This window comes from Lissotriton helveticus, chromosome 9 (genome assembly GCF_964261635.1).
Source record: "Lissotriton helveticus chromosome 9, aLisHel1.1, whole genome shotgun sequence".
Classification (NCBI taxonomy): Eukaryota; Metazoa; Chordata; class Amphibia; order Caudata; family Salamandridae; genus Lissotriton; species Lissotriton helveticus.
Genome location: NC_136070.1, coordinates 960,787,621 through 961,364,336, shown reverse-complemented (window position 1 = coordinate 961,364,336; position 576,716 = coordinate 960,787,621). Strand labels below are relative to the sequence as shown.

The window sequence follows — 576,716 nt, the reverse complement described above, 5'->3', positions numbered from 1 at the left end:
TCAACAAACTGCTTCTGGTTATTATGTAGGTTCAGATGACACTTTTGATACTTCCTGCATTTTAGACATTCCTCCTACACAGGCTAATGTTTTCCTTTCATGCCTGGAGCACACTTATCTAGTCTCTTAATGGATATATGTTTGGATATCACTATCCTTGGTTTTTCTATTCCTTTGGATTGGATTTGTGACTCTTTTGTTCTTGCTGATAAATGGCTATTACCTTCCAAAACGTTCTACCACAGAAATGGTTCACGAGGTGATAACGCCTAATTCATCTTCACATACGCTAAAAATAGACTTGTCCCTTCCATTTCAGCTGTCCCACTAGCTGGTGGAATTGTCTGCGATAAAGTGCCATATGATATATTTGGACAGACAGAAATATTGCAGATTCCTTATGTGTTTAGAGTTTCATTGGGTGATATATTTGTACCTGGGTTACATTCTGATGATTGGGATGTCGAGACTGTAAACTCCACGCTCTCAGAGCTGGAATACTACACTGTTTTTGAATCAGAGGATCGGTACTTGACTACTGCTAATTATGGTGACATTTCCTGTTACCATCATTATGGACATTACTATTTAGATCAAGCTAGTGTTCAAGGCACACCTTTTCATTATACACATTGGGAACATTGTCCTACTCCCCAGAAGGGAGCTCCAAAAAATACAGGGATAAATTCACATATTTTTCTAGGCATGATGCATCACACCCGACACCCTTCTATTTTAAACTTGTCCCTACACCACCAATGAAATATATGCTTACACAAACTAAGCTAATATATACAGACAGAGGCATAGAATACACCAAATTTCTGGGGGGGGGGGGACAGGGACAACCTTGTGCGTGTGTGTGCGCATGCGTGTGTGTGCATGTGTGTGTGTGTGCATGCAAGCGTGTGTGTGTGCGTGCATTATGAGGATGCTTGCTGCAAGAGTGGGGAAGCACCTAGGCAAATACTGTATTTTCCCAAATCTCCTTACTTTACGTCTTCAAATCTTACTGCTGCCTTCAGGCATGGGTCCTCACGGCGTCAGGTATGGTAGGGCTGAGGAGGGCCTGTATCAGACAGCAATCAACAAATGACCTCTCCCTTTGTTCTCAGAAGCTCAACCTACGGGCAGCTGTGGCTGAGATTATAACAATTCCTGGAGAGTTGCAGTGAAACAAAAGTGTAGGGAGCGGGTGGTCTCTGTGACTATCACATTGGTCACAGGTAACTTGACGCAGGTCACAGGTCATGTGCAGTTAGGGCTGGCCATTAGCTTGGGAGAGCTGGGCCCAGGCCCTGGGCACCAATTTATGAGGGGTGCATGGAGCTGTGTGCATTATGGTTATGCCGACAGCAATGCCCTTCTCCTCTTGCTCCAGCCTTATCCTTGTCTCTGGCTGTTCGTTTCTGTATAATTTGCCAATGAAAGTGGTTTTAGTCCTTCATTATCACAGGGCTGGTGATATTTTTAACACCCCTTTTGCGCCTTTCTTACCTTCCCTCCACCCTCTGACCCCTGCTGGCAAACATCATCAAACACATAATTTGCATGGGCAGCTAAGCTAAATGTGATATGGGTGAGCTGGGGGAGGTCTGAGATGTTTGTGTTCAGGGGCCAGTCGCTGCTCATCCAGGTACTTAACAGTGAACACAAAGGAACCCCATGTTGCCTCATTCAATTCACTACCAGCAAGAGCGCCAGATTTCTCTCCGCCCACGCCATGGGCGCTCTGTTAGCAAAGGCTGGCTCTGCCTTCAGGGCCATTGAAGGTAGTGCTTTCGTGCACTAAAGACCCTGTGAATCAAAGAAGGGAGACGAGAAATTCTTTTGTCTTCTTGTTCCCCCTACCCTGCGTCCCCCCACTTCAAAATCTGGGGAGGGGATATGTCCCCTGCGTCCCCCACTGTTGGACTTGGCCCTTTTCCCTGAAATGTTTCGCTTTTCACCCCCCATTAGGTGACATCTCCCCCATTGTAGGAAATGTATGTGCCATGTGTGGTGTGAGAGGAAAATAATAAATGCTTTGTAATGGTGTACGCACCTTTATTTTCACCATTGCATAAATGTCACTTTTAAAATTGACGCCATTTCTGTCTGCTTGTAAATGTAATGTAAATGTGCTGGACTTGTAAAGCGCACAGCTGCCCGTGAGCGTCCCGGCGCTTGCTTAGGGAACCCGTCCTGGTATTCCCCTGTGAGAAACCCCGGCAGGGTGTCCACAAGGTGAAAGCCAGGCATCCCGCCGCGAGGGGCCGTAGTGGAGATTAAGCAAGCTATTGCCCAGAGTCGCAGAGTGTGACCCCGTGAGTTGAGTAGGCACCAGAGTGAGAATTGTCGAGTCCGTGGAATTTTTGAGCCCGAGACCCGCCGAGGGAATCGAACCCTGGTCCACGGTCGATCTCAGCTTCTGGGTCTGCCGCCTCAAACCACTGAGCCACGCTTCTCCACTTGTGCCACCTGCCTGAGGTAGGTTGGCGGTCTAGTGTTTGAAGTGACAAGGTGCTCTACACTTCCCCCAGTGACAGTGAGGCTGGAACTGCCAAGGACCTTCTAAAAGCTTCCAGCTCTTTCTGGTAGGTGGGAAGAGGGGTGTATATGTAGAGCAGTAGAGATGCCATGTGCTCAGACTGAGAGTGGACTGGAATGAGAGGGGACACTCCGCCAGGAGGTATCACCGCATGGGCCTATGTGCTGGCCCCAGAGCTCATCTGTACCCCTCTGCTGTCCACAGGGCCACTGAGAGCCTTTGCTGGAGTGAAGACTGCTGTGACAGGAGGAGTGCCACTTTATGGGAGGTGACTGCTTCTAGGAGTTACTGTCCTGTACTGATGGGTGCCCACTGTCTGCTGATCTTGCCCAGCCTGGCCTGCCTGCTCTGCTGCCCTAGCGCCTCGTGAGTGCTACACTTTGACTGCCTGCACTCCAAGGAGGTGAGGAGCGTGGGCGCTACTCCCACGGGTGGGACTCCGGGAACTGTGAGTCACCTAGCGCCTGGTGAGCGCCATATTTGAAGTGACTGTGCTGCTCTGCCTGCACTCCAGCGCCTGGTGGGCACTGTTTTCCTGATTACCAGAAGAGGTACACTATCTTCTGGCCCTGACGCTTCTAGTGGAACCTGGTACCTCGCACGCGCTATATTCAAGGTGCCAGGGGAAGAGGAGTTGACGCCTGCAGCGCTGTGCTGTCAAAGCACTATATTTCAATTCCCCTGTATGTGTGCTGCATTGGGGTGCTGCAAGAGTGCCATATTTGCAATGATTGTGCTCTGCTTGCTGCCAAGGCGCTACAACTGTGCCCAGGAGAAGAGGAGCGGACGTCTGCAGCACCAGGATTCTAAAGCGCTAGAAGGGGATCCCGGTGTGTGGGATTCCCCCCTGCCTGTTTGGTTGACAGTGGGCAGCTGCAACTTATTGGGGGGCATTGTACTCCTCAGGACAAGAGAGAGAGGAGTGAGAGACACTCCTGCACTGCCCCAGTGCTTTGCGCACTTTGCTTTTGCTGTTTTTACAGCCAGCCCTGACTTTGCGGGACATAGGGCATTTGAGCCCCGGAGAGAGGCCAGTTGGTCTGGGGCCAGTTTCAGAGTGTTGTGCCCCCGATTGGGGCGAACTGTGTGTATGCTAGTGCGAGGCCTATTAGGATGTTTTAGGTTAGGCCTGATGCTCTTGTGCCTAAATATGATTCTTGTTTGATGCATCTATGCCTTTTGGGATGCCACATGCGTAAGGAAAGGCTTACTGAGAGCACGTACTATGATTATGCCCCATGTGCCTTCTGCTAATGTTATGCCTCACACGTATGTTCATCCTAATGTTTTCGCCTTACAGATTTCCTACCTCAGGGGCTATTCACGTGGTTTATGCATATTGAGAGGCCTAACAGGATACTTTGGATTACATCTGCTCACAGAGGTTACTGCTTTTACACTGATGGAGATGCCCTGATGTTTTTATTGCAGGATTGAGACTGATGGACTTACCTTTTTTTCCCTTTGTCCTTTGCAATGGTTCTGGCAGCGGCTCGATTGGCCCTGCCATGTATATAATCCCCTTGTAAATATTGCCTTGGCGCCAGTTGGCGCAGTATAGAAATTATTGTGATTAATATCATATGTTTGACGCAATACAAACGTTATTCTTACCTAACCTGGTGTGGTCTCATTTTGTGGTGTGCCTTGTGTGTCGCCTGTGTGTACTGCGTGGATGCTTTGCACATGTCCTCTGGAGTTTGGCCCACCCGCTCTGCACCATGCTACCCCATTTCTAAAGCCCACACTTCCTACGCCCATGTATACAGAAATGTTTGTTACACAATTAGCTGTGTAAGGCTATGATTATTGGCAGATACCATTGATATGAAATTGATTTGTGGTACTAAACTGTGGCAAGTTCAGGGGCAGACACCTTGTTCTGAGCCTGTTTAATTCCAACACAAATTACTTTTTTGAATGACACAGTTCAACAGACTGCATGTCTAGGACTGGCAAAAATTAAAGACATGAATGCCCCTAACATTCCTTATTTTGCCTGATTTGCATAGTGGCAACATCTCACAAATTACACTGAGCAACCGATCAATAGTATGCAACAGAATGGCACAATTAATTCTACACTTTCAGGTCCAAACGGGTGGGTATTGTGGCCAGTGGACACAAATGGTTGTTATGCTTGTTTTTTTAATTCCACACCGGGGTTGAAGGCAAGCAGACCCGACAGCCATTATTCCCACTCTCAACAATCAGGTACTGTCACCATCTACTTTATATGTATATAAATTAAGTTTACACTTACCTGTTACATTTTATCACACATACGCCTTAACCATACATGCCTTTGCAATGACAATTCATTGTAAAGGCATGTGTGGTACAGGCATATGTGTGGCAAAGACTTGTGTAGTAATGGCATTGGTGGTAGAGTTGCAGTCATTGTAATGACCACGTTGTAAAGCCATGTGTGGTAATGACTTGTGTGGTTCCTTCATACAACTGCTCCAGGAACTAAATATTAGCTGGTTGTTCGCATTCTGACCTGCCTGGTTCACCTGTTTCATTGCCCTTTAGTGCCACTTCTAATGGGCACTGGATATCTGCTTGGCTTTACAATTCCCTGTCCCTATAGTCATGAACCTGTTGATGAGTCCAATAACTACCCTTTTTCAGAGTTGTCCCATGAACTCGTGGCTACTTCAAGATGCATGGTACCAGCCTCTCTTCATGGGGAAGATGAGTGCTTCAGCATGCAGTATAGCGAACTCTGGCGCTAATAACAAGGATGCAGGTTGCCCAGCTACTTCCTCAGTATTGGATGATAACGAGGATCATATTTTGTGCGGAGCCATCCTGTGCGCCCTGTGAACAGAGGACATGCTAAAGGAGGTATTGCTTTATTGCTTAGAACAAGTTTTAGATGGATATATAAAGTAATCTCCCATGCCTCTAACTTAATTCAAGGGATTAAGCTAGACCTTAAGGAAGACAAAGATCATTGGGATTCCCTGCTGATTGTAAATGCATATTTACCTTGTGATGCATCTAACTCTCATTTATTAAAATACCTATTTGCTTTCATCTCCACTATTATGGAAAGTGAAGATTGTAGGCATCTAATGCTGGTCAGTAATTTGAATGCCAAAGTTTCTTCCCAGAGCAAAATGTTATTTGCTAATGCCTCAAAAAATGAAGCATTAAACATTGCCCCAGCTCAGTTCCCGAATATTAGTCGGACTGATAAAAGAGGAGCATTATTACTTGAAGGTTTGAGAAGTTTAGATTTTTTAATTGCCAATGGGAGGTTAGGAAATGATATACCAGCAAATGATACCCATAAGGCACCTACTGGGAGAACCATTATTGATTACTTAATTGTCTCAGTAGATTATTTTTGTAAGCTCTCAAGTATGGAAGTTATGGAAAATGCTCTCAGCGATCACATGGTGATCTGCTGTAAATTTGAGGTGACCTGTGCTAAGGTAGGCTCTTGTAATTTTAAGGATAGTTCAGTAGGTTTTAATATAACAAATGGTAGAATCCATTGGAATACCATAGCTACCTCTAAACCTAAAGAGAACTTAACAGTTTTGATAGGAGATCAGCAGCACTTAGTGATGGCTGATTGCCACTCTCCTCAAACTGATTTATTCAAAGCCTTTTGTCGCAACACAAGTACCTTGGCTTCGCTATGTAAATCCTTGCATGTTCCAGCTAAACCGAAAGTGCATTTTAACCCATTGTTTCGTAAAAATATTGAAATAAATAAATTACTGAGGCCCCAGTCCCTGAACATTTCTCTCGAACAAAGTGAATTAGTAAATCTTTTAAAGAGGGAAAGACAGAGGAAAAAACGTTCCCTAAAGCAAATAAAGGAAGATCATGAATGGGCACAGTTTAAAGAGGCGGCTTTAAAAAAGAACTCTATAAGGTATTGGGAAATATTGGTTGATTGTTGTGGTACAAGAGTAAAACCTCTCCCCATTCCTATTAAAGAAGAAGAATGGAAATTACATCTAGTAGAACTTTATTCTGCAAATCCTAATTCTTCTGGTTCTCCCTCCACTCTACCCTATTCTTTTAAAATCCCTGATTCCAGCTATGTGCCCTTAATGGGTGAAGTGGTAGGACTTATTAAAAAAATTAGAGCCTCAGGAGCAATGTTATGTTATGTTATTTTTATTTATACCGCGCACAGCTGCCCCAGCGAAGGGGCGTCCTGGCGCTTTGACAAGGTAAACACAACACAACACTAAAAAACTCAGAAGGGCGAAAAGAACATCAGGAAAACTAAACAAATAAAAGAGTCTTGACGGCCCGTCTAAACAGGAAAAGGTCGTCAATTGCCCGGATATGTGGAGGGAGAGAATTCCACCACTTAGCCGCTAGCACCCGGAAAGAGCGACCACCCGCTCTGGCCAGTCTGAAACGCGGAACCACTACCAGATTCTGACCCAAAGATCTGAGGGTGCGCGGGGGACATACGGTGTCAGCAAATTCTCCAAAATTTGGGGAGACATCCCTTTGAGGATTTTAAACGCAAGACAAAGAACCTTGGGGCAGATTTATGTCGGACTTGCGCCACGTTTACGCCGCTGTTGCGTCACGCAACGGCGCAGAAACGTGGCGCATCCCTGCGACCTATTTATAACGTGACGCATCTAGGCAGATGCGTCACGTTGTAAAGCCCTGCGCCACATGAAACCTGCGTCAGGTTTCATGTGGGCGTTCTGTCGCAGGGTGGGCGTTCCCTCGTAGGAAAGCCCCGTAAAACTGACGCAGGGAAATGTACAAGATTTCACTGAGTCAGTTTTACGACGCTGCTGGGTCAAATCCTTACGCCCGCTTGAAGCAGGCGTAAGGAGTGACGCACCACGTTATGTATGGGTGGCCTCTGTACATTGCAGGAGTTGCATCGCACTTGCGACGCTACTCCAGCAATGCGCCGTCCGTACACCACAAGATGCGTCACCCATCTGCCCTTCCTTGCACCATGGTGCGCCGCATTGTAAATGCGGCGCATCTGTGGTGCCGCAAGGAGGGAATTGCGTGACGCATCAGTTCTGGCGCATCCCTGCTGATTTGCAGAGATGCGCCAGAACTCATAAATCTGCCCCCTAGAATTTAATCCTTTGGGGTATGGGGAGCCAATGAAGCGAGTGCAGGGATTTGGAAACCGAACACCTCCTTGGCAGACCAATCACCACTCTGGCTGCAGCATTTTGAACTCGCTGCAGCCGGGTGAGTTCTGCCTGATTAATCCCGGCTAACAGTGAGCTGGCATAGTCCAGCCGGGACAACACTGATGCTTGAACCACCAGTTGCCTGGTTGATGCATCAAAAAATTTAAGAATAGGTCTGAGCCCTCTAATGATGCCATAGCAAGAAGCTGCCACCTTCTTGGTATGACAGATGAAACCGAGGGTCGGGTCCAGCCACACCCCCAGATCTTTTATCACCGATGCTGGGAGGGGGGTCACACCTAGTTCAGAGGGCCACCACTTGTCACCCCACAACACCACCTGCTTACCGACCACCATAACCTCAGTCTTCTTGGTATTTAACTGGAGACAGTTGGAATTCATCCAGTTAGCCACTGCCCGTAGCCCGTCACAGAACCTGGGAGCCTCCATGTCTGAGTCCCCACTCAGCGTGACCGCCAGCTGCGTGTCATCAGCATATGAGACCATCGTCAAGCCCCATTGCTTGACGACCGCAGACAGTAATTACAAAGGAACCTCTGTTGTGGGCTACGTACCTGACTCCGTTGTTTGATTTTTGATATTTAAAGGTAAAAAATCTTCCATCTTGGTCTAGTAGTATTCTAATCCCTCTATATAAAAAGGGCCTTAGACATCATTGGGGTAACTGCCACCAAATAGCTTTACTTGACGCGTTGGGGAAAATATTTGCTTGTTGTATTCTTGACCATTTTACTGAATCGGTGGTGAAGGAGAAGGTTCTTCCTATAGAACAAGCAGGTTTTAGGAAAAATAACTCCACCCTGGATATCATCTCTCTGATGGAGGAAATCAAATCTTATCAATTGTAATATCCACAGAAAATGGCCTAAAACAAGGCTATCTATTAGCCCCACTACTCTTTTCCTTGTATGTGGAAGATCTACCTGAATGCTTTTCTCATTTAGAGGGAGATGCACCAAAGATAGGCGGCCGTCCGTTTGCATGCCTTATGTATGCAGATGATATTGCAGTGATGGATCTAACCTTCAATGGGTTGAATAAAAAGCTGATATCATTACAGAAATAATACAATGGCACAATTTTTGAAGATCAATGTTTCTAAAAGTAAAGTTTTGATTATGAAATGTAATAAAACCAGAAAATTACGTAATTTTAATTGGAAAATTAGTCCTAAAAAGCTGGCGCTGGTAGATTCTTTCCTCTATTTAGGGAAAGTAATAACAGGCAATACAAAGAATAAGCCTCATATCGAACAAAGCTCCTGTAAAGCGGTATCACATGCAAATGGCCTGCATATAAGTGCATTTGGTCTAAAACACTTTTTACACCTGCTTACTGTTTTAAAAGCAAAAATCCCTCCTACTTTGCTATATGCTATTGAATCTATACCAGTAATGGACTGGAGTTATCTAGATAAGGTTAAAGACCATATTTTATGCAAATTATGAAATTTTAACAAACTGGTCCCAATATCTACTATCAGATTGGAATTTGGCTTGATAAGCTCTTTTACTCAAGGTTTAGCCAGGATATTACATTGATGTAGAACCCTAGGATTGCCCTGAGGTGGCTGAATGTATGACGTTACAACACATACATTTGCAACACATGCTTTTACAATGCAGTTTTTACATCACAACATCCTTTACAACGCATTCCATTACATCACATTATACCATTACAACGCATACCATTACATCGCATTTAAGGTAAGTGTTGGATAGTGTAGGGGTAAAAGGTACTATTCTAACTCCAGCGAGTGCAACAGTAGGGTAAGTGTCGGATAGTATAAGGGTACTATGCATTGTAATGGTATGCATTGTAATGACTTGTGATGTAATGCATGCATTGTAATGACATGCGTTGTAATAACATGGTTGTATTGACATGCGGTGTAATGGCTGCGTTGTAATGACATGCAATGTAAAAGGATGTTGCGATGTAATGACTGCGTTGTAAAGGTAGTGTGATGTAATGACTGCGTTGTAAAGGTTGTTTCCCGGGGTGGATGGCTTCAAGAACCTCCCCCCCCCCTTTTAAAAAGTCTTGCACATGGGAGAGAAAAGACTGTTGTTGCTGTTTGTGGCTTTTGCTGCTGGAACCCTACAGCCATGGACAACTGGAAAGAGAAAGCCCCTGATGCCAAAAGTACCAAGGATTCTGCCCCAGTTTACCCCAGGACCAGTGGGTCTCTACAAGGGCCAGTGAGACTTGCCCTCTTGCACTCCATGAGGACTAGTTGTGGTAAAGCCCTAGCCTTCTGCACTCAGAGACAAAGACCAGGAGGAAAGCTGGTGAAGGGAGCCAGTGGAACCAGCTCCCTGTCTTTGCCAGGTACACCACTTTGTAGGCCAGAGGGCCTGTGGAAACTGCTCCTGGTGGCTAGAGCTCATCGCCAGAAGTAAAACAAGGCCAGGAACATATGAATTGCCCAACAGGGCCCCAGTTATGGCTTTATTAAGGTTGGTAACTTTTGAGCTCCTGGAGAAGCTGGGCACATGGCACTCTGCTGATTTTTCTAGAATTACCCCTGTGGTGGGCCTGGGCCCGGTGGTCAGAGCTAGATTGACAAACTAATTGTTTTCAGGGGAGTGGGGGTGCATGGATCACATACCCCAAGCCATAAACACCGTAAAGAGGACCTCATCCCTGACCCCCAAAGCCAAGAAGAAAGCAGGAGCATCAGTGCATCTCTACCAGTGATGGTGTGCCTGCCCCCACTCCCAATGCCTCTAGGAATCAACACCCTGCCCTCACAGAGCGGGTAGGGAGAACACAGCTGCTGGCTCCTGCACCGGCAACAAAGGCTGCTGGCCACGTGGGGAGCTGCTGGAGTAGTCAGGAATGGTCACACGGGCTGCCCCCAACATCTGAAGCAACCTGAAGTCCAGTGAACATGGACACCCATGATTAACAAGCATTTGCAATGCAATAGGTCTCGCATTTGTGAGACTTAGAGCTATTGGCATTGTAAATAGTAGTGGATGTTTTTAGACATGGACGTACATTAGGCACATTGTTAAAACTTTGTATCAAGCATAGCGGTAAACCACTGCACTGCACTACCCTTCTGACCATGAGCAACACTACTTCTCCCAAGCAAGCTGCAGAAAAAAAGATGGCTGGGGCTTCTTTGGAACGAATAATGAGGATGCATTAAAATTGTGCATTCCAAAGGAGTCTTAGCCATCTTATAAGCTTAATACTAGAGCGGGGGGACCTTGAGGCCAGCAAACAGGGTTCTAGTCTCCGAGGCTCAACATCCTGTGTGTCTGCGTAAATCACTTAATGTAATTGCTTCAATACCTGTAAAATTGCAAAAGAAAAAAAAAAACAGTGACGTGCGGAAAAGCAACAATTTCAAACAAGCAGTTCTTCAAAACAATAACATAAAGGGGCTTGCCAAAGACGGCATAGGGAATGGGAGGAGAGAGCAAGAAATAGTACATGCATTAGAGAGGATGGCCACTAATTTAAGAGAATAAATGTGTAATTCAGCTGGGCTCCTCAGCGGCCAATGGAAAGGATGTTTCGGGAGCGCGAACCAATGAGGAGCCACCAAATAAGAGTGATGCTGGAGTCAACGTATGGTAAACAACAGCCGGGATTTCGATGACAGGGAATCCTGGTTGATGCTTGGGTGGAAACAATATCTTGCAAGCAGCCACCATCTTTAGCAATTGTCTGGCCTTTTTGTTTTTCAAAACTGTGAGCCATATTCTTGTTTTTCTAAATGCCTTGCTTTGTCCAGAATTTCATTTTTTCACACCATTAATATTTATTATCGGTGGGATGAAAAATCGTGGATTTTAAAAGTATGTGCAAAAAGGTCGTCCAGTAATGGCCGGCCAAGAAGCATTTGCATGTCACCGAGCTTGATACATTGTAGAAGTTTTTCTATAATTGGACTGCAGTCAAAATCCAGTATTTTCCATGATCCATCCTTTATCACACACCCACCTTGCCACCATTTTCCAAGCAAGTTCACCGTGGGAACTTTAGCCCAAGCACTGGGGTAAAGGGTATGCTGATGTTCAGTGACAAATTATATTGCCATAGCTGTATGCCCATATTCCACTGTTATGCTTCAAAGTGTATAAGACTTGTCTTATACACGGAACATTGCGGAACATCTGTGAGGTACATCATATTTTGGCGGAAAAGAGCTGATATCTTTAAACAAGCGTCATTTTCCTACTTCCACCCGAAGCCAGGAGCGGGAGACGAGGCATGCGGATAAATGAAATTCATATTGGCGGTTGTTGTTATGTTGCCGCGGACTAAGAAGTGCCTTGAGGTGGGGGGGCGTGGGTGCGGTTTCAGGCCGGGTGCTCAACGGAAGCATACCTGTCCGTACACTGATCTGCATATTCCACGGGCTTCCCTTCACCAGGAGTCCCATGACTTGACATAAAATACATGGCAGAGTAATATCAATGGGTGTTCGCACCTCAAGGAGAGCGAGTCTTGGCCCCCCCGACCAGGGATTATGGGGCGGGCCATTTCCAGGGCTCCCGTTGCCTCGGTCCCTGCTCAGGAGAGAGGGGTGGGTGTTCTATACCTCGGCAGATCACTCAAAGCGCTGTATGTCGCAAGTACGGGGGAGCGAGTCTGGCTGCATAACAAACGTTTGGCAAAGTACTTCAAATTTCTCCCAGTAAAAGGGTGGGGGGGCTCGCGCTTTAGAAAGGAAAGTCTGCAATGCATTCAAGAGGCCGGGAGGGCTCTATGTATTGAATGTGCGAAAAGGGATTAAAAAAGAAAAAAATATCACTTGAAATGTGATCGGAAGAGACATTATAGAACGGGACAATATTGGGGCAGAGAGTGCTTTGAATTTATATAGAAAAGGGGGTTGGCTTATTTAAGCATCGTTTCTTTAAGAGCAAAAAAAAAAAGATTTTGTCACAACCCTGGTGTGAGTGCGAGGCGATGGGCCAGTTCTGGCATGTAGTACGGCTTCAGGGTTCAAAGGCTCCTCGAGACACAGCACAGGAGCTACATTTTTAATAAGGAATGCGCTTGTAAAAACATGTTAAAAGTTAAAAAAAAAGTAAAGCCCTCGAGTGGTGCGCGCGCGCCCCAGAGTGAGCAATCTGTTTTCAATTGTCGTGCACGCGTCTGTGCACGATAATTGAAAACAGATGTGGCCTGTGCGGGTAACCGCAAGCAATAGGCCATGGGCGGAGCAAAGGCGGGACATGCGCCCGCCTTTGCCCAATTGCATGCTGTCTTTCTTAGAAAGACGCACGCAAAGCCCAATAGCCTATGACGAAAACAAAATCACACGCACAAGTGTGTAGTAAGCTTTTCAAAGCCCTGTACTGATGACAATAAGCCTCGCAGAGCAAGGAGCGCATGCACGCTCCAGTGCTAGTCCTGCGAGACCTAAAAACCAGTGGAAAGGAAAAAGGAAAACAAAGGAACAAGCACTGACGGACAATCATTTATTGAGTGTTATTATTGTGTGCCAGCGAATGGTGATTGCTCGCCTGCACCTCCTTGGACTGCTCTGCATCCCTTCCCTGAGAGAATCAAGGGCTACAATGGGGTGCTTGGTCCCCAGTAAGATGAAATTGTGGACATATTGCTTGTGCAGGCCACACATTCTTCACAACTAATAACCCAATTTCCTACAGTCATTAGTTGGTCTGTGAGCATTTCATCAACAGAAACCCCATAGTTACAAATGCTAACTAAACACCTCAAAGGCATAAGGAACTCATCTTTTAAATGTTTTATTGGGCTTTGGAGCAAGGGTGTAGAAGTGACACCTTTTCAAAGTAACACTGATATGAAGTTTGAAATCCTTTCTAATTCACTTGTGGCCTCACCAGAACCATTTTGGAATGGTCACCATCTCGTGCCATAGTCCTACGGATCTATTGCCCATAAGAGCATAAGCAATGGAATAATATCATATTTTGCTTTCAACTGGCCTTTTGTCTAAATCCTTAGGATCATAAGGCCTGATTTTGAGTTTGGTGGATGGAATATGTACCGTAGTCATGTAGAAGTACTTTACGCCGGCTATAGGGAGGGTATTACGCTCACCAAATTTAGAGACGTGTGCTTGTCCAGCGCACATCTCTTGCATTTCCAGGAACCGCCATCAGGGGGGTTCTTGTAAACGCATTGCAAGTTTTGCAGGCTCTATCAATAAGGCAGAGCCATACGTCAAACTTTCAATATTTTTTCTATTTTCAAAAACAAAAATCACAAGCGATATTTTGGTTTAAAAAAAAATAAAAACACAATGGCCCCCATGGCAAGGGCGCAATTGAAAGGATTTTACTTTCACAGTTCGCCCATTCTGTATGGCGATATGTGAAAGCGAAAACTGGCCATGCGTTTTCCCACTCTAAATAGGACGGACAGATACGTGGTCAAACGTCCAAAGACTTCATCGGGCTGTCAGAGGTGTATGTAAGAGGTAGAGAATGAGTAGTCTCTTCTGTCTACACACTAAAGTTCTGCCCGCATCAAAATGAGGAGGCTGGAAGTTTGTTTTGGCAGAGAGTGTACTCCATCAAATTTGTGCCAGAGAACCTCTGTCAGCCAACGTCTAAATCAGGTCCAGAGGATGCTAAAAATTCCTCCTCCCATCTTTCCAGGGTATAGGAGGATGGTGCTTGCACTACAAGACCTTCTACTGTGCCTCAAAAAGAAAATGTACAAATGTACACTACCAATAGTGAGGTTTGAACCACCAGGTGCTGGCTATCGTGGTATTGCAAACCATAGGCAAAAACTAATGATTAGATGCTACATTTGAGAAGACATCAATGGTTGGTCTCAACAGTGTCTGTGCACTGGGAAAAGTGCATGAATCCAGTCAAAGAGGCAAATGACCACTAGAAGCGGTGTCACCACAATCGGAATGCTAGGGTAAAGTACTGGTATCAACTGCTCTGACTTTGTTTTCCTTGGTGGAAATGAGCATTGGCTGACGATAAAGAAAAAGTAGTGTGCTCACGGCAGAGCTACAAATCAAAAACAGTCCCTCGGCCGTCCACAGGTAGGACAGCAGCAAATGAAAGCCTCCAGGCGAGCAGGGTGGAGAAAATGCCAGTGGACATAACACTAGAAAGTCAGTCAGAATGTACTGCAATAGGAAGGTGTAATGATAATGCGATAGTCGGGGAGTTAACAAGTTACTTTATTCACAGCCCCAGAAAGTACAGCTCTCCAACTCTCTGCTCTGGCTTCTACCGACTTCGTGAACATACCTTCTATAACATTGAACCGGTTGACGCCTGAGCAGCTTGTGCAGAAACACTGCACACATTTACACCCTCGTGACAAAAGCTTAACTTCTCAAATGGGTAAAAGGAGGAAATGAATAATATACAGTAACCCTCCATAAAACATTATACACCGAAGTTCAATTATAATAAATAACATTATAATAAGATATAAACTTCAATCACAAATATTATCAGACAAATTCTTAGGTCTGATAATCATTCTTCCAAGCTTGTTTTTCTTTCCAATCTGTGCCTAATACCGCTTTCTGAGGCGGTAGCTTTATTATTGACATAATAATCATTTATAGTTTCTTCCACACATTTCTCTCTAATGCTATCCTCCCTGCAGCTATTCACACACCCAGCATTTTGTCTACTAAAAGGCCGGGGTGGCTCTTCCGCAAAGCCAGATTATCATCACTTTATTTTTCATCTGCTGGCTGAGCCAGCATGCATAGTGAGAGGCGGGCCCTGGGCCCTGGGAGGAGGAGGACTGGTTTGTGCACTTCTAAGTGAGCATGTGTGTTTGGCCAGCCGTCTTAGGCAGGTTAGAGAAACAGCACAGACTCCCTCCCCTGAGCGGAGCTTCAAAGCAGCCCACTCAGGCCAATCCCCACGCTGCTTTTATAGCATGAGAACAGCGCGGGGATTGGACAGGGAGTCTGTGATGCTGGGACCAGGAAGAACACTGAGGAACGATCCTGGACACAGCCGGCAGCTTGAGCAAAGTTTCTTTTTTTTAATTATTATTATCACCCTGCATCCCCTCCTGTGCTTCCCCTGCGCCCCCATCATCTTCTAACCATTTTTTGTTTGTGGCGGCCGCCACTGCTAAAATGATTGTTCTTGCATCTTCATAATCTGCTCAAATGGCACATTTTGACATACTCATGCAATCTGATCCAGTATCAATCTCTAGCTTCTCCCATGGCACACTTGGACACTTTAATGGACACAACAGGAGTCTAACCCTTACCTGAGTCTTATCTGAGTTTTCACATAATGCACAGTTTCTTAATTGCCTCTCTACTTCATTATCAACTCCAGGCCACCAATACCATATACAATTACTATTTTTGGCTGTGATACCACAATCTCAAAACACACAGTTTGAGTTTTTGTTCCATGGGTTCATGATCACTGTCTAATTTAGTAAATAGAGTCATAACTCTGTCTTCAAAAATGTGTAGTTACTTTCGCTGAACTATCATTACACAACAAACATACCTTTGTCTGTGGAATCCTTCTACAGCAAGCAAATGACCGACCTTGACCCGCAGGCCACAGTGATGATCAAACGATGCCATCTACATGTTTTCTTTTAGAAATTAAAGATATTGAAGTTGCGGATAATACATTTCCACATTATCAGACTCTTGATAAGGATGGCAGTGCTGGAGCGTCTGCTTCCTAAGGTATCGTCACGAACAGTCAGTCATTTTCATACTCGGGCTCTGTTAGTATTAGGAATAGTAACTGAACGAGTGCAATGCCTCCAGGACCTTTCAAAAATAAACACTGATGAGGATTATCACGATGATTAATTGCTTCGATTTTCGCAGAAAGCAATGGGGAAAATCGAATAATTAAATCCCAAACTCTCAACCATGCAGCTGCTCAGCCATGTTTAGATCTATGTGCAGAGATTTCAGTTCCTGAAGAGCAGCCAAGGCAAGGGGTCTTGAAAAAAGTGCAGTTTGTGGAAAAATAGCGCCCCCCTCACACCCCCGTCTCGTGTCCTGAATTAACCTTGACCTGACCCCCTTCTTAATACGCCAACAGCTCTGATTTCAGGAACAAAGGGGAGGGGAGTCAGTGCTCAGTTTATAAAGATAAGTGCAGTGCTTGAAATGGAAAAATAGAAGTGCAGGTACTCTGTCACAGAGTACATGCTTGTTTCTGAGAAGTGCCGGTACTCTCCAATTAAGTATCATGTCACGCTTGAGAAGTGCAGGTACTCTCCCTCTCAAAATGAAAAAGTGCCGGTACTCCGCACAGGCCCATTTAAAGCACTGGGTGGAATAAAATACATTTCGGGTGACGTCTGGATATTGTAGCCTGGTGACTGGGGGTAAACTGGGTCCTAGCGCAGGCAGTGCTAATAACATTCACACCATTCCGCCAGTAAAGTGCGGCGGGAAGACCCTGAACGGTCTCCCGTCCTTTATTTAACACCTCGTGCAATAAACAGACCACGCAGATGTTGAAGCGTAAAAGGCCATTTATTAGACCAGGCTGCACAATTAAACAATAAACCAATAACATCAACATTAAATAACATCAACCCCCATATCAACTCTTCTTGCCTCACTCTCTTCACCCACTCTGCCTCATGTCTCCAACCACTCCATGCCCATTCCATACCTCATCCATATGCACAAATCCTCTAGCATCCTACCCCGATATCCTCTGGCATGCCAGTCGTGCCTCCAGCTCCCCACATCATTCAAACTCCCCCCCCCCCGAGGGATGGGTGCGCCTGCTTTTGACCCCCCCTACCCCTCCAAAGTATCGCCAACCAGGGAACCCCCTGTAGGACGGTTACCTGCCCCACCCCCCTTGTAGGACCCTCCAGTACATCTTTCAACCCCCACTTGCTCACACAGACCTACAACACCAAATCGCCTATTCCACAGCCTACTGACCACATCCCTCATCTCCATCATATAATAAGCATTCCCTAAACGTGAAAGATGCACTCCGTCGTCCCTGAACAGTAAAGGTTCCTCAAGTCACAGCCCAGTGTGAGAGATCACTTGAATGTCCTTGTCCCCACAAAACAGTCTCATTGCTCTGTTGAGCTTACTCCGGGCCTTTTCAATAGCCCATGTTTCATTGCACCCTTCTAGACCTTTCGGGGGACAAACTCAGTCCAGGCAATGCAAGTCCCTGCAAGCCTAACTTTTAGCACCTCCAAGTCCCTCTGCATCAGCTGCAGAGAGCCAAAACCGACAGCTTCACCAAATCATTCTCCCCCAAGTGTATAATTAGTAAATCCGGGCATCCCTTCAGGGGAACCATCTTTGCGAGCCAAGGCAATAGTGCCCCCCATCGCATCCCTCCTTTACCCCACCAGTGCACCTCATGCTGTTGTCCTTTGAGTCCCAGGTTACGTCCGAACACCTGTTGCTCCGCATACTTGGATACCCAGTGAACGAAGGAATGCTCCACGATCCAAGTGACCGTCCTGGCCCCTGGTCTGCCCACTCAACCTACGAAAGAAAAAGATGTTAACAAAGGCCAAACGGAACAGTAAGTGCTGGATAGTGAAATACGAATTAATTGTATAAAACTTCAATAAAAAATGAATTCAACCATATGAGTGGAATCCTTTATTCAAGGAGACAAGGGAGTGCCTCAAAGGGATGCTGATAATGTTCCATTAAAAGCACTTACTGTTCCATTGTCTAGAGACGTCACCCGGCGTTAGATGTTACCTTGGGAGCACCCACAAACAGAAAATATTCAGGTCAAATTCAAACAAACAGAATTCAAAAGAAACTAAAAAAAAAACGCAGTGCACCTAGAGCGCAAATATCAAGTCATTCAAACAAAGGCCAAACAACACACAACGCCAAACCCAATCAGCTGAACCCAACTACACCTCACTTCCGCACATACCTCTCACAACACCTAGACTTCCACCTCCCAATCTGCCGAATCCTATCCCAGGACCACCCCAAATGGTATGCCGCCGGCGCTGCCCCAATGCGAAAAGAGTGGGTCTCAAAATCAGCCGTCTCCAGCCCCAGACACCGCAAAGCCATGCGCAACACTGCCAACAACTGCCCCGACTTCCCCCTTGACCCAGAACTGTGACAGAATATCACGCCAGAAACACCCTGCGATGCCGCCAAAAACCTCCTCCACTCAGAAACCGGACACACACTACCCCCTCCCATCTCACACAACCAAACCCATTTGCCCCGGCCCAACTGATCCGGCTTCGAATGCCCCAACCAAATCCCAAGACGCACACCGTCCAATCTGACCTCATACCTCCTGCCACACAGCGACCTCATGCCCAACAGTTCAGACACCCGAAAAACCCCAAAAAACATCCAAACCATGCACAGCCGAAAAATTCGCACTTCAAACGAGTCATAACAGCACTCCGGCAACACCCCAACCTGCGTAACAACAAATCAAACGTAACTGCCTCTCGCAACACCCCGCCTCCCCCCTGTCTTTCCCTGCCCCAACCCCTGAGCATCCTACTCAAAATCACATCTTTCGTGGGATCAAACCCCAAAAACAGGGGGGGGCGTGGCTACGGGCCGTGCATGGCGGACGTGGATTGAGATCGCGCTGTCCAACACCCTGCACATACGCTAATTATCCTGTAATCCCTGATTCTGCCGGACCCCCACCTCCGATGTAATGACACAGGAAGAGCCTGAGTGAAGTGTGGCTGAGTTGGGTGGCTGTCGAGGCTCCGGAACACAGCGTACGGACGATGTAGCGGTAAGGCCTTGCTGCGGGAGAGACGCCGCAGCCCACAGTGGGAGGAGGAGCCGAACGTGAACTGCAAAGTAGAGCGACGCCAGGGCTGTGCCCGGCTGTGTACAGCCCGACAACAGCAGTGCACACCGGAGCTGCAGAGCGGATCCCCCTACACCCTCACACAAGTCAGCACGGCCCAATGAATAAGCAGCGAGGGAATACTTCAGACAGGAAAGTCGGAGCCCCGAATACGTGAGGTGGGCGAAACCCTAGAACGAGGTAGAGGCAAGAATGGCGCTGAGTAAGTGAACTGTCCGGGGCGAGAACCGACACGGACGACGCAACATATCGCGGACCAGAAGCTGTTGGCCACCGAGAGGGTGCCCTGATTGAGTATTGGATGCCGCGACCTCAGTGAGTACATACGGGCGCCATTTTGTACGCTGCTGACAGGCGTAGACTGGAGCCATGGGATGCAGAGGGTGAACTGACCCCCTGGACGAGTGCTGCTGACCTGGGGTGCCGCCAGACTGCGCATTGAGGGTTCTCAGGGATTCACTGGGGAAGCGCCCTCCCCCCACCCGCAAACACGTACCTTAATTGCGGTAGCCGGAACGGAGGTCACAAACGGCTGCGGTGGGAGCAGAGGAGCCAAACTCGGCCTCAGGGCGGCGAATGGAACCATCTAGAGCGACTAGGGGGACACTCGCCTGGCACAGAACGCGGAGGGGCTACACACTGAACAGATAAGGGAAACCTAAAACGGTACCCATGTACTGCAGTGCTAAGAACAATAGTGGCGACACGTTTGTTGGAGACACTTGGAGATACACACTGGTTTTTCCCCTCCCTCCTCCTACAGAGAGGCACCTTCAGTAGGTGCGGCATACAAGCGGTATCTGGGCACTACTCGTGCGACGAGGAGCGCGCCGAGGCATACACAGGGGAGCACTTCAACAAATCGCCGACGGCAGCCGACCGGGGCTCTCGCCTTGGGATAGCGACATACGCCCTTGGACTCCTGGAGACGGCGGGCATAGAGCATTGGCGAAAATGAGGGGGCAAGCACGCGCCATTGGAGGATGACCGGACCACAAGAACGGGGTTGAGGCATGGGGCGTAGACTCAAACAGCCAGATCCAGTGGCGAATACCACGATGCAATCTACTGGCTCTGAGGACCCTCTGGCTTCCTCAAATAGCGAAATGGTACCGCCGACAGGCATGAACTCCCAGGAGGCCAAATTGGACTTAATCTTGACAGAAATCAGGGCCTCTAGAGAAGCACTGGAAACACGTATGGATGCGATGTCAACGGGGTTGTCCATTCTGAAGGCTGACCACAACAATGTGGTGGAGAAAGTCACTGAACACAAGCTCGCACTGGATGACCTGATACCCCAACAGATGGAACACTCCACGCGACTGGAGGAACTGGAGCGTAAACTCAGAGGTTTGAGAGACAGAGTGGACGACGTGGAATGACGCTTGCGACGCAATAATGTCCGCATCCTCCGCGTTCCGTAACGCAGCGAGGGATTGAACCCCACACAGTTTGTGGAAGATTGGCTCAAGACAGTAGTGGCACCAACGGCACTAACCCCGCTCTACAGTGTGGAATACACACACAGAGTGCCCCCAAGACCACCTAGACCGGGTGCACCCCCACGCCCCCTGATTGCACGTCTACTACATTATAAGGACAGAGACTCAATCCTAAAAGCAGCTAGAGAGAATGCTCCTCTGAAATACGAAAATAAGACGATATCGATATACCCGGATTTCACCCCAGTGGTACAGAAAGCCAGATCGACCTTTCTAGGAGTGAAACGAACGCTGCGGGAGCATAACCTGAAATACGCACTCCTTTTTCCGGCACGCCTAAAAATTATACACGGAAACAAAACCTATTTTTTCGATACCCCTGAGGAAGCATCGGAATGGATGGAAGTGACACTCACGCCAAACCCCTCACAGGAACCCACGATGGGCGAACTGGGGGACCACCCCCTCCACCGAACGGAACTGTTGCCGGACCCGAAGGGCCCTGCAGGTGAGATGTCTGGCACGAGCGGGGAGAAGGCGCCGACCAAGGCCGGGACGATCACGGAAACAGTGCTGTTGACAACAACCGCACTGGCGGCCCATGATGCTCGAGACAAGCCAGACACAGACAGTCAATCTGAATCACATACAGAAGTATCAGACTCGGACGCTAGCTTGAAATTGTTTCCACGAATAACGGCACAAATGGCGAATGAATTTTGATCGCTTATGTTGATGATGTCGATTGGTAATGTATATGGATGTATGATTTAAATGAGGAGGTGGACACGGGTGAGACAGGGTTCATGTTGTTAACAGGGTGAAATGTATAGACCTTCAGCGAACAGCTCTTGAGTGTGAGTAACCAGGCTCACCCCCCCCACCCCCAGTCGAAGGCACGATTAAGTTTAGTTGTTACCCACGTTGGGTACTGATGTTTGGTCTTCAACTGTTTTTAGGTGGGGACCTTAAGGTTGGGAAGTTTAGCACAAATGGGGCACTTGAAACACGTATAGAAATTAATAGCATACTGGTTGTACTGAGTTCGCCACACACTACAGTTCCTCATCTCCATGACGACTCCTAACACATACAAGATCTGAACTTGGAATGTGAGGGGTATGGGATCAGTGCATACGCGACACAGAATTTTAGCGCAATTGAACAGAAGGCAGGTGACCATAGCATACTTACAGGAGACCCATCTAAATGGGGCAGAGGGCTCTAAACTGCTTAGGAAGTGGAAGGGCCAATTGTTCGCCACCACATATTCGGTGTTTTCCCGGGGAGCAGCTATCTGGATCAAAAATTCTGTCCCCTTCAAAATGATAGAACAACGCATAGATAAAGAGGGGAGATATGTGTTTGTACAAGGAATTTTGGATGGTTTCATTATAGTACTAGGCTGTATATATGCACCTAACACAGAACAGTTGAAGTTCCTCTTAGCGGAGTGTTATCCGGCTGATCGGAACACGACTGGATAATAGGAGGGGACTACAACGCGGTACTTGTTCTCTCTCTTGACAGATCCCATCCTCCCCTGCACGCAACAGATAGCAGAAAACAAGCGGAAGTGCTAGCACACTGGGCGGACAGCTGGGACATGTCGGATGTTTGGAGAATAAAGCATACACACCACAGAGAATACACATTTTACTCCCCACAAATTACACACCAGGATAGATCGCATCTTCTGCACCAGCACTCTGTTGGGGTCAATTGAATCTGCCACTCACATGGGGAAGACGTTATCTGATCATAACCCGGTAGAACTAACAATGCAATGGGGAAGGATTCCAACTCCGATACCGACATGGCATCTACCGCCGGGATTGCTGGAGGACCCAGTTTTTAGGTCCACACTGTCGGACGCCATCACAAAGTTCTTTACTGATAACGCAAACACGGCTAGCTCCAGGCAGATAGAGTGGGACGCTTTTAAGGTGACCATACGCAGAGTGGCGATGGGTACGAAGGTGGGTCTCAAAAATTCAGTGGTGCAGGAGCTTAAGGACGTAGAGGGTAGACCGGCGATGCTGGAAAGTGAGGCAGCAGGTACGAATGACCACCTTACACAACTTCAAGAGGCCCATATCCAACACGCAGAACTGCTAGAGGAACTGAGGGTAATCGACTATAGAGAATATACGAGCAGGCAACACACTCAGGCTGATAGGTCGGGACCTTTACTGGCACGTTTAGTGTGCAACGCCCCTGTGGGCACCCCTATAGTAGAGGTGAATGATCGGCATGGGACGATGGTTCGGACACAACTAGACATAAACACCACATTCAAAGATTATTACACAGAACTATACGGACCACACACACCGCTGTCGGACACGAACTTTGAGTCCTTCATGACTGACCTACCAATCCCACAGCTAACGACAGTGAAACAAGAAGACCTAGCTCGACCCATCACGACCGCTGAAATTAGGCAGGCCATTAGAGCACTGCCGCGAAACAAAACTCCCGGGACTGACAGCCTACCAGCCGAGTTCTATGTGGCATATATCGATATTCTTGCCCCGCAATTACAAGTTCTATACCTGGAATCGATGGAGTCCAGTACTCTGCCACCGATGACACTACAGGCACTGATAGTTTCCCTTTTGAAACCCGGTAGGGACGGACTACAACTGGCGAATTACAGAACGTTGACACTGCTGAACACGGACTACAAAATCCTTAGTAAGATATTAGCGACACGACTGGCCCAATATATACCAACCCTTATACACTCGGACCAATGTGGCTTCGTACCCGGACGGAGTACGGCGCTGAGCCTGAGGAGGTTAAGTCAGATAATGCTATATGAGGAAGTGAAGAGCAGTGCAGAGGGATGTATATCTCTAGATCTAAAACAGGCTTTTGACTCACTGCGGTGGGATTATATGTTCGCAGCCTTGACTAAATTTGGAATACCGCCTGAATATATAGCTTGGGTAAGCCTACTATATCTATATCCTACGGCATGTGTTCGCACTAACAAATGTGTCTCCTGACACATTAGGATAGCTAAGGGCACACGTCAGGGCTGTCCACTATCGCCACTGCTGTTCATATTGGCTTTAGAACCTCTACTACATAAGCTCCGGACTCTCGCAGTACTGAGAGGGATACGGAGGAACTCGGTGACGCACATAGTGTCGGCCTATGCAGACAACATAATACTATACATAAAGGATATGTCGGCCTGTCTTGACCCCCTGCCGGAGATATTCAACGACTTCCGAGTAATATCGAGCCTTACGATCAATGAAACTAAATCGTACGGCTACTGTTTTAACACCACTTCGAGGGACACTCAACTACAGTTCCCTCCGTATGGGTTTCAGATGTCACCCACAACATTTAAATATCTAGGGATACAAAGTTACCGGGATGCCCAGGACCTCCTGGATGGTAATTTGGGGAAGGCGCTCACTACCCTTTGGACCCAAGTGCAATTCTGGAATACACTACCACTGTCTGTAGCAGGGAGGGTGGCAATCTCAAAGATGGTGGTACTGCCCCGGATGATATATTACTTTACAAATCTACCACTCCTAGTCCCGATGCGTATTTTCAAATCACTGAACACATTATTGACGGACCTGATATGGGGATCGGGAAGGCGGCGTATCAGCCTCGCCAAGTTGCAGTTGCAGACCGCCCAGGGCGGTATGTGGGTCCCAGATATGGCTGCGTATGGGTACGCTTGCCAACTCCAGTGGCTGGCCTACTGGATGGCGGGTCGTAACCTCCACGAGCTGGATATGTCCGCGACAGATAGGCATAGTGGTCTTATACACAGACTATTGTTACCAAAGGTTAAGGTTCCCAGCTCGGCGCCACACCTACTTCAACTTGCAATCAGATACTGGAAGAAAGCTGTCAAATACACGACTGCGGCGACCTCTTATGCACCCACTATATCTTTATTGGGGCTCCCACTTGGGACGGGTACACTATCAGAACGCGAACTCAGAAAATGGCATGACGCAGGCGTACTGCAAATAGGAGACTTTTTTGCAGATGGAACCCTCATGGCGCATGCGGACTTTGCACGTACACATCAGACCCCCGGAACGTTATTCTTATTACATGCACAAGTCGCACACTATATCACCACAACTTGGGCACCAGCCGGCACAGAGCCGCCCACAAACTCACTGCTTACAATGCAATATTTAATGGGGACAGGCAGTCACTTGACGAAATGGCTAACGAGTGGCATTAGAACTGGCAGGGCAATATCACTACAACCCACCCGCGACCGCTGGGAGAGAGACATAGGCCGGGCACTTAGAGACAAGGAATGGGAGAAGGCCCTGAAGTTCCCTAAAAAGGTGTCACGGAATCCCAAATTTAAATGTATCCAATTAATGATTGTACACAGAGCATACCTAACCCCCCACCGGCTACATGCCAAGTTCCCCGAAATGGCAGACTCATGTCCCCCGATGCTGGGCTGAAGACGCTGGTCTCCTACACATGTTGTGGGACTGCCCCAAACTGGGTTATTACTGGGGAGCGGTACACAAGATTCTGACAACGGTTGCACCCACAAGGCCCTACTCCTCTCCGGCATATAGCATATTAGGACTGGGCCCTACCGAAAAGAAGAAAAGCTCAGCCACTCGCTTCATAGATCTGGCCCTCCTCTTGGCAAAAAGGACCCTTACGATGAGGTGGAAATCAGCTAGGCTACCGTACCCCGACGAATGGCACAGGGAGGTGCTGCGATGGGGGAGGGCGGAGGGAACAGAACTGCAGAGGGAGGAGCGTAGGGGTCTCCGCAAAACCCACATCTCGTTGGAATGGAATGCCATACTCTTAGAATTTGAAATGGGCACTGAAGCTGGACTGGGTTAGATGACTGCTGATGAGACTACGGCCCTAATGTATCACCCTCTCTCCCCCTTTTCCTCCCACCCTACTCCTCCTGTACCTTCTTCCACCATTTCCCCCCCCTAATGGTTTTCCCTAAAACTAACCCCCCCGCACGTATCTCTACCGGACGCACATGGAAGGGTGCAGAAGTCGATACCATTGAGAAAGTCAATACTGGGATGGGAGTAACGTTAGCAGAAGGTATAGCAAATGTTAACGAATTGGGTACTGCGAACAAGGTACAACGCAACACGTATGGACGACCTTAAAAGTGCTAGGGAAGTTGAGGGAGGGGGGATTTTGAGTTATAAGGGAACTATGAAAATTAAAAGCCGCAAAGAAATGTATACAGTACAAATATACATGCGAATGGCCTATAATGTTATATGGATACTATGTAACAAATATAGTAAATGTTGGTGTAATATTGCAGCACTAATAAAAATATTTTCATCCAAAAACAGGCTACAATAAAAAGCCACTCCAGCCAAGTTTCCAGAAATAGTCGCAGCCGTCTGTCCCCTGTCAATACAATGCAACACAAATCGCCGGACACCCTGCTCAACTGCCACACGATCACCCAGAACGGAATCCTCACGCCAACCCATAAAAGAGCCAAAATCCACCCAGGCCAGCCGTTACGTCCTTCTCATGGAGTCAGCAATCGAATGTTCAACCAGACCCATCACTCTCACTCCCCCAAGGCCCAGATGCCATCCGGCAGCCCGGTCTTGCACTGATCCGCTCCTGGTGAAAAACACCGGAACCGCTGCCACTGCAAACGAGACAAAGCATCCGCAATGTCATTATTCGCTCCAGGGACATGCTTGGCTCTAAAAACCACATTCAGACGCAAGCATTTCAACATAAAACTCCTCAGCAATCTCAACACTCTCAGATCCCTGACCCTCTGGCGATTAACCAGCACAGTCATGTTATCCACATGGAAAAGCACTGTCCTGTTCTGGAACGCAGAACCCCACACCTCCAGCGCCACCAACAGAGGAAAGAATTCCAGGAAGGCAATGCTCCTCCCTTGTTTCAGCAAATGAGCCGACCAGCTCTCCGCGCAATCCTCTTCTCATCGATCGCCCACAAAAGGCACGTCTGAATTTACACCACCTTTGTCGCAGGCAGCCGAGCCAGCCAGTGTATGGAGTCCAGCTCAATCCCAAGGAGCGTCAGACTGCAACTGGGGCCAGCTGTCTTCTCCGGGGGCCAGGTGAAGTACCGGGTTTTTAAGAACCCAGCGGTGCCAGGGAAAACACCCTAAGACTTCGAGTCCTTCCTGTCCTAGACTACAGAAACACAGAGTCTTCTTGGTGAAGTCAAAGATCGAATTTATTGGCTGCAGCCAGTAACAGGTATCCTAGAAGTACAACACGGTGTATATTCTCAGGAGACTGCTCAAACTTACAAAGCTAGCCATCACTTTTATACAAAATATTATGCTTTAGGCAAACATTCCTTATTTTACAGTTGACCATTCACATATTTTCACTACAAAGAAAAAGCTGAATCATGATGACAAGCTTATTTTCAGTTTGTCCAACCCACAGTAAATCACCCGGCAAGGCCCAAGATTTTCATCAGATATCGACGGACCCCTAATAAATTCGGGCACCTCCTCCTCGTAAAGCAGGTCATAAAGTAAGGAACAGAGACAGGTGTGTGTAAGATTAGGCGTGGTTTGTGTGCGATGAAGGGTTTATGGTATGCCGTGCCTTGATCTAATCTTGCTCGGCCACTGGGAAAGGAACTGACCGAACAGGTTTGGCTTCAGGCAGTGGAGTCAGCTTGCCCAGGTCACAGAGAAGTCAGCAAAGGTGTACGTGCCCTTCAGACTCGTTTTGGCCTTAGTCATCGGCCTATGTGAGGGCAACCACAAAATGGCTGAAATGCACAAAATGGAACCCGAGGGTTCAGGATGAGATTCCTTATTTCAGGGTGATCTCGCCACTCGAAGGCGACGAAAATGCTCGTACATAGTGTACTCGTCATTCTCGGTCAGCTGATACCAAAATCGTCATGATTCGACGATGTTTATGACACGGGTCCAGAATTTTCAGTACCACAGATCCTCCTTTTGCCCTTACATAGGCAATCAACCTACACTCACCCTAATCTGAGTCCAGGTCTATATTCATAAAGTCATTGAGATGTTGCTGTAGCATCATCCTATTACTTAGCTCGTCCCTCGATACAGGTTTCCTTACACACGATGTAGCACAGAGGCCACATATAGCAGGAGCACACTGTACGCACAGACAGAACAGGAAAAGAATGGCTAGGATCATCCCAATGACCATCAGAATCTTCCATCCCCAGGCTTATAACAGTTCCCAGAACCACCCTATCAACGACGAAATCTCCTTTATCCACATGAATGGATTCAGAGATCTTATGTAGTTTGGAGATGGCCTGGTACACTGTTGGAGCATTATCTGGAATGAAAACACAGCAACTCGATTGGATCACTTTGCATACCCCACCTCGGTCTGCAAGTATGACGTCTAACGCGACCCTGTTTTGAAGGGTCATAAGACGATCCGACTGGAGCTCAGCAGTCAAGTTACTAAGGGCACCGGCAGTAACAACTACGGTGGATTCAACCACTCTCGTCAATTGCCTTATGTTCCTGCTGTTAACCATAGGTCCCCAAAACGGCAGGAAACCCTTAAAGAAGTCTCCAAATTCTTGTCCTGCAGTGTCTTCTTTACTGGAGACACCTCTAACTATCCTTGTCTTATGGTAATCTGCCGCAGCTGTGTAGGTGAGAGGCAACAGGAATGAAACAAAACATGTGCCCAAGAAGTCAGGGTGCAACCATGTGTAGGCTCTATCATGACAGATGAAATAGGTACCCTTAGCTGCTAGGAACGAAGGGGAAGTCTGAGATGCAAAGACATACGTTTCCGTGCAGATACTTTTTCCTAACTGAGCTCTGGGATTCTTGCCATTACCTTGCAGACATAGGTGGCCCTGATGGGGTACAATCCAATTCGGGGAGGATCTCTTAGCTCGCTGTTTTTCACTCAGAGTAACTCCATATCCGGTCACGTTCCATCCAATATATGCTAGTGTCTCATCTCTCGGGATAGTCTCATAGGAAGTATCTTCCCTAATCATATCTACTATACCCTTAACTAGAGCACTATTCTTTGGATTATCTTTGACAGAACGTAGGGGATAGACTTCATGTGAGTAGATGAACATTGTTCTGTATGCCCACACAGAACCATTGTGGCTGAAAGGCAGTACCAGATAAGGGATACCTTTATCCATTGTGTGAGGCATAAGACCACACACCCAACAGTTAGTCGTGTTCATTACTAATTGGTGTTGGTGCAAAAGCTGAACGAATGAGTTATTAATAAACTCTAATCTCCTAACGGACTCATGTTCAGGAAAAGGGTGAAAAGAATTTGAGGAAACATTAGAAGAAGGAGGTATGGGCTGTGTAGTGGATGCAAATGTCACTCGAAAAGAGAATAAAACATATCCTATTAAAAACATCATTACACTAAACAACCTGAAAATGCATAATATCAAAAAATGTTTCTTGATCATCATTCTACAAATTTTAGCTTTAAGGCTCATCTCTTTGGCAGGTCTCTCCATCTCGAAAAACTCCATCCTCTCTAATTGCTGCTCGCGATGGTAGGGTGTTCTATGCTAAGGAATGCTACTGTCAGTCCAGGGCAACTCCCTTAGACCAACCAGAACCGTTGACCTAACGTCTTCGGCTGCACTCCAAAGACTTCGGCAACTGCGACCCTACAGCTGAACCCGGATGGTGGTTCAAAAAACAAAAATAAAAAAAGTTTCTCAGATGAGAGAGCTGCACTTTCAAAAATAGGAAAAGGGAGGAAGAACATTTTATTAGTCCATAGTTCTCGGCCTCAGGTTATAGCGTCTTTTTCCAGGTAATGTCTGGTCTTGGAACAAGGGTTCAGGCTCAGTAGTGTCCAATCGGATTGACGGTGACACAGCCTCTTGCAAAATATTGTCACTTTCACTTTCAGAAATTGTTCCTTTTACACGTGCATCGCTGAAAGGCAGAAAACGGGCACAGTCTCAGTCTCGGAGTCAGCAACACCCTCCTGGACCCACGGTCATACGGTAGAGGCAAAGGGACCCTCTTGCAGTGTACGCCGTGGATCCAGTTTTTCTTTCCTTCCACTCGAACGGCTGATCTCGTTGATAGAAGAACTAGGTGGGGGCCGGTCCAACGGGGCTGGTCATTCTTTGTCTGCTGAAAATTCTTGACCAGCACCCAGGATCCAGGAGTAATAGGATGTCCTGGAGTATCAGAGACCTGAGGCAGAGTATCGTGAACCTGTTGGTGTAAAACACGCAATTTAGCCGTCAATTCATACAAATAATAAAGCAGTACAGGGTGTTCGATCTCACTGAATTTTGTCGGCCTTGGCACTCCCCATATGTTGGCCGGACGGCCGAACACAATTTCATAGGGACTAAGTCCCACTCGCGAATGCACAGTCATTCTGGTTGATAGGAGTGCTAAAGGCACAGCGTCAGGCCATTTAAGACCAGAGCTCGCTTGGATTTTGGCCAATTTTAGTTTTAGCGTGCCATTATAGCACTCTACTAGTCCAGCTGATTGGGGGTGATTTGCAGCATGGAATTTACTGGATACCTAGCCCTTCACATACTTTCTTCATCACTCGACCCACAATTTCACTTCCATTGTCACTCCAGACCATTCTCGGCATTCCAAACCTAGGGAAGAACTCTTTAACAAGGGCTTTAGCTGTGGACATGGCAGTGTTTTCCTTCAGGGGATATGCTTCTACCAATCTTGAAAAGGCACAAACAACAACGAGTACGTATTTCAAATTGTTGCACCTTTCCATGTGGATGAAATCTAGCTGCAAAGCCTCGAACGGATACGTTGGAGGCGCAAAAGGACCAGCTGGAGTTGGGGTTCCCCTACCAGGATTGTATTTCAGACACACCATGCAATTCTTGACCACATTTTCTGCACACTTAGGAATTCTAGCATTCTGCCATACTGGAGCCAACAACTTACAAATCCCTTTCACACTGATGTGAGCCATTCCATGGGCCATTGTAACCACTGCAAGTAAATACGCATCGGGCAGCAACCATCGCTGATGCTCTGACAATTCAACCCAACAACCATTTGCATCCATTTTACCCGTACTTTCTCTCCACACACTCAACTCTTTCTCTGTAGCTTCAGCTTGAATAGATTTCACACTCTCTATTGTATCTTCACACATTCCAACGTCACCAATCCATCTTGCAGGGCCTGCAACATACATTCGGCTCATCACATCCCTCGCTGTTTCTTTTGCGACTTCATCAGCAAATGCATTTTCACGACCAACATCATCAGTCACCTTCTTGTGTGCACTGCATTTTACAATCGCAACTTGCAAGGGCAACGTAAGTGACTCGAGAAGCTCATTCACCAACTGACCATGGTGAATCTTGGCTCCATGCGAAGTCAGGAACCCACGTTCTTTCCACAATCGTCCAAAACTATGGGCCACACCAAACGCATACTGGCTGTCGGTATATATAGTCACTTTCATTCCTTTTGATAACACACACGCTCTTGTAAGTACAATCAACTCTGCTGCTTGAGCTGAATTATGTGGGATATGTGCAGCTTCAACAATCGTATGCAAAGTCGTAACAGCATATGCCGCAGTCGTATCACCATTCAGAAGCTTGAAGCATGAACCATCCACCCATAAGGTACCATCACACTTCACAAGAGGAGTGTCCCTAAGGTCTACTCTCCCTTTCGTTTCTTCCTCTGTCTTAAGAAAACAATCATGCTGTTCAGAAACATCTGTTTCTGCTACAATCGGCAACAACGTAGCTGGATTCAACGTGTTGCATCTTTTTATGTGTACATGACTCACCAACAGTGTCAACTCGTAACCTGACAATCGAGCACTAGTTAAGTGCTGTGTCTTGGTCCTATTTAAGAAAGTGTCCACTGCATGTGGAACCATTACAGTCAACGTATTATTAATTACTAAACCAGCAGACTGCCGAATAGAAACAGCTGCTACTGCTGTGGCTCTTAAACAACTTGGCAATGCTTTAGCTACCGGATCCAAAGTCGACGAGAAATACGCGCATGGACGCTGCTTGTCTCCGAACAACTGTGTCAACACTGACAATGCGCAACCTTCTTTCTCATGGACATACAATGTAAAGGGCTTACTGTAGTCGGGGGTACCCAACACAGGAGCCGAACACAGTGCATCACGCAATTCGGAAAAACTTTTCTGACAATCTTCAGACCACGGAAGGGGATTCGGTGTATCTTTAGTTAATGCCACCAAAGGTTTGGCCAACAAAGAAAAATTTGGTATCCATTGTCTGCAGTATGATGTAATACCCAAGAAAGCACGCACTTCTCTCTGTGTCCTTGGCACACTCAATTTTGCAATTGCCTGAATTCTTTCTGGGGTCAGTTTTCCTTCCCTCCTTCGATAAGAGATGACCTAAGTAGGTCACTTCTTGTCGACAATATTGTAACTTTGAAAGGGACACTTTGTGATGTAAATCAGACAAATGATGCAACAATGACAACATTGCTTCTTTACAAATTTCCTCAGTATCTGCAGAGACTAGTAAATCGTCAACGTACTGAATAAGGGTAGCGCCATCAGGTAAAACAATTGTATCAAGCTGTGCTTTTAAAGCCTGACTATATATCGATGGACTCTCACAATAGCCCTGGGGAGCACGTTTGAACCGGAAGCTTCGTCCTCCTAAACAGAAGCCAAAGATATCCCTGCTCTCCTCGGCAATCGGGATGCTGAAGAAAGCATTCTTCAAGTCAATCACCGAGAACCAAGTCGCAGAAGCTGGAATCATAGTCAATAGGGCAGTGATATCAGGAACGACTGGGAATTGTGGCACAACGATTTTGTTAACTTCTCTAAGATCAATCACAAACCTGTAAACAGGTGGCTGAGAAGGGTCAGTACGCTTCAAAACAGTCAAAACCGGGCTATTGCAAACGTTGCCTCTTGTCTCCTCAATTACATTTTTTCAATCAAATCATAAATGATCGCTAGCAACGCTTTTTCACCTTCACTAGAGATCTTGTATTAGGGAATACGTGGCATTTTAACATTCGCTTTTAATGTCACAATAGATGGCGGTATTTCCAGAAGACCCACATCATTAGGACCAGTAGCCCAAAGAATATCAGGAAGAAGCGACAATTCTGTCGGAAGTTTATCCTTCGACAAATACATTGGGGAGACCACTTTCTTACCCAGGGTAAGTTGTACTCCTGAAGGAGAACAATACAAAGTTGCATACAATCTTTTCAACAGATCCAAACCTAACAAGTTCTCACCACAACCTGTCGTCAAAATGAGGGGTGCTTCTAATTCACAAGGTCCAACAGAAAGGGACATAGGACTAGAAATCGGGTTCCTAACCGGGGCGCCAGAAAAACCTACTGAAACATTCATTTCGCCAGACAAAGGTGCGCCAGGGAGTTTAGAGTGCATAATATAACTCTTTGTAGCACCAGTATCCAACAGAAAAGGCTCTGACACACCTGATGTAATCACCTCAACATAAGGTCCACTCTGATCTACTGGAACTGAAACAATTCCCTCTCTTTGTCTATGGCTGTCCTAGCAATCATTACTTTCCATATTCTCATCTTCCGCATAGTAGTCATCAGCATAGTACTGAGGCGTCCTACCAGACGCGTTATTCTGCTGATCGAAACTATTCATTGAATTCTGAGGCGGAAAGGACTGAGCGTTCTGGGGGAAATTTCCACGTCCTCTACCTCTAGGCGCTTGTAGAACACCTCGACCTCTTGCGCTAGAAACACCATTCATACGCTGTAACAAAGCAGGGCAACTACTTTTAAAATGACCTTCTTCTTTACAATATGCACACTGATTAGGGCCTACAGGAAAACGTGGTTGAGAAAACTCGAACCTTTGCGAGTTTCTCGGAAACTGCTGAGGTTGCTGAAAATCACGCTGGCCACCACGAGGCGGATAAGCTTGCTGTAAAAGAACTTTAGTTTTTAACTTTTTAGTTTTCTTTTCTACTCTATCTTTCTCGTCCTTATCTCTATTTTCATAATACTGTGCAGTAGCCAATATCTGTGCTGATGAAGAAACGGCCCAAGAACTCTCTGAGTTTTTCAATTTTTTACACAACTCAGGAAGCAAATTATGTACGAACTTGTCAACGAACAACCGTTGACCACCTTCTGTACTCATATCTTGACCACTGTGGTCGATAAATGTCTCCTCAAACCTGGTGAAGAAATCAGACTCGGTTTCCTCTTTCTTCTGCTTACATGCAGACAATTTGTCCCAATTCACTCGCATAGCAGGCATTAATGTCTTCATGTAGGTAACAATTTTATCAGGCAGGTCTGCGACTAAAGGCTCAGGTTTAGCACCACCAACTTGTCGGCCATCTGCAGTAGCAATATTAGCCCATGTATCACCTAGCTCCGGCGCATGGTCTGTATGACGAATCAATCCCCACAAAGGCTGTGGAACCACATTTCCAAACAACATGTCTATGTCAGCTAAATTCATAATACATGAGCCTGTGGTCTGTGATAGTTCCTTATAATACCCTGCAGGATTTTTACGGGGGTCAGGCAAAGCCTGCTTAAGGGCCAAAACTTCAGCTCGCTTCCAAGGAACATGTACCCAAACACGCTGAAAATGAGGCTGAATAGGTGGGTTAGCTGCTAGATCCCCTTCTTTCCAAACTGGGGGTACTTCTCTCATCGGATATTGTCGCGCTTTTCTCCTAGCAGAGGGATCATGCTGAAATAATGACCGAGAAACACCCTCACACTTAAACGACAACAATGTCGTAACTGCTTTTTCAACATCGGAACCCACAATTGTGCCTTTTGCAAACTCGTACCGTACACGACACAGCTCAGGCGGATTGCATTCTAAATCATTTTCCTCCAATTCCTCAAAAAGAAAAACATACATTTTCTCGAAAACGTATCTCTGCTTCGGTGCTTCCCACTGATGGAAGACATCCATAACAGAATCTAGCTCATATCTTGTGGGGTCTGTAACCCATTTGTGTGCCAAATAATTCAATGTTTCCTGCTCTCTAGAATCGGGCATTTGACTACGCAACTGTTTATGTGTTGAAACAGGGGTCATACTTGTTGCCCCAAAAAGAGGATACAGAAGACTAGCAACTGTATCAGTCATTATCTGCCGAACAGAAGGAAAAGTCGACGAAAGAACAGGAGGAAAAGCAGGGTGAGGCAAGGCAGATGCAGATGCAGACGCAGAGGCAGTAACAGTAGGAAAATCAGAAGAGGTAGTCGGTGCAGTAGGCAAAGTTGTGGGAAGTACAGAGGGAGCAGGTAGCAAAGTCAGAGGCCCTTGAGGAGGCTGCGCTGTAGCAGTAGGAGCCAACTGAAGAGGAGCTGGCGGTTGTGGAAGAATCTGAGGCACAATAATCGGTGGCTGCACAACTAGAGGTTGCGGAGGTGCAGTAGCACTCTGCGCATAGGGGGTGGCGAATTCAATAAATGCGACATTAAAGGGTCTTTCTCAAGTTCTTTTGCTACATCTTGCTGGAGAGGTGACAAAACTGGATAGCATTTATCGATTGCCATTTTACGTTGCCTGTGCAACTGTTCACTTGCTTGCTCTTCCTCATCATCTTTATACTGCATAGCAGCTTGCATTATCGAGATACCCTTTTCTCTTTTATTCCTTTTAGCTAATTTAATTTCTTTCTGTTTGGCTTCCTTTCGCCATAGGCGGAAAGAGTCAAACATCGCCGGCCGGGCTTTCTTCTTGAAAAGTCTAACCTCTAGATTATCCAATATCTCTGTGTCAAAACTACCATATTGGGGCCATTTTAAAACACCATCCTTCCTGGTGTATCGGATCCATACTTCATTATATGTGATGGGGCCTACGCCGTGTTCCACATAGAGTTCATAAGTTGGAGTTCCAATTGGAGGAACCGGACACGAGTCCTCCAATCGGGAATCCCTATTACAACCAAGACAAAACAAATTTCCAAGTCTGCTAAGACCAGGCATCTTCGCTCACTAGTCTAGCTTCAAACTTCAAAGGATTATCGAAATACGATAGTCTCGTGAATACACGAGTCCCTCGGCTTTGGTACTTGCAAGTTCCAAATCAAAGATCCCAAGGGGATACCCAAACTAAGAACCAAACTAAGGACTGGGAGACGCTCCACTTATACTTAACTGAGGTATCGATGACGTCACCAGAAGACTCGTCTATCGTTTCGCTCTACAAATCATCAAGGGTCCAAGACAGGGCAATAGTCAGGGCAGCAGTCCTTCGTAGCCGTCGGGAAGCGGGGAACCTCGCAGCAAAGACTTTCGGACCACGAACGACATACAAGGGTCGATGAAGTGGTTGGCCTTCCTCCAGAATTTTCACACGAAGCTCCTCACGAACCTCTGGCTTGGACCGGTACCGCTGAAATCGCCCCACATTGGGCGCCAACTGAAGTACCGGGTTTTTAAGAACCCAGCGGTGCCAGGGAAAACACCCTAAGACTTCGAGTCCTTCCTGTCCCAGACTACAGAAACACAGAGTCTTCTTGGTGAAGTCAAAGATCGAATTTATTGGCTGCAGCCAGTAACAGGTATCCTAGAAGTACAACACGGTGTATATTCTCAGGAGACTGCTCAAACTTACAAAGCTAGCCATCCCTTTTATACAAAATATTATGCTTTAGGCAAACATTCCTTATTTTACAGTTGACCATTCACATATTTTCCCTACAAATAAAAAGCTGAATCATGATGACAAGCTTATTTTCAGTTTGTCCAACCCACAGTAAATCACCCGGCAAGGCCCAACATTTTCATCAGATATCGACGGACCCCTAATAAATTCAGGCACCTCCTCCTCGTAAAGCAGGTCATAAAGTAAGGAACAGAGACAGGTGTGTGTAAGATTAGGCGTGGTTTGTGTGCGATGAAGGGTTTATGGTATGCCGTGCCTTGATCTAATCTTGCTCTGCCACTGGGAAAGGAACTGACCAAACAGGTTTGGCTTCAGGCAGTGGAGTCAGCTTGCCCAGGTCACAGAGAAGTCAGCAAAGGTGTACGTGTCCTTCAGACTCGTTTTTGCCTTAGTCATCGGCCTATGTGAGGGCAACCACAAAATGGTTGAAATGCACAAAATGGAACCCAAGGGTTCAGGATGAGATTCCTTATTTCAGGGTGATCTCGCCACTCGAAGGCGATGAAAATGCTCGTACATAGTGTACTCGTCATTCTCGGTCCGCTGATACCAAAATCGTCCTGATTCGTCGATGTTTATGAAATGGTTCCAGAATTTTCAGTACCACACAGGGGAACACCAAAGAGCCTTGCCAACTCCTGGAAATGCAACAGAGCCCTGCCACAGTCCCCAGAGTGCGCCTTCCCTAAGAAGAGGAAACCGTCTAGATAGTGCGTGACGTCCCCATGTCCACTGAAACGCGTGAAAGCCCACTGCAGGAAGGTGCTAAAGAGTTCGAAAAGCGAGCAGGAAATGGCACATCCCATGGACAAAACCGCGGGGAGTATAGGCATGAGGCGGAACGCTGACTTAACATCACATTTCGCCAGTTCAGCTCCCGGCCCACAGACCCGCACTAAGCGGATCGCATCATACACTGACGCATACAGCACCCTTGAGTCCTCTTCCGCGATAAAATCGTTCATAGATTGACCCTCAGGCCACGAGAGATGGTGAATCAAGCAAAACTCCCCCTCCTCCTTCTTGGGCACCAGCCCCAGCGGAGAGATGATTAGGTCGGTCATCGGTCAGTCGTGAAAAGGACCAGCTATTCTCCCTTCCTCTACCTCCTTCTTTAATTTGGCAGCCACCACTCCTGGCAATTCTTTAGCTGACTTCAAATTCTCTGCCCACCTCCTCTCCCTGGGACCTCGATAGCCCACCCTGAAGCCCTCCGTGAAACCCCAATGAATTTGCAACGCCTCCTCCTGATTCAGGTAACACGAGAGCCACGGGTCCATCGCCTCAACCTTAACCGGTGTAGGCACCCTTCTGTCCAGTCTGTCCTCTACCCTTTGCGTTTTGCCACTGCTCAGAGGGGGTGACCAGGGTAAGGCACTGTTTAAGAGCATGCTTCCCTCCGCACTTGGAGCACTCATGTTTAAATTTACAGGCGTAGCGCGAGCAATAGCCCCTTTTGTAGCTCCAACAGGCCCCAGTGTTGTAACTGCCTGGCTTGGAAACCTGACCTGCGGTAACTGCATCGGTGGCAGCTCCCCCCCCGCCCCACCTTTGGTGGGACGCGGCTGAAAAGACCGGTAAGCCACGGGCAAACCGCTGGCCGTATGGGTGGACGCTGATGAGTGCGTAGATACCATCCACTGCATCCACAATTCCGCATCCACTTCACCCCAATGCTTATCCGGGTTTGCACTAACCCTAGCCCTGAACTCCTCATCATAACTCAGCCATGCGAACCCACCAAACTGCATTTGCGCCTTCCTTATGATGTCCATGTACTTCATCAAGGCTATGGCCCTATCCAGGTGCTTCTCGCAGTAAATACTAGCGTAGATAAGAAAGGCCGAAGTCCAATTTTCCATCGTCACAGGATCCCTGGGCCGCCTAGTCAGCTCCCACTCCTCCTCCTTGGACCGTTCCTTCGCCCGCACCTCCCTGTGCAATAATTTAAACATGTCCACATACTCATGTTTCCATATACTACCCTTAATCTAGTCTGACAGGTGAGACTCCAGGGGCATAGCTATCCCCATGTAAGGGAGCATCTTCTGATGTTTGTCGTCGCCCTTGTCCTCCTTCGCCTCCACCTTATCAGTCTGCACCCTCGCCGTAACAACCGACTTACCATTCACCTGCCTGTCCTCCGGTGGCGGCCCACCCTTCAGCGCCCCCTCAGAGACCCGGACAGAACCATCCCCCACACCCACAGACCTGCAAGCCTTCTTGGTACTCCCTTTGAGCCCACCGTCCCACGCTGCCCACCAAGTCCCCTCACCTGAAAGCAATGTGTGCAGCTCTCCAAGCCGTCCTCTGGGGGTAGAAACTGTGGCCGCTGCCACCTTCTCCTTGCCCTTTGACATCTTAGGGACCTGTAAGACACCAATGCCACTGTTGTCCTTTACCCCCCCGTCCAGTCATCCACATCCCTCACTTCCCCGTCCCCAAGCTCCTCAGTCTCATCCTCATAATCCAACTCCCCCACCTGATCCACATCCACAGGCGAACAAAGCACCTCCTTCACAGCCCTCTTCACACCCTTGCTGTTCACAGCAGATGCTCCCCGACCCCCAGACACACACGCCGCCGTTGCCCGGTCCCATGCCGGAGGGATGGCCGCCGCAGACCGCCCTGCTGCTTCAAGCCAGCGTCCCGGGGCTGTCTTGCGCCCCGCCGGGCCACCCTGACCTCTGCCGACAGCCGCCGGCTTGGAACCCCACCCGCCGCCCAGGTCGCTCCAACCTGAGTGGGCCCCAGCACCATCGGGCCTCAAAGCCGTCCTGGCCATCCCTGCCTTCGCTTGCTGGCCCTTCGCACCCCCTGTGCTCACTTTCCTACCCTTCGCCAACCTGTCCGCCTCCTCCTGCTCTGCCCACCGCTCCTCCTCAGACGTAGGAGTGGGGGGCCCCTCAACCTCATCCCCCCATTCCGCGCCAACCCGGGCCGCAGTTTGTTCAGCCCAACGCGCCTCCTGAAGCTGCACAAGCAGCCGCTGTTCCTGGAGCCTGTCCTCCCACGCCAAGGCCCCCCAACTCGGGAGGGGAGGGGGCGGGAGGTATTCCTGAAACCCCACTCCAGGCGGCAATAACCAGTCGTGAAATCCCCCCCGCGCAGGCCCCCCCCACCACCGGGGCACCCTCGATAACAGCCTCCACCTGTGCCTCTGCCTGTACCTCAACACTTTCACCCCCTGCTGGGGCCGGGTATGCACCCTGGAACTGGTAGAGAGGTCAATGGGAGCGTCCTCCCATTGCCCCCAGTCTTCCTCCTGGTCTGCAGGCGCAGGAGCCTGCACCACTGCCTGTGAATCATAGCCACCTGCCACCCCTGGCCTCACCACCACCTGACCATTAACTGACTCAGTCTGCGCTCCCTCGCCCTGCAACTGTGGAGGTCCCGTCCTCTTTGGCCCGCCTTCGCCTACAGCTGCCTCTGTTAGCTGCTCCCCCATGGGGGCCTGCACACTCATCACCCGGCTTGTCCCAGGGGCCTGAAACTCCAGCTGGGGGAAGACATGCGGGGGCAAGCTCCTCCACTTGCCTCCGCGCGCGGCCTCTTTGCGCGCCCCACCCCGTCCCCTCTCCAGCGCCTGCACACTCGGCGGCGGCGGGATCTCCTGTGATGAGAGGACTGCCACCGCAACCCCAGCCGAGGCCGCAAGCGGGGCCCTGGCACAGCCCACCCACGCCTGTCCAAGAACGCCGGGCCGGAGGGGATCCTCCTGGCCCGCCCGCCTCAGCAACAACAGCTCCGCCATCACCTCCTCCGCGGAAATGCCCGCCATGCCACGACGCCACCGCTCCTCTCCCCGCAGTAATCCGAGTCACCGGCCAGCGACTCGCGAAACGCTGCCCTAGATCCTTCGCTGACAAACCACAACAAAAACGCCAGACACCATGGGTCACACCTAACCAAGACTACCCCCTTGCAATCCCTTTCACTCCCTTTTCTTGAAACCCCTCCCGATGGTGCTGAGCGCAGGAAAAGGAAGTTGCCTTCCTCCTCTGCGCTCTTATACCCACCCCCTAACTCCACCCCTTCCCCCTGCCTAGTTCTGGTCTCGCCCGAATGACCCCGGGGGAAGACTAGTCTGTGACTCTGCTTCCCCCGGAGCCCGGCATCATGACGAACCCGCCCCGAGGAGTGCATGCAATTGCAACATTGTATGAGAGAGCCGGATGGCTCTCTACAAATATTACTGCCGAACGTTGGACTGCCAAACACCAGCGTGGACTCATCTTGATTTCAAATGTGGCCTCTTTCTTTCACCACACTACACTTCCTCTCTCGTTATCTCACTCTAGCATGTTGTTTTCTAAAGCTACTCCCTCTGTCACAGTTGTCTAATCTATATCTTTCTCTTTTGTTTTTTTTTCTTCTCACTCCCGCTGGGCCGAAATTTGATGGTGAAAGACGAGTCCCACTCCTCAAAAAAGAGTGCCACGGGCACTAATTAAGCACTGGGGCCATCTGGATCTATTAATTTGCCTAATTTCTCAGTTCCTCTTGACAGTATAATATGCTAATTGAAGCAGTATTTATTTCATATTCCAAGTTTTAAAGTTCTGTGGTGAATGAGTGTTGAGGGTGTGTGGTGGCCATGGCATTGGCTGGTGAATCCTTTGCGGTTGCCCCTGCCCTCATCCCTTATGTCAATGTCTCAACATCAAATCCAAAAGCGTCTATGGCTGCTGAGGCCAGAGTCCCAGTAGTTATACTCACAATGGCCTTTGAAGATGCAATCAGTTCAAGAGGTCACCTTTGAAATGCACAGGCCCGCCCTTAATTCTGTCCTGTCTGCCATCCTATCCTGGGAGGCTAGATCACTATCGTTAGTGGGGCCATGACCCTGTCCATTGGAATGCAGGTGCCAATTCCGATATAATGAGAGACATGCAGAATCTTGGCACATAGCTTTTTAAATGGCAACTTGAGTAACAGTTGCCTGTGCACAAAGGTCCCACCAGGGCAAACCTGTGGGACAATCGATGAGTTACCTCCGAGGACGCACAACCAGTGCTACAGGCCGACAGAGAGGCATTCAAGATACATACCCTGGGTATATATCTTACACCTTGACAAAGGACTTACAGCTAACTCAAATCAGCCAATTGTGTACATGACTAGCACAGCGCTATAGCATTAAATGACAGTGTTAAACGTGCTTAAAGTCTAACCAAGTCCAAACAGGAGGTTGGCAGCCAAAAAGGTCAGGGGCGACCACACCAAAGGGTGCCAGGTCTAACAGGTGGCCTAATGGGTAGAGTAGAAATATAATGAAAAATCTTGAGCAATTGAGTAATATAATGTGTAGAAGTTTGTTTAAAAAAAGTAGGATGTTGCTTTGATGGCAAATGGATTGCATTAAGGGATACACTAGACTGGTGTTGTAACATACTACATTGTTTTATAATAAAATGTATAGTAATTTGTATCCCTGTCTTCTAGAATATTTGTTTGATATATTCATTTTGTAATTTGTACTTGTAAAGTGCACTAATAGCCCTACTGGGGTGTCCTGGTGCTGTAATGCATACCGCTGTGGAACCCTTCCTGGCATTTCACTGTGAAATGTCCACTCCTGGGCACCCCCAAGGTGAAGCTAGGCATCTCAGCGCTGTTGGGGCCATTGTGGAGATTAAGCAAGCTATTGCCCAGAGTTGCAGAGTAGGACCCATGATTAGAATAGGCACCGAGGCGAGAATTATCAGGTCCGAGGAAATTGAGCCGAAGACCCGCGGAGGCAGGAATTGAACCCTGGTCCCGGGCCAGACCTCTGCATCAGGGTCTGCCGCTCTAGCCATTGAGCCACACTTATCCATTTTGTCCTGAAGAAGGTGGTGTGAACCTTCTCGATTTCCACCGAAACACAACGTCAACAGATTATTTTTATTTTCATGTTTACTTTTAACTCATTTGTGTGGTTATGAATTTTAGGAATTATAAATGCATTAGAGAATGATGGGCCGTTGAAGTCTTTTTTAACCCATTGATGTGATTTTATATCTGCAGATTACATATGAATGTTTTTTATGAAAATAGTTTTTGAGGACATACAGTGTGACAGACTATTTATACATGTATATGGGTTTGTACATTGTATTAATTACCGTTTAGTGCACTTCCATTTGTTCTAGATAAGCAAAGGTTGGGTCCTATTGTTTGGGGGTGCACAAAAGGTAATTTTATGTGTGTCTTAGTTGTAAACTACCCTGTCCCTTTTGGCCATTGGGGTGACTCTCCTTTTCTTTAGAGACAGAGATCGCCTTTGCCGTGACGAATGTCCCTGACCTGTATTGGCACTGGAATGGAATGGAATGGAATAGAAAGAGAATTTGTAGAGCGTGATAGCTACCCTGAGGCGTCCTAGCGCTACAGAATTGTGAGAGCAGGGTGTAGGGGAGAAGCCTAATCAGGGTGTGAAAAGAGCAGAGTCTTTAAATGCTTACGGAAGGAAAGTAAGTTGGGTTGTGCATGCAAGTGAAGGGGAAGGGAGTTCCAGAGCCTTGATGCGTTGTATGAAAAGGCCCGGCCTCCGCATTTGACTTTCTTGATGCTATGGACTGTAACCAGGAAAGATGTTGATGATCTGAGATGTCTTGCGGGGATGTATGCAGTAATCAGGGAATGATTAATTGGCGGTCCCGTTTTCCAGTAAGCTCGATGGGTGATACAGAGAGTCTTAAACTCAAAGACTAGAGAGTGTAGAAACATATTGGCTCCACACGGATGAACATGTCATTGAACCAAATCATCATCCACCCTTTCTCTTACTTTAGATATCCCTGAGGTACTCACCAATAAAGGTACACCCTTGGGTTTACCTTAAGGGATTTTAACTCATCAGAATCCCTTCTTTATCCATTGCACCTTTTATTAGGAACTCGCTCCTATTGAACTTTAATCCACCTTGGTAGTAGCACCTTGCCAGGTAAGTTGAGGTTGCCTAGGATGAAGCATTCCACAAGTGGGATGAGACTTCCTCATCCAGTATGACTGATACATTTAGGTGTGTTATGATTTAAGTGGAAGCATAAGAAGGGCCCGATAGCCTTCACCAATGGTCAAGCTTGTGCATTAACAAGGCATAACAGTTATCACCATTGCATCTTTTTGCGGTACTTGGTTGGAGGAGGATATGCAAAGGTTTTACCTCTGACTCTCCCCTTACGATTGACATACTAATTCCGAAGCTCAAGAATATCAGATTGCCGGATGATGCTGCAGATGGCATAATTTATTGAAATGCTTCTGAACAGAAAGTGAAAAGAAATGTTGTGTTCTCCACTTAAGATAATGGCTTGGTAAAGGTTGAGTGACACCTGGCATTGTCAGTAGCATAGCAAGGATGCCCTGCACCCTGGTGCAAGCAAGGGGAATGGCCACTTTTACTGCTGTTGGGGAATAAAATAAAGATGCTGTCAGGGTTCAAAGCCTCTCCCCCAACCAGGTCTCGGTCCCGGTGCCACCACACCTGCTGACCCAATGGTAGCTATATCCCTGGGCATTGACCTTCAGCTACAACATTCCAGTTTGTAAGTGTCTGACCTTACTGTGTGGAATACTAGTAATAGCACTACAGTCCTTCTACTTGGGAGTGCAGATGCCCTCTCTCCAGAAAATTACAAATACCTGTCTCTTCAACTCTAGCCTCTGTCTCAGGGACAGATGTTTTATGATTAAGTTTCTCAATTTAGTTTTAACAGGAAACAGATCATTGATTAGACCCGAGGCAGTAGAAATATTCAATATCAAGAACATAAAAAAGGAGATAAACTATCTCCTTGGTCCAGATTATCACGCTTATCCACCCCACAACCATATCAAATACCTAATGTATTAATCTATTTTACACCTTTTTATCCACAACATACCAAGACAAAAGATCTATCCCAGATCCTGGTACCCAGTAGCGTAGCCAGTGTATCATGGGCCCTAGAGCAAGGAAGGACATGGGCCCCATGTCTGCTCTATGAACTGTGAAATACATCAATATTCTGGGTTCAGAGGGCCCCTCAGGACTCTTGGCCCCGGTGCTGCTGCACCTGCTGCACCAATGGAAGCTACACCCCTTCTGGTACCCTTGTCTGTGAGAGCAAGGGCCGGAATGGCCAATCAGCCACTCCAGGCATTTCCCCAGTAGGGTGCAGTCTAGCGGGGGTGCTATCGGAGCAGGAAGGGTTGCCATGGCCCAATCATCCCCCCAGAGCCCACATTTATTGCCTGCCTCCTGCAGCGTGTGGCTAGTAGGGCTGATTTGGGTTTCCAGTCCGGCCCTGGTAAGATTTCTGTTGGGATTGTCAATAGAACTCTTAAGTGCTCTAGACAAGAAGGGCCTCCGTGTAGTGAGGGGACTTTTAAAGACCTATATACCCCCGGGCAGAAGGCTATAATTTTGATAATGTATACACAAGCGCATCAACCCAAACCAAAGCATTTTGTCCACATGACACAAGTAGAAATCCAATGCAAATTTATTGTTAAGCTTAGCTGGAATCACTAATGAAATTTAGGAGAATATATAATAATCTTTTCTTGAAATATTTTCAAGTTAGATTTTGCCATTTTTATGTGCTTTATCCACAGTTTTTAATAGAAGAAAACAAGGTAATTCACTTGGATGATTGATGCCATCTTTGTGAATTCGGTGCTTTTAACAATTGCTAAAAATACATTAAATCTTTAACTTTGTCAAAAATAACATATTCCTGGAAAATAAGCAATATTGCGAAATCCATACACTGAAACGAGTTGCAGGATACACAAAAGTCATGCCACTGTAAGTTAAAAATAAATAATACCCGGCATATCGCATAACAACCTCTAAACGCGGTTAATTTTTTTCTCAAACTTCGAGACACAAATATAATCATCTCCTCAGCCGAATTTTGTATTCACACATGTGGCAGTTCTTCTATTCAAGCTGACTTTCATGTAATTACAATTGCAAATAAAAATGTTGCTGGAAAGAGCGTGCGTCCAAACAATGTGATAAATTGAGTAACTACACATTTACCTCGCAGAATTGATGTAATTACTGAGCTGGCTTCGGGAGGATTTACATGAAAAATGTCTTCCTACATCCCGCGGAGAGGCCTTCCTAAATGTAAATCTGAGCTCCTCTTTCTAGCTTTCTGAAAATGCTGTAAAGACATAGCTATGGATTCAGTCCACAAGAAGCTTCTTGAATGTAATAAAAACAGTGGCTCTCCCCACTGCCTTGAAGCAGTGAAAAAAGGAAAAAATAAAATGATAATAACGTAATGTTATTATCATTTTTATTTTTTTCTCCTGCTGTGGTAGCTTTGCATATGGGGGCGGGGCTGGAGAGCAGGGGAGGAGGGGTAGAACCCCTCCTAAGTGCCCAATGACTGTTTGGTCGTCCCTCCTCAGCCGCCCACACCAGTCATGCGTCCTTTCCCCATTCTCCATGCAGGCTGCATGGAGAACATGCCCAGGCTGCCAGTCCCTGGCTGAGCGCCGAACTATGTCGCTGATTGGTCAGGGGAGCCTGGATGCTTACCAGTCACAACGCTGCAATTGCAGCGTTGTGATTGGTCAGGGGAGCCTGGCTGTGTTTCCTGGAGTCCAGAGGAGAGCAGGAGCGGAGACATGGAACCAGGCGGCAAGGTAAGTGTATTTTTTATTTTATGTAACATTGTGCCCTGCGACCCCCCACTATACCCCATCGCCATGCTCCCCACATGTCTCACCACCCGCGAACCGTGCCTGCCGCCACTGTATAAAACTCTCCGCGAACCGTGCCTGCCGCCACTGTATAAAACTCTCCATGGAGCTAGAGGTAGGCATACAATGTGGACAGAAGATTATTCAGTTATCAACTATGTTGTTAGGGATCCACAATTGTGTGCATTGTATGTTATGGGCGCCCCTAAATCATCTGGACCGGCTTTCAACATCTATACAGGACACTGGAGTAATAAGGGAGGCGTGCAAAACATGGACCCCCCATTCAAAGATAAAAGAAAAATACCTGGCCTCTTGCCACCTACCCCACCACCTGCTTAATGTACCCCACCCACATTGGGGGGAAAATGATCTGGTATCCAGCCATCCACGACCTCATCTACTCTTCAAATCTCTCCCTCACACTTCCAAATATAAAACAAGCATCTGCAATGCAATAGGTTTCGCATTTACTAGAGTTTGAGCTATTGGCATTGTAAATGACAAAATGCCTTTTATTTATGTTTTGGTTTTTAAAACATAAATAAAAGGCATTGTCATTTACAATGCCAATAGCGAAAAACTCTCGTAAATGCGAGACCTATTGCATTGCAAATGCTTGAAGGCATAGCTGAGTTGCCCCCTTTTGTCTCCTATATGCCCCATTTGCTACGAGTTAAATAAACAAGCCGGGGGTTACAATTGCGCATGAGAGACCCTCCTGCAGTAAGAGAAACTCATTAAAGAAAATAGTGCGTACAGACTAAAGAAGACGTACCATGTGTGAAACAAAGTAAAAGGGCCAGTCCTCATGGGAGGTTACGAATGAAGACATGGCGGTACTAAGGAGGGGCTACTAAGCCTAATAATGAATCAGAAGCCAGCATTTACAAAGGACAATAACACAAGCTAATGACAAATACGGGCGGGAGTTGTGTGCGGGGCTTAAAGTACATACTCTGATATAGCTGGCTCGCCGAGCATGCGCTGTTCAGCTTCGACCTAAAAAGGAAAAAAACTGCCTCCTCCCATCCACCCTCTCCACCTTCTGTGCTATCTCTCCCCATCCCGGCCCAATGCCATGCTCTTCACTCTCACATTGAGAGAGTACAGCCGGTGCCAGGCTAAAAGTGGCTCTTTGAAAGTGCTGGTCAGCACTGTATTCTTTTCCCTGTGATCACAGGTTTGCAGAAACGATTTTAACATGGAAATGTCTCAGTCAGGCCGGACTGGCCATATCGGGCACTGGGTGTTTCCCTGGTGGCCCAGACGGGTGGGGGCCTGTCATACCCGTGGGGGCTGGTTTTGTACCTGTGGGGGTCGGTTTTGTTCTTGGGGGCTTGTTTTGCAGCAGTGCTGCAATATTGGTCCCTGTAACTAAAGTGGGAGAGGTGCCTGTTACTAGCACCCAACCTCCCCCTCTCCGGGGCCGGTTGAGCAGCAATCTACCAGTGCTGGTTGCTGTTTCCAGTCCGGCCGTGGTCTCAGTTGGCTCAGAAAGCATGCTTTCCGCATTCTGCTCCCTGCCTTGGTTCTCTGGAAACCTAAGATAGGTAGTAGAAAGAGGGTAAGGCTGCCGCGACAACTTTGTCACCTCACTTGGGTCTTTGGAGACCCAGCCAGGCAGTGGAACACACAAGAAGTAAGCACTTCCATTGGTTATGTACATCAAATGGTGAATATCCAGATTTTTTGGACCTGTTTATTCATGGCAATGGTTTCCAATGGAAGCTATCCATAACCTAAAGAATGACATATAGTTAGTTGAATCATTCCCAGATAGATTTGGGGACAGTTTAAACAAGAATCAATCAAGACTCTTTTGCCAAATATTCAGTCTCCCAAAACCCACAAGAGAACCCCCGATAAGACTAAAATGTGGCCTAAAACAAACTTTGATACAAAAGGCCGCCTTATTGAAATTCTGGTTTGAATTAACGAAGGTCGAAGCTGGGGGTTTTAAATTATATCTGGGTAAAGATCTGTTTAATCCGTCTGCACCTTCATGGCAGGTGGTGGTGCGGACATTTTCGGTCGAGCTTGAATTGAACCATCGATTGGATCTGAATATACCTTATGGGGCTTTTAAGATGATTTTAGGAAAGGCTGTAAAACAGCTGTCCATGAATAAATACCTCCTGCCCCTCCAGTTAAAAGCTCATATTTAATATCAATCAACAAAATACTCTTTATTTCGGTTTTTATAAAAGAGATACATCGGTTAAAAGGAATAACATTAACAATTACAATTTATCAAAACTTAAGACCAATCCTTCAAACCAACAGAGTAATAACATCTCATAAAAAAAGGTTTAAACTTACATTGCTTTCAAATCGGGGTATAATACTACAGATGTCATACAAATTAGCACTATATAATAGTCATTTTGTATTCTGTCTAGTGTGTTATCTGATGATGCAATCGATCAATTGATTTAGCTGCGTCATACTGAGGTAGTGCAACTTCTTAAGAACCATGAAACTATTAGAAATCTTGATACTGCAAAGACCAAAAGAGGGGCGGGGTTAGTTTAAAAAATCCTGAACACCTCCTCATGATTTCTGGTACCCAAACTCCTGCAAATAGGAACCCGCCATTTCGACTTAGGCGTGGCATAAGCAACGCATGAAAAAAATAAACGAGGCACCGTTTCTTTAGCGTGCCCACAACTAAGGCAGCTCTGATCCTTAGTGTCAACTGCTCCTACCCAGTCAGATGTAAATGCACAAAGAAGCAATGTGCCAAATCTGAATTGCACATTAAGGGCCCGATTCACAGAACTAACTTAAGACAACATCCTAAACTTACTACTTTTGGTATTCACAGAAGTTAGGATTTTGTCTTAAGACAAACTTAAGACAGACTTAAGACAGACTTAAGTTAGAATTTTGTCTTAAGTATGTCTTAAGACAAACTTAAGACAAAATCCTAACTTCTGAGAATACCAAAAGTAGTAAGTTTAGGATTTTGTCTTAAGTTAGTTCTGTGAATCGGCCCCATAGTTTTTAGCCACCATAGGTTCAATTTCGACCAGGAATGGTTCTATTAAAAAGGAGTCTTTAAACCGGAGGTCTTCAAACTTTTGGATGCCGAGACCCCCCTGTCAACATTTTCAGGTGTAAGGACCCCCTCCTGACAAAGATTTCTAAACCTGTAGGCAGGTATAATGGAATTATGAGGCAGGTGAGGACCAGAGTACATGACAGGCTTGACTAAATTGTGTGGGAAGAAAATGTAAATAATGTTATGTGATGCCACGTATATTTTGGGATAGCATTGCGTCATTATTTTGACATTGTTTACACACATAACACCGAGGAAAGCTTTCACCCTATCAGTACCAGTTTATAACCAAAATACTGCAATTAACATCAGAAAGATGTCTAGTCAACCTTTGTGAAGGGCCTGCCACTCAGCAGGAATACGTGCTGCCACATTAGAAGCTCACCTGGCCCTGGCCGGGAGAAGCAGGGGTCCCTTAAAACCCTGGCGGTTTTGTTTAGAGTTAAACAGTTTACCCATGCCGCTTTCCTCTCACCCTCTCCCTTCCATCCCTCTATCCTCTCCTCTCCCAACCCCGGATCCCTCTCTCACTTTGCAGGCCATTTTCTTTCACCCCTTTTTACAACTTCTGAACTCTCCCCATTCGACCTCTCACTTCACCTTTAATCACCTCTTGCCATTCTGCCTTTTCACTGCCCTCATCTCGAACAGTCCCTCACATTTATCTCATGGCCTCTCTGGCCCCATCACTTCCTGTGTCCCTCAGCACTTCTCATTCACATCAAGTCTCTCCATTCAAATATTTGTCTATTTGCATCTTACACCTCTTCAGTCCCCCCATTCATCTTTCACATCTCCGCTTTGTTCTTCCACACATTCTTGAACCAACGTCCCTCTCCCCTGTAACCTTAGCACCAGTGCCTAATTTGAGCAGGTGGTTTCCGGGGAGCTGCCCTGGCACATAATTGTGCGCACTGGCACTGTGACTGTCTTCCACATGGTGACTCTGTGTGATTTTGATATGAGCAGAACAGCTGTTTATTAATTCAATATACATTAAAAAACGATAAACTCCTGACACCCATGCCATTCTTATAGCTTTTGGGGCTTGAAATAGTCTGATTAGTCACACTTGTACAAGTGTTATGGTTGGTAGTTGCAAGGTATTTTCATTGGCCGCGCAGGCAAGGCAATGGGTGGGTGGTTAAAGTTGCAGTGGCCTAGCATATTGCTTTGCCTTTTTGAAATAAAAAACAAATTTTGAAAAGCTCCAACATTACCATTATAATCAAAATGTCGTTTTTTGTATATGTTTAGTTTGTAAACTAAAGAAATTATTTCATAATGTGTGTATTTGTTTGATGTATACTTATTTCTGTCGTATTGTATAGTTTTATGTGGTAATTGTGAGACAATTGAATGAAATTACAAATTCACGTTTTGTTAATCACTTACGTGAAATTGCATTTGTGAATGTGGATATTTGTGGACCCATTTAAATCTCTCATGCGTAAATACTATTGGGAATCAGGTCTCCAATTTTCAGGGAATGTTTCTAACAGAGAAAGATAAAAAGCTGATCATCCGTTATTTTTGTTTAACTGGCAGCTGTTCTTCTCGTTGGAGTTTGTTACAAAGATGAAAGATGCGTAGACCAGGTGATGTAGATAGGTTCCCAGCTTTATTCACAAGATCACTTCTTGGTTACAGGTATAAGATGTAATAAGTAAGATCCATTAAAGTGCCCCACCAGGAGCAGGCTCTTCACTGCTCAGCCCATCCACACCAACTGATTCACTCTTCCAATCCAAACACAATCAACATTCTATCTGACCTCATCATAGGCTGAGCAGCAAAGGAGAAAACCTCTGTAGGGAGAGTGCATTAAGTAAAAGGTACATTACAACAGAGTTGTTTTTCATACTTCATGCTGGCTGTCACCATGAGCATTGTAACGTCCAAGACTGAGCTGTAATCCATTTTTACAGTAGAAAGGTGATGTTATAGTCTTACTGCAGGTGAGTGCTGAGTTTGCAACAAGACTAGAATAAAGTAATTTTCAGGAGTGTTGCTTCCACTGGTGTAGCAGGTGCAGTACCAACAGAGTCCAGAGCCCTGAGGGGCCCATTGAACCCTGACAGATGGTGCAGTTTACTATCTAACAGAAGTCCGACGGGTCATTTTCCTTACGTGTACCGGGGTTCGTAGCATCCTTGCTACGATACCAGTTTTTTGGTACAGGTTTCATAAAGATGTAGCAGATGCTGCCCTCTGATAGGTTACCAATGCTTAATAAAAATAAAAGAGGCTTCAATTACAATCAACAGATCCGCGGTTTCATAGAGGACACACTTGTTAAATGCCTCGGGTTTGCAGTTTGCCATTTAAAGCTCTGAAGTACAGAACCTTAACAGGCTCTTATTAATGCACTGTGACCTACGATGTAAAGGAGAAATAAAGTGTGAAATTACAAATGTGAATGACTACCTTCATAAGTTTTCTCTGCTTTCGCCTACGCGTGTTTGTACTGCTGCAGTCGCTGTGAAAGTCGTTTATATGGCTGGAGGTTGAAATGACATCATGTAACACGGCACTTTAGGTCTTAAAAGTGTTGGTTACTCGGATGCTGCACCAAAAAGCCTGCGATCTATTTCTTCGAATCCAGATTCCCACGATTTCCAAATAAGAAATAGACGGTGTTCCCTGGGGACTTACCCGTCACAAATGGTTGCACTGGCCGCACTTGTCATATGGGCTTTTTAAAAATGGTATTGATGTGGAGAAAATCCCAGCTGACTTTATTTTAACTCTGATGAATATAACGTTTTTTTTTGGACAGCAGAATTCCTCTTCCATTTTCGAGATGTCTAATGCCGCCGCAAAAAGATTCTGAAGGAACCATCTCTGACTGGTGGGAACAATGGAATCTTCTCAGGTTCAGCGGAAGCTTCACGCGGTTCACTGGTCCTTGCAAGTTCATGCAAATGGTCTTTAAAGACCTGTGAAAAACTAGGGCGTGCCGGAGATAAGACTCTAGACACTGCCCAGCCGAGCCCACAGGAGTGCGAGCTGTACTGCAGCAGCCCAGGCTGAGACACAGGACGGGGGAGGAGGGAAGCTGAAGCCCTGTAGGCCAGAGCAGAAGTGTGACTGTGAATGCGCGACCCCCTTCACATCACTCCACGGCCCCCCTGGGGGTCGCGCCCCACAGTTTGAAGACCCCTGCTTTAAACTGTAAAAGAAATAGCTAGTTAAAGTGCCATGTGCATGTGAGGTTAAATGATTAGACAGCTTAAATGACCTATACTTATTTTTTAGGTCCTTCACACTTATGCAAGGACAGGAAATCCCAGGGTCAATCCACATATCCACAAGTTATTTTCCCTCAAAGCAATCTAATATATTCTTAATCCATGGGAAACGCACAGAACAAGGATGGCTGAGTATTTCCTCTAGCCCTCTGTGGTATGAAGAAAGCTCAGGGTTGACCAGGAGCCTTCTCCAGAACATTAGTGGTCGTGCTTCTTTTAGGTCTGAAATTGATCTAATACCAGTATCTAGTCTCAGAGTAATCAAGTTTGACAGACAGGTTCCTGGGAGCAAAATAAAAGCGGGTCGACCAAGCCCAGCCTCTTCGGGGCGACAGTCGGCAAAGATGGCCCTGTCTTAGCCCGGTCATCACCCGGGCATGTGCCCGGGCACGTCACATATGAGTCCAGCGCTGCAGGAGTGTGCCGCCACCTCTGAGTGCCTCCTGGCACGCAAGACTCATGGGTGGCCTCACTGCCACAATGGAAGCCGGGATTTGTGGTCTCTGGCCCCCGGGTCCGGAAACAGCGTCATGTTTAATATTAGGGGTGGGTGGAATTAGCAAAATTGATTTTCGCAAATGATCGCAAAATTGCTCAAAATCTCCACGCGCATGTGGAACTTTCGCGAAGATTGCTTTTCCCGCCCGTTTGGGATGTGTTTATGCGCTAATGGGCGCGGCCATCTTGCTCGCGATGCTTGTTTCCTGTTCCGGGTCGCGACCGGCTACCAACAATCCAACATCTCGTGGCGCACGCGAATGGATAGGAAAACTCGTCGGCAAACGCAGGGACCCGGTAAGTCTCTACCGCGTGCACGAGAACGCATTTTTAAAGCGTGAACAAGAAAATACTTCAGTTTCACAGCAGATTGCGAATGTTTCGACATTTTCGCGCTCCCCGCGGAATGCGAAAATGTCAAAATATCGCAAATTCCACGAGCCGAACGAAATTTACGCCCAGGCCTATTTAATATGCATCTGTAACTTGTGCCAAGCTGAAAACCCAACCCTTATCATGAAATTACAAACTAAGGGTTTCAAAGTTGGAAGTACCCACAAGTTGACAGCTTTTGTCGCTTCTGCTCCTGTCCGATGGCCCATGTATTGTGCACATGCCCCAGCTTTTACTGGGAAAGACATTACTGGCTAAAGCCCATATTCAGAGAATTGAACATCCAAGTCTACCAGGAGACAATTAAACCCTGCTTCAATGCAGGACAACATATGTATCGCTCTCTTTGTGAAGTTTATGGACACCGTAGCTGTGAGATTAGACCGACAGAGAGCCCTGAAAGAAATTACTGTGTACTATAAGTATTAATCTGCATTTATGCACCATGCACCTTATATCTGGATCCCTATGTGACAATCTTCTTTGAGGTTAACTGGTGTGGTTACCCACCTGGAACACTTCTACAAAAATAAGGGTCTTACCTCAGTGATTTTCAGTTTTATAAAACTGTCTATTGTAACCAGTGAAACAAGCATTAGGCACTTTGATTCTGCATCTTTATGCACTACTTTTTTGATACATCATGGCAAAATGCTGTAATTCAAGGACTTTGCGCCCCAGAGGGTTTTAGGATGCATGAGATTTTAAATGAATGTTGTTCAAGGTGTACTAAATGCTACCCTGGTACAGATAAAAGTATGTGTGTCTAATTATTCATGTGTCTTATTTGAAGAATGTGTGCTATAAATTATCTGAATGATTTTAATTAACTATCATATAAAGACTTTACAAAAAATAGTTAGCTGGTAATAAAAGTTTCTTTCACATTGAGGCACTCCACTGGCTATGAGATGGACAATGGGCAAAAAACTCAAGGTTTCTGTGATCTAATTTCAAAACCTTACATGAAAAACTCCACCTTATTCACAACTTCTGTGCTATATATAGCATCCCAAATTCTCTGACTGTTCTGTAGAGCCGACTACAAAATAGCTTCACTACCTTTAGATTCATTTGCCTACTTGTACCTTAGCAATAAGATCTGCCAGGGGTCTTGCCCCTCTCCCACAACATCCTCAACCCACTTTTCTTCCCCCCACCTTAAATGTGTTAGTAAAAACTGGTGCCCTGCCATCCTCCCCTACATTGCTCTACCATGCCCCTAGAAGTGCGTCTAATATATTATTCTGTCCATCTCCCGCACCACCCTTATTCTCAAAACAGCATTCCACCCTCGCATTATTTAAAGATAGAATTTCATAGCATCCTGCACCCTTCAACATCACCCTCAGCAACACTCCCTATTCCAAGATTGAAATAAATCAAGACCTAGCATGCTGCCACACTACCGTAGCCTCCGATACTACTCTCTGTGCATTTCCTCCCTCCCCCAAACCTAGGGTGACTAGACATCACGGATTTTTCCAGACAGTCCTGGCTTTCAGAGGACTGTCCCTATGTCCCGACTTTAGTTAATTTCAAGTACATTTTTCAGCTGTTGGAACAAAGGTCGAATCTTCCTGCAAAGGAGAATTGAAAGGTATACTCTCGTTAACTAATTTATCTACTTATGCCAGGCAGAATAAGAGGAGGCTGGCTGCATCCATCCCGCCATAGAAAGGAGACAGACAGTAGAGCTCAGGGTAAAGGTCCTGCAACAGCTAATGTTATGGAAGCATACCTTGTAAATGTGCGTGTGTATATATTTACAGCAAAAACAAAAGGTTACAGGGATGTTATAGTTAGGCTCAGATTTCACTCATATACAACTACAGAAATTCAGCCGTTATAGTTACCTGAGCTAACTATAACTTATGCCCCCAATGCACTGCGGATGACTACACATATTACGTCACTCATGACATGTATTAACTTGGAGGGGAACCCCACGAACCCCCTCCCAGGCCGTTCTCGGCCCAGGGACTGTTTCTGCCCCAGGACAGGCCCTACAAATTTGAAAGGATTGGGGCTGCGTGGCCCCCCTTCCTGGAGACATAGATGGCCCTGGGGACCGCCATCCCACAGGGCCGGCTTCTGCTGTGTCCCAGGGTGCCCAACCCGGGAAATAGCTGTTTTCTATGGCTTGGTGGGAGCTTTACTGCTCAAGCCAAACCATAGCAAACACTCCACTTCCAAAAAGCGAGAGAATTAAATATGCTCTTGCTTGCTGGAAGCAGAGCAGAATTTCTTTCACAGAGCGGGAGCTGCATGTTCAGCAGCTCCCTTCCTGTGGGGGCCTTCAGGCTCCCCCAATGGTCCCTAACAGTTGGAAGTGGGTGCCCTGGGTGGGCCCAGGGCACTCACAATAGAGGCTGGGCAAGGGGTATCTGGGGCTGAAACTGGTCCAAGGGCAGCCCCCTCCCTTTATTTTATTTAAAAGTGAATAAAACAAAAGGTTCAGGCCTGGGAGGGGTGCTCAGACCCCCACCTCCTTAAAAAACAAAAAAGGCAGGGCCCCGGGGGATGGGGTCTCCTGTGCCAAAATTGGCCCAGGGAAGGGTAAGCATGGCCCCCCTCCCCATTAAAAAAAGGCCTGGTCCTGGGGAATGGGGTACCTGTGTCCAAAATTGGCCCTGGGAAGGGTCGCATGCCCCCCCCCATTAATAAATAAAAAGGTTTTAAAAAACACAAAGCAGGACCGGCAAGCCATCACAGGCTCTGCCCCCTTTCACCTCTATTCTACAAACATGCCTCCTAGTGCATTACAAGTTAGAGGATTAAGTTCCCTTGACTCCTGAGGGCCCTTGAGGGCCACTACCCCTCCTGTTACCTCTAGTGAATCCCACACAGTGGGTTTGCGGAGATGTCATCGGAGGCACACCCCCATATCACTGGAAACACCAATCTTGTGCTAGTAAGCATTATCAGGATGGGAGGTAGCCTATGGCACGTGGGCAGTATTTTGCAGCAAGTTGGAACATGGATTGCGCCTTGACCCACTTGGGATGTTACAGATGATTTTAAACACTCTGTTCAGACCGGACTCACTGAAGTTGTTATAAGGTGTGACTACAAAAACCAGGATGCTTCACCATAGACCACGCCCATAGGGAGGTCATGTGTATTTAATAGCTGCACTTTCCGGTTTGAACTCTGTGATTCTTTGCTGCCACTGATGAAAAATCGAAACAGATTTGAAACGCGTCTGGCAAACAGCAAAAAGATTAATAAAGACCGTCTTTGTTCTACTTGACGTGCAGCCTACGTGAATTACTGAAGGACAATTACCTACCTGCAGTGGCTCTTTCCAAATGAGGCGACTCTGTTTGAATTATGTTTAGCGGCCTGTCTCGGTCGCAGAGAGAGCCCCACCACAAGATTGGTGTTTCCAGTGATATGCTAGTAAGCGTTATCAGGATGGGAGGTAGCCTGTGGCACGTGGGCAGTATTTTGCAGCAAGTTGGAACACGGATTGCGCCTTGACCCACTTGGGATGTTACAGATGATTTCAAACACTCTGGTCAGACCGGACTCACTGAAGTTGTTATAAGGTGTGACTACGAAGACCAGGATGCTTCATCATAGACCATGCCCATAGGGAGGTCATGTGTATTTAATAGCTGCACTTTCCGGTTTGAACTCTGTGATTCTTTGCTGCCACTGATAAAAAATCAAAACAGATTTGAAACGCGTCTGGCAAACAGCAAAAAGATTAATAAAGACCGTCTTTGTTCTACTTGACGTGCAGCCTACGTGAATTATTGAAGGACAATTACCTACCTGCAGTGGCTCTTTCCAAATGAGGCGACTCTGTTTGAATTATGTTTAGCGGCCTGTCTCGGTCGCGGAGAGAGCCCGCCACAAGATTGGTGTTTCCAGTGATATGCTAGTAAGCGTTATCAGGATGGAAGGTAGGCTATGGCACGTGGGCAGTATTTTGCAGCAAGTTGGAACACGGATTGCGCCTTGACCCACTTGGGATGTTACAGATGATTTCAAACACTCTGTTCAGACCGGACTCACTGAAGTTGTTATAAGGTGTGACTACGAAGACCAGGATGCTTCACCATAGACAACGCCCATAGGGAAATCATGTGTATTTAATAGCTGCACTTTCCAATTTGAACTCTGTGATTCTTTGCTGCCACTGATGAAAAATCGAAACAGATTTGAAACGCGTCTGGCAAACAGCAAAAAGATTAATAAAGACCTTCTTTGTTCTACTTGACGTGCAGCCTACGTGAATTATTGAAGGACAATTACCTACCTGCAGTGGCTCTTTCCAAATGAGGCGACTGTTTGAATTATGTTTAGCGGCCTGTCTCGGTCGCGGAGAGAGCCCCGCCACAAGATTGGTGTTTCTAGTGATATGCTAGTAAGCGTTATCAGGATAGGAGGTAGCCTATGGCACATGGGCAGTATTTTGCAGCAAGTTGGAACACGGATTGCGCCTTGACCCACTTGGGATGTTACAGATGATTACAAACACTCTGTTCAGACCGGACTCACTGAAGTTGTTATAAGGTGTGACTACGAAGACCAGGATGCTTCACCATAGACCACGCCCATAGGGAGGTCATGTGTATTTAATAGCTGCACTTTTCGGTTTGAACTCTGTGATTCTTTGCTGCCACTTATGAAAAATCGAAACAGATTTGAAATGCGTCTGGCAAACAGCAAAAAGATTAATAAAGACCTTCTTTGTTCTACTTGACGTGCAGCCTACGTGAATTATTGAAGGACAATTACCTACCTGCAGTGGCTCTTTCCAAATGAGGCGACTCTGTTTGAATTATGTTTAGCGGCCTGTCTCGGTCGCAGAGAGAGCCCCACCACAAGATTGGTGTTTCCAGTGATATGCTAGTAAGCGTTATCAGGATGGGAGGTAGCCTGTGGCACGTGGGCAGTATTTTGCAGCAAGTTGGAACACGGATTGCGCCTTGACCCACTTGGGATGTTACAGATGATTACAAACACTCTGTTCAGACCGGACTCACTGAAGTTGTTATAAGGTGTGACTACGAAGACCAGGATGCTTCACCATAGACCACGCCCATAGGGAGGTCATGTGTATTTAATAGCTGCACTTTTCGGTTTGAACTCTGTGATTCTTTGCTGCCACTTATGAAAAATCGAAACAGATTTGAAATGCGTCTGGCAAACAGCAAAAAGATTAATAAAGACCTTCTTTGTTCTACTTGACGTGCAGCCTACGTGAATTATTGAAGGACAATTACCTACCTGCAGTGGCTCTTTCCAAATGAGGCGACTCTGTTTGAATTATGTTTAGCGGCCTGTCTCGGACGCGGAGAGAGCCCCGCCACAAGATTGGTGTTTCCAGTGATATGCTAGTAAGCGTTATCAGGATGGGAGGTAGCCTATGGCACGTGGGCAGTATTTTGCAGCAAGTTGGAACACGGATTGCGCCTTGACCCACTTGGGATGTTACAGATGATTTCAAACACTCTGTTCAGACCGGACTCACTGAAGTTGTTATAAGGTGTGACTACGAAGACCAGGATGCTTCTCCATAGACCACGCCCATAGGGAGGTCATGTGTATTTAATAGCTGCACTTTCCGGTTTGCACTCTGTGATTCTTTCCTGCCACTGATGAAAAATCGAAACAGATTTGAAACGCGTCTGGCAAACAGCAAAAAGATTAATAAAGACCATCTTTGTTCTACTTGACGTGCAGCCTACGTGAATTATTAAAGGACAATTACCTACCTGCAGTGCCTCTTTCCAAATGAGGCGACTCTGTTTGAATTATGTTTAGCGGCCTGTCTCGGTCGCAGAGAGAGCCCCGCCACAATATTGGTGTTTCCAGTGATATGCTAGTAAGCGTTATCAGGATGGGAGGTAGCCTGTGGCACGTGGGCAGTATTTTGCAGCAAGTTGGAACACGGATTGCGTCTGGACCCACTTGGAATGTTACAGATGATTTCAAACACTCTGTTCAGACCGGACTCACTGAAGTTGTTATAAGGTGTGACTACGAAGACCAGGATGCTTCATCATAGACAATGCCCATAGGGAGGTCATGTGTATTTAATAGCTGCACTTTCCGGTTTGAACTCTGTGATTCTTTGCTGCCACTGATAAAAAATCGAAACAGATTTGAAACGCGTCTGGCAAACAGCAAAAAGATTAATAAAGACCGTCTTTGTTCTACTTGACGTGCAGCCTACGTGAATTATTGAAGGACAATTACCACCTGCAGTGGCTCTTTCCAAATGAGGCGACTCTGTTTGAATTATGTTTAGCGGCCTGTCTCAGTCGCGGAGAGAGCCCGCCACAAGATTGGTGTTTCCAGTGATATGCTAGTAAGCGTTATCAGGATGGAAGGTAGGCTATGGCACGTGGGCAGTATTTTGCAGCAAGTTGGAACACGGATTGCGCCTTGACCCACTTGGGATGTTACAGATGATTTCAAACACTCTGTTCAGACCGGACTCACTGAAGTTGTTATAAGGTGTGACTACGAAGACCAGGATGCTTCACCATAGACCACGCCCATAGGGAAATCATGTGTATTTAATAGCTGCACTTTCCAATTTGAACTCTGTGATTCTTTGCTGCCACTGATGAAAAATCGAAACAGATTTGAAACGCGTCTGGCAAACAGCAAAAAGATTAATAAAGACCTTCTTTGTTCTACTTGACGTGCAGCCTACGTGAATTATTGAAGGACAATTACCTACCTGCAGTGGCTCTTTCCAAATGAGGCGACTGTTTGAATTATGTTTAGCGGCCTGTCTCGGTCGCGGAGAGAGCCCCGCCACAAGATTGGTGTTTCCAGTGATATGCTAGTAAGCGTTATCAGGATGGGAGGTAGCCTGTGGCACGTGGGCAGTATTTTGCAGCAAGTTGGAACACGGATTGCGCCTTGACCCACTTGGGATGTTACAGATGATTTCAAACACTCTGTTCAGACCGGACTCACTGAAGTTGTTATAAGGTGTGACTACGAAGACCAGGATGCTTCACCATAGACCACGCCCATAGGGAAATCATGTGTATTTAATAGCTGCACTTTCCAATTTGAACTCTGTGATTCTTTGCTGCCACTGATGAAAAATCGAAACAGATTTGAAACGCGTCTGGCAAACAGCAAAAAGATTAATAAAGACCGTCTTTGTTCTACTTGACGTGCAGCCTACGTGAATTACTGAAGGACAATTACCTACCTGCAGTGGCTCTTTCCAAATGAGGCGACTCTGTTTGAATTATGTTTAGCGGCCTGTCTCGGTCGCAGAGAGAGCCCCACCACAAGATTGGTGTTTCCAGTGATATGCTAGTAAGCGTTATCAAGATGGGAGGTAGCCTGTGGCACGTGGGCAGTATTTTGCAGCAAGTTGGAACACGGATTGCGCCTTAACCCACTTGGGATGTTACAGATGATTTCAAAAACTCTGGTCAGACCGGACTCACTGAAGTTGTTATAAGGTGTGACTACGAAGACCAGGATGCTTCATCATAGACCATGCCCATAGGGAGGTCATGTGTATTTAATAGCTGCACTTTCCGGTTTGAACTCTGTGATTCTTTGCTGCCACTGATAAAAAATCGAAACAGATTTGAAACGCGTCTGGCAAACAGCAAAAAGATTAATAAAGACCGTCTTTGTTCTACTTGAAGTGCAGCCTACGTGAATTATTGAAGGACAATTACCACCTGCAGTGGCTCTTTCCAAATGAGGCGACTCTGTTTGAATTATGTTTAGCGGCCTGTCTCGGTCGCGGAGAGAGCCCGCCACAAGATCGGTGTTTCCAGTGATATGCTAGTAAGCGTTATCAGGATGGAAGGTAGGCTATGGCACGTGGGCAGTATTTTGCAGCAAGTTGGAACACGGATTGCGCCTTGACCCACTTGGGATGTTACAGATGATTTCAAACACTCTGTTCAGACCGGACTCACTGAAGTTGTTATAAGGTGTGACTACGAAGACCAGGATGCTTCACCATAGACCACGCCCATAGGGAAATCATGTGTATTTAATAGCTGCACTTTCCAATTTGAACTCTGTGATTCTTTGCTGCCACTGATGAAAAATCGAAACAGATTTGAAACGCGTCTGGCAAACAGCAAAAAGATTAATAAAGACCTTCTTTGTTCTACTTGACGTGCAGCCTACGTGAATTATTGAAGGACAATTACCTACCTGCAGTGGCTCTTTCCAAATGAGGCGACTGTTTGAATTATGTTTAGCGGCCTGTCTCGGTCGCGGAGAGAGCCCCGCCACAAGATTGGTGTTTCTAGTGATATGCTAGTAAGCGTTATCAGGATAGGAGGTAGCCTATGGCACATGGGCAGTATTTTGCAGCAAGTTGGAACACGGATTGCGCCTTGACCCACTTGGGATGTTACAGATGATTACAAACACTCTGTTCAGACCGGACTCACTGAAGTTGTTATAAGGTGTGACTACGAAGACCAGGATGCTTCACCATAGACCACGCCCATAGGGAGGTCATGTGTATTTAATAGCTGCACTTTTCGGTTTGAACTCTGTGATTCTTTGCTGCCACTTATGAAAAATCGAAACAGATTTGAAATGCGTCTGGCAAACAGCAAAAAGATTAATAAAGACCTTCTTTGTTCTACTTGACGTGCAGCCTACGTGAATTATTGAAGGACAATTACCTACCTGCAGTGGCTCTTTCCAAATGAGGCGACTCTGTTTGAATTATGTTTAGCGGCCTGTCTCGGACGCGGAGAGAGCCCCGCCACAAGATTGGTGTTTCCAGTGATATGCTAGTAAGCGTTATCAGGATGGGAGGTAGCCTATGGCACGTGGGCAGTATTTTGCAGCAAGTTGGAACACGGATTGCGCCTTGACCCACTTGGGATGTTACAGATGATTTCAAACACTCTGTTCAGACCGGACTCACTGAAGTTGTTATAAGGTGTGACTACGAAGACCAGGATGCTTCACCATAGACCACGCCCATAGGGAGGTCATGTGTATTTAATAGCTGCACTTTCCGGTTTGAACTCTGTGATTCTTTGCTGCCACTGATGAAAAATCGAAACAGATTTGAAACGCGTCTGGCAAACAGCAAAAAGATTAATAAAGACCATCTTTGTTCTACTTGACGTGCAGCCTACGTGAATTATTAAAGGACAATTACCTACCTGCAGTGCCTCTTTCCAAATGAGGCGACTCTGTTTGAATTATGTTTAGCGGCCTGTCTCGGTCGCAGAGAGAGCCCCGCCACAATATTGGTGTTTCCAGTGATATGCTAGTAAGCGTTATCAGGATGGGAGGTAGCCTGTGGCACGTGGGCAGTATTTTGCAGCAAGTTGGAACACGGATTGCGCCTTGACCCACTTGGAATGTTACAGATGATTTCAAACACTCTGTTCAGACCGGACTCACTGAAGTTGTTATAAGGTGTGACTACGAAGACCAGGATGCTTCACCATAGACCACGCCCATAGGGAAATCATGTGTATTTAATAGCTGCACTTTCCAATTTGAACTCTGTGATTCTTTGCTGCCACTGGTGAAAAATCGAAACAGATTTGAAACGCGTCTGGCAAACAGCAAAAAGATTAATAAAGACCTTCTTTGTTCTACTTGACGTGCAGCCTACGTGAATTATTGAAGGACAATTACCTACCTGCAGTGGCTCTTTCCAAATGAGGCGACTGTTTGAATTATGTTTAGCGGCCTGTCTCGGTCGCGGAGAGAGCCCCGCCACAAGATTGGTGTTTCTAGTGATATGCTAGTAAGCGTTATCAGGATGGGAGGTAGCCTATGGCACATGGGCAGTATTTTGCAGCAAGTTGGAACACGGATTGCGCCTTGACCCACTTGGGATGTTACAGATGATTACAAACACTCTGTTCAGACCGGACTCACTGAAGTTGTTATAAGGTGTGACTACGAAGACCAGGATGCTTCACCATAGACCACGCCCATAGGGAGGTCATGTGTATTTAATAGCTGCACTTTTCGGTTTGAACTCTGTGATTCTTTGCTGCCACTTATGAAAAATCGAAACAGATTTGAAATGCGTCTGGCAAACAGCAAAAAGATTAATAAAGACCTTCTTTGTTCTACTTGACGTGCAGCCTAAGTGAATTATTGAAGGAAAATTACCTACCTGCAGTGGCTCTTTCCAAATGAGGCGACTCTGTTTGAATTATGTTTAGCAGCCTGTCTCGGTCGCGGAGAGAGCCCTGCCACAAGATTGGTGTTTCCAGTGATATGCTAGTAAGCGTTATCAGGATGGGAGGTAGCCTATGGCACGTGGGCAGTATTTTGCAGCAAGTTGGAACACGCATTGCGCCTTGACCCACTTGGGATGTTACAGATGATTTCAAACACTCTGTTCAGACCGGACTCACTGAAGTTGTTATAAGGTGTGACTACGAAGACCAGGATGCTTCACCATAGACCACGCCCATAGGGAGGTCATGTGTATTTAATAGCTGCACTTTTCGGTTTGAACTCTGTGATTCTTTGCTGCCACTTATGAATAATCGAAACAGATTTGAAATGCGTCTGGCAAACAGCAAAAAGATTAATAAAGACCTTCTTTGTTCTACTTGACGTGCAGCCTACGTGAATTATTGAAGGACAATTACCTACCTGCAGTGGCTCTTTCCAAATGAGGCGACTCTGTTTGAATTATGTTTAGCGGCCTGTCTCGGTCGCAGAGAGAGCCCCGCCACAAGATTGGTGTTTCCAGTGATATGCTAGTAAGCGTTATCAGGATGGGAGGTAGCCTGTGGCACGTGGTCAGTATTTTGCAGCAAGTTGGAACACGGATTGCGCCTTGACCCACTTGGGATGTTACAGATGATTTCAAACACTCTGTTCAGACCGGACTCACAGAAGTTGTTATAAGGTGTGACTACGAAGACCAGGATGCTTCACTATAGACCACGCCCATAGGGAGGTCATGTGTATTTAATAGCTGCACTTTCCGGTTTGAACTCTGTGATTCTTTGCTGCCACTGATGAAAAATCAAAACAGATTTGAAACGCGTCTGGCAAACAGCAAAAAGATTAATAAAGACCATCTTTGTTCTACTTGACGTGCAGCCTACGTGAATTAATAAAGGACAATTACCTACCTGCAGTGCCTCTTTCCAAATGAGGCGACTCTGTTTGAATTATGTTTAGCGGCCTGTCTCGGTCGCAGAGAGAGCCCCGCCACAAGATTGGTGTTTCCAGTGATATGCTAGTAAGCGTTATCAGGATGGGAGGTAGCCTGTGGCACGTGGGCAGTATTTTGCAGCAAGTTGGAACACGGATTGCGCCTTGACCCACTTGGGATGTTACAGATGATTTCAAACACTCTGTTCAGACCGGACTCACTGAAGTTGTTATAAGGTGTGACTACGAAGACCAGGATGCTTCATCATAGACCATGCCCATAGGGAGGTCATGTGTATTTAATAGCTGCACTATCCGGTTTGAACTCTGTGATTCTTTGCTGCCACTGATAAAAAATCGAAACAGATTTGAAACGCGTCTGGCAAACAGCAAAAAGATTAATAAAGACCGTCTTTGTTCTACTTGACGTGCAGCCTACGTGAATTATTGAAGGACAATTACCACCTGCAGTGGCTCTTTCCAAATGAGGCGACTCTGTTTGAATTATGTTTAGCGGCCTGTCTCAGTCGCGGAGAGAGCCCGCCACAAAATTGGTGTTTCCAGTGATATGCTAGTAAGCGTTATCAGGATGGAAGGTAGCCTATGGCACGTGGGCAGTATTTTGCAGCAAGTTGGAACACGGATTGCGCCTTGACCCACTTGGGATGTTACAGATGATTTCAAACACTCTGTTCAGACCGGACTCACTGAAGTTGTTATAAGGTGTGACTACGAAGACCAGGATGCTTCACCATAGACCACGCCCATAGGGAAATCATGTGTATTTAATAGCTGCACTTTCCAATTTGAACTCTGTGATTCTTTGCTGCCACTTATGAAAAATCGAAACAGATTTGAAATGCGTCTGGCAAACAGCAAAAAGATTAATAAAGACCTTCTTTGTTCTACTTGACGTGCAGCCTACGTGAATTATTGAAGGACAATTACCTACCTGCAGTGGCTCTTTCCAAATGAGGCGACTGTTTGAATTATGTTTAGCGGCCTGTCTCGGTCGCAGAGAGAGCCCCGCCACAAGATTGGTGTTTCTAGTGATATGCTAGTAAGCGTTATCAGGATGGGAGGTAGCCTATGGCACATGGGCAGTATTTTGCAGCAAGTTGGAACACGGATTGCGCCTTGACCCACTTGGGATGTTACAGATGATTACAAACACTCTGTTCAGACCGGACTCACTGAAGTTGTTATAAGGTGTGACTACAAAGACCAGGATGCTTCACCATAGACCACGCCCATAGGGAGGTCATGTGTATTTAATAGCTGCACTTTTCGGTTTGTACTCTGTGATTCTTTGCTGCCACTTATGAAAAATCGAAACAGATTTGAAATGCGTCTGGCAAACAGCAAAAAGATTAATAAAGACCTTCTTTGTTCTACTTGACGTGCAGCCTACGTGAATTATTGAAGGACAATTACCTACCTGCAGTGGCTCTTTCCAAATGAGGCGACTCTGTTTGAATTATGTTTAGCGGCCTGTCTCGGTCGCAGAGAGAGCCCCGCCACAAGATTGGTGTTTCCAGTGATATGCTAGTAAGCGTTATCAGGATGGGAGGTAGCCTGTGGCACGTGGGCAGTATTTTGCAGCAAGTTGGAACACGGATTGCGCCTTGACCCACTTGGGATGTTACAGATGATTTCAAACACTCTGTTCAGACCGGACTCACTGAAGTTGTTATAAGGTGTGACTACGAAGACCAGGATGCTTCACTATAGACCACGCCCATAGGGAGGTCATGTGTATTTAATAGCTGCACTTTCCGGTTTGAACTCTGTGATTCTTTGCTGCCACTGATGAAAAATCGAAACAGATTTGAAACGCGTCTGGCAAACAGCAAAAAGATTAATAAAGACCATCTTTGTTCTACTTGACGTGCAGCCTACGTGAATTATTAAAGGACAATTACCTACCTGCAGTGCCTCTTTCCAAATGAGGCGACTCTGTTTGAATTATGTTTAGCGGCCTGTCTCGGTCGCAGAGAGAGCCCCGCCACAAGATTGGTGTTTCCAGTGATATGCTAGTAAGCGTTATCAGGATGGGAGGTAGCCTGTGGCACGTGGGCAGTATTTTGCAGCAAGTTGGAACACGGATTGCGCCTTGACCCACTTGGGATGTTACAGATGATTTCAAACACTCTGTTCAGACCGGACTCACTGAAGTTGTTATAAGGTGTGACTACAAAGACCAGGATGCTTCATCATAGACCATGCCCATAAGGAGGTCATGTGTATTTAATAGCTGCACTTTCCAATTTGAACTCTGTGATTCTTTGCTGCCACTGATGAAAAATCGAAACAGATTTGAAACGCGTCTGGCAAACAGCAAAAAGATTAATAAAGACCTTCTTTGTTCTACTTGACGTGCAGCCTACGTGAATTATTGAAGGACAATTACCTACCTGCAGTGGCTCTTTCCAAATGAGGCGACTGTTTGAATTATGTTTAGCGGGCTATCTCGGTCGCGGAGAGAGCCCCGCCACAAGATTGGTGTTTCTAGTGATATGCTAGTAAGCGTTATCAGGATAGGAGGTAGCCTATGGCACATGGGCAGTATTTTGCAGCAAGTTGGAACACGGATTGCGCCTTGACCCACTTGGGATGTTACAGATGATTACAAACACTCTGTTCAGACCGGACTCACTGAAGTTGTTATAAGGTGTGACTACGAAGACCAGGATGCTTCACCATAGACCACGCCCATAGGGAGGTCATGTGTATTTAATAGCTGCACTTTTCGGTTTGAACTCTGTGATTCTTTGCTGCCACTTATGAAAAATCGAAACAGATTTGAAATGCGTCTGGCAAACAGCAAAAAGATTAATAAAGACCTTCTTTGTTCTACTTGACGTGCAGCCTACGTGAATTATTGAAGGACAATTACCTACCTGCAGTGGCTCTTTCCAAATGAGGCGACTCTGTTTGAATTATGTTTAGCGGCCTGTCTCGGACGCGGAGAGAGCCCCGCCACAAGATTGGTGTTTCCAGTGATATGCTAGTAAGCGTTATCAGGATGGGAGGTAGCCTATGGCACGTGGGCAGTATTTTGCAGCAAGTTGGAACACGGATTGCGCCTTGACCCACTTGGGATGTTACAGATGATTTCAAACACTCTGTTCAGACCGGACTCACTGAAGTTGTTATAAGGTGTGACTACGAAGACCAGGATGCTTCACCATAGACCACTCCCATAGGGAGGTCATGTGTATTTAATAGCTGCACTTTCCGGTTTGAACTCTGTGATTCTTTGCTGCCACTGATGAAAAATCGAAACAGATTTGAAACGCGTCTGGCAAACAGCAAAAAGATTAATAAAGACCATCTTTGTTCTACTTGACGTGCAGCCTACGTGAATTATTAAAGGACAATTACCTACCTGCAGTGCCTCTTTCCAAATGAGGCGACTCTGTTTGAATTATGTTTAGCGGCCTGTCTCGGTCGCAGAGAGAGCCCCGCCACAAGATTGGTGTTTCCAGTGATATGCTAGTAAGCGTTATCAGGATGGGAGGTAGCCTGTGGGCAGTATTTTGCAGCAAGTTGGAACACGGATTGCGCCTTGACCCACTTGGGATGTTACAGATGATTTCAAACACTCTGTTCAGACCGGACTCACTGAAGTTGTTATACGGTGTGACTACGAAGACCAGGATGCTTCATCATAGACCATGCCCATAGGGAGGTCATATGTATTTAATAGCTGCACTTTCCGGTTTGAACTCTGTGATTCTTTGCTGCCACTGATAAAAAATCGAAACAGATTTGAAACGCGTCTGGCAAACAGCAAAAAGATTAATAAAGACCGTCTTTGTTCTACTTGACGTGCAGCCTACGTGAATTATTGAAGGACAATTACCACCTGCAGTGGCTCTTTCCAAATGAGGCGACTCTGTTTGAATTATGTTTAGCGGCCTGTCTCAGTCGCGGAGAGAGCCCGCCACAAGATTGGTGTTTCCAGTGATATGCTAGTAAGCGTTATCAGGATGGAAGGTAGCCTATGGCACGTGGGCAGTATTTTGCAGCAAGTTGGAACACGGATTGCGCCTTGACCCACTTGGGATGTTACAGATGATTTCAAACACTCTGTTCAGACCGGACTCACTGAAGTTGTTATAAGGTGTGACTACGAAGACCAGGATGCTTCACCATAGACCACGCCCATAGGGAAATCATGTGTATTTAATAGCTGCACTTTCCAATTTGAACTCTGTGATTCTTTGCTGCCACTGATGAAAAATCGAAACTGATTTGAAACGCGTCTGGCAAACAGCAAAAAGATTAATAAAGACCTTCTTTGTTCTACTTGACGTGCAGCCTACGTGAATTATTGAAGGACAATTACCTACCTGCAGTGGCTCTTTCCAAATGAGGCGACTGTTTGAATTATGTTTAGCGGCCTGTCTCGGTCGCGGAGAGAGCCCCGCCACAAGATTGGTGTTTCTAGTGATATGCTAGTGAGCGTTATCAGGATGGGAGGTAGCCTATGGCACATGGGCAGTATTTTGCAGCAAGTTGGAACACGGATTGCGCCTTGACCCACTTGGGATGTTACAGATGATTACAAACACTCTGTTCAGACCGGACTCACTGAAGTTGTTATAAGGTGTGACTACGAAGACCAGGATGCTTCACCATAGACCACGCCCATAGGGAGGTCATGTGTATTTAATAGCTGCACTTTTTGGTTTGAACTCTGTGATTCTTTGCTGCCACTTATGAAAAATCGAAACAGATTTGAAATGCGTCTGGCAAACAGCAAAAAGATTAATAAAGACCGTCTTTGTTCTACTTGACGTGCAGCCTACGTGAATTATTGAAGGAAAATTACCTACCTGCAGTGGCTCTTTCCAAATGAGGCGACTCTGTTTGAATTATGTTTAGCGGCCTGTCTCGGTCGCGGAGAGAGCCCTGCCACAAGATTGGTGTTTCCAGTGATATGCTAGTAAGCGTTATCAGGATGGGAGGTAGCCTATGGCACGTGGGCAGTATTTTGCAGCAAGTTGGAACACGCATTGCGCCTTGACCCACTTGGGATGTTACAGATGATTACAAACACTCTGTTCAGACCGGACTCACTGAAGTTGTTATAAGGTGTGACTACGAAGACCAGGATGCTTCACCATAGACCACGCCCATAGGGAGGTCATGTGTATTTAATAGCTGCACTTTTCGGTTTGAACTCTGTGATTCTTTGCTGCCACTTATGAAAAATCGAAACAGATTTGAAATGCGTCTGGCAAACAGCAAAAAGATTAATAAAGACCTTCTTTGTTCTACTTGACGTGCAGCCTACGTGAATTATTGAAGGAAAATTACCTACCTGCAGTGGCTCTTTCCAAATGAGGCGACTCTGTTTGAATTATGTTTAGCGGCCTGTCTCGGTCGCGGAGAGAGCCCTGCCACAAGATTGGTGTTTCCAGTGATATGCTAGTAAGCGTTATCAGGATGGAAGGTAGCCTATGACACGTGGGCAGTATTTTGCAGCAAGTTGGAACACGGATTGCGCCTTGACCCACTTGGGATGTTACAGATGATTTCAAACACTCTGTTCAGACCGGACTCACTGAAGTTGTTATAAGGTGTGACTACGAAGACCAGGATGCTTCACTATAGACCACGCCCATAGGGAGGTCATGTGTATTTAATAGCTGCACTTTCCGGTTTGAACTCTGTGATTCTTTGCTGCCACTGATGAAAAATCGAAACAGATTTGAAACGCGTCTGGCAAACAGCAAAAAGATTAATAAAGACCATCTTTGTTCTACTTGACGTGCAGCCTACGTGAATTATTAAAGGACAATTACCTACCTGCAGTGCCTCTTTCCAAATGAGGCGACTCTGTTTGAATTATGTTTAGCGGCCTGTCTCGGTCGCAGAGAGAGCCCCGCCACAAGATTGGTGTTTCCAGTGATATGCTAGTAAGCGTTATCAGGATGGGAGGTAGCCTGTGGCACGTGGGCAGTATTTTGCAGCAAGTTGGAACACGGATTGCGCCTTGACCCACTTGGGATGTTACAGATGATTTCAAACACTCTGTTCAGACCGGACTCACTGAAGTTGTTATAAGGTGTGACTACAAAGACCAGGATGCTTCATCATAGACCATGCCCATAAGGAGGTCATGTGTATTTAATAGCTGCACTTTCCAATTTGAACTCTGTGATTCTTTGCTGCCACTGATGAAAAATCGAAACAGATTTGAAACGCGTCTGGCAAACAGCAAAAATATTAATAAAGACCTTCTTTGTTCTACTTGACGTGCAGCCTACGTGAATTATTGAAGGACAATTACCTACCTGCAGTGGCTCTTTCCAAATGAGGCGACTGTTTGAATTATGTTTAGCGGCCTATCTCGGTCGCGGAGAGAGCCCCGCCACAAGATTGGTGTTTCTAGTGATATGCTAGTAAGCTTTATCAGGATAGGAGGTAGCCTATGGCACATGGGCAGTATTTTGCAGCAAGTTGGAACACGGATTGCGCCTTGACCCACTTGGGATGTTACAGATGATTACAAACACTCTGTTCAGACCGGACTCACTGAAGTTGTTATAAGGTGTGACTACGAAGACCAGGATGCTTCACCATAGACCACGCCCATAGGGAGGTCATGTGTATTTAATAGCTGCACTTTTCGGTTTGAACTCTGTGATTCTTTGCTGCCACTTATGAAAAATCGAAACAGATTTGAAATGCGTCTGGCAAACAGCAAAAAGATTAATAAAGACCTTCTTTGTTCTACTTGACGTGCAGCCTACGTGAATTATTGAAGGACAATTACCTACCTGCAGTGGCTCTTTCCAAATGAGGCGACTCTGTTTGAATTATGTTTAGCGGCCTGTCTCGGACGCGGAGAGAGCCCCGCCACAAGATTGGTGTTTCCAGTGATATGCTAGTAAGCGTTATCAGGATGGGAGGTAGCCTATGGCACGTGGGCAGTATTTTGCAGCAAGTTGGAACACGGATTGCGCCTTGACCCACTTGGGATGTTACAGATGATTTCAAACACTCTGTTCAGACCGGACTCACTGAAGTTGTTATAAGGTGTGACTACGAAGACCAGGATGCTTCACCATAGACCACTCCCATAGGGAGGTCATGTGTATTTAATAGCTGCACTTTCCGGTTTGAACTCTGTGATTCTTTGCTGCCACTGATGAAAAATCGAAACAGATTTGAAACGCGTCTGGCAAACAGCAAAAAGATTAATAAAGACCTTCTTTGTTCTACTTGACGTGCAGCCTACGTGAATTATTAAAGGACAATTACCTACCTGCAGTGCCTCTTTCCAAATGAGGCGACTCTGTTTGAATTATGTTTAGCGGCCTGTCTCGGTCGCAGAGAGAGCCCCGCCACAAGATTGGTGTTTCCAGTGATATGCTAGTAAGCGTTATCAGGATTGGAGGTAGCCTGTGGGCAGTATTTTGCAGCAAGTTGGAACACGGATTGCGCCTTGACCCACTTGGGATGTTACAGATGATTTCAAACACTCTGTTCAGACCGGACTCACTGAAGTTGTTATACGGTGTGACTACGAAGACCAGGATGCTTCATCATAGACCATGCCCATAGGGAGGTCATATGTATTTAATAGCTGCACTTTCCGGTTTGAACTCTGTGATTCTTTGCTGCCACTGATAAAAAATCGAAACAGATTTGAAACGCGTCTGGCAAACAGCAAAAAGATTAATAAAGACCGTCTTTGTTCTACTTGACGTGCAGCCTACGTGAATTATTGAAGGACAATTACCATCTGCAGTGGCTCTTTCCAAATGAGGCGACTCTGTTTGAATTATGTTTAGCGGCCTGTCTCAGTCGCGGAGAGAGCCCGCCACAAGATTGGTGTTTCCAGTGATATGCTAGTAAGCGTTATCAGGATGGAAGGTAGACTATGGCACGTGGGCAGTATTTTGCAGCAAGTTGGAACACGGATTGCGCTTTGACCCACTTGGGATGTTACAGATGATTTCAAACACTCTGTTCAGACCGGACTCACTGAAGTTGTTATAAGGTGTGACTACGAAGACCAGGATGCTTCACCATAGATCACGCCCATAGGGAAATCATGTGTATTTAATAGCTGCACTTTCCAATTTGAACTCTGTGATTCTTTGCTGCCACTGATGAAAAATCGAAACAGATTTGAAACGCGTCTGGCAAACAGCAAAAAGATTAATAAAGACCTTCTTTGTTCTACTTGACGTGCAGCCTACGTGAAATATTGAAGGACAATTACCTACCTGCAGAGGCTCTTTCCAAATGAGGCGACTGTTTGAATTATGTTTAGCGGCCTGTCTCGGTCGCGGAGAGTGTCCCGCCACAAGATTGGTGTTGCTAGTGATATGCTAGTAAGCGTTATCAGGATAGAAGGTAGCCTATGGCACATGGGCAGTATTTTGCAGCAAGTTGGAACACGGATTGCGCCTTGACCCACTTGGGATGTTACATATGATTACAAACACTCTGTTCAGACCGGACTCACTGAAGTTGTTATAAGGTGTGACTACGAAGACCAGGATGCTTCACCATAGACCACGCCCATAGGGAGGTCATGTGTATTTAATAGCTGCACTTTTCGGTTTGAACTCTGTGATTCTTTGCTGCCACTTATGAAAAATCAAAACAGATTTGAAATGCGTCTGGCAAACAGCAAAAAGATTAATAAAGACCTTCTTTGTTCTACTTGACGTGCAGCCTACGTGAATTATTGAAGGAAAATTACCTACCTGCAGTGGCTCTTTCCAAATGAGGCGACTCTGTTTGAATTATGTTTAGCGGCCTGTCTCGGTCGCGGAGAGAGCCCCGCCACAAGATTGGTGTTTCCAGTGATATGCTAGTAAGCGTTATCAGGATGGGAGGTAGCCTATGGCACGTGGGCAGTATTTTGCAGCAAGTTGGAACACGGATTGCGCCTTGACCCACTTGGGATGTTACAGATGATTTCAAACACTCTGTTCAGACCGGACTCACTGAAGTTGTTATAAGGTGTGACTACGAAGACCAGGATGCTTCACCATAGACCACGCCCATAGGGAGGTCATGTGTATTTAATAGCTGCACTTTCCGGTTTTAACTCTGTGATTCTTTGCTGCCACTGATGAAAAATCGAAACAGATTTGAAACGCGTCTGGCAAACAGCAAAAAGATTAATAAAGACCATCTTTGTTCTACTTGACGTACAGCCTACGTGAATTATTAAAGACAATTACCTACCTGCAGTGCCTCTTTCCAAATGAGGCGACTCTGTTTGAATTATGTTTAGCGGCGTGTCTCGGTCGCGGATAGAGCCCCGCCACAAGATTGGTGTTTCCAGTGATATGCTAGTAAGCGTTATCAGGATGGGAGGTAGCCTATGGCACGTGGGCAGTATTTTGCAGCAAGTTGGAACACGGATTGCGCCTTGACCCACTTGGGATGTTACAGATGATTTCAAACACTCTGTTCAGACCGGACTCACTGAAGTTGTTATAAGGTGTGACTACGAAGACCAGGATGCTTCACCATAGACCACACCCATAGGGAGGTCATGTGTATTTAATAGCTGCACTTTCCGGTTTGAACTCTCTGATTCTTTGCTGCCACTGATGAAAAATCAAAACAGATTTGAAACGCGTCTGGCAAACAGCAAAAAGATTAATAAAGACCGTCTTTGTTCTACTTGACGTGCAGCCTACGTGAATTATTGAAGGACAATTACCTACCTGCAGTGGCTCTTTCCAAATGAGGCGACTCTGTTTGAATTATGTTTAGCGGCCTGTCTCGGTCACGGAGAGAGCCCCACCACAAGATTGGTGTTTCCAGTGATATGCTAGTAAGCGTTATCAGGATGGGAGGTAGCCTATGGCACGTGGCCAGTATTTTGCAGCATGTTGGAACACGGATTGCGCCTTGACCCACTTGGGATGTTACAGATGATTTCAAACACTCTGTTCAGACCGGACTCACTGAAGTTGTTATAAGGTGTGACTACGAAGACCAGGATGCTTCACCATAGACCACGCCCATAGGGAGGTCATGTGTATTTAATAGCTGCACTTTTCGGTTTGAACTCTGTGATTCTTTGCTGCCACTTATGAAAAATCGAAACAGATTTGAAATGCGTCTGGCAAACAGCAAAAAGATTAATAAAGACCTTCTTTGTTCTACTTGACGTGCAGCCTACGTGAATTATTGAAGGACAATTACCTACCTGCAGTGGCTCTTTCCAAATGAGGCGACTCTGTTTGAATTATGTTTAGCGGCCTGTCTCGGACGCGGAGAGAGCCCCGCCACAAGATTGGTGTTTCCAGTGATATGCTAGTAAGCGTTATCAGGATGGGAGGTAGCCTATGGCACGTGGGCAGTATTTTGCAGCAAGTTGGAACACGGATTGCGCCTTGACCCACTTGGGATGTTACAGATGATTTCAAACACTCTGTTCAGACCGGACTCACTGAAGTTGTTATAAGGTGTGACTACGAAGACCAGGATGCTTCACCATAGACCACTCCCATAGGGAGGTCATGTGTATTTAATAGCTGCACTTTCCGGTTTGAACTCTGTGATTCTTTGCTGCCACTGATGAAAAATCGAAACAGATTTGAAACGCGTCTGGCAAACAGCAAAAAGATTAATAAAGACCATCTTTGTTCTACTTGACGTGCAGCCTACGTGAATTATTAAAGGACAATTACCTACCTGCAGTGCCTCTTTCCAAATGAGGCGACTCTGTTTGAATTATGTTTAGCGGCCTGTCTCGGTCGCAGAGAGAGCCCCGCCACAAGATTGGTGTTTCCAGTGATATGCTAGTAAGCGTTATCAGGATGGGAGGTAGCCTGTGGGCAGTATTTTGCAGCAAGTTGGAACACGGATTGCGCCTTGACCCACTTGGGATGTTACAGATGATTTCAAACACTCTGTTCAGACCGGACTCACTGAAGTTGTTATACGGTGTGACTACGAAGACCAGGATGCTTCATCATAGACCATGCCCATAGGGAGGTCATATGTATTTAATAGCTGCACTTTCCGGTTTGAACTCTGTGATTCTTTGCTGCCACTGATAAAAAATCGAAACAGATTTGAAACGCGTCTGGCAAACAGCAAAAAGATTAATAAAGACCGTCTTTGTTCTACTTGACGTGCAGCCTACGTGAATTATTGAAGGACAATTACCATCTGCAGTGGCTCTTTCCAAATGAGGCGACTCTGTTTGAATTATGTTTAGCGGCCTGTCTCAGTCGCGGAGAGAGCCCGCCACAAGATTGGTGTTTCCAGTGATATGCTAGTAAGCGTTATCAGGATGGAAGGTAGACTATGGCACGTGGGCAGTATTTTGCAGCAAGTTGGAACACGGATTGCGCTTTGACCCACTTGGGATGTTACAGATGATTTCAAACACTCTGTTCAGACCGGACTCACTGTAGTTGTTATAAGGTGTGACTACGAAGACCAGGATGCTTCACCATAGATCACGCCCATAGGGAAATCATGTGTATTTAATAGCTGCACTTTCCAATTTGAACTCTGTGATTCTTTGCTGCCACTGATGAAAAATCGAAACAGATTTGAAACGCGTCTGGCAAACAGCAAAAAGATTAATAAAGACCTTCTTTGTTCTACTTGACGTGCAGCCTACGTGAAATATTGAAGGACAATTACCTACCTGCAGTGGCTCTTTCCAAATGAGGCGACTGTTTGAATTATGTTTAGCGGCCTGTCTCGGTCGCGGAGAGTGTCCCGCCACAAGATTGGTGTTGCTAGTGATATGCTAGTAAGCGTTATCAGGATAGAAGGTAGCCTATGGCACATGGGCAGTATTTTGCAGCAAGTTGGAACACGGATTGCGCCTTGACCCACTTGGGATGTTACATATGATTACAAACACTCTGTTCAGACCGGACTCACTGAAGTTGTTATAAGGTGTGACTACGAAGACCAGGATGCTTCACCATAGACCACGCCCATAGGGAGGTCATGTGTATTTAATAGCTGCACTTTTCGGTTTGAACTCTGTGATTCTTTGCTGCCACTTATGAAAAATCAAAACAGATTTGAAATGCGTCTGGCAAACAGCAAAAAGATTAATAAAGACCTTCTTTGTTCTACTTGACGTGCAGCCTACGTGAATTATTGAAGGAAAATTACCTACCTGCAGTGGCTCTTTCCAAATGAGGCGACTCTGTTTGAATTATGTTTAGCGGCCTGTCTCGGTCGCGGAGAGAGCCCCGCCACAAGATTGGTGTTTCCAGTGATATGCTAGTAAGCGTTATCAGGATGGGAGGTAGCCTATGGCACGTGGGCAGTATTTTGCAGCAAGTTGGAACACGGATTGCGCCTTGACCCACTTGGGATGTTACAGATGATTTCAAACACTCTGTTCAGACCGGACTCACTGAAGTTGTTATAAGGTGTGACTACGAAGACCAGGATGCTTCACCATAGACCACGCCCATAGGGAGGTCATGTGTATTTAATAGCTGCACTTTCCGGTTTTAACTCTGTGATTCTTTGCTGCCACTGATGAAAAATCGAAACAGATTTGAAACGCGTCTGGCAAACAGCAAAAAGATTAATAAAGACCATCTTTGTTCTACTTGACGTACAGCCTACGTGAATTATTAAAGACAATTACCTACCTGCAGTGCCTCTTTCCAAATGAGGCGACTCTGTTTGAATTATGTTTAGCGGCGTGTCTCGGTCGCGGATAGAGCCCCGCCACAAGATTGGTGTTTCCAGTGATATGCTAGTAAGCGTTATCAGGATGGGAGGTAGCCTATGGCACGTGGGCAGTATTTTGCAGCAAGTTGGAACACGGATTGCGCCTTGACCCACTTGGGATGTTACAGATGATTTCAAACACTCTGTTCAGACCGGACTCACTGAAGTTGTTATAAGGTGTGACTACGAAGACCAGGATGCTTCACCATAGACCACACCCATAGGGAGGTCATGTGTATTTAATAGCTGCACTTTCCGGTTTGAACTCTCTGATTCTTTGCTGCCACTGATGAAAAATCAAAACAGATTTGAAACGCGTCTGGCAAACAGCAAAAAGATTAATAAAGACCGTCTTTGTTCTACTTGACGTGCAGCCTACGTGAATTATTGAAGGACAATTACCTACCTGCAGTGGCTCTTTCCAAATGAGGCGACTCTGTTTGAATTATGTTTAGCGGCCTGTCTCGGTCACGGAGAGAGCCCCACCACAAGATTGGTGTTTCCAGTGATATGCTAGTAAGCGTTATCAGGATGGGAGGTAGCCTATGGCACGTGGCCAGTATTTTGCAGCATGTTGGAACACGGATTGCGCCTTGACCCACTTGGGATGTTACAGATGATTTCAAACACTCTGTTCAGACCGGACTCACTGAAGTTGTTATAAGGTGTGACTACGAAGACCAGGATGCTTCACCATAGACCACGCCCATAGGGAGGTCATGTGTATTTAATAGCTGCACTTTCCGGTTTGAACTCTGTGATTCTTTGCTGCCACTGATGAAAAATCGAAACAGATTTGAAACACGTCTGGCAAACAGCAAAAAGATTAATAAAGACCTTCTTTGTTCTACTTGACGTGCAGCCTACGTGAATTATTGAAGGACAATTACCTACCTGCAGTGGCTCTTTCCAAATGAGGCGACTGTTTGAATTATGTTTAGCGGCCTGTCTCGGTCGCGGAGAGTGTCCCGCCACAAGATTGGTGTTGCTAGTGATATGCTAGTAAGCGTTATCAGGATAGAAGGTAGCCTATGGCACATGGGCAGTATTTTGCAGCAAGTTGGAACACGGATTGCGCCTTGACCCACTTGGGATGTTACATATGATTACAAACACTCTGTTCAGACCGGACTCACTGAAGTTGTTATAAGGTGTGACTACGAAGACCAGGATGCTTCACCATAGACCACGCCCATAGGGAGGTCATGTGTATTTAATAGCTGCACTTTTCGGTTTGAACTCTGTGATTCTTTGCTGCCACTTATGAAAAATCAAAACAGATTTGAAATGCGTCTGGCAAACAGCAAAAAGATTAATAAAGACCTTCTTTGTTCTACTTGACGTGCAGCCTACGTGAATTATTGAAGGAAAATTACCTACCTGCAGTGGCTCTTTCCAAATGAGGCGACTCTGTTTGAATTATGTTTAGCGGCCTGTCTCGGTCGCGGAGAGAGCCCCGCCACAAGATTGGTGTTTCCAGTGATATGCTAGTAAGCGTTATCAGGATGGGAGGTAGCCTATGGCACGTGGGCAGTATTTTGCAGCAAGTTGGAACACGGATTGCGCCTTGACCCACTTGGGATGTTACAGATGATTTCAAACACTCTGTTCAGACCGGACTCACTGAAGTTGTTATAAGGTGTGACTACGAAGACCAGGATGCTTCACCATAGACCACGCCCATAGGGAGGTCATGTGTATTTAATAGCTGCACTTTCCGGTTTTAACTCTGTGATTCTTTGCTGCCACTGATGAAAAATCGAAACAGATTTGAAACGCGTCTGGCAAACAGCAAAAAGATTAATAAAGACCATCTTTGTTCTACTTGACGTACAGCCTACGTGAATTATTAAAGACAATTACCTACCTGCAGTGCCTCTTTCCAAATGAGGCGACTCTGTTTGAATTATGTTTAGCGGCGTGTCTCGGTCGCGGATAGAGCCCCGCCACAAGATTGGTGTTTCCAGTGATATGCTAGTAAGCGTTATCAGGATGGGAGGTAGCCTATGGCACGTGGGCAGTATTTTGCAGCAAGTTGGAACACGGATTGCGCCTTGACCCACTTGGGATGTTACAGATGATTTCAAACACTCTGTTCAGACCGGACTCACTGAAGTTGTTATAAGGTGTGACTACGAAGACCAGGATGCTTCACCATAGACCACACCCATAGGGAGGTCATGTGTATTTAATAGCTGCACTTTCCGGTTTGAACTCTCTGATTCTTTGCTGCCACTGATGAAAAATCAAAACAGATTTGAAACGCGTCTGGCAAACAGCAAAAAGATTAATAAAGACCGTCTTTGTTCTACTTGACGTGCAGCCTACGTGAATTATTGAAGGACAATTACCTACCTGCAGTGGCTCTTTCCAAATGAGGCGACTCTGTTTGAATTATGTTTAGCGGCCTGTCTCGGTCACGGAGAGAGCCCCACCACAAGATTGGTGTTTCCAGTGATATGCTAGTAAGCGTTATCAGGATGGGAGGTAGCCTATGGCACGTGGCCAGTATTTTGCAGCATGTTGGAACACGGATTGCGCCTTGACCCACTTGGGATGTTACAGATGATTTCAAACACTCTGTTCAGACCGGACTCACTGAAGTTGTTATAAGGTGTGACTACGAAGACCAGGATGCTTCACCATAGACCACGCCCATAGGGAGGTCATGTGTATTTAATAGCTGCACTTTCCGGTTTGAACTCTGTGATTCTTTGCTGCCACTGATGAAAAATCGAAACAGATTTGAAACACGTCTGGCAAACAGCAAAAAGATTAATAAAGACCGTCTTTGTTCTACTTGACGTGCAGCCTACGTGAATTATTGAAGGACAATTACCTACCTGCAGTGGCTCTTTCCAAATGAGGCGACTCTGTTTGAATTATGTTTAGCGACCTGTCTCGGTCGCGGAGAGAGCCCCGCCACAAGATTGGTGTTTCCAGTGATATGCTAGTAAGCGTTATCAGGATGGGAGGTAGCCTATGGCATGTGGGCAGTATTTTGCAGCAAGTTGGAACACGGATTGCGGCTTGACCCACTTGGGATGTTACAGATGATTTCAAACACTCTGTTCAGACCGGACTCACTGAAGTTGTTATAAGGTGTGACTACGAAGACCAGTATGCTTCACCATAGACCACGCCCATAGGGAGGTCATGTGTATTTAATAGCTGCACTTTCCGGTTTGAACTCTGTGATTCTTCGCTGCCACTGATGAAAAATCCAAACAGATTTGAAACGCGTCTGGCAAACAGCAAAAAGATTAATAAAGACCTTCTTTTTCTACTTGACGTGCAGCCTACGTGAATTATTGAAGGACAATTACCTACCTGCAGTGGCTCTTTCCAAATAAGGCGACTCTGTTTGAATTATGTTTAGCGGCCTGTCTCGGTCGCGGAGTGAGCCCCGCCACAAGTTGGTGTTTCCAGTGATATGCTAGTAAGCGTTATCAGGATGGGAGGTAGCCTATGGCACGTGGGCAGTATTTTGCAGCAAGTTGGAACACGGATTGCGCCTTGACCCACTTGGGATGTTACAGATGATTTCAAACACTCTGTTCAGACCGGACTCACTGAAGTTGTTATAAGGTGTGACTACGAAGACCAGGATGCTTCACCATAGACCACGCCCATAGGGAGGTCATGTGTATTTAATAATTGCACTTTCCGGTTTGAACTCTGTGATTCTTTGCTGCCACTGATGAAAAATCGAAACAGATTTGAAACGCGTCTGGCAAACAGCAAAAAGATTAATAAAGACCTTCTTTGTTCTACTTGACGTGCAGCCTACGTGAATTATTGAAGGACAATTACCTACCTGCAGTGGCTCTTTCCAAATGAGGCGACTCTGTTTGAATTATATTTAGCGGCCTGTCTCGGTTGCGGAGAGAGCCCCGCCACAAGATTGGTGTTTCCAGTGATATGCTAGTAAGCGTTATCAGGATGGGAGGTAGCCTGTGGCACGTGGGCAGTATTTTGCAGCAAGTTGGAACACGGATTACGCCTTGACCCACTTGGGATGTTACAGATGATTTCAAACACTCTGTTCAGACCGGACTCACTGAAGTTGTTATAAGGTGTGACTACGAAGACCAGGATGCTTCACCATAGACCACGCCCATAGGGAGGTCATGTGTATTTAATAGCTGCACTTTCCGGTTTGAACTCTGGAAATCTTTTCTGCCACTGATGAAAAATCGAAACAGATTTGAAATGCGTCAGGCAAACAACAAAAAGATTAATAAAGACCGTCTTTGTTCTATTTGACGTGCAGCCTACGTGAATTATTGTAGGACAATTACCTACCTGCGGTGGCTCTTTCCTCAAAACTTTGCTTCCCCAAGTCTACCGCACAACAATGTTACACCACAAAAGCAACACAGCACTCCAACTCATTCTCAAACACCATCTCCAACACATACACATGCAGACCCATCAAAATGTCCTCTTAGCATGCTGGATGAGGAACACGATAAAGAACAGCTACACGATTGCTATCCTAATATAGCTAATACCAGCACTAAAAACACACCTGTTACACACCCACACAATGCTGATCACTCTTCTACAAAACAAAGTCCCACTATCACCAAAGGCCACTCTCTACACTGTCTACTAATAAATGCTCGATCCCTCTCTAAAAACAAGCATCACATCTACGACCTTCTCACTGATGCAAAACCAGACATACTATTCATAACCGAATCATGGTTGGGAGAGGATATGGCTCCAGTCATAAGCCATTCCTCTAGGCTATCAAATAATCTCCCAAAATCGTATAGCCAAATAAGGAGGTGGTCTAGCTGTTGTATTCAGGCAAACAATACATATCACTAAAGTTGACAACATCTCCATAAAGAATTGTGAGGCTCTTCTAACAAGATGCAATCCTACACCGTCTTCCACTTAACTTCCTGCTCCTTTACAGACCTCCACCTAACAAGGCAACATTCCCAGACGCACTTCTAGACACAGTTTCAAACCTGATAACAATACACTCCAACCTATGCGTTCTGGGAGATCTTAACATTTGGTTTGATAAAACCAATATGACCCATCCAAAAACAATAATCACCGGCCTAGACGCATTGAACATGCATCAGATTGTCCCCAATCCGACACACATCGCTGGACATATCCTAGATGTCATTTTTGCTAATACTGAACTAGTCATCTTTCAAACTATAACTCCAGTCACATGGTCAGACCACCACTTGCTTGCTTTCCAACATAAAACAACACTAAGCGACTCACCTAAAACTACCTTACATCCATCCACCTATCGGCCGTGTAACAAACTCAATTTGGAACACTTGGAAACACAACTAACATCCAGTATAAATCTGGAAACCATAAATTCTGTTCAGAATCTATATGAGTGGCTACGGGAAGCTTTTGACATCCTGATACCACTCAAAACCACACAACAGAACAAAAGGAAAAAAAGCGCCTTGGATAAACATAGAAATAAAAGACATAAAACAACAAATTAGAAAGCTGCAACTTACCTGGCTCAAAACAAACGCCAAACAAGACAAACTTCACCTACAAAAAATTAACAGATTATATAAGTCGGCTATCAAAAAAGCTAAAAAAAGGTACTATTCAGACAGAATTCAAAACGCTAAATGTGCAAATAAAGAATTCTATAAAATACTCAATGAATTTCGAAAACCAAATTGCCTAGAAGGAACTCATACTGTTACTCAAGATTTCACAGACAAACTGGCAAATCATTACACGGACAAAGCAGACACGTTGGACTCGTACTTACAACGGAAACAAAGCACCAGCACTAACCCTTGTACAAAACAACTATCGAAGAATGCTCTAATCAAGCCTCTCCGTTCCTTCCAACACATCTCACACGATGAATTTATGGACCTGGTCAAAGCAAGCAGGTGTGCCGGCAGCCCTTCTGACCCCTGTCCGCCACAAACTTTCAAGACAATTCTTTTAACAACCTCTGCTGCCATTCCAGTAAGAAGATTCATCAACGATTCCTTAACTACTGGAATATTTCCAGAAGGACTCAAAAAGTCATACATACGCCCTTTACTGAAGAAAACAAACTTGGACCCGCTGAACCCGCTGAACCCCGACAACTACAGACCCATTACAAATGGACCTTTCCTGGGCAAACTGATAGAAAGAGCAGCGTTCGCCCAGATGTCACAATTCATGGAAGAGAATGACATACTTGCAGATTTCCAAACAGGATTCCATCCGGGAAGAGGCACTAAATCTACCCTCCTTGCCATCTGGGATGACCTAAAGAATACAGTTGACCGCAACGGGGTTGCTGCGCTACTCCTCTTGGACCTCTCAGCTGCCTTTGACACGGTTGACCATGACACTCTGAAACAAAGTCTTTATGAAGCCGGCATAGAAGGAACTGCTCTAGACTGGATTGCGTCCTACCTTCGAAACAGAACTAATGTCATCCACACCCCACCTTACTCGTCCAAACCGTACTCCACAAAAGCAGGGGTCCCTCAAGGTTCTATCATCTCGCCCATGCTTTTCAACATCTACATGAAGTCTCAGAGCCGTGGATCAGTGGATGACTTGGAGCCATCTCAAATTGAATGCTTCAAAAACTGAAATACTCACGTGTGGCGATTGGAAAAATTACAACCCGCTTGCCGCATGGCCTGATGAACAGGGATCACTGCCTAAAGTATTGAAGGAAGTAAGAAACCTCAGAATGCCCATGGACTCAAAGCTGTCGATGAATGTCCAAGTGAATAAACTAGCAAGATCAAGTGTTGCTACTATTAAAACACTGCGACTAATTTTTCCTCATTTGGGATTTCCACACAAGGTCCAAGCTACCATCTCCCTTGTTCTATCCAAACTCGATTACGCCAATAGCCTCTACCACGGACCACCTTTAACGACCATGAAAAGACTACAATGGATTCATAACTCGGCTGCCAGACTACTCTTGCATATCCAACTACGAGACCACATCTCCCCTGCCTTGAAAGCCCTGCATTGGTTACCGGTTGCCAGAAGATCCACGTTCAAGCTGCTTTGTATTACCCACAAAGCAATACATGGAATAGGACCACTCTTCATCAGAAATAAAATCACCAAACACATTCAACAAAGGAACCTAGGCTCTAAAGGAGCATCTCGCCTCAAAATCCCACCATACAAGAAAAAAACCATGGGTGGCACATCCTTCTCTGTTCAAGCAGCCAAAATATGGAACTCTTTACCCCCCAACATAAGATCCACCGACAACTACCTTATCTTCGGAAAACTACTCAAGATCTGGCTCTTCCCCACATAAGCACCATACGGAAATAGAAATTTACAGCATATCCCTCTGTATATAAGCATTTGTTTTCACTATAGATATGTACCTATCTTTGTGTATTACTTTATAAAACATGTAAAACAATTATGTTGTAAGAGAAAGAAATAATAATAATAATAATAATAATATTCATCAATAAATAAAAATCATCTTTGGTCTACATGTACATACTTCCATTGTACTTTATGTACCTTCCATGTACTTGGATCTGTGTGTCTGTTACTTTTCTCCTGAAAAGGCATATCCAATGCACTACCCTATTTCTCATCCTGTGCCTCTATCAATATATTTAATATAAATATACTTACTTCCGTTATGTATCTATATACTTTCAATGTACTTGTGGATCTATATATTTATCACTTTCTTCTAATTTAGCATTTCCAATGCACTAGCCTATTTCTCAGCCTATACTTCGCTCAATATATCTTCTAGCCCAACCTTCTGACTCATCTCAAACTTCTTTCTACTACTCCTTCTAATGCACTACCCTATCTCTCATCCTATAGATCTATCAATATATCCTCTACATCCACTCTCTCATTTATCCCAAACCCCATACCACTACTATGATCGCCAAAATAACCTTTTCTAGACTCTCTCCTGCTCTACCCCTCCTTGCATCATCTGACACCTCTTTTTACTACACCGATCCCCTAAAACAAACATTTCTAAACTCTCCCCTCTGACTCCTTCCCTCCAAAACTCCTTTTTACTCACCCAAAAGCCTCTTCCTACTGCTAAAACTTAAAAAAAATCCTTCACTCTTTTATCCCTCCACTATCCTTTTTCAATCAAATTTAACAGACTAACATGTTCACTACTCAAATTCCATATTCCATATTCCATATTCAACTATACTAATATACTGCCCAAATAACTGAATAACATATCTACTACTCAAATTACTTCACATTTATACCATACTCATTTTCAACACTAATCCTTTATGGGTTCTGGAGCGGCGTGCTACTCGCCAGAAAAGCGCTTCAACACCCATCAGAGGTAACAAGTGCTATATGAATGCAAATCTTTCTTCCCCTTTTATCCATCCGCTATCCTTCTCACTCCAAGTAACAGACTAATCTCCACCACTGAAATTACCTCATATTTCACCATATTAATTCACCACTAATCCTGTATAGGCTCCCTGAATAGCATGCGTCAACAAGCGAGCGATAAATAAATACAAACCTTTGTCCTACTCTATCCTTCTGCTATCATTCCAAATCCAAATAACTGACTAACCTATCCACCACTTAAAATGTACTTGCATGTTTCACTATACTAATTCAACACTAATCCTCTATGGGTCCCGGAGTAGCGTGCTACCCTCAGAAAAAGCGCTTTGACGCCTCGTCAGGGGTAGTAAGCGCTATATAAATGCAATTACAATACAATACAATACAATATGGGCAGTAGGCAGTCGCCAAGGACTGTGCTTTGGTTTGGTCCCCAGCAACTTGAAAGTGGCATGCCAGGCTGTAGGCTCCCGGCTCCTTCAGCCTGCTACCGCCGCACCGTGATCCTGGCATAAATCCTGATACAACTTGCTATTCGATGAAGTGCGGCGCGGCGCTGATTCCAGCGGTGTGTTTCTGGTCCCTCGACCTGGCCGGCGGCCGGAGATAGTCGCGGTACTGCTTGCAGCCCTGGAGCCCGCCTGCACGATCGCTCTCTGCCGTTCCCCGGAGACCTGATGGCGGCCGGGTTGCCTGGTCAGCGTTGACGACCCGAGCACCGGTGGGGACCTCGCGATGCACTGTCTGTGCTGCGACGCTTACGGTGACTTGCAGAAGGCGGCCAGGAGCGAGCGCTTGCTGAGCTGAGGCACCCTATCGCAACGGATCCTTTGTTTGGGGCAGATACAAACGGAGAGTGTTGCACGGCCATGTTTGTTAGCCTGTGCTTGCCTGGCCCCGCGCCTCACTACCCTCCTCCGTTACGAGGCGCCTCTCCGCGATGTGTGCATCACTGGTACTGTGCTTTGTGATATCGTAGCCCTGCAGGGACGCTCGCCTGTGCCACACTCATCCTGCCGATTTCCCCAGAACTTCGCCATGATGGCTTTGTTTGATGCTCCGAGGTGTGAGGGAGAGCGCCCGCCCCTGCCGGTGGCCTGTGTTGCCCCACCTGTGTTGGAGTCCGATTTTCAAACACCTTTCTTGGGAAGTGTGAGACGGGGGATTCGGCCTACGCTTTCTTTCGCAACTATCCTGACTGCCCTGCACGACCTCCGTGCTGATATGTGCCAAGGCTACCAAGTACTTCGAAGGAAGCTAGACGACGTGGCGTCGTCGCTGCGGCGGGAGTGTAACGTTCTGACCCCGCAAAGTCTACACTCCTCTCCGCCTGCGTTCCATGGTGATACAGCGCATCCTTCTGCCAGCTGGACGGTGGTGCCCGCTTCCAAATCTACTGCTGCCCGAGAACGTCCGCCTGCTACCTCTATCTGGGATATTTTGTTTCTCCTTTCACCGGAGATTGCAACATTGTTGGTATTCTCACCGCGAGTTCCCTGGGACATATCTAAGACATTGTCGACCTTATCGCCGGCCCCTGGGTTGTGCCCTCCGATTCTGTATTCAGAGGACTCGTGCGCTCTGCAGGTTTCTGGGGAACTCGCTACTACAGTCGGTGGAGTTACTGATGGCTTTCGACGGCCATTTTGTGTTCCTGAGACGCTCTCACTCTGTCGGTGGCCATATTGTTTCACTGCCTCGCTGTGGCTATACCTAGTGGGATTACGACGTTCGGGACAGGGCTGATGACTTTTCCCTTGCTGGCACTGACTTTCTGCCTGGTTGTGACCCCGGACTGCGACACTTGTTGATGCATTGCTTATGCATTAAGTGAGACTTCCACCCATTTCATATTGTATTTCCTGTTCTGCGCACCGGCCGCTCCCTTCCTTTCAAGTCGCAAGTATTGTGTTTTATCATTTTTGGTTCCTCTTTATGGGGCGACTGTTGTTTTGCGGGCGGGGGGCTCAGAGACAGATGTTGTGGTTGATGGCTGCGGACTTTGTATTTGCTTAGCCGGGGGGGACCCGGACCGAAACACTAAAATGATGTAGGGGTTGCGGATGGCTGGAAGTCCGGGAGTACTGTTATTGTGAGGGCTCCTCCCCGCTTCCTTCTTTTTGGGAGTGGCGGATCAGCTTGATCCTTCTTCCTCCCTATATTCATGTGTTGAAATTCTCCGTTTCTTATTATTTTCTTTCTTCCTTTTCTACATTTTTCTTCCTTATCTTCTTTTTCTCTTCCCTTCTTCTCTTGCTATATTTCGGGTTTATGGGGCGACAGACACTCTGCTAGGGGGGGGGTAGGCCATAGCCTCTGCATGTGTGTAGGGTGGGGGGTTATGTTTTGTTTTTGGTTAGTTTCTATGGGACCGGTTTTTGCTTCTTTTCTGTTTTTTCCTTTTCCCTTTTCCTCTTTCTCCCTTTCTTATTTCCCTCTTTTCTCGTTATTATTCCCTTCTTCTTTCTATATTTCGGGTGCATCGGGGCGACAGGCACGCTGTTTAGTGGGGTAGACCGTAGCCATTACAGTGATGTAGGGTGGGGGGGGTGTTTGTTGTTTTAGTTTGTTTTCTTCTATGGTCCCTTTTCGCTTTCTTCAGGAGGTGGGCTGTGTCCCTTGGTGTTTACTCCTTTGTTTCATAAGCGTCTGCACTTTCTCCTTTTTCGGGGTGGGTGGGCTGTACGTATGGCGTCCACTTTCTTTGTTTGTTGGTATTTTTGTCTATTTTGCACCTGATATGGGCGTGTGAGGTCTTGGGCTCTGCCCTACTGTGGTCATCTGCTTGCGTGGGGGGTTGTTCCCTCCCGCCCCCCCCCCCCTTTTTTTCTCTTTTCGGTATGTGTTGCATGACGCACTGGTAGATATGGTTGCTGCCTCCTTTATACAATTTAAAATGAAACCTCTTTCTCCTGGCGCTGGCGATGTCATGATTTTTGCATTTATCCTGTATCCATCCGTTCGTATACATTGCTATGTTTTTTGACTCTCCTGATTTTGCGGCCGGCCCCTGTGGTTGTAGGCCAGCGCTTGTACTTATACCTGTTTTTCAATAAAGGTTTAAAAAAAAAAAAAAAAAGAAAGTGGCATGCCAGGGAGTTGCGGTGAACTTTAAAAACAGCAAAACATTCGGCATCACCGACTGAAGGGAAATAATTACGGGTTTGAAAGCGCACCACAAGTACCAACATGCGTGAGAAGTCAACCCCTCAGGGCGCCCACCAGGGGGCAAAAACTCTTGAAATAGTGCAATTGTTTGTTGGTGTGTGTTCTAACCTCCAGATGCCATGGCACCCCTTTGAGAAAGGTCTATGAGACCGAAATGCATAAGGATTGCCTGCAGTTTAGTGCTGCAGAATAAAGCAAATTGTAAGCACCGTAAGTGTGCGGCTCACTCCTTTCCGAACAGAGAGGTCTTTTGGTATATATATATTTTTTGCTCTTTGATTAATTCTTGGCGTTTAAGTTGTCAGCAGGCATACAGTGCATACAGTGCACGAAAGCGCAGCGCCCGCCTCCCTTTCTGAACACACAATGTAGCACAAAACCAGTGATTTAATTTGCGCTTTTCACCCATTGCCACACGTGAATTATTTTCATCACTGTCACTCTGCATAGGTTTGATTCAACTGTCATTTTCATGATTTTTTTTTATTGTTTACACATTTTTTACAAATGAATTGATAAAGTTTTCCAAGTCTGTCTTCTAAACTTACAAGGCAGGCGATCATCATATGCAATGTGTTCTATGTCTAATGTTAAACAGGAAATGCTCAAACAGACACTGCGCCACTTCCTGGTCTTTGTATGACTTTTTGACAAAGACCGTGCGAAACACGTCAAGTCATTAAATACAACTCCAAAAATTTAAATCCTGAGTGCGACTCTTCTTGCGTTCTGGCAGCGCGAGATATTCAGAAATATATATATATATATTAACCAGTTATATTTATCCCAACAAACTATAACTCGTGCTCTAAAGTAACCGTTTAACTTGCGGCCCGCCTTGCACAGTTTTCTGCTCAATAATTTCATTGCAAATGATGCAGTGATATTATCAATGATGTCATGGAAGATGTAATGAGTAATGTAATATGTGGGGTAATTAGCAGTCTCATAGCAGGTGCAGCGGGAGCCAGCATTGCTCCACTCTCACAATGAGCAAAGAGTACCTGGACTGCACTGACTGCAGCCCTGACATAGCCACACGTCAGCTCAGCCTGTATTTCCCTCTCTGTGTGGGTTGCAGAGCCAGAGACCTGCATCAGGCAAAGGAGACTGCGGTTCATGGTACAGAAGCACCCCCCCATTGATCAACTTCCCATGGGTATTTCGATACCCAGGAGAACCAATGAAGCACTACCAGACAAAGCAGTGAATAACTGGTTTTCGAAACGTGCTCTTGAACATGGCATCCTATGGAAGCCATACATACCAATAAATTTACAACATTCCACCCCTTAGCACAGAATGTTCTAGAATGTTCTAAATGAAAAGGACATGATGAAACGTATGAAACTGTGATTCGTAACCTGTGGTCCACAGACCCCTGCGTTCCAATAAGACTACTCAGACAGTATACAACTACTTAAAAATGTAACATTATTAATTGATTAGGAAAGTACATATACATAAAAAAGTAAAAGTAAAAATTATAAAATGCTCTGTAATGTGAAGGAATTTGAAATTGGAAGCTACAAATTAAGTTGGTTTCTTTATCTTAATTCTTGGGAGCAGTGCAAGAACAGCAAACAGAATCTGATCTAAACAACTGATGGTACAATTGAAGCAGAACTGGTATGTGCGGACAAAAAGAAACCATGCATTTGGAGCAAAAATTACAAAGTGAAATGGTAGAATTTAGCATATTGCATCATATTTGTTGTATTTCAGAAATAAAACTAAGAGCCTGATATCGATGTTGGGTGGAATTCCTTCTACCCGACACCAACTTGGTCCTGGGACCGGCCAACACTCGATCGGCAGTCCTGACCACATCATTAGAATGAGACAGCCATAAAAAGGCCGTAATGCATACTCACATAGTGAAATGGGAGGTGCGGTTCATCCCTGCACCCTGTGGCAAGCACCTCAAGGTGCCTACCACAAGGTACAGGGATCAACAGGTTTGGCCTCAAACCGAAGGCCTAATACCAATGGGGGCCCTGCTAGGTGCCCCTAAACACGCTTTCCGACATGGCTTCCATGTCGGACAGGCCGGCATGGAAGCCATGTCGGAAACGTGCATTTTAATCTCAAGAGCAGAAATGCTGGCCCTTGAGATTACTAGCCGGCTTCCGACTGGCCTCAAGTTGCAGGTACCCCCTCGGCCTCCAACCGGAGGCTGTGCACCAAAGGGAGCTCTGCTGGGGGCCCCCAAACACGCTTTCCGACATGGTTTCCATGTTGACCTGTCCGGCATGGAAACCATTTCAGAAACAAGCATTGTAATCTCAAGGGCGGAAAGGCCTTGAGATTACTAGCCGGCTTCAGACCGGTGGACTGGCTCTCTGAGCACATCGGAAGCCAGCCGGAATGACCCTCTGGTTTCCTTTCCGACCATCTCCATCATAATGAGGCGGTCGGAAAGGAACACAATCTGCCCATTAAGATGCGGCCCTAAAGGCTCCAACCGCAGGTCGAAGCTTTCATGGGCTGCATCGTAATCGGCCCCTTAGTTTTGGAAAACTCCAATCTTCCCATTAAGATTTCAATTTCCACAGATTTTTAATTTATGTATTAAATACATTATTTCATAATTTGGGTATTAGTTTGATATGTAGTTGTTTTTATATTTTTGTCTACTTTTTTAAGGATCAAATAGTAAGAATTTTTTTGGGTGGAGTGCCCGGATTCTAATACTGATTTATTGAGGGGGTACATAGAAGTCAAAAGGTTAAGAAACGCTGGTATATACAAACAATGGAATGCTGAAACAAAAGGCCTTTACTATAGCCTTATACCCCGCCGTAGAGGGCTATACCGGCTATTAAAGGCCCTCTCCAGCGTTAAAGGCCCCGAGCCGAAGGCGAGGGCCTTTAACAAGGGAGAGGGACTTTAATAGCGGTATAGCCCATCTACGAAGGGCTATAAGGCTATTAGAACATTCTGTCACTAGAGGACAGAATGTTCTAACAAAAAAAAACAAAGCCTTTTGGGAGCGGGAGGGAATTGGAATCCCCTCAGGCTCCCTGAACCCTTTGTTCACAGCCAGAGCTGTGAACAAAGAAACATTGGAATGTTGGAGCTCCAGGCTTATACCAGCCATTATAAGCCCAGAGCACTCCATTGTTTTCAATGGAGATCCCAACATGCCAATGTTCTAATATAGCCTTATAGCCCGCCGTAGAGGGCTATACCGGCTATTAAAGGCCCTCTCCAGCGTTAAAGGCCCCGAGCCGAAGGCGAGGGCCTTTAACAAGGGAGAGCGACTTTAATAGCCGGTATAGCCCAGCTACAAAGGGCTATGAGGCTATTAGAACATTCTGCCACTAGAGGGCAGAATGTTCTAACAAAAAAGAACAAAGCCTTATGGGAGCGTGAGAGGATTGGAATCCTCTCAGGGTCCTTGAAGCCTTTGTTCACAGCCAGAGCTGTGAACAAAGAATCATTGGAATGTTGGAGCTCCAGGCTTATACCAGCCATTATAAGCCTGGAGCACTCCATTGTTTTCAATGGAGCTCCCAACATTCCAATGTTCTAATAGCTATTATGAGATTGTGAGTCTCCTGCCACTCCATTGTCTCCAGCGGAGTTGTCGGCATTAAAATATTCTCTTATAAACACTTTTCTTTAAATTGAGCCGTCGCTAAACAGTTGAATCCTAATAATTATCCGCCAAACAGATGAATTTTAATAATTATCTGCTACAAATGTTTCTTTGGAAATTCGGGATGCCAGAGGAAAGCAGTTAGTCTGTGACTGCCACTGAGGAAATAGACATATCCTTAGTGCTCATGTATTTTTTTGTCTACTTACACAGATCTTAGTCTGGAATTGATATGCAAAACATGCAGGATGCGAGTGAAAATATTTGCAATAACAGCTGCATCACGACAGTGCAGCAAATGTGTACCAATTTAATTTGATTAGTCTCAGTGTGTGATTTTATTTTTGTATTTCCCAGAGTGGAAATGGTTGGATATTTAATTTATTCCTGTTAAAAAATACAATTAAATCTCCTTCCAGGTTGGGAAGGAGAAGGGTTCACCACCCCTCCCAAAATTAATGTTATTTAGGGCAAGATGTTTCTCCACATGGAAAAGTGCTGCATAGCGGAGAGCAAGTTATGATTTGGTCAGCCAACCATATCAGGGCTTTTCTTTTTTCCTTTTGATTGCGTAATATAATTTTGTGCCCACCCTCTGTTGAACCGATTTGACCACTTTCAGAATGAAAAAACACTGTGATGAATGCCACAGAAGAACAACACGGTACAAAAGGGGGTGGTGATGGACGGGGCATCTGAACCAATCAAACACTCACACCCAGTCAAAAGATCTGGGTTTAATCCATCACCGTTCTTTAGCCCACTCTGCCACCACAGTTCAGACATGGCCATATGCAAATCAGTCTGACCCTGTGCCGCACGGGAACAGTCCAGCCCAAACTGCCAAGCCATTCCTTCCCTGGACCGGAAACAAGCTTCCTAGGACCGGTTTCTGGCATTTCAGCAGTCTTCAGCCAGGCTTGCTTGAATCCAGTGGCAAAGTGAGCAAGGGACTCACGTCTGAGCATACCCTGCCAACTTATGGCGAACAAAGCGGTTCAAAAACGGAGGTATGCACCATCTCCGATTTATCAACCCGTTGACGTGCTGTTGATGTAATATTTTGGGTTGTAAACTTTTAGGGGGTCCCAACAGCCACAAGTGAATTGTGTCAACAGGTTATCGTTGCGAGATAAGAGCACCTCCCTCTGCTTTAGGAATTTGTTTGTGCCATATCTTTAGTTCACTGATTTTTCCAAAGTGCATTGTCTTGGTGGCTTACTTGCAAAGCTCCTGACTTGCAGGGCTGTCCCTGAGCAAAGAGTATTGTAAGTATAAATAGGTTGGGTTGATTCTTGAGATTGAGTGTGTTCTGGCTTACTATTGAAGAATTGTGTATTGCGTCGAGTGGTGGACTGTTATGCTGCATCTGAGGATTTTGGTTATGTGATTTTAATTCTTGGTTCCAATGGTGATTTAATTGTCTCGACACAGAGCATCCCTCCCAGCGAGCGTAGCAGGCATTGTCAGAGCAGTACGGTACCGCCAGGGCACAGAGCCCCGAACTGCTGTATTTTACTAGGCAAATGGGCCATTTTCGTTGCTTACACACAGTGCTTTATTTGAGTAGGTGTTTTCCTCTGCTCGGCACCAGCACTTAATTGTCATCACCACACTTATGACACTCTGCCACATGGTGGCACTGCTCATCTAATTTAGAGGAGCAGAACAACAGATATGTATGTATACAATACATATTACAAATGACTAATCCCTGCCTCCCCAGCCATTCTTCTAGCTTTAGGGGCCTGGAATAATCTGATCTGTCGCACTTGCAGCTGAGATACATGGTTAGTAGTTGCTTTGGTACCATCATTGGCAGTGATCACAGGGCAATGGGTGATGCAAGCTGCAGTGGCCTCCTGGTCAGGGCCCTGACATTTATTATTTTACAAAAATCGCATCCTTGCTACGCTACTGAGCCCTTCCTCGCACATGTCTCAAGAATAGCAAACGTGTTCCCAGTGCTCATTTAGGTTAAAGGAAGCTCTGCCTGTCTGAAGCGCTCTGACACCTTCGGTTAAAGTCCACGCTATATAAAAACGCATTACATAAAATCAAATAAATTCAAGAGCCTCAACCCTGCCAAAGATAGCCCAGCCATTGCCTTATAGAGACCGTTTCCCATTCTCTCGCATCATCAGTGTGATCTTGGGCAAGTGCCTTGTGCTTCCTGAAGGGCAAACCGTGAGCGACCAGAAGTGCTGGGCCCTCATATGAAGCGATGCATTTCATTTTAATATTCAGCTCAGCGAGGCACGCCGAGTCTTGGCACCGCGGCACCGCGGCACCTCTAGCCCTACTGTCAGACATGTGAGTCTTCATCCTCTGCTTTATCTGAGCTGAACCCCCCTTTTCTTTTAATCCTGTCTTGCTTATCCAGTTACTTTTCCTTAATAGGGACTGGATGTTCCGAAAATAGCAATCGCAGTTTCTGTCATCTGCCAGAGCGCGCCATTTTTCTTGATCAATATCGCCATCTACTGGTGGCTAAAGATAGCCATCTGCCGCAACCCTGATTTCATGCTTTCCGCCGGCCGCGCCATCCTATCTTAATCGTGAGCGCCATCTGCGGGTCGCTAAAGGTAACCAGCCTTAAACACCCCTGTTTAAAAACTCCATAGAATAGACACCGCAAGAAGCTACATGTACAATAAATGAAAGAGAAAGGCAAGATGTGACGAGTACAAACATATAGAGGACACAGACTGATGCCTGTGCAAAGCAACAAAAACTACAACTGGGTTAGTTCATCCAGTCAAAATTAGACGTGTTGTTAACCATTAGCAAATTGGTAAGAGTGGAATTTCGAAAACTCCCCACTTTCATTAGCATATGGGCCTGCTTCAAGGTAGAGACTTTCCTGAAAAAAGTTATTCTTAGAATAGCTGAGGTTTTGAAAAGGCCAAGAGGAGTCTACTGGGAGGACTGGAAGAATGAGGAAGCCCGAGGTGTGATAAAATATCTGTGGGACTGGACACCTTGCTCACAAAAAGAGACATTGCCAAGAACTGGAGACTGGATTTTGAAGTGTCTCGTTAAGGGCATGGTTTGGTGTTCAAAACTTGAACGTGTCTGTTCTAAGTGCGGTTGTCCTAGTGGTCAATTTGTGGGAAAAATAAGTGCCTGTGCTCTCATCAGAAGGCCACTGGAGCTTGCTCCTGTCAGCGCCACCTATAACAGAACCAACACAACTACTAACCATGAAACATTACAAATGTGACAATTCTGACTATTTCAATCCCTCGAATCTGTAGGTATGGCTAGGAAGGCAGATAATTGCAATTTTAAGTTATATTGAATTCATAACCAACTGTGTTGTGCTCGTCTTTACAGAAGTCAAACAGCGTCATCATGTCGTAGACTGTCATAAGCGCGGTGTTGACAATTAAGTGCCGGTGCAGAGTGCCGGAAACCACTGACTCAAATAATGCACTGGGTTGTCCCAATAACCACTTGGTATTCTAGGGGCTGTGGTGGGACCACTTCCAATTGATATAAATGAAAAACACTAAAGAAAGAATAAAATCAATCTTGCTTATTCACTTCCATAAAGTCCAGTAATTCAAGAAAGACTTCTGTTGCTTTGGTCCATTGTAGAAAAATATCTTTCTTTTATATGTATTTATGATGAAATACTGTCTGCTATAACCCATCAAGGACATCCATGATCACAGAGAGGAGCGAGGCTAAAGATCATGTTCCTTTACAAAGTTATGGACTTCCAAAGTGACTTGCAATATCCTTATTGTGTACGCAGTGGGTACTTTATTCCTTATAATACAACGGCATATCATCACCTTTCCCACAAACCACTACAAATCTTAGTGTGTAGCTCTTTCATATGAAAGAGACAGCATGGTTGCAAACATGAAGAATACAAATGGGATATCTAATGCAAAATGAAACACATCAAAAAAGCTGTTAGATATTTGTATCAAAAAGATATTTGAATTAGTTTAGCACAAGTCAGTTTTTTCAATAAAAACAAAAAGCGCAGTAGCTCAGAATGGGTTGAAACATGGAGAAAGATTTGAACTTTTCTATAATCACCTAAGGAGTGCAAAAAGAATGTTGCCACAAATATCTTTTGGTTTGTCATGGTACAGCTAGAAAAACAGAGCAGAAAGCAAAGTTTCATTTTCGTTCTTTAATCAGTTGCTTTAATTATGCTCTGTGACCTACCCTGCCCTACCCCAAGCTTTGACAGAAGGCATTGTGACATCAGAGCCCAATTGTAATATGTTACTATAGTTGAGTGGCTACATCATTTCTTTATAATAGGTGACTAGATATATCACAAGTCACTGATAATAAAGAAATTATAGACAGGTTTTTAGTAAAAGGATTGCCGAATCCCATTTATATCTGTATACATATATTTACTGAAAAAACAAAGGTTATAGTGACGTTATAGTTAACAATTGCAATATTATGGACAGTGTTGTCTTCAATGATGTCATTTCAGATGTTACAATGATTTTATCAATGGTGTCATAGAACATGTCATGAGTGATGTAATATGGGAATTAATTAGCTGTGCATGGCGAGGAACGAATGTATGACAATGTCGACCACAAAAATATCGCAATACAAAAATATCGCAACAAAAATATCGAGGACAATAATATCGGGATCCTATCTTCATAAAGGTAAGTACAAAAATATCGAAAAAATAATATCGTAGTACAAAAATATCGAAATTAAAAATATCGTTTTTTTAAATGTATTAATAATAATGTAAAAATAATGTTAAAATACATATAATTTAACAAATATTAATAAAAACATTAAAACATAAGAAAAAAATTAAAAGTAATACATATACATTTAAAATAAATTAAAAATTTAATAATTTAATGTAATTGTATTTTTTTTAATTTCATTTAATTGATTTAAATTAAATTTAAATTTATTTTATTTTTACCCTTTACGCCTGTACCCCAAAAACCCAAAACTGACCCTGAACCCTAAAAATACCCCTGTACCCCAAAAACCCAAAACTGACCCTGAACCCTAAAAATACCCCTTTACCCAAAAACTGAAAACTGACCCTGAACCCTAAAAATACCCCTTTACCCAAGAACTGAAAACTGACCCTGAACCCTAAAAATACCCCTTTACCCAAAAACTGAAAACTGACCCTGAACCCTTAAAATACCCCAGTACCCAAAAACTGAAAACTGACCCTGAACCCTAAAAATACCCCTTTACCCAAAAACTGAAAACTGACCCTGAACCCTAAAAATACCCCTTTACCCAAAAACTGAAAACTGACCCTGAACCCCAAAATACCCCTTTACCCAAGAACTGAAAACTGACCCTAAACCCTAAAAATACCCCTTTACCCAAAAACTGAAAACTGACCCTGAACCCTAAAAATACCCCTTTACCCAAGAACTGAAAACTGACCCTGAACCCCAAAAATACCCCTTTACCCAAGAACTGAAAACTGACCCTGAACCCTAAAAATACTCCTTTACCCAAAATTAATTAACATTATTTAATTACCAATTAATTATTAATTAACAATAACAATAAAGTAAATATATTAGCACATTAGCTATAATTAATTTAATTTACTAATTAATATTAATTTTTCCCAAATAATTAATTAACAATAAAAAAAATTATATATATTAAAAAATTAATCTAATTAATGTAATTAACTAATTAATAATAATTAATTAGCAATTAATTATTAATTAAAAATATGTACAAATTTATATTAATTAATTACCTAATTAATATTAATTAATTACCAATTAATTATTAAATAAAATATGTACAAATTTATATAAATTAATTAACTAATTAATATTAATTAATTACTAATTAATTATTATTTAAAAATATTTACAAACATATATTAATTAATTAACTAATTAATATTAATTAATTACCAATTAATTATTAATTAAAAATATTTACAAACATATATTAATTAATTAATTATTATTAAATTACTTCCCACCCTATTCCCCTATAAACCCACAACCCGCTCTAATACTAAAACGCAAAATGTTAACAAAATTACTAATTTTCAAACATACATTTCTAAACATATTTAGCAAACATATAAACAACAAAATAAAATACATAACACTAAACAACAAAATTTCGATATTACTAACATAAATGTAAATGTAGTATACTTGTAAAGCGCACAGCTGCCCCAGCAACGGGGCGTCCCGGCGCTGTATAACTCTGGGGAACCCGTCCTGGCTTTCCCTGTGGGATGGTCCCTTGCTGGGAGTCCCCAAGGTGGAGCCAGGCATCCCCGGAATTGGTGGGCCGTTGTGGAGATTAGGCAAGCTAATGCCCAGAGTTGCCGAGTGGAACCCCTGGTTAGAGTAAGCACCGAAGCGAGAATTATCGAGTCCGCTGACCAAGGTCCAAGACCCTGCCGCGTCGGGAATTGAACCCTGGTCCCGGGCTGACTTCTGCTCTCAGGCCTGCCGCCTCTAACCAGTGAGCCACACTACTCCACATACATACCTTAATCTCGATATTCTGTCTGTCGATATTATGGCACATCGATATTCTATACCATCGATATTAAAACATCGACATTATTGTATATCGATATTTTAATTTCGATATTTTGTCTGACTGCCGCGAGGAACAGGAGTTATAGTTACTTGAGACAACTGAGTTCAGTGGTTTTGTTAGTTTAAAACAGTATGGTTTAACTGGTATTTTCACCTAACTATAACATCTATTTAACCTTTGTTTCTTTCTGTAAATTTCTATCATTTGTTAAAGGTGAAGTAAGATATATTTACAATTCCTAACTAGATCACTTTAACCTTCATTTTTTTCCATCAAATGTATGGAGTTTTTTTAACATAAAGTAAGATGTCCACCACCTTACGTGCTGCGAGGTGGGATGCAGGGCCTGCGACTAGGCGGTGTTCCCAATTTCCTGCAGGTGCCTATCCTCCCACCATGCATGGCATTTGGCCATGCACATCATGGGGTTGGCGCAAACGCCCAACCCCCTTATTTTTTTTGTGCCATGCTCTTTTGATCTGGGGATCCATCTCAATTCTGCAAGGGGCCACAATGAGCACTGTCACGGATCCACAGATCAGCAAATACATTTAGAAAAAATAATAATTTGGGACACCTAGGGGTCTAGGTGGCCAGGGTACACATACACTGCCCCTTATACATTTAAAAACTATATTTTCTATGACTCCCCAAAGCCCTTAGATGACTAGTCCAACATTCTTTTCAGGTTTGTAGACAGCCAATAGGATCCGGTGTTCGGCTTTGTGGAACCATGGATACACCACAAACAGTCATTGTCAACCAATCAGAGCGTGGCAGGATCCGTGAATCCACCACAAAGGATACGCGGTGTGAAATTTCTATACTGTTTTAACCTTAATTTATCTAAAATTACTGAACAGAGTTACACAAAATCACAAAAGCATGCTTTGTTGAACAAGATCGAGCTTTCTGACAAATTTGGAGTAATTCCCGTCAGCAGCTTTTGGGGTATCGGTGTTCAATTTTCCAATAAACAATTGAATATGGAAAAGGTAATTTAGGACCCGCCTTTTTCTTGGCCCCTGCTTGATAGAATACCCTGAAAGAACGAGCTGAGGTGGATGAGGCTGTTTTTGGGGGGATATTTTTGTGAAGATTTGTCAAACAGTGCCAAAGTTATTAGAAACACAAAAATGATTTTCCTATGGAAACATGGTCCTAACTATAACTACCTAGTGGAGAATATATATATATATCATGTACTACTGAGATATTACCTACTGGCGGTCGCCAGTAGGTATATATAGTTAGGATTTTTTCCCTATGGGATTTTTGAAAATTCTATGTCTAATAACTTTGGCGTTTGTGGACGGAATTGGCTGAAATTTTCAGGAAAATGGCACATTTTGTTTCTGAGCAGCCCCTGAAAATTTTGGGGGGGTTCGTCAAGGGGGGGCCGAGAAAAAAGGGGGGTCCCAAAACGCGTTTTTCCCATGTTAATTTCCATAGGGCGGTTGGCCTCACTTTTAGCCCGAACGGCTGAATGGATTTGCACGAAACTTGGCAAAATTGTAGGGACTGGTAGCCCGATGTGCCTTTTGTAGGTCTCAATATATGTGCTCCAGTGGATTTTGAGAAATTAACGTTTAAAAAAAGATATATATCTGTAACAGCGGACCGGGCAGCGGCCCAGGACGCGTACTTGTCGCGCAACGGAGCTTTGTGAAGCGAAGCTGATTGGTTCTCCGGCGTCTGTCAACATTCCAAACAGTCCGTAGCGGCCGCCATCTTGTCTCTCGGTAGGATCGAGAGACAAGAGGAGGTCAAAACAAAGGGGGAAATAACTATAAGGGGGCATAGTAGATCCTCGCGGACCCCCTAGGTTTGATGTGGAGGTTTTAAAAGGGCCCCGCGGGGCAAAAAAAAATAATAATAATAATAATCGAACGGCTGAATGGATTTGCACGAAACTTGGCAAAATATTAGGGACTGGTAGCCCGATGTGCCTTTGCTAGGTCTCAATATATGTGCTCCAGTGGATTTTAAGAAATTAACGTTCAAAAAAAGATATATATCTGTAACAGCGCTCCGCTTCGCGTAACGGAGGTTTGCGAAGCTGATTGGTCATTCTGTCACTGGGCTATAGTTGGGCTACATCTGGCTGATATTTGGGCTACATTTGTTTTTTTGTGTGTCTGGCGGCCATCTTTGGGCTACATTGGGCTACATTGGGCTACATTTGGGCTCCAACATATATATAGGCCAATGTAGCCCAATATATATTTTTCAAAGTTAATTTTCGTAAAAACCACTGGAGCATATATCTTGAGACATAGCAAAGGCACATCGGGCTACCAGTCCCTACAATTTTGCCAAGTTTCGTGGAAATCCATTCAGCCGTTCGAGCTAAAAGTGAGTCCAACCGCCCTATGGAAATGAAGGAAATGAATGGGTAATTTGTAATTAGCAAATAGCTCATCGCAAACTAGGAATGGTAAAGAATCGCTATTTATTCCTTAAAGTTCGCTATTTAGGAAATGCAAAAAACTTTGATGATACATATGGCGGTTCATCTCTAACAAGATAAGAAGCATAGGGATACATTTATGATGACTGGCGCATCACCAGGGATGTGTTAGTCATTCTGTGCCGCTGTTCCGTCACCTATGGTGTGCTGCATTTACAATGCGGCGCATCATGGGGCAAAAACAGCACAGATGCGTGATGTATCTGTGCCGTAAAGGTGGCGCATTGCTGGAGTTGTATCGCAAGTGTGATGAAGCTCCAGCAAGGGTCGGGGGTGCCCCTGTCGCAGGGTTTCTGTTCTCACACAGAACTGTGGACAGAGGATTGGAACCTCGGCGAATTAGGGTGTCCCAAAACTCACGTTAGTAATCAAAAACTCCTTAGCAAGCTAGGTACAGTGTCACATTGGATATAACAAACTCTCAATGTTTAGACAATCCAGAATATGAACTTATAGTACCTCAGGATACGTGGAACTCATGAACAGTCGGTCGTTATATATTTCTTAGAAACCAGAACATGGAGTTAAGAAGAACACATGTGTATTTGAAATGTTTATTTACTAATGCCGTCTTCACAGGCGTAGTATCTTAGATAATACAAGTACACATATTATCAGTAGCAAAATTACCAGCATAGTTACTAGTACATAAAAAGCAAATGGTGATAGTATGTTAACATGCTGTAAATGAATAAGAGTTAGCAACACTTATAAGCAGCCGCGGGCCGTGGAGGGAGTTACGGTGGGGCAGGGAGGCGGGGAGGGGGAGGGGCAAGGTAGAGAGGGCTCCACCCTGCTTCTCCCCCTCCCCGCCTCCCTGCCTCACCGTAACTCCCTCCACGGCCCGCGGCTGCTTATATCTCACCCTCCCTAATACACATATTATATTATTTGCTAAGAAGGTCTCTTTGTGTTGGTTTAGGGCGTGCCCATACTTTAGTGTCTTAGATTTGAAGGAATCACATCAGCATACACCAGCTCTCTCTTCATGTGAGCCGCATCAACTGTTGTGTATGTGTGTTCGGCAAAGCAATATAAAACCCGCCTCATGCCCAGAATTGGCAGAAGTTGCACTTATGTTATGAGTATGAAGTCGTGGAGATCAGACCTCATAACAATTCTGTATCGTGTTGTTCTTGAAACTTTAGCACTCGCTGTACAGATATAGTTTAACAAGCAAAGCAGATAGTAGAGCAATAACATATTATTCTCATGTAAACCACGATGAACTACTAGGTGGAAAGCTAAAGCAACAACTAAGTGTCGTGTGCAGAAGTTGCAAAAAAGGAAAAATGGCGTTTAAACCGGTAATGAGCCCATGCTAACTTAACACGGTGTAAAGATATCCAGGACCTAGATGACACCTCCCCATGATCCGGAAACGAACTGAATAAGATAATAGAAGTGCCATCTCATGAGAGCAGATTGCAAGTTTATATGTGGACGGTCCGCAAGGTAAAGCATTAAAAACTAGGAAAATTTAATGCTAAAGAAAAATAAAACAGCCAAGTACTTTATCGAGTCTTAAGCCAATAGGCAAGGTAAATAATAAAAACTTGACAAATAAGTCAATGAATTGTCAATGAAATGCTAGTACTCAGCATATCAAACATGAAAAAGGTCTATGACATAACTGTGTATGCAAAATAAGCTGCAACAGCCTCCAATAGGAAGTCACCGTCTTCATCCGAAAACAGTTCAGCCATCCAATTTAAAAGCGGAAAAGAACATACGTGCTCTCCCAGCACCGGATCCTCTATCACCATCAGAGGACAGCTTGGTGGGTTTTCAAGAAAGCTCTGTTCCAAGAAAGACTGTGCTGCCGCCAGTAAATTCCAGGGACCAAGTAGTCCATGCATCAATGCCACAGCCATAATCCTTTCGCCAGGACAAACCAACTCGTGAGTAATGATAGGAGTCATCAGCTGATTAAAGTCGACGTCAGGAGAAACCGGTCCGCAGAGACACAAATCAATGGCCCAATCGAAATCACAGGTCAGGCAGTGAAATACAGGCTGGACACAGGTGAAGTAGGAGAATCGAAAAGATAATCCATATGCCGTGCTTAATATCGCCAACGGCATTGTGCCATAATATTCTAGCATGCGATTGCGGAACAGTGTCAGCAGCTGCAGGGTGGGAGGTTGCATAGGAGGGACATCCATATTTAAAAATGTAAAAAAGCACAAGAGCGTCCGCTGGTAATGCAAGTAAAAATGCCAATCCACGAACCAGAGTGGAGAAAATAGAATGAAAGGAAGCAGGGATGAGTCCAAAGATTTTCTCAAATGAAGTCACGAGACCACTGGTAACAACTTTAAAAAAGTGCGCCAGGGACTTTGCGGAGGATGCGTTAAAGATAGTCGGAACCATCTTGCTGAATTTGAAAGGCAAATCTGAATTGAAAAGTGTGTGCACCTCTGTACGGGTGTTCGCTATGTGAAGCACGAAAGTTTCACGGGCCGAACTCAAGGCCACCTCTCTCTGAGACAAAAGAGCTCTTATTCTTGCCATGCCGTTGAAATCTGTCCCAAGGTTGGTATTTGTGGCCAGATTGAAAACTCCCTATGTTCATGTGTGGGAGGAAATAGAACATTTCTGCAGCAAATAACCCGTTCACTTACTGTTACGATAAAAGGAATACTTTTAATTAACTCAGAACAATCTTCATTATTGAGCATCAAATAACTACCATTTTCCAACAACTTGAACGTGGGGATGATAGCAGGAACTGGCGTGCCTTGCAACACGCAAGCCATATTTGGTCGGTGTTTGTTGCATGAACCGTGTAACTGTATGTGCCTACACATTAGTGAATGATCTGGCGTCTCAGTGCATTCCTCTCCATTCAGATAAACTTCTTGATCATCTTTGAAACATCTGTATGTGTATGGAAGCGACCAGACCTCATGAAGAAAAGCACTACCTAAAGGTTCATAACGACCTATTGGTATATATTTCATACAATTTGAAAACTTATATAAAGCAAAAGGCAGCGTTATTAAACCGTGGATAAGGCACGTTGCCAAAAAACCCGCAATCCTCTGCTGATGATGTCACTGAGCATGTCATGAATGATGTAATATGTGACATCATCAGCAGTGGATTACGGGTAATAGTATCTCTAGTTTACTCCCCTATAGCTGTCTTTCTTTTAACATAAGTGTCTGTTTCCTTCCCTTATACTTACTGTTTTTGGTTCGCTTCCGGTTCGCGTACCGGGGAGCGAACTGGGAAGCGAACTAAGAGAAATAGAGGTTGGCACAGTTCCAAATATTGTACCAATTTTTTAATAACGGGGAGGTAGTTCTGAAAAGAACTTTTTTTTTTATTTTTCAGAACATTTTTTTACTTTTTTTGAATTTTTCTGAACAGTTTTATATTTTTTTGGGTTTTTCTTGGAGGGGGCAATGAAAACGATTCATTGTAAAGGGCTCAACAGGAGCAACAAAACAAAAAAAAGAAGTATTTATTATTTTGGGCGTTTCGTACAAACTTGCATATGATAGTCAATAGCTCTGTTGATCAGAGTGATGCTTTTTTCTCCGTAGGAAATGAATCCATCGCAAAATACGCAGATGTGTTTTACATCACCAAATCTCATTTGTATATTTGGCACCATCTCCCTGCCCTCTGGTCCCGTTACTTCCGGTACAACAGATCTTCTGGCCATAATAGGGAGATTATCTAGGTCGTTCCGAAACTGTGCAGCACTGTAGTTGTTAGGATGCCACCTAGTCATATGGCGATGCATTGTGTAGTTTCCGAAACTGTATTTTTTGTCGGTCCCTCTGGACAGTCTATCTTGACATATAAGGCAAGTTACGTATCTTGCATTTACTTTTTTCTGACCTTTGGGAATTTTAAAAAATTGCCAAATGAAGTTTTCTTTCCGGTGAGACGTCCTGGGCTGCTCAGGCAAAAACTGCCTCTCTTCGTGCTCGTCCTCCTGTTCCTCTTCTTCCTCTCCTTGTTGAATTATAACTTGAGCAGGTGGTCCACTCTTCCTTGGATGTGGTGGAGGTGGTGGGGAAGCACCAGCTGAGGCTACTAAAGAAGCCATTGCTCAGTGATCACAAAGGGTCTTTCTCTCACAATGATGAAAGTCAGAGTGAGGAAAGAAGGAGGGATTTTCATCATTTGGGAAAAACAAGAGTTCTCAACCAATCAAAAGTGTTCATTTTAGATTATATGACCTAGTCCTACATCATTAGGAAACCAAAAGTGAAATGAACCAATGAAAAGTGTTATTACCAAGTCACATGACTTGCTGGGTTTACGTTAAGCGCTTTGCAGGGCCTCCCGGTTTGCTTCCAGAAACCTGCGCTTTGCGACTCGCTTCGCGTACCAGTTCGCTAACGTTGTACGTCATATGACGTATCACGCGACAACGTGAAACGTCATGCGGACGGGAGGCGTCACGATGTTGTTTTCTAACGCGGCACTTGCGGTAAAGAAACGTTTACCGGCTCGCGGTCTATTTCGCGGCATCAAGGTCAGCTAACGGGAAGCTTCCCGATTCGCGAAGCGGGAATGAAGAAAAAAAAATATTTAAAAAAAAAATTATTCATAAACATATAAAATATATTTTTGAATTTAAAGAAGAATACATTTTACAGCTACAGATATTAGCTGTTAAAAAACCAATGAAATTCACAGAAAAAACCATAGGTTATAGACCATATATAGTTAGGAATTAGCATTTACAAAACCTTGAAAATTCACAGAAAAAACCATAGGTTATAGACCATATATAGTTAGGAATTAGCATTTAGAAAACCTTATTTTACTCACACAAAACCATTGAAATTCCATATATAGTTAGTTGCACTAACTATATATCGCGCACCCGCAATCCACTGCTGATGATGTCACATATTACATCATTCATGACATGGTCAGTGACATCACTGATGACATCACTGATGACATCTCAAATGACATCACTGATGACATCACTGATGACATCTCAAATGACATCACTGATGACATCATGACACACCAATACCAGTTACTACATAAGCACTCACTGATTCCTACGTCTACACACACATTCACTCATTCACCCATACAATCACTCATACATACAGTCACTTATTATTACAACACTATCATATGCACTCATACACCTATGCAGACAGTCACACACTGCCACTCATCCATGGAGTTACTCACACACCAAGCCAGTCCTGTAAAGAATCAATCACACTTCCATTTCTTCATCTATACAGTTAAACACAGAACACCATACTTCAGTGACATCACTGATGACATCACTAATGACATCTGAAATGACATCACTGATGACATCTCAAATGACATCACTGATGACATCATGACACACCAATACCAGTTACTACATACACACTCACTGATTCGTACGTCTACACACACATTCACTCATTCACCCATACAATTACTCATACATACAGTCACTTATTATTAGAACACTATCATATGCACTCATACACCTAGTCAGTCCTGTGAAGAATCAATCACACTTCGATTTCCTCATCTATAGTTAAACACAGAACACCATACTTTTCACACATATACTAACACATACTTACTCTCTTATACAATCACTGATACAAGTACACATTGATATGCACAGAGTCACACACCTCCCAGCCAGCCACACACACACTCAGTCTTCCATACATCCAGTCATTCTTCAATATGTAAAACGTATTTAAACTTTACAAAAACACACAGACACTAGATGATGTCATCAGTGATGTCATTTGAGATGTCATCAGTGATGTCATCAGTGATGTCACTGACCATGTCATGAATGATGTAATATGTGACATCATCAGCAGTGGATTGCGGGTGCGCGATATATAGTTAGTGCAACTAACTATATATGGAATTTCAATGGTTTTGTGTGAGTAAAATAAGGTTTTCTAAATGCTAATTCCTAACTATATATGGTCTATAACCTATGGTTTTTTCAGTGAATATATATATACATATACATCATTACTGCCAGTGCAGCTACCCCGGCAAAATAACTCTTGTTATTAATTGCATTGATCTCTGCATTTATTCGCTGCCCTACACCTCTAAACACAATTAGTGTTGAAAATTGGGCTCTCTTATGTTCAAAGCTTATGCAATCTTAATTATCATTTGGAGGAAGTGAAATGCATTGGCTGTCATCTTTTTTTTTTTTACAGGTAAGTTCATAACTGAAGTAAAGATTTTTTTTCTATAATGAACCAACGATTCTGAAGTCCACCCTTTAGTTTAGTTATAATTAACCAAACGCATCCCATTCTTTGCAGTTCCAATCCCCGCATAATCAGGAGTGTGATATCATGGGGCAGATTTACCAAGATTTTTGCACCAGCACAAAGTCACATAAAGCAGGGCAGAGTCTTGAAAGGGTATCTACTTCACAGTTTATAGAGAGCTTTTTGCCACTTTGGGCCATGGAGGTGTTACATGGGGGCAAATTAGGGCAATCACCAGCCAGGATCAAGACTCAGTAAAAAATCTTCTCAGGTTTACGGTTAACTGGATGGCAAATAACCCCTTGAAGGTTAACCCGGATAAAACCGAGGTGCTTATCATCGCAACACAAAACAGCCCCTGGTGTGAGCTTTTCTGGCCCCCCGAATTGGGGCAGGTACCAACCCCAGGGAGAGTAGTAAAAAGCCTAGGACTGAAAATTGATTCAGACCTGTCCATGGCCCCCCAAGTCTCCGCAGTAGTAGGCACCTGTATAGGCCTACTTAGGCAACTGCGGAAACTTGTTCCCATTCTCTCTGTTCCGGCATTACAATCCATTGTGTCCGCCACAGTTATTTCTCGGCTGGACTATGGCAATGCTCTTTATCTAGGCCTCCCCCGGAACTCCTCAGGAAATTGCAGGTAGTTCAAAATGATGCAGCCAGGCTCATCTTCTCCCTACCGAGGAGAACACGAGCTACCTCCCTTCTACATAAACTGCACTGGTTGCCCATTGAACACCGAGTGCAATTTAAGTGCCTTTGTATAGCCCACAAAGCTATTTATGGAGAGGCTCCTAAATACATTAAAGATGGACTGGTAAAGTACACCCCAGGCAGAGACTTGCGCTCCTCCAAGGCCTGTAAGCTTGCCCCATCCAGATTTAAACTCAAATCCAAGGGTGGTAGAGCTCTGTCGGTCCTCCTTCCTCAAATCTGGAATGAGCTACCAGAAATCTTACAAGGGGAATCGGTGCTATTATCCTTCAGGAAGTCTCTGAAGACCCACTTGTTTAAAAAGACAACAGCCTCAATTTAAAATGCCAGCTTGGTTGCTGGCGGATCACCGGTGGCTATCTGTTTTGTACCTTTCTTTAAAAGAGCTTAGAGACCAGTGGTGATTTGCGCAATACAAAAATAAAGTAACATAACATAACAATCACTGCCATCACCATGGTTTTGTCAAGCAATGATGCCTCCTAGAAGGAAACAATGATGCCTCCTAGAAGGAGATGGCAACTAAGAGAAATGTTTTAATTTCTCCAAACGTATCATCTGCGCTGGCTGTACAGCATGCATACCATATGTGGAATATTTTATAATTTTTCTAGGCAAAGGATTTTATGCTGAAAGGGAGGCTTTCATTAAATATCCTTTGCTGCACATCATGTACACAGCTCTGCACCATGGTGCAAATGTTGTGGGTGGTGTTACAGCACCTGTTAGTATACCAGCTCAAGGGTTGAAAGCAGTAGTAGGCCATTTTTATAATTAATAAATATGGCTCTATGTTGCAATCTCCCCTCGTGGAACACAGTGCAGCAACTTTGCTTGTTGCATAACTCAAAAAATAATAAATCTGCCCTATGTATCTAATCCCCTCATGTTTAGTAGCTTAGTTTCAGGCCTTGACATTAGCGCTGTGAAATGTCTGCCATTTCAAATAGCACACAACACTTTGAATTCTGGGACTTATGTTTTTGATTTCACTATTGTAAAAATCCCAGAATACATAATGGTGTGAGCTAAATAGCCAGGTTTGGAAGAAAGAGCCACACCCGACATGGAACCACTTGCCACCTTTGATTGGACTCCTCTTGGATTTCCCTTTTAGACATCCTCTGCAGCAACATGGTAACAAAGGGAAGACATGGATGGACTTCCTATTTGGGGATCCACTGCACAACTGTGAGTTGGCACCATGCCACCAGAGAGGTGTTCAGGGAACCCTCGTAATAAGGCAACTTGGTGTGAGTTGTAGTTAAGCATATGACATTATAAGGACCTAAATTGTCCAGTACATTTGTTTCTAATGAATGAGAAATAGGACAAGATGAACGTAACACTCAAGGCGTGGAGTCCAAGTGACACCTTCAGCTAGCCAACCCTATTTTACTTTCAGGGGCTTGAAGGTTAGTCTATAACAATATAGCATGCTGCTGATTGGCAACTATGCTATGACATACTGCCCCCCCCCCCACTCTACGATGCGGCTAAGGGTTCGGTTAACCATGCTGCTGTGCAGGGAAGCCTAAAGCAGATCAGAATTGATAACCCAATCTGCGAGAAACCAAAAACCCTGTGTATGACAGAAAGGGATATTTGCCTCTGAGATCACAGTGTTGGGCCTGGATTTCCAGGACTCCTTGAACTGTTGTGAATATGCCAGCTGATCAATTTAATTTTTATTTTTACTCAATTCAACTTGCAGCACATGTAATTTTGACTAAACGTCAAACTCGCTAAACTAGGGAAGTTTTACTGCTATACTGCCTGCTATATCTAAATCCGTATCATAGCATAAAACACCAATAACCAATTCTGAGATGCTACAGAAAATCCCTGTAAGTAGTTTAGTACATGTTCTTTGGCACTGATAAATATAAAGCATGTTTTTAACTTAAAGAAGTAGTACGGGTATGTAGTGTCTTCCCATTGTCAGTGTGACCAATATACTCATGTTAGTTTTAAGCATAGAATGTCCATATGTGTACTCTAACTCACATCTCATTACCTCTCACACTCACTCTATCAGGACTGTGTCTAGTTTACAGGACTGTTAATGGATTAAAAAGGTCTGAGTGGTATATTAAAAAAAAATAACAAACAAATTCCTAGACACAGTTGGGGTCATTCGCCTAGTCCGTGCTGAATATTAGGACATTTTAGAAGTGGCCAACCCTGCCAACAGCATAGTACTATATGATAACTGTAAAAGTTTTAATCACACCAGATTAATTTGTAGCCGTGCACTCTAAGGTATCTAAAACTTGGTGCTTTACTCAAGCCTCACACTGCTTTTCTGCACTCTTTCCCTAACTGCTACTGATTATTTGAATAGTAATCAACAACCAACTAATCAAGATTGGCCAAGTGAACGCAGTCTTTCTTACTTCCACACTCCCAAGAAGCTCAAGAAAATATTCAAATGGCTCTCCACCAATACTTGCTGAACCGTCACCAAAGCCCTCATCACCAGCAAGTTGGACTACTACAATGCACTCTATGCTGTAATCAATGCTCAACTGACCAGAAGGACCATGTAAAACCCAGCAATAAGGCTCACCCTAAACCTCCCACCCAGCATTCACATCAATTTGCACCTCAAAGAGCGCCACCAGATTCCAATTCACATATAAGCACTCTTAAAACTCCTCAGACTCACATACAAAGCCTTGCACAACCACATAAACTTCCACAAACCTGTCAGATACCTCCACTGAGCTGGACTCCTACTCGCGCACCCCCCCCCCCCCACATACGTAGCTGATCCATTGGTCGTGTCTTCTCCTGCCTCACTCCTAAAGCCTGCAACAACCTACCCCCGCACATCAGAGCTCTCTCCACAGTTCTTGAGTTCCAGAGGAAACTGAAGACATGGCTCTTCACCTAGTCATGGCTATGCACAAAGTTCCTGCTTCAGAGCCAGGATAGCCTACCGGGTGAGTTGTGTGCTATACAAATACACATAACATACCATTACTACTTTAAGGTGTTGCTGCTGTTCTGTGGACATTCACAGCTGCCAATAGTCCCAGTGGCAAATCTCTCACTTTAAGTCAGTTCTGACCTTTTAACACACATCACATTGTATTCTGGGACTAGAAATGTTGCTGTTAACATTGTAACTATGGGCTCAAAAACACCACCAGTAAACAGCAGGATTAGCTGAAGCTATCAATTGAATGAATGTTATTGGTATGTGAAAGCCTTGTGTCGTGTTTTCATTACTAACCCACTTGCATGGTGGCAGCATTCTTTTCACAGGTACCGGTCACTATACCTTGTATTGACTATTTGAAACATAGGGTGTTTGGCAGTGATACTGACGTGTTAAAAAAGAGGGTGGATGAACTATGAGGTTTTACCCATTCTGTGTCTGTAGGTAAATGTGATAGTACATATTGGACAAGATCCTTATGAGCCAGCTATTTCACAAACCCAGAAAGCATTAAACACGGCTAAAAGGACAAAAAGGATTTTAATAATTCTCTACAGTGTATAAAATAATTATATGAGACGTAAAACGTCCTTCCAAACCCTCAGTCATTAATCCAAGCACACAAAACTGGAGGAAGCAAAAGAAAGAATAAACCATATTATAGTGACAACCCTACACAACAAAACTGAAGCAGAATTATTCTTAGACCAGTCTTTCTTGCTGCTACCTTGTGTACCAAACTTACATTTTGTACAACGCTTCAGAAAGAAAGAAATAATTACTCATTCTTTTTCTTTTCTTTCTTTGAACGGCATTTTTTAATTTGTGATAGTGAAGGTGGTTATTAGGGTCTATGTGTTGTGGGAGCTTTTAGTCACAGCCTGCTTTCTACCCTGCACTCGCCCAATTCTGCGCTAGCTCGCGCTTTTAAATACATTTGTTTGCTCACCTGGCTTCAGGGACCTTGCCCCCGACCCTGCCTTCCGCGCAGCTGAGCTTGACGCTGCCGCGGCCTCACAATCACCCGCCTGCCGCCTTCAGCGGACGCTCCCCCGGCCACGCCCACTTTTGGCCACGCCTCCTAGTTGCACTATAAATCATGTGCCTCCACCGTTCGCGCAGCGGACGGGCGCAGCGGGCGCGCCGTTTGCGCGCCGAAGGCGCGCCTAAGGCAAGCCCGTCTGCGCCCGTCCGCGACGGGCCGGGACCAGGGGCCTTAGACTCTGCCCTTTCTGTGGTGTATTCCTCTGCCCAACTATCTTCCTTCTCTGCTTCGGTCCCCCTCTACCCCTCCGTAGTCCAACACCTATCCTCGCACGGTATCTATGTCCCCCCCCGCTCCTGTTCTGTCTCTCCTACCCCCCTTCCCTCAATTTCTCTCATGCCCTCTGTTACCCGCCTTACTCCCGGCTTTCCTGCTGCCTCTGCTATTCTCCTCAACACTCGCTCTGCTGTAAAAAATCAAACTGCCCTTTTCAACCTTTTGGACACTGATTCCCCTGACTTCCTTTTCCTCACCGAAACCTGGCTTTCCTCTGACTCACTTCCGGACCTTCTTGCCATTCTCCCTGGCACCCACTATGCCCTTCGCGCTGACCGCCCCGATGGAAAAACTGGAGGAGGTGTGGCTATGATAGTTCGCCGCTCTTTGCAATTCCAGCTTCTTCCGCATCCTCGCATCTCCAGTGTTGATTTTCTGGTGGCCCGTTCTCTTAATCTTCCGGTACCCCTTACGGTGATACTCATGTACCGCCCCCCTCAAAATATGCCATCTTTTGTGTCTACCTTGCAGGACCTCTTGGCCACCTTGGCTGTAAACAACTCCTCGCTACTCCTGCTAGGCGACTTCAATTTCTGGCCGGGTGATCCGAGGGAGGACTCTTTCTCTAAAGACTTTTCTGCCACCCTTCGCTGTCTTAATTTCTTACCCCACGTTTTGGCCCCTACCCATACCCACGGTCATATCTTGGACCAGATCTGGTCCTTACGCTGTAATCTCTCGACTACTTCTATTTTTCCCTGTGTGTGGTCAGATCATTCCTTGATCTCCTTCTCCATCCACCTAGGTCAAACCGAGAAAGCCTCCCTGCCCAAAAACATCTTGGCTCGGAGTTGGAACAAGACTGATCTTAATGATCTTTCTTCCTCTTTGTCTTCATCGGCGCCTTCTCTGACCGGCCTGTCTCTGGAAAATCAGGCGGATGCCATTAACATCTGGCTTTCTTCGGCTTGTGACCGGGCCGCCCCACTCAAAAAGATCAGATCAGCCCGCCTTCATGATGCCCACAAGTGGTTCTCCAACGACCTCAAATCCCTGAAATTAGAGCTTAGGCGTTCTGAGCATCGCTGGCGCCGCAACTACTGCCACACACTCCACCTCAATTACAAAGCCCTCCTCAATAATTACAAAAAGGCCATCTTAGCGGCCAAATCCAAATATTTTACTGAGCGCGTAACCCTCTCGGCCAACAAATCTCGCGAGATCTTTTCACTGGTCCACAGCCTTGCCACCTCTGACTGAGCATGTCTTTCCCCTGCCCCCTCTCAATCTCTCTGTCACTCTCTGAATGATTATTTCATCAACAAAATCACTACCATCAAGGCCAACATTCCGATCGTGCCTCAACCTGATTCGCCGGCTCACTCTTACTCTTCTCCCTTTACTTTGGATCACTTCGAGCCTATCTCACTTGAGACCTTCCTTGACCTTCTTGTTAAGGTCAAGTCCGGCTCCCCCGCGGACTGTGCACCTGCACGGATCCTTAGAACTCTCTACACCAGTTGTCCCATCCCTCCCCTAACTCTTCTCAATTCCTCCCTAGCCCTGGGTGCTGTCCCTTCTTCCTTTAAATCTCCCATTGTTCTTCCTATCCTGAAGAAAGCTGGCCTGGACCCCTCCCTTCCATCAAACTTCAGGCCGATCTCCCTTCTCCCTTATCTAGGGAAGATCCTTGAGAGCTACGTGACATCCTGCCTCTCCATCTACATTGAGGAGAACAACATTCTGGCTTCTCACCAGGCTGGTTTTCGACCCGGCCACTCTACTGAGGGAGTGGTCCTTGCGGTCCTGGATGAACTTAAAGGGAAGGCTGACAGCAACCTCCCCCAGGCCTTAGTCCTCCTGGACTTGTCCGCTGCGTTTGATACGGTCGATCATGCCATTCTTCTCGACGGGGTCAGCGCAGCGGGCATCCAAGGCACCGCTCTCTCCTGGATCGCGTCCTTTCTTCAGGGCAGATCACAGGCAGTTCACCTCTCTAATTTTTCCGCACCCCCCCTCCCGGTCACTTGTGGGGTTCCCCAAGGCTCTTCCCTTTCCCCCCTTCTTTTCAATCTTTATATCCGCCCTCTTATTCTTTCCCTTCTCGAGCTGGGGGTCTCAGTGTATAAAAACGCTGACGACCTCCAGCTCGTCTTCGATCTCTCTTCCCCCACGGATTCTCTCCCCAAGTTCTGCTCCACTCTTGTCTTCATCTCCCAGTGGATGAGCTTCAATCAATTGAAGCTCAACCCTGACAAGACAGAGCTCGTTCTCACTGGTGGCCCTTCCAATCCTTGGTCTTTAGCTCACTGGCCCCTTTCCTTTGGCCCTCCCCCTTCCCCAGTCCCCTCTGTCCGGACCTTGGGCATCAAGATCAGTAATGATCTATCCATGCATGCCCAAATTAGTTCCGTTGTCTCCTCCTGTTTCCTTTCCCTCCGCCTCATTCGCAAAATCTCCCGGTTTTTTTCTGTTGATGCCCTCAAAGTCATTATTACTGCCCTCATTACATCCCGCCTGGATTATGGAAACGGCTTGTACGTAGGCATTCCCGCCTACGAAACTCGCTGTCTCCAGGCCATCCAGAACCAGGCGGCCCGTCTTGTCCTCCGTCTTCCCAAGTTTTCCCACATCACCCCTGCTCTCAAAACCCTTCACTGGCTCCCCGTCCATTTCAGATCCCAGTTTAAACTTGCCTGTCTGGCTTTTCGGGCGCATGCCCGCACTGCCCCTCTTTTCATCAACTCTTTAATTTCTTCTCATGTCCCCAATCGCTCTCTTCACTCTTCCTCCCTCTCTCTTCTTCACGTCCCCCGCTTCCGTAAGTCCCGCACCGGGGGCACCCGCTTCTCGGTGCGGGCCCCCCAGATCTGGAACAATCTCCCCATCTCCATTCGTTCTATCCCTATTTTTTCTCACTTTCGTAAAGCCCTCAAAACTTTTCTCTTTCTTCAGGCTTTCCCTGGCTAATCCCTCTGGGCCCCTTGGCAGTTACTGATGTGTTCCTTAGCGCCAGGAAGCCGCTTGGCCACAGTGCGCTCTAGAAATTTCTTTTTCATTTCATTTCATTTTCATTTCACTAATGAGGGCTCTCTCGCTCTCTCAGTGGGTTTTTCAGTTATTATAGGTTTAAATCAAAACCAGGATAGCCAAGGTATTTGAAGTAATCTACACCCATGCCTAAACAATGCTGATGCCTACATTATACTAAATAGGGACTGTAGTTACAAGACACCCCCTACTTCAGGGAGAAAGAGTAACAAAAGAGTGGTGTAGTGCTTTACTGACATTCGTATCAAAAAATAACCATGTACTTTCATTCACGTTGAATGGTGTAGTATTTAGTTTTGAAATGAGAAAGTACTTTCTCCTAACTTGAAGATAAGTACTGGGCTGAACAATACATTATTCTGTCTGTAAGTAGACCGTTAAGGTCTGAGGTTTTGTTTCTCAAGCTCCCTCCTTCAGAAGCCAAGGAATGCTCACCATCACTACTCAGAGTCTTAAGTGCATAAAGGCTTCTACTTAGCTTAATTTGTAGAACCACAGCAGGGCAGACCCAGAACACCAGTGGCAAACAACCTCGACCACCCCTTTTGGGGCCCAGTAGCCGCTGTCTGCTCTGTGGCCTCCCAAACAGCGTCTAACACTGTTTTAAACCTAGCCGATAGGTATTTTGTACATGGAAGCATGCAGGTTATCATAGCAGACAAGAGTTTTGCTTGATTACCCCCTCTGGCAAACCATGTAGGTAGAAGATTTACACTCTTCTAATACCAGTTAGAATCTCTTTAGAGGAGTTGTTTATAGTTTAGATGACTGTAAATTGTGTGCATGTTTGTGATTTAATGATTGTATGCCTGATGGTTGGCTTGTGGGAAAGACTAGGCTCAATACAACAGCCCTGATTTGTTGATGGTGACAAGTCATAGATAAATACTTTAGGCCCGATGGGTGTATTGGGAACAATTATGTATTCTAAACCATTACAACAAAGGCAATATGGGTGACATTTGTATTAAAGCTGTATTTTAAAGATAACTAGCCTTCAATGGTGGACGGTTGTTAAACTTTGCACAAACTCTACCCTTTATACCACACAGAATGCAATTCCAAGATGGACACCCACTGGCATATTTAATGTTTTACTCATTACTGCAAGTTTATGTTGCCACATTTAGGTGATTGCATTTGTTTTTAATTTCATTCTTTTAATTTATCTGTCCTATGCTTGTTGAGTTTAGGTGTCTGTTTTGTTTTGGATGGGTGAGTGAATGAATGCAATAATGAGTTACTGGTTAGACGAATAGATGTGCGTGTGCAAGGATGGGTGACAGTGTATGCACAATGAATTATTGGGGGCCTAACTAGCAAGTGACTAAAAAGGCACTTTCAGTTATAAGCCAAACCAATTGTCATTGACAAAGCTTATTTTTCTTGAAAACTTATTTCGTACAGTTCTCCAGGACGATTTCTAGGCTAGGCTACGTAGATGGCAGCCACCTTTATTCCTAAATCTGCATGAAGGAATTCAGTGGGTGCTGGACCATCTTTCTAAATAGCCTAACATGTGAGTGACTACTGTTTACTTACAATTAGTTAATGGAATGGATTAAATTTGATATTAGCTCTAACACTGTGATTTATGCACACATAAATGATTTGTGGATGTGCAGCTCAATATTCCGGCACGGTTGATTCAGCATATATATGATCACATAGATAGGTTTGCATGTGCTGATCTCTTCATATGTATATCTAGTCCTACTCCTATGTGTAAATCTCCTCATGGGTGGATTTCACCAGTTAAATAAGTAGATTTACAACTAGATGTAGACTTACAAGTTTCCACCTGCTCAAATTATGACTGAATTTATGATCGAAAGGTTACAACGAGGACCCTTTCACCTGTAAGTGGTGATCTCCATCACCAGGGCAGAGATCTTGCTACAGAAAGTAATTTGGAATATAAAATAAAAAAACTCAAGTTAGTTTTAAATAAAAAGCATTAAAATACATTTCCATAATTCCTTTTCACATTAAACGACCACATTAAGAAGACAGAACATACTTGGCTCAAAAACTAACATTTCATTTTAACGCAATATTTTTTTATTAAATGGTAATATTCCCTCCCCCTCGCAGTATCATTAGTGTTGAGTTTGTATCAATATATAACACTAGTTATTAACTGTGTGATTTACTTTTTTAGCGTTATGATGTAGAATATATTTCATATAAATCTTATTATATTAATATCATTTACGTTTTACCTTAAAAAAGATTAAAATACAAATATAATTTAACTAAAGTTTGATTTAAATTGTTATTTTATATATATATAAAGCGGAGCAACAACTTCTTGCTTTAGGCTTAAACTACTGTCCTGCCCAAAACTTTAAGTACGCTTCTACTAGAGTGGATGTTTATTGTTACATCCGCAAATTAAAGCTACGCAAATTCTTCGCCTTGCAACGCCTTAAAGTCACCGCCGGCACCAACAATTCTGCTAATTTGGATAATACTGACATAGAACAATCTTTGTCAGTTTCAGATGCGTCAGTGCTTTTGGCTGTCCATGATCTAGCGGATGAAGACAATACCGGGACAATCAATGAAAGTGGAGCGGTTAGCACACAAAGCCGACTCGAAAGAATCAATATATCTAAATCAGGAGCGGGCATAACCCCTTTTAAGAGAAAATCTGAATTTGTACCTATCATGAATCGTGATGCAGTTGATGTGTTTCAGGATTGTGTCATTACAGAAATGAAAAAACTGCACATAACAAGTAACATCAACAATAAAAAAAGAAGAAACAAATATGATGTGAAACAGGCGCAATACTTTTCACTAATGAAGAAATTAAAGAACAATCCAGACATTGTAATTAAAACGGCCGATAAGGGTGGAAACATCGTTATCTGGCCAAAAGCAGCGTACATTCTGGAAGCCCAAAGACAACTATCGGATGTAGCTTGTTATAAAAAATCAACAAACAAGGAATATACCAAGGCCAATGAAAACTTAAGCAAACTCCTACAAAAACATCGTAGAGAAGGCCTAATCTCGGAGGAGGAATATAAATTTATGCTAATGAACATCCTACTTTGCCAGTTCTTTATCTAATTCCGAAAGTACATAAAGGACAATCACCGGTGCCAGGTAGGCCAATTATCTCCGCGATAAACAGCTGTGGAGAAAAGGTAGGCCAGTATGTGGACTTTTTTCTAAAAAAATGGGTAACCAGTTTACCGAGTTTTGTACGTGATACTGGAGATTTTCTAGCCAAAATAGATGATCTAGAATGGCAAAATGATATGCTGCTTATTACTTTGGATGTAGAACAGTTATACACCAGTATTTCACACACTGACGGAATGAATGCAGTTTGCCATTTTCTGGGCCATCGGCCGATTGACTTTTATGAACATAACAAAGTGATACTGGGCCTGATCGAATGGTGTTTATATAACAACTATTTTTTATTTGGCAAAGAAATTTGGAAGCAACTGAGGGGCGTGGCAATGGGGGCCTCCTTCTCCCCCAGCTATGCGTGCTTGCACGTTGGCTGGTGGGAGGAGCGGGTCCTCAACGTCACGCATCAAGTATGGATGCGAGAAAAAGTTGTCCGATACCTTCGCTATATTGATGATATTTTCATGGTTTGGCAAGGTGATGAAACAGAAGCCTGTGCTTTCATTGATGCGATCAATGACAATCCTTACAATCTCAAATTCACGTCTAAAATAAGTACTAAACAAGCTGAATTTTTGGATGTCACTGTTTATATTGATGATCATGACAGGGTTCAGACAACACTCCATCGTAAAAGTACTGCGGGTAACACTACTCTTCATGCCTCTAGTTTACATCCTAGGCACACGATCCAAAGTATTCCGTATGGAGAAATTCTCAGGTTAAAAAGAATATGCAGTGTGGCTACTGACTTTGAGACTTGTGTTAATGACCTGCGTAGCCGCATGAAAGCCCGTGGGTTTACAGAAATTTTTTTTAATCTAGCGCTAGTAAAATCCCAGGGCAGAACACGTGCTAGTCTTTTAAGTCTAACTTCTGAGAACACTGAATTGCCTGATGAGACATCAGATATGGATTGTCCCAGATTTATCACTGACTACAGTAGCCAACAAAATAAGATAAGGCAAATTATCAATCACCACTGGCCCACTGTACTAACTGACAATGTACTAGGCAGTATGCTTCCTGACAAACCTCTGGTCACCTTTCGTTGAGCACTTAGTATGGGTGCTGTGCTCGACCAGAGTAGTCCTGAGCTCAAACTCAAACCTAATTGGCTAATCAAGGAAGGATTCCGGAAATGCTCTACTTGTAGAGCATGTAATTTCGGAATTAATAAGACACACTATAAAACCCCCTTCAATGATATTGAGATCCCAATTAAAGGTCAGCATACGTGCAAAACGGAATATGCAGTATATGTACTGACATGTACCTGTGGCCTCAATTATGTAGGCAGCACTAAACAACCGGTACATGTCAGAATCTTGCAGCACATCCGGGCTATTTTGCATTCTGATCCTGCATATCCGGTGGCACGCCATTTTTTGAGCTCACACAACAAAGATATCAATTGCCTAACATATTATGTGGTGGCCGCAGTCCCCAAACCAAGGCGAGGGGGCAATCGTGAGCTCAAACTTCGTCAACTAGAATCACGTATGATTCTCGAATATGACTGCAAATGGCCAAATGGTCTTAACATCACAGAGGACCTTCGCCATTTTTTGTGATATGCTATGCTGTGTTGAACACTGAGTCTCTAACGCTCTTATTTAATCTAGGAGTTAATCCCTCTAGGTAGTCAGGTTCCCTGTTATCTAGTAGGTCAAATACATGATCCTAGGTGAACAGAGGCAGCTTTTGTCCAGACAGGTAGTTGCGTGGTCAGTCAAGTTCCTTGTTGGCCACTTGGCCATTAATAGACTTAGCTCCTTACCTTCTCCTATTTTGTAAATATACACTGATTGTTATTTAAAATCCAGAAAACACTTTTTATCTAATTTTTATATAACATTTTAGCACTTTTTTACACTGGGTGTTTTTAGCTATAAGGAATTTTACATATTGTAGTTTTATATCAGTATCAAATGTTTGTACAGTTTATTTAAAGAGATATGTAGAAGGACAGAGTCCTATCTCTAACTGTTAAAATTGCATTCATGCATTGAATACACAGGGTACTTTGCAATATGTTGGTTTAGCACTTTATTCCCCCCTTTTCCCCTTATTCCCTCATGCACTTTAAATATACTCCACTTGACGCAGGCTTGGAACCAGTCTAATCTGTATATATTTGCACTTATGGATCAGCCTAGGATCCCAGTCACTTTTGTGTGTATAATTGTACGGTTTATGTAACGGATTTATCCCGGAATTAGGTTTAAAGTATTTTACTAAATAATAATTGTTGATTTATACAAACAATAATTGTGGTTTGCGAATTTTACAAAATACCGTATTTTACACTAGACTCCGACAGATAGAAGCAGTATGTCTTTTATTTTTATAACACTGTGACATCATGTGACTGGGCGGGCTGATTGGGTGTGCACTGCATTATAAAAGTAAAAAATACAAACTGGCTCACTTGCATGTGAACAAGGGCTTTTTAAGCCCGAAACGCGTAGTGCCCTCCTGCCTACCGACAATCTTGCAATAAAGAACCTGTGAAGCGCATCTGGTGGTCCGTCTCCTCTGTTACCCCGCCGACCGGACTTCGGTCTGACCCGGAAGTGGTGTTGTTTGGAGTTTTTGCATATATATATATATATATATATATATATATATATATATATATCTGTGGCGCGTGACTTTTTCTAAGGGGCTGGTGTACATTTGGTCTTGTTTTGTCGGTAGTAGTATTGTATCAAATTTAATTTAAATGTGCATTTTGTGAACTGCAATTGTCTTATGCTTTTACGGGTCTGCCATATGTATTAGCATGCCCTTTCCTATATTCATCCTTCAATTTCCCTTAACCCGTCCACTTTGTAGCATTTTTTCACATTTTTTCGGCCACTTTCACATTTATTAATAAATTCTACGCCTACACATGCCAAGATCTCTCCAGCCAGGGAGGATATCTCTGTACCAGAAAAGATGATGAGCTGGAGGGAGAGATCTCAGACAAAGGCTTGCATTTTGGGGTAAAAAAAAAGCTATACTAAGTTATCTGCCGCAAAATAGCTTTTGTGAATAAAGCTCTGAGTACTTACTGTTTTTGCTCTCTGTAGGTTCTGAAACTCACAGTTCTCAAATCCAGGGGGCTACTCAACATTTTTTGCTTTTGCTGGTCATAATGGGTGTTAATGGTGCATGAGATAAGATAGATACACAAAACGTTCTATGTAACGTCCAGCTCTAAGTTCCTCATACATAAACGTGCCATTTGTGTTCCCTTCTTACTTGCAGATGAAGGCTTTAAGATTCCATGATGAGTGCCTTTGCATAACAAATAGTTTCAGTACACTTAACAATTCATGTTGTAATACATTCCTGGTCTAAACCCTGAACGTGGCTTAGAGAAAAATAAACAACTTCTCAGCTTTTTACTTAATTGCGGTCTGTGCTTGATGCCATAAATTGTTCTTTAATTAAATAGGTAATTTAATTGACTCATGGATGTGCAAAGGTGGAATGCCTTTTAGAGGATACTTTGGGCGGACTTCCTGAACTTGCAAATACGATTCCTCAATAGGCAAAGCTTGAATTTCACTAACTATACTTTATGACGTTATTGTAACTAGCAATAAAACCTCCAAAGTGAGGAACTGCAGAGAATAGTAATGTACTGGCTCTAATGGTGAGCGAATTTATCTACTTACAAAAATGTCTAATTCCCACAAGTATCCTGAAATTGTTGTTAGTGGGATAATTCCCTTTAGTCCTGCAGAAAAGCCCTTATGCCTAGGATTTTTTTTTCATAAAAAGCTGAAATTGCCTATTTTGCATTGATTCTGCTACAGCAACCAAGTATACCCATAACTAAGTATGTGCTAAACAGCTCTTTGAGGTTGGGGTCATCGTGGTTCCCCATTGCTGCATAGAAAGCACTAGTAGCACAGCATGCCTCCTTGAGACCTTCTGTATATTTCTCTGGGACCATCAGGTAACCAAACTCTAAAATCCCAGCTTTCAAATAGTTAAGCTGAGTTACTTTGGATTTGGATATATAAGCTGTTACTCCCTCTGACTATGTGGTGTTGTGATCAGTTCTGATGTGGATGAATCGATATTTCTTGCAGAAGTGGGAAGTATGGCTACCTGGCTTGAGCAAGAGCAACAGAGATCTTTGTCGCTGCACCATGTCTAATCTTGTGTACTATACATAATATATTGGAATTGGGGAAAAACATATGCAAAAATTATGACCCACAGGCCACTCAGGGGTAAGTGCTGGAGGTGAAGTTTGTGCATTTTTTGTTCTAGTGTATTGTAAAATGACCCATATCTTGTTTCCCCCATATACTCATTGCTGACAACTGAGCGTAATGAGTGCTCGCTGTTTATGAACATTATACATGGTGGTCATGTTGTCTCTTTCAATTATCACTGCTGTGTTGTACAGCTGTTTCTGGAACACAGTCACTGCCAACTGAACAGTTAGCAATTCTAAGACTTTGATGTGGCATTAAATCTACTGCTGCAATCACTGTGCTTGCAATGGCATTCCTGATATAGGTCCTACTGAATACGTGAGGGATGCAGCTCTATTGGTCTTTATAGGCAGCACTCCCAGAGTGGGAAGGGGATAAGGGGGGTTGATGAAAGATCTGCCCACTACAAGTTTTTTCTTGATCCACCATTGCAATTTGTGCTGTATTAGGGCTCTACTAACAATAGATCCGGACAACATACATTCGCTTAGGACCATTTTGTAGAGAGTTACTCTAGTAATGAGCACATGTGAAGTCTTGCATTGGGTACTAAAACTTTGCCTGAAAGCATAATTCCTAAAAGCTTCATTACATTTGTCAGTTAGTTTCGGATTATGTGACATGTGGTTTTAGAGCACATATATAGTCTCCCATTTATAGGGGTGCATTTTAACCATGGGTAGTTTGCACTCACATATAATCCTTTCATTTGGTCATTAGAACGTGTACTGTAATAACGTGAAGGGTGATGTGTTAGGGATAAATTTAAATGTGAACGTGAAGAAATTAACATTGCAACTACATGTGGTTAGACGAAACATTAAAGTGCGGACTTCGTACATGTCGCTGACCAGCATTCATGTATTTGATGTGCTTATGTAACGTGTTAATTTAGATGTGCTCAGTAATAATGTTAATTTTATACATGTACTTTTATGAAGCTATGTGCCATTTCTTATGTTGACCAAGTTCTTTAGGCCTGAATTGTATTTTTCCCCTGGAGGCTCTCGCATTAGATTTATTAGAGGATTTCATATGCATTTTGGATTTCTTCTTTCTCATGTTTCTGTTGCATGTGAAGAATTAATCTTTGTTAGCTAGTATAAGGTCTTTGTTTTAGGAGTTAGGCTTAGGGAGGCAAGGATACACTGAACAGTGATACTGATAATAAAAGAATATTGTACTTTGTCATCGGAGTAAGCCTGGGAATCAAGGTTATCTAGCCAAGGCCAGGGGGCATCGTTGCCACGTGGAAAGTGACTTACAAGGAGTTGGCTTGACTGGATGGTGTGATGTCGCAATGCATCGTGGGATACTACTTGCAAGCTTATGTATTGAAGTTAGGGACAGTGCCCGGGGAACTTCTGCCTTGCCTTGAGGGAGAGAGCGAGAGCATCTCCGGACGAGCTCTGTAGCTTTATGCTCCTTGACCCATCCAAAAGTAAAAAGACTTCTTAGGAAAACTTCACACGCTGACACCTTTATGGATCTTGCCTTGGGAAATGCTAAGTAGAGATATCACGTAAGTGCTAGAGTAGGGACTGATTAATGCTTTATATCTACGAACCACCAATAAAGGGGAATCTCGAAGTGGGTGCCATTATGTTCTGTATCCAGATTCTGGAACTAGTTATTCTGTGTATGTTGTACCGCCTTAATTTCACCCGTAGGTTTGGCTTTGTATTAATTCCAATGTATTTCTACACCCTCGTTCTGAGGTGATTGTATGTCCAATTGTTCTTGGCCGTGTAATAAACTAATTAAACTTAATTGGGAGTCTGTGATTCTTCTGAGACATAGTCAATTGAAACAGGAACTATTGGTTGGCTAACATGTTTTCCTCTCCTCCAAGCTTCCATGCGGTCAGAAAGAGACATCGGCCTGGGGTTCCAGAGTACATCTAGAACGTGGATCCTTCAGTGGTAAGCAGAAAAACATTTGTAATGTCAATACTCTTCTGTATTGGGTAAGCTGTTGTGGCCACTGTATTTATGTGGCTCTCAGGAATGTCTGAATGTGCCTTTTTTTCCTTAGTTGAATACTATGTTCCTTAGTGGACCTTTTTCGCATTGATGGTAAAGACCAAATTGTGAAGTCGGTGAATTTTTGGCTTGGGTTGTTATAACATCTTTTTTGTTGTTCTCTTTACTAGGCAGCCATGTAAGTATGGGTAAACATGATTCTAGATGACATAAATGCAATAGGCATTTTGTGATCGCTCATGGCACTGATTTAACATCACTGTAAATTGGCAAAGCTGTCCACTCGCCACAAAAATTAAACACTTGTGGCCAGCTGTGTGCATGGCTAATTGGAAGTAACCGCCCATGAGATCCAAGGTGGTTATATGATTTACTGCTGCAGAGATGGCATTTTGAAAATGACGAAGTCACATACTCACTGAGTACTCACAAGTCAAGTATCAGTCGCAACGTCCATATTCTTTTTGAGTACATGGAAATAAAAGTAGAATCCTTGTCCCGCTTCCACATCCGGTACAGTTCAATTGCCCCATTTGCGATAGAGCAGTTCTGTGCTTCAGCAACAATGAAAGATGATCTTTGTTTGTCTTGGCAGCATTTTGGAAGAAAATGTAATTATATTGTGTGGAATTCCACATAGTAGCTGCATATAATATGGTCTAGAACTCTAAGCCGTGGCTATTTGATACTAAAGATTGTGGAACTACCTCAAATTTTCCTTATTGGGTATAGTATGATTGGGGACTCCAATGATGTTCACAGAGGCTCTTCTGGTTTGAGATGCTATTTAGCTTTTGAACATGAGTTGCCATGAAAACTACCTCTGGTATTTTACTGTGGAGGTTTGAACTGCAGCTGTTTTTAAGGGTGTTTTGCTGAAATAATTGCTTTGGGCCAAAACTGGGCCTACAAGCATGCCCTCTGCAGTTAAAGGGGTCTTGGTTTGGTAGAGGCACCATGGATTTTACAGCATGTGTTATTTTTGTATTTTAATTCACCTGGTCACAAAGATGTGCTTCAAATGAGATGTTGCTGGAATTCAGGATGGAGGATTGGAATGCATAACCAAGCATGACTGCATAATAACATGCTGGTATTAACCTACCTATAGTCTGTACCCGCTGCATCTAATGTGTTTCCTATGCTGGCATTAGAAATAGTGTCCCCATTTTGCCACATTTTTGTGCTCTTTTTCACTGCAGGTACCGATGATGTTCCGGAGACTGTTCCATTGCCTCCCACGAATATCTCTCAAAGCGAATGAAAGTTAGCAATCCACTGTTCATCAGTCTCTTCAACAGCAACCCCCTTGCCTATTGCCTTTTCGCTTTCTTTTTTTCTTGTATATTTGTGTCTTTTTTATTTTCCTGTGCACTGTGTAAATGTTATTTTCCTAATGACATGAGCCACTAACGAATCAGGGCTGCATGGTCCCTGGTGAGCAAGGGATTTAGGAGAAGTGGGCTAAACTTTCTCCTTACCCTGGGTGTAGCCACCCCAGTCTAGGCAGGGGCATTCAAATTTTCAAGCGTGCTTTTGGACATTATCTTTGTCATTAATAGAAATGCATCCTTTATATCACAACATAATAGGATCTTGCCATATCTGGTGGGTAGGCCTCGAAAAAATGAACATCCAATTGTTCCACTATTGCAGAGAACTTTCAGTATCTATCCCAGCATCACCAAGCTCCTCCCCTTCTACTGCCTTGTCATGCATCTGATCAGGACCTACACCACCTCAGATTCTGAGTGTGTGCCTCTGTGAGCTGAATGCATTGGTGTATGTGCTGGAGGTTGGGTACTTCCTCTTGGTTACGCGAAAGGCACTCAATTCTGGCGATATGGTTTCCTCAGAAGTCAACATTTTGCGTTCATTCCCGGATTGTTTAAGGGTAGTCTTTCAAGGAACTTCCCCACAATGTGTACTCTGTCAAGATCAATGCATAGCTTGAATTGCTTGCTGTCTGGTGGTTGGTGTGGAGTATGTGTCTCCCTTCCGTTCAGTGGCAACTGTTTTGGCATTAAAGACGCGCTTGAGTCAAAAGTGTTCGCCACCCTAGAGGCAACTTTTCTGGGCCAGAGCTCTTTGATTACCAGACGGACTTTCAAAGTGGAGATTTTTCAAAGTGTATTTATGGGATTGACGTGTTTCTCTAACTTGATCCCTTTTTCATGGGTGATCTTCCATTCTCTAGTAGGAGGCTATCTCTTGTCCTGGAGACGAGACTCCTGTCGAGTTAAATTCTCTCATGTTCAGTCTCCAATAATTTGTCCATTACAGTTGCACATTTGACAGTTTCCTTCATTCTGGCAGTGTGGGTTTATGTGGGGTTTCTAAAGAATATTGATCTCCGGAGCTAGAGCCCCAATCACATCTAGTTAATAGACACTCTCCTCCACATCAATATCTATAGATCCTGACGATTGATACTCGCCATGTCTCCTGTGAATTTGGGGTGTTGAGATACCTTATCAAATCCACCTTTGAGACTCCGTAGAGGTCTTACAGCAAACGAATCACAGACATTTAGATTAATAACTAGGGCTCAATTAAAAGGAGTATTTTCCATGCTGTCCCTCCAAGGTGTAAGATAGTCATTCTCATATGGTCCGAACTTGGTTTTTCTGTGATACATTGTCACTAAGAACTGCAAGCATATCTGCATTCTTCTTTTGGGAAGCTCTCCCATCCAGGTGCCAATATCTTTTTTGTGTTGTATCCTAGAGGACTCTGAAACACGTGTAAACCTGATGGTGAAAAAATACATTCAAAGGTAGGTTCTGTGGCCTGGTGGTGTCAAGAATGTGATCACAAGTAATTTTTTCGCACATACTAAACCTTAACTCCAGCTTCTCACACGGCAGTGAGAGGTAGACTTGAACTAATCTTTCAGAATTCATGCTGGTGCCTACTTGTAAGATATGCAGATCAAGCCAGAGTTCCATTTAATCAGACTACCCATTTTTGGCTCAGAGGCAGTGTCACATACTCATTTATATGTTTGAGTATTCATTTTTATCTGAGTGCAAGTGATGGAGCAAGGTTTCATACGTACAGAAACTTGCTTGTACTCTCAAAATAACCTGTAACTAATTAATCAACATGTTTTTTTTACTAATACTTGCATTACACAACATTTTTTGTAAGAAGGGGAAACTTTCCTATGTGCTTTCATTAACAGTAACTCGAGTGTCTTAAAATGGCCGCCAAAAACGCGGGAACATTTCTGCGCATGCGTCTGCCACATCTACTTGGTGTGTGACGCATCTTTCGCTTTTGGTGGGGCCCTCTCGCGGATGTATGACATTACAACGCATGATTTTACCACGCATGCTGTTACAACGCAGTTTTTACAACGCATGCTGTTACAACGCATAGCGCTTTGGGGTGCTGGATAGTGAATAGTTTAATTTACTATTCCAACTCCAGTCCCCGTGGATAGTAGGGAAGGTGTTGGATAGTAAATTAAATCTACTCCCTATCCTAGAGCGCCTCCCAGTGCAATGCGTTGTAATGGTTTTTGTTGTAAAACCTGCGTTGTAAAAGCACTGCGTTGTAAAAGTTTTGTTGTAAAGGATGTTTACCCTCTCTCGCAGCTGCGCACTAGTGCCAGGATGGCTGCTTCATGCTTTACATACTAATGCACATGCTCCTGCTCAAACTAAAACTTGAGTGTTCTGCTTAACTATTAATGCTTTAGTTAAAATAAAGTAATGAGGTTAGAGTAGAAATAAGTGGTATACAGTGCATTCATTTATTTTTGTATTCTAATGTGTCTCTCTTTGACTTCTTTAATAGCTCGTAATTTGGGCCAGAAGGGTGACTTGAATCGCCATATTGAATTCGCTCTGCGCATGTGCAAAAGAACTTTAAAAGACCTCGAGCAGTGGCATTGAACTGCTGCCAGTGACTGTCTTTTCTGCGACGCGCCTGAAAACACAACCCATAACCTGGGAAAGGAAGACAATTTGCAACTTTATTAAACGTAGTATATTAAATTGAAATAATATTGTGAGTGGAATAAAAGGGCATGGGAAAGTAAATTATGGGCGGAAACATTGATCCATTACATTGAATGAAAATGACCTCATCCTAGTATGGTGTGATGACCCATCCTTGTCTTTCTGACCAATCAAATGAAGGGAACACATAGAATCTGCAACCTTTAGGGGGTGGTACACACTCTGAAATGGTATAACTAAGGTAGGCTTAGTTAGTTAGATTGTCCGACTTATCACAGACCTGTCACTGACCCAACATATGCTGAAGGAGAATCGAGAGTGGAGTGCTGGCCGAGCACTCTGGCAGAAGAATCAGGAGTTTTACTGGAGAAGAATCAGGGTCTGAAAGTAGCCGTAGAGAGGGGTGCGACCCTGGCATTGCACTAACGGAGGCTACCTGTCCTGATCTGCACCTGTCCTGTCCTGTTGGCACCTGATTAGTCCAGAGCCCTTTCTTTGCCCCAGCCCGTGGCCAGGGTTGGTCTTCGCACCATCTAGGTAATATATCGCACCATCTAGGTAAATAAAATCCATGTGGTATGTCCTTGTGCTATTTCCCTTTCTCACCCTTCCCAGGTACCTATGTCTAAAGGTGTCACTTTAAATTCTTGCAAACTTTGTTTTATTAATTATTTTCTCACTTGTAAAATTTCTGGTCACACTATTGTGGCCTCTGACTCATCAAAATTTGCATAGATAAAGTGTTTAAAACTTCTCCCGAGTCTGTGGTTATTTTCCAGAAAGGCAAATTGTCAAATTGCTACCTATTATGCTAACTCCCTAAGATCCTTAGGACTTAGAGCACAGGTGACAGGGAATTGGTAAGTCATGGTGTATGGGTAGAAGTCCTAAAGCAAATAAAATTATGATAGGCAGTAAGTGGAAGCAAGATTACTGATTCAATGTGTGAATGTTTATGGGCCCAGGAGAGTGTAACTAACTGAGCTGGTAATCCACCACCATTACAAGTAAGTGCCTGCGGTAAACATACATTTCATGGCCCCATTGCCTGCCTAACTTTAATAGCATCAGTCTTTCAGGATGGAACCGAGTACAATTGTGCCTTCTCCTAATAGATTTGGATTACACAATTTCTTCTCAGTTGGAAAAAATCTCGAATAACATCTTATTTAAAAACGGCTGACAAGTCAAAGGTGAAGTGTGCTATGATCCCTTGATTGTTTCAAGGGCACTTAGATTAAGGGGGTGAGATGTTGGTGTGGAAAGACTCTTCATTAAATTTCACAACCCATTCTTCGGGTAGTTGAAATGAAACCCTGTGCTAAATTATAGTGCACAAAGTCTTTTCACTACAGCTGGGCCCTTGAACTGTAGGTTTAGTTGCTGCCCCCCAAGCCATGAGAACCACTCTGGTGTACAGAGAGTCCACATTTGTACCCAGCAATAAGACGCGATGATGAGAGCACATGACAGGTTCCCAAATGACAAAGAGCTGGGCCCTCCTTGTTAAGCCACGAAGAAACCTATGATAAACACTTTATTGTCCCCTCTCAAGCATGTGAACATATAACGTTAATGAGTTGTGGGGATTTAGGCCCAGATCCTTGTACTGGGGTGAATGTATGACATTGTTCTACATTCTGTCCATCAACTGTGTTTTTTGCAATTTTCACCCTGAGTGGGCTGGGTATGCTCAGACGTGAGTCCCAGGCTCTCCACACCACTGGAGTCAAGCTATCCAGGCTGATGAAGGCTGATAGCCAGAAACCGGTCCTTGGATGCTTGATTCCGGTCTGGGAAAGACATGGCTTGGTAGTTCGGACTGGACTGTTCCCATGAGGCACAGGGTCAGAGCTGATTTGCATATAGCCAGTGTCTAACCCAGGGTGGTGTGGAGTGCAAAATAACGATGGATTTAGGCCCAGATCCTTGTACTGGGGTGAATGTCTGACATTGTTCTACATTCTGTCCATCAACTGTGTTTTTTGCAATTTTCACCTTGAGTGGGCTGGGTATGCTCAGACGTGAGTCCCAGGCTCTCCACACCGCTGGAGTCAAGCTATCCAGGCTGATGAAGGCTGATAGCCAGAAACCGGTCCTTGGATGCTTGATTCCGGTCTGGGAAAGACATGGCTTGGTAGTTCGGACTGGACTGTTCCCATGAGGCACAGGGTCAGAGCTGATTTGCATATAGCCAGTGTCTAACCCAGGGTAGTGTGGAGTGCAAAAAAACGATGGATTTAGGCCCAGATCCTTGTACTGGGGTGAATGTATGACATTGTTCTACATTCTGTCCATCAACTGTGTTTTTTGCAATTTTCACCCTGAGTGGGCTGGATATGCTCAGACGTGAGTCCCAGGCTCTCCACAGCACTGGAGTCAAGCTATCCAGGCTGATGAAGGCTGATAGCCAGAAACCGGTCCTTGGATGCTTGATTCCGGTCTGGGAAAGACATGGCTTGGTAGTTCGGACTGGACTGTTCCCATGAGGCACAGGGTCAGAGCTGATTTGCATATAGCCAGTGTCTAACCCAGGGTGGTGTGGAGTGCAAAGAAACGATGGATTTAGGCCCAGATCCTTGTACTGGGGTGAATGTATGACATTGTTCTACATTCTGTCCATCAACTGTGTTTTTTGCAATTTTCACCCTGAGTGGGCTGGGTATGCTCAGACGTGAGTCCCAGGCTCTCCACACCACTGGAGTCAAGCTATCCAGTCTGATGAAGGCTGATAGCCAGAAACCGGTCCTTGGATGCTTGATACCGGTCTGGGAAAGACATGGCTTGGTAGTTCGGACTGGACTGTTCCCATGAGGCACAGGGTCAGAGCTGATTTGCATATAGCCAGTGTCTAACCCAGGGTGGTGTGGAGTGCAAAAAAACGATGGATTTAGGCCCAGATCCTTGTACTGGGGTGAATGTATGACATTGTTCTACATTCTGTCCATCAACTGTGTTTTTTGCGAACTCCACGCACCAAGCGGAGCGCTGTGGGGATAAACTCTGCAAACTCTGTTGGCGGAGCAGAGTTTACCGCCCACACCTAGTATCCATGCCCAATTTGCATCTTTTTTCCCCACATCCTGGTATTCTAAAGGTGCCCAGGGTATGTAGATTCCCCAGGAGGGTACCAAGAAACTAGACAACATATTGCAAAATTTAAATAAAATTGAGAAAAATATGTGCTCCAGATAAAAGTGCTTGTTTTTTTCCCAAAATTTGCATCAAAGAACGGCTTGCTATATTAAAGTCGCCATCTTTCCAGCTTTCAAGAACATGCAAATCTGAAACAAAAAACACTAATTTTGTACCACTGTTTTAGAATTTTTCAAAGAGGTAGCCAGTTTTTACTATTTTTTGTACTCTCAACTCTTTGTGGTGGACCAGTGTGAAACCCATGGGTGATCCAGGAAAGCTGTAGATTTCTGAAAAGTAGACAAAAGTCTGAATTCAGCAAGGGGTCAAATGTGTAGATCCCTAGAGATTTTCCAGCTAGGATAATAACTGTTAAAATAAAGAAATATTGAAAACGAGTAGGAAAAAATGGTCATTTGTGACATTTTCATCTGTAACTTTTTGTCACACTGGCCAATTTACAAAAGCAATATACCATTACATCCGGTAAATCCTTCTGGTTGAGGGGATATATAGGGTTTGTAGGGGCAAAACCTAGAGGTACATAAAGCCAACAACTGAACTGCACCATACTCTAGAACTCCCTCCCTAAACACATTTTGAGCATTGATAATTACTTGGCTTTTTGTAAGGCTATCAAGACTCACCTCTTCCCTTCACTATAGGCCTCCTTCTGCTGTTCACTTTCCTCCTGTTTGCCATTTGCGCTTTGTAAGGCTATTAGACTCCCCTCTTTCCTTTACTACAGGTCCCCTTCTGCTGTTTGTTGCCCTTCTGTTGGTATTAGCGCTGGGATGCCCCTTTGATGGGGCAGGCGTGCGCTCTATAAAACTACTTAACTTTAGTGGCTGTGCACGGCATTGCGGACAGGAGGGCACCTTCATCCATACACTTCATGGTGGCCAAGCGGAATATCGCACGATTGTGGAAGGCTCCGATCTCACCGAGTATTGCGGACTGGGCCAGAGACATGGATTGGTGTATGGTGACAGAGATACCTATCTATGTTTCCAGGGGATGCCCGAAGAAGTGGTTGCAAATATGGGGGCCTTGGAATACTTTCCGGGAGGAGATATGTGTAGCGCCGGGGGGGGGGGGAGAGGATGCAGTTGATAATGTTGGATAATGTGACATTCCCGAAGACAATCATGCTGCACCGTGGTGAAGAGGTTCTTGATGTTTTATTGCACTGTGTGCCACTGATTACATGTGAAATGCTGTGTCCTTGCTGTTTACATGCCAATTTTTCAATAAAGAGTTTAAAAACCAAAAACGACTTAACTTAACCATACAATGATTTTTCATTGAGTATAGACATATTCATATAGTAAAATAACTTGAGTGGTAAATGGGTATCAAGGAAACCTATCATTTTCTGAAATGGGCACAAGATATGGAGTTTAGGAGCAGTGGTTATTTGTACATCTCTGAATGTTTGGGTACCCGTACTAGCATATGATTTGGAGGGGAATTTTTTAAATGTCTTTCTTTCTTATACACTAGTTTACATTTGAAAGGCACAAATGCAGCACAATCCAATTGGTAATCTTAAATGTTCTACTATTCTATGCTCCCACTAGTCTTCCGATAACAATGGCACTTCACCTGTGTGGGTAGGCTTGGTGCCCGAGATAGGAAATGGGCCAAAACACAACATAAACGTATCACATTTTTCCACCAAAAACATACTTTTTCCAAAGTGGGCAGCTCCAGATTGTGGACCCTAGCGCAGCCAGCACCAAGGGAAACCTAGCAAACCTGCACATTTTTTAAAACTAGACACCTAGGAGCATCCAGGGTGTGGGGGAATTGCTTGCCTCTCACCATGGTATTTTTTTACCCAGAATCCCTTTCAAGCCTCAAACTTTGACTAGAAAAAAACTTTTTTCTCACATTTCTGTGATGGAAAGTTCTGGAATCTGCAGGGAGCCACAAATGTCCTTCGAACCGGCATTTCCCCCAAGTCTCCCAATAAAAACGGTACCTTACCTGTATTGCCTGCGACAGTAAACGGCCCAAACCGCAATATGGACGCATCACATTTTTCCACTGAAAATTAACCCTTTTTTCCAAAGTGGGTAGCTGTAGATTTTGGACCCTAGGTCAGCCAGCACGGAAGTAATCCAAGCCAACCTGTACATTTTTTTTAAACTAGACACCTAGGGGTGTCCAAGGTAGAGTGACTTGAGAGGCTCTCAGCAGGTGTTTTGACACAGAATCCCTTGCAAATCTCAAACTTTGTCTAAAAAAACACATTTTCCACACATTTCTGTGATGGAAAATGTCTGGAATTTGCCGGGACACACACTTCTGTCTAGCCAGCATTTCCTCAAGTCTCCCGATAAAAATGGTACCTCACTGTGGATAGACCTAGTGCCCATCACAGGAAACTGCTCAAAACTCAACATGGACACATCACATTTTTCTACTGAAAACTGACCCTTTTCTCCAATGTGGGTAGGTGTAGAGTTTGGACCCAAGCTCAATGGTCACCTAGGGAAATCTAGCCAAACTGTACATTTTTGAAAAATTCAAAACCTAGGGGTATCCGGGCAGGGTGGGCTGACTTGCATGGCTCTCATCAGTTTTATTGACCCAGAATCCCAACAAACCTCGAACTTTGACTAAAATTAACCCATTTGCCTCACATTTCTGTGATGAAAAGTTCTGGAATCTGAAGGAAGCCACTAACTTCCATCCCTCAGGCATTCCTCCAAGTCTCCTGATAAAAATGGTACCTCACTTCTGTAGGTAGGTTTAGTGCTCACAACAGGAAATAGCCCAAAATGCAACATGGATGCATCACATTTTTCCACTGAAAACTGACCCCTTTTTTTTCCAATGTGGGTAGCCGTAGATTTTGGACCCTAGCTTAGCAGGCACCTAGGAAAACCTAGTGTTGGGTTCGAAATCCTAAATATATGTGATATATCTTTAATGAAAGTTTATTTTTAAATATGAGCGCACGCTAATCTAATTGTTGTTCTATTGAGAATGTAGACTGTGGAACGCTAGAGTGTCAGTTGTATTTAACTTATGCTCAAGCCGGTCGTGTATACTTTTACTTCTTCTTCGTGAAATAAAGAAAGTGAACATACCTTCGTGGGATCTTCCTTTTAGTGGCGACGATCGTATTCGGACCCTGGACTGGCGGAGAGCATTTGGCTGGTGTTTCTTGGTGGCATTAATTTACCCGTTTTCTAAATACACGAACTTCATCGTGAATTGGAATTGCCTTTTTCTTTCTGTGTTGCTAAGTGGCAGGGAGAACTGCTGCAGAGTTTAATCTCTTGTGAATCTTGGGATTTCTGTTCTTCTTCCATATTACGGCTGTTCCTGTGGGTGACGTCATGGCTGTTTCTTCTAGTGCGTGCACCTTCTTGCGTATGTTGTAATTTACGCACTGATGTTCTGCACGCACCAATGCATCACAGTTTCCACGTTGCTAGGTAACAGCTTCACAAAGGAATAAACAAGGATACGTGCCTACGAGTACTTTTACGGTTTTGGTTCACTGGATACCGGTTCACTGGATTACTGTACACTGACGGCATCGTCATTCAAATAACATTTAAGTACTACAGCAACACATATCTTCACTTAATTGTGGTTGCATCTGCAGTTTGAACACATTTGTTAAGCAACCATTAGCCATTTGCTGTGTTTTATCGGGAACAGCCAGCTAATTGACTGCATTTATATCTGGACCACTTCTGGATTAACAATTCGGCAAATGCAACGCTGGATGTATCTTTAATCCCCATTTATGGTTATTCGTGTATTGGCGATCCACGCTGATACACACAGCTATTATTTTCAGGTGCATCATCATTATTAACAGTGCATCATCTTATGAACGCTGATGCACACAGTTGTAACTACATATAGACTACGTTTGCTAAATTTTCTTTTATGGTGATATTAGGGTATTGGTGATCCACGCTGACACACACAGCTATTATTTTCATGTCGACAAATTAACAGTGCATCATCATGTCAACAAATTAACAGTGCATCATTTTATGAACGCTGATGCACACAGCTGTATTTGCAAATAGCAATACATTTGCATTTTGAGTGTTGTTATACACAAATTAACTAAATTCTATTCACTTTTACTGTTCTGCAAAGGTATATTTACTTTTGAATATCCAACTATATTTTTACAGTGGAAGTGCTTATTTGCATATATATGTTAACATCCATTTTGTTTTGCACACATATTATATAACAATATGCAACAATCTGTTATTCCACCTTCTCCTTTTCTATCAACTCCTGGAGATCCTCCCTTAGAATGGGAATTATGGTTGGAAGGTTTTGAGGCTTTTTTAGAAGCCATTGAAGCAGAAGTTTTTACACACAAAGAAAGTATGCGTCATTCTTTGGGTACAGAAGGATAAAAAGTTTTAAAACATTTACCTTCTGTGCAAATTATGGGTGAAGGTGATGCCAGTGATACAATTGATCAGTATGCATCGGCTATAAAAATGTTAGAAACTAGATTTAAAAAGAAACGTAATGTTATTATGGAACGGCACAAGTTTTATAGGAGGAAACAATTGCCTAATGAGACAGTAGAGGTTTTTGTAACAGATTTAAGAGCTTTAGCTTCTTCTTGTGAATATAAAACTTTTCATGATTTAATGTTGAGAGATCAACTGGTAGAAAAAACTAATAACAAAAAGATTCAAGAAAAGTTATTAACTACTCTTGATTTAACTTTAGATAAAGCTATAGATATAGCCAAGGAAATTGAAGCAACCGCATCCTATATGGATCAGATGACTTTAAACACCAAAGTACAAGCATTAACTGTTGATAAAGGCACTTATAAGAAAGAAACAAAGTATGATAAGCGTAAACCATTAGAGTGTTATAAGTGTGGTAGTAGAAATCATTTAGGTAATGCTCCTTTTTGCCCGGCCATTGACAAAGTTTGTACTAAGTGCAAAAAGAGAGGACATTTCTCAAAAGTGTGCAAATCCAAACCCTATGCATCTAATTTTAAATCTAATTCTAAAAAGATCTGTGAAATCTAAATCTGAAGATCCTGATTCTGATAGTGATGAAGGAAATGAAATTATGATGTTATATTGTGAGGATGAACTAGATAGCAGAAAATCCCAAAATAATGTAATTTGTGGTAATTTATCTGAAAATATGGACCAAGTTATGGAACTCCACATTTCCAATATCAAACGTCCATATTGTCAAGTAGAGATTAATAACACACAAATATCTATGATGGCTGATTCAGGGTCATTTTTCACATTGATGGGACCTGAAGAATGGAGCAAATTAACACAAGCTCCGTTGAGAAAGTCTTTGATCAAACCAGTAGCTTATGGAGGCAAACCCATTAAAGTCTTAGGCAAACTTGATTGCATATTAGGATTTAAAGGTCGTTCTACTCCAGCCACTGTTTATGTGGCTGAAGATAAATCATGTCTATTGCGTTGGCTTGAACAAAATAATTTATGAATTATGCTAGACCCCAATAGTCCAGAGCAAGTTTTACTCAGGGATAACGTTACAGTTTCTGCTATCAATGTTACTGCTAATGATTGGAAGGCTTCATTTCCTACTGTGTTTAGTGAAACTCTTGGTTGTATCAAGGGGTTTTCTCATCAAATTGTACTTAAACATTGTGCATAACCAGTGGTGCACAAACCTAGACAAGTTCCTTTGGCCATGAGGAAAGAACTATCACAAGAACTGGAGTCACTTTGTAAACAAGGAATCACTGAGCCTATTGAGAGTTCAGAGTGGCTTACTCCAGTGGTTTTGGCAAGAAACCCCAATGGAACTCTTAGGATGTGTTGTGATTTGAGAGATTTGAATGAAAAGATATGGGTTGATAGGCATCCGCTGCCTAATATTCCTGAAATGTTGAGTTCTCTTAAAGATGCCAAAGTATTTACAACTTTAGATATGTATTCAGCATATCATCAGATTATGTTAAAGAAGGAATGTTGTCGTCTTACATCCTTTGTTACCCCTGCTGGCGCATATATATTTAGAAGATTGCCTTTCGGGCTAGCGTCAGCATCAGCTGTTTTTCGACGAGTTATGGAATCCATGTTTTCTGGAGTGTCCAATGTTAAATGTTTCCAAGATGACATACTTGTCTATGGTAAAGATACTGAATCTCATGACAAACATTTAGCAATTGTATTATCTATTTTATCAGAGCGTGGTGCAACCTTGAAGGCTGAAAAATGCAAATTCGCTGTTGAAGAAGTCAATTATTTAGGATATAAGTTATCAGCCAAAGGTATAGTACCTAAAGAAGATTTGGTTTTAGCCATAAAATCGTTTTTTGGGATGCTAGAATTTTATGCAAGATTCATTCTTAACTGCAGCGCTAAAACTCACAATTTAAGGTTATTAATTAAAAAGAATCAACATTTTATTTGGTCATCTGAAGTAGAAAAAGAGTTTAAATCCATAAAATCGGATTTGTGTGAAGCTATTCCGTTACAACCATTCGGCACACATGACAAATCTATTGTGGTTACCGATGCCAGTTTATATGGTTTAGGTGCTGTTCTGTTGCAGGTTAGAGAAGAAAAGGAAGTAGTTGTAGCTTTTGCTTCTCGCACTTTGAGAAGGGCAGAATCCACATATTCTGTTGTGGAACGTAAGGCTTTAGCATGTTGGTGGGGTGTGAATCATTTCAGTCAATATTTATGGGGTTCTGAGTTTACAATACGGATGGATCACAAACCCTTGCTTAATTTATTTACAACAAAGGGAGCTGGAAATGCTACTCCTCCAATATCCAAGTGGTATTATAGGTTGATGGAGTTTCAGTTTCATTTGGAGTATATTCCTGGGGTGAAGAATATTTTTGCTGACGTTTATCCAGACTTCCTTTGGTCAATATGCAAACCGATGAACAAGGAGAGGAAGATTGTAGTATTATTGCTGCATTTATGGATTCAAATTTTTCCTGTATTCTGAGGATGATTGGAAACTTTCGGTTCAACAAGACGTAGTTTTACAAGAAGTAATTTCTATCCTGGGGATTGGTTTATTACCAAAGCAAGATAGTGTGGCTTCGTTCAAGCATGTTTTCACTAAATTAAATGTACACAAAGGTATACTTAGGAGAGTTGATTTGTTGGTGGTGCCAGTGACTCTTCAAAGTAAAAATTTGATTTTGGCACATGAAGGTCTTAATGGTATGAGGGCCATGAAGAGAAGACTTAGAGAAGTATTTTGGTGGCCTGGGATGGATCGTTCTGTTGAACATTTTGTTAGGGATTGTGTTTCGTGTGCTATGAGTGATAAGTCACAAGTTACTTTTCCAAGTCCAGTAGAAGCCATTCCTGTTCCTGACAAACCGTGGGACAATTTAGCTTTAGATGTTATTGGTCCCATGTTTGTTTTGGATGAAAGGAGCCGATATGGTTTGGTGTTAGTGGATTATGGCTCCATATGGCCTGAAGTAAAGTTTGTAAAGTCGGAAACTACAGATGAGATTGTCAAATTTCATTTGAATTTATTTTTAAAAGAAGGTTCTCCATCTGAAATGGTTACAGATAATGGAGTACAATTTCTGTCAAAAGAATGTCAAGAATTTTTAATCACATTGGGGGTTAAACACATCACTACTTTTTTATAGCTTCCTCGTAGCAATGGCCTAGAGGAACGCTGCAATAGATTGATAAAGGAGAACATTCAGTTGTCTGTAGTTAATGGATTAGACTGGAGAAAAGAATTGTCCAAGTTATTATGGGCTTTGAGAACCACACATAATGCTGTTACCAAAGTTTCTCCTTTTACTCTATTAAAAGGTAGAATGGCATCTTCTAAATTGGTTAGACCGTGGATGTGTGATCTTAATACTCCTAAAGTGGATCTTGATCAAATAAAAGCTGAACGTATTAAGGTCCAAAATAAATACGTCCCGTATGAACCAATTAAAGGAAGGAAACAGTTTCCTTTTAAAGTAGGTGATTGGGTCAGAGTGAAACTACCTGGTTTTACACCTAAGGGACATTCTAAGTTCTCAAATGCTTTGCAAATCACATGCATTAGAAATAGATCTGCAAGACTGAGCAATGGGAAATGGTGGAACATGGAAACGTTATCCAAGCAAGCTTTACCAGGTAATCTTAATGTTGAATCTGGTTGCAAAAATGCTTCTGGGACCATATATGGAGAATCTGGTTCCAGAAGTTCTGTAAGAGAACAAAAACCTTCCATTTGGTTGAAAGATTATGTGCAATAGTGATTTGTAGAAGTTATTGTTTTAGGGGAAAGATGTGTTGGGTTCTAAATACTAAATATATGTGATATATCTTTAATGAAAGTTTATTTTTTAATATGAGCGCATGCTAATCTAACTGTTGTTCTATTGAGAATGTAAACTGTGGAACGCTAGAGTGTCAGTTGTATTTAAATTATGGTCAAGCCGGTCGTGTATACTTTTACTTCTTCTTCATGAAATAAAGAAAGTGAACATACCTTCGTGGGATCTTCCTTTTACCTAGCCAACCTTTATACTTTTGAAAACTAGACACCTTGGGGTATCCAGGTTAATGTTGACTTGTGTGGCTCTCACCAGGTTTTTTGACCCAGAATCCCTTGCAAAACTCAAATTTTTATTTTAAGAAACACATTTTTCTAGCATTTCTATGATGGAAAGTTCAGACATTTTCAGGGAGCCACAAACTTCCATCCAATCAGCATTTCCCCTAAGTCTCCTAATAATAATGTTACCTCACTTGTGTGGGGTGACCTAATGCCTGCGACAGGAAACGGGCCAAAACACAATATGGACGCATCCCATTTTTTTACTGAAAATGGACTCTTTTTTTCCAACGTAGGTAGCTGTAGATTTTGGACCCTAGCTCAGCCGGCATCTAGGTCATCCAAGCCAACCTGTACACTTTTTTAATTAGACACCTAGGGGTATCCAGGGGGGCTGACTTGCATGGCACTCGCCAGGTCTTTTGATCCAGAATCACTTGCAAACCTCAAACTTAGACCAAAAAACACATATTTTCTTCACATATCTGTGATGAAAAGTACTGGAATCTGTGCGGAGCCACAAACTTCCTCCCACCAAGAATTTCCCCAAGTCTACAAATAAAAATAATACCTATATATATGGTCCCCCAAAGGAAGTGAGACCATTTGCTGGGGCTTGACCCCCTACCTATATTACTTTACTTTTCATTTAAATGTGTGGTTCCCTTGAGGGCCGACTGCAGCCCCCAGGGGTACCACACATTTCCCCAAATAAAATTAGAGGCCCATGTCCAAGACCCCCTGACATGTTAATGTTGTTTTTCTTTATATTATTTTTTACTTTCAAATTTCCCTGGGGTGTGTTATTGCCCCCAGGGAAAAAAACACTTAAAAAACAATGATGCCCCTGGGCTGGGGGCCGGCAGAAATCACGAGGGCTGACACCCACTGAAATTCCCTGGTGCCTAGCTGGGTTTCCTGGCTGTGGATCGCTGTGCAATCGCGATCCACAGCCAGTAAACTGTTTCAGGGAGGCCTAGTTTGAAAGGGGAGACTTTTCAGCAATTTTTCCATACCAAAGAGGGAGAGGAAGCTTACCTGCTCCTCCAGTCTGCTCCGGTGGGGAAACTGTGGTGACACATCACAGATGTGTGAAGGGAACGAGGGCTGACACAGAAGCGATTCTGCATATCCCCCGCTCTTTTTTTAAAGAAAGGGAATGCTCTGGTGCTTGCACCGGAGGATTCTTTTTAGCCCTTCCTGGTGTCATCCAATGGCCGACAGATGCACCAGGGAGGGTGTGCAGTTGTCGAGCATTGCCCGCCACCTGGACACAACAATTTATTAATAACCTCTACAAACAAATAGATGTTCATGGCTTTAGTGGAACTGAATGGATCTGGTGAGCATATATATCATAGGATTTGTTAGATTCTGTATCCTTAGATAGTTCATTCGAGCTGGACCAGCTGTCCATAAGTTCTTCCTCTTTAGGAGTCCAGCAATCTCATGTAGCAAAGCAAATTCTGGTAGGACCGAATGCTTTTGTATTGCAAAGAATGAGATTGTTGAAGTTTTTCATATTTTGAATTATCAAGGAAGATAATGCCTCAACCCTTATTCTCAGACTTAGCTGTGAGTGTGCTTTGTGAGATCAGATATTTTAAAAGAAGAAATGCCTCGTTGGTGAGGTTATATCCAATAAAGAGGTTAGTGATTCTCAAGGTTTGAGGCTGTCCATTTTTAACTTATAAAGGGTCAGTGTGTTACACTCCATGTCTTGTATTGATTGTGATAATCTGAAACTCTTTGTAGCTGTTTATGTATATTCATCAGCAAAGTATTTCAGCCATATTAACCTGAAAAACCTCAGCAATTCAACCTGCTACTGGGACAAACAGGAGTCCTTGTTTTTGGCAGCTTTACCAATCTATACTGAAGTAGTATCTTCAGTGAAACTGATCTCAGTTATTCTTTTTAATTATAAGCATTGTGAAGGATATCATTTTGTCCCTGTTCTATTCTTAGCCCAGTTCTCTTTTTGTGCGGTTACAATAAATATAATGGCATACATAGAACCTTTTCCCTGAACTGATCAATCAGGTGTTAGTGCCAGGAACGGAACGTGAAGTATCTGCCTATCTCAAGACGCAGGTGGGATGATTTGGGGACTGTGGTGGGTCTTTTGCAAATGGAAGGCATAGAACCCAAAAGGCATACTAGGAAATAGGCGGGAGAAGTTGATGGTCAGGGTATTATATACAGCTCACCTCCAGGGTGTTGAATGTAATCTGGGTTGGGATGACTCTTTCTCCAAATCTACACTAGCACCGTTCAAGGTCTGGTAACATACTGGGCGCTCTTGATGCGAGAAACTACATCAAGTCATGTTAATTTACATGTTTAATGTGTGGCCAGGTAATAACATCTAGTCAAATTGCTGTGGTGATAGTCAAGACAGAATCTGAATTCTTGTGTTGTCTATGAATCTACAACAGACCCATTCTGCAAAAATATAGAATTTATTTCCATCTTCGTTTGCTCTCTTTTCTTGTTCTGATTAAACATACTTACATAACGGAACAATTAAATTAAAACAAGCAGCAGTTAAAATAAAACGCTTTATATACATGGTTGAAATGAGTGAAAAAGTTCATAAATATATATACATATATTTATTTCAGTTCTCTTTTCCCCCTGACATTCTTTTGAGCTGAGACAAAACCACAATAAGCGAGTGAATGTCCATTTGCCACCAGGTAAAGGCTCCTTGTTCCCCTTTGAGATACATTCCGGGATGTGCTGCCGTTAGGCAATTCTTAGTATACGTTTGCTCATCGGTTCCCTTGACTTGATTTTTAGAGCAAATTAATTTTGTTGGTAAGAAACCTAAATCTTGCACCACTTATACCATGAAGATCCACTGTAGTCCTCTGTTAGTGCGTCATGTGAGATTTATAATCTTCTTTAAAGTTACAGCGTCTGACAGGTTCATACATGCGAGAAGGTAGGTGCCAGCAACGTTTGAGCTTACAGACTATATATACAGACAAAACTTCATTGCAGCAGACAACCTTCTAGTCCTATTTTAGTTTTGAGTGTTTAAATTGCCCTGTATGGGTTTTCACCTGAAGGTAAAGCCTCAGCAGAACATGCAAGGATCAATAACGATATCCAAGCTTCAATAACTGGAACAACGAAGGTGGGGAAGGTCACAAAGCGAAAAGAAAGACAAGATGAGAGTTGATAGAGAAAAAGAAGATTGAAACAGGTAGGACAGGGGAATGGGTAGAGAGAACATGCAAAGTAGGAAGATGGAGTAGTCGGGAGGAAAAGGTCCAAGGCAGCAAAGGGACTAATTAAAAGATCAACATTCAAATAGCAAGAGATAAAACACATTAAAGAAAAAGAAGGAAAACAAACCACCAAAAAAGACAGAGACTGCTCATGAAGATGGCCAAGAAAGAACAGGCCCCAAAAAGTAAATATGAAAAATAAACCCTCATATAAAAATAAATCCCAAGAGACTATCGCAATAGATTTTCTGTACAATTTCAAGTATTTCTTTTCAGTTTGTGTTTCCGGTGCGCAGACCACCTTATTTCTTAGTCAGAACCTGTGCCAGTGGCTCCGCCTTTGAAATCAGTGCTCCCTGCCATGTCCACCTTCTCATGCAAAGAATGTCTCCCCACTTTCTTACTGACCACCTCCTCATCCTCCTCAGATTCGCTGCTTTCCAGCTCATCTTCTGAGCTAGCTGCCGGAGGCGGGAAGGGCTGGTCATTGTCCAGGTTCACATACGTCACATTGAGGTTAATGTAGTGTTCTCCTTTGAGGGAGCCCAGGATGCTCTCCAGGTCAGAGATCAGCTGGGTGAACGTAGGGCGCTCCTCGGGTCTTGGGCACCAGCAGCTCAACATGATCCTGTATCTGTGAAAGGTACAAACATGAATACTTTACATGTGATAGAGGATGGAGATTCTCATACAATGGTGACTTGGGTGGGGAGCTTTTTAAAAGAGTTTGTGACATTTTGGTTTTAATAATTTTCACAAACATAGGTGTAATTAATGAATAGATTTTGTTTGCATTTCAAATAACTCTATTTCACAGGGTATATCGTGCACAAATAATTCAAACACGATACAGCATGGAAACGTGTTTAAGGAGGATATTTCTTGTTTGGGAAGAAAGTGCATTCTTGCAAAACATTTCCTATGTAAACCTGTCAAACAGAGGCCAAACAATTAAGCAAAATTTCACATGGTTACCAAAAGGTTGACATTTATCCACATTTAAACGAGAGTATGGCAGTATACCAAATGTTTTTACGTGGAGATGCTCATGAGACTCATGAGACTAGCATAGGGATAAAAAGCTTTTAACTGATTGATGGATAGGCAAACCGGTAAATAGTAGACACAGTCAAATTCATTGGTAAAAACACATTGAAACTATAGCCATCTACGATGCTTAAATAGCTTAATTACTCTGGAATTTGATAGCATAATGTAAAGCCTTAGATCTTTAGTACTGGGTGTCTCCAGAGATTGGTGCTGGAATACAGAACCCTATACCCTTTGATTACATAACTAAGTGGTGTTGAAATAGAAGAAAGGTCGTTTCTTCTTTGTTAAATGCTTGCCACAGAAAACGCCTCTCTGGGGTCATATTGCGTGTCTCAATAACATAGAAGTATGAAGGGACAATGTAAGCCAACCTATGGTAAACGGCTATTATAATTTCAAAGCCAGCTCGTTCTTGTGTCCTATATGTTGCACCCTTATTACAAAATCTATCATAACTAAGGCTCCCTGATTTCTGTTTTTACTGATTTTTACAGATAAATACAGAATGTTTTCTGTTTGCATTTATTTTTAAAAGTGGATTAATACAGAAAAGTGTGCTTCTTTTAAGTGACTCTCCGTGCTGTCTTTCATGAACTATAGCCCAACAGCTCAGCATATGGACCTCATGGGAAAATAAAAAACAGGGTGAAATTTGTTTAAATAACAGCATGTGTCAATATACATTTGTGGTATAATGCTAGTATTTACCAGTAGATGATTTATTGTTATGTAATATTTGGCTGCTTAAATAGCTAAAACACGACAGACATCAAAGTATGAGTGCGCATCTATCAGTTAAATAAATATGGAAATGTACAGTTTTACAACTTCATTTATACGCAAAACATGGTAAACTACAGATAAAATGGCCAAAATATAAATATAGATAAATACAGACGGAAATGTTAAAAAAATAAATACCATAAAACCGGGAGCCCTAATCATAACTAATAACTCGACAGAACTATTCAAACTTGCAGCTGTACTTACAGCGGATCTGGACAGTACTCCGGCTGAGGTAAACGCCTGCCTCTGAACAAATAGCGGGTGATGTCATAGGGATCAACCTCCGGGTACGGAGAGGCACCCCTTGTTAGCAGCTCCCAAACCAGGACACCGAACGACCACTAAAAATGTAGAGAAAGCGATACGGTGAGGTGCTGAAGAAAGGAGGTATAATGAGAATTCATTCCATACTGCACAAAATAAGAAAAAGGTCGCACAGTCGTTTCATATGAACCTGCTCCTGCAAAGCCTCGACATAATAAGCACACTTAAAGTGAGAGGATATGACAAAGACGGATGCACTGTTAGCTAGCTATAGAATGAGGTCTGAGACCATTATAGGATAGGGTGCTTTAGAGCATTAGCGGTGTGCAAAATAGTGTAATTGTTTTTGGAAGGTATTTTGGAAAATATCAGACAATTTGTATGAAATATGCTTTGCTGTTACTCGGGAGAAAATGTCAAGAGAGGAAATGCTTTATGTAAAATAAGTATTTAGATTCCAGCAAGCACTATGGTGCCGAGATTTTCCCTAGCGTGGGATATTTTTTGTGTGAACTAGGCGCCAGCCACTGAAGATGATGTGAAAGTGCATAAAGCGAAATTTCAGGTTTTTCCCATTACGTGATTTTTACTAATTTAAAAAATGTCACCTGCATAATTACATTTTGCCTAGGCTTTCCTTCGCTTGAGTTTCATCTGCAGGTGCGACAATAACACTAGAAGCCCCACACTGGAGTATTTTACTGCAGGGTCTTTTTTGCAAGTGGAGCATGAGGAGTCTAGAATTGAATTTTCAGTACATGTTGCTATCAGTAGCGGTTGCTACTGGGCAGTAGTGGTGGGGGGAGGGGTTCAGAAAAAAAAGAAAATTGCATTTAGCCGCTGGCCGCCGCTTCTCCTTCGTTCTCTTTGGACGACGCAGGAAGCAGACTCCCCTAAGCCAATTACGACTTTGCGGTCACCAGCATGACAGCAGCATTATGACTGGTCTGAGCACTGTTGTTCAGCGCTCAGACAGGCATGTGGGAGCCTGTGCAGGTTCTACACCGGTAATACAGCTGGGTAGAGAACATGCTAAGTGTGCATGTGTGTTTAGCCGGTCCAAGACAGCCAGACAAAAATTAATGCGCACTTAGAAAGTGCTAACCACTCCTCTCCCCCTGCTGTATGGGCAACCCCTTCCCGCACCTTCCTCCCCCGCTGTATGGGCAACCCCTTCCCGCACCTTCATAGTCAATACTGTAAAATAAAATTATATTAACATGGTGCTATTATCATTTTATTTTTCCTGTGCAGTGACATTCCTCCGCCTAAGCAGAAGAGCAGCCACTGGTTGCTATAAGAAAGGGAGAAGCTACTTGGATAAATACCTAATCTTTTATATTTAGAACACAATTAGGTTTGCATGACCATTACAACCCTAAAATCACAGGAATTCAGTAAATGAATAAAAAAAACAGAGAGAGACTTTTTGGACCAGATAAAAGGAGACTACAATTGGGAGATTTTTAGTCGAATAGTGTGATGGTCCCAGGCCTGGGAAGTCAAGATAAGACAGTGGTCATGAACAAGGATGATTAGCAGAACACAGATGGGTGCACAGCAGCCCAAAGCTAAGTGGAGTTCAGGCTTTCCATATCTGAGACACCAACTCCTTCACGCAGTAGGACTGGGTTAGCACTGAGATGTACAGAAGCAAAATCATATCTTGATCCAGTGTGACGAAGTACTGGACAGACCCCGATTCTTAAACACTGTCATAATATATCACTTTGTGTCTTCACCTGGTTATTAGGGACCAGGAACCCTATCAGAAGTACTCTACACAGTTCCAATAACGCCTCACACATAATGAACTTAGAATCCTGCTAAGAGGTGTATTTGTAGAGTAACAGTTGTCCCTGAGGCAGCATCGAAAATGCAGTTCCATCTACATACACTGCTCCACTAATCTGAAAAAGCTGCGTAAACATAAATACGCTGCACTCGTTCACGGACACAAACACAAATACATCATCATTCTGGTCCTCGCCACTTACAAAGTTATGAAGTAACTCATCAGGTCTTCCACACTAGTTCTTGAAGTATGTCATCCGTACCTAAAGCTTGGTCGCGCTTAGAGTCTCATGCTGAGAAACTAATATGTACCCAACTGAGTGTAAATTCTTGCGTAGATTCCTCCTCCCAATCTTGGGGTGCTGAAGTCCTACTTTGCTAGTCTCACCCACTGGGGTTGGAATCTTTATCATTGTTGTCCCCAGGCACTTCACAAATTTACTGCCCGCAAACAAAATGTGTTTCTTCCAGGTTCCTCCAGCTCATCTGCTATAAGCTTCTTGAAGACATATTGCAGACCAGAGCCCGTATTATGCATAGTTCCCCCAAGGGTGCAACAGGCATGTGCGCCCAGTCTGTGCTCATCTGGGGCACTGTGCTATTACAAGCGGAGGCCACTGGGGTCCTTGGACCCTTGAGACACCCCCACACAAGGGATCTCTGTGGCCTCCTTTAAAGAGCTGGTGGCACCACCTGTACTGTGAAACACAGAGCAGCCTGTAAGCAACTGCTCCATATTTCACTGAATGTACTGCCCCCATGGCAGTCACAACTTTGCACCTGAAACGGGAGCAGCACATTCATGATAATAGGGCGCACAGTCCCAGTCTCAGTCAGACACACCTTTTGAAAGGTGCTCCTTTTGCAGAATGGAACAGTGCTCCCATTCTGTAATCGGGACCCAGGATGGACCACAGAAATGTGCCCACTGGTGGCTGAGACCTGGTCCTTGTGCCAGGCCATTAAGTACAGAGGTACCACCAGTCCAGGAGAGGACCCTCATTCGGGATTAGGGGACGTCTTGAAGGGTGTTAATCTTTACCCTAAACTTCATGCCAGATTTTCAATGTTAAGGCAACACAGGACCGCAGACAGGCAGCTCATCTACAAATTCTCCACTGGGTTTCAATCTCTTTGCAGATTGACTTGGAAATCTTCCACAGAATCTTGGTTTATCACTTTAGCCACTTACCTGCATGCACAATCAATCACTCATATCCTGGTTCCTTTTGGACATGTACATTGCTTAGGTTTCTTACTGTGCTCAGTGCATGCCCAGAAGCACGCACACACACTAAACATACTGCTACCTGAGCAAGCATACTTTTCCCACACAGTAAGGAAGACATTGCTACAAAAGGGAGGTCTATAGTTAGGCATCAAGGCACCTTCAAACATGCTGTGACTGTGGTCAGCATCTGATAAGGCTAAGTAAATGCTACACAATAGAAAATGCTCACCAGTCAAACAAGAAAGGGGAGCATGAGCTAGCCCCATGAGGTGCTGAACAAGAGCCTAAAATCCACACCCTCTCTAGACCCTATGATCCATCATGTCAGACTATCTGTGATACATCATCCAGATAATCATCTCACTCATCTCGTGTACCAAATAAACTTACTACATCAGACTTGGTTGTGAACTTCTGTGTCTGCAGGCTCTCAAGTGCCATCCACTTCACAGGAAGCCTGGCCTTCTTGTGCCGTCGAATGCTGTAATACTCTTTATCAAAGACGTCCCTGGCAAGTCCAAAGTCTGCCACCTTGACTGTAAATGTTTCGTCCATCCTAGAATAAAGATATAATGTTAGATGGCAAATAGCAAACTCTTTAGATGGGTATGGGTTTGGTGGAAGGTGGATAGCATATAAAGCTCTTTATAGGGTACTACACATACTGTTAACAGGACCTAAACTCCCAATACTTAAGCAGAAAAGGAAGCACTGAGTGCTCCTGCCACAGCTATTGACTGTGTAGTACCAAGGAAGTTTGAAGCACAATTTTGGAGCTGGATAACAACAATCAGCAATGGATCATGTTATCTGTGTGTGTTACTGGACATCAGGTGCAAATTTCAGAGACCGCCTGGGTTAGGAGCTGGAAGGAGGCTGGTATTTCTGGACAGATGTAGTCTGTATGAGGCATGAGTTTTAAAGAATGTGTGTGCTTCCCAGGCCCTCCGCAGACATACCTTAGTCGAGGTCACAAGTATCAAGATATATGTACACACACACACACATATATATATTACTTAGTGGCGATCGCCACTAGGTAGTTATAGTTAGGTTTGCTTTTCCTTAGACGGAGTGGTTTTTAGTTTGCTAATAACTTTGACTCCGTTTGGCGAATCTCCACAAAAAATTCGAAACAAAAAGGTTCATTCAGCTTAGCTCCTTCAAAGAGACAAAGAAAAAGGGGGGGGGTTCCACAACAACAAAAAAATCACCATTCATTTTCTATAGACTTCTTTAGGCAAGGCTACAGCAAATACTGCTGAACGGAATTGCCCCAAATTTGGTAGGAGGTTAGATTTAGATCCATATATTGTGATTTGGTGTAAATCCATTCAGTAGTTTTTGAGATATTATGGATAAAAAATGATTGCATAGTTTGGCAGTTGGGCTCATGAAAGTCTCAGGGGTGTCCTGCGATAGTCCAAAATCAAAAATAGAGCCATGTGATTACTCAACGGCGTTTCTGCCGTCTGCATTACAATGTCATTTTTCAACAGGCTTTCCATGTCAGGTTTTTGAACATGAAAAGCTTGTCGGAAAAGCGGCTTTGGTGGCACTTAGCAGGGCCCCTATTCCTCCACGGGCTCCAGTTGGTGGCCCAGGGGGCACCTACAGTGCCCCCACCTGTTAATCCCATCACCCGTCATCTGAGAAAGAGTTCTGGAAGGGGAGGGTTGTCACTTCCCACACCTTACTACACACATCTGTCATCTGAGAGAGAGATATGAAAGGAAAGGGCAGTATCGCTCTACAACTTACTAAGCACACCAGTCATCTGAGAGAGAAGTCTCAAAGAAGAGGCTAGGCCATCCCCGCTCACTACTATGCACACCCTTCATCTGAGAGAGAGAGAGGTGTGAAAGGAGAGACCAGTCTCTCCCCCCCGCCCCACCGTAATGGGTGGGGGTCGGATTTACTCATGGTAAATAAATATTACTTTAGATTTTTTTTAAACCGAGAAATTCACTGAAAAAAACAAAGGCTATAGTAACGTTATAGCTAGGTGAACTTCTAAGTGACAACATTAAGGTTTCCAAGTTAAAAAACACAGGAATTCAGCAGCTATAGTTAGCAGCACTAACTCTACCTTGCACCCTAGCCATACACTGAATATGACCTCACATATGACCTCACCCATAACATGTTCTATGCATATTTCTCTATAAATTACTATGGTATTGGAGGCCTGACAGTAACTACAAAACATTACTTTAACCTTTATTTGCTTCAGCATATAGATATATATATATATATATATATATGCAAAAGAAATCCTTCCCCAAAAGAAAAAGGCGGAGGCCTGCACAGGAACGGTAAATGAAGCCTTTATTGCAACAAATCCATTAAGGCGAATGCATTTCGGCGTTGGAGCCTTCGTCAGCGCCATGGAGAAATGTTGAGCCAGGAAGCAGTCCACACTTAAAATGTCTTGCCGCTCTAGGGATTGGTAGCGGCTGTTCCTCCCCCAGGTGGGGCTCCGCCTAGTGTAGTTAGTACTGTGGGTACTCTAACTACAGGACCCAGAATGCAGCAGTCCGAATCCGGGTTCCCAAGGCGGTGATGATCAAAGGAAGGTTGCTGTATTCAGCACAGTGTGCGATGCAAGTCCCGTGTGCCCTTCATTGGTTGCATGTCAAAGCCTCCTTCCGTTCCCACGGCATAAGCCACATTGCCAAGTGTAATGTTGACGGGGGTATGCCGCAAAGCAGCTAACCCGACGCGAGGCATAGTATCCTCGTCACCGTGTCTCTTTCACCCGGGTTCTGTGGCGGGCCTGACTGAGTCACTACCGTGACGGAGAGAGAGTGCCGAAGCGTTGCCATCTACAGATCAGGCCTCTTGTACTGCGGGGACCTCCTTACACGTTACTGGCTAACGTGTATAGCGATGCAAAAGAAATCCTTCCCCAAAAGAAAAAGGCGGAGGCCTGCACATGAACGGTAAAGGAAGCCTTTATTGCAACAAATGCATTAAGGCGAATGCATTTCGGCGTTGGAGCCTTCGTCAGCGCCATGGAGAAATGTTGAGCCAGAAAGCAGTCCACACTTAAAATGTCTTGCCGCTCTAGGGATTGGTAGCGGCTGTTCCTCCCCCATATATAGTGTGTTATTCTGTCTGGGGTTGTCAGTACATATATTAATGTGTGACTGAATGTATATATATATATATATATATATATTTTTTTTTTTTGGCAATGTTCACGACTGCCCCAATGCTACACTAGGGGGTTTCTGAGCATTATGATGGGTCTTTGACTCGCCGGTTTTCGACATTTTAAAACTCATAAGGGGTACCTCTAATCTTGATCCTTTCTATTCTATTTAGCCTCAATACCCATTTCCTGTGACACGATCCCGGTTTAGAAAATGGCAGTTGCAACTTTCTTCACAGGTTGCAGTCAGCCAATACCAGCACTTCTCCTGGGACGGGGGGTCGCGAAGCTCAGCGTAGGGGTCACGCAGGGTTCGCTCCTCAGATTTCCAAATTTGGGATTCCTTTAGAATCCCTGAAACTGCTGAATGGATTTACACTAATTTACAAAAAGGTCACTTTCTGGACCAACAGCTACCTTTCTGCCAAATTTGGTGTAATTAAGTTCAGCGGTTCGAGCTGCAGGCATGTCTAAAAGTACTGTGTGAATTAAAATGGAAAACACACTTATTTTTACTCCGCCCCCCTTTTTCTTGGCCCCCACTTGATGGATAAACCCAAAATTTTCCATGCACAAGAGGAATCACCAGCACACTTTCTCTGGAAAATGTTGTGAAGATTCATCAAATGGCACCAAAGATATAGGCAAGTTAAAAATCGCTTTGCCAATGGAAACTAGGTCCTAACTATAAGTATACACCCACAAAGTTACTCCCACAGTATTTTCATCGAATTTCAAAAGTTTTTTTTTTTTACCTTTGTTTATTGATTTAAATAACAGTCATACATTAATACATTACATGATTGGATGACATAGTACATGTTCTTCAGCCATACGATCCTGCAAAAACATTACTACAAGTCTCTCTTGCCAACGCATCTCCATTTCAACTGTAGGCGACACACAGAGATCTCCCCTGTATTTATTCAACTGTGACCACTTCCTATCCCATTTCTTGAGGCATCCCCGAGCCTTGTAGACCTCTGTCTCTGCTAGCATACATCTATCCACTTCTGTGACCCACAGGGTGACACGAGGTGGGTTTACACTCCCCCATCCCTTAGCCAATTCTCTCTCTGCTAGCGTGTACCCCAGTGTTGTGAATTGTTGCTCGACTTCAGTCAGGTCCGAAGCCTCCCAGATGTTTAATATTCCCAACTGTGGGGTCAGTACTATAGCTTTCCCCAGGGCTCTGCACATGCGAGTCGTGGCTCCCTCCCACAAGGTACGTACCATGGAGCAGGACCACAAAGTATGATAGAATGTGGCTTTCTGATCACAACCCCTTATACAGCGGTCATCGGGCCTCGACCCTATCCTAGCCAGAACTGTCCCTGCCATGTACGATCGGTGGAGTATTCTAAGCTGAATCAGTGTAAATCTCTGGGTGATTGCCGCAGCACGCAGGGACATTAGAGCCGACTGCCAGTCTTCATCCTCTATAGGTCCTATGTTGCTTTGCCACCGCTCCCAGAGCTTCGGGAAAACGTCTGGTAGATTGTTACTCAGCTTCTTATAGGTCAAAGATATTGCCTTCGAGTCCAGCGGCCGATCAAGCAGGCAATCCTCCAGAGGAGACGCCTCCGGTATGTCTTGGGGAGATGGAAACGCTGCCTGTAGCACATGCCTGATTTGCAGGTACCTGTACATTTCTCACTGTGCCAGCTGATACTGCTTCTGGAGCTCACTAAAGGCCAGCATTTCCCCCCTTTTAACCAAATCCCTCACTGCTGACACCCCAATCAGGTCCCATTTATCAAATCCGGGCTGGTAGCCCAGCATTCCCAGTTTTTGAGTAAACCACAGTGGTGTGGCTAGCGAGAGAGTGCATGTCCAACTTAACCGAGAGGTGACTATACGCCAGTTTCCAGTGTGTGTTTGGTGGTCCGAAGAACTTCCCCTTATTTTTCCTATCGGATGTATACAAGGCCCCCAGATAGCCAGAACAGTCAGTTTGGTACCTATCGAGAGTATACGCTGGGACATCTCGGGGATGATATATCCAGTGATTGACGGTCACCAGTTGGGCCACCAAGTAGTATCGCTGTATATCATGGAGAGCAATGCCCTCGTCGTACCAGCTTTTTTTCAGTTTCTGCCTCGCTATCCTAGGGGCCCTTCCATCCCACAGCAGCGTGCAGACCTCTCCATTAACAGCTCTAAAGTACGAGTCCGGGACTCTGTGAGGACAGTTATGTAGCACATAGAGAAAACGAGGAAGAGCCAGCATCTTGAAGAGTGCCGCCCTCCCCACCAGTGTCAGGGGCAAGGTCCACCAATGCTTCACATCAGCTCGCAATCTAGCCGAAGGTGGGGGCCAGGTTAGAACTATAGAAACAGGCTGGGTCTGAAGTGATAAAAATCCCCAAGTAGCGAAAACCTTCCGTAGCGACCGTTATCGCACAGTCTGTCAGGAGGCGAGGCACATCTCCTCTCAGCATAAACAACACTGACTTGTGCCAGTTTATTGCTTACCACGAGTATTTGCCAAAATTCGTAAATATATCCAACACCACCCTGAATGATCTGTATGGGGATGTTAGTTAGAGAAGAATGTCGTCTGCATAAAGCGATATACAGTCCTCGACTCCGATTGCCCAGCGCATTCCACGCACCATCATGTCTCTACGCACTCAGGCCGCGAGTGGCTCCAGTACGAGGGCGAAGATTAGCGGGGATGGCGAGCATCCCTGCCTCGTCCCCCTGCGCAGCTCGAATGTTCTGGATGTAAACCCATTTGCTCTCAGCTGTCCCAGCACACCTGTATATAGATGGCCCACCCAGGCTACATATTTAGGCCCTGAAGGTTTTTTAAAACTATATTTCCTAACTATAACGTCTCTGTAACCTTTGTTTTTTTTGTAAATTTCGAAGATTTATTTATTTATTTCCTAACAGTAACCTCTAACCTTTCGGAGTTGGTGTCTGAGTGGCGGTCAGGGAGGGTAAGTGAGAGTGGTTGTATGGGTCTGAGAATAGGTGTGTGAGTGGTTATGTGGGTGTGAGTAGCTATGTGGGTGTGAGTAGCTTTGTGGGTGTGTAGGGGGTTTGTGAGTGGCTGTGGGGGTTTGTGAGTGACTGTATGGGTTTGTGAGTGTGTATGTAAGTGGCTGTATGGGTGTGTGAGTAGATGTGTGGGTGTGTTAGTGGGTTTGTGAGTGGTTTTATGGGTCTGTGAGTGGATGTTTAAGTGGCTTTTTGGGTCTGTACAGTGGGTGGATAAAGCGTCAGGGCCGCCAAGGAGCTTATATCAATACTGCTGTTTTAGACTTACTGGTACTAACAATAGGGATTCTTGTCCTCATGATCCTCAGCATCCATGGGGAGATCATTCTCCAACTAGTAGAGCGTTAGGAGGCATGTTTGCAGAGTACCGGACGGAGGGGGTGGGACCTCCGGCGACCTGTCAGCAATCCCACTGTTTGGGACTTACTGGTGGTAACAGGAGAGGTTCTTGGCCCCCAAAGACCCTCAGCATCCAAGGGGACTTCATCCCCAACCAGTGGCACACCAGGAGGCACGTTTTCAGAGTGGTGGAGAAAGGGGGCGTGCCCTTTGACCAGCTCTAAACAATCCCGCTGTGTGGGACATACTGGTGGTAACAGGAGGGGTTCTTGGCTCCCAACGATCTTCAGCATCCAAGGGAACTTCATCTTCCAAGCAGTAGTGCACCAGGAGTTGTGTTAGTGGAGTGCTGGAAACGTGGAGTGGCACGCCGACAACATCTCAGCGAACCCAATGTGTGGGACATACTGATGGTAACAGGAAGGGTTCTTGTCCACAACGGACCCTCAGCATCCAAGGAAACTTCATTCCCCAACCAGTAGTGAGCCAGGAAGTGCATTTACAGAGTGGTGAACAAAGAGGGCAAGCCTCTGATCAGCTGCATCATGATTCATAGTTCCACAGGGGAGGGATCGAACTGAGCATGGCGAGGGATCCACAGATTCCCATGTGTTGAGACAAATCGTTATAAGGCAATTTATTGGCCTTTATGGGTCCCTCTGGGACCCCTCTAACACCTGTGGGGTTAGAGTACCGCTAACCTAACCCCTTTATTCACTTTGTAAAAATATTTTCAGCCCCAGGACCGTTTCTCAATACATAAAATGGCAGCCGCAACTTTTCTGTCAGGTTGCAGCCAGCCACTCATCACCCTGTTGTGGAGTGTGAAGACCTGCAGATACTTATGAACTGCAGAACAACTAGTACTCACATGCAGTTGCGTGCGGCAAGGTCCCGGTGTACAAACTTCCTCTCAGCCAGATAGTCCATACCGCGTGCTACCTGCAGTCCAAAGCCAATAAGATCCTTGACAGTTGGGTTCTGCAAGAAAGAAAAAGAGGACATCCTCAAAGGAACAGAAATAAAAGGATTGCTTGTTGTTGGCAGGTAATCATATACTAGTTTACTCATCACAATATGGAGTGTGCATCTTCGAGCACTATCAGTGTCTATCCGCAAATCTCCATTCAGGTACTATTAGGGCATCCTCATCACCCTGTATAATAATCAGACTAGACATGCAACAGCAGTTGTGGTGACGTTTTCTGATCGAGAGGTATAGAGATATTTAGATATTACATCAACCCCTTCCAGAACTTCTCAGGGCCCTCTAATACACATGATGACCAAAACTCCCATTATTCACTGCTAGTCAGCAAGAAGGTACATTTTATTCCATTGCAGGTTTCCATATCTGCCCTTACTCCTACCAAAATAATGTTATTGCAAAGAAAAACTGAATTATTTGATCTCTGAAAAAGTGGTTCCATATAGTGCAGAACCAACAAGCCAGAGTGTTCTAACATTTAAACAATTAGGAAATTTGATTCCCAGACTCCACATTAGTGCAACAACTGAGGGATCTATGTCTCACAAATTCATAAAGCCCTTACTGGCTTACAAAAAAAAGAATTGCAGGGAGCTGGTTAGTGCACAGCTACCCCACTTTCCAGGCACAAGGGCAATTCCTTGATGTCTTCTGCATCAGTAGGTGCCTTCATCTGACCCACTTGATATTCCCTATTGTTTGCCCTTGTCCTGGCGAGTTTTTTTCATCATGAGGGCCTAACATGATGCGCCCTTCTAGGACCTGTAGGACAAGCTTTTCTCCACTTGTACCCAAGGTTATATTCCTGCCTTGCAATGTTCTGTATAAATGAGTGAAAATATTTATGATGATTAAACAGGCCTTTGTAGGGGTCTTAGCATACAACCAGAGATCAAAATTCACAAAGATGCGCTTGATATAGCTAATAGTGCTTTACATAGAATGTTTATTAGCCAGCCATGGGGTGCTACAGGCAGAACAATTTAATATGAAATAGTTTGTGATGTAGGCCACATTGTAATGTTTGCTAACCTTAGGTTTGAGCCAGCTATAGATAAATACCTTTGAAAGACATCAGGCAGGGTTTGCTGATAGTCTTGTGGGCAACAGTCGTGTATAAAGGGGTTCAATACCCTAGGCCACAGCCAGCGTTAGAGACGTTAGTTAAATTAATTTGTGGAGAGTTAGGGCAGCTTGGAATCCTCATCTCATATCTGCAGACCTCATCTCGTATCTGCAGAAAGGACCCTTCTGTCTGAGATTGCCCATCTGCAAAATCATATCTTTCGTTCAAAAAGTTTAACATAACAATTTGGTCTTGAAGACTGCCGGCTTTAGCTTTAATACTTACTCGTTCTTCGGAGCGGATGAAGTGCCGGAGATCACCATGCATCATGAATGGCAGGACTACCAGGGGCAAACCCTCCCGGGGAATTAAGATCCCAATTAGCGAGAGCACATGGTGGTGATGGAAGCTCTTCATGATAATGCCCTCTCTCAGGAACTCTTCGACTTCCTCCACATCTGTGATCCCTGCAAGAAAAGGAAAATGTAGTCTAGGGTGGCAAATGTAAGCAGGAAATGAAATTAAATGAAATTAAATGAAAGAGGCTTTTATATAGCGCATGGCTACCCGGAGGCATCCCAGAGCTGCAGCGGGTGCTAGAGGGGGAGAGGCTTTATGGGAATAGACAAATTTTCAGTTGTCTGCGGAATGTCAGATGGTTTGATTCCTGGATAGGGAGAGGTAGGGACTTCCAGAGCTTAGCAGCATTGTAAGAGAAAAGGCGGCCGCCTGTTCTGGCATTCAGGAGGCAAAATTGAGCAAACATAGGCCCCTAGAAGCCAAGTGGCTAGGACGATATGAGGGCACTAAAAAGCTTTCATCACCCCTTTGTGGCCTTCTTATGAAGATTATAGACAGGTGGCTCAAAAAAGAAGGTTAAGGAGCAAGACTACAAGAGAAGCAAGGATTCAAGAGGCTTACAGTTCAAATACACAGAGAAGTTAGCACAAAAGTTCACTACCATGACCTTTTATTTTTGCTGTGGAAATCACAAAGAATAATTCATAAATGGGCAGATTCCTACATCATACGAGGCTTCTATCAAATGTCACTATCTAAATGTTCGTTTAATTGTTGATGTAAAGAGTATTTGGGGGAAAGGCACCCCGGTGGTCGCAATAAAGTGCACAAATAGAGGTGCAGTGGTTTTACCAATCAAAATAAAAGTATCGCTGGTGATAACCATAATTGTAAAAAAAAAATGTTTTAAATGTAGCAATGGTATCTTCGTAATTGGGCAAAGGTGATAGGGCTCTTGGCAACAGGCTTCTCAATTTTCCACATACATCCTCACCGATTCCTATTACTCCCCTCATCTGTGTCTGGGTGTATGTGTAATGCTACACATGAACAACTGCAGTCCTATATAATTGTATGGTTCCGTGGTTGATGCTCCACGTATCTACCACACACACAATTTGTCATGTAACCCACTTACCTACCTACACATGCTTCTGGTAAAATAACCAATAATAACTCTCACATATGCTCACTGTCATTAGTAAACTCATGGGACGTCACAGGCAGCTGAGCCAGTCTTCTTCCTCTGAACATACCGAGTTACAAGAAGGTGCAAACTCGATATGGTAACTAAGTAAATATATGCAGATTTGAATGCACCCCCCCCCCCACACACACAATATTTTCCTGCTTGAAGTCCTGCTTCAGCACCGAACCAAGTGCACAAAGACAAGCTCAAAGCACATCTGCGAGCCACACACCACACCAGCATTCTTCCCAACCACACCACCCTTTAACAATACTCACCCAAACATGCATAACAAACTCGACTATCTGGAGTGCAACTTACACTTGCCAGGGGATGCAACAAAATAAAGCAATACAATAATTCAAACTACTACAGTTCCAATACCATACTTATATTTTATGTAAATAAAATGCTTGCATTTCTTCCCAAAAATGTAAGAACCTAACGTTTTTCATAGAAAAATATTCCTGAATAAACCCTAAATGTTTGCTTTACCACTATTCACACTGCATCTGAAACAGAATGTTCAGTCAGGGTAAAGTGGAGTATAGAAACGGACTTAACATACATATGTCTTCCACAACCACTACGCTTCACGGTAATAAATCAAGTGCTGACTGTGTGTGATTCAGTCCTGGAATCACGAGTCCAATCTGAAAATGAAATGCTTTGTGGAAAGCTCCTTAGCTGTTTGGAGAGAAATGGAATTGGTTTCCAGAAGGCGCCGTTCTATTAATACACTTTCTGCATTTCAGTTCGTCTGTTCAATTTGCCACAAGCAAACATTTCTATAAATCAACGCCGCAACGGTTTCAATAATGCACCGAGGACGCGTCTGTAAACAGGCTCACATGCGTGTCAGGGGAAATTGAGAAGCAGGCGTGAAGCGACGCCGAGTGGATGAATGCGTGGATGACGGACAGGGTCCTCGTCAGAAACAAATTCCAAGACACGCCAAGGCCAGTGGCTTAACAAAGGCCCCCGCAGTGCGGGGGAGACCTCAGCGCAGTGCACTGCTGGTCTGAGAGCTCCCGAGTGAGACCTGAAGGGGGGTGGCTCCATGTGCTTTGGAGAGGGGGGGGGTGCTCAATTTTCGTTACGTCACTAGCCAAGGCCATGGAAGTAGGACTATTAGTAAGCAACCAGTGCAAGCAGAGAAGGTCGAGCGCATTTGGACATCAAAGGCACACGGTCGGTAACACAAAGATATTGGGTTTTCTCCTCTTCGCTTACTATTCTTTTCACCAGTTTTATAAAGCGCGTGGCTACCTGAAATTAGGCTGCCCAGCGCTATCAAAGAAGTTAGAGAGAGCATGGAAACTAAGAGAAAAGACACATCTTTAATTTTGTTCCTGAAAATCATGATATTGTCCTCCATCCTAAGATTAATGGGCAGAGCATTTCAAAGCTTGGGGGCAAGGTAAGTTGTAAAGTGTGAGATGGCCATTTCAATAGCACATTGTATATGTGTATTTTGTGGTAATCGCACTGTGAAACTAAAGTATGGGTTCCATTTTAAATTTGCCGATGACTGTCTGGGTTAAAACATGGTTAGGCTCGTGAAGCTGGGCCATGTGCATCTCCCGAACCAGAGATACCCTCATAACAGATCTCTCGTGTACAGGCTCCCTCCAGTCCATTATTTTATCAATTTCTCACATGGTCTGTATAGCACAGAACAGTGCATTTTGGCAACAATTGCATACATCTGCATAAGATACAGTATTCATGTACTACGACATGCTCCCTCAGAACGACATTGAGAAACAAGCATCAGCAAAGTCAATATAGCTCACCTATGCTTTGTGGAATCTAAAGTGCCAGCATTCGATCAGCATATGAAGTGGATTTTCCTTTTTAGTTCTAGTACAGTCTCCATTCTCCTATTGTAAATTAATCTTCTCTCTACACTGATTTGGAAATGTGATTGTTCGCTAACATCCATTTATCTCATTGTGAACTTATATTTTATACTCAACTTAAATCTCCTATTGTAGGCCTAATGTCATGAGCAAAATGTACCGACCCCCGAATATCGGATGGGGCATGTACTATTACAAAAATCCAAAAATGTCAATAAGCGAGTTTCTGAATGAGTTGGATGGCTCAATTTTGCTTAGATGGGTCCTGGGCTACAGTTAAGCGAAGTGAAGGTTAGCTTGATGTAGCCATCAGAAACACAGTGTCGTTATGAACCATTCTGTCACTAATATATGGTCTTGCAGAACTCCTAGTCTACAGCATCACTAATCTAGGACGAGGAAAGGGAAAATACATGAAGTGATTTACTATGCTGCAAGATAGTTATAATTACTTGCCTAGAAGAATGGTGCCCTCCAATACTCTATCATAAGAAACTCTATGTAAAGAATGGCAATGCCCCTCTGGACACTGGACTTTATTCTTAAAACTTTTTGAGAATCTAAGATTAACTGGTGTGCTTCAACAAAAAAATGTGTACTAAAGTCCTATTTCCAAGTCCCAGAAATGGCAGACTTAGCCTTTGCAAATGGAATTTGCTAATATAGATACCATAGTACTGATTCCAGTCTGCGGAATTTCCACATTCAAAAATCTACATTAAGAGGCAGGTTTTTTAGCGTTTCTGGATCACAGGCGCTGGAAGTAGGGCTGTGGGAAGTACTACAGACCACCAAAATAACCATGCTGAAGGTCAGAAGGTGCCTGAGCTATAAAGATCCCTGCCAAATTTTGTTTTTATTTTGTCACTTTTGCTGTGATTTCAAAGACAAGGGTTAAATGTCAGGATATGTCTTCTGACAAATTGCTGCTTATACTTTTAACCGGAAGTTGGTGATTTACTTTTCTTTCTCTGACTGCAAAGTGAGAATATATTGCTGGGGTATAGGAGCTGAGAAAGGAAAGGCTGCAGGATGTCTATTTTTTCTAACACACAACAACATTTAAATAGCTATAAATTAACAGTAGAAATATTTCAAAATTTATCAGCAGTTAGAAAAGCACAAATGCAGCACATTTTTGTTTTTTTGCAATTCTGAAGTGCGATGGAAACAAAGATTTTAATAATATCAAACCAAGACACTTTACTTCGTAATGCACAAATGACAAACGCATGCAGACATCCCACACATTATTTATGGTGTGTGCCCTACATAGTTGTATCTGTAAAACTGTGCCTCTGTGCACATTTCTTGGCAATTTAAACGGGAACAATTATTGTCTAACTGACAGTGAACTATTGCACCATGCTTTAGAAATATATTTTCGACAGTGTGCCCCAAAGTGCACCACAGACTACACATCACACGTTTACTCCCCCGCCCCCTCTGCTGAATGGGTGTGGCTCACTTGTTCTTTGTGTGCCTCTTGTATTTTTCAAAATCCCTATTACTTCAGTGAAGTAACATTTCTAGCAGCATCCCTACTCTAAAATGTGTTCCTGCACCACTATTGTGAGTAAGTCAACCTGCAATTGTAGGTGCACAGGACAAAACCTTATGTTAATGGGCATCGACCAACAATCCAAAAGAGAACGCCTCAGATTTTTTTTTTGTATTATTGTAAATTGTGCATACTGTGTGATCTTTAAGTTTGACATTCATAAAACACAAGATAGACCACACAAGTTACTTCTTGATACTGACTCTATTAGGAAAGCAAAGGTAAGGTTCTAGGGGTTACCCAGGATTTTAAGTGAGAAGAGTTGCGTCTTCAGAGATGTTTGGTACTTAAGGTAATCTTTTATGGCTTTTAGTTTGAGGTCTTTCCGCATTTGATGGTATGATCTAATCCCATTGCACATGAACTCCATATGGGTTAGTACACCATGAGAATCATCTTGCACCTAAAGTAGTGTGCATCAAAAATAATGTGGTCAACAGATGAATAATACCATCTTTAAAGGATTTTCTGAAAGCGAAATTCATTTAACTGGGAAAGCAGGAACAACTGCGACCTGGTCATGGTGAGGGTAGAGGGAGGATAAGAAAGGCTATTATGGGTCTTGCACGAGACCAAATAGAAAAGAGAGGTCCCTGCCCTAGGGTAGGAGGCTTAGCATCCACATTTGAAGACAGAGTGTAACCCATGTGTCTGGCTGACAGTACAAAACTAGAAAGCATAACATGGAGTAATGTCAGAAAGGGATGCAACGGCACTACTGGGATTTTAAGGGCTTAGAGAGTGGGAAGGACCTACGTGGGATGGGAAATCTACAATATAGCCTCAAAGGGTGTGAAGGGAGAAGAGTCACGGATGGAAAGCAAAGGGGAGAAGGAAAAAGCATCTAGATCTGATCTGAAAAAGGGGGAACTACTTGCTTAGTGAGGAACTGGAGGGTGAGATATTTTAATATGGGGTAAAACAAAACCTCTGTGGAAAGGGAATAAATAATATCAGAATTATTCAACTATAGGAGGTGTAATCAAAATGTAGAACGGTCATAAACTTAGGAAAACATTGAATGACTTGTTAAAAGACAACACAAATTTGGATCAGTCTAAAATGGCAACACTACAGAATAAGGCACATTTCGAATGTTCAGAATTTCAGCTTTATTTTGCTGAACAGTGAATAAGAAGGGTGGATATCAGGGTGTACAAGCAGCTGTTTATCGAGAGGGTATTCATTAGATACTGCTGCTCAGGAACTCCATTTTATATATATTTCTTATTTTGCAGTTTCCGATACTGCAAAAATGTTGTGGCCAAAGCCGGGAGTAAAAAAAGTTGTCTTTGATTTCAACGATTAATTTAGGTTTTGAGCCTTTCTACGGAGAGTACATGCCAAAACGTCAGTAGTGTACAGATGAAATAATTTGGTTTTTAGATTTGCAGCTTGTTGGACAATGGGTGATCTGGATTGAGAAGCAGGAAAGGTCTAACAAGTGGATGCCACTGCAGATGGTGGGGAAAAGTTAAAATTATCAAAATTAGGCAACTACATTTGAATTAAACAGCACATCTCTAAAGAGGCTTAAATAGTCTCAGGCATATAACTGGCTTGCTGCAAGGAAATATTTCTCCTGTGAGTGTGGAGTTTGTTTCTAAAATTGCTTCAACCGGATGAGGTTTAGGATTACACTGCACGGCGTCACTGTATTGAATCTCGGAAAACATGTTAAATGGAGTCTCCATTTGTCCAGGAGTTTCAGTTTGCGTCCACTTGGGGATGATTGACTGAAAAGAATGGCAGATTGAGGTCAACTCTGTTGGATTCAATCCCAAATTGGTTGTATAAAACGTTGACACAAATGCCTTAATTGTTGGTAGTAATAAAAGGATTTTCATACAAGTCACAAAGCATGTAGATTTATTCCCAAGAGAAATTGATATATAGCAGAGCTCAAAACTCAGGACTCAGGACTCAGGCCATTGTGACTCTAAAGTCACTTTCTTAGAAGGCTGAAAGTGTATCCCGAGACTGGGAATGATATTTAGAAGTTGTGGAATTAGGTTCAAGTGGAAATAGTCTCAACTGATTAAGACAAACAGTAAATGCACCAACAAGCTTTTGGTGGACAGGTGAGTGAGTGTGTGCATTAGTGATCATTTGCACAGAGTAAGCCTAACTTTCTATAGCTAGGCAATCCGGAAACCATTCTGTAAGACTGTTGAGAACTTGGCAGAGTTTACACTACTATTCTTCAATAACTGACATATGAACGTGGCTAAAAGTATGGCATTTGAAAGGTCAAGTGTTAATTATTTTCTGATCAAAAAATATCAGTTTTAAAAAGAGATCAAAATAAGAGGATACAAGTATAATCATTAACTACCAATCCGTTGAAGCAAAAAGAATAGAGCACATCTTAAATTGTATAAACTCAAGAAGTGTCCTGGTGTCCAGTAATCCATCTGTGATCGCAGAACATGGATCGCTGCTGAGGAGGGAATTTGGAAATTAGCTTTGAAGCAGGTGTTGGAATTTTATAAGCCTATTAATGGTAGCAGACATGCACCATGACCATCCTTCTACGTCACATTATCTTATCATGGTTCTTCAAATTTCAGCCTCAACATTTCAGGATAGTTACAGAAAGTGACTATACACATTAACTCTGTATTGTGAAAGCAACCTTCCCTTTCTTTTGGTGCCATTCAACTGCTCTCAGCATTGAGAGTCTCATGATACAAACCTTAATAGTAATGTCAGGGCCAAAGTGAAAACAATATTAACCATTAAAATTTAGGTGAATTTTATATGCATTAAGTTATGGTTCCTAAACCCATCACATAACTTATTTATAGGCCATTAAAATGTGGCTTACAGTATATAGCATTAAATGATTACTACAAGCAGACTGTTCTGCAATGGCGAACAACCTCTGTCCCAGTGTTCACTCACAGAACAAATACAATAAAGAAACTCCAAGCCCTGGCAAACTTACTGTTTAACGATTTGACAGCACAGTGGACTTCTTTCTGGGATGCATCGATGTAGGTACCATGATAAACACTCCCAAAATGACCTACAAAAATGAACAGTGATTAGTCAATGAACATATTTTGTTTGGTTTCAGTTACAATTGATATTAAGGCAATCGCTCTTGCAAATAAATGCACAAAACTATTTTCTGCAAGCTCCTTCTGGAATTATAATATCCTGAAGATCAGTAAGCCATAACAACTACACACTCCCGCAATCGCCAGAGATACTTTAAATGACACTCTTTTTTTTTTAATCTACTTTTATTAATATGTAGAGGAATGTGAAAGAATAAGTATGCTCTTAAGACACACTGGCACCTTGCCCATACGCTTCTTAAATGCAATATCTACAAATGCACTTAAAGGCACCTAACAATTCACTGCCGGGTGAACGGGGATGGATAAGATTGCCCTCTAATTTCTTTTTCACTTTTTGTCCCAACTGAATTTCTATGGGGATGTTGCTGCCTCAACACAGTACACCCTCCCTAAACCGATGTTGTGCTTGTACAGAAGGTGACCGTATTTGGTGCTCAGATGATTATTAAAACTGTGTGGAGTTGGAATCCAATGCATGCTATTGAGAAGGCAATATCGGGTTGTTCTTCAAAAGTGCCAGATTTAAAAGGGTCAGCCTAAGACACAGATTAAGGGTGAATATTTCAAGTGACACTTATCGCTCCATGCGTCTTTTGTGAAGACCGGGGGAGTAATCAACCAAAAACTGGTCCAATATATCCCATTGTGCATGTGAGATGTCCTTAACATACATTAATAAATGTAGATATCCCTAAAACAATCTAGATAGAGCCATACTGTTTCACACCATGTTTACTTTTATTCTTCCTTTCATGGGTATACTTCCTTCCTGGTCTACATCCAAAACTTGACGAACCAGCCATGGTTAGGTTTTACAAGTGAGAAATGATCCATCCAGTTCTAGGGGTTGAATTGAGCATTCACTTTAGTGTTGAAGGTAAGTGTAGCATAATCCTTTCCCTCATACCCTTTTGTTGCCTTAAGTATAGAATGGAACGTTTCTGGACCAGATTCGCTTGCCATGTCTGCAAGGTGCAAAGCTGCCCCATAAACACCCTGCTGATGGGGATCTCTCTTTTCAATGACAAAGACACTAAGTTCAGCGATAGGAGCAGATGGACAGCACGCAGCACAAATTGCTCAGCCTGAGGTAGAGGATTCATCTCCACAATAAAAAGGATCTTGATAGCATGAGTCAACTGCACAAAGTTCTAACACAAATTGTCCATTGCATGAAGCAATATGAACGCACAGAATTGATTCAACAGAAAATAAAATGTGTCCAAGTACTGCATGCAAAATAATATAAAGAGTTAGAATACACTGCTGAGTGTCTAAAATGTGTCCAAGTACTGCATGCAAAATAATATAAAGAGTTAGAATACACTGCTGAGTGTCTATTTGTCAACCCTATTTTCTCCATTCTCATATGCACTGCTGGAAAAGACTGATTTAAAAAAATTCCCTTCATACAGTTTTTAAAAAATGCAATCAAGTTGTTTTGTATCAATATGTTAAATCAATGTAACTGGTCAGAATTCATGAGGATCAGCTGTAATGAACATGGTGAGAAACATCAGGGGAGCACAATCAAGCCTAAATTGCTCAAACACTCAAAAGATGTTAAAAACTAATTTCAACAAAATACTTTTGTTCCTTCTGAGGTTTTGGAATAAAGTAAAAAGGAGTTATACAACTCTTTGTGATGAGTGGAAGAAACTCCAATCACGCCCATAATATGATCTCACAAGTACAATTGGATCCATAAATGTATATGAAAAGTGTTGTAGGTAATAGAGCACAAATATGAAATAAATAAAGTTATGAGCCACTGAAATAGGGACTAAAATGGGTCCTTTATATAGACATTATCAGTGTAAGACACAGTTAACCCTTGGAAAATAAGTTCTAGGCTATATGAATTCTTTGCTGTGCCACCTATTGCAATTTTAAATCTCTCCAGGATGCTACCATCTTCCCTTCCCCCCCATTCTGGAACCTACCCTTGCCGATTATCTGCTCTCTGTGCATGATCAGCCGCTCCTCAGGAATCAGCACGTCCTTCACCTCCTCCAGCAGGTCTGGACCTAGGTTGTCAAGAAGGCTGGTTGGCAACACCAGCAGCTGCATAGTGGAGCCACCACTGCTACCTGTGTAATCCACACCCCTGAAAACCATTGCCCCAGAGCCATTATTTGGGGCATCTGTTGTGGGGAGAAACATTCAAAAATTGCATTAGGCAACTAATTATTCAGTTAAGATGTTAAATAATATACACATAAAGGCAAGCTTTTTCCGATGTTTAAGAGGTTGACTGAGAAGATTCTCCACAACAGAGTACAACGTTCATATTGAATCCTTTAGTGCAGACGGCAACCAGAATACGTTTAAGAAAACGAGTCATATGGTGGAAATGTCCACATTCAGAAATCAAACCTAAAACATTGTTAAAAAATGATTTCAAAGAAGGTCACCCACCAAGGTAATGTGAGGCAATCCACAAGCAACTGCTCACTCTGCCAAAGAGAGAGAACTACTGTTTCTATAATAAATTACACAGATAGATTCTGGACAGTGTTTACTTACAGGATTCTCTATAGTTGCTGGTCACTGGGCTTAAAAGAACTCCATCGACTGTCCTACTGCTTGCAAGCCGTTCTAAGTGTAGTGTAGCTGCAACTCACACAATGGAAACAGCTAAGTTAGGCAATATTCATTCAGCAATACAAAAGGAAAGAGCAAAAGATGTCAGTGTGAGAAGAGACAATATGAGCAAGAAAGAAGTACGGGGACTAGAAGAGGAATTCAGAGAAGAAAAGGTCAAAGGAGAGATATTGACAAATGATGATGATTAAAGAGGCTGCTCATTCAAGCATGGCAGCCATCTTGGAGTTGTGTTTTGTGACAGTAAAAAAAATCATTTAAAGATGGCCACCAGGCATACACAGCATGTGCACACACACACACCAGTGGCCATCTTTCACTGATGTTTGCCATAATCTATGGCAAAAAGGAACAAGCATAGACAAAGCCAATATCTATACATCCCTTTGTCACAGGTGAGACCAACTGATTCTGCCAATGCTTGTTATACTGCGATCGTTATACTAGTGTTTGAGATTTCAGTCTACCAGTGGGATAGCTCAAGTATTAGCTCTGTCAAACGTCAACTCCAATTCATTGGTCTGTGTGAGAAATTGAGTTGTTGGTAGGGGAGGGTGGTGAAACCCTACTCAAGTAGCAGCCACAGTCCTGGTCAGGGTGAACCACAGAAATTGTAAATACAATGCACCCTGCCAAAAGGGCAGTTTAGAGCCTACCCTAATGGGTGACTGATATGTATTAAAAACGAAGGTTTATGCCTTGCAAAAAATTTATTTTGCCAGGTCAAAATGGAAGTTTTAAAAGTGCACACACAGTCTACAATGGCATGTCTGAGACATGTTTATAAAGGGTGCTTGCGCGGGTGGCAAAATAAGTGCTGCAGGCCCACTAGCAGCATTTAATTTACAGGCCCTGGGTACATGTAGTACTACTTTACTCAGGATTTACAAGTAAATTAAATGTACCAGTTGGGTGTACGTCAATTTTACCCCATTTAAAGGAGAGTGCACAAGCACTTTAGAACTGCTGGGAAGTGGTAAAGTTCTAAAAGCCAACAAAAATGGGTTCAGAAAACAAGAGGGGTGAAGGCAAAACGTTTGAGGGTGACACTGCAGAGAGGGCCAGGTTCAACCCTCGGTGGCTGACCCTCTTAACGACAGTGACTGAAAGATCGTTGGCTTAGTTTGCTGATGCCAGATTATTATTACATTTGACCACAATTTTTGTTCTTTTCAACAAATTTCTCTTTATGATTATTTTAAGGAATCCAATAGTATTGGCAGCCTATTTTGCTTAGCACCTAATATATCACTAGTTATTCCCATTTATGTATAGTTCATAAATACTTCCTGTTGGACCTGGCCCTTTTTACAGGGTTATTCCCAAACATTGTGCCTTCTTCCTCCAATTTTTTCTGACCTGTTTTTGTGGGCTTTAGGATTAAGGGCACTTTACCACTGCTAACCAGTGCTAAAGTGCATATGCTCGCTGTATAAATTGTATTGACAATTGTTTTCTCCATGATTGCCATATATGATTTACTAGTAAATCCCTAGTGCAATGCACCATGTGTGCCCAGGGCCTGTAAATCAAATGCTACTCGTTGGCGTGCAGCACTGATTGTACCACCCACATGAGTAGCCTTACAAACATGTCTCAGACCTGCCACTGAAGTGTCTGTGCAGTTTTAACATGCCATTTTGACCTGGCAAGTGCACCCACTTTCCTGTCCCAAACTTTATCATTTATTACATGTAAAGCACCCTACCCCTAAGGTATGCCAAAGGCAGCCCATTGGGCAGTGTGCCCTGTATTTAAAAGGTAGGACATGTACTGGTGTGTTTTACATGTTCCGACCGTGAAATACTACTTTTGTTTTTCACTATTGCAAAACTATTTCTCCCATAGGGTAGCATGGGGATTGCCTTGGAATATTCTGAGGGTAATGCCCCATTGATAGAGATAACAATGTGGAGTTTGGGGTCTCTGGACTCACAATTTAAAAGAACATATTTTGGCGAAGTTGGTTTTTAAATTGCATGTTTGAAAATGCCACTGTTAGAAAGTGGGCATTTTCGTGCTTAACCATTCTGTGGCTCTGCCTGTCTGTAGAATCCATGTCTGGATAAGGATGACACTTGGGCTATTGTGAATTCACTCAAGACAGTCACACAAAGTGAGCTAGGGTGTGCCTGGCATAACCTGATGGGCCATCACCAGGCTTATGTGCCTTCCTGAGCTAGTGTGGTCGGAGGAATTGTCACTGACACCAGAATAGGGATGTGCCTGTCCTTTCACAAAGCTGTCTCCAACTCCCTGAAGTGTGTCTGGTGCCAGGTCAGGGAAAGGCAGGGCCATGTGCACTACAAAGACTTTCCTTTAAAATCGCCTACTTCTAAGGCAGAAAGGGGTATAAGTATTGGACCTCTGATGCTCTCAAATAAGAACACTCTGGACTAAGGACATTCTGCCAGGAAGAACAGTTGGATGCCATAGAAGGGACTGCCATGCAGCCTAATGCTTTGTTGTGCTGGCATGCTGCTTCTGTCCTGGGAGTGAAAGGACTTGACTTTGCTTTCTAGATCCTGCTTCCAAGGTTCTCCAAGGGCTTGTGCATGCTTGCCTCCTGTTAAGCAGTCTTAGGGTCTTCGAGGACTTTACCTGCATCTTGCTAACAGCAACTGGTCTTCTCTGCTGGGAGCCCTTTTGCCATGTGGTGCCAAATCCAGTTACTGGGCCCTTGGAATAATGTGGCTGGCACTGCAACTCTAGAAAAGCAACATCAATGCCGTCAGCAATGCCGCTGCATGCACCAGAGCCAAGATCACTGCTCATGAAGAGCACGATGCATCGCCACAACTTAAACTGTATCCCTGGTGTTGCCAACGACAGCAACTTATCGACACCGACTTATCGAGGGCACCGCTCGTGAAGTGTACGATGCACCGCCCTGACTTGCACCGCATCCTCAACCTCCCCGGCGACAGCGCTTGGCACTGATGCCATGCTGCTGCCTGCACAGAAGCAGAGGACAACGCTCATGAAGAGCTCAAACCATTGCCCTGACTTACACCGCAGCCCTGATGCCAGTCCACGCCAGCACCTAACTGTCTCTTTGAAGGAGTCGATAACCAATGTGGGTTACCTCCCAAACTTATCGACACAGCACCATCCCAAGGAACCGATGCCTCGCCGCCAATGCCATATCACCTCCCCTGCGTAGCATTGAGAAACCAACAGCGCTCAGGCACCAGCAAAGCTTCACCTCCCTGATGCCGTGCAGCATCTTTAGTTTCATCGTTTTCAAGGTACTGTTGTTGAGGGTCAGTGTGACTCCGTATCCGGCCAACACTCTTGTGGTCGGAGCCAAACGGTTAGATTAGTACCTGTCGCAATGTCAAGATAGCCTCAGGTGGAGCTATTGTTTTCTTGGAGCTATATGGTTACAGTAATCTTTCTAGAAGTGATATTTTGACTTGTGTATGGTGGATTTGTGTTGTTTTGGCTATTTTTCTAACCTGGTGTGGACCCAAGGGGGTAAGCAGGGGTTATCTTACTGGTATGGCTCCCTAACCCGGACTAGAGTGAGGGTCCCTGCTTGGACAGGGTAAACACTACTGCCAACTAAAGAACTCATTTCTAACACTTCCAGGGAACAGCTTTATTATGCTTTTAAGTGCTTTACTCGAAATTCCTTTATTCCATTATCTGTAATAATGTGATAAAGGTTACAGAAGCCTGTCCATGTGGTTTTTAATTTCAACATTTGGTTAGAACTCTATGTTCTTGACAGGTCATATGCAAAGCTAAGGTGTTCTTCAAAGCTTACCATTAAGGGTTGTCACAAATTGGTGACCCTGAATGCCATTAAAGTATATAGATATACCTGCAGTATATTGCTGACACTTGGCAAATTTATTCAGTAGTTAATGTACTGAAGTACAAACACTGATGAATGTAACACTTCTAATGTCTAACTAAATGTCAGAGTAGCTTTATTAAACAATGTATAACCATACTTACTGTATCAAAATATACTATGCAATCACACAACTTGGTGTATTAAGCTAAACAATTAATTACAAGGTACTAGGCCACGAGCTGGCCACATTATCGTTTGCCACATACCAAATGCTGCTCAAAGGAACACTTTCAGGAGACTGGTTAAGTCCAGTTTTTGGAAAGTTATTCATTATGACAAATAAACTCAGATTATGAGTGCCTCATATGAAGCTGCAATAGTTATTACACCCAATAAAGTCAAACAATGCATGGATCAGGATTTATTTACAGGGTGGGATAAATAGCATCAATTAGTTTTGCACTAAAAATGAGTGCTGATTTTGGAATTTTCTAAACCAAAATCCACATGTCTGAGAATTTACCAGGCTTCTTTCCCCACAGTAAATGTTAACAGAGGTGACTTACCGAAATGTACCTAGGGAAACTGTGGCGGTGCAGTGTATGCCACTAAACTCATAATTATGAATGATATGCACGGTAACAGGTGTTTAAAATGTCCAGGACACTTGTTATCGAGGCTAAGGGTTATGTTGTAGGATATGTAACTGGGTTCTGGTGGCAGAAGGGTACTGTTACTGCATTGTGGTGTAGTATTATTTTAAAAGGTGCAGCTTTTCCTACACTGGAGCAGTGCTGGGGCATTTCTAATGTATATGGGGTTGTTGTTCCAGTCACTCGCTGACTGTATGCTTGCCTTTTGAACTGTAAAGAACTCCAATGCAATTCATTAGGCAAGGTCCGCACTATACAAACGCCACATACACAAAAAAGTTTATCATACCGCGATAGTGTTAAGGAACTATAAAAATGAATCGCTGCTTTATTCTTGATGGATGAAGAATTTGTAGAGTTGGGGATTGTTAGCAATGGGGGTCTCTAGTTGGCAAAATAGGTACCTTTGTCCAAATAGGGACCTTGCTTATAGTCAGGGAAAGGTGGATACACTCCTAAAATAACCCCTGCTCACCCCCTTGGTAGCTTGGCAAGAACAGACAGGCTTATCTCAGAGGCAGTGTGTAAAGCATTTGTGAACACATACAGTAACACAGTGAAAAAACTACAAATGGACACCACACCAGTTTAGAAAAATAAGTATCTTTATCTAAACAAGACCAACCGGCAAAAATCCACAAGACAGTATCAAAAATAGGCTCTTCAATGGTAGGAATAGTTTAGTTCAATGCTAGTTGTAAATGCGGCACTTTTCCAACAAAGTACCTTAGATGCGTCAAAACAAACAAAAGGGCCGCAGGAAAGGTGAAGCATCAGTTCCTTGCGTTAGGGGAGGCATCGCACCGGTTTCTTACTACGGCGCAGGGGAGGCCATGTGTCAGTGCCTTACCGGAGGGGAGGGGATGCGTCAGTTTCTTACTGCGTTCCGGGTACGATGAGACAAGATGGCGCCGCGATGCGACGATCTGGTGCGATGCCACAAAAAGGCGGCTTGATGCGATACGACGATCCGGTCCGATGCGTGAACTTTTGCAGTCACAAGGCAGGCGCTGCGACGATGTTCTCGGTGATGCCTCGGGACTCGGTGTAGATGCAGCACACTTCTTTCCCGTGGCTCAGCGATGCATCGGGTCTTGGTGCAGATACAACACGCTTCTTCGTTGTTGCGTCGCGCTTCCAGCTCCCAGCGACAAACAGTCTCTAGAGAGGTCCTGAACAGCAGCAGGCCACTCTCTGTAGGTTAGAATTCCCAGCAAGGAAATTCAGGGGAGCTGGTGGTGAAGTATTTGTGTCCCTGAGACTTCAGACAGGAGGCAAGCTCAATTTCAAGCTCAATTTCAAGCCCTTGGATATCTTCTTCAAGATGACAAAGCAAACAGCAAAGTCCTTTTTAGGTCTCGGCTATGCAGCGTGCATTCGCTGCATAGGAAGGAGGAGACCTTTAGCCAGCGATTCGCCTTTTCAGCCACAAACGTGCACGCTTTGCATTGCCTTCAATGGCAACGCGTGCACGTTTGGCGATTCCCTTGCGGGAGCAAGCTTTGACAGATGGTTCCTGCTCGCTGCCGCAAGGGAAACAGGCGCAGGCCCCTTCCTCTCTCCCCTCCCCCTGCTGCCTTCTCCTCTCCTCGTCAGCGCGAGGAAGGCACGCTTGTTTCTTCATGTTTCTTCTATTCTATTTCACCACTCCCTGCTACATCTATCCTTTCTCTTCTCCTCTATCATCTATCGTGACTTCCCTTTCTTATTACCTCCTTCTCTCTATCGCCTCCTTTTTTTCTCGACGCGCCCTCCCACCTTCCACCCTCCTCTTCCCTTTCTCCTTTTCCCCTCCTTCTCTCTGCCTCAGAATTCAAATGGCTTTATCTGCGTGACAAATCCCAAAATTGCAGTCAAGGTTCCTATATCAGAGACGGGGGCATAAAACTTGTCATCCCGGCTCTGATTAACACAGCAGAAGCCACATCCCGGCAGCGGCCGTGAGAGCAGCAACATCCCCGTGCTCGCGCTCCTCACAGAAATTTGACTGCGCAGCCGCTCCCTAGCACGCTTTGAAGTGCGCCTTAATTAGGATGAGCTGGAGCACAGAGACCGGGCCCTGCAAGCACCGGATTCTGGGACTCTGTCACTGGAACTTTCAACAAACGACTGCACAAAGCAGAGTTTGATTCAGAGAGGTCTGCGAAGTGGTGAAAAGTGGGGCGCTTTGCAGAAATTCATGTTATGGACTCTTTGATGAGAACCGGCCTCTAAGAAACTCCAGACAGGCGAGTGCGTTTGAAATGTCAGTGGGTCTGGTGCAGAGACAGTCGCGGTCACATGAAAGGCAGCAGCACCAGGGAAGAATCAATTACAAGTCAAGTAATGTTTGTGAAAAGCCTGCAGGGCTAAGGCCAGTCATATTTCAGTAAGCTGCGTTGGAAAGAATGGTCAATAGTACGAGGGAACAGCCAGCTCACACTCACCCGTCAATTAGGTACCTTAGAAAGAGGCCTATAGCTGTAGGGATGAGTCAACCACAAGTCATGCAGTTGCTGCTGTAAGACCCGAAGGGGTGGGGGGATATCTTTCATGTGGCAGGCTAGTGTCTCAGAAGAGCCGTATGCCTGGAAAAGACAGGTTGGGCTGCGATATAGTGAGTCGCATATCAGATCAGTGCCTATAAAAGCCTGTAGGCCCTTAGGAGTCACATGTAATTCAGGTGAACCTGATGCCTGAAAAAATAGCGAGCTACACACTAGTCACACATTGGTTTGCATCCACTAAATAGTGTTTTGTTGATGTACAAAGAATTGCGAATGGTGTATTTCCTATGATTGCTCACCATACTGCTTCATTTGCGATTTCTTATTTTTGCAATCGAACATACTGAACCTCAAACTACGATTACAAAGTGGTGAATCACTATCTACATGAACTGCTCATTCGCAGATATGAAATTCGTCAAAACACAGCAAATTGCACGTGGAAAATGCCATTAATTCAAAGCAAGTGGGTAACCAGGAGCAAAGTAAATAAGCATTGGCATAGACAATAGGTCTCGTCTTTGGGACCTTATAAGTGTTTAACCATGCAACAGTTAATGTTGTTGCACCAAGGATATTGTGCTGCATAACTAAATACTTATAAGGTCCCAAAAGCGAGACCTATTGGCTATGCCAATGCTTGTTCTCCTTTCCTTGGCAACAAGTAACCACTGCAGGCCAACCCCAAACAGCAAACAGCACAGGGGCAGTAATCCTCCTTCAGCTTCTCGGTTTTTTTCTCCTTGGCAAAGGTGCCTCTTGATTTCCCAGAAGTGATCTAAACTTCTGGGGTCTGGGTCCTCCTTTTTATACACACAAATGCTTTGTCTCTGAAGGCAGAGTGTGTCTGTACCCAGCCAAAACCAGTTCTGTCCTCTCTGGTGCAGTTCCTGGCAGGAGGTGAAGACAGCATTGTTGAAAGCAGACCTCGCACAGGCAGGTGAAAGGAAATCTCCTCCCCCTACTCCAAATTGAACCCTGGTCCCATTCAGCCCAGCCCTGACTCATCAGACTGCTGGAGCCACAGCCCTCTCCCATCTCCTGTCACTCACAAGACAGACATGCAATACACAAACCTAGCAGAGGCCTACTGGATGGTTAGGCAAGAAAATACCTACTTTCTAAAAGTGGTATTTTCAAACACAGAATGTTAAAATCACCCACACTAAAAGATTCACGTTAACATTCTGAGTTCAGGCATACTAAACTTTATTTTCCTATCTTGTTCCCTAGGTCAGTTATGTTTATAAGATGGTATAATCAAACTGCCCATTCTGGCCTATGGGAACAGATAGCCTTGCAATAGTGAAAAAACGAAATTGGCTGTAATTCACTATCAGGACATGTCACACACATCATCAGGGCATGTCCTACCTTTCACATACAATGCACCCTGCTCATAGGGGTACCTTGGGCCAACCTTAGGGGTGACTAACATGCAGAAAAGGGAAAGTTTAGGGACTGGCAAGTGTGTGCACTTGCCAAGTCGACATGGCAGTGCCAGACTGCACACAGGCTCTGCAATGGCAGGCCTAAGCCACATTTTACAAGCTGCTTCTGTGGGTGGCACAATCAGTGCTGTAAGCCGACCAGCAGCATTTGATATACAGGCCCTGGGCATACATACTAGGGACTGACAAGTAAATCAAATAACCAATCATGGAATCACTAATCCATACAACAATTTACAAAAGAGAGCATATGCACTTTAGCACTGATCAGCAGTGGTAAAGTGCCCAGAGTCATAAAACCACCAACAACAGGTTAGAAACAATACAGGAGGAAGGCAAAAAAGTTCTGGGATGACCCTGCAAAAAGGGCCAAGTCCAACAGGGATGAGGATATTAGCAACTGTTTTCGCAATCTTTGTCGGGTTCTTGTTTCTCCATACTATTGTCAAAACCTGTATGTGATCCAGTTTGGATCTTACTGCAAATACAGTATCATCTACCCCTTTCCCCCTCAAGGTAATAGAGACTGATGAGAATTAAAATTATAAACAGATTATTTATCACTTGAGTATGCTGGTGATTATCCATTCCAGAAGTGCTGACAATAACTGGTTTGCCATAGGGTTGCAAAAGGAAATTGGGCAAAAGGGAGGGATTGCAAGAGTCATCATTTTGCCCTAAAGTAACCATAACTGATGCAGATAGCTTTCTGCTCATGATTACTATGCCTTAAAGTCCTGCAAGTCTATTATCTATAAAGGCTCGTTTTGATGCTTGGTGCTTCAAAAGATACACGTTCACCAATGTAAATCCTTAGTTTCAGTCTGATCACATGATCTCCACTGCAGTCCTGTATAAAACATATACATTTAGGTCTTGCCTCTGCCTGTGCAGCTTATGCTCATTTGAAGTGCTGCGGGATCCCCTTATCGCCCATTTCAGTGACTCACAGATAGATTTTTGTTTTGTTAATTAACATTTTCGGATACCTAATTGGCGAGTGAGTAGATTCTATTTAACAGTAGGAATAGAACCTGCTATTCCAAAATACAATAGATGATACACAACATGTACTACAGGGCCTAGAAATAGGTGGCAGGTGATATTTTATTGCTCAGTCATATCAAACGGATGTATGACGTTACAACGCATACTTTTACAACACCTACCTTTACATCGCAAGTTTTACAACGCATACCATTACAACGCATAATGCTTTTGGGCGCTGAATAGTGAATAGTTTAATTTACTATTCCAACTCCAGTCCCCGTGGACACTAGGGAAGGTTATTGGATAGTAAATTAACCTATTCCCTATCCTAGAGTGCCCCCAAGCGCTATGCGTTGTAATAGTTTGCGTTGTAAAAGTTGCGTCGTAATGGTAGTGCGTTGTAAAAGTTTCGTTGTAAAGGATGTTTCCCATATCAAACCAACGAAGGACTCAGGCTGCACTTAATTTGTCAGCAACTAGTGCCAAACTAGATTAGGATGAACAGCATAAACTGAACATCCTAATACATGTTAAATTAGTACATAAATATAACCAACTTTCCATATTTCATTCAGAAAACATTACCTTACTGTTGGGAGGAAACCAGGGCCTGATAGGCCTTTTATCCCACTGGGCATTTCCCAACCGGGCTGGAGCCCTTGGGGTCGGCTTAAAGGCCCAGGGCCACTCCTGGTGCGCCTGCCACTTTCCACAACTCTATGAGGATAACTGCAGCAGGCACGGGGAGGGTGGGGGATAGTAGAGAAAAAGTGAACAGAGAGGGAGGACAGAAGATGAGAGCGACGATGGATGGATGGAGAGAGCTTGTGGAAAGAGACGAAGGGGCAGGGCTGGGTTGAAAATTTTTATGCCAGGCCTGCTTTTGTTTCTCAAGTCCAGCCCTGAAAGTAACACAATTACAATAACAAATCTGCTCAAGGCAGCGCTGAGAGCATCGTGGAGGTCGATGTGTCACCTATAATTATTTCACATGCAAAATAAGAACTGATTCTGTACAGTTTATGGTGGATGGACCGAAAATCGATTATAGAGCATGAACAGGTGGTACATTGATGTAACACTGAGCATCGGGGCTTTGGGCTACTATTTAGCAAGTCGGTTTTCGATTTTTATTACCAACTGGTATTGGTATACCATTTTTGGAGATTCTAAAAAATGTCTGTGTATGACCAACTGATATTTCTGTGCCTGCAACTGGCAGCATGTGATTGCTTTAGATTTTAACCATATAGTTTTGATTCGTTTTTCTTAAATTTGAAGAATACAATAAAAATCAAATGATGCTCAACACTAATAAATAATTAGCATTTTCTTTTCAAGCTTATTTTGCTTCTTTTGTAACGGGGACAGGCACAGATGGTAACAAAGTTCAAACTAAGTTAGTGGGGCAAAGGAGAACAAATAATCAATAAAAAGGAATGACTCTCCCTTTTATGGAAGTCAAGAGCAGTGTCATGACAAGTTGATGAATTAGCAATCCGGTATTCCAAGAACTAAATTGCCCCAGAGTCTCATGCTCCAATAATTTGATATCAATTGAAAAGCACATAAACGAATCTTGGTGTAAACAAAAATAATGTTACATTACAATCTCATTTAAAAACAAAATAAGCTAAAAAATCAGGCACTGATGATATGATATAAAGTAACATAGGCACCTAAAAGATAATAAAAAGGGGACAGAGTAAATATGTTCACCTCTCAAAAATGGAACCATCAAATGCAGACCTATTGAGGCAGGTTTACACCCTCGTGGGGATGTTATGTGGTACTTCAAAGGTCCAAAAGTTTAATATAGACAATGAATAAATCACCTAACGTTGAATTACCTACCATTTTGAAGATACAGCAATATTCTAAATTTTACATGAGACCATTAGAGTTCCCTCAAAATGTATATGCGTACGGAGAAAGTATGTCAGAAATGTAAACCGACCAAATAATTTACTTGTTAATGGGTCGCCAGTTTGGGAAATCCTAATACAATTGCAGGAAATTAGCCTTGTATACATATTTCAGCAAGAGCTACAGCATCCTGTGCATTCATTGGTTAAATGTCACATTTCAATTTATGAGAAGACTCATTTTTTTCTGAAAATGTTTTCTTCATTCAGTTTAATTATTCAAGATTCCTTTTTCCTGTCTCTGTCCCCTCTACTGCTGAGGCAGAATCTTGATATTGATTTTCCGGTCAAAACAAACACATTTTTTGTGTGAGTAATTTGTCACTCTCCATCACCCATAGCCTTTGTGGTCTCAAAGCAATAGACCAGGACATGATTTTGTATTTTGACAAAGACCTACTAACTCTCTATTTTACAATTTTTCTGCTTTGCCTTCCATCACTTGCCGGCAAGTTTTTCCCACACTGAGTCTGGACAAGGTTGCATCTCTGACGGGGCTGCTCTGAGTCAAGTTTCTCTCATTCTCACACCTTACTCCAAAACGCTTGAGTGGTGCAGAGCTGGAACACAACCAGAGAGCCAGCCTTGCTCTGGTCTCTTCCTGCACCACACAAGCCTGCATACCCATATCGCTAAAAAGAACAAGCGATAACCTGAAACACAGCCTTCCTTTCTGACGAGGCTCCCAGAGCCGATGGATGATCTTACCTGGTTTCTTCTTTTTTCTGTACTGCCGCAGTAAAAACACCAACAATCCAGCAATGAGCAGTGCCATGACAGTGCCCAACACGATGCCAATCACTGGGCCCAGTACGCTTACAATGACAACGCTGCCCAGTTGAGTGCAGTTTCCATTCACGCACACCTAAACTCAAGGCAGAAATATATAAAAATATTTGTCATATCAATGAAAGTTATCTTTATAGGTCATGCATAGGCAGTGAATAAGTCAATATACCCAAGTCTCTCTTGCCCCAACCCGCACATTATTTCTTTTATTCCATTTGTGCATCCTTCTCCCCTCCATCAAAATCCATGAGGTTGGGCAAGGAGGGTGGGCTTGAGATCCTCTGCTATCAGTATTGTTGATGCCAACACAACACATAACTGGCTCTCTTCTACTTTATGTAGAATTGTGAAGGGCATGTCAGGCCATTACTGAGGTTAGAGAGACAACTCTTTGACCCCTTCGCGCACAGTGCCCCTGTGCTCATGACGAGCTGAGCTCGTCATGAGGCACGGTGCTCGTGTGCTCATGACGAGCTCCCATTTCCGTGGAACGTTCAGCACTGCAGAGGAATTATCCCCGCGTGTGAGCGTTCCACGGCTCATGACGAGCTCAGCTCGTCAAGCGCACCTGAGCACCGTGCTTCATGACAAGTTGAGCTCGTTATGAGCACTTAAGGTATTAATAATTAGCACCAAAAATATAAATAGATGTACATTCTGGAAAGAGTTCATCTTGACAATCCTACATGCCAAATGGTGAAGAAACGTTTAGTTATAACCAGAGAATCATCCACATGATCAATCAGTCAAGCACGCACTATGAGTTGCTGCAAGAGCCTCATCACGCTGATGATTACTGCATCTTTGTTCCCTAGAAACTATGACAGGTTCAAATGAGGCAAAGTACATGAAACAGTTTTCCTCTAACTGCTATTCTCCTGTATCAAAATGGCATTTCACAAAAGAATGACTCTGGGTTTCATCTAATGCTACTCTTCACAAACACTGCTTCCTTCACAACAGGCACATCATTAGCAATCCCGTATGGAAAAAGAGATCACATTTCCCAGTGAGGATAGGGAAGATATCAAACTCAATCCATTGCAATTTCCCATGGAGAGGCCCAGCGATCAAATCCAACCAAATTGTGTTTAAGAAGCTAGGAACCACAAACAAGTTTAATTTAACGTTAACATAACCAACAGATTTACCCACAGACCAATAGGACAACCTTTTTTATGACTTTCAAAATTCAAGTTAAGCAGTTCATTTTCCGCTAAATTGTAGAAAACATTTATATTATTGTCGTGAGATTCTTGCCTATACTTTTGTACTTTCATAGCAATGGTGGTCCACTCGATACTCCTACACAAACATCCCTCTATTCCAGTTATCTATACACAGTTGCATCAAATTCTCGCAGATCGCCCATATTGTAAAAGATTGCAAATTATGCTAGTGATATAACTGTTTTATTTCACATGTGTATAGAGTGGTAAGCGGGTTATCTTTTCTGCAGACCGTCTGGCCCACAATACGAGATCTCTGTGGAGAACGGTTTGTTTTAGCTATCAGTAACCATTTTACAATACTGCTCTTCATTCGACCTCAAACAGTGATATATTAAATTATGTAGCAGTATATCCAAATATTTTGGCAATTGTTGACATGTATTTCTGCCAAACATATCTTCTCGTAGAGAAAATAAATTCTATTGTGCGGTCTCGATAATTGTGAGACTTGCATTCCTACTTTTTTGCTTTAAGGAAAACACTCAAGTTGTGAGTTCTGCTTTTAATGTATGAGGAAAAAACTTGCTCTAAACTAAAACTAGATGTCAATGAATAGAGTAAAAGTCATTTTAGATATTGTTGCGTTAATTGTGTCTTTCATGATTTATAGGACATTACTCAATCATTGTTGTGCTGTCATTGTTATCATAAACATCTATCTCTATCGGTCATGTTTCAGAGCGTTTTAGTTCTGATTCAAATAGATATTTGTGAGGCAGGCTCTCTAGTGTTGGTTTACGATTATTACATCTTGTTTACTTGAATTCAGTTTAGGGTTTGGGTATTCAACATGACTGTCTAAACACAAAATGCTTCAGCACACAAACTCCGCCCTAGAATTTTGAGTGAAGTATATAGTACTTTCTAAAGCTGATGAAATAGATTTGCTACGGTACAGCTCAACATCCACTGGAGAGGTAGGTGGCACGTGAATCTACAACAAAAGGTGCAAACCGTTGGCTACAGCTGAGTAACATTTTTCATATGCTGCAAGTATTGCTGTGGATCACATGATTTTCATAAAATATAAATGAGTGCCTACCTTTTTAGGTTGAGTCGGACGGAAAGCAGAGGAAGCTGTAGTAAATAATATTTAGAACAAGTGTATCCAATTGGGCTTCCATTTTGTAATTTAAATCAATGTATTAATGCTTATATATGTGTATATGGATGTCCAGGTTGCAGCTATACATATATCCCAGAATGGAATATTACCAAGAAAGGCCATATTACTGCTCTTTGTACGGGCAGAGTGAGCTGCAGCTGTGATTTGCTTATGTGCACACCTAAAGCATTTGAATGGTTGTAGGGGTGGGAGATACATTTAGTTCCGCTGGCAGAATTCACGGAGTTTCGCCAACTCCACGTCACACTTGTAACACTGAGTTCCAGCAAAACTCAACCAACAGCCACGTGGCGCAGTATTTTTTTTATGTACTACTCGCCAATGTTAAGTTGGTGAGCGCATGAACTGGCGTCCCCTGGAACAATTTTCGGGCACTAGGATGGCACCAAGAGAGATTTTTTCAACGTTGGCGGTCGCGGACAGTCACAACCATTTTCACTGAGAAAGCTGCCGCTCGGGTAGAAAATGTACTCTAGTAGCAGCAAAGTAGCAGCGCCATCTGATACGCCGCATGGTGCCACTCGTGCTGATTTTACAGCACAGAACAAACTACAGGGTGCTAAAAATCAGCACAATGTGCAGATTCCGCCCATTCACATAACTCCACGGAATCTCACTGAGTTTTCATGTAATTTCGCAGAATTCCACAGAAAGCGGTTTTGTTGTGCAGAAAGGATTAGATTTGTCAGTGTAGAACTGGAACGCCTTAGTGCCCACACTTTTGCTCCCGCCCGCTTGTACAATGCATAATTACAATTCCCACCCAAAGGAAACTCAGGAGATATATTTGTGGGAAAGAACTGCTGCAGGTTTATTTCATACAACACAGGTATGACGTTAAGGTGGGTCATCTTACGGGCGATCCAAAGCAGGCAGCCCCTCGCTGTCCCGCCTGCCTAAGGAGCCATCTTGCACGGCGAGTCGATGCTCTGACGGTGCAGCACATTACCATCTTCGTTATACTCCCGCCCCCCCTGTCAGGGCGGAGCGGTGTGGCACCCCCCCGATCGGTTCAGGCCCCCCGACCGCCCGAAGGACTAACGGGGTGCCGTCGCGGTTTCCCGGAACCTCCTTCGGCTCCTGGTCCTTGGCTCAGGCACCCTTACTGTGCCTGGCAGAGGTACCCTTACTATACCCTTCTGCCGCAGAGGTACCCTTACTGTACCCGTCTGCTTCCAGATCGCCCTGTACTCCGCCACAGCTCTGGAGGAGGCCCGCATCGATGACAGAGCCCCCCCACCCACTTAGCTACTTACATCCTGCCGCTGTTATTGCCTCTTGTACGTCCAGGAGGAACATATCCATCCCCGATCTAGGCAAGTGTACCCCGTCTTTGTTGTAGTACCCTTTGTTTTTTTCCTGTATGGGTGCATGCCTAATGAACCCCAGCCCTCTCCTTTGACACCTTACCCTGACTTTGTGAAGGGGTTCGGGGCCCAGCTCCCACCAGCCTATGTTACCAACCTTTATCTCCCTTACCGGCTCCAGCTGATGTGGGTGGCTGTCTCTACTCTGGCTCCAGCTGGTGTGGGTGGCTGTCTCTACCCTGGCGAGGCACAACAATGGCCATATCCCACCTTGGGGACAAACCTACCATGGGGTAAGTGACTTAGGAATGGGGTGTCCTTGTGCCCTGTCATATAAAAGGGGGGAAGCACCTGGACGTAAAACCTCGACCCCCATTGGGCAGTCGGAACACCAAACAACCTTCTTCAATCCGTAGCCAAGTTATGTTGACCCCACGTTCTTCACAGGTTATTGCACAAAAGCCCACAAATAACTGGCCGCTACCACCACTGCCTAGCTCCTGTCTCTAGCGCAGGTGTTATTGACTGTCTTGGAAGGGCTTGAACTCGATCTCTTGATGCGAGCTTGCAACCTTGATGCATCACCTTGGTAGTACCGGCCCCTGTCGGTCACAAGCATAGCAAAGCCCTTGCAGGAATCACCTGCCTAGATGAAAAATTCGAGTTGGGCAACTCGGGACACTATTCCTTTCTCACTATGCACTTTCGGGCATGGTAATACTGCCTCAGCACCTGAATACTCACTAATAAATCCGACTCAGGCTGCGCGCTTACTAGTGCACCCAGCCCAGGGCCCTCCACTGCGTGTCAACCCTGCAGTTTGGGTTAAGACTGTTGTTGTCACCTGCCCACATCACCAACCGGGCTAGCTGTTGGCTTAGTCCATGCTCCCTGGTTGCATAAGCTACCATAACGCTTCCTTGCCTAGCCAACTGAGAGCTTCCCCCTCTATGTCTGCCCGGTTCGCTACTGCCCTGTGTGGCATTTCCATCCTTTCGATGCACCACGAGTGACACTAACTAAGAATGACACTTTATTGCTGGCGCTAAACAATGGGGATGAGGGAGACCCATTCCAGTGATTGCTCCCGTTTGGCCATCAATGACTCTAGGAGACCATGATTTGGGGCAGCCCTTGTGAAATAATCCCGATCCTGAAGTGTGTATGCGTGGCGTAGACATATATCCAACATTTTGGGAAACAATCTACCCTTGTGGTTCCTCCCCTGTCACCTAAGAGCAGATGTCAGCAGCTGCCTACAGTACTTGGGCACACGTTATACCTACCAATTGGTAGTGAAATTAAATCTGGGCTGGTTCCACGTTATTTAGGGCAGCTATACTAATAGACCCCTCTTTCTACACCTTTTGTCCAGTACAGAGATCAAGTTCCATGAGATTTATCAGCAACACTTATATGGGGAAACTATACTACCTCACATATCTCATGTTACGATGACTATACACCGTGTGGAAACTGCTCTCCTCATAATCAAAAGGCCTCTGTAATGTGAATGTACCTTGGTGCATAAATGTTATCCTTGCATCTGGGTTGTGATTAAATACCCTATTTAGGTTTAGTGTTTTTAGTTAAAACTATCCACCTGATGAAACCAACCAAGGGATCTTGGCATTCCAACAGGAATCTGTAAATACCGGACTTTGTTACACTTTTACTGATTCGGCACAGTCCAGTGCCAACGCAATATAATTGCAAACCCCTACCTCCAAGCACTTTTCGGTGAAGGATGCCCCTGCTACGAGCCACTCAGGCTATGGTAAACCACCTGCTATGCCTTTATGACTTTATACCAGTTCCATGGTTCCCCGGGACCCAACCCTATTCGTGTTTTAGGAGCATGGCCTACATACAACCTTGCTTCATTTCACTGTGTGGTACTGTGTAGTGGCCAGCAGGTCCATGGCTGGCAGCTCCGGTGACGGGATTGTATCACACAATGATGACTGTGCATGAAAACACCGGCAGAATCCGTGTTTTCGAGAGCATATGTCCCCCCACACTACTGTTCTCAATTACACACTGTGATGCTCTGAAAAGTATGCCTTAAGGGGGGGGGTACTTCCCTAGGATGAGCAACCCGATCCTGAGGGTCTTCGACAACCATGCAGGCTGAGATGGCGGGGTTATGTACTTGTCTTGCTGAAACTGCTATGCATACTGCATTAGCAAGAAACCGATGAGGGAGTGCGAATGAAGGATGGCAATATCATGGACTTACCATGTAACTCGCTATTAAATAACATTAAATATTTTGGAGTAAGGAGACATATGTCTTTGATTGTACTCGCTTTAGGTGCAATGGCGTTGTAATCTTATTACAATATGCCTAATTAATTAAAACTTGGCAACATTTACAATAACATGAGCACCCGGAATTAAAAAGAAATAAAATAAACAGTAAAAGTAGAACAGCTCATTTAGTTGATGCACTTGTTCCCCAAAATTTGTCCATCTTGGCGGGTCACGGAATCCAGCCCTCTAATGCTTGTAAATTGGTCATGTATAATCATTTTTAAGTTGTGTCACCTCACGTTCGATTTTGCAACGTGCCCCCTTGTAATTTATTCAGTCGTATTGCCTTAGCCAATGAATGCTCCCTTTCTGTTACATTGTCCGCGATTGTGCAGAGAGTGTACTGGCACTGGAATCGCCCAGTGGAGTTTACAAAGCCAATTAATTCTAAAGTGGTTCCAAGGCCTGTGTAAGTGTGTGATGACGCGTTATGGGGGGCGGGGGGGGGGCACTAGGGATTTCCGTGTCTAAAATATGCACAATAGCTCTCTTTTACTCCGAGAGGAGGGAAGAACAATGGGGGAGAAAAGAGTGTGTGTTTGGGGATTGAGAACCCACTATATCACTTACCCTTCTAGAACACTTCTTCCCATTTGTAATGCATCCGCACAAGCGCAGAACCTTTTAGCTAATCAAAACCAAATAAGATAACCCACAACTTTATGACCAAGCCGATTGGCTGACACGAGCCCGGCAATCGTTAACTGACATGCGACATCGTGCAATGGTTCGCCCGCACATCTCTGCCCGAGAACGGAAACCCGCCGATTGGCTGACACGAGCCTGGCAATCGTTAAATGACATGCAACATCGTGCAATGGTTCGCCCGTACCTCTCTGCCAGAGGACGGAAATAACAAAAGTGAAGGAATGCCCCGTCACATGTTTGCAGAACAGGACGTTCGCCTACGCTTTTTTAATTACATATCTGTCCCAACAGGAATGTCGTAGACACCAAGCGATGTTTTAGTCCTCTCTCGGATCCTTTCACAGTTGCTGCCACCAGCTTCCAGTGCTGTGGCCCAAATGCGGCCTGAAAACACAACTTCTGTGGTTCCGATTGATCTGTTTGCTCCCCTTTGACGGAGCCATCTCACCAATGACCAATGTACAGGTTAGATCAAATTATTACGGGACAGCGGACCACTGAGGCGTGAGGTGTCACGGTTGGAGGTCGAACAGGGGCGCCAATCAAGACGTAAGTGAAGACAACCTGTCTCTGCACACTGATCCCACAAACAGTGCTGACACGTACTGGAGAGCTGATACCGAGCTCATGTCTCACTGTTTACCGCTGGGGAAGTTCATTTCCTTGCACTTGGTGATACTTGCAAAGCGTTCTCAGTTATACGCCTTGTGAATAGAATTTGAGGGCATAGTGAGATCATTTTCCAGTCTAATCGAAACCAGACAGGTCAGCTTAAGATTTTTTATCTGTGCGAGACTGTCTCGAGCCGAGCTATTCCCTGCGCAGGAGAAGAGCGGGACGTGTTCTCAGCGAAGCATAGGCACGACAAAGCCATTTCAGTGTCAAATTCATAATTTGTACACGGCTGAAGCAAAGCGAAAACGCTTGCATACTTAGCAATTTTGTATCATAGAATAAATAATCCACAAACCACACGCCCCGATTCCCACTACCCTATAAGCGGGCACAAAGCATTTGCCCCTTCCGTGGCGAGCTGAAAATGAGATGGATGGAAAGCCCCTTCAACACGCCCCCTTCTTTGCGACTCCTAAGAGTTCGAAGGCTATCTATTGCGATCCTAATGACAAATACATGTCCGGGTCACTTCTACGCACTGCGGCTTAACGTGAAGGTCACACATCGAACCCTTGTATAGATAGGTCAGTGGGGCACAGATATCTTAGGGCCATTACCCAGACTCGAACACCATATCCCCGGTACGGAATCGAGCGCCCTAGCCGTTAGGCTAACTCCTCTCCGGTTGTGGAGACGCGCGAGCGACTTGAGTGGTTAGTCTATTCTGCCCACCGTGTTTAAGGAGGGTACTAAACTGAGGTGGCGTCCGTGCCTCGTATTAGTACTAAAGTGGGTGAGGTCCGTGCCTCGTAAGCACTGAAAATTACCCAATTCAATTGAAACCATTCCAACGACCAAAGCCGGTTAATTATGAATTTACCCACCCGATTTAAGCTCCTGGCCTTCTGGGTTTGAAACCGTAGCGTAGTATACGTCCCTGAGCTACCTTAATGGCTAATGGAGAGCGGGGGCTGGAAGGAGGGGCCGCCTCATTCACTTCATGCGCCTGCGCACAATGCCCCAGGATCGGGCCTTAATGGCCGAGAGGAGCCCGCAGAGGCGGCCACAGGCACACCCGAAGCCACTCCTGGAAACTGACATGTGCATGCAGAAAATTGTGTCATAATGGTGGGCATTTTCATATCAGGAAATTGCTTTTCGATTGCAGAGTCACAATCAGCAACCACTACAGAGCATTGACCTTGCAACTGGAGAGACATTTGCACACAAAGTGTCACGTAGAAAGCCGGGAATGAAAAGTGTGTAAAGAAAAGAGCGAATGCTCTGCTTACAGTTGCCAATCTCCCATGAGGGCAGGGGTCAGAGTCCAGGTGATGTGTAAGGAAGACGATTTGAAAGAGAAACTTTTAATCCAGGGGCTTCAAATGTCTGGAACAAAATGAGACACGCACCTTTTCCCGCGGAAAGCATGGAGGTATTGGACTCGATTGCTCACAGTCACACATTCCCCCCCCAACCGCCTTAACAAAATTGCGGCATGCACCTTTCCCGCGGAAAGCCTGGAGGGATTGGACTCGGTCACTCCCTGGCACACACTCCAGGCAACGGCATTAACAAATTGGGACACGCACTTTCTCCCGCGGAAACTTCCCGCACCCCAAACACACCCGCGCCAAGAAAAGAATCTCCATGGCCCACGCGGCACTGCAGGCTCGCTCTCCCCACCCCCCTTAGGCTATGCGCCCGCGCTCATAGCGCAGCCACCACTGACCCCCCCGTGGCCATCACCACTGGGGCCCGTGCAACCTGGTCATGCCCAGGGACGAGGCCGGGGGTAGGCGAGACGGTAGCACATACCTCGCTAACAACAACGAAGGACGACGCACGACGACACCGGAACAGCGCAGAGCCGCGGGTGACACAGGAAGGAGAGAGGCCGAGCTACGGCCGCCGAGGTATAAGTAGTGGGGTCGCCCCTCCCATAGGTAAGCCCTCCCCTTGGCCGGCGAGAGGTGGATGCAGGGAGGGGCGCCCCATAGGTTGGCTCGAGCTAGCCGGGTGGGACTAAAGCGCTGCCCCGCCCATGTTCCCCTGCGGGTCACGCGGTCAGCGGCATTTTGACAACTCGTTAATGCAGTGCCCATTCTGCCCTACATGCAGAGTTAGGAAAGAAAGTGTGAAGTTCAACGATTGGATAGAGATGATGGGGGACACTATCAGTAATAGAAATGGTTTATCTGTATATAAGACTGCCTCGCACTCATGAACTTGAAAGAAAGGCTCTTCTGCAGTCAGTGTTTTTAGTTCACTTACAGTACGCAGAGATGTTTTTTGCATATTAAAAAGGCAACTTTCCACGTTAATGCTAGTAATAAGAATTAATGTAATGGTTTATTTAAATTATCGAATAACAAGTCTGGTTAAGACAATATGCAGTGGCGGCTGCTGCATAGGGGAGCTAGAGCACCGCCCCACTTTCACCAGCCTGGACAGAAAGAGAAGCTGGTTTGAGCAACTTTGAGGGGAGCAGAAGAAAATGTAAACAGATGAACTGACTTATCTGTCAGTTCGAGTGTTTACTTCTGAGGATTGTATTGGTGACAGCACAAAGTGACCATGTCAGCAGCACAGGTGAGGGGGATACAAATGGGCACATCATGGATTGCACAAATGACTGAGGGGTGCTTTTAATTTCCGTTATCCTCAGGCATTCACAATTCATAGATGTGCTGTGCACACGCTCTGCAGAACTGCAATGCACAGGATAGATGCTTGCTAGGGCGCTGACGCATTTTAGTAACGTCGCCCAAGGCCCTTTGAGAATGCACAATAGAGCATGGGTGAACAAAAACACCAGTCTCCTACTTATGCTTTCTGATAGACTGCTTGCAGGTTCCATGTGCAGCGGTGTACATCTCGCACCTGCTACATGCCATCCGACAGGAAAAAGAAATGTAGAACTCCAGAAAAGCATATTCACTTCAGTAAGTAAAGGCGCGAGAGTGGCTGGGAACGAGGGAGAAGGATGAATTGGCTTACGTGGATTGAGGGGAAAAAAAGAGTGCTGTATTGTTTTAATTTGAAGGCCTCACGTTGCTCTTTCCTCTGAAGCAGGAATAGTTTCCTCTGAAGCAGGAATAGCACAATCACCCCAACCACAGGATTTAAACACCCACATAAACCATTCTCAACAGCAGGTGTTCGACCTACATGTTTCACTAGGCCATTTGAGACTGTTCTCTGCTGTATGTTTGCATGCAGCCTAAATTGATTTCACATGATAGGCATTTTACTGGCGTTGCCAGTAACTTAAGTTTGAGGTCATTATCTGTAACAAAAACTGGGGACCTCTATTTAGAATTTTGCTTCGGTGACAAAATTAACCTGTTGCGTGCTGCCATCGGCCAACGGCAGCACTACCTCGCTAGTGCTGCCATCGGCCAACGGCCGACGCGGCCCCGCCCGCCTTTTAGAACGCCCGCACTGCGCCGAAATAACGGCCGCAGTTAAGGCGTTAAACAAGCTTGAGGTTCACTTCAGATTGGAGCTTTATTAGAGTGTTTGGTATATTTTTTTGTAGCACTCGAAAAAGTGATGCAGTTTCCCACATGCGGGACAACAATTAACTTTTGGTAACATTGCATTAATTCAGGCTTGTGCAAGACTCCTTTGCAAACTTAAAGTGGTGCAAAATAAACAGTTCATCTAGCGCATGGTTTGAAAATAAGGGACCAATTCCTGCAGTCACAGGCTGCACTACGGATGAAAAACTAAATTACTGTGTTTAAATTTACTTGCTTGATATTTTATTGAAAGACCTAGCAGACACTGGCCCTTAGCTTGTATCAGTACCCAAAATACAGTGTTTCCCTCTTTGTACCTTCAAAAGTGATACGTGTCTTCATTCAACTTAAGCTTTTACATACACTTCAATTGGAAATAGTTTTTTTCCAAGTTTCAATCATCTGGAATAACCAGTGGCGCTTCTCCGCTATGGCGGAGGGGCATCTCCCCACTGTTTTAAGCAGTGCACATAAAGGAAACATAAAATAATACTAACTTTTAGTTATTATCATTTTATGTTTCCGTGCTGCTTTGCTTGCAGCAGGGTTGCTCTGCTCTTAGGGCAGGGGAGGAGTGGTTTGCCAACTCCTAAGTGCACATGACAGTTTGACCGGCCTCTGGGGCCGGCCAAACAGTCTTACAAACTTTCCCGGTTATCCACGCAGGCTGCATTACAGCCTGCATTGGAAAACATGCCCAGGCCCCCATTCCTTGGTTGAGGATCCAAACACGATGCTTAGACCAATCACAAAGCTGCATTGCAACATTGTGATTGGTCAAGAGAGCCTAGCTGTGCTTCCTGTTCCTGGAGTCAGACAGAGTCCTGGAGTCCAACAGAGGAGAGCAGGGACGCGTGTATTGCGGCGGCAAGGTAAGTGGTAAAAATTACATTGTGCCTCCGCAGTTCATGCATCTAACTGCACAGCACAAAGTCACAACAAAAGTTTTGCTTTTTATGGAATTTAACTTCTGTAGTAGGGGATCTCTGTGATAGTCATAATCTGTGAATAGTCCCAACCATGTGCGTGGACCCCGGAGCAATCAAAATAGTCTCTTAAGTTGTCCTCTTCTGCAGTCCTGCTTAGACACTTAAGAGAAAATGAAAGACAAATAATGCAGCCTGACATTAACAAAGCTACATTGGTCAGCACTTCATCCTGAAGTGAAAAAGGATAGCCAAATAATATAGAAATTTACACATTTTACAGAGTTTCACACATAGAGAAACTCCCCTTCACAAAAATCCTTTGTGATGATAGAGAGGAAGGGTTGGACAGACAAGCCCCATAGGCTGCCATTATGTGTCTGAAAAAGGGATACCGTGCCTTCAAGGAACCCTCCAGAGACCCTCGTTATCCCATGATGCACAGCGAAAGGCAAGTTACTTTCAGTTCTTTTTTCCGGCTCCTGCTAGCAGGACCATGGAGCATTGAGCTCTACCTTTATTGGTATAACTTCAATTTTTGGAGCTTTTTTGTGATATTTAGTGTTTCACTCGACGTCTGCCAGCCTTATTTGACAAGTGCCCTGAATGTGGTAGGAAGAAGGCCAAGTCAGACCCTCACAGAGTATGCATACTCTGTCTTCCATCTACACATGTGCCTGACTCCTGTGATATTTGCCATTCTTTCTCCAGGAGGACCCTGCGTGACAGGGAGAAGATTCGTCTTCAAGGCCTGGAGCAGAGAAGACCTCAGGGTGCAGGTGGGACCTCTGGGCATTGAGGAACTCTTTCTTCTTCCTCTGCTCGTGCATCAGCCTCTGGGGGGCTCCCCAGTCAAGAGAAGGCCCAGAAACGGCACCGATCCCGGTCGACGTCGATGGCTATGACGTCGGCATCGAGAGGTATGACGACGATATGCTCCATGTCAACCCAGGGCTCTGGGTCGAAGCGACGTCGACGTCGAGGGGAAGGACGTCGAGACCTCGGACTAGGTCGACGTCGAGGACTTCACAGACGATGCTGACACACCATTGTCGTCGACCTGAGCCCGGAAGACACCGGCGCTCGCCGTCGAGGCGACACCGCCATTCGCCGTCGGCATCGAGAAGAAGGTTGACACGATCGACGTCATAGAGAAGGTCGAAGTCAAGGAAGGAGTCGCGTCGCGGCGAAAGTCGACGTCGAGGAGAAAGTCGACGTCGAGGACAGCGTCAAGTGGACGTTCGTCCTCTGTGAGTAGCGTTTCCACATCGGAGAGTCCCCGGTCGCGGCAGCACCGCCACTCTTCATTGGGGGATTCAACCTCCAGAGCACCCCCTTCGAGGCCTGCTCTTAAGAAGAGGAGAATAATTTGGTCTCCGGATTCGAAATACCCCAGGACCTACTCACCATCTAGGTCTCCGGGATTAACTGGGGTTTCCCGCCGGTCGCCTTCATGGCCTAGAGCACCAACTCCTCCTCCTCCTCCTCCTCCGCCTTCACCACATCCATCAAGGCCTCTGATTCCAGTTCAGCCGCCGCCACATCCGCAACCGCCTATGCCGGTGGTTCCGGCTGTGTCCAGAAAGAGGTCGCGGTCCAGGTACACAAGGGGCACAGATTCTTCTAGTGGCAAGAGGTACTCACCTACATAGTCGGACTCTCCACCTACGAGGATTTCGCCAGTTGATGACATCGCTACGTTTCAGGACGTGCTGTTGAGGGGAGCATCGAAACTGGGGATCGCACTGACTGTACCTACCCCATCCACCTCTGTCATCTTCAAAACACTACAGCAGAAGCACCTCTCTTGTCCGTTGCTTCCTTTAGTGCCAGGTTTGGAGGAACGGTTCTTAACTCCTGCCTCGGTGAAGTCTGCTCCATCCAGGCTTCAGAAGAAGTACAGGCATCAAGATTCGGTCATCGTGGTAGCGGCTAAGAAGCAACATTCTACGGCCCGTCCTCCACGGTCCTTCCGGACAAGGAGAGCCGCAAGATGGATTTGGCGGGAAGGAAGGTCTGCAGTACAGCAGCCACTTTCATGAAAGCAGCAAGTTCAACGGCGCTTCTGGGCCGATATGACCGTTCGTTATGGGAGTCTCTCCAGCAGTTCCTTGAACTCCTCCCAAAGGACAGACGGAAAGTTTTCCAAGAGGTCCTAAATGAAGGCATGATGGTTTCCAATGAAATCATCGGTGCGGCTGCGGACACCTCTCTCCTGGCAGCTCATAGGTACTGTCACGGGGTGAATTTGAGACGTCATCCCTGGTTGCGGCTTACCTCCCTGAAATCGCAGGCACAACAGCGGATTGCCAACCTGCCCTTTTCGGGTTCCAAGATCTTCGAGACCCATGCGGACGAGGAAATGGCCCGCATGAAGGCGGAAGTTGAGACACTCAAGGCGTGGGCTTGGAGAAGCCCATTAACAGTGGAAGACTTTCCGTCACTACCAATGGCGCTACTCCTCCCAGCGGTTCCAGCACGGGCAGGGTCACCAAGCTGAGCAACAGCAAGATCAGAGGCAGCCCTTCCAAAAGCGCCAGAGGGGCAGAGGCAACCAGCAGTCCACATCGGGGAATAAGGGCCCGGCTGGGTCTAAGCCCTGAGGGATTACTTCCCCCTCTTCTGTTACCCACTCCGGTGATGGGAAGCATTCAGAACTACCTGGCAGAGTGGAGAACAATTACTCAGGACAAGTGGGTGCTGAACATTGTTTGCAATGGATACAGTCTATGTTTTCCGAGCCCTCCTCCAGCTATTCCACCGGTTCGCTCACAACACCTGCTGCGCGAACTCTAAGCGGAGGCCAATACCCTGTTAAGAAAAAGGGCGATAGAAGACGTCCCTCCATCTAAAAGGGAAAAGGGTCTATACTCAAGGTTCTTTCCTGTGCGCAAAAAGGACAAAAATGAGTTCAGGCCCTTTCTTGATTTGCGACAAGCAAACAAATGGATTTGCAGAGAAAGATTTCGCATACTGTCCTTGCACCAGATTTATCCTCAGCTGCATCGAGGAGACTGGCTTTGCGCAATAGATCTGCAGGACGCGTACTTCCACGTGCCCATTGCACAGAAACATCGGAAGTTCCTGCGTTTACTAGTCAGCACCAATCACTATCAGGACACCGTACTTCCGTTTGATCTTAAGTCTGCACCCAGGACGTTTTCAAAATGCATGGTAGTGGTGGCAGCGCACTTGAGGAAGAACAAGGTGTTTGTCTACCAGTACATGGACGACTGGTTTATCCAAGCATCCACCTTCCAGGAAGAGCAACTGCATTTCAACTGGACGGCTGTTCTGTTGAACCAACTGGGTCTGCACATCAATATGTCCAAGTCTGTCCCGACTCCTGTTCAGTGTCTGCAGTACTTGGGAGCCTCCATCGATACTCTCAGAGCAAGCATGTGTCCTTTGGAGGAGCAATGCTTATCGATCCTTCGGAAGGCTCAGACTCATGTCCGTTCAATCAACGACAGTGAGGACGGTGTCTTCTCTCCTGGGGTCGATGGCTTCTTGCATCTTTCTCACACCACATGCACGCCTCCACATGAGGCCGCTGCAGGAATGTCTGGAGGATCAATGGGACCAGAAACGAGGTAGCTGGGAGGACAGGATCCGACTGTCTCAACACGCTCAGCAGTCCCTGAAGTGGTGGTGTTCAGCAGAGAATCTCCTCAAGGGGGTTCCATTTCACAAGGACATTCCCATACAGACCATTGTGATGGATGCTTCTCTCCAGGGCTGGGGAGCGCATTCGGACCATCTACAGATCCAAGGCACGTGGTCCCAGGTGGAATCCACGTATCACATCAATTTTCTGGAACTCAGAGCGGATCATTTGGCGCTGAAAGCCTGTCATCCGTCCTTCCGGACCAGCTCCCTGCTTGTACAGACAGACAACACGACAACGATGTATTACCTCAACAAGCAGGGGGCTCGAGATCGTGCACGCTGTCTCAGGAAGCGCTAGGGATCTGGCACTGGCTGTTAGCCAGGGGACTGCCGATAACGGCTACCCATCTACCAGGTGTGCAGAATGCTCAGGCAGATGCACTCAGCAGGCTCGTTCAGGAAAACCATGAGTGGGTCTTAAACAACGAGGTGTTAGAAAACATCTTCGCAAGAAGGGGCACTCCAGAAATAGATCTGTTCACCACCACCAACAACAGCAAATGCAGAGACTTCGCTTCCAGGCTTTACCAACCGGGTACTCTAGGGAATGCACTATGGATCAGCTGGTCCAACAACTTTCTGTACGCTTTTCTGCCCATTCCCCTGATTCCAGCAGTGCTGATCAAGCTGTCCCAATCCAGGGCCCGGATGATCCTCATTGCTCCGGTGTGGCCTCGGCAGTGGTGGTTCACCGACCTGCTACACCGGTCTCTCCAGCCCCATCTGCGGCTTCCATGTCGGCCCGACCTTCTCACGAAGTTCGGGGGGCAGATGGTGCACCCCAACCTCTCATCGTTGAGTTTGGCAGCATGGCTCCTGAGATAGTGCAGTATGGACACTTAAACCTGCCTGACAACTGCATGGAAATACTCAAGAAGGCTAAGAGACCGTCTACAAGGACCTCCTACGCCTACAAGTGTTAGAGGTTCTGCATTTGGTGCACGTCCAAGAATGCAAGGAAGATGTCATCCTTCCATACCTACTGCATTTAGCTCTATCTGGCCTTAATTTCCTTTCTATTAAGGTTCACCTCGCAGCATTAACTGCGTATAGGAAATGCCCTTCACAAACATCCTTTTTCCACAAACCTGTTATTAAAGATTTTTTGGAGGGTTTGAAGAAGGTATTTTCCCCCGTCAGGTATCCTTCACCTTTGTGGGAGCTGAATGTGGTGCTTTCTAGGCTGATGAAGGAGCCTTTTGAGCCTATTCAAAAGGCTTCTTTACAGCATTTATCCTGGAAGGCAGCTTTCCTTGTGGCTATAACATCTGCTCGCAGGGTGAGTGAGATTCAGGCTCTGTGTTGTCAGGAGCCCTATACTGTATTTCATGCTTCCAAGGTTGTCATGAGGACTCACCCGAAGTTTCTCCCTAAAGTGATATCAGATTTCCATGTCAACCAGACTATCACTTTACCAACGTTTTTCCAACATCCTTCCTCTCCGGCGGAGAGGTCCCTTCATTCACTTGATGTGAGACGGGTGTTGAAATTCTACTTAGATAAGACCAAAGACATTCGTAGGTCAGATCAGTTGTTTGTTAATTATGGTTCAGTCAGGACTGGTTTTACCACCTCCAAACAGTCCATATCTAGGTGGATTGTGTCCTGTATACAACTATGTTACCATAAGGCTAACAAGACTCTAGGGGGTAAGCCTAAGGCTCATTCAGCTAGGGGCAAAGCGGCTACAGCGGCTTTGCTTCGTAACATTCCCATTGCAGATATCTGTAGGGAGGCTACGTGGAAATCTGTCCATACCTTTGCTAAGCATTACTGCCTGGATTCTGATGCCAGGACAGATGCGCAAGTTGTGCAGGCTTCGCTGAGGAATTTATTTGCTCAGTGAGGATTTTTCTTCTAGGTTTCTTCCACCGCTGGGTTGGTTGTTTGGGATGGGCATGCCATTCTATTCACAGATTATGACTGCACACAGAGATCCCCTACTACAGAAGGAGTAGTTTCTTACCTGTAACTCCAGTTCTGTAGTAGGGGTATCTCTGTGATAGTCATAAGCGACCTACCCTCCTCCCTGGTGGGAGAAACAGTGTTTTTCCTGTATGCTACAGGCCTGGCTTCATGAACCTTCAATAAGAACTAAAAGTAACTTGCCTTTGGCTGTGCATCTAGGATACCGAGGGTCTCTGGAGGGTTCCTTAAAGGCACGCTATCTCTTTTCCAGACACATAATGGCAGCCTATGGGTCTTGTCTGTCCAACCCTTCCTCTCTACCATGAAAAAGGATTTTTGTGAAAGGGAGTTTCTCTATGTGTGAAACTCTGTAAAATGTGTACATTTCTATCCTATTTGGCTATCCTTTTCACTTCAGGATGAAGTGCTGGCCAATGTAGCCTGGTTAATGTCAGGCTGCATTATTTGTCTTTCATTTCCTCTTAAGTGTCTATGCAGGACTGCAGAAGAAGACACCTTAGGAGACTATTTTGATTGCTCCGGGGTCCACGCACATGGGTGGGACTATTCACAGATTATGACTATCACAGAGATACCCATACTACAGAACTGGAGTTACAGGTAAGAAACTAGTCCATGTTGTTAGATACCTGCGAAGGGGGAAACAGAGAATTGCAACTGAGAAGGAGGGAAGCGTTGTGGATTATGCATCTGAGAACAGTTGAAGAGGGTTTGAACATTGATCATGAACTACAATATTATTTAAATAACTGAACACATACAGCATACATTTTAATTCAGTGCCCCAGGTTTTCTGGAACCTGAATGCTAAACTGATATGTATTTCTCCTCAGATTATTCTTAATACCAAAAACTTGCTAATATTCTGGTTGGGATTGATTGTTGTTTTATTCAGTCACAAATCAGATACTGGGATAACTCAGTAAAGGCAGACCATTTCGTTACCATTACTATAATCTATATGATTTCTAATTCACTGTATGAAGTGAAAATGTTTTGACCAAGGGGTAGTAGACATTTAATATAAATGACACTTATTCGAACATACAACAGTCTCAATAGAAGGCAATACTGATGATGATTAACGTACTCATCAATGATTGGAATACACGCCAATATGGTGCCGACATTTCAAGGACAGATACGGAGACTAAGGTCAGGTTAGTCTTTCATCGTTTACATTCTCCGTTTACACAAAAGACATTATGGGACCGAGCCGGCAGCTTGTCTGAAGCGGACTCGCTCGAACGCCAGCACATACACTTTCTGTCGGTAAGTGGGGTGCGGTATTAAGATTAAGGGTATTCTTTGACACATTCTTTGGGTGACATTACTGCATAACCATGAGGTTTATGGTATTGATTTACAGGGATTACTCTCCCAGGCAGCTTTTGGAAAACATTGAAGTGCTGTTGCATTATTAAATACATGCAAGCGACACACGTGTTTCTTTCTACTATCTGTTGCGACCACTTCTCGGTAAGTGTATGTATGTCAAACTCAGTAGAAGTTATAGTGACCACAGGTGTTAACTTTTGTCGTCACAAGATACTTGTAGCTCCTTGCTTGTACCGTTCACAGAGAGGATGCCCAGAGGTGAAATAACACTAAACAGTGGTGCCGATTGGTAAACACAATTTCCAGGCAAAACTGGCCCTTAGTGGGCACTGAGAGGATAACCTTTCGGTATGGAGGACCGCACCAGATCCAAGGTAGGCATGCTTACATTCACGTCTATGATTGTGATTTCATGACTTGTAGATGAGAACTGCAAACAGTCCCCCCTTGTTTATTTTAGGACTGACTGCAGAGAACTACTAAATCTGATAGATACTTTCTGACTATTTTACCCAAACACAGAATAGCTATGCATGGGCTGCTTGCGCACATGATATGATATGCCATGTCACAACCTATTATCGGGCTATAAGGAACACCCATACACAATAGTTGATCGAATGCTCCAATATGTAGTGTTTTTTTAAAGTGCATGATATTGATGGTTTGTGGGCTCTTCTAACAATATGCATGTACAGTGGCACAAGTGAGGCACCTCCATTATGATAAACGAAATGTATATACATGAAGACTTTGGTAACATCTCAAAATATAATGTATGTTCTGTGCATGGGTTTCCAGGTCGATGACTTCACTCCTCACCACACTTTAAGGACAGACATGGCTCATTGCTTGTATCAGTATATATATAAAAAAATGTGATCATCTCTGTGTACACGGAATATGTACAATGTAGAAAACTGTGGTTGTTTATGGTTTTTAGCCTTGATGAAGTTGTTGGGATATTTCCCCCAAACGACAAAACACGTGTTGGATAAAGCTCTGAAGAGATCACACAAGCACGGAAAAACCCATGAAATCAACAAAATAAGTCTTCTTTTGCTATTTATACTGTATATTGCCCTGATTCTGTCTAAATACTGTTTGCTTGTGTCTCATGATTCTAATTAGTGTTGCTTAGTCTTTGGATAGAAATATTTGGTGGGGTTTGGGTGTATCTCCCCATCATTTGAGAGCACCGTGGGTGAGAATCCTTAGAGGGAGACTTGGATGTGATGGCTATATGAGTGCCCCAAACCTATTAAACACCCAATAAATGAATCCTTGCTAGTTCTCAGATGCCTGGGCCTGTAGTGACACTAGGCACTTCTGTAACTAACACATCAAGGGTAGCGCATTGAGGACTAACTTAATGCATGAAGTCACTGACCTTAATAAATTCATCACAATTCTCACTATTAGAAATTGTGGCTTCTGGAAATCTGGAATCAGTTTCTGAAATGCTGGACCCCCTCTGTATTTGGAGCTGGTTGGCCCAAATGGGTATTTAATTTTGCCCCAAATAGTTCAGTATCTGCTGGGGTTGTAGATGTGATTTCTTGACAATGATAGTGAACTCTAGTGGGTAAACTAGGACTACTGTTGCTTGTGTGTGAGAAACAGAATGCTGAGCCTACATCCCCATTATCACCAATTGCCTAGATAAGAATTCCCTGGCAGTGAAGGTGAGCTGCCACAACCTCAAAGCATTTGGTTAACACTCTTGGTGCCGATTGTATGTTGACAAACTGTGAATAGATAATGTTTTCCACGTACCTGGTATGGCAGGTACTATTGGTCACTTAGCTATTGGCTGTGAAAGTAGGCATTATTCAAGTTGTGTGCATTCCGAAATTTGCCTTGGCGTAGGAGTGAAATTACTACCTGCAATGGTGTTATTTTGAAGTGGATGGTCTGATGATGGGTGTGTAGTATTTTCAGATTTAAATTTGGATGTGGACTCTGCCCTTCTTTGGTATGAAGAGTTACACCCCTTGACCATACTGACGAAGGAGGAACCTCATCTATTGCACCTTTGCTTAAGAATGACTGAATTTCTTCCAACAAAAGGAACATGTTCCTTGACGAGCTTGTGATTTGGTGAAGGAATATAAGTTGTCAAGCAAATGAGCATGATAGGATATCCATGATAAACTGTGGACAACACGCACCTGTCTGTTCGTACTGCATTCTAGTGTTCAAGGTAATCCCTTAGTCTTCCCCCGACAGGTGTTGTGTTTGAGGGAAATCTGTACTGAATCACTGTTTAGAGACTCAAGTGCACTTGAGCCCCTGTTGTTGCCACTAAAGGGCCCCTATTTTAGGGATCAAATTGCGTAGCTTATTACAAGCAGCTTTGAGGGTGAAAAGATTGCAGATACGACTATCTGTTTATGGGGAGACCATATTATGTGTGTTGTCTGTGTTGGAAGGGCCTGGATTGATGTATCGCGAAACTTATCAGTGTCTTACTTTATTTCCTCTATAGTCTCATCTACACGGGGACCAAACAGATGTGACCCATCAAATTGTAAGTCTAATAGAGATACACCTGTACTAATGGGCATAGCCTGTAAATTGCAACTATGCGTGGTGATGTGAAATCACTTTTGGGTTTAATTGCCAACTCGTCTTATCAGCTGTTTCTGGCGGCTAACTGATTTGCTCAGTGGAGATTACTTTACCCTCTGTGACTATCTCCTCCCCTCGGTTTTTGTACTTTTGGGAGATTTGTTTAACAGTGATGGAGCAGGGTTTCGCAAAAATGAAATCTGCTTGAATTGATACCCCCATAATACGTACTAATAGTCAGTAATAGTGGTAAAAGTAACGTACACCCAACATAAACACAAGGGACCTGCTTTGCACCTGCCTGAACACGTAAATATTTAATATTGTAATAACTTTTGTGCTGCGAAAGAAATGAAGAAGTTGCATGAATAGGCCGCATATGCATCAGTATTTATGCATGTTGCATCCTGCTTTAAGGTAGTAATTAATGCCGCTTTTTGCACTAAGCTTATGCGAGGTAACATTAATCGGGAATAGTACAAGGTGGGTGGTAAACAGTGTAGGTTTCATTATCATATAATTAATAAATGTTCATTTTCATTTACTTTAGTGTGCTGTATGAAGCAGCCATCTTTGAAAAATTGGGTAATGTGGGAGGGAGAGCTTCAAGGAGCGAGTCCGTTCTGTTGTGAGGCAAGACAAGACGAGCTATGCACTGCAGATGACATGAAAGGGGTGAAGACCAGAGTGTCAGACGACTGCCAAATGCATGCGACCGGAGATGCACATTGCGGATAATGTAAATTTGTGAAAGGAAAATGTTAAATTTTTTATCTGTTGTGGGGTACAAACTAATTCTCAGACCCTGGGAACTAATATAACACAATAAAGTTGTTAAATGAAAGGTGAAACCATGGTGGTGTGACAACGCCACCTCCCAAGCCCACCAATACTTGTTCGAGTTTGATGATAGTTTGCAACAATTGTTGGATGGACATGTCAATTTTAGAGTATAATTGGTGTGCCCTTAGGGGTATGGTTTGAGCTTAGGCTGACAGGTGAGAAGAGGGGGAGATGTGTCGCTGTCCATCGGTTTGCCTAGCTGTTCCTGGCCTGTCCTGTCCTTATACTCTTTGGTCCCTGATTCTATTTCGGGGAACCCTCACCATTCCGTAAATCGTTCACAGAATCTAAATCTTTTTTTTGTCTCTGAAACTTTTGTCTCTCTACCTATCCACTCTGTCAATGATATATTGATATGTATTATTTAGATGAAACTATTGTCTCTTCATCTATCCCCTCAGTTAGGTATATCATGTTTGGCATAAATATTTGCTGAAACTTTTGTCTCTTACTCTATCCACTCCTTCATTGCATAAAGTAATTGCTTAACTTGGGTGAGTTTGTAATTTAAAATATAATTTCTCTTTTGTGAGATTCAGTGTTTGTAATCCCACTCTTTTCACTGCTGTGTCTAATTGCTTGATTTAGTTTTCTCAAAGTGACATCCTGGAGACAGATGAGAGAGAGAGAGAGAAGAGGGAGAGAGAGAGAGAGAGAGAGAGAGAGAGAGAGAGATTGAGAGTGAGAGAGAGTGGGAGAGTGTGAGAGAGTGAGAGTGCGAGACAGAGTGAGTGTGAGAGAGATAGAGAGTGAGAGAGACAGAGTGAGAGGGAGAGAGAGAGTGAGATGGAGAGGGAGGAAGAGAGAGATTGGAGAGGGAGAGAGAGGGAGGGAGAGAGAGACGGGGGAGAGAGGGAGAGAGAGAGACTGTGTGTGTGTATATATATATATATATATATATATATATATAGTCACTAAAATCCATAGGTTTCAGGGACGTTATAGTTAGTTGAAAATTTCACTCATACAAAACCAGTGAAATTCCCCAGTTATAGTTAGTTCAGCTAACTAGAACTCGCGCCCCGAATGCACTGCTGATGACGTCACATATTACATCATTCATGACATGATCAGTGACATCACTGATTACATCACTGATGACATCATCCAGTGAATGTGTTTTTCTTTAAAATTTAAATATGTATTATATATATACCAAGCTGTATTGAAGAATGAGTGGATGTATAAGTGTCTGGATGGAGGATTTAGTATGCGCGTGACTGGCTGCTTAAGGAGGGATTACATGTGTCTCACTGAATACATGGGTTTAGTGACTAAACTGTGTGAATGTCTGTATCAGTCTGTCTGTTGTTGTGTAAGCTGCTGCATCGGTTGGTCAGTAGCTACATGAGCGTCTATATGGGTTATTGATTAGTTTCTTGAGTATTTGTATGGGAGACTGAGTGTGTGTGTGGTTGGGTGGGGGATGTGTGACTCTGCATAGATGTGTGAGTGATTGATTGACTGGGTGTATGAGTTTATGAGTGCATGTGGAAACAGTTGTATTGGTGGGTGAGTGTGTATAATGGGCTTTTGGTGAGTGAATGGATGTCTCAGTGGTACATGTCCAAGTACATATGTAAAAGGCAGTGTATGTGAGAGTTGGTGTATAAAAATGACTATATGTGAGAGTCAGTGATTGTGAGAGTGGCTGTATGGATGAGTGTGTACTTGTATTGGTGGTTGTATAATAGAGTAAGTATGAGTTAGTATATGTTTGAATAAGTGAGGTGGTGTGTGTATAACTGTATAGGTCAGTAAATGGAAGTGTGATTGATTCTTTGCCTGACTGACTAGGTGTGTGAGTAACTGTGGATGAGTGCTGGTGTATGAGTGTCTGTGTAGGTATACGAGTGCATGTGATAGTGTTGTATTGATGAGTGACTGCATGTATGAGTGATTGTATGGGTGAATGAGTGTATGTATGTATGTGTAGACCTAAAAATCAGTGACTACATATGTAGTAACTGGTATTGGTGTGTCTATTGTTTCGAAAATGGCATTCTGTATTTTGGAGACAGTGTGTCAAAGGTTATATTAGGTGTGAGAAGGTGCATAAGATTTTCACATGTATGATGCCATCAGTGGTGTCATCAGTGATGTCATTTGAGATGTCATCAGTGATGTCACTGACCATGTCATGAATGATGTAATATGTGATATGTTCACCAGTGCATTGCGGGGGAGTGAGTTATAGTTAGCTGAACTAACTATAAGGGGGAAATTTCACTGGTTTTGTATGAGTGAAATGTCCAACTAACTATAACGTCCCTGAAACCTATGGTTTTTTCAGTGAATTTCTAAGGTTTTTTAAATGCTAATTTCTAACTATTACATGCCTGAAACCTATGGTTTTTTCAGTGAATTTCAAAGGTTTTTTAAATGCTAATTTCTAACTATAACCTGCCTGAAACCTATGGTGTTTTAATTTTTTTTTTGTAAATATGTTTTTATTGCAGCAAATTAGGTGGTACAAACAAAACATTAGCATCTATCCCCTCGGTGCCCGGTAAATCCAGTAGCTTTCCGTATTTGTACCACACAGCCGTTTAGCTCACACCCCGGAGGTCGAGCGGCGCAACGGAAATGAGAACTCGTGCAAGGATATATAGTATGGCTCCGTAGCATCCGGGTGACCTTGATATGGCAATGCTACTTTCCAGCTCATCTTGCCTTGACCCCACGCACAGTTCCTAGTGGGATCAGTAAATATTCTTCTGCATTGCTGTCCAACAACCTTCACCCGTTCAAACTGCTAAACCTCGCCTTACCCTCTCCTCCCCCCCTGAACCTACCCCTCCCACCCTTAACTCTGCCCCCCACCCCCCCAAACGTGCCAGCGGAACATCAGTGTGTCTCCACACCCATCTCAATCAATCCAGACCCGAAACAGACTATCAGGAGCAATCAACCAATAACAGTCAGTCAACACCTAGGAAATAGGGGAATTAGGAAGGGGGACTAGGACCCCATCTCATCGGGCGGCCGGTGCACCGAAACCTATGGTGTTTTAAGTGAATTTCTAAGTTTTTTTAAATGAGAGTTTCTAACTATGCCTACAGAGGTAGGACATGTGAAGAAAGAAGTCCACAAAGTCCCTGTTTTCTTGTGAATCAGTTCTACTGAGTCACCACATGGCTGCCAACACTTCCTGGTTTGGAGTGTTGATTAGACTAAAGCTCATGGTCGGGAGGGTCCGCTTTTATTTTTTGATTTTCTCAGCAACTACTAAACAGATTTTGACCATTTAAAAAAAAAAAAAAGGGGTGCTCTCTGAACCACCATTTAGTGTAATTCCGTTCAGCAGTTCGAGCTGTAGCCATGTCTAACTTTTCCTATGGGAAATTAATTTTCCAACCTCTTTTTTTTTTAATTTCTCAGGAACTACTGAACGGATTTACACCATTTAACAAAAAGAGTTATTTCTGAAACAAGGGCTACCTTTTTGCCAAATTTGGTGTAATTCCGTTCCTCAGTTCGGGCTGCAGCTGTGTCTAAAGTTTCCTATGGAAAATAACACGGATAAAACATGTTTTGGCATCCCCCTTTTTACTCAGCCCCCGCTTGGCAAATCACCCCCAAACTTTCAGGATAGAAGCTGACTGGAGCGTCCCATGAGTTTTGAAAATTTCGCAAGGATTCGTCAACCGGCGCCTAAGTTATTGGGAAAAGAAAAAACGCTTTTCCTATTGAAACTAGGTCCTAACTATAACTATCTACTGGCGACCGGCAGTAGATAATGAATAATCATAGTCCTTGGCCACCGTTCTCTCGATGAGACCTTCCAGGTACGGACCTCAGATGCGAAAAAGTTGCAAAATCAAAAAGTGCTTTATTAATTTATTGGCACACTGTCTATTTCAGGCTAGTGCCTGCCATGACCCGTTTCGACCACCAAAGCGCGGTTTTGATTATATACATATATATATATATACACACATACATATATATATATATATATATATATATATATATATATATATATATATATATATATATATATATTTCTTCTTTTTTTCCCTGCAACATTTATTAACATGGTCTTGACCACGAGAAACTACTGTGCTGAACAATTTGTCTTGGACAATGTTCTTAGAGAAAACCGCTTTCTTCTTGTTTCACAGTCATGGTAACCTCATGTTGTAAAGCTTCCTTTGGATTATGGCATGGTATGCTTACATTTCTTCACATGAGGTGATGAGATCATAATACGTATTGCAGTCAGGGCTCCTCATTGGGAGTTTCAATTAAGTGTTTGCACCACACACCTGCAGAGCTCATGGCATCAGCCTCAAGAGGCTTGTCTGAACTATGACAATCAGTGGAAAGAGTGCTGAAGGAGAGAATGGGATAGTATCCCGAGGCTGCTGAAGTTTTGAAACAGTAGGTTTTCTATCTTAGTCTGTTGTTTGTGTGTGTTTGGGCATGGGATATTAGAACAACTCTGGAGAAATAGCCTATTCAAATGTGCTTTTCTCTTAGTAGCAATTTTTACTGAAGGTAGTAGACTCAATGACCAAGAGGTCTACCTACTCTGTGACCTTTATTCGGGTATATATAGATTATTTTCTATTGAAAATCTGTTTACTCTGATTTATCTGAATAAAAGTGCACTGCTGAATCACCTGAATAGGACTGGACTGCTTTTTGAAGCTGGAGCTGTTTTGCATGTCATGGTTCAATCGACTCTCAATCCAACCCTGATAGTGGACCTTCATGTATGAATTTTCACGTCCCATCCTCCTTCAATGTGAAGGGGTCTTTCTGGGTAAAACCTCCTCTTGTTTCAAGTTAGCCCTTCAGTGTTAATGGCGGCTTGTGTTACAAATCGCCTTCCTTTGATGGTGTTCCTTTAGAAACCACAGATAGAGTCTCAATACCTGTGTGTGTTTGCTTTGGTTCAAGCACCGGCTCTTAGTCAGACCACATTATCCAGAAAATGTGCCTTTTCATCCTGATTCACTAGCCAAAATGAGTGTGTGTATCGTCATCTGCATCAAAATCCAAAATATGCAAAAATCACCATTTCTTTTCTAATCCATGGCTTTCTTCATCATGTTCTCAAGGGAGACGCAAATCACTGACCAGATTTTTTTTTCACCTTTGCGTGATCTTGAGGATAAACTCAAATTAGAATATTTTCCATTGCACAGCTCTCAAGGAGTCTTTGACCTGGAAGGAGAGTAATCAAGACCCCACAATTGTCAAGATCTTTTATGGTTCTTTGAATCTAAATAAAGACAATGGAATTGACAAGATGTGGGGGTCATCAAAACAAAGTTTCATACAGGCCAATAGACCCGATTCAGGTGGGAGCATCCAATTTTTGAAGCAAGATTTGTTTTTACTTTGGGTGCCTCCCACCTGAAATTGCCTCTCCTTAATAGAAGCCAAAGGAGGAAATGCACAGGAGTGGTTTCTTCATGAGGGCGAGGGGGTGTCATCCCCTGCCTGCTGCAGCGTTGCTAAGCTTGAATAATAAAATGGCAATTGAATTATTTATTTGCCATTTTTCACGTTTAGGGTGCAGCAGCCTCCAGCCAGGATAAATGGGGGACTGCCCTCCTCTGCTGCCGATTGGCAGCATAAAGGACTGGAGGAGCTAGATGGATCCTCCAAAGTATGGAGGTCAGTTTAGCCAGCTCACTTGAGCCAGCCAAGGTGACATGCACACTTTGAAGCTCTCCACTCATCTGTCTTAGACAGATGGGTGGAGACCAAGCACAGGCCTAAAGGGCCTGAAGGAGCGTCCAGCCAGGATGCTCCATCCAATCCTGGTGCTGCTCTTATGTTGGTGACGGTACAAAAGGGGGTGGTGATGGACGGAGCATCAGAACCAATCAAACACTCACACCCAGTCAAAAGATCTGGGTTTGATCCATCACCGTTCTTTAGCTCACTCCGCCACCCCAGTTCAGACATGGCTATATGCAAATCAGTCTGACCCTGTGCCTCATGGGAACAGTCCAGCCCGAACTGCCAAGCCGTGCCTTACCTGGACCGGAAACAAGCTTCCGAGGACCGGTTATAGCCATGTCTGAACTAGGGTGGCAGAGTGGGCTAAAGAACGGTGATGGAGCAAACCCAGATCTTTTGACTGGGTGTGAGTGTTTGATTGGTTCTGATGCTCCGTCCATCACCACCCTCTTTTGTACCGTCACCAACATAAGAGCAGCACCAGGATTGGATGGAGCATCCTGGCTGGACGCTCCTTCAGGCCCTTTAGGCCTGTGCTTGGTCTCCACCCATCTGTCTAAGACAGATGAGTGGAGAGCTTCAAAGTGTGAATGTCACCTTGGCTGGCTTTTGGCCGCCATAAGTGTGGCAGGGTATGCTCAGACGTGAGTCCCTTGCTCACTTTGCCACTGGACTCAAGCAAGCCGGGCTGAAGACGGCTGGAATGCCAGAAACCGGTCCTCGGAAGCTTGTTTCCGGTCCAGGGAAGGCATGGCTTGGCAGTTCGGGCTGGACTGTTCCCATGAGGCACAGGGTCAGACTGATTTGCATATAGCCATGTCTGAACTGGGGTGGCAGAGTGGGCTAAAAAACGGTGAGGGAGCAAACCCAGATCTTTTGACTGGGTGTGAGTGTTTGATTGGTTCTGATGCTCCGTCCATCACCACCCTCTTTTGTACCGCTTATGTTGGTGACAGTAGCGCCATGATTGGTTAGTGGAATTTCCTGGAGCCTGCAGAGCAGATTGAGGAGGGACCAAGGAGGACATCGGACTTGCAGCAGGCAAGGTAAGTGGCCTTATTTTTACATTTTTGCCACTTGCCTGGACTGCATGCACACACCTACCCATCTGCCCACCACTTAGTTGTCTGCTCACCTGCTGTGTATACATTCCCGCTGCCCCTGGAAATACATTCTTCCAATTCTTTTTTTAAATCTCCCACTTTGCTCTTCTAAAAGGTTGGCATGTATGAAGATTCGCTGTATGTTTCATGCTGTTAAAGACACTGAAGTTCTTCAGTACATCCTCGTTTAGCTGTGCCTCATAAAATTCAACATTTTGGTTGTGACACTGCGGTGAAGACTGGGCACAAAAGTTTTGCTCTGAACATGAGAGTGGAGAAAACTAATCTAAACTCGAATCTACATCCTGATGCATTGTGGTTTTCCACCACATGGATATGGGACATTCTTGAAACCAAAACTTACCTCAAGTAAACAAGGTGCAATATTGTGAAAGCAATAATAGATGGTAGGATAGTGCAAAACACTAGATGGCACAACAGAACTTGTTAAGTTTTGTATCCATGCAAAATTCTCTGCTGTTATTCACAAGAATCCATCAGTTCACTAAATGTAAGAGGCCATGGTAATGTTGGCACTGTATGTCAAATCAGGCCACACAATCAAAATGGCTTAAAGGGATATTTCACAACAGCAAGAACAGAGTATGCAGTCTGTGTACTGCTAGGTTGGTACCTCTACAATTGCTCCTGCTTTGGGAATTGCCACATCCTTTGGAACCCTGCAGGTGATCTCATTCCTCAGTACGGTGGGGTAGCAGTTCTTCCCATTCACTGTCATAGCGATGTTCATGCATTTATGCAACAAGTCCAAATTGCGATGCTAGAAAAGGGAGATGAACTGTAGGTCAATCATGAGACAAACAGAGAACCTATGTCATTGTTAATTTGCTACATGAATCTATGACATCCCTCTTCTGGCTCCCAAGTATTCCAAAGCGGTTCTAAAGGACCAACTCGCCATCACTTTCCCATGAGTGTACTGGTTATACGGAACACATGCTGCTGAGTATTTTTCAGTTGCATCTTGTATTTCCCAACCAAACAAAAATACTGTAGTCTCCTGTAAATGTACTGGAGGTAGACTCCATAGAAGTACTGGTGATAAACACCGCCAGATAAGTTGAGTGATCAGTAACAACAACAAAACAGTGACAAATTCCCCATCTTATTTACCTCCAGTATTATCCCATGGTAATCCTATCCCTACCCTGTTCTTAGGTCAAGAGGGCTATAGTCATCTGAACGACAGTATAGTCCTCCACACCAACGATGTGACTGCAGTCTTTGACAATATACTTCGCCATCTTTCTTCCTGCTAGAAATAGGCAGATGCATTGCATCATCCAGGTATAAAAAGACCTGTAGTGACAAATTATAGATTTTTAAAAATATGTTGCACCTTACCACCTAGGTACCTATGCCTGATTGTTTCAACCCAGATGAATTGAATCGTAAACAAATCATATCACAGAGTTATAATTCAACAAGTACAGACTGGAAGACCTCACTGCCTTGGTATACATCAAATGAATTGGAAAAAGGTTTAAGAAAATTATAAGAAAGCAAGTGGGGGAGAGATATGATGTGGTAAAGGGAGGAAGAAAAGGGATGATGGAAAGGCATTGACTGTATTTGTATGGAAGAAGGTGTGGGATCAAAGGAAGAGATGCTAAACAAAAGGTGAGGGAGACATCAAGTAGCCGAGACAGATGAAAAATGGGTATGGCTATTGACGCGTGCAAGGACAGAAAGTGAGATCCCGTACATAGAAAAAAAACGGGATAATGCAGCGGGTGAGGTAGCTAAGTCAAGAAGTTGGATAGAAGCAGACAGATACATGTGGAGAATGTTTGAGATGGATTGATAGAGAGGGTGTTATAGATGGACTATGGATGGGATGGAAGAAGATAGGTTGGACAGTGTTCTAAGGTCTAAAGTGATGGCGGAGGGTTGGTAAAGACAGAAACCATGGTATTAACAGGAGATGTGGGAATGTATGGAGAAGTGGAATAGATGGAAGGATAAATGGGAAGCAGGATAATTAGGTGACTGAATGAAGGATCGGTGTTCCAATGGGTGTAGGGTTGTTTTTTCTGGTAGAGTGGCTGAAAGGAGAAAGGGAGATGCTGAGAGGAGTGGAATGGTTGACAAGAGGCTAAGAGAGTGAAGGGAATAGCAGAAAGGTTTAGCAGAGCATGGAAAAGTGAGATGGAGGAATGATTTGTTGGAATGCTTAGCATACTGGATGGTAGGAGGATTGGAGAGGTGGAAAGTGGGTAAACAGGAGGCTCTAGATGGCTAAAAAGAGAAATAAGGTGGGTAAGTGGAAGAGTGGGGGAGGATGTTAGATAGAAGGAGCCGCTGTGTAGCCAAAAGGAAAAATAAGATGAGGAAGATGTGGTGAATGAAGGAGATGCAACAGAAATGTATTCAACCAAAACAAAAGGTATCTTACATGAGCCTTAATCTCATCCCCCTCCTCCTTCAAATGGTACTTATTTCCTTCCTGCTCAAACTTTATAACGTCATAACTGCGCACGTAGTTCATGCGGTACGTTTGAAGGTTGGGAGTGCCATCCATGATTACAGTGAGGTTTCCTGGAATGGATATCCTGCCTGTGAAGGTGTGAGCTGGGCTGTGGCACGTGATCCTCTCTCCGGAAAAAGGGCCATCACAAACCTAACAGTGACAGAAATTCAAAGGAAGGTTATGTACGTTGTCAGTTTCACTTACATTACACTTTTTCTCTTTCCTACCTTTGACAGATGAGAACTTTATGACGTTTATGTGGGTTTGAAAAATCTTCTGCTTGCATTAATCCCACACTAGGCAATGCATATCCTTACCATATTTCGAGCCATGAATTATTGAAAACGCATTGTATTAAATATATGAAACAAACTCTCTGGCATGTGCATCGGAAGATGGGTAAATAAATAAAAGGAAGAATAACCAGACCAAAATAGTCACTTACAGATGGGTATGCCCAGACGTAGGTGCCATGCACACTGTCTCACTGGAACCAAGCTGTACCCGGCTAATGAGCCCAGAACTAGGGTGAAACTGGTCCTTGTGGTCCAGTTCAGGGAGGATGTGGCTTGGCAGTTCCGGCTGCACTGTTCCTATTTGAGCAGGGCCAAGAGTGATTTGCAATTAGCTGGGTTCAAACTGAGGTGGCATGGTGTGCATAATACAGATGGATTGGGATGCACCTCAAGTGATTGCAATTGGCTGATATTAATTCAAGCATTCTATCCATCACTGTTTTGTAAACTTCAGACTGGGAACAGATAGAGAAATTTAGTTTACATTCAAATGAATTGTAATTTAAAATCCTCTTAAATGGTGAAGTAGAAATTTAAGTTATGATTTTAGAAATGCAACTTTAAGTTGGCTTTTTTCGGCCCAAACCAACTGTCTCTTTCTGCTAGTGACCTAGGTCACGTGACTGTGAATGGCACTGCTGTTGCGGGTTGCACATTGCTTCCAGACAGTGAGACAAAGGAAGCCTGGGTCGGAGGGGAGACGGTCTCCTAAAAGGAGGGCAGAAGAAGGAGCAGACCCCTGCCCTAAATACATTTCCAAAGTCCCTGGCCGCAGCGCACACAAAGGAACCTAATACCAGGCCTACCCTTGCTTTTGCACCCTAGACCAGCGTTTCCCAAAGTGTGGGTTACGATCGACTGGTGGGTCCCCAGTTGATTTCTGATGTGGCACAAAAGAGCAATAAATAAGTTGTTTTTACATTTTATATTTATCTTGTCACATTAGCTGTGCTTCAAAAACAGAAGTCAAATGTCAGACTGTCTTCTGACAAATTGTTGTTTATTTTTTTAACATGGTGAATGTTGTTTACTATTTTTTCTCAGAATAACAAGTGATAGGAGCTTTTAAAGTGAACTATATGAGATTTCTGCTGGGTTATATGGAATGTGAAAAGAAAGGATGTAGGTTGGATGCCATTTTTTGTAACAAACAATATTTAAATACCTGTAAATGACCTGTACATATAGCTCAGAATATATCAGCAGTTAGAAAAGCAAAAAACAAGCATTTTTTTTATAAGTCTGAAGTGTAATGGAAACAATAATTTTAATGGGAGATGTGCAAATGATAAATGTTCACTGAAACCTGATTTCCACACCTTATCAGTATGCTATATAGTTTTAACAGTCCACCTGTATGTGTATTGAAATGTATTGGCCATTTCAATTGGAAATGTGCTGCCTGCAAATGACAATGCACTACAGCACGATGGTTTAGTAATATATGTGCAACATTGTGCTCCAAAATGCACCATCTACAACGTCTACAGCCTTACCACTCACCTGGTAAATAAGTTGCGGCTGGTTGAAGAAATTAAAGTAATAGAGAGGGAGGAGAGCAACTATAATCCCCAGGTTCTAACTGTGAAGGACCTGCTCCTTCCTGTTCCTCTATTCTCTCCAAGTCTTGTGGCCAACTATTGGAGGTTGCAAACAAGCACAGGAGTGTGAAGTAGGAAGTTGTGTGTTCTTCGTCTTAGGTGGTTTTAGACATGCACGCAGACATTGCTTCTCACAAGGCAGCAACGTCCGATAATTGGGGTAATAATGAAATGATTGTAGCTGAGCAGGTCAGATTATTTGCTGGGCTTAAAAATACTTCTTAAGAGCTTTAGGAGGGTCCCTTAGATGGCCAAACAGAATGGGTGGTTTTCCCAACATTGTAGAGAGGCAGAGGGAAACCTTAAAGCAATCAAAATAATAAGTAAGACATGAGATTAGGGAATGTAGAATCCAATATCTGTTTGAAATAAGGCGATCGTTTTGAAACAAGCCAAGGTTAGTCGGGAGAATAACAAATGGGACGATCTATTAGATGCCTCCACTAAAAATGACTTGAAAACATTTTGGGTGCTTGTAAGTCAAAGTAGTGGGAATCAAGGGAAACCAGTGGAGAAATGCATTTTGGAAACCTTTACTCTAATCCACAAGAATCTGATTTCAGCCCTACTCGCAGTGAGGGAGGGTGTACCGCCGGTCTACTCGAGCTGCCCTCTTCACTCATTTTTGCCTTAGCTGTGGTATCCTCCCTTAGGCATGGAAAGGCACCAGGACTAGATAAAATTCCAGCTAACTAGATCCCTTATATTAACAATGTTTCAAAAGCAGTTTCAGCTAGCGCAGCGATACCATTCACTTGGAAAGGGGCAGAGATCATACCTGTTTTTAACAAAGGAAGCCAAAATATCCCATGTAATTACCAACCAATTAGTCTTCTCGATAATTTGCAAAGGGTATTTTGCAAGCAAGTCCTGGTGAGATTATTAGGATAGATTGACGAAAAACATATTCCCTCCCACCTCCAGACAGAATTTAGTTCCAAAATCAGTTCCATCTACAAGGTCTTCCGCTTTCTGATGGTTAAGTGGAAGACCGTGGATGTTGGTCGGGGAGTTCATTTAGTCGCATTCGTTGAGCTCCATGGCACTTTTGATCTGGTCCCCAGGAAGAAACTTTGGGAAGTACTACTTGGGATGGGAATTCTCCATAATTTGTATCGTAATTTCCTAATTTGTTAAACTTCATTGTGCATCTTCATGAGGGGAGTTTTGCTAGGGTCCAGCTGATGCGTGAATGGTGAACCAACTGCTAACTTGCTATAGATAAGGATGTTCACTAGGGTTGTATTTTGTCACCCACTTTTTTTCTTCTATAAAGAACTGTGCTATGTTTTTGACTAATTGTGTTAATGATTCCTCCAACTAGCGGGCCAGAAAGTCCTGGTCCTTTTCTTTGGCGAAGATACTCTCCTGCTTGCCAAAACCATGGCTGACTTACAAAACCTTGTGGACAGATTTAATTTGTAAGGGGTAACATAAGCTTGGGAAGGGAAGCATTAGAAACGGGTAAAGAACTCAAATATTGTGGGATTCGTCTGGCTGACTCAGGTTCATGGGCCCATCAGATTCTTAAAAGCTCACATTTGTTAATCCATAGTGCTGGGGCCATTCTTAGATTTCCTAAAGAGGCACCCTGGTACCCAATTCTTCCTGCAATGGAGATTTATAAGGAACAACCAAGGGGTGTTGCATTATATGGTGCAGAAATATGTGGCCACCGCCACACGGGTTCACTGGGAACAAGTGAGAACAACGTTAAAAGAACCCTAATTGGAATGGGGGAGATGTACCCCCAGCTCTCCTCAGTTCGGACCTTGATCTTAAGCCTGTATCCGCACAGGCCGCTACTTTATTGGGTTTGCATATGGGCCAATGAGGAATTGCAACCCTTTAGAGAGGTTGTTGATATTCTCAATTTACATAGCCCTTAGGTCGTCTTCTAGGAATGACCAATCGTATAATTTGTAAAAGCGATTCCACAAGTGTGATAGTGTTTGCCGTATCTGAATTTCTCTTTGCGGCTTGGTTTATTACACAGATATTGTTTGCTCAGTTGCCAAAGACTGGCTCTACTCTGGGATTGCTTATGCACTCGTCTTGATGAAAATTCCCCACCGGTCAGTTAATATACGTTGATTAGCATTGTTCCTTCTAATTTGAGTGATTTTTTAATTCATTTTTTCCTGCACTGATTTTCTTTTAATAGTACGTTTTATATGCCCAAACAACACTCTGGGTGAACCTTCCAATATTTTTGACTGGTTTTTTTTTTTTACTTAAAGTCATTTCAACAGAGAATATGGTCACTATACGTACTCCAACACAATGATTCTACTGTGAACTATGGGTACCAGGTTCGAGTCCTGGTGTTGACAAATCCCTTAATCTCTAATATAATGGGATCTGGTGCTCATGGAAGGCGCTCCTTGGGCTGTGTTCGCACTGTATAAAGATTATATATATATATATATATATATATATATATATATATATATATATATATATATATATATATATATATATATATATCCCAAAATGTGCCATTGGCCGTCGTTTTAACACAAAAAATAATATTAGGCCTCAACCCATACTGTGCTGCAGAAGGAGTTTTTAAAATCTGTTAAAATTACTGGTATGAACACCAAGATTTCTTCAGAAGCCTTGTGATTTTAGAGAAGAGATGCCACAGGCCAGCATTCCCCTCGGAAATGTGTTCCAGCTCTAGTGCAGTTCGTCATCTGACACTTTTAAGGGCAGATCAATATCTTGGCCATAGTCTGATAAAGACATATCAAAGGGTGTGCTCAAGGTTGTGACATTTACAGACAATTGGTGTTAGGGAGGTATGCAACAAATTGTAATAAGTATATCATTTTGATAATTCTTAACATTTTGAAAGCATGTCCACTATTACATAAAAAATTGCCCTTGTATTAATGTTAATGTTAGTGGGATTTATAAAAGTGCACGAATACCCGGGGGTGTCTTGGCGCTGAGAACACAGTATGCCCGACCCGGCGTCTAACTCTGGAATAACCAGGTTTTTAGCCCTTTCCTGAAGATGGTGAGGGAGCTGGCACTCCTGAGCTCACCGGGGAGCGTATTCCAGAGTTTAGCGGTGCCGGGAAAAAACTACGGAAGCCCCAGTGAGAAGATCGAATTGTAGGTACTGCCAGAAGTCTGGCCCCTGTAGAGCGAAGTTGTCTGCCTGGTTCATACCAGACGAAGCGTTTTGGAGAACAAATGGTTCTGTGCGGCCCAGTGTCTGGTATGCCAGACATAGGGCCTTGAATGTGATACGTTGTGTTACCGGGGGCCAGTGCAGGCCACGAATATCTTTGGAAACAGATTTGTGCCTGGAAATGTCAACCAGCAGCCGAGCTGCTGTGTTTTGCACAGTCTGAAGCTTTTTTAGACATTTAGACATTATATCCATTAAAGCTAGGCGGGTCACAAACGTTTGTCGTTCCAAAAGTGAGTTGTGGTCTAAAATGTTCTGGAAGTACTACGCTAAACAGGTTGGAGCCAAGACCATGTAAGAATGGACTAGATACAGTTTTGTGGATAGCTCAGGGAATTCGCCTACACAAAGGCGGGCAGCGGGTATAAAAACAGGACCTTCTGATCCCTTCATCCTAACACTTCTGGACCCGTAGAAGAGTTTGAAGGACTGCACTACTGTCTGAAGAAGAAAGACTGGACCTGCTTGCTTCAAATGCACGATTCCCAGAAGAGACTTCAAGGGTCCGTTGGCAGACCTCCTGTTTGATCGACAGAGACACAACAAGCTTCTGTAGGCCTCTTCTGTTTCCCAGCTGACCAGACCCAAATTGACCAGACTTGGTCTCTCCTGTTGGTTTCTGTGGGAGTGAGTCCTGACACCTTCCAAGTGCTGCCCTCAAGCACTGGATCCTCAAAGTGTACTCCTCCCAGTGCAAATGAAAGCGTCACTGGAACCAATGCAATACAGCGAAGCCTGGAGCAGGACCTCACATCGTAGCACCTCAAAGCTCCTGATCGCTGCCTTAACCAGAACTGACGCAGCGCAGACTTGCGCAAGACCTTGCATCGCCACACCAAGGACACAGTCGCGGCACATGACTCGTGGGTGGGGAGGTTGCGGGGGGGGGGTTTAAAAATAAAAAACCTAGCTTACCGGGTCACGCATTTTCTGTTTTCCTGCTGCTTTCCTGCTCTCCGGCAGAAACAGGAAGAGGGCAGCCTCCCACCCCTACCCTAAGCCAATCACAATGCTGCAATGGCAGCGTTGTTATTGGTGAGGACGGCGCCAAGCAGGGTGCCATTGGGGAGGCCATTTTCTCTCTTTGTAGGCTACATGCAGCCTACATAGAGAAAATCCAGAGTGCGCATGACTGGTTTGGTCGGTGCCAGGGGGCCGACCAAAGAGTCAGCGACCACAGAATTGGGCAAGACACACGTCCCCGACTCACCCACCCCCAACCCGGCATACACTTCTGCTTTCTCATAGTGCGAGAAGCAGACACATAAAATGGTATTTAAAATACTATTTTATGTTTCGGCTTCTTGGACTGCGGGAAAGCAGTGGGGCGACGCTCCTCCGCCCTAATGGAGGAGCGTCCTGCAAGGGTAAATCCCAGCAGGACGAGCTCATTCATGTATCGTCCTATTCTCCATCTCAATCGGCCTGAACTCGTGGCCTTGCCTGGTCCAGCCTGAGCAGATAACCGTAGTTGCTTTTTTTGCGCTATATTGTCACTAGAAATTAATATCTCGGATTCTACTGATTGGAGTTTGATTTTTTTAGTTTTATATAATTTATTACATTGTCTTTTTTCCTTGTGCCTATCACTTTATTACTGTTTGAGTGCTGCCTAAATATTTAGACATTGCTTCTAACCTAAGACTGACTGGTATATGCCAAGCTACCCGAAGGTTAAGCACCAGTCCTGCCAAGTATCACGCATCAGGTGTGACGCTAACGCATTTCAGTGCGGTGCTTCGCAACACCGCACTGAAATGCATTGTCACGCATAATGCATAGTCTTAGCCTTGTCACAGAGGCACTGCAAACTGAGTGTGTTTGTGGCAGCAGTGAGCGCGCGCCTTTGGCCTGTGCAGTTCCCGCAGGCTTGGGGCACTCTCAGCAGTTGAGCAGGCTCACAGTGTGCAGCTGCAATGTATTTTACACAATCCAATCCCACAGTGCTGCGCGGCTCTAAGTTCAGGCAGGCTGACGTCATGGCCCTGCCGCCGCTGAGAGCCCACTACTCTAGAGACAGCTTGGGCCAGCCTACGCAATCAGGATGTGACACACTTTATGGCGCCGCAAGAGGGATGTGACGTCCTGCTGCTGCCAGAGCAGGCCGCAGGGTCCGGAGTTTCAACTTTGTAAGGTCGTCCGCGGGTCACTGCAAATAATTAATCAAGGTGCTGGGACTGGTTCTTAGAGCACTGCTGCTCGCACCGGCCGGCGCCCGTGTTGCTGGGCTAAAGGTACACTATGCCCGCGCTGCTCACCTGCCATCAAATTAAATATTTCGGAACCCGGCCGCCGAGGATGAGTGCGGCAGCCAGTGACGGATGACAGCCACTGACCGGGTTGCAGCGTCTGCCAGGACTCGGTGGACAGCTCAACCCGTCGGTGTCAGGCCACTGTGACAGCCTGGACGCTTGCAGCTGATTAATTGACCCAGGGGCCAGTCGAGCGATCTTGCACAGCGAGTCGCGGACGCACCAGTTAAGTTGCCCGGGGTTCAGGCTGGGAGATTCAGAAAAACAGATCCGTGAGTATAACAACCAGCCACTTCAAATGTTGTCAAAGTGTTTAATTATAACGCAATCACATTAAATTGAATGGGAGCGCGTGATGTTTCTGAATGCTTTGAAACTTCCACGGACGCCTATTAGGGAACTTAAGGTGCCAGCCATACCACAGACACTTGGTCTTAATTGTAGCCCTATTTACCCATAGGGCCTGTCTCGTTCCTACCACTAGTATGGCATTTGATCAGAAGTTTGTCCCATTGAAACAGGCGTTAGGCAGCAGTTGTATGAGTTGTGAAACTTTCTTGATTTCATGCGATGGGGTTCTTGACTTAGGAGGATGGTACTTGGAAGAGGCGCTCTCAATAAATGGGTGTAATTTCTGAAATGTATATGCTTCCCTTGTTGCCATTGTTTGATTTTGCTCGCGAGAAAGTGTCACTCATAGTCGTTGAATGTCACTCATAATTGCACTGAAATTTCGAAAATGTCACACATAAGCAGTTTGAAACCTTGGCAGCTATGAACCACAGGTTAATTTAGTGACTGTTTGTGGTTCACCCTGACAAGAACTGTGTTTATTAACCTTCTCCCTTTCCACTAAAAACCCAGTTTCTTACATGTATATTAGCAAAGCTCAGAAAGGGATTGCCACAAGATGAAAGACTTTGGCTGATATATATTGTAGCAACAAAAGCTCAGCAAACTTGGCTTTTTTGAATTTCTCCACCACAAGAAAACAATCAAAGAATGAAAATCTTCTGCTTCAGATGGAAATATCGTGGCATTTTGGTAAGACAGTGCACTCCTAGTGGTAATATTGATAATGAAAACAAATTGCCTTAGACACCGGGAGTTGTGCTGGCTGTGAACTGTTATTTGTGACCTCTTTGGTGGGCTTATTCAAAACGTTTTCAAAGGATTAACGCCATAGCCTGGGAGTTATCTTTTTAAGTAACAAGCAATTTTTTTATTCAACATAGGTTTTGCTGTGTTGCTGCTCTCAGACTGGCTATTTCCTTTGCTCTCGCACAGTACTATGCTATATTCCTAGCTGTATGTGACCAAGGACAAAACACTGTCCTAAAATGAATAAAAGGACAAAACTGAAGGGTTGGAAAAATATAAGGATTTGTCAATGCCAAACGGAACTTAAAAGTAAAATGGAACTAAAAAATGTCAGGGTTTTTGGAAGATTTCAGCATGTGCAGATAAAAGAAAATTAAGACGCCAGGGGGAAGAAAACAAGGGTGATCTACTAGAAGGATTAAGAATGCAAAAAGCACAAATGTGGATGCTCCTGTTGGCCATTACGAGCTGGCAACACTGGCATAACAAGCACAACAAAAGCCAAGAGGTCTCGCCTTTTGAACCTATGTTCTTTGCCAATGTAGTCTGCTGATGCTGTGTAGCAGTGGCAAAAAGAAAAAAAAAACGAACAAGAACAGGCACCATGAAGCTTCCACTGTTGCCAGTTGTGTCACTGTGTAGGTATGTGCAGGTGTCAATGCTTACCGAAAGATGCGGGATGCGATTTTCATTTTTAGTTTTTTTTATTATTGATCAAAGATGGTGGCTACCACTTGGATTCACAAGGGAGAGAGATGAAAAACACATGCACTGTCATGGAGTGCACGACCAAAAAGAAAATAGTCATTACCTAAAAGTGAGCATTGGAAGGGTACAAGTCAGCCAATTAAAAGGATGGTAAGGGGACTACGCTGCACGGGAGGGACAAAAACATGAAGAGCAAAGCAAGCAATTGAATAGGAAACAAGCAACTGAGAATGACAGTAAAGCCAACCAATGGTAAGCTATATACAGACTGTAAACCCACAACAGGTCTTTACAACCAGACAGCTTGCTCTGTCTGGAAGGTGAGACCTAAAAAAGGAAGGTGGCAGTTCGATAGCAGAAGGTGCTTAAAGTTTCTGGACTTGGTAATAATGATGGATCTATGTCTCAGATACATTAAGACATGTTTGAATGATTTACATAGTTATCGTACTGATACATGAGATGTCAGTGGAAATAATAAATGATTTGGAAAATCTGAAAACTATGGCTCCCGTGTGTTGGAAAGGCTTGACTAGGTGACTGTGACTAGTAGATTGAGTATGGTAATCTGGACACGCAATATATCTTTAGGACCTCATTATTTCTTTGGGTAATGGTGAGGAAGACAGATGATAGACTATGGCGTAAATGTTCTAGGACTTCTAGTAACATGACAAGCACACTGTCAGCACAAGGGTGCATTGTGGTTAGAACCCTTTTGAGCACAACCCAGTAAAAGAGACGATTGTCATCGATGTTATAAGGTCAGATTACTAGAGGCCTAAGCTATGCAGTAAGAACAATCATTGGTAATGCCAATAGGTCTGGCTTTAAAGAAATATGTATGGTAATATGAAACATTACAAGGAAATAGTACGAAAATGGATATGTAGTTGCATGGAAACAAAGACCTAAATAATAATATTGGTGTTGGTTAAAAGGTCAGGTGACAGTTGCACTGCCAAGTACTGCCACACTGGACCTAAAAATCCATGTTGGTTAATGGTTATCCTCCTCCATCTGCACAGCTCCCAGAAAAGTACACCATAAATGTTCTACTTATAGAAGACACTTTAATAGCATTACAATGTCATGTGTGTGCCCCTGAAAATGTAAGCTCAGACAGAAGAAAAAATAAGCAAAATGATCACAGGTGTGTGGAGAACAATCACATTTTTGTGGAAGCACGCAACTTCTACCCAATCAAAACATGTACTCTGTGCTCCCAACATGTGAGTGGAACCAAAGCACCTCACCTGGTGGTTCTTACATAATTGTCTGGCAAAAGCTGCGCTGCCAAGCCAGACCATAAGAATGAGGGAAGATACACATTACTTTGTGTGCTTATGAAGCACATGACTACTGAGACTTTAATCTGGTTGCTGGTGTGTGTCGTTTTCCTGAGAATGGCATGAACTTTATTTTTAATAAAGAGTACTGTTCCTTGAGACACTTTGGTGGTAAAGCTGCTCTGCACAGACTAATACTACAGATTTTCCATACTACACTGACAGGCACCCCACTTCATACGCTTTTTATTCATTTAGTGTCTCATCATCTCAAGATAACAGTCTGGCCACACTTACCCTCGAGACAGTCTGTCCTCGTTCATCACTGAACTGAACAGTGGCCTTGGAGACTGAATCCAGGTCAGTGCCCTCTATGGTAAGCAAAGAGCCCCTGTGTAAAGAAAGAAAAAAATGAACTTTTACAAAGACAATTATACCCTCCTCATCACAATGCACTGCAGTCAAAGTCCCCCAAAAGAATGAGTGACTTCCAATTCTAGGACGTACAGGGACGACGCCCTACCACATCACACCTTGGTGACTTAGTAGAATTAAACATCTGTGCACTCATAGAAAAGGGAAACCTATCAATAGCAGATCACAGTCTTCAGGAACCTACCCTGTAGTGTGAATAGGGCAAAGGGGAGGGCTTAGTGTTTATCATAAGGATCACTTCATCATATGTCTTGAACGGTAATACCAGCTGTGTGTTCCTAAATACAGTAGATCCTAGGATCACGTCTGGGGGAAGCTAAAAAGCTGCATCCATAGATCTGTAGCCAGCGAGAGCAAATGAAAACAGCTGCAAAGTCGTGGCATGTGGTTCGCCCCCCACAGGTTTAGGGTGAAGAAGTAGCAATGATCGTCTTTTGGAAGCTAGGAAAGGTGAAGCTGGTCATTTTTGGTAGACAGGTGTGGAGAAGGGAACTGTGGTGATGTTCGGGAGTAAAGGTAGTGCGAACCGGTTTGTAAAAACAGAAAGGAGAAATTACATATTATATTGGAGATGAGAAAAGTTGAGTGGAGCTCAGATCCAGGGATGTAAGTAGGCTGGTCGAAATGATAGTGTTCCTAGTTATAAGGGGCGAGGACGAAGCCGGGCACTGTTCTTTTTGTGTGAGCGACTACGAAAGGCGCATCAACAGAGGACAGGTAATTTGAACTTAGAAGGGACATAGGAGGGAAGCATGAATATTGCTAACAGGTCAATACACCAAAGACTGCAAATTCGCGCGAAATTGGCAAGGGGGGGGGTTGCTTCTGTGGGGCCTGGAAGCATTAAATAAGAGATACATTTGATCTATAAAACGTCATTATATGAAAATGGATTGTGTCATTGAACCGTAGTTCAATGTTCTCTGAGCACAGAACCTACAAAAATATCATGAATTGTATATACTATAAATCTTACACCACATGTGCAGACACTACATGATTTACTCTAGGTGGCTCGAAGTATACAGCAGGCATGGCAAGTGTGTCCCAGAGGGTGGTTAAGATGGAAGCAAAATCCCACACCCCACCCCGAAAGACTCATTTCAAATGCTATAAATGTTGACTGTGACAAAGAAGGTATCACTCTTGAAATCCAACAAAAACACACGGCACAGTGAAAGAGACTTGATTGGACTATTAAATACTCGGTCCACAGAAAACGGAAAAATATCCCTTTGGCCACACTTACACACATGTACAAATTTAAACACAGAGTCATGAATATGATCTAAATTAGGGTAGAATTTTAACTTCATTTTGTTAAGCTGTTATATATAGTGACACTTATTAAACTCATCGCCTTATAGCATCTTTAACGCATTTCTTCATCAAATGAACACTGAGGTAGTGCATTAATACAAGTGATGTAGCTGGAATTGTGCATTGCAGTCTTCTGCCAAGAGCGATACAGACTCTAGACGAGTCATAAGGGCTAGTATCTTATCAACTTACTTTGACTGGCAAACGCTTGAAGAAATATTTCAGCAAAGTAATAAGTGCTATAGGATACCCCCAGATGAACGATCTTCTTAACGGTGCGAAGTCCACTGGACATGAAAACAAGTTATTTGAAATACAATCTCTGAGAGGATACTTGAAACTCAATGTACCGACATGATAAACTCTGATTATTTTCACGGAACTTCGTATATTAATTAAATACATATAAAGGAAATTTGATTGAATTGTGCTGATCGAATGGCGTTACATCTTTACAGTACTCTTATGAAGAAGAGTCCTACAGGGTGGTGCACAGAAGGCCCTTCTTACAGTAAAAACTTGAATGTACAATTGGCTTCATGTATTTGAGGCCAGGGGACACTCTCTGGTTGTACATCATAAACTGAGTACCATCACAAAATGTTGATGACATTCCAAGGTGAGTGCAGTCAAGGGGAAGAACAATTCATTTAATCTATCATCAAATTCTCATTGGGAACATGTCCTGTATAGGTGAGATCAACTAAAAATGTTGATGTTACATTACTATGCATTAATAACTTACTCAGACAGGCTGCATTTCGGGGAGACACTGATGAGGGTGGGGTTGGGCCGGTATTGGAAGGTCTGTGGGGAGGCACATTCAGCTTCATCAATCCATACGACTAGTGGAGCACTTGCAGAAAGCGTGCCACCAACTGGGGAGATGCAGCGGATCACTTCCTCCTGGTTATCACTATGGAGAAGAAAAACAACCACAAGGTCGAACTCATTATTGGGCCATGGAAAAGTGTATCAAATGGGGACTAAATGTGGAATGAAACATTATAAGAGCATGAGGCTAGTAGGGAAGTGAGGTGTGCATGTGTTGGGAATCGGACATCCATCTTCCGATCAAAGCTCTGCATGAAACTACTAAAGTGCAAGGTTCTACTGATGTAGGAAGCTTTAAGAAGAAATCATACAAGGAAGTAGAACTTTCTGAAACAGTCTGGATGGAGCTAGTAAACATGTTGGAGCTGCACTTAAAGAGGTGGGCAGCGACAAGAGCGACCCTGTAATAACGAACATTCATTGGCAGCAGAAGCTATCAAAGGAGGGAGCAGCTGCCGAGACCTCATGTTGGGAGGGGATTGAGACTTCCCCCAGAGGGCTTTTATTTAGATTAGATCACACTACGATTAGGTGATTGTTGTAATGTTCCTAAAGTCAGCCCCAGCATGGGCAATAAGACTGCATTGTCCAAATAAAGCTGGAGCAAGCCTTGTGTGAATGGGAGAACCCACTTTAGGGTTTATAAACCTATAAAGAATTCCCACCACTTCCCCACCTCACTTAATAAAATGTGCTATGAAGGATCTGTGGATCTACGCATATATCATATGTATGTGGAATATGTATAATAATAAAATAATAATAAAGGGATTTATAAAGCGCATGGTTACGCCATCCCGGCGTGTCCCTGCGCTGGGGTGAGAGAAGTGGTATTGGCCCAAACCGCGGTCCAAGGCGCCCGCCTGGCTAACCTGAGAACAAATATGTTTTGAGCGCTTTCCTGAACTTCGCTTCAGAGATCTCCATCCAGAGTTTTAAAGGGAGTTTGTTCCAGTTCTGAGCTGCCAAGAACCGGAAGGATATGCCTCCCATTCTGGCCTTTTTTACCTTCTGCACTTTCAGCAGGCCATTCCCACTAGATCTAAGGGACCTTCCAGGCAAATAGCTGGTGACAAGGTCCCTCAGAGATGAAGGACCAGCATTCTGGGTGATGCAGTGGCAAGTGCATAATACCTTAAACATCACTCTTTTCCTTACTGGAAGCCAGTGCAGCGTATCCAGGGCTCTTTTAGAGGCAGCCCTCCGAAGCTGCGTAAGTACCAGCCGTGCGGCGGCATTCTGCACAACCTAAAATCTCCCAAGACATTTAGCAGTGGCGCCAAGATAGAGTATGTTGCCATAGTCTAGGCGAGATGTAATAAGGGCGTGCACCAGCGTCTTCCTAGCCTCTATCGGAAGGAGATCTAACCTTTTACGTAATTTTTTGGGGACTCCAAAATATTTCCCCACTACACGTCTGATGTGCACTTCGTAAGAAAGAGTGGAGTCCAGCCAAACCCCAAGATTTTTCGCCTGGGTGCATGGTATGGGGATAGGGCCCAGACTCGGAGGCCACCAAGCGGACGTCGAGCCAGACGAATCACCCCCTACCACAAGCACCTCTGTCTTGTTGCCATAAAGTTTCAGGCAGTTCTTAGCCATCCAGGAGGCAAGCTCCTGCATGCATGCCCTGAAATTAGAGGCTGCCACGTCCTTTGCCTGGGATAGGGAGATCACCAGCTGGGTATCGTCGGCATAGGAGACGACCCCAATTCCAAAGCCCTGTGCTATCTCCGCCATAGGAGTAATGTACAGTTTGAACAGGGTAGGGCTCAGGGCAGAGCCCTGAGGCACACCCTGCTCCAATTTGATGTCCTTGGAGTAGTGTGCTCCCTGTCTAACCTGAAAACTACGGTCTACCAGGAAGGATTTCAGCCATTTCAGGGCCGGGCCTGAGACACCGCCCTTATTCAGACACTGCAGCAAGGTTTAATGGGCTACAGTGTCGAAGGCGGCACTCAGGTCCAGCATAATCAGGGCTATAGTATGCCCAGCGTCAGCCCCCTGTCTGATGGATTCCGTGGCAAGCAGTAGTGCGGACTCCGTGGAATGACCAGCCCGGAATCCCGATTGAGACGGATGTAGGAGGATAGATTCCTCAATATGTGTCATGAGCTGCCGATTCACCACCTTCTCTGCTACCTTTGCCAGATATGGCAGGAGCGAGATAGGTCGCAAGTTTTCTAGTATGTCTTGATTCATATTCGGCTTCTTCTGGACTGGTAGAACAATAGGTCTTTTCCAACTCCCTGGCACCGTGTGCGAACTAAACGAGACCTCCAAGACATGCCTAATATACGGCTCAAGAATCTCCAAACTCTCGCCCAGCAATTTAGGTGAGGCAGGGCCTTTGGGTGAGCCAGACTTAATGCTGAGACAGATTTTACTGAAAGGCTCCGGGGAGGGAATAATGAAATTGTTCAGTCTCCGACCTGCCTCAGCTTCTCCAGCCATTTCCTCAAATTCCATGCCCCTCCTTACAGTCCCTGAAAAGGATGAGTAGATTTTCTCCACCTTCTCTGAAAAATAATTTGCAACCCTGTTGCATGACTCAGCCGAGCCCACTATTGGCGCGGCAGTAGCTGCAAGGGAAGAAATCTCCTTGTATATTTTAAAGAGTTCTTTTGTAGAGTTTTCCGCCGTCCCAATTCTGGCCTGATAGTAGGTGGCTTTAGCCTGCCTAATAAGACCATAGTATTTTCTTAGTTCCTCACTATTTTTCAATCTATCCTGGCACAAAAATCCCTTTCTCCACTGCCTCTCCAGGCGTTTACATTCAGCTTTTGCGAGATGCAGAGCTGTGGTGAACCAAGGCGCAGATTTATGTGCCCTGCCCATCGGTTTATTAGAGAGCAGCGGGCCACCGTATTAGAGCGTCATCTATACGCCTCTCCAGATTCATACCGCCCAAGGTCAACGCTCGGTTAAAATCATCCCGCACAAAGTTTTTCCATTTCCTAGGTGGATGCTTGCAAGTATATTTTTCCTGGCCTCCGATCTCTGGCACCCTCACCACAAAGGGGACCAGAAAATGATCCGACAATGGAACAGGGAGGGGGGTGGTTACTCCTACATTCTCCCAGCTAGCGAACACAGGATCAAGTAAGTGTCCGTGCTGATGTGTAGGGGCACAGGATTTAAGGCTCAGGTGGAGTGACAGAAGATCCTGGCGTAGGTCAGCTGCCCCCTTAATCAAAGGATCCTCCAAATGAAGATTCAGATCACCCAGTACTAAAAACGTATCAGGTCTTAAAGCCAGATGGGCGATACCCTCGACCAAACTGGGCAAAAAACGTGTAGGGGGGCCAGGAGGTCTATAGACCAAGAGCCCTTTCACCGTAAGGTTGGGGCTAATGTTGAGCATAAAGGAGCCCGCCTCACACTCACATATCGTGAATGGTTAAAGAAAGCATTCAAGGGGAGGTTTAAAGATAACCGCTATCCCTCCTCCTCTGCCTGTCGCCCTATCTATTCTGGCTATTGTATAGCCTGGGGGGGGGGGGAGAGTGCCTCTAGGATATCTGGCTCAGAATCGGCGTCTAGCCAGGTCTCCGTGAGAAACAGGAGATCAAGCTTTCTGTCCGAGAGCAAGTCAGAGATTTCAATTTTATGTTTACTAAGGGATCTACAACTCAGTTGCCCACAGCAGAGTCCATCTCTCCCTAACTGCCTTATGTGATCAATGTTCCACCTGAATGAGCAGTGGCTGCAGGCATCATCTTGAGTGACCATCTTGAGTGACCATCAATGCTGTGCCTGTAATCGCTAGCTCCGCCACGTTATATTGTATTCTTACCGCTATCCGGCCAGGGGTTCTGGCCCCGGTCCCCATATGGCCGCGGACGGGCGCAGACGGGCTTGCCTTTGGCACGCCTTCAGCGCGCCCGCTGCACGCAGTCGCTTGAGCATGAGCCTTTTATCCCTGAAAGACTCAGCAGGGAATGACAACTAGACCGCTAACCGCCCCCCAGCCAACCGGAAGTGCCTGTCTCTACCCTTCCTCGCCCTCCGCTCAACGGTGCTAATTACCACGTCGGACCGGGCGGGAAGGAGGAAATCGAGCACAAGCCTTGGGTTGGAATAAGCAAACCCCCAGAACAGGTAGGATTATATTTTAAAAAGTGCAGCTAACACACTGAAGTCGCGCTATACATTCATTTAAAAAGCCACTGTGCAGTTTAAAATCAGGCGCAATATGCAATGGTATATGGTGACCTTTGCCAAAACACAACGATTCTGCTTAAAAGAATGATTTTAACTATTTGTACTCATTCTAAACATCCCAGAAATTATCTCAGTGTAAAAACTGAAGACGAGCACACCACCTAGTTGTCTGAGCAACTGGGAATAGCGATAAAGCATAAGTGTCCTCCAAGAAGACTAGAGGAGGATGCAGTTTTGCAATAGTGGAGCAACACCACCTTTAACTATTAGGATTATTCATTTGATATGGGCACTTATATATGGGGGATCTCTAACCCATTGCTAGTTCGTAAAAAGCATTTGCACTTGCCAATAAAATGGCAAAGCGATTTAAACAAATGGAACAGTCAGCAAATAACTGTTAGTAGAATCCACAAAGTGTAGGTAAAAAAGAGTGGACCACGGCACCCCCGCCTTTCCAGTTTTATTTTTGCACTACAGATCTAGTATATTGACGGCTGCTGTAGCCTGCCAAATAGGCTTTACACAAGGGATTGGTGTCAATGTTCCCAAATTACCATGAATGTCGATACGATATGACAACTATCTGAGTGCTAGTCTCCTGAACTGTTACACATAATACAGAAATCTGAAGCAGGAACGCAGCGCACAATATATACTTGTATCACCTGTTTTCAAAATATAACAAGGAACTCTAGATTGCATATTTTCCTAGCAGACTCTGCACCAGGACACTTATTCCTGCTCTATTAAACAAGCCATGGCATTTCATTCATAACTTTGGATTTGAAAAAGTTAACACAACTTGATTTGCATCACATGGATAGATTAACCAGAATGACCGGTAGTTGAGTTACAGTTCAGTTATCTAAAATCCTTTTAGTAGTTATGGGGTATGGAATAAGATTACACCATGGAGGCCAGCTTTTGTTAGGAGGAGTGGTGATGTGAGGCCGCTTTGTCTAATGTGAAGAATCCAGGGCATCAGATTGTATGAGAGATAATGTCCATTTTAGATTGATATAGATCAAACAAAGCGAGAGGCTAGAAACCCAAACCATAGTGGTGGAGTAAACTCCAGGCATTGATTAAAGTTTGGTTGATCATACCCATAATATAGCTAACAGAAAGAACCAACTGGAGTCTGCAAATTTTTTAATATGAGTGGGAGCCACTGCAGAAAAAGAAATGGATGATGTTAGAAGGAGCAAAGAGATAGCTTTATACCAAGACAACGCTGGCTAGTTTCCCGAAGAGTGGTGCTACTTTCCTGCTGTCAGAATATTTTAGCTCTAAAAATAATAAAGAATGCTTAGGACAGACTAAGTGCTAGTCCATTATTAGGAGATCAGGTAAGGGTCAAAATGCTCCAAAGAGAATGCACTGGTGTGCAAAACTCCTTTCCAAATGGGAAATAGGAAGCAGATTGGTCATTGTGGCAGTGGGAGACCCTTTGTATCTGTGAAGGATGCCTAGAGATATTAAACATCCTTTTTGCCTTGGCAAGGTCATGATAAAAGCTGCAGTTCAAAGTAGATTCTTATTTTCGGCTAGAGCAGACCGGATTCACACTACTCTGTGACAAGAAAAGAAATACTGCAAGCATATTTTAATTAATTAGAGAATTGCTTTTAAATATGCAGTGTAACCAATAACACATGGCAAATCATGTTCTAGTTGTCTATAGATGTGACTGGCTCATAAACAGTGCATCACAGATGACTACGGTTTACTAAGATTTCTGATCGCACTTCAAGAGGGGTAAATGCACTGGAATTTGTGCGTCACCATACCTTGAATGGTGTTTACTTCTCAAAACTGTCTTTGCATTACGAAGTAAACAGCCTGGGTCGTGCAGCACTGGAAGAATTGCTCTTGTTCTTTTAAAGGAGGAAAAAGCTTAGAAAGATGGTTGAAAAGAATGTGTCTCGCTGATTCCTTTACTACCAGCTGCCGTAGCTGCTTCTTGGCACTTTTTTTGGGATGAACCAAAAATACAGCAAAAACAACAATTAATGGACAGAATGCAGAATAGTTTTTTTGCTCACCATGCCATTCCAGTTTGGATCCAGCCATATGCAAATCAGTCATGACCCTGCTCCCAATGGGAACAGTCCAGCCCGAACTGCCAGACCAGGTCCTCCTTGGACTGGAAACAAGCATCCTAGGACCGGTTTTGGGTTTTCAGTCCTCATCAGCCAGGATAGCTTGACTCCAGTGGAATGGAGAGCACGGGACCCACGTCTGGGCATACCCGTCACACTCGGGGTGACAAAAGTAAAAAGAACAATTGATGGACAGAATGCAGAACAATGTCATACATTCACCCCAGTACAGAGAACTGGACCTAAATCCATAATTTTTTTGCTCACCATGCCATTCCAGTTTGGACCCAGCCAAATGCAAATCAGTCATGACCCTGCTCCCAATGGGAACAGTCCAGCCCGAACTGCCAGACCAGGTCCTCCTTGGACTGGAAACAAGCATCCTAGGACCAGTTTTGGGTTTTCAGCCCTCATCAGCCAGGATAGCTTGACTCCAGTGGAATGGAGAGCACGGGACCCACGTCTGGGCATACCCGTCACACTCGGGGTGACAAAAGCAAAAAGAACAATTGATGGACAGAATGCAGAACAATGTCATACATTCACCCCAGTACAGAGATCTGGACCTAAATCCATAATTGTTTTGCTCACCATGTCATTCCAGTTTGGACCCAGCAATATGCAAATCAGGCTTGACCCTGCGCTCAATGGGAACAGTCCAGCCCGAACTGCCAGGCCAGGTCCTTCCTGGACTGGAAACAAGCATCCTAGGACCGACTTCTGGCTTTCAGCCCTCATCAAACAGGATAGCTTGACTCCAGTGGCATGGAGAGCACTGGACCCACGTCTGGGCATACAAAAACTGCTCATTAATCCAGTCAACTACAATCAAACATCAAAATGAAAATATTGACCCGAAATCAAACATCACAACTGAGAAAAGATTGCCAAATTCTATCGAATTCTGCACAAGAGTAATATCAGTAGAGCATTCAACCGTGCTCAAAACCAAAGTCTAATCTTTGGCAACGAACTGAGATTTCTAATTATAAATCAAAATCAAGAGAAAAATCAGAGTTAAGATTAATAGATCAGTAGTTCTTGTTGCTAGTTGCTTGTTCCACTTTGGGGAGGAGTCTATGACTAGTAAAATATGAAAATGCCCAAGGACGGCCATCTAGAAACACTAACCATCTATCGTAAACAAGCCAACTTACCTGGCACCTCCTAAAAGACACTCTACTCCATTTATGAAAACTTTTCTTTTGTTTCCAACCATCAGATTCTTCCCTCTTATAGCAACCTCAGTGCCTCCAGCCAGAGGCCCAAATGATGGAATAACAGATGTTATGACGGGCTCCTAGTTAAACAAAAACACATGCAATCAAGATTTGAGTACAGAGAAAAATGTAGATGTCAAAGTAACATTGCTCTAGAACAGTTCCTAACACTGGATCAACAAGAGCAGGAGCCATGCAAGAATTTCTGTCTAACATTTGACTTAGTTAAATATGCATGTATTCACTCCTTGTACATTTATCTTAAGTGGATGTCATCCAAATTGTGGCATATACCCAGCCGGGGCCGCAGCAGGTAAGAGTGGTGGGGTCAGGTGAGGGGGGATTTCGAGAGGTGACCACAAGCGAATTTTTTTTATTTATTTAACTTTCCCTCATGGTTGTCTCTCGAAATCCCCCCTCACCTGGCCCAACCGCTCTTGCCTGCAGCGGCTGCGGCTGCATATACCCAGCCTTTGAGGGTCAACACTGCACACCTCCTTTCTTGACCACACAGTTTGAATGATTACATACATCATGACAGGGCAATCTGCAGGTGATGCTCTTAACAGGTGTAGCTTTGCACTGTATGTGGTAGGCAAAAATTCCAGCACTGAGGATGCTCCAATATAGCCTCATAGCCCGCCCTAGCGGACTATACCTGCCATTAAAGACCCGCTCCAGAGTTGAAAGCCTGAGCCGAGGCATGTGTCTTTAACAAGGCTTCAGGCCTTTAATGGCCGGTATAGCCTGCAACGGTGGGCTATAAGGCTATTAGAACATTCTGCCCTTAGAGTGCAGAATGTTTTCATTAGTAAAATAAAGGCCTCACGTAGTCTGAGGGGTTGAAATCCCATCGAGGTCAGTGAGGCCCACATTCACAGCTGCTGCTGTGAAAGAAAAACATTGGAATGTTGATTCTCCGGGCTTCTACCAACCACTAGAAGCCAGGAGCAATCTGTTGTCTTCAATGGAGCGCCCAACATTCCTATGTTCCAATTATTCTTGGTTTGTACAAGGATGTGTTTTAATCAATGACAGAGTAGCATTTGGTGCAATTCCATAACAATGTGGTCATGTCCGATTCAGATTCAAAAGTCTGATTATTCAGTACCTGGCAATTCCTGTCATGGGCCGATATACTAAAAGATGGTCGCAAACTGCACACCGACCTTTTGTGACTGGTCTTTCATTCTGTAATGCGACCTATGAAATAAGAGGTTGCGTCGCAAGCTCCACAGCTGCAATGCGTTGCAGAATGAACTGCCTAATGAAAAATAAATGGGCAGGTCGCTATTCCCAAGTCACTGCGATTGGCTACAAAGATAGGGAGGATAGCCTACAAGGAACAGCAGCACACTGTCCCAGTGTTTGCATTCCCAAACATGAAACAGTTTTTTCTAAGCATCCAGTGTTGGAAGTGGTTTACTTTCTCAGGCATATGCAGTAATATCCTGACATGAAGATGTGATACAATGCTTAATCTTGTGAGAACAGGAAAGAATGTCACAAGTGTTGCACCCCATTCCTATTCAACTACACAGCCCTGTGCGCTAAACACTCACCTTAGAATCAAGGTTTAAATGAATACGCCAGGAGCCACAACATTTGACACTCATTGTCCACAGTGACAATGAGCCACCCATGATACTTTTTCCATATATTCATTGATGTTCAGGATTCAGCACCACAAGTATGCTTCCGCACTAGCAATCCATTTGGTCATGTTTGCGATGTCAAAGTTTCAATAGCACACTCAGTGATGGACCAATGACTAGGCAGACATCTACCATGGCACCCTTGTGACTCAGTCGAAAGAGGACAGTGGTTCTAGAAACGTACCACAAATGAGAAGCCTGGAATTGCTGCTGTGCCAAGGATCCGGTATGGAGAATTCCCTTTCTTCTCCTCGATGGTCACTACGATATCGGTGGACTGAGTCGCTGCCTGTGATCCCACTTTTTGAAGGACACAAACCAAGCTGTGTAAGCAAGCAGGGCTTAGGATCAGTAAATTAGCAGTCATGTCAAGTAGAAAGCCCCGAGAAACATCATTTTTGTTAAACAACACAAAGCAGTAACAACCCTTACACACAAATGTGCACACTCAGAGATCAAGCATGGAAGACTTCTATTTAAAAAATCTCGCAACAGGTGGTTCTATGTTCCCTGTACACAATACAAAGGTTACAGGAAAATTCCCAAACAAAAGTTGTACAAAGGACAGCAAACACATTTTAGGGCTTCAGGTTAGAAGTGAACTTGCTAAAATTGCGTTGGGGAACTATTTTATATGTAATAAGTCAGGTTATAGAATGTATTACAAGATATTTATCCATCGACCGACTTTGGTGTCATTTCAGCATACTCTTTACCAACTGAGAAGTCTCAGTTTGGTGTAGGCTATATCATGGGAGACTCTTACCCCAAACACCCAATGCTGCCAATCTTGTCATCTGTATATCTGAAAATATTTACAATCATGTGGTTTTCGGTGTTCTCAATGAAAGGAGATGGAAGTCCCTTCCTTGCTGTGGAATAAATGATCCAGCACATCTCCTCTTCACATACCTTTTTGGGAAGAGTTAATGGCCAGCATTATAAACCCTGCATGCTGCAGCCCTAGATTAGGGATGCAGAGCATACAAATTTGCTAGTGCATGCCTGTTCAGCGCTGGTACACGAGTGTCGGCCCCATGCCGATTTTCAGGTTATCGACTGGAGACAAATACAGACTCCTGAATCTAACAAGGAATTACTTAGATAGTGGTTAATCTAGCCTAGATCCAGCCCTCAGGGATCAGCACTTCACCCCTCATGTTAAAGTATCTGGTGCAATATAGAGTGCAGGGGCGTTGTAAGCCCCCCACATTAGAAGCTACAGTGGGGGTGGAGTTATTTAAGGGGTTCTTGCGTCTGCAACTTGGAAGGCAAATGTGCATAATTACCGCTAAAGAAAGATGCGTTGACAGAAAAGTAAAAGACTGGTGGAAAGTTAAAAGGAAGGATGGGTGTGTAATGTGGCCGGGGCCTACATGTACCGGCCACCATCCCGAGGGTCGACAAAGCGGACACTAGACACACTTGGATCTCTGTCTGGATCTGGCCAGAAGCGGCCCACTGACAGTTTTATCTATACCTGGGGGTTGCACCCAGCCTCCAAGGTCCATGCTACATTTTGCTTGGGTAGAGGGCGGGTGGCACTTTACAGGGTGAAAGAGTAGCTAGGTGAAAAGATGGATGAAGAGATGGATGAAAGAATGGATGAAAGGATGGATGAAAGAACGAATGAATGGCAGAATATAATGGTGAAATGGTGGACAGCAGCGGGTGGATGAAAGTGTTGAAGGCTGAATGGATAGATGCTTGAATGCTTCTAGGGAGGGTCGGGCTTACTTGCTTCCCTTGCCTGGTGCCATTAGTGCTTTGGTTCAAAGTGGGCGGTATTTTAATTTTCTGGCTACTCTCTTGACGAGTGGTACCTCTGAGAGAGGAGAGGCATGCATATTAGAATTACTGAGTAGCATCAGATCTCTATAATGATCTCAATGGTAAAATGCAACCTTTCTCTGTAATGTTTTAAACGTACAAATCTTGAAGCATTTTGTATGCATTGATGTTTGGATTGTTTATATGTTGAGTTGTGATGTAGCTGTAGCAAAAGTATTTTCAGGACAAAAAGACCTTCAACTTCTTGCTTTTCTACTTGCACAGCTCAGGTGTCCAAAATTCAGTAAAATCATCTTCACTTTCAACATCCATTTGGAATAGTAACAGTTACTGAGCATGGACCTTGCTTTCACTTTCACAATCACATGACCTCTTCATAAGGAATGGAGGCGTTGAATCGAAAGGAAACTGAAATTGTGGGGTGGTAGAGTTCACATCCAAGCAACCACCGTTTTACTCCACTTAACAGAATGATCCAGAGAGATACCAGGAGCTGCCATTACAGACAGTGCCTAGAGGCTGCAATGGGCATGTGCACCCATTTTCTGCGCCACCAGGGCACTGCTGTATTACAGAAGGAGCTGCAGACACTTGTGTGGCACCTTCTGTTATCCTGATGGCACCGCCACAATCTTAAGGGCGTGTTTCCACATTTGCATGGGACATGGCCCCTACAAATGAGGGAAATGCTTTGCCACTGGGTCTGCACCGTATTATGGAAACAGGTGCAGAGACAAAAAAAGATGTCAGGGGGCACAGTTACTATGTGACACAAAAAGCTGGCACAATCAGGGCAGCCCTTTGGAAGGGGAATGAGGGTCCCATGAGCCTTCCACACAACCCCCACAGGCAGGTTCACTCATTCACTGCAACCAACTACAATTGCTATCCTCACCCACCCACTGAAGTGGTGGCGGGCGCTGTTTTAACAGTGAAAGAGGGAGCAGGTGCTTCAAGCCTTTAGAATTAATGATGAAAGAATTCCCATTATCCCAGCAGAGAAGCTTCCTCTCGTGAAGGACACAAAGGACAACCTGTACTTTAATTTACAATGCAAGGACATTTTTAGAGAGTAATCCCTTCAAAAAGAGTAACGATTACATGGCCAGAGAGACCTCTTTCAACTGCAGAGGTGGTTCCACAAGAGGCTTCCACGACAAAGGAGAAAACTATGGTCTTCCGGAGTTGGTGATGCCACACACAAATGACACAGTGACAAAGGAAACCAAACGTCTCCTTTTAGCTGCAGACTGGTGTCGATCCTTCCACAGCAAAATTGAGACATTTCAAGGGCCATTAACATTCCCCTTCTTTTTCCATCTCCGGCTCAGCAGGCGATACTCTGCATTCTGAACTGGCCAATAGGACTTAAAAAAACTGGCATTCCCACTGATACACTGTCCATAAGGCTTGCCCTCTATTAGTCAATGCAGCCCATGTCTACTTTCCCAGCGCTGCTCGCTCACCTCTTGATGTGGCTTTTTTCAGGATTAACGTTGCAAGGCGTCTCTCCCACCATGATTTTGTGTGTATCGCGTGAAATTGCAAATTCAGGCTCGGAGGAGTACACAACCCTAGACTGGAAATCCCTGCCGCACAGCGTTATCTCCGTGGTGGCAGACACAGGAGCACTTTTTGGGTAAAACTGAAAGGTAAATTGTACAGAGTTAAAATACTTTTAAATAAAAAAAAAAATTAAAAATAATAATCAGAGAAAGCAGAAAGTGGAAACTAATAAAGGAGTAGAAATGAAGTAAAAAAGATAAAAGGCATTAGAAACTGTCAAAAGATCAGTGTCTCGCTCATTCATGGGTAAAAAGCATATCATGATCGCAAATAACCATACAAAGGTTGTCGACATGTCCACTGCGTACTTACGTCAGTGATGATGGGGGAGCACGTTTCCTGATTCCACGTGGTCGAGCACTTGGGTGAGCGCGTGCAGGTGTTCTCGCACCAGCCACATTTCATGAACGGTGGAGCCCGCAAGCAGCGGCTGCAGGTGAGGAAGTATTCGCAGCCAGGACCCGTCACATTCACCATCGACAACTTCCGGTTCGGCAGAAAAAAAAAACAGAATTAGGGACGAGGGATGGAAAAGAAAAGAAAAAGGGAACAGCTAAGTCACACAAATGAAATGTAGAAGTAAGAAATAGCAGCATACGCTGTCAAACATTTACAGAATGCAAGCACTGCATAACCACTCCAGGGCGCATGTTGGGCCAGTTAATTTATAAGTTACCTGTTCAGGATTCCAACCTCTCAGCAAGTCTTAAGTTTCTAGGGAACATTAATAAAGGTTTGTTTGTAGCGCTTATAGCCACAGGCCTGCTAATAACCACTGTTAGTATTTATTATTTTTAGTAGTCTCTTTAATGACTTCGGAATGTTGGAAGACTGAATCAGAGTTGATGGAATTCAAACTAGTGTCCTACATCGCAGCATTTATCAACAGCTAGCTGTAGTGTTTTATCTAGGAACCTGAATCGATATTCCTATTTTATGCCCTTGTCCGGTTATAATCAATAATGTCCATACAACGGCAGAATAATCATAGCCATAATTCAGTTGTAGCACATGCTGTCACATTAAGCAAGGCTACTTCTCCGGCCCCCTAGTAAGCACACCGAGTTCTCTAAACAAAACCAAGCCTCCAGCAACCTGGGAAATCCCCCTTGCTTTTGTTTTGATTTCGTCCTAGAACTCCTGTAAAGCACTGTAAGAACGGCCAGTTCTTAGTGACATCTTTATTGACGTCTTATGTCCAACCTTACGTCAAACCCAGGCACCTTTCAAGTATAAATATACCAACGTTGCCTTAAGCAAACACACGGTGGTGATTCTGGAGCAGAGCAGCTATCTACTTGCCCGAGAGCCCAGCTGATGCGAGAGCCCACGGACGCTGCCCCTCCTCTTTGACGCACTGAGAGAGACGCTGTCTTTTCTCCTGCCGAGAAATCCAGCTCCGGTGTTTCCAGATACCTTCGCGGGCTACTGGGATATCGAGTCCTGAGAAAGAGATACAAGACCTCCTGCTTTCTATTACCCAGGTACGGAACTGACTAAACCCTTACAGAGAATTCTTGAGTCAGATTCTTGACAAAACAAACTTAACTTAAACTGCTATTTACTTACTCCTTCCCACGTATTAGGCGTAGGTCAGGTACACCGGGGTAGGCGTATTTAGAAGCACCAGTTGAGTACGATTAGTCAATGTATATATGTATGTATATATTTTATCTATTTTAAAGTATCATATGGCTAAGAAACCATATCAATGCTTTTACAGTATTATTTTATAATCCTCCTTTTACTGTACGCACTTTACTTTACCATGAGTATTACAATCGTGGCAATTCATTTCTCTTGTATGAGGAAGAAGACTGCTCAATAAATAACACCTTTTATTGAAAACGCCCGTCTCTCTTTTCTCTGCATTCTGGTGAAACTAAGTACGCACATTTGACTGAGTGAAATAGATGTCTATTGTTTTCACACGACTCTAGAGATACACTCTTATTCAGGGAGAGCAAAGTTGTCATGTTTTATGGTTGTCAGAAGCTAATCCCTTCTTGTCTATCCAGGGAGGTTAAACTCCTCCTCGTTTATTCAAGAAAGTTTCTAGTGACCTCTGAGCTAGCAGGCAAACCTTAAGTCTAATATAGTCAGTAGAGACCTAGATAACATCAGTCCTACGTCTACACTGCTGAATATATTATTCCAATGTGCAGAGCCTATTGGGAATATAGGAACTACACTACATGGCGCCCAACGTTTGGTAAGGCGATAAATCTAACGCAAGACGTTAGAGTAACTCAGTCGTGCTTTTTCAACAGACCCTTTTTTCCCGTAAATACTCCAAAAGACGTCTGGAGTGGGTAAAAGGTTAAAATCCGCCGGAACTTAGTAGGAAGAGATTTCTATGTATAGTTTTTGGTTTAGTCAACGTTGAAGGATACAGTGTTCCAAAAATATTGTGCACCTAATCTTTGTTTCCTTGAAACTTGATCTGCAACAAAAACCTTTCTGTCAGTAAAAATGTCAGACAATGAAGACGAAAGGGAGGCAGCTAGAATAGCAGCTCAACTCCTAGAGGATGACACAAGTCTCCTACAGAATGACCCAAATGCAATACTCATTCCGGTCAACATAAGAAAAACTATAACTCTTAAACTTATAGAAAATGGACTAACATCGAGAGGTGGTACAGTCATATTCGTAATTGAGGCACATGAATATCGGCAGACAGAGGTATTCTATTCATGGATACACTTTCCAGCAGCAAACGCTGTCACATACGAATTCCACTATTACAAAATAGAGGAACCTCCGGATGAATACACTCCTTTCGAGGAAGTGGAAATCCCATTAAAATACCAAGAGCACCTGCTCTGGTTTAAAGGTGCCCTAAAACATAATGATCAAATCACCAGGCTCGGTCCACTAGGTAGACCAGGAGCAACGTGGCCGGTTCTAGCCAGCTACACACCACATCCCGACATTGAAAAAATGTCAAGTGAAGAACTCTTAGTTAAAATAAAAGAATTAACAAAGGCATATAGAGAGTTAGTTCAATTGGCAACGGAGGATATAACATTCCGCCAGAAATTGAAAGAGACAGATATAACAGAACAACCTTTTGAACTTGCCAGAATCATAGAAAAATCCTATGAAGAACTAGGAAGAGATAGTTTGAGTGGGAAACCAGTAAAACCCCAACTAACTGAAAATCCTGAAAACATATTAATTAAAAATAATCTAAACACTCCAAAAAAGAGCTGGGATGGAAATAAACAATCCACTCCCAAAGAAAAAGGATTCCAGTCCAGAGGAAGGTCTCCTCGGCGGAGAGAAAGATCTCCGGACCAAGGACACAAGTCTCCCCAGAGGGAGCCCTCTGAGAAAAGATACAACCTTAGAAATAGAGATAATCTAAAGAAACCTGATAGATATCAAGATATTGATACACGTCCCTCTCGATCTTTTCAGACTTCCTCGCAGAAATCGGAAAGAAGAGGACGGTCAGAACAAAGGGAAGAGCCCGTCAAGTCCAAAGACAAAGAACCTGCTCATCAAAGTAAAAAATTACAATTTCCAAGAAAGAAGGTAGCCAGCATTAAAATAATCAAACATGCCGAGGATACTGAGGACACAGCTGAAAAACTGAGAGTGGGCCCAGACAGTGCTAGACAGTGCAGCAGAAGTGACCACAGCTCGCAAGATCCTGATGAATCATCTGGAGACAGTGGACACGAATGAATACATTCAAGTGGAAACTGCAGACCGCAGAGTTAGCAAACCTCATAAAATATATACGAGATAACATTACGTATAGAGGGAGATAAGACTAGGAAAGTAAGGGGTCTATTTTGGGATAACCTTTCCAAAGGCTATGACATCCTTTTAGCTGAAAAGGACTGGCCACCAGAGTTTGTCAGGGAGTGCCCTCGTGGCGAAGAAATGATTATGCCTGCCTTCTCAAATCACATTCCAATTCACAAAAAATATACACTTGCAAGAAAGTGGGCAGTAGCCCAAGCTCCTGCATTATATAAAAATCGTGTAGGATGGGATGAGGACTCTCCTCCTCACAAAATCCAATTAAAATGTCAACCAACTGCACAAAGGCAGTACCCAATTAAGCAAGAAGCTAAAAAACAGGTCAGGGAGATCTTAGATCAACTTGAATACCGGGGGGGATTGAAACATGCACCTCACAAATGAACAATCCTTTGTTTCCTGTCTCCAAGCCAGACGATTCATATCGCCTAGTTTTGGACTACAGACACCTTAACTCATGTTGCAAGACATTTGCAGTACAAAACTCACACAGTGCAGCACTAATGAATAACATCGTGCGCAAAAAATACAAAACAACATTAGACATCTCTAATGGATTCTTTTGTCAAAACATTGCACCTGAAAGCAGGTATTTGACCGCTTTCTCAATAATGGGCTCGCAGAAATTTCTGTCGACTCCCACAGGGGTTCAAGAACAGCCCAGGATTATTCTCAGCAAGAGTAACAGAGTTACTACAAATGTATGATGATGAGGCATTATCTTATGTCGATGACATCTATCTGACAGATGATGACTTGGATACTCACTTGAAAAGAGTGAACACCATAATACTTGGGTTCGCAGCAGAGGGTTACAAATTCAACTTTAAAAAGTCACGAATTGCCCATCTGACTGTCCTGTTTTTAGGATATTAATTATCAAGTGAAGGCAAAAGCCTAGCAGACAATTTCTTAGAGAAGTGTGCTGTACTCCAAGCACCAAAAACGCTGAGGAACTTACAATCAATACTAGGTTTCCTGAATTTCGGAAGAACATATATTCTAAATTATGCAGAGAGGGTTAAACCTCTCTATGAATTAATAAAACCTGATTTTAAACCAATCAATTGGACTCAAAAACACACAGAAATTTTGAGATCATTGCAAACAGACATGTTAGCAAAAACAAAATTGCAAACTCGCGATAACACACGCAACCTTGTAATCCGAGTCATCCCAGGAAGATGCGGATTCACGTACCTGACCTCTAATGAGGGAGAAAAGGTACCAATAGCATACAAATCACACTTGTACTCACAATCTGAAAAAACATTCAATCTTGCGGAAAATGTTGTAAATGCGGTTCAAACAGCTGTAGCAAAAGAAAGACCCAAGGCAGACAGATTACTGTTTTAACAGCAGAATCAGCCTTCGAGGCATTAACAAGCCCACGCAATTTAACTACCGTGGCATTAGATCCAAAATGGATACAATGGGAAAATTATCTTGCAACAGAAAAAGTGAAATACTATTTTGACCCGGAAATGAAAAAATTAAAATATCTAACGTATGAAAGAGAACATCCTCTGCCAATCGAAATTCTGCCCATACAACTTTACACCTGTGTAATATACACAGATGGATATGCACAACCCTCAGTTTGGGGAAAACAAGCTTATAACGCTACGTGCGGGGTTGTCAAAAGCCGGTGGCGCGGAGGTAAATTGAGACCACTGGTAACAATGTCACAATCTGTAAAAGACAATTCATCTCACCAAACTGAATTAATAGCTTTAAAAATGGCGCTCGGCATTGCCGATCGCGAATTCCCGACACTAATAGTGTGCGAATCGCATTCCTGCATTAAATCATACAATAATGACTTGCAGAAATGGGTTAAAAACGGTTACAAAGATTACACAGGTGCCACAATAAAGCATAAAAAGCTTTGGGAACAGATAGTTCTTTTGCAGAAAGAACTACAAAAGACTCACGTGATACATACACTGAGTCATCAGCGTGATGGCGTTCGCGCTGCAGGGAATTCATTGGCTGAAACAGCCACAGCGGAAGCAACTAAACCGCTTCCGTAGCCACAAAAAAGCGTTCAGAAAAATACATAGACGGGGAAACCATCCTGGCGGTAAAAACGTCTTCAAAAGGCGACTGTGCAGCATTACCCGTGAACTATCCACTCAATTATACATACATAATCGATGCAAACTCCGTTCCTTTTGCTCGAATCCCTGGAGTGGGGGATAGAGTAATTCCAAACACGAACAGGAGAATCTTCTTAATACAAGAAGCACATATGGGATTAGGTCTAAGGCATCAGATGATCAAAGAATCTCTGACAGAATTATAATCAGAATACTGGTGGCCAGGAATGAGCTTGGATAATCACAAATTTGCAAAAAATTGTGAAAACTGCAACAGAGATCGCAGTGGCGAACCGGCCGAAGTAGTGCCAGAACACCTAATAGAAAGCATAAGGCGATCTATACGCATGATTAAACAGGAAGCATGCGTCCCAATGTATATTATTTAAGACTAGATTCACTTAAAATGTAGACACCAGCGCTCGGCTGACGCCAGAACTGTTATAAAAGATTTGCGAGTCTACATCGGCACATACGCAATTGGCATGCTACATTCTGACCAGGGTCCTGCTTTTAGCTCTCAAGCTTATAAGGAGGCCATGACCAGCATGGGCATTGCATTGCGGTACTCTTGTCCCTTCCATCCTGAGGGAAACGGGATTGTGGAAAGAAAAAACCGAGACATAAAGCAATCTATAACGGCAAGGGTATTAGGTACGGGTGATGGGTGGGTCCAACATTTAACAAGTGTCCAACTTAGTCTTAACAATCTGCCAAGAAATTCGCTAAAAGGTTTCAGTCCGTATGAACTATTGTTCGGGACTAGAATGCACATTCAGGACCTCGATAGTCAGACTTCAGTGGTAGAAGAAAAATGCTTTGCTATCAAAGATCGTTTGGCTATCTTACAGGACTTAAATGAAACAAGAAAAGACCTGAGCAACGTAAAGCTAAAACGGCAGCCAACAGCCACTGAAGAGAAACCACCTGTCCCAGCAAGGCCTGTCTGGATTCCAAAGATTGGGGATCTGGTCAGAGAGAAGATCGCGGTGAAGAAGGAATTTGGGCCTTCTTAGAGGAAAGCAGTACCTGTCTTAGCTGTCAGCGGAACAAGATCAGTTGTACTACCGCCCCTTGCTGGTAAAAAGGAGAACCGAGTTGTATCCATCGACCTGGTAAAACCACAATCATGTGGCGGATAATAAGTAGTAGGCCCAGTGGACTCCCAAAAAATAGCAGAACACCAAAGTTTGCTACAATACAAGAGGTTCAAACTGAGAGACTAATCGCATTTGATAAACCTGCAGTGATTAAAAAAGGACTATGCAATAATGCCATGGAACTTGTGCCTCTTGAAACCCAAATTGCAACAGTTCATCAAGAAACACCTGTCTACAATGATGTAGCCACAGACTATGCTAATGAAACAAAGAAAATTGCAAAAGCAAATAAAAATCCGGAAGCGATTCCAACAATTGACAGAACTGCATCTGGCTACTTCATCAATTTCGATGACTTTTCTGAGGATCCAAGCGAGACTGAGGTACAGCCAACAACTAAATCTTTTAAAAACAAAGTAACAGAACTCTTTCATCAACTCAAAGAAACCTATCTGATTTCTCCATGGATTGAATTTTGGATTGTGTTAGGTGTACTTTTTCTCCTGCTTTGGCTCATCATGGTTCTTTGTTTGGGAAAATTCATTGAGGGAAAATATAGTACAATGGACACAGCAAGTCAGAACATCAACTTGGTCCTAAAGCCACACAAGTCATCTCACATCGAGAAAAGAGAACTATCATCCGTGAATGTCACAGCCAATCCAATACCCGGTGGGGTAGCTTGGGACAAAACAGATTACGAAATCTATGGCCCGGTCAAGCTCTTGAAGTATCCACACCAGTTTAAGATTTCATTGAGTGACTTTGTAAAACCGAGCACATTCTCTGATGATTGGGACTTTGAAAGTATTAATGATATGATGTCAGATTTAGTAATGTCAGCAAAATTTACAGAACATGATTACTTGCAGGGTTCATCTAATTATGAAGAATTGTACTGCTACAACCACTTTGCACATCACTATTTGCATAAATCTGCTCAACCTAGAAATGTTTTAAATTATAATCAATGGGAACATTGTGCAACTCCACCAAAAGGCAGTTCTAAAACATTTTATGAGAAATTCCCATACTTCTCAGGGTTTAACACAAGTGAAGCAGAAGCCTTTTATTTCAAAATGTTAAATAAGACAGGAATGAAAACAATGCTGACAAACACTAAATTAATCTATTCAGAAGCATTTTATGAACAAATTACTACATTTGGTTTTGATTTTTGGAAAAACAATATTGAAACAAAAACCATCTGGGGTACCAAAGATTGGCAGGTCCAAGGTATAGAATCATTATTTAGAGCCTGCATGATCCCAGAACAAATTATATTCTTGAATGATACCATTCAACAGACAACCTGTCTTGGCCTAGCCAAAATTAAAGACTTGAACAAACCGTCTATTCCAAAGCCAACACCAGACAGTAATGGCACTACAGATGTTGAGATAGACGTATCCCATATTTTTAACCAAAACAGAACACATCCTGATTGGAAAAAATGGTTGATCTGGCCCACAGACACAAATAACTGTCAAGATAGATTCCTGATGAACAAAATACAGGGGTTCAAATTGACCAGGCCAGACCCTAGATACTCCCAGAGACAACATACAGGGATAGTTACAACATCCAGTGTAGGAAAACTCTGCCTCGAATGGCTACAGAAATCCACACTGGCAGAAATTAAGCAACACTTGACTTTACTTAACCCCTTCCATGCTCATGACAAGGTCAGCTCGTCATGCAGTGCACTGGAACTGTGCTAATGACGAGCTGACCTTGTCATGAACAATGAGATTTTTAATAATCAGCACCCAGCGGGAATTGCCTTAGCACCAATGTGGTTAAAGACGGTGCTGACTTGCGTGATTTCATAATGGGACCACGCAAACAGCGTCAAAAACGTTTCATAGCGGCCGGTATATATGCAGCTTACAACGAAGCTTGGAAAGAAACGTAAATTGAAACAGCAGAAAAAATACGGGAAATTGACCGTATTAATTTGGAAAAATCTCTTTCTGTTGTAGACAATGGGTTAATGACTCTGTCTTCCAGAATATATTCACTGGACAGTATTGTATCATCTACTATAGATATAATAGAGCAGGACTTACTTATGTTACAACACGGTCAGTGCCAATTACGTTCTATTGTACAGCTTGGCTGGACGTTACAAAATCTGCGTTCAGGCAACGTGCCTTGGCGTTTAATCAACACAACGTCATTATTCTCTATCTTTAACCTTACTGATACACAAATCAGCTTGGCACAGAAAGGAGCAGAATATACAATTCTGAGCATTGAAAAACTTGAGAGATTACCATTGACAATGTCAGAACGACCTGTCATTGAATGGATAATACACGGAATAATAACTATTCCGATAACAACTTTCCAATTTAAATTCTGTCAAGAGTATATACCAGCAGGCCAGTATGAAAGGTTGGGTAAAGGGTAAATTAAGTCATCATGGAAATTACCTTACACACACACATGTTATAGTGAAAAGGAACAGAATGTATTTCTTAGTGGTAATAATTGTAAAAGGTCACTAAGTGGTATACTTCTGTGTCAAGGTATTAACCTGCATGGGGCCTGTGAGGGGACTTCAAATAACCTTTCATGTCACCAGCATGGCACACCTGCAACTCGGATAGAGCCATTCTTTAGACGGCTTTCTAACGGGAGCTATATTCTAATAGTGGACCACAGATGTTGTGGCATGGTGCCAGGAAAAGCTTATCTCGTGAGTATTAGTTCCATGGTCACTTGCTGTATGCAAGTATTGTTTCCAAACAGCACTCCAGACAGGGAGGCAAAAATTTGGCCATTTTTGAATATCTCTTCTATTCGAATTGATACTTTAAGCAGAATGAAGTCTGTTCTTTTACAGACAACTGTGTCCTTGACGTCATCAAAAGAAACGTATGATCTGCAAGTCGCAAGGACAACGGCAGAGATACATAGCCTTTTATCAACAAATTGCCCCCTACATTTCGCAGAAATATTAAGCCAAATCCTAAATATGTCTGATACCAGCGATATCCCACATGTATTTAAGACAATTTTTTCAGGACTGTTAACACCCTTCACAACAGTTCTGGGCATTTTTCCTAATTTTGTCCCATCTGTCTTTGGCGGCCTACCACTCCTGTTGGGACTCGTAGCAGGCATTTTATTTTTGATACTTCTGCTTCGTTATGGCAAGCCAAAACGCAGACAAGACCCCAGCAACAATGGAAGAAACGATCCTAGCCATACGCTATCGGGACCGCATAACTAAAGTCCTTGGATTAGCCCGGCTAAGAGATCTGAACATGACTTGGTTTCTTTCATTCAGACCATCTGGCAGAATTGTATCTTACCTGTGCTTCGATGTATGCTATGCGGAGAAGAATGCGTGTTGGACGTCTGTCTTACACTACAATCAGCAGTACCATTGGATACAGATACTTTGCTAAGTCCTGTAACGGCTCATGCATCGTGTTGTCCCCAGCGGTTACCAATCCTGATGACGGCATTCGTTGAGACTTCACCATTGCGATTAAAGGGTAGTGAAGTACGAAATGAGAGCAACATCACCCAGGTACGACCTTCTGTGAGCATTGCTGATCCTGACATCGATGATAGCAATCATTCTCACGACTGCACAGTTGCGGCATTTTCCAACTTGGTCGAACTTTCACCTGAAGCCGTAGACAACTTTTTTGCGAGTCTGTCTGAAATGATGTTTTCCCCCGAACAAAAAGAATAACTTTTAAGCAAACTAGTACACCGCGTTCCCTGAACTCTGAATTCGGCCTTCGGCTTTGATAAACAAAAGCTACTGAACATATTTGGAACTATATTTTTTCTCTCTACTCTGAAAGCTAAATTCTTTTTTTTCCCGATTCCAAAATATTTACCTTTTTTCTGGCACATGTACTCTGCTTGAAGTAGAACTATTCTAAGAGAACAGAGCTTCAATTTTAGGAACTCTAAAGACAATATATCACGTCAGCCTCTAGCACATTTACAGCAACTGTATTTATATGTGATGGAATGGTCTCGACCCTTTTTTTCTGTATTAAGAGCCATTTCATGTGTAAATTTCGCAAATCATTCATGCCGATATATATATGCATCCTTTTTAATGAATGATTGCACTGCTTGAAAAGCGTACAGTACCTATAATCATTTTTCATGTATTTCGCATACACCATTTCAAATGCAAAAATGTATTTTGGGGTGGGTTGGCATACACATGCACCTTTTATGTTTACTATTGCTTAAGTTTTAGTAATGATGGACATTAATTCGTGGAGTGGGTGTAGTGTTTTATCTAGGAACCTGAATCGATATTCCTATTTTATGCCCTTGTCCGATTATAATCAATAATGTCCATACAACGGCATAATAATCATATCCATAATTCAGTCGTAGCACATGCTGTCACATTAAGCAAGGCTACTTCTCTGGCCCCCTAGTAAGCACACCGAGTTCTCTAAACAAAACCATGCCTCCAGCAACCTGGGAAATCCGCCTTGCTTTTGTTTTGATTTCGTCCTAGAACTCCTGTAAAGCACTGTAAGAACGGCCAGTTCTTAGTGACATCTTTATTGACGTCTTATGTCCAACCTTACGTCAAACCCAGGCACCTTTCAAGTATAAATATACCAACATTGCCTTAAGCAAACACACGGTGGTGATTCTGGAGCAGAGCAGCTATCTACTTGCCCGAGAGCCCAGCTGATGCGAGAGCCCACGGACGCTGCCCCTCCTCTTTGACGCACTGAGAGAGACGCTGTCTTTTCTCCTGCCGAGAAATCCAGCTCCGGTGTTTCCAGATACCTTCGCGGGTTACTGGGATATCGAGTCCTGAGAAAGAGATACAAGACCTCCTGCTTTCTATTACCCAGGTACGGAACTGACTAAACCCTTACAGAGAATTCTTGAGTCCGATTCTTGGCAAAACAAACTTAACTTAAACTGCTACTTACTTACTCCTTCCCACGTATTAGGCTTAGGTCAGGTACACCGGGGTAGGCGTATTTAGAAGCACCGGTTGAGTACGATTAGTCAATGTATATATGTATGTATATATTTTATCTATTTTAAAGTATCATATGGCTAAGAAACCATATCAATGCTTTTACAGTATTATTTTATAATCCTCCTTTTACTGTACGCACTTAACTTTACCATGAGTATTACAATCGTGGCAATTCATTTCTCTTGTATGAGGAAGAAGACTGCTCAATAAATAACACCTTTTATTGAAAACGCCCGTCTCTCTTTACTCTGCATTCTGGTGAAACTAAGTATGCACATTTGACTGAGTGAAATAGCTGTCTATTGTTTTCACACAACTCTAGAGATACACTCTTATTCAGGGAGAGCAAAGTCGTCATGTTTTATGGTTGTCAGAAGCTAATCCCTTCTTGTCTATCCAGGGAGGTTAAACTCCTCCTTGTTTATTCAAGAAAGTTTCTAGTGACCTCTGAGCTAGCTGGCAAACCTTAAGTCTAATATAGTCAGTAGAGACCTAGATAACCTCAGTCCTACATCTACACTGCTGAATATATTATTCCAATGCGCAGAGCCTATTGGGAATATAGGAACTACACTACATAGCATTGAACACAACTGAAGCAGACTCATTAGACTCCTATTTAAAACAAAGAAAAAGCACCAGCACTGACCCTTTTCCAAAAAAAACGCCCAAGAGCAGGCTAACTCAGCCTCTGCATTCCTTTCAACTCATATCACACAGTGAATGTATGGATCTGGTAAAACCACGCAGGCCTGCCGGCAGCCCTTATGACTCATGTCCACCATAAACCTTCAAAAAAATTCTTCTAACTATCTCTGTTGCCACACCAGTAAGAAGAATCATCAACATTGCCTTAACTACAGGAATATTTCCAGAAGACTTAAAAATGTCATACATATGACTATTACTAAAGAAAACAAACCTGGACTCACTTAACCCCAACAGCTACAGACAAATTACAAATGGTCTTTCCTGGGCAATCTGTTAGAAAGAGCAGCATTCACTCAGATGTCATAATTCATTGAAGTTAGTTCCATACTTTGAGACTTCCAAACAGGATTCTGTCAAGGAAGAGGCACAAAATCTGCCCTCATTGACATCTAGGATGACATTAAGAACACAGTTGATTGGAACGGGGTTACTGCACTACTTCTCTTAGACCTCTCAGATACCTTTGACACAGCTGACCATGACACGCTAATAAAAAGACTCTACGAAGCCGGCATGGAGAGAACTGACCAACTGGATTACATCCAATCTTCAAAACAGAGCAAATATCATCCATAACACACACACCCCCTTTGTCATCCAAACCATACTTAACAAAAGCAGGAGTCCCCCAAGGCTCTAATATCTCATCCATGCTTTTCAACATCTACTTGAAGTCATTACCAGAGGTAATCAATCAATTTCACCTCAAATGCAATAACTATGCAGATGACACACAAATAGTCCTGAAACTGGAAAGCCCCAAAGACATTGGAAACTCACAAATGTTCTGTTGCCTTAGAGCCGCTGATCAGAAGATGACATGGAGCCATCTCAAATTGACTGCTTCCAGTACAGAAATATTCAAATGTGGCAATTGAAAAATTATGACCCCACTGCCACCAGGCTTGACAATCTGGGAACACCGCCTAAAGTGTCTAAGGAAGTAAGAAACTTCGGAATTACCATGGACTCCAAGCGATCAATGAATACCCAATTGTACAAACTAGCAAGATCAAGCTTTGTTACTAATCTGTGTGATGCATCCTCCCCCACCTGGGATTTCAACACAAGGCCCAGGCTACTATCTCTCTTGTTCTGTCTAAACTCGATAATCCAATAGCCTCTACCATGGACCATCTTTAACAACTATGAAAAGACTACAATGAATTCAGAACTCTGCTGCCAGACTACTCTTACTTGTAGAGCCACAAGCCCACATCTCCCCTGTCTTGAAAGCCCTACATTGGTTATCGGTTGCCAGAAGATCCACATTCAAGCTGCTTTGTATCACCAACAAAGCCATAAATGGAACAGGGCCGGTCTTCATCAGCAATACAATCCCCACATACCTTCAAGAAAGGAACCTCTGCTCTAGACTGGCACCTTGCCTCAAAATCCAACCATGCAAGAAAAAAACATAGGTGGTTCATTCTTCTCTGTTCAAGCAGCCAAACCATGGAACTCTTTACCCCCAAACATTAGATCTACGATAACTATATTATGTTCAGAAGACTACTCAAGAGATGGCTCTTTCCCACATAACCACCATACTCAAACATAAATGTACACATGTCCCTTTGTATATAAGCATTTATTTAGATTAGATGTATTTAGATATGTGTTTTCTTTTGTATGAATGTGTATAACAATCATGTTTACAAATATATAGATATTCGTTAGGTCTGTTTAACACATGCACATATTACCTATGGTTATATTATTCTATGTTTAACTTGTATATAGGTCATTGTATAAATAAGTAATTTTTATCATAACTATTTATGTACAATTGCTTCACTACTGAATTATTCAAAAGTAAAAAAAAATAAAACCAAATAAATTAGCAGAAAGTACAGCAACACTTGAGAGTCGGAGATTATTAAATACAACTTATATGTAGGTATGTTACCTTCCTTATATATATATATACCTTCCATGTACTTATGTATCTTTATATTTATTACCTACTCATAATTCAATATCTCCAATGCATTACCATATATTTCATCATATACCTCTCTCAATCTCTGACTCACCCAAACCCCATTCTACTAATATGATCCCCAAAATAACCCTTTCTATACCATTCGCTCCTGCTCCCCACATCATCTCAAACATTCTATTACTATTCAGATATCCCAAACAACCCTTTGTAAACCATTCCCTCAAGTATCCATCCTAAACTCATCTAATACCTCACCTTTCTCTATAATCTGCTTCTAGAGACTCTTCTCCCCACCATCTCTTCTTTACTCATCCCACATCTCCTCCTACTGCTATGATCTCCAAATAAAAACTTTCTAGATCCTTCCCTTTTCTATCGCTCCACTACCCTTTTCAATCCAACCAACAGACTTGCATGTCCACTGCTCAAAATATTTTCATATTTCCCTATACTAATTCACCACAAATCTTTTTGGGTTCCGGAGTAGTGTGCTACTCGCCGAAAAACGCTTCGACACCTCGTCAGGGGTAGTAAGCGCAGTATAATTACAATTAAAATTTAACTTAGCCATCCTTCCTCCTTATAGAGAAGTCAGTGCCCTCAGGACACATTCTTTGTTACCAAAGAAGCCTAACATCCTCGCTTTTATGAGCCCATGCATTTGATTTCAAATCCAGGTGGAGATTTTAAAATCTATAGTTTGAAACATATGTAGGTCAAAACCTTTGGTCATAAAAGTATCGTTCAAAGATGTTAATTGTGTATGTATTTTGCATTCAGTTCGACTGTTGAGTTAGAAATTGTTTTTTGTTTTTATATTCTAATATGGCTCATCTGTTTTATCAGCCTCAAAATGGCCTTGCAATTAATCTCTCAAACCCCAGCAATTCGAGAACTAAGGCCAAGTCATGATAATGGTAAGCTATAGTGGAAATGGTCCAGTTTAGAATTTCAAACTTTTTCCAACTAAACATTTTTAACTAAATTGTTTTTGTAAATTATTGTTTCGAAGTTTTAATACCCTGATCATAGGCTGTTCTGGTAGAGTGTGAAGTGCCAGATGGTTCCTAGGATTGTTTATTTAGTTAAAACTAAATATTTTCCCATCCAGCCTTTCCTTTATCTGGTCTTCTACTGTTTCAATGTGTCACATTAACAGCTCTCTATTCGTGTTCACAGTTCGTTTTGTAGGGCCTGCTTTCCTTAAGCGATAGCATTCTCAGGTTTTCTACTCGAACGAAGGCGCTTAGCCTACACTCAAACGTCCGCCAAATACAAACAAGAGATGGCGCCAAAGTCAAACACAAAAACGTAGTCTTGTCCATTATCGAATTGTTCAAGGGACTTCCTGCATGCCAACCAAGCATGTGGGCATTTTAGAATAAATTAGGTATTTCTAACACTACATATAAGCATTTACGACATTTTCACGCGAACTCTAGAGAACTCCAACAGACTACTTTACGATATCAACCAATCGTATCTTCGCTTAGTGGAACTCCAGTGTAACACGACGAGAGGACCATTGAAAAGAGAAATAAAGCCTTGTTCGTTTAGGCTGTCAGCAGAAGCATCGCCTACCACGGTGCAGCACAGCAGTATCTTTGTTTAACAGCATTGGCATTATTATTTCGTACATAATTTAATTCAGCGGCCATCCCTTTATATGCTTCTTTAAAACAGTTATCTAACGTAATGGTGTGCAGTGTGATGACCTCAGAGGGATGAAAGACTGGATTGGCTCTTCCATGATTCAAGTTTCTAAACTGGAGGCAAGCCACTGGAATAACGTGGCAGGATAGAGCTACATTATTTGCAGGGTTAGCTAAATTATGTAGCAAAATGAGGTAAATTATGCATCCTAGTGCAGCACATTTTGTGGCAGTATTGCTTCTGAAAGGGCGAGATTTTGATCGATATCTTATATCTATTGATCCAAACCTCGATCTGGTCGACTGAACCTTTATTGCCTGTCTTGGAGGAAAACAGTATACTCATCTGCAAGTTAGTTCACCCAAGAAAGGACTCTCCTCTCAAAGATCACGGACAACTTCTAGGTTTCAAAAGTTTATTGTAAAGATATAATGAGCTGCAAATACAGGCATCTCAGAATGAGATTCACGAGATACACAGGTCCAATTACATACATGTGCTCTCGAAAAGCCCTCAGACGAGCAACAGAAATCACTAACACAAGTTCTAAAAATAATAAAGCTATCAGCATAGACGCATATCGCTCCTTCATTTAGGTTGGAGGAAACAAACACAGGTTAGGCGTCCCTACCCTGTTCTAGATGGTATCCCTACTTAACCAAATCCCAACCTAACAAAGGTGTCAGCAATGAATGACCCCCAAGGGAAGTCACCCACTCTAAGTCTCTTGGTGAAAACCTATAGTTCTCCAGTCATGACCCCTCACTGCCTACCCATCCGCTCTCTAAAAGGGTCCTCAGGTCTCTGCTCTAACTCCACCCAGGGGTGCTGTCCCTAATACAAAACAGTCAACAACATTTGAGACGCCCCTTGCGAAACGCCTCTCACGTGGTGCAACTTCAGGCTTTTTCCATGATGCTTTGTATTGGGCCTCAGACGTTAGAGTTGACCTTGCTTCTCAGACTCTTCTCCGGCCCGCTGATACCCCTTAAACATTCCAGAACCCTCCTCCATGTCTGGGCCGTCCACTGAACAGACCTCTATTCATTCACTTATAATTGGATCCCCCCTTTCCTGTTGCAGACAGATATCTGCCGCCAAGAACCCAACTCTCATAGACTTCTAAAAAGGCTTGCAACATTTCTCAGCCCAGACATGTACGTGTAAATCAATGCTAAAACATTTCAGGCCTACAATATTTCTCATTATGATTATAGCATTCAACTTCTTCATTTAATTAAAGCATGTTAATACTCTTATTCTATTTATAAGTAAACATTTCTATAAATCATGGCCTATTAATGCAATGACCAAAAACGTTAAAACAATCTTTGTCGTGAAAAGAACCACCTTCCCTTTTAGCTCCAGCTCTGGCCCTGAGGCCTACCACTTTCTGCGTTTAACCACAGTCCATCTTACACGTTAACAGCTACACGACATAGAATAAGAATAATCACGTCTACTAAAATCATATAATGTCACACATTTCGGTATTAGTTCCACTTCTACTTAAATCCCTACATTAGCCATACATTTAGGATATATTCGCAAATACTATTAGCACTCATGGCATTTCTCTTCATGAATTATGCTCTCTACAGGTAAGTGTGATGTACTCATACATGTAAATCAGTTTGCGCTCTCTCAGTTCCCCCCTTTGATGACCTCTCGGGGTCATCACTAACATTTAAACTGAAGTTATGGGTAGCATTCTCTGCGCTTCCAGAGCTCTCAGGCTCCTGTACTGATTATCCTGTATGGCAGCCAATCTCTGCAGCTGCTCTCTTTGGGCCCTTTCTGACCTTCTTGCTCTGTACCATTTGAATACCCTCACCAATCCCCACAATATTATCCCACAGATCAATATTATGATGATAGGCTTTAGGATATACCAAATAAAGCTTTTTCCTAAGGTGGAAAACCACCCTCCAACTGTACTCATTCCGTGGCCCACCTTTTCCCAGACATTTTCTCTACTCAAGTCTTCGATCTCTTTGTGTATATTAGTTATGTTCTTAATAACCTTCTCAAGGGGCTTCGAAAGGTCTGGAATGTAAGTGCAACATTCCTGGACCTTCAAAGCCTTACAGACTCCGCCCTCTTTTGCTAATAAGACATCTAATGCAAGCCGATTTTGAAGAACCATAGCCCTTATCGATTGCATCTCTCCTTCTACCAGCATTAAGGACTGAGCAGTGCTGGCAGACAACCTGTCGACAACTGTTGCCAGTCGTCTAATTTTAACATCATTAAGGATTATTCCCAAAAGAGGGAACATAGCTCCAAAGACATCTCCAACCATTTCGGCATCACCTACATCTCTCCTTCCCCTCGATGATGTCTGACCCTCAATGATCACTAAGTCTTGTGCATGATATATTTTGGGGAAGACAATTGCCAAGTAACATGATCCATACCAGTTGTCAGGTAGTCTCACGTAAGCATTTCTTCCACATACAAAATACACATTTGGAATCACTTGCATTCCCTTCAGGAAATCCTTAGTGTAGTACTCTAAATTAAAAGCATGTTCACAGTCAACTTCACCCACGTATACATTTTCATAATACGTTTTGGCTCGGTGAAGACATAACTTTCCTCTCTGCGCTTTATCTAAAGCTATTGGACCACTACTACCCTTTCTCTTATGTGACTTCTCTTCCTCGGTCCAATCTAATTTCCCTTGTCCTGATTTCTTCAAAATCTTTTGTCTCCTGTATCGATCATCCACCTGCCCTATGAACTTTTTCTCGACTTCTGACACCTTGCATGTCAGGTTATTTCTACGGGCATGTGAAGTATCTAAGGTAATCCAAGGAATGAAGAATTTGGCCAATCTGTCTTCACTCTTCCAGTAATCCCATTTATTCATCTGCTTATAATTCGGGACTTCTGGCAACACAGAATCATAATTAGAGAAATAGTATTCAAAACTATCTCTCTCATAAAATATACTAAGCAATAAGCTACATGTAATGCCATATGTCAGAGGGAGGTGATGATAGCGAATTCCTTCATCTACAGACGCAGGCAACTGCATGCAGACGTAGCAATCCTTAACCTCCATGGCATCCACGTATTCATACAAAAGTTTAGCATAAGCATTTGACCTAAAGTCTCCTTGGGACTCGTCTACATGTAACCTGCGGGCTTCTGCGGCCAATAACGCTTTCTCTTGAGTGTTTTCCCTTTTCTCACCAGCAACAATAGGTGTAAGCGTTACTACAGAACTCACATCAGTTACCTTTACCTCTTCTTCATGTCCCTTTACATAAGAAATTGTTACCACTAAAGCTATTAATATTATCACTCCTACTATTAGTGTACCTATTATACATTTAGCTCTGCGGTTCGGGGTGCCGGCCTCCATTTCGTCAGATATTATAGCTTTCTCTTTATCTTTGCAAAAAGTTCCTTTCCTCTCGTTCCTTTACAGTCTTTTTTTAAATCCTTTTTGTCCTTAGAATCCACACAGCTGGAGGCTGACAGCCTTTTTCGCAAAAGTCCTTTAACAGTTCAAAAAGACAACCCTAGCCCTTCTCCATCAACTCAAGGGATTCCCTAAAATTCTCTGCTTCCTGGGCGCTAGGTAATCTTCTTTTTCTGCTTGCTTTATTTACACAATCCTTTAACAGTCAACTATCAGATTTGTGGTTGCAGCTTCAATAGCATAGTTCAATATTTCCAAGCGAAGAGTGTGCTCTTCATGTGCTGTTATCGTTGTACCAAAGTCGGGGAATTGCAATTCTGTAAGAAACATATGTTTTAACTTGCTGAGGCGGGGAGGTCTGGGGAGCACGAATGTTAGTGACCCTTCTTGTTCGACACCGGGTACCAACAGTCGTATTTCCACGGTGATAATGGGCTCAGAACTGGACACCACCACCGCTCGGATCCTCCCTGTCTCCGGTTTCACAGACATTTGTCGCCAGATATGTCCACTCAGGTGTGGAGTATCTTCTGTTAGGCACACGCACTCTTCTTGACCTTCTTCGGTCCGGTGCCTCAGCGCCCTGAGCACCTTCTTCTGGGTCTGAGTCTTCTGATATCGGAGGAAGGGTTGCTTCTGGAGTTGACCTCAGGCTAGAGCTCCTTCTTTGCGGCCAATTAGCTTCTCCACGTGCCCTTCTACTCCTTCTCCTTCTGGTCTGTTCTCGCTCTCTTTCAGACCTGTCAGGGTCAGACTCGTACTCCCAGCTACTTTCTCCTTCTGTAGCGTCTTCAGTTTCGCTGTTGTACTGACCGTCCTCAGCTTGGTCAGACTCGTTCCCTGCTTCCGCGGGCACCTCTACAGCTTGACTAGCCCCCTCTATGGCTTCTTGGTCCTCAGCTGGACGTCCATCCGAGAGAGGAGCTGTTTCCAGAGGTGCTGGAACCCTTTTCGTATGTGACGCGTGGATCCAATTGGGCAGGCCTCCCACCTTTACAGCTGTGCTTGTGATCAGGATGACCTGGTAGGGCCCACGCCAACGAATATCCAAGCAGCTTCTTCTCACATGTTTCTTCACCAGGACCCAGTCCCCAGGATACAGGTCATGGCACGGGCCCTGGCACGCTGGAACCTCTGCAGCCTGCACCTGAAGGGACACAGAACGCATGGCGTCAGACAGCCCCTTACAATAGTCCAGGATCATATCATCTGTGATATTTAACAGTGCAGTAGCTGGAATAGATGGCAGCCTCATTGCTCTCCCCATTAACACCTCATGTGGTGACAACCCTGTTCTTCTGTCTGGGGTACTACGAAGGCTCATGAGAACTAATGGCAGGGCATCAGGCCAACTCAGGGTCGTTGAGGAGCAAACTTTAGCTATTCTGGACTTGATCGTTCCATTGATCTGTTCCACAATTCCTGAGGCTTCTGGTCGGTAACTGCAATGCAGCTTTTGATCAATATTTAGCGCAACACAAATCATCTTCACAAGCTCACTGTTAAAATGTGTTCCCCTATCTGATTCCAAAAAGGCCGGCACCCCGAAACGAGGGATAAGTTCTCTAAGCAGTAACTTAGCCACTGTGAGGGTGTCGCACCTACGTGTAGGGTATGCCTCAACCCATCTGGAGAACACACAAACAACCACCAGGACATAGCGGAGGCGGTTGCATCTTGGCATTTCAATGAAATCTATCTGCATTCTGTTGAATGGACCTCCAGACCTTCCTATGTGACTTAGTGCAACTGGTGTTCTTTTTCCTACGTTCAGCTGCTGGCAGGTCACACAACGCTGGCACACTGCTTCTGCTGCTATTCTAAACTTAGGATTGTACCAAGTCTGTCTAAACACTCTCAGCATAGCATCTCTCCCTAAGTGTACGGGACCATGTATGAGTCTAGCCATTGGACTCACCATCTCATTGGGCAACACTGCTCTGCCGTCTGCTGAGACCCAAAAATGAGTCTCACCCATTACACATCCTGCCTTTTCCCATGTTTCTTTTTCAGAATCTGGAGCATTTTCTTGCATGGTTGACAGTTCATCCCAAGTATCAACAGTTTCCAGTATCATAGCTAATTCAGTTCTTACATTTATTCCACCCACATCCACCTCTGTGAAAGAGTAACCTTGTTCCGCGCAATACCGTGCAACTTCATCAGCATATCTATTGCCTTTCGAAACAAAGTCCTCATTTTTGGTATGTGCGATGCACTTTACAACTGCGATACTTGCTGGACATTGCAATGCTTCTAACAACAAGCGCACAAACTCTCCATTGCGAATGGGAGAGCCTGAAGAAGTCATGAACCCTCTTTGAGACCATAACTGCCCGTAATCATGAACTACCCCATACCCATACTGGCTGTCGGTGTATATGGTGACTCGAATTTGATTGCCTGCTAAGCAAGCACGTGTCAGGGCAATAATCTCGGCTACCTGAGCGGAGTGTACTCCTTCCAGGCACCCAGCTTCCACAACTCCTTCAATTGTACAAACAGCATAAGCTGCTCTCAACTGCCCAACTTCGTCTCTTACACATGAGCCATCGACAAAGAAAACTTCGTCTGGGTCGGTCAGTGGCTCATCTACGATGTCGGGTCTGGGTTTGGTGCATAGTTCAGTCACATCGAGACAGTCATGGTCTGTATATTCATCATCATCATCAATATCATTTGGAAGTGGCATTAAGGTAGCAGGGTTCAAAACAGAGCATCTCTTGAGGGTCACGTTCTCTGCAGCAAGAATAACTTGCTCATAGCGCGTGAGCCTACTGTTGGTCAGATGCTGTGTTTTGGTCCTGGTCATTAACAGTTCAACAGAATGTGGCACGCACACCTCTAACGGGTGCCCCATAACGATATTTTCACATCTTTCAATGCTGACACCCGTTGCGGCAACGGATTTGAGACATCCGGGCAACGCTGCGGCTACTGGGTCTAAAGTAGCCGAGAAATAAGCAACTGGTCTACGGGCATTCCCATGGATTTGGACCAACACAGACAACGCACAACCTTCTCTCTCACAACAGTAAAGAAAAAATTGTTTATTGTAATCAGGCATTCCCAATGCCGGAGCACGACACAGGTCCTCTCGCAGCTGTAAGAATGCCATCAAACAGTCTTTGTCCCATGGTACCGGATCACTCACCTCTTTGTGCGTCAGTTTTTGCAAGGGCTTCGCTTTCAGTGAAAAGTTCACGATCCACTGTCGGCAATAACCCACCATCCCTAGGAACATCCTAACCTCTCTCTGTGTCTTAGGCGCGTTCATTTTCATGATCGCCTCTATCCTGTCTGGTGACACCTTTCGTTTGCCTTTCTCAATTCTGTGTCCCAAGTACTGCACTTCTGTCAGGCAGTACTGCAATTTTCCCGGGGACACCTTGTGCCCATTGGCAGCTAGGTGATTTAACAAAGCAATGGAGTCTTCCCTGCAAGCTTCTTCTGTTTCTGACGCCACAAGGAGGTCGTCTATGTACTGGACCAGAACTGACTTCTGGGGCAGCACTAGACTTTCAAGATTTTTCTTCAAAAGCTGGTTAAAGATCGATGGACTCTCTGTATACCCCTGAGGGATACGACACCATGTTAGGACGCGATTTTCCAGCTTAAATGCGAAAAGAAAATGGCTATCTTCGTCCAAAGGGATCGAAAAGAAAGCCTGGCAAAGATCGATCACTGTGAACCACTCTGCTTGGAAGGGAATCTGAAACAGTATCACTGATGGATTCGGTACCACTGGACAACATGAAACGACTATGTTATTAATCTTTCGAAGGTCCTGCACTATCCGAAATTTCCCATTTGGTTTCTGCAGACCCATAATCGGGGAGTTGCATGGACTACCCACGATTTCTTTCAGTATTCCCTGTTTAATCATGGACTCGATCACGGGTTTTATGCCCGCAATCGTTTCTGGAGTCAATTTATATTGGGGTGTTCTTGGGAACTCAGCATGCGGCTTCACTACAATTTTCACTGGGTCCACCCCTTTGACCAATCCAATCTCTTCCCCAGTGAAATCCCATACTTCTGATGCCACTGTCTCTCTCAAATCCCAGGGAAGCTCGTCTACTGTCAAAGTAGGGTACAGCTCCACGCATATTCTTGAGTTTGCAACTTTAAAGTCTGCATCATCATCGTTGGTCAATACCTCCACTCCCTGAGGTGTACAGTATATAGTACAATTCAATTTGCACAACAGGTCTCTTCCTAGCAGACACACAGGGCTTGAATCGCAAACCACAAACTGGTGCTCATCGCTGTACTTCCCTATTTTCACTTGTACCGGTTCTGTCAATTGGCTGGTTATTCTCCTGTTTGCGACCCCTACCACCTGTATGGTCTCTCCAGACATGGGCAGGTCTGGAACTGCAGCTGATCTGATCGTGGATCTAGTGGCTCCTGTGTCCACCAGAAATGTCGTAGGGCACCCTGCTACTTCTGCTTCGACATAGGGTCCCCTCTGATCTACCTCTAAGGCTGCCCCAAGGGTGCAGTCTTCTCTTTCCACTCTCTGTCCGGTTAATGGGTCCACATAATAGCACTCTTCACCTTCCACAAACAGGGGCATTTGTCTATAGGTCTTACCCATACTCCCTACTCGAGGAGGTTGCGGGAACTGGGCTCGGGGAGGAGCCCCCCCCCCTTTGAGCACCTTTCCTTGGTATGGCGTTACCCCTCTTGTAGGTGCGCTCTGGACCTCTTCCTCCTCTATCTCTTGCTCTCCTATTTCTACATTGTAAGGGCACTCGCGTTTCCAATGCCCCAGCTCGTTGCACTGGTGGCACCTAGTCGTTTTCTTCAAGGTAGCTATGTCTACTCTGGGTCTAAAGGTAGTACTCTCCTCATTACCCTTGTTCTGACTGTACTGCTTCTTACCTCCTGTACCTGTCCCTTGCTGCTGTTGTTGCGGTCCCCCCTTTCCTGCTGTCTGCAATTGTACCACCATCAGCTTTTCTTTTAGTTTCTTAGCCTTGGAGTCTACCTCATCACAGCAGTACCTGGCATATCTCAGTATTTCATCTAGGGGTTTACTTTGCCAACAAATCGAGTGTTGCTGAATCATTAAACTAATATCCGGTCTCAGTCCCAGGACGAACTTGGACACGAATTGCCCTATGTCTTTTGGATCCATTACATCCAAGCCGCTATACTGTTTAAATGCCTTCAGCAATCTCTCGTAATATTCATGAACTGTCTCTTTGGGTTCCTGTCTTGTTCGATCTATTCTGACCCAATCTATGTCTTGCATTGGCACCTTCTCTTTCAGCCAAGTCATCACTCTCTCGAATTTTGCCATCACAATCTCAGACGGCCCATTAGTCTTGGCATCTCTCTCTGGCTCCGTTGTGGGCCACTCAGCGCTAACCTTACATGCTGTCCACAGGTCTCCAGGTACTACAATGTCGAACAGCGTGTTCAGATCTATCCAAAGGACCTTGGAGATTTTTACAAATCTCTCCACTTGCTTGTACCACTCCACAGGGTTCTCTCGTAACTTGGGGAAAGAGGTGGTAAAAGCAGCTAAATCTCCCCTACTCCAAGGGACATGTACATAGTTCCCATTTGCAACTTCACGCAAAGGGTAAGCTTCTATTCCCTGCTGTCCTGGTGTCATACCAATCATGCTTCTTCTGCCGGTCCCTTTCTTGGACCACCTCTCTTCCCACTTATCTAGTGCCCTCCATGTCCTTATTCCAGTAATCAGTTCCCTTATGTGTGTTTTCAGCCCAATCGTTCTCCTCTCATCTAGATCTCGATCTGAGTAATGTAGCCTGTGGTTACCCTGTAATGCCTTGGTTCTTGACAAGTCCACCATATATTTGCCTGCTAGTTCGACTAACTTCTCATGGACTGCTCTCGCTTTTCGTGTGATGTCCTTTGCCATATACAGTATTTCATCCTGCTCATACATTTCCATTCTTTCTAAAGGCAGGGTACCATCTACCATGTCATCCAGATCTGACCTTAAGCTGGAGACATCAAGTCTCTTGGCTTTTATCTCAGCTCGCAATATATCTTTTGAAGGGGGCTCACTGGTCTCCCTCCCATCCCAACTTCGAGCTCTACGTTTGGGCTCAGGAGAGTTAATGGGTGGCCTCCCTCGCTCCCATCTCTCCAGGTCCCATGCTCGGCCATCCGATCTTGGAAGGTGATGGAACACGGGCCTGTTATCCCTGCTCTCTCTCTGCCCACTCTCTTCTCCTTCTCTCCTCTCACCGCACACCTCTCTGTTATTTTCCCTCTGGTCGCTACACTCCCTTTGCCTCGTATCACTCAGTATCCGATACGATCCTTCCTGGTTCCCCATATTCCCTGGGCTGCACTCATTTCTGTCATCACAGGGACTATGGTGCGACCTCTCACAACTCCCATTCTGTTCTCTGGTGCCTGGCACACAGTGTGGACATTTAAAGCTGTTTCTATACTCTTGCGCTCTCCTCTCCCCTTCACTGAGTATTGGGCGCGCCACCCCTTCATTCCCGGGGCCCCCGTTTTCCAGGTCTGTTCTACCTCCACTCCGGGCCCAATGGGTGACTCCCCTACTCCCTCTACAGTCCCACTCCGGGCTACTCTCTCCAGCCCCGCAGTGAGTCCGAGCTCGGCTGTCCTGACTTTCCCTTTCTGCTTCTGCAGCATTGATGCACTTTTGAGCCTTCACTGCCTCATCCCACTGCTTCATGTACTCATTTAGCTCTTGAAAGGATTTTCGTCCAGATCCCCTCAGATCCATTGGCCATCTGGGGCCCCCAGGATCTCCCCCTGGGTCCCCTGCTGTGTGCTTCGGGGTGCTCCACTCTCTGGGTATAGGCATCTGACTTGGGGAATTAGTGGTATCGTTCCTCCTTGCCTCTTCTGCTCTTTCTCTATCTTTCCGTTTCCGTTCTTCCCCTCTTGCTCTCTCTTGGTCATATATCGATATTATAGGACCTATGGTAACAGGTACCTGTAGTGCATCTGGTAATGGGTAGGATGTGGCGCTTTCCGTTTCCGGCGCTCTTTGTACCACAAACCTACCGACTACCTGTTGCACCTGACTAGGCTGGAGCAACTCTTTCTTTGGCTCAGGATCCCACTCTGAACTGGGAAGCGGTCTATGCTCTCCTGCATTGCCCCCCTTTGCTCCTTCAGTATTCTCGACCTCTCCCCCTGCTCTATTATACGGGGGTGGCCTGTCAGTCAGTAATCTGTTTATCAAGCTATCCTCTGTTTCGCTCTCATCATCTTCTTCTAGGGGACTTTTATTTACTGGCGCCTCTAACACTGGGTACAGTTTATTTATTTCCAAATTATGCACTCTCCATCTTTTAGCATCCGCATCCCACCTGGCATCCTGCACTGCCCTTACCGATCGTTTCACCCTTTCTTGTCGTCTGTTCATATTCCTTTCATGCGCTGCCCTAAGCCATGCATCAAGAGCTTCAAACTGGGTTGGTCTAGGCAAGGGTCTCTTTGAGGTCATGACTGATTTCAATCGATGTAACACCTCTAATCTGAACGTCCCGTACTTCGGGAACGTCAGTTCCTCATTTCCTTCAGTAATCTTACTCCACTCTGATATCCAAAGGATCGTATGCAACCCAACATTTACTGCCATGTAACGAGCTGGCGTACCCTCCGGCGGGGCTTCTTCCCCTTCATACGATCCTCGCTTCTCTTTCTTAAACAGCGCTTTCAACCATTTAAAACACTTCATAATTATGCGCACAAAATCCAGCCTCGCTACTCTGTTTACTTCCTGATGACAATCCACCAATCCTGTCGCGGCTTTTCTAGCTTGGCCTATCACAGCGCGGTTTTTCTCCTGTCGGCCAATCACGTCGCGACCCTGTGTGACGTGTTCGCTAGCTGGCCTATCACAGCGCGGTCTTTCTCCGGTCAGCCAATCACTGCGCGACACCACCTGACGTCTCTTTTCTCCGCTTCGCAGCAGCACCCCTCCTTTCTCAATTCGTCTCCCGGTTATGCATGCGTCCCATTCATACACCGAAAAATGACTACTTCCGACCAAGCGGTCACTTCTCTCGACTGTACGTCCACAGTCTATCTGTAATTGTCAACACAACTGACGAGATGTCTATCGTCTCTCTGATAGGTTGCTTACACACACAGTAACTTCCGACCAGCGTCCGTTACTCACGCACTCACTCTTACGTTCCCCCTATCTCGGTCTCTCGGGTGGTCAATGGTACCTCATGACCCCCTTCACACTAGTTGACAATTACTCTGGGTGTCCGATACACCCGAACCACTTAAGCTCTCCTTGAACTTAAGATTTCCACCGGTTGCGCGCGCTCACAACCTGTTCCACAGTCACTCTACAGACATTCAACTCCGCCAGACATTACAACATAGATACAATACAAAAACACCGCAATCTAACACGCATAACCCTTTATACTCACTCTCGACCGATACTGCTGCTTTTTCTGTCTCACGTCATCCGGATCTTCATCTGCGGGCTGTTCTTCCGATCATCGATTTCTAGGGGCCTTGGGGTAAGCTAACCTGGCCTAGGTCACCGTCCTCAAGAAGGCAACCATCCTCTGCTACCAACTGAAAGGGCGAGATTTTGATCGATATCTTATATCTATTGATCCAAACCTCGATCTGGTCGACTGAACCTTTATTGCCTGTCTTGGAGGAAAACAGTATACTCATCTGCAAGTTAGTTCACCCAAGAAAGGACTCTCCTCTCAAAGATCACGGACAACTTCTAGGTTTCAAAAGTTTATTGTAAAGATATAATGAGCTGCAAATACAGGCATCTCAGAATGAGATTCACGAGATACACAGGTCCAATTACATACATGTGCTCTCGAAAAGCCCTCAGACGAGCAACAGAAATCACTAACACAAGTTCTAAAAATAATAAAGCTATCAGCATAGACGCATATCGCTCCTTCATTTAGGTTGGAGGAAACAAACACAGGTTAGGCGTCCCTACCCTGTTCTAGATGGTATCCCTACTTAACCAAATCCCAACCTAACAAAGGTGTCAGCAATGAATGACCCCCAAGGGAAGTCACCCACTCTAAGTCTCTTGGTGAAAACCTATAGTTCTCCAGTCATGACCCCTCACTGCCTACCCATCCGCTCTCTAAAAGGGTCCTCAGGTCTCTGCTCTAACTCCACCCAGGGGTGCTGTCCCTAATACAAAACAGTCAACAACATTTGAGACGCCCCTTGCGAAACGCCTCTCACGTGGTGCAACTTCAGGCTTTTTCCATGATGCTTTGTATTGGGCCTCAGACGTTAGAGTTGACCTTGCTTCTCAGACTCTTCTCCGGCCCGCTGATACCCCTTAAACATTCCAGAACCCTCCTCCATGTCTGGGCCGTCCACTGAACAGACCTCTATTCATTCACTTATAATTGGATCCCCCCTTTCCTGTTGCAGACAGATATCTGCCGCCAAGAACCCAACTCTCATAGACTTCTAAAAAGGCTTGCAACATTTCTCAGCCCAGACATGTACGTGTAAATCAATGCTAAAACATTTCAGGCCTACAATATTTCTCATTATGATTATAGCATTCAACTTCTTCATTTAATTAAAGCATGTTAATACTCTTATTCTATTTATAAGTAAACATTTCTATAAATCATGGCCTATTAATGCAATGACCAAAAACGTTAAAACAATCTTTGTCGTGAAAAGAACCACCTTCCCTTTTAGCTCCAGCTCTGGCCCTGAGGCCTACCACTTTCTGCGTTTAACCACAGTCCATCTTACACGTTAACAGCTACACGACATAGAATAAGAATAATCACGTCTACTAAAATCATATAATGTCACACATTTCGGTATTAGTTCCACTTCTACTTAAATCCCTACATTAGCCATACATTTAGGATATATTCGCAAATACTATTAGCACTCATGGCATTTCTCTTCATGAATTATGCTCTCTACAGGTAAGTGTGATGTACTCATACATGTAAATCAGTTTGCGCTCTCTCACTTCACTTTTTGTAATTTTTACACATCAACATTGATTGGGCAAATGACTCGCTCAATTACTATTGGTTCAACATCTAAACATAGCAATCAGCAACTGAAATGAGGCTAGTTAACCTTTCCAACGGCCAACCACTGTGGGGAAAAAAACGCATGTCAGCATTTTAATAACTCTTGAGCTGTTTTAGCTGAAACAGTGTTTTGTTATATTATGTAAATTATGCAACAGATGATGGATTGTGTGGAAACACCATAATTATGCAAAAAAGGCAGCACACACAGAATCACATAATGCCAATGCCACACTGCATATACACCATTGTCCTAGGAGTCTTTAATGGCTCACCAGCCACACTGCAAGATCACATTGGTGCTGTGGGGATCAAAGAGGAACACCGTGGAACTGAAAGGTGAGCAAAAATGAAGGTAGGTAAGATGAAGCGCACAAAAGCTATTGTAAACTACAGGCGTAATATCCCTGCAGAGGAGGAAAGCAGTCCCCACTTCCAGGTGGAGGCTCATTCCATAGCAATTTGACATCTGCACTAAGCACAGAGGCTCCACCTTCAGGTCCAGTTCCAAACATCTTTAACAGAACTACCAACAAGGCAGGGATGCTAATACTGCGTCCAGAATAGCAGCCATTTTACTTTGTGAAGATGTGAAAAGGACCAAATTGAAGAGCCATGTGCTGTTGAACTCTGAAGGGCACATGTGGTGTAGGCAGGGGCAGCTAGTATCCTTCGAATGTGGTGGAGCAAGTGAAGTGCCCCACCACTTCCCCCCAAAAACACAAAATAAAGCACCCCTTCCTCCAAATTCCCATAGTAAACCAGTCCTCCTTCCAAAAGCCAAAGATAAAATACCCCCTCCTGCCAAAAGTCTCCAAAGAAACATAACACGAACTACAACATAAAACGCAACCACTACGCTTACATGCATTACACATTTCAAATAAAATAAACTAAAACTCAGTGGCGGCTGGTGACATTTAAAAGTGGTAGGGCGACACACATCTATTGTACTCTTTCATAGCCTGATAGTGTCTGCACATGGATCGCTTTTCGAATGCGTGCTGATGTGCACGAAGTGTGCATAAGCAAGGCACAGACACTTGAGCGGTTGTACATATAACAAACTTTATGCATCAAGAGCAATTACAACAAAGTACAATATTCAGTCAATTCCCAATGTTTCAATTAGTGATCAGCTTCGTGACGAGATCCAGTTTGCCTATATACAAAAGAAATGCTGCTTTGAAGCTACACTTTCTGCTGACACATCACTCACTGCAAATCGTGCACAATGACCGGCATCAAATTCAGAACTGTGAAAATGTGGCCATTCTATGAGAAACCCCACACGCTGCCGTTCGTAGCACAATCCTCGTATTTTACACACATTTTACTGGTCTAAGGGTCTGCGGCAGACACGCATTTATTGCTAGGATGTCAGTGACGATTGATGTATGTTGTTTGTAAACTGTGTAATGGGTCTTGCAATACCCGCTAGAAAAGCCAACCTCTGAGTCCAGGCAGACGCATTACTCAGGCAATCTTTTACAAATATCTCCTCTGCTGAATTCTTTTTAAGCCGACACTTAGCACTACAAGCCTTTGTACTTGACCCCGTGCATGAGGCAGGTGAATCGAGCGCCGAACCACTTCTACAGCCCAGAAAGCGTGACATTCCTTGTTACCAGCGGGAGGAAAGGCTAATTGAGAAGTGTGTATAAAGGCTGTAATGAGAGCCATTTACATGTATTGATTAGAAGCCGGGCCACCAGCTCTCATTTATCACCAACAGCAGCCGTGAAATCTTTCCTCACGCCGATTGGCACTGCTCGTATTCCCGCTTCTCTAGTTATTTATTGCTTTTTTTCTCCTCCTGAACCCCAATCAGCTGGAATGGCCCTGTAATTACTCCGACTCCTCCACCAGCTGCGGCGATTGCCAAACTGCCATTAAGGTGCGCCAGCGCCAGGAGACAACATGCCAGCTTCACTGCACACCCTCACCGCGCAAGCTAAGCAAAACACATGTTTGGCATTGGCAAAAATAAATATAAAAAACTTACCCCACCTTGGCTTGGCTTCCCGTCCGACCGAGACTGCAGACTCCCGCCATCCTGCATTTTGAATGCCGCCGCTGCGTCTGACGTGGTTGTGTGGGCTCAGTCTCGTCGTCACTGCAGGCAGCCTCCCTCCCCTAATGGCAGCCGGCGCTGATTGGTTCGGCCGGCTGCCCTAAAAACGTCATTCCTCTTGGTCTGCATGCTGCAGAACGGAGAGTGGGAGGAGGCTTGGGGGAGCGGCTTGCCCACTGTTGCTAATACTGTCTGTTTGGACAGCCTCTCAGGCTGTCCAAACAGTCCGTATTCACAACAGTGGGCAAGCCACTCCCCCAAGCCACTCCCCCCTGCCCTGAGGCTCGAGCTCGAGGAAGTTTGCTGAATGCTGACTGATTTCTCGCCGTGCGAGAAGGGCAGGCAGAAACAAATGGTAGTTATAAATAAATAACTACCATTTGTTTCTGCCTTCTTCTCGCACGGCGAGAAAACAGGGGGGGCGGCGCCCAAACGCCCCCACGGTAAAACCGCCACTGCTAAAACTACACATACCGATGGGGCTGCGCGTGCCCTGTGTTTTTTTCCTTCTCCAATGCATGGAGAGCTCCCCCAATCAATTCAGATGCTGCTAACCAGCATGAGAGAAGCACTCGTATTAGATGGAGAGGGCTGTCAGGGCGCTCCTTCAGGCCCTGGAAGCCAACCCAAGAGCTTCAAAGTGCGCATGTTACTTTGGCCAGCATAAAATAGCCGCCCAAAGTGAGATGCGCACTTTGGAGCATCCAGTCTGCCCTGTTTCAGTTCTCCTCTGCTGCCAATCGGCAGCAGAGGGCACAGCCAGTATGTCTCTGGGCTTGGGGCTGGTGCTGCAAAGTGCGCACTGCACCGGTAAAATCATTATGGCAATTAAATATTTGTATTGCTATTTTATGTTTTCTTGCATGGCTTGCAGTAGGCGGGGGCAACGCTCCCTCACCCTTGAGAAGAAACCGCTGCTGGGTGTAGCAAGGCTTTTGTGTCTTCCATTAAGTGACAGAGTTCAACCCTGGTATTAAGAGATTGTTTATAATCATTCTTCTGCAAGTCAATATTTTGCCTTTAATTCTGAAAATTATTTTCACTCACTAGGTGATGGCAAGCCTGGCAAGGTACTGAGTCTGCGTCAGGCCCCGAAAAATGGAGATGTGCAATTTTGATCCCATCTGAGATACTGTAGGAGTGCATCATAATCATGCGTAGTTAGCACTCAAATGTGTTCTGCATGATTGTTACCAAGGAAAATGGAGTATTGCATATTTGAAGTACTCCACGTGAAGAATTATGTTTTATAAAACATGGCTTATAAAGGTCTATGTAACATTTATATATTAATGTGACAGAAGAAGTTAACGCAAAATGTGTCCCATTGTGAGGTTAATAAAACAGAATGTGAATGTATAGACTAATGTTTGAACAAGCTATAAGTGTAACAATAATTATTTCCATGCAGGTACATTTAGAATGACCTGTTCGTAATCCTTTACAATGTATTCATGTATTAGGAAGCTGCAGTTAGTATGTGTGTAAAAATGTGGAGGCATTCTATAACCCTGTGCATTGCTAAAGTGGACTACAGTTGGCCTCAAGAAAGCTGTTCAGTTCAAGCTCACGTTTGAAGTCTAGCTTGTAATTCCTATTTAACCTTCAACGTAGAATGTATTTGCTTGTATTTTTGTTTCCACTGCAGGTGTGGACAAAGCCTCGATAGTTAGCCTAGAAGAGTTTTGTTTTCATTCAACAGCAAGGTAGGAGAAGACAAGGTTTGGCCAGGAGAAGCATGGTAATGAATAAAGAGGCACGTTCTCATGGAGGAGGAGGAGAATGACCAAGGACGAATGAAGTTGCAATTTATCGATGTGGGAAAGGTGATGCAAGTATCCAGTTGTGCCGGTGTCCGGGAAAAGTACTAGCAAAAGTCACGTGGGATTGTCTACCTTGATTACGATTGATTTTTTATGCTGTAACATACTGAGGGGCAGAGAGACATCTTAGGACTTCACAGGGAGCAGATCTATGCGTGTGCTTGTGTGGCTTTATGCTACGCTGACCAATGGTTGGAGCGCCTTCTACTGATGACTCCAACAGCTGACACCTTTCAGATTTCACCTTTACTAAATGCTTTTACGTTTAAGATGTCCCCCTTAATGGTAGAGTAGGAAGAGATAGCTTGCTTATGCTTACCTTGGAGAACCAACTGATGCAGTTTAATACTCAATTCTTTTTCCTGATCATATGCATCGTCATCATAGAGTTAGACGTCTGCTTTGTATTATATAGGGTAAATCTTTTCAAGAGATTTGGACTCATTTTGTTTGTTCTGTACTTCTTTCTATGTGATAATGTTGAGTTTAGTCTATATCAATTTGTTTCTAAATTTATAATTAAACACTACAAAGCTCAGATTAGATTGTAAAGTGGATTATTGTGTGACCACATTGGTTACACTGTATTGCAATTTAACTGTGATTGCTTTCTCCCTTTTACCTCTCAAGCTGCTACCAAGATAATCGGTCTGGAGATAAATGTTTAGGTGGGCCCGAGCTCTTGCACTGGGAACTAAAAGAACCCCACCAAATATCTTCAAAGCAGCATCACCTCTTTTCTTACCATCCGTTCTGTTTCCTTATCGCCTCTCTCTTTTCTCACTCTCTGATCTTGAGTGATGTTAGGTCTGACATTTGATTTAAAAGCCATTTTATAGTTTCTTAAGTTTTGCACCATTTGACAAATCTGAATGAAACTTTCAAAACAAGTTAATCTAATCTGGATTCAGCATGGTGAGTGTCATGCAAATCCATCAAATAGGGGTGCAAAAAAAGGGGGCAGTGCAAAAAAAAGGTTACTTTTCCCATTTTAACACCAATAGGATGTTTTGCTCAATGATAAAGGCAAAATGGTTAAACAAAATTATGCCGAACTTGGCATGAAGGTAAAAATGTTTTCATGGAAGTGCTTTTGCCTGGTTTGGTTTAAATGAGTCAATTAGTTTGATAAATTCACATAAATTAAGCCAAGCTGTTGATTAAGATAAAGATACCTGGATTGTTAGTGTGCAGATGGTCTGCAAACTCAAGTTCGAGGACCATTCTCATTTAAAAAAATACTCAAATCCAATTGGAGGCTGGAGATGTTTCCTCCCGTTGTCCATTTCAGGTCCACAGAACCAAGGCCCTGGACTCAAAGCTCTTTGATTAGCTGGCCGAGACTGGAAGAGTTACAGCCACCACTACACGGTAAAGGGACTGATATAGCTGGAGGGCAGGATTTTCATAGAAGAGTCTAGAGCCACTCAGGTAGGAGGTAAGTTCTTTACTTTATGTATGGCCCTTGGGTATAGACGCAGCAGGTAGTTCATTTGAGGTTACAGTCCCCCTCTGACTGTCCCTATCTCCTAGCTTCCACAACATACACCAACACCAACTTTCATATTACATCATTCACTCTAGTGCAGTCTAGACACCAGCTCAAACAAACAGTGAATGGGGGCAGGCAAATTATTACAGGGACTCTGTCTGTATGCTGAAAAAAAATTAAAGGAGCCAGAAGGATCACGGGAGCATCTCCACAACTACTGGATCAGTTGGGGGTTGGGTGCCCTTCTGGTTTCAAAATATAAAGATTGGAGATTCTACTGAAGGTGTTTCTGGACCTCAAAGCTAGATTCACAGTCCCTTGTGTGGCACCCAACGTCAACAAACCCATGTTTAGGGTCAGCAAACACTCTCCTGGCAAGAGATCTTGAACCCTTTCGGGACCTGCCAGGAGTTGGAGATCAAGCACAGGGTCCAAAATCCAGCAGGATTTTTAGCAAGGGTACACAAGTTGGCAAAGGTCCACAATCTGCAAGAAAGGATCTGAGAACCATTAAAAACTTTCATTTGAATAAAACAACAACAAAGAAACAGGGTCAGGCAAGAGGCCAGGACTGGCAGCCAAACCCTACTGCATACAACCACAAGTAATTCACACGGGTTTTGGTCACCAGGGGCGGACTGAGTGCAATCTCTGCACCAAACCCCCCGTGGCACACAGTCAAATCCAAAGGTTATGCACAGTGGGTGTTAGCCATCTGTGGAAGATTGGGCACAGCTTACTGTTGTGATATCTGTTTAAAAAACCTCACAAAGGTTAATCTGGATTTAATGATTATAACTTGCCCACCAAATGCCATGCTCATTACCACCTAAAACCACAACATAAGTAAATAACAATATGTACAAATAAATAATATTACTTTTGTCCTCGTCTCTTGGATAGCATTAAAGGTAACATGATATGTAACTTAATCTGTAAGATAATTTGTGACATTTATAATTATAACCCTCACTTAAAAAGTGAGCTTGTGAGAATGGAATTTGGTGTCCCTAGCTCCTCTGAGGCTGCTGCATCAAATCCCATGGAGCTGCAGAGAGTGACCGAGTCTCTAGCCGCAAACGTGGGCCTTCAGAAACTGAGCTCCAGTGTCTCCAGGCACTCTCTTTCCCCCTAGTAAGAGCAGATTGACATTAGTCCAGCCCTGCATGGAGTGCAGATGATGGTTTCTTGGTAGGTTGAGCAATGGTTGTATCATGGCGCGAGGTCCTACTCCTAACAAGTCAGAAATGTAAAGGCTGCGTAGCTGTTGCTGGTCTTGTCAAGAGAGACTAGGCCCCAGGCTAGGGGATTGGAAGGGTAGAAGAGATGAAGGGATGAGCAGGCTGGCAACTAGGAGTTGGAAAGAGAGCTACATGTAGTATAGAGGTAGTTGACTTTGATTATTCAAGAATAATTATCATTATTCAAGAGTAGCGCCAATGCATTACGACATTCTGAAAAGATAGTACCACGCCAAACAATGTTCAGGGCAAAAGTGAACATTTTAGCAGTTGATTGGCACTTGGGATTCCCACCCATGGCAGATAGCCTGCCTTCCTACAAGTGAGAAGGAAAGAGGGCTCCCTTGGGCCATGCTTGGTGAAGGAGAAGCAAATCAGAAAGTATGTGCAATCGCTCATTATCTGCATAGGATGCAGGCCAGGGCTGGAGGACACCATAAACTGTGCCACGTTAGCTGTAGCGATCATTAAAGCAACAGAAACAATGACATTTGGGTACTGGGGCATAAGAGGCCTGCTCTACCCCAATCATGGCTCTCTTACTACCCATCCGGAGGAGGGTCGTCATTTTCCTTGTTTGCGTGAGGGTTTATGGTAACCTTGGCACACCTGCCGCACAATGTGAATCTTGAGGCATGGAGCATCCCATCCCTCTGTCGTGGGGCACAAGGACAAAGAGAGAGACAGTCCGTTTAGGGACTTTGGACACCTTGCACTTTCTTGGGTAGCTGACAGCAGTGACCAGTTGTCCCCAGGGAAAGTGAGTTTATTTGACCAGTGAACTTTGTGTCCACTTCCGGGACCGGTTTCAGCTGAGTAAAGATAGTTTTTGTAGGTCTGTGGCTGTCACCAGGAACTCATTTGGGCTGAAGTCTTGATTACTGCTTTTGGTGCCAATTGGTTCTTTTCTTGGGAGAGCTAACGCTGGATCTGGGCTTCTCCATTACCAGGCCTAATGGCGACTTTGCTTCCTCGAGAACGCATACTCTGTAGACCAACCGTAAATACCATCCTCAACACACAGCACCTTAGTTGCACTGAAGCACAGCCTATCCCACTGAGATGAATGGGTGACCTTCAGGCAATTTCTGTCCTGGCTGATATACTGGGACCTCTGTAGCTGCAGAGGCCATTCACTAATGCCTGAACATTCCTATCCATTGCTCATAGGCCGGTTCACACCTTCCTCCCAGTCTGTGGAGACCTGCACAGGTAGACTTCTGATGGGTGGCCTCCATAAGATTTTGTGGGTAGAGTCCCATTACTGTTTCCAGATGCCACTGACAGTAACAAAGCTGATAACCTGAGCTACAGTAATTGGTAGACTCTATGTGAATATTGCGGAAGGGCTTCTGAGTCTGTTCTTATGCATGCACAGTGTGCATGCAGAGGCAAGAGCGTAAATGAAGGATATCACGCTAACTCCAACAAAGATAAGACATGCCCTAGACCCGTTCTCCATTTTGTGGGAAAATAAGCAGCAATATAAACTGTTTTACCACAATTTTACTAAAAGTTTTCTAGGAGGTTTGCTTTCCCATCCCCAACGTTCAGGGGGTTCACTATGCTGATTTCACACGCATTGAAAATATACAGGAATATTTAAGAGCCCCCTCAGGATCCTCTTTAAAACCTGTTGCTTTTTTGCCAACTTCACTTGACAGCTACATTGGCTACCTGTTAGAAACAGAGCCAAGTTTAAAGCTTAGTGTATCGCTTTTAAATCAATGCATTCCTCTGGACCACAATTTTTAAAACAATCATTACGTTCATATACTCCCTCAAGATGCCTATGCTCATCCTCAGCAAATCTCTTGACGGTTCCAAGAACAAAAAAAGTCTCATGGGGCGATAGATCTTTTCTAGTTGCCACCATCAAACTTTGGAACAGCCTCCCGCCCCAAATTAAGACAATCACCTCCTTACTTACATTCAGGAGGCAAATAAAAACATGGCTTTTTAATCAATAGTCAATTTCTCCTGCTAGTATGATCCATAGCGCTGAGACACCCATGGGTATTTGAGCGCTCAATAAATCGCTAAAATAAATAAATAAAAAACGTATTTCACATTTGGTATGTAAAATGCACAATTTCGACCCTTTTGAGAATCAAGTTACCCCTAAACCTGTTACTCACAAGTCAACAAGGTCGAACAGGGACAGAAAATAGGCCCAGGCACTAAAATAAAAGTGGCCCTCTTTAGTAAATTAAATAAATGATGTATAAGTGTTTAACAAAGTATGGAAGACTCAATGGATTTGAGCTTGCTACAGGCAAGGTTTGTTTTAATATCAGAGAAATCATCCATATAAACTGGTGAAGCAGACTATAAAACAGGCCCACAGACAGCCAAAAACGGCTGACACACTGACCTATCTGCACAGTCCATCGGGCACTGCCTGAATGCCCTACAGGCATGGCCACTAGAATTATGCGGTTGTGCGGCTGCAGAGTTTTTTCCATATTATAAATTTGCTGCACTTGCCACATAATCCATCATTGGCTGCATAATCTTCTGATTTTAACAAAATACATTGTGTTTCTAGCTCAAACGCTTCAAAAGTTACAAAAAATGCAGCACCAAGTGTTGTTGTACAGTGAAAGGCCTTCTCCAAAGCTTGATTTGTCACCTTTCTGTTGCTCATTGCAAGATGTGGGTGTTAAACTGGTAGTAATGAAGTGCAACCAATGCCCTGGCAGTATTAACAAGTGTATACATTACAAGATAATTAAGAAATACTATCATAATATGTGCTGCATTTCTCCGCATAATTTTCCATTTCTTGCCACATAATTTACTCGCCCCTGCCGCATAATCCTCCCTTGCCACATAATTGCAGTGGCCTTGCCTACATGCCATTACAACCCTGCTGTGTTAACGTCGAGTTGGCTCACATACTTAGCTCCAATTCGGGGGGGCACTCCCGTCCTCCTCCTCGGCGTGAGAAAGTGAGGAATAAAACTTGACACTGCCGTTTATGAGTAGACCAATGCTGATTACAGACGTTTATTGCAGCAGTAAATAAAGAAGCATTAACGACCTATTCCGAACCAGTAATATCGGTGATTCAGTCACTCCTAAAGCTATCGTCACTTCCGTTTGTAAATATTTAACCCCAGCATAACAGGTGCGTTAACGCATTTACCGAGGGGTGAGGCAAGGGGAACGTTTGCAAAGAGCAAAAGTCAGAAAAGTGTGATAACGCCGTGGCAGGTAAAAGCGGAAGCAGGAATCTCGTGAGGAGGCGACAGTCACGTGACAGCAGGATCCATCATGGAAAACAAGCGGATATTTGGAGGATGAGTAAACCTGTCAACCTCCCTCCCTTCGGTTTGGTGAAGTTTAATATTGTGTAACTAGTCTTAAACTTAACTACACATGTAAACCTTCAGTCAGTCCCGCGCATGCTGTACTACCCGGGCTGCGCAGGTGGGGGCTTTCCAGCTGTGCCCAGAAGGCAGTTGTCTCAGAAGGGCCCCTGGCAGTGTGACGCATCTGGACTCCAAGCAGGCACATGCCGAGTCCAGGAACAAGCTTGTTCATGTCTACTTCCCACCCATGCAAATGTTTTACAAAACTCGTGATGGCGCTGAGAATGATGCAGTGGATGAATTGACAAATCAAACCATTCATGTGACCTCAGCGCTGGCAAACTCAGGATATTGGCACAGGGCCAGCTGATGGGACCAGGATATGGGCCCATGATGCCATGGTAGCTTCAAACTCCTTTGAATTATGCAAGAAAAACTGACTTTTAGCCTGGAGAATTACATCTCCAGGACAGCGCCAGAATACTCTTCGCGGAGTGACAGTTAGCGCTTTATAAATGCTAATTTACATTACATTACATAGATTATCTAAGGTGATTTTAGCAAATGGACTGCTCAAGTGATGGGCTTCGAGACACCATCACTCGGAGAAGAGATTACTAGAAAAGAAAATCAGGAACACAACCAACCAACGGCGAAATGGACGATATAGGGAAGGGCGAACCGCATCAGCCGAAATAATATTTTTCGTGGGACATTTGTTATCATGGTAGTGTCATTGGGAATTCAGAGGGAAATATTACCAGAGTGCTCAGAAACCCTGCTGTGGCGCATATTTTGAATGGAATTATGTCGCGAGTCACTACATTGCACCCGCTACATCAGCAGTCACTACCATGTGGGTACCACTACATCAGAGGGGTACTTTAGAAACTGGAATTTTTTTAATATCGATACATTTGGTATAAAGATTATACATTCCCTTTCATAAAGCATCCCTGCAGAGTGTTATGCTATTTACTGCCATTATTGAGCGTGTGGAGGGGCCAGGACATGTGCATATACGGTTTATGACATGGCACTTTTTCATGTTTATTAGTTTAAACCAATTCATTAATCCAAAACTAGGATTCATGTGATGAGATCTGTTGAATAAGGTAATAATCATATTGCAGAGGTATCCTGACTAGTTGTTTCCCTGACTATATGTATAGTTACACGCAACCAAATAGTAATCAGCATTTTTCCCGTACTGCAGCAATATCCATGTATTTGACCTTTGCACAGTAATAATAATTGTGTGAATGTGCGTTATTAATAGTTACTCTAATATATATATATATATATATATATATATATATATATATATATATACCAAACAATTCCCACCACTTCCGGCGTGCGGCGAGGAAGGAACTCAGACCACCACAGCGAGTCAGGCAAGATGCAGATTTTTTATTTGCGCTTCTTCTCCAGCCTGCAACGACGCGTTTCGGGCTTCAAGAGCCCTTGATCACATTTCAGCAAATGTCGCGACCGTTAATGTTTTATGTGTTTTTTCTACATCAAAGGAACACACCCCCCTACACCACATGGTCAGTAGGTCACATGATATATAAACATGGTGAAAAGACTAACTTACAGATATACGTCTTCCTCAAAATATTTTACAAAGGATAAAACTATTATTTTTCAAGTGAAATTCTCATTATGGTAACTGCATAAATGCATGATTAAACAATATTATGGTGTAGTGGTTTTTTAACTTACAATTATAAGCTTATGTCAAATTGCAAATAACAGGTTAAATCCATATTATGGAATAGTTGCCCGCCAATGGGCATTTATATGTACAACCTAAAAAAATTGTTTGTTTAAACCAACTGACATATACCATATCAAAATTAAATCCTATGATCATGAGAAAAACCTGTCAATCCTATAAGACCATGGTCAATAATTAATTTTTTGACAAATTCCTACATAAAGTGCTTTTGGTGATGATAGTGCAAGAAGAAAATTAATGATGAAAAAAGGGGTTTTTACCCCCTTAGTGTGTTGATGTGTGAGTGAATAATAACATAAATGGTCAAATAAAATTCTATAGGCATACATTTGTACACATATACAACAACATATAATTTTATGAGATCCATTATTATATTACAGGATTCTTTTATCAGTGTATATATACATCTAAAATAAAGTCATTTGTTATATGTTGTGTTTTGTAAATAGTAAATGTAGGCTATATTTTTGAGGACATGAGAAAGTCATGGGAGTCGGCAAGGCCGAGGGCATGGCAGTGAGAAGATTTATATCTGGGCTCAAGGTTGAATGCAAGAATGGCTATACATCTATAGGCGTAAGTATTTATTACAGGTATGTATACATATCCTCCGAGTTATTGAGACCCCTAGGCCACTTGCTGTCTAGTTCCAGTATAAACTTTGTCTCTAATTGTCTGAGTTTTCTCTCTCTGTTTCCGCCGCGTTTAGATTTTGGGACTGCTGCGATGACAAAGTAAGAGAGACAATTGATGTCTTTGTTATGACATTTGGCAAAATGCCTTGCCACAGGATAAGAGGCATCATTATGAAGAATGGCCCTCAGATGTTGTAAGATCCTGACATGCACCTGTTGTTTTGTGCTTCCCACATAGTTTAAACCGCAGGTGCATGTCAGGATGTAGACAGCAAAATCTGTTTTACAATTAAAGTTCCCCTTGATGGACACAGGGGATGTGTTAAAAGGGGTCACATAGGTGGATTTGTTGCAGCCAAATTTGCAAGCCCGACACGAGGAACATTTTTTAAATCCCCTCATAGGTTGAAGCCATATTGTCGGTTTTCTGGTTTCTGGTGAACTTTTGTCCAGATCATTGCCCATAGATCTTCCCTTTCTAAAGGTTACAGCAGGGGGGATAGATAGCCTCTCACCTAAAACATTGTCAGTGAGGACAATTGGCCAATGTTTTTGAATAATAGACCTGATTTTTCTCTCCTGATGTGAAAAGGTCATGATCAACCTGGGGTTGTCACCGTTGATATTTTTGGTAATGGGTTGGACCGAATTATCATTAAATAGACTGCTTCTAGGTCGATCTTGTGCTCTGGCAATGGCTGTATCAATGATTTCATTATTGTAACCTCTTGCCAGAAGTCTCATACGCATATCATCAACACACTGTCTAAAATCATCTTCATCGCTGCAAATACGTTTAAGTCGTAAGACCTCCCCATATGGTATGCTAGCTATGAGATGCTTAGGATGGGAACTGGTCGCGTGCAAAGTGATATTACCGGCCGTGTTTTTTCTGTGTAGGGTGCTCTGTAGGGAGTTGTTAACAATCCTAAGCTTTACATCCAAAAATTCTATTTCAGAGGTATGGATGTGAGAGGTGAAAGACAGGTTGAGATTATTTTTGTTGATGCTATCGACGAAGTCTTGCGCAGATGCTGTTGTACCGCGCCAGATGATGAAAACATCGTCGATATATCGCAGATACAACGCCATATGGTCATCTATGGCTTGTATGTATTCCTGTCTGAGGACCTGCTCTTCCCACCAGCCAACGTGTAAACACGCATAGCTGGGAGAAAAGCAGGCCCCCATAGCAACTCCCCTCCTCTGTTTATACAAGATGTTATTAAACAGGAAAAAATTGTTGTGAAGGCACCACTCAATGAGCTCTACAATCACTTTGTTGTGAGCATACATTTCTATGGGTCTTGTAGCCAAGAAATGTTTAACTGCCGCTAATCCTTGTGTGTGATGGATACTGGTGTACAAGGATTCTATGTCTAAGGTCATTAGACATAGATCATCCGACCAATCCACATGTTTGATTTTGGTCAGGAAATCCCCGGTATCTTTTACATAACTCGGGAGCAATTTAACCAAATCCTGCAGAAAATGGTCGATGTATTGACCAATGTTCTCGCTGGCACTATTAATAGCGGAAATAATGGGTCTCCCAGGTACAGGTACCACCTGCTTATGTATCTTAGGAATAAGATACAAAACAGGTAGGACCGGGTGTTCTTTGTGCAAGAATTTACTCTCCTCATTGGAAAGCAAACCCTCTCTTCTCCATTGGGCTATCTTTTTCTGCACCAGTGTTCTAGCATTCTCATATTCTTTGGAAGTGGCTAATTGGTAACATTGTATATTGCCCAGCTGTTTTTCAGCCTCCGCTATATATTGTTTTTTAGGCCATAATACCAGGTTACCACCTTTGTCGGATTTTTTTATCACGATGTTGCTGTTGTCACCGAGTTTTTTGACCAATTTGTTATATGCAATTCTCTTGAACTTAGCACCACAATGGTATTTGTTCTTTTTAGTGCTGATGTTTAACTGTTTGAGATCTCTTATAACCATATCATGGTAGGTGTCAATGGAGTCTTTTGGCATCAGGGGTACAAATTTAGATTTATTCCTAAAAGGACTTAGACCCGCCCCCTGTTGTGTGTAGTCAATTTTTCTTAGTCTATCTTGGGTAGATATATCAATGGGATCAAATGATGGACTATTGGGCTCCTCTTCCTTCCTATTGTGTTGTAAGTTATAATATGAGGTCAACAAAGATTTGTATGATGTTTAACCCTTTCGCTGTTAGGCCTTTCCCCCCCAGAGCTGAGCCCTTTTTTTGGGGTAGTTCGTCTTTAGGACTCCATAACTTTTTTCCACATAAGGTATCCACACGAAATGTGTGTCTTTTTTTCCCCCCAACATCTTTGGGTTACAAAGATACTCAGGATTTGTGGATTCCCCCAGAGAGAACTATGAAACTTGCCAAAATATTGCTACATTTTGAGTTATGGGGGAAAAATAGGAAAAAAGTGCTCATAAAAAATGGCATCAAAGAAGGGTTTGATGTGCTAAAGTCACCATCTGCCCAGCTTTCAGGAACACGCAGAGCTGAAAAAAAACCATACTTTTTTTGCCACAGTTTTGTCATTTTTCAAAGAGGTTGCTAATTGTTCCTATTTTTTGTGTTTTCAACTTACTTCTAGTTTGTGGTGCAAATCAGCATGAAATCCATGGGTTATCCATAAAAGATACATACACATGAAAACTAGGAAATATTCTGAATTCAGCAAGGAGCCATATGTGTGGATCCCTAAAGGTTTTCCCTAAGAAACTAACTGTTGAAATAAAGGAATATTGAAACGAGTAGGAAAAAACAGCCTTAACTTTGTCATGTTAGACTATTTACAAAGACAATGTACCATTGCATTTGCTAGACCCTTTTGGTTGTGGGGATATATAGGGTTTGTAGGTTCTCCAAGAACCTGTGGTACCCAGAGCCAACAACTGAGCTTTCATTGTGTACGGAGTACAGACCAATTCATATGGTGAAATATGTAGAGTGAAAAATATGAATCAAGGTAACCTATGTATTTCTGAAATGGGCACAAGAAGTGGAGTTTAGAAGCAGTGGTTATTTGTACATCTCTAAACTTGTGGGTACCCGTACGAGCATATTAGAGGGTATTTTTCAAAATGTCTTCTTTCTTACACACTGGCTTATGTTTGGAAGGCACAAATACAGTGATATCCAATTAGTAACAATAAATATCCTACTATTCTATGCTCCCACATGTCTTTTGATAAAAACAGATACATCACATTTTTCCACTCAAAACAAACCAGTTTTTTACAAAGTGGGTAGCTGTGGATTTTGGGCCGTAGCTCAACCAGCACCTAGGGAAACCTAGAAAACCAGACGTGGCTTTTAATAGGTTGTTTTACCCAGAATCCTTTGCAACCCTAAAGCTTTGACTAAAAACACATTTTCCGAACAATTTTGTGATGAAACGTTCTGGAATCTGTGAAGAGCCACCAACATCCTTCCACCCAGCATTCCCCTAAGTCTTCTGATAGGTAGGCCTAGTGTCCAAGACAAGAAATGGCCCTAAACGCAACATGGATACATCACATGTTTCCACTCAAAATGGACCAGTGTTGTGCACAGTGGATAGTTGTGGATTTTTGTGAGCCTAGCTCAGCCGGCACCTAGGGAAATCTAGACAACCTGCAATTTTTTTTTAACTAGACACCTGGGGAATCCTGGATGGGGCGAATTGTGTTGCTCTCATCAGGTTGTTTTACCCAGAATCCCTCGCAAACCTCAGATATTGTCAAAAAAGCTAATTTTCACCATATTTCTGTGATGGAAAGTTCTGGAATCTGCGGGAAGCCACAAACTTACTACCACCCAGCAGTCCCCTAAGTCTTCTAATAAAAGGGGTACCTACCTTGTGGTGGTAGGCCTAGTGCCCACAACAGGAAATGCCCCAAAATACAATATGGAGACATCAACATTTCCTGTCACAAAAATAATCTGATTTGGCAATGGGGGTAGCAGCGTTTCTTTGGCCGGGAATCGACTGCCACCCAGGTAAACCTACCAAACCCATACATTTCTGAAAACAAGACACACAGGGAAGTCTAGGGTGGTATGCCTCGCATGGATCCCACAAAGTTTTCTACCCCACAGTGCCCTGCAAATCTCAACTTTGCCTAAAATTGCACATTTTCCTTGCATTTCCGTGACAAGCTTCCAGAATCAGCAGGAATCCACAAAATTCCTACCACCCAGCATTCTCCCACTTGTCTTGATGAAAATGCTACTTCACTTGTGTGGCTGACCTAGTGCCTGTGACAGACAAGCATCAAACCAAGGTCAATGGGAGTGTCGCAGAGCAGGGATCCACTATGGAAAAGTACCATTGGAACGGCGATTCTTCCCTATCCAACAATATCTCTACCGTGTACTTCGGTGCTCTGACATATGGCCCTGAGCACCGAAGTAGTGAAAGTGAAATGAGCCGATCGGCTAATATCACTTTCTCTGAAATTACGTCAGTCCGCCACGTACACCAATCGTCATTTCAGAGAAAAAAATAAAATAGCCTTGGATGCGTGGGAAGCTCTTCTCCAGCTCCTGAGGCTATTTTAAACTAAAAGAAATCCCTCTGGTGCTCACACCAGAAGTATTTCCTGCCTCTGGTGTGAGGACGACTTGGAGCCATCCTCAGCACACGAGGACCGGTGAGGACTGAACCAAAGTGGTTAATATTTATAGTTTTTAATTATATATTTTAAATGAATACTTTTAGTTATATTTCTTTCTTGCAGTGTTAATCAATTTGTCCATCTTCCAATTTTATGGTGTAAAAAATTATTTTTATATATCCTAAGCCTTTTGTAAAAGGCCAGTTTTTTAAATAAACGCAATACATCTACACCTTTTTATATCAATATCTTTTTTTACCCCAACCCCTACTTTATTTTTCGACCTTTTGTCTTTTCCTTTAATTAACCTTGTTCCTAGGTTTGTCTTTATTATCCGCACCCCACTACCTTTGACAACAAACATCCAACCATTGCTTGCACACTAAATACAATGCTAACAACCTCTCCCTTCATATGACTGAAGCGTTTGCAAAAAATATTTATACAATAAGCCTCTATTACTTAATTACTTAATCCTACGGAATGTAGTGAACTAATTGTGATCAATAGATAAACAACTGAAACATGTTAACTCGTGCAGATGGAGTGTGCAGTGTTAATAGTGTGTATGTAGTGTGTATGTATGATGTTGTTTGCATGTTTTCTCTACCCAGGCGTGTATGAAACTCAGTAGAGGCTTCTTGTATAAATATTTTTTGCAATATTGTAACTTTGTGATAGAATTGTGTTTGTTTTAGAATTTTTACTCACAAAAGAAAGAAGTGGAAATACAGAAAGAGTAAAAAAGAAAAAAATATCATAAATGACTATATAAAGATGACTAAATAAAGTGAAATAAGAAGGTAAAAGAAACAAATGGTCTTTGGTATATGTTAGTGCCCTCGGTGGAATCTGTAATATGGATCCTTAAAAACAAATGGGTCGTGAGGGAGAGTTTTTATAGTATTGATTGTTGTTGTCCCCTCTTCTCCCTGACCCAAAAATTAATTGCTTCAGAGGGGGTCCCCCTTTTTCCCTTTAAACTCTGAATCACACCATAGGTCTGCAAAGTGTTTTCACATTTCAACTCCGAAAGGAATTTCTGATCTCAACTAAACAATAAAAGGCTGAACTGAATTACACCAATCTTGTCATGAAAACAACTTTACTTAAGGAATGCCTTTCACAACTTGGTGTAAATCTATTTAGTAGTTTAAAAAAAATGTATTTAGATAACCATTTGGGGTAGGCTTGAATGGGTTAATAGCTGAGAGAATGTAGAACCTCTGGACTATTTTTAAAAATATTCAAACCTGACTGGAGAAGGGGGAACATTTTATTCAACCGCCATTTCGGTCCACAGACTGTTCGCAGATCGCTGAAAAATGCTGTAGACATCCCTGCAGGACTTAGTTAGGCGCTTGATCACCAGAAAAATAAAGGCTGTGCACAGTGAGGGTTGGCAGCCCACACCAGGTAGGCCACAGGGCCTGACCACAGGCATTTGGCTTGAAAGTTATAGTTTGCAGGATGTTGAGCAAGTTATGGATTGTGAAACTAACCATGACAAATTTGAGGTTTTGTTTAAACTTCATAACCATAAGTTTAAAAGTGCTTTTTAAGTGCATAGCTGATGTTTTTTCAAACATGCATTAAGATGTTATCATTAAAGCTAATCTTGACTTTTATTTAACTTTTATTCATTTCAGTGAATATATACCCAAATGAATATTGAGATAAATCAGAGTTGAAGTTTTCCAGGGCAGTCAGAGGTTCTGGGCCCCATTAATAACGACTGGCTGTACACTGAAATATTGTGTAGGGAATTTTGAGTTACTAAAATATCAAGACCTAAAATATTGAGAAGATAAGTACATATAGGCAAGTATAGATTTACTACTCTTACCTCCACTTCTACGTACCTTGAAGTTCTAGATCATCAAGGTACACATATGCGGAGTTACATATGGTAAACCATACTTACCTGTCAATATTTAAATGTGTACTGGATCCCCAATGCTGATGGAAACTGTAACAGCACACCAGCAAACCCTTACCCCTACAAACGCTAGGCCCCTTTGCACCTAATATAACATGATGGATGCATTAAACAAAGTCAGTACTGTTGGCTTTGTCAGGGTGTCACAATACAGTTAATTAACAAAATGCCTTTGAATCTGAAACATTTCAAGGTGGCATCAAGAATATGCACTGATTTTAACTTTCATTGACATCAGAACTGTACAGTGATTTGGACTTTCATTTTGCACGTGCATTTTCTATACAATAAAACGGTGAATATTTCGTACCACAGTCCTAGTTTTACATCAAAGACTTTGGGCCAGCAATCTCAGAGAACCAAACAAAACTCCATGCATGGCAGCACCAGTAGGCAAACGTGCAGGCTACAGAAGTGCATGCCAGCAGAGGAAAGCTCTCCCAGGATCATTCTTTACCCACCCAGGTGATTTAGGGCGGCAAACCAAAACGAGCTGACTGGGGTGTACAGAGGGCAAACCAAATATTACTGATTGGTATACACAGTGGCCCACAGTGGACACCCCGCACAATTATTCTTTTTCCCAGTGTGCCGCGTGCCAAATATGTACATTTTAACAAGCCAACCAGGGGCTTATTTGGCAAGGCGGGCAATTGAAACTTTCATTTCTCTTCCAGCACACCTGCTGGTGTAATCACCTTTTCTGTCTGTTTTTAACAACAGCAGATGCTGCTGCAATCACATCCATATTGGAGCCCAACCCCATGTTCAGGTTGGCTCTCTGTGCGCCACGCTCTTGTTATGCCAGCCACGGAAGTCAGCTTCTTTCTCACCTCTTGTCTTCTGCTCCTGAATAAAGCAACAGAGCACAAGAACAAGGTGGAGAGTCAGGATGGCAGGGGGGGGGGGGGGGGGGGGGGCTGTGTCCAGTCCCTTCTTGAGTTTCAAAGAACATCATCCCTGTCACTGGCAGGTGTAGCTCACACCTAGGTCTGTCTTCCTAGTCAGCTTGGCTCCAAACCCAGTGGTGGTGTGGATGCCCCAGAACTGGCCTGAAGTGACCACAAGAAAGGGTATGCCCATTATCTTAGACCCACCTCTGGGTGGGCACTGGGAGCTCTGAGCAGGGCAAGAAGGGCTCTGCCGCGCCAGATTTAGGTAGATAGCGGTACAGTGGGATAGCTTAGAGTAAAACACATTGGAAAGGCTGCAAAGGTGGATAGTGTCATCCCTGGGAACATTTACCCCGTTGATTAGGGAGTGGTCAAGAGTTTTCCACCCACAGGCTGGCACTGGGTACAAATGTGCACACCCAATACCCTCTTCAGATCACTTCTGGACCAGCAGAAGCACAGAAGAGGAATGGACATGCACTTCATCTTTCATTCAGGAAAAAAAGTCACCTCCAGGGTCATAATGCTGACCTGCTGTTTGGGTAACAGGAGTGCAAGTCCCAAGAGGCATTTTCTCAGCACTCTCTGCTGACCAGTTCCACCTGGACCTGCCCAGAATGCATTTTGGTGCTATTTTGATCCGTAAACTTTGAAAATTCATACATCTGGTTCAACAAATTGGATTTTTGTTGCTTTGGTGTCATTTTATTTATGAAAATATTCTCTCTCCTCTAAATTGGTTTGGTATTTTTATTGTGTTGAGTTTTCACTTTAATACTGTTTGAGTACTGCATACATACTTTACACATTGCTTGTAAGTTAAGCCTGACTGCTTTTGTACCAAACTACCAGAGGGTTAAGCATAGGTTTATTTAGTGACTTCTATGGTTCATCCTGACAAAGACTGTGGATACTATTTAAGGTAGGGCCTTACAACCCCTATTTTAATATTCCAATTTCTTACAGAGTGCTTGGCCAAAAAGAAAAAAACGTTCCTTAAAAGTGAGCAATGGAAGTATACAACCAGCCAATGAAAAGAATGGTAAAGATAATTTGCTCGAGGGGAGGGACAAACACAAAAAGAGCAATGCAAGCCATCAAATAAGAAGAAAACAAATTAGACTGACGATAAAGTCAACCAATGGTAAACAATGGGCGGGCTGTAATCCCACTGTACTGTACATTCTTGGTAAGCCTAGAACATGTTCTCCAACCAGACAGCATGCGCTGCTTGGTAGGCATGACCTAAAACCTGTGACCAGTTTCCTAAGATTGAAGTTTTTCTCCTCAGACACCTTCCTGCTTATATGTTATGTTATAAGTTTATTTATATAGCGCACGGCTACTCAGAAAGAGTGTCCCGGCGCTTTATGTTGGCAGCTCAGCAATTAAAAAACATAACAGTGATAAAAACAAAAAACAGAAGGAGAAAACAAAACAGCCTACAGATTAAAAAGCCAAGTCTTAAGTTTTTTTCTAAACAAAAGCAGACTGGGAGTGCTGCGTAGGGCAAGGGGCAAGGAATTCCACAACTGGGGTGCCCTGAGGCTAAAAGAGCGACCTCCGGTGCAAGCCTTCCTCACTCGTGGAGCCACGGCCATGAACCGAGTTTCCGAGCGCAATGAGCGTGCCGGGCGATAGAAAGCCAGCCTGCGCTGCAGATACTTTGCTCCCTGGCCACAAAGTGCTTTATGCACCAGAGTCAGCGCTTTAAACATAATCCGCTTTCGGATGGGCAGCCAATGAAGTGACTGCAACAACCCGGATGTTCTAGCCCGCCTATAAAGGCCGAAAATGGCGCGGGCCGCGGAGTTCTGCACCACTTGCAACCACTGGATCAGGTAGTCCGGAAGCCCTAGATAGAGGGCATTAGCATAGTCCAATCTGGATCCTATTAGAGCTTGGACAGTGATCTTTCTATGCTCATCCGTAAGTAGTGGTAAGAACTTCCGGAGCATCTTTAGGATGCCGAAGCAGGTGCCTGTCAGGCTGAGAATGTGCGATTTGAACGAAAGGTTATTATCAAACCGGACTCCCAAATTTTTGACAACCATAGATGACTGAGCGGGAGGACACATGTCCGCTGGCCACCACTCACACCATTCCGGATCCGAGGCGCAACCGAAGAGCAGAACCTCCGATTTACTGGAGTTGGCCTTAAGGCCGCTCCGCTGGAACCAGTCAAAGACCCACTCCAGGCACCCCCGGATACTCTCCCCATCGAATGGCTGATCTTTCCTGCAGGTGAACAGAAGTTGCGTGTCGTCTGCATAGGACACGATCTGGGCCCCAAAAGCCTCCACCAGTGCCGCCAGAGGGGTCATAAAGATGTTAAAGAGAGTCGGGCTCAACACAGAGCCCTGTGGAACTCCGACTCCCAATGGCGGCATCTCAGCGGAGCTCGGGGAGGCCCAGACCGTTTGTCGACGGTCCTCCAGAAACGATGTAAACCAATTAAACACCGTCCCCCTCAGCCCGATGTCATAGAGTCTGGCGAGAAGCGCCTCATGGGGGACGGTGTCGAAGGCCGCCGACAGGTCCAGCATGACAAGCATGGCCTTCCCTCCTGCGTCCAATGTCTCCCGGATAACCTCTGACACCTCAAGAAGAGCCGTCTCCGTGCTCAGATTGGGCCGGAATCCGGATTGCGAGGGGTGCAGTAGGTTATTTGATTCTAGGAAGCCCGCGAGAATGCCGTGCACATGCTTCTCCGTAAGCTTCGCCAGGGCCGGGAGAAGAGAGATTGGCCTATAGTTGGCCAAAACTTCGGTGTCCAATCCAGGCTCCCTCAAGGATAAATTCAGAAGGGGGTTCACCAGGGGATTCAACGACGGCGCCATCCTGGCCAAAAATTTGGCCGGACAAGGATCTAATGGCGAGCCAGATTTAAGACTGGCCAGAAGAATAATAGAAGCCTCGGGGGTAACAGGAGGGAACTCCGCCAAAACAACGGCTGGCGTAACTGATGGAACACGTCCCACCCCGAAACTAGGAGACCCTTCAACGGACCCTTCTGGGAAGGAAGCCTGGATAGATCTGATTTTATCCGTAAAAAACCTGGCGAGGTCACTGGTCCATGACTCAGATGGCACTACATGATGGAGGTGCGATCTAGGAGCCGTGAATTCCCTCACCACCGTGAAGATCTCCTTAGATGAATTTGAAGCCGCCTCAATCCTTCTAGCAAGATAATCTTTTTTTGCCCCAAGAATGTTATTATGGTACGCTTTGACCGCCATCCTATAGGCGAGTCTAGCCTCCCCCTCATACCGAGAGCGCCACGCCCTCTCAGCCACCTTACACTGGCTACGCTCAATCCGCAACGCCTCAGTAAACCATGGCGCAGACTGCCGCTTGACCGGAGATCGAGAGGCCCTTATGGGGGCCAGATCATCAAGCCTCTCTGTCAGCCACGCCTGTAAGGCCGCAGTATCCAACTCCAGGTCACCCACAATAGGGCATGGGTGGTCGGCCAACGCCTGATCTAACAGTTCTGGCGTCACTCTATGAAGAGCCCTAGAGGCTGCTCCCGACCGGGTAGGAGGACTGCTGAGCAAATGCTCAGTCCCCCGTATGGAGAATCTGGCCAATCTATGATCGGACCAGATCACCGGGAGAAGTTCGATGTTCACAAGAGGGACCGATGAAAACACCTGATCCAGGGTGTGTCCCTTATCACGTGTGGGGCCTAACAAAGAGGGCACAAGACCTAAAGGGGTCGCGATGTCAAGCAATTTGTTAGAATTCACGTCTTCCGCCATATCCAAATGGAAATTAAAATCACCTGCCAACAAGCAGTGCTGAGCAGATAGCGCCAGGCCAGATATGGCCGCCTGGAGGTCCTCAAAAAAGGAACCCACCGATCCGGGGGGTCTATAAACCAGCAGCCCCTTCAGGGCTTGATGCGGGGACAGCCTAATAGTAAAGGCGAGAGACTCAGAACCCGCAATGTTATCCAAGGGGAGAATCGAGCAAGAGGCACACTTCTTAACTACCACCGCCACCCCACCCCCCCTACCCTTGGCTCTATCCTGGCGGAAGATGTTATAATCCGGAGGGATGGCTGCTAGAATATCCGGGTTAGACGTCTCGCCCAGCCAGGTTTCGGTCAGCAGAAGGCATAGAGGTTTTTCCCTGACCAAAAGATTGAAAATGTCAAGGGCATGCCTACCTACTGATCGCGTGTTGAGCATTAAGCACAGATGATTCACGCAGTCCTCACCAATCTGATGCTCGGGGGAAGGGACATAAGTGGGGGACCAGCCGCAGCCAGGACAAAAGCGCTTGCCCCTGTACCTACCCGGGAACACGGAATGACACTCACAAGAGGTAGATTGCAAGGACCGCAGAGTCATGGAAGAATAACGAATCATTCTCCCAACCTTGTCAGAGTCCTGCACCGCTCCGCCGCTTCCGGGGCACTGACGGGCAAGACTCTGGCAAGACTCTGGCAAGACTCTGGCAAGACTCTGGCAAGACTCTGGCAAGACTCTGGCAAACGCGAGGGCAAACCCGCTGCGCGATCCCGCTGCGCGAGAGAGACTGGTTTAAATAGGGCCTCCAGGTCAGGTGCACACCGCCCCACCAGGACGCTCAAGATGGCACTCAGGACGCGCCAAAGCCCCTCCCAAGATGGCGCCCAGGCAGCAGAGAACAGGCGAGGTAAAGCAGCCCCAACCCCAGAACCGGATCCGCTAAAACAGCGGTGTAAGTACTATTATGCTGCAGGTATAGGGCCAGCTCCCAGATAAGAGCAAGGGAAAGTAAAATCCAAAACGAACACAGATAAAAAACGGAAAATTAAAAAAGCGCGAGGCGCTCGTAACGCAGCGCTCGCAGTAGTGCAGAGCTGCCAAACCTGGCAAACGTATCCAACAAACGTATATATAGCGTTTATAGCGTATTATAGCGTTTTTCCAATCACTCTGAACATTTTGGCATTTCATATTTTCAAACAATAATGCAGCATTTGAGGCCCCATGTTATCAGGTCTTTCACAAATTATGCGATTTCCAGACAAGACCAAATAAATACTTTTATAACCGGATTGGTCACTGGTGTGGGCATTGAAAAATAAATTGATCCCAGACAACATCTATAAAACTGTACATTTACACTTCTTGTAAAGGTTATCTTCAATTGAATAATATGTTATGTTGGACAGCTGCGCAATACTCTACTATTGACTAACAGCCTGCGTGAGGGGAGGGAAAGAAGGAATTTTTTGACACTTCAAAAACCTGGTTTAAATGTACAATTGTTGCACAGTGCAATTTCGTCCAGAAAGTCTTGTGGTTACTGTCTAAACAAGCTGTTTTTAACCTTTGGTCTGGGGACCCCACGGTTTTTGTTTTATATTTAAATAAAATATTTCATCATTTGTGTATTTGTTTGGTGAATGCTTTTTTCTGCATTTTTGTGAATTGTTTTGCGGTTCAAATCATCGAAACTGCATACGCCGGTGTACCCCGGCTCCCACTAAGAACTCAGTTATGGGCCCCGGATTCCAGCAATAATTAAGTGAGAGAGTTCACAAAAGTTGAAAGGTTAAGAACCACTGGCCTAGGAGGAGCTTAGCGCGCACCCAAGATGGTCGCGTGAGCTCAGAGCTCCCGGACCTTCGCCACCTCGATCGACTATCCTGCATCTAATCCTGATTTGGACGACGGGCTTCTGTGGTCGTGAACCTGCTGATCACTTATCCGTTGGCGGATTTCGCTTTGGTCTCCGGGAACCTAAGATATGGCTTTTTGAATATTTGCGGCCTGCTCCATGGCACTGCCCCGGGCTTGCCTACTCTGCCAGCCGGGTAGTAATTGAATAACAACGGCCTGCGTTAACCTCCCTTGCCCGGTCTTCTACTTTCGGTTTCGATTTTGATGATCCTACGTCATTGACCTTGCCTTGGTCGCCCTGGTTGCTTGCTTCACTCGTTTATTTGCAACATCGCTTGGAGATCCGGACTTTCTTGTTCTTTGCCTAGTGACTGGTCCTCACTTTATTCCTTGAGCTTCTGCGGGCACATCGAGTGTAGCCATTTTCACTAGGTCTCAGACTACCCTCCGGGGCACACGACCTAAGATGGCCACCAAGCCTGAAGCGGAGAGGCGCAAGACCAGACCGGCAGCTCGAAGAGGTTCTGTCCAATCCAACGTCATGGACCGATATACCCTCACTAAGAGCTCTCAGAGCGGAATGGCTAAACCCCCGGCCGGCATTGAGGACGAATCCCTGCTGGGTGATGACCCGTCGTTGAAAGACGTCATGTGCGCCATTGCTGGGATGAAGGCCGCGATGGGACAACAGTATGAGGCCCTAACCCACAAGCTGGACACTGTTGCCATAGATGTCAATCTAATCAGGGCGGATCTTGCAAAAACCAACGAAAAGGTCAAGTCTCTCGACCTGAAGACTACTAGTCTCATCGCCGACGTCTCTGACCTACAGACGGAGGTCGGTAATCTGCGATCCGCCCGTGACTATCTCTCCCGTCGCTTGGATGATTTTGAGGGCCGAGCACGACGGAATAACGTCCGACTGGTCGGTGTCCCGGAGAAGACGGAATCGTCAGCTGTGGACCTACTGGTGGAGGACCTTGTCCTAAATCATTTAGCGCCCAAGGGCCTGAGCAAGTTCTTTGCAGTAGAACGGGCCCACCGTGTCCCGGGTGGCCCGCCCAAGCTGGGTGCCTCTCCGCGCCCCATCATTGCGCGGATTTTCAACTTTCGTGACAGGGATGTGATACTGCAGGCTTCCCGCACATCAGGCCCCACGGAATATGAGAACGCTGCGGTCAGCTTTTATCCGGACTTCACCCAACAAGTCCAGAAGCAGCGGCTAGGATTTCAAGGAGTGAAGAAGAGACTGAGAGACAGGGACATGAAATATGCCATGCTTTTCCCGGCTCGATTGCGTATCGTCCACAATGATAGAACATTTTTCTTTGACCATCCTGAAGCGGCTAATGACTGGTTGGACTCGCTGCCTACGGGACGAGGGCGGTTTGACCAATCGGAACCTTCCGGTGGAGCGGAGGGCGGCCCGACGGAGCAGGAATAGGGAGCGACATCAGCTCCCGGACCAACGTTTGTTTTGACTTTCGGCAATGGTTCGATGCTATACTGATAATGATTGCTACTCCATGGTCTTACTGGGGTGTGGGTGAGGGGCGGGTGAGACTTCCTCCTCTGGGGTTCTTTTCGTAGATTAGTTGTATGTTAGGGCGACAGGCACGCTGCGAGTTGGGGTTGCTTTTGAGTCTAACGCAGGGGTGCGGGGTGGGGGGTATGATGTTGTTTTGGGGGGTTGGGAAGTTCAGGGATGTGTTTCTTTGTTTTTTTCAAGGCATAATGCTGATGATCTTCTGTGTTGTGGTGTCGCGGCTGGCGTGGGGGGAGACTTGGGGTGGACTCTGGGATGGGGGGTAGGGGACTACGGATACTGTGTTGGAACGTCAGTGGTTTGGGAGACAGAATTAAACGGGGAGTGGTCTTGCAGTTACTGAGACGCTTGTCCCCTGATGTGGTTTTGCTTCAGGAGACGCACTTGCTGGGTAATACGTGCCACGCCATGAATAGGCGTGGCTATCGTCTCATTGCACACTCAGGTTTCACTTCTGGCTCCAGAGGGGTGGGCATTCTAATCCGGACCTCCCTCCCCCTCGCTGTTGACGACATTATACTTGATGATAGAGGGCGGTACGCCGCCATTGTGGGGCGTTGGGAGGGTAGGGTGGTTACACTATTTTCTGTTTACATACCCCCAGGTCTTCAAACTACGACCTATGCGGATTTGGGAAGAGTGATTCTGGGAGTCCCCGAGGGTTTGCTTGTGGTCGGGGGAGACTTTAATTCAGTAGTATCTGGGATGTGTGATCGTTACCCTCCCCGAGTTCTCGCTAAGTTCCAATCCTGGCTTGGGGACTTCATGGAGGCGCTGGGGCTGACCGATTGTTGGCGATTACATCATCCTGGGCAACAACAGTATACCTTCCACTCTGGGGCCCACGGCAGCCTTTCGAGATTGGATTATGTTTTGATGCCCTCCTCCCAGACTTCCCGTATAGGGGAGGTGAAACATCTTGCCTGGGGTATTTCGGATCATTCCCCACTGTGGTTGGTTGTGAACGCACATGGGGGATCGGAGGGTCGAGTGGCCCCGATCAACCCATGGTATCTCCGTGATCCTAAGATTAGAGCGGAACTACTTAAGACAATTGATCACTACTTTGCCGAAAATGTGGGGTCAGTATCCTCTTCTGTCTCCTTGTGGGAGGCGTACAAAACTGTAATTCGGGGGCAGGCCCTCTCGTCGATTGGCACTGTTAAGAGATGTAGACGAGAGGAGGTTGTTCGTCTTGAGACTGAAATTACCGTTCTTGAGGGAGAGTTTGATGCTGGAGTCTCCCCTGAGAGGCTTCATCTGTTGGACCTAAAACAACATGAGTATAGAGCTCTGGTGACTGATGCAGCGAAGGAGATGAGTCGTGAACAGCAGGGACGTCTGTATGATGTGGGAGATAAGGCTGGGAAGTTGCTTGCTTGGTTGGATAGGAGAGAATGCGCGAGTCGAGTGGTTCCTGTTATAGTTGACGCGAATGGTGAAAGTATCACGGACCCTGCTGGGATTGTTGAGAGGTTCGCCGATTATTTTCGGGTAGTGTACTCCCCTGTGTCCGATAGACCGGAGCAGGACTCCCACATGCTTTTACGCGATATCTCGCTACCATGTTTGTCTGAATCTGAGCGGGACCTGCTAGAGGCTCCGCCTACGGCGGATGAAGTTGCGACCGCTATCCGTTCGATTCGCTCCGGGAAGGCCTCGGGCCCTAATGGACTCCCTATAGAACTCTACAAGCTTCGTCCGGATGTACTGGCACCGTATATGCGATCTATGTTTCTGGAATCACTGGCGGAAGGGTTTCTTCCTCCTGACCAGAGATTGGCTTCCATAGTGGTTATACATAAAGAGGGTAAGCCACGTGACCGCTGCGAATCGTACAGGCCTATTTCCCTAATAAATGCTGAACCCAAGATCCTGGCCAAAGTTCTTGCTAATCGTCTGATGGCTGTTATAGGCGATCTGGTTTATCCGGACCAGTCCGGATTTATACCACATCGCAATACGGCACTTAATCTTCGGCGCTTGCATGGAGTCCTCGCGCGAGCCGGGACATTGAGAGAGTCGGCCATCTTGGCGTCTTTGGACGCCACCATGGCGTTTGACATGATTGAATGGCCCTATTTTTGGGCGGTCCTCTCCAAATTCGGGTTTGGGCCCACCTTTATCCGTTGGGTTCGATTGCTTTATGCTGATCCCTTAGCGCAGGTAGTGGTGAATGGACGTGTCTCGGCCTCCTTTGTTCTCGGTAGAGGTACGCGCCAGGGCTGTCCTCTGTCCCCACTCTTGTTTGCCCTTGCTTTAGAGCCACTGGCGGCTTGGCTGCGATGGGAACCATCCATGAAGGGTATTCGATGGTCTCCGGACTTTGAAGACCGTGTATCTCTGTATGCAGATGACATCCTTTTGTACCTCACATCGCCCCGACAGTCGTTAATCGTCCTTTTTGACGTTTTGACTTCTTTCCGTAAAAATTCCGGCTTAGTTATAAATTGGTCTAAATCTTGCGTTTATGTTCTCTCCGGTGATATTCCCCTCCTGCCCCGTGATTGTCCTATTCCGGTGGTACTAGATGGTTTCAAATATCTGGGAATCTTTGTCACCTTGGACCCCACACTTCGGTATGAGCGCAAACTGCTGCCCCCTCTCAGACGCCTTCGGGCGGCTATCGGGACTTGGAGCAAGCTCCCCCTTTCTCCCTTGGGACGAGCTGCGTTGTTTAAGATGATGTCGCTCCCCCGATTCCTTTATGCGCTTCAAAACACGCTTGATGTAGTGCCAGCGGAATATTTTCGTGAGATTGAGAGTCTACAGCGGCAATTGTTATGGGGGGGCCGTCCTCGCATCGCCCTTTCGAAGCTTACACTCCCTTGGTACGATGGCGGCATCGCTCTCCCGGACATTCGTCGCTATTACTGGGCCTCTCAATTGGGGGCCATCAACCATGGCACCTACACTCCCCCACTAAACCCGGCTTTTGCGATGGACAGATGGTTGCTACCCGGTGGGGACTACAATAGGGCTCTATATGCGAAATCAGCTGGTGACACTCTTACGGGCCCCACCAAAACAGCAGTGCAGGTGTGGCGTAGAGCTACGGCGGCCACGGGATGGGCCGATAGGCCGACCCGGGCTACCCCACTATATGCTTCGGATAAACTGGGCTCCCTTTGGCAATCGAAGGGATTTGATCGGTGGGACATGATCGGGATCAGTAGGGTAGATGACGTATGGATCAAGGGCAGGGTCAAGACGTTTGAGGAATTGAAAGTGGAGTATGGGCTGAATGATAAGGAATTCTTCAGATATGCGCAAGTCCGGCATGCGGTCTTGTCTGTTTTTCCACTAGGCTCGGACGTGCCGGATGGTCACGGATGGTCACGTTCCTGATAGCACGATCTCGCTAATTTATAAAAAGTTGATCAATACCAGGACTGATCTACTAGATAGTCTTCGAGGGTTGTGGACCGGAGATGGTCTGGAACTCGATGATGAGGACTGGCAGTCCGCTATTTCTTCCCCGAAGGAAGTAGCTATCCCGGCACGTCTTCGGTTCGTCCAACTGAAAATTCTGCATAGGGTGTATGTGACTGGCCCACGTCTGGTTCGTATGGGATTTTCGATGGATGGATTGTGCAGGCGTGGATGCGGTATGGTGGCTACGTTCCTTCATATTATCTGGGAATGCCCTGCTGTGATACGTTATTGGAACCGCGTGCATGAAGTAATGAGTGAGGTCACGGGAGTGCGATTAATGCCTGAAGCGCGAAGATGCTTGTTGAATGTCTGGGAGCCGAATGACTACAATCGAGCGCAGCTCCGCTGGGCGACCTTGGGAAACATGGTAGCCAAGCGTGATATTGCCCAATTGTGGGGCGCTCAGAAGCCTCCGACACTTCTGGGATGGACACAAAACATGGATTGGTGAATGTTTCGAGAAAAAACTGTGTATGTTTCCCGTGGCAAACCAGGCAAGTGGGGGAAAGTGTGGACCCAATGGAACGCATACCGTGGAGATATATGTACTCCCCCAATGTCGGAATTTGATGCTGATTTGTCTTCCTCCCAACCTGACGTTTCCTCCGCAGGAACATAGTTGTTTTGTATGTATTTTAGTCTCCTTTCCGCCCCCCCCCCCTCTCCCCCCCCCAATTATTGATTGCACTACTGCTTGATTCCTCTATGTACCCCCCCCACGGACCACGTGATGACACGTTTTAATGTACTGCCTTGTTTTGTAATGTTCTTTTGTTTTCTTGTTTTAAAATCAATAAAAAGTTTTCACAAAAAAAAAGAACCACTGGCCTAGACATTTTCATGTGTATTTATCATCCGAGGTACAGAGGTTGACCAACACAACACAAAAATAAGGCAGGTGCAAGAAAATACCTTACTAATGGCCCAACATGCCCTAAATAAATGCAAAAATAAAGTCCTTTTTCCCATACTTCACTTTTATGACTCCCGCCATCCCAAACATCTACTCAATCCTTTTCAGACCTTGTTTCCAGTGACAAACAGGAGCGAGTCCCCCAGCTGTCTGACGTCCGGCAACACTGGCTGTCCCTCAGCCAGGGAAAAGTTGGTTAGGGTCCTGCTGTTGCTGTTCCTCTGAAGGGACACCTAGGCAAGCAAATCACATGGTTAGGAAGAGGTTACAAAGCCAATAGGTCTGCCATATTTTGTGTGTGTTCACGTTTGTGTCTTTTTTTCTCTTTCACGACCCCATTCTATCAAATCATAACCTACTTACATGCCATACATTCATATGTCAGTATTTCCACTAGTTAACTCTAGGTCCACAAACCCAACTCAGCATTACTAAATATTTTCACTCAATGGCTGGGTGCCATACTTCTGCATTTATTTTAACTATGGGGTCTGATAGAGAGCAGACCCAAAAAGATTTTCAGTTTTGAGGGAAATTAACTTGTTCATATGAATGGAACTCACCACAGCCGTTCAGTTCGCTGGGCATCACAAATGCATATAGCTTACACAAGGATTAGACATTCACTACCGAACTCAGTCTGGCCCTAAAGGCCCTGCCACTTTCTAGAATTAAGTTCTTGGTTATGCTCAATCCTATTCACGAATTTGGATACTCATCAGTTCCCCTTTTCTGACCTTCCCAAACTGTAGCCAAAGGGGCTATCTCATGTTGCCTTGGGTTGCAATCAATAAGTTAGCAAGGAATGGAATGGTACCCTGAGTTGTGAGTGTGTAACCCTCATGTGTCCCTCACATGTCAAGCAAAGGGACATAGACTACTATACATGGAATTGTGGCTAGGCAACTCGCCGAGTGGTAGTTCTGAGCATGGGCGAAGTTATCAGTAGTGCAGCAGATGCAGTGGCATACAGACCCAAGAGTGGGAGTGGCCCACTCCACCCCAATATGTACTGTTCTTTTTACTACAAAACCATGGGATGGATTAGTCAATTTGCTTGCATCCATTTGTTAGGGCACATGGCGCCCTAACTACTGGGACAGCAAAATCCGCAGGTTTTCAGAGTAAAGTCACAACTGGGTCCTGCCTCACCCAGATTTATTGGTGCCCTGGCAATGGTGACCTTCCATGTGTCAATCACTGGGCCCTGGAACTTCCTCTCCCTCCAGACACGAGCCTCCTTTCTGAGACTGGATCAGGTCTCAAGGCAAACTGCATGTGTGTATCGAGCTAACCTAGGTCTGTCCCATTCAGTTCTTGCTGTCGCCCAGAGTGCAGTCTACTCAATCTTGGGTACAGTATATCCCAGTATAAAGTTCTCTAGTAGATATTACTGATAAACCTGTCATGACGTGCCCAATAGTCCACCCCCTGCTTGTCTGCTTTGCTCTAGCCGACCCCACTGCAATTGATTTGAACATTATTACATGTATCCGACTCAGCGCTGCAGCACACGACCAATTGGCCAACAGCAAGCACAGTCACTCCTGCCATACTCAGCCCATGAACAGTTTTTCCGGGTTCCTTTTTGCCTATCATTGCCAAGGAACACTTATGAAGTCCCTTTAGTATGAATCAAACTTTGTAATGCATAGAATACCTGCCAAACAGCTGCAGTGCGTCCTGTAAAGCATGTCCCCACTTTATCTTACAGGCTGTCCTCCACCCTCCTCACTGTGCATCTTCTCCTAGTTCTGTAGCTCCTTTCCCAATGTATGGTTTGTCCTGTCTGTATGCCCCTCCTCTGACTTAGCTATCTAAGTTTCTCTGTGCCCCATTTATCACTCTGAACCTATTTTGTTCCTCGGTTCCTTCTCTATTTGCACTCTCATTCTTTTGCTTCTTCTGTATGCATGTACCCTTCTGTGATAATGGTACAGAGAGAGCACAACAGATGAAGAAGGGGCAGTTGGGCTGTGCATCACAGCACAATCCTCACATCAGATAGAAGATGGTTTTCCACATGTTGAGGTACTGATTTAACACAATGAAGCCCTCCAGTTATCCTAGTCGCCACTGTGAAATTGGTACAAAAGGACCACAAGAGATGAAGGTAAAGCAATATGATTTATTACATAAATAGCCTTAGCTATGTACTAACAATCTTTCAATCGTCTATTTGTTCTCCCCAACCCTTCTGCCTGATCCCTTCTCAAGGTTCCCCTGTGACATCAGGCTCCTCCACACAACACTCCACATTCTACACTTTTCAGCTATGCCATAACTAAGACACATCAATACATCTTCCCTTTGGCACTGGTGTCTTGTTCTCCCTCTGGGCCTTTGTGCCAATTCTTTTTCTGTGGTCACCAGAATCTGTGTGTCTCTTCTGTGACTCCATCTCCATCCCATATGCTCCTTATGTTTTTCTTATGTGTCTATGCATCCATGCCTTTTCTCTGGTTAGGCTCAATCTCGGTCCTATTCAGGATCGCTATACCTCCTCCATGTGTCCCTCTGCGCCCCTTCTGTCTCGGTGTAGTCCTCCTTCTTAGGCCTCCATAGGACTGCAACTGCAGAGTTGACACCCAGGCTGTCAGATCACCCTTGTATTCAAGAAGGGAGACATCGTTTACCACGCATCCAGTGTAAATTACTGTTTCCAACACCTTCCCTACTGTATGTAGACTGGAATTGGTATAGTAATTCACACTATTCCTAAATCCAGCGCCCCTCCAGCGCAAGTCGATGTAACGACTTGCGTTGTGAAAACCGCGATCGAACAGACCGCGTTGAAATGGCCCTCGTATCAACATAAATCCATTCAAGAAGGCATTTGCTGCTCATTCTCTTTTCCCAACTCTTTGTAGGTCTATGCTACTGACAACTTTAGATGTCTGTAGGCAGACCTATTGAATCCAGTACACTTAAGAGCAGGCTGTGGGTCAGCCCTTTGCTCATGATTGGATGTTTTTCCTGTATTTTTCAGTTGTGTACTCCTGATGTGCATACTTTATGCCCTATTTATGAGTTTATCCAGCCCAGGAGCATCACCGAGTCACAGTAATCTGACTGGATGGGTTTTATCCTTCCACTCCTTACTTGAGCGGACTCTTCTTTTATTTTACACTCAGCACTGTATTTGAGTGCATATTTCCTTGATCCCTCTCCATCTTTTTCCAGCCCCTCCCCCACACAGCGAAGAACAGATCTTTTGTCTTTGTCAGTGCTCATTCTCTAAGTAAGAAGTAACTTGATGCACTCTGCCAGTCTGTCCTAAGGAGATGAATGGGAAAGAGAACTGGGGATTGGGAGACTGAAGCAGAGAGAATCTAGAAGGAGGATTGTAGAGTTCTCATTGTAGAGTATAAGAAGCTTTGAACCATGCAGTCTTTCCGATCCACAAGTTCCTTCATCCCTCGTCCTCTGTTCTGGATGAGTGAAGTACAGATAGAAGCATGCTGAGCTAAGCTATGTACTGAAAAGCCAGTGAACCAAAGCACCAAACAGTCAATGATAATACGTTAGCCTTGACGTCACAAATGACGGATTACTTTGGTCTACCGACATGTCTTGCAGCCCTCATTTATACTCTCACATTGGACACTGCCTTCAGAAAGAAATCTTTCTTCAGTCAGGCCTTAATAGGGATAATTTGAAGAGCATAGGTGATTAGGAATAGACAGCATCAAAGGGAGATGGACAACAACCCCTTCTTCCACACTATTGGTACCCACAGGACAATGAGTGGACATGTTTTACTAGAAGGCAAAGGACAGGAAGACAGCCTTCGCACATGTGTGTATAAAGGTTAGCTAAATAGCACCAACGCAATTCTGTAAGAAGTCCACCATTATTATTTTACCTTATCAAAGACCCTAATGATCAATATCAGCTATCCCATCAAGGCTCTTGGATCTTCCTGAAAACTCCAGAGGGAAATACCAGGGCATCCTTGGCAAAGCTAGAGATTTTGTGGCGCTATTCCTGCAGTGTCGGAGATCATAAAACAGCCATCGCTGTGCTACACTGCCATAGGAGAGGCCTATGGAACCAAATGAGACAATGCCTTCAATTCTTTGGACACTGTTGGAGAGTGGTCCCCACTGTATCCTTAGATTACATATTTTACTGCCACAGCCCAATACACTTTCAACTCTACAACTGATTCTTCCCGATTACTACTCTGTCATGACCACCTCAGCATCTTCATTTATTCAACCAAGACTTGAGGACTAAATGGCATTCTTGATGTGCCTGTCTGCTTAAATCCCCTACCTTCAAATCGGTTCTCTTCAGGAAAGAGGCCTCATAAGTAGCAGGTTTACTAGGTCTATGAACTATCATAAAATGAGCAAAGAGAACACAGTTTATTGGTTTAGGAATGTTATTTTCTAAAAGGCAGATACCCGTTGGGTGTGACTTTCCATCTCCAACCTTTGTTTTATTCTTAAATTCTTTTGTGAGCTGGTTGAGAACAGTGAGCAAACTAAGAGCTAAAGTTGTTAATGATGTCTGCCATCACAAATTATGTTATGTCAAACTCTTGCATGCCAGGATAGGTCTCTTCAAGCTGGCAGATACGCCCTACAAATATTTCTTGGATGTTCTCTGCTTGAAAATTACAAGGTATTAAACAGTGGTCATGTTTTGGATTGTTTTAGATGGGATAGAGGCTGAACATAAACAGGTTCTGAATGGATAACAGCCTAACATCTAAAGTTGAAAACCTTGAGTATACACCTATGGGAGGTATAAGGGTGTTATGTGCATACACTTTAACAGAATATGCTGCACCACTATACCATGTACCAGAGATGGGCAAGAAATCCTGAAATGGTGTGGTGCTAGTGGAAGAAATTCATAAGAAAGTGTGCCACTGCATTCAGTAATCGCTTAAGTGTGGCAACAGACCTTCTGGTAAACCCAGGTAGACACCAAAAATACATAATTTTGTACCCATTTCCTTCCTTGTCCACAAAAGTGTAATTCAAAAATATGTTTTTTCTGTGTTAAAAAAACAACTAGGCTTGTAAAGCGGGTATTTCCTGGTGATATGTATTTGCAGCTTAGTCCTGCACCTACAAGTCTGGTCAATGAACAAACAAATGGAAGCAGTGCCTGCATTTGGACCGGAGGCTCTGTGCTTTCATGGCCCAACTTACCCAGACCAAGGAAGCACTTCATCAGCGAGTGGTATATAGTGATTCCTTATATGCTTCTCGATTCCTTGTGTTTGCATGTACCCGAGTAAAGGCTTTAGCAGTGCTAGCAGGTCTCTGCATAGATGCTTCAATTGTCAATTGTGCACCCTTGTAAGCAGAACGAAACAACTATTTCTTGATCTGCACTGTACCATTAATGGGACATCTAAGTGTGCACCAGCCAATGTACAGAAACAAATCTACTTGGGTGTTTACTGGTGATTACTTGTACTGGCACTTGTGGGAAATTCTCAAAATAGCAAAAGATGACTGTTATGGTAGGTCCTTAGCAGGGGATGCCTTGGCAGAGAGGGAAGCAGTCGCATAAATTCTACCGTAATCGTTATAGGTATAAAAGCCCAAACCTCATATATGCTAAAAACAAAAGAAAAGACATTTGACTCTACAACTACTTCATGAAAAAAAGATTATGTGTGATTCTCTACAGTGAACTAAACTGGTATGGTGCAAGATGTGGTGGCATACGCTAGGGACCTACCGGCACCTCCTTTGTTACCACCTGCTCTGGATGCTTCAGCATTTCAAGTCTCACTCATTCCTGTCACAGACGAGGACTGTAGAACCCCATCAGAGTCCAAAGTTGAGCAAGGAAAGAAGGTCAAACAAAACAGAAAGGGATTGACCCCAATGGAGATTAAAGAAATCTCTTAATTCTTTCCTCATGATGCACTAAAGGCTGCTGTAAAGAGGAGTTTTCTGAAGAATTTACATGATCCAGAGTGGTCTTCCATGCTTTTTCAGAAGCAAGGAAGTAAGGAAAGAAGAACGGTTTGATGCAGAATTCCAAGTGGCGATCGGTATAGATTTACTCATTCCTAACCGAATGGTTTTTCTCTCAAGCATAAATATGTAAATCGCCTTTTGATTCTGTAACACAGATAACTACAATGCTCTCAAACATTGTTCTGCAGCCAAGCATTTCAGATTGTGCAATAAAAAATTGATAGGAAGGTACAGACCTTTTATGAGGTGTTCCAGTTGTGCACTAACTGCCAAAACAGTTTAAAGATGATGGATTAACAAGTACAATTGCAGGCCAACACCCCATTTGATCTGCTGTGTTCAACGACACAGGCAACTCGGGGTGGATTTTAGCAAGCAGGCCTCAGGAGATTGGAAATTGCCATTCATTTTTGTGGAAAGACAGAATCCTTCAGCGCCAGATTTTCTACCGGGTTGATGTAATTCCAAACAGGGCACTATCTTCAGTAGAGAGGACAAAGGGCAACCATATTACACAAATCTGGAGGGTCAAAACAGGCATCATCCGCAGGGACCACTTCTAAAACCCGACTATGCGAGAGCTCTTCCAACAAGATTATTTCTGGTGAGAGGAAGTACTGGATAGTTAGTGATGCCTGGGTAGCCTCAGCAACAGATCTGTGCTCAATGGAAGTGATTAAGACAGGCTACACGATTGAGCTCTCTTTCCTTGCACCACGCTCGACAATCCTTGTGTCAAAGATCCACTGTTATCCAGGCAAGTGCCAAGTACTAAAGGACAGAGCAGCTGCAGCCCTACTGAAGAGGAATACAATTATTATGTAGAAGATTGAAAGAGGGCTTTATTCAGCTATTTCTTTGGTGAAGAAGTGGTCACCAATTATAGCCTATTGATGGACCACAATCAAACCAACTTTATTCCGCACTGCCCAGTCAAGATGACAGAACTACAGAATACGATACTGACTGACATGGTTACAATTATTTTAATTTTTTAGTCTCAAAAGATTTGCAACATGCCTACCTGCATATTTGCATTTATTACTCATGGATTACTCACAGATTACAATTATTACTCTTGGGGTACTCAATCTTTAGGTGTTTTATAAAGACTCAGTTCCGAGATTTCAGCTTATTTAGGTTACTTGTCACACCGGGGTAGCATGACGACTTTTTCGAAAGGATTTAGCATCCGAGCTTCAGATCCAGCTAAAATACCTTCTGCAGAAGTTGCAGGAGATGGGTTGAGAGAGGCTTGTGGTTTCAGGTTTGATTGTAACAACGATGGAAGTGGTCTGGTGAGCACATCAATATTTCACTCCAATGATGCATCATCTTCAGCATTGCTGATCTCAGACATGAGCAGATTTTAGCAGTTGACTCCATTGTCATAGGTTTTCAGAGAACCAATGCTCTAATGGCCCTGCTAGGAACACCTGGAGGGAGCGATGTGGAGCTTTCACTGCAAACGTACGGATTATCACTACAGATGCTAGCCTACAGAAGGGATGCAGGGGAACTTTTTGTCTGCAGGGAAGGTGACCTCCTAAGAGAGCTTAGCGCGGTCTTTTTATTTTGCATCTGAGACCGATATGTTACTCCATAGTTTCTTCATAAAGACTCTGCTGCCAGCAGACTAAGGAAGTGGATGTTCGGTCCAATTTACGACCAGTGGGGCTATTCTATGCTTTCTCTACCGCTGTGTTCCTTCTTCCAATGTCATTTATAAGGTCTAATAGAATGAGAGGAGGTTAGCATAGTGGTTCACAGGTGGATTTGTAAGCATTGTTTTGGTATATTGCCATCTATTGCTGCAACTGACGACAGATCCTCTGCTGTTCCTGTAGATGTCAATGTTCCCAAGCCAGGGGCGAAACTCATTAAACTGCACATGACGGCAGGAGATGGACTGCCATGAAGCCACAAGAGATGTGGATACTCAAGGTGGTTAGTAGAGGATATCAAATGCTACATATTGTATTCTGAAGAATTTCATGGGGCCTAAAGCTTCAATAACATGTGTCATGTAGGATCCTTTGTAGCGGTTTATTTTGAGGCTTTTGTCTACCAATCGAAAGAGCACAGATTTAGGTATTTTCTACTGATCCATCAGGATGTCTACTCAGTAGACTGCTTGATAACCCAGCACCTTACCCAGAGTTTTCCACCATTGGAACTTTTTTTTGTTGCTTCAGCATCCTCAGGGTCCCTCATTCAAACACTTTAATAAACATGCCTTAGTAATACTGCAGTACTGTTCTTGCTGTGCTACCACCGAGCCACAGGGGGATGGAATGTAAGAGACATTACTGAACCAAGAACCTTTTCTTAAGACAATACTGAAACTATGATACTGTGTCCCTGTCGTCTTTTCAAGCCAGAGCTCTATTCTTGTTTCAATGCAGACTACAGTATTTTTAATAGAAAGTGTGCAACAATCAATATCCAGATTCATGAGCTTTGGTTGATTACAAGCGTCAAGGGCTTTCCTATGCTATTTTCAAAATGCCCCCCCCCCCTTAAGTACTATTTATTTTGGTTAAATATCCGTGGCTAGGGCTCATAAACTTTCCTCTGCTACTTTGAAGCCTGTGGAATTGCAGGAACATAATTTAGAGGACTAAAACCTTTGGCCTTGAGAAACCGTAAAGGCGTAAATCCCCTGAGCAAAACACTCGTCGGCTTGTTTGAATCAGTATTAATTAGGCTTATGAATAAAAGGCACCATAATATCCTTGGATCCATGAACCTAGTGTTTTCTTTTGGATAGACAAGGAGAATCTGAACCAATAATACATAGAATACCTTAACAGAGTACTTATTTCTACAATATCCTAAAACTGGTTAAAGTCAAACATATTTTAATGTTTACGGACATCAAACAAAACCTATGAAAGTTGTTGGGGACAAAGTGAACGCCGTGGCCGGGCCAAATGTAGTACCTACCAAATACACACATAAGCCACACATTTTTTTTTCATTGAAATTTGAGTCGATGTTCGCAAACATCACAAAAACCACATCAGCAAATCTAACAAAAACAAGAGTTTTTCCACATAATGCCATATAATGTTCACAAAAATATGCAAGAGACAAAATAAAAATTTCCCAATTCATGATGGCTCCAACCATTATAAAGAACAATATAATTAATTAAAGCTAAATGGAGGTTAACGTTTGTGGAGGTATTAACTGTGACAACAGCACAAAACCTAAAAATTACATGAAACTCACAAGTTAAGGAACGTTGACAAAGTTACTAATTGTGACTACAGTACAAAACCTAAAAATACATGAAACTCACAAGTTAAGGTACTAACTTAACCTCATCACCCAATTACGTCATGGTAACTTAACCTTAACTCATTACCTTAACTGATTTTTTTTTAATCATTCAAAGAAATCTCCAATGTGATTATCAAGCATATGTTGAACACTTACCTGCATAATTCGGCCATCTGAGGTGCCCAGGTGAGCTATGGTAAAGTCTTCCATTGGAGTTACGAATATTGAGGTGAAGAGGACATTGTCCATTCTGAAGAGGTCCAACCTGTAGTAGGCAGGGGTGACCAGGGTGGGTTTTTTCAAGCAGTCCTGATATGTAACACTTCCCTGGGCGTCTGCCTGCAGCAAGAGATAATAAGCAAGCTCTGTTCATTGGCTGGATGGGTAGAGAGGTGTGAGATGTGATTGTATTGTTTTTGTACCATTCCACCACCATGAACAGTGAAAGAAGCGGACACCATTTTGTTAGAGGAACCGGGTTCTAGACACCACTGTGCAGGTATCTACAAGTCTGGGAAGAGCAGTCTTTACGGATCCCAGATTGAAGGTTCTTGTCTGGGTTATGGAAGTAAAGTTAAAGTACAGCAGATTTCGAAACACCAAGTACCCAATAACTAGAACCCCTTGCAGTCTATTGAGAACTAGGTGCTTGCAATTTAACATTACGACGTCCAATTGTTTCCTGACATTAAAACACAAATTTTACACTGGTCAATTAGCATTCAGAAAACCAATGTATCGCATTACCGTGCGAGCCACTATGAAAGGACATTTGAAAATCAGATTTTGCGTTGGATTACATTAGAATGTGCACAGCCGTGCAAGTGAATGAGTATCTGGAATATCAAGCTCCTAGAGCGCAGATCCTGTTTTAACGTCTCCTAGAGGCACACTGGTGCTTCAATATTTTTTCGAATGTACAGATGTACAATTACATATATTGTATTATTATATACAACTGTGGATATCAGGTGTTTCAATCTGTTCTATCGCATTCCAACATTTAAAGAAAAAAAAAGTATTATGCTCTACATATTCTCATAATATGATAAGAAATATAATTCATAAATCGGAGACCATTCGATGAATGTCCAAGTCATGACACAACAATTGTGAAAGAGACAAATGTTAAATCTTGTTGAAGTTGCAAGGATTTTTTGTACACATGTGGAGGAGTCTTATGAGTATGTATGAGTTCGTCTGAATGGTATGTATGAGAGGTTGTACATTGGATTGGGGCGTGTAATTTATGAATTGTATTTCTTATTGTATTACGAGGGTATGTAGAGCATGAGATGTATTTGAAAACCAAAAAAATTATTGGATTGTGAGGTAACAGATTGAAGCGCCTTATATCTATATCTGATCTAGAATAACAAAGAAATGTATAATTTTAGATAAAATATATATTTAAAGGTCAGTTTCTATTCTGAGATTTATTCTGTGACTGAACAAATACAGGTTAAGCGGGAATCTAAGGAGATTTATTTTGTTGCCCTAAGGAGATTTATTGTGTTGCCCTATGTGTATTGTATTTTTCGCAGCTGGCCAGCTTCAGGTGTGTTGGAACACGGACAATGCTGTTTTTGACAGGTTAGACAAATTGGGCTTACTGAGAGGAGGATGTCTAGGTTTTAAATCACAAATAAATTGAAACTAGGACTGAGAGTGGAGTAGGGATGTCATCTATAAATATCTGCAACCATGTCATACCTTTAGAGACCATTTACCGTTAAGTGGGGACAATCCTACATAGAACACCACTACAATATCATATCCTGTTGCACAAAAGCCATACCAAGCTCATGGTTATGTAGCACTTTAGCATCTCATGCACAAAAGTTTTAGAGAAATAGAGACACATTGGGAAAGTGATGTAAGTGACTCAGGAAATCGACATTGGAGGGAGCACCAGCTCTGTTCTAGAGAGGAAAATGTATGGCAAATTTCAAGATCCTCCACCAGATATTGGTCTGATAAATAAATGTAGTGTTGTGGTGGACACGTAACAACACAGCCCCTCCCTAGTGCCGACCACGCATTCACCCCATACCCGTCCATCACAGGCTTAACCAGTCAGCTGGCCCTGCCAATAAAGAGGCAGGGCGGACTAGCCCTGGACTGGTTACGCTCACATAATAATGGTATCCACGTTGTTCTTTCTGTAAGCATGTGGGCCTGGGGTCCACGGTACTACATTGGCAACAAAGTGGACCAGCCCTAGCCTCCACAGCTCCCCACTATGAGTGTGCCTCTCTATTACTAAGAGGGGTGAAGACGAGACACTCCGTCCCGGCCCGAGAGGAAAAGATACCGCCACAGGTGGTGCCTCTGTTGGTGAGGATGACTGCATGAAAACTATGCGACATGCCAAAGCCGCAGAGCACTGAGAAGGAGAAATTGATTCATAAGTGACTGTAGCTTGGCTGGTAAAAACGCATGCAATAGCAGAGGAACCAGTCCGGCATATGCAGGAGTCAGCGGACCTACCCCAGACTGCCTCTGGTTAGGCAAATGTTTTGGGGCCTTTGTCATGCACCAGCAGGACACGCAGCGCTCGGGTGCAGCCAGCCCATAGACTGCGATGGAAGGCAGTCACATGCACGTGCAAACCAAGTCTCTGCCCCAAACTTCACAGCACAAACGTCCAGGCACGGTCACTGGCTGCCTAGTGAACCATGGCATGCACGGCAAGTGGTGCAGATGCCAAGCACGAGTAGAAGACAGAGAGCATGGCTAAGAATGCCTTCTGGTCAGATCACTCCAACCATTGATGAACTAAGGAAGAGTCCCTACAACTACTTATTTTATTTTATTTATTGCAAGAGTTTTATATAGCACGAACAAGACCACATAAGTGTAACAGAGCGCTTTACATCGTGGCAGTTCAATGGGCACACCCCGTGGTAATCGTAACACAATCAGAAAAGAAAACAAGCATAACAGATCATGAAAATCAAAAACAGAATTAAAGGGAACAAAAGAAAGTCAATGCATCTTAAGGTGATTGGAAGCTAGCCCAAAAAGGTCTTCATCAGTAACTCTTTGACTTCTTTCTTGAAGGAAGCCGTGGAGTTATTAAGTCTTATTTCAGGTAGCATGGGCATTCCAGATTCTTGGAGCAATACCAGAAAAAGCTCTATTGAAAGTTTTCTTTTTATGGAATTTTGGTGGCTGGAGCAGTAAGGTTCTAGGGCCTCTAGGGCAGCGAGAGCCCCCAGAAAGCTCAAGATTTTGTGCAAGATAGATTGGGGTGTTGAAGTGTAAAGCTTTATGCGTCATGCAGGCAATTTTCTGATGAATTCTTGCTTCATACGGGACCCATTTAAGAGATTTCAACTCCTGTGTGATTTGTTGATAGCGTTTGGAGCCTGTAATGAGCCTCGCAGCGGAGTTGAGAGAGACCCTAAGAGGTGCAGTCTTCGCTCTAGGAAGGCCGGAGAAGGTGGCACTACCATTGTCCAGTTTAGAAATCAGTAGGGCTTGCACCGCATTTTTGAACTTGTTATGGGGTATGAACAGTTTAATTTTCCTCCAGACTCTCAGTTGGTGGTTTGCACCTTTGGTGAGAGCACTGATGTGCTTTTGCATGTTCAGATGTTTGTCGAGAATTATTCCCAGAGAGCTTGTGGAATCAATGATGCTTGGAGTGCAGTCGAGAGCTATGAGTTGAGGCACCCATTCTTCGATGTCCGGGAAGTGACTGACTGGGGCGATAAGGAGAAATTCTGTTTTGAGGGCATTTAGTTTCAAGTGATTGAGAGTCAACAAACTTTGAGTTTCCTGAAGAGTTGAGTTGAGCGACCTTATGTCCTCTGGGGAGGAGACTTTCAGGTACAATTGGGTGTCATCGGCATACTTGTGGTAATGAATGTTGCTGGACAACCTTGCCAACCTCGGACTCAAGCAACTGGTGACCACCCCCACCCACTACGCCGGACACACACTCGACCCGATCTTCTCTTCCAGCAAGGACATCGCCTTCAGCCACGCCACGGGACACCAATGGACGGACCACAGCTGCGTCCACTTCAGCTACAGAAGGACCACGCTCCACCATCTCCAGCAACAGGCTCCCCGCAGAAGCTGGAACAAGATCACTGCAGACCAGCTCACTACTTCCCTGAGCAAGAACCCTCCCACCAGCACAACGAACCCCAGCCAAGCGGCCACCAACCTCACGAAATGGATCAGCGACTGCGCAGACGACCTCGCCCCTCTGAAGACCCAGCCGAGCAGACCCGGCAGCAAGAAAGCCCCATAGTTTAACGACGAACTCAAGAGCTCCAAGAAGAACTGCAGAGCACTCGAGAAAACCTGGCGCAGAGACCCAACACCGGACAACATGACTGCCCTCAAGCTCGCCACCCGAAAACACCACCAGCTGATCCGCGCCACCAAGAAAACCGCATTCAAGGAACGACTGGACAACAACGCACACAATTGCAAGGAACTCTTCAACATCGTGAAAGAGCTCTCCAACCCCAACGCCGGAAACAACGACATCACCCCTTCGCAAGACCTCTGCAACTCCCTCGCCTCCTACTTCCACAACAAGATCGCGGACATACACAACAGCTTCAGCACTCAACCAACGCACGCCACGACCGAACCACCGCCCCCCACCGCCACCCTCCGCGCCTGGACCCCGATCAGCACCGAAGACACCATCCGCACGATGAACTCCATCCACTCCGGATCTCCAACAGACCCCTGCCCTCACCACGTCTTCAACAAGGCCGACGCTGTCATCGCACCCCACCTGCGGGACATCATCAACACCTCCTTCGACAGCGCCACCTTCCCGGAGAGCTGGAAGCACGCCGAACTCAGCGCTCTACTCAAGAAACCATCAGCAGACCCTACCGACCTCAAGAACTACCGCCCCATCTCGCTGCTCCCGTTTCCAGCCAAAGTCATCGAGAAGACCGTCAACAAGCAACTGGCCGCCTTCCTCGAGACGAACAGCTCCCTCGACCTCTCGCAGTCTGGCTTCCGGGCCAACCACAGCACCGAGACCGCCCTGATCGCAGCTACAGATGACATCCGAGCCCTGCTCGACAACGGAGAAACAGCGGCCCTCATCCTCCTGGACCTCTCCGCGGCCTTCGACACTGTCTGCCACCGCACCCTAGTACAGCGCCTCAGCAACGTCGGAATCCAGGAGAAGGCACTGGAGTGGATCACCTCCTTCCTCGCCGGAAGGACACAGAGAGTCCGCCTCCCCCCGTTCAGATCGGAAGCCACCGAAGTCATCTGCGGCGTCCCTCAAGGCTCCTCGCTCAGCCCAACTCTCTTCAACGTCTACATGAGCCCCCTCGCAGCCATCGCACGCCAGCACAACCTGAACATCATCTCCTACGCAGATGACACCCAGCTGATCCTCTCCCTCACCAACGACCCCGCCACCGCCAGAGCCAACCTGCACGAAGGGATGACAGACGTAGCCAAATGGATGTTGAACAGCTGCCTGAAACTGAACTCGGACAAGACGGAAGTCCTCATCCTGGGATCCTCACCCTCCGCCTGGGACGACTCCTGGTGGCCCCCCGCCCTGGGCAGCGCACCCAAACCAACTGACCACGCACGCAACCTGGGCTTCATCCTGGACTCCTCCCTCTCCATGACCAGACAAGTCAACGCCGTCTCCTCGTCGTGCTTCAACATCCTGCGAATGCTACGCAAGATCTTCCGATGGATCCCCACCGAAACCAGGAAGACGGTCACCCAGGCCCTCGTCACCAGCCGGCTGGACTACGGCAACTCCCTCTACGCCGGCACCACCGCCAAACTCCAGAAGAGACTCCAGCGGATCCAGAACACCTCAGCACGACTCATCCTGGACATCCCCCGCCGCAGCCACATCTCCGGACACCTGAGAGACCTGCACTGGCTCCCGGTCAACAAGAGAATCACCTTCCGGCTCCTCACCCACGCACACAAAGCCCTACACAACCAAGGACCAGGATACCTCAACAGCCGCCTCAACTTTTACGCTCCCACGCGCCAGCTTCGATCGACCAGCCACGCCCTCGCCGCCGTCCCCCGCATCCGAAGAGCCACCACAGGAGGAAGGGCCTTCTCCTACCTGGCCGCCAAGACTTGGAACTCCCTCCCGACCCACCTCCGCCTGACCCAGGACCACCTCGCCTTCAGGAAGCAGCTCAAGACCTGGCTGTTCGAGCAGTAGCGGACCCCCCTCCCCAGCGCCTTGAGACCCTCCGGGTGAGTAGTGCGCTATACAAATGTTCTGATTGATTGATTGATTGATTGATTGAATGTTTTGCCATATTTGTCAAAGTTCTGCAACTTGTGCAAAAAGAAATGTAAAGAAGAGAGAGCCGTTGCGAGGTGCTGTAGCCTACGTCATCAGGTGATGTGCTGGTATTAGTTAGTTGGTGTGAGTAGAGTATTGGTATTGGTCACTACACTTTAAAAGGCTTGCATAGAAGCACCACCACCCCCTTTTCTGAAGCACCCTAGATTAGACATTGGTATGGATGTGTAGTACATTGTGACAGCCTGAGAATCCCAACCTGTTTAAACTGAGATCATTTTAACTCGGATTGTCAAGCATCACTGCAATAATGAAATGTTTTAGAGTATTAAGTGATTCTGAGAGGTTATGTGAAAGTTTCTGTCTGAGAGAGCAAGGAAGCTCATCCAGAAGGTACAGCTGTGGTGAGTGAATCAAGAGTAACCATGGTGAACCGGCCTCACGCACTGGTGGTTGATGATGCTGATCCTGGCGAAGGGGCAAGTAACTTTACCAGGAGTGCCTGTGGGAAAGAAGAGTAGTCAAGAGGGCAGGAAAGACTGAGACCAAGGCTATCTGTTGAACGCTTTCCATAGACTGTCACTGAGGAAACAGAGTCAAGTGGATTGACTGACAGCACAGACGACCAGCCACTACTCAGTAAATGGAAAGGAGCGAAGGTGCCCCATCGAAGGTACTCTGCCCGAGTGGACATACTACACCGACAGTGAACTTGATCTGATCTTCTATGATTTGGAGGATCTGAGAGCAGTGCCTACCGAACCTCCATGATTAAGGCTACTACAGCAAAAGTCTGAGTTCCTGGAAATCGATCACAATAATCATAAACTGTGTCTACGAACTTAACTTGATTAAACTTTGCTTTTATTGCATACTGAAGAATCCTTAGGGCTAAGGCTCCGGCAGAAGAGTAGGGTTGCCATTCTAAAAGAACATGAAGTAGGGCTAAGGATGACTCACGAAGACTGCTGTACATAAGCTATTTGAATTGTGTGACAATGAAACAGGATTATTATTTGCAAAATTTGAAAAGCTGCATAATTTACAAGTCTGCTTGCTGCTACTCTACCCTGGAGGTTTGACATTAGAGAAACTATGGATATCCTTACCAAGAACCAATGTAGAGCAGTGGCAGTTGTAGCACTGCTTATTTCCATCATTTTCATTGCTGGTTTGCTAATACGATTGAGTTCTCCAGTTAACAATGGTCACATTAGATCCACATCAATGCCCACTACACATGCTTCACAAATAGAAGAGCTTTAATCGTAGGATTTTATACAAAGACACTTCAAAAGGAGATTTTTCAGCAAATGCATTTTTTTAAGTTGCTTTATGAATGCACAAATGTCATGGAGGCTAAGGACTGTTATATCTGTGCCTCTTTGCCTGCTTCAGTAGCTTTAAGGCATTACCTACCATCATATTCCCCTTACATATTGTGTTACTTCCAGCATTTTGCTTAGCCTTTTATATCACCAGGGTCACTTTATATAAAACTTTTTGAATTATGATTTAAGCTTTTACGAGGTCCCCATGTGCAAACACCGGAATCCTAATGCTAATAAAAAGGAAATAAAGACAGTGTGGCATTTATTTAGATTCCAGACTAAACTAGACACTGCCGAGCTCACAGACATAGGTTGACTTGTTTAATGAATTCCACTGAGAAGAAATGTATTGATGACTTGGAAGACAGGGGAACAATAATACATCATAGAACTATGAGAAGGATTGTTATTATGAAGGATGTATGGAAGGAAGAAGGGGGAAGTATAAGGAGATGGGAGTTTATCCCAAGTTGAATTTATTCTAGCAACTCAGAGGGAAATTGTGTATTACAAGTGAGAAGATAAGGTGTACAATACATTTGCGGAGCTGAGTCAGTGTGAATATAAAAGTCCTAGGTAATACTGACCAAGTGCTTGTAAGGAAGGATCCTGTTATTCCTGATGTTTATTATGTCTATGGACAGACAGCTTAGCTTACGCTGCCCGCTAATTGGCAGGCACCTGCTATCTAGCTGTAGTTTTTCCTAAGATTTATCATGTTGATAAACTGGATGCCCAAAAAGTTGGATTTCCTGCTACAACCAAACATAGAAGTAGTGCATCACAAATAGTAATAGCCATCTTTGGAGCTACGATACCTTTTGTAGGGGCTGTTTTAAAGGATTTGAAGATTAGAAATCTTTCTACGATAGTGGATAAACTTGCAACTAACATAGCTGCATCTCTACTTCCTTAGCTATTAGGTCTGTGGTTCTTCGGAACAGTGTTGCTTAGATATTTTGCTAGCAAAGGAGTGCAGAGTCTGTAAGATGATGAAGGTTAAACAATGTTGTACCTCTATAACAGATAAGAGAAAGGAGATAAGAGGATTTGTGGAGATGGTTACTGGAGTGGAACAAGAATTGAAGGAACTCGAGGCAACTGGTACTTGGGTAGCAGTTGGAAAGCTATTTTCCGCTTTAGGTGGTTGACTTGGTAATACTGGTGGTAGACTTCTCAGCACTATATTGAAGACTATTTTGGATATTGCCATTTGCTTGATTAGTTTATTTGCTATGATAAAGGAATTCAGATACATGAGAACAAAGAAAATCGTGGTTGAAGGAAAGGGAAGTAAGAGGAAAAGGGTTGAAGCTGAATTGGAGGGAAAACAGTGTAAGGCTTGTTAATGATGAGATGAAGGTGTTGGAGGAGTCAAAACGGAAGATGTAGAAGACAACATTTTGAAATGGCCTCAGGAGGTTGATTTGTTCTGTGTGATGGCTATTCTAGCTTCAAAGAAGGGGGACAGGGATTGGACTACGTATTTTAGTGCTGCGTGCATCTATGTAGCAAATATACTCAACGTGTGTTAAACATATTAAACTTTGTCTATTGTATTAATCAAATATCATTAGATGGCTGTATTTACTTACAGTGAGAGCCACACATATATAAATAAAATATAAACAATGTATTTACTCATGTTAATTGCACTTGCGTGGAAGCCATTTTGTCTAAATCACACGAAAAGCTAATTTATAAGATGCTCTGTAAGTTTTAAGTTTTTCTCTCTCTGCAAGGGTTTTATCAAGGTGCTCATTAGTTAGAATAGTAGCATTGTTAGTGTATTAAAGCGGTTAGATAACTAGGGATAATTGACCGTGCATTCGCAGTATGTGGGGATGGGAGAAATCATCCTTTACTAGGCAAACTGGACCGATTATGCTTCCAAGGTCGTGCAGATGTGGGTTTCTTTGTCCAGTGCTGGTTTGCTTAGTTAAAGACATAGCTGAAGGGACAAAATATTTTTATTCAGTCACTATTTTTGGTTGTCTTCACCTCCAGGTAACAGCATGTAAAATAAAGGCTCATTGCACGCTTAAAACTTAAGATAAATGCAAGTTAAAGTAATCGTCAGGAAACGGATTTGTTTGCCTTATGAAACCTCATTGATTAATCCAACCACTGCAGATGTCTGTGAGGAATAGAATCCTGGTTGGCAAGGAGGGGTAGGGTAGGTGTTTACCGTTTTGTGTATTTATATTCAAAGTGTCACATATTTGGAACACCACTCATAAGTGCACTGAAACAACTGAAATGTCATACTTTGGCAATCTGAAAACGTGGCAGCTATGCAATTTCTGAAAGGTAAAATGACCAAGAGCCCTAAAGGCACCAACCTAGTACATCAAATGTTAAAGGAAGACCTGGTTGTACTGGGTTATACTATCCTGCAAAGTTCTTCGTGTATGAGAGTGGTATGGCTCGCTCTGCCTCCGACAGATAGTGGTGAGTAGCATTTTACACAGCACGGAGCGAAGGGAACATATAGTGCGAAGTAATTACTTCTCAGCAAGCTCTGCACTTTGAAGTTTAGATTTGTTTTAAAATACAACGTTCCTCGCCGCTTTTGTAGTCCGCGATTAGCCAACTGATCGAAAGCCCAGGGGAGAGGGTGTAGCGTCAACTTTGGAACTGGGGACCCAGTTTTGAGTCTCTTCATCACATCCACATCAGGGGCATAGCTTCGGGGGGTGGTCGTTTGGGGTGTTATACCCCCTAATAAATTGATTTTCTAGTAAATAGTAGGGTACAGGTGTTTTCAGTCGGGTATGGTGAAGAGGTTGTTGGATTTCATCTAGGATTTTTACATGCACACAGAGACAAAAACACACATGCGCATTTATGAAGTTCGTAAAACTGTTGGTTATTTTACAACATATTGGGGCAGATTTACCAACATTTTGCACTGTGCTTACGTAACAAAAGTGATGCAAACCAGCACAATTTTTTTAAATTATTTATTTTCCAGCGCAAAATTTGTTTTGTGCTAGAAATTGCCTAAAAGTATGGCAAAGTTGCAGGAAGCTCTGCTTTATGCTACTTAGCCTCATGGGGCATTACATGGTCATTCGATGCAACCACCCGTGTGCTTTTTGCCTCAATAACCTATCTACCAAATAACTGAGAGGGTTTTGTGTAAAAAATTAACACCTTTTGAAAGCAGCCGTTACAAGGAGAAATGTTTCAATTTCTCCTTTCTTTTTCCGACTTTGTATGGAGGTTGCGTGTAGAGCATACAGACAAAGTAGGAAAATAAAACTTGTCTATGCAATATAATAATTTGTACTGGAAGAGAACCCTTCCAGTACAAAATCTATAATAGACTCACACACACCCTTGCACCATGGCTCAAAGGTGTGTGTGTGGTGCATGGCTGCACAATTCTGTGCCTGCGCTAGAAAGAGGGGAGGAGAAGGCCATACCTTTGTAGATCTGGCATTCTGCTGCTCCCTTCCCGGTCACGCAACGCAGCACAAGCACAGCAATTTTGTCTGCTGCGCTGCCTTCCGTGATTTGTTGGATTGCCTTTTAAATGACCCTAGAAAACAGAACTGCTCTCCTTTCTACTGCCCCTAGCCCCCTCAACGCCGCTTCTCATACAATATATTTTTAGCAAGATATGCCAGCGTGAATATTAAGAGATTTGAAGCTCACAACCCCACCCGAATTTTACTGACCAAGCTAATTCCCTGATGAAAAATCTGTGATTCTGGGCAACTCACGTAATCTCCCTTTGCCTGAAAAACAAACAAAATAATGCACCCTTATATAACGTATCTGGTGCTCATGTAAAAGCGCTGCAATGCCTTCCGGTCGAGTTTGCGCTATATAAAAAGTGCAAATAGCAAGTGTGAAAAAGACTTCATTCACTACCATTGAATAAAAGTTGTAATGGTTGCGATATTTCTAAAAAAAAAAAATAGTGAGAAACGGGACGGTGAAGGTCCGGGCAGCAGAGTTACTGGAGAAACTGGAATCGGTTCCAGATGGCTCAGTCCTGCTGGCATGTGCTCGGCGCCTCGGAGAGCAGTCCATCATTACCACTTCCCTTCCGGCCACGCGGACAGTGCTTGCATACCTTCATAATCTCGGCCTGTTTACTTTACGGCCTTTTAGTACAGTGGAAGCATGGGGGGCTGTTGGTGCATACAAATGGATCCCTAGTGATGCGACGTAGAGTAAATACACACAAATAACTCTGGTGACTTCCTCCCTCAGAGCATCTTCTGACCATCTGAGTTAACAACACAAACCTTCCACGCAGCAGCAAGAATTGTGTCCTGCCATGGAAGTACAAGGCCCAGATGACAATACACGTGATGATAAAACATACAAGTGCGCTGTGCAAAAAATATCAATGTGCCACTGTCAACACAGATCATAAAACATTCTTATATGTGCAGCTCGAACCAACTAAGTATACAGTGATCAAGTGTGTAAAGCCAGGCCACTGGGATTATGTAATCCTGTGGCTGCAGCATCAACTGCAAAGTTAGTAATTTACTTCACTTATAATCCGCCATCTGCTGCATTATTTGCAGATTTAAGGAAAAAAAACTGTTAGCAGCTCATGTACATCAAGTTACCACACATGATGCAGTACAGTGGGAGACCCTTTGCAAAAAATAATTTATTACATTTCGGCAGCCGACAGCTGCACTCAAGTGTGAAACTTTTGCCCAGAGTATTAGCGTCTGCTAAATTCACAAAATAGCCCAATAATACTGCCACACATAGTGCTGCATCTATTTTTGCCACATAATTTGGTCCTCAATTGCAACAAAAGTTCAAGTGGCTGCCCCGTGCCTTAGATAAATGGAATGCAATGCAGGTGATGTGAGCACGCCAAGACCCTTGTCTGCAGGGTGAATATGATGGCGTTATATAGTAGTCTACATACCACCTTACAATGGCTGCATCTCGAATAATGCGGGTCTCAACTAACACCCCTCAAAGTGAAGTATTGTCCCAGACTTCAATGTTTCAATTCAGTGTCGCTAACTGAGCCAGGGCTCGCAATCTTAGACATCTACAGGGTGCCGAGGGCGGTGCTCCCAGAAGGCAGTGCCTCTCCATGTAATTCCATATGCATGCCATGCAGTGAACACATAGGGCCTGATTTCGATGTCAGGCAGAAAGCCTCTGACAGTCTGTCGGAGGCTTTCCGACGAACATCAAGTGTTTCCGCCGTAGTACGATGAAGATGGTCAGAGAGAAACCTGTGGGGGATTCAGCTCCTCTTCCAACGGGCTCACAGAGCCCATTATTGGAAGGGGAGCAGAATCGTATTCCCATGAATGATGGTGGAGTCAGCCTCGGCTCCGCCATCCGAGTTTCCGACAGACTTTCCATGTCGGCCTTTCAGACACTGAAAGGCTGTAGGAAAGTGACTTTGGGGGCCCCTAGTAGGGCCCCCGTCCCCACTTGCCCTCCGTTAAGGGGCCTGGGGGCACCTATAGTGCCCCCTAAACATCCCTGCACCATGTGGCAGGCACTGTGCGGTGCCTGCCACAGGATGCAGGGATGTTTCCAAACATCCATTTTCCTATGACAGCTTGTGCTGCGGGCCTTTTCCCCCTGCCGCAAATGGATGTTTCCGACTGCTCTATGTGCGTTCGCATCCTAATACTGAGATCGGAACTGCCGCACCTAAGGTCAGGCAGTTCCAGACCGCTATGGTGTTGGGTGGATGCAAGTCCGCCCGATATCTTAATGAGCACCATAGTAATCAGGATTAATATTAGGCTACTCATAAAATGCTACTAATTAAATTCACATCTCTGAAATAGTCTCAAGTTCCTTCCATTTTAGACACAACATACAGTTTCCAGTGCGGCCACTTTCCACGATAGGCAGGTGCCTAGGTTGTGTTTACAGAATAGATTCATATGGACAATACACACACCAGGAGTTGCAGGAGAAAAGGTGAATTGTCATTTCTCCAGCAGGTATCCATATTGTTGCACTTCGATGTAGTTGGAGATATCTTGTGTTGAGGGCTTTGGATAAAATAAGATATTACTGTTTCGTTTTACTGTATAGGGTTTCGGTCAGCCTTGACAGCTCCTCTGTCCTCAAAACCTATTGTTACCAATTCTTTAACATATGCATGGAGTATGCTTTGTGTTCATCCAACTGCAGTATCACACCCGCTCACTTCATGCAAAAGGCTGTTAGGTGTATCATTCCACCTCCTCTGGAATGCTTGCACTGCAATGCACGAGTGACTATTTTACATCCTAAAAGTATACCAAAACATCAAGTTAAACTTTTTTTGATCTCAGAATCTTTGTATATAAAAATCTAACTTTTTTTTTATCACTGCAGCAAGCTTTTTTCAAACATTTTAGTCAGGACTCAAAATGCAAGTCTGACTTATTGGTTTGCCAAGGCCTGTTTATCTATGAAATAGTTGACTGAACACTTATCTGAAAGCAGGAAGTATTTTTTTCACACCAGTTCCCAAGGCACAGTATTAGTTTTAGATGTACCCGGATCTCAGTTGCGAACAAACGCGCTTAACGTAAGTGGATGATGGACACGTTTACAAAGCTGTACCTAATGCAAGCGATGCACGTACATTAAGCAAGGAAGAAACCACATTCACTTAGTATTACAGGTTATGTTAGCATATGGAAAATACCTATCAAAGTAAGGGGTCGTTTGCTGTGTGTGTTCCTGCTGCCGTTGGGAGACCAATTTTACTACTTGCGGAACCCGCTTCGCGGGTCCCGCTGCGCTGTTGCCGCCACCGGAGCCCAGGAGTCACAGGAGCCAGCTGGGTGAGAGAGCGTGCGACAGGGCTGCGAGCGAAGGAACCGGGACTCGCTTTCCCAGGAGTCCCGGCAATCCTCCGGCCTATCACCTGGCCCGCTCTCCCTGACCGCCCCGCCCAGCTCACCTTTTTAAAAATCCCCGCCTCCTATTGACATTGGGGTCGTTTGCTGTGTGTGTTCCTGCTGCCGTTGGGAGACCAATTTTACTACTTGCGGAACCCGCTTCGCGGGTCCCGCTGCGCTGTTGCCGCCACCGGAGCCTAGGAGTCACAGGAGCCAGCTGGGTGAGAGAGCGTGCAACAGGGCTGCGAGCGAAGGAACCGGGACTCGCTTTCCCAGGAGTCCCGGCAATCCTCCGGCCTATCACCTGGCCCGCTCTCCCTGACCGCCCCGCCCAGCTCACCTTTTTAAAAATCCCCGCCTCCTATTGACATTGGGGTCGTTTGCTGTGTGTGTTCCTGCTGCCGTTGGGAGACCAATTTTACTACTTGCGGAACCCGCTTCGCGGGTCCCGCTGCGCTGTTGCCGCCACCGGAGCCCAGGAGTCACAGGAGCCAGCTGGGTGAGAGAGCGTGCGACAGGGCTGCGAGCGAAGGAACCGGGACTCGCTTTCCCAGGAGTCCCGGCAATCCTCCGGCCTATCACCTGGCCCGCTCTCCCTGACCGCCCCGCCCAGCTCACCTTTTTAAAAATCCCCGCCTCCTATTGACATTGGGGTCGTTTGCTGTGTGTGTTCCTGCTGCCGTTGGGAGACCAATTTTACTACTTGCGGAACCCGCTTCGCGGGTCCCGCTGCGCTGTTGCCGCCACCGGAGCCCAGGAGTCACAGGAGCCAGCTGGGTGAGAGAGCGTGCGACAGGGCTGCGAGCGAAGGAACCGGGACTCGCTTTCCCAGGAGTCCCGGCAATCCTCCGGCCTATCACCTGGCCCGCTCTCCCTGACCGCCCCGCCCAGCTTATTCCAGCCTTAGGCCCATATAAACCTTTGTAACCCGCTGCGCGGGAGCGCGCGGGAGCGCCCGGGGCGAAGCCCGGGCAAAGGGCGGGCCCTCTGAGGCCCTCGTAGGCCAGAGCAGGCCGGGCTGGGCCCACTCTCTAAAACCCACTCCGTGGGCTTGTGTTACAGGTTAGTTAATGGCTACCCTACCTGATGGGGGGTCACCTGGGAAGAAGGGCAAACTTCGCAATGGGTCACTAGACAATTACTTTCCCAAGGTACTGTCCGAGGGGGAGAAGGAATTGATCATGGCTGAACGCAGGGCTGAGCGGAGGCGTTCAATTGAAAGCTTGAAAAACAGATCCTTTATTGACTCTGCGTCTGTATCCTTGTTCACCGAGGGGGACTTAATCGACCTTGGGAGGGAAACCGTTAGTCAAGAAGGCTTCCCACTTTTACTGCGTGACTGCACTTCTTCGCCTGGTATGTCCCTTGATCCTATTGTGATTGACCCCCCTACCCAGATCCCATGCCACCCTGCTGCTCCCCTGAAGCTTAAATCATTGAAATCCAAGCAACTAGTGGTTGCACAGATACACGGACCACCACCAAATAAAAAAAGGAGGAAATTAAGGGCGGGACAAGGCAAAGTTAAAATTTCCCATTTAGACTTTGGCAAAGGCCCTAAATTATCTTCACCGCATGTAAGGGCTACCATGGAAGTTGCAACTACTGTAACACCCAAGGCATCACCAATGGTGGCTACTCCGCTTGTTGAGGTCCCCAATATAGCAGTTTTAGTTAACAGTCATGGGCCCTTATTTACAAACTCATCGACTCCTCCTCCACCTGTAGGGGATTTCGAACTTTTACTGAGGTCTCTGTTGCTACCCGTGATTGAGAGTCTTAGGAAAGTCGAAAATAGATTGACCTTAGTAGAGGCTGCCTTAAATAGTATGGCCACGGTGACCAGGGCTCAGGGGAGTGGGGGAACACAACCAACACCTTGTACTGGGGTCTCGTCTAGCGAGACTGTAAAACCCCCAGTAGCTACCCCCTCTGCTCTACTCCAGCCGTCTAAACAGTCGTCTCAGCATCAGGGAAAGGCGGCACCTGCTATACATAAAGAAAATCCTACAATGAACCCGATCATTTCTGTAGCTGGGACAGAAGGTGGCCCCCAAAGGCCAATGACAAAGGCTCCCCCAGTAAACAGAAGCGAGAGACAGGGGGAAGGGGGACGCACCAGAGGTCCTTTTACTAGGGTACCTCAAGTGGAAATTCCACCTCAGGCGGTGCCCTATGTAGTAGTCATGACCGGGGTTCCTCCATTAGCAGACAATAAGAAGGAAGGTTATGGCCAATTGAAAAATAAAATAATTCATTGGTTGAGGACATTCAGGCCTATAGCCCCAAATGTGGATGGAGATATTGTACATGTCAGAAGGATCCCGTGGTTGGGTAACACTAGGAAAGATATTGACGGGGATCTAGTGGTGGTCAATTTTAGAGACCCCCGTGCAGTGGACTACATTTTAAACTGGCCATATGCAGGAGGAGGAAACTCTATTACACCTAGGCCCTTAACCTACTTTTACCCGAGGCCGGTTCCTTACCCCCCCAAACATAGGGAAGAGCCTTATGCCCTATGGCCCAAGCAGTTTGGTTACAATAGTACTCATCAGGTATTTGGCCAGCATCAGCTTTACCCTAATGGTCAGTCTGGTTGGTTTACGGTTCCACAGAGACATCACCTAAGCCACAATGGTGCAATGGAGCATCTTAGACCCTTCACCCCCTTAGATACTTTCAATAGGTTTTCGCAGCTTAGTGGCATGGAGGACTGCGATTGATGCTTACAGCCTATGGAGGAGGGAGGCGGTAGACATGGAGTGGATCCCCAGCAAGGAGGAATTATTTGTGACAATTCCCAGGAGGTAACCATAGATGACTCTAATGTCATCCACTCGAATATGCCTCATTTTGATGCCCCGGGTATGTCTATTGTTGTTGATTGTTCTGAACCCGACAGGCAATCTTGTTGTGTGAGTAACAGCCACCAATCTAGAGGTGTGGGAATGGAGCCGGGGGGGGGTGATCACGGAAGGGTACTCTCTAGTGCACAAGGGTTCTAGGGTAATAAACCTGATTTCCTGGAATGTAGCCGGGCTAAAAAGGAAGTTAGACATTCCTGAATGGCATGAATTCATCGAGAAGTTCGATGTCTGCCTGTTTCAAGAAACTTGGTGCTTGATACCAATTGATAAATCTGGCTACACTACCTTCTTTTCCCCAGCGATAAGTAGAGGGAAAGGTAGACCAGCAGGAGGTCTTTTAGTCTGGATAAGAACTGACCTAGATTGGGACATGGCCTCTAATGACACCCAGTGTAATGATTTAATGCACCTTTCTTCCAGGGGTCATATCGAGGGGATTAGGCTTGAACTTTTTAATGTGTACGCTAGAGGGGCTGCGGGGGATAATACTTCGGCAACCATATTGAGCCTTGATTCTGCTCTAGCTAATTGCCCTCCCTCAGCCAGAATTATGGTGGGTGGCGATTTTAATTGCACGTTCGAACCTCTTCTTGGTGATGATCCACTAGGTACTGAGGAGGACGACTCCAGGTGGTCTATCCCCCCCTTGACGGTACTCCCCATCCGGAAATGGTCTGCTAGGGCAATCCAACTGAATGCCCTCACTAGGGAGCACAAATTAAGAGCCCTTAATGGCAGGACCCGGTCTGATATATTAGGTGCAATGACTTTTAACAGGCTATCGGCCCCGTCCAGAATTGACTATATTTTAATGAGTGTTAGTATGTGGATGGACCTTATTGATATGGAGGTGGTACCCACCCAGGATAGCGACCATAATCCGCTTTGCTGCAAGTTTAAATGGGGCAAAATTAAAGAGAAAGGGATGAGTGCACCGTTGAAACTAACCAAAGAGATCATCCCCTACGAAAACAATCGTAGATTGAAGTGGGACAAGGCTCAGCTAAACGCAGACCAACTAGAGACCATTAAATTTACCATCGAAGCCCTGTACAGGGACTTGGAAGTAATGGATCGGGTGGTTGCTAGCCCTCCGTGCCTTTCTTTACAACTAGATTCTGCATATAAAGGCACGATAGATCAAGTGAGTCTTTATTTCACCTCTAAAGGGAAAACCCCCAGATCAAATAGGACTCCCCCCATATCCAGCAACCCATGGTATTCAACGGACTGCAGGGGGAAGAGGAAAAGTTTGTCAGTTGCCTTGCTCTCAAGGAATCCTACTCTGGTTAGAGCGGCCAGGAGGGAGTACTTGAGAGCAATTGCTCTGGCAAAGCGCGAGTGGGAGGAGGAGCACTGGAGGGAAATAACAGACGCCGTCAGCAGGAGGGACTCGACGTTATTCTGGGATTTAATCAATAGAGCTAGGCAGGGTAAAACCCAGCCTTTAGCAACCCATATAACCAGCCTGCAATGGTTCAATCACTTTTCATCTCTGTATGGCGGCAGGGAAGATACATCTGGCCCTTTGGTTGCTTGTGGGGAGGGAAGGGATCCTGACGGGGAGACGGAGTGCTTATTTATGGCCTCCGAAGTAGTGGCAGCAATTAAACATTTGACGCCCAAAAAGGCAGCTGGGCCGGATGGGATCCCTGGGGACCTCTTGATTGCTGAACCCCTAGCCTGGGCAAATTTAATAGCCACCATAATTAATTTGTTAGTAAAGGGACACGCCGTGCCAGATTCATGGAAGGGTGCCGAGGTGGTCACAGTGTACAAGAAGGGGGCAAGAGATGACCCTGCCAACTACAGACCGATTAGTCTGATAGACATAATCCAGAAAGTGGTTGGCAGGGTCATTATCGCCAGGGTGGGCGACTGGATGGAGGAGGAAGGCATTCTCTCTCATCTGCAGGCCGGATTTCGCCAAAGGGTGGGCACGATGGACCAGGTCTTTCGGCTGTTTGGGATCTATTGGAAGGCAGTTACCATCAAGAAGGGGAGCCTATATATGGCCTTCATAGATCTCAAGACGGCCTTCGACCTGGTCCCCCGTGCTAAACTGTGGGAGATTCTGAAAAGTTTGGGCTTTCCTGGCTCACTCTTAAGATTAATTGTAAGACTCCACGAGGGGACATACGCTAGGATCAGATGGGGTACACAGGGCCAACTGACAGATAGGGTACCTGTGAGGAGTGGAGTCCGTCAAGGGTGTGTCATGGCTCCGACTCTCTTCTCCTTGTTTGTGAATGGAGTGGTGGACCATCTGAGAGGAGAAGAGACGGATGCCCCAACCCTGGCGGGGGAAAAGATTCAGACCCTGCTCTTTGCTGATGATACCTTACTGATAGCTAAATCCCCGATAGGCCTGCACAAACTCCTGCAGCGTTTCTCCTCCTTTTGTACAGAGAGAGGCCTAACCATCAACACTACCAAAACCAAATTGATGGCCTTTTCACCCGCCAAAAATTAAAAAAAAAAATTCTGCTTAATGGGACTCCCTTGGAGTTGGTCGAGGCATTCGACTATTTAGGGGTCCGGATAAATAGCCGAATGACCTGGAAGGATCACTTAGCGAAAATGCTATTGGGCCACAAAAGAGTGTCGGGGGTGATCTTACGAGAGTACCGGGCATCAATTAGTAAACCAGTGTCCCCGGTAATGGCCATCTACGATGGCCAGATACTCCCGGCTGCATTGTACGGCTCCGAATTATGGGGGTTCGACAATGTAAATGAGCTAACCTTAGCAGAAAATAAGTTTTTGAGAGATGTGGTGGCACTCCCTGTTTCCACCCCGCTTATCCCCTTGCGGTTAGACCTTGGTAGACGTGCCCTAAAGGATATAGTGAGGCTGCGACCATTGCTTTTTTGGGTCCGCCTGAGAAGGACTAAGGAGTTGGCCAAATATGCTGAAGTACTGGACGAGCTAATTTTACTCGACTCTGGGTGTAAAATTGGCTGGTTGAAAAATTTGAGGCTATTGGTCTCCCAATTGGGTTTGAGAGATATTTGGGAGTCTCAAGCGCCCCCACCCAAAATGGTGATCAAGAAATTATATTGGGATTGGGTTCAGGCTGAAGCATCACGTGGTATAACAGGGGGTTCACTTACAGAGTCTTTTCTGGAGTGTAAGTGTGTAAGGAAACTTGAACCCTTCCTTGACTTGATAACCAAGCCTCTAGACAGGGCCCTCTTTTTAAAATTAAGGTACGGTACCCTCCCGGTACACGAATTTACTTCAAAATGGTCCAACCAGGGCGGCCCCTTGCGATCTTGTCCTGGCTGTGCGGCCCCTAAAGAGTCCGTGGCCCATCTTCTTTTTGCCTGCCCCGCGTATAAAGTGGCGCGGAAAAACTGGTTGAAACCAGTATGTAAAGGTTTGGGGATGAGGTGCCATCGCTCGGCCTTACGAGTGATTACATAGGATCTATCATCTACCCCATTGATATGCGGGGTGGCAAAGTTTTTAGGTAGTGCCTGGATTATTAGATCAAGATCTCTGGGAATGATTGCAAGGCCTCTACCTACCCAGAGTGGAGTTGTTTGAAGCTGCTAATTCTGAGTGCCTGGAGTATTTTTTTTGTCCGTGGTTTTATTAATTATGACAGTGCTCAGTCGTATTTTAAGTATGGTCAACCCTTGTTGTTGCTAGTATAATTTGATGGAATGTATTTTAAAATGTATATTGTTGTCTTTTATGGTGATCAATTTTACCGAATAAAGATTTATACTATTACTATTAAGTACCCCATTATACAGTGAAAAGGAATGTATGGAAAAGGATTAAGTGAGAGGTTGAATACCAGTTGTTCTTCAACCTAAAGTTTAAGGTCTTCAAATCTAACCTTTCATAAGGGAAATGGGAAGAAACCGGAAGATCTTTAATCACAATAAACCACCAGTGGGAATGGCAGACCCTGCACCCTTTGGACTAGAGATTGGGGGGCAGCACGTATCTCAGAGTCAGGAAAGAGTCTGGTGACTTCTGGTGAAAGAATGGGCATGAACAGGCTTAATTTTAATACACGTAACAGAGATGTCAGAAAATGGTGGCAGCAAGGAGCTCCAAGTCTCCGCCTTCTAGCCCAGTATACAAAGGTAAGAACAGAGCTGAATAATTTTGTGCTTGGCCCACCCTCTGGACCTCTCTCTTGCAACCAACATTAGATCCCTTGAAAACAAGTTTTGTCTCAAGAAAGCTACAGAGACCTAGCTTATCGTGGGTTCAGATCTCCCAGGTTCTTCCAGTTCACTTATGATTTTGCCAAATGACCTTTAGAAATGACACAAAGCAGAAAAGAGGTCATCTATTGTTATTCATTTGCATTAACCAATTTCTAATTACCAATTGTGACAGACAGATACACACATCATGATGCTGTCACATAATAGGGATAGGCCAGTAGCATCCCCTCAGATCTAGTTGATATAACTCCGTGGCATATGTGTTCAGAAAGCCAAGGCAGCACTCTTCAGTGCCCCCAGTAAGGTAATAATCAAATGTGTCAATTGTCAGGTACTGTAGTTTGTTCTACAGATATTTTGTTAGATTTAGACAAGGAATCAGAGAACAACAATTTCATACATACGGAGATTCGGTAGTAAACCTATAGCCCCTATGATCACTTATCTTTCTTTGCCTGTACCAAGCTGATTCAAGATAAGCCGCTATCAGATACCCTCTTCACCAGGAGCCCTTTGAATTTTTCCCTCTTTGTGATCTCCCTCTCCATTGCCCTACAAGTGTTGGTGGTACTACCCGGTGCTGGCCCCTGATGGCCACCTTCTTGGCCTCCCATTGTGATCTTCTGCCCACACCCTCATTTATTTCAAATTACTGTTTCAGCTGCTTCCTCCGACCTGTTCAGAATGGCGAGTTCTGCAAGGACACCGGATACAACTTCCATTCTGGGCCGCATCCTGCCAGATTCACGAGGGAGCTGCAGGAAGGAGTGGTCTGGCAGAACCCCGCCCATTTCAGTTCGTAATGTACATGGTCGCCAGAGGCAAAGTAGTAGTCTAGCCTGGAAAATGTCCCATGGGCTGTAAAATAAGAGTAGTGTTCCGTCTACCCATGAGGTTTGTACTCGCCATGAGTCCAACAGGTCCAAGAAATACATAGCCTATTTCAAGGTGTTAGTCAAGTGGTGTTTGCAGATTTGGTGCAGGGGTTACCTCTCCATTGTCCCACACACAACTGATATCTCCTCACAGCATAATTGCTTTTATGTGGGAAGAGCACTGTTACCAAAGAGCAGTGAAAAAGAACATGATTTGAGATGGAGGGCCATTCAAGAGGCAGGTATCTGCACCCACTAGCGAATCAAGTACAATCATATCTATACATTTCTGCTCCATCTTCACAAGTAACACAGACAGTGGGGTCCCGCTGACATACAGGTGCACGTCCCACTTGAACAGGACATATACCATGAACGATGAGAACAATATTGCCACCTCTTAAATTCTTTTTGTATTTTATCCCTCTACTTCTTGATTAGATGGTTTTCCTGTAGGCATACTAGATAAAGTGCCACCTAAACTGGCCATTCATGAGTGAATGTTGTCACGCTACTTCTCAAAATCCCAGCAGACAAACAAAGCAACTTTCAAGAATGACAATTGTTTGAGATTGCGATTGTTAAGGAGGTTTGCTCTGTGCAAATTCAGGTGCAAATTCAGGCTCAAGAGCACCCTCCAATGAATCTTTAGGTCCGACTGAGGCTAACATTAAAATGCAATACATTTCAATAACATGATCCACATGTGGCTCCACAAAGAAGACAGAAAGTAGTTAGGTTTCAACCCCATAAAGATTTATTCAAGGGTGAGCAAAGCAACATACTTAAATTACTAATATTATTTGTAATCAGTAATCAATACAAAAATGTAATAGCCACTGAATAATTTAATGTAATTCAAAATTGATAAAAGTAAAACCAACTATTATAAAGTAGTCTTAAAAGGAAAGTTAAGCAAGATCAGTTCTCCCTTTAAAATAGTACCCTTCTTTGCTAATTCAAGTGAAGTCAGGGAAAGGGGTGGTTGCTGCCATGAAGGCATCTGCTTTAAAGGCATATGCTGCTCCTCTACATTTCATTAGCTCAAATCACACACCTCTAACCTTTCGTTACACCTAGACATGTTTCCAGACGAAGGCGCAATCAGGTTAAAGCACAAGCAGCTAAGGTAACTTTATTATTGTTCTCAAGGTACTTACTACACTATGAACTCACGCTACACATCCTTCGGTCTAAAAGTGACCTGCAACAGATCGAGAAACAATCAGTCCAGGGAGTACTCTGCATGTGCTTGCCTGTGTGTCCTAGAAGAACTGCGTAAGAACACATTTTCACATGAGAACAGTAAACAAAAGATACATCATATGAGATTGCAGGTTTGGTTTCTTCTGAAATTAAGAAGAATACATGACATGTAACATAATGGCAGTCAAATTTTAACCATTCTAAAATACAGCCTCCATTAGCAGTGGTCAAGCTCAACGTGAAAAATAGACTTTGAATACATTTGATGTTACATGTTAAAAAGGAGAACATTTAAATATGAAACATTTCCATCATTAGCATTCAGGACTGGATAAAGAGCACAGTTTTTTTTTCACTGAGTGGCCCCTTTAAGATAGGACCCTTCCCCCCTTCTGTTCATATACTAATCTAACTCTTTGAAATTTCAAGACAATACAAGTATTCCTTACCCCATTCCTAAAGTCTATCTGGGTGCCCCTCAATTATGTATCCCCTCCTCTCTATTGAAAGTATCTCCCATCTTCTATATAACTGTTGCCTAGTTTTCTACAAACCACATATACATACTCCAACCATACCACATACAAACACTCTAACTGAACAGACCAACAACATTTTTTTCCCTGATCAATATAATTGTGTCCATTCAACAACTGAGCCAAATAACACAGAAAGCTTCAAGCAAGGTCCAATTCCACGTCGAGATTTCAATTGTTAAATTCTATTCCACATTCACACAGGAGCCGACGCCCGTTTCACCCGGCAGGGCTTCTTCAAGGCTCCAAGATGAATATTCCTTTCTTTTGTGTGATCAATAGATCTCTGGCAAAAAATGATCAATCTTTGTAGTAATCCTATCTCAAGGATTCAAATGTGGACTGTGAAGTGCCTAGTAACAAATCCAGTCACCATCAGTCTTGGCCTGTACATTCCAAATTGTTTTACAATATCGCGATCATCATTCCTAGGACCATGTTACGTCCTAAAAGCTGCTGTCCCGCGTCCCGACAGCTTGTCAACAGATTCTTTTAGCGTTCGCTAAAAGAATCTGTTGACAAGCTGTCGGGAAACGCTAAAAGAATCTGTTGACAAGCTGTCAGGATATTGTTAACCAATTGGCTTTCTGTGTTATTTGGCACAGTTGTTGAATGGACACAATTATATTGATCGGGGAAAAAAATGTCTTTGTGTTGATCAGGATCAACATATCTGAAAAACTGTGATAGTGACTTTGTTCTGGTGTGCTACAGGGCTTTGGAGGTTGATTTAGATTTGGGACTACATTGTAGTCTCAAATAGTGTAATACTTCAGGTGGATAAGTATTTGGCATTGTATTAGTGTCCAATATTGAATGGTTTGAAAGTGACATTTTAGAATCTCTATGACTTATGTACATATGGTGATTTGCAGATCAATATAGCATATCCACCCATTTGCTTTACATAAACTCTAACTGAACAGGCAGGTTAATCCTTTCCCCAACTATAAACTACAATTAAATAAGACAACGCCCAGTATTACATTTACTAAAACCTCTCCCTCGTCCAAGGCTCCAAGATCCAGAACATCACAACAATTTTATGAGAATAGTACTATAAACTCATTGAAATATTTACTATATATATTTAGCCTCCAAGAGCAATACTTAAGTATTTGTATTAAAATAGCCTTCCTTGAAAAAACTATTTATTCAATTTGTTCATTTGATATTTAGATAAACTAAAGTTCATAAATTAAAAGCCTCTGTTATAATGCAACCCTTAGGCTATTTTAAGACTAGTTTCTTAGAATACTTTCTCAGAGAGTTAAACCCAGCAAAGGTTTCAAGGAAATGTATCAGCATTTCCTAAGCACTACCGGATCTAGTCCACTGATGATCATGTCCGCGTCCTGGTTACCGATAAAGATTTCACTCATGTGGCATAAAATGTAACAAGTCCAATAGAATTTCAAAGTCATGACATTTCAACCAGTGTCTCCGAGGATTCTACAGCTGTAATGATCAAATAAAAGTACCAGCAAGGACTTTCCATTAACATACTGAACAGTAAAAAAAAGCTTGGTGGCTTGAACGTTTAACAAAAGAAACATTACTTTTTGTCTGGAAGTTAATCATCATTTGGAGTCGTAGAGAGTATCTTATATTATGTTCCTCACAGTGAATAGGATTGCTTTTCTTTCATCATCAGCATTTTCCTTCTGCAAACAGACGTAATGTCCAGATTCCAGTCTTAATACGTTAAGTGAAGTAAACATTGCCAGGCCTAGTTCCTCGGCTCTCAGGGCAGTAATAGGCTACCGGGCTCCAAATGTAACAATTGGATCATTTACTAATAGTACTTTATTTCACAGGAGAAACACATGCTACAAATGAAATAAGGATCAGCCAAGAAACCCAGAACACTGTAGCTCCTTCGAGCCAGTCATATAACCCAAAACACAATCCTATAGCATACATGCTAGCAAAGATTTAACATGGGTCCATATGGACACTATTACCTACTGGACTGGGCTTGCTAAGCAAAAATCCACAGCCCCGGGACTCAGTCTGTAGTTCTTTGCTAAAGGAATGGGTGAAATGGTTGCACCAACATCTCTGTGTTGTGAAGGTGCTCTTTAAAGGAAAACCTTCATACTTTGCCATCCCTCCAAGGGGATGGTATCTCTCTTTCTATCAACCTAGCAATGATTCTGGTTTCATTAACTGTAATGGAAAGTTTGGTGAGGTTAAGATGCAGCCACGACTAAAGTTTTTCGTACGCACAAACTGCTCACAGACCACTTCCCAAAACCAAAGTGACCATTCTTCTTATTCAATCATAGAAACATCTGGCTATGTCTATGAGGTAGAAGGTCACGCTGACAACCGAAGATGATGCAACACTGGCAAGAGTAATCCCATCATTAGATATGGTTTATGAAGCCTCCAACAAAGTTCTGTACACAATTTATAGGAAGCGGTCAGCCATGCTCAAACCTTAGCAGAGTGAATGGACACTGATGTGCCTTTTGCTATGCGAACATGAAGACTTCACACACAGATCTGACCTTAACCTAAAGCATTACCAACTGTGAACTTTATGTGTATCTTCAATACAGCACAAACTTACCATTACCACCAGATACCTAGTATTCTCAACAATGCAGTTAACAAATAGAATGAGATGGTGTTTGTAAACCAATAAGTAGGCAAGTTAAGATGGTGTCATCATTCTGGCTCAAAATTATCTCTTTCTGGAAAACATGGTGAATGACATCACATTTCACTCTAGGCTTTTTTTCTACCATTGATGCGGTTACTAACACGAGAAGCTACTGACCGAGCCCAGGAATGTTCGTTAGTCCTGGCCTACAGACAACAGCTATAACTAGCAGGCGTTGCTGCCTCATGTTATCAAAATGCTTCATAAATAGAAAATACATCAACATGGGCGCAGATTGTGCGGAGGGCCCAGAAGAGCACGCGTAACGCCAGATTCCAGCTGGTGCACTTTTTTGTCCATCACCGGGCGTACCTCACGCCGGGAAGGATCCAAAAATATTTCAATGCAGACGAGGCAGCCTGCCCCAGATGCGCACTAGTCGGAGCGGAACTGGGCCACATGCTATGGTCGTGCCCGGCACTAGACCTATATTGGAAAGAGGTGGGAGACACGCTGAATTCGGTTACAGACCGGGGCTTAACGTTTGACATAGCAGTAGGTATACTACATTGGTTCCCCCACACCCCCAAAAATAAGATTACCAGTAAATTTATAGACATGGGACTAGTATTAGCCAAGCGAGAAATTACACGACACTGGAAGGCGGCGATAGGCCCAAATAGCACGAGATGGAGGAACGAGTTTATTAAATGGGCTAATGGAGAGAGCATGGTCAGATTCCAAACCGCGCAGCGACAACATAACCAAAAGGCATTAGAATCTGCCCAGGAATGGGACGCCCTAACCCAAGCGTTGAGCGACTATAATAGGCAGGACGACCAGGGAGATCAGCAATCAGAAGATGAGGCTTCCCCGTAATAAACCAGGGACATTACATCACTTGACATACATCCCAGTGACTCCTGCACATCCGTACTATTTGAGTTGATGCCTCCTGCACCTAGAGGATGAGGACCCCGGGAGGGGGGAGGGATAAGGGATGACCTGTTAGCCACCTAGGGTAAGGCACACGAGACTAGTACGCGGGGATACATATAGAAAGCAATGTGAAAGGCTGGATACGGTCTACCGCGTTATGATTGCACTGACAATTCGCCATTGCCCCTTAGGGTTTATCTCAGCTTTGCGTTGGGGATGGGACAGAAGGGAGAACAAGAAAAGAAGATGCAAGAACTCCTTGCTGTACAGTTGCAAGTGCTTGTTGCTATTAAGCTTTTAACGTTTTTCTGGTTAACGCCGCCCGACCTCTGGGATGTGGGCTAAATGGCCGTGTAATGTTTTGACTAGTGACCTGAGCAACTGTTGGAAGCAGGATTGTCGAACAGAAAGATTGTATGCCTTATCAATCTGCAATAAAAATATATTTTAAAAAATAAATAAATAGAAAATACATACAAAATATACTGTTGGGGTGGCACGGTCCCCTGCATGGTGAATATACATATAACCCGCACCTCAGTGCCAGATTGTATGTGAAATTGATATCCTGACTTTTTGTTTAGCCCTGCCGTCACACTAATCTAGCGTGTGTGTGTGTGTGTGCAGAAAACTAAGCCTGTCTCTAGTAATGCGAGGTTCAAAGCATGTTATCTGACCTAGAGGGGTACAAAAAGCATGGAAACCACACACAATCCGAAGAAACCCATCCATAGATGACCATCCAAGCCCCCATCTGCACCCAGTCTAGGTAATCCTGCTACGAAGAAAAGTGCTGTCACTTAACCGGCCTTAATGATCCTACCCAGCAGTCAATATCTATGTGAAGTCGCTGACCCTGCAGTTAAGCGGAACAACTCCGGTATACTTAAGACATCTAATGGGTAGACATGAAATTGTGAAACGGACTGAACTGTTGTGCGCACCTAAACTTTGGCCTTTTTTGAGTGAACTACACCTGTTCCCAATCAGTGCCCTGTCCCATGTTAAGAAAATGGTTATAGACACCAGAAAACTCAAGTAGTTTTGGGGAAGTGGGGGGGGGGGGCGCCTCACTGAAAACCACACACAGGATTACAATGCTGTAACTGAGAACCTTAATTTTTCAGTGTAGTAATTTGCTTTACTGTGTAAATATAGTACTTTCTTTTAACCAAAAGGTAAGCAAGGGGCTGAACAATACATTTTTGTGTGTGTTGGTTGATTCAGACACCCCCACACTCTCGCAGGAAAGCATTTAACTACTCACCCTTGCCGCCCTTAGGTCAAGCACGGAGAGAGTGTACTTGGCCCTGTTTGCAGAGCCATATTCAATGGACACCAAGGTCAAATAGACTCACCCACCAAAGCCAGGGATCTGTAACCCCTGTCCGCCCTATGGTCAACAAATAGGGACTGACACATATTAAGGGACTACATGGGTCAGCCCAATTCAGTCATTGGCTTGTCTGCACTGTGAGCGACAGGATATAGCCTGATCACCGCTAAAAATCTACTTTAAAAATATGCGCTTCAATGCCAGGGCTGGTGCACCAATACATTATTTTACCAATGCTTTTTTCTTTTCAATCTTTATCCTTTTCTTCGTTTTCTTAGTCATCGCTGTGTGTTTAAACTATGTGGGTTTGTTGACCCGTTTTAAGTCTACCATCGTACCAAAAAACGCCTGTAATGTTTCATTACAGTTGTATGCAATGGTTAGAACTTTATTTTAAATTCAACGTATTTACTGCAATCCTATTGTCGCCACATTCAGGAAGTGTCATTTATGTTATTCTTTTGATTTTTTAATGACATAGGCTTGCAACAAAAAAAATCACACCAAGTTGCCAGCCAAAACCTACTGGCTTTCTTTGCCATTTTTAAGGCCATAACATGGCAGCTGTTTGAAAAGCCACCTCACCTATATGGCTGCAAATACTGTTACTTTTGTGCTTCACATTAGATGTCGCATTTTGAGATTCTTGATCAGTCGCACTATTTTTTGATGGCGTTGGCCTTTAGTCTAGTAGGCAGTGGCCTTCAATTTTCCATTACTGGCGTAGGTTCTTTAAAATGAGCAAATCCCTGCCTCCATCTTCGTCAAAACTAAAACCAGCTCCCATTTGACTAGATTTTGCCAGGCAAGGGTCTGAACTCTCTGCAGTTACAAATAATTAGGTCATTTCGTTGAAACAGCTGAATAACCTCATTTACTCTGGTCTAAACCAGAATTTCGAAACCACAACAACCTTTGTCCCTAGAAACCATCGACAGCAGGCTCATGCAAGGGAAATACCAAGATGGCGTAGACAAATTGGAAAATAAGCAAACCAAGCTTACAGAATTAATAAAACCTAAACACCACTTACATGAGAGGTTAGTTGCCAATTTCTCCAAAAGAAGATTCAAAAATGTTTTCCTTCATACAGATGAGACATTATGGGTTTACACTGAAAACTAAATAGCAGCACTTTAGTCGGGAAGCATTTGCAAACGCTCACGCAAACCCTCAAAGAGCAATTTAAAAAAACATTTCCAGGGGCAGAATGATTGATACTGTTTTGGGCTCATTTGCTGTGCGTCAGTATCTAGATATCAGATCAGTTTAAATAAGGAAAAACCACATATATAGTTCGACAAAAAAATGGTGTTGCAGTCTAGTGCTCAACACCCACGTGACCTGCGCCGTACTTCACGGGATCGTGAGGGGCGGGCAGGGAGAGAACACAAGGGGATAGCGGTACAAGACATGTGCTCTCCCTCTGAATAAAGGGTCTTGCAATTTACCTACTGTGCCCGTGTCCTTTGTTCCTGGGGCACGTAACTATCACACCACAGACTGGCGACGAGGTGACAAGGACCCTGCCGACGGATGTACGTTGTTACAACGCATGCTTTTACTACGCATGCCTTTACAACGCAGGATTTACAACGCAAGTCGTTGGGGGGTGCAGGATAGTGAATAGTTTAATTTACTATTCCAACTCCAGTCCCCGTGGATAGTAGGGAAGGTGTTGGATAGTAAATTAAACTATTACCTATCCTAGAGCGCCCCCCAGCGCAATTCGTTCTAATGACTTGCGTTGTAAATCCTGCGTTGTAAAGGCACTGCGTGGTAAAAGTTGCGTCGTAAAGGATGTTTCCCCCTGCCGACACCTCTGAGCAGAGCGTCACGTCAGTCACAGTACGCAGCATCCGGTCCTTCAGAGGGGGGGCAGCAATCGGTGGGCACCCGCCCTGAGGCAGCGCTACCACGAGGACAATTTACACGCACGGTGCGTCTGAGGCCCTGCACTGCTTCACAAGCCTACTGCCACCCACACGGCTGCCCTGCCACCGCGGGAAATTAGAGAAGCGGCGAGCACACACGCACCAGGTACGTGCACAGCGCATGTGCTCCAGCAACGCCCATAAGCCAAAGCGTGCATCAGGCCTTTCACTGCAGCACTGCCTCTGCTCAAAGGCACCTCTACTGCCTCCCAGCCACCATTCCCCACAACGTGCAAAGCAACCAGCACCACAGAGCCACGCTCATTGTCATCAGGCCTAGCAGCTTCCCCTCGCCCATTCTGCACACAGAGGGCACTGCAATTAGCTCCACAGGGACACGCCCACTACAATTGGGCCAAGCAGCCTTCTCCCACCCATTTTGCCTTACTGTAGAGGGCAAAGCCTGGGCGCACCCACGCTGCCAGCGCGACCACAAATTCCACGAAGCTGTCTATAAAAGCCCAAGGGAGCCTCACAAGGAGCACCTACAGGTCCTGACACCACAGCCCACCGCATTCAGCCTTGCTCTCCGCCGACAACCTCACAAGTGGCTACACACCACTCCAGCAAGATGTGTGCCCAGACCTTCTCATTGACCAACCCAGTGCCGTTCCTCCCCAAGCCAGGCGAACCAGCCATGAAGTGGTCAGACTGGAAGGGATACTTTCTGAACTACCTATCCGCCCTAGAAGACGAAGGGGAAGAAGCGTTCTCTAGCAAACACAGGAAGAAGATACTCCTTCACAATCTTGGACCGGAGGGCCTACGAGTGTATGAGAACATGGTAAAGAAGCCAAGGGCAGCCACAAATAAAGACGTATTCCAGCACACGCTCAACAACTCAGACGGTCACTACCAACCGGTCATCTGCATAGCCATAGATAGGTACAACTTCTTTCAACGCAAACAAAGCGACACAGAGACGGTGGAAGACTATGTCGCGGCACTCAAGAAGCTGGCTGTAAACTGTAAGTTCGGACATCTACACGACGACCTAGTACAAGACCAGATAATAATGCACACAGTCAACACCAGCGTGCAGGAGAAGTTGTAGGTGAGTGGGGAGGCTCCCCTCCACGAAATCATTGTGATCGTCCTAAAAAAGCTGAACTCTCCAAAGATGCGCCGCGGCTGCTAAAAAAGAACCGACAATGTGCAAGATAAGCAACAAAGACACGCCCAGAGACAAACCTGGCCCCTCCACAGGACACAAACCTAGCTGCCGACCCATGAGAACCTCGACTGGCCCCTCCCGGCCCTCCCACGATTCGAAAAGCTCCTGCTACAGGTGCGGCAGCCAGACACATATGGCCAGCGACAAACGATGCCCAGCATTCCACGTCAAATGCTCCTTTTGCGGTGTGACAGGTCATTTCGGCAAAGTCTGCAGGCGGAGACCTCGCAGCAGCGCAGTTAAGTGTGTCCAGTACAACTCGGAGCCCGACGCAAAAGAAGGAGAAGAGGATGAAGATAGCATCTTCTGCATAGAGGACCAGGTGTTAGGCATCAACTGCAACTCCAGAAGGAAACCGTCCTGTCTTCTGTCCATTGGTGGGATCCAGATATCCATGGTGGCAAACTCAGGATCCCCATCACTATCATAAACAAGCATTAGAAATGCAATCGGGCTCGGATTTATTTGAGTTTGAGCTAATGGCATTGTAAATGCCAATGTATTGTTGCTATGTGTTATGGAGTGTGTTCATGTGGTGTGTACTGCCAGTGATCTCCTTGTGAGTGTGAGAATATTGCACCGTTACTGCCTGTGTTGTCCTTCTTGTGAGTGTGAGAAGCTTGCACCTCTGCTGCCTGTGGTCTCCTTGTGAGTGTAAGAAGCTTGCACTGCTGCTGCCTGTGATGTCCTTCTTGTGAGTGTAAGAAGCTTGCACTGCTGCTGCCTGTGATGTCGTTCTTGTGAGTGTGAGAAGCTTGCACAGCTGCTGCCAGTGATGTCGTTCTTGTGAGTGTGAGAACCTTGCACAGCTGCTGCCTGTGAGTATGAGAAGATTGCATTGTGCATCTCTGTGCTGTGCCTGTTCTTTATAAGGGACTCTTGCTCTGTTGCTGCTGCTGCCTTGGCTCAGTACCTGCTGTGAGTGTGTGAGGGAAGCTTGCACCGCTGCTGCTTGTGATGTCCTTGTGAGTGTAAGTAGCTTGCACTGCTGCTGCCTGTGATGTCGTTCTTGTGAGTGTGAGAAGCTTGCATCGCTGCTGCTTGTGATGTCCTTCTTGTGAGTGGGAGAAGCTTGCACCTCAGCTGCCTGTGGTCTCCTTGTGAGTGTGAGAAGCTTGCACCGCTGCTGTTTGTGATGTCCTTCTTGTGAGTGTGAGAAGCTTGCACCGCTGCTGTTTGTGATGTCCTTCTTGTGAATGGGAGAAGCTTGCAACTCAGCTGCCTGTGGTCTCCTTGTGAGTGTAAGAAGCTTGCACAGCTGCTGCCTGTGATGTCCTACTCACTACTCTACTCTACTCACTACTCACTACTCTGCACTCACTACTCACTACTCTACTCACTACTCACTACTCTACTCACTACTCTACTCACTACTCTACTCACTACTCTGCACTCACTACTCTGCTCACTACTCTGCTCACTACTCTCCACTCACTACTCTGCACTCACTACTCACTACTCTACTCACTACTCACTTCTCTACTCGCTACTCTACTCACTACTCACTACTCTACTCACTACTCTACTCACTACTTTCTACTCACTACTCACTACTCTACTCACTACTCTACTCACTACTCACTACTCACTACTCTACTCACTACTCTGCACTCACTACTTTACTCACTACTCTACTCACCTCACTACTCTACTCTACTCACTACTGACTACTATACTCACTACTCTGCACTCACTACTCACCTCACTACTCTACTCACTACTCTACTCACTTCTCTACTCACTACTCACTTCTCTGCACTCACTACTTTACTCACTACTCTACTCTACTCACCTCACTACTCTACTCACTACTCTACTCACTACTCACTACTCTGCACTCACTACTCACTACTCTACTCACTACTCACTACTCTACTCACTACTCTACTCACTACTCTACTCACTACTCTACTCACTACTCTACTCACTACTCTACTCACTACTCTACCCACTACTCTACCCACTACTCTACTCACTACTCTACTCACTACTCTACTCACTACTCACTACTCTACTCACTACTCTACACTCACTACTCACTACTCTACTCACTACTCACTACTCTACTCACTACTCTACTCACTACTCTACTCACTACTCTACTCACTACTCTACTCACTACTCTACCCACTACTCTACCCACTACTCTACCCACTACTCTACCCACTACTCTACCCACTACTCTACTCACTACTCACTACTCTACTCACTACTTTCTACTCACTACTCACTACTCTACTCACTACTCTGCACTCACTACTCACCTCACTACTCTACTCACTACTCTACTCACTACTCTACTCACTACACTACTCACTACACTACTCACTACTCTACTCACTACTCACTACTCTGCACTCACTACTCACTACTCTCCACTCACTACTCTACTCACTACTCATCTCACTACTTTCTACTCACTACTCACTACTCTACTCACTACTCAACTCACTACTCACTACTCTACTCACTACTCACTTCTCTACTCACTACTCACTTCTCTGCACTCACTACTCTACTCACCTCACTACTCTACTCACTACTCTACTCACTAATGACTACTCTACTCACTACTCTGCACTCACTACTCACTACTCACCTCACTACTCTACTCACTACTTCACTCACTATTCTACTCACTACTCTGCACTCACTACTCACTACTCTGCACTCACTACTCTACTCACTACTCTACTCACTACTCACTACTCTGCACTCACTACTCACTACTCTGCACACTACTCTACTCAATACTCTACTCACTACTCAACTCACTATACTCACTACTCACTACTCTACTCACTACTCTACTCACTATACTCACTACTCACTACTCACCTCACTACTCTACTCACTACTCACTACTCTACTCACTACTCTACTCACTACTCTACTCACTACTCACTACTCTACTCACTACTCTGCACTCACTACTCACTACTCTACTCTACTCACTACTCTACTCACTACTCACTACTCTACTCACTACTCTGCACTCCATACTCACTACTCTACTCACTACTCACTACTCTACTCACTACTCTGCACTCACTACTCTGCACTCACTACTCTGCACTCACTACTCACTACTCTACTCACTACTGTACTCACTACTCTACTCACTACTCACTACTCTACTCACTACTCACTACTCTACTCACTACTCACTACTCTACTCACTACTCTGCACTCACAACTCTACTCACTACTCACTACTCTGCACTCACTACTCTACTCACTACTCACTACTCTACTCACTATTCTACTCACTACTCTGTACTCACTACTCTGCACTCACTACTCACTACTCACTACCCTACTCACTACTCTACTCACTACTCACTACTCTACTCACTACTCTGCACTCACTACTCACTACTCTGCACTCACTACTCTACTCACTACTCTACTCACTACTCTACTCACTACTCACTACTCTACTCACTACTCACTACTCTACTCACTACTCACTACTCTGCACTCACTACTCACTACTCTGCACTCACTACTCTGCACACTACTCTACTCACTACTCTACTCACTACTCTACTCACTACTCTACTCACTACTCTACTCACTACTCACTACTCTGCACTCACTACTCACTACTCTACTCACTACTCTGCACTCACTACTCACTACTCTACTCACTACTCTACTCACTACTCTACTCACTACTCACTACTCTACTCACTACTCACCTCACTACTCTACTCACTACTCACCTCACTACTCACCTCACTACTCTACTCACTACTCTACTCTACTCACTACTCTACTCTACTCACTACTCTACTCTACTCACTACTCTACTCACTACTCTGCACTCACTACTCACTACTCTACTCACTACTCTACTCACTACTCACTACTCTGCACTCACTACTCACTACTCTGCACTCACTACTCACTACTCTACTCACTACTCTACTCACTACTCACTACTCTGCACTCACTACTCACTACTCTACTCACTACTCTACTCACTACTCTACTCACTACTCACTACTCTACTCACTACTCTGCACTAACTACTCACTACTCTACTCACTACTCTACTCACTACTCTACTCACTACTCTGCACTCACTACTCACTACTCTGCACTCACTACTCACTACTCTGCACTCACTACTCACTACTCTACTCACTACTCTACTCTACTCACTACTCTACTCTACTCACTACTCTACTCACTACTCACTACTCTGCACTCACTACTCACTACTCTACTCACTACTCTACTCACTACTCACTACTCTGCACTCACTACTCACTACTCTGCACTCACTACTCACTACTCTACTCACTACTCTACTCACTACTCACTACTCTGCACTCACTACTCACTACTCTACTCACTACTCTACTCACTACTCACTACTCTACTCACTACTCTGCACTAACTACTCACTACTCTACTCACTACTCTACTCACTACTCTACTCACTACTCTGCACTCACTACTCACTACTCTGCACTCACTACTCACTACTCTGCACTCACTACTCACTACTCTACTCACTACTCTACTCTACTCACTACTCTACTCTACTCACTACTCTACTCACTACTCACTACTCTGCACTCACTACTCACTACTCTACTCACTACTCTACTCACTACTCACTACTCTGCACTCACTACTCACTACTCTGCACTCACTACTCACTACTCTACTCACTACTCTACTCACTACTCACTACTCTGCACTCACTACTCACTACTCTACTCACTACTCTACTCACTACTCTACTCACTACTCACTACTCTACTCACTACTCTGCACTAACTACTCACTACTCTACTCACTACTCTGCACTCACTACTCACTACTCTGCACTCACTACTCACTACTCTGCACTCACTACTCACTACTCTACTCACTACTCACTACTCACTACTCACTACTCTACTCACTACTCTACTCACTACTCTACTCACTACTCTACTCACTACTCTACTCACTACTCTACTCACTACTCTGCACTCACTACTCACTACTCTGCACTCACTACTCACTACTCTACTCACTACTCACTACTCTACTCACTACTCTACTCACTACTCTACTCACTACTAACTACTCTACTCACTACTCACTACTCTACTCACTACTCTACTCACTACTCTACTCACTACTCTACTCACTACTCACTACTCTACTCACTACTCACTACTCTACTCACTACTCACTACTCTACTCACTACTCTCTCTGCCCTCCCTACTCTGCCCTCCCTACTCTGCCTGAAGCAAGTCTCTAATGATAGGACACTGAATGATAGTACAATGAGTGATCTGGTACAACGGCAGTAGGAATCTGGTAACCGGACTGTGAGAGTAAATGTGAGGCTCCCAGTGAGAGGAAAGCGAGGTGGAGTGTTTTTTTTATGAAAGGGTGGAGAGAGTGGGTCATGGTGACGAGACAGGGAGCGAGTGAGGAATCTGGCAATAGCTGGGAAGATGCAAGGGATCTGGTAAGAGGACAACGAGAGCTACTGCATGGGGTCTGTTATGAGGGCAGTAAATTAAAGTGATCTTCTATTTTGACATTAAAAGTTTGAGTTCGGGTGAGTGGGCACGAGTGCTTATCAAAGCACTTTGTTTGTTTTTTTACTTTCAGCTGTGCTGCATAGCAGCCAGGCTGCTGTACAACATGGCTAAACATATCCCTGATAAAACCAACAGATTTTGTATAGGAGAGTCCTATTTGCTTTGCCAATGCTTGTTTAGCCTACCTCAGTCAAAGAGCAGGCGCGGGTTTGCCGGCGCGCACACAGAGCTCAAGGGAAAAAAAACACAGCAGTGAACACGCTCCCAGCACCATCTGCCTTCAATTACCGGCACCTCGGACAGCTGGTAATTGAGGATTTATGTATTCTTCTGCGCGTGTCCGAACACTTTATGCAGGAAGTGGACATTGAAAAAATTCCAAAGCCCTATGGCGTGCTGCCTTACTTAAACACAGCCTTGCCTGCACCAATTACCATTCACATGGCAGAATACCACACGCAAAAACCGCGCGCTTTCTGGAATGCGGCAGCCCACAGCCCTTTCTGAACTTTTTTTTTTTATAACATTAGAGCTCGGAAGCCCCGCCCCACTTCGTGAGACGTAGGCCCGAGCCCTAAAAAGGACATATGGGACAGGGATTTTGCCAGCACCTAAGGGCACCACCTACACCCTACAGACGTACATCCGGTCACCTTCACAGGTGAAAAGATTCCCATGGTTGGGTTCCGGCGGCTACACTTCGAGTTCAAGGGGCGGGAGACAACAGGCAAGTTGTACGTAGCTGAAAAAGGACCCTCGGTTCTAGGGTGGATGGACCAAGGAGCACTGGGCATCCAGCTCAACCCCGGCGGAGAAATGTAAGTACTTATGACAAGCGAAAGGCCCAGCCCCGATGTGGACAAACTGCGCAAATATTTCCCCAACGTCTATGGCGGACTAATCGAACAATTGTCTAAGTTCACCCACAAAATCCAGCTTAAGGACGGGGCGGTCCCCGTTAGTCACAAGGTGCGGAACATCCCCTTCAACTTCAGGGAAGACGTGCAACTCTAATTACAGCGCCTGGAGGACAACGGGGTCAATGAACCCATCGAAAGCGCCGAGTGGCTGGCGCCCTTTGTAGTGGCACGCAAACCAAATGGAAAAGTGCGTCTTTGTATTGACCTTCGTGAACTGAACAAAAACATACTTGTCGACAAGTTCCTGCTACCACACATCAACGACATGCTAGCCCAAACACGCGGAATCAAGAGGTTTTCGACCATTGATCTCACCGCCCCATACCACCAGATCTTATTCCACCCAGAAAGCTGACCTCATTCATCACCCCATTCAGATGCTATAGATTCCAGAGTCTACCCTTCGGACTGGCGTCCGCAGCATCGGTATTACAAAAACTTATGTACAAGATGTTCAAATATTGCCATGATGTCCTATACTTCCAGGACGACATCCTAGTGATGGGGAGAACCAAACAAGAACACGATGAGAAATTTCGCACAGTCCTGCACACCTTGTCCACCAATGGCCTCACTGCCGAACTGGAAAACTGCAGATTCAGCCTGCGCAATGTCACATACCTGGAGCATGAAATCAGCGAACATGGGATTTCCCCGAAGAAAGCCAACGTCGAAGCCATCAGATGGGCGCCCAAACCAAGTACCAAAACGAAGTACGATCGTTCCTCAGGCTGTCAGAATTCTATAGCAAATTCGTCAAGAACTTTCGCAACCAAGCCCCACAACTAACGCCAGCAGCTAAAGGAGAAGTCGACGTTCCACTGGTCGGCAGAATCAGATGCAGAATTCGAGACTATCAAACACGACATCTGCAAAGCCGTTCCACTTCAAGGGTTCGACAGTGCAGCCCCCTGCATCCTGACAACCGACGCCAGCGAGAAGGGATTGGGAGTAGTCCAGTCGCAACGCTCCACAGAAGTCACCATCGGCTTTCCGTCCCGCTCCCTCACTCCCAATAAAGAGAAGTTTAGGGTCAGAAAAAAAAGAGGCTGGCCGCCATCTGGGCTATGGAGAAATTCCGACAATACCTCTGGGGCTCCAAGTTCACGCTCCGCACGGACCACAAGCACCTGATCAAAGTCCTCACATACAGTGGAAATGCCAAAGCCACCCCGCGCATAGCCAAAATGACACTCCGGCTCCTGGAATTTTTCTACGATGTGAAATTCTTGCCAGGCCACAAGAATAAAGTAGCCGATTTTCTCAGCCGTTCGGCTGCAATAGAGGATGCTCCACACTCTGACCGTTGGGATGAGTATCAAGTGGCGCTCACAGCAGATCCAGAGACCACCATTGGAGCGCAGGACTGGGAACAGGACCCGAATCTCTCCAAAGTGAAGACCTTCATCACGCAGGGCTGGCCCGAGTAAAAACACTTGAAGGGCGATCTCAGGAAGTACTGGGAGGTGCACGAGGAGTTATCCCTTAGCGACAACGACGCGTTCCTCCTCAGAGGTGACAAGGTCCTTCCCCTGAAAGATGTGCTGGACCACCTCCTCACCATAATGCATGAAGGCCATCTAGGCATCGTCAAATCAAAACTCAGAGTGAAACAGCCGGCAGTAGACAACTCAGTAGAAAGATTTGTGCACGCCTGCCAACACTACGCAAACGCCGACAAAGCACACACAATGCTAAGACCCCCGATGGGGGAATTCAACACGCCCTCAAACCCATGGGAAGAACTGTCAGTGGACATCCTGAGCCCCATCCTGTACTCGTGGGGAGTACCCAAATACGTGATTGTCTTCATCGACAGATACTCCAAGTGGCCGGACGTGGAAATCTGCGAAAAGGTCGACACCGATGCCGTCATCACCTTCTTGACAAACACATTCTTAAGGAAAGGTATCCTGAGAGTCCTCACCAGCGACATTGGCTCCCAGTTCACTTCGAAAAAGTTGATAGCATTTCTCAGAAGAAAAGGCATCCGGAACAAACACACGCCAGTGTATCACCCAGCTGGCAATGGCCAAGCAGAACGGTTGCCATCAGTGCGGGCAAGAACTGGGAGATGGAAATCAGAAACAGTGTGTGTGCCTACCGCATCACTCCCACTCTTATTGGGTACAGCCTGTTCCGCATCTTGTGTGGCAGGGAGCCGTTCACAGGGGACAACCTGGCATGGATGGACTTGAAACTTCAAAGCCGCTGGTCACCCGCAGTGGTTAGAAGCAACATACAAAAAGCCCAAAAGATATTACGACAGACGCATGGAGTGCGAGCGGTTTCCTTATCCCGAGGGGACTGGGTTAGAGTGAAACGGGGCCACTTCGGCAAGAAAGGTGACAACAAATTCAGCTCACCCCTACAAGTCCAAGAACTGTATTCCCGCTCAGCACTACTAAGCGACGGCAAAGTATGGTCACACAGCAGAATGGCAAAGTGCAACAAGGTCCTACAGTGGCAGGCTAATGGACCCGCCTCCATGACACGCCTTCAAGTGATGTCGATGGATCTGGATAACGAAGTCGATACCAACAGTTCTGTGTCTGGCGGCCTGAAAGGGGGGACAGGGGGCAGCACCAAGCCTGCAGGAGAAAGAAACAACGCTGCCCCAGCACAGCACACACCTCCCCAAACGCCCGATCACGCGGACGCACCTGAGATAAGGCGAGGAGCCTCCACCTCACATGACAACTTCCAGGAAAGAGATTCACATGAGGAGCAGGCCTCCTACACACACACCCACACAGACAGAAGAGTGGTGCGACCAAGAAGATACAATGACTTTACCACATAGTATTCCAGGGGGCCCATACCATCATCACCCTGAACTGACATCGGATTCCCAAGACGCCTCCGGTGAGGGGTCACCACGCAGAGACTGTAAGCTCAAATGCTCACGCACGACCCACCGTTAAGCAGTTCACACAGTTGGGACATTTGTTCTTATGCTTGTTGCATCGTTATTAAAGGGGGGAGATATGTGGTGTTGCAGTCTAGTGCTCAACACCCACGTGACCTGCGCCGTGCCTCACGGAATCGTGAGTGGCAGGCAGGGAGAGAACACAAGGGGATAGCGGTACAAGAAGTGTGCTCTCCCTCTGAATAAAGGGACTTGCAATGTACCTACTGTGCCCGTGTCCTTTGTTCCTGGGGCACGTAACTACCACACCACAGTATGACGTTTCTATAGAAACCTGTGATTCTCTTCAACACTGCTCCACATTGCCTCCATTCCTGTAAAATGTCTTGCAGATCCTCTATCCACAGCCTAGGTGTTTTCTGACTCCCTACCCCTCTAGACGCTCTACCTTAGAAGATCTATAATCCAGGGCACATTGGCCATTAGTGTCTGGGTCCATAATTGTGCTGTAATTAGTTATGGCTTCGATCACAGGTGTAGCAGATCCTGCCTGGACTATCATGTCCATGAAGAAGGGTCATTTAAAGTTTTGGGCATTGCAAGCCACAGTGAAGTGAGATGAGGTGCGGGGACAGCGTGTCATATTGAGTCACAGTTTGCAATATAGTGTTAGGTTTAGTCTAGTACAGTAGGGGGTATGTTATGAACAGCTAGTGGGATATTTTGAGTTGTGTGTTGTGTAATGCTTTTAGATGGTGAAGGCATGCTTTAGTACACTGTACAGTAGCGGCTGGTAGGGAACGGTGGCAGGCGGGGAAGGGGGGTGTTAGAAAAAAAAGAAGACTTACCTGCTCGTCACTGGTCACCAGCCGCAGCCTCTTCTTCATGCTCGCTGCTCTCCAGCCTCCTGGCAGCACTCAAAGCTCCCCTAAGCCAATGACGACACTGCTGTCACTATGAAAGCAGCGTTATGATTGGTCTGAGCGCCATGGTTTGGTGCTCAGACGGGGACCGACAGCCTGTGCATGTTATCCACTCAGGCTGTGCATTACAGCCCACTGGAGAACATGCTAAGTGTGCATCACTGGTTGGCCGGCCCAAGACAGCCGGCAAAACAGTCATGCCAACTGTAGGTGCAGCAGCAACTACTCCCTCTAGCGTCACGGGAGCCCAGCCCCGCCCGCCCTAATTTGGCTGCAAAATAATAAATATAAAATGATAACTTCCATTATAATCATTTTATTTTTCCTTTTACACTGCTCCGAGAGCAGTGGGGCGACGTTCCTGCGCCTTAGCAGAGGAGCCGCCACTGACACTGTAAGGTAGTGCTAACAGATGTGGTGTCGGTAGTGTGCATGTAGTGGTACTGCTCAGTACAGTGGCTTCCTCTGTGCTCCCAGTTATGGTGTTTACTTATTTTCTGTCTTGAGCACGTTGACGTTTCAAAGAGAAAGACCAAAGAGGAAGCATTTGCTAATTGATGCTCATGACTGAGAAACAATCAAAGATTCAGTTTCACGTAAGGGCTCTAGTTGACGGATGGTGTCAGGTATTGGTGGTAAGCCATGCGGTCCAGTGAGGTGTAGTGCGTGCTGCAGTTCGGAGAGGCGGGCTGTTCTAAGGTGAGATGTGGAATGCTTTTCTGTGGTCTGATGTAATGGTGCATGATGTGGTAGCATGTGTTTTGTGATGAGCTGTGGTGTCGTGAGATGGTGGATGTGATGTATGGTGTTGAATGGCGAACGTTTTATGGTTAGAAACTGTTTGATCGCGCAGGAGTCGAGGTACTGTTGTGCAGTGTGTTGCATTGTGAGGTGTGTTGGGTGTGGCAGCATATGTAGCAGGGCAAGGGAAGGTATTCTGTGGTTTGATGTTGTGTGACAGCAAATTAAATGATGTGCTCACCTATCGCAACAGGTAACTCGATAAGCAGAAACAATGCACAATTTGTTTAAAATAAGATTCAAACAAATTGCAAAAAAAAATAATCTTACTTTTTTTCCTAGATAGGTGAAATGGTTGCTACCCTTATAAATTTGTTTACTAAATGACTAGTTTTAATATTGTGTGACATAATATGAAAAGCAGATGGAAGCATTTAAACTATAGGAATGTTTCTGAAAAGGAAGATATCAAACATATATTTAACTAAAATACATTCCTATCCTTTTACAGTTACTATACCAACCTTCACACTCCAATCCAGTTTTAGGAATAATATTTTCTAAATCGTAAACTACTGGGCTTGTAAGTTTGTCTCTCAACAGTTAATTTCGCAGCATGAATGCTATGAGCATGGTTGAGTTATTGTGCCTGTAACAATTAATCATTCTTCTAGAAGTGGTATTCGTGCCTTATGGCATTCTAGTGGCATGACAAGCATGTCCCATAAGAAACGATGTAACAATAACAACGCCTCCTTTTTACTGGGAGAGTAATATTACATCGCACTATAGATATTCCGTTCTCAGTGACACATTCGTTAGTTAATGGCACAGTAGATAAGCTCCACAACAGTGTAATTATCTTTGTAATAACTGAATCCTATTTGGAGTAGATGCACTAATCGATCAGTATGACTATCACAAAAGTAGTGATGTGTCAATCATAACCATGCATGCAATTTCATGTCAATGGTGTAGTTATTTGTGATGTTTGGAGTGCCAATGATTATCTGCCAGTCAGCCATGTTTGCTAATAGCCATCAATTACCCTGCACTAACATTAAGCCCCAAAATAATTATTTTCCCCACAATGATGCCATCACCCCAGCCGTTGGCAAAGAAATCCGAATTAAAGCAGTATAGAAGGAGTATGGAACCACCCCCAGAAAATAGCCAGTAATCTTGCCCAGGTAAATTAAATATGCAGTTGTTAAGATGTGAAAATTGATGTTTTTCATTTAGGTGTCTGCATCCTGACATGCAGTCTGAGGGTGTGTCTAGTTGCAAAAACAAAATCTGCTAAACACGCACCTTAACTCAGTATTACGCACCTTAACTCAGTATTACACACACATTAACTTAGTATACTATTTATGCATTACGTATCCCTATGATCGCTGCAACTTTAAACCGATAATAATGAAAAATTGGGCGATTATTAACTGCTAAAAAGGTTTGAATGCATCACAAGTATTTCTTCATGTTAGAAAGGCTAAAAATCAACAGAAAGTAGTGAAATGATGTAAAAAGATACAGAGAGTGGGGTGGAAGGAGACAAAGCAAACACACTCAAGCCCTTCAACCCTCGTCGGCTCTACAGGTGAAAAGCGCACCCTGCCTTACTCTGTTTGAGAAGTACACAACAAAGTGCTGCACAGCTGCTCGCCGGAAGGAAAGCTGTTGCTCAAACAGAAAGTGTTCTCGCTGATGAAATAATTTAACCTTTTCAAAGGATATGGGGAGTCTGCACCTCCCTCTAATAGAATCAAGAAAACAACAACAACTAGCAAACGTTGGTTTTGCGTTTTGCTGCAGATCAATTGCACCTAGGTGTGTCTGCGAGAGACGCACCTTAACATAGGTTTGACTACAGGGGTCTCTCCTCCACCCTCCTCCCATGGGGCGTGTAGGATACTATTTTAGGGTTTATTGAGAATCTTTCCCGGTAGTGTGACACAGTTCAACCTACCAAGTGGTAACTTTGTACCATAATTTTGGTAAGAACTGAGCCCTCATTATTTCTTTGCCCTGTTGAATGCCGCTGACCCTTTGGGCCAAGAAGGCAGAAACATGTAAACCAATTAAGCCACTACGGTGAGGGGGTAATAATACTCCTCCATCCTCACCATCCTTGTATTTTTAACACCATATAGTTACCTTTCTGAATAAATGTAATTCAGTAATTATACTGGTTTTTAAAACTTCACTCACTTTCATGGGCCCCCACTTAGCTTTAGAAGTGCCTCCCTGTCTTCAAATGAAGGCCCGCTCTCTATCAAACCTAGATTTTTGAGAGCGAGGACTGCCGATGATGAAGCATGACACCTGGTGGTATGAGAGGACAATCCTTCACTTTTTGTGAGATGCCAGCATCTTCACTAAGGATTAAAGAGAGTTTCGGTCAAAAGTTCAGGAGCAGCTTCTGTTGTGTATTCATATTAGGTTGGAGGCCAGCTCGCTCCGAGTGCCCCGCGCCTCTAGTTCCCTCCCCAAGGAGTTCCTTGGGTTAGTGTGTTACAAGGTTCTAACTTTCTCACAATACTCAAAAATGCAAATGAACACTTCATTTTCAAGCCTAGGGCTCTGCAATACGGCACACATTAATGGGAGATATAGAGATTACAGCTTGGGTTTCACAGGGTCGCTCACAATTCTTAGCGCTCTCTGTTGAGTTGCTGAACTGTGGCACCAAGACCGCTCTGCTGTACTGTCTCCCTTACAAGCTGGCCTTCGGTTCGAGAGTCTTTCATAAGCAAATGCCTTACACTTCGAAGGGGAAACACCCGGCACCCGTTCTTCGGGTCCATGTTCATGCATTTATCGGTCAGCTCTGGTCGGCTTGCAAACAGAGGGGCCCACTTCTGCACCATTGGGAAACCACTGTGCTATTCAAATACCTTAAGATGGCTGTTACATAACATTTCACCAAAGGTCCACACCCAAAAGGCCGGACAGGCACAGAGACACGCATACCACTTTGTACATATCCGAGAACAAGAGAGTAAATCAGCTGGCAGCTTCCTTGCTACCACAAGATTTAGCTCTGCTAGGTGACAACAAAGCGCCACTGGCATTACGCTCATTCCCTTTTGTGTGTCTTGCTGCACAATAGAGTAAACAGCCATTTTGTGCAGAATTCTCAACAAAGCCCAGACCTATAGGGGCAGGCACCATGCCTGGGCCACCTTCAGCACTCGCTGCATAAAGACTGGCATGTGGTTAGAACTGAAATGTCACAGAGCCGTCCACTGTGATGTCTCTATGGCTAAATAATCCCTCACTAAATGTTTTTATTAATTCCATGATATGCTAAGGTGACCCAGTTGATAAAGTCCCAGAAAAGTTCTTTGACTTACTCCCATGTAGGGCAAGAAAGGCAGTGGCAGTGGCCCTAATCACTTCCAGATTGGATTCTTGTAACAGCCTGTATGCAGGCACAAATAAGCCCGCCCAAACAAAAAAATGCAGACAGTTCAACATGTAGCAGCACGTCTAGTACTGAAACTACCACTCTGCTCCTCAGAATCAGCAGCCCTAAAATCGCTACCCTGGCTACCCATCCACAAAAGAGTTCTATTTAAGATCTTGGAAATGACCTTTAGAGCTTAAAGAGCATCAGGACCTAAATACCTTATGGCTAGGTTTACGCCTTATGATCCTCATCCGGGAATCTTCTTAAGCCTCCACCTTTCAGATGTAAATGAAAGGGGGCAAATCAGAAGAGGTTCTCAGGGCTAAAACCTGAAATCTCCTTCCCAGCAATCTCCAATTCATTCACTCAGAACTAAGCTTCAGGAAATCCTTGAAAACATGGGCTTTTGCAGCCCCAGACTCCCTGTGTCTCTCCCTTATCTGACCTCTGCAGCAACGTTTTGAACCTTATGTATCTTCCCGCATAGCGTCATGATGCTACATGAACAATATATACATACATACAAGGATTTTTTTTTTTTTTAAGAGTAAGGAATTCTTAAAACTGTATCAGATATCCCTAAAAGGAAGTACAATTAGCCCACAAAAGTTAGATGCAAACTTCTATAATTTTTTAAAATCTTTTTTCAGTTTCTGCACCCGTCATCCTTCGCCCTAGATGTCCTAAAACTTAAAAAAACACCCACATTTTTGTTGAGATAGATAATTTGGCACTCTGCATAATGGGTTGCTCATTGGTTTTCATCGGTATGCAACGTTTACCACGCAATTTTTACAACGCAGTACCATTACAACGAAACTTTTACAACGCAAAAACTTTTACAACGCATACCATTACCACGCAAGATTTTACAACGCAGATACTTTTACAACGCATACCATTACAACGTAAGTATTGGTAAGTATATAATTATTTTTAAAATGTTATATGTTTGGGTTTTTGGGTAAAGGGGTATTTTTAGGGTTCAGGGTCAGTTTTCAGTTTTTGGGTAAAGGGGTATTTTTAGGGTTCAGGGTCAGTTTTCAGTTTTTGGGTAAAGGGGTATTTTTAGGGTTCAGGGTCAGTTTTCAGTTTTTGGGTAAAGGGGTATTTTTAGGGTTCAGGGTCAGTAGTGGCTTGGTAGTTTGGTCTGCCCTGTTCCCATGATGCACTGGGCCAGGGACAGACTAATTTGCATATAGCCAGGTTCTGAACTGGGATGGTGCAGTGAGCTAAAAAACGGTGATGGATCAAGCCCTGATCTGTTGACTGGGTAGGAGTGTTCTGATTAACTCAGATACTCTGTCCATCACCACCCCCTTTTGAAATTATTTTGGCCACCACAAGTGTGGAAGGGTATGCTCAGACGTGAGTCCCTTGCTCACTGCACCATCAGGATTCAAGCAAGCCGGGCCGAAGACGGCTGTAATGCCAGAAACCGGTCCCCGGAAGCTTGTTTCCTTTCCAGTGAAGAATTGGCTTGGTAGTTTGGTCTGCCCTGTTCCCATGATGCACTGGGCCAGGGACAGACTAATTTGCATATAGCCAGGTTCTGAACTGGGATGGTGCAGTGAGCTAAAAAACGGTGATGGATCAAGCCCTGATCTGTTGACTGGGTAGGAGTGTTCTGATTAACTCAGATACTCTGTCCATCACCACCCCCTTTTGAAATTATTTTGGCCACCACAAGTGTGGAAGGGTATGCTCAGACGTGAGTCCCTTGCTCACTGCACCATCAGGATTCAAGCAAGCCGGGCCGAAGACGGCTGTAATGCCAGAAACCGGTCCCCGGAAGCTTGTTTCCTTTCCAGTGAAGAATTGGCTTGGTAGTTTGGTCTGCCCTGTTCCCATGATGCACTGGGCCAGGGACAGACTAATTTGCATATAGCCAGGTTCTGAACTGGGATGGTGCAGTGAGCTAAAAAACGGTGATGGATCAAGCCCTGATCTGTTGACTGGGTAGGAGTGTTCTGATTAACTCAGATACTCTGTCCATCACCACCCCCTTTTGAAATTATTTTGGCCACCACAAGTGTGGAAGGGTATGCTCAGACGTGAGTCCCTTGCTCACTGCACCATCAGGATTCAAGCAAGCCGGGCCGAAGACGGCTGTAATGCCAGAAACCGGTCCCCGGAAGCTTGTTTCCTTTCCAGTGAAGAATTGGCTTGGTAGTTTGGTCTGCCCTGTTCCCATGATGCACTGGGCCAGGGACAGACTAATTTGCATATAGCCAGGTTCTGAACTGGGATGGTGCAGTGAGCTAAAAAACGGTGATGGATCAAGCCCTGATCTGTTGACTGGGTAGGAGTGTTCTGATTAACTCAGATACTCTGTCCATCACCACCCCCTTTTGAAATTATTTTGGCCACCACAAGTGTGGAAGGGTATGCTCAGACGTGAGTCCCTTGCTCACTGCACCATCAGGATTCAAGCAAGCCGGGCCGAAGACGGCTGTAATGCCAGAAACCGGACCCCGGAAGCTTGTTTCCTTTCCAGTGAAGAATTGGCTTGGTAGTTTGGTCTGCCCTGTTCCCATGATGCACTGGGCCAGGGACAGACTAATTTGCATATAGCCAGGTTCTGAACTGGGATGGTGCAGTGAGCTAAAAAACGGTGATGGATCAAGCCCTGATCTGTTGACTGGGTAGGAGTGTTCTGATTAACTCAGATACTCTGTCCATCACCACCCCCTTTTGAAATTATTTTGGCCACCACAAGTGTGGAAGGGTATGCTCAGACGTGAGTCCCTTGCTCACTGCACCATCAGGATTCAAGCAAGCCGGGCCGAAGACGGCTGTAATGCCAGAAACCGGTCCCCGGAAGCTTGTTTCCTTTCCAGTGAAGAATTGGCTTGGTAGTTTGGTCTGCCCTGTTCCCATGATGCACTGGGCCAGGGACAGACTAATTTGCATATAGCCAGGTTCTGAACTGGGATGGTGCAGTGAGCTAAAAAACGGTGATGGATCAAGCCCTGATCTGTTGACTGGGTAGGAGTGTTCTGATTAACTCAGATACTCTGTCCATCACCACCCCCTTTTGAAATTACTAAAACTTAAAAAAACACCCACATTTTTGTTGAGATAGATAATTTGGCACTCTGCATAATGGGTTGCTCATTGGTTTTCATCGGTATGCAACGTTTACCACGCAATTTTTACAACGCAGTACCATTACAACGAAACTTTTACAACGCAAAAACTTTTACAACGCATACCATTACCACGCAAGATTTTACAACGCAGATACTTTTACAACGCATACCATTACAACGTAAGTATTGGTAAGTATATAATTATTTTTAAAATGTTATATGTTTGGGTTTTTGGGTAAAGGGGTATTTTTAGGGTTCAGGGTCAGTTTTCAGTTTTTGGGTAAAGGGGTATTTTTAGGGTTCAGGGTCAGTTTTCAGTTTTTGGGTAAAGGGGTATTTTTAGGGTTCAGGGTCAGTTTTCAGTTTTTGGGTAAAGGGGTATTTTTAGGGTTCAGGGTCAGTTTTCAGTTTTTGGGTAAAGGGGTATTTTTAGGGTTCAGGGTCAGTTTTCAGTTTTTGGGTAAAGGGGTATTTTTAGGGTTCAGGGTCAGTTTTCAGTTTTTGGGTAAAGGGGTATTTTTAGGGTTCAGGGTCAGTTTTCAGTTTTTGGGTAAAGGGGTAATTTTAGGGTACAGGGTCAGTTTTGGGTTTTTAGGGTAAAGGGGTAATTTTAGGGTACAGGGTCAGTTTTCAGTTTTTGGGTAAAGGGTATTTTTAGGGTTCAGGGTCAGTTTGGGGTTTTTGGGGTACAGGGGCATTTTTAGGGTACAGGGTCAGTTTTCGGGTAAAGGGTATTTTTAGGGTTCAGGGTCAGTTTTGGGTTTTTGGGGTACAGGGGTATTTTTGATAAATTAAATTAAATTACATTTAAATTAAATTAATTAAATAAAATAAAATTAAATTACATGGAGGAGCCTAGCCCGCAACCATGATGGCCGCCTGATTCCTCGGCTCCGTCGACCCTCTTGCCTTTCTCCCGTATTCCGCCCTATCCTGCTGGTGATCCTGATTTTGAGTGGCGACGTCGGAATCGGGAGGCGACCCCGGTTCTACCGGTGTGCTTTCCTGTTCGGTCCCCGCAGTGGAAGTGCCGAGACGCCCTCGCCTCCTCCTGGTGCTCCGCGGCGGTGTCCGGGTCTTTGTTCTCCGAGTGCGGTCAGCCCTGAACTCAACGACAGCGGCCATTTCAGGCGAGACGGAGCCGGTCGGCGAAACGTGGTTGCCGCATTGTGTTTTCCGCATCTTGGTTCGCCGCTTCAGAGGCTTTGTGAACCGCCACAGAGAAGGTTACATTGTATCGTCTCCCCAGCCCCCGGACGGCTCTGCTCGCTACTTTGTCTCCCCGAGCGCTGTGGTGGGCGCCATTTTGCTGACTACGTTCGGCACCTGATTGTGAGGATCCTGGGCTCCTACTTACGACACGGACGCCAGTCCACGCCACTTTGACACCGTGTGGGAATGGAGTGTGCTACCCCTGTGCCCCCGGACTGGTTGTGCTACGATGAGTGCTGGCGGGGTGATCAACTACTTGCTGGGGGTGATGGCGGCCAGCTTCCGGGACTACTACGCGTTTGTGCGCCCCATGCTCAGGGGACTGCTGCATCCTCTCTCCCTGAGGCACCAATGTCGATTGGTGACGTTTTGGGCGCTCTAGGCACGCTGAGAACTGCCCTACGTATTGCTGCCCGGGATTTGGGGGACCGGCTGGACGCGGCTCTGTCTGTAGTACCCATGCCTGTCTGTGACTGCCCTCGAGTGCGGGACGCTGCGCCACACCCTGTGTTTGACTACTGTGGTTTTTCTGCCCCGGTCGCCACGGAAGCGTTGGGGGTGCGAGACCCTGCTCCTGCTGAGGTGCCGGCTGGAATATCCTTGGAGAGGTCTGATGTTCGTGGAGCTGTGAAATGGCTGGGAAATCGTCACCGGGTACCACGTATAGCGACTCCTTTTGGGACTACTGGCGTGCCTCGTTGCCTTACCCTGGAGCGGTTGCTACTGCTTGGACTGGCCGACCTTGGAGGATCGCTACTGTGCGCTTCTTCCTGTACCACTGCTATTCGCATGGCTATGTGTCGGATGGACTTTGGTGGGCGGCGTCCTACCTTGCTGTGGTCACCTTTTTCGCTCACTTCATCCAGGATGACTACTATGAAACTGGACTATGTCACTACACCGGACCGCGGGGGGGAGGGTTGAGGGTGTCTCCTCTCATGTCCGGATTGTTGTTGCTCGCACTGCTGGGATGCTGATGGATAGCCGGGGATATTGAACATTCGTCTTGTATCGGTAACGGGGTCTAGGGACGGGCGGCCCGAGTAATACATGCTGGGAGCTGGTCTACTTCTCTCCTCCTCCACTCTTTATATTTTTCCCTACTGTGGGGCAGTTCCGGGGCGACAGGCACGCTGTTAGTGGTCTTGGCCGTAGCCATTACAGGGGTGCAGGGTGGTGGGTTTGGGGGGGATTTGTTATTTTAGTTTGTTTTGTTCTATGGTCTCTATCGCTCTTTTCCGGCTTTGGGAGGGTTCTTTCCTCTTTGTAGGGTTGGCTGTTTCTGGGTCTTGCACCTTTTCTCTTCCTGTGTCTCAACAAATCTTTGTTTCCTGTTCTTAGGGGTGGGCACTCTGGGATTGCAATTGGAACTGTCGCTTTTTGTAATGCTGCTTATGGTCCAGTTTTATTGTTGCGGTGGCTTAGCCTATATAGTTGCGGTATTTATAGCCTAATTTCGATTGTAAATGGGGTACGCCCCTCTTGCTGCGTTTCTTTTGTGTCCCTTTCTGTAAGGTGTGTAGTCCTTCCTGTTGCAGCCCCCTCGCTTCATCTAAACTTTAAAACGAAAACCTCCTATCCTGTGTTGCGCACCCCGTAGTCCCTTCTGGCGTACTTTGTAATATCCTGATTGTATATTGGCCTGCTGTTCGCCTGTTTTTATCACCTGTCTTTGCGGCCGGCCGTGATGGTTGTGGGCCTGCGCATGTATCTCCTACTTTTATCTCAATAAAGGTTTAAAAAAAAAAATTTTAAATTACATTATATTACAATATTTTTAATTAATTTAAATTAAAAAAATTATTATATACTTACCAATACTTACGTTGTAATGGTATGCGTTGTAAAGGTATATGCGTTGTAAAATCTTGCGTGGTAATGGTATGCGTTGTAAAAGTTTATGCGTTGTAAAACTTTCATTGTAATGGTATGCGTGGTAAAAGTATGCGTTGTAACGTCATACATCCGTTTTCATCACATGCTTGGCTAAAGAAAGCAGTTGGATGGTGTGTTCTGCAGTGACATAGCAGCAGTGCCATTAGCCCCAATGAAAGCAAGAAAAATGTGTCCCTTTCACCTTGTTGAATAGTGAAAGCCGTAATTGGGGTTGACTTCTCACAGCCCTGGGTAGTGGGCTATGCCCTAGGAGAGTTAGACAGGCTGGTCAAACTCGGTTTGCTTGGTGGCAGCGGGAATGGTTAGTAGGAGAAAAATGTGACATAGGAACAAAAATGTCTAGTCCTTCCCTTCATGTAGGGGTGAATATACAGGGTGTGAGGACCAAGGCATATGCCTATAACCGCAATATCTTCGCTTCAGGAAGCTGCTTAAGACTCACCTTTTTCCCCAATGACCCACCCTCGCCGCACCCCTTACTGTCTGCCCCCATTCCTGACGTTCTCCCCCGGTCCACTGAACTTAGGAGACAGGGTCCACCAGCGCTGGGATACCTCTTGGTGACTACGCGCTCTACAAAAATAAATAATAATAATAATAATAATATAAGATATGAAGTGCCTTTCAATAAGTTTCCAAATAACCCCAAGTCAATTTAGGCACAACTTAATTCCTGGGGTTTCCTTTTTCAAATCATTGTTTTCAGGTGGGAGTTCCATTGGGTCAAATGAAGTGAGAAAGACTACAACTCCCAGAATCCATTTGGGACGTTACTAGAAAACACAGGACCGAGACACTGTGTCCTTGGTAAAATTATAGCCATTTGTTAACCTTTCCTTAAATCATCAGAATATGTTTTTTTTACCAAGAATAATTTAACCAACTATCTTTTTTTAACTATTTTCACTTTCTTCACTGCCAATGTTGTTATCTCTAGTTCACCTCTACATTCAGCCATTTTATCTAATCTGATTCTGGGAACTGCACACAGCAGTTTTATGAACTCACAATCCAAAGGTCCAACCCAGACCATGCACGTGACCAGAAAAGTGAAAAATCACACTGAAGCGAGCTAGGGATGCAAGCGTGCGACTGAAACGAACATCAACAGAGTCTGTCATTTTTTAAAGAAAACATTTTGTGACTGACTATATTTTGCGTGCAGACTTGTGTATGATTGAGTGCAAAAAGGGCGCAGTACTATGGTATAGAAGTTTATCTGACAACCAGCGCTTTCCTGTGTGACGTGGGACAAATTGATTAAATCAGTGTGCCTCAAATGCGCAAACCATGCATTACTGTGCAGATTTCTGACTACTACTGATTATTATTTTACACACAAGTTGGCAACTGACACTTCAAGACGACGTTTGGATTTATTTTAACCAGCAAAGTTCCTCAGACTGCAAACTAGTTTCCCTGGTTTGAAACCCATATTGACGTATTGGATTAAAGGAACTTGGATGACTTCAACCCGCTGGGTGGTTGGCGTGTCGTCTGAGTGACAATTGTTTATTCACAATTGTATACCGATGGGGCGATTACAAACATACGGCAAGTGTTATGGTGACATGAAAACTGTGAGGCATATTAAATAATATTTGGACTGAAATAGCTTCCTCGTAGGCTTGGGCTACCATCACAGGAACGCCATTAAACCAGCTAATGTTTCAGGAGTGAACGTTTGAAAGGGAGGGGGGAGGGGCATGGCAAACTGTGAAGTTACAAGTGGGGTACTAACGAAAATCACGATTCTATGATTGCCACCAGTAAGTGTGACATTGAACATCGCTTATTTCCAACCCCGATGCGACCAAACATGTTCATATTCTTTTTAACAAAGCAAAGTTTACCTGTATGCGGGACCGAATCATGATAGCCAGTGACCCGAAAATGTTCATGCTAGCAGAAGCACCCCTGGACTCGGTCATACATCTCAACTCACTCTCAAGTGGAGAGTGTCACCCACCTTAGACTCATCTACACCCTTCAAACAAGCAAAATGCCTCCCATAGATTTCAAATGTACCACCCACCCTGGAAACCTTCCTCACCCTCCAAAAACATATGGTGTCTGGAATGACTTCAATGGGATCACCCCTCAAAGCCACTCAACCATTCCCTCTTTGAGGGCTCTAGAGGTTGAGAGGTATGTGTGGCCGAAAGACCACTCCAGGGCCCATTACCTGAACCCAGCGGGAGGTTCTGCTGCCCATCAGAAATATCTCACTATGCAATCACAGTGATACGGTTAAGGAGCCATTTCATGTATGAAGCAACATCCATATCTTCAAGAATTTGACGTAAAGCTAGTTTAAAGGTAAGAGGGTAATCTAGTGGCTCGGATGGGGATTTGGCGATACCAGTCCAGAATGTCTGGCCAATGGAACAGTTCCATATGGTATGGGGGGAGTCTCCATCATGAGAGTGTCATCCAAGATGGCCGGAGAAGAACCTCTCTGCCTCTGCTAGAGCTACTTGCAGGTGTAGTTAATTCTATGATGAAAACTTAAGTGGTTCCCCCTATGTCGAGTAGAAATGTTGACCTCCTTTGTGACATTAAAGCATTCCTCCAATCTTCCTCAGTGAAAGCCCCAATGCAGTGCGAGTCAACTTCCCCTGCTGCCCATGAGTGAGAGAAAGAGGGGCAGAGAGAAGAACAGATGGAGAAAGGGGGTAGGGCAGTTTTTAAGTGATAGCTGAAGCATTTTAACATTTGGCCACTGCTGTATTCACTGCTTTTTAAACATACGGGTGCCCTTCTAAAATGTTTTTTAAAATGCTATCAAGATTTTACCAATGTTTTTAGCCCCACATTACTAGTATGAAAATACATTCAAAACAGGGGCGGCTCCTCCATTTGAGTGGAGGAGCATCGCCCCACTTAAATGCCCCCAAAGCCCCAGAGATGAAAAATAAAATGTTAATTCATTACCGTTTTATTTTTCATCGTCCCGTCCTGAACAGAGTGTTAGGGCGGGGCCTGCTGAGTGGTAGCAGGGAAGAGTGGTGGGCAGAGGGCTGCCTGTGCACTGCTTAAAGTGCGTATGTCTCTAGGCGAGACCTTAAAAATGAGGACTAAAGTAACTGCCAGTGAGCTGCACGTATTGGTGGAGACAAAATAGAGGATAAACGGAATAACAATACAAATTCCGATACATTAGTCAGATAGACACTGGAACCGAACTAACCGGTAGTCTCAGGTGAGCAAAGGACAATAACTCATAATCAGATATTGTGGTAAGTATTGTGGTGAGGTGAAGGTCAAGCGAAGTTGATGACACAGCAACTGATGCAAGACAGAGTGGAATGGGAGAGTTGTGTGGAATGAGGCAGGAAAAGAACCAGCCATCAGAAAAGTGAGAAAAAGAAAGAAGGGAAAAGTGAGAAAGAGGGGAAATAGTGGTTAGGGTAGAATACTATAAATGAGTTCAGAAGACATTCAGAAGGAGTCAGAGAAGACGGAAGACTTCAAAAGGATGAAGGTTGACTTCTGCCCAACGTAAAAAAAATCCTGGGAAGAGAAGAATTTTCCATTCAGTCTTGCATATAGACAGGGAGGTGCTGGTGTGTAAGCCCAAAGGCAGATAATTCCAAATTCTAGTAGCACTACCCGAAAAGGATTGTGCCTTTATGTGTTCCTTTTTTATTTTTAGAAAGAGGGCATTCGCGCTGTGTGACAATCTGGGCCAGGCAGAACTTTTTAACGTTGATTTCAGGAATCAAGGAGTAGAGAGGAGCAGAACTGTATGCACGAAGCAAGCCATCTTATATAAAAACTTAAGTGGGAAGCCATTGGAGAGTTAACGTTACTGGTGCAATGTCATCAGGTTGCACAGACGAAGCATTGCAGCATGTACCACTGCTTTCAGTGGGGTTAGATGCACTTTGTGAAGTTCAGTCAAGAGAGAGTTTCTATAATCAATCACTGACAACACAAAAGAGTGGACTAGTGTGTTGGGAACTCGTTCAGTGATGCATTGGCAAAATCCCCAATAGCAACTGCAGTTGAAAATGTGCACTCTTGGCCATTAAGCTGACTTATGTATGAAGATTCAGCCTCTTATTGAGAATAAAACCTCGGTGGATTTGGCACAATCAATGATGGCAGGTATGCTTTCAAAGACACTATGTGAATTGATCCAGGACTGAACAAGCAGTGGTGATTGGGATGATAAGATAAGGGGAAATTGAGCCTTATTAGGATTGGGTTTTAAATGAAGAGCATTCAGCCTTGAATAGATTTTCAAGTTTAGGTGAGATGTTCTGGAGAGGACATCTTGAGATATAATTGTGTATCTTCCGCATACTGATGATATAGGGCCTCATGGCTCTTAGGCTCGACTCGGAGTGCAAAAAAGCAAGAAGTTGTAAGCTGTCAGAATCAAGGATGATGAATGCTTCATCACCTATCTGGAGCAAGATGACTTCCATGATGCACATTTGTTTGAACCTTGACTGGAACGCAAAGAGCTTATGCTCAAATATATGTTGTATAAGCAGCGCTGCAACACAGCTCTCGATAACGTTGGAGAGAAAAGGAAAGCCTACGGTAAAACAAATGTACTCTCCTGCATCCACATAATGGTTTTACATTATGGGGGTGACATGGCTCATCTTAATGGAGTCAGTGAGCACTCGTTGTCAAAGAGAAAGAATTACTAGTTTGGTACAGTGGGGTAGAATGTAGTATAATAAGCAACGGTCTGGGTACAGGATCAGGATAGTTGTTGAAAGGTTCATATTTACTTTTAATGATTCATCAGCATAACCTAAGTTGAAATGGTGCTAAAACACCTTGGATTTAGACGAAAGACTCCCCTTCACCTGTAAGTCCAGGGGGTAAGGGAACAATTGCTCAATGGGTTTCACTTTTTCAAAAAATAACGTAATACATTATTCTGATATTATAAAAAGATCTTCACATACACTAGGGGACCCCTCTGTAACAAATAGTTGTGCTGTCTGGCAGCTGGCCTTGCTGAATAGAGTTTTGATCTAGGTGGCCTATATATTGAAAAAAGGTTTCTTTTGTAGATTCCTTTAGCTGCCTTATGAGGGTCCAGGATAGGAGAAGAAGGGGCTCGACCCCACTGCTCCTCCAGCACTCTTACCATTTTTCTTTTCTTGAAAAGGGGACTTTTAGAGAATGTCTGTTAACGGACAGGACTGTAAATCACAGAAATGTCAAAATTGTTCGATCTTGGGGCGTGGCTAAGGCGGCCAGCATGGCGGACGCGGCTTAGGTGAGCTCCGCCCCGCCGATCGACCATCCGACAGATTATCCTGGTTCCCCCCCTCGTCCGAGCCTGTTCCGCGACGGAGGAAGGTAGCGGGGGGTGTCGAGAGGACGCTGGAAGAATTTGCACCGCCTCGGAGCAGTGGTTCTCGAGCTGTCACTCCCGGTGGCGGAGAGGCCTACCCTGTAGAACAGAGCCGGGGCCTCGAGTTTGGAGGCATTCGGAGGTGCGTGCCGACCGCCGGTCCGACGAGGCGACGGGAGCCGCCCACCCTTCGGAGGAGTGCAACGCTGGCGGGCGCTTCCCATTGAAACGGAGGGTTGGCCCCGGCGCGGCGCCATAGAGACCTGGCTGGCCGAGTCGTCGCCGAGAACGGTGAAAGGGATCCGACGAACCGACGGTGGCGGAGGTGACCCGGCTGGCCCCCGGACCAGGAGACGCGACCCCTGTGGTAAGTCGACACGGGGGTGCGCGGTTGGGGCCCTGGGAAGCGGTGGAGCGGCGACAACACCGCCAAGGGCCCGGCGGCCACATCGGGCCGCGCCCGACCCTGGGGAGGGGAGCAGAGGACGACGTCCATTTTGGCCGGCCATTACCCGTGGCTCGACGGTGAACTCCTAGGAGGGCCCTTGGGGTGCCACGCGGATCCTTAGGACCACTATCTGTCGGAGCCACGCGGCGTGGGGCCCCCTTTTCTCGTCCGCCCGGCTTGTCGTGAACGGCCTGTGCCGGTGATCTTGGGGATTCCGCCATTGAAGGTTGGTGTTTGGAGAGCCATGAGGCGCGGCCATAGCGGTCGACCGCCTGGATTCGGAGCCCGGAAGGGAGTGTGTGGCGGTGGAGCCCCGAGGTGCTCGAGCGGATTTCTCCGATACTCTGCCTCGCCGACCACAGACCACGGACCATGATCAGAGGCGGGAGCGGAGGCAATGCCTCGAAGCAAGGTACCCTTGACAAGTTCACCGGCCCGAGTGGGTCGGCCGGGGCCTCCGGGAACCCTCCGCCCCAGGGGCCAGACAATGCGGCGCTTCTGGCAGCGATCACCCAATCTAGAGACACCCTGGATACCAAGATAGGGGCGGTTGGAGCTGATGTAACCCTTTTGCACCAAGATTTACGAAACGCAGTAGCCCGCATTACAGAAGCGGAGACCAGGATCACCGGTGTGGAGGACGACGTGGCAATCCTGAAAAAGAAGATGGCCGCCATGGAGGGTATCCAGAAAGGTCTGGCACTCAGGGTGGAGGATGCCGAGGGACGAGCTCAGCGCAACAATCTACGCTTTGTTGGCTTTCCGGAGGATTGTGAACAAGGGAATATGGAATCCTTCCTGACTCGATGGTTGGAGAGCTGGCTGCCACCAGACACCCTCTCTCGCTGCTTTGTTGTCGAGCGGGCTCACAGAGCGCTCGCCCCGAAGCCACCGGTGGGGGAGCGCCCAAGACCAGTGATCGCCAAACTGCTTAACTATCATGATCGGGACGTTATCCTGAGGCAAGCCCGCCTGAAAGAACCCCTCATGTGTGAGAATCAGCGGATCATGATTTTTCCAGACTATACAAGGCTGGTGCAGCGGCAGCGGCAGTCCTTCACAGTGGCCAAAGCTCGCCTGAGAAGCCTCAAAATTCAATAGGCGCTACTGTACCCGGCCCGTCTTCGGGTGGTGTACCAGTCGCGCACTCTGTTCTTTAATACACCGGAGGAAGTCTTCACATGGACCGATGAAACGGTGGGAGCACGGCGGAGGACCTCGCCGGCCCGGGACTCTGACTCGTCCTCCTCAACGGCCCCTCGGCGGAACAACCGACGCTCCCGTAGCAGGAGCAACTGGAGGTCTCGCTCAACCAGGAGGTCCCCCGCCAGGAGAGGTGATGCGGAGACGGCGGATCCTCCGGACACTCAGACGGCGGACTCGTGAATGGTGATGAACTCTTTTGATACCAATTTGTTGCCATGCGGAGAGCTGGGTCCAGTACGCGATGATACCAGCCCGGCCGGTGCTGGTGGCTACTATGGGGACACACTGACATACTGATTTGCAGTCCTCTGATGCTACGCATGGGATGCGGGATGGGGGGGGGGAACAGCCAGAAAGGCGGACATTGCCTTAGGGTCCTCCGTAGGTGTTGCGTGCCCCCTTAAGGGGCTAACTGGGAGTTGAGGGTGGGGATGATGGGGATCCATTGGAGTGGGTGGCCCCCGACCTCCCGTTGGGGGTTGGGGCGCTCCTGCACCGCGACAGATACTTCAATGTTTCTGAGGTATAGGGGTGGGGGGAGGTCAGGTGTGGGGATTCTGAGTTGGCGTCGGGGTTGGAGGGAGGGGGGACATGAAAGTTGGGGACTGTTAGGGGTGTCCTTTTCTTGCACGATGATACACCAGGTTCTATTGGGGTCTTGGATACTGATGCAGCCCCCTGCACCCGGGCATTTGGTCAATTACCCAGTTGATGGCGGTTAGGGACCCTGCATTGAAACCCCCCAGGGCAGTGTTGCGCATAGTGAGCTGGAATGTGCGGGGAATGTTGGACAAGATCAAGCGGGGCGCTGTGCTGCGACAGGGGAAAAGAGAGAAGGCAGATGTCCTACTGCTGCAGGAAACGCACCTTCTGGGCACCAAAACCCTCAGTTTGCAGAGATACGGATATCAACAGGTGTTTCATGCTGGCTTTGCTAGGGGATCCCGGGGGGTGGCGATACTGATTCACTGTAGGGTTCCCTATGAGCACATCACACAGTGGGTGGATGTCCAGGGCAGGTATATGCTTGTCAAGGGGATGATTGATGGCGAGCAAGTGGTTTTTGGCAGTGTGTATGCTCCCCCTCCGCTGCAAGGGGCTCTGGTGGAGAAACTGTTCACCATCTGGGCGGAGATTCCGGATGTGATGGCTGTGATCGGTGGAGACTGGAATGATGTTATGGATGGTACTGTTGATCGTTTCAGACCGGGTGGCGGGCAGCCGATCTCTATCCCCACTAGATTGCATGACATGGTGAGAGGTATGGGCTGGACGGATGCGTGGCGCTACCAACACACATATGGCCGGGAATACACATTTGTCTCGGCGGTCCATAAATCCTTCTCCAGATTGGATTACATATTTGTGCCTGGTACCCGGATAGGGAGGGTGGAATCGACTGACATACTGCCGCGCGGGCTCTCTGACCACTCCCCCGTTGCCATTAACTTCCTGCTGGATAGTAGGCGACAGCAGTTTCGATGGCGCCTCTCAACCTGGCACCTCCAACAGGACGACTATCAGTCTCATATGCGGGAGGCCATTGCCCATTACTGGAATGACAATGAGGCGTCGGGATTAGATGACGTGACCCTCTGGGAGGCTATGAAGCCCACACTTCGTGGAATAGACATTGCCTGGTGTGCGTCAGCGCGTAGGAAGCGTAGAGAGGGCCTAGAAAGTGCGGCGGCTCGGGTCCGCGTCCTGGAAGAGCGCTGTACCGAGGCGGGGGATGAGGGAGACGTCAGGCGGCTGCTACAGGCCCAGCAGGACTCTGCGTCCCTGCACCTTGAGGAGTCGCGCCAAGTTTGGCTCGCTACGCAGAGCCGGATCTACCAGTGGGGGGACAAATCCAGCACAATGCTGTATAGGCTTTGCCAGAGCACATTTCAGGCACAGCAGCTGCCGGGGCTACGAGATGCGGCTGGGGCTTCCATGTCAGATCCGAAGGCGATTGCCGCCAGATTTGCGAGCTACTATGAGACACTGTATGCCCCCAAGGAACTCCTCCCAGCTGAGGACATTGATAAATTCCTTGCGGATCTCCCACCACGGGGGATCTCGGATGACGATCGCACTCGCCTCGAGCTTCCACTGTCCGCAGAAGAGCTAGATAAGGCTCTCGGCGAACTGAATACAGGTAAGGCTCCGGGACCCAATGGATTCCCGTGCGAGTTCTTTCGGAAATACCACCTCCAGCTAGGGCGGCGCTACCAGAAGGCGCTAGACGCAGCTAGGGAACAGGGTTGCCTACCAGGGAACTGGCGACATGCGGAGATAGTGTTTTTTTGCAAGCCAGGGAGGCCCCCCGACCGTCCCGAATCATATCGACCTATTTCGCTGCTGAATATAGAGGCGAAGATACTAGCTAAGGCCCTTGCTAATCGTCTTCTCCCATTGATTACGGACCTGGTCCACCCGGACCAGGCCGGTTTTATGCCGCACCGAGCCACGAGACACAACATCAGGCGGGCCCAGGTAGTATTAGAAATGATGCGTGCCACCGGTACTCCGGCTGCGCTATTATTGGCAGATATTGATAGAGCATTCGATTCACTGAGCTGGGTATACCTACACGCGCTCCTTCCTCGCTTAAGCCTGGGCCCTCGCTTCCTCTCCTACATACGGCTACTTTACACAGATTTAACAGCATCCGTGAGAGTGGCAGGCGCGGTCTCAGGCGCCTTTCCTATCGGTCGCAGCACCCGGCAGGGATGCCCCCTGTCGCCGTACCTGTTCGCCCTCGCCATGGAACCGCTAGCGGCATGGATACGCATTGATGCACAGATGAAAGGCTTTGAATGGGAAGCTGGGCCGTCTGATAGGATCGCGCTCTACGCGGACGATGTGCTCTTTTTTCTCACAAATCTTAACAGGTCGGGGCCGAGGGTACTGGACATTATGCGAGTCTTCGGGGAGGTATCGGGGCTCCAACTTAATGTGCGAAAATCCACTTTGTGGACTCTGGGAAGTAGTGTGGAACTAGGGGACTGGGCCGCGGCCCTACAGAGGGCTACCGGGGGTATCAAATACCTCGGGGTCTTTTTGACAGATATACCGGGAGTTTCATGGGAGCGCAATGTGGCTCCAGTATGGGACCGAGTCAGGTCGGACATGAAAACGTGGTCCTGTATGCCCCTCAATCTCTATGGCCGCTCGGCCATCTTCAAGATGGTGGCCCTCCCTCGCCTGCTCTACCAGCTGCAGAACCACCCATACCCAGTCCCGCCGCAGTGGTTTCACCAGGTGAATTCGCCCCTGGGACGCTTCCTCTGGGCCGGGGGCACCGCTCGGGTGGCGCTTCGCACCTGTTTCCTCTCTACTTATTGTGGCGGTCTGGCATCATCGGATATCCTGTCCTACTACCAAGCTTCCCACTTGCTGGTGCTGAATGAGTGGTGGTACGGGGATCGGGGTGACCCGGCGTACGCCCTGGAGAGACATCTGATGGAACCAGACACTGTCCATACGCTCTTATATTCCGCGGGGAAGAGGAAGAGGCTCCCGGAGGTTACTCAGGTGATTTTTAAGACCTGGCGTGGAGCGCTCCGTCGTATGGGATGGTGGAACAAGCTAACGGGGGAGACCCCGCTGTGGCGGAATGGACGACTGCCGGCATTGGCGGCCTTGCAAGGATTCAGTGGATGGGATGCGATAGGGATCTCAGCACTGGGCAATGTCATGCGGGGCACGACCCGTAAGTCATTTCAAGACTTGAGGGACGAATATAACATGCCCCACACTCAATTTTTCAAGTACTTGCAGTTTAGACATGCCATTCTCCCTGCCCTGGAGGGACTGGACTCCCTTCCGGAGTTCAGCCCGCTGGAAGCCAAGTTATTTATGGGTGACTTGGAGGAGAAGAAAATATCCTGCATCTACCAGTCACTGGTTACTCACTGTTCCCCTTCTCTGGACAAGCTTCGGTGCGCCTGGGAGAGGGACGTAGGAGATATTGATGAGGAGGGCTGGAGGGAGGCCCTTGCCGCCCAGAAGGAGGCGGCCATTGCAGTGCGCTTGCGCTTCATCCAGTTTAAATACTTACATAGAGCTTATTTTACGAGGGAGAGGTTGTGGCGGGCCGGATTGATTGCTTCCCCTGACTGTCTGAGGTGTGGCCGGGAGGTTGGCACGTTCCTGCACACAGTGTGGTCTTGTGGGGTGCTGGAGAGATTCTGGATGCGGGTGTGGGACTGCCTGGACGAGGTTCTAGGCTGGGAACTTCCACGTACATCACAGCTGGGCCTCCTTCATGCCATGGAACAGGTGGGCGGAAATATCTACAAAAGACACTTGCTGCTTCTAGGTCTCATGGTTGCCAAAAGAGATGTGGCCCGCGCCTGGAAGAACACCAGGGCCCCCCCGATAGAAGTGTGGAAACGAGGATTGGATTATTGCATGGGCTTGGAGCGTCCAGTCAAAAAATAACGTAATACATTATTCTGATATTATAAAAAGATCTTCACATACACTAGGGGACCCCTCTGTAACAAATAGTTGTGCTGTCTGGCAGCTGGCCTTGCTGAATAGAGTTTTGATCTAGGTGGCCTATATATTGAAAAAAGGTTTCTTTTGTAGATTCCTTTAGCTGCCTTATGAGGGTCCAGGATAGGAGAAGAAGGGGCTCGACCCCACTGCTCCTCCAGCACTCTTACCATTTTTCTTTTCTTGAAAAGGGGACTTTTAGAGAATGTCTGTTAACGGACAGGACTGTAAATCACAGAAATGTCAAAATTGTTCGATCTTGGGGCGTGGCTAAGGCGGCCAGCATGGCGGACGCGGCTTAGGTGAGCTCCGCCCCGCCGATCGACCATCCGACAGATTATCCTGGTTCCCCCCCTCGTCCGAGCCTGTTCCGCGACGGAGGAAGGTAGCGGGGGGTGTCGAGAGGACGCTGGAAGAATTTGCACCGCCTCGGAGCAGTGGTTCTCGAGCTGTCACTCCCGGTGGCGGAGAGGCCTACCCTGTAGAACAGAGCCGGGGCCTCGAGTTTGGAGGCATTCGGAGGTGCGTGCCGACCGCCGGTCCGACGAGGCGACGGGAGCCGCCCACCCTTCGGAGGAGTGCAACGCTGGCGGGCGCTTCCCATTGAAACGGAGGGTTGGCCCCGGCGCGGCGCCATAGAGACCTGGCTGGCCGAGTCGTCGCCGAGAACGGTGAAAGGGATCCGACGAACCGACGGTGGCGGAGGTGACCCGGCTGGCCCCCGGACCAGGAGACGCGACCCCTGTGGTAAGTCGACACGGGGGTGCGCGGTTGGGGCCCTGGGAAGCGGTGGAGCGGCGACAACACCGCCAAGGGCCCGGCGGCCACATCGGGCCGCGCCCGACCCTGGGGAGGGGAGCAGAGGACGACGTCCATTTTGGCCGGCCATTACCCGTGGCTCGACGGTGAACTCCTAGGAGGGCCCTTGGGGTGCCACGCGGATCCTTAGGACCACTATCTGTCGGAGCCACGCGGCGTGGGGCCCCCTTTTCTCGTCCGCCCGGCTTGTCGTGAACGGCCTGTGCCGGTGATCTTGGGGATTCCGCCATTGAAGGTTGGTGTTTGGAGAGCCATGAGGCGCGGCCATAGCGGTCGACCGCCTGGATTCGGAGCCCGGAAGGGAGTGTGTGGCGGTGGAGCCCCGAGGTGCTCGAGCGGATTTCTCCGATACTCTGCCTCGCCGACCACAGACCACGGACCATGATCAGAGGCGGGAGCGGAGGCAATGCCTCGAAGCAAGGTACCCTTGACAAGTTCACCGGCCCGAGTGGGTCGGCCGGGGCCTCCGGGAACCCTCCGCCCCAGGGGCCAGACAATGCGGCGCTTCTGGCAGCGATCACCCAATCTAGAGACACCCTGGATACCAAGATAGGGGCGGTTGGAGCTGATGTAACCCTTTTGCACCAAGATTTACGAAACGCAGTAGCCCGCATTACAGAAGCGGAGACCAGGATCACCGGTGTGGAGGACGACGTGGCAATCCTGAAAAAGAAGATGGCCGCCATGGAGGGTATCCAGAAAGGTCTGGCACTCAGGGTGGAGGATGCCGAGGGACGAGCTCAGCGCAACAATCTACGCTTTGTTGGCTTTCCGGAGGATTGTGAACAAGGGAATATGGAATCCTTCCTGACTCGATGGTTGGAGAGCTGGCTGCCACCAGACACCCTCTCTCGCTGCTTTGTTGTCGAGCGGGCTCACAGAGCGCTCGCCCCGAAGCCACCGGTGGGGGAGCGCCCAAGACCAGTGATCGCCAAACTGCTTAACTATCATGATCGGGACGTTATCCTGAGGCAAGCCCGCCTGAAAGAACCCCTCATGTGTGAGAATCAGCGGATCATGATTTTTCCAGACTATACAAGGCTGGTGCAGCGGCAGCGGCAGTCCTTCACAGTGGCCAAAGCTCGCCTGAGAAGCCTCAAAATTCAATAGGCGCTACTGTACCCGGCCCGTCTTCGGGTGGTGTACCAGTCGCGCACTCTGTTCTTTAATACACCGGAGGAAGTCTTCACATGGACCGATGAAACGGTGGGAGCACGGCGGAGGACCTCGCCGGCCCGGGACTCTGACTCGTCCTCCTCAACGGCCCCTCGGCGGAACAACCGACGCTCCCGTAGCAGGAGCAACTGGAGGTCTCGCTCAACCAGGAGGTCCCCCGCCAGGAGAGGTGATGCGGAGACGGCGGATCCTCCGGACACTCAGACGGCGGACTCGTGAATGGTGATGAACTCTTTTGATACCAATTTGTTGCCATGCGGAGAGCTGGGTCCAGTACGCGATGATACCAGCCCGGCCGGTGCTGGTGGCTACTATGGGGACACACTGACATACTGATTTGCAGTCCTCTGATGCTACGCATGGGATGCGGGATGGGGGGGGGGAACAGCCAGAAAGGCGGACATTGCCTTAGGGTCCTCCGTAGGTGTTGCGTGCCCCCTTAAGGGGCTAACTGGGAGTTGAGGGTGGGGATGATGGGGATCCATTGGAGTGGGTGGCCCCCGACCTCCCGTTGGGGGTTGGGGCGCTCCTGCACCGCGACAGATACTTCAATGTTTCTGAGGTATAGGGGTGGGGGGAGGTCAGGTGTGGGGATTCTGAGTTGGCGTCGGGGTTGGAGGGAGGGGGGACATGAAAGTTGGGGACTGTTAGGGGTGTCCTTTTCTTGCACGATGATACACCAGGTTCTATTGGGGTCTTGGATACTGATGCAGCCCCCTGCACCCGGGCATTTGGTCAATTACCCAGTTGATGGCGGTTAGGGACCCTGCATTGAAACCCCCCAGGGCAGTGTTGCGCATAGTGAGCTGGAATGTGCGGGGAATGTTGGACAAGATCAAGCGGGGCGCTGTGCTGCGACAGGGGAAAAGAGAGAAGGCAGATGTCCTACTGCTGCAGGAAACGCACCTTCTGGGCACCAAAACCCTCAGTTTGCAGAGATACGGATATCAACAGGTGTTTCATGCTGGCTTTGCTAGGGGATCCCGGGGGGTGGCGATACTGATTCACTGTAGGGTTCCCTATGAGCACATCACACAGTGGGTGGATGTCCAGGGCAGGTATATGCTTGTCAAGGGGATGATTGATGGCGAGCAAGTGGTTTTTGGCAGTGTGTATGCTCCCCCTCCGCTGCAAGGGGCTCTGGTGGAGAAACTGTTCACCATCTGGGCGGAGATTCCGGATGTGATGGCTGTGATCGGTGGAGACTGGAATGATGTTATGGATGGTACTGTTGATCGTTTCAGACCGGGTGGCGGGCAGCCGATCTCTATCCCCACTAGATTGCATGACATGGTGAGAGGTATGGGCTGGACGGATGCGTGGCGCTACCAACACACATATGGCCGGGAATACACATTTGTCTCGGCGGTCCATAAATCCTTCTCCAGATTGGATTACATATTTGTGCCTGGTACCCGGATAGGGAGGGTGGAATCGACTGACATACTGCCGCGCGGGCTCTCTGACCACTCCCCCGTTGCCATTAACTTCCTGCTGGATAGTAGGCGACAGCAGTTTCGATGGCGCCTCTCAACCTGGCACCTCCAACAGGACGACTATCAGTCTCATATGCGGGAGGCCATTGCCCATTACTGGAATGACAATGAGGCGTCGGGATTAGATGACGTGACCCTCTGGGAGGCTATGAAGCCCACACTTCGTGGAATAGACATTGCCTGGTGTGCGTCAGCGCGTAGGAAGCGTAGAGAGGGCCTAGAAAGTGCGGCGGCTCGGGTCCGCGTCCTGGAAGAGCGCTGTACCGAGGCGGGGGATGAGGGAGACGTCAGGCGGCTGCTACAGGCCCAGCAGGACTCTGCGTCCCTGCACCTTGAGGAGTCGCGCCAAGTTTGGCTCGCTACGCAGAGCCGGATCTACCAGTGGGGGGACAAATCCAGCACAATGCTGTATAGGCTTTGCCAGAGCACATTTCAGGCACAGCAGCTGCCGGGGCTACGAGATGCGGCTGGGGCTTCCATGTCAGATCCGAAGGCGATTGCCGCCAGATTTGCGAGCTACTATGAGACACTGTATGCCCCCAAGGAACTCCTCCCAGCTGAGGACATTGATAAATTCCTTGCGGATCTCCCACCACGGGGGATCTCGGATGACGATCGCACTCGCCTCGAGCTTCCACTGTCCGCAGAAGAGCTAGATAAGGCTCTCGGCGAACTGAATACAGGTAAGGCTCCGGGACCCAATGGATTCCCGTGCGAGTTCTTTCGGAAATACCACCTCCAGCTAGGGCGGCGCTACCAGAAGGCGCTAGACGCAGCTAGGGAACAGGGTTGCCTACCAGGGAACTGGCGACATGCGGAGATAGTGTTTTTTTGCAAGCCAGGGAGGCCCCCCGACCGTCCCGAATCATATCGACCTATTTCGCTGCTGAATATAGAGGCGAAGATACTAGCTAAGGCCCTTGCTAATCGTCTTCTCCCATTGATTACGGACCTGGTCCACCCGGACCAGGCCGGTTTTATGCCGCACCGAGCCACGAGACACAACATCAGGCGGGCCCAGGTAGTATTAGAAATGATGCGTGCCACCGGTACTCCGGCTGCGCTATTATTGGCAGATATTGATAGAGCATTCGATTCACTGAGCTGGGTATACCTACACGCGCTCCTTCCTCGCTTAAGCCTGGGCCCTCGCTTCCTCTCCTACATACGGCTACTTTACACAGATTTAACAGCATCCGTGAGAGTGGCAGGCGCGGTCTCAGGCGCCTTTCCTATCGGTCGCAGCACCCGGCAGGGATGCCCCCTGTCGCCGTACCTGTTCGCCCTCGCCATGGAACCGCTAGCGGCATGGATACGCATTGATGCACAGATGAAAGGCTTTGAATGGGAAGCTGGGCCGTCTGATAGGATCGCGCTCTACGCGGACGATGTGCTCTTTTTTCTCACAAATCTTAACAGGTCGGGGCCGAGGGTACTGGACATTATGCGAGTCTTCGGGGAGGTATCGGGGCTCCAACTTAATGTGCGAAAATCCACTTTGTGGACTCTGGGAAGTAGTGTGGAACTAGGGGACTGGGCCGCGGCCCTACAGAGGGCTACCGGGGGTATCAAATACCTCGGGGTCTTTTTGACAGATATACCGGGAGTTTCATGGGAGCGCAATGTGGCTCCAGTATGGGACCGAGTCAGGTCGGACATGAAAACGTGGTCCTGTATGCCCCTCAATCTCTATGGCCGCTCGGCCATCTTCAAGATGGTGGCCCTCCCTCGCCTGCTCTACCAGCTGCAGAACCACCCATACCCAGTCCCGCCGCAGTGGTTTCACCAGGTGAATTCGCCCCTGGGACGCTTCCTCTGGGCCGGGGGCACCGCTCGGGTGGCGCTTCGCACCTGTTTCCTCTCTACTTATTGTGGCGGTCTGGCATCATCGGATATCCTGTCCTACTACCAAGCTTCCCACTTGCTGGTGCTGAATGAGTGGTGGTACGGGGATCGGGGTGACCCGGCGTACGCCCTGGAGAGACATCTGATGGAACCAGACACTGTCCATACGCTCTTATATTCCGCGGGGAAGAGGAAGAGGCTCCCGGAGGTTACTCAGGTGATTTTTAAGACCTGGCGTGGAGCGCTCCGTCGTATGGGATGGTGGAACAAGCTAACGGGGGAGACCCCGCTGTGGCGGAATGGACGACTGCCGGCATTGGCGGCCTTGCAAGGATTCAGTGGATGGGATGCGATAGGGATCTCAGCACTGGGCAATGTCATGCGGGGCACGACCCGTAAGTCATTTCAAGACTTGAGGGACGAATATAACATGCCCCACACTCAATTTTTCAAGTACTTGCAGTTTAGACATGCCATTCTCCCTGCCCTGGAGGGACTGGACTCCCTTCCGGAGTTCAGCCCGCTGGAAGCCAAGTTATTTATGGGTGACTTGGAGGAGAAGAAAATATCCTGCATCTACCAGTCACTGGTTACTCACTGTTCCCCTTCTCTGGACAAGCTTCGGTGCGCCTGGGAGAGGGACGTAGGAGATATTGATGAGGAGGGCTGGAGGGAGGCCCTTGCCGCCCAGAAGGAGGCGGCCATTGCAGTGCGCTTGCGCTTCATCCAGTTTAAATACTTACATAGAGCTTATTTTACGAGGGAGAGGTTGTGGCGGGCCGGATTGATTGCTTCCCCTGACTGTCTGAGGTGTGGCCGGGAGGTTGGCACGTTCCTGCACACAGTGTGGTCTTGTGGGGTGCTGGAGAGATTCTGGATGCGGGTGTGGGACTGCCTGGACGAGGTTCTAGGCTGGGAACTTCCACGTACATCACAGCTGGGCCTCCTTCATGCCATGGAACAGGTGGGCGGAAATATCTACAAAAGACACTTGCTGCTTCTAGGTCTCATGGTTGCCAAAAGAGATGTGGCCCGCGCCTGGAAGAACACCAGGGCCCCCCCGATAGAAGTGTGGAAACGAGGATTGGATTATTGCATGGGCTTGGAGCGTCCAGTGTACGAGGCCCGGGGCTGCCCCGGAAAACATTATAAAATATGGAAAAGATGGGCGGAGTATAGAGGGCTGTGGCTAGAGCCGCCGTTGCAGCGGGATGTTGAGGATCAGCATGTGTTATGACGCATGGGGTAGGGGTGAAGTGCATCACAAACTCAAAAGGACTCCTTACTATGTGGACCTGAGTAGTCATCGTGCATAGGGTTAGGGTGGGCATGGGGAGGGGGTGGTTCATGTAGGGTTGGGGGGGTGGGTACTTTTTCTTATTATACTGATAATTTTGATAGCTGTATTGATTGCAACTTCTTGCATTATGCCTTTTCTTCTCACAGCCCCTCCGGTGTTCGGAGTACTGCGATCTTCTTTCCAAATAAACAATAAAATTGTTCTGAAAAAAATAAAAAAATTGTTCGATCTTGCACTCTTGGACCACTCAGAGGAGGAAACTAAACACCTGCAGAAAGAGATTGAGAAAGTGATTGATCAGTACGCCCCCAAACTTGAGAGCAAACCTAACAGCCCAGCACAATCTGAGAAGTGGTACTCACTACAGCAGAAACTACTGAAAAGAAAGTGTAAAAGCTCGAGAACACAAGTGTAGACTATCCAGGGACAGCCAAGGTAGACAGAGTTACAAAGGCAAGCTGAAAAGCTATCCTAACGCCTTAAAATATGCAAAGAAAAACTACTACGCAAAAAGAATAGAAGACAACGGCAAATCATCCAAAGAATTATATAGAATAGTATGAGAACTCTGTAAACCAACCAGCATGTCTCAGACCATGCCTCCTACAACTGACAATTGCGAGCTAATGGACAACTTTTTTTACCAATAAAGTGGTCAAAATCTAGGCCTCTTTTAACAACCAGTCTGTGGGTGACAATATAGACTGGGAAACTATTGCACCATATCCTCTGGCACATGCTCACTTAGGCATTCTGGCCCCCCTCTCAGAAGAGCAAGAAGCAAAAGCCTTGATCGAGGTTAAAGCACGATCCCCACTCAACCCCTGCCCACACTTTATCTACTCATGATTAGTATCAGTTCTATGCCCGCATGTCACCCAAATCTTCAACAAATCCCTGGAGTCAGCATCATTCCCAGCCATATGGAAGGAAACCGTGGATTTTCCACTACTGGAAACAGTTTTGGAAGTCTACGGCCCAGTAAATTACCGACCAATCTTGCAGATACCATACTATTCCAAAGTACTGGAGAGACTGATCAATAAACAAATGACCAACTTTCTAGAGACCAATGACCTCTTGGACCCCTCTCAGACAGGAAGCAGAGCTGACAACAATACAGAAGCCACATTACTTGCTGTGTCAGATAACATTAGATCCTTGGTGGACCAAGGCAGAGCCATGGCACTGATCCTTCTGGATCTGATGGCAGCTTTTGATACTGTATCACAAAATAGCCTATTACGAATTCTCCATGAAAAAGGAATGCATTAGAAAGCCCTCCAATGGTTCTCCTCCTTCCTGCAAAATAGAACCCATAAACTTCAAATGGGCCCCTGCTTTTCAAGACCAATAACTATCAAACACTGAGGCCCACAGGGAGGCTCTCTGAGCCACACTCTTTTTGATGCATATGTCTCCTCCCTAGCAGCAATTAGCAGGAAATGGGGTTTCGATATCTGCTCATACGCTGATGATACACAACTACTAATCTCCCTGGATGACAAACACAGAGACACCAAAAGCAACCTAACTAATTGTCTCACCAAAATCGCAACTTGGATGACGGAACACTGCCTAAAGTTAAACACTGGAAAATCGGAGATTTTACTTTTTGGTGCAGCAAACCTAATCTCGGACAGTACCTGATGGCCGCAAGCACTGGGAGCCACCCCTGAACCCATGCGAGTTGCTAAAAATCTGGGCATCCTTTTTGATAACGCGCTAACGCACTATCTATGCAGGATCAAGTGCGAACGCTGTGCAGAAAACGTTTCGCCACACTGAAATTACTTCGCAGACTCTTCCCCTGGATCCCTTTAAACTGCAGAAAAAGTATTACCCATGCCCTCTTTTAAAGCAGGTTGGATTATGGGAATGCGTTTTATGTGGGCATGTCCGAGTATCTCTTTTCTCACCTGCAGGTGGCTCAAAATGCAGCCGCCAAACTGGTCTGCAATAAAAGCAGGTATAGCGCAGCATCAAATAGCCTGAAGGAGTTGCATTGGCTGCCAGAGCGCCAAAGGGCCAAGTACAAGCTCCTCTGCCATGCACATAGAGCGCTACACAAGAAAGGCCTCCGCATCTTGCAAGACAAAATAGAATTCTACGCTCCCCCGCGAAACCTAAGGCCCCGCCACCAGGCCATGGTGGAGGTCAAATGAACCATAAGAGTCAGAACTGGAGAACGTTCCTTTTCCAAAATGATCTTCCACCTGATTTACGCCTAACAGATGAATATCTGCTTTTCAGAAGGAAATTAAAAACTCTCCTGTTTCCCAGATGATAATTAAAGCAGCTACTATCCATGGATGCCCCACCCTGAAACGGTATACTTTCTCCTCCCTCTTTACAGGATTATGCTCTCCTAGCGCCGTGATGTCTCTTGGGAAGAATGTTGCACTCTACAAATAAAAATACAAATGCAAATACTAACTCAGGACAACAGGAATGGACGATGCAGACCATTTTCTATTTCCATCTTCCTATTCACCTTATCTCTCCTCTTATGTTCACTCCTTACTACTTCAGTCACTCTGAAGATGCCTTCAAGTGGTACTTGGTGCCAAGCGAAGCACCAGGAAATAAAATTGAATGCTTCAGACCCTCAGTGCCTAAAGCCCACAGCTTAATTGGGTCCAAATAACAAATAAATGCATGGAACTACGCCTGGATAATTCCACTTCCTGGTAACACTTTATGAATTTCAGACACTGACAAAACTGTTCCATATTATGCCAGGAAGGGAACTTCAGTTAGAACTTTCCATGTATGCTCCAAGAAAAGTTTTAGAATTTTGTTTTCGGCATTGTCATTGCTTTTTCGAAAGTGCACAACTGTAAGAAGGGTACAGTTGCACATTATAAAATGCAAGAACCTTTTTGAAAAGGCAAAACTTTTTCAAATGTTTTTTTCTACATGAAGAAAATATTTTTTAGTATGGAGAACCATTACCTTTGTCCCCATATAACGCTTGAGGGGGTTAATTTCCCTTAACCACCCGAAAAAAAGGATTTACTCCATCGCTTGCTGTGAGTAAATCTGTCCATTTCCAGCATGGAATATAGTGACAAAGGATGGCAATAAACTAACGTGATTGAGTATTCACAAACTTTCAAGGCTAGCCATACTTTCAAAGGGCTATTCCCACCCCTTGCATGGGGTTTTACAGGACTGATGGGAAAAAAAGTCTCAGGAGAAAAAGGATTTACGACTACAAGGTTAGTTGCTGTGGTTGTAAATGCTCTGCTGTCATACATGTTGTAAATTTAGTTCAAATCTGATTTACTGGGGGCAAAGAGCTCTGCGAATCGGGCCGATTTACATGTATTTTAAAGGGCCAACTCTCACCTTGTCAAGTGGGCAACATAGTACTTGCTTTTTGATGAAATAATAACTAGGCACCAAAAAGCGAACGAAACAAAGAGAAAAGATAGATTATTAAAGCTTCGTTCTGGACATCTGAATTTATGACGAGTTTTACATAAATGCTATCAGGTTCCTTGCGGTTGGCTTCATTCACCTTAGTTTTGGCAGACAGTCCAGCTCTGAATTATTTTGACAGCTTTGCATAGAAAATGCGAAACCCAATACGCTCAAGAGTTAAAAGTTATTATCTCCAGTTTTAAATGTCATGATTGTTCATATTATGGGAACATTTAAAAAAATCAGTTGTTAGATCGTTTACAAGAAACGGAAGTACAGCTACACTATAAAAGTTTCCAGTCATAAAACAATATTTTGACAAAACATTGCAAAACGGAGGACTGGGGATGTGCAAATGTAGGGATTTTCATAGTGCGGGAAGGGATTTGCTTGGCATATTTTCAATTTTAAGAGAGAAAAAGAAAGGTGGTGGAGGGGAGGGAGAGACAAACGGATGTGCAGGAATTGCTCGCAATTGACGATGAGAGGTCAGAAGGAGACAGAATACAAAACTAAAAAGACATTAAAAGGAAAGGCGAGAAATTAGGAAAATGGCAGAGAGAATCATGAAAGAGGTGAAGTAGTGAAAAATAAACAAGAACATTACCGTGTCTGGTCGTAACATAAAGGAAAGTAGAGGAAAAGAAGAGGACAAGCATAACAAGGAAAGAGGGAGGGAGATAAATGCTGGATGAGATTCATAGAGGTGCACAGAACGGTAGACCGGAAACTGAAGAACCAAGAGACAAGCAAAGACTGAGGAGACGGTCAAGGTGAACAAGAAGCTGGTCAAATAGTTCTTGGGCTAAGCCCAACCCACAGTCCACCACATCTCAGCTGCCAATTGAGTCAAGGCCAATGCAGCCTTTGGTCCTTGAGAGGTTAGTCAGAGAACACATATTTTACAAGTGCTAAGAGACGAGTTAGCTTATGCTGAGTGCTAACTACTCACTGCTATGCAACATAACATTTAGTATTACCCCCATGCATTTCTGTGACTATAGTAAACCAGCAGCTCAAGAGAACCACAGGGTTTCAGAATGTGGGAGTGGGGAGGGACAGAGGGGGCATTATTCCCTAGACCCAGCCTTTCCAAGACCCCGAACTTGTATTCAGAAGTCTATTTAGGAATTTGCAGGTGTGTCTGCCCTCTCTATCAATAATGGGGCCGGTAACACGGCTAATCCCTCTAATGATGCTGCTGGCGTATTTTCTTTTTCCCTGGAGGACAATTTACTCGATATTTTCATTCAGAGATAGGTGCTAATGTTAGAGTTAGTTGTGCAAAATGTTGGTATCCGAGCATTGCAAAATCTACTGACGTGCATGCCCGACAAAAATCCAAATTTGGATAATAACATTTTTAGTGGACCTCGTTCTCATCATGCTGTCCTGGTTGATTGAAAAACACTTGCTAAACCTGGGATCCATAAGACAAATGGTGGGCAAATGTTTACACTTGATGCAGGTGGATGATTAGAATGGACTGATGCTTGCTGGGCACCATGTTCAAACTTGGAAGTCTGGTTAGACTCTAATAGGTGAAGATGTTCAGGGTAAGCATCTGGCAAAGCCTGCTGCTCTGAAGAAGACATAACCACCAAACCAAGATGTACTAGAACACATATCGTAAAAAAAAAACACCGCAGGTAAACTCAGCGTCTTGTGTACTGTAAAAAACACTGCTATACTGATAGCAGGCTAAATGCTAGTCAAACATTAATAACTTAATAAACCTAGGGGCAGCTACTAGGTGAGAGTTGTGTGATGCTCCATGTTTCCTGGTTACAGAGAATGTTTGCCACCTGGAGAACAGAATGTGCACCAAGAGGCAATCTATCTGCCACAGCAGAGAAAATGCAAACAGCAAGTACTGCTACAGAATCCTGAGTACCAAGAGTTGATACCAGATAAGACAGGTTGGTCAGGGACCAACATATCCACATACAGAGCAAAGAACACCGTAACACAGTGAAGAGCCACTGTCACATACAGGTCAACGTTCAAATCTATGAGTAGTCTATAATCCTGGAAGGGAAAGCAAACATTAATGTTATTAAAGGTAAGGAAGTCCACATCCTATGGGCAAAACGGTAACCAGTGGTAAGGCTGTGTTTTTGAATCTCATTAGACGCAATGTAAAATCCATTTAAGTAGTAAAATAATCCACAATCCAGGACAAGGCTGATGGTTTGAATCCAATTAAAGGGAAAAGCTGCCAAATTACATTTTGCTGCAATTATCGTCCATGTCAAATTATCCGCTAGTTTGGCCTCCCAGTTATTTCTTCCTCCAAAGTTGGATTTTATTTTAGAATGTTTATTCACTAATTCTTCTTGCCGAATATTCTGGTAGGTGGAACTTCTTGCTTGACATGTCAGAGCAGGAACAGTATAAAAGAAGTTTTTCTCACGTGCCTGCAACTGCTTTGTTAGATTCAAGATGAATAAACTCCGCTGTATCCAGGCATCGTAGCTCACCCAAGGTGAACTCGGCAACTTGGGTGGGGCCCGATGATGAAGCATGTCACCAACTAGGTTGGTGAGTGACGGCTTTTTAAAAAACATAATGTGATTTCCTCTCAACACATACAAACACTAGGAGCAACTACTCCAGAGCTAGTTCCTTTTGATTTCTACACCTTTACATATATCTCACTGAGGATTTGGAAAACAGCTCCTTAAGTGAGACAGGAGCCCCTTTTTTTTAAAAAAAAAAGCCTCTTTCACACTACTATTCCTAACGACTATGAGACCCATAATATCCTCCAGACAATGATAAGGACATGTTAATACCGGTTTATAACAGATCTCGTGGCTGTGGGTCAAAGGACTCTGTAAAGAATGGTAAAACTATGTATACTCCTACAAATTCAATAGGTTTTTAAAACGAAGTAGGACTTAACTGGATTCCTTCCCATATCATGAGCTGTTTACAGTTATAAGCTGGAGTATAAATTGAATGGGACAGCACACTACAGGTTAAACTGCTTGTATTTTTCAGTGTTCTCTTACATATCCAACCCAATTATAGTACAATTTAGTCAGTATATAATGTTGCATTAACATTCAAATTCTTCACTTTTCTAGCCATGATTAGCAATGTGAATGGTTTTGCATACTCATTATAACTCTTGAAAGAGGTCTTGTGTTCCTTTTCGAAAGGTGCTCCTCTTATGAAGGGCTATAACACTCAAAAAAGGGTAGGAACTGGGCGTGGCCAAGATGGCGGCGTAGTCGGACGCGGGTCATGTGAGCTCCCTGGCCCGTCGCCCCCTGTAGCCGATTTCCAGCACAGTGTCCCCCCAAAAAAGGCCACTCTCGGCGCTAGGGCTGCCCCCGGAGGCTCCGGGACACAGCGGCAGCCCCCCACGAGCGCCTGACAGCGGGACAAGGACGCGGCTCGCTGGCCGCGATATCGAGGCGGCCGTTGGAGGCCTAAACCTGGAGGAGCCCGCGGCGGAACCGAATCGCCCCGGCCAGCCCATCAACGCTGGGGTGCCCGGGGGCGTCAGGGGCCGTGTGCTTGGCAGCAGAGCAGCAGAATCGCGGCCGCGGCGGGCCCGGAGCCGCGAGCCCGCCCCCTCAGGCCTCGAGGCGGCGAAAGCACGTTACCGGTGGGGGAAAGACGGAGCCACTGCAGCGCACGGCCCCCGGTCGTTGAGGTGAGGAGTCGGGGGTGTGGAGGCAGGGAGAGGAAGGCCCTACAAACAGCCACCGGCGCCGCTTCTGGGTCATCGGCGGGAGCGAGCTCAAGCTCGGCCAGCGGCGCCTGGAGGGGAGATGGCGCCGCGGCCCTAAGACTGCATACCAGCACGCTAGGCCTCAAGCGCTGCGCCGGCCGCCCCCATGGCCCTAAGACTGCACACCAGCACACTAGGCCTCAAGCGTGCGCAGGCCGCCTCACCAAGTCGCCTTCATCCCGCCCACGAGCGCCAGGCACAAGAGGTCCAGAGAGCGGTACCGGCCTGCAGTAAAGGGCCGCGCTGGGCCGGGATTCCACAGGGGAGAGGCCCGCATGATCGGCGGACACAGGGAGCGGAGAGCCAGCGCTGCGAAGCCCATCATCACTACTTCCCGCCTCAGGGCCTCTGGGCTCACTGGAGTCACCACGCCTTGTGTTTCCCTCGTTAGCAGAGCCCCCCCAGTAGAACGACAGACCCCAGGCACACGCCAGAGAAGGCTTCCCCGGCCTGACAAGACAGAAAATAGATATTGCCCTTTATTTGACAATACCAAATTCCACTTGTAAAACATACATTGTATTTTGTAATAAATAGTAAGCCCCAGTCGGGTAGTGAAAGGAAGGAGGGGATGTGCTCAGGTAAGTGAAAAGTCATGAAAGAATAGAAATATTCAAGAAAACTGCAATAGCTAAAGTTTATATAAATTTTCAAAACAATTCAAAAAATATATATAGGACCCAAATACATTAAGGCCTTATTTGAAAACCATTCATTCAAGAACATTCCACGGCTATATACATGATTACAACAATTCATGGGCGTGTGCCGGATGTCCAAAAAATAAGAAGGCGTCGACGTTTCGACCCCTAGCCGTAGGTTACTTTTATTCCTATGAACGGGGTCTTCATCAGGACAGTGATAAAGGGAGGGATGTTGTGGGGCATTCGAATCTGAAATTTAAAAACCAACATTAGACCGATTCATTGCTGCGACCTGTGGCATGTCGTGATATTTAACATTCAATATAACGCAATTACCATGGTCTCATGGATCCCAAGCTAAATAGTCAAGGTCTCACCAAAAAGTTAATCAATAATCATAATGGAGGAAACTGTGGAGGAGAAACTAACCAGCATTGCCTTAGGCAACTTCGTTTGCTTAAATCCTTGTTACAGGCGATTTTGCCGACGAGGCCGCTATTTGCCTACAGTCTCGCAGGGCTAGCTACCGGCGGGTAACTGCTTGACGTCGGACAACGCAGCGCCAGCCCGCCGTGAATGCATTGACTGATTTAATCACGAGTCCCCTAGAGGTATGTTACTCGTGCCGGTTATGTATGTTAGCATTCGTGAAGCATTTGAGAATTCTTTCGAATATTACGTTATTTGAATTCTTATTTCTTGCAGTGGCGCAGGATATCATCTTATGAAGTGCGGTCACGTGGTTCTATTAAGCTGAGCCATAATGTAAGTCCGGATTTGGCAATAATGCATTTGACAATCATGTTTGTACTAGAGTGCAACTGAGTCTGTGTATGTACACAAGACTGCAACCGAGTCAATTTTATTCTTACAGATAACTAATGACGCCATTCTAATACCTCCAAAATTCATAACCCGAGGGTATAAATTGCTCTAACTGGCAAATTTGATGTGAGTCATGCATTTATTTATTTATATATGGTCCTCTGTGTAATATCAGCAAGCATGGTATGTTCTAAAATGAGTTTCTCATTGAATTTAGAATTTCGCGCTAAACACTGATCTTTTGACCGGGGGTGGCATACGGCAATTTTGGCCGCCATCGCACAGCGCTTACCATATGAAGTGCAGCTACGGTGTTCTATTAAGCTGAGCCATAATGTAAGTCCGTATTTGGCAATCATGTATTTGATAATCATGTTTTCACTAGAGTGCAACTGAGTCTTTGTATTTACACAAGATTGCAATCGAGTCAATTTATTCTTACAGATAACTAAAATGACGCCACCTTACCATCTCCAAATCTATAATTCTAGGGTATAAGTCGATATTGCTCTAACTGGCAAATCTGATGTGAGTTATTTATCTATTTATATATGGTCCTTTGTGTAATATCAGCAAGCATGGCATGTTCTAAAATGAGTCTCTCATTGAATTTAGATTTTCGCGCTAAACACTGATCTTTTGACCGGGGGTGGCATACTGCAATTTTGGCCGCCATCGCACAGCGCTCCTTTGTACTTTTACTTGAAGTAAGTTCATTAAGCTCATTACGGTTCTTTCTACTATGAAAGTCAAGTAGTTATCTACCGTTTAGCAATTTTTGAACTTTTTGACAGATCACTATACCGCCTGGTTTCAGGCAATGCTGGTTAGTTTCTCCTCCACAGTTTCCTCCATTATGATTATTGATTAACTTTTTGGTGAGACCTTGACTATTTAGCTTGGGATCCATGAGACCATGGTAATTGCGTTATATTGAATGTTAAATATCACGACATGCCACAGGTCGCAGCAATGAATCGGTCTAATGTTGGTTTTTAAATTTCAGATTCGAATGCCCCACAACATCCCTCCCTTTATCACTGTCCTGATGAAGACCCCGTTCATAGGAATAAAAGTAACCTACGGCTAGGGGTCGAAACGTCGACGCCTTCTTATTTTTTGGACATCCGGCACACGCCCATGAATTGTTGTAATCATGTATATAGCCGTGGAATGTTCTTGAATGAATGGTTTTCAAATAAGGCCTTAATGTATTTGGGTCCTATATATATTTTTTGAATTGTTTTGAAAATTTATATAAACTTTAGCTATTGCAGTTTTCTTGAATATTTCTATTCTTTCATGACTTTTCACTTACCTGAGCACATCCCCTCCTTCCTTTCACTACCCGACTGGGGCTTACTATTTATTACAAAATACAATGTATGTTTTACAAGTGGAATTTGGTATTGTCAAATAAAGGGCAATATCTATTCATAATTAATTGTGTTTTTTGTAGTTTTATTGTCTTTTTCATTGTTCCTTTTGGTGTGTGTTACACACAACACTAGTTCCTTGCGGGGACCCCCCTTCTAGTATATCACATAACGCCCAGGTCCCCGCGACTGCATGGGTTCAACCCCCCTTTTAGTATCGTGACAAGACAGAAGGCCTACCCATCGCCCTACAGGACAGGCCTAGACGCAAAGGAGCCTAGGAGGACAGATAGAGGAGAGCTCGCGCCAGGACCAGGGGCAATATGGCGGGCCAACGCAAAAAAGGGGACCACACGCTCCCAGAGATGCTGGCGAAGGGCCAAACAAGGAACGACAAAGGGCCACCCTCACCAGAGACCACGAAACAAAGCCTAGTCCCTCCGGAGCGGATGTTCCGATCACTAGGTCCTTTCAAGAAACGCTATTCAATTCGCTCAGGTACGACTTCAAGACGCTACAACAAGAAGTGGCGGGAGAAGTCAGGGAGATATGGCGGGAGGTGGACAGCCTTGGAGAACGGGTGGCGACCATTGAAGGGACGGACCAGGTCAGGAGCGAGGAGATAGAACAACTACAACAGGAGGTCATCCGTTTGAAGGACCAACAGCTGGATCTACAGGCACATGCGGAGGACTTGGCAAACCAGTCCCGCCGGAACAACATACGGGTCCGAGGGGTCCCTTCGAAGGAAGAGGGGGCTGACGTCACCGGCTATTTACAAGCTCTCTTCCGCGACATTCTAGGGGAACCACCAGACTTTGAAATACGGATTGACAGAGCACACCGTGTGGGTCTCCCTAGGCGCACACCGGCTCCTCCCCCGGACATCCTAGCTTTTTTACCGGACTTCCCTCTTAAGGAAAGGATCCTCAAGTAAGCGAGACAGAAACAACCCTTACGGTACCGCAACTGCCCGGTGGCCCTGTATCAAGACCTCTTGGCCATTACCCTCCAGAAGCGGAAATCTTTCAAGGCAGCTACGGACTTTTTGCGTAAGGAAGAGATCACCTACTCCTGGGGCCACCCGTTCAGGCGAATTTTTAAATGGAACGGAGCGCTGCAACAATTGCGATTGCTACAGGACACTTGCGCACTTCTAGGGATAGAGCAACCGGAAGACAAACCGCCCACGCATCAGCCACAGGGGCAAGCCTCAGGAGGATGGCGGACAGTCGGACGCAGGCGTACACCCAAATTTCAATCGCAACCCGAAGCCCACGTCATCTCACAAGAGAGGGCCACTGCCATTCGAGAAGTGGCCAAGGAAACATCGCCCTCTGAATAAGTTCCAGCCAGGGGGGACAACTCAACTCATCTACACTGCACGTACGGGGGGGGTGCGGGGGGCCACGACGGCCGTCACTTGGAACCGTTCCACCAGGTAACGTTACCACAGCCCTGCGATGGACTGGCATGTCTGGGACATTGACCTTTTACTGTTGGGGTGTTGGGAAGGGGGGAGTTGTCGTTGGGGGGTTCTATGGGGGGTGGGGCGAAGGGTTGGGACAGGATGGATGGTTTCGGGTTGAAGGGGAGGTGGGGCTCCGGTGTGGTGCACCATAGGCAGCGCAAGAATGGTTGTTTAGCCAGAGATGCCCAGTGGTGAAGAGAACTCTACCTACAATGCCCGCGCGACTGAACCCACTCTGCAGATCATCTCCCTCAATGTCAAGGGGCTTAACAACCCCATCAAATGCAGGGCCGTCTTATCCTTCCTAGAAAACTCCAGGGCGGAGATATGCCTTCTGCAAGAAACGCACCTTCTATCCAAAGACTGGCATCTTATGCGATCCAGGGCATTTCCAACACAATACTATTCCTCCACCACAGAGAAAAAAGCAGGGGTGGTCATTCTGTTTGCGCCATTTCAGGGGCCAGGTGGGGGACAGAGTCGCGGACGTAAAAGGGAGGCTCCTGGCTTATAAAATTCAACTGGGAGGGTGGTCAGCCGTAATCAGGTCGATTTATGCACCCAACACTAAACAAGAATCCTTTCTCACAGGGGCTCTGGCAGACACATTGTCCCACAACATCAATTCAACGCTAGTGGGGGGGACATTAACCTCGTGATGGACTCCACTAAAGACGGGTCAGGCCAACGGTTTGGTTTTACGGGGCGGTCTCCAAGGAAGGGGAGCAATGATTAGCGAGCAGAGGGTTTGTGGACCTCGGGAGGAAGACACCCCCTGTCACCCCTGGATACACCTTCTACTCACACGTACACCACACGTACGTACGCATAGACTATTTCCTAGGGTCTTTGGAAGTGGCGTCTCTGGTCACGGATACTGAAGTCATCCCGGCAGCACTCTCCAACCACGACGCACTCGCACTACACATACGAGTTCCTAGAACCAAGACACAGATGGCGCCTTAAGGAAACTCTCTTGCACCGCAAAGGGGTCACACAACAGCTCAACACGCGCATTACTGAATATTTAACCACAAACGACACGGCAGACATTCCATTGACAGCATTGTGGGGGGCATTGAAGGTGGTGGTGCGCGGTGAACTGATAGCGGTAGCGGCAACTGAGGCTCGAGAACGCCGAGACAAACGACAGATGCTGTCCGACCAAGTGCTTGAGCTGGAGCGGGTCCACAGCAGAACGGGGGCCCCCAGAATTTGGCGCAAGCTTACAGCGGCACGGGCACAACTGGCGAGCCTTGATCTGGACCAAGCGGAATACGCGGCGCTGCGACTGCGCCATACGTATTACGTGAGTGGAGATAGAATGGGCTGCCTGCTTGCCAGTAGACTCAAGGCTAAGGTCCTGCGTTCAAAGATTACGTCCATTCGGGACAGCAACGGGCGAGAGCTACAGGAAGACGAGCAGATCGCTGAAACGTTTCAAGCATTTTACGCGTCGCTATACGCGGCGGAGCTCGGCTTGGACAGAGGGGAGGCGGACTCATATCTGCGGAAGTCGACAGTCGCGGCCCTCAACGAGACGAACGCGCGTTCTCTTGATGCACCAATAAGAACGAACAAGGTAATTGCGGCAATAGCGCGCCTCAAGCCGTTCAAGGCACCAGGTCCAGACGGCTTCTCGGCGGGCTTCTATAAAACATTTTGCCATCTGCTAGCCCCATTACTGACTAGATTATTAAACTCTTTCCAAGGTCCAGGCTCCATTCCGCGTGACATGCTAGAGGTTATCGTCCTGCCGAAACCGGGGAAAGACAAGACCAATTCCGCAGCATATAGACCCATATCGCTGCTCAATCTGGACCAAAGCTGTTCACTGGCATAATGGCCGCAATGTGGTAAATAAATAAATAATACCCTATTTTTGAATGCATAAATGAATAACAGATAGCTCAATAAATAAGAGTCAAGATTCGAGGTAGTAGGAGTTTTTGCAGGTTTAATACAGCAATACAGGATGGCAAGGCCCAGCAGCGCTGCCGGGGTCAGGATCGGGACAAGGGGAACAACTTTTTAATAACAGTGCATGAGCATATATACATAACGCAAACACATAGCATTACATTGCAAAAGGCGTAGCAGTGGGTGGAGCAAAAGGCGTGACGCGTAGCAGTCGCGAAAGATAAGGGTGAAAAGAGGTGTAACAGGGCGTATACATAGACATGTGATGCAAACGTAACAGAATATGTCATGAATGGGGCGGAAACCATGGAGGGGGCTACCTGAGGAGCCGGGACCTCTAACCTGATGGTGCGCGCAAACTAGCAATGACGTGTTACTAAGAGAAGCTGGGGGCTATGAACTCTGTGCTAGGAGCAGAGACTGAAGTCTGGAGAGTCAGGGCGACATGTACCTAAACAGCATCTAGTATCTGATGTTTAGAGAACATGTTGATATAAACTAGAAGTCAGGAGGGGAAAGGCTAACTTGATTCTAAGACTGGACCATGCATTATTCTACATGTAGTGCGTGGTGAAGAATATTAAATGACCATTAAATGCAGTATTTCTCTAACGTGGAGACGTGAAGGCTAGACAATGACGGAAACTATCGATGCGATTCAGTAGCTTTAGGAATGCAGAGAAGGAGGACTGAACTGATAACTGGAATCATAACATATTCTTGGCAGACTCAGAGGCAGAGCCAGGGTGAGCCGGGCACTGCGAGGCAGGAAGTAAGTGAAGGGTCGAGGATACAGGTGGGGGCTGTATCGCTCCTCAGCGAGGCTTCAGGAGACAGGAGCTGAATCTGGTGTCCGGGCCCTTTTGAGGCCTAGAAACGGGGACTTTTCAATAGAATAACGTGCACACTGAGAAACGTGGCAACGTAGCTTTACATAGGCCTGATATTCGTAGTATTCACGAGAACTGGAAACTGGCATACTAGAGGTGGACACAACTGTAATTGCGTCATTAATCGAACATAGGGAATGCATATGCATATTTAATCATGCACACATAACATATGATGGATGACACGTAGGGACACAGAACATGGCAAAATTTACTTTTCCACATTCCCTCCTTGTCACTACGTTTCCATCAGGAAACATCAATATTCATGATACCATCTATCATTTCATACAGTATCATTTGCTCGTCTCGAATTATCCTGGAACGGGATTTAGAACGGGGCTTGGGACTAGGAATACAAGAGGTAGCACAAATGCCGCAAATCGCAGGGCCACATTGTATACAGAGGCAGCAGCTGAATATGATCGCTACTGCAATACCTAGAAAGGACAAGACTTTCCATCCCCAGGCGGAAATTATATTCCAGAACCAACCGGACCATGTCCAGGTGCCTGGATCTTGGTGTAACAGATGGGCAATTTTATGGAGTCTGGTTATAGCTGAATAAACAGACGGCGCGTTATTTGGAATGAAAATGCAGCAACTAGATCCGATGACTCTACAGGCCCCGCCCCTATCGGCCAGTATGACGTCAAGGACGAGACGATTCTGTAAAACGACAAATCTCATAGCAGATTGCTCTTCAGTTAAATTACCTAGAGCAGAGGCAGTCTCATTTACTACAGCTTCGAGGGTTCTGGTTAACCTACGGATTAGCTTACTATTCTGGATAGGTCCTATAAAGAAAAAGAAACCTCTGTTGAAATCTGTATACTGTTCTAGAGCAGTTTCAGTATAATCGACAATTGGGGACTCCCTTCTATGTCTAATGTGTACTAGATGTGTGTTTCTATGATAATCAGGTGGGGCTAGGAAAACTGGTGGCAGTAGGAAGGCAATGTAACAGGTTCCCTCCCAATCGAGGGGCAGACGAACATATGCAGTTTGACCACAAATAAAATAAGAATGACGTGAAGCTTTGAAAATGGATTTCCCACTGTCACTATACTTGACAATAGTAGTACAATCACTATGTCCTACATGTACGGAACCATTATTTCGGACACATAATTCGCCTTTAACTGGTAATACTGAAATAGCAGGTAAGTCTGGAGTAGTATCAGACTGAACATTCAGGACCATGAAATTCGAAGAATAGTTACCTAAATTATACACTTCATTTTCTAGATCTAACCCGGTTCTGTGGGGGAGACCTTGCTTGTCTGGGAAACATGTACTGTTAAGAAAAGACATATCTGTTGAGGATGACGTTAACGTGGACCATGCTCCACACGAACCATTATGTGAAAAAGGATAAGGAAAAAGTGGCAGAACTCCCTTCGGTATCTGGAAAGGGGGGAGTCGACCACACACCCAGCAATTAGTGGCATTGCTGGTCTGATGTGAGTAATGTAACATGCGGATGAAAGAATTATTTTTCATAGCGAGGCGGTAAGAGAGTTCATGAGGAGGCAGATCACTAAACGTGTGCTCTACTGTAGTATTAGCAGACGTATTTACATGAGAAACTGGGAAACACAGGTAAAATGCATAACTGGTGCAGGAAATCATAATGCTGAGAAATAATATGAAACATAGAAAAATGATACATCGGATTGAGTTTTGACTAACTCTCTCACTATGGGGGTCTATTTTATACATGTCAGAAACAGTTTAACCGTTTCACCTAGGGGAGGACTTAGACAATCAAACTGGCTGACTTATTTTACTAGACCGGAGTTTCAACTTATACTCCTGTTGCGGAGTTTTCTCTAACAGGGGAGGGTTTGTAGCAATGTCTTTTGCGGGACAGTCCTTGAGAACAATATTTTGGCAATCCTTCAAATCCTGGGAAATGTTCTTTGAGACGGGTTTCAGTCCATAAAACTTTTTTATATGTGAAAGGTGCACCCAGCCTTTGCGACCCTCCAACTTCACGGCTGTACGGGTGGCGAGGAGGACCTGTCGGGGCTCCTTCCAGCGTGGCTCCAGCGGACTTGAGCGGTCAAAATTGCGGACAAGAACCATGGATCCTGGAACGATTTCATGCGGTGCCACCTCGGTATTGTCTGGAAATGCGGCGGCAACCTGTGAACGACAAGAGTTGAGGGCAGACATCAAGGAAGCTAGGTAATCTGTCAGCATATTACTTGAAACATCGGTAATACTTCGGGGTCTAGGAGTACCCCACATGTTAGGGGGGCGGCCGAAAACGACCTCATACGGGGACAGACCTGATCTGGAATGTGCGACCATGCGCATATAAAATAAAGCGACTGGCAGAGCTACTAGCCAGTCCACACCTTTCTCTTTACACACTTTTGCAATACGGATTTTCAGAGTCTGGTTATGTCTCTCTACGAGACCGGCTGCTTCAGGATGGCGTACACAATGAAACTTCCACTGGTACCCCAACAAAAGGGAAACATGCTTCATCAACTCAGATGAGAATGGCTGGCCGTTGTCAGAATATACGACTCTAGGGAGTCCATAACGGGGGAAGAACTCACGAACCAACTGCTTGGCAGTGGTCGCGGCTGTGTAATCTGGGACTGGATATGCTTCTGTCCACCTGGACAAAGCGCATACAACTACAAGGACATACTTGAAACCTCGACATCGCTCCATCTGAATATAATCCATCTGGAGGACTTCAAAAGGGTGGTCAGGGGGCTGGAATCCACCTTGTTCCACCGGGACACTTTTACCTGGATTAAACTCACAACATATCATACAGGTACGGACTTTCTGCTTGGCTGCAGCTCGTAAATGCTTGTTGAACCAGATGTTCTGGATACTGTCTAACATAGCTTTTTCTCCTAAATGTGCTGGACTATGTGCGGTATTAATAATGACTTGAACCATAGAGTCGGGGAGAAACCATGTGGCTCTACCCTTCGTTAACCATCCTTGATCTGTCTGGACCCCTCCTTGTTCGGACCATTTCTTGATTTCTTCGGGAGTAGCGTGTAACTGGATATCTATGACATCTTGAGTAGGGTCCTTAACTGTCATGCATGTAATCGGATCTGGAGTGTGTGTCATGTTAACTGGAATGTCTAGAGTCTGTGCTGTAAGCTTGGCTGTGCGATCTGCTAGATCGTTACCTTGAGAAATGGTGTCAGTAACTTTCGTATGTGCTTTGCACTTCATGATAGCAATAGATGTCGGTAAATGTATGGCATCTAACAGAGCTTGAATAAGGAGACCATGCTGAATCTTGGTTCCATGAGAAGTCATGAAACCTCTCTCTTGCCAGAGCACTCCGAAGTCGTGTACAACTCCAAATGCGTAGCGTGAATCTGTGTAAACATTAACTTTCAAGTTCTTGGCGTGTATGCAGGCTTGTGTCAGAGCAACTAGCTCTGCTGCTTGAGCGGACAGGGTGTCGATACGGTGTGTTTCAATAACTTCAGTGTCAGTAGTCACTGCATACGCGGCGACTAGTTCTCCTGTACTTGTTCTCATACATGAACCATCCACATAAAGTGTCAGGTCGGGGTCTGGTAACGGAATATCTGTCAGATCTTGTCTTGGCTTGGTCATAATGTTAACTACTTCCACACAGTCATGTGCGGCAGAATTCGGAGTAACTGATGGTAACAGTGTAGCAGGGTTCAGGATGTTGCAGCGTCTGATTTCTATGTGTGGCTGGAACAGTGTCAATTCATAACCTGTTAAACGTGCAATTGTCAAGTGCTGAGTCTGTGTTCGGTTTAACAGAACTTCCACGGAGTGTGGAACTTGTACTGTCAAGGAATGTCCTAATACTATGGAATCACTTTGTCTGATAGCTAGTGCTGTGGCTGCAACTGACTTGAGGCACGCAGGCAGAGCCTGGGCTACAGGATCTAATGTGCTCGAAAAATAAGCACAGGGCTTGTATTGTCCTGCTTGATCTTGTGTGAGAACAGATAATGCTGTACCTTCGCGTTCAGTGACGAAAAGTGTAAAAGGCTTACTGTAGTTCGGTGTAGCTAGAACTGGAGCTTGGCATAGGGCTTTCTTTAACTCATTGAAACTAAGTGTATGTTCAGATGTCCAAGGGAGGACAGTCGATACGGCTGCCTCCTGTGTCGTTAACTGTATCAGTGGCTTGGCTAGAAATGCATACTGAGGAATCCATTGTCTGCAGTAAGAAGTAAGGCCGATAAAAGCACGTACCTCCTTCTGGGTCTTGGGCTGAGGAAGACTCGCTATTAACTGGATACGGTCTGGTGTCAACTGCCTACCCCTCTTGGACAGTAAGTGTCCTAAGTAGACCACTTGCTGGACACAGAATTGAAGCTTAGAAGGGGACACCTTGTGCCCCATCTCGGCTAGGAAATACAAGACTGTAAGGGATGCTCGCTCGCAAGCACGTTCAGAACGGGCTGTGATCAGGAGATCATCGACATACTGGAGCAGGGCAGTGTCAGTTGGCATGTGAATGTTGTCTAGTTGTCTCTTAAGTGCTTGACTGTAAATGCTAGGGCTTTCTGTGAAACCTTGAGGAGCGCGTGTGAACATATAGCTCCTTCCATTTAAACAAAATCCGAAAAGGAACTGGCTGTCTGGATGAATAGGGACACTGAAAAACGCGTTCTTGAGGTCGATTACAGTAAAGAACGTGGCTTCGGAATCAATGGCTGTCAATAGGGAAGAGATATCTGGAACGACTGGGTACTGAGGAATAATACACTTATTAAGTTCTCGTAGGTCAATCACTAATCGATATACTGGGGGTGCATTTGGATCAGTACGTTTCATGACTGGAATGATCGGAGAATTGCATACATTGGAGTCAGTTTCTACAACCACTCCTTGAGCCATGAGCTCGTCAATAATTTTGGATAAGGCTGCTACAGCCTCAGGTGGCAATCTGTACTGTCTGATTCGTGGTAACACTACACCTGGCTTGAGAGTCACACGATAGGGTGTGATTTGCATATAACCTACATCAGTTGGACCTTGCGCCCATAGATGCTGCGGAACATTAGACAATCTGGAATCAAAATCTCGTAATACATAGTGACCCTTAAAGTCACGTAGGAACAATCTTATTCCCTCTGGGGAACAGCATATAACTGCACCTAACTCTTTCAGTGTTTTAATGCCTAATAGGTTTTCTGGACATGACTTAGTAAGTAACAGATCAGTAGTGCGGGACAATGGACCTACTTCTAGAGTAACTGGCTTTGATATTTCATTTACAATGGGTTTTCCTGAAAATCCAAGGGAAACATTTCTTGAGCCTGAGAGCGGAGCCCCTGGAACTTCGGCGTGACTAATTGTGGTCCTACTTGCCCCTGTATCAATCAAAAACTTTCTGTCTTTCCCTAATACTTGACTGTGAACATAGGGACCTTCTTGATCTACAGGTATCTCGATGAGAGGCAAGCCTACCTCCCTCTCTAGGCTGTTTCATGAATACCGTTGGTACTCTGGATACTCAGACTGTGCATACTGGTACATCTGCTGTGTAACGTGCTGTGTTGCAGCAATAGGCTGCGGTGCGGTAACTGTCTGTGGTGCATTCTGTGGCTGAGGAGTCTGTGAAACTTGTTCTTGTCTAGGCGGACGTGGTCTTTCTTTAGTCTTACCAGTAGCTATGTTGTGTTTCAGAACTGCACACTCGTTTATAAAATGACCTGGCTGTTTACAATAATTGCAGTTCCCTTTAACGGGAGCTGCAGGATGACTGGCTTGATTCGGACCCCTCTTCTGACTGTCTTGAGGAACAGATTGTGCAACTAGTACTTTCATTTTCGTGTCTTTCATACGTTTTCTCTCGTGTTCTTGTTCTTCCCTGATCCTATTCTGGTGGTATTGGAGCATCTGCAACATCTGGGACGGGGTATTAGCTTGCCAGGTACTTTCGACTTTCAAAACTCGATTTTTAATTTGTGGACTTGTATTCTCGACTAATTTAGTAACAAAAAGGTGAGGGTATGACTCACTACTTGTCTTGAGGCCACTGTTGATGCTAAAACATTTCTCAAATCTAGAATAAAAATCACTAATATCTTCGTCTTGTTTCTGTTTACAGGCTGAGATTGCATCCCAGTCTTCTTTTCTAGTTGTCAATAATCTAGGTAAAACTTGTATTAATAATTCTGGTAATTCTTTACATTTCGCTCCAAGACCGGTACCTGGTACTCGTGCCTTGTCTTCAGCTTCTAGAACTGCCCAATCGATCTTTTTCTCTCCCACCTCCCATTCTTTTTCCTTGAGCTTTTCATACACCCCTGCGGGCAGCAGAACCTTTAACATTTTAATTATATCTGGATACGTGTATTCTCCCATACGTAGCATGTCTTTTAATTCTCTATGGAACCCTGCTGGATCTTTATCATGACAGGGAATTAATTTCTTCATCTCTAGGAGTTCCATCTTTGTAATCGGAGTGTAAACAAACACTCGTTCTAGTTCGCCACCCGTTCCTCTAACTGGGTGGACTTCTCGTAACGGATTCTGTCTCTCTATGTAAAATGGTTTACTTTCTGGGGGTGAGACATGAACAAAATGCGGGTTCAGAAATGTTCTATATTTGTGACGCTGTTCTAGAATGATACTAATTAAGTCGGTACCTAAACCTTTCCATCTATACTGGAGTAACTCGTTCAGGATATCATGTAACGGGCCTGGATCAGAGTGCTGACCCTCATACAATGTAATGAGGTGCTGAATCATATACATACCCGCCAGTCGTTGCTCGGCTGGGGGCATTTTCAGAAACATTTGTGCCACTATTTCGTCTGGAAAAGTGGTAGAATCAGTAATCCATCGGACTGCTGATCGGGCTAGTTCTTGTTCATGCATGGTACTCAACTCACTGTAACCGATTCGTGATTTCAGAATGTGATCGGTAGCTTGAAACACTTGTTCTAGAGAACCTTGTTCTGGTACTGGATGATGGAAAATAGACTTGTGTTCTAGGCGTAAATGGCGATCTGGAAATCTAGATTTTCCTACATACGCTATTCTGTCGGGATTCTCGTCGTCTAACTCTTCAGGATCAGAGTTACTTTCTTTCTCGCTTACTTGTGCTGCTTTACGCTGTTCGTGTAACTTTATTATTTCTTTACGGATTTTCTTGTACATACTCTCCATAGCACCGACGGTCTTGTGCTTACCCTCGGCTATATTATCACTCCACCTTGTCAGGGTTTTCATTTCAGCCGGATCTTTAGACGGGTAATCTTGTTCTCTTATTAGACAATTGATCAGAAACTTTAATATCATGAGCTGGGTCTCAGCTTTCCTTTGAGACATGGCCTCGCCAATGCTTTCTGGATCATCCCCTGTACGGATGAAGCGATATATTCTGTCTAGATCTTCTTTCATATTCGGTAAGGTGACTAGGTACTCGGCCACCTTTCTTACACGGAATGAATATAAAACCATATTATCCTCGCCTGGGACTGGATCATAGCCGCATTCGGCAAGGGATTTTCTTATTTCTGCTACAGTCTGATGCCTGGGCGTACGCTGTGATGCTTGTATATGTAATTCGGCTGTCGTTAAACGCTTGTGTGGCGGCGGGGTTTGAGGAGTACCTCCCCCTGCGGCCCCTAAACTAGAGTCGTCTACTGAGGCTCTTCGTCCTGGCAGAGTGGGAAATGGAAATGTAGGCTGGACTTGTATGGCAGGCTGGACCGGGGGTACCGTAACAGGTACTCCGGTGTCTGGAGGAGCGGGAAGTGCCTGATTTACAGGGACTGGCGGAGCGCGAACAGGATTTGCATATTCTGGGACTGTGTCGTCCAAATAGGACGAAATAAAAATATCAGCTGCGGTCGGTTTGTGACGTAGCTTGGTCGGGACTAATGGTGGCGGGAAATTACTGGATGCCTCTGGGGTCGCTTTTGGCAAGCCCTCGGCAAGGAGAGGATACATACCCCTAATAAGGGCATGCCTCTGTCTGTCTGACTGTTCGGCTTTGACTTGTTCACCTATCTCGATTAGTTCTTTTTCATGGGCTCGTTCCAAGGATTCTCTACTTAATTCTGACTTTCTGATTTCTTTTTCAGTTCTTTTATGAGCTTCTTTGCGCCATAACTCGATGGCATCTTTCTGTGACTGTCTGGCTTTCTTTTTCCATAATGCCTCTTCTACTCGCATGATGCACTCGGCATCCCATGTACCCGATACGGGCCATCGGTACTTTTCTTCTAACTGTTTGGTATACTCTACCCATAAATCTAGATACAGTATGGCGCTTATGCCATGCTTCTGATACATAAAATGACCTGGACTGTCCCTAGGCGGGACAGGAACTGCTGCTTCCAGCAGACCCTTTCTAGTTTTTAACTGGCGTAACTTAGAAAACAAGGGCATGACTGGACTGTAATCTAGACACAATACAATACACAATGAACACGATACTTATTCCCCATTCATACCACGACATTAAAATACATGAAGAACATTTAAAAATAACAGTTCGAACAGAATACTACCTGGAATACGGAACACAGAATACATGAATTTTCTCGAGAACAGAACTGACTAGAACAGGAACTAGATGCACTGCTAAAACAGTACGAAACTTACCGGTCTCATACAGAGACACGTCAGGACCCGCATCCACCGAAGTGGACACTTCGTTTGTGGGTCTGTGTACCACCAACCCACGGACCAGAGTCAATTAAATTGACCCTGTCTAGATACTACCCCAGTAACGGTACTCACCGGGCAGCAAGAACGGAAGGCCTCAGACTGGACGGGACTGCCTGGACGCCGGACGGACGAACTTCGGACTTCTGTTACGGGTGGGCCTCCGGATACCTCGGACCTTGAACTCTCGGCTTGGGCTCTGGTCGGGACTCGCCGCGTTCCTCCACCGTCTCGTCTGGATGCTGGACCGCCTCCTCCGTCTCCTCCGTGGGCCTGAGGGATACTTGAAGCAGAAATATCTGCCGGTGCGCAGAAGAGTTCCGTCACGACTGCAGAGGGTCAGGGGGTCGGCGTGGCTTCACCGACGCGTGGGGAAAGGGCAAGTCCCTATTCGGGCGCCATTATGTGGTAAATAAATAAATAATACCCTATTTTTGAATGCATAAATGAATACCAGATAGCTCAATAAATAAGAGTCAAGATTCGAGGTAGTAGGAGTTTTTGCAGGTTTAATACAGCAATACAGGATGGCAAGGCCCAGCAGCGCTGCCGGGGTCAGGATCGGGACAAGGGGAACAACTTTTTAATAACAGTGCATGAGCATATATACATAACGCAAACACATAGCATTACATTGCAATAGGCGTAGCAGTGGGTGGAGCAAAAGGCGTGACGCGTAGCAGTCGCGAAAGATAAGGGTGAAAAGAGGTGTAACAGGGCGTATACATAGACATGTGATGCAAACGTAACAGAATATGTCATGAATGGGGCGGAAACCATGGAGGGGGCTACCTGAGGAGCCGGGACCTCTAACCTGATGGTGCGCGCAAACTAGCAATGACGTGTTACTAAGAGAAGCTGGGGGCTATGAACTCTGTGCTAGGAGCAGAGACTGAAGTCTGGAGAGTCAGGGCGACATGTACCTAAACAGCATCTAGTATCTGATGTTTAGAGAACATGTTGATATAAACTAGAAGTCAGGAGGGGAAAGGCTAACTTGATTCTAAGACTGGACCATGCATTATTCTACATGTAGTGCGTGGTGATGCCGCCTTTGGGAGTCGGGGTCCCTCAGGGCTCTATTTTGAGCCCGACCCTCTTTAATATCTTTATGACCCCTTTGGCGGCATTAGCGGAGTCGTTTGGGGCCCGGATCATATCGTACGCCGACGATACCCAGCTCCTCTTCTCTTGTAAGAGAGGAGAGGACTTTGAGGGGGAGAGTATCCGGGATTGCCTTGGGGCTGTGTTTCAATGGTTCCATCTACACAGCCTCAAGTGCAATCCCGATAAGTCTGAGGTACTCTTCTTCGGGTGCGATGTGGAACCAGAGTGGCAGGCCTGGTGGCCCATCAATATGTCCCCCCCTTTGTGTTCATCCCAATTGGCTAAGAACTTGGGTGTGAAGATGGACACGGGGTTAACAATGAAGGCCCAGATCCTCGGAGTGTCGGGTATGTGTTTCGGCCTCCTGAAGATGCTACGGAGGTTTCTTCCCCTACTATCGGAGGAGCACAGGAGGCTGACTGTGCAGGCCCTGATAGGCTCCAGGTTGGATTATTCTAACGTTCTATACCTGGGCCTGCCAGAGTACCTGTTACAGCGGCTGCAAGTTGTGCAGAACGCTGCGGCGCGAGCAATCTACGGATTGAACAGACGTGCCAGTGCCACGGCTCTGCTTCAGACCTTGCACTGGCTGCCAATCCGTAAGCGGATCGCCTTTAAGACCTTGACTCTGACTTACAAAGCTCTCCATGTGACGGGGGCTAAGTATCTCCAGAGGAGACTCACCTTTTACCAACCGGCGCGCTCCCTGAGGTCAGAATCCTTACTTCTGGCGACCGTTCCACGAGTGAAGCGAGCACGCCTGGGAGGCCGCTCCTTTGGTTTGCTGGCGCCCCAACTGTGGAACTCTTTGCCCCTGTCACTTCGGGGAGCCTCTAGTTTATTAGCCTTCAGAAAGGACCTTAAAACGTGGTTATTCTCCCAGTAGGCCCCCTGTGTGTCTTGTTTTGTTATTTTGTATCTGCAATTCTCTTTTTTTAATGTGTTATGTTAGTTTTACTGCAGCCTCGTTAATTAAAAGCGCCGGGACACTCTTTTTGAGTAGCCGTGCGCTCTACAAAAGCCATTATAACATAACATAACATAACATAACATAACATTAAATGACCATTAAATGCAGTATTTCTCTAACGTGGAGACGTGAAGGCTAGACAATGACGGAAACTATCGATGCGATTCAGTAGCTTTAGGAATGCAGAGAAGGAGGACTGAACTGATAACTGGAATCATAACATATTCTTGGCAGACTCAGAGGCAGAGCCAGGGTGAGCCGGGCACTGCGAGGCAGGAAGTAAGTGAAGGGTCGAGGATACAGGTGGGGGCTGTATCGCTCCTCAGCGAGGCTTCAGGAGACAGGAGCTGAATCTGGTGTCCGGGCCCTTTTGAGGCCTAGAAACGGGGACTTTTCAATAGAATAACGTGCACACTGAGAAACGTGGCAACGTAGCTTTACATAGGCCTGATATTCGTAGTATTCACGAGAACTGGAAACTGGCATACTAGAGGTGGACACAACTGTAATTGCGTCATTAATCGAACATAGGGAATGCATATGCATATTTAATCATGCACACATAACATATGATGGATGACACGTAGGGACACAGAACATGGCAAAATTTACTTTTCCACAGCAAGGCTGAGCCCCTGCCAGGCGTCATTGAACCTGATCAAGCAGGATTTATCCCTAATAGGCAATGTGCGGACAACACAAAACGTTTGCTGCATGTCATTGACAAGGCCCACTTCAATGACTTGGATGCGGCCCTCATCTCGGTCGACGCGGAAAAGGCGTTTGACAGGGTCGACTGGGGGTACCTGGACTCCACCCTGGTACGCTTTGGGGTGGGAGAACGTTTCCGTACATGGGTTGCTAGCTGTTACGCTGCCCCGCAAGCGGTCATCCGGGTTAACGGGGTGTGCTCCAAACCATTTGACATCCAACGTGGGACCAGACAGGGGTGCCCACTCTCCTCATTACTTTTCGCTCTTTACATCGAGCCGTTCGCACAAAGGGTCAGAGACAACCCAGTGATCGCCGGAGTCAAATTTGGGGGGGAAGCACAGACCATCAAATCGATCCCAGCGTTCTTAACGGAAATGGAGGCGTTTGGGAAAATCTCGGGGTTTAAGATGAACATCGGGAAGTCTCTGGTACTCCCACTAGGGCGCAATGCCTGAGCGACTAGCAGACTGCCTCAAAGCCTGGGGGGCTTGCCTCCAGCATGTCGGGGCATATCCCTGACGCCTAGCACTGTGCAAACAGCGGAACAGAACTATTCAGATCTCCTTAGTCAACTTCTTGGCGACCTAGCAAAATGGCGCCAACACTCACTATCTTGGTTGGGGCGAGTAGCGGCGATGAAAATGTCCCTGCTGCCGAGGGTCCTATATTTATTCCAGACATAGCCAGTCACACCCCCACTAGGCCTAATAAACTTAATAAACTTCAAGATGCCATCCGTCAATTTGTCTGGGCCGGGAAACGACCGCGGCTACGTAGAGACCTCACCGGACACGCCTCGTCGGTTGGTGGACTGGGTGTTCCGGACCTCCAGAGATATTTCCAGGCAGCGCAACTCAGATATCTCCTGGAATGGCACCGCCCCAATTCTGAAAAGAGGTGACTGTTCCAAGACCGCGCTATGGCCCAAATGCCACTGTGGAGGGTCCCATTCTTGAAGCGTCAGGACCGCCCCACATACATGAAGAAATCTCCTATCACACGCACTATTTTGCAGGTGTGGGACAAGGTGGCGGAGTCTAGGGGCCTCACTACTTATCCATCGGCGATGACACCCTTGTTCGACAATCCAGCTTTTGAGCCGGGCACAGTCAGTGGCTCTTTCCCTCAATGGAGGTCTTTGGACTGAAGGTCAGCTGGTCACCTATTTGACCTGGAAAGATTTATGCCGTTGCAAACCCTACAGGAGACCTACGCGCTCTCGCGGCTTCCGCGCTTCCAATACTTTCAAATCCGTCACTGGCTCACGAGCAGAGACACGTTACCGCAGGTCAGTAGGCACCTCACTCCTTTTGAAAAATGGCTCCATACCAAGAAGACAGATACGCAAGCGATAACAGATCTGTACAAAATGCTATGCCCGCCGCTTCCCACTGCGCGTTCAGCGGGTCAAAAAGATGGGAACGGGAACTAGGTTGATCCCTCACCAATAAGGAATGGCAAGATATATACTATAGGGCCCACCACACCGCTAGGAATGTGGCTAGTAAGGAATCTGCAGTCAAGATAGCTTATTATTGGCACCTGACGCCAGCACAGCTTCACCAAAGTAACCCTCGCCGTGATCCTCAGTGCTGGAGGGGCTGCGGACAAGTAGGCACTCTCACCCACATACTTTGGGACTGCGCAGAGGTGCGGGAATTCTGGGAGCAGGTACTTAGGGACATAGATAAATACTTTGATAGAGAAATACCACGCTTCCCGGCTTACACATTGCTGGGACTACCCAACAAAATCACCTTCCCACTTAAATCACTCAGGGGTAAACAAATGGGGCTGGTGATGGGGGTGGCGACGCAACACATCCTTTCGCTATGGGGCTCCACACGGAAACCCACACACACGGGGTGGCTCCATAGGCTATGGTACACGATGGGCATGGAAAGGATACAGGCCTCCCTCACCCAAACACAAGACACGGTCCTTGAAACCTGGCAACCCCTGGTGGACCTCTTATCCGATGAATTTAATGAGCTAACCTGCACAAAATACCTCAAGGTTCTCCGGCTTGCTGACGAATTCCAGAGACCATCTGCCTCACCCACCTAGAGCTTTTAGATTCGATAGCTGTTACAATGGCCATCAGAATAGTGACCACACCGGAGGGGGGGGATCCAGGGCTGAGAGGAGGGGGGAGGTCGGGTTAGAGGGGGGACTGTTCAGTTGGGATTGTTCGAGGCACTGCCGTTCAGCACCAAGCCCACGCCTGCTCGCATGGACACATCTTCCATTCCCGTTTGCACGTTGATCACCCTTGGGGTGGGGGGGGGGGGTGATCAGAGACTGGGTGTGCTCCCCGAGACTTACAATGCCTGCCTTGTTTTGTGTTTTATTTCTTGAAATGCAATAAAAATGATTTAGACCAAAAATGGCAGGACTTCTGCGTCCCGCCCACTCAATAGAGGCCTTTGTTTGGCTCTCCACAACCACAGGTTAGATGTCAAAAAGCAAGGAGGGGTACAAGAAGGGTGCGTACAGTTTTAAAAACAGAAAAGGAATGGGGATCAGGAGGCAATCAAAGAGGGGAAAACATTTAAAGGGTAAATCGAGAAAGAGATATGTTGGAAATGTTTAGGATTGGTACATGGTGCCCAAGTCATACCCTATGGTAATGATACAGCACCAGCAGAATTTGCTATGGAAACAGTCAGGGTACCTAGATCAGACCCTATGGCTCAAAGACCGTACCAGTATCCCTCTGGAGGCAAAGTTAACAAAGATGCCCAAATTCATACCCTATTGCTAGAAGACCAGTACCAGTAGGCTTCAGGAGGGAAAGGGAGTCAGATGGAAAGGAAGAGAGCAATAACAGAATTACTTCCACAAATTTGGGTACCACACACAGGAAAAAAAGAAAAAGAAAATTACACTAAAACCCCCTCCACAATCGGAGTCTCTAATGGGGAAAACATCATAATTGTACAAAGTAGATATGGACCCTGAAGGTGCAAAAACACAGCACAAACAAGTAATTTCTCCTTCAGTGGTCCAAAAAACGGTAAAAGCAAGCGAAAAAAAAGTATACGTCTCTAGTTCTTCATTTCAGTCAGAAACAGCAGAATGACAGAAGACTTTTGACTTATGACTAGCATTCTATGTCTGTTGGTCGCAGGAAATACATCAACTCATTAGTAACTCGTGAGAAATATTTACACATGCGTAGTATCAAAATTCTCCAGCGCATTCACTTCAAAACATGTAAAATTAATTATGCATGGATTTTAAAAGAGCCAAAGACTGAAAAGGGACAAAAAAGAATCCATTTGCTAACCTCACCCAACATCACTGGAAGATCATTCTAAGCACCATGTACAGAGAAATCTTAAGCACAGTTTTAGGATTCGTGATGCCTGCAGCAGCAGCTGGTCTTTCAGTATACACCTACCAGAAGTGACAAAACAACCAACACTGTCAACTCAACGTACATAGGTTACAAAGAAACGAAATGGAAAAAGGCTGCTATGTGTACCAAGCCCTGCAAACCAGAGCCAAACCATCTTTGCTTCAGAAAACTTCAAAAATGCAACATGTTCACCTAAGTGTTTCACTGTTATCTAAAGCCAAAGGGACTAGTTTCCCTTACTTCTTAAGCACCTCCTATTAATTCACAGGATGCCAACTCCTATCCCTTATAGCCTTTGCATCACCATAACCTAATGACGAAGCCCTTTTGATACAAAGCCCACCGAGGAAGCTGCAAGGCATATTATGTGTACTATATGCAACCAATAAAAACATATAAACTGCAATACTACTTGAATTATGACTCCCTGCTAGGCTAACTCAACGTCATGGATTATTCACCAGTGAATATTTTGTGCATCAAAAAACAAGCATTTGTGACCACAAGCAGGGCCATTCATTCATTTTCAGCAGATATTTTACTTATCCCTAAATTCCACACTTTCAGCTCGTTTGTTTTATGCTGATACAGCTATAAAAGGTATACTAGCCCTTATTACCAAAGTCACTGTAATTTATGCGGCAGTGGAGGACCAAAATATACGGCACAGTGACTAAATTATGCTGTAACAAGCAAATTATGCTGCACAATTCTACAGATATACTGTTTCACTACTTTGTGATTTTAAGACTCATTGATTTTGTCAGGGGAAAAGGTGAGCCTCATTCCTACCACTTTTACATCTGACTGCAGGAGTCAGCCACTCGAAAGTGACTCGTGAATCTTCTAAAGGTGTCTGCCACTGCGTCTCGAAGGTGAGGGTGATTTTGGAACAAGCATCCTCCTCATCGGAGATGAAAAAATATCATGCAGCCGTGTTGAGGGTCAGAATGGGTGAATGAGATAGGGAAGTAAAACATGCTTACTGCCTCTTCCAGAGTGGAAACAGGAGGAACCATACATTGGGGGCAGTGGCTCAGGCTGGCTGAAACATGCACCCACATTTAAGAAATCAAGTAGGAGACAGTACATGGGCTTCCAGCAGGACCGGCTACAGCTAGTAAGTACCTGATGTACTGTAGGAGAGGGCAGCTACTCAGCCCGTCGCACACTGCACTCCTCACATATCAGCCTCCTCGGAAGCCACAGCAAATTGGTAAGTGGGATTTGTAATTGCTTGGTTACTAAAAGGTCGTCAACCCAACAACATGGGAATTTAGATTCGATTTTACAAACACAATTAATGGCACAGGCATTACTTGGCAGTTTCCATGGTGCACGCAAAACAAACACAAGCAATAAGTATGAGGCATGCCTAGGGAACAAAATATTTGCCCTCGAGATGAGACTGATCAAAAAATAGGGATTGGTTTTAACTGCGTAACCTGGCTATCACACTCACCATGTACTTGGTAGTCAGTTATGACTCATTTTCTTGCTGGTACAGTGCGCTAAAATGTACTTTGCGGAATTTGTGATCAGAAATCATTAACTTAAAACTTGATTTAGAAGATTGGAAGAGAAGTGAGCATGTGTATACTCATCCACCCATTCAATCAACTCTACCTGGGGCAGTCAGTTTAAACTAATTTAACTTAAGAATCACTTTATAGAATGTGAACGAGCCTTAGTCCAGAATAGAAGCCTGACATTTGAATTCTGTCTAAAGGACGTGCCCATGACCCAAGCTTCAGGCGGGCAATGCCACCCAGGTGGTGACATGACTGGCATCATACAGGAGACTCTTTTACACAGTTAAAGAGTTTTCATTAAAAGCCTGCAAGACAACTCAAGGAATTAAGCTACCAATATAGAACTTTATGCAACTTGCCTCTTCATCTTTCCTTGGTTGGCAGCACTACTGAGGTGGGTAAACTAATACAAGTCCAGTAACTACAACACTTGCCTTTAGGTCTCTGCTCTGTGCAGCTTCATCCATCTGCTGACAGACCTATTGTTTCCAATACATAACATATACTTAGTGCCAGCATTGGGTCAGCTTCACGCATGTGACTGAATTGCTTTGCTGTCTATCTCAGGTGTCTGCTTTTGATTCGATCGCCATTTTTTCTTATACAACTCCCCACCTCCCCTGGGAGGCTCTTCGACTGCTCCACCCTTCCTCTTTGCTGACCGTCGAATCTTTCCTTGCTCCCCTCTCAGTCCCCTTCTTTTAATTAGATCATTTTCAAAATGTTTTGAGGGCAAGCAGCTTTAACTTGCAACTGGTCCACTCCTTTCACTAACAGCGTTCTTTTGAGCACTTTATATATTTGTTTAACGTACTGCTCCAAGATGGACGTCTGTCCTAGTGGAATAGCAAATTAAAATTTAAAAATACCCAGTTAGTCATAACATATGGACTCACATTTGTCATTGCACTGGGCCACCTTTTACCTTTTTTAACGTGCAGAGAACAAGTATTTGTTTTTCTTTTTGCCAGTGCATTTCAGCATCTGTAACAAGCAATGGGACATCCAAAAGGTGGGATAACAGCTTTCAAAGGTGAGTAACACTCAGTAATGGAGGATAAAGCCATCCTAAGCAAGCGAGCCCATTCATGGATGGTCTTGCAATCCTATACAAAATTACAACCAGCAACATACTTGGGTCAGCCTTTTTCTCCCTATTTAAAGTCCAAGTTTTTAGCAAAACGTTTTAGAAAATTGCCATCTAATGCAGACCAGCCAAGCTGGAAATACCAGGGCCAAAAGTCATGTAGTCTTTGTGGATCACCACTACAGGATTTTATTCACTTAGTTTGCATCTGCCCAGCTCTAAGCCAGGGTCGCCGTAAATTGCTAAAGGGACGATTTAAAGCAAGAGGCATTCATTCTTGTAGAACTACAATATTAAAATGTCTCGATCCGAATGATCCACAGCTTAACTATCGTTTAATAAAAAATGTAACTAATCACGAGAAAGTACTGAAACAAGGCTAGAGGCCTGGCAAAACAGCCTTTTTTTTTTACACAGAGAGAATGGACAATGGACTGCATAATCCATCTACCGTGTTAAAACTGCAAACACAACTAATAAATTAACAATCACTGAACATAATATCATAAAATGTTATGAGTAGCACGATGGCACTTTAGAACCCCTGTTTTATGTACTTGTCATCTGTTATCCTATGCCTCGCTTATTCGTAACTGAATGTAGAGGGAAATTCTGTGATAAAAAGCTTTTTAAGCCAGTATTTTAATGTACATTCTAATGATGCTATGTATTGCGATTTATCGACACATTGTTATGGTTTTAACTAAACAATAAACTTTATTCTGATTCTGATTCTATTGCCTTTTCCAATGCTTGCTCCCTTTTTGCACTGAGCACTCAATGGATGTGCATGTTTTCTCTCTCCCGATTGCTTTCCTGTCCTTCCGTCATGCACACTCTTTTTAACGTCCTTTCTCATTTTTTTTTTTATATAGACCCAAGACCTGCAAAATTGCTACAGGCAGCTTTGTTTCTTTTTTGTGCTGCAAAGCATTTGTTTTTCACTTATTTTAAAATTCTAAGTTACTGGTCTAAAATGGATGCAGTGCATCAGGATGTGCACCTTTACAACCGTCACAACACATGGACACAGGAGCGGCCATTTTCGAATGGTTTTCTTCAAAATAAAACCTACTGCATGATTGTCAGACGTTAACCTGCCTGCATACGTGTGGCATGATACATGAATTTATTTATAGACTAAAGCAACAAAAAAAACATTGTCAAATCAAATTTTTTGTCAATGCCTATGTTTTCTAAAGCACTTTATTGACACTTCTGTAGTTTCTAACCCCAACATATCGAAGGGGATTATAATGCCCAATTTAAAGGCACTCCATTTAGTAATCTCAAGCGTGGAATGCTGTCTCGGCCTAGCCGGAAATCAAAGCAGTACTTGCATACCTCAGCAGAGAGCATCTAACTCACTAAGCCTTTTTACCCAGGTACCCATCAACATCATTCCAAAAAGTGGTGATCCGTCAGGATACAACACACTGAGCAGCATTACACCCCATTTACCAAATGTCCTCTTGGTACAGCCAGGACGTCTACGAAACACTTTCCACATAGGACATCCGTTCGTTCTACTCATGTAGGCAAGTGCTTCTGCGCACAACACAGAGGTCGTAAGCGCTATATATGCAAATTCTGCAGAACAATACAATGCAATACGCTACAGGGTTTAATTTATTCTGGCAGTTTCGAGTTTCCAGATGTTGCCACTGCAGAGGTCCTTCCCTTCGGAAGCCTGTGAGCCATGGCCTCGCGGTGCCCTCTCTTCCTCCGGGTCGGCGTCACACCACAGGCCCCTTCCTCGGTGCCAGCAGGCACTTACATGTGGAGCTTGAACCCGTGCCAGCTGAGCGCTCCGGCCGCTCTGCGAGGCTGAGGAGGCAGGGGAGAGGCCGGGAATGAACAGAATCCGGAGTCTGAGAGAGCAGAGGCAGTTACCGGGCGTGTCTCACTTTTCAGTGACCTCACGGCAGAGGGCGGCTCCCATCACTCCCGCACCCGGGCGCTGCTTATTGGCTGGGAGAATTATTGGCATTATTCAGATAAACTTACAAACCACACCAGAACACAGTAGGCCCAGAATCAGCATACCCTCAGACACCTAATCCAAACACACGATTTGAGACAACTTCACACCGAACGCTGTTACTTTGCAAAGACACCTTTGGAAACCAAACGACACCCATCCCTCCCTCGCCACACACCTTCCTGCTCCATGCACACCGCATCCCCACAGCGCAACGCCCGTCCATCCTCTGACACCAAGCAAGGAACACACTTACATTCACCTAACATTCAAAATCAATAACATCTGAACACAAAATGTAACCTAACAACCGCACACCCTCCCACATCTATTCCTACCTACAACACTACTCAGCAGACACACATACTAATTCAGCACTAATCCTTTATGGGTTTCCGGAGTTGCGTGCTTCAAGATTCTGCTATCTTTCCTAATCCAAATAACTGACTTACCTATTTATTTATTTATATAACTGACTAAACTATCCACCACTTAAAATCTACTTGCAAGTTTCACTATACTAATTCAACACTAATCCTCAGGGTCCTGGAGTAGCGTGTGACTCGCCAAAAAAGCGCTTCGACGCCTCGTCAGGGGTAGTAAGCGCTATATAAATGCAAATACAATACATACCTCACTCTACTCAAGGTAGCTGCTTCGCGCGCGCACCCCAAGACATGGTGCTCTCCGAATCCCAACACACTTTGCCAAACACATCACACAAAATCTACCACAATGTGCATGGCATGCCTCCACGCACACTTCGAGATACCACTCCATGCACATCACACACACTCACTGTTGTCACCCTCGGCCAGCACACACCGACTCCTAGAACTATATGTATGTGCATGTGGGTATATGTAGAGTGTGAAACAATCTTAAGGGCAAAGGAACACTAAACAGCGGGGTGCGCCCAAGACAACAAATCACACCAAGAAGCAGAGTGCTTGATGATGGCGATCCTCGTGGTTTTCAAAAATACCAGGACACTGACAAAAAGCAAACAAACCGGGAAGTTGAAGAGCATTCCAATTCTATACCACATTATCCCAGAGTGACGAGAAGCCTGTGGTATTTTAAATAAAACCACAAGACCACAGTGAAACCAACAGCAGTGGAAGCATGCTGAAAGGCTTGCGTTCTTGATCACAGAACTAATTCCCACCCACTATGACAACACGTTGTATAAATAAAATAAATAAATACCTGGATTTGTAGAGCGTGGCTAATCACCCGAGAGGGTAGCCACACGCAGTACATTTTTGGCTGGCATGGAAGGATTTGCCCAGAATCACAGGTTGTTGAGCCGAAGCGGAGACTCGAACCTGGATCCCAAGTTCCAAAGGCAGCAGCTCTAGCTGTTACAACGTATAAGGTTTTGTAGAGTGCAACAGCCAGCTGATGGTATCTTGGCGCTTATTGAAACCGACTCAAACAACAGAGCTAATGTAATATCCAAGTTTGGGTAAGCCAGGGTTTTGAGGCCCTGCAGAAATGTAATGTTTATTTCAAATCGGATGGCGAAAGATATTAGGTTCCATTTGAATTCAGTGGACACAGAGAAAGCCCTTCCAACAATCGTCAGTCAATCTAGGTTTTGCCTACACAGCACATGCGCTGTCTCTGCAAGATCTAATCTACTCTGCACCCCTCTACTCTATGCCACTTCATTCTACGCCACTCTACACCACTCTACTTTGCACTACTCTACGCCACAGCACACTACATCACTGCACTCTTCACCACTCTATGCCACTTCACTCTACGGCAGCCACCTCTTCTTTACAACACTCCACTCTACGCCAATCCACTCCATGCCTCTCTATGCTACTCCATGTCACTCCACTCCACTGTATGCAGCTCTACACTAATCCACTCCATTCAGTGTCACTGTACGCCACTCTACCCACTCCACACAATACCGCTCTACTCTAAACCACTCCGAGCCACTTTACTCTACTCCCCGCCACTCTACTCCACTAGTTGGTACTCGTCTTCTCTGCTCCACTCCAGTCTGTGGCACTTCACTCTACATCACTATAGTCTAATCCACTACACCTTACGGCACTGCACTCAACACCACTACATTCTACTCTATGCCACTCTATTTGGCCAGTCCACTCTATGCCACTCCACACTTCTGTACAACACGGCTAAAAGAACGGAAAAGCAAATAGTTCTTGCATAGGGGCAACTTATTGGCTTTGCCATTGCTTGTTACTTTTGGGCCCTGAAGTAGGAACTGATATGCAGACATTTCAGGGTGCATTTCAGCAGCACCGATTTAATCAAAGAGAGAGAGAGTGCTCCGATTTGATTAACTGTTAGCTGTGTGCACAAGGTACAGATATATGAATACTGCCTGCTGTACAGGGCCCTGTGTAGAGCCACAAAGGTGGGAAACATGTGGTCCTGACTTGCAAGTCCCAAAATTAATCGTGCTGAAAAATTTTGAACAATTTGTTGTTTCTCCTGGAGAGTTTTTGTCAAGTTCAAATCCAGGATATCGAAATAATTAACCCACGCGGAGATAAAAGCAATCATAGTTTGAACTTTATGAAAGAAGGAGAAAAAATGTAAAATAATTTTTAGTAAGTGAAGTTGAAAAAAGCAGGACCTTACTACAGATTTCATCTGCGAAGTCATAGTAAACGGGCAGTCAGCCTTGATGCCTAGATTCTTCTAACATGACTCTGGCAAAGGTTTAACGCCTAAAGACCGATGCCATCGTATTGTATGCATTTCTCGAGTACATTTTGCAATGTACTGCCATTATGGCAGTTTCCATAAAAGATGACCATATGAATGGCCACAATGTTTCAGGTTTTACATGCTGACAGCGCCACACAGGGCAAATATGGCCGATTTGGCTAATGACTGCTAAAGTATCCAATTAGCTTCGCCAATCCCAACCACGCCACTGCACTGTTGTAAGATCCCTCTCACTGAGAAGTCCACAACTCCTGGTCCTCACAGAGTGCCCAGCTCGGATATGAATTACTAGAAGCCCGTCCAGACGTTGTCCGGGTATGAATTGCTGCCGGCCAGTAGTATATTGTTTTGTAGTATATTGTTTTGTAGGATTTCGTTTTGATAGCATTTCTTATCTGTGAAAGGCCTGTGAAACGCTCCAATTCACAGTGCACTGCTGATGCACTAGAGTGCGCGTTCAGTAGTGTGTGAACTCGAGTTTCCCTACTTTATTTTTCCTTGCAATATTATATAGCGCATACTCGACAACATGGCATGAGCACAATTTACATTACAGAAGAACACATTCATTTGTGGTAGGCACGGGGAAACAACGCGATTTGCCTGGAATCACAGGATGTTGAGCTGATGCCGAGATTTGAACGTAGCTCCCCAGCTCTAAAGATCACAATTCTAGAACTTGTGGCAGGAGGTGTGTCTAAAAGTGTATGTCGGTGCTGGCCATCAATGAGAGAGACCTGTGCATTTTTGAAATGGGTGGTGAAAAAATATGAGTATGTTGCTGGAGATGTGGGCCGCCGTGCCACCAATGTACTTACCGGGGGAGGGTAAACACACATTATTCCGCAACTTTCTTGCCGCATACCATCACTCCGCATACTTTCATTACGAAAGTACCATGACTCCGCAATGCCATTATAACGCATGGCATTACATTTTATATGCTTTTACCACGCATACATTTACGTTGTAAATGCATGAATGGTAAGAGCATGTTTTTTTTTTAATGTTTGGATAAGGTAAGTATGGGTATAGGGGTATATGTTTTGGGGTAATGAGGTATATGTTTTGGGGTGTTTGGGTATTTTAAGGGTTCAGATATAGCTTTGGGTTATGGGGTACAGGGGTAGTTTTAGGGTTTAGGGATAGGTATGGGTTTTGGGGTACAGGGGTATTTTTAGGGTTCAGGGCTAGGTTTGGGTTTTGGGGTATAGGGGTATTTTAGGGTTCAAGGCTAGGTTTGGGTTTTGGGGTACAGGGGTATTTTTAGGGTTCAGGGCTAGGTTTGGGTTTTGGGATACAGGGGTATTTTAGGGTTCAGGGGTAGGTTTGGGTTTTGGGGTACAGGGTTATTTTTAGGAATCAGGGCTAGGTTTGGGTTTTGGGGTACAGGGGTATTTTAAGGGTTCAGGGCTAGGTTTGGGTTTTGGGGTTCAGGGGTAGGTTTGGGTTTTGGGGTACAGTGGTATTTTTAGGGTTCAGGACTAGGTTTGGGTTTTGGGTTACAGGGGTATTTTTAGGGTTCAGGGCTAGGTTTGGGTTTTGGGGTACAGGGGTATTTTTAGGGTTTAGGGATAGGTTTGGGTTTTGGGGTACAGGGTATATTTATAGGGTTAAGATGGGTTAGTGTTTAAGGGTGTTGGAGTATTTTAAGGAGTAAGGGTGGATTATGATTATGGGGTGCAGGGGTATTTAAAGGGAGCAGGGTGGACACCCGGTGCTGGAATGTACAGAACCTCGGAAGAAAAAACAATGAAACATTGGGCACAACTCTCGCTTTTTTTTCCCATAATCCCGCACCCCGCACACGCCCACGCCCCCAGCACACGCCCACAGCACACGATATGAGACATGGCATGAAGGGCGGAACGTACCACACGCCCCCAGCGTTTGTCACGCCCCCAGCACACGCCCACAGCACAACGCAGACACGCCCACAAGGGACTACTTTGCTGGCACGGTTCTTTTACCTTTTAAATGTATATGGTGGGCATCTGCATAGCCTATGTCCTGCTGCAACTGCCCTTTCCAACGCTGTATTGGGTGTTGTGATTGGTGCTGTGGTTCCTGAGATTACCCGCCTCAAAGGTTTGGGCTCTCTCTTTATTATATTAGTATAGATTACAGCTATGTAATAAGTTGCATTGATTCGGCATATGATCCTTGCTTCAGTACATTGCAACACATACTCAACAAATGCATAAAATAGTTTGAATTTGAAGTACAGCTTTTCAATTCAACATCCAGTCAGATTGCCTTTGTGAACAAAAAGTTACCATGCTGTGCCCTATATAGTAAATAGGACTGGACGGGAAAGGGGACAATGTGAAACGTTTTGTATGCACAGGGGTGCTTGGAGAAAGAGGTTAAACACAGCCAGGAGCGACTGACACTTGTTCAATAGAGCCAATGGCATAACAAGTTGCATCTAAACAAGGATTTACCTAGCCAGCGCGTGGTTATCCAAAAAGTGTATCATTAATTTCTCTCCTGGACCTGTAATGGGCACCCCATGCTTACAAACAACTGTGCATCCTGCTTCTGCCTGCATTACCTCATGAACAGAGTCTGTTGCATCAGATTGCCTGGCCCCAGAGCCTGGTATGCATCCATGCGCCGCTCTCCTTTTATGAAGTGCGCCAGAGATGCTTTCTCGACCAGCTAATATCTTAGCCATAGAAGGCCCTCCTTGAAACTCGAGGCCAAGACCGATGCCTTCCACGGTAACCTGCCCAATGTACGCACGAGCCGACCGAACTCAGCTAAATATGGGACGGAGACCGAGCTCACCCTAAAAATACACACAACACTTTTCCAACAGAATGCAGTCTCAGATAAACTCGACCGCCACCGTTTCTAGCTGGGTTTTGGGTTATCAAACACCGAAAATTGGATTTTCTGATCCTTTCAACCTCGCCCCAAAATCCTTCCTTTCTGCTTGCTACCGCGACTGGGCTGGCACTTTCACTTTCCTCAGGGCTGCACACCTCCACACCGACCCAACTTGGCTCAGTAGTCTCAAAGCGCTTCCTGGCCGGCCTGAAAAACAAAATCACCGATTACGTTTTATTCCCGCAAAGTTATGTAACTGGCCCGTTTTTCCTGCAAGAGCGGTGCACGGTTTGGCACCGGTTATATAAATAAACGTCTTCCTCGTCGTCCTGGCGGTAGGCAGCCAAAGGACGGTTTGCTCTGACGCAATGGAATTATTTTTACTCGCAGAGCCGCCGACGTCTTATGTACAAAGCAACTTTTAACAAGAAACGTTTCCGTTTCCTATCTTTGGTGCTTAAGAGGCTGAGAAAGTTACACATTCCTCCCCCTACCAGTCACCACAACCGTGGCCGCGCGCCCAGCATTCTTTTGATGCGGCTCTCTACCGAGAGTACTGCCGGACGAAACTGCTTCCAATCCCTGTATGACCGATGGAACACAGACGGGTGTCAGCAGGGCTTTAAGTGGGATGAAAAAACTGGGGGGGTCTCTCACAGGGGCGTGGCTAATGTAATTAAGGGCGTGGCTTAAAGACACAAACTACAAATCTATGCTTAGCATAGTTTGCCGCCCAATTTGTATTTTGTGGTTTCTGTCATTGCATCCAGATATATGTTACAACAAGTAACATCATATAACAAGGCAGGACTATTGGCTTTGTCAATGGGTGCTAGTTGCATAAGACAAATAAGCAGCAACTATGGCTTGCATAAAACATTGAAAAAGCTTCCACTTAAAGGCCTGGTGACACCAAGACGATGTTGCTGCTCCTGAGTTTCAAAAAGAGAAGGGAAATCCAGAGAGAAAATAAAAAGAGAAGGGAAATCCAGAGAGAAAATGACTCTCTTTAAACAATGCTCACCTGGCATGACGTCATGCCGTAACTTCTCCACTAGTGAGAAGTGAGCAGTGTGAGCATGTGCACATCGATGTGCCTGTTGTCACTGCAGTCCGTAAAAAAACGGACCGCCTGTGAAACTGCCGGTGCTCAGACCCGATGAGACCCGGCCCACTTAAAGCCCCGGGTGTCAGAATCTTACTTCAACAACCTTGTCCGACAACTCTGTCAATGTCCTCAGTGTTAAATCTGTGGCAATGGTTGCAAATGGTGTGCATCTGTAAGTCCATACTCACAGCGGCTGCTTCTCCCTATGGCGAAGAAGCATCGGCCCCTACTCTCCACCCTTCCCTCGCCCCCCCCCACCCATCAGCAGCCCTAAAAAAGATAAAAAATAAAACGATAATAAAACATGTTTTACTGGGGGGAGTGGTGGGCACTGTCATCAGTGCGCATGAGGGTTTGGCCGGTGGTATCAGGCCAGCCAAACCATCAGGCGCACTAATGCGTTCTCCAACTCGAGCTGCGTTGCCGGGTTGAAGGCAGCAGGCACAGGCTCCCAGTCTCCCTGGGAGCATGAATTGAGGGCGCTCAGGACAATCCTGATGATGCTCTCATGACATGAGAGCAGCGTCAGGATTGGCCACAAGAGAGTCTAGGAGCCTGTGCTGCCTGCAGTGGAGCCTGAATATCTGAACAGTGGCGATGAGGCAGGAAAGTTCTTATCTGTATTTATTTTTGTCGTCCTCTGTTGTCTGTACCCGCCCAACCTCTTTACCCTGATGCTAGCCACCACTGGCCCATACATGTCAATAGACCTGATTCAGGCGGGAGACTCACGATTGCAAAGCCAAAAATGGCTTTGTTTTAGCTTTCTCCCGCCTGTATTGCCTTTGCTTTAACAGAAGTCAATGGGAGAAATACATTCTCCCGATTATATTTTTTTTAATATCTCCCCCATACCTCTTCACAAATGTTGCCATGTATGCAGTACTCATTTTTGGGGACCACAAGACTTCCTTTTCATCATCGGACTTTAACCCAAGGCAAGGAAGAGAAAGGTGTAGGAGGGCAAGCCCTTCTAAGATCGAGCCCGATGTTCGGCTCTGGCTCACCTCAGGGCCAGGGCCGGACTGGCCGTAGCAGGCACCAAGTGTTTCCCTGATGGGCCGCCAGGGTTGGGGCCGGTTTTGGGCTCCTGGGGGGCAGTTTTTGTTACAGGAGGCTGGCAATATCGGCCCCTGTAACAAAATCAGCCGAAACCGGCCCTAACGAACTGCTCGGCTGCAGTCCCTCTCCCCCCCTTGGGGTGGGGGGGGACCGATCAGTTTGCCAGGGCTCGTTTCAGTTCCCATTCCGGCCCTGCTCAGGGCCCTGATGGAGCCTCGAATGCAACACAAGTCCAACCACTCCCCCTTAGTAAGGAATTGTGGCAGTGAAAACAAAATTGTGAAACTCATATATAATGGCTGCATTGTTAATCGGTATTTCTGACCAACAGACAATGCTCCTGTGTGGTGTTTCCTAGAGTTTAACACAATGTTGGTTTTTACAGGCTTTGAAAACCAGCCTTGTGGTCAAACTCTGGAAAACACAAACACATTGCTTTTGGCGCATCTGATTAGTGGTGGCTCCTCCCCTAAAGCAGAAGAGTGTCACCTACACAGCTTTTGAGCAGTTCAAAATAAAGGAAACAAAAAATTATTATAACCGAGTTATTATCATTTTATGTTTTCTTTGCGGTCGGGTGGGCAGGGCTGCTCTGCTTTCAGAGCAGGCCAGGGGAGGAGTGGTTTGCCCACTCCTAAGTGCACAATGATTGTTTGGTCAGCATTACTGCCTGCGTGGAGAACATGCCCAGACCCCCATTCCCTAGTTGAGCGTCGAACCAGGATGCTCAAAACTAATCACAACGCTGCATTGCAGCATTGTGATTGGTAAGCACCCAGGCTCCCCTGACCAATCACAATGCTGCTTTGCAGCGTTGTGATTGGCCAGGGGAGCCTGGATGTTCTTCTTGGCTTCCTGTTCCTAGAGTCCCATGAGGAGGCCAGGAGCAGAGACGTGGGACCTGGCGGCAAGGTAAGTGTGTATATTTTTTTTGCATTGCGCAACCCTGCGTCCCCGGCCCCACCATCCGCTACCGCTACCGCTCCCCCTGCCGCACCACCAGTGAGTCATGCCAGCCGCCACTGCATGTGACCAATAGACAATGCGCCTCTGTGGGTGCTTCTTAGAGCTGAACATAATATTGATTATTATGGGCTGTGAAACGCATTATCATATTAAAACTCTAAGACGAGCTCTGCTGGGGAGGTAATGTGGTGTTATCGACAGAGCTACCCACTTTGGAATCTCGGTGTTGTCTCAATATCCTGTTATTCATCCAGGCAATCACTTAACCCTGTACTGAAAAAAAAATATGTGGCCTTGTGTAATGTAAAAGGTGGTCGTGTAAAGTGTTCCAATACCTTTGTTACGAGTTTACGCTATATAAAATTGCAAAAAAATAGCAGGAGATTAAGGGAAGGGAAGGAGCAGCAAAGAATCCGACAGCGGGTATTTTCAAGGGACGGGGCACCAAAGAATGGAAAAGGTGGTATTTTCCCCCCTAATCACTGCATACTTTATACAGAAAAATATAATAAGAAAGCACTTCAAAACGTGCATTAGACCTGTGATATAAAAACAGAAAGCCCATCCTACAAATTAATCCAGATGACTTTATATGAGGGTCTCGTTAAGCATACCACCGGGCCTTTGCATACTCCCAAAGCACGGAAAAATAGCAGCATTTTTCTTTTGGAAAAGTGTCAAAACATGGAAGCCAGTGTCAATGCTGGGGCCCTTTGAAATTGCATTTATCACCTCCATTCCCTCCCTCTCGGGGGAGGGGGTGGAGTCGGTTTTCCTTAAAGAAACTTACAGGCAAAAGAAATGCTGGCTTTTGCAGATCGCTTGGCTCAGCAGGAAACTGAACAAGCATTGGTCTCGCCTATACGAGATCTATTGGCCTAGTCTATGTTTTTTAGCATGTTGCATAGCAGGCTAGCTGGGGACCGGGATTAAATTTCATCTAAACTGAAGCGTTGTTTGCAGACTTCCCTTACCTCAGCACCTTATGAAATTAGGTCTTCAAATTACACACACACACACACACACACACACACACACACACACACACACACACAACTGGCAGTTGATTGTAGGTAGTTATAGTATATATATATATATATATATATATATATATATATATATATATATATATATATATATATATATACACATACATATATATATTCATTCAGGTGACTTAGAACTGATTCTATAAAAAAATAACTAGGTATATTTACAATAAAACTAATCAAAAAGATAAAATGGAGTAATGTCTGGTCTGAGATCTCAATACAGGGGCACTAAAGGAAAAGATATAAGACAGCAAGTTGTGCCTATTCCAAACCTCAATAGGAGGAATCTCCCACAAGCATTGTTAACTGTTAATAAATAAGGTTTCAGAACGAGAACACTTTGTACATTTACATACTGTCTTGTAATCAGTTTAATGACCTCAATAGATTCCCGAGACTCCCCATTTCTTTCTAGAAAGATCCATATCTTGTCTAGTTTCCAGGCAGTTGTAGGATTCACAAACAGGGACACACTGACGCGCTCCTCCAACACTCTTAACATACGAGAGCCAAGGGATCACTTTAACCATGTCACAATGGAACTTACGATTGTTTTACATGCTGATCATCTCTTGAACTCCCAATAAAAATTTGTGAACTCAAAAAAACAAAACAATGGAGGCAATCTTTAATAATAACCTCATGGTCAAAAGTAGCATTAGCTTTACTACAGATTGAAATCCACAGAAGGACAGGGCGCAATTGAACAGAATCTTCAAGATAACCCATCCTCAATTCCTCATGGAAAATAAAGCGTGGTACTCTCAGTGGAAGGGAAAGTAAACCCTGGAAAAACCTATTCTCCTCAGACTGTAAGCTTCTAATGTTAACATAACCCTAAACCCCTGCGCCATATTAAACAGGTAGGTATTGTGTCAACTGGCTTAGTGCCTAAATTGACAGTTAATATGAACTAAGAGCCGATCGCCTGAACAATAGTTTTTTACATCTCTTGGGAATATATTGGGACCATGTGTGCCCCGAGTCAAAAAGAAATCATAAATAGTTGAAATCGTGCACTCTTTCTAAAATTATATCTATATTGCTCTTCATGCCACAGTTTAGTACACTTTAGATGACAAGCCTTACTATTACCAACTCACATGTTTTCAATGTATCGAGCTACAATAGGAAAAAAGGCACAGCCTTTAATCTACATAGATCTTGCCAGCAGAGTAATGTCTAGTATAGCTCATAAAGTGAAACTCATTTTCATTTCAAATATAAAGCCAGGTTCTTTCCATGGTCCAAGCATAGGGCCTAATTTAGATCTTGGCGGACGGGTTACTCTGTCACAACGGTGACGAATATCCCATCCACCGAAATAAAAATCCCATAGGATATAATGGGATTTACATTTCGGTGGATGGGATATCCCCCCTTCTGCCAAGATCTAAATCAGGCCTCTAGTCTCTATTGAGTACTGCAGACTGTCTTGATTGTCCGAGACATGCATGCAGCTTCCTCAAGCAAACTTGGGCCCCCTCCACTTATGATCCACACCAGTCTTCCATTTGCCAGGTTAAAATGTATGGCTTGTAAAAGATTTACCCTCAGCGGCAACAAACCGCTGTCAAAGGCCAGGCCCGAAGATCCATGTTATTCAGAGAGATAATCTTTTTGTCTAAAGCTTGAGCATTTCTTATCCATGTAATCAAAGGATAGCTATGGTCTAAGGCATGAATGACCTTATTGGATCTAATTAACTGGAGGAACAAGCGTGCTGTCCAATGAGTATTCTTGCAAAAAGAGTGTCATATGAGGAGTGCATTTCCTATTTCCTCTATGGTCTCTCAAAAGCAAGATACAAGATGTATGTAAATAGTTGGATCTCTGCCATTTATGTCCTTAGACTTTCACATCTGGGTGTTATCTAAGCCAGTAAAATCTGTGGGATTCAAAAGATAGCTCTGCTATCTTCAAACAAATTCTCGGAGACAGGCTAGCCTCAGACATGGTTCTGAGGCTGATGTGCAAACCTATAAGTGAACCACAAGTTAATATACAAAATTCTGCAAACTGGTGAAGGATGTGTGTTGTGTGTAGATATTAAACCTGAAATTCAGCTCTACTATCCTAGACTCGAGCGAATAATATCTGCACATGAAACACAACAACTTATTCTACTATCTCAGAGAGACTGAAAGATCTGTGTATCCTAAAATCTTCTCTTTAAGCATATGCTGATAAGCAATACATGAAAAGGAAAAACGTGCAGGGACTCACTTCCCTAAGTGTCTGTTTGCTACTGGGAAGTCCCATTGTAAGCATTGCACCAGTGCTGAGAAGTGCTGGTACCCTCCCTTCCAAATTAAGGTCCAGTACTCAGTACCTGACAGCACCTGTCATTTTGAAGCACTGCTGATAAGTAACTCCCCTCTTAATATACAATTTGGTGTAGTCTGCGGCGGGACAGGTTTGCAGGCTAGTGTGTGATTCTGTAAGATGCACAAATTGAGTCCCAACTCTCTTGTCTAATTCTTCAACTTCGGTGAAGCCAAATAGTTTGCTCTACTGCCTAAGAATGAAGCATTTATTTATGTGTTTTTAGAAAACCTAATTAAAGAGCATGACAACAGCACTGCCTTAGGTGTAGCTCTTTCTGCAAGAACAAAACATTCTTCTAGGAGTGATAATTGCGTTATAGCCAAGGATCAAGTTCAATAGACAAAGGCTTTGTAAAAATATTCAAACCTGCCTTCTCTTGGGCGGAAACTTTTTCTTTGTTGTTTTTTTTTTGCCTAACCAAAGAGAGGCTCTGACTTTGAGCTGAGGAAGGTGATTCTTTGACTCTGCAATCAGTCAGAACCTTCAGACAGCAAGCCCAAGAAAAGGGAGACGCCTTACAGAACAGTAAGCGTAGGGAATGTACAAAAAGGAGCAAAAGCAAACAAATAAAGGCTTCCAGCTTCCAATCACCCCCTACACGCCCTGTCTGCGGACAGAGGGAGTGCTCACCTCCAAGCTAGTCAGCTCATGGTAAATCATTCACCAGCTCGAAGGAAGTAAACTGCACTACCGGATTTATAATCAAGTTATATGTTCACTCTGATAGTGCATGACGTTGGAGAAGGAACTATGGACCATAGCAATACTAAAATGTGCCCACGGCTTTCTGCTCAAATTTCCTGCTCTTTTACACAATAGTGTTGTCACCCTAATTGAAGAATGATACAAAACCTAAGAAGAAAATTGTAGCATTGATGATGGTTGTATGTCATCCTACCTCAGGGCATTAGTAGACGCAGGAGTTAGGTCACGTGATCATAAGTGAATGAGTTAGAGTGGAGAAGTAGGAAGTTGGCTCGACCACACCTTCTGTATGCCACTCCCACAGAGCTCATGCAGATAATCCTGTCCACAGTCCGTCGAGATGTGCTGACGTCTCAGAAACTACGTATCACAAAACACCACAATCTGTAGGTTTATGCTGCACCAGTTTATTGGATTGCAATCTTAATTAATGGGCTATGAGCAACTTCTGTCCAAAGGCATATAGAAAAGTCATGCCCGAGGCACTAGCCGCATTTGCCAGTGTAATCTGCCCGCAGATCACCTTTTTTGGCATTATATCCCGCTCCACTCCCCACACCCGCCAAACTTTCTTTTACTACTTTCTTAGCAATGGGACTAGATCTCCAAATGGTGGATCCAGTTCTGACCAGTTCACATGAAATAGGGGTAATAATGCCAGGCTTTTATGGAGTTGATTAGGTCTAGCTGAAAAGCAGGGATTTCATCTAGAGTCCATTTAACTCCAAGTTCTCAGGGGGAAACCTGAAAGGCAAATAAGTGGGCAGAGAAAACAACTAGCAAGTTCTAAAATTGTACATGACATTTAATTATGCAAGTATAGCGCCAGGTGAAAAGGCAACTTTAAAAGATGCTGGAAATTCGTGCCTTATCAGAGGGTGCCAAGCTGAACAGCCATTGGCAAAGCCAATAGATATGGCGTTGACAAGACTGATTTTTTTTTAGCAAACATGTAATAGGCATTACAAGCACAAAAGTAATAAATGGTATATAGATTGCGAGCACAAAAGTAATAAATGGTATATATGCCACCATCTAAATGAGGCATATATGTGTTTACAAAAAAACAAGTAAAAACTTATCCTGAGCAAACGCTAATAAACAAAAAAAGAAAGCAGAAATATAAGCATAGATCGGCTACCAACCTTGACACTTAAGTAGCTACTTTTTAGTTTAATTTACATATGTGTATAAGCAAAAATGCTATGACTTAAGGTGAAGAGAACAGACGGCTGAAGAGGGGTAAACCAAATGCAAAGGAAACGTTATCAAAGGAAATGTAGGAAAATGACTGACAAAGAGTGTGGGATTTGGAAATTGAGGAGAAAAATGTCACCGTCTTTTCTGACATAGGGCCAGAGCCCATGAAAAGCGGCAAATATAAGAGGAATACCGGAAACATTAGCAAAAGCTTGAGGTAACTTCTTTGGTTTGCCAACCGGAAAAACTGAGAATAAGCTATAAAAGCAACAAGTTTATATTCACACAAACAGAAGTGGGTGATGACTTCGTTGTTGAAATAAAAACAGAACTGGCCTCATTAGGAGATGAACCCCTCACGTTTCCACCCTGCCCCAATAAGGCAGGCTGGGTGTGGTTTTATTATAAATGCCTTTATGAAGTCACGCCTGGTCTGTTTAGTAATGAAGTGCAGTACACACAATCTTATGACCAACCCAAAAGAGGGAGAGAAAATGTTTTTTTACGGGTGAGTAGCGCACTTCAATAGTCTCTGATTGATTGAATACTAGTTTTTAAGGGTACCATAACTGTCAGAGTGACATCTACTTTGTTAAATAACAACTTATTATTAAGCTTTTCGTCGATTACCTATGGAGATTATCTTCTAAAGTTATTGAAACAGGGAAGTAGCGGAGCTTATATTTCAGATTTTTGGGAACTTTTTATGGTTTAATCAATAATGAATGGCATGAATGGTATTGATCAGTAATATGGAAACCGTCCCGGAGGCATCGCTGGTCATTTGGTATAAGAGATCCGCTAAATGCCATCCATAGGTCTGTTCTAGCATCCTTGGCACAGTCTAAGAACATGAGTCGAACTCTACTTTCAAGTTTTCGCTCAGTCCCTGCAAAAAGCCATCAAAGCCCAAGCGGGAAAACATAATATTTCATGTTTATAAAAAGTGTAGCCAGCCAGGGACAAATGTGTTTTTTCACATGCATGACAGAAGACTGCTGGCGTTACCCGAAAGCTCATTAGAAATGGTCTTTATGCATTACAGTCCACAAAGACACACCAGTTGTCAAAGTCAGGATTGGCAATCCTCCCTATTTTCAACCCTTGCCCAACCATCGTAATACACAGGGCTGGGGAGCAGCCAGCATTTTTCTTATTTGTTCCTTCCTAAATTATTCCTTGCTTCTGACCTCTTTTACACTCTAACCCAGGAATGCTCTACTCCCCATCCGGGCCGTACGTACCCAAAGACTTTTCAGTTTGTAGTGTACATGTTGTAAGCAATCAGTAAGCAACCAGAGGTACAAAGCATCAGTTTCAACTTTACTTCTCTCCCATTACTTCTTTCGCATTCTTTGTGACTTCCTTGGGTTGAGTCCTGATGTAGACAGGAGACAAATAATGCAGGCAAATGCAATCCACCAAGGAGACATAGGATGCTCGGTGCCACAAGAGCCTGTTCTACCTCCATCCATGCAAGTGGCTTTACTGGGAGCTAGGCAGTAGAGGACTTCTCCAGAATGCAAACAGCAGTGGTAAAATAATACTTGGAGACTGGTCAGAGAGGTATCAAGTAAGAGTCAATGCAGTAAAGTGCGCCATCAGGACTTTGCGAGAAGAAAACCTGGGAGGCCATGCTCGTCAATGAGCATACACTAATTTTCACAGCCTCTTAGAAACCTCACAGATAATGAAACATTTCACTGCTCCCACACAATAAAGGCCACTCTAACCTGGATATTGAAGGCTACATTTTTCTTCTCTGAGGAATGCCTCAAGATCTGCAAGTCAAAAAGCCCCGTTATACTCCAGGTCAAATGCACAGAAATCCATTTGAAGAGGAAACCAAGAACTAGAGGCTCTCTCCAGACCTACTGCAGTTCTGACCACATTACAACTGGGAAACGTCCCCCTTAATGCTATAACCACTCACCCCTCAAATCAAAAACCTACAAAACCAGCTGGGCAAATCTCAATAGCACTTGTCTCATTAAAACAGCCATACCTGTGGCTCTGGAAACAACCAAAGGACAAACACATTGTCAAGCCAGGCCAAGGCATCTTGTGTGGATTAATCAATACAAAACAGTTCAAATACAAGGACAATAACATCAAAATTTATAAATTAAACACAAATAAAGCAAATTAACAAAAGCGAATATATATTCCTGTTCCTTGAGCATTGTAGCAATATGTTTCATGGATGTCCATAAAATTAAGTGCAGTCGACCCATCATCACTGATTCTGACCTATGACTTGTGTTTCCTGCTATTTACTAGGGTAACATGGAAAAGCGTTGTATCTAATGATACTGTGATTCTTGATTAGTTGATTTACTTGCATATACAATGTGAATATGTTAGCCTTATTAATGCATGGATAGCCTCTCATGCTGTGGCTTGAGGTCCGGAGGAAAGGTAATAAAGACAGTATTAGTGTGTTTTTAAGAGTGAAAAAATGTATCGAGAAACTTAGAAAGCCTTCAGGTAGTACTTAGCTTTCCAGGAAACACTCACTTTTCGGATGAATGCCCTGCCCACGAAATTTAAGATTCGGATCACTGAAAGCTGTGCTCACCATTGTGGATTAAGGTGCGGTATGGTGCGGTATGAGGAAACTCGAGGGTGTACATTTCTCCCAAATCAGCAGGAATTCAAACGCAAGCTCTTGTTAACATTCATGAAATGCTAGGTTTTTCCTATTTGTTTAAATTCTTAATATCATCTTGTGCCAACATGTTTCTAATATTCAGTAGCATTGCTTTATGGTCTCACTTAGTGTGAAATAAAGCGTTAAGGGGAGATCCCACATTTCTAATCCTAGACTGCCTAATCTCACCAAGCGGGTGGACAGTGTCAGTGGCGTAGGGTACTCCCCACTTACGAAGCTAAATAATTGGTTGTTTATAAGTCACTTCTGTCTGCAGACAAAATGCTCATAAATATCACTCCTGAGAATACAAGATCAGAGAGGCGTGGGAAGTGTACTGGCCTGCACAGCTCAACAGGTAAAGAGAAATGAAAATAGATGGAAAAATAGAGAGGTGGTCAATTAGAAAAAATGAGCACGAGAAAGATAAGAAAGAAAAAGTAAGGATTCAAGACAAAGGATGGGCAGATGGAACGAAAGAACAGGAGGAGAAAGTATGGGTATAAGGAAGAAAACTTGAAAGGAAATAAGGAAACAAATGTGAAAGGCAGGAGGGAAGGGAGAAAGGATGGAGAGATGAAGGGTGAAAGGATGAATGGTTGGATACATTGATATATTGATAGGTGAATGAGTGAAAGAATGGAAATTGAGTGATGAATAGATAGAATGGTGGAAGGATGGATGAATGGAAGTTGAAAGAGGGAAAGGAACTCTTCTAACGAGAGTCAGGTTTGATCATTTTTGTATACTCAGTGTGAATAAAGGTATGATCCAAGTGGGGGTATTTTAATTTTCGGATTACTCCCTTGTGGGAGGTAATCACCACACGTGTCTATCCTTGTGAACAATGCCGATTGGAGGGTTGGCAAGACCCCTGTGCATTTTCCACTCTTTATAGATCCACAGGCAAGACAGAGGACTCGATTAAGGGAAATTTAAGAGGGGAGTCACAAAATATTTGTCTCACCTCAATACAAATAGCTCTTAACTCATAAGAGAAAGCTGTCCTATTATAATGGATGTACACCGACATAAGCAGGTCTACAAAGTAAGAACATTCTATTGTCCTGATCGTTTTAAAATATGCAGCATGGGTTTTTAGTACACTGCAGATCTATTCTGAAATGGATCCTTGTTCATTTTTTTTTTTTATTTAGAAATTTTAAGGCCTGGTGACGTGTTTTAAGCACTCTAGTGAAGCTGAAGAGAGGTGGGCAGTAGAACAGTTAAGTGTCAAGCACAGGAGCCAGGCCCTGTGGCTCAAACAATAACTTGTACTTTTATATTGGTTGCCACCTGGCCTGCTTTTACCAACCCCAATATTTTAACCCCTTCCCTGCACGCAGTTTCTGCGCTGTGCAGGTGTTTCCATTAGTGGGCGGGGATTTGGACGGCCAGGGGCCGTCCTGCGCACACGCCCACCGTGACGCGTGATGGCTCCTGGTCGTCACGAGCATGGAAGAGGTTAATGCTTTGGTCTATAAAAACATAGAAAACTCACCTAAAGCTGCTGTTTTCTCCATTTCTAGGTAGATGCTTGAAGAAAATGAAAGACGAAAGCACTTTAAAATGTGTTCAGGAGCGGTCTTAGTGATCCATGACTGGTAGTTAAAGTAAACAAAGACAGTAAAGCCATGTCAAAAACAAGCATTGGAAAGCCAATAGGGTTTGCCTAGCATGTTGCACAGCATTTGAGCAACACAGCTTATAGTTAATAAAAAACAAAAGCGATATGATGTGGCCGACGTTGACCACGTCATATTGCTTTTTTTTAACCTTGACGCCATGTTGCACAGTAGCCTGCACTGCAGTGAAACCTGTTTAAAAAAAGCACAAGGGTGTTTGAGGGGAGGGGGGACACACTGGAGATCAGGAGAAGGGCGGGTGGTGGGTGCAGATCAATGGAGGTAGAGGGTGGTGTGAGAAAGTTACTTTTGGAGAGGGAAGAAGACTGGGATGAAGGAGAGGGACTTCAGAGTACGCACTCTCTGACTGCATGCTAGTAAGTTAACAATAAATTGAGTACCTACTGGCCAGTGGAAGAACACTGGCCACAGGAAGCAACACTTGGGCCATGCTCCAGGGCATGAACAAAGACGCCGAAGACTCCCAAATCCAGGAAGCAGCCAGACGCCAGGAGAAGTAGCTGACCAATGGGAAGCAAGAAATAAAGAGTGACATGGGAGCCAACCAATGGTAATTTAAGGTCAGTACTGGACAGACTCTAAGCCCCCTTCAACATTTTTTTTTACATTAAATGTATTCTTTATTTTTTAAGGACAATAGCTTTTGCTAACAGTGCTTGTGCTCTGTAGGTGAAACCAAAAACGAATGGGGTGAATTTATATAAAGTCTATTCAAGTAAAACTTCCGGGCCTTTGCAGTATCTTAAAACATTAACAAATAGCTGGTATTTATCACTTGGAAAAATGGCAACGTTGCATCATACCACAAGTCTCTATTTCTAAGCACTGTGACAACCAAAATCTAATACTGTCCAATTTAATTTTACACTACCCAAATCACGGTATTCTTACCCAAATGAATGATACCCAATTCACCATAACTAAGAAAGATGGAAGGCTGGAAGGCTGATTATGCCTAGCTGTAACTTGTACTCACAACTTTTGGATTAGCGCACATAGCAACAGGGAGGGCTCAGTCACTGAGCCATTTTGCCGGATATATATGATGCATACCAAGTGTGAGTTGAACTTAGTTCACAGATTCCATTACTTTACAGATTAATCAACCTTTGCCGATTTCATTCTTTTTATGTTTTTAGGGGCTCATCACAGCAACAGAATGCGAGCTCCAATAACAGAATGGTAGTCACCTTGGCTCAAAGTGTTTCACATTCCTTCAAAAATCAATATACTTATCGGATCCCATCATTCATAACTCCATTACCTGTAAGATACTTCAAATTCTAGTTACATATAAACAATCAAAAGATTTTGAGATTCTGGACATTAACCCACAAAAAAAACTTTCTGGGTGGCACAGAACAATAGAAGATCCGTTCCTTTAATATTAGATTACTCATCAGTATTCTCCATCTCTTGGTATATGCAACTAAGCGTTGTTGGAGTGATCTCAACATACTGTTACATCCAGAAATTACAGCTTTTCTACACTGCCATCTGCAACAGTGGGTGCAAGCATCAATTATAAACGTATTTCTGGTAAAATGGCTTGACCCTAAATAAGGATCCAAATTGTATATCCTATTAGAATCAGTAGGGCACATTCTGTGTTGGGGCAGTTTTTGAAAATAATCTTGATGATTCTCTCGCTCACTCTTCCTACCCCATTAAAAGTAGTAACTCACTCACTACAATCATCTACATATAGTGACTCACTGCGTGTCTCTACTCCACACAACCGCCAAGAAAAGGGCACTCACAAATGTTCGACAACCGCACAAGGAGAACAATATTTAAAACGAACTTTGTCTCCCACCCTTCCGTTAGCTATCTTGGGACCTTAAAAAACATGAATGGCTCATTGAATATGGGTTAACAAGACCAAAACCCTGAGATTACAGCAAGTTCAAAATGCGGCGGCAAGAACCCTGCTGGGTCTCCCCAAAACCTGCCCCACCTCTATGGCAATCCGTCGGCTGCACTGGCTTCCTGTTGTCAACCAAGTGGAATTTAATGTCCTCTGCATTGCATTCAAAATCCTGAAACTTTCCTCTCCGGCTATTCTGTCCAATCTGCTGTCACCTTACTCCCCTACGTGCCTACTTCGCTCAACTGGACAACACCTGGCGAAGTTCCTCGTATGAGACGGGTACGGTCGCATGGACGCTCTTTCCGTCTCTTGGCTGCCAAGCTTTGGAAGCCTCTGCCATACTCCATTCGTGCCATGGAGAATTACAAGGTCTTTCGCAGAGCTATTAAAACCCATCTCTTCCCCACAGCCTAGTGCCTTTTCTGACTTCCAGCCTCTATGTTCGGCTTCAGCACTGGGACTCCTCTTTGCTGAGGCATCTGTCCATTCGGTCCTCAAAGACTTCTTAATTTAACACAGTCCTCAGACCCACCTCCAGGGAGAGATTGCTTTGGTTTCTATTCCAAGGTAAGGATTCTGCGGGTTGAAGTCTCTATCGGATGAACAAGATAAATCTCTTTGGTAATGCCTTATCTGGTAGAGACTCTGTCTAGTTGCAGATTCCTTACCAACAGTCCCATCTTCCGTGTTCTGTTGCTTGTCTTTTCACATAAAGAGATCCTTTAGAACTTTACTTTTGAAACACTATTCATTCCTCCACGGCTTGGCTCCATGCTTCTGGTGAGGCAAATCAGTCAAGAACATATGTCAGAGCACTCTATAGGCACCACACATGTTACTTCCGGAGATGGATGACGCCATGTGGAGCTGAATGACGCCACCTACTGGAATGCAAGGGGATTGCTCCAAAAATTTCTGAATTCAGACTGATTCCTGGGGAATACTCTAGATAAGGAATCTGCGGCTAGATAGTGTCTCTACCAGAAAGGTGTTACCAAAGGTAAGTAACTTTTTTGTCTATTCCATTGTGTTGCTCTCACCTCTCTCATATGCGTCATATCTGATTAACTTTTGGATCTTAAATCTGTTTCGCTCTGCTGAACTGAGTGCAGTGCTCTTGTCAACGCTTGACTGACATATGATGGTCTAGAAAAAGATATATCTGAAAGAATTATTATTTTCAAGTCCACCACTTTGCGTCCATGGTTGATTTACCTCCTGATCTAGATTGTGGCCACTGATTCAAGGTTACTTGTCAATTAACATGTGTCTTCCATTGCTGACAGGTCAATGTAAGTTATCAACTACAGGGAAGTAGAGGCTTTGGTGATGCATAGCCTAGGCCAATGGTGGTTGAACTTAAAATGTTGGCCACAGATTGCTCTTCTCGTGCAACAACGTACCAAAATTTCTGCAACAAAGTAAAATGTAGAAAGGTGGCAGAGATTTTCTTATCTTTACAGTTTTAAGAACATTTTCGGTACATGTCAATCAAATACAGTTTTTGACTTTGCAATGATAAAGATATGCAGTACCATGTAATTATACAGTTCAATGTATTCCCATTGAGGAAAATAAGGTTAGTGACTTACAGGTAAGTACTCAGTTTTGTAGTTCAGTCTGGTAGCACTTATACAGGGCAGGGTTCAGAAAGGTAAAGAGAGTGCACCCTCAGCAGCACAGAGGTGGGTGGGTGTAGAGGTCAAAGTAGAGGTCAGGGCCCAATGTAGTGCTATGGAGACAAAGGGTACTCTGAAGAGCACCGGTCACATGTAGGTGTACCTGCGGGTTCAGGGTCAGGGCCCAGGTATCAAAGGTAGGCAAAAAGTGGGCCACAAGTAGGCACCAAAAGCGCACCTCCAGCGGCACTCGGGCGGCAGGGTGAAGTGTGCAAAGTAGGCATCAGGCTCCTAATGAAAATCAATGGAAGATGTTGGTTGTGAAGAAACTCTGCAGGCTTGGCACAGGAGGCTAAGAGGAGGGACCCAGTGACAGGAGGGAGAAGTTGGAATGTTGCTGGACACGGGGATACAGTTGGTTGGGCACCCCAGTGCCAGGGGGCTCTGGGTACAGGGGGTGTCCTTTCGTGTTGTGTTTTCGCTTCAGGTCTGGTCGCAGTCGGGGGAATCCTTCAAGATGAGGTTCCAGGCGTTGCAGTGAAGATCGTCCAATGCTGGATTGCCGGGGGAAGGACCTTGCCGTAGAGTTGGGACACTCTAGCTCAAGCCGTGGGCGTCGGGTGCAGAGTGGTGCAGACCCGCGGCTCGGTCTGGATCCGGAGTCCGAGCTGGAGTTGATTGTTGGACAAATCCGGTGTTCACTGGGGATTAGAGTCTTTCCTTGATGGCAGTGCAGGTCCAACGGGTTCTTGGCGGCTGCAGGACACACCAGTTTTAAGCTTGCAGGGGTTCTGAAGCAGGAGACAGGCCGGTAGTGCTGGGGCCAAAGCAGGTTGTTGCCCTCTTCTCTGCAGCACGGCTCATCTGTCCTTTTCTTCTTGTCGATTCTAAGGTTCAAGGTTCCGGGGTGCCCCTAAATACTAGATTTAGGGGATTCACAGGGGTGTGCAGGTTGGGACCAATGGGTCCCTTCCCTGGGGTGGATGCCCAAACCCCCTCTTATGCCACCCTCCAGTGGGAGGGGGACATATACCTAGTCCTGATTGAGGGAGTCCCCTCATATTCAAGATGGAGAGGTCTGAGATGTGTGCTTCACTTCGTCTCCCCCACCTAATGTGTGGGGTTGGCAAAGGTGGGCACACATCAATTTCTCACTAGGTTTTCCTGTCGATTCTTTCACCCAGAGTGGGTGTCAGAACTGGTGTGAGCCAGCTGCTGATAGCAGCAGAGGCTGGGGTCAGCTAACAAAGGCAGTAAGCCTTTGAAGCTTCCCCTTCATGGACCCTGTCCATCCTGGGGGAGGAGGCATCACACCTCTGCCTGGGATGTGCTTTGTTTCAGGACCCTGAGAGTGGGGGCTCTCTACCCAGTGGTCCAGAAATCTGGTGGTGGCAGCTTGCTGGGAGCCAGTCAGGAGCCACGCCAGGGCTGGTCGTTTTTCAGGGGGCATCTCTAAGATGCCCTCGGAGTGCATGTTACATTAAATCCAACACTGCCATCAGTGTGGGTTTAATGTTCTAATAAGTTTGGTACCAAACTTCCCAGATTTCAGTGGAGCCATCCTGGAGCTGTGGAGTTTGCATTAACAAACTCAAAGCTCCTGTACTCAAAATAGCTTCACTGCACTTGCAGTGCCTGTGAATGGCACTGACACTGTAAGGGCATAGTGTCCTATCTCATGTAAAGTGCTCTGATACCTCCGGGTCTAGCCAGCGCTATATACGCTATATAAAACTTTTCACATGAATAAATAGTGTTCCTTGGAATTGTAGTGTTGTTTTATACTTCATGGAAAGGGGGCTTTGTGGATGGGGAACTGCTAGTTACGTGTAGCTGGTAATTTGAGGATGCTGTTGACACATTTTTCTGATTAGTAGATTGCTTGACTAATGTGCTCTTGCATGCCATTTGTTTTTGGTTGGAAGATTTTGCTTTTGTATTTATTTTGAAGGAAACTGATGGTCAAGTGGAAGTGTTTGGCTTTTTTCACCATTATCTTTCAGCTCCCCTGTATGATGAAGCACATAGGTAAGTGAGTTAGTGTATTAAGGCCTGGAGATTGCCTGCATTTGTAGTTTATGGCGCCAAAGCGTGACTCCAGTTATTCCGGCTTAAAGAGAATTGTCCCTTTAAAGTTTGCTGAAAATATGCTATTTACGTGAACGTTAAGGCTTCCGATTTGTATTTTGAGTAGGACTGTAGTAATTAAACTGGACTGTTTTCCAATCAATGACATACGTCCATTAACCACTCCTGTCTTGAGCAAAGTTATGGCTCAATTGTACATGTAAAGTTACATGAAGTTTGCTCATTAATTTATTTGATATACATTGATTCTTTGATCTTCTCAGGTTGGGCCATGTTAAGGGTCACTTGCAGTCAATGAGCGCTTTTCAGAATGTCCTACCAAATTGTGGCGATTTGCTCATGCTGGCATTAAGAAAAACGCTTTGGAAGAACGGTTGCACCATGATCTTTCTGTCACTAAAAGTATCCCTTTTTGTCAATTTCTTCCTTTAGGTTAGACTGAATGCCTATTACTAAAATTATCTGACAGTGTAGCAGCATTTCAATTCTTGCACTTTCTTTGCAAGGAAGTAGTGAGACCTCAATGAACTTAATTGTATCTGCATTTAGTGTTCATTCAGTACTAAAAAAAATTCCCACCTGGTCATCCAAACAATTGTGCATCTCAGTACCTGGAATAGGAATGATGGCCTCTCTCCATGATGTCCCTGGCACTGTGTTTTCATTCGTGTTAGTTCAATTAGTTCCAGGGATACAAACCAGGACTACAGTACCCATAATGCATTTATTTGATGAACGAAAGCCCAGGACGGGAAAAGTGGTATCCGTGATGACATAGCGTGAGGTGTCCACCCTAGCCATGTAAAACAAACCTAGTTCCTGTGGCTCTTCCTTGAAAATATGAATGGAGTCTCTGGCTCCTTAACTCTATTCTTATGTTATGTTATGTTAACATGTTTTGTATAGCGCACAGATGCGAGTCTCTGAGGAGAATCCTTCTTGGCTGCACCTTACGCGTAAGGGGCAGCCAAGAGGGATTCTCCTCAGAGACTCGCAGTAAGGAAGCGCGAGGGACCCCTACGTTTCTCCCGGGCTCATGGAGCAGCAGACTCCTGAAAAAACAGTCAGCTAAATAGCGGCTAACTAACAGGTACATTTGCACTCTCAATCTCACTTTTTTAGTAAAAAGTAGAAATACGTGAGTAAGGTGGGGATTTGTGTACCCCAGTCCTGAAGAAGGTGTTTTTACACCGAAACATGTTGACACACACATAGGAGGTAGCGCACATTGTTTGCGCAAAATACCTCTTTTTTCACCATTTTAATAGTACCAGCCCGGGGGTCAAATAAAGTTTTTGAAACACCCCACGAGCCAGGCACTTTTTAAACATCACTAAGAACTCCACCACGCACTCACACAAAAATTCCCTCACTTACACCACACATAGCCATTATAAGTGCTCCCACGTAACCGTATGTCGCAGCACGCCGTATTCCGTAGAGGGGTGCGAGGACCCCGATGATGAAGCATGACACCAAGGGGCCTGTTGGTGTGTGAGGGGTACTAAAAACAACCAGGGTGCTCCCAACAATCATAGGGACACTCTTTCTCCCCCCCTTTTGTGAAATGGATTCATTTTGTTTATTAAAAAAAAAAAGTATTGAAAAGGCAGACATATATCCTTTAACTCTACCCAGAGCAAAGCCTTGCCGGGTCAGTGGTAGAACAAAAAGAAGTTCAGACAGACAAAGGTGCCAACAGAGGATCAACTGATTTAGATGCACACTGAGCCACAAACATGTCCCATCAGAAGGCGTAAATAGTTTTTGTAGAATAATTTCTGGCTACCAGAATGACCTCACATACTTCAGGAGGGAGATGAAACACCCTTAGCTGTAGCCAATCAATCTCCATGCATGAAGGTGGAGAGTCGACAGGTTTGGGTGCAGTAATCTGCCCTGTTGCCTCAACACAAGATCCTCCCGAATGGGCAGCCCGACTGGAGGACAGATGCTCATGCTCAGGAGTTCAGGATACCATACTCTCCGTGCCCAGTGCAGAGACCCTAAGATGATTTGGGCCCAGTCATTCTTCTTCTTCTTGAGAACTGTGAGCAGGAGTGTTATTGGCAGAAAGGAATATAGAAGTTCTGAGCAACACTCAATATGAAATGCATCTCCGAGTGAGAGCAGTCTTGGAAACTCCAGCCACAAAGTGCTGACATTGCAAATTCTCGGTGGTGGCGAATAGATCTAACAAAGGCTCTCTCTAATCTCGGGAGAGACCTTGCACCACCTCTGGATGAAGACACCATTTGTGATCCGCTATGCATCGACAGCGGAGTTCATCTGCTCTGATGTTTAGAGAGCTTGCCAGATGTTGAACCACCAGGAATATGTACTGACGTTCCAGCTATGTCCAGAGGTGCAGAGCTTCTTGACACAGGGTCCACACCACCACTCTTGTCCTGCTTGTTTAATACCACATGGTGGTGGTTTTGTCTGTGAACACCTGTACTAGCCTTCCCTTGATGGAAGGAAGAAAGTCTTTCAATACCAGTTGGGTCACTCTCAGGTCCAAAAGATTGGCCTCCAGACGAGTTTCAGCTCCAGATCAGAGGCCCCTGATCTCCACCTCTATCAGGTGGCTGCCCCAACCCAAAAGTGGCGCGTCTGTCACCACTGTGAGCTCTGGGTGGGGAAGAGAAAGAGAGGTCTGCCGTTGACCTAATCATGGTCTGTGAGCCACCACAGCAGGTCATTTACAGTTCTCGTCGATATCTGGACCATGTTGGAGAGATTTCCCTGATATGGAGCCCACTGGGGCTTAAAGTTCCACTGCAAAGCCCACATATGCCAATAGGCATGCTTTACCATCAGGATGCAGGAGGTGATGAGACGTAGCAGCCTCAGAGTCAGTCTCACCGGAATCTAGGATAGGGACTGAAACATAGGAATCATAGCCCGAATATTCTGGACTCTCAGTTCAGGAGGAGAAGCCTGAAGCTGCACTGTATCTAGAACAGCTCAGGCGAATAGCAGCGTCACAGTGGGAATCAGGTGTGACCTAAGAAAATGTATAGTGATAATAATAAACTTTATTCGGATTTTTTTACGATCCATAAAAGCAGTACATAGTGAAAAATCTACTGTACGATGTATTTACAAGTAACATACAATTTAAAAAAGGGAATTGGGTAGTTTATACAGTACTGTTATTTTAGAGATTTTTTCTGTGTCTATGTATACATTTCAGAAAGTTAAGAACGTGGTAGCATGTGGCTTCAGTGTCCAAAAGCTGCAAACTCAGCATGGCTGCTCGACATTGTCTGAGACCCCAAGATTTTAAAAGAGTCAATAACCAAACTTTGCGGTGTTCCTGATAAAATTTACAGAACAAAACGGTATGAAGGGTGGTTTGTGTTGATTCCCCATCACAAGGACAAAGAGGTGGATTTGAGTCCCAGACGTTTGGGGTTGGAAAGGCTACCAGTTTGTGGAATATGTTCAGTCTGAATCTTATCAGGAGGTATCGGTCGAAATTGCCAATGTTAAGAGTTAAGTAGGGCTGAATTAGAAAGGTGGATTGGACCTTTATTGCGTGCTGAACGGATCCTTTCCCTGCTTCTGACTGTAATCTCAGGTTTCCCAGGTGGTCCAAGGCTCGTATTTTTAAGTTGTTTTTTGTAAGTTCTCCAATTTTTTCGGGATTTAGATAATATTGTTCAATTCCGAGATCAATGAGGAAATTCCGAATATAGGCTAGCCATTTGATTGTTAGGGCGTGGTCCAGGGACATTGCATCTGCTAATATTGTTTTTGTAAGGTCGTTTTTTTCTGAAGTCCAGATGCGACGCCATAAAAGTAGCGGTTGTATTTTCGCAAGGTCTTCGATATATGGGACGCCCAATTCTGAGTGGCAGGCATAGGTCGAAGCTCGCTTAGGGGCTGATAAGAGAAATCTAAAAAAAGTTGTTTTCTGCGATTTGTAGAGAAGTAACATCCGTGTGACCCCATAATCCTGCTCCATATAGGGCTGTAGATTGACATTTGGCTTTATATATAGTCATCAGTTCCATGGGTGGGCGTTTTCCTAGTTTCTGTGTGAACGACACCAGTGCGGCCAGCGCTCTTTTAAAGCAGTGTTTCCTGGCTTCTATTGCTGCTTTCCAAGAGAGCTTGTTATCTATCGTCACTCCTAGATAGCAGTATTCGTTTGTGGAGTCTATTTTTTGGGTATCAAGATAGATGGTTTTTTGGTGTTTTATCCCAGCCCCGGCCTTCATTACGAAAGTCTTTTTCACATTTATGTGAAGGTCTAGGGTTCTCATGAACTGAGAGTATCTGTTGAGGGATTTTTGGAGTTCACAGGGGGTTCGTGCCAGGAGGACAGCGTCATCCGCGTAGAGCAGAGCGGGGATCGGGCGATGTTTAGCCTGCGGGAGATCTCGGGCACCCTTCAAAAGCTCCACCTCCAAGTTGTTAGTGTAGAGGGAGAAGAGAAAGGGTGCCAGGACACATCCTTGTCTGACCCCGCGCTCCACTCTAAATGACGCTGTCAGTTCCCCCTTTGTGCCGAATCGGACTCTTGAATGTATAGTGAATCCCAGTGAATGCAGGAGGTTCACCGTAGTTTGGAGATGTGAGACCCGGGCTGAGCCTGCTTTCAATAGCCAATCATCTAGGTTGGGGAAAAACTAGTACCCCTGACATCTGTAGATGAGCTGCAACCACCACCATAATCCTTGGTGAACATCCAAGGGACACTGATAAGGTCGAAGGACAGTATAGCAAACTGATGATGCTCCTGGTCCACCTTGAACCGCAGATAGCTTCTGTGAGCAGGCTGGATGAGAATGTGGAAAAAGGTGTCCTCAAACTTCAACGCTACCATCCAGTCTCCAGGGTCGAGGGCAGATAAGACCTGAGCCAGAGTGAGCAACTTGGATTTTGAACAGCACAAATCTAAAATAAGGCAGAGGTCTCCATCATTCTTTCGCACCAGAAAGTAGTGGGATGGCAACCACAACCTACTTCTGACATAGGCACCCTCTCGATGGCTCCGTTGGCCAGTACTTCCTGCTGCCAGCATGCACGCAAGGTGATCCCTTGTCAGCAAATCCGGCTAACAAGGAAGTGGCGGTGGGGTTTGTTGAAAGGGGAAGGCATAACCTCATTTGACAATCTGAAGCGTCCAATTGTCTGTTGTGATCTCCGGTCATTGGGGTAGATGGTGCAAAAATTCTGCCACCAACCGGATGCCCATGCTGGGTTAAGGGCATACTAAAGAGGCTATGGTTGTGCAGCAACCGAAGTGGGTACGGAGAGTGGATTGGGTGGACCACTGACTTTGGGCCTGTGAGGCTTGCGGGAGCCGTGGCCACAAAAGGAGTGAGCCTCCTGGTCATGGTGGCAGGGGGAAATGGACATGTCTGATCACCCATACCATAGCCACAGAAGGGGCGTAAAGCAGAATGCGGCTTTTGTGAGGTCACAGAGGCCCAACAACTTAGCAATAGCCCTACAGTCCTTCAATCTCTCCAAGCTGGAATCCGCCTGGTCTCCAAAGAGATAAGTTCTATCAAAGGCCATGTCCATGAGCAAGGCTTGGACATCCCCTGAATCCCCCATCTAATTGTGAGCTTTGTTGCATCTTGCCCATTAACACTAGATTGGGAGAGTATGGCCTAGGCCTCATTTGGAACCATAGGCAGCACTTGCACAACTGTATCCCACACAGTATGGGAATAACAGCACAATAAGCATGTGGTGTTTATGGTCTGCAGTGCTAGGCTGGCGGTAGAGAAAATCCGCTTACCGAAGATAACTAGCCTCTTGGTTTCCCAATCCAGTAAAGCTGTAGGGAATGTGACCAGATTTATTTGGGAAGCCGAGGCCTGGACCATCAAGCTCTCAGGGGTAGGGTGGTGAGAGAAGAATGCTGGGTCATCGAGAGTGGAGTAAAGGCGGCGAGCAGTGGTCGTGTGCACATGAGTATCTGTGCAGGGCTTGGCCTAGGCCCTGAGCAGGACATCAGTGAGGGCTTCGTTGAAGGGTAATAAGGGTTTTGCTGGGGATACCCCCAGTTGAAGCACCTCCGTCCAGGCATTGGTCTTGACTTGTACCATGGCAAATGTCGGTCCAGGATCTCAACTGCTCTCTGGGCCACCATTGCAAAAGAGGCCCCTTACTTCGTAGGTACTGGGGCAGGAGAGAGAAGGCTAGAGTACGGGGAGATATCCAAACCACTGGCATCAATCAGGTCCTCATACCTGTTGTCAAAGGCCATGAATAATGGTAAGGTGTCATTGTAGGTATCCTCAGATACCCTCCATTCATGTTCTTCAGTGAGCCCTTCCGGGAAATAGGCCTCCATTTCCAATTGAGGCCGTGTGGGCCTGGTCGGAACTTGAACAGACATCGTGTGATGTCGAAGACCCTTCCAAACCAGTAAGACCCAAAGATGCTCCAGAAGAGTTTGACCACTTATAAATGAGGCTCATGTCCTCATTAAACTCACAACGTTGGGCAGGGGTCGCGCCGTCATTAAGAACTTGGGAAAGCGAAGAGCAGAACCAATTTCCGATCCCTACTGCACAGGAACCACCTGCAAGTGCGGTTGATATTTGTGAGCTGTTCCCTCGCTTTATCCGAAGAATGGGAGCGACGCAGATAAGTCGATGAGCACTTCGACTTCTTGAACGACTTCTTATGGGAATTACTTGAAGAAATCCACTCGTGCGACGAGGACCAATGCGGACGACTCTGGGAGAGGTCCCAAGACCTCCCACATCAACAGTACCTGGAGCAGCACAAAGTCCAATTGCGAGTGGCCAAGAGCTTCATGGCCCACTCACGGATGACCTTGGGGTTCATGGTCTTGCACTCCGCACAGGACGTGGAGTCATGGTCCCTCTCCAGGCACCACAGGCACGTCAAGTGATGGTACATCACTGACATCAGTCGATGACAGCTTCCACAAGGCTTGAACCCAGTGGGTTTCTTCTGGGACATCTCTAAAAAACATAGAAAAGACACACTAGTCATCTACAAAACTTCAAAATAAGCCAGTCAAAAAGTGACTGAGAGAAGATTGATCTGAATCCACACAGATGGTGCCAAAAGGAAGATAATGAGGCCAGCGCACTGGGGTGATACCTATATAGGCTCCGGAAAGTGACTTGCAGAACAGTCAAGGCCAAACGAGGGCGAACCCCACTACCTACCATCGCGTAAGGGGATTGCTCGAAAAAGTTCTGGCTCCAGACTGATGCCTGGGGAATATCCAAGGTAAGGAAACTGCAGCTAGAAGTCTCTATCAGATTACAAGGACAAGTGACTAACATTTTTCCAAACACTTAAGACAGAAGAGAAATTGAAGATTAACTATGATTGTATAACTCTCGTCCTATTCTGTGTGAAAGAATTAAGAAATAACACACATGAAGATCTTAAGTGCAGTGGAGTAACAATAGCTCCAGGGTCGACTCCTCCTGCACTGTGCCCGGGTGGGCCTCAGAGCTCTTGACTGGGTCTGGAGCATGGGGGCCCCCTCTATGTACTTTGCATGGGGGACCCCTCAAGTTTCATTACGCCACAGCTTAAGTGGGATTTCTGTGTGCACACTCAGTACAGTTGTCCTTGGTGGGCAGGTCACTTTGTGCCAGGTACTGACATGTCTCATTCATTGTGGTTGGCTCAATACCCTTGGCAACAGCTGCAGAGAATTACGCAACATGGCCAAGCCCTGGAGAAATGTCACTTGTGCCAAGAATAACAAATAACCAAAAAAACAACCACAGAAGGAAAATGTTGAGTGTTTTTAAGATCTGTACAAATTGTCTTAGGAGTTAAAACTTCAAAGACAGCCACACCAACATGTATCCATCCCAGAAATAATCCTCAGGCAGTGATTTTGAAATACAAGGTGGATATGCCAAATGCTTATTTCTGCCCGATATAGATTACAGTGGCAGAGAAACTAAACAGGTGCCATGAGATATTACTAAAGCTTAACAGTACTCATAGATGAATTACAAGAATAGAGCAAATCACAAAAGAGGAATTGGATAGACCAGTCAAACCACTCCACAAAACGAATGTGGTTAAACTAAATTTCCCTAGGTTAAACATAGAAGCAGAACAATCACAACAGGATTTACTGTAGGCAGCTTCAAACTTTCAGATGAATTTTAACGAGTTTGAAATATGACCTGGACAGAGTACACTGTATTACAGTAGCCAAACATCGCTGTTTTGATCCCATGACTTGGCTGAATAGTGACTAATCCCTCCTTTTTGTGTTTCTTTGACGATTCCTCTCAACAAATAAACCAATCTGTTGTTTCTAGGATAGCTCACAGTGAAATACAATACACAGATACCAGACCATTTTTGCCATGATAGAGGGTTCGTCCTGCATTGTTGATCAAGCGAATGTGATAGTGTTGAAAGAACCTATAAACTCATTAGTAAGCCCTCCATATTGTCTCTATAGAGACACAGGGTATTCCCCCAGCTAATAGAGGATGTTTTCAGAAATACAGATTTGCATACCTGTATACATTTGAACTATCGGTAATAGTGCTCAAGGAGTAAAGCCAAGGATCTTCAGTGTAAATCTAAAAACATTGAAGAAATGGGACGAACCCTGAAGGACCAAATGATGAAGTCAGGGTGTACTTGAGTGTACAAAGCATATCTGGATATGAACTCTTTGGTTCAAAAAGTACTCTTTGATCTAGGCTAGGTCTGTACCAGATACTCCTACTGACTCTCCAAAGCAATTTGGGAGAATTATGGTGACCCACTGCATTGGTGGTGGGTAATTGTGGGAGGCCGAGGGTTGTAAGATAGTAATCCTGGGAAATGAGTATGTATTTAGTCATGTTAGTCACTAGAGAGTCTAAACCCATCAATGATCAGAAACCTGAATTGCAATCAAGGAGAAAGTTAAGGGCCCCTCTGCAGCTCTTGTACTTGTTTGGTGACCTCTTTGAAGGGTTTCTTCTACAATGCTAAGTTTAATGTCAAGTGGTAGAAAGTTTGGTCTTCCAGGTCTGTAGCTATTTTGACTGCAAACACGGTATGTTTTAATGGGGCATTGATCGCTAATACTATGCTAATGTGACATATTCTAGTAGGAATTTACACAAGACCATGTTGGCTGTAGCAGTTCAGCACATATTACATTTTAGTGTGCAAGATTCCTTATAGTGAGAGGAAATTAATTATTCACAAGTACAAGCAGGAGACTTGAGCAGCAACTCTCAAAGCCTGTATATAAGCCACTTTATGGCAGACAACACCCAAATTAAATTGATAGGTTTGGGCTTCCTACGTGGAAGGTAACACGCTTGATCTCAATGAACGCTTGAGCCAAAACAACCACTTTTGTAAAAAGTGGTGGCTGGTGAGGATGAAGAAGAATACAACATGAAAAGGATAGAGAGCTTGCACTGCAGTCTTCACATACTGAGCCCATATGCTAAAAGCCGATTTTCTCTGGTCAGTTCAGTCTCTTTTCCCAATATTTTTCATGTAACAAAAAAGTCTATGCCCTACAAACAATCCCATATAATTATCAAAATAAACGTTTTTAATAAATTATTTTTCAAATTCTACAGAGGTTCCCAACTTTTTTGATACTTATTCCGTAATACATTAGTTGTACCACACACAGTCTTGTCTAAGCAAAAACAATGTCATTTTGTCTCACTGTTCAAGGAGACGTTTTAAGGCATGTGCAAAGTGGGATCTGGCCAGGGCCCCAACGTTTCAGGGGGCCACTGGTAGAGCCAGCCCTGTCCTGCAGAGAGTCTGATTATCTTGAATAATTTTTAACCAGATGGTTTTTAATACTGTTTTCCTTTAATTTATTTTTAATGTGTGTGATGAGTAAGAATCTATTTCAGCAAAACCAAAGTGGATGATGGACGGAGTGTTGAACATTGCAAGCACTCACCCCCAGTCAACTGATCTGGGTTTAATCCATCATCATTCTTTAGCTCACTCAACCACCCCAGTTCAGACATGGCCATATGCAAATCAGTCTGACCCTGTGCCTCATCTGATGACTGCAGTAAAACCACAGAATCCTTAACTCCTACTGAGGGACATAATTGGAATGCCAGGTCCATCAGGCAGTGAGGGATTCTCGTCATGAGGACCTATGTCCTGTGACCATGGCACTATAAGAGAGACACATGACTAAAAAGGGTTTGTCATGTGGTTGTTACGCCTATACAGAGATGTACACACTATAACAGGTTGACACAAGAGGCGAGCATGCGGATGCAGTGTGCTTGTTGTCTCTGCCTCTCGAAATGTTTGGATCAGGGAAAACGCAGAGCAGTACACATTCACTTGCAAAATGGCACAGAGTCCTTCACATCTGACAGAATGCACAAACACAGTGTCTCATAACTCACTGAGTGAAAGGCTCAAAGGATTGGCCTCTATATATATGCAATGTGACACCAGTCCCTAAAAATAGACCTTAGGAAACATCTGTACTTACATTATGTGGGCAGTACTCAGCATCTTGGTAGAATGTTAGTCCCCGGGGCAGCGGCACATCATTAGTGTTGCTGCAGCAGGCTTGCATCCCTTTTTCCATTTCGCTGTCAATCATGTGCAGCGGAAAAGCACACAGTGCAGACTTCCTACTTGGCACATCAGTGTCTCCCTCACTGATGGCAAAGGCTCCAAACAGGACAGGATCTGTAGGGTTAATGTTCATTTCTTCGGCAAGCAGTTTGCCAGCATTGGTCAAGTGGACTGCTTGCAATAGGTTAAATAGCTTATCCTTGGATTCCACCGCCTGTCGTTTTCTCCTTCTACGCTTCTGCTCAAAGCGACACTCCAAAATCAGCTCCCGATAGCCGCGCATCTCTTTATGTTTGGCGTTCAGTCGCAGAATCCTGGAGTGGTAAGAGCTGCTAATGACTGATTCTTTCTGCACCGTTAAGAAGTACACATATTCTTCCCTATGAAATGTGTACACGTAGCGAATTGGGTAAGCGTCCAGATACTTGGGAAGCACAGTCAGTGAATGGAAGTCCTTCATAAACCCATCTTCGGTAGACTTTAAGGTGCGAATGGACAAAGATTTAGGGCTGAAGCTTGAGTGGACAGTACTGTTTAGGGTTGATGCCACATAGAAGATAGAAGAATAGAGGCTCTGAACCACTGTCACTTTGGTTCCCAATGGACTGGCCACACAATCTGGGCAGTCATTCGCATTGTTTTGCACTGTTGTGTAGAGACAATCCGTATTTTCAATCACTTCCTTGGAATCGGAGTTTAATCGGTGCAAGTAGCATAAACCATGTTGAGAGCTTCCACAGCTGTACAGATAATCTTCAGATGGATCTCTCACCAGGACTTGATTATCTGTATTCTCCAGTATGCTCTGATCTTGCTGGCACTGGGCACAGATATGGCATTCACTGGAACCTATTGGGCCAGTTTGCAGAATGTGTACCGTAGTCAGGTCTTTATTTACTACATATAGTTTGTTCCGCACCGCAACAAAGATTACATCCTTGTAAGTCACCACATTCTGGATAGGGCCATCTGCCATGAAATTGGGAAGTGTATATTCAATGGGTTGGTCTGGGATGTAGCTATATGGAATAACTGGGCACTGCCAAAAAGCAAAGGTGATTGGGTTCAAAGTAAGCAACATAACCAAAAACATCATGGTTGGACGCCCCATTCTAGCAGGATAATTGTCCATCTTGACGACTCCTGATGTCACCTTTCTTCTGCGCTGGTAAGCTCCTGGAGTGTTAGAGTCATTGTGTCACACCTGGAGCAGGGCGAAAAAAACACAAAGCAAGCATTCAGTTCAGAGTAACCAGAGTAATAATGTAGGTGTCGAGCTAGTACATAAGAAGCACATAAATGTGAAAGACTGCTCTTCTGGAGACTTAAATCCAGCCACCAATAGCCCATGCACATATGTTGCTAATTTGCACACAATTTAAAGACATTCAAGAAAAATGTTCTGTAAAATATACACCGAATGATGGGCTATCTTCTTAATGCTACAAGGATTTTGCAAGTTCCTGTGGAGTTCCGCAACCATATGAACAAAGAGTCAAACGGCAGAGTTATTTTTCACTAGCTTCACAGTCTCAGTGGACATCTAAAAATATTTTACTTTATGGCGGGGGTAGTTTTTAGGTCGAAGCCTGGCGTTCACTGCGCAAGCAGTGTCGCGCAGGCGAGAATTTTTGATTTCCAGTATGGGGCTTTAACCCGCCTCTCTCTTCCATTGGCTACCTCCATAAATGGAGGCTAGCCATTGGAAGAGAGATGTGGCAATCATTCTGGGAGCAGATTCGTGGGCGTTTCTGTCTTTTTTTTAAGCCCCGCCCCTTTTTTCCGCCATGAAATCAGTGGGCGTTTCCTTTTTTTTAATTTTTTTTACAGGGCTGTATTTTCTGCATTACTAACGTCTCTGTTGCCGGGATGGACGTGTCCGCTCTCCCCCTCAGCCCCGCAACCCCCTGATGGTTTTTTAATGACGAGAAAGGCTGTGGAGAGATCCGTAAAAGAAACAATTTAAAGATAGTCTGGATTGTAGTCTTTTTCAGTTGCGCCTTCTTCTATGTCTGCGTCCCTGGCTCGTCTCCAGTGCTCCGCTTTCAATTCAGTGTCTGCACGGTGTATAGATGACGGGAACACCCCCATGTGTATAAGTTGGTATGGCTTGCAATTGACCTGCAGTTTAAGTAAAGCTTTACCTCCGAGTCTGTGCTCGGAAACTCATGGGCTCACTGTCTCATTGTATTGTTTTAAGGACGTACTAGATAACTTGTGAATGTCGTGCATTTCTCGTGGTATTGGAGTTTGTTCAGGACACCCCCTTGTGGAGTTGGTTTCGCCTGGTTTAGAACATTCCTTTTGGATCACTGCTTTTGCCCTGAGCAGTCAGGGACTGGAGTCACCCAACGGCGCAACAGCCGAAGAGTAGGGTAGTGAGGCGCAGAGGGAACCTCTCTCTTCTAGCTCCCACAGTTATCTCCCCACCTCGCATGGCCTGTGCTGCGTCTTCTGTGCCGGGGCCTTGCGAGGACATCGGGACGGAATTATTTATTTATTTTGCGCTGGGAACTGCCGGATACCCCTCTCTCCGCTGCGCCCGTTGGTTTGGCCCGAGTCCCTGGCTCATTGTGCTGTAGCCTCCCTCACGCCGGTTCCAAGATGGCGTCGGGGAGCCGCCGAGTGTGAGAGGCGTTTGGGGGGAAGAGGACAGCGAGTAGGAGGAGTGTGAAGTAGGGAAGTCTCCCCGCCCCGGTGTAGGAGAGCGCGCAGGCCGCCCCCTCCCCCCGTGTATGAGTGAGTGTGATCCTGGTCCCTCCCTTCCTCCCTAGTGTCTGTTTGAGCTCGGCCCCCCTCCCGGTGTGTGAACCGCCCCTTCTCTGTGTGTGAGCGCGCGGGCCGCCCCTTACACCCCCTCCATTTGTGTCTGAGCTCTGGCCGCCCCTTCCCCTCGGATCTTCAGTATTATGGTGCTAGCGCGATGGGTGAGAAGCTGGAACTGAAGCTCAAGTCCCCGGTGGGAGCCGAGCCCTCCATCTACCCCTGGCCGCTGCCAGTTTATGTGAGTACCAGCAGTAGCCAGGCGTGACTGCTCTGAGTTTGAGGGTGCAGCCTTTGGAGGAAGGGAGACACAGGAAGCGATGGGGACGAACACCCTGGATCAGCAAGTCCAGGGTTGTGGGTTGAATGCAGGAGAAAGTGTGCTGTTTTGGGCAAAAGGCAAGTGGGAATTTTGGGTAAAGTGGGTATTTTGGGTGCTTCTCAAAGGCAGACTAGGCTCCAATTTCCTACAGTACTGGAGGTTGAGGGGTGCAATTTACGGGGAGTCGATTCATGATGAAAGGTACTTTGTTCATGGTGGAAGGAGGAGCCTGGGGCGTGGGTAAAATAGTGCATTTTTTAGGAATATTTACATGGTAGATGCTTTGCTGGGGTGGAGGGGCTGTATTTTCATCGCAAAGAGGGTGTCACTTGGAAATCCTGTCCATTGGGTTGTCATTTCTTTTGGAAAGACTTAGACCTCCCCCTTGACTGCTTACAATCGTTGTATTAAAAAGTGCACACTTATTCAAAGCAAGCGGCAAACTGCATCTGAAATTCAAATGTCAGTTTTCTTTCCTCCCCCGGGGGTTGTCAGCCAGCTCTTCCTGCAGGGTGTTGGAGGCTGGAACATGGCAGTTGCTGCTTGTTTGATTTTAAAGAAACCGCATCAGTTTAAGGATGTTCTCTTTAGGCTGGAGTTTCACCGATGAGCAGGTGTATGTGCGAGTGGGGGGCGGGTCAGCTGCCTGTGTATTTACCTCGAGTCAGCAATGACATGCCCTAAGCCCACCCCTAGAAACGCCACCCCTCCTCCTCCATACAGCTCTGATCGCAGTGCTCATTGTACTTGTGTGGCGAGAATAATACTGAGTATGTAACAATTCAAGTCAGGAAACATTGTCTCTTATTCTTCCGCTTTACTGTAATCTTAATAGTTGGAATAACCACGAATACACAACGCTGTATTTTTTCTTTACTAATAGCACTTAAGGAGCTGCAGCACACCCTCCCTCTCCCCCAACACATGTAAGTCGATTTGGTCACAACGAAGTTTTAGAACTCTGCTCTGACATGGCACTGTTCCATTCTCTTTTGAAGAACAACACAGTCAGTATGCACTTTCGCCACGCGTGCTGTGCGTTTCATTCATTTTCTTAAATGTAAGACACAGAGGTGTGATTTTTAAACATTTTATTTTGAATTTAAACAAAACGGAAACAATATGAGATGTAGTCTACGTGTGATTTTCCTACTTTTTTCAGTTGCAAGGTTACGGGTTGACTGCTACGAAAATGTTTGTATTCGCTAAATGGCTTAATTGTTAAATTGACAGAATACAAAACCTGTTCCCAAATCTAGCACATCGTGTTTGGCTGTTTCAAGTACCCTGTGCATGTTTGATATTGTGCGTACTGCATTTTGTACACTTGTTTATTACTCTTCAAGTGTTGAGTTTGCTGTACATGATAACAAAACAGGGTGGTATCAAGACTTAATCAATGTGGCCCATTGTCTCTTCTCCTATGCATCCTGTCAAACATAGATCTCTTCACTGTCTGTTGTTTTCTCACCAGTTGTATTCTGTGCTGGATGGGGTTTGACAGATACGTCGTTGTGTATAAGGAGCAAAGGCAATGTTGTATGTTGGAAACATTATTTTAAGGACTAAATGCTGCCAATTGGGGTAAGAAACGTTCGCGATTCCTGTTTACAATGCACAAGTGAGTAACTTAAGAAACTTTCATTTATACTTGTTTGGCTTTTTAGTCTAGAAATGAAGCACACGTTTGAAGCAGTGGCTTTTGTTGTGATTGGCTTTGCCTCTTTATGAACTCTGTAGAATAGCTGATGTTGGTAATAACCTACTTTTATATATCTTTGTGTTTGATGGTGCCAGTCTTGTCGATGGCTCATTGGTTGCCCAGCTGTTTGGGCTGTATAATGTGCCTGTGCCACTGACTATGTATGCCTTAACAGAGGGAAATTTATGACAGGACAAACACGTGGCCGTTTACAAGTCTCCTTGATGAAGGTATATATCTTTAGTGTCACAACGTTGTCAGGAGCGACTAACCGCTCATTTGTTCCGTTTATTCCTCAATCTGCTCAGTCCTCCAGACAAAAAAACGCCGCATACTTGGAGAACAGCTTGTATTATGAAGGGAAGAAATCGGGCTGCTGCGTGGGATTCAAGAGTCAACGCCCAGCACTGTTCCCATGTAAATCCCGTCCCTAGCTGGGAATCCTGGCTTGAGACTTGGTACAGAAGTGTCAGCCCTGCACTGAATATTTCTCTTTTTTGTGTGTGAGTTCACCTTTTCCCTGTTTGACGTGCATCTCTGCCCTGTCTGTGTAAAGTTTACCTCATCTCTGCATGTGTGAAGTGTCCCTCTGCCCTGTCTATATGGAATGTATCTGTATGAAGTGCACCTCTGCCCTTTCTGTGAGGAGCACCCTTGCACTGTCTCCCTTTCTGTGTGAAGTGCACCTCTGCCCTGCCTCTGTGTGAAGTGCACCTCGGCCCTGCCTCTGTGTGAAGTGCACCTCTGCCCTGTCTGTGAAGTGCATCTCCACCCTGCTTGTGTGAAGTGCATCTCTGCACTGTCTGTATGAAATGTGCCTCAGTGCTGCCTGTGTGAAGTGCATCTATGTCCTGTCTGTTAAATGTACCTCAGCCCTGCCTATGTGAAATGCTTTTTGAAACATTTGTCTGTGAAATGTACCCCTGCCTTACCTGTCTGAAGTGCACCTCTGCCCTGACTGTGTGAAGTTCACTTCTGACGTGCTCCCTTGCACTGCGAACTTGGAGAGATCACCTCGGGATCTTCGTTCATTGCGATTTCTCTTGGTTTTGATTCAGACGACCTCTGCTATACAGCATCTTGAATGTATAGAGGTGTAAAACAACCACAAATAGTTGCCAATTTTTAAATGTGCTTAGTGTGACATTGCTGTGCCTGCAGAGAGCTGTGTGGCTCTGTGTGTGACTCTGTGTGTGTATGTGGCCCTGTGTGTGTGTGGCTCTGTGTGGCTCTGTGTGTGTGGCTCTGTGTGTGTCTCTGTGTGTGTGTTTCTGTGTGTGTGTTTCTGTGTATGGCTGTGTGTGTGTGCGCAAATGCAATAGGTCTCGCATTTGTGAGAGATTAAGCTATTGCCATTGTAAATAACAATGCCATTTATTTATCTGTTTTCAAAACCAACACATAAATAAAATGTTTGTCATTTACAATGCCAATAGCTCTAACTTTTGAAAAGGCGAGACCGTTGCATTGTAAATGCTTGTTTTTTTTGTAGTATTTGCTTACTAGCCCCCAAATCCCTCTCGCTTATTTCATCACAAGAAATGTAGAATATGCAGCTTATAGTTTGTTACAAGCTCACATCTTCAACAGTTTAATGAAAGTCATGTTTAAAACCAGCTGCTGATTCAATTGTGTGGCAACATTGAGATAGATGTCATCTTTGTTGTTATGTATTCAAGAAGTTTAAAGAAATAGCTCTTTTCATAATCACTTAACAGTGAATTTACAGAAGGAACTTTTCAGAAGAAATAGAGCTGAAAAGCCAGTCAATCGTTTAAGCACTACTAGGAATGCTTCTCAATTACCCTTCTGTCATACCCTTTATTAAATGTGGCAGCATGTGCTGATGTTCAAACTCAGCTGTAATAATTTATTACAGTATAGTAGTAATGCAAATGTTGCGTTCCAGATGAGAAGTGATGTCAGAAATAAACTGAAACAAAAGCAACCAGTGAACTAAAACAGTTGTTGCTTGTGGTCAGCATAATTGCGAAAATTCTCGCCCAGCCAATGTAGGAGACCATTCATTGGTGGCACATGCAAGCTGAAATGTAAGGGGGGTCATGACAAATGACTAAAGCACACCACAAACCCCCAGCCCTCTGACATGATCTAACACTCTCTTGAACCCCATTCATAATGGTTTCATGGTTTTGATAGAAGCCAAAAGATAAAAAGCATTTGCAATGCAATAGGTCCGCATTTATGAGAGTTTGACCTATTGGCATTGTAAATGACAATGTCTTTTATGTATGTGTTGTTTTTAAGAAAAACCAAAGGTGGTGATGGACGGAGCGTTGACAATACAAACACTCACCCCCAGTCAACTGATCTGGGTTTAATCCATCACCGTTCTTTAGCTCACTCCGCCACCCCAGTTCAGACATGGCCATATGCAAATCAGTCTGACCCTGTGCCTCATGGGAACAGTCCAGCCCGAACTGCCAAGCAATGTCTTCCCTGGACCGGAATCAAGCTTCCCAGGACCGGTTTCTGGCATTACAGCCGTCTTCAGCCGGGCTTGCTTGACTCCATTGGCAAAGTGAGCAAGGGACTCACGTCTGAGCATACCCTGCCAACTTAGGGCGAACCAAGAAAAACCAAAGGTGGTGATGGACTGAGCGTTGACAATACAAACACTCACCCCCAGTCAACTGTTCTGGGTTTAATCCATCACCGTTCTTTAGCTCACTCCGCCACCCCAGTTCAGACATAGCCATATGCAAATCAGTCTGACCCTGTGCCTCATGGGAACAGTCCAGCCCGAACTGCCAAGCAATGTCTTCCCTGGACCGGAATCAAGCTTCCCAGGACCGGTTTCTGGCATTACAGCCGTCTTCAGCCGGGCTTGCTTGACTCCATTGGCAAAGTGAGCAAGGGACTCACGTCTGAGCATACCCTGCCAACTTAGGGCGAACCAGGGAAGACATGGCTTGGCAGTTCGGGCTGGACTGTTCCCATGAGGCTCAGGGTCAGACTGATTTGCATATGGCCATGTCTGAACTGGGGTGGCGGAGTGAGCTAAAGAACGGTGATGGATTAAACCCAGATCAGTTGACTGGGGGTGAGTGTTTGTATTGTCAAACGCTCCGTCCATCAGCCCCTTTGGTTTTTCTGTGTTGTTTTTAAAACAGATAAATAAAAGACTTTGTCATTTACAATGCCAACAGCTTAAACTCTCGCAAATGCGAGACCTATTGCATTGCAAATGCGTTTGCCACCCATGCTATAAGAGTAATAAAAAAGCGTTAGGAGAGAGCATGTCCTGCCTGCAGCAGGACAAAGCTATTTGAGAAAATAGCGCTTGTAGGCTGTAATTAAAGCCTACAGAGTAAGAACAAAAGTAACGGAGGGTGTTCCCAAGGGATGTTACAAAATGAGACAAGGCGGTAATAAGGAGGGACTACTTCGCCTAATGACCAATTAACAGCCACAGTTTACTCTGGACAGTGACACAAGCCAATGAAAAATATGGGTGGAGAGTGGGAGGAGCTTCAAGTCCCTACCTGAATACAGCATATTTCGCAGAGCAGCCCATGTGCTGCCCAGGCTCGACCTAAAAATAGTATAGAAGAGCGGCCCCTTGTGGACAAGGACATTCACAGTCAGATTTGCTTAGAAAGACATGGTTAGTTATAGGACAGAGCGCTCCTGCAATTGGGCTTGAAACTGGAGAGCGTCCATTTTCAGAAAGTAGTTGATATGGGATATTGTTTACAGGGTGATAGTTACCACGTTATTGCTATTCAAGTTTAATTACCCGTGAAGTAACACAACATTGAGAGACTGGAAAGAGTCCGCTAAGGCGGCAGTGACAATAGGAAATGAGAGGGGCCAAGATTTTACACAAACTTTCGATATTGCACTACTGATGTGACACACCCATGTAGGAACAAGGTTAATGGAGTTAATAAACTGCATAATATTTTCTTGGTAGTGCTGTGGGAATTGCATCTTTGAGCCGTGGCACGAAGAGTTAACAGGAGTTTACTTGAAGGTCTATGAATAATGAATCATTTGAAATGCAGATTTATCATTTGAGGAAACCTGGAGGTGGTCACATGGACTTCTACCAATATGGTGCCACTAAACCTACGGATGCAAGTGCAAAACGTTGCATCAGTAGTGCGCTATTGGTTGGATGCCCATACACAGGGGCATAAGGCACCCCTCACACTAGCATATTATGCTGGGCTACCTCTAGCACCATGTGCTGGTGAGCTGGGTTCACTTAAACACTAATCGGTCTTAAAGTAAAATGCCAATAAACAGTTTTAGAGAATGCTATGAAAGCGTTGTAGGCTGGCGTGCACAGTGATGGATAGAAATAAGTAAATACATAAATAAATACATTGGGGGTAAATGCAGACAAAGCTAATAATAGAAAAAAATAATGCACGAAAAATAAAGGTAAAAAAGGACAAGTAAGGATAAGAGTAAAAGATGGCTCGACAAATGAGGAAGAAAGAAAGAAAGAATGGAGGAAAAGAGGGTGGCAAGAATTAATAAGGCCTTAAAGGGAAGAAGGAGAAAAGTTGAAAGATAGGGTGGAAGAGTAAAAAAAAATATTGGAATGAAGGTTCAAAGGATGAATAGATGGAAGGGTGAAAGGTGGAAAGGGAAGAGTGAAAGGATGGGCAGGTGAAGAGTGAATGGATGCAAGGATGGAAGAATGGACATGTGCAGAAGAGTGAATTAATTGATGGGTGACATTAAAGAAGGATGAATGCATAAATATATTGATGGGTGGTTGGTTGAAATGATGTTTGGATAGGACAATGGGTATATTGATGGACAGGTGAAGATATGGACAAATGGATAGATGGATACATGGAAGGGTGAAAAGATTAATAGGTGGATGGAAGGAAGGAAGATGAAAGAGCCTTGTTTCCTCGGTTTGCTTGCCCGTGTGATTAGAGGTATGTTTTTAAGTGGGGGGCGGCATTTTAATTTTCTGGGTACTCCCTCGCCGAAAAAGTTGCCTGTTACAGCTATAAAAATTACAAAAATAACCATAAAAATCAATATTGAGAATAAAATGAAGGTCAGCTAAGGCTGATGAGAGTGGGCTAAAGATGTAGAATAAGGCCAAGGAAAGGTCTGTCGGTGTCACAAAGGCCTCGTGTGAGGGGTATCAAGGCAATCAACAGCGGAAAGAAAGGTTGAAGCAGGCGTCATGAGAAGATAGTGCTAATTCCATATTCGTGGATCACACAGAAATGATAAACACTGGTTGTGGCTGAACAGGTTTTAGCCCTAATTACCTTGCGTCATTGATATCAAACCTCTTGCGTGCATGCTCGCTCAGTGAAGCGCTATTAAAAGTGCCTTTTTGGCACAGTTCTCAAAAACGCAATTTGATGTTTGCAACACAAAAGTGTAATTAGGCCAACTTCTGCTGGGCTTAGGCTAACCTGACACTCCAAGCTCAGAGTCTCATGTTTCTTTCAGTAGGTGACTTTAAGGAGGGGGGATTATGCCATGTGTGTTGTTCCAATCACGGACAACAGGAACCAGACAAAGTGCACCCTTGAGAAAGTTGTCTTCATATAATACCCTATATAGTGAAGTAAGATTGGAGTAGCAGCACCCACTGATCATAGAAAATGGAACAAAAAATATAAATAAATAGGTGAAAAAATACAAAACTGTATACAGAAGGAATATAATGAGGAATTTCAAGTGGTCTTTAATGGTGATCCATTGACAATATCCCGAGCCGCACACGAGGAAAAGAAGAGGTGCAGGCTACCATAGTGTTAACTGCATTTTTATCCTTTGTATCCCTAAGACCCATTTAAGTCTAGAGTTTGACTCTTGCCATGCACATTTCTCTGTTCTTGGTAGTATCTTGTTACTCGCTTTAGCAACTCTTCCCCTATATCAATTGCAAGGCACAATAACTTGCTTTGCCTTAGCCCTGTCACTCATCCTGGGATGCAACACACATTTCTGTTTAGAGGCAGGACTGTGCCCTTGCATGTGGGATGCAGTAAAATTGAAATAACAAGCATATGTTATGCTAAGAAATGCTTGATTTACAACAAAGGCATTCTGAACGTACAAGTGGAAAACGTGAAAAAAGTAGTGTGTTGCAATACATTTGTCCGACACTTAAAATACGACTCATCAAAAGTGATGTTACAATGTTTGAGGCATCTTTTAAAGATCATGACAATGATCTTAAGTCAGAGTGTCCTCATCCTATGGAAGTAAATCCAGCAGGTGATTAGTGAAGCCCATGTTTTAACCTTGTCAAATACTGCAAGGGGTTCTACAAAGCTGCACATTATACTGCTTAGCAATTAAAAGCTCCATAAACCTTCTATTCGGTGATTCTTCTTGTTCGGGGGAAGAAGCTTCAGCGATTGAAGAAGATGGTTTTCCAACTGCTGAGGAATGATACTTGCTAGGCTCAGGTAATACGAATTCTCCACAATTTGCATGTGGTTATTCTGCTGGTTTGGATCCAGTATAAGACCGTCTTGATGTCTTCATCTCCGACCTAGAGTCTTGAATAACAGCAAAAACAGACCCCTCACTTAGTAATACTTTACACTTGGTAGCACATCCTACATTCACATAAGAAATAACATTGTCCAACAAGCAGAAGTTATTCAAAAAATATTGTCATTTTTATTTACAAATTTTTCTGATACTTTAGAGCATAATAGCAACATAAACTCATACTCGTGACCACAATACACTACAAATGTTCTATATATACATATTTATATTATATACACACAAAAGAACCCCCAAAGAGCCAAAATCACAGGCAGACATAATCAATCAATCAAAACCACTCATACCTTTCATCCGAACAACCAGTTTCGCCACAATCACAAGCTCACAACAAACAATTTTTCAAAAAATAAACAACAAATGGCAATTCATATCAATATATAATACAGAGACATAAGAGAAAGCAAGAGAAGCGCCGACGCGCGTTTCGGAAAGGAACTTTTGGTCCTAAATTCCTTCGTCAGGGCGCAAATAAATCATAGTTTCCATATATGTATTCGTTGTTCTGGATATTTAGATACCAGGTCAACAATCCAATTTAATGGTCATGCGGGGGTACAATCCTAATTCAGAAAAATAATCTGAATTCACATCCTGTTTTAAGAAGGATGGCATGAGTCAAGAAGCCGGGTATAATTAATTCAGACGTTCGGTATCTAGTGCTGTAGAGCAAATGTTGGTTCCTGGTCATATAAACCACCGGGCGGGAGGCAGCGTCCCAAGAGCAGGGACTCCACGGGGTCAGAATTATTTCAACTACGTCGGCTCCCGTATCAAATAATTTTTAAGCTGGATAGAGAAAAGCGATCCGTCCATAACTCGGTAGAAGAGGTCTTTTGACATCTTTACCGAGTTATGGACGGATCGCTTTTCTCTATCCAGCTTTAAAATTATTTGATACGGGAGCCGACGTAGTTGAAATAATTCTGACCCCGTGGAGTCTCTGCTCTTGGGACGCTGCCTCCCGCCCGGTGGTTTATATGACCAGGAACAGACATTTGCTCTACCCACTAAATAGTCGGGTAGCCCGTTCCCTACTACATTGAGCCTTGTACAGCACTAGATACCGAACGTCTGAATTAATTATACCCGGCTTCTTGACTCATGCCATCCTTCTTAAAACAGGATGTGAATTCAGATTTTGTTTCTGAATTAGGATTGTACCCCCGCATGACCATTAAATTGGACTGTTGACCTGGTATCTAAATATCCAGAACAAGGAATACATATATGGAAACTATGATTTATTTGCCCCCTGACGAAGGAATTTAGGACCAAAAGTTCCTTTCCGAAACGCGCGTCGGCGCTTCTCTTGCTTTCTCTTATGTCTCTGTATTATATATTGATATGAATTGCCATTTGTTGTTTATTTTTTGAAAAATTGTTTGTTGTGAGCTTGTGATTGTGGCGAAACTGGTTGTTCGGATGAAAGGTATTAGTGGTTTTGATTGATTGATTATGTCTGCCTTTGATTTTGGCTCTTTGGGTGTTCTTTTGTGTGTATATAATATAAATATGTATATATAGAACATTTGTAGTGTATTGTGGTCACAAGTATGAGTTTATGTTGCTATTATGCTCTAAAGTATATGCTCTAAAGTATCAGAAAAATGTGTAAATACAAATATGACAATATTTTTTGAATAACTTCTGCATGTGGGACAATGTTATTTCTTATGTGAATGTAGGATGTACTACAGAGTGTAAAGTATTACTAAGTGAGGGGCCTGTTTTTGCTGTTGTTCATTTCTCCCTGCCTCCCTCTTACTGTATCAGTTTTCAGGGACCCTCTTGTGTTACTGCTAGAGTCTTGCATAACCTCAGGAGTAAAGTGCCTTCTGGCCACCATCTATCAGGTTTTCAGCCTACCAACAGTGGCCAACTGGACTACGATGGACAGCCATCATAGGGCTACACATCTGGTGTGCATACATACCCAACACCACCTGTATAGAATTCTGTCTCGCTGACAGAGTAGGATAGCTTAGACATATACACCCTGCTGCACATTACTCCTCAAGTGCCATGTCATTAAGCATCTCCTTGATTCAGTCAACTAAGTACATGAAAAATATGAATACACGTCAGAAGTCCACAAACAACTCTACTCCAGCCTACGAAACCACTAATCACCTCATCAGAAACAGAGTGGAAGGGTCTTTGACCTCTCAAGATATAAGAGTAGTTTCCACTTGTTTTTATCATGGTTACTCTTTCTCTCTCTCTCAATTGTTCCTAGACCAGAGAATGTAAATGTCCTTCTTTCCTTTAATTTACCGTCGTCTTTCCTAAAAATATTTATTCCAGGATCCTGATAAGCGGTACAAAAGGGGGTGGTGATGGACGGAGCATCTGAACCAATCAAACACTCATACCCAGTCAACAGATCTGGGTTTAATCCATCACCGTTCTTTAGCCCACTCTGCCACCCCAGTTCAGACATGGCCATATGCAAATCAGTCTGACTCTGTGCCTCATGGGAACAGTCCAGCCCGAACTGCCAAGCCATGCCTTCCCTGGACTGGAATCAAGCTTCCTAGGACCGGTTTCTGGCATTTCAGCCGTCTTCAGCCAGGCTTGCTTGAATCCAGTGGCAAAGTGAGCAAGGGACTCACGTCTGAGGATCCTGATAAGAGCATCCACATCGCCCCTGCACCTTCTGGGACCTGGTTCATGCTCTTAAAAAAAATGTCAAACACAGGAAAAGGAAATAATGGCATCTAAAGCGCCACTCGCTCCGATATGGCATTAGTTTAGAAATGAACAACAACCTCCACTGTTGGACAGCAATGCTGGACTGCTGCAAACAAGAACTGGTCCTTCACCTATGCAGGCATTGTGTTTCTTTAAAGATGCAAGACTCGGCTGTACCAATTTCCCAACATCTACCATAGCCGTTGTTGGGCTAATTTTTTTCTCCTTGCTACCCATATTGAGTGTTTTATATTGTAATTTGCTATGTATGATGCTCGGTCCTCAACCATCTCAATAGGGGTCGTCCAAATAAAGCCATCATAGTTGCATTTTGCCAACCTCGCCTCCCTGTTGTGATAAAAATTCGCTCTTAAAACGTGATTGTCCTAAGTCTGACTGGTATCAGCTGAAATACCCTTTGCTGTTTAATAGACGATAATTAACCTCTTGGGCGCGGCCGCGATTCTGCGCCTGTGCGGCAGTTTTATTGAGTGGGCGGGTTCATGATGGCCCCCAGCCGTCATCAGCAAATGCCCATTGATCAAGTAAAACACGTTCCCAATCTATAAAGTACCATCAATAAATTAATGCATCACTCACCAATCAATCTGTCTTTGAAGAAAATAGGGTCCCTTCTGCATACATCACAATGGTTGTCCGCTGAGGTGACTTCACCTGGACCATTAAAATGGAGAGAGAAAGAGTTGCAGTGCACAGATCGCAGAATATATTCCAACTGTGCCACTACCTTTTGTGTCCCTGTGACCTATGAATGTTGTTGGGGAAACAAGGTGTGGTTCTAGATTTACAAAATGAATTTATTGGTGGTGGGTATGTGGCGCATGAAATCAGACACGGTCTTTTGCGAACGATCATAGTAGGGTACCTGCTGCCGGTTGAGCCAGACTCTGAAAAGAATAGGGGGAATGGAGTTAAGGAACATGTCCATATGGCCCAGAAATGAGGCAGTGAGAGTGTGACTGCAGCCTAGCACTGGAGAAGAACCATGGTTCCTTAATCAATGCACCCCATGAGTGACAAGACTACATAAGTCTTCTTTTTCTGTCATGGTGTGTCCTAGCCACCTGTTTCCGATTACCAGATGTGACCTGGAGGAGGCCAGCTCCTCAGTGTTCACTAGGCCCAATGTTTCCAGATGCAGCTTTGCAGGTGAACGGAGGGAGCAGACTGTGAGAGAAATGCGTAGAGCCTGCGTGCCCATGCTTTATTAAAAAAAATGTTTTTTTTTTAAATCGCCTGGTGTCCCAGCATCTCCATCCAATGTCAAATTTTTCTGCAAAGATTTGAAATAATACATATGGTGACCCATATTTTTTTTTTGGGGGGGGGGGGGTTATTGAAGTCTGCTTGTCCACACTAGGAACCTAATTGTAGTCCTATTTATAGGACTGATACTATTTTTCCATTTAAAGAAAATCTAGACATCCTACAAACAAAGTCATTTGTTTGGTTGTCTTGTAGTCAAGTCAAACACCTTTTATTACAGGGTCAGATGGTTCAATGAGTCTAATGCTTATCAATTGAACCTTATATAGTAAACATGCAAAAAATTTCATCATGAAAGCTTTTCTAGTTTACCAGCACTGAAAGGAAGACGAAATGCTGTGTTGGACTTTTATTTGCAGAGAAAATAAAAAACCTTTGAAATGAATACATCTCTGTGAATTATAGGAAATAATTCACAGTTACACCTCTTACCGTGAAGTAGGTGTTTTTAAAACCACTAGCGAACTGTGGAAAAGTAAATTTTGCCATGTTCTGTGTCCCTACGTGTCATCCATCATATGTTATGTGTGCATGATTAAATATGCATATGCATTCCCCATGTTCGATTCATGACGCAATTATAGTTGTGTCCACCTCTAATATGCCAGTTTCCAGTCCTCGTGAATACTACGAATATCAGGCCTATGTAAAGTTACGTTGCCACGTTTCTCAGTGTGCACGTTATTTCATTGTAAAGTCCCCGTTTCTAGGCCTCAAAAAGGGCCTGGACACTAGATTCAGCTCCTGTCTCCTGAAACCTCGCTGAGGAGCGATACAGCCCCCACCTGTATCCTCGACCCTTCACTTACTTCCTGCCTCGCAGTGCCCGGTTCAGCCTGGCTCTGCCTCTGAGTCTGCCAAAAGTATGTTATGATTCCAGTTATCAGTTCAGTCCTCCTTCTCTGCATTCCTAAGCTACTGAATCGCATCAATAGTTTCCGTCATTGTCTAGCCTTCACGTCTCCACGTTAGAGAAATACTGCATTTAATGGTCATTTAATATTCTTCATCACGTACTACATGTAGAATAATGCATGGTCCAGTCTTAGAATCAAGTCAGCCTTTCCCCTCCTAACTTCTAGTTTATATCAACATGTTCTCTAAACATCAGATACTAGATACTGTTTAGGTACATGTCGCCCTGACTCTCCAGACTTCAGTCTCTGCTCCTAGCACAGAGTTCATAGCCCCCAGCTTCTCTTAAGTAACACGTCATTGCCAGTTTGCGCGCACCATCAGGTTAGAGGTCCCGGCTCCTCAGGTAGCCCCCTCCATGGTTTCCGCCCCATTCATGACATATTCTGTTACGTTTGCATCACATGTCTATGTATACGCCCTGTTACACCTCTTTTCCCCCTTATCTTTCGCGACTGCTACGCATCACGCCTTTTGCTCCACCCACTGCTACGCCTATTGCAATGTAATGCTATGTGTTTGCGCTATGTATATATGCTCATGTACTGTTATTAAAAAGTTATCCTTTTCCTTGTCCCGATCCTGACACCAGCAGCGCTGCTGGGCCCTGCCATCCTATTCCTATGCAGGTTGTCCTGTTCCTGTCCTTTATGCTGTAATAAACCTGCGAAACTCCTACTACCTCGAATTTTGACTCTTATTTATTGAGCTATCTGTTATTCATTTATACATTCAAAAATAGGGTATTATTTATTTATTTACCACATAATGGCGCCCGAACAGGGACTTGCCCTTTCCCCACGCGCCGGTGAAGCCACGCCGGCCCCCTGACCCTCTGCAGCCGTGACGGAACCATACCGTGCACCGGCAGATATTTCTGCTTCAAGTATCCCTCAGGCCCACGGAGGAGACGGAGGAGGCGGTCCAGCATCCAGACGAGGCGGTGGAGGAACGCGGTGAGTCCCGACCAGAGCCCAAGCCGAGAGTCCAAGGTCCGAGGTATCCGGAGGTCCACCCGTAACTGAAGTCCGAAGTTCGTCGTCCGTCGTCGTAGCAGTTCAGTCCGATCCGAGGCCTTCCGTTCTTGCTGCCCGGTGAGTACCATTACTGGGGTAGTATCTAGACAGGGTCAATCTAAATTGACTCTGGTCCGTGGGTTGGTGGTACACAGACTCACAAACGAAGTGTTCACCTAGGTGGATACGGGTCTTGATGCGTCCCTTTATGGGACCGGTATGTTCCGTACTGTTTCAGCAGTGCATCCAGTAACTCTAGTCTGTTCCGTTCTCGAGAAATTCTTGTGTTTCTGTTTTTCAGTATTCCAGGTAATATTCTGTCCGAACTGTTATGTCATGATGTTGTTCAATGTATTTCCAATGTCGTGGTATGCCTGAATTGTTCTCCAAATTGTTATTGTTTCTCGTGTATTGTATTGTGTTCCGATTCAAGTTTACAATGTCTCTCTTTTCGAGATTACGTCAGCTAAAAACTAGAAAAGGTTTGTTAGAAGAAGCAGTTCCTGTTCCGCCGAGGGACAGTCCAGGTCACTTTATGTATCAGAAGCATGGCATAAGCGCCATATTGTATCTAGATTTATGGGTAGAGTATACCAAACAGTTAGAAGAAAAGTATAGATGGCCCGTATCGGGTACATGGGATGCCGAGTGCATCATGCGAGTAGAAGAAGCATTATGGAAAAAGAAAGCCAGACAATCACAGAAAGATGCCATCGAGTTATGGCGTAAAGAAGCTCATAAGAGAACCGAAAAAGAAATCAGAAAGTCAGAATTAAGTAGAGAATCCTTGGAACGAGCCCAAGAAAGGGAATTAATCGAGATTGGTGAACGAGTTAAAACTGAACAATCAGACAGACAGAGGCATGCCCTTGATAGGGGTATGTATCCTCTCTTTGCCGAGGGCTTGCCAAAAGCGACCCCAGAGGCATCCAGTAATTTCCCGCCACCATTAGTTCCGACTAAGCTACGTCACAAACAGACCGCAGCTGATATTTTTATTTCGTCCTATTTGGACGACACAGTCCCAGAATATGCAAATCCTGTTCGTGCTCCGCCAGTCCCTGTAAATCAGGCACTTCCCGCTCCTCCAGACACCGGAGTACCTGTTACGGTACCCCCGGTCCAGCCCGCCATACAAGTCCAGCCTGCATTTCCATTTCCCACTCTGCCAGGACGAAGAGCCTCAGTAGACGACTCTAGTTTAGGGGCCGCAGGGGGAGGTACTCCTCAAACCCCGCCGCCACACAAGCGTTTAACGACAGCCGAATTACATGCACAAGCGTCACAGCGTACGCCCAGACATCAGACTGTAGCAGAAATAAGAAAATCCCTTGCCGAATGCGGCTATGATCCAGTCCCAGGCGAGGATAATATGGTTTTATATTCATTCCGCGTAAGAAAGGTGGCCGAGTATCTAGTCACCTTACCGAATATGAAAGAAGATCTAGACAGAATATATCGTTTCATCCGTACAGGGGATGATCCAGAAAGCATTAGCGAGGCCATGTCTCAAAGGAAAGCCGAGATCCAGCTCATGATATTAAAGTTTCTGATCAATTGTCTAATAAGAGAACAAGATTACCCGTCTAAAGATCCGGCCGAAATGAAAATCCTGACAAGGTGGAGTGATAATATAGCCGAGGGTAAGCACAAGACCGTCGGTGCTGTGGAGAGTATGTACAAGAAAATCCGTAGAGAAATAATAAAGATACACGAACAACGTAAAGCAGTACAAGTAAGCGAGAAAGAAAGTAATTCTGATACTGAAGAGGTAGAGGACGAGAATCCCGCCAGAATAGCGTATGTAGGAAAATCTAGATTTCCAGATCGCCATTTACGCCTAGAACACAAGTCTATTTTTCATTCTCCAGCACCAGAACAAGGTTCACTAGAACAAGTGTTTCAAGCTACCGATCACATTCTGAAATCACGAATCGGTTACAGTGAGTTAAGTACCATGCATGAACAAGAACTAGCCCGATCAGCAGTCCGATGGATTACTGATTCTACCACTTTTCCAGACGAAATAGTGGCACAAATGTTTCTGAAAATGCCCCCAGCCGAACAACGACTGGCGGGTATGTATATGATTCAGCACCTCATTACTTTGTATGAGGGTCAGCACTCTGATCCAGGCCCGTTACATGATGTCCTGAACGAGTTACTCCAGTATAGATGGAAAGGTCTAGGTACCGATTTAATTAATGTCATTCTAGAACAGCGTCACAAATATAGAACGTTTCTGAACCCGCATTTTGTTCATGTCTCACCCCCAGAAAGTAAACCATTTTACATGGAGAGACAGAATCCGTTACGAGAAGTCCACCCAGTCAGAGGAACGGGTGGCGAACTAGAACGAGTGTTTGTTTACACTCCGATTACAAAGATGGAACTCCTCGAGATGAAGAAATTAATTCCCTGTCATGACAAAGATCCAGCAGGGTTCCATAGAGAATTAAAAGACATGCTCCGTATGGGAGAATACACGTATCCAGATATAATTAAAATGTTAAAGGTTCTGTTGCCCGCAGGGGTGTATGAAAAGCTCAAGGAAAAAGAATGGGAGGTGGGGGAGAAAAAGATCGATTGGGCAGTTCTAGAAGCTGAAGACAAGGCACGAGTACCAGGTACCGGTCTTGGAGATAAATGTAAAGAATTACCGGAATTATTAATACAAGTTTTACCCAGATTATTGACAACTAGAAAAGAAGACTGGGATGCAATCTCAGCCTGTAAACAGAAACAAGACGAAGATATTAGTGATTTTTATTCTAGATTAGAAAAATGTTTTAGTATCAACAGTGGCCTCAAGACAAGTAGTGAGTCATATCCTCACCTTTTTGTTACTAAATTAGTCGAGAATTCAAGTCCACAAATTAAAAATCGAGTTCTGAAAGTCGAAAGTACCTGGCAAGCTAATACCCCGTCCCAGATGTTGCAAATGCTCCAATACCATCAGAATAGAATCAGAGAAGAACAAGAACACGAGAGAAAACGTATGAAAGACACGAAAATGAAAGTACTAGTTGCACAATCTGTTCCTCAAGACAGTCAGAAGAGGGGTCCAAATCAAGCCAGTCATCCTGCAGCTCCCGTTAAAGGGAACTGCAATTATTGTAAACAGCCAGGTCATTTTATAAATGAGTGTGCAGTTCTGAAACACAACATAGCTACTGGTAAGACTAAAGAAAGACCACGTCCGCCTAGACAAGAACAAGTTTCACAGATTCTTCAGCCACAGAATGCGCCACAGACAGTTACAGCACCGCAGCCCATCGCTGCAACACAGCATGTTACATCGCAGATGTACCAGTACGCACAGTCTGAGTATCCAGAGTACCAACAGTATTCATGAAACAGCCTAGAGAGGGAGGTAGGCTTGCCTCTCATCGAGATACCTGTAGATCAAGAAGGTCCCTATGTTCACAGTCAAGTATTAGGGAAAGACAGAAAGTTTTTGATTGATACAGGGGCAAGTAGGACCACAATTAGTCACGCCGAAGTTCCAGGGGCTCCGCTCTCAGGCTCAAGAAATGTTTCCCTTGGATTTTCAGGAAAACCTATCGTAAATCAGATTTCAAAACCAGTTTCTCTAGAAGTAGGTCTATTGTCCCGCACTACTGATCTGTTACTTACTAAGTCATGTCCAGAAAATCTATTGGGCATTAAAACACTGAAAGAGTTGGGTGCAGTTATATGCTGTTCCCCAGAGGGAATACGATTGTTCCTACGTGACTTTAAGGGTCACTATGTATTACGAGATTTTGATTCAAGACTGTCTAATGTTCCACAGCATCTATGGGCGCAAGGTCCAACTGATGTAGGTTATATGCAAATCACACCCTATCGTGTGACTCTCAAGCCAGGTGTAGTGTTACCACGAATCAGACAGTACAGATTGCCACCTGAGGCTGTAGCAGCCTTATCCAAAATTATTGACGAGCTCATGGCTCAAGGAGTGGTTGTAGAAACTGACTCCAATGTATGTAATTCTCCGATCATTCCAGTCATGAAACGTACTGATCCAAATGCACCCCCAGTATATCGATTAGTGATTGACCTACGAGAGCTTAATAAATGTATTATTCCGCAGTACCCAGTTGTCCCAGACATCTCTTCCCTATTGACAGCCATTGATTCCGAAGCCACGTTCTTCACTGTCATAGACCTCAAGAACGCATTTTTCAGTGTCCCTATTCATCCAGACAGCCAGTTCCTTTTCGGATTTTGTTTAAATGGAAGGAGCTATATGTTCACACGAGCTCCTCAAGGTTTCACAGAAAGTCCTAGTATTTACAGTCAAGCACTCAAGAGACAACTAGACAACATTCACATGCCAACTGACACTGCCCTGCTCCAGTATGTCGATGATCTACTGATCACAGCCCGTTCTGAACGTGCTTGCGAGCGAGCATCACTGACAGTTCTGTATTTCCTAGCCGAGATGGGGCACAAGGTGTCCCCTTCTAAGCTTCAATTCTGTGTCCAGCAAGTGGTATACTTAGGACACTTACTGTCCAAGAGGGGTAGGCAGTTGACACCAGACCGTATCCAGTTAATAGCGAGTCTTCCCCAGCCCAAGACCCAGAAGGAGGTACGTGCTTTTATTGGCCTCACTTCTTACTGCAGACAATGGATTCCTCAGTATGCATTTCTAGCCAAGCCACTGATACAGTTAACGACACAGGAGGCAGCCGTACCGACTGTCCTCCCTTGGACATCTGAACATACACTTAGTTTCAATGAGTTAAAGAAAGCCCTATGCCAAGCTCCAGTTCTAGCTACACCGAACTACAGTAAGCCTTTTACACTTTTCGTTACTGAACGCGAAGGTACAGCATTATCTGTTCTCACACAAGATCAGGCAGGACAATACAAGCCCTGTGCTTATTTTTCGAGCACATTAGATCCTGTAGCCCAGGCTCTGCCTGCGTGCCTCAAGTCAGTTGCAGCCACAGCACTAGCTATCAGACAAAGTGATTCCATAGTCTTAGGACACTCCTTGACAGTACAAGTTCCACATTCCGTGGAAGTTCTTTTAAACCGAACACAAACTCAGCACTTGACAATTGCACGTTTAACAGGTTATGAATTGACACTGTTCCAGCCACACATAGAAATCAGACGCTGCAACATCCTGAATCCTGCTACACTGTTACCATCAGTTACTCCGAATCCAGCCACACATGATTGCGTGGAAGTAGTTAACATTACGACAAAGCCAAGACAAGATCTGACAGATATTCCGTTATTAGACCCCGACCTGACACTTTATGTGGATGGTTCATGTATGAGAACAAGTACAGGAGAACTAGTCGCCGCGTATGCAGTGACTACTGACACTGAAGTTATTGAAACACACCGTATTGATACCCTGTCCGCTCAAGCAGCAGAGCTAGTTGCTCTGACACAAGCCTGCATACACGCCAAGAACTTGAAAGTTAATGTTTACACAGATTCACGTTACGCATTTGGAGTCGTACACGACTTCGGAGTGCTCTGGCAGGAGAGAGGTTTCATGACTTCTCATGGAACCAAGATTCAGCATGGTCTCCTTATTCAAGCTCTGTTAGATGCCATACATTTACCGACATCTATCGCTATCATGAAGTGCAAAGCACATACGAAAGTTACTGACACTATTTCCCAAGGTAATGATCTAGCAGACCGCACAGCCAAGCTTACAGCACAGACTCCAGACATTCCAGTTAATCAGACACATACTCCAGATCCGGCTACATGTATGACAGTTAAGGACCCTACACAAGATGTCATAGATATCCAGTTACATGCTACTCCCGAAGAAATCAAGAAATGGTCCGAACAAGGAGGGGTCCAGACAGATCAAGGATGGGTAACGAAGGGTAAAGCCACATGGTTTCTCCCCGACTCTATGGTTCAAGTCATTATTAACACCGCACATAGTCCAGCACATTTAGGAGAAAAAGCTATGTTAGACAGTATCCAGAACATTTGGTTCAACAAGCATTTACGAGCTGCAGCCAAGCAGAAAGTCCGTACCTGTATGATATGTTGCCAGTTTAATCCAGGTAAAAGTGTCCCGGTGGAACAAGGTGGATTCCAGCCCCCTGACCACCCTTTTGAAGTCCTCCAGATGGATTATATTCAGATGGAGCGATGTCGAGGTTTCAAGTATGTCCTTGTAGTTGTATGCGCTTTGTCCAGGTGGACAGAAGCATATCCAGTCCCAGATTACACAGCCGCGACCACTGCCAAGCAGTTGGTTCGTGAGTTTTTCCCTCGTTATGGACTCCCTAGAGTCGTATATTCTGACAACGGCCAGCCATTCTCATCTGAACTCATGAAGCATGTTTCCCTGTTGTTAGGGTACCAGTGGAAGTTTCATTGTGTACGCCATCCTGAAGCAGCCGGTCTCGTAGAGAGACATAATCAGACTCTAAAAATTCGTATCGCAAAGGTGTGTAAAGAGAAAGGTGTGGACTGGCTAGTAGCTCTGCCAGTTGCTTTGTTTTATATGCGCATGGTCGCACATTCCAGATCAGGTCTGTCCCCGTATGAGGTCGTTTTCGGCCGCCCCCCAAATATGTGGGGTACTCCTAGACCCCGAAGTATTACCGATGTTTCAAGTAATATGCTGACAGATTACCTAGCTTCCTTGATGTCTGCCCTCAACTCATGTCGTTCACAGGTTGCCGACGCATTTCCAGACAATACCGAGGTGGCACCGCACGAAATCGTTCCAGGATCCATGGTATTGGTGAGGAATTTTGACAGATCAAGTCCGCTGGAGCCTCGCTGGAAAGAGCCCCGACAGGTCCTCCTCACCACCCGTACAGCCGTGAAGTTGGAAGGTCGCAAAGGCTGGGTGCACCTTTCTCATGTAAAACAATTTAATGGACTGAAACCCGTCTTAAAGAACATTTCCCAGGATTTGAAGGATTGCCAAAATATTGTTCTCAAGGACTGTCCCGCAAAAGACATTGTTACAAACCCTCCCCTGTTAGAGAAAACTCCGCAACAGGAGTACAAGCTAAAACTCCGGTCTAGTAAAATAAGTCAGTCAGTTTGATTGTCTAAGTCCTCCCCTAGGTGAAACGGTTAGACTGTTTCTGACATGTATAAAATAGACCCCCATAGTGAGAGAGTTAGTCAAAACTCAATCCGATGTATCGTTTTTCTATGTTTCATATTGTTTCTCAGCATTATGATTTCCTGCACCAGTTATGCATTTTTCTTGTATTTCCCAGTTCTTCATGTAAATAAGTCTGCTAATGCTACAGTAGAGCACACGTTTAGTGACCTACCTCCTCATGAACTCTCTTACCGCCTCGCTATGCGAAATAACTCATTCATCCGCATGTTACATTACTCACACCAGACCAGCAATGCCACTAATTGTTGGGTGTGTGGTCGACTCCCCCCTTTCCAGATGCCGAAGGGAGTTCTGCCACTTTTTCCTTATCCGTTTTCACATAATGGTTCGTGTGGAGCATGGTCCACGTTAACGTCATCCTCAACAGATATGTCTTTTCTTAACAGTACATGTTTTCCAGACAAGCAAGGTCTTCCCCACAGAACAGGGTTAGATCTAGAAAATGAAGTGTATAATTTAGGTAATTATTCTTCGAATTTCATGGTCTTGAATGTTCAGTCTGATACTACTCCAGACTTACCTGCTATTTCAGTACTACCAGTCAAAGGCGAATTATGTGTCCGAAATTATGGTTCCGTACATGTAGGACATAGTGAATGTACTACTATTGTCAAGTATAGTGACAGTGGGAAATCTATCTTCAAAGCTTCACGTCATTCTTATTTTATTTGTGGTCAAACTGCATATGTTCGTCTGCCCCTCGATTGGGAGGGAACCTGTTACATTGCCTTCCTACTGCCACCTGTTTTTCTAGCCCCATCTGATTATCACAGAAACACACATCTAGTACACATTAGACATAGAAGGGAGTCCCCAATTGTCGATTATACTGAAACTACTCTAGAACAGTATACAGATTTCAATAGAGGTTTCTTTTTCTTTATAGGACCTATCCAGAATAGTAAGCTAATCCGTAGGTTAACCAGAACCCTTGAAGCTGTAATAAATGAGACTGCCTCTGCTCTAGGTAACTTAACTGAAGAGCAATCTGCTATGAGATTTGTCGTTTTACAGAATCGTCTCGTCCTTGACGTCATACTGGCCGATAGGGGCGGGGCCTGTAGAGTCATCGGATCTAGTTGCTGCATTTTCATTCCAAATAACGCGCCGTCTGTTTATTCAGCTATAACCAGACTCCATAAAATTGCCCATCTGTTACACCAAGATCCAGGCACCTGGACATGGTCCGGTTGGTTCTGGAATATAATTTCCGCATGGGGATGGAAAATATTGTCCTTCCTAGGTATTGCAGTAGCGATCATATTCAGCTGCTGTCTCTGTATACAATGTGGCCCTGCGATTTGCGGCATTTGTGCTACCTCTTGTATTCCTAGTCCCAAGCCCCGTTCTAAATCCCGTTCCAGGATAATTCGAGACGAGCAAATGATACTGTATGAAATGATAGATGGTATCATGAAAATTGATGTTTCCTGATGGAAACGTAGTGACAAGGAGGGAATGTGGAAAAGTAAATTTTGCCATGTTCTGTGTCCCTACGTGTCATCCATCATATGTTATGTGTGCATGATTAAATATGCATATGCATTCCCCATGTTCGATTCATGACGCAATTATAGTTGTGTCCACCTCTAATATGCCAGTTTCCAGTCCTCGTGAATACTACGAATATCAGGCCTATGTAAAGTTACGTTGCCACGTTTCTCAGTGTGCACGTTATTTCATTGTAAAGTCCCCGTTTCTAGGCCTCAAAAAGGGCCTGGACACTAGATTCAGCTCCTGTCTCCTGAAACCTCGCTGAGGAGCGATACAGCCCCCACCTGTATCCTCGACCCTTCACTTACTTCCTGCCTCGCAGTGCCCGGTTCAGCCTGGCTCTGCCTCTGAGTCTGCCAAAAGTATGTTATGATTCCAGTTATCAGTTCAGTCCTCCTTCTCTGCATTCCTAAGCTACTGAATCGCATCAATAGTTTCCGTCATTGTCTAGCCTTCACGTCTCCACGTTAGAGAAATACTGCATTTAATGGTCATTTAATATTCTTCATCACGTACTACATGTAGAATAATGCATGGTCCAGTCTTAGAATCAAGTCAGCCTTTCCCCTCCTAACTTCTAGTTTATATCAACATGTTCTCTAAACATCAGATACTAGATACTGTTTAGGTACATGTCGCCCTGACTCTCCAGACTTCAGTCTCTGCTCCTAGCACAGAGTTCATAGCCCCCAGCTTCTCTTAAGTAACACGTCATTGCCAGTTTGCGCGCACCATCAGGTTAGAGGTCCCGGCTCCTCAGGTAGCCCCCTCCATGGTTTCCGCCCCATTCATGACATATTCTGTTACGTTTGCATCACATGTCTATGTATACGCCCTGTTACACCTCTTTTCCCCCTTATCTTTCGCGACTGCTACGCGTCACGCCTTTTGCTCCACCCACTGCTACGCCTATTGCAATGTAATGCTATGTGTTTGCGCTATGTATATATGCTCATGTACTGTTATTAAAAAGTTATCCTTTTCCTTGTCCCGATCCTGACACCAGCAGCGCTGCTGGGCCCTGCCATCCTATTCCTATGCAGGTTGTCCTGTTCCTGTCCTTTATGCTGTAATAAACCTGCGAAACTCCTACTACCTCGAATTTTGACTCTTATTTATTGAGCTATCTGTATTCATTTATACATTCAAAAATAGGGTATTATTTATTTATTTACCACAGAACGTTAAATAGAAAGGCTTAACCATGCAAAAAAGTTATGTGTTAAAACAAAATAATTGTCTTCACAAATATTCTTCATAAGGAGTTAAAGTATGTTGAAACGGAAAGAAAAAACGAATACACCATACAATATCGTCCATGTATTATATCTACACATTTTAAATACCTATTGTGAAAATAGAGGATTGGTTGAAACAAGTGGGGACACAAGGCAGGAAGGCCAATATTTAAACATACCTTATAGTAGCACACAAATCCTTAAAAGAGTGTCTTAATACATTTCTGACTTCCATTCTGCAACGATGGTATTTTGCTAATGTTATAATAAAGCAGAACTAAACACACACTAGCAGCAACATATGTATACATTCCATAAAGCAGCCATGTCCATGAAGAATCAGCAAACTTATCCAAACAGAAAACATTTCATAAACACAGGCACACAAAATGTGAAAGCATTCTCAAAGTGAGGCACCGCACCTTTCATGCAATCTTCAAACCACTGCGGTACATGTACTGGTAGATAACCTTTCCAGATATGCCCAATGCCCGCCTTCCAAGACGTACTGTCCGCCCACACAAGGAGATGTCGCTGTTGAGGGAACTGCTTGAGCAAGGCCCTTCCCCTGAGGCTCCTATCCTTTTTACTATCACCTTGCAGCAAGTTTTCCGAGATCCACATAAGTCCCGATAGGCACCTGTTCTAACAGGTTACTGGGCGAGACGAGACGGCGCACCCCAGAAACCACGCTGCAACTTAATGCGTGTGAAAAAGGCCGCATTAGTGAGACAGGTGCATATCCCATCAACAAACCCTTGGCAAAATGCCATACAGACTAACACTAAGGCCTTACTAAACATAGATTTAACCTAACCAAAGGAAACCATCTCCCCTATCCCCTAACCGATCATTCTATAATGTTAACTATTGCAAATGCACATTGTTCCTTGCTCAGCCCATCCACAACTCAACTTGGTAACATAAAAGGAGTCTGTTTCTTTAGTAAATAAACTTTTAACTCTCTAACGCGTCTACCGCGTCTCCCTTCGAGCTGGTCTGGCCAAGCAGGAGGTAACTAACCTTCACTGTGTCCTAAAACAATCTCCAAACCTTCACAATAGGAACATCTGCTCATCAGTGGCAATCTACTAACATGCTGCAGCTACCTCGCAACTGTACCATAAAACAAAGACTTTCCACACAACCCTAACAAAGTTAGCCTATCCTATATCCATTAAATAGGGGGATGGAGGGTGGGAGCCCAAAAAGAATTATCCCCATTCCTCTAGATAGCCCGTGTGCTGCCACTTAACATAAAAGGATCCCATTACATTGACCCATCATTCCTTAACCGAAGTAAGCATGACCCCACCCCCTAAGGCCCTTGCCAATTGGAATCCCACACTCCCTGGACGGCACCAAATATCCCAAAAGCCGGCCTCAATTGGAACAGCCCAGGGTACTCTGCCCCCATTGGGTCTGCACAAGAGATGAATGCCTCAATGCCCATAGATCCAGGGATTTCGATCCAAAGCAAGCACCAGAAAAGCCAACAGGTTTAGTTTGCATTTTGAGGTCCGACTAAAATATAGTTTAAAGATAAAGTCTGCTCCAGTGAAAAAGCAAAACAAAAAAAGATTACTTTCAGTATGCAACTCAAAGAGAGAAAAGACAAATGTGTAAGTCAATGTACTTTTGCGGTGTAGAAGAGCCCATTATCTATTTGCAATGCAAACACACCACAGGGATGTAGAACGATATACCAAACAGTGAAGCGCATGAGCAGAGATAAAAATACTGCTCTGGGTGTGTTCAAAGTCCTCTCTATGGATATTTAAAAGTATTAATAACAATGAGTATTAAAGACTGCTGCACAGTCACGTAAAGCCTAAAAATTGTCTTCTGAGCATGCCTAGATACCTCCTCTACAACCTTACCCCATTGAAAGACCACTTTGAAATCACGCCCAGACGAAGTCAGCCCCATACTAAAAAAATAAAATAACTGGCTAACTGGTAGAAAAGAGAGTGGTGCATAGTTTGTACTAACACTAAAGGGAGCAAGGAAGGTGGCGGAGGGTGGGGCGTTGAAAGGACTTGGCGTACTGAATGAAAGAGCTTGGCAGGACTCCAGCAGAAAATGAAACTTGGTAGAGCAGTTAGTCTACCGGATTTTAGAGTAAGAAGAGGGGCTTCTGCCTCCATATTCTGACTGGCATGTGGTGTCCAGGACTCAACGTATAATCAAGCTGGGGGTTGGGGGGGTGACACAAGCACGTTGCTACCCCAGGACAACCGGCAAACACAGATAACTCACCTTCAATGGAAACTTCCTCAGGCCTGGGCAGCCTCCGCACCCGGGTAAATGTTTAACTTTGGCACTGAGTCTGTTTTAAAAAAAAGATGTAGATAGCTCATCGTTCCACTAAAGGGCTCTCCTTATCACCGACAAAATCAAGAACAGCTCAGGCACCGAGTCAAATGAAGAGAAAAGCATCTCAGACCAGTTCATGTTTGAGTAAAACACAAGACACAGGGCCTCGAGTGCAGATGAAGGAGCAGCAGAGGGGCTAGATACTGACCCTGCTGCAGACAAACCTTCCAAAGTTGCTATACATGTTTGTGTTGAAGTAGAAAAGTGGTGAATAGCGAAGATAGACAGCCCTAGAAGATTTTTGCCTTCATAGACAAGGAGATCTGTGTTGTATTGAAAACCAACAAACATACTAAAACGAACTGCAAATAAAAAAACAATGATTGAATGAATTATTCACATCCCACCCAGGAGAATGAGACATGTTAAACTGCATTGGTGCATATAGCGTCCAAGTCTCTTTTTAGCTCTGGACTACACACCAATTAAGTTATCCGGTGACCTAACAGGTTTACAAAGCGTTACAATACATGTAGTGGACTTTGAGTCAGCCCATTGCTTATGACTTGATGGCTCTGTTGTCTGTCTCGCTTCCATACCTCTGATTTGATGACTCTTTTCCCTGTTCTTGTGTGTGTCCCACCCCTAAGCATTTCTGGATCACATTTATTTCTGACTGGAGTTGGATCCTTGCACTTACTGCTTAAAATTGAGCCATTTGCTGCAGGTAGGGACCGTCTGCAGTCATTGTTGGGGACCAGCACTTATATTTCAACAGACTTTGATCCACAGCAAGACACAGACAAGCAAAAAAGTGGGAAAAAATAAGGAAAAGAAATACAGAAAAACAGTGGCAAAAAATAAAGCAGGATGAAAAAGAACTTTATGAAATGAGACAAAGGAGCAATGTGTGTCTGGTGGTGAATTAAGGGCATGAGGTGGAATCAAGGCTATGCAGCCTTGGCAGTGGGCACCCTGATTTTTGATAGCGCCGGCTGTGGGCTTCTGAACACAACTTTAGGCCTCGTTTATATTCTTTCACAAATCAAACACTACTTCTACTATATACCTGAGAGGACTCTTATTTTCAATGGTACACTCAATCCACCATGTTAGAACCGCAAATTGAAATGGGCACCATGCATAATGACTCTTGGGTGTGCATGCATCAAGGAAAGCCATTCCAAATTTCCGGTCATGCCTGTGCATGCACTTTGATGCATGCTTTTGTAGAGAAGTACGAATAAGCATTGGAAAAGCCAACAGATGTGCCTTATAAAACCGAGACCTATTGGCTTTGCCAACACTTATGTTTACTTTGTTTTTACATACATAGGGTTTAATGTACCATTTCATTTTGCAATTTCAAAGCTTGTAATTTGCAAAATCACAGGCTTTGAAAAAGAAAAATGGAAGGATGTAATATATTAAAGGCATTTTGTACGGCAAAAAAGACTTTGATGCAAAATGTCTTGAGCAACTCATTACAAATCGCAATAAGTGGGAGGTGTGATAGCGTCATCCCATCGTAACTGTGAGTTTCAATGACACGCATGTCGTTGCAAGCTATTTAGACTCTTAACTTGGGGCAGTAATGGATTTCAAATGGGGTTTAGGACTTTGACTTGTGGAAATATTGTTTTTGAATGTTTTGTAGCTTTATGTACCTTGTAAGAATACACTCTCAAACAGAAAAGCTTTGAGAAAGTAATTGTATTTATATAGCGCTTCTTACCCCTGACGAGTCGTTTAATCGCTTTTCAGCGAGTAGCGTGCTACTCCAGAATCCAAAGTGAATTAGTGAGAATGTACACTTGTGGACCTGGGCTGTTCCAATTGAGGACGGTTCACATCCTAATTTTCCTTTGTTCTTATGGTCTTTCATAATTTTCTTTGGCACCCTGGGTATTCGATTTTATTGTGTTTTAGGCCAAATTTAACGCCCGTGGCATGGTGTCTCGGTTCAGATATGGCATATTGTTAATCATATTGTGGCCTACCACGTCTTAAGTCCCGATTATGTCTGCTTAGCTTTTTTTATTGATTTTACTAGACATGGTTTTGATGCATATGTGGATTTACAAAGATAGGTTTGATTGAAACCTCAGTCCAGAAAGTGTTCTACTACAGAAGTATTGTGATAGATCCATGTATCCGTGTACATGACCTATGCGATGGGTAGTTCACTAAAGCGCATGTTCAAGTTGCTTATCTTTTTGGTAGGAAACGCCTGAAAAGATAAATATAGAAGATACACTGATGTAGATGCTCTTCTTAAATGCAGTGTGGCTGGTTGGTGCTACCACAGCTGAAGATAACTATTGTGGTGCAGCTTTTCACCAGGGGCAGGAGCAACATCTCTAATTGCAGGAGAATTTCTTCTCTCAACAGGAATATCTGCAAGCATACATGTCTGTTCTATTCCCTTGAAATTATGTAAAGTATATTGACCTCTGTTAGACCAAACACAACAGTATCAGGGCATAAAACATTCGTTTTTTTGTCCCTTGGCATCAAAAGCTGGATTTGATCTGTAGAGAGTACTGCTCTGCACGTTTTTGAAGTGTTTTTTTCTACAAACATTTTTGTGAGTGTTTTATTTTTATTTCTGAGCATGTTGCTCATGTCTTTATTTGACAATGTATTTTTACCTTTCGGATACTTCACATATATGTGGCCATGTACAAAAGGCTTCCTGTAATATTCATATGTTTTGGTGAAAGATTATTTTGAAACTGGGAACCAACAGTAGGGTTGCTAGCGGGAGCATTTAAGTTACTGTTTACATGTTTCTAATTAGTCGTCAGCTCAGTAGCAGTTCTGGTATTGAGTGTAGGGATCTTCACCATTACATAGTATCCATCGGACCTCTACTGCATGTTGCTTTGGCCCTGGGGAGTCCAGACTGTGGCATGGAAATATCACATTTCTTTTGCACAGGTTTGCTGACAAAGGGCACAAGGTATATAGGACTACTAAAAGTGGCAGAGTTCCTAGCAGTACAATTTTTGTAGTTCGTTTTAACTGATGCCTGTGTGGTGAATCAGCTGATACCAATCCCCAGGCGCCAACCATTCCGAGGGCCCCAGGCATTTGCCTCATCTTGCTTCTCCTAGAATCAGATTTGTCTTTAGTTGTCCTCTGGAAAACCCAGGTAAAATCGCTGCATATCTAGAAAGTGCGCCACAAATGGGATCCTGTTCCGTCCTAAAATAATAGTTCTCTGCCGTGTACACTTAAAAGCAGTTCATTGATTTCTAAGGAAAGGGACCAATACGGGTTTGGGAGCAGCCGACCTGGGGCAATATGCCCCAAAGACTTTTGGGCCAGTGGTACGGTCGATGAGACTGCAAGCAGAGATTGGGAACTCTGGTGTGCAGGGGCAGAGTGTCAGGCACGTCTTTAGGTAGTTGGGATACCAGCCACCAACCATTTTATGGCAGGGTGACACTGTGGCAGGTGGCAAGGTAGGACGTATTTTGAAACTGGTAGGGTTATTTGGAGGAGTTTAGGCAGGTAGCTAGCAGAGTTGGCAGACAGCAGCAAGCTTGCAGAGGCACGGCCCCTTTTAAGAGAGGTAAGAGCGTGAAGAGTTGTTGCTGCGGAATCTGAGGGCAGGCGTACTTGGCGAGGGCTATGCCCAGGAGTGACGGCTGCAGTGTTGGCCTGCTTGCTGCTGCTCTAAAGATTACCAACTAGATGGAGGAGGATGGTCAAGGCAAGGGGGTAGTAATGAGTAGAGGGTCCCAGGTCGGAGCACCCTTGCTCTTCCTGCATACTTCAGAAGTGCTGCGCGGCTGGGACGAGCGCCCTGCTGCTTCCAAATACTGCGAGACTGGGTGTGGGTCAGGGCACAGAGTCGGTGCTGGCGATTTTCTCACAGTGCCCAGACAGTGCCAGGAGTAGGCACCAGACCAGGTAACTGTGCTCAGTAGCCAGCATGTGGCATCAGTTGATACAGCAATGCTGGCAGGCTTGTAGGGGACAGCTAAGAAGCTGGGGGTGAGGAGCGCTTCTGCACATACAAAGCTGGAAAAAAAATCAGTCATAGTCGCAGCCATGTTAGAACAGAGCAATGAGGAGAAAGACGGTACACTGGGGGAGGGAGAAACTGATGCGATTAGGGGGCGGGGTCTTCTGGAAATAGAGAACAGATAGTGGGGCTTCTTGGCAATGGAGTCTGTGGAGGTAGTGATCATGTTTCCGAAGGACTCGATAGTGCTCTAAAGGAGATGAGGGAGGGGGTGACTAAAGGGGACGTGAGGCGTTTGGTTGTCAGAGGAAGGGTAAGATAGGCCCAAGGATTTAGTCCTCTCCAGCACTCTGGACCTTTTTTGACTATGACAGGAGTAGACAACGATCAGGACTCGGGAGAGTCTCATGTGACTCACGCATGTGACTCACGCACCCTGAAGGAGAGAGATGTTTATGGTCTGGTGCGACAGGCCCGACGATGGACAGCAACGCAGTGGAAGGGGGACCGTCTGCCATCGCCTCCTCAGCAAAAGGAGTGAGTGAGATTTGATGTGGCCTCCTCAACACCAAAGGAGTGGAAGTCACCAGGTGATTAGTGTGATATAGGTGTTGGCGATGATGAAATAGTAGGGACAAGTGGACTGCAGGAAGGAGTAGTTGACTCTGGGAAGCCTTTCTTGTTGAACTACAGCCAGGTTGGGGTACAGGAAGGGGAGTTGGTAGAACACTATAAGGACAAAGAGGTAGCGATTGGAAATGGTGGATACAGAAGGTGTGGAGGGCAGAGAGTTGGAAGAGCAAACAGGTGGAGCTTGATGTTTTTCAAGAGCAGGCCCAGGGCAAGTCAGAGGAGAAGGCTTTGCCAACGTGGTGGAAGACAGAGCACTGACTGGGCGCAGGGTCGACCTGAAGACCAGGTAAGCAACTGTGGAAGCGACCTGTGATGGTTTTACAAGGGGTCGAGGGATGGAGTGATGGTTCGATTTTAGTGTTTGAGGTAAGGTTGCACAAATGGACATGTGTGACGCACTGGGGAGTAGGGCCCCAGAAGAAGGAGGCTGCAGAAGAAAGAAGGGACAGACAGGAAAGGGCGACAAGGAGAACAATGAGGGGAAAAAAGCAAAAGTCAAGGTGGATAAGTGTGTAGACACAGCGATGGGTGCAGGAGAGGACAAAGGGAAAGATACTTCTTCTGTCACTCGGAGTCTTGACAAAGCCTGAAAAATTGTGCTTGGAGCTCCTGGCAAAACACTTAAAACTGGCAAAATACTCACAACCAGGATTAGAAGAACAGAGTTTAAGGAAAAGGTACATTATGCCTCACTCTCACCCTCACTCACATGTCCTGGCTGAACGCTGGAATAGTGAGCAGAGAGCACTGGGGTAATGAGATTGGTTTAGTGTGTACCTCTCTCTCATTCTTGGAGCCCTGGCAGACCCCTGCGGCACTAGAGAGAGTAGGTTAGCTGCATCATTCAGCCAACCATTCCAAGGACTCGGTCTCCAGTACAAGATTGGTTAAAATGTCCTTCTCATGTATAAACACTTAATTCTATATGAATTTGTCCTCAGGGTGCAGACTGTGTTCTGTGCAGCAGCACCAGTGATGGGAACGGTATTATATCTGGGAGACGCTCTCATGCTGTATAATGGTAAAGGCAACTTCAATGTGTACATTGACTGTCCACTGATTCACTGGTCTATTTATGAACTGAACATACCCCATTCCTTTAATCAGAAACACCAGCCGCCATAGCCATCTTTGAAACAAGAAGGCATCCTCCGGTGGCAGATTCCTCGAGAGGCACCGCCCCTCATCGCTGGTGCACACTCCCACCAAAAAGAAGTCATGCTCGGCTGCCGATCAAGAACCTGCTTCTGTAGAAACATGACTCTTGAATTTTTTTAAGGGTAAGCCCTGACCCCTGCTTAAAGATTCTAGGTGTATTGCCTAAGACTGGGGAGGAAGGTTGGGTGGTCTCTTGGTGTGGCGTGAGTGGATTACAGTCAGCCACACAACCTTCAGGATCAAGGAACCCATGAAACTCAACCGTGCCACTCCCAGCTTCCCAATGTGGGGGTAGTGCCCCAAAGACATACCACAATCAGATCCACAGCTTTGCAACCGACAATACACCATCATACTGAAAGTTGTTCTCTGTTACTTGTCTTTGTACACTTTCAGTCGGTGCAATAAAGTCATAACATAAGAAGTTGGAAATACCCTATGTGTAACTAACTAGTTCCAAGGAAGCTTCCTCGTCCTCATGATCCAACTTGTTTATGACCTAAAGGATCTGTAAATAATGTGAAACAAGCGTGGGCGTCTGTGGTTGCACAATCAGCGGTAGCTCGCCCGCAGGGCCGTGAGCACCTGCTCAGTACAGTCAGCCCATTCCAGGCACACGTGCATGTTTTTTCTTCATGTTTTTTTCCACGGTAGTCTGGCCGTGGTTCCTGGTGCACCATGATGTGCCTCAGAACAGATCAATTAATGTCCAGTGACACCAACATGAGGGCCGGCTGACTCGTTGTAAAATGGTTTGCAGAGGATCCAGGCGGGGCATTTGGATTTCTGAGGTTTGGGTTAGATATGTCAGCAGAAAAAACAAAGCTCTAGTGGGTGAAAATACAACTCAAACCAAGAGAAACAGACCGGGAAACAAAATTCAGCTCAGAGAGAGAGCTGAAATCAACAGCAATTGTTTTTATGGCAGGTAATCAAATGCAATCCAATATATGCAGTGCACAGGAATTAATGCGATTGTGCGGCTGCGGTAATTTTCGCCTAATTAAAGAATTGCCGTATTTGCCACATAACCCATCAGCTGCCGCATAACCTGCAGATTTTAACAAACAAATGTTGTTTCTAGCTCAAACTGTTCAAAAGTTGCTAAAAAATGCAGCAATACGTGATGTGGCGCAGCAGAAGGCTATTTGCAAAGCTGGACATTTCGGTTGCTTATTGCCATATTCAGGTGTTAAACTGGTACTAACGAGGTGCAGCCAACACCCAGACGATGTTACCATATTTAACAAGCATTAGAAATGCAATCGGGCTCGGATTTATTTGAGTTTGAGCTAATGGCATTGTAAATGCCAATGTATTGTTGCTATGTGTTATGGAGTGTGTTCATGTGGTGTGTACTGCTAGGGATCTCCTTGTGAATGTGCCAATATTGCACCACTTGCCTGTGATGTCCTTCTTATGTGTGAGAAGCTTGCACCTCTGCTGCCTGTGGTCTCCTTGTGAGTGTAAGAAGCTTGCACTGCTGCTGCCTGTGATGTCGTTCTTGTGAGTGGGTGAAGATTGCACCTCAGCTGGCTGTGGTCTCCTTGTGAGTGTATGCACTGTCATTGCTAGCCTGTAGATATGCACTATCATCGCTAGCCTGTAGATATGCATTGGCTTCACTAGCCTGTAGGTATGCACCGTCATCGCTAGCCTGTAGATATGCACTGTCATCGCTAGCCTGTAGATATGCGCTGTCATTGCTATCCTGTAGATATGCGCTGTCGTAGCTAGCCTGTAGATATGCATTATCATCGCTAGCTTGTAGGTATGCACTGTCATCGCTAGCCTGTAGATATGCATTGGCTTCACTAGCCTGTAGATATGCACCGTCATCGCTAGCCTGTAGATATGCACTGTCATCGCTAACCTGTAGATATGCATTGGCTTCACTAGGCTGTAGTTATGCTCTGTCATCGCTAGCCTGTAGATATGCTCTGTCATCGCTAGCCTGTAGATATGCACTGTCATCGCTAGCCTGTAGATATGCACTGTCATCGCTAGCCTGTAGATATGCACTGTCGTCGCTAGCCTGTAGATATGCGCTGTCGTTGCTATCCTGTAGATATGCATTGGCTTCACTAGCCTGTAGATATGCACTGTCATCTGCACTCTGCACCGGCACTATGCACCGCCACTCTGCACCGCCACTCTGCACCGCCACTCTGCACCGCCACCCTGCACCGCCACCCTGCACCACCGCACTGCCACTCTGCACTGCCACTCTGCACCACCGCACTGCCACTCTGCACCGCCACTCTGCACCACCGCACTGCCACTCTGCACCGCCACTCTGCACCACCGCACTGCCACTCTGCACCGCCACTCTGCACCGCCACTCTGCACCGCCACTCTGCACCGCCACTCTGCACCACTGCACCGCCACTCTGCACTGCACCGCCACTCTGCACCGCCACTCTGCACCGCCACTCTGCACCGCCACTCTGCACCGCCACTCTGCACTCTGCACTGCCACTCTACACCGCCACTCTGCATCGCCACTCTGCACTCTGCACCGCCACTCTGCACCGCCGCACCGCCACTCTGCACCGCCACTCTGCACCGCCACTCTGCACCGCCACTCTGCACCTCTGCACCGCCACTCTGCACCGCCACTCTGCACTGCCACTCTGCACTGCCACTCTGCACTGCCACTCTGCACCACCACTCTGCACCACCACTCTGCACTCTGCACCGCCACTCTGCACCGCCACTCTGCACCGCCACTTTGCACCGCCACTCTGCACCGCCACTCTGCACCGCCACTCTGCACCACCACTCTGCACCACCGCACTGCCACTCTGCACCGCCACTCTGCACCACCGCACTGCCACTCTGCACCTCTGCACCGCCACTCTGCACCGCCACTCTGCACCGCCACTCTGCACCGCCACTCTGCACCGCCACCCTGCACCGACACTCTGCACCGCCACTCTGCACCGCCACCCTGCACCGCCACTCTGCACCGCCACTCTGCACCGCCACCCTGCACCGCCACTCTGCACTGCACCGCCACTCTGCACCGCCACTCTGCACCGCCACTCTGCACCGCCACTCTGCACTCTGCACTGCCACTCTGCACCACCGCACCGCCACTCTGCACTGCCACTCTGCACCACCGCACCGCCACTCTGCACCACCACTCTGCACCGCCACTCTGCACCGCCACTCTGCACCGCCACTCTGCACCGCCACTCTGCACCGCCACCCTGCACCGCCACCCTGCACCGCCGCACTGCCACTCTGCACCGCCACTCTGCACCACCGCACCGCCACTCTGCACCGCCACTCTGCACCGCCACTCTGCACTGCACTGCCACTCTGCACCGCCACTCTGCATTGCCACTCTGCACCGCCACTCTGCACCGCCACTCTGCACCGCCACTCTGCACCGCCACTCTGCACCGCCACTCTGCACTCTGCACCGCCACTCTGCACCGCCACTCTGCACCGCCACTCTGCACCGCCACTCTGCACCGCCACTCTGCACCGCCACTCTGCACCGCCACTCTGCACCGCCACTCTGCACCGCCACACCGCCACTCTGCACCGCCACTCTGCACTCTGCACTGCCACTCTGCACCGCCACTCTGCACTCTGCACCGCCACTCTGCACCGCCACTCTGCACCGCCACTCTGCACGCCACTCTGCACCACTGCACTGCCACTCTGCACCGCCACTCTGCACCGCCACTCTGCACCGCCACTCTGCACCGCCACTCTGCACTCTGCACCGCCACTCTGCACCGCCACTCTGCACCGCCACTCTGCACCGCCACTCTGCACCTCTGCACCGCCACTCTGCACCTCTGCACCGCCACTCTGCACCTCTGCACCGCCACTCTGCACCTCTGCACCGCCACTCTGCACCGCCACTCTGCACCGCCACTCTGCACCTCTGCACCGCCACTCTGCACCTCTGCACCGCCACTCTGCACCGCCACTCTGCACCGCCACCCTGCACCGCCACCCTGCACCGCCACCCTGCACCGCCACCCTGCACCGCCACTCTGCACCGCCACTCTGCACCGCCACTCTGCACCGCCACTCTGCACCGCCACTCTGCACCGCCACCCTGCACTGCCACTCTGCACCGCCACTCTGCACCACCGCACCGCCACTCTGCACCGCCACTCTGCACCGCCACCCTGCACTGCCACTCTGCACCGCCACTCTGCACCGCCACTCTGCACCGCCACTCTGCACCGCCACTCTGCACCGCCACTCTGCACCGCCACTCTGCACCGCCACTCTGCACTCTGCACCGCCACTCTGCACCGCCACTCTGCACTCTGCACCGCCACTATGCACCGCCACTCTGCACTCTGCACCGCCACTCTGCACCGCCACTCTGCACTGCACCGCCACTCTGCATCGCCACTCTGCACCGCCACTCTGCACTGCCCCTCTGCACCCCCACTCTGCACCCCCACTCTGCACCGCCACTCTGCACCGCCACTCTGCACCGCCACTCTGCACCGCCACTCTGCACTCTGCACTGCCACTCTGCACCACTGCACCGCCACTCTGCACTGCACCGCCACTCTGCACCGCCACTCTGCACCGCCACTCTGCACCGCCACTCTGCACCGCCACTCTGCACTGCCACTCTGCACTCTGCACCGCCACTCTGCACCACCTCACTGCCACTCTGCACTGCCACTCTGCACCACCGCACTGTCACTCTGCACCGCCACTCTGCACCACCACTCTGCACCACCACTCTGCACCACCACTCTGCACCACCACTCTGCACTCTGCACCGCCACTATGCACTAGATGGTATCGGATATTGCTTGTTTCACCTTTGGTCAGAAATCTATAATTTTTTTCCCTTCTGGCTCTTTTTTGTTGTTGTTTTTGTTTTGTTTTCAAACCAGTACTGTGGTAGTTTGAAATGCGCAAACTTTTCCCCATTGCCAGCTTACATGTGACAGTTTCCTGCAAGGTCCTACTATTCTCGTCTCACACATCGAATCCTTTTGTACCTGGTTTCCACTGTTGCATTCAAAACAAAATATTAGAGCGATTATCTTTGCTGTAAAATTGGTTTCTGTAATACTGCATATGATCATAAAGTTGTCCATGGAATCTCCAATTGACAGATGACCAAGTAGTTGAGGCACTTGGTGCCATCAAGTGTGATTTAAAGCGCGGGGCATGCCTTATGATCTATGTGCTCTCTTGAAGGCTTTTATATTGCTATTCAGGCTTGCAATGTAACTTAGAAAATCGATTTTAAAATGTGACTTTGAGAAAATGTAACACTGGTCTACGGCACCCGATTGATTAGTCTTTGCAGCATCTTAGGGTCTTCTATGCACTGCATGTATGTCATACTGAAAACATCACTCCATGCGAATAAATCTGACCTGAATTGTATGTTTACATCCGTTCTCTTATATGTGCTGGATTGCTTAGTGTGTTCTGCTGTTGAAGGAACACTTGTGCTTTTTTATGCTAATGTAGTGAGCGCGCGCGCAGTCCAGTGTCTGTCAGGAGCGGCTCTGGGAAACGAACATACACGGGAACTTAAATGTTAAAAGCGGCACCATCTGGATTGCATTACACGGCCACTCTGACAGCTCCTAATTAAGATTAATCACTCAGCCGTGCTCGTTCGCGCACACAATATGCCACATCGGCCACGCGAAAATTACTTATAACCTATCAGGTCAACGCTACAAAAAAAACAGAACAGCGAAGACGAATCACTAGGCAGATGCCATAAAAATCTAAGGAATGTGCCTGGCAAGAGCCCTTTCTGAATTCCTTCTTCTTTTGATAGCATAAGATCTCGGGAAGCTCCGCCTCCCCACTTCGTGGAGGCGGAGGCCCGAGCCCTAAAAATGACAAAATAATGACGTAATAGTATTAAATAATGTGCTGCATTATGCTACATAATTTGGCTATTCTTGCCGCATAATTTACTCAACGCTGCTGCACAATTTGCCCCTCTCGTGACGCACAATTCCAGTGGCCCTGAATATATGCTACTGGCTGGATCTAGTAGAAACCATTTGCAACTGGTCAGCTGGAATTTCCAGTGGGGACATTTACTTTTTCATTTATCCAATTATGTGTTCTAAAGTAATGGGAAAATATAGGCAAAATAATAATGATACTGTAGGGTTTTTATAGCACTTTCTGGCACACTCTGTTTTGGCACATTGTAAATAACAGGTGTTGGAACCCTAAACTCAATGTTTGGGATGTCATTGTTTTCCAATGGAAGAAAGATTGGGTGCAACCATCCGCATTATAACTAGTGACTTTCGGGCTGCGCGTAGATCTAGATCTCAGAGGCCTTTAAAAGTGCAGCATCCAAGCATACCTCTACATCTAGTTCATAGCAAAGACGTGCTATTACAAAACTTATTTAGACATGAGGCTCAGCCACACTATTACGCTCTACATTAATATTGTACTAGTAAGAGTGGAGCTCGTAGTAGTTTTTTGTGTATCTCCCTTCTACATAGTAGTTAAGCACACTGTCACTATCAGACTATCCTCAGACTTGCAGCCTCTCCAATGTAGCAAAAGAAACACATTTGTTGCAGGTACGCCTCACCAATGTAGGCCCAAAATCTACTAAAATCAAATGCAGGAAGTTTGATAATATGTAACAGATTTGCTGCAATGGTGTGAGCTCCTAAATTGACAGTACCGTGACAATGTAAAACACTCAAGGAAAATAAAGTTAATAAATAATTCATTGAAAACGTCTACACAGGATTATTCATTCAATTTTTCCAAGTTCCTGTGATATTTAAAATGTGCTTTTAAAGTGCATCTGAGTCATTCATTATGGCAATCTTTGAATGATGTGCCAAGTTTTACTTTGTTGGTTTCCTGGTCATTTTATGGACAGCAACAAGGTAGTGCAAGTACATTTCTGCTAAACCTCCTCGGACTCAGTTGCCTAATCTTGGATTTATGGTGAAAGAGCCTTATGAGAATACTGAGTCATTGGTTTCATAGAAAGCTGAATACTTTGTTTATGTCGGGGCCCTACCTATGCTATGTTTTTTTTTCATGTGACAGATGCCCGAGGATGTTTGTCAAAGAGTGGGCTTGTTAAGCTAACAAAATGAAAGAACTCTCTGTCGAGCATGAGAAAATGTTACTGGTAAGACTACCGCTGATCTTCACAACAGCTAGTCTTGTGGTACCTGGTCCCATTACTGGATCCCTCCTCCCGCATCTTTTGTTTTTACTTTGTCTTGGATATCGCAAACAGCTATTTCTGGGTGAGAGCTGAGATAGCAATGTCTAAGTGATGGGTCAAGATTGTGAATTTAATGTTGAAGGCTATTGGCACTGCTGGTTTACCGCACACGGGCTCACCCTCAAAGCAAAGTCTGTGAAGGTTACCAGTAAGACATTTAAAAAATGCACTACCAATGTTGCATCAATTATATGGCACTATATCACCCACGAGCCCTGAACCGGTGTAAACCAATCAATCAATGGTTTGGCACCAGCAAGTCATGCATGTATGTAAGCAAAATGATTTCAACCGATTTCTGGAATTATTAAATTCTAATGTTTGGCTTTAAAAGGTGATCCAACCCATCAGGGATTAAATCTTGTTTGGATACCAATATCTCAATAATATCACAAATAACTTTAACAATAAACAACCAGCACAACCCGATTTCAGCTCCTCCGCCAAAACGGGTTCACCTTCTCCAGGTGCAAATTAATCAGGTCATCGAAGAAGGGGGTGCATTAACTTTTTATGTGATTACAGTTCAGTTTTCTCACAAAATGGCTTTAGGTGCAATTCATTCACCAGTGACATCTATATACCCCTAAGAGTTGTTGATCAGAGATTCCATACTTTCGAAAGTTTACACTCTATTACAAAAGGAGAGAGAAGATCTTCTACTGGCAGAGATGTTGTAATTCTTTTCTCAGTTACACTAATCCTATGCTCATGGAACATAGTGTGCTATGTAAGGGCAGAAAATCAGTGACTCAAACAACACGATAAATTGTGGGGCACCACTGACTAACAGTGGTCCCAGTTAAACACCACCGGAGAAAATGGTGTAAAGTAATTGAAGGTGTGTTTGCTATTTGAAGTACATTTTACCTTTTCTACTGACAATCATCATTGTTCCCTTCAATCTGCACTTCCCCCTGTATCCAGTTTCCTTCAATTTTCCACTTTCCTCCCATTTTGCACCAGCATCTGACCCTCACAGCCCCTTCCTCACCGGTCTTTCAATGCCGCTCCTCTCCTTAAAGTTGTACGGGAAGGGATTTGTTTAGATTGAGGGATAAAAGTGATATACAACAGTTGTGAATGGCAGGCTAGAGAATATATATGAAGTAAGAAGCATTCTGGCTAACTTTGGATTCAGCTTTTCCAGGCAGTGTGCACATACCAGAGAAGTGGATTGTGTAGCTCCTGTACTGAACAGAATATTAATTGCTTCAAGACGAATGTAAACTTGCTGAGATTGCTAAGCAGGAATGTGCAATAGTGAAGTGTAGATGACGTATGCAGGTACAACAGCGCAGCAAGCTGGCTCTATGATTAAAGGTTCTTCTCTGAGATTGTAAACCCAATGCGATTTTAATTCCACTCTTCTCCGTTCTTTTATAACGAGAATAGTGAAGAGGCACCGAAAGTGCGTCATTTAAAAAATTGAGATACCAACTTCAAAGATGTAAACAGGCGTTAAAGGGCTCCTGCTCAGACAGCTTGATCCAAGATCTATTCTTAATATAGATACATTTATCACAATAACCCTAAAGCACATTGAAAAGCAGAATTGAAAAAACTTGCACAAATTTAAGATGTTAAAAGGAAAAATTGGAAAGACAACATCCAGGCTAGATCAGGCATCCTTATATGTTCTTCAATGGAGATTTACAATAGAATCAATATTGAAGCATATCTCTATGCGCAGTCATAGTAGTCGACTGGAACGATTCACATTACTTGACGTATGAAGAAAGGTTAGACTTTATTAGTTTGGAATGCTTTTTATTTAGTTTGACTTTTAAGGTGAGCCATGGTGCATTCAAGTCACAGAGGTGCTTCAAGCATCCCTGACACCCCATCAGCCTGAACCATATCTGAACATAGTGAATAGGTATAACAAACAATACTCGACAGCTATTGTTGTGTGCCACTAAAAATTATCACAGCTTGATTGCCAAATGTTGTCATTCTCCAAATCAGCTGTTTGGCTTATTGCTGTGAAGAGATATGACAGAATATTTGTAATGCACAGAAGACCACCTAGAACACAACCTACCTAGGAGGTACTATAAAAGAAATACCCTAGGTTATTGGTAAGCGGGATATTGTGCAGTATGCACCAAATAACAACCCTCTGAATTAAATCAAACCCAAACTTTCACAGCATAGATGCAGCATTCAGTGTTTGTAGTTGTACCTCTGAACGTTAAAGGTACAGTAAACCTTTAATCTAGGTCATTTTAGCTATCCTCAGGCTCAGTTGAGACAAATATCCTCCCACTACATTATTAAATCCTTAGTTTACTAGGCTTGCTATGAGATGATGTTCCTCATTCAAAACTGTTCATAGATATCACTGCCGTTTTATGGAGGTGTATGCTGCTCCCAACAGAGCTAGTCGGCGAGTCCACAAGGGACATCTTTCCTTCAGGTGCCTCCAAGCTGCTTCTCGTATATAGCCCATGCTCTCCCTTTCCACAATCTCCTCCCACCACAACATCATGGAAGTCCAATAACCAGTGAACATAGCGAAAAACCCAATTGCTAGGTCAAATGTTCCGACTGACAATTACTTGTACGAGGACACTGCAAAACTTGTATATGATGTACACTCAGGCTCGGAGACATAGCAAGGTGTAGTGTAACCAACCTTTTGCTATTAGAATGGAAGATGGAGTGGATGTTTCTTTGCATTTTATCATCTAATATAGCTTACTAGAGTGTGATGCAATACAAGACTAGCTGCACACCCATGTGTGCAAAATAATGAGATGTGTGGTAGAAGGTGCGCCAGAATATGAAACAAGATGTGATTCGTTGACTAGTACAGTGTGTGTGGGAGTAGTTGATCAAAGGCCTCCATCCAAAGTTGCCTGAATTTATTTTTGGACTTCTTAAGTGTTCTGAAGTTTACTTGTTTGTGCACAAAGTTTTATATCCAAACGAGAGACATAAAGGGAATCTAGCCATACCGTGTGGAGAATGCATCTAGACCAGCCAGCCCCTGATGAAGGAACAAGCATTTGCAATGCAATAGGTCTCGCAGTTACACAAGTTTAATCTACTGGCATTGTAAATGACAATGTCTTTTATTTATGTTTGAAAAACCAAAACATAAATAAAAGGCATTTTCATTTACAATATCAATAGCTCAAAGTCAGGTAAATGCGAGACATATTGCATTGCAAATGCTTGTTACTTTTAGAAACAGTATTGCCTCTTACCCTTTTGTTGTCTGCTGGGCCTGTGTATTTTAATCTTTGTGAATACTTTAAAATCAACTATGTTAATGGTATGGTTTATTTTGCATCTAGGACCTGCCATTTTACAATGATTTGATACTTGGCTGCTGTCTATGCGGTTGTTATTTTTTGCTTATCCCACCACTTATTTATGGAGAGTGGGACCGCTAATTCTCGACTATGAAACTAAGGACAACCTTTGTAGGATATTCCATTCCACCGCAAATAAAATTTTTTATCCACTTTGAGGTCAGGGATGTTCTGATGCCACGCTTTTTTGAGCTGCTCGGAGATCTCTGGATTTAAACAAGTGTCGGTGTTAGGTCTTAAAAATACCAAGGACTGGCACTCAAAGCTTGACAGTAGACAGTAGAGTGAGCCGGGGCTGGGAACGCTGCTGAGCCCGCGGACAGGACGTTTCTGTGCAGGCACTGCCAGGCCAGCTGATGGGAGGACGTGGGTGCGTTTGTACAGTGACAGGGGGAGGGACGGCAATCAGCTGTCGCACACACACCCAAGCCTGCCGATCACTGTGAGGGGAGCTCGCTGCACAAGCGATGAAACCTGAACAGTGACAGACCAGGGCACCAGAAGCAGCTGATTGCGCGAGCTGCGCAATAGATGACAATTTGGTTGTAGTGGAGGTTTGAGGGGTGAAGTCGACGTGCTCACAACAAATACACGTGTTGCTCTGCAGGGACGAGCCAGCACGTCATGTCAGCTGCACGGCTTGAGCCAACAAAGTCTCTCCTCACAACTGCAACAGCCAAGCCGCGATGGGAAGGGCGCTGTTCACGAGCCCCAAGACAGCAGCCACCGCTCTCAGCTATCAACATTGCGCACGCGTGCACAATCCTGTCCACTGCACTCGCACATGTCCTGTCCCCCCCATAGTGCTCACAGAGCACCAAAACTGCCTGGGATCTAGGCGCTTACGGCGACAAAAGGGGACATGACTATTGTTCTAACAAGAACATTTCTAGCCTTCCGTTCACCCCTTACGGAAGATAAAAGTCTATGAAAAGCTGCATCTGATGAGACACCCTATAGAATAGTCCCTAGCTGGGGTGGGTTCTGAGAGGTAGTGACCTTGGTGTAGAATTTTGCTGCACTGCTATTCGCCAGCTCACGGTGTTCGTCTTCATGAGCCTAGAAGGATGAAAGGGTGGCCTCTGCTAGAGGGAGGGGAGCTGCCCCAGCTGTGTTGTCCTCACCACCACAGCCTCTGGAGTATGAAAGCCTGGATCTAATCTCTCTGGTTCACATAAGCCACTCTCCGCTTAAAAGTGGCCTTTGAAGCACCTCGGTTTCACTCGAGTCATAAACCTTTGACGACGCCCCGGGCCTCTGTGGCGGTGGACAGGAGGAGGGAGGCATTCCCTCAGAAAACAAGCGCGCGATGGGAGGCAGAGAGGAGTCAAACCATGCGCATGCACATCGCCTGTCCGCGCGTGCCACCTTCTGTCTACCTTCGTGCACCAAAGCCACAACAAAAGAGCTCGCGAAATGAAGCAACTGGGCTGCATTCACTACGCGAGACCTAAAAATATACTAAAATGTACTGGGCACTACGGAAACACATGTTCTGAAGACTTAAAAAGTAGTTAAAAGCACAAAATAGTAAGAAACCAAAAATTATTTTGAAAAAATGTATGTGTGAGAGTGCATCCAGGTTGGAAATTACATAACAATACAAAATCTCGCCTGTTACTCATACACTGCAATCAGGGTTTGGATTAACATGCCGTTTCTCTAAGCTACTGGCAGATTACATTAAATGGTGCTGGAGTTTTGCTTTATATGTCTCTACAAATCGATCTCTGGCATGCAGGTGCACATGGAAAATGTAGAGAATGCAACTGCAAGGTTTGCTTTTTAAACGGAGGTAACGCTGATACTGGCATCAGGACAGTATTTCTGACATAGTGGATTCCAAGAACCTATGAGCCCTCAGGCTTTGCAATAAATAACCAGAACCAGTACTAGAACCCTAGATAGCAGCCCTGGAATAACTGGGCAGTCATTGGCACAGTCAGATGTATTCTGTCACGATGATCAGCAATAGTCTTTTGCGCATCAGTGACGCGCCTTAAAAGCCGCCATTTCAGCAGCACCCTTACAAACTGGTATATTTTCTTAGCATTGGCACCACACACAATTTGATAAACTCTTAACTGGAACATGAACTTTGATGGGCTTTATATCATGGTACAAATTAATTTAAAAATGATGGTCGGTCTCTTGGAAAAGGCTTATGTAAGGGTTCTAACTCATCACGACGCACAATTAGACAGCCACTGCATCTTCTATGCATCATGGAACTGTTTCTTTTTCGTATGGCACATCATTTTACTAGACACGTGCATAATTTTCCACTTAGAGGAGATATATTGCTCCTGAGCACTGCCGCAGGCCCTAAAGCATCTTAAAATGTCTTAACAATCTCTTTGCCTCTGCTAAATAAAGACCACGGGTGTTGATGGGGTAACGGAAGAACGGATAGGAGGGAGAAAAAGAGGAAAGACAGCACACGAAGAACAGGGAGGGTAAGCAAAAGAGGAAGAGAACATCACAGGAGACAAGAGAGAACAACATGGAGGGTAGGGTAGTGGAGAGAAGCACACGGATGAGAGAGAGAGAGAGCAGTGCTGGGGAGTGAAGCACATATTTGAGAAAGAGCAACAGTGAATAGAAACACACAAGGGAGACAGGTAGAAAACAATCTCATGAAGTGCTTGAGCAAAAACAAAATAGATTGAGCGCGTGGGGTGAGAAAAGCATACGGGCATGAGTGTGAGGATGTGCATGAGGGAGACAGCTGGTAAACTCAATCACTCTAAAGGAGTGCTTAAGCAAAAAAGAAAAAAGTAGCTCCTTAAAAGTGAGAAGTGGAAGGACACGAGTAAGAGTATGTGCTGCAGAGTTTATACTGCTCAGCTTGGCGCGACAGTAATGGCAGGAGAGCAGCAGTGGAGCTGGGAAGTGAATAAACAAAAAGGCAAGAAGGACGACCATGGAAAGAGAAAGCAACAGACAATATGAGAGGGTGAAAGCAACACAGAACGCAGGGCAAGGCAGTGCGGGGGAAGCAGCACACAGGGGAGAGAGCAAGAAAACAGGTGCCCTTTCTTGGAATGCTGAAAGCAAAATAAAACAGTAGTTCACTGAATAGAAGCAGTAGAAGGATCCAAGACATCAAATTAAAAGAATGACAAAGAGATTAATGTCCAGAGGAGGGATGAGCACAATAGGCAGAAGGCAGGGCATTGAATAAGAATTAAGCAAATGAGATTGAAAAGAAAACCAAAACAATTATAAGCAGTGGGTTCACCCATATCTCACTTTAAGTGCTGGTACTGTACAGAGGCTTCCTGAAGCTGTCCGAAGGCCTGACTTAAAAATGGACCGTTTTCAAAGTCGCCAAAATGATCTTCACACTGATCAACATCAGTCTTATCTGGGGCATTTTATTTCTATTCCTCAACCGTGAAAATAGAAAAAAAAGTTTTCCATTATATATATTTTGAAGGAAAAAAAAGACAAAAATTCTAAAATAACAGTAGAACAATTTTTTGTTTTTTTGTAGAGTTTGATATAGCGGAACTTGACCCGAATGTATCAGATTGCCGTACATTAGAACTAGTTACGTTACAGTCTAACACATTCATTTTTGTTAGGCATGCGGAGATTAAGTGATTTGCCCAGAATCAAAGAATGTTGAGCGTCCTTGCTAAGACTCGAACCTGGTTCCCCAGAACCGAGGTTGACCGCCCTAGCCGTTAGGCTACATTCTCTCCCCCAACTATGGACAAGGAGGCCGATTTATAAATAAATGAGCAGATGTCTCGAAAAGGCAGAGGTATGCGAATATCCAATATGCTTTTGTCAGAGCCTGTCCCATACAAAACTATCGATTTCCCTAGAGGCCAATGCATCCTGGCATTATGACCCGGTTAGGCATTTGTGTCTAGTAGAGCAAGTGGAATCCCAGTTTGAGGAACTATGATCCATCCAGAATGAACAAGCGCCCATTTCATTGCTCAACTTCCCAAGATCACACGTTGCCAACAGGGAGATGCGCATCCTCTTATCAAGTGAATATACTTGGACCCAGTTGACATTTCTTTACCCAACTCCAACTGCAGAAGCAGTACACGGCTTACTTAATAAATTAAGCAGAGTTCAATGGAAGGAGAAGCGGCAGCACTCTAATTAGTGGCACAGAGTTCAGAAACTCTGGCTTATCTCCGTCTACCTGTGAATGACCAACAATGAGGCATTTCATTGTTATTGACTCTAGAGTGGTGACTAAGGCTCACCTTCCCACAGCGCCCAGACATAAGGGGAAATTCTACAGGGCAGTTCCTGGCACAGAACAGCATTACACAGTACATGCTTAGACAAACAATTATGGGCACGCTGAAACACACCGAGTCAACCTTACCAATGTTCAATCTTCAAGGAAGTAGGGGTCGGTGGTAGGAGTGCTGCCGGGCGGTGACGTGGGTCGGGGGAGTGGCAGGGTGGGGGGTAGTAAACTATGGAATGCGGCCAAATACAGGTAAGTAAACATATAAATAAATAAAACAAATTTCGTTGCGCGCACTGCATCGAATTTGACGATGGCGTGAGCGCAACGAAATTCGTTTTATTTATTTATATGTTTACTTACCTGTATTTGGCCATATTCCATATTCCCCACGTCACCGCCCGGCAGCACTCCTACCACCGACTGCTACTACTTCAAGGCCTATTTAGTCCTGAGCATTTTTTGTTTTGCGCTAACTTGCACATATTCTTGCGAATTGAGAGTTATGTTAACAAGCCACATGTTCTGTTTTTCCTCTACAGAAGCAGTTTACCATGCACGGGAACAGTTCAAATTCCAAGTCTATTAGCCACCAACGTCTCTCCCTGGCATCAATGGGGAGTGGTGGGGTAGGCAAATGGGCGGTGGGTTGTAGGTAAAATAAAAAAATAAAAATCACTTGCCTTAACCACAGCCTCTTCTGCGCAGTACGCAGTCCTACTTCCGCTGCTGCAGTCCAACACAGGACCCAACCAATTGCCTTAACCAATCCTGGCACTGCTCTCATCAGCATGAGAGCAGTCCCAGGATTAGAGGGAGTGGTGTCTCTAGCCGCTCCAGAGGAGACTGGAGCCCTGCACTTGCTCTAACCCAGGAGTTTTAAGACAGCTGGGTTAGAGCTTTCAAAGTGTGCATGGCAGGCTGGCCGTCGCAAGAGGGCCGGCCAAAGGGACATGCTCACTTAGAAAGGTGCCCAGGCAGCCCATCCTTGGCCCTCTTGACGTCACTCTGCAAGCCCCGCCCGCCCCGTCCTAACCCTCGGTTTGGGCCGGGAGGTGAAAAATAAAATGGTAATAAATCAACGTTATTACCATTTTATTTTTCATTTCTTGGGCTTTTGGGGTCAATTTACGTGGCGGGCGACCCTCCCCCACTCTCACGGAGGAGCCCCTCCTGCTCTCGAGGGAAGCTCTGTCTTCCCTCAGAGATGATCATTTCTGTGGCGAGAGATGGTTAAGTAAATGGGGGTGATCAGCTACGGGGGATAGAGCGCAGGTTTCAAAGAGTTGTGACCTATAACCAACAAGACTCAAACAATCTGTCTCACAAATGTACATTTATTTCTGTAGAAAATTCCTTGGTCGCCATTGGTAGCTTAGCTCTAGCAGAAAAGCCTTCCTCAAAGCTAATGCGTGGGGTATATGTGCAAAAACGAGTCACAATATAATTTAGAAATAAAGATCTTAAAATGTTCAAACAAATCAACTTAAAAAGACAAACATTAAATAAGAAACATTACACAAAATGAAGGAAAGCAGATGTATGGGAAATGTATGAAAGTGGCAAAGTATCTTCAATGAGTTGACAGGGAGCTAGGCTCCTTCCGTCGATGAACTGTGAGTGAATGAGGTAAATTAGAAGTTGGTCCGACTCAACATTTTTACACAAGGGCTCAGAAAAAATTCTGTGGGAACCAATCGTCGGATGGGCAGATCCGAAACCTGTAGTTTACGAGGGCTTCACAAGGCTGGTTGGCTATGGTCCTTCAGCAGAAGTGTTTTAACCAAAGTCTTAGTCTTTGCTCAAGTTCTGGTATCAATGCTACCTTTAACAAAAAAGTCTCCAGTTCAGCAGGGCTGGCTCATTAGGAAACAATGTTCAGATTCAAACTGTCTTCTGAAATTTCTCGAGGTAGCCAACAATTTCCTCTACCTTAACACTCAGCACACTCTAGCTTAGAAAGGAAGTTCCACAGGGAAGGGAGAAACCCATTTCATTGGCAGGATAAGACCTTCCGTTATCCTACCTTAACAGGAGACTAATATCACCGGGCCTGGAGAAAAATGTTGAAAACAGCACAAGCAGGAAGAAATCCTTTCTGCCCAATGATGTTTGGATGGCAAGTAGGGAGTCATCAGCTCAGTAGGCTAGGGTATTCGTTCCTTTGCATATCCAGGCAGATTGTCTATTTGAGGTAGGTCAATGAGTGTGTCTAAAAGGATAAACCAATAGGTCATTAGCGGTGAGATCTAGCGCTTCTTAATAAAATGCCCAAGCTTCACAATCCCAGTTTTGCAACCACGCTGTGCTTCATTTCCAGGCTAAATGAATCATGCCATCAAGGCTATCCCAAAGGTCTGTCCGTCAAAATTCCAAAGGTCCATGCGCCAACATTTTTAAAGGATCGATCGTTGTTCAGGCTAGGCAGAACCCGTGTGTAAATGTACAGGAATTTATATAGCGCAAATCACCAAGCGGTTTCTAAGCGATTGCTTAGGGAACCCGTCCTGGTATTCCCCTGTGAGATAACCCCGGCAGGGTATCCGCAAGGTGAAAGCCAGGCATCCCGCCGCGAGGGGCCGTTGTGGAGATTAAGCAAGCTATTACCCAGAGTCGCAGAGTGTGAACCCGTGAATCGAGTAGGCACCGGAGCGAGAATTGTCGAGTCCATGGACCCGTAGGTTTTACTCCACTGAACCTCACTGGCATGTTTTTGGAATGTGGAAAAGTGTTACTGGTGTTATTCAGGCCTGTATAAAGTTAAATGGTGGGCCAGAGCAGACCGTCCCCTCTGATCCTGGACACTCTGTGGCCAGTTCGCTATGTTTTTGTCATTCAAAAATCTGGATCCAGATTTTTACCATTTAGTTTCTTTTTGTCTGCCACAAATATTCAATAATTACCACACAGGTCAGATCCCACTTGCCAGGATAACTATATAAAGATTGTTACCAATTTTATGATCACTCCGAACGCCTTCAGGGTGATGAGAGAACACCAAAGCAACAGAAACCTCAGGAAACTGTTCATCCGGACTAGCTACCTTAGTTAGTTTTAGCTCTTATTTGACAGGTTTCCTCGGCAGAGAATAAAACGCTTGAGTTCGTATTACCATCAATTAGTGTTTTTTTAGCTTTCTCAGTTTTAGCATCCTTCTTCTGACAGACTTCTGCTCTGCTGGCTTGATCACCTCTAGAAAATGACCCAACCAGCATTATACCGTCTGGCACACATCAACCTCTGTGGGGCGTGGGTAGCCTGCTAGACTGCCTGAGGTTGGCATCTAATTTCAGTCGTAGAAGAAAGACAGGCAGAAGACATGCCAGGCAGAAGACATGCCACTCCACCACGTTCCTAGAGATGACCTGGGCCCGGTGTGAGTTCAATGGACTATAAACGAAACTTAAGCAAAGCGATTTGCAACCAATGACCAGGAGATGGCACTGTAGAGGCAGCAATGCTAGGCACTGCGCCCTCTGTCGGAAACATCAAACTAGCAAAATGCAAGTAGTAGAAATTACATTATATATATTTTGACCCCCAAGGACATCCTAGGGATGCCTCACAATTCACCAGTCAGTAGCCTCCTACCTATTTAGTTCGGAGGTGTTAAAGGATGAGCAAGGTAAGAAAAGAGCTCAGGTTACTTTCTGTTCCTGCCGCTGACTTTATGCCGCCAGAGACAGCGGAGATCCGCTACCCCTGTGCTAAGCAGCAGTGTAGATCTCGAGAAGGCCATGGGAGAAGGCACACATGGCCAGAATTCCTCTTCTTTTCATAATTGGGCTTCTGGAAAAAGCCAGGTAGAGATTTTCTGTGGCCATCTACCAACTGCATCACAACACAAGGAATTATGGTTGCACGGTAGTTACAGAAGTTGAGTGAAATAAAGAAAAGGCGAGTACCCAGGCAAACTTCGTCCTCTTACTTACGTTTAATGAGGGTTAATACCTTGTCTCAAATAAATTAGCAAATCAGTGTTCATTTTCCAACAATATCCATCATGAAAGTCCACACATGCCCAAGCAATAATTTTCAGCAGCCTGTTGGCTAGGGTGGTGCCTTCCTTTATGGAACCTTGCCTTCTGTTAAGTGCCACTCTCTTGGGAGTTGCAAAGCTCGTTACAAGATACAATTAAGAATGCTGCATTGGACTATGAGACAGTGAGTGGACTTGCTGGGCATCTTTTACTGGCCAATGGATGATCTTTCTGCAGTCCCTTGTTACAATTCCTCAGTGGTAAGCAGAAACTCCTGCCTATTGTAGTTAAAATGTAAAGTGTATTCATCTCTGTGGCTATTCCACCAAGAATGGTAAATCACAAAACGCGAGCCTGGCTGTAGCCCAGCCAGAGGTTCTCTTTGGCTCGCAAGTCAAACAGGCATTGGCAAAGCCAAGAGGTCTCACCTTTGGGATGTATTGGCTTTGCTAATGCTTTTTAGCAAAGCTGTACAGTCACTGTACGTTTTTAGGAAGCTTGCAAAAGGTTTTTCATAACCAGACAGATTGTGCTGTCTGGGAAATGAGAGCTAAAAACAATCCAAGCTTTCAAATGGCTTCTGTATGGTGCTCGCACCTCATTCTCCAAGCACCCAACCTCCCCTCACCCCATCACCCTTCTAACCACCAACTTGCAGCAGAATAGGTCCTGGCTACCACTGTGCTTTTCTGCATTTGTTATTACACCCCTAGGGTAACCTGATAATGAAGATGTAGTGGAATACTGTGAAAGTGCTCAAAGAAGGTTGTTATGGTTGTGATTTTTCGAACAGTCTGTTGTGTGAACAGACTTTTTTTGAAAAAGCATTACATTCTTTGCCGAGCACACGAGTGTCTTCACTATAATCCCATCAGACAATTCACCTCGCCTCCGGTGGTAATCAGAACATGCAGAAACCCTGCAGCCACCTGTGTGACACCTGTGTGACAACGTGAGCTGTATCTGAAAATCTGCCTGCAGGGGGGTGCTCTACCTCATTTGTTCATCAGTTAGTGAAGACTTGTTACTCTTGGGACATTTGAGACCACTTTGTTGGCTTATACCTGTAATTGCCTTCACTAAGGTTTTGAACCACTATGGAAATCAGTCCCTTTGTTAAGTCAGTGGAAGCCATTAACATAAAATTGTCCCGCCTTCCCTGAGGTATTTACATTTTCTTAAAAGGTAAACGGTCTGCTTGATTGAACATGTAACAAGTATATTTAACAGTGTACGGATTCTGCTCCTGAAGAATTAAACACAATGTACCGACTTTTGGAGTAAAACAGGAGAGAGAAGAAGATACCCATCTAGCACCAGAACTGCACAATTTGCAGCCTGGACACCTCACCTCAATCCCAGCTTCTCCACTTGGCTAAACTGTGTAATCCCAAGCAGTTACTTTACCTCACTATGGGCCATATGTATCAAAGCAAAATGGGTTCGCAAACGCCGAAATTCGCAGAATTCCGGCGTTTGCGAACCCATTTTCGCTAAATGGTATGTATGAAACATTTTTGGTGCAAAATAAGGAATCGCTAAATTTGCCATTCCTTATTTTGCGATTGCATTTAAGGAATTGCAAATTTGGCGATTCCTTAAAGGCAATGTATCAAGGAAAAAAACATTTCAAAATGCCATTAAGGAATCGCAAATTACCACCAACTTCTAGTTGGTGGTAAGTTGCGAATTCTTTTAAAAATGCATTTTTTTAAACATCAAAAGGTGCCATGTGACGCTCATATATGCCCTTAGGGCATGTATGTGCGCCATATGCGCACACATGTAATTTTCAGGGGTGCAGCAGGTTGTTCTTGAGACACCCCTGCACCCTTGAAAATATTCACAATTTGCGATTAGCAAATTGCGAATTGCAAATTTCCCCTTCATTCCTATGGGCCTCCTGGCCCATAGAAATGAATGGGAAATTATTCCTTAATTGCGATTAGCAATTTGCTAATCTCAATTAAGGAATTTTAAGGAATCGCTAAAATGAAGCGATTTCCTACATACATACCATTTTGCGATTTCTAAATAGCGATTCCTTAAAAATCGCTATTTAGGAATCGCAAAACGGAATGTTGATACATATGGCCCTATGTCTCTTCCCTTGATAATCAAATTTTGGAGCACCTTGAAATACTTCCGATGGGATGCGCAATGTATAGAAATTTGACATGTATGAGCTTACATCTACAACAAAAATACAGACCATAGAAGGGAGTACATGAAAACTGACTTTTTTCAATGTTCACTAACAGCATCACATCAGAGCTTCACTGATCCTAGGTTCATATTTACACACCAATCAATGCAGTGCTTTAATGTAATGTACTAAAGGAACAGTACACATTACATTTGTGTTGCAAAAAGAACAAAATGTGAGGGCCTTTGCTCAGTAGCCTTCAGAAACCAAAATATATTTTGGAGGAAAGAGATGCAAGAGATATGTAATTAGAACAGCATTATACAGTCAAATGAATCCTTGTATTTTTTCCTTTTACTTATTTACTGGTATATAAAGTGTTCTGAATGCACATTTTTTGGCAAAAAAGGGCGGAAGCAATGATCAGAACGCTAGTCTTCAGGTTCATAACAGAGCAATTTGGAAACGAGGCCACGTTCTCATTGGGTGACAAGGGGCATGGGAGAGCTCATATTCAACTTTACCTAAGATAGAAAACATTAACTTAACTGGCAAAGTTATGGTTGCAAGAAAAAAAAACATAATGCACATAAACCTGCGATTAAAAAAACGTACCCATGATTGTGCACTAACGACCCATCGTCATGGCTGTGTAAGATTTTTACTTCTAGACCATGGGGCTCATAGAAGCAGGGGAGTAATGCAGACCCATGCTGCACGGGGGGTCTAATCCTCCAGGGGAGTCCCAACCCTTCAGAGGGACCCCAACCCTTTAAGGGGGCCCCATGGAGACCGAGGCCAGTAAAAATCTGTGAAATATGGAAGACTCAGGGGCCTCTCATCACATTGGAGTAAAGCAATATAGACTCCATCCTTTATACCTTATTATTGCGTAGTTTTCCATTTATATTTTGACATATTTACTGTGTGCATTAATAATTTTAATGTGTGGGAACATTTAAACGCATTAATAAAATGTAACTATTGAAAAACCGAAGCATTATAAACATTTGCACTAATATTAAATTTAAAATGCTCATGTGCATTCATTATTCACATTTTATTTTTCAGGTTATATTTGCATAAGTAATCTTGCATTATATATTTCACGTTAGCATTTATTTTGAAAGTTATATGTGTGCATGTATAATCGTAAATTTGAAATGCACATTCAATGTTTAAAGTTAGTCTGAGTAAAGGCCTTGGTTTTGAAATGTACTTTGCTTGTTCTTTCTTTTGCAAGTGTGTTCTCAAGGTTTTATTAGCTGGAGAAAGGAGTATTGTTGTATGTGTTAGTTTACTGATAGTAAGGCCTGGAAAAGAGAAATCTTGGCAAGAAATGTGAAGACCTAATGAGCAGAAGAAGTCTTCTATTCATCGCATATCAGGGACGGGGGATATCTCTGCTTTTATTCTTGCAAGTGTGAAGCTTCATGCTAAACACCTATTCCAATTGTAGAAGACTTCTACTGGAGTCTTCACTATGTTGACACCTCGCATTTCCAAATTTCTTTGAGACCCCACTCTATAACCCATCCTTAGTATAAACTTAGAACCTTGATAAGATACATTTAGAATGTATTCATGTCGAGGAGAGAGAATCGGAGTTTCTTTAAGGAATACCTATTTCTAATTCTTAGTTTTGTATTGTTGTGGCCGTGATTCATTTGTATCTTATCCTCCTGAAAATGAACTGATTGCAATATTTCAGCTTGCCAGCTGTATCTATACCTTTTTAATATTCTCCTGACATGCATATATATTGGACTGACTATTAATTGGAGAAAAAAAAAATCTTTAACTTCAGTCATCGATTCCTGGTCCTTGTTGTGTGGTCAAATGGGCTTCAAAAAATCGTAATTGTTTTATTATTGCCGACTCCCTTGGCACCTCAGTCAACTTAAAAAGATCCACCAGATAAGAGACTGCAATTCACACACATGCTCACTCTCAAAATTCGGGGGGGGGGGGGGGGGGGCAGGGGGCATCATTTGGCGTAACAACACCACATGGAAGTCATGAGTATTTTTATTCTCGCTGAAGAATGAGCGCATTCTTGGCCTGAATGATTGTCAGAAAATACAGCAGGGCAGTGCCTCCAACGACTGACCTACACGCATGGCTTCCGTAACCAAAGACAGACATCTGCTAAAGATGTTCAACAATAGCATACACATTTCACTCTGCTCAGTGTAGAGCCATATCAGCACAATGAGCTTTTCCTCTGGGCCTTGAGAACAAGGCAACTGGTCGGTTTGCATTCCTGTCAGCAAAGCTCGGCGGCTGACAGTCCGTTGCCGACAGCGGAGGCGGCATGAATGGAGGATGATGGATTTGAGAGCGAGAGGTAGACTCTGGGAGCGTCACAGCAGAATCACCAGAGGTGTCTGCCAAGAACACATCGCTGCCAGGCTATTGAGCTTGCGGACACTCAAGGGCTTCAACTTTGTCAAACACCCTTACAAACAACGTCATCAAGTTAAACGTAGAGGGGAACGGTGGCTGCTCGCCAAAGAACATACAGTTGCATAGTTATAAATGGTTGCTACACACTGCTACCAGCGGCATAGCTTCCATTGGTGGAGAATGTATATTGGCACCGGGGCCTAGAGGGGCCCACTGAAAGCGGATTATTGCATTATTTTATCATTCAGACAGCAGCCAGGGAGTCCATTTCCTTCCTTGCACTAGGACCAATGACACTGGCTATAGCACTGACTGCGGTGGTGCAAATCTCCCAAGTTGGGAATGAGAAGCTCTCAGCCTAGCTCTTTCTTGTATGGTAAGACATTGTGTCGCTCCGCTCACGCACAGCATGGCAGCAACACACTGTTCTGTACTAGCACAATAGCCTTGTTATTTATGTGTTCCGTGAACTTTTATTATCGACAACACTCTTTTCACAAGGCTTTTATTCACTCCTCTGTGGTTGCGGAATAAAAAAAACGGACTTTCCAGAAAGTAACACTCCGTGGGCAGTAATTGAGAACCATCCTGAACAGTGAGCCCCTGAGGAACAAGCTGAAAAGTTAATGTTACGTATGGAGGGATTCTGACTCAAGCCCAATGGGTTTTATATTTTGCAAACAAAAATATTGTGTTGAAATGAGATTTACTAGGGTAAAAAGTAGGTTAGATTTATATGGACTGTCTTTGCTTCAAATTCGTGCATTTAAAGAGATTAGGACCTGATTATGCTCCATTTCGGCCAGTCCCAATAAGGTAAAGCCAACACCCTAGTTATACTCTCGCCCTGTGGCAAACCACTCAGAATTAAAAGTCTCTGTATCTGCCAGAAAGCCTTAAACGGTAAAGACTATCCATTTCTCCCAAATCATTTTCCAGCATATTGTATTGCGTAATAGTGCATTTGTGTAGCGATTCATACCAAAGTACTGTATCGTACTTGCAGATGAGTAGCGCGGTACTCTGTCGGAGGGCAATGTCTGTAAGTGCCTGTGTCTTGGAGGCCTAAACAGGTACTTATTTTATGCAGAACATGTGGACCAGAAATCTGCTCTTACTGATATTTGTTGCTGCTACTGAGTGTGAAGAGGAGGCAAAAAGGAATGAGTGATATGACGCTTACACATTGGGCAAGTGTGTCAATGATTAGAGTGTGTGTGAGTGCACGGCGACCTATGTGAGAATTGTTTTAAAAAAATTGTTTTAGCATGCATGTATTGCAGAGAAAGCGTAACCTTAGATGCACTCCTCAGAGCACGTAATTTGGCTTTTTGTATAATGCCTATTTATTCGGGGCACTCTAACAAACTCAATACGTTTTACATGCATGCACCAGTGCAATTCTTATGAGTATTATTCTGATGCACATGGCAGACCCTTCTGAGCATATACTATAGCTGGTTGTATAACGCTCATTCTTTTTAGCGGCGCTCTGCCGTTTGCAGACGGACTACTAGAATATACCACAACTGGCTTCATTTAGGTGGGTATCTCCTTGCCGTTCCTTTGTGTAATCCATGCCCCCCGTGGTTGGACTCTTCGAGGTTGCTGGTAAGAATGCCCACTCTCATAAGGTGATCTCCGCCACTGCTGGGTAGACCCCTCCAAACATATCCTTGGGCTGGTTTTATAATACATCTTCACTTCGATTTAACCTCGGTCACTTCTCAGTTGACCGTCCCAGAGTGATAGTAAGGATGGTTGTACATTCTTAATCCCATGGGTTGGTGGTGTGCTGCTCCCCCGCCACATGAAAATATACTATGTATGGTTGCATAATTCCTGTTAACATGGGGTGCTCCTGGTTGGGCCCCATCAGAGCATATTCAATGGCTGGTTGGTAATGCCCAAGTCCGATAGGTTGCTCCTCTACCACACCTGTGTGAATTCCATACTTTACAGTCAACTGAAGGATGTGCCACCAAGTGGAGCGTCATACCGAAAGCAATTTACATTTTCAGATATCCTTCAGTCAAGGCTGTTAGGCATCCATTTGTTTGTATCACGAGTCCATCTCAGACATTTCATATCACCCAGAACGGTGCTGTATGCTAATGCGATACCCAAGATCCATGAAATCTGCCCTGGTGGCGCCTTTTCTTTCTTAGCCACTAAAATCTGGAATTCCATTCCTATGAATCTTAGAGAAATGATCACTCAGGCTCCTGAAAACTCTTTCCCCCGGTCACTTTTAAAGATCAAGAGATCTTCTAGTGCCAGGGCACCTTAACAGGCAATTGTGCACTCTATAAATCAAACAAATAAAGGTAGCTGTTGCACGTTTGTTCGTCTTCGTGTGAGGAGCTGTTGGGCACCTGCAGCCTAGGAGTATGGCTTTCTGGGTCACTTCAGGAACACAAGTGTGTGTCACAAGGCAGAGGAATCACTGAAGGCATGCAAGCGTGTGTTACAAGGCAGAGGGGTCACTGCAGGAAACACAAGTGTTTGTCACAAGGCAGAGGGGATACTGAAGGCATACAAGCGTGTGTCATAAGGCAGAGGAGTCACTGCAGGAATGCAAGATTGTGTCACAAGGCAGAGGGGTCACTGCAGGAACACAAGATTGTGTCACCAGGCAGAGGAGTCACTGCAGGAAAGCAAGGGCATGTCACAAGGCAGTGGGGTCACTGCAGGAACACAAATCGTATACCACCAGGCAGAGGGGACACTGCAGGAACTAATGCAGAAAGTAGGCCAGACAAAAAAAGATGAACGATGGTCAAATAGTATTTGCATACAACGCCAGTCACCACACTCATGAGAAACGGATTTAAAAAGGGACCGTATTCCCCTTTTTAAGTTGTCTTCTGCCAAAAATAGCAACTTCTAATTTGATTCCTGCCAGGAGCTCGCATCATTGCATCGTTTTTCTCTTCCTTCTATCTTCCTCTTTTGCCCAGCTTCGCTTGCTGTGTGTCCAAGTGTGATGAAAACATTTGCTTCGGTACCCAAAACGTGCAACCACTGGCACAATTTAAGCAGCATAGACGTGGAAAAATATTTTTTAACCTCTTGATTTCAGGGAGAGTGACCTAGGTGGGGCATTGAACGATCTGAATGATGGTGGAGCTTCCCTGCTCCTGGAATGAAGAATCTGGGGACTGGGAGAACTCTACACTCCCAGCTGGTGGCAGTTCCCCTTTCGTGTAGGTTACATTTCTTATGCTCCTGAATAAACAAAAGATGATTTACACACAAGATCCTGGTCCACCCTGAAGGGCACCCTGATTTACAGACCCCTCACTCCACGATATAACTTCAGCATTCTCATCTCAGACTATCGTGCATTGTACACTTCAATACCCCACCGGGGCGGGATCGAAGCGATCGAACAAACCTTACTACATAGCGACATCGAACCATCCATGCAATCCTTCTTAATGGAACTCATGGTATATACCTTATACCATAGTTACTTCCAGAATGATAAGAAATGGTACTTACAACGCTCAGGAATGGCGATGGGAAACTGTGCGGCTCCCACGTACGCTAACATTTATATGCACAATTATGAACAGCAATATATCTATGACAACTCTGACTTCTACGACAAAATTCAAATGTACGTCAGATACATTGACGACCTGTTCTTTGTATGGACAGACACCAAGCAATCTCTCAATCTAGCCTTGAACACTCTCAACACCAAGGATGAACAAATTAAACTAACATGGATGATCAGTGAGAATGAAATCTCATTTTTGGATGTTAACATAAAAATCATCAACAAAAAAATCATTACAGACTTATACCGTAAAAGCACTGACCGCAACAATACCTTGCACTACTCAAGCTTTCATCAACATTCATTAAAAAAACACCTTCCTTTTTCTCAAATGTTACGTGTCAAACGTATAGTTTCAGATGAATCTACCTGCACAACCAGAATGAGAGAAATGCAAAACCGATTCACCGAGAGGGGTTACCCTCCTTCAGTCCTGAATGATGCCCTAACACGTGTTACAGCCATCAGCAGACAAGACAGCTTGCAAAAAAAAACATCAACTGACACCACCAAACGCATGGTCCTTGTATCCAAATACTCCACCACCAGCCACACTTTCAAAAAAATCATACTCAAGTTTTGGCCTATCCTCCAAATGGAACCTGATTTCAGGGGATGTTTTCAAGATTTACCGTTATTTGCATATTCACGGAGTAAGAACTTGAAAGAAATTTTGTCTATAACACCGGAAAACCAGGATGAATACAAAGGAACCATCCCATGTAAAAATTGCAGCAACTGTAACTGTATCATTAAAGGCAACATCATACAACATCCAATGAAAGGATACCCCATCAAACTTCATGTCAATGCCACCTGCGACTCAATGAACTTGGTTTATGCCATAAAATGTCCATGTGGTCAACTATATGTTGGCAAAACAGAAAGGAAAGTGAAAACACGCATAACTGAACATAAGTCAAACATCCGCACAAAAAATGAGAAGTCAAATGTAGCTGTACATTTCAATGAATTTCGCCATACCATCGCCCAACTACAGTTTATTGTATTAGAGACACTCCCCAAGAAAGAGGGCATTGACATTCGTAAATTCCTTCTGCAAAGAGAATTAGAATGGATCTACAGATTACTAAGCCTGAAACCTACCGGTCTTAATGACCGGGTAGAGTACAGCTGTTACTTGTGATTATATCAGTCATATTGTTGTTGTTTTTTCATGCATTGTTCGCTCACACTTTGTTCTTATTTTCACGTTCCCCACCCCAAGATGGCCGCCACTACCCGCGTCTTAACCCTTCCTTTATGTTGATTACATCTTCCGCTTCCCTTAACCCGCTTTCACTCGCCGACCCTAATTCACCAAGCACGCTGACAGCGAGAAGCATGTTTTTCTCCGCATAACAGTAAGTAACCAACCCCGCCAGCCTGCATGTTTGATTAATCTCAGACTTTACCCACTTGTCCTCGGAAGCATGTTTTGATCCGGTTTTCAGCCTACTATATGTTGTACCTGAACCACCCGATATAGATGGGCATACCGTTAATTTCCTCACAGTCACTTGGCCATTTCAACACGAAGCGCATGAGCGTTTTACTTTCGACCGTTCACCTCATTTAATGCGACTCACATACTTCTTGCCATTTACGATTTTCACCCTTTAGGCACAGTAACTCCACAAACTTCCACACTGGTGACTTTTTTATTTATTTCACTTTATTTAAAACGCGTGTCCCGATTTTCACATCCCTAATCCGCGCTAATTTCTTCTTCTTTCAGCGCTCCTTGAAAAAGGGCGTCTTGAGCCCGAAATGCATCGGAGCCATATGCGTGAAATGATATGTCTTTCAGTATTCTAAAAACATGTTGATATGATTTTCAATATCATCGAAATGAACAAATAAATACTTTCAAACAAATTGTGGAATCATTGGTTTTGAGCCACCCCGGAGTGCCTCCCTGGGATGTACTTGCATGTTCCATGCGTACACGACCTTTCAATAACTTCAGCATTCTCATCTCAGACTATCGTCTCCCCTCACGATCAACCCCAAGGACTTCCAACTCCTTGGTGATTTCAATTTCCACCTGGAAGACCTCTCCAACAATTGCTCCACCAACCTCCTAAAAGTCCACACAGCATAGAACTTTCCCAGCTAATCGCATACCCCACACACAGCGCAGGAAACACTTCAGATGCAATGTACGCCTCCAGCAATAGCATCAGCTACTCACATGAACGGACCTCTGCATCATCCATTTCAAAATCTCCACGCCACAAGTAAAAGCTCCCATCAACATCAACCAACCCATCTAGAACTGGAACAAAATAAAGTAAACTGATTTGCACACCACACCCGAAACAGACCAACACCACCAACAACCTAGCCAAGGACATCACCAACTTCAACCACTGGATCTCCAACTGTGGGGATGCTCTGGCACCCATCAAAACTCACCACCACTGCAAACCAACAAACAGGCCCAAGGTACACAAAAGAACTCCAGGACTCCATAAGTTATTTCAAAAAGCTGGAAAGGAAATAGAGAGTCAAAAACAACATCAACGCCCTTAGACACTACCGCCATCTGCTTAGAAATTCCAAGAGAAGAGCCATCACGAACCAATCGAAGCCAGCTTCAACAAAGGCAAGGAGACTTGTTATCATGATGGAATTCCTCACCCAGAACCTCATACAACTCCATCACCCCTCCAAGGAACTCTGCAATAACCTCTCAAACTTCTAAAACAGCAAAATTAAAAAGATCAACAATAACCTCAAAAAACAACCAAATCGGAGGACATCATAAGCAAGATGCCAATCTACTACTCATACAGACACCTAACCAACTCGAGAACAGTCACCAAGGAAGACAGCGCTTTAAATCATGAAAAGCATCCACTTTGGGGCCCTCACAGATCCATGTCCACATCATATCTATAACCTAGGAGGCCCTGTGATCAGCAGATTCCTCACTCACATCATTAAATCCTACATTGAGTCCACAACCTTCCCCGAGGACTGGAAGCATGCTGAAGTCACAGCCTCCTCAACAAAACGTTGGCAGGCTCCAACGAACTGAGCAACTTCCATCCCACCTCCCTTCTACCATACCCAGTTCATGTGCAACAGAAGGCAATCAATCAACAACACACCAACCACTTGGAACTCCACAATCTTCTCAACCACTCCCAATCTGACTTTCAAAGCAAACACACTACGGAGACAGCATTCATCTCTGCCACAGATGAGATCTTCACCCTACTGGACTGGGGAGAAATTGCCGCCTCATGCTGCTGGACCCCCTCAACTGCATTCAATAACGTATCACACTCCAGCCTCATCAAAAGACTACATTCAAAAGGTATCCAGGGTCCAGCCCTCAAATGGATATGCTCCTTCCTCACAGGGAGGACACAGCGAATCAGGCTCCCTTCCTACACATAAGAGGCGAAGGACTTGATCTGCAGATTCCCTCAGCCCCATCCTGTTGCACATTTACAAGATACCACTCACCAACGTCATTAGATCTCACAGCATCTTCACCATCTAACATGCCGATGAAAACCAGCTCGACCTCTCAAAATCAGTCCTCCACAACCAGGTGAGACTTCACCAAATCCATGATCTGCATAACAAAATGGATGAAAACCAATTACTTGAAGCTCAACTCAGACAACACCATCACCCACTAACCACACACAAAACCTGGGAATCATCTTAAACGATCAATTCAACATGGTCTCTCAGGTGAAAGCTGTCAACTCCTTCTGCTTCCACATACTATGCACCCTGAGATAAATCTTTAAATGGATACCCAAGAGCGCCAGACATACTGTCACTCAAGCTCTAGTCACCAGTAGATTTGACTATGGCAACGCACTCTATGCCAGCATGCCCAGCCACCTCCTCCACTGACTTCAAACCATCCAGAACACCGCACCAGACTCATCCTGGACCTCCCAAAGCACACCCACATCACACCACACCTCAGAGAACTCTACTGGTTGCTAATACACAAGTACTGCCAATTCAAATTTCTCACACATGTATACAAGGCATTACACATTTGTCCAGCTTCCCTCAACTGCCGGCTCCACTTCCACCATACTTCTAGAATTCTGTACTCTGCCTCACTCTCTCGCACACACCCCTCACACACGCAAAAGCATAACAGGAGGTCTAACCTTCTTCTGACTTGTACCCAAAACTTGGAATGAACTCCCTCTATACATAAAGGCCCCATCCTCACTTCTGGAACTCCGCAAGAAACTGAGGACCTGGCTATTCAACTTCAACTAACACCCAGCAGACGAGCTACACACCTGCTCCAGTGCCTAAATACCCTTCAGGTGATAAGTCAAGCTTTACAAATCCAACTAACATGTAGGCAACACTTCATTATACTTCCATGAAGTGCTTTCCAGTTTCTTGGTCTATCCTTGTGACCCCAGGACTTCTAGACAGCAGAGTCTTCCTTATGTCACAGATTTCATTTATTGTGAGAAGGCTTGGCATGTCTCATTTTGGGAGGCATTTCCATGCACCTGTGAGTTTGCAAAAGCGGTTGAACAAGTGTGTCTTACATTCAGAGAGATTATTGCTTTCAGACCATAGTGTGCAGGCAATTTGATCCTTCCAGAATCAACCTGTGTTGTTACTAGTTTGCTTTGAAGTGCACATATTTGTCAATTCACAGAAATTCTCCGTAGTCGACATCTTTACGTCACTCGAAGCAATATTGCTCAACACTGGTTGTTCCGGACTCGCCCAGTTTCCTGTCAGGCATAACCTTGTGCAGGTCTAGACACAGTAGCCATACATCAAATGCTTCCCTCAGACTGAAACCCGCCTGAGCCGCAGAATGGCGGAGAGTGGGATAAATGTCAGGAACTGAAGTCGGGAAACAAAGGACCATAAGTAGAAAACCACATGGTGGATGGAGGGAGTCTACTTACTGTTGCTACTAGTTGGTAATTGTGGGTCATTTAGCTATCATCTTCAAAATATCACATCACAGCGATGAGGAGAAAACAAATTCAATGGATTTATTCATTAGGCTCTCAAAGGGCACCATCCCCTCAAATCCCAATAAGTTAAGATCAAATGAAAATAATGTGGTAGCAGCAAATTCACGTGCCTTCTTTGAAACCATGCCACACACATCCAGCCACTAAATAAATAAGCCTGTTTTCAAATGAGGGACAGAGCAGGTAAACTTAACTATAGTCAGAGTGCAAAATGTACTAAAATTCAGCAAACATTCAGCAGGTACCCTTCACAACCTTTAAGAAGCAGGGCCAGTGCAATTCCAGATGGTGTAACATTTTGCTAATCTTCGAAAAAAACAATACAGCTACCTTCACAGCATGCATGGGTAATCAAATTATTCTTCCCCCCCATATCATAGCCAGGGCTGGAGAGGCATTTTAATCCACCAGGCATTTCCCTGGTGGGCTGGAGACAACTTGTTAGGGTGGGAGGGTCACTTCTGTTGCCTCTGTCACTTTTCCAGGCATATCAGACTACAGTGAGAACACAAGAGTGAAAAGTTATCAGAGAGGGACTAGAGAGAGAGAGAAAGAGAGAGAGAGAGAGAGAGAGAGAGAGAGAGAGAGACTAGAGAGAGAGAGAGAGAGAGACTAGAGAGAGAGAGAGGGAGACTAGAGAGAGAGAGAGAGAGAGACTAGAGAGAGAGAGAGAGAGGGAGAGGGAGAGGGAGAGAGAGAGAGGAGAGGGAGAGAGAAGAGAGAGGAGAGAGAAGAGAGAGGAAAGGGAGAGAGAAGAGAGAGGAGAGAGATAGAGAAGAGAGAGGCGAGAGAGAGAGAGAAGAGAGAGGAGAGGGAGAGAGAAGAGGAGAGAGGGGAGAGAAGAGAGAAGAGAGGGAGAGAGAGGAGAGGAGAGGGAGAGAAAAGAGAGAGGAGAGGGGAGAGAAAAGAGAAGAGAGAAGAGGGGAGAGAAGAGAGAGGGGGAGAGAAGAGAGAGGAGAGGGAGAGAGAAGAGAGAGGAGAGGGAGAGAGGAGAGGGAGACAGAAGAGCGAGGAGAGGGAGACAGAAGAGAGAGGAGAGGGAGAGAGAAGAGAGAGGAGAGAGAAGAGAGGAGAGAGAAGAGAGGAGAGAGAAGAGAGAAGAGAGAAGAGAGAGGAAAGGGAGAGAGAAGAGAGAGGCGAGAGATAGAGGCGAGAGATAGAGAAGAGAGAGGCGAGAGAGAGAGAGAAGAGAGAGGAGAGGGAGAGAGAAGAGGAGAGAGGGGAGAGAAGAGAGAAGAGAGGGAGAGAGAGGAGAGGAGAGGGAGAGAGAAGAGAGAGGAGAGAGGAGAGGGGAGAGAAAAGAGAAGAGAGAAGAGGGGAGAGAAGAGAGAGGGAGAGAGAAGAGAGAGGAGAGGGAGACAGAAGAGAGAGGAGAGGGAGACAGAAGAGAGAGGAGAGGGAGAGAGAAGAGAGAGGGAGAGAGAAGAGAGAAGAGAGGAGAGAGGAGAGAGGAGAGAGGAGAGAGAAGAGAGAAGAGAGAAGAGAGAAAAGAGAAGAGAGAAGAGGGAGAGAAGAGAGAGGGAGAGAGAAGAGAGAGAGAGGGAGAGAGAGGGAGAGAGAAGAGAGAGGAGAGGGAGAGAGAAGAGAGAGGAGAGGGAGACAGAAGAGAGAGGAGAGGGAGAGAGAAGAGAGAGGAGAAAGAAGAGAGAGGAGAGAGAGAAGAGAGAGGGGAGGGAGAGAGAAGAGAGGAGAAAGAGAAAGAGAAAGAGAAAGAGAAAGAGAAAGGGAAAGGAAGAGAGAGAGAGAGAGCGAGAGAGAGCGAGAGAGAGCGAGAGAGAGAGAGAGAGAGAGAGAGAGAGAGAGAGAGAGAGAGAGAGAGAGAGAGAGAGAGAGAGATTGGGTGGACCAGAGCCAGCATTTGGCATGGGCGAGCTGGGCCCAGGCCCAGGGCGCCAATCCTCAGAGGGGCGCAGCAGGGAGCTGCTGACATAGTCATGCACACAGCAGCTCGCCCATCCCACTTGGTCTCAATCTGGTCCTGTTAAAGTCTTTGTAATCAGCTCTTAATGTACCTCTGCATAATTGTTAGCACCCCATCAACCACCTGCCCTTCATCTTCCTCACACCTCTTGCCGTCACACCACCACAACTCCCCGCCCCAAAACAAACACCACATTTTCTTTCTACTCAGGGTACTGTCCCGGTCAATCCGATTGAGAGCTGGCTCAGGGGTGGACGGAAACAAGAGAAATTTTACTAGAAAATAAAAGGGAATGGGATTCGTTTGAGCATTTTTGCCAGGGCTACTTTGGCTCCCCAATCCGATCCTGGTTGCAGGCATCATCTACAACTCACTAGCATAGTGGAAACTGCTACCAAGAAGAAGGCCACTGATCAAGCGCCAACTAACACAACGTGAGAAAGAACTACAAGGCGATGATCTGCACCATTCAAATATGAAAGATACAATTTCTACCATTGTTAATATACTTTATATTTATTTATTCTTATATCATTAGTTCCACGATTTAAAAAAAAAAAGTAGATATACATTTTGAAAAGGTAGGACACAGGCAGGCAGATAAGACCTACTTCAAATAAACTGTTATTTAATTGGTAGCAGCGGCAGGCACAGGCTTCATTCTGGAGTGCTACTTCAAGACTACCCAATGTCAACTTCCAGAGTTTCTCTCCTTGAGGCACCACTATGGGTATCCTGTGGCCGCATCTTATTATTACCCTGAACCAGAACTTGACATCAATAATCCTGCTTCGACAAAGAGCAGATGGGACAGACCCATGAGACGATGGCCTGCATCAATCCACTAATAATGTATATATATACAGTTATACAGAGTTTATATAATTTGTTTATATATGACATACACCTACACGGATCTATGCTTTTTAAAACATTTTCATGGAAGGTACTAAGGGGCTCATTAGTATGGCGGGCATACCAGTGGGAAATGAGACCGCCCGCTAAGGGTGCGGCGGTCCCGCACATCCCATTAGGATGCGTCCGCCACACTGGCGGGTGCATCCTGCATTTCTGACATTGTGGCGGGCGGTGCTGAAACCACCGCCCGCCGCAATGCCAAAAATGCATGTTGTGCTTTTCAATGCACAACGAGACAGGCACCGCGCGGTGCCTGCCATGTTGTCTATCATCGTAGTCAGCTAAAGGCGGCTGCCTGTGAATTTCCGTACCAGAGGCTTTGAGTTGATCTGCACAAGCACCCTCCACATTTTCCTTCCTCCACCATAGCATACATTATGGGCAAAGGGTCGGCCCACTTCAGCTATTGGCTCTCTTGTACTGTGAGTGAAGGCATTTTATCCAGATCACAAGTGCACATCCACCTAAAAATTTGTGCACTTCAGTGCCACGGCTGGTGAACACCTACTTTACAATGCTTTTTTCTTTCCATTCGTTATCCTATTTTGGTGTTTGTGTCATCCTAGTGTGTTTAAACTAGGTCTACTACTTCTTAATGTTACAGTACTTCAAAGACAACTGTAACCATTTTATTGAGGTAATAATCATGTGACGAACATTCAAACTAGGGGCTTATATATGTTTTGAGTAAAACTTTGAACTAGGGGTTTTATATATGTTTTAAGTAAAACTACCTGCCAGGCAGTAAACGTACTGTGCTAATAAAATTGTGTAGGATATTTGTTTTTATTTCCAAAAATGTATTGCAAGCATGTGGTTGCTGCATTTATACGGCGGCTGAACTTTTTCTTTTTTCCTTCTTATTTTTGTGGCTTATGCTTCCAATAAAAATGTAATCATCGCACCATCTTGCTAAGGAAAAAATAATATTGCTTGAGCAACTGCTTGTTTCTTTTTAAGATACTAAGACGAAGTAATACCAACACTTATTGTGGAGCAGTCCTAAACCGGCAGGGAAACAGCCCACAAGACTGTTGCGAGTGCTCTCAATGGTTTTGCCTTATGACCTTGGCAAGGACGTTCGAATTCATCCCCTTGCATCTTGCCACGCTCAAACCAGGCACAGCAAGAAAGTCCAGCCGGCCACAATCTGTTGTGGGCTTTGCACTGTTGAAACATGTCTTTGCCCTCCACTTTTGCACAAGTAAACAAAGCACTGCATGTTAAAAGTAGATACAGATACTCTTGAGATGGCAGCACACAAGTTCACATACCTTTATCAAAGGCAAATTACAGTCTGCTGTGTCAATGATTAGTCATCTTTAGTACAATCTCCACGAGGTTAAGGAGATGTCAAGGTTGAGGAAACTAAAGAATTTGCAATGCAGCAATTGTAGTAAACTGGATACTTAAAAGCTGCCCAAGAGGTCTGCAGACAGCCTCTGGAGAAGATTCCACAACGGCACATTAAAAAAGCGCTTGCACGGCCAATAGGTCTGGGTTTAACATGATAACACATACTGTGTAAGCATGTCAAAGCCAAGCAAGAAACAAATGGCTGATTCTATTGAAGTCTTCCTAGTTGTAAAGAAGTCCCTCACGCAGGTCAGTGCAAGCATTAGAATAGAGGTGGCAGGACACACAAAGTCAGACGCACTGGGCGAAAGACTAACTAAAAGTCAATTTTATATATATTTTAGGGAACTGGTCTGCTTGGCAGTTGGGCTATCAAAATCTGACCTTAAAAATCCGTTCTCAGCCTTAATTGTGACACCCCCAACGTCTCGGGCATTGATAATCTACATAATACAGCTCCTGTTTCGGGGGTGGACGTGTGCCTTGTAGCCAACTGTGTGGAGAAAGATGGATGCCAAAGTCTTTAGGTCTGTGCAAAATAAACCACCTCTCAAACAGTTCACAGAAACCAACTAACGTGAGGTTTCAATCACTCCTTTAGGACAAGTGAACTGCAGAATGCAGCAAAACAAGGGAAGGAAGCAGTGAGATACCTAGAATGAGAAAACCTTAGTCAACCATACCAACTGAGCAGCCACAACTGTTGGTTGCCATGTAAAGCATGTTTACTGCACTAGGATTTGCAGATAAAACAAGTGGGTTAACAAATTGCAACAGATCAAAGTATTAGGACAAGATCCTAACTTCAAACAAAATGTTCTCATCTCTGACCTTACGTGGATCAAAAACTTTTCTCACCAGCCCATGTTGCCCAGTTGATCCTGCTATTCGGTTACTAACATAACCAAGAAACAGATCACTGAAGAAAAACAAATTCAGTACAGAGGTATGCATTAGCTCGTTACATCAATTCAATGCCTCCTTGTTGTGTCCCAGCAAAACCTTATAAGCTGTAGGACGGTATTCCATAGTCCCATCGCAACTTGTGATATCAGGCTATGGGTTCTTTGAGAACAATTTCCCTCCTGTTGATAAGTTCCACAAAATACATCACTTGTGATATCACCTAGATTGGGGTTTTTAGGGAGCTACACTTCCAGCAACCATCATGTTAAGACGTTAAACTCTGGATGCAAAAACTGCCAAATCAGCAGCAACTTCAAATGCGGCTAATGCAGGGTTGTAAGGGTGCCATGTGCCCCAATGCAAGCAAAGGAAATGGGTTCTCTGAATGTTGGGTAGCAAACAGCAGTTACAAATGATGTGCAATGAGATCATGGGATCCATGCAACTACACCTGCTGCACCAATGACAGCTACGCTCTTGCACGGCTACTGGGTATGACATCATGTACACCTATCAAGCTTATTCTAGTTGAGCAAAACACTGGAGCAGCGAGACAGAAAGACTGCCTCGGTACTGGCGTGGAGACCTGGAACACCAAAATGAAAATGCTGTGCAAAGAATCATGGCTAGCACCCTAGTGGAATGTTAGGAGTTGGGCAGCCAATCAGACTAATTTCTTTGTGGATTGGAACTACCCTTGTAGGCCTGTTCTGCAGGCTCCTGTGGCTCCCATCTCCCTGTCTCCTGGGTGTGACCTGTCCCGCATACTACGTTTTGCCCTCAACCCATTGTGGTTCTTTTCCCTCCCATCTATAAATTCAGCTCACCATTGCCGATTTTAAAAAGATTTCAACAGCACAGCTCAGTTTGGCTCCTTGTCTGTGAATGTGGAAAGCTGCGGCCTCTCTTCTCTAGCACCAGCTCTAGCCTCTCCTTCCTGAGAAGCAAAGTAAGCCCGAATTAATTAGCTCCTGGTACAATGACAAATACTTTAGCAACATTCTGTCTTTTGCAGGAAGCAGAATGAAGACTTGAGCATCAACTTGGCTGTGTTCTTGTGGAGTTTCCCAATAGCTACTAGAAGTTCTGATCAATCTGCATAATCCCTTGCAGATGCTCAATCATGCAATCACCTATGCAAAATGGCAAACATTTCTGGCACAGATTCCCTAGCACCAACTATTAAATCCCTCTCACTTGGCTTTGCAGTGGATTTTAGATCACAGTCACTTGTTGCTTAGGTGCTGAGCATCAACCCATGCAGCTAAACAGTCTTCCCCGAAAGGTGTGCGGCAAAGAAGTAAACACTACAGAGCTGGGTTATTTGATGACATTGGAATCCACCATGTAAAGCAGAGGGGATGAAAGGTGGTTGCCGATAGCTCCACTGAACGAAGAATGTCTAAGAATTGCTAGATTCTGTGTCTTTGCTTTGCATTTACTTGGCTCCCTTTCTAATGCAATGTCATACGTGGGCCAGAGAGACACTAAAACAGTTAACATATCAACCCCTTATGTGATGTACAATAGCTCTTTATTACATGGCAACATGTATGATCTTGAGTTTTTCAGACGTTTGTGATACACTCTAATTTTCTTCTAATTTCAGAACTCTGCATACGTCTCTTGATCTGTATTAGGAGCATCTTCAGTTTAGTCTTTGTGGCTGATGGGTATGTTATTTTTTTTCAGTCTATTGCCTAATATCTAGCCTGGATCTCCTCGGTAGAACTCAGCCGCAGTGGAATTTTATAGCAGCCAATTTTTCCTTGGAAGAAACATGCAGTGCCCATGATGCGGTCCTCAGTTCAAAGTGAGCCTGGGAAGATTCCCACCCAGTTCGAGAGAAGTCACTCACTGAACCGGACCAAGTAACACTCTATTCACCAGAATGTTCACAGCTCTTAACAGTAGCTTTGATTGTATCTGGCATCTTTCTTAATCGGTAGCAAGAGGAGGTGGAAAAGATCTTCCTTGCCATCTTTATTCAGTATGTCCCTCTTGAAAAATTGAAGAATTTGTGTGTTTGGCAAGCGAGTTTCTTTCTTGAGTCCAGACGTAAATTTTCAAACGTATGTGCATAATACTTGCTCACAGGCAACTGGATATCTAATCCCCTCACCACTTCCAATCAGTCTTGGCACCGATCTGTAAATTTGTCTTCCTGTAGAGTCCACTTTGCCATTCACTCTAGATGCGCCCTTCTGACAGAATGGGCACTCGGTTTCTGCTTTCTGAAGGTACAGCTGAAGCGCCCAATTAATGAGAGGAGGACCTGACCAAGTGAATTGAGTTTTCTAGTATAGAAGATAAATCCCTTTACCCACATAACTAAGTGAGGGGGAAACTGTCTGATGATAACTCAGAATGTGTTCAAGTGACTGTGCTCAGATTTCAAAACCCTTAAAAAAATAACAGCTTATACACGTCTGTTACCTGGGGGAAGGCGGTAGCTCACATATGATGCATTCCGTCACAAACAGAAGAACCCAACCCTTGTAATCATGTCTACTAACTTCACAAAGAGACCATTCTAGTAAGTGTTAAAAACAGGTGTGCTGTGTTTTTTTATTTAATAATCTGCTTCTGGGAATTTCAATACAGATGCACGCGATAGACACCCACTTCACAGCCTTCGGAAAGGGTGTGCAAAATACAGATCGAGAAACAAATATTGTGATATTTCTAGGTATATTAGCAATGTCTGGTATGTTAGACGATTTGTCATTTAAAGAGCTCACCAGGAAGCCAAGTTAAAAGATGTGGGACTTGTATGCATGTCAGCCATATCTAACAAATGCCTACATGTCCATTTCCCATACAGTGATTTAATGCTAGATTTCAAAGGCGAGTATTTATACACTGAGCCATCTTGCCAGCTTAAGATTTCACTACTTAAATGATCCCAGCACTCGCACTGCGGAGCTTCTATGAAACAGCGAGCAAACATGGAAAATTAGGTGGATGCTGTTTGCTTGGACTAGCATTTGAAAGGCATTTCCAGCGTACTAAGTAAAGTTCTGTGCTTTCTTTTTTTTTTTTAGGCGGTGAAGGGGACCAATAGAGCTTCCAGATCACACGATAGAGGCATGAATGCCTGTCCCTCCTACTGATGTCTTAAAAATAAAACTGGGGTTTCAAATAGATGTAGGAGGACCATTGTTTGTCACAGGTTTAAACAGCTGTAACTGGTTCAAAATACACCTGCCACCTATTTTTGAGAGACTTAAGAACAAGAATATTTCTCATCAGCTTAAAGTTCTACGTTGGCTCGCAGTCCAGAAGCGGTCTGACGTTAATGTGCTCTGCATTGTCCACATGGTTATTTAGCGAGTCCTCCCTGAACCTCCAGTTGTTGAAAGAAAAGCTGCAACCCTATAAAACCATCAGGACATGGCGACTCAAAGAAAAACTTAGCATTAGTCCTGTCGTTCAAGAGCTGGTGAAAGGTGGGCTATAGGTCCTTCTCTATGCTTACATCCATATTGTGGAATAGTTTACCGCAGTACGAGAAGGGTGGTTAGCGATTGTATGGCTTATGACCAAGTCTCCCACCCTTCCAGGTTGGAGAAATGAATAACATTACATTATTTGCAAGAAGTTCTTTACAGTGCATCAAAACATATAAAGTGTGTTCGAAAGCACTAAATACAAATCAAGTTATTATATTATTAGCCGACTATATGCGGTTTAGGAAGGGTTTAACATCTTTACCATTTCAAAGGTAATTTGTGCCTGCGTTTTCTTTCAACTTTTCTGTGCCCGTAACTTAACGGTGTATGAGCACTTTACAATGACCCTTCACACATACATAAACAGATGCGAACTGTAAAAGATTTATAATCAGCTATTCGGCTTGGTTGACCATTGACAGCAAGCTGGCCTATCAAACTAATAGTTTCCAATGCCTCAGCCTTGAATGGTTTGAAATATAAAATGGAGGGTGCCAGCTTAACAAACCGAGTCCAATGACTTACTCAAACGATTTATAGATCACTGTGAAAAGGATGTTTGGGCCTTTGCTCATGATACCAGACTAAAGTGGCAAAGATCAAAGTCTCCAAGCAGGGATGACCGGTTACTCACCGGTAATATTCATTACTCCGAGTCGTAGCCCTCCCCGTCCCAGTCCTTACCCATGAGCATAGCTCCTCCCACCAGAAACTCCCAAGCAACTAAAACCCATCCCTTCCCTCCAGGCCACACCCACACCCTAAGGCATATAATCATGTGACCCGCCCATCCACATCCTGTACCACCAAGCACAAGAAGCCGAACAGGGAGGGAGGGATGGGAACCAGGACTGGGACGGGGAGGGCTACGACTCGGAGTAATGAATATTACCGGTGAGTAACCGGTCATTACCTCCTCGTCATCCCTCCCCGTCCCAGTCCTTACCCATGAGCAGATACCAAAGCAAGAATCGGCTTCACACAGTAGCAAAACAGACTCAAGCCACACAGGCAGGAAGGCACACAACCCGAGCAGAACGCAACCCAGCGCCCCCAAACCCAGGAGACACAGTCCCACACATCAACCAACGACTAGAGGACATAAAAGCTCGAGGAGAACACCCAGCAGCATACACGCAGAACACAGCCAGGGAGGCCCCCCGGAAGCAAGCACAAGAAGCAGCCACCCCCGAGGCTAGGTACCTCGAACCGACCCAGGCGCCAACACACCACAAGCCCAACAGCAGGCCGCACAGCCAACACAGCCACCGACGGAGAGCAGCCACAACAGGCCCCAAAACAGGACCAGCCAGCCCAAAGGCAACAAAAAGGGAAAACCACCCCATAAAAAAAGACACCGCAGGAAGGAGGAACACCTCCAGAGCCCGCACAACCGTCAAACAGAGTAGCTGCACCGAAACCCCAGAAAGAGGAACAGGACAGAAAACAGGCAGAACCAGAAACCCCAACAAGGAGCAAAGGAACGAAAGAACGGCGCCAGGAGGAACCATCCAAAACCACCCGGACACCAAGGGGCGCATCGGCCCAATGCCCGAACCCTGAAAGGCCAACACATCCGCCCACAGAGCACGCAGGGAGGACACAGGCCGACCCAGTCGAAGCCAACCGCCCAGAAACCCAAGACCCGCACCGGAATCCAATGCAGACACACCCCGTGCCGGACAGTAATCCAGGAAGGAAAACCCCACGACCAGCCCAGGACAGGAGAGGCGAAGGGCTTCCGAATTGAGGAAAGGCACACAGCAGGCCCCCGTCCAATGAAGGACAGGGCAACCACCCCCCAGACAGTGCCGGGCCAAACCAGAGAACAACCTCAACCCAAGGCGATCCTCGGAGATGCAAAACAGGACCAACAACGGAACCCCGAACCAGGTCAGCAAGAGGCCCAACACGGACAGGGAGGGAGACACCCCACTCAGGCGAGTCGCCACAAGAACAAAACCCCCGGCAGACAGAAAGCCCAAAGGGAACTACAAAAAGCACCACCAGGGGACACAATCACAGCATTGGCAGGATTCGAACCCAGGCCTCCGAGGGCGGGCACCACAATAAGGTACAAGAAACACCCACCAGCCAAAGCCCCATGGCACCACCACCCAGTCCGACCAGACCGATAGGAACCTCAAGAGGAGCCAAGGCAGAAAGAGGCCAGGCCAACCGAACCGACCACAGGAGACAAAGAAAGCAGAAGAAGGACCCAAACACACACCAGTGCGAGCCTGCGCCACCAGAGGCACAAGACAAACCATCGAGCTAAAGCTCACCGGTCAAAACGAAAGCACCACAAGAACCAAAACCACCAAGGGACACCACGAAAGCAGAGGCAGGATATGAACCCAACGCCAGTGTGAGCCCGCGGCAGCAGAGGCACAAGACATACCATAGAGAAACAGGTCCAAGGACAATCAACGCCCAACAAGCCCAAGACAGGCACAGAGGCAACCGCTCACGGGACATAAAAGGGCAGCCACGCAAGAGGAGCGAACCACCAGCCAACAGGACCACCCGCGGCCAAAGGCCACACCCCCCGGAAAAAACAGCAGACAGCCCAAAGAAGCCGGAACCCAATGCCCCAGAGCAAGACACACCTGGGGGGAACAAGCGCCAACGGGCCCAAGGAACAAACCCCACAGCAGCAGACAACAGCCGCGGAACATGGAGCCACCGGGGAGAAGCGGAAGACTAAGCCCCCAACAACCACCGCAGTCCTCGCAACAGAGCCAGCCCGCAGGGCACCGGCAGGAAGACCCTACCAACCGAGGCGCCGAAATCACCCAATGAACAGGAGCACCTGAGCGGCGCAAAGAATGGAAGACTCCAAGACCAGAATCCACCCAAACCGACTCAGGAGCCAGCAAACACCCAGTGAAAGGGCCGGAGCCGGAAGGAAAGAAGAGGAAGAATCAACCAACCGTCCAAGGATGGGAACACCCGGAACCCCAGAGCAGGCCAAACAGAGTAGCTCAACAAAACCACCCAGGGAGCCAAAGGTCAGCAAACACACCAGGAGGCGCAGACCATCCAAAAGGCAGCCCCAAAAAGCGGAAATGAACAACACCCCCACAGAACGTAGGAACCACCACGAAGCCGCGTGAACGGACATATGAAAGCAGGCGTCCCAAAGAACCAGAGAATCCAGGAAAAACCCCACCAACAGGAAGGGAAGAAACAACCGAAGAGACACCATCATGAAGGAATGAAGAGGGTACCACACAGGCCCAACAGAAACGAAGCCCCGAAAACCGAGAAAGAAAGCCCGACACATCGCCAAAGAACCCGGAACAGGGGCAGCGCAGAACCCATCCAGTAGCCCAGCCCAACAAGGAGGGACCAGAAGAAGAGGAAGCACTCAGAAAACCCCGGGACATGTGGAAGGAAGGGACCCACCGGCCGCGCACCACACCACAAAAGGGTCGGGCAATCAAAGTTAACGAAAGGCAGACCAAAAGCCCGCACACAACCCGTAAACTACCCACACCGAGTAATCGGACTGGAGCCAACAAGAACGACCGCAGCCGCCAAACCGAACAAGGGCACCAACGGAACCCCAAACTGGACAGAGCCCCTGAAGGAAAGCCCCATCACAGCAGCCCCACAATCAGCACCGCCTCCCCAGGCCAGAAGCACAATAGCCATCAAACAGCCATAGAGGACCAAGCCGCTGCCGTACCAAGGGAACCGAAGGACAAATCCGTCAGGAAACGCAACAGCAGTCCCAACATGGAAAAAGAATCAGAGGGAACTTAGCCCACAGCACCCGGTAGTCCAAGGTGGCCTCCCAACCAGGCACCAACCAGGCCCGACCATGCCCAACTCCCGAGAGCAGACCGGAGCAGGCGAAACCAGGGAGGCAAGGCCGTAGGCCGCAGAGAAACCTCGACAGCCACACAGAAGCAACCGAACCCAAAAGCAGGGGCAAGGCACAGACAGAACAGTAGGACCAGAGGCAGAAAAAGATGGATCCAAGGCCTCGCAACAAGCAGGACCACAGAATAAGAAGGAACGGCACCCACAAATACCAACAGGCACCGAGAAGGCACACCAGCCAGCAGGGATCGACCATCACCACAGCCAGGACACCACAGCGAACCACTGTAAAGGACACCCCACCGCCAGAGCCAGGGGAAAAACAAGTGTGACAACATCCTGCCACCCCCCATCAAGCACACCGCTCACAGAGTACAGAAAGACGGAGGCCTACAAGCCCCAACAACAGGAAAAAGGGGAAAAAGTCTACAGACTTCCCACCTCCCAAGGGCCAAGGGAACCCCAAACCGTCCCAAACACGTAGCAGAACACAGTGAAGCCTGCCCACAGGACTCACCCGAAACCACGTCCGGAGCCACGACAGCAAAGCATCCAGCACATGACAACAGTTAAGGAGCAGCGGAAGACCCAGCGACCACCACCCCCCAGTTACAGCGTAGCCCAAACCACACATCTCCAGTAGGGGAACAGAACAGAGAAAGTAGAGCCCAGACCAAGCAATGCAAGATCCACAAGGGCCAATCAGGGAAAGCCACACCCCAACAGGACAGCAGGCCAGCCCAAACAAGACATAAAGAGGGAGTCCCGGACCCCCCCAAACACCATGGTCCCACTAAAGCAGGGACTCAAACGTACATGAAACAACAGGTATCCAAGGAGAACAAAACACAGCCGCCAAGCAGACCGCCACACACCTACCTGAAAGGAGGACAGACGTGCAGAGAAGCCAGCCATGCACAACACACCCCCCCTCCCACCCCGGGCGAACCCGCTAGGGCAGGGAAACAACCTGGAAGAGGGGAGGCCCCAGCAGGAAGACAAGTCGTGCCCCCACCACGGGTCCCTGTCAGAAACAGAAGCAATGCCCTCAAAAGGGGCAGAGAGCGACCCACGGCAGGAGAAAGAGGCCAGGGGAGAAACCAAGGACCTACAGCACACAGAGTCCCGACCCCCCAAGGAACCGGCCCCAGGCATGCGTATTGTAAAGATAATAAAGCACATGTTCTCCGTTAAGGGCAGGCTCAAACACCCAACACGCTCCACAGTACATAGAGGATCATGTCACTACGATAAACAGATGTAGCCGAGGCACAGCCCAACACAATCAGAACACCAGGGCACCCCCAGATCCAAACAGACACGGGAACATCGGAAAACGTAACGGCGCGCTTTTTACGAGCACCAGTAGCATCACAGAAGGACACAGGATTACGTTCTGTAGGCGGGGGAGGAAATGCGAAACGCTCCGAACCACACGAGGTTGAAGCAACGCCAACACCCGAAACCGGGCAACCAAGTCCAAAGCCGGAAGCAGTGCATGGGACACCACATCCTAGCCCCCGAAAACCCGGACAAACCAATGGCAGCAAACAGTGGGAAACACGGGCCCGTTACGAGCACCCAGCCACCAAACACACCACCAAGGAGGAGCCAAACCGCCACGCCACAGGCGAGCAGAGAGGCCAGCCGCGCCCAACACACCCCCCACCCTCCCCGGGTGAACCCGCTAGGGCAGGGAACATACCCGGAAGAGGGGAGGCCGCAGCAGGGAGACACCACCCCACACCAGGCAGTCAAGGCCCCCCAACCCCACGGTCCCGCTAAAGCAGGGACTCGAAAGTACATGGAAAGAAAACAAGTACATTAGGGGAACAAACGACCGCCCAGCAGGCCGTTTCACACTCACCCGAAAGGAGGCACCATCGGTCCAGTACCTCCCCACAACGAAGTTGCCAGGAAATGAATTCCGCAGAAAAAACAAACAGGATGTGGATGGGCGGGTCACATGATTATATGCCTTAGGGTGTGGGTGTGGCCTGGAGGGAAGGGATGGGTTTTAGTTGCTTGGGAGTTTCTGGTGGGAGGAGCTATGCTCATGGGTAAGGACTGGGACGGGGAGGGCTGACGAGGAGGTAATGACTAGCAATTGTGTCTAGACTGCCTCGGATCATGGGTGGGTCAATGTCAGGAGGTGATATCTTGCGATGCAAATTACAATTACCTACTTAATAATATTTGGAAACATCCAAGAAAATACCTTTTTATGCCACAGGCCATTGTTCTTTCTTCAATTATGAACGAGGTTACGAGCTAGGAAGTTTCAAAGGTTGAGAAGTCACAAGCTGCAAACATTTTAGTCTTCCTTGTAAATATGGGAAGTTGGTTGGATGCAATATTATTCCAGGCATGTACTAATTACATGGGATAGAAACTAAAAAATACAAGGTAAAAAAACATAATGGGATGGTTACAGATAGCTTTCTAAACTAAAGTGCAAAAAATCTTGCATGGATTTATAAAGCAGATTACATACTATCCTCCATGAAGGGGCATAAGTATAGCTCGCCACCTCATGGCACTAGTGCATAAGGTTCCGACTAGGCCGCATGTACTGAGTCCTTATACAAAATTAAAAGTGTCCATAACATCATTTAATTAAATATAATTCAGTGAGAAAATACACCTGCCGACTAGTAGGAGAAAAATGATGGTCAAAAGTTGGACAGTACATAGCAATCAATAATGTTAAGTGACAAGGATTTCGTAGGGGAAGTACCAGGTGGGCAACCTGCAGTTGTGCTTGGTGTTCTACTCATAAGAGGAAGCATTTCAGGGCCCTCCTGCAGGCATTGAGTGAGGCAGGTTTGGTGGGAGTCATTCTTGTGATGTTGAGTACGAGTGAAAATAATCAGCATCAGGTGGCACTTGTATGATCTGGGAATGACGAGGATCAGGGTTAAGAGGGAGATATAGGGCCGGAATTAGATCTTGGTGGCATGGATATTCATACTGCCAACACTGTGGTCAGCCTGTCAGAGTGATATGCGGGCAGACCTTAGGTTAAACCACAACAGAGACTACTCTGTCTCTGCAGTGATTAAACCCCTCCGACAGCTCTACAGAGCAGAGGAAGGTCCATCAGAGGCAGACCTCTAACTGTTGCAGTGATGGGCAGTGAAGCCTGCTAAATGCCCCCCTCTCCCCGGGAGGAAACTCCCATAGCGAGGGGGCATTTTATTTTTTATTTTTAAGCAGAAAATCCAACTTCAGGAGTTTATTTTTACAAGAAAAAATTAAACGGGTCGATGGACTTTTCCGTCATGTTGACAGAAGTGTGCACCAGACTTCAAAAAGCATTAATTGGTACAACTGTGACAGCAGTACCTGCTAACCCTTTGAAAATGAGTGGCAGCTTAGCGGTCATTTCAAAATTTGGAAGGGGGGTGGGGGGGTGGGGGGAGGGGGTAGTCCCGCCCTGGCAGATGGTAAATCCTTCTCCAGGCCTACGAAGATTACTCCATTCCCTCAAATTATAAATCAGGCCCATAGTTTGTAAGCGATAGTAGAGGCACAGCTGTAGACTACAACAGTCATCCTGCCATACTGTTTTCAGTTTTGGACAGAACATGTGTAGTAACGTGTATGGAATATTTTAATGACTGCAATTATCTTAATTAAAGGAATGATTTGGAGTGTCATAGGAAGCTTACACTAATCCCCATTTTAACTCCCGCACCCCCCAAACCACAGTTGTGGTAACCACCCATCTCCTACTGTCTTCATATGAATGTGTACCTCTCATTTGCCCACCTGGTACGATGACAGCTGCCCTGAAGAGGAGATTGAACTAGCGGGGGTTGTAATCGCAACAAGAAGGAACCAGAGAATTGAAAACTGATAATACAGATTTGAAGAAAGAAAAAAAAAGAACCAGAGAGAATTGTATTGCCCTCAATCAATGAATAAATTATTCATATCAGGGAACCTGTCCAGCCACAGAATGAACGAATCAACACACGACTGCGCGTGAAGTTTGGAGGTAAAATACAGTGTCTAAGTCATTGTTCACCATGTGAACGTTTCCTTTCTCGTCAGGGATCCCTTCGGTTAGATCTAAATCGGTGTATCATCTTTTCTAGCCAACCTGAATGAAGCATGGGCCTGATGTGAACTCTGCGCTTTTAGTCGGAAATTAAGAGGAACAGATGTAAGATTGATCAAATAACAACATGAAATTATAATTTTGCCTCTCTTTCTCGGAGCACACAAGTTCGGAAACCGTCCTGTAGATTGCTATTAGATAAAAAATGACTAATTCTGTCAACCCACAAAAACATTCCATAAGAAAACTATAAGCAATAGTCCTGTGCACACAGGCAGGCCAGCACAAAGTAGCACCACAAAATAAAAACGAAAACAAATGACAAGATGAAAAACCACCAGCACTCTGGGGAATAGACAAATGGCTAGGAAGTGCTCAACTTGAAAAAAATCCAACATAAATAATTTAAAGAGCCTTTACGCAACATTAAAATACCACAACCCTAATGGAAAACACCAGTGTGCTTTAGTGATACAGATCTTAAAGGGACCAGAAACAGTAATACAAAGCACTTGAAGGAACGCTGGAGATCTCAGCTTCCTCATGGAGAGATGGAACTGCAAAATGAGTGGGCTGTGGGGAGCAGGGTTCACATGAAAGAAGAATTAACTTACTAATTCTGCATGCATAAAACAAACAGGGAAGTGCTTTCCCTTATCATGCTTGAGAAAAGACCTCAAGATTCTACTCTTCAAGCAACACCCAACACTTTGCATTATTTAGTTGTGGGTCTTATCTGAAGGTGGCTCCAGCCCATGGAGAATGGGTCAGCAGTGGCCTTTAACACTGTTCTTCCTTTCTCTCACTGCTTTACTCCTTCTGTATTTCAGCCTTTAATGTTCACCAACCCCTTACCCAAGCTCTTCTCCCCTGTGCTTTGCTTTGAAGCGCAGTTCGTTCTACACAAATCCACATACATACATCTCTCATCACAGAGTGTAGAAAACAAACAAACCTCTGGATGGCGCTATACAGCACAATCCAAAGATGTAAATGCAGTCTCCAAGATGTGATGATTTTTCTCTAGCTTCAGTTAGATAGTTATCAAAACTAGTGCAAACGTTTGGCACCTAAGCACTGCCAAATTTAGACAACACAAGTCTCGTAAACTTAGCTAAAATATTTAAGGAATTAGATCACAGTGTTCCCTTGAAAGGATGTACACAAGAAGTCCCCACCAAAACTGATGTATTGGCATGTTGGAAAAAAACACAATTAAATGCTTTAGAAATAATATTTCTTAGTTTTTTGTATTAAAAACAATAATATTAAATTAAAGCAATAACGATCAATTAAAAAACGCCATTGGTTTAGTTCTTTTCACAAGGAAAAATGGCAAGGCAGAAACAAGTAAATTGTTAAAGTGCACTCTACACAATTCTATGGTTTTGCTTTCCTGAAAACAAGTCTGACATCTACCACTGGGGTCCAAGCAATGCCACAATGATGTTATGCACTGGAAGGTCCCGGACCGGTAATAGTACCTTCGGGTCAAGTTTGCGCTATATAAAACTCAGTAAAAAAAAAAAATTGTCAAGGACATGCAATTTTCAGATTACTCCTCATTGCTAATAAGCCAGACATGTCATGTGAAATGGCATGGAAGACACAGAAAATCAGCACTGGAGATGGACGCAGACGGTCTAGTGTGCTTGGTTGAAGTTGGTAGTCTTTCTTTAGCAAGGTCTTCAATGTGCAACATTCACGAGTACAATCCCTTCAAGGCTTGGTCTTTTCAACTGGAATTTAGGGCTGGAAAACTGACCAGACTGGAGCTGGAAGCAAGTTTGGATGCGACGTTGTTGTGTAAACCTGCCAGTTACAACTCTGCTACATGTACTTTTTTTAGTTGGGACTGTGGTTGGGGTTATTGATTTTAATATTGCACCTTGGCCTTTTCCAGTTGTCCTTGCACGCTTGTTCAGCTGACTTGCTGTAACTATCACCTCACATTACACTTAGAACTTCTTTGAGATGAATGCATTGGTCAAACACCTCTTCACTGAACTCCGCATGAAAGTGCACTACAAATCCACAACATGTGGAGTTTTGTCAGAAGCTCATGCACTGGTCAAAATCCTTCCCAGGCAAGACTCGGTAAACACACACTCTACCAACCAAACACAAGGATTGAATGAGCCAATTATTCGCTCGCTAAAGCATTTTGATCCTCATCAGGGGTATGAGGTGCTATGCAAAAGCAATCATACAATAAAAGAGATCATAGAAAGAGCTCCGCTCAAGCATTTTTTTACATTACTTTTTATAATTTAAAACAATTTAATTTCCCTTTCTGCATTGACAGTCAATGAACCTTTCCTTGTAAAAGAACACTTCTTCCTAGCAGAACTGCTCCAGGTCCTCCTTAGGGAATCCAATCTTTTTGTCCTCTTTAATAACTACAACTTTGCCATAAAAGTACTGGAGTATCAGTTTCCAAACTAAACTATTACTCAATATTCATTGGAAGGCCATATTACACTAAGTGTGATTATCTAACTACAAAAAAACAAAGGGAGAAATACCTTTAGGAGAAAATCTGCTCACAAAAATCTTAATAATAAAAACATTTATGGTGCTGCAACACTAACAGTTTGCTAGCCTTGAAAAAGATACCACCAGAAAAGAACACGTGTTGTCTGCCCCTTTAATGTCTAAGTACCTTACCATGCAACAACTTCTTGAACTACAACCATGTGAACCAATGCCTCGAAGTCATCCTTATCGTGTCAATGGACTGCACAAACACATTTCCAGTGTTGTTACTTGCTCATGATACATTGAACTTATGATCGAAGTCGGTCTGTGGTTTTTCATATGCCACTACAGTAGAGCAGTAGGCTGGGGAAATCTAGCACTACACATTTGGGTGGGCAGGTGTTTATTGTTGGAAATGCAAACAAAGAATGGAGCTGAGAGGGAAAATAGGTCTAGGTCGCCCTCCACTCGATACGTCACAACTACAGAAATGACCTAGACCCAAGGCAATCAATTTTTTGTAAGACTTGGGTATCTCATGTCACACTCTTTTACAACAACCACCCGTTTCTTAATGTACAGGGTTGGGGATACACCAGTCAATAGCCCATCTTAAAAGGCCCGTCTCCTTCTATACAACAGTACAACTACCCACACCAACATGTGCAGAAAAAAAAATGTGAACAAGCACGATAGCACCTCACGGGCGCACCACCAATGGGACCCCTGGTAGGTGCTCACGAGGACGGCCCTGTTATCATCATCAGTGCTATCGCGCTGAACGGAAACGTGTCCAACCAAAAGTAATTGTGTTAACAGTGGTAAGTGCAGTGGAACAATACAGACAACACAAACAATTAGTGAAATGATACCACATATATAACATAAAAACGCATAAAGCATGAACAGACAACTTTATTCTTGTTCTCATATGCTGAATGCTCTCAATTAAAAAAGTGAATGTGGCTACTCCTTATAGAGCCACTATCTACTTGCCAACATGTTTCATTGCCTTAGTATTTATCAGGCAATTTCTTCAGGGCATATCTTTATTCGCCACTGCTTTGGACACCAGGGTTGTAGGTACTGTTGTAAAAAACATAACAAACACGAGTTTCACTCATCTTTCCTTAACGTGTATATTCATATTGCTTATCCGCACCACAAGCACAACCATTGTCATATTTACCCTCAATCAGCAGATATATCTCCTACCAGCCGAGAGGTGTTTAAAAACAGAATCCAGTGAACTCCATTCGTGAGTTTACGTGGTCTCTCCTTGCGTGATGAATCACTGTAAAACATCACAGCCATTTTCTCACACACTGTAAAATTCAACTGTTTCTACAGACCTGTACATCTTAGTTCGATTAAACCCTCCCTTCCGCTCTTTTTAAGTACATTACCGCCAACAGGAGATTCGCCGGCTTTCTATCGTCCCTCGAGCAAGGTACTGTTTGTTTGTTCACTGTTTACATACAGCAAAAGCTGATTGGTTCCAGCATTCTCGCGGTACCGGGCGGCCATCTTAGATTGGGAGCCGTCCCATTGCATATTATTCGAGGTCCTGAACTCTCGAGAAGTATCGCGAGATCACGCTGTTCGTTTCCTCGATTTCCAAATACTTCACAAAGTCTTGACCATTAATATATTTATTATTGCAGTTATAGTCAGCCAGTTTTAATAATACCACTGCTGCATTCGGGGACCCTTCATGCTGGTTATAAAGATCGTAGCTGACTCACATGCTCCCCTATGTACAATTTCTTTTTTAAGGTGTCAATACTTTAATCAGTTTTATAATTTTTTAGTTTGGCGCGATGCATGGACATATTTGTTTTTATCCTTTTTATCCAGAGCAAGTTATTTCACTGTTATGGGTTCGTGTAATCCTATCCATACAGGGATTCTAATGTATCTAGGTGGTCATGGTGTATTTAGTTCTGTGTATTAGCCACTATATGTTATATCCTTTTTATCCAGAACAAGTTATTTCACTGTTATGGATTCGTGTAATCCTGTCCATATAGTTATTCTAATGTATCTAGGTGTTCATGGTGTATTTAATTCTCTATATTAGCCACTATATGTTATCATTATCATCACGTACTGCACCTCAGATACATGGGCAACGAAACATGCCGCCTGTAGTATAGTTCATGCGATACCCTCACAGACGCATGGGACATCAGAGGAGACGGTCAACGTAGCTTGTTCCATTCGAGGAGTTCATTCAAACCTCTTTCTTCACTCTTCTCTCTGTATATCCATCTAGCTTCCTTAGTTGTTAATATTCTTTCAATGGTTTGAGAATCTCCTGTGACTTTCTCCAATATCACCCATGTAAACGTTTGTTTGTTCCAGTGGCAATGCTGAACAAGTTTCATCGTCAATTTTCCCACTCTAATTGTACTTAGGTGCTCCTGTATTCTCAGTTTTATTTTTCGCGTGGTTAAACCGATATATTGCAGACCACATTGGCATTGGAGTCTGTAAACCACATTAGTGGTATTGCAATTGCTGAATTGGCCCAACCACCACGTTTTACCAGATTGGAGTGTAATGTTCAGCTTCTTCTCAGTCAGGGGGCATACAGAACAATTTCCGCATGGATAATGGCCTTTCGGGATGTTGCTCTCACCACCATCTGTTTGTTGTTTTTCTCTTGTATGCACCAACTTGTCTTTCAAGTTGCAAGCTCTTTTGAAGGAGAAACGTGGAGGAGGCATCTTAAATTCATTGTTCGATAGTAATGCCCAATGTTTTCTAATCGATTGACGCACTTTTGTCGCAAGCGGGTCAAATGTCATAATGACAGGAATACACTCTTCTCTTTCCTTCCTGTTGGACTCAAGCAACGCACTTCTCGGCGTATTCAAAGCTCTTTTTCTTGCTTGTTTGACCACTCTTCGCGGGTAATTTCTGGCTATCAGTTTCTCGCTCAGAGTTATGGATTGTTCATTATAATCTGCAGTGGATGAACAGTTCCTGCGGTATCTAAGAAACTGGCCCACCGGCAGGTTGTCCCTCAGAGCCCTCGGATGGTATGACTTGTATGATAATAGGGAGTTTCTGTCGGTGGGTTTTTGATGAACGCAGGTTTTCAAACCGTTCTCTGTGGCTTCAATATCTAGATCCAAATATCACAAATGCCAGATTTCCTATTTCTGACTGACAATTGCAGTTTTGTTCATGCACAGCAGTTTAAACCGAAGCCAAAGTTGCCTGATGAAGCATCACAGTTTATTTTAGTGTCTCATCTGTGTTTCAGCATCAGTGACTGTAACGCAAAACATTGATCTAATCAAGCGGAAAGAGAAGATTCAAGATGTTTTGCTCCTACACTCATGAATGCAGGTAATTTGAGATCCAAAACTTTCTGTTTCATGTAGCAGTAGACATGAGTAGGAGTATGTTCGTTATCTCTCTTCTTAGAAATACATATAATTCCTCCAACCTGCCATGAAATTGGATCCAGGCCAAATCTGGAACCTGAACCAACATATGCGTTACATATAGGCTCCTTCTCCTCCCCTCTGCTTGCAAAAGCTTACTTCTAGACATCCACTAACCTAGTATGTGGGCCTGTTTCTTCATTCGTTTTTAGGTCTCGGCAACGAGAACTATTGTCGCCGAGTAAGCTCGCAAGGGAGTACAGAGCGGTGCACGAGCCGACCAGGGTCTGTGGATGCGCACACACAAAGGCAGGCAGGCAGGCACACATCAGACACACACAGACAGACAGACACACGCACGCACACACACACACACACCCTCCCTCTCTGCCCACTCCCTCTCTGCCGCTCCCCCCCCCTCTACCCCCACTCACCGGGCTCTTTCCCTCTGCAGCGGGTCAGTCACGGCAGCAGGCAGGCTTGGTGTCTTCTCCGGCGATCTTCAGCTGATGTGCACGCTCACGCTGCGTCTCCTGCGCGCCCACCACGCTGTTTCGCGCCCGTTGATCCTCAGCTTGTGATTACTACTCCTTCTAACCCGGATTCTAAATTACTATTTCTTGGTTCTCTAACTCCACTCTGTTGATTCGTAACAAACTGATATTAAGCACATTTCACAGTCTCGCTTTTGCTTCTCATAAATACAATAAGATTATTTTAAGCAATGTCTACCCTTCTTTTGGTTCTGTGCCTATTATGCTTCGGACTATAGAGTTTTAGAAAGTGTGGTGGAAGATTCCATGATATCAGTGGTGTGCACAGTGCAGAGTGAGTGTGCAGAGTGCAGAGTAGTGAGTGCAGAGTAGTGAGTGCAGAGTGTGAGTGCAGAGTGTGAGTGCAGAGTGTGAGTGCAGAGTGTGAGTGCAGAGAGTAGTGAGTGCGCAGAGTAGTGAGTGCGCAGAGTAGTGAGTGCGCAGAGTAGTGAGTGCGCAGAGTAGTGAGTGCGCAGAGTAGTGAGTGCGCAGAGTAGTGAGTGCGCAGAGTAGTGAGTGCAGAGTAGTGAGTAGTGAGTGCAGAGTAGTGAGTGCAGAGTAGTGAGTGCAGAGTAGTGAGTAGTGAGTAGTGAGTGCAGAGTAGTGAGTAGTGAGTGCAGAGTAGTGAGTACAGAGTAGTGAGTAGTGAGTGCAGAATAGTGAGTAGTGAGTGCAGAGTAGTGAGTAGTGAGTAGTGAGTAGTGAGTGCAGATTAGTGAGTAGTGAGTGCAGAGTAGTGAGTGCAGAGTAGTGAGTGCAGAGTAGTGAGTGCAGAGTAGTGAGTGCAGAGTAGTGAGTGCAGAGTAGTGAGTAGTGAGTGCAGAGTAGTGAGTAGTGAGTAGTGAGTGCAGAGTAGTGAGTAGTGAGTAGTGAGTGCAGAGTAGTGAGTAGTGAGTGCAGAGTAGTGAGTAGTGAGTGCAGAGTGCAGAGTAGTGAGTAGTGAGTGCAGAGTAGTGAGTACAGAGTAGTGAGTAGTGAGTGCAGAGTAGTGAGTAGTGAGTGCAGAGTAGTGAGTAGTGAGTGCAGAGTAGTGAGTGCAGAGTAGTGAGTGCAGAGTAGTGAGTGCAGAGTGCAGAGTAGTGAGTGCAGAGTGCAGAGTAGTGAGTAGTGAGTGCAGAGTAGTGAGTACAGAGTAGTGAGTAGTGAGTGCAGAGTAGTGAGTAGTGAGTGCAGAGTAGTGAGTAGTGAGTGCAGAGTAGTGAGTGCAGAGTAGTGAGTGCAGAGTAGTGAGTGCAGAGTAGTGAGTGCAGAGTAGTGAGTAGTGAGTGCAGAGTAGTGAGTAGTGAGTAGTGAGTGCAGAGTAGTGAGTAGTGAGTGCAGAGTAGTGAGTGCAGAGTGCAGAGTAGTGAGTGCAGAGTGCAGAGTAGTGAGTGCAGAGTAGTGAGTAGTGAGTAGTGAGTGCAGAGTAGTGAGTAGTGAGTGCAGAGTAGTGAGTACAGAGTAGTGAGTGCAGAGTAGTGAATAGTGATTGCAGAGTAGTGAGTGCAGAGTAGTGAGTGCAGAGTAGTGAGTGCAGAGTAGTGAGTAGTGAGTGCAGAGTAGTGAGTAGTGAGTAGTGAGTGCAGAGTAGTGAGTAGTGAGTAGTGAGTGCAGAGTAGTGAGTAGTGAGTGCAGAGTAGTGAGTAGTGAGTGCAGAGTGCAGAGTAGTGAGTGCAGAGTGCAGAGTAGTGAGTGCAGAGTGCAGAGTAGTGAGTGCAGAGTGCAGAGTAGTGAGTGCAGAGTAGTGAGTGCAGAGTGCAGAGTAGTGAGTGCAGAGTGCAGAGTAGTGAGTGCAGAGTAGTGAGTGCAGAGTAGTGAGTGCAGAGTAGTGAGTGCAGAGTAGTGAGTGCAGAGTGCAGTGCAGTGCAGGTGAGTGCAGTGCAGTGCAGGTGAGTGCAGTGCAGTGCAGGTGAGTGCAGTGCAGGTGAGTGCAGTGCAGTGCAGTGCAGGTGAGTGCAGTGCAGGTGAGTGCAGTGCAGTGCAGGTGAGTGCAGTGCAGGTGAGTGCAGTGCAGGTGAGTGCAGTGCAGGTGAGTGCAGTGCAGTGCAGGTGAGTGCAGTGCAGGTGAGTGCAGTGCAGGTGAGTGCAGTGCAGGTGAGTGCAGTGCAGGTGAGTGCAGTGCAGGTGAGTGCAGTGCAGCGCAGGTGAGTGCAGTGCAGGTGAGTGCAGTGCAGGTGAGTGCAGTGCAGGTGAGTGCAGTGCAGTGCAGGTGAGTGCAGTGCAGTGGAGTGCAGGCGAGTGCAGTGCACTGCAGGTGAGTGCAGGCGAGTGCAGTGCAGTGCAGGTGAGTGCAGTGGAGTGGAGTGCAGTGGAGTGCAGGTGAGTGCAGTGCAGGTGAGTGCAGTGCAGGTGAGTGCAGTGCAGGTGAGTGCAGGTGAGTGCAGTGCAGGTGAGTGCAGTGCAGGTGAGTGCAGTGCAGTGCAGGTGAGTGCAGTGCAGGTGAGTGCAGTGCAGGTGAGTGCAGTGCAGGTGAGTGCAGTGCAGTGCAGTGCAGGTGAGTGTAGTGCAGTGCAGTGCAGGTGAGTGTAGTGCAGTGCAGTGCAGGTGAGTGTAGTGCAGTGCAGGTGAGTGTAGTGCAGTGCAGGTGAGTGCAGTGCAGTGCAGGTGAGTGCAGTGCAGTGGAGTGCAGGTGAGTGCAGTGCAGTGGAGTGCAGGTGAGTGCAGGTGAGTGCAGTGCAGTGCAGGTGAGTGCAGTGCAGGTGAGTGCAGTGCAGGTGAGTGCAGTGAGTGCAGTGCAGGTGAGTGCAGTGCAGGTGAGTGCAGTGCATGCAGTGTAGGTGAGTGCAGTGCAGGTGAGTGCAGTGCAGGTGAGTGCAGTGCAGTGCAGGTGAGTGCAGTGCAGGTGAGTGCAGTGCAGGTGAGTGCAGTGCAGGTGAGTGCAGTGCAGGCGAGTGCAGTGCAGGCGAGTGCAGTGCGTGCAGTGCAGTGCGTGCAGTGCAGGCGAGTGCAGTGCAGGTCAGTGCCGGTGAGTGCAGTGCAGGTGAGTGCAGTGCAGTGCAGTGCAGGTGAGTGCAGTGCAGTGCAGGTGAGTGCAGGTGAGTGCAGTGCAGGTGAGTGCAGTGCAGTGCAGGTGAGTGCAGTGCAGGTGAGTGCAGTGCAGGTGAGTGCAGTGCAGGTGAGTGCAGTGCAGGTGAGTGCAGTGCAGGTGAGTGCAGTGCAGTGCAGGTGAGTGCAAGTGAGTGCAGTGCAGGTGAGTGCAAGTGAGTGCAGTGCAGTGCAGGTGAGTGCAGTGCAGGTGTGTGCAGTGCAGGTGAGTGCAGGTGAGTGCAGTGCAGTGCAGGTGAGTGCAGTGCAGGTGAGTGCAGGTGAGTGCAGTGCAGTGCAGGTGAGTGCAGTGCAGGTGAGTGCAGGTGAGTGCAGTGCAGTGCAGGTGAGTGCAGTGCAGTGCAGGTCAGTGCAGTGCAGGTGAGTGCAGTGCAGGTGAGTGCAGTGCAGTGCAGTGCAGGTGAGTGCAGTGCAGTGCAGGTGAGTGCATTGCAGTACAGGTGAGTGCAGTGCAGGTGAGTGCAGTTGAGTGCAGTGCAGTGCAGGTGAGTGCAGTTGAGTGCAGTTGAGTGCAGTGCAGGTGAGTGCAGGTGAGTGCAGTGCAGTGCTGGTGAGTGCAGTTGAGTGCAGAGTGGTGTGTATTGACAATGTAAATGACAATGCCATTTATTTATGATTTAAAGAAAAAAAAATGTCATGAACAATGCCAATAGCTCTACCTTTAATGATGCCGAGACCATTGCATTGTAAATGCTTGTTTCCAGTTCTCAGTGTCCGCTTTTTCTTTTCATGATGGGAGAGGTCATATTGTCATCAGTGAATAACAACAGTACCAACTCAAATCAAGCACAGGGGTGTTTGGAGATCTCTCCAACTTGTCATCATCTTGAGGTGGGGTGAACCCCTAAATGTGTTGTCCCAAGTTTGCATTCACTGCACACAGTCTCCTGGGTGGTTCAATCTCTAAATAGCTTGACTTGCTAGACCAGTCAAATCGCCCACATTTTCCTAGACACTCAACAAGTTCACGTAACCAATAGGAAGCACTGGTGAAGTCAATAGGCCTTGGCTTTTAGAACTATTGGATTTGCCCGGAGTATTTGGCAATGCTGTGCAGCATGGCTACAGAAAACAAAAATAACATGAAGACGTAACCACCGTGCCCAAATCATATTTGCAGCGTTCAAAAATGACGTGAGTGTGAAAAGCGTTTTTCTTAAATCGTTCAATAGAGGAGCAGGTCGGGAGAGTAGGCGGTGGGAAGCAACATGGAGGGTGGGTGGAGAAGCACACAAGAAAGAGCAACACAAGGGCAAAGGGAGAAAAACACAGGCATAAAAGAGCAACTTGGAGCCTGAAGGGGAAAAGAAGTACACAGGCCAGAGATAGCAACTAGAGTGCAGGTGGAGGGAGAGAAGCACGAGAGAGAGCAATAGCAGCACAGGTCTGGGGAGAGAAGCACATGGGCAAGAGAGAGTACGGGGAGCAGAGCAGTACACATGAGACAGACAGGAAAAGGAGGACGGTGAGTGGGAGAGAAACACAAGTGGGAGATAGCTGGAAAACACAAGTACTCACATGGAGAGCTTAGGATAAAAAAATTGTTTACATAAAGTCATCAGTGGAAGACAAAACAGCCAGCCTATCAGAAAATGGTAAGACGCTGTGTTCCAGAGAGAGAACAAATACAAAACGGACAAGCTACAACACGGAATTCCCTCAAAGAAGAAGCAAGCAAATGAGGCAATAAAGCCAACCAATGCCAAGCAATGGGTAGGATAAGCCAAGTAAACTTTAGGTAAATCCACAATAGGTCTTTTGCAACCACACCCGATAGGCTTGACCTAAAAATGGCATAAAGAAATTCACCCACTTCTGAGCCATTATTGTGGCATTTGTTGCCAGATGATCCTGACAGAAGCCTTTTAATACCCGATACCAAAACATCTTGGCAACTAAGCAATTAATTTGTCAACTTCCAGTTGGACATTCTTTTGATCCAACTTTCTTTGAGCCTTAGATTTAGCATGGGCAGCTAGCTCTTAAATTGCTGACTAACAGCACTGTATGTTAAATTATGTTTATCCTTTTAAGCACACAAGCATAAAGCTTCTTTTTGCAGGACAGAATACAACAAATACTAAAACCCAGAGGAGGAAAACATTTTCAAAACAGCAACGACACATAAATACCATAAGAACATAAAGAATAACCTTTTTGAGTCATTTTCTAAAACTGAACAAATCAGACTAAGAACAGAGCGAAAGTTGGGAAAAGCCCTGTAGCCAAGGGTCACAATTCTAGTTTTGAAGCCCTAAAGAAGGACTTGTCCAGACACCTTCCCGAATTATGCCACTTATAGTTAGTCGCTAAAGTCAGGAATGTTCTGATGAATTGCTTTATAACCAATCGCCACAGCTTTGAAACTAGTCCTTCTGAAAACAAGTAGCCAGTGAAAGGATCCAAGAAAGGGGATGATATGTTCCCATGTGGAGAGCACTGGCTGTAGTCTATTACACTGCCTCAGTTGTATTCTGCTGAAGATGGTGTAGGGTATTGAAAAGGACGACAACATTGAAAGCATTACAAAAATCTAGCCTACACTGAATCGGGATCTTTATTACTGGCACATGAAACTGTATGTCAACACAACAAAGCAATCTCTTCATGATTTTCAATTGAAAAAACAGCTGGTGGCCGCTTTATAGAGTTTGAGGCATTCAAGGCAAGAGCCTATGTAAATGCTCATGCTGCAGATTACTTTGGCGGTGAAGGGCATTACCTGCAGCCATTCAGGTTTGCAGGAAACATTTGGGTGGTACCTGCAAGCTATATTTTGGCAGGGTGCATTTTAAGAAAGTTAGAGAAAATATAAAAATTGTTTATGGACCATTAGCCAAGGCAGCAGAGCCCGGATGTTCTCTGACACTGAAGGTTGCTCTGCCTTTTGTTTTACTCCGAGAATGGAAAACTGCAAAACAGGAGGAATCCGACTGGCCCCCTCAACGATTTGACATTCAGGATTTTGTCAAGATGAAATTTCTTCCAAAATGTAAGAAATTAAGTAATTAGATTTATAAGCAGGTGAAATAATCACCAAAAATAAAATAAATAAACAACAAGTTCTGCGTTAAATGGGTGGGCATATACGATGTTCGTAGAATACAATCAAATGTCCTCTTCCTGATGAAAAGTAGGAGTACAAAGCTCTCAAAATTCCGAGATCCAAGCCTGAGCAGCTCATCCAGTCAAGACTTGTCCTTGCTTAGTACTTATAGATGGATAGTCCTGACATTACAATGGTGTAAAGGTGGCACCACAACCCGTACGTACACAAAACACCCCTGGAAAGGATGGGTACTCACTCATGGGCCTGTGAGTTTTGACACCTCGGTCAACATTACCTGCAGTACCCACAACAGTAGCATTAAGGTACTGAAAAAAACAGACTCAAAAAAAGGACTCCTAAAATATGTATCATACTTATAAATATCCTTATAAAAATGCTACCATGCACCTAAACCCCACTAGCAAATCCCTTGTCCCCAAAAATGCTAGGACTAGTATCTGCATGGTAAACAAACACAGTCAAATATTAGGTGACAAGTGCGCTTGTCTGGATTCAGGAATCTAAAAGAAGTTGATATTCTATAAAGGTGGTGAACAAGTATGTGTGGCATTTAGGCTGCTTAAAATAATTAGTCCGTATATCTTTGCAGTACGATGGCATTTTTAAAAGGAAACATACCATAAACATAGAAGGACTACTATTAAAAGTGCAATATTTCATTATTTTGCTTAATCCAAAGTTTTCCGTGTATTATAACCTGCAAGAGATTGGTTTAATTAGAACACGTCATGCAGAGAGACATTTTCTAGTCAATCCAGTAGCTCCTGTGACTTTCCCTGGCCAGTTTTACTCTTGCAGAGATATTTGCAGGATAGCTGAAATGTATTTCACAAAATAAGTGTATTTTCGCAAACGTTATCTACATACTAAAAAAAATCGGATACCTATTTCTAAACAAAACGTGAAAATCATTTATGTATTTTCATTGAGTCGCATTTTAAGCTTGGTGCGAGCATTGATGTGGCAGGAATGACCCTTCTTGCATCTATTTATATCTAAAGTTTGACATTGTTCGATTTCAGTGCGAACAGAGTTCTTTCAGCTGCTCGGTGCTAAAGACAGGATGTAAATGTTTGAGCAGATGACAAATAACGGATGCCTCTTTCCACAAGGGGCACACGTTTTGTGTTCCAAAAGCAGTAGCTGCGAGCCCGGGCACAATACACATAGCACCAGCATACAAGACCTTTCATTTTCTTTCAATTAGCATTTGTTGATTTGGACATTTAAAAAAGAAAGCTCTAGATCAGCTCCTTGTCATCAGGAACATCCTACTCAAGTCCAGTTTTTCTTGGACAAACCAGTGTAATGTGGCACTTTCACTCAATGATGGTGAACTGGGACTACGACTTCCAGATAGGAAGTTATTGCTCCTTGATAATCCTTGTAAAAAGATGCAGAACAATTGGTTGGGTGTGAATGAAGCAGGGAGGTGAGAGAAAGAGATGTGAGGTGGAAGTACCGGTGAGATGACAGTATATTGATGGACAGGTGAGCTGGTTAAGGATTCAGTGTGCCTGGTATGAAATTAGAAAGGCTGAGAAAGAGACATCAACTAAAGATGTTCCTCACCAATACTCATATTTAGAAGCAATATATTTGGTTGCAAGATGGTGCGTCGGTCTTCAAAGCGCTTACAGCTTAGATATTTTAATACTCCTTGATAGCACCTTAATGGCGCACACATGACCTAGGGTATGCATTTCCCTCCCAGCTGGACCCGTGCACGGTTTACTCAGGCCTTACACTGCCTCCAGGATTTTGGGTTTGGGCTTCGGTCGCTCTAGCACGGGCACCATCTAGTGTTTAATGGTGGCTGTTCTACACAGACCGAAGTGTGCACTGTTCTAGAAGGAGAAATGTGCACACATCTAGATAGCAGTGTGCTTTTGTTTACACCCACTGACCTGCGCACTATTGTATACAGACACATGCACTATTCAAACATAAGTGTGTGTGGTACAGTAGAAACCAGTAACTGCTATTCTAGACCAAGACGTTTGTGATGTTCTAGACAGAAGTATACACTGTTCTAGAAAGAGAAATCAACCCTAATCCTGCCAGGTGCGACTTATTCTATGCCGAAAACCATTGGCTGCTTTAAAACAGGCGCCTGAGCTGCTCTAGAAAGAGAAAAGCGTGCTATTCTAGAAAGTAATAAGCCCACGCCATTCTAAACATTCTAGGCAGAAAGTGTGAACTTTTCTAAATTGACTAAAGTACACTGAAGTTAAATGCTAAGGACCAGCTAGGGTTTCCAGCCGGTTCTACAGGAGTACAATTAAACGTTTGAGCTGCCAATCAACAACAGACAACAAAACACCATCCTCTTTCGCAGGTCCCCTTCAGGCTTTCACCCCTACCCTGGAGGGGGGCTGCAGAAAAGCACACCTGGAAACCTCCTAATGGCAAATACCTGCATAGGATTAGCAGGCAGACAAAGGCCTCCATTGCCCTCAGGGAGGCACTGCAAAAAAGGGGCCTTCCATGCTGTCAAGACACAGAACGGTTCGACTTCTGACGAGCCAGGTCGTAAACATCTGCCAAAAAGGAGAGACAGGCATCTAATAATGTTCATTATCGCCATTCGCAATGGCGGCGTCCCGCTGTAGCCTGCGCGCTGACGTCACCCCTGGAGGGGTCGTGAGAGCGTGTCTGCCTGAGTGTGCGAGGAGGGTCCCTGCTAGGCCTGTGGTGACATGCTTCTGTGGAGAAACACTCTCCACTTGGTCTCAGGGTTGGAGACATTCCAAAGGGGAAAATCTAAATGGGAATCACATTTCAATCAATCATTCACAGGCCTGCTCTTTACATGAGTCTGATTTCTTAGAATTCCAATGAGCAGTAGAAATGCACATGTATTGACGTTAGCCTTTGAATCACAGAGAAATGTACAATCCAAAACCTTTAAAAGGATGAGGCAACAGGTGGGCAAGGGAAAACATCTACCTTCTTTGTGATATGCCTAAAAGTAAATTAGGGGAGTGTGACCAGTGGATTTTGATTTTCTAATGGCGAACAGTACATTTTGCTGTTAATTTTTGGGGAAGCCTATTTTGTGTGGCAAGGTTTCATTTTCTTACGGTTCATTATTTTAAAAGCTTTGGGACTCGAGGTTTGTTTTTTGGTGCAAACGTTTTTTTAAACAATTGGGCCTGCCAGTGTTCTGCAGCCCACCATATTAGAGAGATATGTGGCACATTCATGACGTGATGCAGATCTGGGCCTAAATTTGCCCAAATCACTCCTAACCAGCCACATTCCGCAACGAAAAATTCATACCAAATAGATCAATCCGAGTCCGACTACTAAATGTCCAGGAAAGAAGATCAAGGCAGATGTAGTGCAGACTTTTCATTTATTTAGAAACATAACATTTCAATATAAAATGTTGTACATCAAGCCTGTGACAGTACATGAGAAAGGAAAGTTAGCTTTTTTTTTTTTTTTTCACAAATATCCTGAACGTAACTCAATGGTTATGATAAACATGCCATCCTGACCCTACTGTTCTGTAACTCAAACGTGGTGTTGGAGTCACTAGGGGTAGTTACATCCGTGAAAACAGAACAAATCCTTGTGTGTATGTGTGTGATCAAGGACTTTATTAGGAATGTCTGCATGAACCAAATCACCCTGAAGAAGAATCATGCACTTAAGGAAGCGATATCCAGAGACAGAGGATGAATTCAGGGGCCTTGGAGCTTTGACCAGGAAAATAAACAGGCTAGGGCCTAAATAGCACCAAACAGGAAATAGGTTTAGGCCCCATGTAGGGTTGCCTGAAAGTGAAAAGTAAAAATATTTGATGTGGCATGCAACACCTTAGAAAAGTAGAACAATTTTACAGAGGACATTTTACACTGCGGCTGCAGCGTACTGAACACGAGGTGCAACTCTACAAAGAACAGTATGTTGACACTAGATTGCAGAAAGTAGGATATGGGTGGGAACACCAGATAGGGACAATAGTGGGCAGAACCTTCTGCAGTACATTGTGTTACATGTGTACTGTTTCAGACACAGAACTAAAGTGAATTGCCCAGAATCACACCATGTTTGCTAAAGCTGAAAGTAGATGTGGAACCCTCGTATCCAGGTTTTAAGTTGAGCAATTTAGCTAGCCAACACCTTCCATCTAGGTTCTACATATTGCGGAGAAGACCGCGTCCGGAGTATGATTCATAATCAAGCCCAGAGGCCGCATCTCCAGAGAACAAGAGATCACAGGTAAAGTCTCATGTAAAAATGTTGTGCCATGGTTTGGACTCAAGTGGAGATGATGTGGCTAAGCTATCAGCTTTGGAACCTGTACACCAGCCTCGGACACCAGAGACCTGGGTTCAAATCCAGCCTTGACACCAGACTCAAAGTCGGGTAATTTTTGGTCAATCACGAAATCCAGTTGTGAGTTTTTGAAAGGAAATGCAATTGTGTAATTATAAGATGCACATTCTCCACTAGATATAAATAATTTGGTATGTCTAAGAACAGCCTCAGAATCTACAGCACTCAACTGCTTCCCAGCTACGTTTGCCCTTTAGAAATAGAGATGCATACATAAAACACCCACGGAAGGATTTAATCAGAAATTCAGCGGTAAAATGTATTGCCCTTGTTAATATTAATATTTAGCCTTCCGGGTTCCAATCACGGTACTAACTTTCTAATGGTTTCTGGATTTTTTCAATGTTGTAGAATTTACCTTCTAGTCGACAGCCTCTGCTTTTGCGAAAGGAGAGTAAAGACAGAGGCCCACAGCTCCCCTAATCACAAGAAAATCGGATTTCTCTTCTGCTGACCAAACACCTCCACCTTTGAAACTTACTTGATTCGAAGATCACCTTAAACGTTAACGCTTCTTAATATTTCGACTTTAAGCAGGAACTCCAGAAAGTTAAAACTTTTTACGATTTGTAAGAAAACGTTTAAGAAACTTGGAGATCTGACGTGAGTAAAAGAGCTTAGTGGGTTACTGCACCTGCAGCATAGAACTTCGAAAAACCTTGGGATCACATAGTCAAATGTCAGCAGGGTATCTTTTTAAGGTTGATATTTGTTTTTCTTTTAAAGTAGCACGCATCTGGCAAAGAACATCCTCTTTAAGCGCCATGACACGTCGGCGAGATGGCCAATTATCGATGATACAACACTTTCATTTTATCACCAGTTCAAGTATTAAATATATTGAATCTCCCTACTCTTTTGAGTTTAAATGAGAAGAAAATTAGCCTCGCGATATTTGTAAGGAACTGAAATCCCCGAGAGAAGAATGTTCACATGTGTTCTTGTTGTGGTGGGAGGGGAAAACAAAAACAGTACAGTGAGGGTTGTGGAAGAAAAGGCCTAGACAAACTAGGACAGACTGAACCCCCTTTCTTTCCGAGGTGACAGCGACAAATATTTGGGAAATATTGGGACATGTCGAACTCCATCATAAAGAGGACAGGATAAAACATACATGGTATAGAAGTGAATCTGCCAACAGACTGATGCCCCTAAGAAACTTGTTGGGCTGGGGCAGAGTAAGTTTAACTTTCTTAAGAAGTTGCCAAAATATTTCCTTGTTATTAATGTCACCTTTGCCAGTTCAAGCCTTTTAAATGCTTGCACATGTCGTTTCAATGTTCAGATTACACTAAGCAGCGAACAAGGTCCAGCATGCAAACAAACATGTGAACTGCTTTTTATTACCTCTTAACATCCGGCCTGTTGCTGGCTGTCATGTGTTTACAACTTTTTAAACATCTCAACAAAATGTGCTAGACACCGCAGTGTTTCAAGTCAAAATGTTAGGCTTGCACCAGTCAAATAAGTAAAAGGTGTCTCGTTTAACCAACCAACAGGGCAAGCCCCTCCCAAAGCTGGCAAGTTAATCAAGTCCAAGTGTGATGTGCTTGTACAGTCCAGATTTTTGTTTCTTTGAATTCTGGGCCTTGTAATCCTGTTTTATAATGGAATAAACAAGACGACAAGTCCTAAAAGTCAAAGAAATAACCTGGACTGGAGCATCACATCACATGTGAAACTGGGAAACTTGACAAGATTGCCCTCATTAATTAGATGACCAGATATATCAATGCAATCAATAACATAATGGTGTAATCCTGGACTTTTAGAACATGATGCATTATGGTAGTTGTAGTTCTGATTCTCATCCACAACCACAATTGGACTATACTACCAAATTACATTTGTTCATAAAAGAATAAATAAGTATTAGACCACAGTGTCTTTCCTGATATGGTGTTCTCTGATAACCATGCTCAATCTGGAAGCAACAAACTGTTTGGGGGAGGAAGGTGGGGGCCATATTGTAGAAAAAAGAGAAGAGTGAAGTCAAAAATGAAAATATGACATTATGTAACCCTCATTGAATAAAAGCCCAGCAAGCCTTGACGATGGGTCCAAGGTCGAACTGGGACAGAAAATAGGCCTGGGCACCAAAATAAAAGTGTCACCATTAGTGAATTAGACACGTAAAAAAAGTGGCCCCATGTTTGCAAGTTGGGGCAATTTGGAACTTGTAAAGACATTCTGTATAATGTTTGGTGAAGTATGGAAGACTGCATTGATTTGAGCTTACTGCAGGCAATATTTGTTTTAATGGCAGGAAATTAACAGTAAAAACTGTCCCACCAGATCATAAAAAAGACCCACAAACAGCCCACACACTGAGCTTGTAGAGCAGCCCATTGGTCACAGCCCGATTTCCCTATAGGACAGTTCATCACTGGCGGGATCCCCTTGGATGGGTAAAGGATGATTTGCATTGTCTCCCAAAGATAACTATTTGATTTATTACAGCAGATATATGATGTACATAATTAAAGACAGAGAAATAGGTCACATTTTACTGGACTACATTCTTTAACTTTGTGGATGAGTGTAAAAGGTGCTGGAAATGGAATCCCATTATGCTGAGGCAAAGGGTAATAAGAGGGAAATTTCAATTACAGTGGTGAAATTTGTGAGATGCCCAGATTTCACGTAACATGTAATTCTTCATTACATAACTTGGTGTAACTTTATTTTTACCAAAGTGCACACTTAACAGCAGACTGGCATGCACACCAAATTTCTCTCCGAGACACATTATCTGCTCTGACCAAGATCCTGTTGGTATCTCACAAGACTTTTTTAAGTGATGTGCGCATGTAATGTGATAATAAATAGATAACTGACCACAAGCAGGCTGGAATTTAAAAATACCGTAGGGGGTTAAGGTATCTGCTGTGGAGATATTTGTGTACCACATGTTCGAAGGTATAACAGTTGTAAAATCACTCAGGTGGTTAATGTGCATGCTTACAGAGATTTGTGCGCAATTTAATCACAGGTTTGGCTCATCATAAAATAGCCTTCTGATAAAGCACAATGTAACATGTAGATATATATATATATATATATATATACATATATACACATATACACATATACACACACACACAAGTAGCTCAGTGGATTACGGCTTCTGGTGCAGAGATCACTGTGCTATTTTTAGGTCACGAGTTACAATCCTTGTAGTATATCGTACTAAGGGGCCGATTAGGATGGCGGACGGACTTTGCCCGTCCGCCATCCCTGTTGAAAATGGGATCGTCCGCCACGTGGGCGGCGGTCCCGCCATGCCAATTATGATGCGCCCGCCACACTGGCGGGCACATCATGCATTTTTAACATTGCAGCGGACAGTGCTGAAAGCACCGCCCGCCGCAATGTCAAAAATGCAGGCATGCATTTGCATGCACAAAGCGGCAGGAACCGCACGGTGCCTGCTGTTTTGTGTATGCAAATGGAGGGGGGTACCACAGGTACCCCCCCATGTCCACCCCCCCTCTTGCCTTCACCATGGGGGCCCGCAAGGGGCCCCCAAAGTAAAGACCGCATGCCTTTTGCCACCACGGAAAGGCATCTGCATGAGGCCATCCTAATATGGCTGGCGGTGTCTGGAAGACACCGCCAGCCACATGAACCCTTTTCCGCCCCGGCCGCAAGGCGACCGGGGCGGAAAAGTGGCGGACAGGGTTTCCGTCCGCTGCCGCCCCCTCCCGCCATTGTAATATGGCGGGAGGGAAATAGGTGGCGGACGGGCACGGATGGTGGTCGGAATGCCACCGCCTGCATGGCGGTGGCGATCCGTCCGCCATCCTAATCCGCCCCTTAGTTATGAATCAGCAGCAAGGGGCTGCATACATTTAGAACCTTAGTGGTTTTTTTCTAAATCTTTCATTATTCTAAGATTGCTAAAAACAGTCCCTCCGTGCAGTAATTAACACTTATGAGTGAATAGTATAGGTGATTATTCATGTAATTACTCAAAGATATAGTGGACTTTCTTATAGTCCATACATCTCTCTTACATACATGAGTTGGGAAAGTAAAAAAAAAACCTGCTCCAAATCAAAGTTTGCCTTGAGCATTTAGGAAGAGACAACGAGTGTCTTTGTCCTCTTCAGTGACCTTGGCATCAGGGTGTTAAACCGGAGTGAGTTTCCAGCCTGGATGAGACTCAAACAGGAGAGCTGATGGGGTTTGTGAGTGAGGCAACTGTGTTAGGCCCGTCTGGAGCTTAAAATACCAGGCTTTCCTGCTCTCCTGTGCGTTGCTGCACTAAATGAAAGGGACACAAAGTGCGAATATCACTGAAAGTGTCCCTGTGGCGGCAAAATGCACCCGCACAATGTTATCCAATTTTGCTGCTTTGATCACACACAACCTGTCGGATCTACAAGTTAGAGAGATCGCCTTTCTGCAACACAGCATCTGAATTGATGTACCTGAAGAATAGGGGGATCAAGTTGGTGATGGTCACAGGATCGAATCCAAGCAAGATGATTGACTTAACTTTTAGCCACCCAAAGGAAGAAAAAAAAATACCCAGTGCTGTCAAGTTATTGCTTGTCAGGTGAAGGAGCCTGTCCAGTCCTGGTTGTTTTCTTTCCATTCTTGCAAATTTACTTTTAGTTAATTAGAAGCCTACGAAACCCTGGGTGCATAGTTGGAAAAAAAAGTAAAAATGGGCAAGCTACCCAAGCCTGGCATGTGGCAACTTGAGCTCTCGCTGTTGAATACAATCAACTTAGATAATTAGAGCACCTGTTAATTGGTCACGCGGAGGGAGCTTAATTTGTGATGAATGCTCAGTAAACAGACATATTTATTTAAAGGTTTGTAGGGATGTGCAAGCAGGCGCTGTTATAGACTATGCGAGAGAGGATGGATGTAGTAGCTTCTCAGCTAGATATGAAATCTGTCAACACGCTTTCTAATCACACCTTCTCAAATCAGCCACACCGTGTGATCCCCGGCAGTTCATTGCATCTCACGTGCTTGGGGAGGGTCCTTTACTAACCAGCGTGTTTAGAAATACACAGGAAAATCTTGGGTCTGCACCAAACCAGGAGGGCAAGTTAAATCGGGACAACCAGAGTCCCCACACATTCCCTGTCTAAGAACCACCCGCACATCCATGCTGTGCCCCCATGTCCTTTGTGGGCCAACAAGATAACATGTTTCAAATAACTTTTTAAGCCCCTCGGGCCCCTCCAGGGCAGAGCAGGCCCTTGCTGGGATAGCGCACTGGGCAGAAATAAATATGGTGCCCTTCCTGCAGCTGGTGAATAAAATAGGGTAGCAGGGGGGCCCTTTTGTGTATACAGGTCATTCACACATCAAAGCAGCATTCACTCCCCCCCCAAACTCTCGGCACCTCCCCCAAATATACTGATTCACTCTTGCATAGCCGGAGTATGCTAATGCTGAGTTGTTGGTGGTGTGAATGGAGGTGATTGGTGTGTGTCGGACTGTCGGCAGGGGGGGTAGATGGGAGAGGAAGAATGGGGGTGTAAAACGGCACCTGCAGCAATTTAAAAAGAGAAAAGACTCAAAACAGCTTAGACTGAATAATAGGAGTCAAGTAAGAGGGGTGCTGACTAATGCAAGACTAATGCAGACAGTTACCTACGCCCTTATGAAATGTAGCGCCCTGGGCCTGGGTCCAACTCGCCCATCACAAAAGCCGACCCTGCTCCAGGGAGTGGAAGACACCACACGTGTGTAAATATGTATTCTACATCATGGCAAAGCCCTGACTGATCAAAACGACAACCCACACACAAGGTCCTCGGGTAAATGAAATGATCGCACGGTTAGGTGTGCGCGCTCTCAGCTTTTTGTCTTTTGGTTGTTGGAGTCCCTTGTTTCAGAGACGTTTTGAGGCATGGGCACACTGTGCTCTGGCCCAGGGCCCCAGCCTTTGAGGGGGCCCCCTGATAGAGCTAGCTCGGTTCTGCAAAAAGTCTTGTCCTTGTCACCTTGACTCCTTTTTAAACCGATCGTTATAAATAATGTTTTCCTTAAATGTATTTTTAATGTGGTTGTTGTATATGTCTATTACAAACATTTTGCAGAGATATCTTGTGTTTAGGTTTATACAACGTCCATAAAAAGATTTTTAGATGAAAAAAAACCTCACATATGAGAAATAGGAGGCTGTCACAGAGATTAGTTGCAGCAATATTACACGTCACAATCCCTGAAAATTAGATGTAAACAGATTTAAAATTTGGACGAGTGAGACCTAGCCAAAGAGTACATAAAAGAGCTGATATTAGATCATAAATTCAAAGCTATTCCGAACAGGAGCCCCCAAAATTCGTTTGGCCCAGGGCCCCCAAAATCCTTAAAATGTCCCTGCTTTGTTTAGTTTATTCTCAGCACTTTTTTTTCTATTCAAGTGCCCAGAATTAAAATTATGAAATCATAGTGAACACAACTTTTTTGAAAACCGAGCTCGCATACAGATTCAACTAGTGCAGTGGTTTCCTTAATTTAAATATCTCGCCATCACTCGCGTTTAAAAAAAATTGGGTGTGCTTGTATCTACAACCTTCGGTGACAGCAACTCAAAATGATTTACTCACATGTCAGCTCCCCCTAGTTTTTTTTTTAACTGATCAACTAATGTTTCCCCTCGCCCCTTTAATAACCCTATGAATTTATTAAATATATTCCTTAGTTCCTGGCTGCCGCAAAACTTTCCTACTCATACGAGTCAGAATGTCGACAGACCTGAACATTCATTCCCATAAATGTTTCTACAACGCATTAAATAAACTGGCCACATTGCTCGGCGGGCCCCCACTCTCCGCCCCTCGGACTCTGACCTCTCACCTTGGTCTCCGGCTCCACGTGCACGGGGCCTCTGCTTCCTGAACCCAAGCCCCGCGTCCAGGGCAGGCGGAGCGGCTCTGACTGGCCGAGCTGTGCTTGAAGAGCAGCTGAGAGGCGGGAGGGAGCGGCCGGGGCTTCCACCCTCCTCCTCCCACCCAGAGCTTGCACAACCTCCTGTGCCTTCCTCCCCCGGGCGGCCGCTCCCAGCCCCAACACAAACAACCGGAGCAGGTTTGAGATGCTTTCGTTGAAACGCATGGCCCGCAGCGCTCCCCGAGGGCCCGCGCGCCGCCACCTCTGAGGCGGAAGTCTCCGGACATTCCGCCGCGAGCCTTTCCTTCCCGGGGACTTGGTTTGTTGAAGCATCTGCAGTGAGCGCGTGGCACGAGCGTCCAGATTTCTTTTCAGTAGATTCCTCTGATATCGGTGGGGGCAGTGAGAATGCCTTCTCCTCAGGACAGGTGTTAGAGTTTAAATGTGGTTTCCCTCATAAAGGAATGGTACTTTAGTGTGACTCTGCACATGGGAATACTCGTTCCGGTCTGGAACGAGTATTCCCATGTTCGGTGTAAGTGTTCTGTAGTTAAGGGGAACTAATGATATTTTGACTAAACCCGCGATAGTCAAGTGGTATTACTCTCTTAATAAGCGTCCTTGGAGATATGTAGGGGACCAAAGCTTTTTGAGTGAGAAGTCTCAAGCTGTGTTATTTTTAGTGCGAAGTCCGGTCTTGGATTTTTAAGTAAAAGCAATTTACTTTCTGGAACTGAAAGTCAGTGCCAGGGCACTGCATTCCTTTAAAAGGAAAAAGCTCTACACGCTGGGGGCACTATGTGGGAGATGGCTTTGAACTGGCAGTTCGGGCTGGACTGTCCTTATTGGGGAAGGCTCAAGATTGATTTGCATGTTTACTACTCTCAAGGGCCCCACGGCGGTAACGGTTAGCATCTGGCACAGAACGCTTCACGCACTCGGCTGGAGGGGCAGGATAACTCGGGCCACTCCTCTGTGGGACTCGTAGAAATTGTGTACCCTAGGGTCACAACCTGGGTATGATAAGTGGGATCTTATCGGTCAGCGATCTCTGGTCACAGAGAGTAATAATCCCTTTTGTTGGCTTGCAACGGTACTACCAGCTGGCCCCAACTTAGACCTTTCAGTACCTAGCAGGTACGACATCAGTGGTGGCTGCTACCTATTAGCAGCAGTGGAGTGGGGTGGTGGGGTTAAATAGGATATTTTTTAAAAATCCCACACCTCCGAGCCAGCCAGCGGTTCTGCCGCTGCCTCTCCTACGTCCTCTCCCTGACTTCTTGAGAGAGGCAGGAAGCACCAGGGCTCCCAGGGTCCCTGCAACCAATCACAATGCTGCAATGCAGCGTTGTGATTGGATTGAGCGCCGAGACACGGCGCTCAGCCGGGGGCTGGAGGAGTGGGCATGCTCTTCAAGCAGGCTGTAATGCAGCCTGAATAGAGAACACAGCATGTGTGCATGACTGTTTTGGGAGGCCAGAGATGGCTGACCAAATAGTCATTGCACACTTAGCAGGGAAAACCACTCATCCACCTGCTCTGATAGCACAAAGACAACACAACGGGGAAAACTAAAATGATAACCTCAGGTTATTATCATTTTACTTTTTCTACACTGCAAAAAGCAGTGGGGCGAGCTCCACCATCTTAGCAGAGGAGTCGCCACTGTAGGACACCACTCCAGGCGGCACTGCCTTGGGGAGTGGAACGCCATGAGTCTTTGTCCCTGGAGGACATGTTGCTTGATGACCACATCCTGCAGGGCGATTTCCCTCACATATCAAAAGGTGATCTACAATTCGCCAGACACTCTCCAACACTTGCGGGGACAATGGGAGCGAGACCTGGAGGGTCTAGAGGATGATGAGTTGCCTGAAGCCCTAGCATCTCCGAAGGAGGGGGCTATTAAGTCTGGGTTCTGCATAGTACATTTATACATTCTCCACAGGTCTTATTTTGCATGTACCACCATGGTGAAAATGGGTAGGGCGACTGACTCGGTTTGCTCTAGGCAGTGCAGCCAGGTGGGGACTTTCTTCTACTTCATTTGGAGCTGCCCCGTGACACAACTCTTTTGGGAATCGTTGATTGCCTGCATGAATGATGTAGGAAGCTTTCTCTGTATATACTATACCAAAGTAAGGTATAATGTGCACAGAGTACTGTGGATCCCTTGAGGTGTGGCAGAGGCTACTCGCGGGCAGGCTACTCGATCTTGGGAGCCAAGCTCCTAGGGTAAAGGTCAGGGCAAAGAAATGTAATGAAATTTGATTTATAAATCGCATGGCTGCCCGAAAGCGTCCCAGCGCTGCAGAACAAAAAGCAACCTAAGGTGGGCAACGTTGGTTAAGGGTCATTGGGAAAAAGAAAAGTTTTGAGAAGTTTCCGAAACTTCCAATGATTGGGTTCAGTTCGGATCGTCACAGGAAGGGAATCCCACAGCGATGCCGCGTTGACTGTGAAGCGACGCCTCCCCGAGCATGCCCTCCTCACTCTGGGGACAATGGCGAGGTTTCCCCGGTCAGATCGTAAAGTCCGAGAGGACTTGTAAGGGCGGATCAGACTCCTCGAGATGGGGGGTCCCTTGTCCTGATGGGACTTGTGTGTTATGCAAAGAGATTTAAATTTTATTCTTTCCCGTATCGGGAGCCAGTGAAGAGATCTTAATGCTGGCTTGGCCGAAGTTCTTAATGAGAGCCAGTAAGCCGCCTAGCTGCTGAGTTCTGGACACGCTGGAGGGTGTTGATGGTTGCTTCGGATGCCGCCAGAAACAGGGCATTGCTGTAGTCCAGTCTAGATATTATTAGACCTTGGACTAACAGCTTCCTGGACTGGAAGGGCAGAAGTGGAAGAACCTTTCGAACAGACCGAAGCAACCCATAGCATATGCCTGCTGTTTTCTTTGCTTTGGTCTTAAAGGTAAGGTCCCGCTCAAACCAAACCCCTAAGCTTTTGATTTCATCTTTAGGGGCGGGAGCGTCACCCAGGCAGGGAGGCCAGATGGACTTGGGCAGCGCTGTTAGTTGGTGGCCCAGGAGCATGATCTCTGTTTTGGCTCCATTTAATTTGAGCCGAGAGCTGGACATCCAGGCATAGATTCCCGAGAGGCAGGCGGAAAGATTTTCAAAGCAACTCTCTTGTTGGGATAGCGAGACGACTAGTTGGGTGTCGTCAGCGTAGGTGACTATTTTTATCCCAAAAGGATTAACCACCTCCTCCAGTGGGGATATATAAACGTTGAAGAGGGTAGGGCTCAATGAAGAGCCCTGGGGCACTCCACACTGGAGAGGGATGGATTTCGAGGTTGCGCTGCTTTCGCAGATCTGGAAATATCGACAGCTCAGAAAGGATGACAGCCATTGTAACGCCATGCCAGAAATTCCCAATCCCGCAAGTCGCTGGATAAGAATACCATGGTCCACCGTGTCAAAAGCTGCACTGAGATCCAGGAGGATCGCAACTGCAGATCCCCCTGAATCTAAAATGCATCTTGCCTCCTCCGCTACTGCTATCAGGGCGGATTCAGTCCCCTGACCCGGGCGAAAGCCTGTTTGTGAATTACGCAGCAGCATGTTGTTTTCCAGGAAAGAGGAAAGCTGCTTGTTAACCACTCTCTCCGCAATTTTGCTAAGCCCCGGTAGTAGTGATATTGGACGGTAGTTTCCCAGGTCTGCGGGATCAAGGCCTGGCTTTTTGAGAAGAGCCTTCACCCTAGCTTGCTTCCAGCTGGGTGGGACAACACCACATGTAAGGGAGACATTTATAAGCTCCGTGGCTACAGGGGCGATGGTGTCAGAGATGAGTTTGAGGATGTGGATGGGCGCGGGGTCAGTTGGGGAACCGCTTTTCAGAGAGGACAAGGTTTTGCAGAAGTCATCCATGGTTAAAGGGGAAAAGGAAACCAGCGATGGACCAGGTGTACGGGAACAGTGGTCGGCAGAGTGAGGAGCAGGGCCACTATGCGGAAGACTGTCTAAGATTTTTTGGATTTTCATATCAAAAAAGTTGGCTAGTTGATTGCATCTTCCTTCTGAGTTCTCCTGTCTAATTGAGGGTAAGGGGACTTTCAGCAGTTCTTTTACTATTTTAAAGGTTTCCCTAGATGAGTTGGAGGCGGTTTTAATTCTCTCCTCCAGGAAGGCTGACTGGGCTGTTTTGCGGGCAATTTTATAAAGCCTCATAGCAGAACGGTATGCTGCCTTATTGTTGGCCGACCAGTCTTTTTGCCATGTGCGTTCTAGTTTCTTGCACTTTTTCCTCATAATTCTGTGTTCCGAAGTATACCATGGTGTTTTGAAGGGACTGCTCTTCTTAGTTATACTTTTCCTAGGCAGTACCACATCTAGAGAATTATTCAGCCAACTATGAAAGTTGGTGTCAGCCACTAGTGGGTCCGGATCTGGCATGGGAACTGTTTGTTCCAGTTTCCGAATAAAGTTCTCAAGGGGTTGTTTAGACCAGGCTCTCTCTAATGTACAGGATAGTGTGGCGTTTGGTGTGTCAGTGCGAGTTTCCCATGTAAAAGGGACCAACAAATGATCAGACCAAGGAATAGGGAGAGGGGGGCTGGAATCAAGCTGAGTGATATTAGTAAATATGGGGTCCAATAGATGTCCTTTATTGTGGGTGGCCTCCTTATTTATGAGGTTGAGCTCGAAAGATTTAAAATCGAGCCTAAGATCCGCTGCCACCCTATCGTCAGGATCGTTATAGTGTAAGTTGAGATCTCCTCATAAAGTTGGATGAGGACGCAGCTGCGGCTATAGTAGTATCCAGAAGAGATTCTTTGAATTGTTTTATACTGCCCGGGGGGCGGTAGATTAGGAGACCTGATAGGGAGTTGTATGGGGTGATTTGGATAATAAAATAACAACTTTCTGAGTCAGCAATACACCTGTCCTTTATTCTACATGAAAACGTATTTTTATAAATTATGGCCAGGCCACCTCCCTTCCCCTGCGCCCTATGTTGGCACTGAATAAGGAAGCCAGTCAGAAGGGCGCTGACAATATCAAACTCTGAGTTGGAGGATAGCCATGTCTCAGATAGAAACAGTATATCTAGGTTCCCCTCTTGGAGCATAAGGTTTATCTCGATAGCGTGCTTTGGTAGTGACCTGCAATTAAGGAGTGCCATACTAAGATGACTACAGGTCTTGTCATCCGTTCTATTGGCCTGGGTGATTTTAGGAGAGAACTGGCCTTGTCTGAATTGTCTGTCGTAAGTCTCCCGTTGACCGCACTGAGGTCCTACCTTATGCTTTAGCTGTAGAAGTTCGCCCCTGGTGTATGTCCTGCAGTCCTTAGAGGTGGTAAAGGGCAGAGTGTTTGGCCCATGGCGCGGACGGGCGCAGACGGGCTTGCCTCTGGCGCGCCCGCAGCGCGTGCAGGAAGTGACGTTCATTTTGTAGTGTCTGGGCCGACAATCGCCCGGACACTAGTGCGCTGACCTGCTGTTGTTGTCCTAAGATGGCGCCCAAATTCTGTGGGGTGGCTGCAAGCTGTCATAGCCCTAAATCGGCCCTTGCTTACCACCGGAGCAGTGAGGGGACCCGGAGCGATCCCGCTTCGATCAGTCCGCTAGGTCAGTAATTTAAAAATTATTTTGAAGAAAGCACCACAAAATGCGAAAGTTTTAAAATTACAGTGAAATTAAAACAGGCGGGCAGGTGAGTGCGTGTGTGACCTAACTCCCGGCTTGAACGCCTCAGGAGCGTCCCAAGTCAGCACCAAGTCCACACCACCAGGGGCGGCCGGATGCAGGGTGCTTAGGAGGTGTCAGGAGCCCAATGCAATCCTATAAAGGTTGCAGATTTTGGCTGCAGTCACGTTCCAGGAGGTCTTCCGGGAGGCAGCAACAGCAGGGCAGGTAAGCAGGGCAGGTAAGTTGGAGGGCTCGGGACGTAGGTGCACCTCAGGTCCTCTTCACCAGGGTGGCTTGATGCAGAGGTGCCTTTTTAAGGTCGGGTTTCACCATACCAGGCCACTCACGGTTGGGGGAGGTCTCCGTACAGAGGCTGCAGGTGACGTTGGAGAGTCCAAGAGGGGTCAAGTCACGGTGGACTCAGACTCTGGAGCACTGAGGGACCCTGCTGGAACAAGTGGGCCACTTGCAATAGAGTACAATTACCTCTAGTCTGACCTATATGATTCTATACGAGTAAATCACAAAATATTGCACAAGGGATGCTAAATATAGGAAAAGAGTTTTATTTTATTTAATCATATTATTCTTTGCTTTTCCATTATTTCTTTTTTGTTTTGTCATATTTTATACATATTCATATTTTTGTGTAAACAGATTTAATCAGCATTTCATGAAGAACCCCATGTCAGAACTATATATACATCTCTCTCATTCCATCATGCAGACTACTACATTCACTACCTAGACTCATAACAAACCTAAGACTGTCAAGTGCAACATAAATTCAACACAGAAACAACAAACAAAAAGGACTACTGAGGGTCCCCTATAAATTTGTACAGCGTCAAATATTACAATTTCTTATTACTTATTGTTTATACATTTTATAATCACTTTCTTTTTTCTTGTTTTCTTTTTCTTTACATTTTTTGTGGCTTTCTATGTAGGGGTCTCAGATGCGTACGGCCTACGTACGTTTCGGCGATTGAGATAATTTGATTCACCTTCCTCAGGGCCAACAAAAGACTAAACAACAAAACAAATGTGTTGACTACGATTTAAAACCAGGGGGTTCTTTGGTATTTCAAAGTAAGACGTGGTCTTCCATAAATAGAGGAATAGAACTTTAGTGGGAATTATTTAACATTTTTCAGTACTTCATGTTTCCTAGTTACTCCGACTGGGTGAGTCCAGCAAAGGCAATCTTGCTTTCTTTGCAATATATGGCTGGACAGGTTCGATCAGTTTTCATTGATATTAGAAAGAATGATTCTTCTATTTTCTTTCTATGCCGAGTCTAGTTCGGACCAGCCTGCACGTCTACGGAGAGTCGTCTGGCAAGTTTGACCACCACAGATCGTTCATTTTGTAGTGTCTGGGCCGACAATCGCCCGGACACTAGTGCGCTGACCTGCTGTTGTTGTCCTAAGATGGCGCCCAAATACTGTGGGGTGGCTGCAAGCTGTCAGAGCCCTAAATCGGCCCTCGCTTACCACCGGAGCAGTGAGGGGACCCGGAGCGATCCCGCTTCAATCAGTCCGCTAGGTCAGTAATTTAAAAATTATTTTGAAGAAATCACCACAAAATGCGAAAGTTTTAAAATTACAGCAAAATTAAAACAGGCGGGCAGGTAAGTGCGTGTGTGACCTAACTCCCGGCTTGAACGCCTCAGGAGTGTCCCAAGTCAGCACCAAGTCCACACCACCAGGGGCGGCCGGATGCAGGGTGCTTAGGAGGTGTCAGGAGCCCAATGCAATCCTATAAAGGTTGCAGATTTTGGCTGCAGTCACGTTCCAGGAAGTCTTCCGGGAGGCAGCAACAGCAGGGCAGGTAAGCAGAGCAGGTAAGTTGGAGGGCTCGGGGACGTAGGTGCAGCTCAGGTCCTCTTCTCCAGGGCGGCTTGATGCAGAGGTGCCTTTTTAAGGTCGGGTTTCACCATACCAGGCCACTCACGGTTGGGGGAGGTCTCCGTACAGAGGCTGCAGGTGACGTTGGAGAGTCCAAGAGGGGTCAAGTCACGGTGGCCTCAGACCCTGGAGCACTGAGGGACCCTGCTGGAACAAGTGGGCCACTTGGTCTCGAGCCGTAGGCGACAGGTGCAATGGTGGTTCAAGGCATTGAGTCTTACTTTGGAGTTTCCTTTTTTTCAAAACTCTTTTTTCATTGAGTCATCAGATAAATTAATCACATATGTTACACTGAAGTAAATGTATAGATTATACAGTGTAAAAGTTTCGGAGCAGGTGACTTCTATATAGCATTTATAAAACAAGGAAATAAACAATTCCGGTCTGCAAACAGCCCCTAACATTACAAACAACTGTGTCATGTACCACATAGTAGAACAATGGTCGTATCCATCAACTTTGGAGTTTCTTTTGAACAGAGCTGCTGTTCTCAGAAGATCTGGTCTTTCTTGAAGACAGTCCGTCCTCCCAGAGGTTCTGGAGGTCACTGGCTGCATGACAAGTTGATGTTTTGACGCAGTATCTCCGGAAATTGCAGACGGGCCGGTAGGGCTGGGCCAAGTCAGTTCTTCTCTACAGTCTCCTCTGCTGTGCGACTTCTTCCGTCCTTCTTAGGTTGCAGGAATCTAGCCTCCTGGATTCGGACATGCCCCTTAAATACTATATTTAGGGTTGTTTTAGGGGTCTAGAGGTAGCAGCCAATGTGCTAACATCTCTGGGGGACTACACCCTTGATGTGCTCACTTCACGTGGGGAAGTGAGAACATTCACTAACCCTGATTGGAGGGGGCCTGCCATCCACGGGCACTAAAGAGGTTGTTTCACCTCGCCTCCTCCACCTGAGAGGTAGGGTTGGCGGAAGTGGGCACTATGCAGATTTCCCTGCCTATCTTCTCGCTGAAAAAGGAGGGGGGGCAGGAAGGGGTCCTGCTCCTAGTAGCATGAGAGGCTGGGGGTTGCGTTGAAAAGGTGGGCTGGCCTTTGAAGCTCCCTGCCACAGATGGTTATTCTTGACCTGGGGGAGGTGTGAACACCTCCACCCTTGAAAAAAAGGCTTTGTTTCTAGGCTCAGGGAGCGAAAGCTTCCACTCCGGGGTCCAGAAACCTATCTCATGGTAGCAGGCTGGTTTTTACCAGTCAGGAACCCACCAGTGTTTGGCTTTGTTCAGGGGTCCCCTCTAGAAGGGACCCTTCAGTGCATGGAATAATAAATCTGACACTGGAATCAGTGCAGGTTTATTATGCTGAGATGTTTGATCCCAAACATCCCAGGATTATGGGTGCAAGAACCTCTAGACCCTATACTCTGTATATCTAGTATAATGGGGTAACCCAGACAGTGCCCCTCAGAACCTGGGTGTGAAGACTATGGAATAATGTTGGTTCTGTTGGGTATTTTATGCAGTAATGTTGGTTCTGTCAGGTAGTTTTTGGAGTAATGTTGGTTCTGTGGGGTATTTTATGGAGTAATGTTGGTTCTGTGGGGTATTTTATGGAGTAATTTTGGTTCCGTTGGGTATTTTATGGAGTAATGTTGGTTCTGTCGGGCATTTTATGGGGGTATTATGAAGTTATGTTGGTTCTGTTGGGTATTATGGAGTAATGTTGGTACTGTCGGGTATTTATGGAGTCATGTTGGTTCTGTCAGGTATAATGGAGTAATGTTGGTTCTGTCGGGTATTATGGAGTAATGTTGGTTCTGTCGGGTATTATGGAGTAATGTTGGTTCTGTTGGGTAATTGAGTAACGTTGGTTCTGTCTGGTATTGTGGAGTAATGTTAGTTCTGTCGGGTATTATGGAGTAATGTTGGTTCTGTCGGGTATTATGGAGTAATGTTGGTTCTGTTGGGTATAATGGAGTAATGCTGGTTCTGTTGGGTAATTGAGTAACGTTGGTTCTGTCTGGTAATTATTTAGTAATGTTGGTTCTGTAGGGTATTATGGGGTAATGTTGGTTCTGTCGGGAATTATGGAGTAATGTTGGTTCTGTTGGGTATTATGGAGTAATGTTGGTTCTGTCGGGTATTTATGGAGTCATGTTGGTTCTGTCGGGTATTATGGAGTAATGTTGGTTCTGTCGGGTATTATGGAGTAATGTTAGTTAAATCTGGTACCCGACAGAACCAATATCACTCCATAACATATACTTTGTATGGCATTACTGTGCACTTATAATATCTAAGAATGTCCTGAGATATTATAGGGGCCTGTCTGCTAATGCCTGATGGGTCCTCACGTATGGTATAGTGGACCCTGCCTTTAGGGTGACTTACCTATGCATCATGCAGTACTGGGTAGGCATGGCACACAGGGATGTGTGCCATTTCGACCCTTCTCTTTTAGCTGTACTAAACCATGCATGCTGCAATGGCAGTGGTGTACATGTGTGGTGAGAGGTCTCTGAGGATGGCATAATACATGCTTAAGCCCTCAGTGGCCTTTCTCTGGATACCATGCCCTTGGTACCCCTTACAAGGGACTTACAGGTAGAGTCGCGCTAATTGTGGTAACAATGGTACAGTTTAGGGAAAATACACAGGCCCTGGGAACTTAATTGGCAAGAACCCAGGGCACACTCAGTCAAAGTGTATCAGAAATCTGGCAAAAGTGGGGAAGGTTACCGCAACAGAAACCCACTTTCCTACACAAGCTGACGCCAGGAGACGCAGCCAAACCTGGGAGAGTTTTTCTAGTCTTTCAGGCGAGGAAGAGTAGAGGAAGTGGTTTGAAAGTTGCAGGGCCTTCTCTACCTTACATCCTACTGTCCAGGTCAGTCCCTTTGGGGAGCTGGCCTACCTCAACAGTTTCAATACCTAATTAGCAATGCTCCTTTCCTAGCTCTTTAGTGTCTTTACCCCATCTTTTTAGTTTGGGATCAGAGGTGCCTTACCTCTGCAAATTCTAACTTAGCTATGGAAAAACTAAGCTTACCCACAGAAGTTACCTACAGCTTGACAAACTCCACCTGGACCAACAAGGTCAGGGGGTCTAACTTGCTATTTGGCATGGGGCTAGACCATCAAGCCAAGGACAGAGCTGCCATGAAGGCTAACACCCAGGAGAGGCCGCTGACAGCTGTCAGTGCCCAGAAGCACAATTTTAGCTCATCACTGGTAGGCGAAGGGACAAACTTATAGGCTTCTTTGGGTTCTGGTTCTTGTCTGCTGCCTTAGAGTGGGGGGCCACTACCCCTTGGAGTGAACACCCTCCTTTCACCCTCTGTTCTGTCAGCTGAGGAGCCAGCAACTCAGGCTGGACAGTTACCTGACTAGTCAGGTCTTTTTGTGGGAGAGGTAGGACTTCACCAGTGCCAACTTTGGAGTTCTTCCTTATTGGGATAGAATCTCCGTGGCCCACCAGAACTTTAGTTAACAGTCGTCCACCTTTCCTACACATTCTCTTCTTTGTCTTTTGGGGCTTATCTGCACTAACTACAGGGTCAGCCCTCCTAGGTTCCTTGGGTGAGAACTGGCACTGGACCAGTACCTCTCTTTGGCACAGACCAACCTCTGGGGGGGGGGGGGTCATTTCCAAGGAGACAATTAAGAGGGAGTTCTTTATTGACTACCACCTTTCTCCAAATAAGGTACTCAGCTATTTCTAAGGACACTACAGCCAATCAGCGACCTCCCTTGGGATAGCCCATTTTTGTCTCCCCTGGGACCAGCAAGGCCTTAAGGGGCCTGGGCAGGTGTGAGAGGAGTGCTCAGACTTGCCTTGTAGCTGAATAGCCAATGGTCTGCTGGCCTGGGGGTAGGGTCTGGGCAGCTGATTGCTCCTGTTCAGTATCTCCTAGGAGACAGACAGGCTCAATCCACAACTTTGGACGTCTGCAGGTAAAGGCTTCACTAACTCGAAATCTAACAATACTGTTTGAATAAAGCTTTTACTCCCCCTGCTGGCCAAAAAACGAAGTGCACAGGCCCCAGTAAATACAGTTTAAACAGCTCACAGAAGCACCCTCTGATGTAGAAAATCCCTGTTGCTGGGGAGGGGGGGGGGGGGCTGGCCTCACTGGCTTGTGAACACAAAATGGTGGCTGGGGGTGCACTATTTTAGCACACAGGTCTAAGCACAGAGCAAAGGAGAAATTTGGAGGGAAAACAGATTTGTCACCAAGGAATGAGAGGGACAAACTACAGAGGTTGGACTGCAAATCCCACAATTCAACACACTAAATGGAGGCATTCATGGGCAGGGAAAACCACAAATTTAAAACACAACACAGGTGATAAAATATGCAATTACAGGCTGGCTAAAACTACAATTTTTAACTGTAACAACCACAGGCATAGACAGTAAACATAGAAAGTGAAAATCGTTTTTTAGGTTTCGCACCTGTGAACCGATCGCAAAGCGATCGTCACAGCGAAACCTATTGCAATCGTTTCTGCTTTCAAGGAGTGAAGGGAGACAGGAGACAAGTGATGTGCACGCACGCGTAAACGGATCAGGTCACGCGCGCTTCCTGTCTCCCATGGCTCCTTGGAAGCAGAAACGCACGCGCACACATACAGACCCCCCCCCCCGCCGCGCATACACACACATAGAGAACCCCCATCCCCCCCCCGCCGCGCATACACGCACGCACACACACACACATAGAGAACGCCGCCGCGCATACACACACGCATGCACACACATACATACAGAACACCCCGACGCTTACACACACACATCCCTTACCTCGTCTTGGCGTGTCTTCTCATCGCAGCTTGCTCAGGGACAGCCACAGCCACAGCTCTAAAGAGGCAGGAACCATCCTTTGCAACTTCCTTCCGGTAGAGCCCATAGGAAGCCAGGTACTGGTCCATCAGTGCCTCTCCTGTCAGCTGCTCCTTTCCTCCTCCGGTGATCTCCTGGCTAGACCCGCCGGTCACCTCCATCTGTGCCCTGGGTTTCACAGACTGCCGCTGGCATGGACGGACGGAGGCGCACGCACTATTAGACCTGCATACAGCCTCCCATGGTCCACCGTTCTCCCCACCTCGCACCGTCTGCGCACTGTGATTAGTTGCATGAGTGCCCCGGTGGTAACGAGGCCGCCCAGTCCTGAGCCACTCCTTGCCTCATATCCTGAAGTACCATCAGGAACCGGGATTTATGAACCCACAGAAGCGCAGACACTGCCCGCAGCTGCCTAGAACGAGGTGAGGCCGGAGGTTGGGAGGAGACACGCGCTGATCAGGGAAACACAAACAAGAACATTTATTTTCACTTTCACAGACACAGGCAGGCGGCACCATGGGAACTGTAGTCCAGGGGAAAGGGAAGCTCTGCGCTTACGCACATAGAGCTAGGACTTACTTGAGGCCTAAAACCTCTCATGTTGTAACCGGCGTGCGGGAGCCGATTCACCTAGAAATGTGACAAACTCAAGACAAGCTGGCTAGGTGACGTTACATAATATTATCTGGTACCATTATATGCATTCGAAAGTTGAAACAATAAGTGTTATTTCAATGTACGTCTTCCTTACTGGAGGATTCTGTGTCGTTTGTTGAAGACTGATCACAGTAACGCTTTTGGCTATTATTAATTTATAGTTTCGTAGACGTCAATAGATTCTTGCGTCTGAAGATCGAAACTCCTTTAGCTCGCAACTTTGAGACGCCACTTCTCCAATATGTTTTAGCAAGAGTGGCAAAATGTGCAAGATGTCCGCCCGATTTGTAGTGGACAAACAGCGATCTAATTGCAGAATAGAGATAGTCTAAGAACTTCTTAAAATATGGACTTGACTATCAAACATTCATCTCCTTTTGATGCAATGTTTCTATTGTGAAGAGTACCTTAAACTGTGATAAGTTAATCATAGGCATGTTACTTTAAATATAAACAAAAGTAAATAATGATAACTGACAGGGTAAATATCTGCTTCTTTTCGTTTATTTATGCCAAGTACACTGTCTTATAAGACCACAGTTTACTTTACAGGTATTTAGGTTTTTGTTTGACCCGAAATAAATTGCATGAATATCAAAAGGTTAAAAACAAAAGTACTTAATTCATTCTACTAAGTTCCCTACCCTCTTTGACTTCAAGTAAACAGGTATTGGTATCATGCAAACATGACCGCTCGTTTAACTGTTCTCGACAGTGATACGTTTGCCCCTTTTCTCTTTCGATACCCTTTTCCGGAGAATGCCGGTAGAGGTGGGATAGGCTGATAGTGTGTGAGAAATTGTTATTGTATGTTCTACCTACGAATCACTTTAAATTTTTTTTTATCTTAAACGTATTTTATGCTTTATTTACTTGAAAAACGGTTGAAAACTACACATGACAATGGATGCAGAGATAATTTCAGGTAATGGAGTAGTTGCTAATTTCCTTATCTCTGACATTTCTATGTGTTTGGTAAGCTTAGGTGCAACATTCTAGTATCTCCTGTTTGACACTTTTAGTGACATTTCACAGTGAGTAGAAAAAAACAGATACTTCCATGTAATGATATTAGAAATAATAAATGATAAATGGAAATGTGCCTCAAAGGACCCTAATACAATCTAGACCAGCCTAAAGGTGCCAGTTACACAAAACTCAGACTGCTGGGAGTTATATTTGCAAACCTTTATCTGTTTTACAAGACTACTGGAAAAAAAACACCAAGTTGGAGTCTGATTCTGGTTCTCCATCTTGGATTGTTCTTTAGTTGAGGCAACTTTCTTCTCCACCTTGGAGGCGACTATCCTTCTTTAAAGACGCTCCGTTTAACAGAAAACGGATCAGGTCACACGCGCTTCCTGTCTCCCATGGCTCCTTGGAAGCAGAAACGCACACACACATACAGACCCCCCCCCCGCCGCCGCGCATACACACACATAGAGAACCCGCCGCGCATACACACATGCACGCACGCACACACGCACACACATAGAGAACGCCGCCGCGCATACACACGCACACATAGAGAACCCCCCGCAGCCGCGCATACACACACGCATGCACACACACACACATACATACAGAACAGGCCGGCGCTTACACACACACATCCCTTACCTAGTCTCGGCGTGTCTTCTCATCACAGCTTGCGCAGGGACAGCCAACGTGCACACGCACGGCGACGGCGTCTCCTGCGCTACAACCGTGGTTTCGGTTTCGCGCCCTAACCTTGCCATTGGCTGTACTACCGCCAACCGGCACTTGTTTTATTTTTTTTGCATTTCCGTTGCATCGTCTCCCTGGCATTTTAGTTGCAAATTTGTTTTATTGGTTTCAGACCCAACAATAAACAGTACAGCATATGAGAGGCAGAGCAAGCACATAAAGACACCGAGGCATTCGAATACATAGGGTCTGCAAAGCAAACAGGTGTCAGGTAACGCTCGATTTAACCATGGTGTGAAGCCAGGCTTGTAGACTCCTCCTGTGAGGAGGTGCTGAAAGTGTACACAGAAGAATTTCAACCAAAGTCCCGACCCCAACCCCTTCCCCTTGTCCCACCCCACCCAGTGTGCCAGATCCATGAAACTAATATAATTTTGAACATATAACTGATGGTGCAATCACCCAGATGTGCTCGGGAAGTCATGCGTGTGCTCTGTGAGCCGCAGAATGCGGAGGTATCTAGGGCACGTGACCTCGTTGAACTCCCTGGATAGGAGAGACAGCAGTGGAAGCCATACTTTCCGATAAGCAGCCGTAGAATGCGTGAGCGTAGCCTGAATGCGTTCCATACCCAAAGTAAACCATATTTTATGCAGCCACCCCGCATGAGTGGGTTGGGTGTTAGAACCCCAGAGAGACAGAATGTGGTGTGTAGCGGCCTGCATGGCAATACCCATCTGGCGGCCTCTGGGGGATTTTAGGGGGAAAGTGAGTGCATTGGGCAGACCCAAGACGGTGTAAGCCGGGAACCTAGGGATTTCAGTGTCAAATGTAGAGTCTATGTCATCCAAGACTGCCTTCCAGTATTCCCGGAGTTCCTTGCATTCCCAGAGGAGGTGAGTTAATGTGCCATGTTCTCCGCACCCTCTCCAACAGAGCGCACTACGTGTGGGATTACTTTTATGGAGCCGGGCTGGGGTGAGGTGCCAATAGATGGCCAGCTTCACCGCCGCCTCCCTGCTTGCAGTGTTCCGTGTGGTGTGGGTGGCCCTGTAGTACACATCTTTCCATTCTGTGGGTGCTAGGGTACGCCCTAGTTCCGCCTCCCATCTTTTCTGACCTGCAGACTTGCCTGAGGGGGCTGGAGGAGTGAGCATCTTATAAAGCTCTGTAATAAGATGTTTGTCCGATTCTTTTGTTACGAGCCACTTTTCAAAGGTCGTCATGGGCCTGCCGACCAGGGGGGCAACGTCGGGGTGTGTGAGCCAATGCCTAATTTGGAAATATTGGAATAAGTGCGGGGAGATGACATCATAACCCCGGATTATGTCTGATAGGGTAAGAAAACCTTGTAAATCAAAGAGATGACCGGCAGAGAGGCGGCTGACGTTGCGCCATTGCGGGAACGCCCGGGGATTATGACCAGGCGGAAAGTCAGGATTGTCCAGAATGGGAGTGAGTGGGGATGGGAAGGTGGTAAGCCCCCTTTTGCCCGCCACCGCGTCCCAGATCCGCATGACAGTGCGAGTGATGGGGGAGCGCGAGAGATAGCGTGGTCTATGTTGTCGGGACAGGAATGGGACCTTCCAAAGGGAAGTACGGGCCATTGCTCTGTCCTGAAAGAGCCAACGTTTCTCGGACTCTGGTCTAAACCACTCCACCAGGTAGCGAAGCTGAGCAGCCTGAAAATATTGGAAAAGGTTGGGGATCCCAAGGCCTCCCTCGTCTGCGCTTCTGTAGGACAGTTGTTTGTGCAGGCGCGCTCTCTTGCCTCCCCAGATAAATTGGTGGAAGGCCGCCTGTAGAGCCGCGATGGTACCGGCTGGCGGAAGCACTGGGAGTGTCTGAAAAATGTATAGTATCTTAGGGAGGGTCGACATTTTGACTGCTGCGATGCGTCCCAGCAGAGAGAGAGGCTGCTTGGACCAGCGTGCAACGTCAGACTGAATCTGGGAGGACAGGGCCGCGTAGTTGAGAGTCATTGTAGATTCTGTGGATGCGGTGAGAGTTACACCTAAGTATGGGAGTCGCGTGGTCATTGAGGGTAAATGTGAGAGGTACCCCTTAACAAAAGTCAAGGGAAGTAGGGTTATTAGACCAGTGAACTAGGAGTATTCCCTTGAGTGAGAATAATTGGGAGAAGCCCAAACAGGGTCAGGGGAAAACAATACCACAATACAAATATATATACAGAATTCTTACAATTTATTGAAGTATACAAATGTTAAAAGGAGAGTGAACCAAAAATGGAACTCACTCAGCATTAATAAAACAATAAAAACAATTAATAAAAAGGTTTCAATTTTGGCCAGCAAGATTGAATCACAAAAGACAGAAAAAACAGTAAGACATGAAATTAGTGCAATACTTCTTGTATATTCGGACTCTATTGTGAACACCTAAGCTATATGTACTATAATACAATATTTCAGCAAAGATGTCGAGATCCTGAATTATACTGGTATGAAGCGTCAACGCGTTTCGGTGGTTTTCCAAATTATTGTCCGCCTTTATCAAGACACCTTTTGGTTTCTGTCGTGGTGTTGGGGTCTATATAATTGCCCTAAGGGAGTGAACATACAATAAGGTTTGATGACTGCATAATCTTTTACATTTATCATGCATGACACAATCATATGCTTGGCCTTTAACAATTGGTACATAGCTACACATATAGATAATAGACTGTTCCATTGGTTTCCATGTGAACAGGTTGGTTATTCAAGGTACGACATATTTAGGCTAAAAGAACACAAGGACATACAGTGGATCATATCCTGACCAGTAGATCAAAAAATTTCTAGTACATACATATTAGGAAATCAATTTGGTTCACGTTTCCTTACAGGATGGGTAATCCCACTTTTCGACAATTATTTTGTTCTGAATCCCTCTATTTTCCCAAACCATATATAAGGGGAAAGATTATGCCCTATGGTCCTAGGGAAGGGATGGCCTGGTGTTTAATAGTTTGTAGATTCTTTAGCCGGCTGTCTATAAGGGGAGGCTGTTCTGCCCGACTACTGAACAGGATGAATAATTACCTCGATAAAGGATCTTAGGGAATGGAAAAAAATTTGGTTTACATGGATTAAAAGTGTATACCAGATTGACGAGTCTGAGGGTAATTATGTCACTTTTATGTGACTAGAAACGAGCATTTACCTTGAAGTCCGTATGTTTAAATTGAATTTCTATATTGTTCCATTTTTGAATGCCGAATGTATAGGGCTGTGTCTCTGGGTTGTGTATCCAGTATGGTACTCCTGTAAATCACAAATATGTGAAGAGCTTTACACTAATTTAAGTTGTCATTTTGCAATCTCGTTTTCTGAACATTTATATGGGTATTGTTGACAAGGGCTGGACATACCTGTAGATATAGGTACCTAGGCACCTAGGCGTATAATCAATTCAGAGTTGTTGTGCCTAAAATATATATATTGCTGGTCTTCTTTACTTGGTTAAAATCCAGAGGCGCCTAAGTAAAGAAGACCAGCAATATATATATACTCGTAATTCACTGGTCGCGTGGTCATTGGCAGTCCCCCCCCCCCCCCGTAGGAAGGTATAGGTGAATGCCGTTGGGCATTGCTGCCCAGAGGCAAGATGAGGGATTTCCCTTTATTAATCTTGAACCCTGATACAGCGCCAAAGGATTCCAGTTCCGCCAAAAAAGCTGGAATCGAGCGATCTGGACAGTCCAAAGCGGCTAGGATGTCATCGGCATATAGGCCTATCACATGGGGTTCCCTACCAAAGGTTATGCCATGAATGGCAGGGTTATCACGGATTTTTTGTGCCAGGGGTTCCACATATAGGGCGAATAGGAGGGGCGATAAAGGGCACCCCTGCCTTGTGCCCCGTTGGATCTCAAAAGGGTTCGATCGCAGGCCGCCTAGGCGGACACGAGCTTGAGGACGCTGATAGCAGCTCGCAATCCAGGCGTGAAAGCGATCGCCGATCCGGAAGCGGCGCAGAACCTGTTGGAGATAAGTCCAGTCTACACGGTCGAACGCTTTCTCGGCGTCGACCGCCAATAGCGCAGATTCCGAACCTTGGAAGTGGGCCTTATCGATCAGATGAAGTATCCGTTTAGTGTTGTCGCTGCATTGGCGGTTGGGAACGAAACCCGATTGGTCAGGTTCCAGAATCCCGGGAAGGCAGGGACCCAGACGCGCCGCCAAGACGCCAGTGAAGATCTTCAAATCCAGGTTAAGGAGGGATATAGGCCGAAACGCTGAGCAGCATGTGGGCTTTTTACCCGGTTTGGGCGACACAACTATCTCAGCTGCCAGCATGTCTGAGGGAATGGAGCTCGGACCTTCAAAGGAGTTGAAAAGTCGAGTGAGTATCGGGGCGAGCATCCGACCGAAAATCTTATAGAAGCCGGCCGAGAAGCCATCTGGCCCCGGGGACTTATGGGGGCGGAGGCGAGAGATGGCAGCGAGTACCTCCTCCACGCGAATAGGGGCATCAAGAGTGTCAGCGTTGGCCTGCGACAGCTCCGTGACGTTTGCCGACTCCAGATAGGCGCGAGCCTCCTCCGGTGAAACCGAATCGGCTTTGTACAGGGTAGCATAAAATGTCTTAAATGCGTCTGCGATTTGGGGGTCGCCCGTAATGTCCAGGCCATTGTCGTTAGTGATTTTGGAGCGCTGAATCTTTGCCTTCAGAGCGCTGGCAAGTAGGCGGCCTGTTTTATTGCCGCCCGTATAGTATGAGTGTCGCAGACGCAGTGCGGCAAATTCGGCACGGTCCGTGTCTAATCTAGCCAGTTGGGCCCTGGCAGCCTTGAGTTGTCTCCAAATGCGTGGTGCCCCCGTTCGACTATGGACCCTTTCCAATTCAGAGACCTGGGCAGTGAGGTCGTCCCTCTTGACCTTACGGTCTTTCGCCTCTGCCGACGCAATGGCAATGAGCTCGCCGTGGATCACTGCCTTCAAGGCTCCCCACAAGGCAGACAGCGACGTACCGGGGACGTCATTAATGGCTAGGTAGTCAGTGAGGCGGGCGCGGACCTGTTCCGTGACTTCCGGCCGCTGTAGGAGAGTCTCCCTCAGCCGCCACGTCCCGGGGGACCGGGCAGACGCTGGGACCCGTAGTGTCAGTTCAACTGCATCATGGTCGGATAACGCCGCTGGAACAATGCTTACGTCCTTAAGAATGGCTAGTAGTTCAGCGGAGCCTAAATAGTGGTCCAGCCTTGCGTATGTGTGGTGAGCGTGTGAGTAGAATGTAAAGCGTGATATGTTGGGATGGGTGGCCCTCCACAGATCCACCAGCCCCCTTTCTTGCAGCCAGTCTTTACCGGCATCGGTTATGGCACCAGTGTCGCCATATCGGCGACCCGATCTGTCTGCATTCGTGTCCATTACCAAGTTAAGGTCCCCCCCAAGAAGTAGGAGCGGGGCTGGAGATTGAAGCGATTCGGAGATGGCTTTCGTCAAAAAGAGTTCCTGCCCTGAATTAGGTGCGTAGAGAGAGACAAGTGTGAAGTGGTGGTTCCCCATAAGGAAGGTGTACGCTAGTAATCTACCCTTGATCTACCCCGCTTTGACGCCAATGCTACCACGGAAGCGCTTGGAAACTAGAATAGCCACCCCCGCTTTTTTTGTGGGTAAGGAGGAGAAAAACTGCTGGGGAAAAGCGCGCGGACGCATTCTATGCCAATCCTTAGGTAGGAGGTGGGTCTCTTGAAAGAGACATATGTCCGCTCCAGAGTTCTCCAGGTATGAAAGCACGGCCCTGTGCTTAATCGGATTGTTTAGGCCTTTCACATTGAGGGTTAGTATCTTTAAATTAGACACCATCCCTAGAAATCAAACGCGCCTCTAGCCATAGACAGGTGTAGCAAGGCGAATCTGTCGTTCCCAGCAAAAGCACGTACCCCTGGTGTGTCCGACGGTGAGTCAAGAATCGTAGTCCCGCAGGATCCCTTGGCACACTGAGTCCCTCCCCCAGTCCCCCCCTCTGATCCCCCCTCCCAACAACTCCCCCCCCGCAAACTTCCCCATGACCCCCAAACTCCCCGCACCCCAAAAGGACCAACCTGGCATCCCAACACCCCCCAACTGCGGTCCCCCCACCCGGGCCCCTCCCCCCACCCCTCACCCGGTCACAGCAAAAGAAGGTATTGTCCCAGTCCTGTTGGTCCATTCAGGACTGTGGTAAAGTTTTGTACACAGGTCATATCTGACGGCGGCCAGTTCGGCCCCCTGCCCGACCCCTCCCTGCCACACGGGCATAGTGTGTGCTATAAGCATTCATCTGAATGAAGGGACAGGTCACTCAGAAGGGGAAGTTTCTTTGGCCACCTCCGCCACCGCCGTAGCTCGTTCCTGAGTGATAGCAGAGGCATCCGGTTTCAAGCGGTGTAGGGGGGATCGCCGACGGCCCACCAGCTGCCAGCCCTCTCCGGGTGGTCTCTGCGATGGTCTCAATATTGGCTCCTCATCCTCCTGGTCAAGCCCCAAGAGGGTGCAGGTGTCTTTAAGTGATGGTAATTGGTGTAGCCTACCGTTCCATTTGAATATTAGTCTGAACGGGTGCCCCCAGGAGTAGGGGATCTCCTGTTGTCGCAGGAAGTCCGTTGCTTTCTTAAATTCCTTTCGTTTTTGCAGAGTAATGGAGGACAAGTCCTGATATAAGGCTATGGGGTGGCCCTGAAATTGAAGGGGCTGTGCTCGCCGGGCTTCACGGAGGATCCGCTCTTTCAGCGGGAAATCAGGGAGGAAAGCCAAGATGTCCGGCGGTGGGGCAGTAGCGCGTCGAGGCAGCCCAACTCTATGTGCCCTATCAATACGGATGGCAAAGTCCGCTGATTCCCCCAGGATGGTTCTGAAGAGGTCTTGCAGGTACCCCGTGACATCAGTCCCCTCTGTTTTCTGAGGGACCCCCCGGACCCATATGTTGTTGCGACAGGAACGGTTCTCAAGGTCCTCCGCGTGGGCCTGAAGGTCCAGCTGTTGGTCGGTGAGTTGCAGGACTTCTTGTTGGAGGTGTTCAATTTCGCTGCTCCTGGTTTGGTCTGCTTCCTCTATGGCAACCACCCGCTCCCCGAGGCTTTCCACATCCTGCCGGAGCTCTCGGACCTCACCCGCCACGTCCTGTTTCAAGGACTTGAAGTCTTCCCTGAGGGAGTTAAACAGTGTTTCAAGAAAGGATCTGGTGGGGGGAGGAGCTACGACACCAACCGAGATGGCCGCATAGTCTCCCGGCTCCGCTGACCTCCGCCCTTCGTTCTATTATCCTGTTGCTCATCCTGCTAGCCTGCACCGGATCCGTGTGTGCGATCCGACCCGCATTCCAGTGGTGCAATCCCGGAGTTTCTCCGCCTTTTTGGAGCGGAGCTACGTCGATGGTCTGTAGGAGAGTAGGGTCTGCTATCCTATGGTCACCCCAAATTTTTGCTTTTTGCTTCACTGGTTTTCGACTACTGAGGCTGTGGGCCTGCTGATCAGACCCCCAGCCTGCTGTTCTCTCACTAAATTAATGACACATGTGCTATAGGCACATACCAATTGGAAATGGACTCCTTGTCAGCCCCTGTAGAATGCACTATAGGTGCACAGGGCACAGGAGCCACTAAGGCCTACCAGGGGCTGCAGCATATCTTTTGCCACCCCTGGCTGGTTCTTAAATTGACACAACTGGCTGATCACTCAGCTGGGGTAAGGTGGTGTACACACCCCTTGCTTAGATATAGTATACCTATGTCTAAACCTATATCTGGACACATGTAAACCTGTGAGCCACTCCTATAGACAGGCCTCACCAATCCTGGAGGCTGGGTGCTTGGTTTTTATGTGAGATGGAGCTCTAGCATGAGCTGAGCCTGTCTGCAGCCGTCGGGAACAAATCCCTAAGCTGTTTCAGGATAATGCCATACCATATACTATTAAGTGCCTTATAATCCTCGCGGTTATTTAGCAACTCTGGTTTGGCTTTATCAAAACATGTCGTGTAAGGTGTCCTACGCTTTGGAATACCATCCCCTCGCCAGTTCTGGCGACGGGGATGGCATTCCACCCCTCTAGAGGGGTAAGACATGTTACTTCACTTTAATGCGGTTGATTTCTCCAAAGGCCTTAAGATCCACAAAATGGATGCCTCTGCCACAGACAAATGTCTGGACCCCTGGAGCTGACCGAAACCCAGTCAAGGGGGTCCTGGACAAAGGGTTTCCTGTCACAGGAGGGTGTCACCGCCCTCCAGACAGGAGATAGTGTATTGTAGCAGGGAGGTCTGAAAGAAACCAGACACTGCCTGGGGCGCACAAGGCTGCCCCTTGCATAATCCGGCCAAACCGGTTCTGGGGCACTCCAGCCCTCGTGCCAGGGCGGCCTGGATCAAAGGAAGGGGGTGTATCCACCCACTTCCTGGGTCCCACCCATAGGAGGGGACCTAGCAGGTAATCACGCCCACCAGATTCGAATAAGAGTGGGAGCAGTGCCAATGCACATCAGATTTCCTGGAAGAAACATTTGAAACGATATTCTGGACCCTTCGCCCTCCATCTCAACGTGGAAGCCCGAAGAATCTCCCTTGTGGTCAAGGAGTGACCACCCTGCAGCAGCAGGCACCATCCAGCCCTCGACGTCTA

General features: G+C 45.1%; 1 protein-coding gene and 1 pseudogene across 2 annotated transcripts; one reads left to right on the top strand and one right to left on the bottom strand.

Moving 5' to 3' along the window:
- The first annotated feature begins 142 nt into the window (after positions 1-142).
- On the top strand, positions 143-16,653 carry LOC144783330 (uncharacterized; annotated as a pseudogene).
- Positions 16,654-143,062: 126,409 nt separating this feature from the next.
- MST1R (macrophage stimulating 1 receptor) lies at positions 143,063-553,710 on the bottom strand. 2 transcript variants are annotated; one of them, XM_078661247.1, is made up of 22 exons: positions 553,413-553,520; positions 511,780-511,891; positions 446,176-447,468; positions 307,494-307,676; positions 298,215-298,337; positions 237,412-237,582; positions 237,000-237,178; positions 233,927-234,065; positions 232,025-232,167; positions 224,510-224,680; positions 222,307-222,400; positions 211,489-211,713; positions 209,707-209,853; positions 180,151-180,307; positions 168,058-168,144; positions 167,475-167,675; positions 165,393-165,473; positions 157,819-158,000; positions 156,351-156,460; positions 149,371-149,536; positions 145,896-146,032; positions 143,063-144,486 (listed from the first exon to the last, which is right to left on the bottom strand). In XM_078661247.1, the coding sequence occupies exons 3-22, from the start codon at positions 447,394-447,396 to the stop codon at positions 144,162-144,164; spliced, it is 4,242 nt and encodes a 1,413-aa protein (XP_078517373.1). In that variant the 5' UTR covers positions 447,397-447,468; positions 511,780-511,891; positions 553,413-553,520; the 3' UTR covers positions 143,063-144,161. The 2 variants fall into 2 exon arrangements, with proteins under 2 accessions (XP_078517373.1, XP_078517372.1); XM_078661246.1 differs by lacking the exon at positions 511,780-511,891 and having other exon boundaries at positions 553,413-553,710.
- Positions 553,711-576,716: the final 23,006 nt, after the last annotated feature.

Excerpts from the sequence above, each read along its gene's own strand:
- MST1R (XM_078661246.1), bottom strand. The coding sequence starts at position 447,396 with ATGGACAATTATCCTGCTAGAATGGGGCGTCCAACCATGATGTTTTTG. Across the intron at positions 307,677-446,175 it reads CTGAGTACTGCCCACATAAT|GCAGACGCCCAGGGAAGTGT; the intron begins GTAAGTACAGAT and ends CTCTTGCTGCAG. Across the intron at positions 237,179-237,411 it reads GCTCCCCCATCATCACTGAC|TTTTACCCAAAAAGTGCTCC; the intron begins GTAAGTACGCAG and ends TTTACCTTTCAG.